At 42.9% G+C, this 576,716-nt stretch overlaps 4 protein-coding genes and 1 pseudogene across 18 annotated transcripts; 2 read left to right on the top strand and 3 right to left on the bottom strand.

Moving 5' to 3' along the window:
* The first annotated feature begins 75,028 nt into the window (after positions 1–75,028).
* Positions 75,029–75,118, top strand: LOC130359875 (U2 spliceosomal RNA; annotated as a pseudogene).
* A 42,129-nt stretch (positions 75,119–117,247) lies between these two features.
* CASK (calcium/calmodulin dependent serine protein kinase) lies at positions 117,248–466,919 on the top strand. Of its 10 annotated transcripts, none has more exons than XM_056558150.1 (28): positions 117,248–118,021; positions 170,942–171,054; positions 198,907–199,012; positions 227,931–228,008; positions 252,367–252,439; positions 293,898–294,000; positions 299,013–299,188; positions 301,001–301,123; positions 303,024–303,107; positions 309,390–309,489; positions 318,332–318,349; positions 324,244–324,365; positions 348,009–348,086; positions 362,284–362,364; positions 371,687–371,875; positions 386,320–386,398; positions 392,309–392,394; positions 399,857–399,925; positions 404,687–404,755; positions 406,410–406,445; positions 408,297–408,493; positions 408,581–408,625; positions 415,927–416,042; positions 432,397–432,462; positions 432,561–432,641; positions 433,979–434,181; positions 437,738–437,821; positions 463,270–466,919. In XM_056558150.1, exons 1-28 carry the CDS (start codon positions 117,963–117,965, stop codon positions 463,444–463,446), a joined length of 2,811 nt encoding a protein of 936 aa, XP_056414125.1. In that variant the 5' UTR covers positions 117,248–117,962; the 3' UTR covers positions 463,447–466,919. The 10 variants fall into 10 exon arrangements, with proteins under 10 accessions (XP_056414125.1, XP_056414130.1, XP_056414126.1 ...); XM_056558149.1 differs by having other exon boundaries at positions 117,250–118,021; positions 432,382–432,462; XM_056558155.1 differs by lacking the exon at positions 404,687–404,755 and having other exon boundaries at positions 432,382–432,462.
* On the bottom strand, positions 257,757–264,719 carry GPR82 (G protein-coupled receptor 82). Its single transcript, XM_056558164.1, has 2 exons — positions 264,705–264,719; positions 257,757–258,844 (listed from the first exon to the last, which is right to left on the bottom strand). Exon 2 carries the CDS (start codon positions 258,841–258,843, stop codon positions 257,776–257,778), a length of 1,068 nt encoding a protein of 355 aa, XP_056414139.1. The 5' UTR covers position 258,844; positions 264,705–264,719; the 3' UTR covers positions 257,757–257,775.
* Positions 283,517–348,843, bottom strand: GPR34 (G protein-coupled receptor 34). Of its 4 annotated transcripts, XM_056558161.1 has the most exons (4): positions 348,740–348,843; positions 347,623–347,738; positions 288,617–288,766; positions 283,517–285,610 (listed from the first exon to the last, which is right to left on the bottom strand). In XM_056558161.1, the coding sequence occupies exon 4, from the start codon at positions 285,602–285,604 to the stop codon at positions 284,453–284,455; it is 1,152 nt and encodes a 383-aa protein (XP_056414136.1). In that variant the 5' UTR covers positions 285,605–285,610; positions 288,617–288,766; positions 347,623–347,738; positions 348,740–348,843; the 3' UTR covers positions 283,517–284,452. The 4 variants fall into 4 exon arrangements, with proteins under 4 accessions (XP_056414136.1, XP_056414135.1, XP_056414137.1 ...); XM_056558160.1 differs by lacking the exons at positions 288,617–288,766; positions 347,623–347,738; positions 348,740–348,843 and adding an exon at positions 287,907–288,272; XM_056558162.1 differs by lacking the exons at positions 288,617–288,766; positions 347,623–347,738; positions 348,740–348,843 and adding an exon at positions 288,038–288,272.
* A 39,436-nt stretch (positions 466,920–506,355) lies between the features above and the next one.
* On the bottom strand, positions 506,356–564,666 carry NYX (nyctalopin). Of its 3 annotated transcripts, XM_056560715.1 has the most exons (3): positions 564,637–564,666; positions 563,557–563,633; positions 506,356–507,810 (listed from the first exon to the last, which is right to left on the bottom strand). In XM_056560715.1, the coding sequence occupies exons 2-3, from the start codon at positions 563,588–563,590 to the stop codon at positions 506,447–506,449; spliced, it is 1,398 nt and encodes a 465-aa protein (XP_056416690.1). In that variant the 5' UTR covers positions 563,591–563,633; positions 564,637–564,666; the 3' UTR covers positions 506,356–506,446. The 3 variants fall into 3 exon arrangements, with proteins under 3 accessions (XP_056416690.1, XP_056416691.1, XP_056416689.1); XM_056560716.1 differs by lacking the exons at positions 563,557–563,633; positions 564,637–564,666 and adding an exon at positions 514,935–514,970; XM_056560714.1 differs by lacking the exons at positions 563,557–563,633; positions 564,637–564,666 and adding an exon at positions 511,203–511,294.
* Positions 564,667–576,716: the final 12,050 nt, after the last annotated feature.

Genomic DNA, 576,716 nt, shown 5'->3' with positions numbered 1-576,716 from the left:
CTATCTATAGATAGCTGTATATAGTGTATACAGAAGATGAATAAGTCCCCTTACCTCCCTCCAGTCCCTGCAGGTCCATGTAGCTCCACCCCCTAGTGATGATATTATTAGGAGGCGGATCTACAGACAGGATCCTGGCTGGTAAGGGTATAACTCTGTTAACATTGTCCGTTTTGGATAATGTGAACAGACCCTTCTGGCAGTGTCTACCCAGACAGGGAGACTCCAGCTGTTGCCAAACTAGCTGGGAGTTGTGGTTTTGCACCAATTGGAGGCTCCCTGTTTGAGAAAACATTGCATTATAAGCGCTCTCCCCTGCGGAGAGCACAAAAAATGTCCTAACCCATTTTTTTGTGTCTTTTTTCTTCTCGTTTCAGATCCAGAGGATTACGGCAGATTCGATGGATTACGACGGATTAACTGGATTTTTCAAATTTTAATAAAATGGTTAACGAGGGCTGTGGGGGAGTGTTTTTTTAAAATAAAATAATTTTTCCAATGTGTTGTGTTTGTTTTTTTAATTGAATATTCAGGCTTAATAATGGAAGCTGTCTAATAGATGGAATCCATTACTAAGCTGGGGCTTAGTGTTAGCCCCCAAATCAGCTAGTGCTAACCCCCAATTATTACCCCGATACCCACCGCCACAGGGGTGCCGGGAAGAGCCGGTACCAACAGGCCAGGAGCATCAAAAATGGCACTCCTGGGCCAACGTGGTAACAGGCTGGCGTTATTTAGGCTGGGGAGAGCCAGTTACAATGGCCCTCGCCCACCCTGGTAATGTCGAGCTGTTGCCACTTTGTTGGTAAAAAATAAAGAAAAACCGCATAGGGTTCCCCCTATTTTCAGTATCAGCCAGATACCAACCAAGCCGCAACAGCCTGACGTTACCAGGGTGGGCGAGGACCATTGTTACTGGCCCTCCCCAGCCTAAATAACGCCAGCCTGTTACTGCCTTGGCCCAGGAGCACCATTTTTGATGCTCCGGGCCTGTTGGTACCGGCTCTTCCCGGCACCCCTGTGGCGGTGGGTATTGGGGTAATAATTTGGGGTTAGCGCCAGCTGTTTTTGGGGCTAACGGTAAGCCCCGGCTTAGTAATGGATTCCGTCTATTAGACAGCCTGCATTACTAAGGCTGAATATTCAATTAAATAAAAAACACAACACATTGAAAAAAAAAATTATTTAAAAAAAACACTCCCCCACAGCCCTCGTTAACCATTTTATTAAAATTTAAAAAATCCAGTTCATCCGTCGTAATCCATCGAATCCACCGTAATCCTCTGCATACACTGATCTAAAATGAGAAGAAGAAAAAACACAAAAAAATGGATTTGGACATTTTTTGCACTCTCCGCAGGGGAGAGCGCCTATAATGCAATGTCTACCTAAACAGGGAGCCTCCAATTGGTGCAAAACTACAAAATCCCAGCATGCCCAGACAGCCTTTGGCTGTCTGGGCATGCTGGGAATTGTAGTTTAGCAACAGCTGGAGTCTCCCTGTCTGGTTAGACACTGGCAGAAGGGTCTGCTCCCATTATCCAAAACGGACAATGTTAACAGCGCTTCAGACTTACCAGCTTGGATCCTGTCTGTAGCTCCGCCCCTAATGACATCATCACTAGGGGGCGGAGCTACACAGACCCGGCGGGGACAGAAACGAGGGAGGTAAGTGGACCTCCTGTTCTGTATACACTATATACAGCTATTTATAGATAGCTGTATATAGTGTATACTGCACAAAGGGGCTATAGGAGCAGGGAGTCCTGTCAGTATAGTGACAGGATTCCCGGCTCCTGTATAGTATACACGGGTACACTATGCCCCCCTGGATACTATATGGCCAGGGGAGGTGAGTAGTGATGCTGTACTTCACTCCTCATCTCCTTACATTCTGTGGACTGGGCGCTCAGCATCCAACCCACAGAGTGGTACCCAGAAGACAGTGAAAAAACTGCCACAGTGGACAAATTTGGCTGTTTCCACACACCAGGGAAAACACCAGAAAAAATGCCAGAAAAAATGCCAAAACGCAGGAAAAACCTGTGGCAGTTTTTCTGGAGTTTTTGCTGGCGTTTTTTTAGGTGTACAAAAAAAAAACAAGTGGAAACCTAGCCTTAAAAAATCTTAAACCTTCCATTACTTTTCAGCTGCTGTTATGATCCACAGGAAGTTCTTTTCTTTTTGAATTTCCTTTCTCTCTAACCACAGTGCTCTCTGCTGACACCTCTGTCCATTTTAGGAACTTTCCAGAGCAGGAGATGTTTTCTATGGGGATTTGCTCCTACTCTGGACAGTTCCCAAAATGGACAGAGATGTCAGCAGAGAGTACTGTGGTCAGGCAGAAAGGAAATTCAAAAAGAAAATAACTTCTTGAGGATTACAACAGCCGCTGATAAGTACTGTAAGGATTACGATTTTTTAATAGAAGTCATTTACAAACCTGTTTAACATTCTGGCACCAGTTGATTTAAAAAAAAATGTTTTCCAGTTGAGTACCCCTTTAATGTGCCTTTATACATTGTTACTAAGACCACTGGTACCAAGGAAGGTGCAAGTGAACAGGTGATTTGTTGGTGACTAATGGGACATCTCCAAATTGCTCCCTTAAATACCTGGGAGGAGCTAGCTTAATCAGATGAGTCTGATGTACAGTCAAGTGAAGACCTGAGAGTTGTCTGGTGTTCCTGAGGGAGATCAAGGCCTAGTCACGCAGCCACGCATCCACCACCAGTAACCATTACAGGTGAAAATCAAAGCCTGGTAAGCACAAATACAGGAGAGAAGTCTAGTAAAGATAGTCAAGTGTCATTTACTAAAGTCAGCGTGGGTTGCACAAGTCAGTCCAAGTCTACTACAAGTCCCAGCGAACCAACAAGCCTCCTAAAGTTCACTGAGCATCTCCTTGGGTCTGAACTGAGCTGTAAAGACTTTAAGATCTGTCTGCCTCAGTAAAGTGCCATTGTTCCGTAACCTTGCATTGGAGTGATTATTTGCCCCGCGCCTGACCCAGGAACCAGCGGCCATACCTCGGGTGGTGTAGAGGATAATCACGCCCTGGCATCACGAACACTAAGAGTTAATACCATCTGCCCTAAGGATTAACAACATCTGCCCTTCCAACACCCTCACCACAAGACCTGGGATCAGGCTGGCACTTGTGGCTGTAAGGAGGGTATACATTATAAAGGAGATGGGTGAGGAAAGGATACATTATAAAGCAGCAGTCTCCAAACTGTGGACTTCCAACTGGTGTAAAACTACAATCCCTAGCATGACCAGGCATCCTGGGGGTTGTAGTTTTGCAACACACTGGTTTGGAAATGCTGCTATACAGTATGGGTTGTTGATGCTCTCTTCCTTTACAGCACCCCCCCCCCCCCATCCTTAATAAAAGTTAAGTGGTTAAGTGTCCGCTCTTCACCCTTTCCAAATGTTCCAAATGCCCTATGAAATCTGCAGTCATGCAGTCATTACACTCCATTATCCCCAAACAAACCCCCTGCTTGCTTTAAGCCCCATGCGGCCTGAGGGGATGCAGTACAACATTTCAGGCACACTTTACGACTGTGCTGCAGGCCAAAGCATCAGGGGTAGAAGCCAGCACCACACAGACACTAGAGATCTGGGAAGGAAGAGAAGGATTACAGTGCGGCCCAGGCAAATGAAGAAGCAGGACCAACTTCACACTGACAGAATTTATGCTGTGTGTCCATTTTGCTGTGTGCTCCTGCAGTGCTGGCTTATAGTCCTCCTGGGATTCCTACTCGCACAGATAATATTATAAGTAACTATAATACAGTGGACTTTGCATGCAGCTGTACAATGTTTTAATAGGGGTGCCATTGACTATATAACAATAAGACCTTGTATTTTTCATGACAAATTGTAGACCTTGTAGTTACATGACAAAAGAATAATTTTGGAGTGGATACAGCATATTTTTGTTATCTTTTTCAGGAGGAAATGTGAAAAAACAGCCTTCTTGCTTTTTTTTTTTATTCTCATTTTTACACAAGCAGTAAAACTAACATTTTATCTTTGACTGTTGGAACCCCCAAAGATCATGAGAATGGTGTTCAATATTTGAATAAATTAATATGAATAAATAGAGCAGCAGTGCGCATATATGGCCGGCGCTCCATGCATTCTCTATTGGCCCTACTAATGTATTGCAGTGTTTGCCTAACCATCTACATCAGGGGTACTCAACTATTTTTAGTGAGGGTCTGCTAATTATGGTGAATCTGCCATGTGGTGAAGATCTGAGCTGAATGCTAAGGCCTGGCTCACCTAGCGGCCACAGTGTCATGAAAGAAATAGGTGCTGCCTGTTGTAGAACATAATTATTACCCTAATAATAAGTCACAGGGTAAAATGAGCTACTGAAGTGTGGAAGAATTAACTCTACTGTTCCCTGTATGACCTGAATACTGCCACACACTGCCCCCTTTGCATATAATACTGTTACACACTGTGCCCTTGAATGTAATGTTGCTGCACACTGTGCCCGCAAATATATTACTGCCGCACACAGTGCCCCTGGCATTATACTGCCACACACTGTGTCACAGATATTAAACTGCCACACACTGTGCCCCTGAATATATTACTGCCACGCAGTGTGCCCCTAGTATAATACTGCCATACACTGTGTCCCTGGCATAATACTGTCACACACTGTGCCCCTGGTATAGTCCTGCTACACAGTGTACCTCTGAATATATTACTGTCACACACAGTGCCCCTGGCATAATACTGCCACACACTGTGTCACGGGTATTAAACTGCCACACACTGTGCCCCTGAATATATTACTGCCACGCACTGTGCCCCTAGTATAATACTGCCATACACTGTGTCCCTGGCATAATACTGTCACACACTGTGCCCCTGGTATAGTCCTGCTACACAGTGTACCCCTGAATATATTACTGTCAAATACTGTGCCCCTGAATATATATTGACGCCACAATCTGTGCCCCTGGTGTAATACGGCCCCACACTGTGTCCCTGAGCATAATACTGCACACACTTTTGCCCCAAAAATAATATTGACAAACACTGTGATTTGTACCTCTTTGTCCCTTAAAACAATGAATAAGGTGTATGTGCCCTCTCAATGAATTATGTCATATGAACTGTAGCACTGTACCCCTACATGAACTGTGCCACTGTGCCCCCACATGAACTGTACCTCTGTACCCCTACATGAACTGTGCCACTATGCCCAAACATGAACTGTGCAATAAATAATTTCCTTTGACTCTCTAGCTGTTAAAAACTACAACTCCCATTATGCACAGACAGAAGGTCATGGTGGGAGCTGTAGTTCTGCAACATTTGGTAGTGTCACAGGTGGGGGAACACAACTATTCACCTGCTATGTCCTCTTCTAGTCAGGCCTGGCCAGGGGAGAATGATGCAGACAGCGGTAATTGTGCCTGCATCACAGAAGAAGTGCCAGGCAGGGAAGCAGGAAACATAGTCACATTTAGCTATTCATTTGTATCGATGTCTTAACCCCTTAAGGACTCAGCCCATTTTGGCCTTAAGGACTCAGACAATTTAATTTTTACGTTTTCATTTTTTCCTCCTCACCTTCTAAAAATCATAACTCTTTTATATTTTCAGACTAGTATGAGGGCTTGTTTTTTGCGCGACCAGTTGTCCTTTGTAATGACATCACTCATTATATCATAAAATGTATGGCGCAACCAAAAAACACTATTTTTGTGGGGAAATTAAAACGAAAAACGCAATTTTGCTAATTTTGGAAGGTTTCGTTTTCACGCCGTACAATTTATGGTAAAAATGACGTGTATTCTTTATTCTGAGGGTCAATACGATTAAAATGATACCCATTATTACATACTTTTATATTATTGTTGCGCTTAAAAAAAATCACAAACTTTTAAACCAAATTAGTACGTTTATAATCCCTTTATTTTGATGACCTCTAACTTTTTTATTTTTCCGTATAAGCGGCGGTATGGGGGCTAATTTTTTGCGCCATGATCTGTACTTTTTTTGATACCACATTTGCATATAAAAAACTTTTAATAAATTTTTTATAATTTTTTTAAAATAAAATGTATTAAAAAAGTAGGAATTTTGGACTTTTTTTTTTTTCGTTCACGCCGTTCACCGTACGGGATCATTAACATTTTATTTTAATAGTTCGGACATTTACGCACGCGGCGATACCAAATATGTCTATAAAAAAAATTTGACGCTTTTTGGGGGTAAAATAGGAAAAAACGGACGTTTAACTTTTTTATTGGGGGAGGGGATTTTTCACTTTTTTTTAACTTTTACTTTTAAATTTTTTTAAATTTTTTTTACACTTGAATAGTCCCCATAGGGGACTATTCATAGCAATACCATGATTGCTAATACTGATCTGTTCTATGTATAGGACATAGAAAAGATCAGTGCTTTCGGTGATCTTCTGCTCTGGTCTGCTCGATCACAGACCAGAGCAGGAGACGGCGGGAGCCGGACGGAGGAAGGAGAGGGGACCTCCGTGTGGCGTTATGAATGATCGGATCCCCGCAGTTATGAATGATCCGATCATTCATTCAAATCGCGCACTGCCGCAGATGCCGGGATCTGTATTGATCCCGGCACCTGAGGGGTTAATGGCGGACGCCCGCGAGATCGCGGGCGTCGGCCATTGCCGGCGGGTCCCTGGCTGCGATCAGCAGCTGGGATCAGCCGCGCATGACACGGGCATCGCTCCGATGCCCGCGGTTATGCACAGGACGTAAATGTACGTCCTGGTGCGTTAAGTACCACCTCACTAGGACGTACATTTACGTCCTGCGTCCTTAAGGGGTTAAATGGTCACTCTCATTAAAACAAATTTTTGCTATTGCACTCCTTATGGTAAGTAAAAATATTTCTAATATACTTTGTTTAAAAAAATGAATTTTTCTGTTTTATTTGTGCTTAACCCCTTAGGGACGGGAGCATTTTTTGCAAATCTGACCACTGTCACTTTAAGCATTAATAACTCTGGGATGTTTTTACTTATAAATTTGATTTCGAGTATGTTTTTTCGTGACATATTCTACTTTATGGTAGTGTTAAATTTTCATCAATACTTGCATCATTTCTTGGTGAAAAATTCAAAAATGTTATGAAAAATGTGAAAATTTTGCATTTTTCTAACTTTGAAGCTCTCTGCTTGTAAGGAAAATAGACATTCCAAATAAATGATATATTGATTCACATATACAATATGTCTACTTTATATTTGCATCATAAAGTTGACATGATTTTACTTTTGGAAGACATCAGAGGGCTTCAAAGTTCAGCAGCAATTTTCCAATTTTTCAAAACATTTTAAAAATCTGAATTTTTCAGGGACCAGTTCAGTTTTGAAGTGGATTTGAAGGGCCTTCATATTAGAAATACCCCACAAATGACCTATTTATATAAACTGCACCCCTCAAAGTATCTAAAATGACATTCAGTAAGTGTGTTAACCCTTTAGATGTTTCACAGGAATAGCAGCAAAGTGAAGGAGAGAATTCAAAATCTTCATTTTTTACACTCGCATGAATTAGAATTTTTACAAGTGGTAATAGGAGAAACATTTGTAACTCAATTTCTCTCGAGTAAGGAAATACCTCATATGTGTATGTCAAGTGTTCGGTGGGCGCAGTAGAGGGCTCAGAAGGGAAGGAGCAACAATGGGATTTTGGAGAGTGAATTTTGCTGACATGGTTTTTTGGGGGCATGTCGCATTTAGGAAGCCCCTGTGGTGCCAGAACAGCAAAAAATACCCACATAGCATACTATTTTGGAAACTACACCTCTTAAGGAACGTAAAGTTGGATGTGTAAATGAAAAACATTTTTTTTTACTAAAATGCAGTTTTTTCCCTAAATTTGACATATTTACAAGGGGTAATAGGAGAAAATTACCCCCAAAATTTGTAACCCCATTTCTTCTGAGTATGGAAATACCCCATATCTCTTCTGAGCATTGTAGTTTGCCCGCAGACCCCCAACATGTGACCCCATTTTGGAAACTACACCCCTCATGTAATGTAATAAGGGGTACAGTGAGCATTTACGCCCCACTGGTGTTTGACAGATCTTTGGAACAGTGGGCTGTGCAAATGAAAAATTAAATTTTTCATTTTCACGGACCACTGTTCCAAAAATCTGTCAGACGCCTGTGGGGCGTAAATGCTCACTGTACCCCTTATTACATTACATGAGGGGTGTAGTTTCCAAAATGGGGTCACATGTTGGGGGTCCATTGTTCTGGCACTATGGGGGCTTTGTAAACACGTGGCCTTCAATTCCGGACAAATTTTCCCTTCAAAATCCCAATGGCGCTCCTTCTCTTCTGAGCATTGTAGTTTGCCCGCAGAGCACTTTACATCCACATATGGGGTATTTTCTTACTCAGAAGAAATGGGGTTACAAATTTTGGGGGGCTTTTTTCCTATTTTCCCTTGTGAAAATGAAAAATTTAGGGTAACACCAGCATTTTAGTGAAAAAAAATGTATTTTTCCTTTTCCCGTCCAAATTTAATGAAAATTCGTCAAACACCTGTGGGGTGTTAAGGCTCACTATACCCCTTGTCACGTTTCGTGAGGAGTTAGTTTCCAAAATGGGGTCACATGTGGGTATTTATGTTTTTGCTTTTAGGCCAGAACCGCTGTAAAATCAGCCACCCCTGTGCAAATCACCAATTTAGGCCTCAACTGTACATAGTGCGCTCTCACTCCTGAGCCTTGTGCGCCCACAGAGCATTTTAGCCCACATATGGGGTATTTCCGTACTCAGGAGTAATTGCGTTACAAATTTTGGGGGTCTTTTTTTCCTTTTACTGCTCGTGAAAATAAAAAGTATAGGGAAACACCAGCATGTTAGTGTAATTTTTTTTATTTTTTTACACTAACAGGCTGGTGTAGCCCCAACTGTTCCTTTTCATAAGGGGTAAAAGGAGAAAAAGCCCCCCAAAATTTGTAGTGCAATTTCTCCCCAGTATGGAAATACCCCATATGTGGCCCTAAACTGTTTCCTCGAAATACGACAGGGCTCCGAAATGAGAGAGCGCCATGCGCATTTGAGGACTAAATTAGGGATTGCATAGGGGTGGACATAGGGGTATTCTACACCAGTGATTCCCAAACAGGGTGCCTCCAGCTGTTGCTAAACTCCCAGCATGCCTGGACAATCAGTGGGTGTCCAGAAATGCTGGGAGTTGTTGTTTTGCAACAGCTGGAGGCTCCGTTTTGGAAACACTGCTGTCAGGATCCGGGCTGGCGGAGGGTCAGGACACTGGAAGTGGATCCTCTGTGCCAGAGAGGTGATGGCGTGGGCCATACCAGGAGAACGGAGTCTAAGGGGTTACTGGTATTCACCAGAGCCCGCCGCAAAGCAGGATGGACTTGCTGTGGAAGGTAACTCCCAGGTCGTTCCACCCGGTAGCGACTCAACCTCTATGGCGCGGTACAAAAGGACTAGGCAAGGCAAGGTCAGACGTAGCAGAAAGGTCAGGGCAGGCGGCTATGTTCGTAGCCAGGGGCAACAGCAAAGATTCTGGAAACAAAGGCAAAGGACACACTGGAACGCTTTCACTAGGCACAAGGCAACAAGATCCGGCAGGGACAGGAAGGGGAAGTGATGTTTTATAGGAAAAACAGTGATTGAACTTGATTGGGCCAGGCACCAATTAGTGGTGCACTGGCCCTGTAAATCTCAGAGAGCCGGCGCGCGCGCGCCGGGACGGGACGGAGGAAGGACGGGGAAGAGGAAGGACGGGGTAGGTGAGAAGAGACATGAGATGTGATCCGTGAGCGGGCACGTCCCGTCCCGCGGATCGCATCCCCTCCGGTGACAGGGTAGCAGCGCTCTCGGTCAGCAGCGCCAACCGGAGCGCTGCAAGCGGAATAAAGCCGCGAGCGCTCTGGGGAAGCAGCGGGACCCGGAGCGCTCGGCGTTACAATACTCCCACCCCTTGGGTCTCCCCTTCTTTTTGGAACCCAGAAATTTATGAATGAGTTCCTTATTAAGGATTTTGACCTCGGGTTCCCAAGACCTCTCTTCGGGGCCACAGTTCTCCCAATCAACAAGAAAAAATCTTTTACCTCGGACAACCCTGGAGGCAAGGATCTCTTTCACAGAGAAGATATCAGAGGACCCAGAGACAAGAGCAGGAAGAGTGACTTTGGGAGAATAGCGGTTAAGAACAACAGGTTTGAGTAGAGAGACATGGAATGAGTTAGGAATACGGAGAGAGGAGGGCAGATGAAGTTGGTAAGAGACAGGGTTGATTTGTTTTTTGACTTTGAAAGGGCCTAAAAATCCGGGGCCCAACTTGTAACTGGGTACACAGAATCGAATGTACTTAGAATGTACATACCTTGTCACCAGGGGAAAATACCGGAGGAACCCTTCTCTTTTTATCAGTATGCCCCTTCATTCGAGATGAGGCCAGTAGACTTTTGAGTCTCACGCCAAATGGAAGAAAAATCTTGCGTCAATTCATCCACGGCAGGAACCCCAGAGGAAGTGGGGATGGGGAGGGGGGGAAGCGGTTGACGGCCGTACACCACAAAAAATGGGGACTTGGAAGAAGACTCAGAGTTTTTAAAATTGTACGAAAATTCAGCCCAGGGCAGGAGGTCCACCCAATCATCTTGGCGAGAGGAGACAAGATGTTGCAGGTAGTTACCAAGTATCTGATTTACTCTTTCCACTTGACCGTTGGATTGAGGGTGGTAAGCAGAAAGCAGAAGAAAAATTTAGTTTGATTTTTAATTGACTGCAGAGTGCCCTCCAAAATTTAGAAACAAACTGAATGCCTCTGTCTGAGACGATGTGCGTGGGAAGCCCATGGAAACGAAAAATATGAAGAAAAAATTGTTTCGCCAATTGTGGTGCCGAAGGAAGACCCGGCAGAGGAACAAAATGAGCCATTTTAGAAAAACGATCAACGACCACCCAGAGGACTGTATTATTGCGGGATGGTGGCAGATAGGTGATGAAGTCCATAGCAATATGGGACCATGGCTGTTCAGGTACAGGTAAAGGAAGGAGGAGACCTGCCAGGTTCTGGCGTGGAGTCTTGTCACGGGCACAGGTAGTACAAGCCCCAACAAAATCAGTCACATCCTTCTCCAAGGAGGGCCACCAATAGTGTCTGGAAATCAACTGCACCGACTTCTTGACACCAGCATGTCCGGCCAAAAGAGAAGAGTAACCCCATTTAATCTTGAGGCGAAGGCATGGAGGTACAAAAGTCTTCTCTGAAGGAACTTGCACAAGAGTGGTGGGAGCGGAGGAGATGAGACACTCAGGAGGTATGATGTGCTGTGGAGGGACTTCAGATTCGGAAACATCGGTGGAACTTGATAGTGCATCAGCTCTGACGTTCTTGTCGGCTGGACGAAAATGAATTTCAAAATTGAAGCGGGCAAAAAACAATGTCCATCTAGCTTGGCGAGGATTTAATCGCTGGGCAGTCTGGAGATACGATACATTTTTATGGTCCGTGTAAATGATGATGGGATGCAGGGACCCCTCTAAAAGATGTCTCCACTCCTTGAGTGCCAATTTAATAGCTAAAAGCTCACGATCTCCAATCAAAAAAAAATTTTCGGCAGAAGAGAAGGTCCTGGAGAAAAAACCACACGTGCGATTTTTCCCAGTAGTGGTTTTTTGAGTTAAAACGGCACCGACAGAAGAAGCATCTACTTCGAGGATAAAAGGCTTCAAGGGGTCAGGCCTGGACAGAACAGGTGCAGAAGCGAAGGCAGCCTTGAGAAGATTAAAGGCCTCCTCCGCCTCGGGTTCACGTCTTTTTTGGTCAATGCTACAATAGGTGCAACGATAGTGGAGAAGTGGGGAATAAATTGACGATAGTAGTTAGCGAACCCGAGGAAGCGTTGGATAGCTCGCAATCCAGAGGGGCGTGGCCAATCCAGAACCGCAGAAAGTTTATCAGGATCCATTTGAAGGCCTTGGCTGGACACAATGTAACCCAGGAAAGGTAGACTGCAGCGTTCAAAGAGACATTTTTCAATCTTAGCATAAAGGTGATTTTTGCGTAGGCGCTGTAACACCCGACGGACATGGAGGCGATGTTCCTCAGGGTTAGAAGAAAAAATAAGAATGTCATCCAGGTAGACTACTACACAGGTATATAGCATGTCACAAAAAATTTCATTGACAAAGTACTGGAAAACTGCTGGGGCGTTGCAAAGGCCGAAAGGCATGACAAGATACTCAAAATGTCCGTCACGGGTGTTGAATGCAGTCTTCCACTCGTCACCTTCACGTATACGGATAAGATTATAGGCCCCTCTTAGATCGTGTTTGGTAAAAATTTTCGCTCCCCGCAGACGGTCAAACAGTTCAGAGATAAGGGGAGTGGATAACGGTTCTTAATGGTAATTTTATTTAAACCGCTGTAATCGATGCATGGGCGTAGGGTTCCATCTTTCTTAGCAACGAAGAAAAACCCTGCTCCAGCAGGAGACGAAAATTTTCTGATAAATCCTTTTTTTTAGATTTTCTTGAACATACTCGGACATGGCTTGGGTCTCTGGGGCAGAGAGAGGATAAATCCTGCCACGAGGTGGAGAAGTACCAGGAAGCAAGTCAATAGGGCAGTCAAAGGGTCTGTGTGGTGGTAAGACCTCGACTTGCTTTTTACAAAAAACATCGGAAAAGTCCTGGTAGGCCTTAGGCAGGCCTGGCAGAGAAGAAGCGACGATTACTTGACTGCTGGATAAGGTCTTAAAGCATCGCTGGTGACAGATAGGACCCCAACTTTTAATGTCCCCAGAAGACCAGTCGAGCGTAGGTGAGTGGAGCTGAAGCCAAGGCAAGCCAAGTAGAACTTCAGAAGTACAGTTGGGAAGCACAAAAAATTAAATCTCCTCATGATGGAGGATACCTACGTTCATGCGCAAGGGCTCTGTGCGATAGCGCACGGTACAGTCCAGATTCTGTCCGCTCACAGAGGAAATGAAGAGAGGCTTGTTGAGATGGGTCACAGGGATGTTGAATCTGTTGACTAATGAGGCCTCAATGAAGTTACCTGTTGAACCAGAGTCCAGAAAGGCCACATCAGAAAAGACAGATTTAGCAGGCAAAGAAATCCATACAGAAATAGACAGGCGTGGAGAGGTAGAATCCACACCCAGTAACGCCTCTCCCACGTTTACTAGGTGCGTGCGTCTTCCCAGACGTGGAGGACGAATAGGACAGTCCTTCAGGAAATGCTTGGAGCTCGCACAGTAAAGGCAAAGGTTCTCATTCCTGCGGCGAGTCCTCTCAAGTTGGGTCAGGCGAGACCAATCCACTTGCATAGCCTCCATGGCGAAAGGCACAGTCACAGGTTGCAGCGGATTCTGGAAGAGAGGTGTTAGGCGGGGAAACCGCCTGCTGTGAACAAGATCCTTTTCTTGACGTAGCTCCTTTCGCCTTTCTGAAAAACGCATATCAATGCGGGTGGACAAATGGATTAGTTCAGACAGGGTTGAGGGTATCTCTCGTGCGGCCAGAACATCTTTGATGTGGCTGGATAAACCTTTCTTGAAGGTCGCGCAGAGAGCCTCATTATTCCACGCTAATTCTGAGGCAAGAGTCCGGAACTGAATGGCGTAATCGCCCACTGTAGAGTTTCCTTGAACAAGATTCAACAAAGCCGTCTCGGCTGAAGAAACCCAGGCTGGTTCCTCAAAGACAGAGCGTATTTCTGAGAAGACGGTCTGGACTGAAGCGGTGGCAGGATCGTTGCGGTCCCAAAGCGGAGTGGCCCAAGACAACGCCTTTCCAGAGAATAAACTGACCACGAATGTCACCAGCTCCAAATGCAGAGAACACTGGGTCAGGAAGCCACGGCACAACTTAGAGTCCCCATCAAACTTGTCCGGAAGAGAAAGACGGACTCTGGTGCTGGAAGCGGCAGCTTGCAGTTGAGGAACTGGCGGAGAAGATGGCTGTAGAGGCAGAAGATGCTGAACCATTGCAGTTAGTTGTGACAACTGATGTCCTTGTTGGACTACCTGTTGAGACTTTTGGGCCACAACGGAGGTAAGGTCTCCAAGGCTTGGTAGCGGCACCTCAGCGGAATCCATGGCCGGATCTACTGTCAGGATCCGGGCTGGCGGAGGGTGAGGACACTGGAAGTGGATCCTCTGTGCCAGAGAGGTGATGGCGTGGGCCGTACCAGGGGAACGGAGTCTAAGGGGTTACTGGTATTCACCAGAGCCCGCCGTAAAGCGGGATGGACTTGCTGTGGCAGGTAACCCCCAGGTCGTTCCACCCGGTAGCGACTCAACCTCTCTGGCGGCTGAGATGGCGCAGTACAAAAGGACTAGGCAAGGCAAGGTCAGACGTAGCAGAAAGGTCAGGGCAGGTGGCTAAGTTCGTAGTCAGGGGCAACAGCAAAAATTCTGGAAACACAGGCAAAGGACACACTGGAACGCTTTCACTAGGCACAAGGCAACAAGATCCGGCAGGGACAGGAAGGGGAAGTGATGTTTTATAGGGAAAACAGTGATTGGACTTGATTGGGCCAGGCACCAATTAGTGGTGCACTGGCCCTTTAAATTCCAGAGAGCCGGCGCGTGCGCGCCCTAGAGAGCAGGGTCGCGCACGCCGGGACGGGACAGAGGAAGGACGGGGCAGGTGAGAAGAGACATAAGATGCGATCTGTGAGCGGGCACATCCCGTCCCGCGAATCGCATCCCCTCCGGTGACAGGGTAGCAGCGCTCTCCGTCAGCAGTGCCGACCGGAGCGCTGCAAGCAGAGTAACGCCGCGTTACAATTGCCGTACAATATGTTTTTCATTTTTATTGGGGGGACGTGTAAGGGGGTGTATATGTAGTGTTTTACCCTTTATTATGTGTTAGTGTAGTGTAGTGTTTTTAGGGTACATTTGCACTGGCGTGTTACGGTGAGTTTCCCGCTAGGAGTTTGCGCTGCGGCGAAAAATTTGCCGCAGCCCAAACTTGAAGCAGGAAACTTACTGTAAACCTGCCTGTGTGAATGTACCCTGTACATTCACATGGGGGGGGGACCTCCAGCTGTTTCAAAACTACAACCCATGACAGACAGTGCATGCTGGGAGTTGTACTTTTCTAACAGCTGGAGGCACACTGGTTGGAAAACCTTCAGTTAGGTTCTGTTACCTAACTCAGTATTTTCCAACCAGTGTGCCTCCAGCTGTTGCAAAACTACAACTCCAAGCATGTACTGATCGCCGAAGGGCATGCTGGGAGATGTATTTATGCAACAGCTGGAGGTACACAACTACAACTCCCAGCACGCCGAGACAGCTGTTTGCTTTTTGGGCATGCTGGGATTTTCAGTTTTGCAACATCTGTTGGGCTACAGTTTACAGTTTATAGATCACTGCACAGTGATCTCCGACTGTGGCCTCCAGATGTTGCAAAACTACAAATCCCAGCATGCCCAGACAGCAAACAGCTGTTTGGGCATGCTAGGAGTTGTAGTTTTGCAAGATCTGGAGGGCCACAGTTTAGAGACCACTGTATAGTGGTCTCAAACTGTGGCCCTCCAGCTGTTGCAAAACTACATATTCCAGCATGCCCAAACAGTGGTCTAGGCATGCTGGGAGTTGTAGTTTTGGAAGATCTGGAGGGATACAGTTTAGAGACCACTGTATAGTGGTCTCAAACTGTAACCCTCCAGCTGTTGCAAAACTACATATTCCAGCATGCCTAAACAGCTGTCTGGGCATGCTGGGAGTTGTAGTTTTGCAACATCTGGAGGGCTACAGGTTAGAGACCACTGTATAGTGGCCTCAGAATGTAGCCCTCCAGATGTTGCTAGGCAACTTACCGCCTTCCGTAGGATCCAGGGAGCCATCCTCTTCTTCCGCATGACATCGCCGCCCGCCGATCACTGTCACCCGCTGTTGTCATATGGGTAAGTGGATCTTCGGCGCCCAGTCCCCTTTGGTTCCCTGTTCTGCCCCACCTATTGTGCGGGGGGGGGGGTGCAGGACGGGGAAAATGAAAGTTAACCCCCCCACCCCCAATCTGCTATTGGTCGTCGCTTCTGACGGCCAATAGCAGGGATAGGAGGGGTGGCTCCCCTGCCACCTTACTCCTATCCCTTCAGGGGGATTGAAGGTGTCTTAGACAACCGTGATCCCTCTTATATTCCGGGTCACCATAGATCCCGTATGACCCGGAATCGGCGCGGGGTGCCTGCTGATCGATATCAGCCGTCACCCTGGTCCGGTACCCGCCCGGCACGCAGTGGGGTCCAAAATTCCCACGGGCGTATGGATACGCCCTTCGTCCTTATGTACAAGGATGCAAGGGCGTATGCATACACCCTTCATCCCCAACGGGTTAAAAAAGCTCAAGAGCACATTTTCCCCCATCTTATATACAGACTTAGGACCAAAGCCTAAACATAGGAAGTGCAGCCTGGAGTGTCCAGCCTCATCCAATCATAGCTCCTCTCACATTTAACTGCCATATGCTGTTGGTTGGACGACCCCCCCCCCCCCCCCCCAACCCCCCTAAGCACTCCAGACTGCACTTCCTGTATTTGGGCTTCGGTCCAAAGTCTGTGTATGAGATGGGGAAAATTGTGCTCTTGAGCTTTTTTAAGCACAAATAAAACATAGAAAATTTCATTTTTTTTTAAAACAAAGTATAGTAGAAATATTTTTTATTTACCATATGGAGTGCAATAGCAAAACAATTTTTTAATGAGCGTTACTTTTGAAAGGCCAGCTGGCAGTCTAGATGACTGGTGTTTGGGGTCCAGATCTGCTGGGCCTGTGACTCCATTCGGGACCTATGGGCTATTACGCAACCTTAAGAGCGCTGGCTGTTGCACTTTTGAAATAGCACATAGGCTCCTGCCATAGAAATCAATGGTACCCACATTTTCTGTTTACAGTAAAGGTCAACATCCTGTTTTCAGCAGGGTGCAGATAAATGTGACTAACATGTGCATTAACATAGTATGAGTCTACCCTAAAGTCCATGTATCCAAGCATTTTCCAACACTACAGTTACCCTAGACAACTACAAGTGGCCATATTTTTAACCAACCTTGTTGTCAGAACATTACAACCTGTTATCAGGCTGCCTGTACAGGTCTGATTTCATCATGTTATTGCAGACAGATAACATGTTACATTTAGAAAACACAATGGCTAGCATTTATCATTGTGTATACCCTCTTTTTCCCATCTATATTTGGCGCTATTTTGGCGCAAGTGTCCTTTTTTTTTTTTTTTTTGGTTTACACATTTCTGCTGATTTTGAGATGTAATTCACTGATTTTGGCAATATGGATGGGTTTTATGAACTGTGCCTTTTTTTTTGTGAAAAGTCGCAAAAAAGGCGCAAAGCTACTGAAAAGACTCTAAAACTACACAGCCCAGACTTAGCTTAGCTTTTTGAAGTATGTGAAGAGTGAAATTTCAGAAAATGTGACCTGCACAAAATGAATTAAATGCTCTGTGACCATTTAATAAATTTGGTGCTCCTACACATTACCAACACACAAAAGATTGATAAATGTCCCCCAATGTTTTAGCGCTGCCCCATTCATTTAAAGTAATGCTTTGGGATTCCTTTGGGAGTAAAATCCAAAATTGCATTACAGATATAACAGGTAGAATTGTGCTTCAAAACAACAGAAAACAGCAAAATGACAAAAATGTGAGCATGGAATCTAAAAATAAAACACTGTGCATTTGTATTCAATTTTTGCAGTGGTTCTTGTGATGTTATGATAGAAAAGTGTATGCCATACTATTACCACAGAAACTATAAAACTTTACATATCAACATTTTTGCAAAAGCTTTACCTCTGTATGTCTAAAATCCTTTCAGGTTAGCCAGACAGATATGAATTAATGGATGTTCATAGAACAATAGTGAACCTCCAAGATGGGTAGAGATTTATGGGCATATCCAGATTCTCCCACAAAACCCCTGCTTCTTTGTATCACCCCACTTCATACACAGGGCTACACACCCAGATTTTTTGGCAGTATTGGGATCCAATTGCTGATGTCTGCCCTGGCCAGAAGTGACTAACCATAGGAGAGGTTGGGCCGCTTTATTTGTCTGGGCCCCTGACAGAAGTGTAATGTCCTGATGGTGATGCTCACCCTTTCATATAGAACTTGACATAAGCACATAACAGCCTAAGGACTCACATTCAGTGAAAATGTTTTTATCATAAGAAATGGAAATATCTGCTATAACATTAGGAAAAGAGCTGATAGAAATTATTTGTTTATCTGGACATAAGTTCTAACAAAGAATATACAGATTTTATTTTTGCAAAGTGATAAGTTCTTCCGGCTACATGATAAAACCAATGTACATGTCCTATCCCAGAGGCTCAGGATGTCTAGAAGTTCAGCTCCAATGAGACTAAGATTATTGGCCCAGATTTAATAAAACTGTCTAATTCTTATATAGTGTAAACTTAGACCAGACAGTCTAAGGAAGCCCCAAATATTAATTGACTTAGGCTATAACAAAAATATGGCCAAATTGAGATTTAAACATTGAAGTATTTGTAAAGTCTATGGACTAGTAGTCAGTGCACATATTATATAACAACGACCATAATTCCAAATGGCGTTAAACTAATGAGCATGTTACATAAGGACAGTTGCCACAATGTTTCTCGATGATAACTATGTTTTTCTAAGCCTGGATAACCCCTTTTATACTGTGCCCGAAATTTACTCCAGCATTCTGGTGCATTTTTGTTACATGATATCATATTTTAGGTTACACCAACTTTTTCTTAAACCATGCCCCCTTTGGAAAAGTGCATAAATGTGGCATTAGTCAATTTGGCCCACTTGTAGTAGGCAATCCAACCTATTACACCTGGAGTCCTGTGATAATGAGAAGTATATAGAAGAAGATGATAGACAATTCTAGTTTACCATGATGTCCTACCTGTACCGTCGATCAGATGGATGTTGTCGGTCCGGAGTGGTCTCTTACACTTCTCTTCCTTGCTGGAAGTTTTCCTCCTTTTACAGGTCATCCAGGCACAGATATTTTGCAGGAATGTCAATAAACCTTTTCTTTCTTGGTATCTTGGCTGTACTGGGCAGCTCCTCAATATTATTTTCACTGTTCTGGTCTTTGCTCACCTTTCTTCCCATTTTCTCCTTTCTCCACTCCTTTTTTGCCTTTATTGTATGAGAATGGCAAAGAAGATAAAGTCACTAGAAAACTACAGCAATGGGCAGTGAGTTCTCACATGTAATGTTGTTATACTCTAGTGAGCGAATGAGAGACTGCTCTTTGCATCTGGCTGAGTAATCTATCTGCTATTATGATGTCACCAGCCCGATTGTCATGTCATCAGCCAAGGCTTCTTTGTTTCATCAGCCAATCAGCTGTTAGGTTATTGAGAGGTGGTCCGGCATAGTTTCTTTCCACAGTTATATAAATCAGGGGATACACATGTTTAGTGTATACTACACTTTATACATATCTATATTTCCATATATATTCACTAGATAGTAATATATATTTATGTATTTAAAGAGCTGTATACCACTCTTCCAATTTTTCACATGTTCTTCTATCTATATAAAGGTCTGAAAAGAAAAAAGCCAATTGTGTCTTGGTGCCACAGGATATAAAAAGCGTAGCTGCTTTCTTTATTTTTCTACAGCACCACACCTGTCTTTACGGTGCATATGTTATTACAACTCCTCTCCATTTACTTCAATGGATCTGAGCTACAATACCACACACAACCTAAAGACTAGTGTGGCGCTGTTTTTAGAAGAAAGCAACTTTGTTTTCTAGTCTGGATACCCCCTTTTAAAGTCCATACTGTGTATATACAGAATTGTATAGAATAGGACAAAAGTATGAATAAAATATTTCGCTTTAATATGTCACATTACTCAATGGTAACATTGCTCTGTAGACATTGAGATGAGGGCCTCAGCCTCTAAAGGGTTAATATAGCACTTATTAATTATATAGAAACAATTTCCACATTCTTTCATTTTCTAGGAAAAGTGCGGATATAAAAAATTTAATTTACTGCAGATTGAGAAGGAAAATGTAGCAAATCCATTCCCAATGGTCACCATATAGTGCACTCAATTTTTTCTACACACCAGCAATGTGCGGCTCACATAAACTTTATTAGGTTTCACAATGTACAATCCGACCAAACTATGGTACAAGTCAAATCCACATTTGATGGTGACATGAGGATCAGGAAGGCAAAAGTGATGCATCTTTCTATCTCCCAGACCAGTGTTTTCTAACCAGCGTGCTGTCAGCTGTTGCAAAACCACAACTTCCAGCATGGCCAGACAGCCTTTGGCTGTCCAGGCATGTTGGGATTTGTAGTTTTGCAACAGCTGGAGGTGCACTGTTTGGAAAACAGTATCCTAGACTATACTATTCAGTACAAAGCATAATGGGAACACTTACCTCTGTGCCAACATTGCCCAAACCTGTGCACCCTCTGTGACCACCTAACATTATAGAAACGGGGCACAGAGAGAAGTGGCATCATCTTCATACAATTGGGGGACACTCAGGACTGGCACTGGACAGGTCTTTAAGCTGTCTCTAGGATGGCAGTTACAATGGCCACTGCAGTATAACAGTCATCATAGCAACTGTGCCTATCTCAACAAACAGACAAACAGTGGACTGTACCACTATAGGAACCGGCAAACTGCTCCCCCCCCCCCCAAAAAAAAATTTAATAAATATGAGGGATTTAAACAGACTAGCATATTAAAACAATATAATAGCCTATAAAATAAGGTAGTAATGGGAAACACTTAACTAGAGTCTGTTTCCTAGCTCAGTGATTCCAACCAGTGTGCCTCCAGCTATTGCATAACTACAACTCCCAGAGTGCACTGACAGACTGTACATGCTGGGAGTTGTAGTTTTGCAACAGCTGGAGTCACAAGGGTTGGAATCACTGAGCTAGAGTCTGTTTTCTAACGCAGTGGTTCCCCACCGGTGTGCCTACAGCTGTTGCAAAACTACATCTTCCAGCATGTATGGTCTGTCAGTGCATTCTTGGAGTTGTAGTTTTGCCACAGCTGAAGGTTTGGGGTGCCCCCCATGTGAATGTACAGGGTACATTCACACGGGTGGGGTTACAGTGGGTAACCCTCTACCAGTGTGAGCTGCGGCAAATTTTACGCCGCAGCTCAAACTCCCAGCGGAAAACTCACTGTGAACCCTTGCCTGTGTGAATGTACCCTAAAAACACTACACAAAACACTACATACACCCCCCCCCCCCCCCCCCCCGATAAAAATGAAAAACATCTCATACGGCAGTGTTTACTAAACGGAGCCTCCAGCTGTTGCTAAACAACAACTCCCAGTATTGCCGGACAGCCATTGACTGTCCTGGCAGGCTGGGAGTTTTGCAACAGTTGGAGGCACTCTGTTTGGGAAACACTGCCATAGGGTTTTGGTGGAGACAAGCGCCATCCTTGTATCGGGGTCTGCCCCTATTGTAAATTCCTAATTTAGACCTCAAATGCATATGGCACTCTCTCACTTCAGAGCCCTGTTACATTTCAAGGCAACAGTCACATGTGGGGGGGGGGGGTTACTCTACATATACCTATGGGGAGGGGGGGGGGGTTACTCTACATATACCTATGGGGAAGGGGAGGGGGGGTTACTCTACATATACCAATGGGGAAGGGGAGGGGGAGGGTTACTCTACATATACCTATGGGATATCAGGTGAGCATCCTTTTTTAATTTATTTTTTCTCAACTCTGCATACACCTATGGGGAAGGGGGGGGGGGGTACTCTACATATACCTATGGGGAAGGGGAGGGGGGGAGTTACTCTAGATATACCTATGGGGAAGGGGAGGGGGGGTTACTCTACATATATACCTATGTTGGAGGAGGGGGGGGTTACTCTACATATACCTATGGGGAAGGGGAGGGGGTTACTCTACATATACCTATAGGGGAGGGGAGGGGGGGGTTACTCTACATATACCTATGGGGAGGGGGGGGGGTTACTCTACATATACCTATGGGGAAGGGGAGGGGGGGGGTTACTCTACATATACCAATGGGGAAGGGGAGGGGGAGGGTTACTCTACATATACCTATGGGGAAGGTGAGGGGGGGTTACTCTACATATACCTATGGGGAAGGTGAGGGGGGGTTACTCTACATATACCTATGGGGAAGGGGAGGGGGGTTACTCTACATATACCTAAGGGAATTGGGGGTTACTCTACATATATCTATGGGGAAGGGGAGGGTGGGTTACTCTACATATACCTATAGGGAAGGGGAGGGGGGTTACTCTACATATACCTATGGGGAAGGGGAGGGAGGGTTACTCTACATATACCTAAGGGGAAGGGGAGGGGGGGTTACTCTACATATACCTATGGGGAAGGGGAGGGGGGTTACTCTACATATACCTATGGGGAAGGGGAGGGGGGGTTACTCTACATATACCTATGGGGAAGGGGAGGGGGGGTTTCTCTACATATACCTATAGGGGAGGGGAGGGGGGGTTACTCTACATATACCTATGGGGAAGGGGAGGCGGGGGTTTACCCTACATATACCTATGGGGAAGGGGAGGCGGGGGGTTTACCCTACATATACCTATGGGGAAGGGGAGGGAGGGGGTTACTCTACATATACCAATGGGGAAGGGGAGGGGGGGTTACTCTACATATACCTATAGGGGAGGGGAGGGGGGGTTACTCTACATATACCTATGGGGAAGGGGGGGATATAGCTGCATATACATATGGGAAAGAGGGGGATGTAACTGCATATACCTATGGGAAAAGGGGGGGTGTAACTGCATATACCTATGGGAAAGGGGGGGTGTAACTGCATATACCTATGGGGAAGAGGGGGAGTTGTAGCTGCATATACATATGGGAAAGAGGGGGGGTGTAACTGCATATACCTATGGGAAAGGGAGGGATCTAACTGCATATACCTATGGGAATGAGGGGGGTGTAACTGCATATACCTATGGGAAAGAGGAGGGTGTAACTGCATATACCTATGGGAAAGAGGGGGGGGGGTAACTCTGCCTATACCTATGGGGAAAGGGGGGGGGGGTAACTGCCTATACCAATGGGGAAGAGGGGGGTAACTCTGCATATACCAATGGGGAAGAGGGGGGTAACTCTGCCTATACCAATTGGGAAGAGGGGGGAATCTGGCTATACCTATGGGAAAAAAGGGGTTTAACTCTGCCTATGCCTATGGAAAACAGGGGGAGTTTTTTTTTTTTTACTCTGCCTATACCTACGGGGAAAGGGGGGTTAACTCTGTTCCTATACCTATTGGGAAGGGGGCTTAACTCTGCTGCCTATACCTACAGGGAAGGGGGGCTACCTAACTTTATACCTGGATGCCTAACTTCTTACCTACATACCCAGCTACCTAACTATGAACATACCTGCCTTCATCCATGGCTGCCTAACTACCTAGCTAGTCCCCTACCTACCTACATATCTGGCTTCCTGATCTACCTACCTAGTTACCTATTTACCTGGCTACCTACCAACCTGCCCGTTTACTGTGCAGGACACCAAGGAGGGCATTATTACAGTTTGTGGGCCTATAGATGGAAAGATTGTGTAGAGGAGGGCACTGGAAAAATGCAGAGTCGACATGTTTTTCCTGCAGATGTTAAGAGATCCACATGGCGGTCTTATCCAGATGGAGAAGAAAAGGAAAGAGGATGCCGCTGATCAGAAAATACGTAATTGTGAGTCCCAAAATGTAACTGTAATCGCTTATATGGTATATACATCCTGTGTACAGCTGATATCTACCGCCATATGGTCCTGTATATAATCACTTATATTGTATACAGATCCTTTATAGTATACTGGTCTGTATATAGTGGTTTTATTCAGTACAGTATGAAGGTATTATCCAGTTATTGTGTGGTGGTATATATTTACTCCTTGTATACCAGTATTATTGGTCATGGAAATTTACCTATGTTAAAGTGTTTATATATATAAATTTTAGTTTATTGTGTGTGGGATTTAGGTGGAATAGGTGTGGCAGAAGATTGAGCTGCAGAGCCTAGTAGGGGCCCTTGCTTTTTTTTGGTCCATGGGCCCTGAGTGTTGTCAGTCCGCTCCTGGGAGGGGGTGTAATTAAGGGGGGGGGGGGAGGAGTGGGTAAATAAAGGGGGGTGGAGGGAGGGGGGTGTAATTAAGGGGGGGTGCGGGTGTGGTGGTGCCAAACAAAGGGTCCGCCCAGGGTGCCAAATGCTCTAGGTACGCCCCTGCCCGGCCCCATGAAAGAATTGTGTGCACAGGCCCGTCTTTAATGCGGGGCAAAGGGGCAGCTGCCCCAGGCCCTGTAATTCCTGGGGGCCCAAAAGCAGCTCGCCCCTTTTACCCCTTTTGCTACCTTTTTATGTTCGCCGCCGTCACTCATACCCAGGCAGCCAGTACCGCAATGGCTGTCTGGGAGATGGTCACGTGACATGCGACGTCACGGGCGGCATCATAGAGAGGAGCGGAGCAGAGAGAGTCTCCCGCTCCTCTCAGTCCCCACACGGCCGCTTCCAGGATCCAGGCCGCAGCAGGGGACCCACCGCCGGATATGTGAGTATGTATAATGTGTGTGTGTGTGTGGGGGGGGGGGGGGGGGTATTTATTATATAGTGTGTGTGTGTGTGTGGTGGGGGGGATTTATTATATAGTGTGTGTGTGTGGTGGGGGGGTATTTATTATATATATTGTGTGTGTGTGTGTGTGTGTGTGTGTGAGTGTGTGTGTGTTGGGGGTATTTATTATATAGTGTGTGTGGGGGGGTGGGGGGGGGTTATTATATAGTGTGGGGGTGGGGGCATTTATTATATAATGTGAGAAGGGAGGAAATTATACATGTGAGTGGAGGATAATAATGATTATTATAATCCTCCCCTCACATATATGTAACATCTCCCCCTCACATGTATAATCTGATAATCCCCTCACATATATAATATCATAATCAGATTATATGTGAAGGGATAATCAATGTGAGGAGGGGGTTATCAGATTATACATGTGAGGGGGAGATGTTACATACAGTGGTCCCTCAACATATGATATTAATTGGTTCCAGGAGAACCATCATATGTTGAAACCATCATATGTCGAGTACATATGTCTATGTAAAAATGGTAATTGGTTCTGGGGCCTCGGAACCATTGTATGTTGAATACATATCTCTCTGGGAAACTGCTAATTGGTTCTGGGATGACCATTGTATGTGGAGTGTATGGGGAGTGTTTAACAAACCAGGGTGCCTCCAGCTGTTGCACAACTACAACTCCCAGCATGCATGTACAGCCATTGACTGTCTGGGCATGCTGGGAGTTATAGTTTTGCAACAGCTGGAGGCACACTGATAGGGAAACATTGATGTATGGGGTGTATTGTGTGTATATGTATTGTATGTGATGTGTGACATCGCATACAGTACTGCACAGTTCTTTAAATACCTTCAGGGGGGACAGAATGTCCTCCATTACGATCCTGCCGACTACAGCTCTATAGGAAATGAAGGGGAGGGCAGCCAGCAGCTCATTGGATGCCTGCAGCAAGATGCTGAAGGCTATTGGCTATGGCTGCACTGGGGGGGGGGGGGGGCAGGGCTTACACGGAGCTCACAGTGGAAGCCTGCGTGAGTTAGCAGGACAGCATGTGAGTAACAGGAGGCAGAACGGGGCACACGGAGCACATTAAACAACTATCTGTCAGTTGCTGAAGTTGTCAGCGCTGTCAGATAGCTGTTTGTATGATGGCCCCGACACACAGCAGCATCATATGTCGATGCTGCCTTCAACATACGATGGGCTCTGAGAGGCCATCATATGTTGAAATGATCATATGTCGGGGCCATCATAAGTCGGGGGGTCACTGTATATGTGAGGGGAGGATTATAATCATTATTATCCTCCCCTCACATGTATAATCTGATAATCTCCTCCCCCGTACGTATCCTGTACTGATCCTGAGTTATATCCTGTATTATACTCCAGAGCTGTACTCACTATTCTGCTGGTGAGGTCACTGTGTACATAAATTAAATTACTTATCCTGTACTGATCCTGAGTTATATCCTGTATTATACTCCAGAGCTGTACTCACTATTCTGCTGGTGAGGACACTGTGTACATACATTACATTACTTATCCTGTACTGATCCTGAGTTATATCCTGTGTTATACCCTACAGCTGTACTAACTATTCTGCTAGTGAGGTCACTGTGTACATACATTACATTACTTATCCTGTACTGATCCTGAGTTATATCCTGTGTTATACCCCAGAGCTGTACTCACTATTCTGCTGGTGAGGTCACTGTGCACATACATTACATTACTTATCCTGTACTGATCCTGAGTTATATCCTGTATTATACTCCAGAGCTGTACTCACTATTCTGCTGGTGAGATCACTGTGTACATACATTACATTACTGATCCTGTACTGATCCCGAGTTATATCCTGTATTATACCAGAGCTATACTCACTATTCGGCTAGTGAGGTCACTGTGTACATACATTACATTACTTATCCTGTACTGATCCTGAGTTATATCCTGTATTATACTCCAGAGCTGTACTCACTATTCTGCTGGTGAGATCACTGTGTACATACTTTACATTACTGATACTGTACTGATCCCGAGTTACATCCTGTATTATACTCCAGAGCTGTACTCACTATTCTGCTGGTGAGGTCACTGTGTACATACATTACATTACTTATCCTGTACTGATCCTGATTATATCCTGTATTATACTCCAGAGCTGTACTCACTATTCTGCTGGTGAAATCACTGTGTACATACATTACATTACTGATCCTGTACTGATCCCGAGTTATATCCTGTATTATACCCCAGAGCTATACTCACTATTCTGCTGGTGAGGTCACTGTGCACATACATTACATTACTTATCCTGTACTGATCCTGAGTTATATCCTGTATTATACTCCAGAGCTGTACTCACTATTCTGCTGGTGAGATCACTGTGTACATACATTACATTACTGATACTGTACTGATCCCGAGTTAGGCTGGGTTCACACTACGTTTTCTCCCATACGGGAGCGCATACGGCAGGGGGGAGCTAAAACCTCGCGCTCCCGTATGTCACCGTATGCGCTCCCGTATGTCATTCATTTCAATGAGCCGGCCGGAGTGAAACGTTCGGTCCGGTCGGCTCATTTTTGCGCCGTATGCGCTTTTACAACCGGACCTAAAACTGTGGTCAACCACTGTTTTAGGTCCGGTTGTAAAAGCGCATACGGCGCAAAAATGAGCCGACCGGACCGAACGTTTCACTCCGGCCGGCTCATTGAAATGAATGACATACGGGAGCGCATACGGTGACATACGGGAGCGCGAGGTTTTAGCTCCCCCCTGCCGTATGCGCTCCCGTATGGGAGAAAACGTAGTGTGAACCCAGCCTTATATCCTGTATTGTACTCCAGAGCTGTACTCACTATTCTGCTGGCGAGGTCACTGTGTACATACATTACATTACTGATCCTGTACTGATCCCGAGTGTGTGTGTGGGATGGAGGTGGGGGACCCAAAAAAATTTGCTTGCCCAGGGTCCAATCAAAATTAAAGACGGCCCTGTGTGTGCCGCTGGAGCTGCACTGCGCTGCTGCTCGTGGGCCCCTTACCGAGAATTGCGTGCCGCTTCGCTGCTGCTCGGGGGCAAAAACAAATGTAAGAATTACCTACAGATGCTCTTTATAAGTCCATAGAAAATGCCTATGGCAGTACATATCAGTATGGGCGGAGTAATTTGTGAAGGGTGGGGTATATTGGCGTGGGCGTGGCATACCTTGTGGGGGAGGAGCTTAGGGGCCTCCTCAAAAAAACTCGCAGGGGGGCCCCCAAATTTATTGTTACCCCACTGCTCTCAGCATGCCCAGACAGCTGTTTGCTGCCTGGGCATGCTGGCAGTTGTAGTTTTTCTCATCGCGAATATATTTTCTTCATATATCTAAACATATATTCGCGCATGAGAAAAACTACAACTGCCAGCATGCCCAGACAGCAAACAGCTGTCTGGGCATGCTGAGAGCAGTGGGGTAACAATAAATTTGGGGGCCCCCCTGCGAGTTTTTTTGAGGAGGCCCCTAAGCTCCTCCCCCACAAGGTATGCCACGCCCACGCCAATATACCCCACCCATCACAAATTATGAATAAAAATATATTTTCACATATGTGAATATTTTCGCATAAGCGGATTTTCGCATACGCAAAAAAAAGTCCTGAATATAACAAATATGCGAATATATGACGAATATTTGCGCATATATTCGTGAAATTTCACGAATTCGAATATGGCCTATGCCGCTCATCACTAGTCATGTGACATGTAGTGGTTGAGAAGGGGGCGGAGTGTGAAGTTAGCATTCCATATTGCTATGTCTATGATTAGATATTGCCCATCTTGATACCATGAGGTTTCCTCTGGACAGAGTGATGTAACCTTTTTCTTATACTAGCTTAATACCCGGCGTGGCCCGGCTTTTCCTTCCTAATCCTTGTTGGGGAGGAAAATAAACAAAGGAGGAAGCTTTTGACTTCATATCCCGTCCTCATATAATGTTGTCATATCGCAACCCCATATCCTGTCCTCATATCCCGATTTCATATCCCGTCATCATATCTCGACCTCATATCCCATCCTCATATCCCAACCTCTTATCCTGTTTGTTACGCCTAGCGCTCCGGGTCCCCGCTCCTCCCCGGAGCGCTCACGGCGTCTTTCTCCCTGCAGCTCCCCGGTCAGTCCCGCTGACCGGGAGCGCTGCACTGTCACGGCCGTTGGGATGCGATTCGCACAGCGGGACGCGCCCGCTCGCGAATCGCATCCCAGGTCACTTACCCGTTCCCGTCCCCTGCTGTCATGTGCTGGCGCGCGCGGCTCCGCTCTCTAGGGCGCGCGTGCGCCAGCTCCCTGAGACTTAAAGGGCCAGTGCACCAATGATTGGTGCCTGGCCCAATTAGCTTAATTGGCTTCCACCTGGTCCCTGACTATATCTGACCTCCTCCCATGCACTCCCTTGCCGGATCTTGTTGCCCTTGTGCCTAGTGAAAGCGTTTTGTGTGTCTAAAGCCTGTGTACCAGAACTTCTGCTATCCACCCTGACTATGAACCTTGCCGCCTGCCCCCGACCTTCTGCTACGTCCGACCTTGCTTCTGTCTACTCCCTTGTACCTCGCCTATCATCAGCAGTCAGAGAGGTGAGCCGTTGCTAGTGGATACGACCTGGTCACTACCGCCGCAGCAAGACCATCCCGCTTTGCGGCGGGCTCTGGTGAAAACCAGTAGTGACTTAGAACCGGTCCACTAGCGCGGTCCTCGCCAATCCCTCTCTGGCACAGAGGATCCACTACCTGCCAGCCGGCATCGTGACAGTAGATCCGGCCATGGATCCCGCTGACGTCCCTCTGCCTTATATCTCTGATATCACCACGGTGGTCGCCCAGCAATCCCGACAGATCGCCCATCTAACCCACCAGCTGTCGGAAGTATTCACCATTGTGCAGCAACTTCAGTCGCAACTTCAGCAGCAATCATCTCCTCCGCCAGCTCCTGCACCCCTTCCGCAGCGAGTGGCCACTCCTAGCCTCCGCCTGTCCTTGCCGGACAAATTTAATGGGGACTCTAAGTTTTGCCGTGGCTTTCTTTCGCAATGTTCCCTGCACATGGAGATGATGTCGGACCAGTTTCCTACTGAAAGGTCTAAGGTGGCTTTCGTAGTCAGCCTTCTGTCTGGAAAAGCCCTGTCATGGGCCACACCGCTCTGGGACCGCAATGACCCCGTCACTGCCTCTGTACACTCCTTCTTCTCGGAAATTCGAAGTGTCTTTGAGGAACCTGCCCGAGCCTCTTCTGCTGAGACTGCCCTGCTGAACCTGGTCCAGGGTAATTCTTCCGTTGGCGAGTACGCCATACAATTCCGTACCCTTGCTTCTGAACTATCCTGGAATAATGAGGCCCTCTGCGCGACCTTTAAAAAAGGCCTATCCAGTAACATTAAAGATGTTCTGGCCGCACGAGAGACTCCTGCTAACCTGCATGAACTCATTCATCTAGCCACTCGCATTGACATGCGTTTTTCTGAGAGACATCAAGAGCTCCGCCAGGAAAAAGACTTAGATCTCTGGACACCTCTCCCACAGTCTCCACTGCAATCTGCGCCTAGGCCTCCCGCCGAGGAAGCCATGCAAGTGGATCGGTCTCGCCTGACCCTGGAAGAGAGGAATCGCCGTAAGGAAGAGAATCTTTGTCTGTACTGTGCCAGTACCGAACATTTTTTGGTGGATTGCCCTATCCGTCCTCCACGTCTGGGAAACGCACGCTCGCACCCAGCTCTCGTGGGTGTGGCGTCTCTTGATGCTAAGTCGGCTTCTCCACGTCTCACGGTGCCTGTACGGATTTCTACTTCAGCCAGCTCTTCCCTCTCAGCCGTGGCCTGCCTGGACTCTGGTGCCTCTGGGAATTTTATTCGGGAGTCCTTGGTGAATAAATTCCGCATTCCGGTGACCCGTCTTGTCAAGCCACTCCACATTTCCGCGGTCAACGGAGCCAGGTTGGATTGCACCGTGCGTTACCGCACGGAGCCCCTCCTAATGTGCATCGGACCTCATCACGAGAAAATTGAATTTTTGGTTCTTCCCAATTGCACTTCCGAAATTCTCCTTGGACTACCCTGGCTTCTACACCATTCCCCAACCCTGGATTGGTCCTCAGGGGAGATCAAGAGCTGGGGTACCTCTTGCTTCAAGGACTGCCTTAAACCGGTTCCCAGTACTCCCTGCCGTGACCCTGTGGTTCCTCCTGTATCCGGTCCCCCTAAGGTCGTTAGGGACTCTGCCTGCCACAGAAAATGCCTCTCCCCCCCTCCCAGTCCACTCAGGCAAGCCTCGGTGCCTCCTCTTGGCCCTCGTCCTGGTGTCACACTGCCCCGTGCCAGGCCTCGCCCTCTGCCCTCCCTCCCCATTCCCACTCCTGCTGTACTGCCTGCCATTGAGGAAACCATCCATTCCTTCCCGGTGTCCTCATCCCAGGGGAGGCAGTTACCGGACAAAAAAAAGGGGAGACCTAAGGGGGGGGGGTACTGTTACGCCTAGCGCTCCGGGTCCCCGCTCCTCCCCGGAGCGCTCACGGCGTCTTTCTCCCTGCAGCTCCCCGGTCAGTCCCGCTGACCGGGAGCGCTGCACTGTCACGGCCGTTGGGGATGCGATTCGCACAGCGGGACGCGCCCGCTCGCGAATCGCATCCCAGGTCACTTACCCGTTCCCGTCCCCTGCTGTCATGTGCTGGCGCGCGCGGCTCCGCTCTCTAAGGCGCGCGCGCGCCAGCTCCCTGAGACTTAAAGGGCCAGTGCACCAATGATTGGTGCCTGGCCCAATTAGCTTAATTGGCTTCCACCTGGTCCCTGACTATATCTGACCTCCTCCCATGCACTCCCTTGCCGGATCTTGTTGCCCTTGTGCCTAGTGAAAGCGTTTTGTGTGTCTAAAGCCTGTGTACCAGAACTTCTGCTATCCACCCTGACTACGAACCTTGCCGCCTGCCCCCGACCTTCTGCTACGTCCGACCTTGCTTCTGTCTACTCCCTTGTACCTCGCCTATCATCAGCAGTCAGAGAGGTGAGCCGTTGCTAGTGGATACGACCTGGTCACTACCGCCGCAGCAAGACCATCCCGCTTTGCGGCGGGCTCTGGTGAAAACCAGTAGTGACTTAGAACCGGTCCACTAGCGCGGTCCTCGCCAATCCCTCTCTGGCACAGAGGATCCACTACCTGCCAGCCGGCATCGTGACACTGTTCTCCTATCCCGTCCTCCTATCTTGACCTCCTATCTTGACCTCCTATCCTGACCTACTATCCTGACCTCCTATCCTGATCTCCTATCCCGACCTCCTATCCCGTCCTCATATCCCGACCTCCTATCCCGACCTCCTATCCCGTCCTCCTATCTCGACCTCCTATCACGACCTCCTATCCTGTCCTCCTATCCCGTCCTCCCATCTCAACCTCCTATCCCGACCTAATATTCTGACCTCCTATCCCGTCCATCTATCCCAACCTCCTATCTCGACCTCCTATCCTGACCTCCTATCCCGTCCTCCTATCCTGTCCACCTATCCCGTCCTCTTATCCTGTCCTCCTATCCTGTCCTCATATCCCGTCCTCCTATCTCAACCTCCTATCTCGACCTCCTATCCTGACCTCCTATCCCGAACTCCTATCCCGACCTCCTATCCATCCTCCTATCTCGTCCTCATATCCCAACCTCCTATCCCGTCCTCCTATCCTGTCCTCCTATCTTGTCCTCCTATCCCGCCCTCCAATCCTGTCCTCCTATCCTGACCTCCTATCTCAACCTCCTATCCCGACCTACTATCCCGTAATATGTGTACCAGGTATTGAAATATCTCCAGCCGTACAGAAGTTATGTGAGAACATACATTTCCCATTGATTTGCATGGGACTTTAAACAAAAACCCCGACACTAACAAATGGAGGTAGTTAAGGGTTAAATTAACTATCCTATATTTTAAGTGGACATATAAGTAACATGTGACCAAGTATTATCGAAATATCTCCAGCCGATTGGAAGTTATGCGGTAACATATATTTCCCATAGACTTGTATGGGACTTTAAACATAAACTCCGCCCCTGGCAAATGGGGGTGAGTAAGGGTTAAATCACCTATCCTATGTTAGTTGTTGACATATAAGTAACATGTGACCAAGTATTATGGAAATATCTCCAGCCGTTTGGAAGTTATGCAGTAACATATATTTCCCATTGACTTGTATAGGACTTTAAACATAAACCCCGCCCCTGACAAATGGGGGTGAGTAAGTGTTAAATTACCTATCCTATGTTTGTTGTTGACATATAAGTAACATGTGTGCCAAGTTTCATGTTAATATCTTTAGCCGTTTGGACGTGATGCTGGAACATACAAACATACATACATATATACATACATACACACACACACACACATTGAGTTTTATATATATAGACTAGCTGAGTACCCGGCATTGCCCGGTTTTCCTTCCTAATCCTTGTTGGGGAGGAAAATAAACAAAGGAGGAAGCTTTTGACTTCATATCCCGTCCTAATATATTTTTGTCATATCCCAACCCCACATCCCGACCTCCTATCCCATCCTTCTATCTCGACCTCCTGTCGCGACCTCCTATACCGTCCTCCTATCCCTTCCTCCTATCCCGACCTCCTATCCCGATCTCCTATCCCGTCCTCCTATGCCGTCCTACTATCTCGACCTCCTATCCCGACCTCCCATCCTCTTATCCCGACCCGTACCTCCTATCCCGTCCTCCTATCTCGACCTCCTGTCCCAACCTCCTATCCCGTCCTCCTATCACGTCCTCCTATCCCGACCTCCTATCCCGACCTCCTATCCCATCCTCCTATCACAACCTCCTATCCCGTCCTCCTATCCCGTCCTCCTATCTCGACCTCCTATCCCGTCCTCCTATCCCCACCTCCTATCCTGTCCTCCAATCTCGAGCTCCTATCCCAACCTCCAATCCCGTTCTCCTTTCTCGACCTATCTCAACCTCCTATCCCGACCTCCTATCCCGACCTCCTATCCTGTCCTCCTATCCCGTCCTCCTATCCCGTCTTCCTTTTCCATCCTCCTATCCCGTCCTCCTTTCCCATCCTCCTTTCCCGTCCTCATATCTCAACCTTCCATCCAGACCTCATATCCCGTCCTCCTATCCCGACCTCCTATCCCGTCCTCCTATCCCGACCTCCTACCTGACCTCCTATCCCAACCACCTATCCCGACCTTTTATCCCGACCTCCTATCCCGACCTCCCATCCCGTCCTCATATCCCGACCTGTAATATGTGTACCAGGTATTGAAATATCTCCAGCCGTACGGAAATGATATGGGAACATACATTTCCCATTGATTTGCATGGGATTTTAAACAAAAACCCCGACCCTCACAAATGGGGGTAGTTAATGGTTAAATTAACTATCCTATATTTTAAGTGGACATATAAGTAACATGTGACTAAGTATTATCGAAATATCTCCAGCCGTTTGGAAGTTATGCAGTAACATTCCCCATAGGTTTGTATAGGACTTTAAACATAAGCCCTGCCCCTGGCAAATGGGGGTGAGTAAGGGTTAAATCACCTATCCTATGCTTGTTGCTGACATATAAGTAACATGTGTGCCAAGTTTCATGTTAATATCTTTAGCCGTTTGAAAGTTTTTGTGGAACATACACACATACATACATACATACATATATACATACACACACACGTTGAGATTTATATATATAGATAGATGATATCCTAACCTAGTAGCTTATGTTATGCTGTAACAAGTTACTCCCTACTCACATGTATTGTTCTACTATATGAAGTCAATTAATAAGCTTGTAATGCTTTACTAACATTTATAATTGATATAAATTTGCATATATCATTGTGTTTGTTACTCATTTATGTTTATATCCTTATAACCAATAACTCTGCATACTTTTATAATACCTGTGTATTATTGTACAGTGGGGCAAAAAAGTATTTAGTCTGCCACCAATTGTGCAAGTTCTCCAACTTAACCTGTTGGGGACGAAGGGCGTATGTATACGCCCTTGCGTCCTGGCACTTAAGGTCGAAGGGCGTATCCATACACCCGTGGGAATATCCGACCCTGCCGCGGGCCGGGCAGGGACTGGACCGGGGTGACTGCTGATATCGATCAGCAGGCACCCCGTGCAAATGCCCAGGGGGGTCATTAGACTCCCCCATGTCGGCGATTGGCGCAAAACGCAAGTGAATTCACACTTGCGATTTGCGGCGATTCCGGGTCATACGGGTCTATGGTGACCTTGTGACCCGGAATATAAGGGGGATCGCGGTTGTCTAAGACACCTACGATCCCCCCGAAGGGATAGGAGTGAGGTGGCACAGGTGCCACCCCTCCTATCCCTGCTATTGGTGGTCTAGACGCGACCACCATTAGCATATCGGGGGCGGGGGGTTAACTTTCATTTTCCTCGTCCTGCCCACCCACAATAGGCAGGGCAGGACGGGGGAACCGGCGGGGAACGGCGCCTAAGATCCACTTACCAATCCAGAGGCTGCGGGCGATGGTGATCGGCGGGCAGCGATGACGTGCTGCAGAAGAGGACGGCTCCCTGGATCCTACAGAAGCCGGTAAGTTGCCTAGCAACATCTGGAGGGCTACAGTCTGAGACCATAATACAGTGGTCTCTAACTGTAGCCCTCCAGATGTTGCAAAACTACAAAACTGTTTGCTGTCTGGGCATGCTGGGATTTGTAGTTTTGCAACATCTGGAGGGTCACAGTTTGGAGATCACTGTGCAATGGTCTATAAACTGTAGCCCTCCAGCTGTTGCATAACTACATCTCCCAGCATGCCCTTTGGCGATCAGTACATGCTGGGAGTTGTAGTTTTGCCAAAGCTGGAGGCACACTGGTTGGAAAATACTGAGTTAGGTAACAGAACCTAACTAAAGGTTTTCCAACAAGTGTGCCTCCAGCTGTTGCAAAAGTACATCTCCTTGCATGCACAGTCTGTCAGTACATTCTGGGAGTTGTAGTTTAGCAACAGTTGGAGGCACAATGCTTGGAAAATACTGAGTTAGGTAAAAGACCCTAACTGAAGGTTTTTCCAACCAGTGCGCCTCCAGCTCTTGCAAAAGTAAATCTCACAGCATGCACAGTCTGTCAGTACATGCTGGGAGTTGTAGTTTAGCAACAGTTGGAGGCACAATGGTTGGAAAATATTGAGTTAGGTAAAAGAACCTAACTGAAGGTTTTCCAACCAGTGTGCCTCCAGCTCTTGCAAAAGTAAATCTCACAGCATGCACAGTCTGTCAGTACATGCTGGGAGTTGTAGTTTAGCAACAGTTGGAGGCACAATGGTTGGAAAATACTCAGTTAGGTAACAGAACCTAACTGAAGGTTTTCCAACCAGTGTGCCTCCAGCTGTTGCAAAAGCACAACTCCCAGCATGCATGGTCTGTCGGTACATGCTGGGAGTTGTAGTTTTGAAACAGCTGGAGGTTTGCCCCCCCCCCCCCCCCCCATGTGAACGTACAGGGTACATTCACACGGACAGGTTTACAGTAAGTTTCCTGCTTCAAGTTCAGGCTGCGGCAAATTTTTGCTGCAGCGCAAACTCCTAGCGGGAAACTCACCGTAACACGCCAGTGCGAATGTATCCTGAAAACACTCCACTCCACTTACACATAATAAAGGGTAAAACACTACATATACACCCCCCTTATACTGCCCCCCCCCCCCCCCCAATAAAAATGAAAAATATATTGTATGGCAGTGTTTCCAAAATGGAGCCTCCAGCTGTTGCAAAACAACAACTCCCAGCATTTCTGGACAGCCACTGACTATCCAGGTATGCTGGGAGTTTAGCATCAGCTGGAGGCACCCTGTTTGGGAATCACTGGCGTAGAATACCCCTATGTCCACCCGTATGCAATCCCCAATTTAGTCCTCAAATGCGCATGGCGCTCTCATTTTGGAGCCCTGTCGTATTTCACGGAAACAGTTTAGGGCCACATATGGGGTATTTCCGTACTCGGGAGAAATTGCACTACAAATTTTGGGGGGCTTTTTCTCCTTTTACCCCTTAGAAAAAGGAAAAGTTGGGGGTTACACCAGCCTGTTTGTAACGCAATTTCTCCTGAGTACGGAAATACCCCATATGTGGGCGTAAAATGCTCTGCGGACGCACAACAAGGCTCAGGATTGAGAGCGCACCATGTACATTTGAGGCCTAAATTGAAAATTTGCACAGGGGTGGCTGATTTTACAGCGGTTCTGACATAAACGCAAAAAAATAAATACCCACATGTGACCCCATTTTGGAAAATACACCCCTCACGGAACGTGACAAGGGTTATAGTGAGCCTTAACACCCCACAGGTGTTTGACGAATTTTCATTGAAATTGGATGGAAAAATGAAAAAAAAAAAAATTCACTAAAATGCTGGTGTTACCCTAAATTTGTCTTGTTCACCATGGAAAATAGGAAAAAAGCCCCCCAAACTTTGTAACCCCATTTCTTCTGAGCAAGAAAATACCCCATATGTGGATGTAAAGTGCTCTGCGGGCGAACTACAATGCTCAGAAGGGAAGGAGCGCCATTGGGATTTTGAAGAGAAAATTTGTCCGGAATTGAAGGCCACGTGTGTTTACAAAGCCCTCATAGTGCCAGAACAATGGACCCCCCACATGTGACCCCATTTTGAAAAACTACACCCCTTCCGTAATGTATTAAGGGGTGCAGTGAGCATTTACGCCCCACAGGTGTCTGATAAATTTTTGGAACAGTGGTCCGTGAAAATGAAAAATTTAATTTTTCATTTGCACAGCCAACTGTTCCAAAGATCTGTCAAACGCCAGTGGGGTGTAAATACTCACTGCACCCCTTATTAAATTCTATGAGGGGTGTAGTTTCCAAAATTAGGTCACATGTGGGGGGGTCCACTGTTCTGGCACCACGGGGGGCTTTGTAAACGCACATGGCCCCTGACTACCATTACAAACGAATTCTCTTTCCAAAAGCTCAATGGCGCTCCTTCTCTTCTGAGCATTGTAGTTCGCCCGCAGAGCATTTTACGTCCTAATATAGGGTATTTCCATACTCAGAAGAGATGGGGTTGCAAATTTTGGGGGCATTTTCTCACATTGCCCTTTGTAAAAATTGTTAATTTTGGGGGAAAACTGCACTTTAGTGAAAAAAAAAGTTTTTTCATTTACACATCCGATTTTAACGAAAAGTCGTCAAACACCTGTGGGGTGTTAAGGCTAACTGGACTTCATGTTACATGCCTTGAGGGGTGTAGTTTCCAAAATGGTATGCCATGTGGGGTTTTCTGCTGTTCTGGCACCATAGGGGCTTTCTAAATGTGACATGCCCCCCAAAAACCATTTCAGCAAAATTCACTTTCCAAAATCCCATTGTCGCTCCTTCCCTTCTGAGCCCTCTACTGCGCCCGCCGAACACATGACATACACATATGAGGTATTTTCTTACTCGAGAGAAATTGGGTTACAAATTTTGGGGGGCTTTTTCTCCTATTAGCACTTGTGAAAATTCAAAAACTGAGTCTACAAGAACATGCGAGTGTAAAAAATTAAGATTTTGAATTTTCTCCTTCACTTTGTTGCTATTCCTGTGAAACACCTAAAGGGTTAACAAACTTACTGAATGTCATTTTGGATACTTTGAGGGGTGCAGATTTTATAATTGGGTCATTTATGGGGTATTTCTAATATGAAAGCCCTTGAAATCCACTTCAAAACTGAACTGGTACCTGAAAAATTCAGATTTTGAAAATTTTTTGAAAAATTGGAAAATTGCTGCTGAACTTTGAAGCCCTCTGATGTCTTCCAAAAGTAAAAACATGTCAACTTTATGATGCAAATATAAAGTAGACATATTGTATATGCGAACCAACATATAATTTATTTGGAATGTCTATTTTCCTTACAAGCAGAGAGCTTCAAAGTTAGAAAAAATGCAAAATTTTTAAATTTTTCATAAATTTTTTGCATTTTTCCCAAAGAAATGATGCAAGTATGGACGAAAATTTACCACTACCATAAAGTAGAATATGTCACGAAAAAACAATCTCGGAATCAAATTTATAAGTAAAAGTATCCCAGTGTTATTAATGCTTAAAGTGGCAGTGGTCAGATTTGCAAAAAATGCTCCCGTCCTTAGGGTCATAATGGGCTACATCCCCAAGAGGTTAAAAACATGAGAGAGGCCTGCAATTTTCAGCATAGGTATACCTCAACTATGAGAGACATAATGAGAAAAAAAAATCCGTAAAATCACATTGTCTGATTTTTAAAGGATTTATTTGCAAATACTGGTGGAAAATAAGTATTTTGTCACCTACAAACAAGGAAGATTGCTGGCTCTCACAGACCTGTAACATCTTCTTTAACCCCTTAAGGACCCATGACGTACCAGTACGTCATGAGTCCGCTCCCGTTCTATAACGCGGGGCCACAGCGGCCGGGCCCCGTGGCTAATAGTGTGCAGCACTGATCGCGGTGTCGGCGCTATTAGACATGGCGTTTAAAGTTGAATGCCGCGTATAAAGTGAAACTAAAACAATGCCGGTCAGCTCAGGGAGGTGTTCGGGATCGCCGTGGCGAAATAGCGGCATCCCGAACAGCTTACATGACAGCCGGAGGGTCCCTACCTGCCTCCATTCTGTCCGATCGACAAATGACTGCTCAGTGCCTGAGATCCAGACATGAGCAGTCAAGCGGCAGAATCCTCGTTCAGTGGTTTCTTATGAGAAACCACTGATCAATGTAAAAGATCAGTGTGTGCAGTGTTATAGCCCCCTATGGAAGCTATAACACTGCAAAAAAAGAGTGGGAAAAAAGTGAATAAAGATCATTTAACACCTTCCCTAATAAAAGTTTGAATCACCCCCCTTTTCCCATTTTAAAAAAAACTGTGTAAATAAAAATAAAAATAAGTGGTATTGCCGTGTGCAAAAATGTCCGAATTATAAAAATATATCATTAATCAAACCGCATGGTCAATGGCGTACGCGCAAGTCCAAAAATAGTGTATTTTTGGTAACTTTTTATATCATGAAAGAATGAATAAAAAGTGATCAATACAAAAATGGTACTGCTAAAAACTTCAGATCACGATGCAAAAAATGAGCCCTCATACCGCCCCATACGTGGAAAAATAAAAAAGTTATAGGGGTTAGAATATGACAATTTTAAACATATACATTTTCCTGCATGTAGTTATGATTTTTTCCAGAAGTACGACAAAATCAAACCTACAAAAGATTATCATTTTAATCGTATGGACCTACAGAATAAATAGAAGGTGTCATTTTTCCTTTAGGGGTTAAGAGCCTCATCTGTCCTCCACTCGTTACCTGTATTAATGGCACCTGTTTGAACTTATCAGTATAAAAGACACCTATCCACAACCTCAAACAGTCACACTCCAAACTCCACTATGGCCAAGACCAAAGAGCTGTCGAAGGACACCAGAAACAAAATTGAAGACCTGCACCAGGCTGGGAAAACTGAATCTGCAATGGGCAATCAGCTTGGTGTGAAGAAATCAACTGTGGGAGCAATTATTAGAAAATGGAAGATATACAAGACCACTGATAATCTTCCTCGATCTGGGGCTCCACGCAAGATCTCACCCCATGGTGTCAAAATGATCACAAGAATGGTAAGCAAAAATCCCAGAACCACACAGGGGGACCTAGTGAATGACCTGCAGAGAGCTGGGACCAAAGTAACAAAGGCTACCATCAGTAATACACTACGGTGCCAGGGACTCAAATCATGCAGTGCCAAATGTGTCCCCCTGCTTAAGCCAATACATGTCCGGGCCTGTCCAAAGTTTGCTAGAAAGCATTTGGATGATCCAGAAGAGGATTGGGAGAATGTCATATGGTCAGATGAAACCAAAGTAGAACTTTTTGGTAAAAACTCAACTCGCCATGTTTGGAGGAGAAAGAATGCTGAGTTGCATCTAAAGAACACCATACCTACTGTGAATCATGGGGACGGATACATCATGCTTTGGGGCTGTTTTTCACCAAAGGACCAGGACAACTGATCTGAGTAAAGGAAAGAATGAATGTATTGTGAGATTTTGGGTGAAAACTTCCTTCCATTAGCAAGGACATTGAAGATGAAACGTGGCTGGGTCTTTCAGCATGACAATGGTCCCAAACACACCGCCTGGGCAACAAAGGAGTGGCTTCGTAAGAAGCATTTCAAGGTCCTGGAGTGGCCTAGCCAGTCTTCAGATCTCAACCCCATAGAAAACCTTTGGAGGGAGTTGAAAGTCCATGTTGTCCAGTGACAGCCAGTGAGACAAAATTTTGTGAAGACTTACAGAAAACGTTTGACCTCTGTCATTGCCAACAAAGGGTATATAAAAAAAAGTATTGAGATGAACTTTTGTTATTGGCCAAATAATTATTTTGCACCATAATTTGCTAAAAAACTTTTTTTTAAATCAGACAATGTCATCAATCTCATTATGTCTCTCATAGTTGAGGTATACATATGATGAAAATTACAGGCCTATTATCTTTTTAAGTGGGGGAACTTGCACAATTGGTGGCTGACTAAATACTTTTTTGCCCCACTTTATATTGCAAAACTACATCCTTAAGCGTTAATGTCATCCCGTCATAAAAATAATATGATATCTGAGGAAATAGTGGGACTCAGATGTGAATTGTATTGATTAGGCTTGTCTACAATTCCCCAGGTCATAATTTTGTAAAATGTTGCTAATTTTCAAAATATAACATTTTTCATAATTATTATTTGTATGACCATCATTCATATTTGAGTTATTACCGACAGGGATCATTCAAATTTTTATTGAGAGAGGGGCTTATTAATGAACAGTTTTTTTATTCACTACTAGCTGAGTACCCGGCGTTGCCCGGTTTTTCCTTCCTAATCCTTGTTGGGGAGGAAAATAAACAAAGGAGGAAGCTTTTGACTTCATGTCCAGTCCTCATATATTGTTGTCATATCCCAACCCCATTTCCCGACCTCCTCTCCCGACCTCCTATACCGTCCTCCTATCTCTACCTCCCATCCCGTCCTCCCATCCAGTCCTCCCATCCCGACCTCCCATCCCGACCTCCCATCCCGATCTCCCATCCCGACCTCCCATCCGGTCCTCCTATCCCAACCTCATATCCCGACCTCCTATCCCGACCTCCTATCTCGACCTCCTATCCCAACCTCCTATCCCGTCCTCCTACCCGTCCTCATATCCTGTCCTCCTATCTCGACCTATCCCGACCTCCCATCCCGACCCATAATATGTGTACCAGGTATTGAAATATCTCCAGCCGTTCTTTCCTAATCCTTGTTGGGGAGGAAAATAAACAAAGGAGGAAGCTTTTGACTTCATATCCAGTCCTCATATATTGTTGTCATATCCCGACCTCCTGTCCTGTCCTCCTATCCCGTCCTCCTTTCCCAACCTCCTATCCCATCCTCCTATCCCGTCCTCCTATCCCACCCTCCTATCCCGTCCTCCTATCCCAACCTCCTTTCCCGACCTCCTTTCCCGACCTCCTTTCCCGTCCTCATATCTTGACCTCCTATCCCGACCTCATATCCCAACCTCCTATCCCGTCCTCCTATCCCGTCCTCCTATCCCGACCTCCTTTCCCGTCCTCCTATCCCGACCTCCCATCCCGTCCTCCCATCCCGTCCTCCCATCCCGTCCTCCCATCCCGTCCTCCTATTCCGACCTCCTATCCCGACCTCCTTTCCCGACCTCCTATCCCGACCTCCTATCCCGACCTCCTATCCCGACCTCCTATCCCGACCTCTTATCCCGACCTCATATCCCGACCTCCTATCCCGTCCTCCTATCCCATCCTCCTATCTTGACCTCCTATCCTGACGTCCCATCCCGTCCTCATATCCCGACCTGTAATATGTGCACCAGGTATTGAAATATCTCCAGCCGTACGGAAGTTATGTGGGAACATACATTTCCCATTGATTTGCATGGGACTTTAAACAAAAACCCCGACCCTCACAAATGGGGGTAGTTAAGGGTTAAATTAACTATCCTATATTTTAAGTGGACATATAAGTAACATGTGACCAAGTATTATCGAAATATCTCCAGCCGTTTGGAAGTTAAGCTGTAACATATATTTCCCATTGACTTGTATGGGACTTTAAACATAAACCCGCCCCTGGAAAATGGGGGTGAGTAAGGGTTAAATCACCTATCCTATGTTTTTTTTGACATATAAGTAACATGTGTGCCAAGTTTCATGTTAATATCTTTAGCCGTTTGGAAGTTTTTGTGGAACATACACACATACATACACACACACACGTTGAGTTTTATATATATAGATTTTTCAAGCTCCATAGGGGACTATTACATGCAATATTTTAATTACAACAATTAAACAATGCTACACTATTAATCGGTGTTAACTTTAATAAAAGAAATATCATATCATTTCATGCATACTGTTGCAGGAAATAGTAAGGGAACCCTATGAAAAAAAATGAAGAAGAGTGCACAATTTCTTTTAACTGGAAAAGTGTCCATGAATTTTTTCATTTTTTTGTTTTTTTTTGGACTAGTTCCTACTTGGTTTTAATAGTACTAGGTGTAGCGAGAAATAGGCTTTGGCCAATTTAGCGGGGAGGTGGTTGGGTTTTATTTTTTTATTTTTTTCTCTTTTTTTGTTGCTCTCTTCTTCCTTATTTTCCTCTCTTTCGCTCTTTCCTCCTTTTTTTCTCTTCTTTTTCTTTTTTTTATTATTTTTTTTTCCTTTTTTCTCACTCTTCCCCCCTCGGTCCTCCCCCTGTTCTCCCTCCCCGGTTTCTTTTCTTTGATTGGATTGTCTTGTTACCTGCTTCTGCTTCTGGCAATTACTGGAGGTCTTTTTTTCTTTTCTTTTTTTTTCTCTTTTTTCTTTTTACTTGAGTGGAAGATGAGGGGGAAAAAATATGAGCAACTGGTAGTGGGCTCTCTTAATGTTAGAGGGCTACAAGATCCAGGAAAACGCTCAATAATGGGCAATTTATTAAGATCTGAAGGCTTGGATGTAGCGTTTTTAGAGGAGACACATTACCTACCCTCACACAAGTTTGTATTTACTAGTAGGAAATTTCCTACTGCATACCATAGTTACTCAGATAATCCAAAATCTAAAGGGACTAGTATTCTTATTGCACAAAATATACCATGTTTTTTTTTTGGATAGTTCTAAAGATGAAGGAAGATATATTTTTGTTAAGGGTACTATTGTCGCACAGAAAGTTACAATGGCTTCTATATACCTTCCAAATGTTAAACAGGGGATAGTTTTGCGATAAATTAGAGGAGTTTACTGAGGGGTTTCTAATTTTATCATCTATAGATACATTGCGAGGTATGTCTTATATGAGTACAGCGGCATTGCGATATTGTAAGAGAATGTTGCACGAATTTCGCTTGGTTGACCCATGGCGCATTTCACACCCGAAGGATAGGGATTTTTCATGTTATTCCTCTGCACATGACTCATTCTCAAGGATAGGATTTTTTTAAATTGAAACAAAGAGATCTGGAGTGGTTTCAGGGGGCATCAATTGAAAATATTTTTTTTCTCTGATCATGCTATGATAAAATTAACTTTGAACATTCCGGAAACATGTCCAAGACAATGGGAATGGAAGCTTAACCCTCTCCTTCTACAAGATGAAGGAATACTTACTGACTTAAAAGAGCAGGTGAAGGAGTATTTTTGAAATAATGATTTAGAAGAGTTGTCACCAGGAGTGGTCTGGGCAGCTCATAAATGTGTAGTTAGGGGGACATTTATTAAACACGGAGCATGACTAAAAAAGGAGAAAACACAGAAGATGTGAGAAATTCTGGAAGATTTAAGAGTGTTAGAAGCGGAACATAAGAATAAAATAGATCAGCAGCTAAAAATTTAAGTAGAAAAGAAGAGAGAGGAGCTTAGACATGCACTTTTAGATGAGTTGTAGGAGTCATATGTACGAATATAGTAATAAAATTAGTAAGGCATTAGCAGCGGCTGCAAAGGCTCAAAAAGTCAGCTCGTATATTGCAAATGTACAAAAGCATAAAACTCAGGAGATGACATTCAGACCGTCAGAGATTGCAGAAGCCTTTAGAGGCTTCTACAAAGATTTGTATAATATAGAAGCATCTAATCCTATGACCGGGGAATCAAAATTTAGATCTAAGATTAAGGAATATATTGTAAGCTCAGGGCTCCCAAAGTTTAAAAAAATTGAGATAGAGGAACTAGAAAAGGACGTTTCAATGGAGGAATTCTTTCAGATAATAAATGAGTCTCCGGTCTATGAAGCGGCCTTGCTTTATGGTCCTAAATTGCCAGGCATGCTTTCCCGCATTTATGCTCATCTAAATGCCCCTCCTACTGATGCTAAACTGCGCTTCATGGTAGCCTGGGAACATGACCTACGTGTGACCCTATCTTTGCCCCAATGGCATGCCTGTTGCACGGCTATTAGTAAGGGTAGTTGGCAGGTCTCCTTAATGGAGACGTCTATTAAAATCCTACATAGAGTCTATATGGTCCCTTCTAGATTGCACACACTTTACCCATCGGTGTCTCCTCTTTGCTTCAGGGGATGTCAGACTAATGGTTCTATGCATCATATTTGGTGGAGCTGCCCTACGGTAGCACAACTGTGGAGAAGGGTTCACACAGTCTTGGTGGATTTATTTGGTGAACGCATGCCCAGTTCTCCGTCCTTTTGTCTTTTAAGCAACAGACCCAGTAGGATGCCATTTCGCACCTTTTGAATGGCTCAATTCATTCTTATGGCTACCAGGATACATATAGCAGCCCAATCGAAGTCCCTGTTATTGTCATTTCAGAAGGTTATAGATAGAGTTAACTTTATTATGCTTTGTGAAAAACTGTCTGCCATTCGTGAGAACAGGGTGGAATATTTTGATAAATTATGGGAAGAATGGCAGGCCTCTTCTTATTGCCCACCTATGCAGAATTGCCTTTCTCTATATTGAACTGGGGGGCGGGGAGTTTTCCTATATTTTATATGTGCTTGAGGCGACTGTTTGCAGACGACCGATCCTGCCATTAACATGTATCTGTATTGTTTTCCATATGTGTGAGATGCTTTCCTTGTTTCTGTGCGAAGCAAAGAGATGATGTAACCTCCATGTTATCTGTTTTATCTGTTATTATGTGATTTTATGCCTGATGAGGCATTTTACTATTTAACTTTTGCCTTTTGTACTGCTATCATTACTCTTTTTAATAAAAGATTCTTGGTTTGACTGTTAATAAATGAGTCTCCGGAAGGGAAAGCACCAGGCCCGGATGGGTTACCCTTAGTTTATTATAAATATCTAAAAGAGATTTTGTGCCCTTATTTTCTTAAAAGCTTTAATTCAGTAGCGCGGGGGGGGGGGGGTCAGGTTCCTAGAGATCTAACAAGAGCCCATATCACAGTCATCCTAAAAGAAGGGAAGATTGCCTCACAGTGTTCTAGTTACATACCGAGATTGTCGGGGTTCATGGGAGATATCATAAATAGGGATCAAGTAGGTTTTATGGCAACTAGAGAGGCAAGAGATAATATTATTAGAACTTTGAATGTGGTCCAGTTTGCCCGGTCGAAGTGAATCTCAATGATGTTGCTTTCTACAGTTGCAGAAAAGGCATTCGACTGTGTGAACTGGACCTACATGGAGGAGTCATTGAGATATCTAGGTTTAAAAGATAAATGTATGAGATAGATTTTAGGGTTGTATCAATCCCCATCTGCTAGGGTGAGAGCGAATGGTCTATTATCAGAGGAGTTTGAAATTCGGAACGGAACAAGGCAAGGGTGCCCCTTGTCTCCTCTAATATTTACTTTGGTTTTGGAATCCTTTTTATGCAGGATTCAAGGAGACAGAGACATTGTGGAGCTCGAGATTCAAGGAACAATGCATAAAGTGTCAGCATATGCTGATGATCTGACATTCTACATAGTTAAGCCACAGGTAACACTTCCTTGCGTACTGAAGGAATTTGAAATATATTCAAGATTATCTAACTTTAAAATTAACTGGGGGAAGTCGGAAGCCCTCAATGTCTCTCTCTCCAACAAGATGGTAATACAATTGCAGAGCGTTTTCAGTTTTACATGGGCAAAACAGGCATTGAAAATACTGGGAGTATGGATTCCTGCTGATTTGCACCTATTGTACAAACTAAATTATGCCCCATTATTAACTAAGATAGAAGATCAATGTTGATGGTCGACTGGTCTTTTTTCCTGGTTTGGGAGATGCGCGTTGTTTAAGATGACTATATTACCACGCATTTTGTATATTTTCCAGTGTGTCCCCCTGAAGCTTCCCCGGTCTTTTTTTAAGATGTTAACAAGTATACAAAGTGGTTTTATTTAGAAAGGGAAAAAACCTAGATTAAAGAAAACCACTTTGTGTCGTTCAAAGGAGAAATGAGGGTTGGGACTCCCTGAGATTAAAGGGTACTATATAGCTACTCACTTAGCTAGAGTAGTGGATTGGTGCTGTCACAGTAAAGAGAAACTTTGGGTTTCAGTAGAAAAATCCACAACATTTATTCCTCTATATTGTTTACCTTGGGTGCCCTCTTTAGGGATACAAGAATTGCGAGAACATCCGCTAATTGGAGCTACACTGTCAGTTTGTGAAGATTCGTATGTGAGGAAGGGATTACTACCTAAAAACTCATCAATGACGCCTATAATTGGCAATCCAGCTTTCCCCCCAGGGATAGATGATTTAGCTTATAGAGGATGGGTTGAAGGAGGTAGGTTTCGAGTAGGCCATTTTAGAGGTGGAGGGGATCATGATGTCTGGGAGGTAGAGGTTGGCGCAACAGACTTTGTATCTTTGGGTTTTTGGAGAAACCTTCAATTGAAACATTTTCTTAGTCAAATACCCAGACCCTCCTACTATTTGAAAGAGCTTACAAAATTTGAGGAATTATGTAATTCTAAGGAACATATAGAACTTGTTTTGTCTAGAACTTACAGGATTTGGCAGGAGGGTTTGGAGGAAGGCTACCCCTCGTTTGTTTCTAAATGGGAAAGAGATCTCGAGATGCAGCTGTCTGATGAACAATGGGGTAGGATTTTTTTTTGTTGGCACATGGTTCTTCAGTTAATGTGCGTTTACAGGAGGCAAATTATAAAATCTTTTCATATTGGTACAAGGTCCCTAGGTTACTTGGTAAGATTAGTCAGATGGACTATGAAGTAAAATGTTGGAGGTGGGGACAAATAGAAGGATCCTTTGGTCGTGCCATAAAATAGAGGGTTATTGGAGAAAGGTACATGAGATTATTGTTAAAATCATGGGTGAGGAACTCACATTCTCATCTGCTTTTTTTTTTGCTGCAGCATAACGAGATGCCTATTAAGCGATATAAAAATTCCTTGTTGAGTTTTCTAGTAATGTCTGCTAGGAATGGTATTCCATTACTATGGAAACAAGAAAAGGTACCAACAATGACAATGTGGTTTGCTAGAGTGAATGAAATAATGTTAATGTAAGACTTAAGATCTGCCTGGCATGGCACAAATACAGAGTTTTTTTTGTATATGGAGGAAATGGATCCAATTTCAGGAATCTGAGTATTATGAAAGAGTAGTTCGGGGGGAGTGGGGAGAGGTGGAGCTGGGGGGGAGTAGGGTGTTGAGTTGGGCTGGAGATAAGGGTTGAAGATGTTGGTTAAAACATATTTCTGAAAAGGTGTATTTAAAGGGGTATTCCAGGCCAAAACTTTTTTTTATATATCAACTGGAAAGTTAAACAGATTTGTAAATTACTTCTATTAAAAAATCTTAATCCTTCCAATAGTTATTAGCTTCTGAAGTTGAGTTGCTATTTTCTGTCTAACTGCTTTCTGATGACTCACGTCCCAGGAGCTGTGCAGTTCCTATGGGGATATTTTCCCATCACACACAGCTCCCGGGACGGGACATCATCATTGAGCAGTTAGACAGAAAACTTCAGAAGCTAATAACTATTGGAAGGATTAAGATTTTTTAATAGAAGTAATTTACAAATCTGTTTAACTTTGCGGAGTCAGTTGATGCCTGGAAAACCCCTTTAAGTTTGTGATATCAAGTTTATGATATTGTAGCAAATTCAAGGCAAACCGAGATGAAGTTTTTGTTATTTAGGATGTCATATCGGGTTATTATTCTCTAATCATTCGGTAACATGGGGCTGGAGGGGAGGGAGAGGGGAGAGGAGGTAGAGGGCCTGGTTCCTTTTGCTTGTACTTTTTATTTGATGTTATGGGCTTTTTGTTTCTGAATATTTCTGTGAGTATTTGTGTTTGTGTTTGAAATATAAATAAAGAATTAGAAAAAAATAAAAATAAAAGTGTCCATACACTTTAACCTATTAAGGACCACGGGTTTTTCCGTTTTTGCACTTTCGTTTTTCCTCCTCACCTTTTAAAAATCATAACCCTTTCAATTTTGCACCTAAAAATCCATATGATGGCCTATTTTTTGCGCCACAAATTCTACTTTGCAATGACATCAGTCATTTTACCCAAGAATCTACGGCGTAACGGAAAAAAAATCATTGTGCGACGAAATTGAAGAAAAAACGCCATTTTGTCACTTTTGGGGGCTTCCGTTTCTACACAGAACATTTTTCAGTAAAAATAACACCTTATCTTTATTCCATACGATTAAAATGATACCCTACTTATATAGGTTTGATTTTGTCGTACTTCTGGAAAAAATCATAACTACATGCAGGAAAATTTATACGTTTAAAATTGTCATCTTCTGACCCCTATAAACTTTTTTATTTTATCGCGTTTCTGGCGGTATGAGGGCTCATTTTTTGTGCTGTGATCTGAAGTAGCGGTACCATTTTTGTATTGATCTGACTTTTTGATCGCTTATTATTCATTTTTTCATGATATAAAAAGTGACCAAAAATAAGTTATTTTGGAATTTTGAATTTTTTGCGTTTACGCCATTGACCGTGCGGTCTAATTAATTATATATTTTTTATAGTTTGGAGATTTACGCACGCGGCCATACCACATATGTTTATATTTATTTACATGTGTTTTTTTATGGGAAAATTGGGGTGATTTGGACTTTTATTAGGGAAAGGGTTAAATGACATTTATTAACTTTTTTTTTAAGGAAGAAGGTAAGAGGACCTCGGCTCGTGTCCCAGTTGATCGGGACACCGTATTTTCACTGCGGTGGTCCCGATCAGCCCGACTGAGCAGCCGGAAAGCTTTCACTTTCGTTTTAGACACGGCGTTCAACTTTGAATGCCACGTCTAAAGGGTTAATAGCCCCGGGTTCCGGCTTCAGATACATGCTGGCACTGACCCGATATGACCCGGGGTCACCCCGTGACCCCGCGTTATATCGCGGGTGCCGGCCAAGGACGTAAATACAAGTCCTTGGTCGTTAAGGGGTTAATAATGTCCATACACAATGAAAAGCTGCATCCAGTTAAAATGTCAACCTAAAAGGCCTCTAGAAAAGATTCTTTCGGTAGAGACTGAGAGAACCTTTTCCCTTTTTGTGCCCACACACAATGACATCACTTGTTGTGCACCCTGCACTGGAGGATAGAAGATGTCAATGCCTTGCATTACATAGATGGGCATTTTATTTTTACAATGGCTGTCATGTAATTTTAAATTTCCCTATAAGTGCCACGAAAGGAGAAATGTTGTTTGGCTGTAGTTTAGCTATTTCCAAAAAGTGCCAGGCTGCAATTTAAAAATGGTTGTCTCTAACTGAGTAACCTTTTAAATAGTGGATTACACACAAATATACCATTTTCCAATATATTCAACATACACACAGGGTGACGTGTTTCGGCCTCACACAGGAAGCTTTACTCATACGAGTAAGAGTATGAGTAAGGCCTCCTGCGTGAGGCCAAAAAGCGTCACGCTGTGATACCCTGTTTCATGTCATGGCCTTTTATACAGTAAAGTATTGATCCTCTGCACAAGGCTTTTGAGCTGGACTATACTTCTTCTAGATTTCAAGCATGGCGTGATCCGCGCCAGTCTGTGCACGCATAATGTGAAAGGGTGAGCTGGTTAACCTCTGCTGCATTATAGAAAATAACATGATTTCATTTGTTTGCATATACGACTTAAAAGTAACATAAACATTGTTACTTATTTTGCCATAGCAGTAAATTATCACTTCTTCTGAGATTTATATTTTACCCCCAGTAAAAGTTTGAACATAACAAAAGATAAAATTTGTGAGATTTAACAAAATGAAAGTAGCTGATGGACACTGCTATATTAGTATGCTGGCATTTTACTGGTATCAAATGGCTTAGTATTGCTCAAGCATTCTGTTGTAGAGAGGAGTATAATTTATTATGCAGATGTAATTATCATGTTATTGCAACTGTCCATCCAGAATTATCTCCAATTCTAGTGGAACCAGCTTGATGTTAGTTACTGTTGATTGCCATGTAAATCACTTGTAAGAAAAAACACACTGGTCCATAAAACTCTTCTAATGCTGAACTCAAATATGTAATTTTTGTGGCAGTTTTCGGTGCAGTTTATAATTTATTTTTTTTCAGCCTAAAACAGAAGTGGATTAAAAAGGAATGGGAAATATGATTATTCTTCCTTCGAAATCCTTTTGTTTCTCACAACTAAAAATTTTGATGTGATATCACCATCCAAAGGAATGTACTCAGTAGCTTCAAAATCCCTTCAAAAACACAAGAGGTCAAGCTATTTTCAACAACAACTAGCAGCTACCGTATTTTTCGGCCTATAGGACGCACCAGCATATAAGACACACCCAATTTTAAAGGTGCAAAATCTAAAAAAAAAAGATTCTGCACCCAACAGTGATCTTCAACCTGTGGACCTCCAGATGTTGCAAAACTACAACTCCTAGCATGCCCAGACAGCCGTTGGCTGTCCAGGCATGCTGGGAGTTGTAGTTTTGCAGCATTTGGAGGTCCGCAGGTTGAATACCACTGGATAGGAGGTAGTACTCACCTGTCCCTGCCGCTCTGGACTCGTCACCGCTGCCCTGGATGTCGCTCCATCGCTGTCGCCGCGTCCCCGGGGTGTCCCTGACGCTCCGGACGTCTTCTTCCCTGGGATCCACGCTCTCCGTCGCCGCCATCATGTCGCTACGCACGCCGCTCCTATTGGATGATGGGACGGCGTGCGCGACGACGTGATGATGTTGTAGGAGAGCGTCACCATGCAGGGGATCCCGTCATGGAGCAGACAGACACCGAGGAGGCAGGTAAGGTCCCTCCCGGTGTCCTGTAAGCTGTTCGGGATGCCGCGATTTCACCGCGGCGGTCCCGAACAGCCCGACTTTCGCTTCAGACGCGGCCGTCAGCTTTGATCGCCGCGTCTGAAGGGTTAATACAGGGCATCACCGAGATCGGGGATGTCCTGTATTAGCCGCGGGTCCTGGCCGTTGATGGCCACAGGGACTGACCCGATAGGTGTGTATTCGCCGTATAAGACGCACCAACATTTCCCCCCCCCCCCCTGTTTTGGGGAAGAAAAAGTGCGTCTTATACGGCGAAAAATACGGTACTTTTTGTCTTCATATAGTTGAATGAAAACAATTAGAAGAACATTTTATTTTAGCAGCCTTGCGCTGCTCAAGTTTCCCTACATCATTCTGCACTCAATACCCCATAATGGAAAATTGAAAACAGAATGTTAGAAATCTTTGCTAAATTTTCTAAGGAAAAGATAAAATATTGCATTGACATAAGTATTCAGACCGTTTATTCAGTACTTAGTTGAAGCACGTTTGGCAGCGCTTGCAGCCTGGATTTGGGAATTTTCGGCCATTCTTATGTGCAGATCCTCAGATTTCACCTATGGTTGTACTACTCCATAAAATGTGGTACAAAATAAAAGGGGCACTCCAGTGGAAAGCAATTTTTTAAATCAACTGGTGCCAAAAAGTTTAACAGATTTGCAAATTATTTCCATTTAAAAATATTAATCCTTCCAGTACTTATCAGTTGCTGTATGCTCTAGAGGAAGTTATATAGTTCTTTTCTGTCTGACCACAGTGTTCTCTGCTGTCACCTCTGTCTATGTCAGGAACTGTCCAGAGTGGGAGCAAATCCACATAGCTAACCTCTCCTGCTCTGGACACTTCCTAACACAGACACACAAAGGTGTGACAAATCTGTTTAACTTTCTGGCACCTGTTTTCCACCGGAGTACCCCTTTAACCCCTTAATGACAATGGACGTAAATGTATGTCATGGTGCAGTGGGACTAAACACACCATGATGTACATTTACGTCATGTACATGACATGAGCACCAGATCGGTGCTCACATCATGCATGGCAGGTCCCATAAGCTGTCAACAGCCAGGGACCCGCCGGTAAGGGTGGACGTCAGCGATTGCGCTGATGTCTGCCATTAGCCCATCAGATGTCATGATCAATACAGATCACGGCATCTGTAGCAATGCGGGCGTGTAAATGGATGAACGGATCGCTCATCCATCCGATCATCGAACCGATCATCCATAATGGCGGACAGAGGTCCCCTCACCTGTCTCTGTCCTTCTCCAGGGGTCTTATGCTCTGGTCTGAGATCGAGCACACCAGAGCAGAAGATCGTCAATAACACTGATCAGTGATATGCCTATGCATAGCACTGAACAGTATTAGCAATCAAATGATAGGGACAAATGATGGGGACATAAAAATTGTAAAAAAAAAAAAATTGAATAATCCCCTCCCCCCAATAAAAATGTAAATCATCCCTTTTTCCCATTTTACCCCAAAAAGCATAAAAAAACACATGGGGTTAAACGGTTCTGACAGTTCATTTGTTTTGGTTTGGGCTACGCCCAGCTGCCTGGACTGGTCAGCTGACCTTGATGTGAGCACCTGGTCTGGGCCTATTTAAGCCCGCAGTCTGCTCTCATACTTTGCCTGCGAAAGAGCTCATACTAGCTAGCATTTGAACTGTATCTTGTATTTCTGGCATATTTGACCCATTGGCTCCTCTCCTGTTTCTGCGATTTGGCATATCTGTTATATCATGGTACTGACTCGGCATGTGTCCTGTGGCTTACTGTGTGTGCATATTTAGCTATTATTTCTGTTAGTGTGTTTGTTGACATTTGACTCCCTGCACTTATTCAGGGAGGGTCTGTCACTGTGGTTGTGGACCCGTACCACAAGTAGGCAGGACAAGTGGGAGTGGGTGAGTTTTGGCCTTCACTCTTCCCTACCCAGATGTTACACATATTTGGTATCGACGTGTGTAAATGTCCGAAATTCACGTATGGTGAATGGCGTAAACTTAAATGGCGTAAACTTTAAAAGAAAAGTCCAATATTGCTGCTTTTTTTTTACATTTTATTCCCAAATAATGAAATAAAAAATGATTAAAAAGTTAAATAGATGCAAAAGTGGTACAATAAAAACAGATAATGGTGCAAAAAAGCCCTCATATTGCCCTGTATATGGGAAAATGAGAAAGTTATGGGTGGTCAAAATAGGACATACTGATTTTGTTTAAAAAGTTTGAGATTTTTTTTAAAGCAGTACAATTATAGAAAAGCATATAACATGGGTATAATTTTAATCGCATTGACCCACAGAATAAAGAAAACATGTAATGTTTAATGTAAAGCGTTCAGTGTGAAAATGAAACCTTTGCTAAATTGCGTTTTTCTTTTCTATTTCCCCATATAAATAATTATTTTGGGTTGCACCATACATTTTATGGTGAAATGAGTGATGTCATTACAAAGTAAAATTGGTGCCACAAAAAACAAGCCCTCATATGGGTCTGTGGATGGAAATTTAAAAGAGTTATGATTTTAAGAAGGCGAGGAGGAAAAGACGAAAATGCAAAAATAAAATTGGCCTGGTCCTTAAGGCTTAAATGGGCTTGGTCCTTAAGGAGTTGAGTAATTGGGTGCTTCACAGAACTTTCCCCCCTATGGCACAATACTGACCTACCCGTATTGTTGACTTTCCGGGGTTTAAGGCTTTTAAGATGTTCAGCACAACTATATTACACCCAAGTGCAGTTCTTCCATGAAGCTACCTACATTAGCAGCTCACAAATTCAAGTAATTATTTTCTAATGTATGGCTGCAGCAGTCACATGTCCATGTCAAGAGGGAGCTGTTCTAAAAACATTTAAACCAGACAACCCTTTTAATCAGCTTAAATCGGAAACATTTTATATCTTTATATTTTCTACAAGACACCCAGACTGCCCTACATTGTTACTTTGTTTGTTTTGTTTTATTGTAGTTACACACATAGCATTAATGAACACTTGCTGAGTGTATTGATGTCTGAATTCGATAGCCATATTGTCTCTGCTTGTAATAGTTCTTTGTGAACATTTTCTTACCAAGGAAATTACAAAAAATGATATGCTGTTTGCTCCATATACATTAAAGGAATAAACATTATATGTTGTAGAAATAAATTGATATATGTCGATAGAAAAATATTTTATTATTGACTCTTATTATCTTATGTCATAACTGAAAAAAATTGTATATCTGTAAATGAATGTATGAGAATAGCAGCAATTCAGATTTAATTCGCTAAATTACAATTGAAAAATCAATTGAACTGTGTTTTTCACATGCTGCAAGGTCACTAATGTGAATATTCTTCTTTTAAGAGGCGTTCAAGGTTGATTTCACGTATTACACAAACATTACATTATAGAAATGGGCTAAAAACTTACATCAAAATTCATTACAAAATTTTGTGTAAATGCAATATGTGTACAATGCAAATGTTGATATTCATTTTAAAGTCTATTATTATCATATATTTTGCTCACTATAAATGAATTGGGCAAAGTCTTTTTCTGTTACCATTGGGTTTTTAACTGAAAAGTGAGGAATTCCCTTTTAAAATAATATCCAGAGGGGAAAGTATAACATATCCTTTTCCGAGAATAATCTTAAACTTTTTTTTTTGTTAAATTTGAAAAATAAAATATCAGTATGGACTAAACTACCCATTTCTATGGGAGATCGAATTTCTATTGTCAAAATCATTGTCCTTCCCCAACTATTGTATATTTTAAATTCAGAACCAATTTGGATTTCAGCCTCTTGGTTTGATAAATTAGATCGTATATTGAGTAAATTTGTATAGGGAAGGAAAAGAGTGAGATTAAAATTTTCTGTTCTGTGTCTGCATGAGAATTATGGGGGTTTGGGTTACCTAATTTAAAACTGTACTATATAGCTAGAATACTTACACTATTTATTTTAAAAATCACCACAAATCACAGATGCACCATAAACACGAAAATATCTTCTCTCTATTAGAGTCGGAATATTCGAGTCACGGTATTGGTGATAAATTTTGCTATGCGGAAATTTATAATAAAATTTGGTTATGGTTTAAGTGGTTATTTAAAATTAATGGGATTTTTCATTTTACACCAATATGGCACAACTAAAACTTGACAGAATTTAATACAATTGGGCAAGAAGGGTTTTGGATTAACAGAGGTTTAAAGCAGTTGTGTGCTGCCCTGGCTTTCGGAGCTCCGCACGCAGCGTCCGGAAGTTCATTACTGCGAACGCTGTGTGCGGGCTTCCGTGTTCGCGGCCGCCAGGCGTGATGTCACGCCCGGCCCTCTCGTGACGTCACACCCGCCCCCTCTACCAAAGTCTATGGGAAGGGGGCGTGACAGCGGTTGCGCCCCCTTCCCATAGACTTTCGTTGAGGGGGTGGGCGTGACGTCACGGGGGGACCGGGCGTGACGTCACGCCCGGTGGCCGTGAACACGGAAGCCCGCACACAGCGTTCGGAGTAATGAACTTCCGGATGCTGCGTGCGGAGCTCCGAAAGCCAGGGCAGCGCACAACCCCTTTAACACACATTTGTCAATTATATAAGGACACTGTATTGAGGAGTACTGAGGAATTACAAGTAGATTTTAATTTTTGGCTCGAGCACAACTTTTGGTTAATGCAGATAATGCAGGTGTAATAGTTGCAATCTGGTCGGACTCGCCGGCTGTGAGCGCTTTCTGTATCCGCTGATGGAGGTGCTGTGATTCGCAGTGCGGGACGCGCCCGCATGTGAGTCTCAGCCCGTTGCTTACCGTCCTGTGTCCTTGCTCCCTGATGTCCCCGCAGCTCCGGCGCGTGTGCCTCCGGCCATTTGGGCACGCACGCGCTGGAGCTGTTTCTTAACGGAACAGTACCCAATTAGTCGAAGTGTTTGCACCTGTCCCCTGGTCCATAAGTATCTGCTCCTCCCTGCTCCTTGCGCTGGATCTTTGGTTGTTTATGCCACAGTGTAGTCCTGTGTCTCGCTACTGTGTACCTGTTTCCCTACCTAACCTGTACCTATGTATCTGCCCTGACCTTCTGCCATCTGCCATGTCCTGCCAGTGTCCTTCCGTGCCACGCCACCCCCCAGCTACCTGTGTGGACGAGTCGTGCCGGGGGCAGCGACCTGGGTGCCGTCTGCCGCAGAAAGACCATCCCGCTTTGTGGCGGGCTCTGGTGAAGACCAGCAGCACCTTAGAGTCCGCTCCCTGGCACGGCTCACACGGCTTACATCCACACAGGCCCAGAGGATCCACCACCTGCCGTGATTCCGAACAGTAAGATCCGGCCTGTCCTAACAGTAAGATCCAGCCATGGGGCGTTTTTGTCAGATTTTTCGGGTCTTTTCAATCCGGCCTTGGATTCTGCTAAAGTACCTCTGCCAGAAGTCCGTCCCACTGTCGTGGTCTGTCAAGCGCAATGACTGAAGTTACTTTCAGCGATGATGCAACAGCTTTTGGCCTTGCAACAGTAGCAGGTACCACAATCGGGCCCACTACCAGTTCCTGCAGTGTCTTCTGGTTCCCAGTCATGCCTGTCTGTACCTCGTCTGGAGTCCCAACATCCTTCCTTGCTAACAACTTTGCCTCTTGCTGAAGAGGTCTTGAATGTGGACCATTTGCCCTGTCTAGCTCCTGCAGTGTCTTCTGAACATCCTTCCTTGTTACCAACTTTGCCTCTTGCCAAAGAGGTCTTGGATGTGGATCATTTTCCCCATCTGGCTCCTGCAGTGTCTCCTGGTTCCCAGCCATGCTTGCCTGTACCTTGTCTGGTGTCCCAACATCCTTCCTTGCTACCAACTTTGCCTCCTGCCGTAGAGGTCTTGGATGTGGACCATTTGCCCCGTCTGGCTCCTGCAGTGTTTTCTGGTGCCCAGCTACGCCTGCCTGTACCTTGTCTGGTGTCGCAACATCCTTCCTTGCTACCAACTTTGCCTCCTGCTGTAGAGGTCTTGGATGTGGACCATTTGCCCCGTTTGGCTCCTGCAGTGTCTTCTGGTTCCCAGCTATGCCTGTCTGTACCTCGTCCGGTGTCCCAACATCCTTCCTTGCTACCAACCTTGCCTCTTGCCGAAGTGGCTATGGAAGTGGACTGTCTTGAATTTTGCCAAGTTCTTTGTTTTGTAACTTTTTTCTCTCCATGTGTTCATCTCAGAAGACGAAAGACTCGTAAACTAAAGACTGTTAGTTTTTGTCTGCCATTGCCCAGTTCAGTACCCCCCTGGTCTCAAAGTGTGTAGTGGGTCCCAAAGAAGAGGGGAGACCAAAGGGGGGGGTACTGTTACAGTTGCGATACGGTCGGACTCTCCGGCCATGAGCGCTTTCTGTCCCCGCTGTTGGCGGGGCTTTGATTCGCAGTGCGGGATGCGCCCGCATGCAAGTCTTAGCCTGTCGCTTGCCGTCCTGTGTCCTTGCTCCCTGATGTCCCCGCAGCTCTGGCTTGTGCGCCTCTGACCCCTTGGGCACGCGCGTACCAGAGCTCTGTTTCTTAAAGGACCAGTACCCAATTAGTCTAAGTGTTTGGACCTGTCCTCTGGTCCATAAGTATCTGCTCATTCCTGCTCCCTGGGCCGGATCTTTGGTTGTTTATGCCATAGTGTAGTCCTGTGTCTCGCTACTGTGTACCTGTTCCCTGTTTCCCTACCTAACCTGTACCTGTGTACCTGCCCTGACCTTCTGCCATCTGCCATGTCCTGCCCGTGTCCTTCCGTGCCACGCCACCCCCCCCCCCCCCCAGCTACCTGTGTGGACGAGTTGTGCCAGGGGTAGCAACCTGGGTGCCGTCTACCGCAGCAAGACCATCCCGCTTTGCAGCGGGCTCTGGTGAGGACCAGCGGCACCTTAGACTCCGCTCCCTGGCATGCCTCACGTCAACATCCACACAGGCCCAGAGAATCCAACACCTGCGGTGAATCCTAACAGTAAAATCCGGCCTGTCATAACAGCAGGCAGACAAGTATACTCTGAATCAGCAATTGTTAGCTATTTTAGAAAACAATTGTAGAATGGATGGTTTATGGAGAACGAGTTTTAAAAAAATGTATGGTGAGAATTTATACTAATCTCAAAAAAGAGTTAGGTAGAAGTGAGAAATGGAAAGTCAAAATGGGAGAAGGAAAGTGTCAGATTAGACCAAGGTCAATGTTTGAACCTAAACCTTCAAAAATATAAAATTGGTATTGGTTAATTCTAACTTTAGATTGATGCAATTTAGGTGTATACATAACTTGTATTATTCCCCCAAAAATCTATTCAGGTTTAACCATCCTCTCTGTGGTATGGAAGATGCAAACTTTAAACATATTATTTGGTCATGTCAATTAATTTAAAAATTTTGGAGAAAATATTTCAGGAGAGGAAGACTAAGGATATTTTAATGGATGTAGGTCCCATTACATTTGAACAAGTCATTTTGGGTACTAGGAGTCTTAAAGGGGTAGTAGACATTTTGAGGGCAAAGTTATATCTTTGGGCAAAAGTTATTATTTTAAAAATGTGCCTTTTAGATAAAACTCCGAGTATTAAAGCCCAGGTTAAATTAGTCCATAAAATTTTAAATTACGAAATTAAAAGAAAAAGCTTTTGAGAATAAGTAAAATATGTCAAAAATGGACATAATAGAAGGGAAAAAATATATATATATATATATATATTTTTTTTTTTTTTTCCTCTCCTGGATGGGAGGGGGGGGGAGGGGGTTAAGAAAATGTAGTATTGTGATAATATTATTTTAACCACTGTGTTGTGTCTTTTGTGATGAAAAATACAAAATTTATTATAAAAAATAAAAGATTTTGCTCACTGTTTCAAAGAACACATTTATTGTGAAAATGTTTCTGCAATAGACAGGGAGGATTTATCATTAGTACATATTTTTGTGGAATGCCCAACCTACTTTATAAGTGTGTGGTTTTTCCACTTCCTGCACAAAATGTATTATGTGGCACTTGCCATTTATAAAAAAAGTTACTCAAATAACGCTGGATAGTGCACAAAAAGTTGAAGAGCTCACATATATTCATATGCTAGTTGGTCACTGAAATACATTTGCGCAAAAAATATTTTTGTGCAAATCATAAATTCGTAACACCAACCAGTGCCTCTGCAAACACCCCTGCAGGTGCAACACAAAAAAATGGCAAAAGCAGTGCAGATAACATAAAAATAGTGCAAACACATGGCTTATGCAATTTTGCTGGTGCACACTAGTTGATAAATCCCCCATCATTTTAAAAACAGATAGAAATTGCTGCATCACATAGTCATGATATGCAGAATTTTTAAATATATTTAAAGTGTACCAGTCATAAAAAATGTTGACATGTCCTAAAGACATGTCAAAAGTTTTTATAAGTGGGGGGGTAATATAAAATAAAAATCAATACAATACCAAGTATGTTGATGAATACTGTACGGCCACATTCACACGGACAAAAATGTGGAGAATGTCAGCCCGAAAAAAAGGGCGGGCATTATGAACATTTGCCAGATCTGGCAGGAGCTAGGACTGCTTGAAAATGCGCCGTCTCATAGACCGCAATGCATTTCGGAGCGAAATCGGCAGAATGAATATTCTTTATGTGGATGCCGGAATCAGGATTTCCACTGCAAATTGTGCTGTATGCACAGTGCAGCAGAATCCCATTGAAATAAGCGGAATGTCCATGGACAATATTCCTGTGGAATTCTGCGCTGGCATTCTGACATGTGAATTAAGTGCCGTTTTGTCAAATTTTTTTGGTTAAAATCATGTGTTTATTATAACAAATTAGGTAAAATAAAAGACAGATGCTTTAAAAACCTATTTTTTTAATAATTTATTCCACACCAGTTGTGGATTAAAAAAAAGCATAGAAGTAGTATATATAATGGCATAGCATTATACAGTGTGATTGGCTATCCACTGATCTAGCCTGGCTAAGCTAGGCTACATCAGTTTGATCAGCGATTGGCGGCAGGAAGCAGGTAAGGGGACCCTCCTCTGCCATTTTAGGTCACGGTTTTGTGAGCCCCTCTGAGTTACCAGAGATCTTTCACTTTTATTTTAGACCCATGATTGGCATTGATAACGGCATCTAAAGGGTTAATGACTGGCAGCAACGGGATCTCTACTGATAGTTCTGGTCTGAAGTGAGCGCAGCTAACTTCAAAGTCGCTTACGGATTCACGGTGTACAGGTACGCTCTTGGTTCTTAACAGGTTAAGGAAGTTTTATTGGCAGAACTTATTGGAGTATCCACAGGAAAAACATCATCCCTGCCAATCTGCTGTTTTGCACCCCACATTATACAGTAAATGGGGCCAGAAATCCTGCACCGTTCATTGTATAGTGGTGGCACTAGATAACTTGTAGCTTGGCTCCAATTGAAGTTATCTGTGCTTGGTGACTGGTCCTGGAAAACCCTTTTTTATTGTCATTTTAAAAATGCTGCAGAAGCATATATCATTGCTTGCCTTTCTGACCCAGTTCTGAAATTACCAATAATCCATTTGGTTTGTTGCTTTGTAGTTTATCATCAGTGTACTTCTTGGTTGAGTAGTTGCTCAGTACTACAATTCCCAGAATGCATTGTTTTCCATCTGTTTATAATGGCCCTCACATAGCACTTTAAGTAAACCTTTAGGCAGCCATCATAATGCAGTGAATGCAGAGGAAGGTGCCCCTCTTTGGTGGAAAACCTCTTATGCTAACTATACTTCCCATCTGCTTTGATGAGATATAAAGGGCAATTACCTTCACCTACAGTCATGGCCGTAAATGTTGGCACCCCTGAAATTTTTCTAGAAAATGAAGTATTTCTCACAGAAAAGGATTGCAGTAACACATGTTTTGCTATACAAATGTTTATTCCCTTTGTGTGTATTGGAACTAAATAAAAAAAAAGGGAGGAAAAAAAGAAAATTGGACATAATGTCCCACCAAACTCAAAAAATGGTCTGGACAAAATTATTGGCACCCTTAACCTAATATTTGGTTGCACACCCTTTGGAAAAAATAACTGAAATCAGTTGCTTCCTATAACCATCAATAAGATTCTTACACCTCTCAGCCGGAATGTTGGACCACTCTTCCTTTGCAAACTGCTCCAGGTCTCTCTTATTGGAAGGGTGCCTTTTCCCAACAGCAATTTTAAGATCTCTACACAGGTGTTCAATGGGATTTAGATTTGGACTCATTGCTGGCTACTTCAGAACTCTCCACGTTTTGTTGCCATCCATTTCTGGGTGCTTTTTGACGTATGTTTGGGGTCATTGTCCTGCTGGGAGACCCAAGATCTTGGATGCAAACCCAGATTTCTGACACTGAGCTGTAAGTGCGACCCAAAATCCGTTGTTAATCCTCAGATTTCATGATGCCTTGCACACATTCAAGGCACCTAGTGCCAGAGGCAGCAAAACAACCCTAAAACTTAATTGAACCTCCACCATATTTCACTGTAGGTACTGTGTTCTTTTCTTTGTAGGCCTCATTCCGTTTTCAGTAAACAGTAGAATGATGTGCTTTAACAAAAAGATCTATCTTGGTCTCATCTGTCCACAAGATGCTTTCCCAGAAGGATTTTGGCTTACTCAAGTTCATTTTGGCAAAATGTAGTCTTGCTTTTATATATCTCTGTGTCAGCAGTAGGGTCGTCCTGGGTCTCCTGCCTTAGCGTTTCACTTCATTTAAATGTGGACAGATAGTTCGTGCTGACACTGATGCTCCCTGAGCCTGCAGGAAAGTTTGAATATCTTTGGAACTTGTTTGAGGCTGCTTATCCATCATCCGGACTATCCTGCGTTGACACCTTTCATAAATGTTTCTCTTCCATCCGCGCCCAGGGAGATTAGCTACAGTGCCATGGGTTGCAAACTTCTTGATAATGTTGCGCAAAGGCTAATCTACAGGGTGGGCCATTTATATGGATACACCTTAATAAAATGGGAATGGTTGGTGATATTAACTTCCTGTTTGTGGCACATTAGTATATGTGAGGGGGGAAACTTTTCAAGATGGGTGATGACCATGGCGGCCATTTTGAAGTCGGCCCTTTTGAATCCAACTTTTTTTTTTCAATGGGAAGAGGTTCATGTGACACATTCAACTTATTGGGAATTTCACAAGAAAAACAATGATGTGCTTGGTTTTAACATAACTTTATTCTTTCATGAGTTATTTACAAGTTTCTGACCACTTATAAAATGTCTTCAATGTGCTGCCCATTGTGTTGGATTGTCAATGCAACCCTCTTCTCCCACTCTTCACACACTGATACCAACACCGCAGGAGAAATGATAGCACAGGCTTCCAGTATCTATAGTTTCAGGTGCTGCACATATCGTATGTTCACAGAATAGACAATTGCCTTCAGATGACCCCAAAGATAAAAGTCTAAGGGGGTCAGATCGGGATACCGTGGGGGCAATTCAACTGGCCCATGACGACCCATCCACTTTCCAGGAAACTGTTCATCTAGGAATGCTCAGATCTGACACCCATAATGTGGTGGTGCACCATCTTGCTGGAAAAACTCAGGGAACGTGCCAGCTTCAGTGCATAAAGAGGGAAAGACATAATCATGTAGCAATTTCGCATATCCAGTTGAATGGCCCCCAAGGTCTCCCAATCAGACCCCCTTAGACTTTTATCTTTGGGGTCATCTGAAGGCAATTGCCTATGCTGTGAAGATACGAGATGTGCAGCACCTGAAACTACGGATACTGGAAGCCTGTGCTAACATTTCTCCTGCGGTGTTGCTATCAGTGTGTGAAGAGTTGGAAAGGAGGGTTGCATTGACAATCCAACACAATGGGCAGCACATTGAACACATTTTATAAGTGTTCAGAAACTTGTAAATAACTCATGAAAGAATAAAGTTATGTTAAAACCAAGCACATCATTGTCTTTCTTGTGAAATTCCCAATAAGTTAGATGTGTCACATGACCCTCTTCCTATTGAAAAAACTAAAGTTGGATTCAAAATGGCCACCATGGTCACCACCCATCTTCAAAAGTTTCCCCCCTCACATATACTAATGTGCCACAAACAGGAAGTTAATATCACCAACCATTCCCATTTTATTAAGGTGTATCCAAATAAATGGCCCACCCTGTAGATCTCTGGAGTTGGATTTGTAACCTTGAGATTGTTGATATTTTTCCACAATTTTGGTTCTCAAGTCCTCAGACAGTTCTCGTCTCCTCTTTCTGTTGTCCATGCTTAGTGTGGAACACACAGACACACAATGCAAGACTAAGTGAACTTCTCTCCTTATTATCTGCTTTCAGGTGTGATTTTGATATTGCCCACACCTGTTACTTGCCCAAGGTGAGTTTAAAGGAGCATCACATGCTTGAAACAAATCTTATTTTTCACACAAAAATTTTGAAAGGGTGCCAATCATTTTGTCCAGACCATTTTTGGAGTTTCATGTGACATTTTGTCCAATATGCTTTTTTTCCTCCCTTTTTTGGTTTAGTTCCAATACACACAAAGGGAATAAACATGTGTATAGCAAAACATGTGTTACTGCAATCCTTTTCTGTGAGAAATACTTCATTTTCAAGTAAAATTTCAGGGGTGCCAACATTTACGGCCATGACTGTATATGAACCTTTACCCCTATTCACCATCACCATCTAGTTCAAATCAGATGTCAAGTCAGATACCTCCTCCACTTTAGAGAATCCCTTTATACCAATGACAGAGACAAAGGACAATGAAAGAGAAACGTCTTGTACCACAACACTTACACAACATTTATCTATCATTCGAGGCTGCAGGAGTTATCAGGCCATTGGCTCTAACTTACAAATGTGGCAGACATGCCCTTATTGTCTAGTTTCCACTTCCATTACATGAAATAATTACTAATAACACTCATTTCTCTGTTCCCAAAGAAGGCATCTGGACTTTGCTTAGAATATAAACTGTCTAAAAAAAAAAAAAAGAAAAGCTGGCATAACACATCTGTAAGACAGAGACAATCCATATGTGGAAAATAACAACACTATGTTCTCTGATTCTCTAAAGTCTCAAAATGATGTTAAGGAATGTTAGCACTGCCTCTATGACACTTCAGCTCTACAGGGAAAACAGTTTTATAAACTCTATAAACAGCCCTTACAGCATATATAGGAACGGTTAGATTTATCTCCACATGACCTATCTGCCAGCATGTGCAGCATTGTACCTCTTATGGTGCAAACAGATTCGCTTTATAAATGTATCTTCAATACAGAAAGTCTGTTTTCAATCTATTATTATTCCTGTGGTTTTCCTTTCCAAGATAATGTTAATAGAAACTTAATTCATACCCTCTTCGTGAATGTGACACGTTGTCCAACAATCTATGATTCCTTAAATTCTGTTTAAAATGTTCTGAAATCTTGTTAAAATAGATAACAGGAAACAAATGATAATTCACTGTTTGTTTATCATTCCCATAAAGCCATGCTGATCTTATTTTCTGGGTTATGAGCCCCCTATGTGGGGAATATAGATCTAAAGAGTATAGCAATGCATTTTTTTAATTTCAATAAGGATTTATAAAACTAAAAAAATAGGATGGAAGTGTCCTTTTAAGCTTGGTAAGCTAATGTTAGCCATAGATTTATAGTTGATAGCATCTTGAATTCTTTTTAGGTCAAGCTGTTAATGCTGTTAACAAGTTCAAGCTTCAATTCCCCCAACCAGGGCACAAATGGCATTCTCAGTAATCACTAATTATAAACTCATTCATGCCCTTTACTGTCTTCACCAAAGGGCAGCTCAGTGTAGTCACAGAAAACTTCCGCTTTCCAATAGGCTTAAAGATGTGCATAGTAATGATAAACACAGCCATCTGATTTATATGCAGACACATTAATAACTCCCACATAAACGTACCAAAAATAATCTTCCCGATTCACCTGAGGTCATTGTTAATAGAGTACTAGAACTATACTGTTTAGGGATTTTAGTCTGCAGTTTTGATTCACATATCATATATTAACCCTTTTGGCTGCTATGATAAAAGCATTATTAGGGCAATATAATTATACAAAAATATCATTTTACCAAAACCTACACTTTTTTTTTTCCTTAAGAAGCTACAACAACAATGATAACAGAACAAGTGCCAAATATTTAATCTACTAATATTCAAAATGTAAAACCTATTTACTTATCACATATTCCCTAAACTCTTAAATGGGCACTGTCAATGAAATGATTTTTGCATATGATAGAGCAGGTAAAATAAATAAAATAAATATTTGTCATTTACTTCCTGTAAAAAAAAATTTAAAAAAATTATTTTTATGTCACTTTCCAGGCCTTATAAATCTGGCCACTAGGGGTCTCTCCTCTGGTCCAGACCACAATCTGTCTGCTCAAAAGCACAGACTTTGGTCTCCTGCTGGGCTGGCAGGAGACCAAACTCAGGAAGTGGCCACAGGTATTAACCCCTTAAGGACCAATGACATCATGGCACCCTGGGTTTAAGGACCAATGACGTCCCAGGACGTCATGGCATTTTCCGGTCCCTGCCGCACGCCGGGCAGAGATCAGAAGCGGATGCCTGCTGAAATGCTTCAGCAGGCATCCAGGGCAAACGCCGAGGGGGGCCATGTAGGCCCCCAATGTCGGCGATCGGCGCAAATCGCGAGGGAAACCGCCCCTGCGATCTGCGGCGATACCGGGCTGATCGGGTCTCTGGGACCCGACCGTCCGGTAATTTTGCATGATCCCAGTTGTCACAGACAGCCAGGACCATGCTGGAGTATAGGATCGAGGTGGCAAGCCTGCCACCTCCTCCTATCCCCTGCGATTCCTCGGTTAGCTAACCGACCAATCACAGGGGGGGACGGTTACTTCCTCCCGCCCTGCCCAGCCCCTGGAAGTCCGGAGAGGACGGGAGGAAGACCGGAGGTGCGGCGGGGGACGGGGGAGTGCTGGGGCCTGGCCCCGGTACTTACCTCGTCCCTGAAGACCCGGTTCCCGGCGGCGGAGACGGCGGCAGCGGCGACAGGTGAGTGGATCTTCGGAGGCGTCGCGGGACCTTTGCAGCAGTCCAGACCGCCGTAAAGTGATCTGGACTGCTCCATCTGGTCCCCTTACACTGCAACTCCCAGCATGCCTAGACAGCCCTTGGTGTCTGCCCATGCTGGGAGTTGCAGTTTTGCAACATCTGGAGGTCCACAGTTTGGAGACCACTGTGCCCTTCCAGATGTTGCAAAACTACACATCCTCAGCATGCCCTTACTGTCCAGGCATGATGGGAGTTGTAGTTCTGTAACATCTGGCCCTTCAGATGTTGCAGAACTACAACTCCCAGCATGCCTGGACAGTTTTGGCATACTGGGAGTTGTAGTTTTGCAACATCTGGAAGGGCACAGATTGGGAACCACTGTATTAGTGGTCTGCAAACTGTAGTCCTCCAGATGTTACAAAACTACAACTCCAAGCATGCTGGGAGTTGTAGTTCGGCAACATCTGGCTCTAAAGATGTTGCCCCCCCCCCCCCTGTGAATGTACAGAGTACATTCACATGGGCAGGGGGCTTACAGTGAGTATCAGGCTGCAAGTTTGCGATGCAGCAAATTTTGCGCGGCAGCTCAAACTCGCTGCAGGAAACTCGATGTAATCCCCGCCCGTGTGACTGTACCCTAAAAACACTACACTACACTAACACAAAATAAAAAGTAAAAAACACTACATATACACATACCCCTACACAGCCCCCCTCCCCTCCCCAATAAAAAAAACGTCTGGTACGCCACTGTTTCATAAACGGAGCCTCCAGCTGTTGCAAAACAACAACTCCCAGTATTGCCGGACAGCCGTTGACTGTCCAAGCATGCTGGGAGCTTTGCAACAGCTGGAGGCACCCTGTTTGGGAATCACTGGCGTAGAATACCCCTATGTCCACCCCTATGCAAATCCCTATTTCAGGCCTCAAATGCACATGGCGCTCTCACTTTGGAGCCCTGTCGTATTTCAAGGCAACAGTATAGGGTCACATATGGGGTATCGCCGTATTCGGGAGAAATTGCCTAACAAATTTTGTGGGGCTTTTTCTCCTTTAACCCCTTATGAAAAGTTGAAGTTGGGTCTACAACAGCATGTTAGTGTAAAAAAATTTATTTATTACACTAACACGCTGGTGTTGCCCTATACTGTTCATTCTGACAAAAGGGAAAAGGGAAAAAAGCCCCCCAAAATTTGTAATGCAATTTCTCCCAACTACGGAGATACCCCATATGTGGGCGCAAAGGGCTCTGGGGGTGCACAACAAGGCCCAGAAGGGAGAGTGCACCATGTACATTTGAGGTGATTTGCACAGGGGTGGCTGATTGTTACAGCGGTTTTGACAAACCCCCCCCCCCAAAAAATAACACATGTGACCCCATTTTTGAAACTACACCCCTCACGGAATGTAATGAGGGGTAAAGTGATAATTTACACCCCACTGGTGTCTGACAGATCTTTGGAACAGTGGGCTGTGCAAATCAAACATTTTGTACAGCCCACTGTTCCAAAGATCTGACAGATACCAGTGGGGGGTAAATGCTCACTGTACCCCTTGTTATGTTCCTCAAGGGGTCTAGTTTCCAAAATGGTATGCCATGTGGGGGTTATTTTGCTGTCCTGGCACCATAGGGGCTTGCTAAATGCGACATGCCCCCCGAGCAAAATTTGCTCTCCAAAAACCAAATATGACTCCTTCTCTTCTGAGCATTGTAGTTCGCCCGTAGTTTACTTCAGGTCAACTTATCGGGTACCTCCATACTCAGAAGAGATGGGGTTTCAAATTTTGGGGGGTATTTTCTGCTATTAACCCTTGCAAAAATGGGAAATTTGGGGGGAAACACACATTTTAGTGAAAAAAAAGATTTATTTTTTTTTTTACATATGCAAAAGTCGTGAAACACCTGTGGGGTATTAAGGCTCACTTTATTCCTTGTTACGTTCCTCAAGGGGTCTAGTTTCCAAAATGGTATGCCATGTGTTTGTTTGTTTTTTGCTGTTCTGGCACCATAAGGGCTTCCTAAATGCAACATGCCCCCAAAAAACCATTTCAGAAAAACGTACTCTCCAAAATCCCCTTGTCGCTCCTTCGCTTCTGAGCCCTCTACCTACTGCGCCTGCCGAACAATTTACATAGGCATATGAGGTATGTGCTTACTCAAGAGAAATTGGGCTACAAATATAAGTATAAATTTTCTCCTTTTACCCCTTGTAAAAATAAAAAAATTGGGTCTACAAGAACATGCGAGTGTAAAAAATGAAGATTGTGAATTTTCTCCTTCACTTTGCTGCTATTCCTGTGAAACACCTAAAGGGTTAAAACGCTGACTGAATGTCATTTTGAATACTTTGGGGGGTGAAGTTTTTATAATGGGGTCTTTTATGGGGTATTTCTAATATGAAGACCCTTCAAATCCACTTCAAACCTGGTCCCTGAAAAATAGTGAATTTCAAAATGTTGTGAAAAATTGGAAAATTGCTGCTGAACTTTGAAGCCCTCTGATGTCTTCCAAAAGTAAAAACATGTAAATTTTATGATGCAGTCATAAAGTAGACATATTGTATATGTGAATCAAAAACATTTTTTATTTGGAATATCCATTTTCCTTACAAGCAGAGAGCTTCAAAGTTAGAAAAATGCAAACTTTTCAATTTTTTCATCAAATTTTAGAATTTTTCACTAAGAAACGATGCAAGTATCGACAAAATTTTACAAATAACATAAAGTAGAATATGTCACGAAAAAGCAATCGGAATCACAATGATAGGTAAAAGCATCCCAGAGTTATTAATGTTTAAAGTGACAGTGGTCAGATGTTCAAAAAACGCTCTGGTCCTAAGGTGTAAAATGGCCTGGTCCTTAAGGGGTTAAATAGCACTCACTCTGCCTGTGTATGAGCCAGGGAGAATGAGTGCAATTCAATGCCTATGGCCAGGCAACACTTTCTGAGTTTGGTCTCCTGCCAGTCCAGCAGGAGACCAAAGTCCGTGCTTTTGAGCAGGCTGAATGTGGTCTGGACCAGAGGGGAGACCTCTAGTGGCCAGATTTATAAGGCCATGAAAGTGACATAAAAATAAATTTTTTTACAGGGAGTAAATTACAAATCTTATGTTTTCTACCTGCTGTATCATATGCAAAATTATTTTTTAGTTATTTTTTTCCAATCAACTGATGCAATAAAGTTAAAGAGATTTATAAATTACGTGAAATTTAAATATCCTCGCCCCCTCCTCATTCATTGCAGCGCGCGAGCTGCAGTCTATTTCAAGAGAGAGGTTTTTCAGCGCAGCACAATCAAGGAGGATCTTCATATTTAGGTAAGTTAGTAAATGCATATACATATATATATATATATATATATATATATATAGCAAAAAGCAAAGGTGCCAGCTCACTCCTGTAAGCGCGCGGATTGGATTTGGACTAATCCAGGTAAGTAGTAGGCAGAGAGAGGAATATCCAGCGCAGACTCTTTTGCAAAGGAACTTCTTTATTGGCTAAAATGCATGTTGCTAAGGGATACAGCAAGGATTCATGCGGTGTGACGCCTTTCAGCCCGTCGGGCCTTAGTCATACACTTAAAACAATTTTGTGTGAGTCTGCTTATATATGCTTGGTGGAAGTGACGACACAACAGGTGACGCCTCTGCCGCACCTGCATATGTAATTAGCATCACCATACAGTGTTAAATATATACACTACAAAATGGAGCATAATACATTGGCAATGCCTTAGCTCTACTTGGACACTCAGGATTAGTCGTATAAAGAGTTTATAAAATAGATAACAAAGACTTACATTATATAATCGTGAGTAGTCACAAAGAGAGAAAAAAATATAATAAAAACAGACACGTTAATATCCATAAAATTAGATGGGAGAACATGTAACTTTGATATTTTGACTTGGATAATCTCAAACAACACACTTGAGGTATAACAGGTTATTGTTAATGAACATAAATAATCGCTGTGGTATAAAGCAAAAGTATACGATAGAAAATGGAGGAAGGAGTTGTTTTTTCTAGACTTAGAGACCATATAATTGCATATAGAGTGGAAGTACGTCGGTTTGCATAAAATAATTTATAAAATTAGTATATATGTAAAGAAATATAATTTTGAACGGACTTCCACTAGTAATGCAGTATGGTGTCAAGTCGTCTATTCAAACCTTGCGGCATGCCGCAAGGTTTGAATAGACGACTTGACACCATACTGCATTACTAGTGGAAGTCCGTTCAAAATTATATTTCTTTACATATATACTAATTTTATAAATTATTTTATGCAAACCGACGTACTTCCACTCTATATGCAATTATATGGTCTCTAAGTCTAGAAAAAACAACTCCTTCCTCCATTTTCTATCGTATACTTTTGCTTTATACCACAGCGATTATTTATGTTCATTAACAATAACCTGTTATACCTCAAGTGTGTTGTTTGAGATTATCCAAGTCAAAATATCAAAGTTACATGTTCTCCCATCTAATTTTATGGATATTAACGTGTCTGTTTTTATTATATTTTTTTCTCTCTTTGTGACTACTCACGATTATATAATGTAAGTCTTTGTTATCTATTTTATAAACTCTTTATACGACTAATCCTGAGTGTCCAAGTAGAGCTAAGGCATTGCCAATGTATTATGCTCCATTTTGTAGTGTATATATTTAACACTGTATGGTGATGCTAATTACATATGCAGGTGCGGCAGAGGCGTCACCTGTTGTGTCGTCACTTCCACCTAGCATATATAAGCAGACTCACACAAAATTGTTTTAAGTGTATGACTAAGGCCCGACGGGCTGAAAGGCGTCACACCGCATGAATCCTTGCTGTATCCCTTAGCAACATGCATTTTAGCCAATAAAGAAGTTCCTTTGCATAAGAGTCTGCGCTGGATATTCCTCTCTCTGCCCTATATATATATATATATATATATATATATATATATAGTTAAACAGGGTCAGTATTTTCCTCAGGGAGAGGACACCACTTCTGGTGTAAAAACAGAGATTCAAGTAGGCCATATAGCACTCCGCAGGCTCCTGGGTACAAAACTATGCAAATTAGCTCACCTCACCACACGACCTTCACAGGTAGTGTGTCCTGCAAAACAGCTCAGGCTCCAGTTAAGAAGTCTCAGAACTGATTGGGATTTATGCCAAGCCATAATTCTCTCCAGAAGGAAAGAGGACCCATCTGCAGACAGCTGTTTCAGGGTTTATTGAAAGAGCTTTATTGTCCGTTCAGTCATTACAAGTCATACAATGAATTACAATCACACAAAGCATGACAGTACAATACACAGCAAAGGTTCCCTAAGTCAGTGTTTCCCAACCCAGTCCTCAAGGCACACCAACAGTCCAGGATCTTAATTTTTCCCTGTTCTATTCCAATGGAGTAACTGAAAAAACCCGGAATGTTGGTGTGCCTTCAGGACTGGGTTGGGAAACACTGCCCTAAGCTATACATCGCACATCATTCTACTCTAACACTCCGCTCAATCCTGTAATAGAAAAGTACAAGAGATCGAATAACAAAACAATACAATCTGTGATCAGGGTAGGGGCGTGGGCTGAGGGGCGGGGTATGGGCGACTATGTGGGGGTGGGGAGGGGGGGAATCACAGGGCCAGACCAACTAGGAAAGATGAACTCTAAGATCGGACTGTGGAGCTCCAGAAAGCTCTCTATTGAAGGCAAAGCACTTGTCCTGCGGAGTGAAGTTTTGCCTGTACTCCAGTATACCGCACAGGCCTGGCCTCCTCATACCACCGTTTGCAAGGCCATCACCCGGACAGTGTTTCGCTTCATCTGGGGCAAAATGGACAGAGTCAAGAGGACTGTGATGTACAAGGAGCCCCACAAGGGTGGGAAGGGAATACCTGATATCCCCACTCTGCTGAGGGCCTCCTTTGCATGTGTCAGCGCACAGCGGACTCTTGTTGAAAAGACTGGCTCAGCGGGCAGGTCCATGTCTCGCTTGTTTCTCATGCCCCTCTGGAGACAGCTGGGCTGGGACAGGTGGGACAGCTCCATTCCTTACAACTGGAATGCTCCCTGGTTCTATGGGGATGTTGTCCGGTTTGTGAGGGAGCACCAGCTGGAAGGACTTAAACCTGACCTATGGAAGCCGAAGACAATCTACAAGCTCATCCGAGCTAAGGACTTGACTGAGCTGGTTCCGGGACTCCCCGCAGCCACTGCAGAGACAGTTTGGACTAATGTGGCCTCAAAGCAGCTTCCCAATGGACACAAGGACTTGTCGTGGATGGCCGTCAAGGGAGGACTCTCTCTCAGGTCGTTCATGCATGCCCGCGACCTGTGCAGAACCCGGTACTGCCCCCGGTGCCCCTATGTGGAGGAAACATCTTTGCACGTGTTTTGGACGTGCCCCTTTGCACAGGGTCTGTTGGACGCCCTGGAACATGAACTCAGAGACTCTGTACCCAGGAACTGCCTATCGTACCATTCGGTTCTTTACGGTCTGTTCCCTGGGACCCACAACGTGGAGGCCATCCAGGAGGCCTGGCACCTTATGAACTGTTTTAAGGACGCAGTGTGGCTTGCCAGGAACCGCCTCGTGATCAACAGGGAGAACATGTCCGTCCGGGACTGCCGCAGGTTCAAGAGCCTGCTTAGAGACTATTCCATCTTGGACAGCCCTGCCGTCGATGAGGAAGAAGAGTGAAGACTCCTCTCCCCACCCCGACATAGTCGCCCATACCCCCCACGCCCCCGCCCCCGCCCCACAGCCCACGCCCCTACCCCGATCACAGATTGTATTGTTTTGTTGTTTGATCTCTTGTGCTTTTCTATTACAGGATTGAGCAGAGTGTTAGAGTAGCATGATGTGCGATATATAGCTTAGGGAACCTTTGCTGTGTATTGTACTGTCATGCTTTGTGTGATTGTAATTTATTGTATGACTTGTAATGACTGAACGGACAATAAAGCTTTTTCAATAAACCCTGAAACAGCTGTCTGCAGATGGGTTCTCTTTCCTTCTGGAGAGAATTCTGGCTTGGCATAAATCCCAATCAGTTCTAAGACTTCTTAACTGGAGCCTGAGCTGTTTTGCAGGACACACTACCTGTGAAGGTGGTGTGTTCAGCATATATATATATATATATATACATACACACACACACACATATAGATATATACACATACATACATACATGCATGCATGTATATTATATATGTACTAATAGCGTGTATATATATTTATATGCTATTAGCACGTAATGATCATATATCAAACATACATATAAATATATTAGATATATATGAATATATGTGTATGATATATGATCATTATGTACTAATAGCGTAAAAAAAAAATATATATATAAATATATACACTGTTAGTATGGGAGCGGACCCAGGACGTACAGGTACGCCCTGAGTCCTTAAGGAGTTAGTCTTTCCTGGTAAGTTGTATCCTGCAATCCATGTACTAGTTTAGTAGCTCTCTCTGAACTCTCTCTAGAGTATCTATATTCTTTTGGAGATACGGCCTCCAGTACTGCAGACAATGCTCCAAGTAAGGCCTCACCAGTGTTCTGTACAGCGGCATGAGCACTTCTCTCTTTCTACTGCTTATACCTCTCCCTATACATCCAAGCATTCTGCTAGCGTTTCCTGCTGCTCTATTACATTGTCTTCCTACCTTTAAGTCTTCTCCTAAATCCCTTTCCTCAGATACTGAAGTCAGGACTGTGTCAAATATTTTATATTCTGCCCGAAGGTTTTTACGCCCCAGGTGCATTAAATTGCACTTATCCACATTAAGTTTCAGTTGCCAGAGTTCTGACCATTCTTCTAGTTTTCCTATATCCTTTTCCATTTGGTGTATCCCTCCAGGAACATCAACCCTGTTACATATCTTTGTTTCATCAGCAAAAAGACACACCTTACCATCGAGACCTTTTGCAATATCACTAATGAAGATATTAAACAAAATTGGTCCCAATACAGATCCCTGAGGTACCCCCCTGGTAACAAGACCTTGCTCTGAATATACTCCGGCCTTTTGGCTAAGATCAAGTGTAGTATCTGTTCTTATCAGTTTAATTCTGGTGGCAGGCGACGCCAGTATGGAGCTGGTGGAGATGGGTGCTGAATGGTAGGGAGCAGGTGTACCAAGGTGTTCCGGGCTGGTTCTGAGGAATCAGCTCGACGGCTGCCCCGATGTGACCTGCTTCCTCCGGGTCTCGCCATGAGGCAGAGGGGTGTAGAGCCGAGGTACTTCTGTGCCTTAGGGAGTGGGGACCCTGAGGTGCTAAAACGCACTGGGTGTTAACTCACTGAGTGAATGCACTGCATCATACTCTTCACCTTTGGCATCCCGGCCTTCTGGCTAGGATCAGGGCAATTTTTATAGATCCGGCCAGATGACCGGGCAGTATATCTGAACTCGTCCACTTATTTATTTGTTTGTCACTGTGCCACGTTTGTGTCTTTATTTGTTCACAGGATTGTCAGGATGCGGTAGCGGTAGATTGTCCCTCCTGGCAGTCTAGGGGAGGTGTGTGGCCATCAGGTTCCTCACCTCCCTGCAACCCCTGGGCATCTTGGCTATGGTCAAGATGTCACCAGTATACGGCTCCTCGGCTGATACCTTGGCTAACGCCTTGGTTGAAGCCAGGAAAATTTTCGACCCCTTAGTAGCTTCGGCGTAAAGGGGCATTGAGCCTGGATCCTTGCAGGTGCCTTTTGGCCCGGAGGTGAAGGGTAGGTTTGTTGGGGGGCCTCTCTCCTGTCGGAGAAGGGCTTAGCGATAGACTGCATCCTTTGTGCACATTTTTTTAGTGTGACACGTTTGCACTTTTTCTTGCACTTTGGGTGATAGAGAGCACTTGCCTCGGCTCTTAAAAAAAATAAAAAAACAACCCTCTGTCACTCATCCACTACCTAATCCACTCAACAATATGGGAGTCTAAGCTCAATGACTGTAGTTTATTGATAAGTCTTCTATGTGGGACAGTGTCAAAAGCCTTACTAAAATCTAGATATGCGATGTCTACTGCCTCTCTGCCATCTATTATTTTAGTCACCCAGTCAAAATTACACTTTCAGTTTTGTTGCAAATGTTAACACACAATGGTATAATTGCTATTTAAAATGCTGAATGAGATTGTTCTAACTTTTTTTTACATTGCTTACATTGCTTCACACCCCTACCCCTTAATTCCCTGGTTGAACTTGATGGACATATGTCTTTTTTCGACCGTACTAACTATGTAACTATGTAACAATTTCTACACATTGCACTACAAAATTGTCTCCTATAACAACATAAAAATCCCTGTTACAAGCTGTTGTCACCAGGGCCGCCATCAGGGGGGTACAACCAATACACTTGTATAGGGCCTAGAGCTTTAGGGGCCCGGCCGTCCCTGGCCCTTTTTTTTTGGTTGTCAGTGTCAAGTCAGTAAGTCAGTGAGTGGGGCGCCACCACCCCTGACTGATAACTTACAGGGATCATGGGACAATTCTGCACTTACATGCAGGGATACCTCCGGGGCCGGCCTATCTCTTTAAATTTGCAGTGGTCACTTCCCCCTGCACGCCTGCTGCGCATTGATACAGCTGCCGCGCCACCTCACAGTAGTGCTGTGGCGGAGGCTGAGCAGAGGAGAGTCCCTCTGCTGCATGCCTGCTGAGTGAGGAGGTCAGGTGCACCGCAGCTCCGCTGGCTGAGGTGAGTGGTGACTTTAGCAGAGCGCCGGCGCCGATAAATATATATAAAAATTTATATATATAATGATCATTTGGGGCTGGGGGGGGGGGGGGGCGGAGGAGAGCAGTTGCAGAAGTTACTAAAGTGCAGGTGGCAGGCAGCTGAGCTGGGGCCTGCTGCCTGTGAAAAAGATTTGATGAGGGCTCGGAGGCATTCAGCTCTAGAGCGGCGCCGGCGCCATAACTGTATATAAAAAAATATGAGGTGTAGGGGCATTATGGGAGCAATAAGAGATGCAGGGGGGGCTGTTATGGGGGTGACAAGAGGTGCAGGGGGGGTTATAGCAGTGATGAGGAGGAGTGGGGGGGGGGCGATTATAGTAGTGATGAGGAGAGGTGCAGGGGGGGCTATAGTAGTGATGAGGAGAGGTGCAGGGGGGGTTATAGTAGTGATGAGGAGAGGTGCAGGGGGGTATAGTAGTGATGAGGAGAGGTGCAGGGGGGGGGTTATAGTAGTTATGAGGAGAGGTGCAGGGGGGGGTTATAGTAGTGATGAGGAGAGGTGCAGGGGGGTTATAGTAGTGATGAAGAGAGGTGCAGGAGGGCGGTATACTAATGATGAGGAGAGGTGCAGGAGGGGGTATAGTAGTGATGAGGAGAGGTGCAGGAGAGGGGTATAGCAGTGATGAGGAGAGGTGCAGGAGGGGGGTATAGCAGTGATGAGGAGAGGTGCAGGGGGGGTATAGTAGTGATGAGGACAGGTGCAGGAGGGGGGTATAGTAGTGATGAGGAGAGGTGCAGGAGGGGGGTATAGTAGTGATGAGGAGAGGTGCAGGAGGGGGGTATAGTAGTGATGAGTAGAGGTGCGGGATGGGGGGTATAGTAGTGATGAGAGGTGCAGTAGTGATGAGGAGAGGTACTGGAGGGGCGGTATGTTAGTGATGAGGAGAGGTGCGGGGGGTATAGTAGTGATGAGGAGAGGTGCGGGAGGGCGCCAGCGACGATAAATATATATAAAAATTTATATATATAATGATCATTTGGGGCTGTGGGGGGGGGGGCGGAGGAGAGCAGTTGCAGAAGTTACTATAGTGCAGGTGGCAGGCAGCTGAGCTGGGGCCTGCTGCCTGTGAAAAAGATTTGATGAGGGCTCGGAGGCATTCAGCACTAGAGCGGCGCCGGCACCATAACTGTATATAAAAAAATATGAGGTGTAGGGGTATTATGGGAGTAATAAGAGATGCAGGGGGGGCTGTTATGGGGGTGACAAGAGGTGCAGGGGGGGTTATAGCAGTGATGAGGAGGAGTGGGGGGGGCGATTATAGTAGTGATGAGGAGAGGTGCAGGGGGGGCTATAGTAGTGATGAGGAGAGGTGCAGGGGGGGGTTATAGTAGTGATGAGGAGAGGTGCAGGGGGGGGTTATAGTAGTGATGAGGAGAGGTGCAGGGGGGGTTATAGTAGTGATGAGGAGAGGTGCAGGGGGGTTATAGTAGTGATGAGGAGAGGTGCAGGGGGGGGGTTATAGTAGTGATGAGGAGAGGTGCAGGGGGGTTATAGTAGTGATGAGGAGAGGTGCAGGGGGGGTTATAGTAGTGATGAGGAGAGGTGCAGGGGGGTTATAGTAGTGATGAAGAGAGGTGCAGGAGGGCGGTATAGTAATGATGAGGAGAGGTGCAGGAGGGGGGTATAGTAGTGATGAGGAGAGGTGCAGGAGGAGGGTATAGTAGTGATGAGGACAGGTGCGGGAGGGGTGTATAGTAGTGATGAGGAGAGGTGCGGGAGGGGGGTATAGTAGTGATGAGTAGAGGTGCGGGATGGGGGGTATAGTAGTGATGAGAGGTGCAGTAGTGATGAGGAGAGGTACGGGAGGGGCGGTATGTTAGTGATGAGGAGAGGTGCGGGGGGTATAGTAGTGATGAGGAGAGGTGCGGGAGGGGGATATAGTAGTGATGAGGAGAGGTGCGGGGGTATAGTAGTGATGAGGAGAGGTGCGGGAGGGGGGTTATAGTAGTGATGAGGAGAGGTGCGGGATGGGGGGTATTGTAGTGATGAGAGGTGTGGGATGGGGGTATAGTAGTGATGAGGAGAGGTACGGGAGGGGGGGTATGTTAGTGATGAGGAGAGGTGCGTGGGGTATAGTAGTGATGAGGAGAGGTGCGGGAGGGGGATATAGTAGTGATGAGGAGAGGTGCGGGGGTATAGTAGTGATGAGGAGAGGTGCGGGAGGGGGTTATAGTAGTGATGAGGAGAGGTGCGGGAGGGGGGTATAGTAGTGATGAGGAGAGGTGCGGGGGTATAGTAGTGATGAGGAGAGGTACGGGAGGGGGGGTATGTTAGTGATGAGGAGAGGTGCGGGAGGGGGATTATAGTAGTAATGAGGAGAGGTGCGGGGGGGGTATAGTAATGATGAGGAGAGGTGCGGGGGGTATAGTAATGATGAGGAGAGGTGGGGGGGTATAGTAGTGATGAGGAGAGGTGCAGGAGGGGGGTATAGTAGTGATGAGGAGAGGTGAGGGAGATATAGTAGTGATGAGGAGAGGTGCGGGAGGGGGGTAAAGTAGTGATGAGGAGAGGTGCGGGGGGTATAGTAGTGATGAGGAGAGGTGCAGGGGGGGTATAGTAGTGATGAGGAGAGGTGCGGGAGGGGGGTATAGTAGTGATGAGGAGAGGTGCAGGAGGGGGGGGGGTTATAGTAGTGATGAGGAGAGGTGCGGGAGGGGGGTTATAGTAGTGATGAGGAGAGGTGTGGGAGGATGGTTATAGTAGTGATGAGGAGAGGTGCGGGGGGTATAGTAGTGATGAGGAGAGGTGCAGGAGGGGGGTATAGAAGTGATGAGGAGAGGTGCAGGAGGGGGGTATAGTAGTGATGAGGAGAGGTGCGGGGGGGATAGTAGTGATGAGAAGAGGTGCGGGAGGGGGGTATAGTATTGATGAGGAGAGGTGCAGGAGGGGGTTATTGTAGTGATGAGGAGAGGTGCGGGAGGGGGGTTATAGTAGTGAAGAGGAGAGGTGCGGAATGGGGTATAGTAGTGATGAGGAGAGGTGCGGGGGGGGGGGGGGGGTCAGCAGCCGGACCCCCACCAAAAGAAATGGGCTGCTTATTATAAAATGCCCGAGGGGGGGGGGGAGGGGGGAGACAGGGTTGCCCAGTCCTTTAGCTGTGTAAGGGTGCATGCACATCATGTTTTTGCTATACAGTTTCCGTATACGGTTTCAAGTTAAAAACCGTATGGAACTGTATAGAAAACCATATGCATTGACTTAACATTGTAAACCGTATGTCAAACACATCATCCGGTTTAGTCCATTTTGCACCTTATACGGTTTTGTCCGTTTTTTTTACCCGTACCCAAAACCGTAGTCTACCACGTTTTATGGTCCGGGAGAAAAACTGTATTAAATCGTATACGTTTTTTTAAAACATGGGAGTCAATGGGAACCGTACAGAACTGTATGTGCGTACGGTTCCATCCAGTTTTCACCATACGGTTTTTGACTTTGCACAGTTTTTTTCTTGGAATTTCAATCAAACAAGTGAAACTTTATTCAAAATGTGAAAAGTGAAAAGTTAAAAACTTATACGTTTTTTTCTTAAAAAAACTGATGCAACCGGACACCATTTTTCAAACCGTATACGGTTTTCAACCGTATATGGGTTAAAATTTGTACACACGTTTTGAAACAGTTTAGTCAGGTTTTGAGGAATCTGTTTTTCTGCAAAAACCTGATACAGGAACTGTATTGCAAAAACGTGTTGTGCATGCATCCTAAGGGGCCCAGAAATTTCTGATGGCAGCTCTTGTTGCCTTTAGGCAAAATAGTCAGCCACCCAGAGCGCCCTCTTGATGGGGGTGCCGCTCTGCCAGGTGCAAAAAAGTTGGCAGCCAGCCAGCATCCAAAGTACCCACTGCTCATTTGAAGCACCACTTTCACACATCCCCCCCCCCCCCCCCCCCCCCGCAGGTCAGGTCCATCCAGCATACTGACATCACATGTGCCTTCATACATCCGCACCATGAGGAGATTTGTTACAGAGTGTCACCCCAGTAGTAAGGTGTGGCGGGTTAAGGGGTGGCAAATTTAGCTTTCGCCTAGGGTGGCAAAAATCCTTGCACCAGCCCTGACTGCTGCGAGTGAAGTCTAAGGGATTTTCAGGTCTAGTGGATTCATGTGGTAACCTGGGTATCTTTTGTTGGAAATTACACACTTCCTTGTGGGGTTTAAGGGTGTATAATTTTCTACAGGGTATACCCAGGTTGCTACATTAATCCACAAGACCTTTGTTGTGAACACTATTCCTTGGCTAATCAATCTTCTCAGTCTGGACCCTAAGGCCACAAAAGAAACTTAACACAAACATATGGGAATTTGTGCCATAAACTTTCTACTACAACAACTTCTTAAAGGGGTACTCCACCCCTAGACATCTTATCCCCTATCCTTTGGATAGAGGATAAGATGTCTGATCGAGGGGCCCTGCCCGCACCAGATGACAGGGGGTGCTGAAGGAGAGATTGCGGGGGGTTCCAATCAGCGGGACCCCAGCGATCAGACATCTTATCCCCTATCCTTTGGATAGGGGATAAGATGTCTAGGGGCGGAGTACCCTTTTAATTTAGTATACTCTACAACCTCAAATCCAATAAACATTATTCCACAAACACTAAATCAGTGCTTCTTAACATGGGTTCGATCAAACCCCAGTGGTTCGGTGAGTCAGTCCCGGGGGTTCGGTGTGGGAGGTCACAACAGGACAGGCAAATCAAGCAATTGCTTGGGGACCCAAGCTGGCTCGGGGCCCCGGGCAGAGCCGGTGTTTGCCCGTCCTGTAGCGACAGGGCAATTCCTCCCATCACTATTAACACCCTGCGGCCTCGCGTTAAGTTTAAAAATACAGGGCCGCCGGGACATAGCGCACGCCGGGACGTCACTGATGTCCCGTGCATGCGCCCATGGAAATGAAGGTGCCGAGGACCGGAGGATAGAGAAGGAAGAAGACACGCGCTGGCCAGCTTGGTAAGTGACCAGCGGCACATCATCTTCGGTGCTCCGACCACCGGTCCCGAGACCTGCTGCTATAGCCGAAGCGGTGGTTGGGGCACTGAAGTGGGCAGTACACAGGCATACAGCCTCCAGCCATACACTGTATATGGCTGGAGGCTGTATGTCTGTGGGGGAACACTGCCTACATCAGTGGTCTTCAACCTGTAGACCTCCAGATGTTGCAAAACTACAAATCCCAGCATGCCCGGAAAGCCGTTGGCTGTCCGGGCATTCTGGAATTTGTAGTTTTGCAACATCTGGAGGTCCGCAGGTTGAAGACCACTGGCCTACATAATGTGGGGGAACACTGCCTGCCTAATGTGGGGGAACACTGCCTGCCTAATGTGGGAGAACTCTGTCTGACTAATGTAGGGGAACTCTGTCTGCCTAATGTGGGGGAACACTGCCTGCCTAATGTGGGGGAACTCTCTGCCTGCCTAATGTGAGCAAACTGTCTGCCTGCCTAATGTGGGGAACACTGCCTGCCTAATGTGGGGGAACACTGCCTGCGCCTAATGTGTGGGGGGAACACTGCCTGTGCCTAATGTGTCTTAATGGTTTTGTTCATTTTGTGCACCTATGTATAAATATATACTTAAAGGACATCTGTAGTGCAATATAACTTATCCCCTATCCGAAGGATAAGAGATAAGTTATAGATCGCGGGGGTTCTAGCGCTGGGGCCCCCCGGGATCTCCTGGACGGGGCCGCAGCAGTATTCTGGAAAGGGGGTGTTCTGTTCCCGCATGACGCGGCGGCCGACATGCCCCCTCCATGTACCCCATAGAGATACATGGAGGGGGCGTGTCTGCTGCGGCTTTCTGCTGGGGACGAAACTTCACTTTCTGCAGACTGCCGCGACCGCGTCCAGGAGATCCCGGGGGGGCCCCAGCGCTCGGAGCCCCTGCGATCTATAACTTATCCCCTATTCTTTGGATAGGGGATAAGTTATTTTGCGCTGGAATACTCCTTTAAATATATACCTCCTATGTTTTGAATTTAAAAAAAATCATATTTTATTTTTCCAATTAAGAGGGGTTCGGTGAATGCACATATGAAACTGTTGGGGTTCAGTACCTCCAACAAGGTTAAGAACCACTGCACTAAATCATTCATGAGTACATCTCCACTAACACAAGGGACACCAACATTTTTCAAAAATTGCACAAATAAACATGACATCTCTTAGACATCAAATTAATGAATACTGAATGTTCCTTTTTAAGGGTCATATTAACACATGGCCATACCCCCAGCATTTCAAATGTTCACCCCATTACAGCTTACAACCTTATCATGGACAGATTGTACCAGTCTGTAGTACATAGCCCTATATCTACTCATTTTGAGGGTGTTTTGAAGAATTCTTCTTACAATGCATCATACGGTATTCCCATAGATATCTATACTCAGCTGAGATAAAAAAGAAAAAATAGCCCAACCTCTAGGGTAGTGAATAAATAGATAAACTAAATGATATTAGACTAAGACCATGCTTCAAATAACAATGATATTTTTATTTATTTAAAAAAAAACATATATAGTGCATGAATTCCCCTCACAGGGCCCTTGTGGGAGAAATATAGATAAAAATGCATAAACATGATATTAGACTAAGACCGTGCTTCAAATAACAATGATATTTTTTATTTATTTTAAAAAAACATATATAGTGCATGAATTCCCCTCACAGGGCCCTTGTGGGAGCAATATAGATAAAAATGCATAAACAAAAAAAATGTTTTATTAAAAATATAAACCATACAGAATAGTGGAATGTTATAATAGCATAACCTCCTGATAGTCCGGCAATAGTAATATGGAATTCAATCAGAATAATATATTGGTAGTAGAACAATGGTTTAACATCCATATGCTGTCAGATTGTATTTGTATAATATTAGATGATATTACCGCTATACCATGATGCTCTATATTACCAGCTCTGGATGCCATCTTCTTGCATTGCGATAATTGTGCTCAGTGGAGCACAAGCCGACCTTTAAGCGGTGGCATGCGCTGTGTGCGGCTAATCCAGGCTGCGCTGGACCCGATGTATGTCGTACAGGGACTGACACAAATGGCAAACCCTCGTGGTGGTGGCGTCTGACGTCAGCAGAAGAGTGATGGAAGAATAGCAATGGTAGATGGATTTGAGGAGCGGCAATGTCAGCGGAGAGCAAAGGTATTCAAAAGCAGCAAATGGATTTCTTTTGTTAATCTCTATTAGTGCTTTACACTAGAATAATCTATGTTTACATTTTAATCCATTTTCACCTACCTCTAGTAACATTGTTCTTCACTCCTTTGCATAAGCTGAGCATATTTGTTTACTCGCTGCTATGGTTACTCTTGCAGTCACATGACATAAAAGACGCCGCGCAATTACGTAGATGGAGAGGCCGGAAGAAGTGAGCATAGTCGCGTGAAACAACCGGCGTAGCCTCTGAGCGCTTCGGTTCTTACCTGATGCTCCCCTGAGACTCCAGACATATAGACACATTTTCTGCGGTGAGTGCATTCTATTGTTCTTCATATGCCATTTCTAGTTACTGCCACTATATTGCATGCACCCCACAGGTGTTACTCGTCTCGCTGGACCTGCATTTAATTCCGCACATATATCCTTTTTCCTTACTGAGTGGGTATTTTTCAACAGTGCTCTCCTCTACCTTTCCTTGCTACATGGCATATCTTATATCCGATGTCTCCCTGCAACAAATTCCTGACCATGTCTAGTCCAAAGGCCCAGATGATATTGGACTCTTGCCTGTTCCATCTGTTAAGGTCTATTTGAAGCTTGGTGGCAAGATTCCAAAAGTACCCCAATATTCTCTAAGAGCCAATCAAGAAGCTACAAATTAAAACTCTTCTCAAGAATGGAGTGTTAATGAAATGTGTTTCACCAGCGAACACCCCTTTATTTCCGGTAAAGAAGAAGACCCCAAAAAGAACAACCTGAGAAGTTCCACATGGTACCTGATCTTCGTGCCACAATTCTAGATACTCCCATTGTTCCCAATCCGCATACTCTGCTTAGCTCTCTACCACCAGATGCCAAGTTCTTTACTGTTCTTGACTTGGCCAATGCTTTCTTCAGTGTTCCATTGCATGCAGACTGCCAATATCTTTTTGCCTTTACTCACCAAGGAGGGCAGTACACCTGGACCCACTTGACACAAGGAGCTCAGAACTCTCCCAATCACTTTCCTCAAGCCTTGTCCACCTGTCCGGATCCATGGGCAGGAGCTCATCATAGTGTGACTTTACTGCAATACGTGGATGACCTACTACTCTGTTCCACATCGCAAGATGAGTGTGCCACCACTTCATGGTACATGATCTTTGTGCCACAATTCTAGATACTCTGCTTAGCTCTATACCACCAGATGCCAAGTTCTTTACTGTACTGGACTTGGCCAATGCTTTCTTCAGTGTTCCATTGCATGCAGACTGCCAATATCTTTTCGCCTTTACTCACCAAGGAGGGCAGTACACCTGGACCCACTTGCCACAAGGAGCTCAGAACTCTCCCAATCACTTTCCTCAAGCCTTAGCCACCTGTCTGGATCCATGGGTAGGAGGTCATCAAAATGTGACTTTACTTCAATATGTGGATGACCTTCTACTCTGTTCCACATCGCAAGATGAGTGTGCCACCACGTCATGGTACATGATCTTCGTGCCACAATTCTAGATGATACTCCCATTGTTCCCAATCCGCATACTCTGCTTAGCTCTATATCACCAGATGCCAAGTTCTTTACTGTTCTGGACTTGGCCAATGCTTTCTTCAGTGTTCCTTTGCATGCAGACTGCCAATATCTTTTTGCCTTTACTCACCAAGGAGGGCAGTACACCTGGACCCACTTGCCACAAGGAGCTCAGAACTCTCCCAATCACTTTCCTCAAGCCTTATCCACCTGTCTGGATCCATGGGTAGGAGCTCATCATAATGTGACTTTACTTCAATATGTGGATGACCTTCTACTCTGTTCCACATCGCAAGATGAGTGTGCCACCACTTCAGTTGATCTACTATCTTTCCTTGCCTCAATCAACTGCAAGGTGTCCCTTAAAAAAGTTCAATGGGCACAACAAAAAGTAGTCTTCCTAGGAAATTGTATCTCTCAAGGTGTTAAACACCTGACAGAAGACAGGAAGCAAGTCATCCTGGGCAAGCCATTAAAGAGATTCCTATACCCACAACTGTCAAGCAACTACAGGCTTTTCTTGGTATGATCACATACTGCCGACAATGGATTATGGATGCCTCAGCACTGATGAAACCTTTGTATGATGCCATTCCAACTATATCTCCGAAGCAACCTCTTTCATGGGAAGCCATACAGTGTTTGAACCACCTACAAGACCTTATCATGTCCACTCCAGCACTTGGCATCCCGAACTATGAACTACCGTTTTATCTGTTTCTCCCTGAAACAAAGGGCCATGCCTCTGGAGTCCTTGCACAAAAACATGTAGACGAATTGAGACCTTTGGGATACTACTCATGCAGACTAGATCATGTTGCATGAACTGCACCCACCTGCCTTCAAACTGTAATAGCAGCTAAACACCTTTTGGACAAGACTCCGGACATCATATCATTATTCTCGCTCCACAAGATCTGAAAGCTATTTTGACTCACTGGTAAAGAAATCCACTTTCTCTACAAAGACAAGTGAGTCTCCAATGCTCTCTCTTACTCCTGGATAATGTCACTCTTCAAAGATGCACAATCCTTAATCCAGCTACCCTGCTTCCTCTCTCGGGGGCGATGAGGAAGAAAAAGAAACTGATGAAGACCTCGGTGACCCTAAGCACAATTGTTTAGAGGGTATGGAAATGGAGACATCACATCTACCAACGGTCCAAGAAACACCATTGGACAATGCAACCTTTACTCTCTACACAGACAGCTCCAGATATGCTGATGAAAGTGGCAACTTCCACACAGGATACTCAGTGGTTAGCCCATTCGAAGTTCTGCTGGCAAGACCACTTCCTCCCCGTGTTTCAGCACAAGAAGCGGAACTCATTGCCTTAGCTGAAGCCTGCCGCATTTCGGAAGGACAAACCGCCAACATCTACACAAACTCTGCCTATGGGCATGGAGTAGCGCTGGACTTTGGATGAAAATGGGCCTTGAGGGGGTACATAACTGCAAGTGGAACCCCTATAAAGAACTTTGAAGCTGTCAGGACCCTGATTGAAGTCTTACAACAAGTCTGAACAAGTGGCAATCATCAAAGTCAAAGTGCATGGATGATTGGACTCTGAAGAAGCCAAAGGAAATTCTTGGCAGACCAGGCAGTTAAAAAAGCTGCAATACAGCCCCTCACTTGATAGGAAGCAGAGGTATACGTGGTGACAAGAACACAGAAGAAAGGATCAGAAGAACCAGAAGAGGAAAAGGAAAACCCCAGACTCAAGACACTGAAACAGCCCAGACTTAAGACTTGGACAAGGGAAAGAGTATATGGGAGAAAATGGGAGCTGAACTCAGTGAATCAGACGGCCTGTGTAAAAAAGCAAACAAGATTTGTCTTCCCCAAGCTCTTTACCCGGGGGTGACTCAATGGGCTCATGGAGTAACCCACAGAGGAAAAAAACAAATGATCACTTCTATCAATAAATTCTACCTTGCACGAGGAATAACAACACCAGTTGAACAGAAGTTACTCAGAAGAAACACTTGGCCAAACCTTGCTATCCATTTTAGAGAATCCAGATTGACCACATGCAATTGCCCAAAAGTGGAAAGTTTGAGTATGTGCTAGTAGCAGTGGACATGTTCTCAGGATGGCCAGAAGCCTTCCCAGTCACTAATATTACAGCAAAGACTACTGTAAAGAAACTACTAACAGAGCTGATATGCAGATTTGGAGTCTCTGAAGTAATTGAAAGTGACCAAGGACGGGCTTTCATTGTGGATATTACAAGAGAACTTTGAAAAATGTTGGGAGCAGACCTTGGACTCCATACCCCATATCATCCCCAGAGCAGTGGGAAAGTTGAAAGACTTTATGGCACCCTAAAGAACAAAATCCTAAAAGTCAGTAAAGAACTGTCCCTTCCATGGCCAGAAGTGTTGCCCATAGCTTTCTACTCTGTTAGAAACACACCCTGACAGCCAACAGGCCTAACCCCATATGAGACACTCTTGGGGGGGGGGGGGGGTCCCTAAGCTAGGATGTTACTACCCTCTCAGTACAGGAAATGATAGTTTGGTAAAGTTTGTTACTACACTGTGTAATGAGCTGAAGGTAACACATGTTGCAGTTTTACTCTTCCATTCCAGATCCAAACGGTAAACCGGGAAGTCACAATCTGCAGCCTGGAGAGTTTGTCCTCGTGAAAAGACACGTGAGGGGGCCGCTGGAACCTAGATTTGAAGGTCCTTATCAGGTTCTACTGACAACTCTGACTTCGGTGAAACTGGAAGGAGAATCAACATGGATATGCCTCACACTGCAAGAGGGTTTCTACACCATGCTGCTGATACATATCCTTTTTCGTATAAGTGGAGTGCAGACCCAGCAACCCAATCCGACTCCACCACACTACTGGGCCGACTTGACAATCACCCAAGAGTTGTATCCTACATTTTGATATAACTCTTCCAGTGCCCAAGTGGCTACCTTTAAATTTGACTACTGTGACATAGTGAATTGTTCCAAGGTGCCAAAACAATGTCTTATGTATGGGGATGACAATTCAATATACATATGTGTGACGGATGACTACTGGGGGAACAACTGTGACTATTGGAGAGCAGTGGGATGGAACACATGGACTTACTGGGTCTATAGAGCACAGAGTGCCAATAGAAGAAAAGACAATACCGGCAAATCTCTACTACCGAGAATAATAATTGGATGTTGCATAGTTCCATGTGTAAAGAAAGCAAGAATCTCCACCGTAGAGGCCACATTTCAAACAGGGACAATGTATGTGGATATTGAACCTACCACTACTTATCTGAACCTAATTGATACATCAGACCCAAGCATGACCAAGAGAATTCCCCCATGAGAACAACCATCTTGCATGCCAATGGTGCAAGTGCAAACCCAACAGAGTAGGGCTAATATAGGAGTCTCAGGTGAAGGATTAGTCTGGGTACAAAGGGGGGTAGTTCACAATGAACCTCTCGTCTCAAACCAGTGAAGCATCCCATACCTATTTTTTTTCTTTTTCCCACCTGAACCTGAGACTATTAGGCGCAATATATTCTAGGGATAGATGTTGTGTACGGTAACAAATATCTTTTAGGGGGGGAATTGTTATGTTTCTAATGACTGATCAATACATTAATACTAATATGCCATTACATAGTTACATAGTACGGTCGAAAAAAGACATATGTCCATCAAGTTCAACCAGGGAATTAAGGGGTAGGGGTGTGGTTTTTTAAGGGGTAGGGGTGTGGCCATTGCTGCTGGAAAAATATATCTGTTACCTACCCCTTATCCCATATACATCAGCTTGCAATATGCTCATGACTACGATGGAGGCCTTGTCATGATGCAATGAGATAAGGAGTAAAAGACAAAATATCTGACGGATAGAGAACTCTGGAATTTCCCAGTAGAGGAACTTCTGCCAAGAAATTAATGGACACTAGATATGCTAATATATACGGACACAATAATCAAACAACCAATCAAAATGTAACATGCTAATTTTGACATCATAACTAAACATCCTTCTTTGTCCAATGTAAAAACTAAATGTACTTCCTGGATTAAACAGAACTCTTTTGGGGCAGCTGCGAGTATGCTGAGGAAGAGTTTATACCAACATGTCTGATGTATAATTCTCGTGTTGACATTTAGCAGTATATAGCAGCACAGTTAATCACATTTGAAAGCCTCCCATCGAGCCATCCGTGACAACTGTACATATCTTTCATACTGTAGATACACTCACAGCATATCGTACATGCATAGCATTCTTTACATTAACATTGTACATATGCTCACCACTTATACTGTACGTGCACTAGTTCATAGCATTAATCATGCATACGGTCATAGTATTTTATGCATTCGTTCATAGCTTTACTCGGTGCATAGGTGCGTAGCCTTCACTGTATGTATATGTTCAGTGCATGAGAAGACAAAGAAAAGTCGGCACTCACCGGGTTTCCAATTCAGCAGATTTTATTGCACGTTGCTCACAGCCATAGTACAATTCTTGGGGAGACGACGGATGGTACGAGGGGGGTACCACAGAGAGGCGACACTTGTGTTTCGCACTTAGTAGTGCTTCAACGGGCCTAACTCTTTACCGGAACATGTCATCTTCTTATACAGGTGAGTTTAGTAATTGGACCTATCACCATCTAACACACCTTGTGACGTTAAAAGAAGGGGAGGAGGTTGCTTAGTTAAGCTTGTTCCTACTTAGATCTAGCTCCTTGTTCAGACTGCCAGGACTAGTATCATAAAAAACACTCTTAGAAGCAAACTGAGACATCAACTTTATCATTAAGCCCTAAGACTCCCGTTGCGTCAGTAGCAATTATCCATTGTGTCTCTCTTCTAAGAAGGTTTTTATCAGATCTTAGCCCCGGTCGTGCAGCTACTTTTTCTATTCCTGCAAACCTTAATGATTCGTGACTTCCTCCATGGGCTTCCACTACATGGGAAATAAATCTGGGAGCTCCCTTTTTAGTGCGTAGAGAGTAAAAGTGCTCTCTAATTCTAGCGCACATTTGTCTGATTGTTTTCCCTATATAGTAGAAGCCACATGGGCAAAATATAACATAGACCACATTTTTTGTTTTACACGTGATAAGTTCGCTAACCGTATGGGTAATTGGACCTATTCTGAATGTTTGCAAGCCGAGATTATATTTACAAAAATTACAATTTTTACATTGAAAATTCCCTGTTGGTACATGACTCGTTAACCAATCTGTTTTATTTTTCTTTTCTTTATCTTTTTGAGTATTATGTGCACGTTTCAATACTTCTCCTATTGTTTTCGTTTTTCTATAGGAGATTAATGGTTTCTTTCCTGCCATTTCTTTGAGGTCTTCATCTGTCTCTAGTATATACCAATTCCTCCTAATTGCTCTCTCTATCATTTTATTTACCGGTGAATTCTGAAATGTGAACGTGAACCTATTCAAGGGTGCGTTTTGATGTTTTTTTCTGCATAATTCTTCTCTATTTTTCTCATCTGCTTTTTGTCTCCCTTTCTTTATTAGATCTGCTGGATAGTTACGTTCTATTAATCTTCTTTCTAGCTCAGTTGCCTGTTTTTGATATGTTGAATCTTGAGTGTTATTTCTTTTTAAACGTAAAAACTGTCCGTATGGGATACCATTTTTAACTGCTTGTGTGTGGGAACTTTGATAGTGAAGTATCGTGTTCTTGGCCACTTCTTTCCTGTATCCTTCACTTATTAGTTTCCCTTCTTTCACTAGTAATTTAATATCTAGGAATTCTAGTGTATCTCCACCATATTGGTGTGTAAACTCCATATTATAACCTTTAACGTCATTGAGGTAATCTACGAACTGATAAAATTGGTTTCTGGTTCCCGACCATATTAACAAAATATCGTCCACAAATCGGACATAAGTTCTAATATATTTTATGAATGGATTAGCAGTAGTATATACTATGTTATTCTCAAAATTAGCTAGATACAGATTAGCGTATGTACAGGACACCGGTGTCCCCATCGGGGTCCCGGTGTCCTGTCTATACCACCTGCCTTCATATACAAAAGTACTGTTCTGTAGGACGAATTTGAGGGCGTCTTGTACGAATTTAATGTATTGTTTGGAGTTCTCAGTTCTTTTCAAAATTTCGGTCACCGCCTGCACACCCGTATCATGGGGGATACGGGTGTACAGGCTAGTGACATCAATGGAACATAAACTCCAACCTTCTTCCCATGGTAAGTCATTAACTATAGATAATAGGTGACTAGTGTCCTTAATGTACGCTGGAATTGTGGGCAAAATAGGACGGAGCAAAAAATCTATATACTGTGACAAATGCTCAGTCACTGAGCCGATCCCCGCGACGATGGGTCGCCCTGGGGGTCGGATCAGTGACTTGTGCACCTTAGGTAAATGATACCATTTTGCGGGGCATGGGCAATCGGGAGTTAACTTATCAGCGGTTTTCTTCCAGATAATGCCTTCAAACACAGATTTACTCAAAAAACCTTTTAAACTCTCTAATATTTTGTTAGTCGGGTCACTTAAGAGGGGAGTGTATGTGGTATGGTCTGACAATTGCCTTTCGGCTTCTTCATTATATTGTGTCTTAGTGACCACCACTACACTCCCTCCTTTATCCGCTCTAACTATAACGATATCACTTCGTTTCTTTAAATCGGTTAAAGCTTCTTGTTCTTTAACAGGTAAATTATTAACTATTAGAGGATATAAAACAGATTTCACATCTTTTTGAACTGCTTTTTGGAATAGGTCGACACACCCACCCGGTGCCACTGGGGGTGAGAATGTCGACAACTTCCCTTTATTAAACCTATAGATTAAGTTGCCTGGACTCGGTACATCACTCAATGTCCCAAACTCTGTGACCATCATTTCGATACATTTCTTTTCTTGATCGGAGAATTCCGTGGGTATGAGTCCCAGATTGTCAGTCCTCACGGGTAATTTTCCTGGATATAAATCCGGTTCAATTGATGGTCTGTTAGCATAATATTTCTTAAGATTAATGTTCCTAATTGCCCGTTCCAGGTCAATTTCGAACGTTGTGGGATTGAAGTCTTCTGATAGTCTTTGATAGTAGTGAGATGGTACTGTTATCCAATTCATGTTCAGTTAAGTTGATTACGTTGCTAATAGTAACGGTTGCTAGGTCATCTGTGGGTTCGCTTTTCTTTTCTTTTGTTCCTTTATAACTTTTTCTCCTTGAACGTCGCGTGTGGGCTTTTCTAAAGGGATATTAATTGCAGATGGGTTAGAGACTTGTTCAGACTTCTGCTCGTTGTAGAATGCTGTAGCGGTTTTAGGAAATTTTCGGTTAGTTTTCTTCCTGTACCCATAGAATTCAGTATTATAACTTTTAGTATGCCAATTGAAGACTTTATTATTTTCGTAATCTTGCTTATCTCGTAAATATTTCTCTCTTTTATTACTTTTTGTTTCTTCTTGTAATGACTTCAATTTCGGTTCTATTTTAGAAAAAAACGCACTTGCTACTTCGTTCTCCACTCTTTTTCTATATATAATCTTGGCTTTATTTAAATCTTCAGAAATACGGTCATATTCAATTCGGTTGCGGGTTAATATAAGATGTAGCAACTTTAGAGCGTGCTCATTGTGTGCTTTTATCCACATATCCATAAACACGCTGTCATCTTGATATTGTGCTGGGGTCTTCATGGACCTAAGTCCTCTAGGGACTCGTTCGCATTGAGCATATGCTTGTAATGAGTTGACAGTCCAGTACACTGCGATTTCTTTTTCCGACAGGGACATTATTCTATTTTCTAGCGTCTTAACACTGATGAGCTCTAGATCTTCGGTGGATTCACATTCCAAAAAGTACCCCCCTGCGTCGTCTCTCCCTGGCTGGAGTGCAAGTAGAAGCTGATCCGCATGACTTGCTTGGTCCATTTCCACATTTTGTGGCGTGGGGTCAGACATTGTTCAGCGTGCTCAGAACACAAAAGTAACAAAGAAATACTGTAGCGTATAGATGAGTAGTTCGGCACTGCTAATTTCTGAACCTGAAAGCGGGTGGACACTAAGTCGCTGCAGCGGAGTGGGGATACGGTGGTGCTCGGACTCATGTAGAATATACCATCAGTGCATGAGAAGACAAAGAAAAGTCGGCACTCACCGGGTTTCCAATTCAGCAGATTTTATTGCACGTTGCTCACAGCCATAGTACAATTCTTGGGGAGACGACGGATGGTACGAGGGGGGTACCACAGAGAGGCGACACTTGTGTTTCGCACTTAGTAGTGCTTCAACGGGCCTAACTCTTTACCGGAACATGTCATCTTCTTATACAGGTGAGTTTAGTAATTGGACCTATCACCATCTAACACACCTTGTGACGTTAAAAGAAGGGGAGGAGGTTGCTTAGTTAAGCTTGTTCCTACTTAGATCTAGCTCCTTGTTCAGACTGCCAGGACTAGTATCATAAAAAACACTCTTAGAAGCAAACTGAGACATCAACTTTATCATTAAGCCCTAAGACTCCCGTTGCGTCAGTAGCAATTATCCATTGTGTCTCTCTTCTAAGAAGGTTTTTATCAGATCTTAGCCCCGGTCGTGCAGCTACTTTATCTATTCCTGCAAACCTTAATGATTCGTGACTTCCTCCATGGGCTTCCACTACATGGGAAATAAATCTGGGAGCTCCCTTTTTAGTGCGTAGAGAGTAAAAGTGCTCTCTAATTCTAGCGCACATTTGTCTGATGTCTCAGTTTGCTTCTAAGAGTGTTTTTTATGATACTAGTCCTGGCAGTCTGAACAAGGAGCTAGATCTAAGTAGGAACAAGCTTAACTAAGCAACCTCCTCCCCTTCTTTTAACATCACAAGGTGTGTTAGATGGTGATAGGTCCAATTACTAAACTCACCTGTATAAGAAGATGACATGTTCCGGTAAAGAGTTAGGCCCGTTGAAGCACTACTAAGTGCGAAACACAAGTGTCGCCTCTCTGTGGTACCCCCCTCGTACCATCCGTCGTCTCCCCAAGAATTGTACTATGGCTGTGAGCAACGTGCAATAAAATCTGCTGAATTGGAAACCCGGTGAGTGCCGACTTTTCTTTGTCTTCTCATGCACTGATGGTATATTCTACATGAGTCCGAGCACCACCGTATCCCCACTCCGCTGCAGCGACTTAGTGTCCACCCGCTTTCAGGTTCAGAAATTAGCAGTGCCGAACTACTCATCTATACGCGTATGTATATGTTCATTATATGCATATGTTTCCTAGCATTCATACGGTTAGGATGTTGTGCATTCGGTTGGCTGTATTCTGTGTTTACATTAAGCAGGTTTTGTTCTGTGCATATGGTTATCATTTTATTGTGGGCATAGGGTTAGCATGTTTTACTCTGGATGTACAGTTAGCTGGGTGTGCGCTCCACATCTTGCAATTTATACATAATACATGATTACAGCATTTCATAATGTGCGTACATTTCATAGCAGCTATATTGAGCTTAAGTTTCTTATATCTGCCACGTCGGCAGGGGGATGCAGTACATTGTTGTTACTGACATATCTTTAGAGCTATAACATCTTGATTAATAGGTTATTTGTGCCTGCTATGTCTGCAAGGGGATGCCCCAAATAGGTTATTGTTACTGACACATCTTCAGAGCGATTGCATCTCGATTAGCATGTTTCATATTTTTCATACTGTTAGCAAGGTTATTCTGTGCATGATTACCATGTTTATTCGATACATACAGTTAGTATATTTTATGCTGTGCATAAGGTTGGCTTATTCTGTGCTTACGGTTAGCATGTTTTATTTGTGCATACAGTTAGGGTGTTATTATGTGCATACGATTAGTATTTTACTCTGTGCGTACAGTATGTTTTATTCTGCGCATACGATTAGCAGGTTTTCGTGCATGCCATTAGCGTGTTTATTCAGTTCACACGTCTAGCATGTTTTTATTTGGTTTAGCATGTTTTATTCTTTGCATATGGTTAGCATATTTCATTATCTGCATACGGTTAGCGTGTTTTTATTCGGGCATACAGTTAGCATGTTTGCCATGTGGATATGATTAGTATGTTTATCCTTTAGCATGTTTGTCCTGTGTATACGGTTAGCATGTTTATCCTGTTTATGGCTAGCATGTTTTATTCTGTGCATACGGTTAGCGTGTTATGGAGTGCATCATTTATCAGTTTATTGGGTTATGTAGCAACCATTGGGGTGTGCTTTCCAGCCTCTTACTGTACATTCAGTTGATATTCGTTCACAGCATTAATACTGTGCCTGCGTCCATAGCAGCTATATTGAGCATATGTTTCTTATGACTGCCACATCTGCAGGGGGATGTAGTACATAGGTTGTTGTTACTGACACGTTTTCAGAGCAATAACATCTTGATTCGTAGGTGGTTGTTACCTGTTGTGCCTGCCACATCTGCAGGGGGATGAGCCACATAGGTTATGGTTACTGACACATTTTCAGAGCAATAATGTCACAAGGGTAGGTGGTTGTATACCCGTTATGCCTGCCACATCTGCAGGGGGATGCACTACACAGGTTGTTGTTACTGACACACCTTCAGAGCAATAACATCTCGACTCGTAGGTAGTTGTTTACCCGTTGGTGCCTGCTACGTCTGCAGGGGGCATGTCTTCAGAGCAATAACATTTCGATTATTTTTATTTCCTGTATACTGTTAGCAGGTTAATTCTGTATATACGGTTAGCATGTTTCATGCTGTACATACGGTTGACTTATTCTGTGATTACGGTTAGCATATTTATTAGCACGTGGTATTAGCATGTCTACTCAGTACACATGTTTTATCACATGTTATGGTTAGTAAGTTTTAATTTGTGCATATGGTTATTTATTCTGTGGATGCAATTAGTATGTTTATTAGGTACATACAGTTAGCTTGTATGGTTCACAAAGACTTGTCACGTCTGCAGGCACAATGGTTTCACAAAGATCTGTCACGTCTACAGGCACGATGGTTTCACAAAGACCTGTCACGTCTACAGGACCGATTGTTTCACAAAGACCTGTCACAACTACAGACACAATGGTTCACAAGGTTAAAAAGAGTAAATAGTGACCAGACCACATATAAAGAACAAACAGAAAATCTTTTGCTAAGGCTTGAAAAAAGAGGCTACCCTACAGATACTTTACAAAAAGCAGTACAAAAAAACAAAATAAAACAAGAGAAGAACTGCTAAAACAAAAAAAAACTGAAAAAAGTCCAATAAAAACAGTAATGATAGACATATTGTTTTTTTCTTTGCAAACTCTCCACTAAATCAAATTATACGGAAAAGCATTTTAGACAACGGGCAATTTTTTTTCTTAAGATACTGACTTGGGAGCGAATGCAAAGGAAAAACCTATTATTACTTTTAGGAAATCCATCTCCATAGGCGATGTACTAACACGAAACAAACAGAAAATTCAAGCTAATAAAAGAACAAACTGGTTACATAATATACAACCAAAAGGTAACTTTCCATGTAGGAATTGCAATTTCTGCCAACTAAATTTAGCTAAAGAAATTTTATCCTAGGAGGAAATAATATCTATGTTAACCTGTTAATTACATGCAAGTCTACTTATACTGTATATTGCATTATATGCCCTTGTAATTTATACTATATAGCCAAGGCAAAAAGAAAATTGCAAATACATATAAGAGAACATCTTTACTTTCTCCGGACAGGCAAAGGCACCCCCCCCCCCCCCCCCCCGATTTATTGCCCATATGGCTGAATGCCATGGCAATAACGGGAGAGATTTAAAATTTGCTAGTCTAGAGAGAATATTAGAAGTCCCAAGTGGAGAAAATAAAGAAACCTATCTATTATGTAGAGAAGCACTCTGGATAATTAGGCTAAACGCGACAGGTCCACTTGGATTAAATGAAAGCAACAACTTGTCTTCTTTTCTGTGACTTTGCTCTTTTCTTAAGTGGTTTTAAAAATATGTATTCACAGTTTTATATATATATATATATATATATATATATTGCGTATGTGTTTTTTTATATTATTTGGTGATAGTTCACACTGTATTTGTCTGAGTTGTGTTTTGTTTGGAAAACATGGCTGACAACTAATATAAAAGACACCTACCACCTGAGAGAGGCGTACACCTGGGCTGGAAGAACATCCGTAGTGACGTGAAACTAGTAGCCTATCAGTGGTGTGCCCCGTGTCTGAGAACCTTGCAGGCTCTTGCTCCCCACCATGGATTCATATTCCTCTCATGTTGCAGCCGTTCTATTGGAATAAAATTTCATCATGCTGAAACTACAGTCTGGGTGAGTGCGACTCCATTTCCTTCTGCTACATGTTCATTTTATACTATCTGCTATTTATGATGGTCCGCACCCGAGGACTTTGTTAGCTGCGGCATGCACCTATAGCCGACCAGTGATATCTGAAAGGGAGTTGAAGTGTGATACAGAGCAGTGCCTGGTATACCTGTCTTTCTAAGTGTGTTACATAGAACTTTTCCTATCTACCATGAGCATGCCGGACCCTTCAGGCAACACTTCCCATATGGATATGGAAACCTCTATGGCTTCGGTGCTATATGCGGGTCGAGCAGACGTGGGGACATACTTTACGTAGTGCGATTCACAGGATGTTCTATATAGTCTGAGTACTAAAAACTTAGAACATCGAGTACACTCCTTGGGAGAAAAGGAGATCCATTTATACTGGACTGTGCAGTCTCTGAATGCCTATGTAGAAAGCAATCGTGTTCCACGAGGTCTGCGAGCATAAAAACCCCCATCTCAATTTACTGATGATAAGAATTTTCTGGTAGAGTGGGAAAAAACGTATTTAGAATATTTTTTCAAGCTTCAATTATTGATACTACATAAAAACCAAGCAGAATACGAGAAAACTACGGAAGAATTATGCAAACCTAAAAACGCAGTGAAAACGCATCTCACCTAAGAGAAATTTTCTGCATCTATAAAAAACTTTGAGAAAAAACTGACAACATTATAAATAGAAATTAACCCCTTAAGGACCCAGCCCATTTATACATTAAGGACCCGGCCATTTTTTGAACATCTGACCACTGTCACTTTAAACATTAATAACTCTGGCATGCTTTTACTTTTCATTCTGATTCCGAGATAGTTTTTTCGTGACATATTCTACTATATGTTAGTGGTAAATTTTGTCGATACTTGCATAATTTCTTGGGGAAAAATTCTAACATTTTATGAAAAAATTGTAAATTTAGATTTTTTTTTTTTTACTTTGAAGCTCTCTGCTTATAAGGAAAATGGATATTCCAAATAAATTATATATTGATTCACAAATACAATATGTCTACTTAACCCCTTCCCGCAGAATGTCATATATAAACGCCGGGTTGTGCAGTGCGTTAGCGCATCCCGGCGTTTATATATGCCATTCAGTTAACCCGGCGATGCGCAGCATCGCACGGGTTAACTGGCAGAAGTCCCGCTGTTTCCAGCAGGGGACAACTTCTGCTTCACCCCCAGGACCATCAATTGATGGTCCTGGTCAGCGATCACTGTGATTGGTCCCTGTGGACCAATCACAGTGATCTGGGGTGAAAGTTCAGATCCCCCGCACTGCCCGCCCCTGGAAGTCGGGCAGAACGGGGGACGATGGCTGCGGGGACCTGCGGCATTCGGGGGGAACACGTGGGGACCGGCGGACTTACCTGATCCAGCGACGGGACCGAGGAGCAGCGCGGGACCGGCCACGTGGACGAGCAGCGACGGGTGAGTATATGGTCCTCAGAAGCAGCAGTGAAGATCTTCACTGCTGCTTCTAGGAGTCTGAAAACTACAACTCCCAGCATGCCTAGAGAGCCTTTGGCTGTCTGGGCATGCTGGGAGTTGTAGTTTTGCAACATCTGGAGGGCCTCAGTTTGGAGACCATTGTATAATGGTCTCCAATCTGTGCTCTTCCAGCTGTTGCAAAACTACAACTCCCAGCATGCACTGACTGTCCAGGCATGCTGGGAGTTTTAGTTAAGCAACATCTGGCCCTTCAGATGTTGCCGAACTACAACTCCCAGCATGCCCTTCAGCTGTCTGGGCATGCTGGGAGTTGTAGTTTTGCAACAGCTGGAGACACACTGGTTGGGAAACATTGTTTCTAACTCAGTGTTTCCTAACCTGTGTGCCTCCAGCTGTTGCAAAACTATAACTCCCAGCATGCACTAAAGACCATGCATGCTGGGAGTTGTAGTTTTGCAACATCTGGAGGGCCCCAGTTTGGAGACCATTGTATAATGGTCTCCAATCTGTGCTCTTCCAGCTGTTGCAAAACTACAACTCCCAGTATGCACTGACTGTCCAGGCATGCTGGGAGTTTTAGTTCAGCAACATCTGGCCCTTCAGATGTTGCCGTACTACAACTCCCAGCATGCCCTTCAGCTGTCTGGGCATGCTGGGAGTTGTAGTTTTGCAACAACTGGAGACACACTGGTTGGGAAACATTGTCTGTTTCTAACTCAGTGTTTCCTAACCTGTGTGCCTCCAGCTGTTGCAAAACTATGACTCCCAGCATGCACTAACAGACCATGCATGCTGGGAGTTGTGGTTTTGCAACAGCTGATGCAAGCCCCCCCCGCCCCGCCACCCCCGTGAATGTACAGGGTACATTCACATGGGCGAGGCTTTTACAGTGGGTTTCTCGCATCTTGAGATGCAGCAAATTTTGCGCTGGGAAACTCGCTGTAATCCCCCGCCCATGTGACTGTACCCTAAAAACACTACACTACACTAACACAAAATAAAATAAAAAGTTAAAAACACTACATATACACATACCCCTACACAGCCCCCCTCCCCCAATAAGAACGTCCGGTACACCACTGTTTCCAAAGCAGAGCCTCCAGCTGTTGAAAAACAACAACTCCCAGTATTGTCGGACAGCCGTTGACTGTCCAGGCATGCTGGGAGTTTTGCAACAGCTGGAGGCACCCTGTTTGGGAATCACTGGCGTAGAATACCCCTATGTCCACCCCTATGCAAATCCCTAATTTAGGCCTCAAATGCACATGGCGCTCTCACTTTGGAGCCCTGTCGTATTTCAGGGCAACAGTTTAGGGCGACATATGGGGTATCGCTGTACTCGGGAGAAATTGCGTTACAAGGTGTGGGGGGCTTTTTCTTCTTTAACCCTTCATGAAAAGGAAATGTTGGGGTCTACACCAGAATGTTAGTGTAAACATTTTTTATTTTTTACACTAACATGCTGATGTTGCCCTATACTTAAAATTTTCACAAGAGGTAAAAGGGAAAAAAGCCCCCCAAAATTTGTAACGCAATTTCTCCCGACTACAGAGATACCCCATATGTGAGCGCAAAGTGCTCTGGGGGCGCACAACACGGCCCAGAAGGGAGAGTGCACCATGTACATTTGAGGTGATTTGCACAGGGGTGGCTGATTGTTACAGCGGTTTTGACAAACGCAAAAAAAACAAAACCCCACATGTGACCCCATTTCGGAAACGACACCCCTCACGGAATGTAATGAGGGGTGCAGTGAGAATTTACACCCCACAGGTGTCTGACGGATCTTTGGAACAGTGGTCCATGAAAATGAAAACTTGTACAGCCCACTGTTCCAAAGATCTGTCAGACACCAGTGGGGGGTAAATGCTCACTGTACCCCTTGTTACGTTCCTCAAGGGGTCTAGTTTCCAAAATGGTATGCCATGTGTTTTTTTTTTTTGCTGTTCTGGCACCTTAGGGGCTTCCTAAATGCGACATGCTCCCCGAGCAAAATTTGCTCTCAAAAAGCCAAATATGACTCCTTCTCTTCTGAGCATTGTAGTTCGCCCATAGTGCACTTCAGGTCAACTTATGGGGTACCTACATACTCAGAAGAGATGGGGTTACAAATTTTGGGGAGTATTTTCTGCTATTAACCCTTGCAAAAAGGTGAAATTAGGGGGGAAACACACATTTTAGTGGAAATTATTATTTTTTTTTTTTACATATGCAAAAGTCATGAAACACCTGTGGGGTAATAAGGCTCACTTTATTCCTTATTACATTCCTCAAGGGGTCTAGTTTCCAAAATGGTATGCCATGTGGGTATTTTTTGCTGTTCTGGCACCATAGGGGCTTCCTAAATGCGACATGCCCCCCGAGCAAAATTTGCTCTCAAAAAGCCAAATATGACTCCTTCTCTTCTGAGCATTGTAGTTCACCCATAGTGCACTTCAGGTCAACTTATGGGGTACCTCCATACTCAGAAGAGAAGGGGTTACAAATATTGGGGGGTATTTCCTGCTATTAACCCTTGGAAAAATGTGAAATTTGGGGGGAAACACACATTTTAGTGAAAAAAAAATATTTTTTTTTACATATGCAAAAGTCGTGAAACACCTGTGGGGTATTAAGGCTCACTTTATTCCTTGTTACGTACCTCAAGGGGTCTAGTTTCCAAAATGGTATGCCATGTGAGGGTTTTTTGCTGTTCTGGCACCATAAGGGCTTCCTAAATGCAACATGCCCCCAAAAACCATTTCAGAAAAACGTACTCTCCAAAATCCCCTTGTCGCTCTTTCCCTTCTGAGCCCTCTACTGCGCCCGCCGAACACTTTACATAGACATATGAGGTATGTGCTTACTCGAGAGAAATTGGGCTACAAATATTAGTATACATTTTCTCCTTTTACCCCTTGTAAAAATTTTAAAATTGGGTCTACAAGAACATGCGAGTGTAAAAAATGAAGATTGTGAATTTTCTCCTTCACTTTGCTTCTATTCCTGTGAAACACCTAAAGGGTTAAAATGATGACTGAATGTCATTTTGAATACTTTGGGGGGTGCAGTTTTTATAATGGGGTCTTTTGTGGGGTATTTCTAATAAGAAGACCCTTCAAATCCACTTCAAACCTGAACTGGTCCCTGAAAAATAGTGAGTTTGAAAATTTTGTGAAAAATTGGAAAATTGCTGCTGAACTTTGAAGCCCTCTGGTGTCTTCCAAAAGTAAAAACACGTCAATTTTATGATGCAAACATAAAGTAGACATATTGTATATGTGAATAAAATTTTTTTTTATTTGTAATATACATTTTCCTTACAAGCAGAGAGCTTCAAAGTTAGAAAAATGCAAAATTTTCAAATTTTTCATCAAATTTTAGGATTTTTCACAAGGAAAGGATGCAAGTTACCACAAAAATTTACTACCATGTTAAAGTAGAATATGTCACGAAAAAACAATCTCGGAATCAGAATGATAACTAAAAGCATTCCAGAGTTATTAATGTTTAAAGTGACAGTGGTCAGATGTGCAAAAAACGCTCTGGTCCTTAAGGCCAAAATGGGCTTGGTCCTGAAGGGGTTAATGTTTGCATCATAAAGTTGACATGTTTTTACTTTTGGAAGACATCAGAGGGCTTCAAAGTTCATCAGCAATTTTCCAATTTTTCACAAAATTTTCAAAATCAGAATTTTTCAGGGACCAGTTCAGGTTTTAAGTGGATTTGAAGGGCATTCATATTAGAAATACCCCACAAATGACAGTTGTCTGTGCAAATGAAAAATAACATTTTTCATTTTCACAGACCACTGTTCCAAAAATCTGTCAGACGCCTGTGCCTCACTGTACCCCTTATTACAGTCTGTGAGGGGTGTAGTTCCCAAAATGGGGTCACATGTGGGGGGGGGGGGGTCCATTGTTCTGGCACTATGGGGGCTTTATAAACACACGTGGCCTTCAATTCCGGACACATTTTCTCTTCAAAAGCCCAATGGCGCTCCTTCTCTTCTGAGCGAGCAGAGCACTTTACATCCACATATGGGGTATTTTCTTACTCAGAAGAAATGGGGTTATAAATTTTGGGGGGCATTTTTCCAATTTTCCCTTGTGAAAATGAAAATTTTAGGGTAACACCAGCATTTTAATGAAAAAAAATTTTTTTTTTCATTTTCCCATCCAAATTTTATGAAAATTCGAAAAACACCTGTGGGGTGTTAAGGCTCACTATACCCCTTGTCACGTTCCGTGAGAGGTGCAGTTTCCAAAATGGGGTCACATGTGGGAATTTATTTTTTTGCCAGAACCGCTGTAAAATCAGCCACCCCTGTGCAAATCACCAATTTAGGCCTCAAATGTACATGGTGCGCTCTCACTCCTCAGCCTAGTTGTGCATCCGCAGAGCATTTTACGCCCACATATGGGGTATTTCCGTACTCAGGAGAAAATTGTGTTACAAATTTTGGGGGTCTTTTTTTGCTTTTACCGCTTGTGAAAATAAAAAGTATGGGGTAACACCAGCATGTTAGTGTAACAATTTTCATTTTTTTACACTAAAAGGCTGGTGTAGCCCCCAACTTTTTCTTTTCATAAGGGGTAAAAGGAGAAAAAGCCCCCCAAAATTTGTAGTACAATTTCTCCCAAGTATGAAAATACCCCATATGTGGCCCTAAACTGTTTTCTTGAAATACGACAGGGCTCCGAAGTGAGAGAGCACCATGCGCATTTGAGCAATACATTAGGGATTGCATAGGGGTGGACATAGGGGTATTCTACACCAGTGATTCCCCAACAGGGTGCCTCCAGCTGTTGCTAAACTCCCAGCATGTCTGGACAGTCAGTGGCTGTCCGGAAATGCTGGGAGTTGTTGTTATGCAACAGCTGGAGGCTCAGTTTTGGAAACACTGCCGTACAATACGTTTTTCATTTTTATTGGTGGGGGGGGGGGGACGGACAGTGTAAGGGGGTGTATATGTAGTGCTTTACCCTTTATTATGTGTTAGTGTAGTGTTTTTAGGGTACATTTGCACTGGTGGGTTACATTGAGTTTCCCGCTATGAGTTTGCGCTGCGGCGAAAAATTTGCCGCAGCCCAAACTTGAAGCAGGAAACTTACTGTAAACCTGCCCGTGTGAATGTACCCTGTACATTCACATGGGGGGGCAAACCTCCAGCTGTTTCAAAACTAAAACTCCCAGCATGCACTGACAGACTGTGCATGCTGGAAGTTGTAGTTTTGCAACAGCCGGAGGCACACTGGTTGGAAAACCTTCAGTTAGGTTCTGTTACCTAACTCAGTATTTTCCAACCAGTGTGCCTCCAGCTGTTGCAAAACTACAACTCCCAGCATGTACTGATCGCCAAAGGGCATGCTGGGAGTTGTAGTTATGCAACAGCTGGAGGTACGCAACTACAACTCCCAGCATGCTGTTTGGGCATGCTGGAATTTTCAGTTTTGCAACATCTGGAGGGCTACAGTTTAGAGACCACTGCCCCCTGGGCATTTGTGCGGGGTGCTTGCTGATAGATATCAGCAGTCACTCTGGTCCCCACCCGGCGGCGACCGAAATTCCCACAGGCGTATGGATACGTCCTGGGTCCTTAAGTACCAGGAAGCCAGGGCGTAGCCATACGCCATAGGTCCTTAGGGGGTTAAAGAACAAAAAATAGATAAGTATGTCAGGGATAAAGCAGATTTTGAAGAAGGGCATATTTTTTCGTGGAAAAACCTGTCCAACACCAGAAGAAATAACAACAATGGAGGTAACGCTAAACGAAGAATCAAACAGCCATACACGAGAAAACCAAAAAAAGTCACAGACTATCTTACCAGAGTCAGATTCCAGCCCAACAGATGATGGTGAACCAGGAGGCTCAGGAATCATCCTGCGTTCACTTGATACACCTGCTGCCCCTTTAGGAGGCGCACAAGACGAGGAGGAAGAAAGATTTAAAAATACTTACACACGATCCAAGAAGAGGAAGAGCATCAGTTGGAGGTCTTAGAAGATATAGACAATGTTATAAATCTTAAAGACACTGTTCTTGAGAAGGACTGTCTATCTGTTCTGTCCAAGGGACTAAATTTTGGGTAACATGATAAGTTTAATACAGAATCCTTTGAAGTTGATTTACACAAAGCATTGAGAAAAATTTATATAAAAAAGATTTTTGCACTATCTAATAAAAACACTACTGAACAGGTTTTAGAGGGTGAAGACCCATGCCGAGAAAATAAAGAAACCTATCTATTACGCAGAGAAGCACTCTGGATAATTAGGCTAAACACGACAGGTTCACTTGAATAAATTACTTGTCTTCTTTTCTGTGATTTCGCTCTTTTTATTTTGTGGTTTTAAAAATATGTATTCACTGTTATATATCTATATTGTTTCTATGTGTTTATTTTATTTGGTGATAGTTCACACTGTATTTGTCTGAGTTACGTTTTGTTTAGAAAACATGGCTGACAACTAATATAAAAGACACCTTCCAACTGAGAGAGGCGTACACCTGGGCTGGAAGAACATCCGTAGTGACGTGAAACTAGTAGCCTATCAGTGGTGTGCCCCGCGTCTGAGAACCTTGCCGACTCTCGCTCCCTGCCATGGATTCATATTCCTCTCATGTTGCAGCCGTTCTATTGGAATAAAATTTAATCATGCTGAAACTACAGTCGGTGTGAGTGCGACTTCAATTCCTTCTGCTACATGTTCACGATGGTTTACAAGACCTGTCACGTCTACCGGAACGATGGTTTCAGAAAGACATGTCACGTCTATAGGCATGATAGTTTCACAAAGACCTGTCACGTCTACAGGCATGATGGTTTCACAAAGTCCTGTCATGTCTTCAGGCACGATGGTTTCACAAAGACCTGTGAGGACTACAGGCACGTTGACTATGCAGGGAACTGTCATCTGCAAAGGGTCATCACTCCCGAGACCAGTGGGGTCAGAATTTTGGCAGTTTAGGTATGTCTGACTATACAGTCTAAGTCGTTAGGTAAGGTGCTTTTATGAGCCTTGTTTTGGTCAACAGGCGACATGACCACACACGGTCTATCATGTAGATAGGTTTTTGCTTGTCATTTACCAGACAGTTTAGTTTTGTCTCTCAATAGCAGGGACTGGTGCTTGTCAGACTTACCATGGAGTTATCCCTTCAGTGTCCATTTGAAGTGCTGTCACAAGTAAGTATGTTAATAGGTATAGTTCAGTTAGTATGTTTGTCGGGTCCTGTTATCTTCCTCAGGTTTTTTCTTTTACAAACGGACGTTACTACCACAGCTTCTCAGGTATGGTTACCACCTCTAGTATTCGCTAGTTGGTTAAGGCTACTCTTTCCGACACGAAAGGTATAGTCTTCTTATGGTATGTGAAGCTTGATGCTGGGTGTAGGCTGTTATTTCATCAATTGTTATTCATCCTATTATGGCTACTTTTTACCCTCTATAGGCGTGCCCTCCTACGTGGTTATGGCACACCTCTGACCACTATACTAAGTTAAGATCTTTGTACAGGTATGTATGCAACGTTTTTATTCACTAGTACATATCTGGAGCCCTGAGCACACGTTTTAAGCCCAAAGGGCTGTATTTGTGCAAGGGGGCGTAAGTATTTCCCGACACCCTGCACTTCCAGGTGGTGCTTATAGGGATCAGGTGAGGGGTGTGTGTATATAACTCCCCCTTCTCCTCCAGGTGGGGAATACGTGATGTTTGTGGAACTCTCCCAACCCTTTCTTATTTTATTCTTTTACTTTAGGGCAGGGGTCTCAAACTCCCGGCCCGCGGGCAACTTGTGGCCCGCAGAACGAAAGTTTGTGGCCCGCGCCAGGTATGTGGTGAAGAAAACTCTGTCTTGAAGCAGTTGTGTCCTGAGCAGAGCAGAGACTGCACACGCCCCCCCCCCCCCCCCATCAACCAATCACAGTGTCTCAGCACTCAGCACAGTGACTCAGCACTTTCCTCAGCTATTCGGGATACAGAACGCTTCAAGACTCAGTTTTCTTCACTACTCCGGAGAGGAGAAGCGCAGTGCAGGACAGGTAAGGTTGTCTATGTGTGTGTCTGTCTGTCTGCGTGTGTGCATGTGTGTGTCTGTCTGTCTATGTGTGTGTGCATGTGTGGGTGTCTGTCTGTCTGCTTGTGTGTGTCTGTCTGTGTGCATGTGTGCCTGTCTGTCTGTGCATCTGTGTGTGTGTGTCTGTCTATGTGTGTGTGTCTGTCTGTCTATGTGTGTGTGCATGTGTGGGTGTCTGTCTGCTTGTGTCTATGTGTGTGTGTGTCTGTCTATGTGTGTGTGTGTGCATGTGTATGTGTGCTTAAACTGCTATCCGACAGCAGCTTAAGCATTTTGCGCTGTCGGATAGCAGTTAATGCGATGGACCCGACATATAAAAGCATCGTATGTCGATGCTGACATCGACATGCGATGGCCTCTGAGAGGCCATCGTATGTCGATTTTATCATATGTCGGGGCCATCGTAGGTCTGGGGGTTACTGTATAGGACATAGAACAGATCAGTGTTATTGGTCATCTTCTGCTCTGGTCTGCTCGATCTCAGACCAGAGCAGGAGACGCCGGGAGCCGGAAGGTGAGGGGACCTCCGTCCGGCGTTCTGAATGATCGGATCCCCGCAGCGCTGCTGCGGGCGATCCGATCGTTCATCGAAATCGCGCACTGCCGCAGGTGCCGGGATCTGTATTTATCCCGGCACCTGAGGGGTTAATGGCGGACGCCCGCGATATCGCGGGCGTCGGCCATTGCCGGCGGGTCCCTGGCTGCGATTAGCAGCCGGGATCAGCCGCGCATGACACGGGCATCGCTCCGATGCCCGCGGTTATGCACAGGACGTAAATGTACATCCTGGTGCGTTAAGTACCACCGCACCAGGACGTCCTTAAGGGGTTAATAGGGGAGGGGTTAAATGATCTTTATTCACTTTTTTTTTTTGCAGTGTTATAGCTCCCATAGGGACCTATAACACTGCACACACTGATCTTTTACATTGATCACTGGTTTCTCATAGGAAACCAGTGATCGATGTGTTACGCCGAGCGCTCCGGGTCCCCGCTCCTCCCCGAAGCGCTCACAGGGTTCTCTTATTCACAGCGGCCCGGTCGGACCTGCCGACCGGGTGCGCTGCGACAGGGACATGCACAGACATTTTGGGGGGCAAGGGCAAAAGTAAAATGAAAGGGCAATCACTGTGCATAGTGTGGCGAAGCCATGGGGTGTGAAGTGAGGTGTATGGGGCAGATGTTGTAGCCCAGGGGCAGGTATTGTTAACCCCTTCATGTTCGTGACGCCAGGGCGTGGTTTTAACCGTGAACCACCCGAACGGTAGCACTGCTAGTTCTAGTTTAGGCGGGGCAAATAAGAGTCCAAGGCCAGGTCAAGGTTAATGGTAGCTTTACTGAGGTAGACAGATGGTACAGTCTTTACAGCTAGGCCAGGGTCCCAGAGAGGTGACCAGTACCACAGGGGACCTCACAGCTTGCTGGGACTTACAGTGACTTTGACAGACTTTAGCACAGCCACGCTGACTATAATAGACTTGACTGAAGATAGTGACAGCAGACAGAGATGACTTGACTTACTGACATGTGGCTGTAATTTAGGCTTGAGGCCTCCAGATGTGCTGGACACTGGCTCTGAGACGTCTGGACAGGACTTGACCTCAGGATCTAAGAGAAAAAGAGAGAGAATGCAGCTCCTCCCTTCCTTATAAAGAGGGCTGAGCAAGGAGCCCATAGGCTAGCCGTGGGTCATCTGGTCACCTGATGCTTTCTGGGATGTGACCTGATGTGACTTTAACATGTGACAACCATTATCATGTGACTAATAACCATGTGACCATATCAAATGTCCTTTACATTCAATGTACAACTAATTACATTATGGGGGAACACTGCAGGTGAGCTCTGGGGACGTGCAGGGACTCAAGCTGATAGGACTGTGGAATGATATCCTGTATTGGGACATCACAGTAGTACGCCTGTACTGTGACATCACTGTGCACATTATGCCTGTACTGTGATATCACTGTGTGTATTATCTCTGTACTGTGACATCATTGTTTGCATTTTTGCCATGATTTTACTGCGATCTAGCGTAAATCACTACAAAATGCAATAATATGCCTGTCAACAGGGCAATAAAGGGCAGGTGTGTAAAAAATGGGCAGGGGTTCAAGCCCCCTTTTAGGTCTGTGTGTGCACGTCCCTGCGCTGCGATAATGTTCCCAGCCGGGATGCGATTCGCGATGCGGGACGCGCCCGCTCGCGATGCGCATCCCGATTCCCTTACCAGATCCGTTCCCCGTCTGTGCTGTCCCGGCGCGCGCGGCCCCGCTCCTTAGGGCGCGCTCGCGCCGGGTCTTTGCTATTTAAAGGGACGGTGCGCCACTGATTGGCGCATGAGGTTTTAAGCAGTACCTTCATCTGTGCACTTCCCTACTTATACCTCACTTCCCCTGCACTCCCTCGCCGGATCTTGTTGCCATTGTGCCAGTGAAAGCGTTTCCTTGTGTGTTCCTAGCCTGTGTTCCAGACCTCCTGCCGTTGCCCCTGACTACGATCCTTGCTGCCTGCCCTTCTGCTACGTCTGACCTTGCTCTTGTCTACTCCCTTGTACCGCGCTTATCTCAGCAGTCAGAGAGGTTGAGCCGTTGCCGGTGGATACGACCTGGTTCCTACCGCCGCTGCAAGACCATCCCGCTTTGCGGCGGGCTCTGGTGAATACCAGTAGCAACTTAGAACCGGTCCACCGACACGGTCCACGCCAATCCCTCTCTGGCACAGAGGATCCACCTCCAGCCAGCCGAATCGTGACACGATGATTCTGCCGCTTCACTGCTCATGCCTGGATCTCAGGCACTGAGCAGTCATTCGGCGATCGGACAGCAAGGAGGCAGGTAGGGACCCTTTGGCTGTCCTGTAAGCTGTTCTGGATGCCGCGATTTTGCCGCGGCTATCCCGAACAGCCCACTGAGCTAACCGGCACTTTTTACTTTCACTTTTAGCCGCGTGGCTCAGCTTTGAGCGCGCGGTTAAAAGGGTTAATAGCGCGCGGCACCGCGATCAGTGCCGCGCACTATTAGCGGCGGGTCCCGGCTTCACTGTGACGCCGGGCCCGCCGTGATATGATGCGGGGTCACCGTGGGACCCCGCGTTATATCACGGGAGCGGGACCAAGGACGTACTCATACGTCCTTGGTCCTTAAGGGGTTAAGTACCAGGGAGCAAAGGCGTACCTGTACGCCCTTGGTCCTTAAGGGGTTAAGGTGAAAATGGGCTGGGTCTTTAAGAGGTTAAAAAGGGGGGTGATTCAAACTTTTATTAGGGAAGAGGTTAATTCACATTTATTAATTTATTTTACCCTTTTTTTTCTTCACTTTTACGGTCCCCTTAGTGCACTATTACATGCAATCTGTAGATTGCATACACTGATCAAGGATATGCCATAGCATAGATCAGTGTTATCAGCGCCTCTTTACTACTGCCTGCCATGGCTAACAGCAGTAAAGGAGCGACGATTGGACGGCACGGAGCACGGTAAGGGACTTCCGGCCATCTTCACAGTCGATCGGGACACCGTGATTTCACCGCAGTGATCCCGATCAGCAACCCTGAGCTAACCGGCAGTTAACTTCAGGACTTTTAAATGCTGCGTCTAAAAGGTTAGTGCCGGACATCACCGCTGCTCACCGATCCGTGATGTTTGCCATTAGCCACAGGTCCTGGCTATGACACGCGTTCAGCTCCTGGGCGTGCTGCATAGTTTGGCACCTCCGTGATACTTGCTGGCGGTGGTCCTGCTGGTAGGTATAGGATTAGGTATCAGGGGCATTTGCACAAGTACTTGTGAAAATGTCCAGTATTGGTCCCGAAACTGATACTAGTATTGGTATCGGGCCATCCCTAGTAATGACGTCACTAATTTTACCACCAAATCTATGGTGAAACAAAAAAAAAAAAAAAAAACAAGGTTTATGGGAAGAAGGCAATTCTGCTAATTTTTGCGGCTTCAGTTTCTATGCAATGCACTTTTCGGTACAAATGACACTCTTTATTCTGTAGGTCCATACAATTACGACGATACCCACTTTTTATAGGTAATCTGTAGTGTTATTGGTACCATTTCTGAAGGTTTTTAAGTACTTTTTTTTTAAATACACAATTCTGGACTTCGGTTTTATTTTTTTACATATATCCCATTGACCATGCGGTCTAAGTAACGGTATACTGTATTTTAAAAGTTCATACATTTACACACACAGCAAGCAATACCACATATGTATATTTTGGCTTACATTGTTTTATTAAATTTTTTCCTGACCCAAGATTCCTGCGCGTGCTTCACAGACCATGAGCATGCGCACATATACTCCCTGCATTCTTAACCCCTTGAGGAATTTTCATTTTTTCCTCCTTGTTTTCTAAAAATCATAACATTTTCAATTTTCCACCTATAGACCCATTTGTTTTTTGGGCCATCAATTTTACTTTGCAATGACGTTTCTATGTAGTGTACTTTAAAATAACATGTTATCTTAATTTTATTTATTAAATAGGTTTTATTTTGTTTAACTTAATGATTGGGGACATTATTATTGTTGTCTTTGGTAAGGGAGTTCTGAAGTATTTTTTTTTTTTGTTTTGCTTACGTGTACCATGTGCTTCTGCCGCTTGACTGCTCATGCCTGGATCTCAGGCACTGAGCAGTCTTTCGGCAATCAGACACCAGGACTTACAGCTGTTCGGAATGCCGCGATTTCGCCTCCTGAGCTAACCGGCAACGATTTACTTTCACTTTAGACGTGGCGTTCAACTTTGAACGCCGCATCTAAAGGGTTAATAGCCGCGCGCTATTAGCCTGGGGTCCCGGCCCGACCCGCTGTGATGGCCCTGGGTTATAGAACGGGAGCGGACTCAGGACGTACATTTACGTCATGGGTCCTTAAGAGGATAAAGGGGTACTCAGGAGGAAAAAATATTTTGAAATCAACTGGTACCATAAGATTTTATGGATTTGTAAATTACTCCCACACCCCCCCCCCCATAGACATGAATGGAGGCAGTGTGGCATCACATATCCAGTTCCGGAAACCAGCGTTTCAAGGACTGGAACAGTACCCGGCTTCGGATAGGGGATAAGAGGTCTATGGGCGGAATACCCATTTAGGGTACGTTCACACGTACGCAGATTTGATGCGCAGGATTTGATGCACAGGATTTTCTGCTGCAGATTTCAATGTAAACTAAATGACTGAGCATAGTTTCTAATCTGCAGTTACAAATCCTGCACATAAAATCGGCGTAGGATCCTGTATGTGTGAACGTACCCTTAAGGTGTTAAAGTACCGCTCCCCTAATAAAAATATCTTTACCTTTTCTCAAAAAACAAAACTTATTTGGTTTGAAAACACTTCTGGCTTTGGCTCAAAAACTGCAGCGGCAGATGTCCAAAAAACACCACAAAAAAAAACTGTGTGGAAACTGAGCCTAACGGTTACATACTTCGCTATCGCTATAATAAAAGATTGGTTCTAAGCGATTTCACTTGCCCATTTTTTGAACATTTAATTAATAGTTACAGTTCTACATGGGACAATGCAAATAGGGATCGACCGATTATCAGTTTGGCCGATATTCACAATTTTTTAATTATTGGTATCGGCATCTAACCTTGCCGATAATGTGTCCAGCGCGTGCGCCTCCGATATCATGTCCTGTGCGGCCCCGCTCCCCCAATACCTGATGCTGTGCGGCCCTGATACCATGTCCTGTGTGGCCTCGCTCCCCCGATACCTGCTGCTGTGCGGCCCCGCTCTCTTGATACCTGCTGCTGTGCGGCCCCTCTCACCCAATACCTGCTGCGTATTTAAAGGGGTATTCCAGGATTTTTTTTTTTATAATTGACTATCCTACAGGGGCTGAAAAGTTAGTGTAGTTCATAATATAGTGTCTGTACTTGTGTGTGATGGTTTTCTCACAATTCTTCTGTGATTTTCACTCCAATATTTATTTTTATCAGCATACAAAATTACTGTTGTCTCAGATTTTTCCCAGCTTGCAATGCGGCAGAGACCTGACTCACTAGTCAGTTGATGACAGGGAGCCTATCTGCTTCAATGGGTGGAGGGATCAATCTGCAACTAATGCAACAGCTGTAGGCACCCTGATTGAAAACCACAGGTCTTTTGATGGATGCAGCTCATTTATGTTTCAATGGGTGGGGTGGCTGATGTGTGGGAGGGAGGAAAATGGAATTATGGGATTTGTAGTAAAAAAAAAAAAAAGTCAAACAGGAAATACCAGTTCACAAAAAGCTAGCCACAGTGTTATGGTAATCTGACAACATAGCCATTTAGCCCCAAGACAAGTGCAGATCCTTCCTAAGCATGTCCATTACTGCCTGCCATGTACAAAATAAAATCACCTTATGGTGGATAACCCTTTTAATGCATATTCATATTTCAGTGCTTGCAAAATCTACGGGCAGGGCCTTGCTCCATAGGCAAGTTAGGCACCCGTCTAGTACGTCCTCTTGGCGGGAGCACCAAACAGCCCGCTGCAAGTAAGTTACTGCTCACTATCTCCACAACACAGCAGCATCCAGATCCTGACAGTGCCCCCCATCGCCCTACATTGATGGCATAGCCTGTAGAGGAGCACCGCGGTCCTCCGAGGCACTGGTAGAGAGACAAAATGATACAGCCTGATCCTGACACTTTCCTCCTTATGGACATTGATTAATGGTACAGGTTGAAGCCTGGTAGAGGAGCGAAACACTCCTCCTAGGCACAGGCACACATGATTGGCCGGCAGTAATAGAGGGGAGCAGATATGATCATTCAGGGTCCTCACAGTACTCACCCTTCTGCTGCTACTACTGCAGAATCTTCCCTTCATCTCTATACACCTGAGGGGTTAAGGACCTTCCTGTGAGTGACATGACCTCCCAGGTCCTTCAACAGTGTGCACAGGAAGAGGCAGACAAGTAAGCTGGATGCATAAAGGATGTACATGTTTAAGAATATGTTATCCTTCAGTTACCTCCAGAGTTGCAGTTCTGTCTTATCCTCCAGAGTTGTAGTCATGTCTTATCCCCCTGTCACCCCCAAAGTTCAGTCATGTCTTAACCTCCAGTCGCCTCCAGAGTTGCAGTTATGGTTTTTATGTCACCGCCGGAGATGCAGTCACATCTTATTCTTCAGTCACCTCCAGAGCTGCACTCACTATTCTACTCTAACATCATATCTTATACGCCAGTCACATCCATACCCCAAAAACTACAGAATTGATTTTTGCTTCCCTTCTCCCCCCCCCAAAAAAAAATAATAATAATTGTTTAATACATTTTATGTACCCCAATGTGACTTATTCTACAAAAAATATTTATATTTACTAAAAAGTTGAATAGTTCTGGGCATACAGGGGTGCTAAAACAAAACAAAATCTTTTGACAAAAAGATGATACATTGGCCCAGATTTTTAAAATCTATGTGAGATAAACTGGAGTGATTTTCCCACAGCAACCAATCACAGCTAAGCTAACGAGTTCTGGTAAAGTGAAATCTGGGCTATGATTGGTTCCTCTGGGAAAATCACTCCAGTTTTTCTCTTACACAGTCTGATAAACCTCCCCATTATAAGTACAAGACAAGACTGGTAGGAGTTTGTTTGTGGGAAGAGGGGCCAGGAGAAGTCTTCATGATGGTCTGGGTCAGATGGAAAAGACAAATCTATACACCCTCTATTTATTGAGGGGGGGGGGGTAGGTTCATCCCAAAATTTGCTGCAAGGCCCAAGGGACTAGTTACATTACGGACCTTATATCTGCCCCATGAGATGACGTGGGGTAAGGGACGGGGGCGAAGGGCGGCAAAACTAGGTTTTGTCTAGAGTGGAAAAAATCCTTGCACCAGCCCTGTCTATGGGTGTTTATTATCCCATTTGATAGCACTGAAATACACCTGTGCATCAAATATGCAGCGTTTATACTACAGTCATGGCCGTAAATGTTGGCACCCCTGAAATTTTCCTAGAAAATGAAGTATTTCTCACAGAAAAGGATCGCAGTAACATGTTTTGCTATACACTTTTATTCCCTGTGTGTGTATTGGAACTAAACCAAAAAAGGGAGGAAAAAAAAAGCAAATTGGACATAATGTCACACCAAACTGCAAAAATGGGCTGGACAAAATTAATGGTACCCTTAAGTTCATTTCTGGTTGCACACCCTTTGGAAAAAACAACTGAAATCAGTATTTTCCTATAACCATCAATAAGCTTCTTACACCTCTCAGCCGGAATGCTGGACCACTCTTCCTTTGCAAACTGCTCCAGGTCTCTCTTATTGAAAGGGCGCCTTTTATCAACAGCAATTTTAAGATCTCTCCACAGGTGTTCAATGGGATTTAGATCTGGACTCATTGCTGGCCACTTCAGAACTCTCAAGTGCTTTGTTGCCATCCATTTCTGGGAGCTTTTTGGCGTATGTTTGGGGTAATTGTCTTGCTGGAAGACATAAGATCTCAAACGCAACCCCAGCTTTCAGACACTGGGCTGTACAGTGCGACTCAAAATCCGTTGGTAATCTTCAGATTTCATGATGCCTTGCACACATTCAAGGCACCCAGTGCCAGAGGCAGCAAAACAACCCCAAAACATCATTGAACCTCCACCATATTTCACTCTAGGTACTGTGTTTTCTTTGTAGGCCCCATTCCATTTTCAGTAAACAGTAGAATGATGCACTTTACCAAAAAGCTCTATCTTGGTCTCATCTGTCCACAAGATGTTTTCCCAAAGGATTTTGTCTTACTCAAGTTCATTTTGGCAAAATGTAGTCTTGCTTTTTTATGTCTCTGTGTCAGCAGTAGGGTCGTCCTGGGTCTCCTGTCATAGCGTTTTATTTAATTTAAATGTTGACGTATAGTTTGTGCTGACACTGATGCTCCCTGAGCCTGCAGGACAGCTTGAATATCTTTGAAACTTGTTTGGGGCTGCTTATCCACCAGACTATCCTGCGTTGACACCTTTCATCAATTTTTCTCTTCTGTTCACGCCCAGGAAGATTAGCTACAGTGCCATGGGTTGTAAACTTCTTGATAATGTTGGGCACTGTGGACAAAGGCAAATCTAGATCTCTGGAGATGGACGTGTAACCTTGAGATTGTTGATATTTTTCCACAATTTTGGTTCTCAAGTCCTCAGACAGGTCTCTTCTCCTCTTTCTGTTGTCCATGCTTAGTGTGGCACACACAGACACACAATGCAAAGACTAAGTGAACTTCTCTCCTTTTTATCTGCTTTCAGGTGTGATTTTTATATTGCCCACACCTGTTACTTGCCCCAGGTGAGTTTAAAGGGGCATGACATGCTTGAAAGAATCTTATTTTTCCACAATTTTGAAAGGGTGCCAATAAATCTGTCCAGCCCATTTTTGGAGTTTGGTGTGACAATATGTCCAATTTGCTTTTTTTCCTCCCTTTTTTGGTTTAGATCCAATACACACAAAGGGAATAAACATTACTGCAATCCTGAAATACTTCATTTTCTAGAAAAATTTCAGGGGTGCCAACATTTACGGCCATAACTGTACGTATGACCCTACCCTTAAAAATAAATAAAAAGTCTTAGTCTGAAGAGACCAGCTGCAGTACACCATAGTATAAGAATACATAGCCATCCCTTTTTTTGAATCCCTATGTCACTAGCCAGCTGATACCAATGTCTGAGGGGTATTACTGTGCTATGGTTACATGAGGGCAAAGAGTGTCATCATATGACAGGAGTATGGCCACAGCAGGAGCCATCTACTTCAGGAATAGGCAGCTGTGGTTAGTGAACGCATCCTCCCATTCACGAAACGTATGACTGGCTGAGTGCTGGCAATGGCAGTCCAGTATCTCGAAATCCCACATGTGATAGGTGCCGTGCCCTCTCCACACACGCCATAGGAGCACAGGGCTGCCACTCTCATGCCGGTAGAAGCCATTGGCTCGTCCCCAACACACAGGCTACTCCCGCTACCTCCCTATTGGAGAGCGTACGCCTCCATTAGGATAGGTCTACTGAACTATGGACCCGGGGGAAAAGCGGCAACCGAAAAAATAATCCGTGTAAAAAGCGCAGTCAGCACGGCTAGCGGAGAACTATTTACCGGCTCCTCCATTTCTTCCTCTCACCCGCCGCCCACGTCGCTGTGTGCGCGCCTCACGTTCACCTCAGGCTGCCCCGGGGGCGCGCAGGAGCCAATCTCCTATTGGAAGGCTAGGGAGAGGTGGAAAAGGCGTGCTCGTTCCCCGACGTCATCTACGAAATGCACCGTGGCGAGGACGCGCACGGTCCTGCCTCCTCCTAATATCAGCTGAGGGGAAGAAGTAGGGCGCGCTCCCGCCTTAGGTTTGAAATGTGGGGCACGGTTACCTCTTGAACGGACACCGCCATTTAAACCGGGGGCGCGCATCTCGTGGACGGCGGGACTCGAGGCGCGGTCTCTGTCCAGTGTGTCTCGGCGCCGGGAGGCGCTCGGTTTCCTAGGGATGGCGGAGCGGCGGCCCTGAGATGTAGAGCGGCCGCCTGCTTGCCGCGGTCCATTGATGATAGGGGGAGCCCCGGGTGTCACCTTCGTGTCTGTCTCGGTGTCATTGTGAGAGGATTTGTGTAGCCATCCTCTGCTCGGGACCTAATACCTCCCCGGCTGGACGTCGCTCGTACAGTTCTTCGGTGGTCTGGTGGAAATCCCCCCTCAGGACCATGGCCGACGACGACGTGCTGTTTGAAGATGTGTATGAGCTGTGTGAGGTGATTGGGAAGTAAGTTATGCCTATAGATGCGCGCACAATCTGCCTATAATATGTATGCATGCCTGCACAATGACATATGCTCGGGACTAGGTGCACCTACTGCAAAGACATAGCCCATCTACTGCAATCTGCCCAGATGTTATGGATCCTCATGGCTCGGTGTCTTGGGCGATCCCTCTATGCATATAGGCTGGGCATGTTGCAGTGCTGGATTACCTGTGTGTTATCCACCCTGTTCACACCAATGATGATTGTGCATTAGCTGGATGTGACCATATGGCTTTCGTGTGAGGCAGGACAAGCCTACATTTTCCATCCCTTGACAAATGGGAGTCAGTCACAAGCTGGGCTGAGTTGGGTCTCTCCTTTAAGATGGCTTTCCTCCTTCAAGGGTCCTGAGGTTTTGACAGATGTAATGCTTGCAGTCAAAGATCTGGGTCCTTGGATTGCAGGACTGGCATTGGCTGTGCTGTGGATGGATGTCCACTGGGTCGGATCAAGCCTGTTCTTCGTGGTGGCGGCGGCTTGGCTTTGGCAGAGTAATTCTTCAAAAGCTATTCAATTTCAAGTTATTAGAAGTAGGGGGTGGTTGGACTTGCTGTGCATCATATTGTCAGCTGTTAACACTGCCCCCTGTCTTCATGGTTCTGCTGAATGTGTACATGGTGCTGTAAGGCACTGGAGGGGGTCCTGCTTTATGATCTTGGATGAGATGATTAGTAGTCTGTTGTCAGGATTGTTCATTCATACATTCTGTGAGTAGTAATGATGTACCGCTGGAGAAGTCTTAAATCTTACGTCAATATTTCTTCTTTTAAAATGGAGTAAAGTATTTTCTGTTAATGTGTCTATTGGCTACAATGTTAGGCCACTTTCAATGGGCAAGATTTGTCTCAGTATCTATACACTAGAAATGGGAGCGGAATTTGCAAAGAAAAGAAAATATGGAAATATTTAGGGCTGGGCGGTATACCGGTTTATACCGAATACCCAAATTTTTGGGCTGCACAATATGAATTTTTCCCATACTGCAATACCTGTTTTGCTCCTCCCCCTCGGGAATGAATTATCAGCCTAGCGCAGATCTGTCCCCACATTGGCGAACTAATCATGTGACCTGCCAGTGCTGGCTTTACGGGCATGCTGGGCGTTGTAGTTTTGCAACAGCTGGAGGTCCGCAGGTTTGAGACCCCTGCTGTACGCTGTATCCCTATGCCCGGGCTGGAAAAGATAAAGAAAATAAACTTTAACTTGCCTACGTCGGCCTTACGCAGGGGACTGGAATGTCGGACAGCCGGCAGCCTATCCCCGGCTGGAGCGATGTCCTGCCCCGGCCAGTGATAGGCTGAGCCCACTGTCATGTAAGGAGCTCTGGCCGGCTTCTTACATGACAGTGCATTTAACCTATCACTGGCCGGGGCGGGACATCACTCCGGCCTGTGATAGGCTGACGGCTGTCCGACATTCCAGTCCCCTGTGTAAGGCCGACGTAGGCAAGTTAAAGTTTATTTTCTTTATCTTTTGCAGCCCGGGCATAGGGATACAGCGTATGCCAGTGGTCTCCAACCTGTGGACCTCCAGCTGTTGCAAAGCTAAAACTCCCAGCATGCCCGGACAGCCGTTGGCTGTCTGGGCATGCTGGGAGTTGTAGTTTTGCAACATCTAGAGGTCCGCAGGTTGGAGACCACTGACGTACAGTATAGAGTTCCAGCGCTGGCGTGCAGTGCTTGCGGGTGACATATATGAGTAGTGCCCTCTGGGCTCTTAATTAATTGGGGGGAGAAGAACAGCGCTGGCAGGTAACATGATTTTGGGTGTGTGTGAAAGAAATACCGTTATATACCGTGGAACTGCCATAAGTTACAAAAATACCGTGATACACATATTTGGTTATACCGCCCAGCTCTAGAAATATTTTCCCCTCTTTAGCCCTATTCCTATCATGTTTTTTTGGGTATATCGCTGGTATCGGAGGTTGAGAGGTATAATCATGTGTATCCGCTCGTTGCTTGTTGACTTAAACATGTGTAGAGGAAGAGTGGTTTGTTGCCCATACCAACCAAATTGCTGCTTTAATTTTTCAGTGGCCTTTTTAAAAATAAAAGTGGCCCTGTCTTTTAATAGTGCAGCCGTTATTTGGATCTGTCGGCATCCCTAAGAAAACGGGATGCCAACATATACTGTTAACAGAAGCAGCGGACCCAATTGATTTGGATGCCCAAACAGTGATTCCGTACAGGCCCCATGCACTGTTTTCTGGAGACATAAGTCGAGCCGCATGGGCTGTTTTCAGCGAACTTGAGTGCGGCAGACTGTAGTCCACTACAGATAGCAGATACATCTTGAATTGAGTCACTAGATGACTGTTCGAACACTCAAATCAATTGGAACCACTGCTCCCATTAACAGTATATGTCGGCATTCTGTTTTCTGTGTGATGGCACACCACCTTCCTAGTGCTAAGCTTACTATGCTGCAGAATGGAGCGCTACTCTACTCTGGAGGATAACTGCTTTTGCCACAGCTATTGCTCCATTCTGCAGCATACCGGTAGTAAACTTGGCTTGGTGTGACAATTAAGATGCCAGTCCTACATCACTGTGCAGGGGGCCTGGGAATGCCCCCATTCACAAAGCAGGTCATTAGCATATCCAAAAGGCTGAGTATTACATGGAATGGAGCCAGGAGGGATGTGTGTGATTTTCATCAGTATCACCCACACTACAAGCCTGTTCCAACAGGTTAGTATTGATGACATATTCCAGGGGACTTGTCATTACTTTAAAGAGTACCTGTCATGAAGTTAATCACTATTGCTTCTATTCCTGCTAGTTCTCCCTCTTCATATAGGTAATTTTAGACATGTGTCCCCTTTTCTTCTTGCTCACTGCGACACACCGGAGGGGGCGTTCCCCGGCAGGTGTGATGTCATCTGAAGCCTGCCGGGGAACACTTCCGCCATTCTCTGTTCTATGCTGCAGTCGGGCTTGGGAACGTGCATAGAACAGGGAGTAATCACTGCCGGCTGGCTCATTTTCATAGGGGGCGGGGGACAAGAAGCTGTGTTGAAAATAGAAAAGGAGCACTGCTTTCACAGTGCTCGCTCCCACAGGCCTGATAGACAGGCTGGGATCGAGAACTGTGCAGAGCCGCAGATGTCGAGCCCACCCGCACTTCAGACTCCATGCCAGTCTGGCACAAGTCCGTAGCCTGTGCTCTCCGCAGGCAGGTGTGAAAGTGAGACCCCTAGTGGTCAAAAATGCAGATAAGTCAGTAAACAAGTGAGTTTTGAAACAGCACATACATTACAAATTTTTTTTACCCAAGGAACAACATATTAAAAGTTTTTATTTGATAGGTACTCTTTAAGGGCTCGTTCACATTGCTGTTGGGCTCCATTATACAGAACTCGGCAAGTCCATTGGAATTATGGAAGCTCAGCGTAGAGAAAAAAATATTGCACAAACTTTGACAAATTACTGGATCCCAATCCAGTCAAATCTGTGGGATCCATCGGGACTCGGTGGGGTCTGTTATACTCTAACCCATTTTTGGAGCCGTTTGGCAAAAAAAAAAGACAGCCCATTTTGACCTTAAGGATGCAGCTGTTTTTTGCAAATCTGACCACTGTCACTTTAAGCATAATTAACTCTGGGATGCTTTAACTTATGAATTTGATTCTGAGAGTTTTTTTGTGACATATACTACTTTGTTAGTGGTAAATTTTTGTTTATACTTGTATCATTTCTTGGTGAGAAAAAAAACTAAATTTCATGGAAAAATTAGAATTTTTAGCATTAGCATTTTTTGAACTCTGAAGCTCTCTGCTTGTAAGGAAAGTGGATATTCCAAATAAATGAGATGTTGATTCACATACATACAATATGTCTAGTTTGTGTTTGCATCATAAAGTTGACATGTTTTTACTTTTTGAAGACATTATAGGGCTTTTTAGTTTAACAGCAATTGTCCAATTTTTCATGAAAATTTCAAAATCTGAATTTTTCATGGACTAGTTCAGTTTCAAAGTGAATTTGAGGGTCTTTATGTTAGAAATACCCTATGTTGCACCCCTTAAAGCAGTGTTTCTTAACCTGGGTTCGATGAGCCAGTCTTGCGGGTTCGGCGGAGGTCAAGACAAACACACCCAACTCCAGGCCTGTTGCAACAGGACAGGCAAACCAAGCAATTGCTTGGGGGCCCCGAGCAGAGCTGGTGTTTGCCCGTCCTGTAGCGACGGGCCAATTCCCCCCCCCCCCCATCACTATTAACTCCCTGCGGCCCCGGGTTAAGTTTAAAAACGCAGGGGCCGCTGGGAGCGCAAGCAGGGGCGTCACTGACGTCCCGTGCGTGCGCCCATAAAAATGAAGGTGCCGAGGACCGGAGGATCAAGAAGGAGGAAGACCAGCGGCACGTCATCTTCGGTCTCGGGACCTACTGCTATAGCCGGAGCGGTTGTCGGAGCACTGAAGTGGGCAGTACACAGGCATACAGCCTCCAGCCATACACTGTATATGGCTGGAGGCTGTATGTCTGTGGGGGAACACTGCCTGTGCCTAATAAGTCTTAATGGTTTTGTTCTTTAATGGTTTTGTTCATTTTGTGCACCTATGTATAAATATATACTTAAATATATACCTCCTAAGTTTTGAATTTAAAAAAATCATATTTTAGTTTTACAATTAAGAGCGGTTCGGTGAATGCGCATATGAAACTGGTGGGGTTCAGTACCTCCAACAAGGTTAAGAACCATTGTCTTAAAGTATTCAAAATGACATTCAGAAAGTTTAACCCTTTAGGTGTTTAACAGGAATTGCAGCAAAGTGAAAGAGAAAATTCAGAATCTTTGTATTTTATTTACACTAACGTGTTCTTGTAAACCCATTTTTTTTTTTTTTCATTTTCAAGGGGTCATAAGTAAAAATCTCCCCCAAAATTTGTAACCCCATTTCTCTCGAGTAAGTAAATGCCTCATATGTGGATGTCAAGCTCTGTGGGTACACTAGTGGGCTCAGAAGGGAAGGAACGACAATGGGATTTTGAAGAGCAAATTTTGCTGAAATGGTTGTTGGAGGGCATGTCTCATTTAGGAAGCCCTCATGGTGCCATAACAGCAACAAAAAAAAAAGAAACACATGGCACACTATTTTGGAAACTACACCCCTCAACGAACATAACAAGGGGTATAGTGAGCCTTAACATCTCACAGGTGATTGACAAATTTTCTTTAAAGTTGGACATAAAAATGAAAAATCAGATTTTGTTACCCCAAAGTTTATTTTTGCACGGGGTAATAGGAGAAAAATCCCCCCCCCCCCCCAAAATTTGTAACGCCATTTCTTCTGAGTATGGAAATACCCCATATGTGGATGTAAAGTGCTCTGCGGGTGAACAAAAATGCTCAGAAAAGGAGCGCCATTGGGCTTTAAGAAAGAGAATTTGGTTGGACTAGAAGTCAGGGGCCTTGTGCGTTTTTACAAAGCCCCCGTGGTGCCAGAAAAGTGGACCCCCACATGTGACCCCATTTTGGAAACTACACCCCTCACAGAATTTAATAAGGGGTGCAGTGAGCATTTACACTCCACTGGCGTTTGACAGATTTTTTGAACCGTAGGCTGTGCAAATGAAAGATTAAATTTTTCATTTTCACGGACCACTGTTCCAAAAATCTGTCAGACACCTGTGGGGTGTAAATGCTCACTGTACCCCTTATTACATTCAGTGATGGGTGTAGTATCCAAAATGGGGTCACATGTTGGGGGGTTCCGCTTTTCTGGCACCAAGGGGTGATCGGCCAATCGCAGGGGATAGGAGGAGGTGGCACCCCTATCTTTGAGGAAGATTGGAGCTTTCTTTGACAGCTCCGATCATGTCGATTTTCCAGGCTATTGGGTCACCAGAGAAATCCGGGATTCGCTGGTCAGAAGTTCTGCAGTGCCTGCGGCCCACTGGCTTTCAGTGGTTGCAGGAGGAGGTGACAGCTTCCGTTCTCCTTCCTGCACCCGCAGCTCACAACTCATTAATTTCCAGTGCCGCAGCTCACAGGAGGAAAAGTAGATCAGTGCTGCGGACAGCGCCCGCAGGTCATGTATGATTAGTTCCCCAGCACACTGCAGGTAATTCATTCGATGGGGGAGGGGCCTGTCCGGTATTGCGGTATAGGGAAAAATTCATATCGTAGAGTAAAAACACACCGGTATTCGGTATGAACCGATATATCGCCCAGCACTAGGAGACCAAACTCAGGAAATGCTGTCTAGCCATAGGCAGTGAAACAGGAAGAGCGAGTGCTATTTACTGCATATGGCCAGACAGCACTTACTGAGTTTGGTCTCCAGCCAGGATACCAAAGTCTGTGCTTTTGAGGAGAATGAATGCAGTTTTGACCAGAAGAGAGACCCCTAGTGGTCAATTATATAAGGCCATAAGTGACAGAAAAGACATTTTTTATTTATTTATTTCACAGTAAAAAAAAATTAGAAATCGGGTTCTTTTTTACCTGCTGTATCATATACAAATTTTTATTTTTTTTAAAGGAGAACTGTAGCATAACATAACTTATCCCCTGAGATGACCACCCCCCTTCAGTCTCCTGTGCGGGGCCCCGCCTCTGCCGTGACTCTCCCTGTGCAGGAGGCGTGTTGACGCCTTGGCCGACATGCCCCCTCCATGTATCTCTATGGGAGAATCAGGGATGCAGCATTTGTGCATCCCAGCATCTCCCATACAGCTCTTAGTTAGGTCAACGACACGAGTATTGGCCATGCAGAGCCGTGATGACTTGTGGTTCAGCCGGTATGAAAGTAATACTTAGGTTTCTTTAATTGCCACAGTATATATTTTAAAACAGACAGGTACACTAAAGAAGGGGGGTCATCCCTGGCTCCTTCATCCAGCTCTGCCTGCTGACTGAACTCGGTGTGCGAGCAGAGTTGAGAGAAGGGGACATTAACCCCTTCTCTGCTGGCTGCTATTGGTCAGACCAAAAGCAGCACTCCTGGGGGGGGGGGGGGGGGTGACAGGATCGCCACATCCCCCTAGCTACAGGAGGTGATTGGCGGTGTATACTAGGGCTGGGCGGTATGACCAAATATTTGTATCACAGTATTTTTTTTTTTTTTTTTTTTACTTACGGCGGTTCCACGGTATATCACGGTATTTTCACCCCCCCAAAGCATGTGACCCGCCAGCGCTGTTCTGCCCCCGCCCCAATCATGTGACCCATGAATTTCGTCCCCCCCCCCCCAAAAAAAAATCATGTGACCCGCCAGCACTGTTCTGCTCCCCCCAATTAATGATCAGCCCAGCGGGGTACTACTCACATATGTCACCTTCAATCACTGCCCTCCTCCTCTTTGTTGGGGGCCGCCGGCGATGGAACTCGCTGTACGCCAGTGGTCTCCAACCTGCGGACCTCCAGTTGTTGCAAAACTAAAATGCCAGGAGTTGTAGTTATGCAATAGCTGGCGGTCCGCTGGTTGGAGACCACTGCTGTATGCTGTATACCCATGCCCGGGCTGCAAAAGTTAAACAAAATTAAACTTTAACTTACCTACGTCGGCCACATGCTGTTCCTTGGGACTGGAACGTCGGACAGCTGTCAGCCTATCACCAGCCGCAGCGATGTCCCGCCCCGGCCAATGATAGGCTGAGCGCACTGCCATGTATGAAGCCGGCCAGAGCTCCTTACATGACAGTGGGCTCAGCCTATCACTGGCAGGGGCGGGACATTGCTCCGGCCGGTGATAGGCTGACGGCTGTCCAATGTTCCCGTCCCCAGCGTGTGGCCGACATAGGCGAGTTACAGTTTATTTTCTTTATCTTTTGCAGCCCGGGCATAGGGATACAGCATACACCAGTGGTCTCAAACCTGCGGACCTCCAGCTGTTGCAAAACTGCAACTCCCAGCTTGGGAGTTGTAGTTTTGCAACAGCTGGAGGTCTGCGGGTTGGAGACCACTGGTGTACAGTATAGAGTTCCAGCACCCGGTGGCCCCCAACAAAGAGGAGGAGGGCAGTGCTTGAGATATGTGAGTAGTACCCTGCTGGGCTGATCATTAATTGGAGGGTAGCAGAACAGCGCTGGTGGGTAACATAGAATTAGTTCCCCGCTGCGCTGATAATACGTTCCCGAGGGGGAGGGGTCCAATCGGTATTGCGGTATGGGGGAAAATTCATATCGTGCAGCCCCAAAAATTCGGTATTCGGTATGAACCGGTATACCACCCAGGCCTAGTGTATACTACACCGCCGATCACCATCTAACTCTGGGTCATTGGGTCACACATGACCCGTATGACCGGAATATGGTGTGAATTCACCGGCTATTTGCGACGATTGGTCCCCTTTGGGTTGTCATGGGATGCCTGCTGAATGATTTCAGCTGGCATCCTGGTCCTGTCCCCTACCGGCGCGTGACTGGGTCCGAAATTCCCTCGGGCGTACAGGTACATGGTTAAACAGGGTTGTGTGTAGTCTTTACTGGAATACAATGCTTATTTTGAAGGGGGTGACATTTTTTTTCTATATGTCATTGAGACCACTGTATACCAACGTACATCCAGATTTTCCGGCTAAAATGGCTTTTGCACAGACATCAGGCCTTGTCTTTATTGAGGTTAAGTGGTCCAGTGTCCTTAGTTGTTTCCTAATTTTGGGGACCAATAATAAACAGCCCTGGTGATGCAAACACAGCAGCAGTGCCAGCAAAATAAAGGAGTAGGATTGTGAATGACATGACACACAGCTTTATAAGCAACAATTACCGCACCGGCTGTCGGGGCATGCTGAGTTGTAGTTTTGCAACATCTGGAGGTCCGCGGTTTGAAGACCACTGGAAAGGAGGTAGTACTCACCTGTCCCTGCCGCTCTGGACTCGTCATCGCTGCCCTGGATGTCGCCCTCCATCGCTGTCGCTGCGTCCCCGACGCTCCGGACGTCGTCTTCCCCGGGATCCACGCTCTCTGTCGCCGTCATCACGCCGCTACGCACGCCGCTCCTATTGGATGACGGCGTGTGCGACGACGTGATGACGTCGAAAGAGAGCGCAGGGGATCCCGGCACGGAGTAGACACTGTGGAGGCAGGTAAGGTCCCTCCCGGTGTCCTGTAAGCTGTTCGGACACTAACACTAAACCGGCTGCTCAGTCGGGCTGCTCAGTCGGGCTGTTCGGGACCGCCGCGGTGAAGTTGCGGCAGGTCCCAAACAGCCCGACTGAGCAGCCGGGTTAGTGTTATTTTCGCTTCAGACGCGCGGCGGTCAGCTTTGATCGCCGCGTCTGAAGGGTTAATACAGGGCATCACCGTGATCAGTGATGTCCTGTATTAGTGGCGGGTCATGGCCATTGATGGCCGCAGGTATTCGCCGTATAAGACACACCAACTTCGGGGCTGATTCTGGGGCTAAGTGCCACCCTTCACATGCAATGGTTGTGAGCTGACCACAGCCTGTGAAGAGTTTATCTGGAGTGGAGGTTTCTCTGCTCCTGGTAGTTACAGGAGTTACAGGAGCCCGGCTATCTTACTGACAGAGAGCTCCTGCCATCCCTGCAACTGGAGAGCTAGAACACTTCAGGCTTGAAATAAAGGGGTACTCCGGAGGGAGAAAACTTTTTTATTTATTTTTTATTTTATTTTATTTTTTAAATAAACTTTTGCCAGACAGTTACACAGATGGGTAAATTACTTATATTTAAAAAATCTTAATCATTAATGTACTTATTAGCTGCTATATGCTTTAGAGAAAGTTGTGTAGTTATTTTCAATCTGACACTAGTTCTCCTTGCTGCCACCTCTGTCCACATAAGGAACTGTGTAGAACAGGCAGAATCATTTAGAAATCTGTAACTTAGTGCTTGGCGGTATACTGGTTCTTACCGATTTATTTTTCCTGCACAATATGAATTTTTCCCATACTGCAATACCGGTTTGGCCCCCCCTCGAATGAATGAATTATCAGCGCGCCCACCCCCCCCCCCATGTCACCTGCAAGCGCTGCTCTCCCCGTCCTCCTGTGAGTTGCGGGCTGCCGGGCACTGGAACTCTGTACTGTGCTACATATTCCTGTACCCGGGCTGCAAAAATAAACAAAATTAAACTTTAGCTCACCTTCCTATGTTCCCCCGTTGCTCCGGTAACTGCCTCACGCTGGGGATTTGAACGTCACAGAGCAGTCAGCCTATCGCTGGCCGCAGCGATGTCCCGGCCGGTGATAGGCTGAGCCCACTGTCATGTAAGACTAAACAAACTACCCTAGGGTAGTAAGAGGCCATGTAACAACTAATTAACTGAACCCCCAAGGCCTAAGACTGGGGTATGAAACCTCTATTGCTTACCCCTAAAAAAAATACCTTTTATTAGATTAGGTTAAAATATAGTACAATTCCCACAGGAAAAATGAATTAAAACTGATAACCAAGTGATCCTAGTGTAGCAATAGACTGTTTTGAGGGAGCAATCTCCACTCGATAACTAGATAGCCCTGCAGTGGATATCTATTAGGGATAACACTGGTATCGCTTAAAATATAACACTATTGCCGCCTCTACATGTTTTGCCGCATCCGCGGCTTTCTGAAGAGGCAATGGTGCCACCATTGCCTCTTGAGAAAGCTGCGGATGCGGCGAAACATGTAGAGGCGGCAATTGTGTTATATTTTAAGCGATACCAGTGTTATCCCTAATAGATATCCACTGCAGGGCTATCTAGTTATCGAGTGGAGATTGCTCCCTCAAAACAGTTTATTGCTACACTAGGATCACTTGGTTATCAGTTTTAATAAATTTTTTTCTGTGGGAATTGTACTATACTTTAACCTAATCTAATAAAAGATATTTTTTAGGGGTAAGCAATAGGGGTTTCATACCCCGGGCTTAGGCCTTGGGGTTCAGTTATTCACTGTCATGTAAGGAGTCGGCCGATGTGGGGGGACAGCACAGCGCTGGGCTGATAAACTGGGGGGGGGGGGGGGGGGGGGGTTACAGAAGCAGCGGCCATGGGTCACATGATTGGGGTGGAAAATACCGTTAAATACCGTGGAACCACCATAACTTACAAAAACACTGTGATACACATCTTTGGTCATACTGCCCAGCTCTACTGTAGCTTTCTGGCACCAGTTGATTTAAAACTTTTTCTCCTCTGGAATACCCTTGTAATGACCACTGGAAAAAGGCATATTGACTATGAATAGTCCCTGGACCTATCTTATATGAAGTACAGCCTTATGCCTATTCCATGCATGCTTTAACTCCTTCACTGTATTTGCAGCGACCACTTCTGCAGGAAGGCTATTCCATGCATCCATTACTTTCTCAGTAAATTAATTACTTTTAAATGGGCACTGTCATGAAATTATTTTTGATATGTTGTAGTACTTAAGTACTACAACATATCTCTAATATACTTTTATTTAAAAAAAAATGCTTTTAAAACATTTTAAAAGCAATTTGAAATTCGGCCACTAGTGGGCGCCCTCCTAGTGGCCGAATGCAGTGCGGAGTGACTTCACTGCAAAATTCTGACTGATTCCGGCAGGGCATCAGTTGAAATTTTGCTCAGGCGCAGTAACAGCCAGGGCTGCGCATCGGCTTCCCGCACTCGCCGACGGCCCTGTTGCAAGGTGCGGGCGGCGCGGGGGTTGGCTGCTTTAGCAAGGTGCGGGGAGTGCTGCTGCAAGGTACGGGGGGGGATGGGGGGCGCTGCTGCAAGGTACGGGGGGGGGGGGGGGGGGGGATGGGGGGCACTGCTGGAAGGTACTGGGGGCGTTGTTTGGGTTTACTTACCGAGCGGCAGGAAGATTCTCCCCCGCACCCGTCCCTCCCGCATCGGCTCCTGGCTCACTCCTTCCCCCATGAAACTCCTGTCCTGGGTGCCTCCAGTTGTTTTACCACTACAACTCCCAGCATGCCCTGACAGCCAATAGATGTCAGGGCATGCTGGGAGTTGTAGTGGTGAAACAGCTGGAGGCACCCTGTTAGGAAAACTAAGGGCGGAAGTGCCGGCCCCAGCAGGCATCAGTGACGTAGTGCCTGCTGGGGAAGTCTGCCTGGAAGTCTGCACACTACCAGGCAGACTAAATGCCATTTTAAAAATTGTAAAAAAAAAAAAAAAAAAAATAAAGGCAGGGAGGGTGTTAGGGATAGAAGGGCAATAGGCAGGGACAGAAAAAAAAATCATGATGGTGGGAGCTACCCTTTAAACCTTTGCCCCTTTTTTATTTAAAACTGTCCTCTTGTAGTAGTTTTTTCTTTTAACTATACTCCCCTCCTTTACTGTGTTGATTCTCTTAATGTACAGTATTTAAAAGTTTCTGTCTCGTCTTTCTTCCAAGCCAAAAATGTAAAGGTTCTTTTAACCTGGTAAGTTTTATCCTGCAACTCATGAACTAGTGTAATGGCTCTTTGAACTCTCTTTAACCCCTTCAGGACGGAGCCCATTTTGGCCTTAAGGACCGGAGCGTTTTTTGCACATCTGACCACTGTCACTTTAAACATTAATAACTCTGGAATGCTTTTAGTTATCATTCTGATTCCGAGATTGTTTTTTCGTGACATATTCTACTTTAACATAGTGGTAAATTTTTGTCGATACTTGCATCCTTTCTTGGTGAAAAATCCGTCAATTTGATGAAAAATTTGAAAATGTAGCATTTTTCTAACTTTGAAGCTCTCTGCTTGTAAGGAAAATGGATATTACGAATAATTTTTTTTTTTGGTTCACATATACAATATGTCTACTTTATGTTTGCATCATAAAATTGTTGTGTTTTTACTTTTGGAAGACACCAGAGGGCTTCAACGGTCAGCAGCAATTTTCCGATTTTTCACAAAATTTTCAAACTCAGTATTTTTCAGGGACCAGTTCAGGTTTGAAGTGGATTTGAAGGGTCTTCATATTAGAAATACCCCATAAATGACCCAATTATAAAAACTACACCCCCCCCAAAGTTTTCAAAATGACATTCAGTCAGCGTTTTAACCCTTTAGGTGTTTCACACGAATAGCAGCAAAGTGAAGGAGAAAATTCACAATCTTCATTTTTTACACTCACATGTTCTTGTAGACCCAATTTTTGAATTTTTACAAGGGGTAAAAGGACAAAAAAATGTTTACTTGTATTTGTAGCCCAATTTCTCTCGAGTAAGCACATACCTCATATGTCTATGTAAAGTGTTCGGTGGGCGCAGTAGAGGGCTCAGAATGGAAGGAGCGACAAGGGGATTTTGGAGAGTACGTTTTTCTGAAATGGTTTTTGGGGGGCATGTTGCATTTAGGAAGCCCCTATGGTGCCAGAACAGCAAAAAAAAAAAAAACCACATGGCATACCATTTTGGAAACTAGACCCCTCGGGGAATGTAACATGGGATAAAGTGAGCCTTAATACCCCACAGGTGTTTCACAACTTTTGCAAATGTAAAAAAAAAATAATAATTTTACCTAAAATGCTTGTTTTCCCAAAAATTTTTAATTTTTAAAAAGGGTAATAGCAGAAAATACCCCCCAAAATTTGTAACACAATTTCTCCCGAGTACGGCGATACCCCATATGTGGCCCTAAACAGTTTCCTTGAAATACGACAGGGCTCCAAAGTGAGAGCGCCATGCGCATTTGAGGCCTAAATTAGGGACTTGCATAGGGGTGGACATAGGGGAATTCTACGCCAGTGATTCCCAAACAGGGTGCTTCCAGCTGTTGCAAAACTCCCAGCATGCCTGGACAGTCAACGGCTGTCCGACAATACTGGGAGTTGTGGTTTTGCAACAGCTGGAGGCTCCATTTTGGAAACCGTGGCGTACGAGACGTTTGTCATTTTTATTGGGGAGGGGGGCTGTGTAGGGGTATGTGTATTTGTAGTGTTTTTTTACTTTTTATTTTATTTTTTGTGGTAGTGTAGTGTTTTTAGGGTACAGTCGCACGGGCGGGGGTTCACAGTAGTTTCTCGCTGGTAGTTTGAGCTGCAGCAGAAAGTTTGCGGCAGCTCAAACTTGCAGCCAGATACTTACTGTAATCCTCCGCCCATGTGAGTGTACCCTGTACGTTCACATTGGGGGGGGGGGGGGGGGGGGACATCCAGCTGTTGCATAACTACAACTCCCAGCATGCCCATTGGCTGTCGGTGACTGCTGAGTTGCAGTTTTGCAACAACTGTAGGCACACTGGTTATGTATCACTGAGTTTGTGACCTAACTCAGTGTTTCACAACCAGTGTGCCTTCAGCTGTTGCAAATCTACAACTCTCAGCAGACACCGACAGCCAACGGGCATGCTGGGAGTTGTAGTTATGCAACCAGCAGATGCACCACTACAACTCCCAGCATGCACTTTAGCTGTTTGTGCAAGCTGGGAGTTGTAGTTATACAACAGCTGAAGGTACACTTTTCCATAGAAAAAATGTGCCTCCAACTGTTGCAAGACCATAAGTCCCAGCATGCCCATAAGGGAATGCTGGGAGTTGTGGTGGTCTGCCTCCTGCTGTTGCACAACTACAGCTCCCAGCATGCCCTTTTTGCATGCTGGGAGCTGTTGCTGAGCAACAGCAGGAGGCTGTCACTCACCACCTGCTGCTGCTCAGGGAACAGGTCAGTGCCGCCGCCGCCGTTGCTCCTGGGGCCCCGATCCCAACAGGGACGCCGGGGATCGGGGTCCCCAGCACCCGGGGTGCACGTCCCGCACCCGTCACGTCCTTCGGAAGAGGGGCGGAGCGGGTGCGGGAGTGACACCCGCAGCAGGTGCCCTGATTGGTCGGCCGGTAATCCGTCCGACGAATCAGGGCGATCGTGAGGTGGCACCAGTGCCACCTCACCCCTGCAGGCTCTGGCTGTTCGGGGCCGTCAGAGACGGCCCCGAACAGCCAGTAATTCCGGGTCACTGGAGACCCGATTGACCTGGAATCGCCGCAGATCGCTGGACTGAATTGTCCAGCGATCTGCGGCGATCGCCGACATGGGGGGGGGGGGGGTCGGGGGCATAATGACCCCCCTGGGCGATATGCCGGGGAAGTCAATACTGCTGCTGCAAAGGATGTATTATAAAGGTAGAGAATAGCAGGACCCCTTTTTTGGTTGTGAAGCGTATAGGAGCCATCATATACACTAGAATCTACTTTTTAAACTCAAGAACTGGAAATTAGAGATGAAGTCTGCAGGGGGGTGGGGGGGGGTAGAACTGTGGTGAATAATTCCTGATTACGGCACGGAAACAGCCCCATATACAAATATTATATGTGTGTGTGTATATATGTGTGTGTGTGTGTGTGTATATATATATATATATATATATATATATATATATATATATATATATATATATATATATATATATATATATATTATATACACACGCGCAAACAATATTTTTTATTCTTGTTTTTACTAGTAAAACAAAACCCTATATAAATTGGGTATTGTTGTTATCTTATGGACATACAAAATTTAAGAGAATTTCATAATTTTACTGTGAAATGAAACCCCCAAAAGTTGCATGATGATCTTTTTGTTTTTGCTACACTGTACAGTTTGTGGTAAAATGAATGATGTAGTTGCAAAGAACAATTAGTCTTGCAAAAAACAAGCCATATAGATGGGGAAATTAGTAGAGTTTAGGTGGAAGTTATCAAAGCCTGTGCTGAGGAAAAGTTGACCAGTTGCCCACAGCAACCAATCATATTGCTTTTTATTTTTCAGAGGCTTTTTAACCTCAGTACCTGTAAGCCCTTGGTCCTTATCTTGGTCCCTAGTACTTAAAGACCAAGGGCGTACCTGTATGCCCTGGTCCCACTCCTTCAGTTTGAAGCGTGCTCACAAGCTGATCGCATTTTATACTCGGTGGGTCCTGGTTACTATCAGCAGCCAGGACCCACGGTTAATGCTGAACATTTCTTATTGGGCCAATGCCGGTCATTAACCTTTTAGACGCCACAACCAAACTTTATCACTACATCTAAATGCAGGATTTAACGTTGCCGGGTAGCTCAGGAAGCTGACCGGGACGTCCGCGGCTAAATTGTGGGTCCTGATCAGCAGGACGGGGGGGAGGGCCCTTACCTGCCTCTTTGCCGTCCGATGGGTGCTCTGATGCTGCAGCGAGCCTCTGCAGGCTAGAACACCAGAGTGCCGATAACACTGATACAAATACACATGAAAAAATACCAAAGTTCAAAATTGTACATTTTTGAGCCATTTTTATACACCAGTAAAAAATGAATAACGTGAACACAAAGTCCCCATCAAAACAAAAAGGGTACTGAAAAAAATTAGATCACAGTGCAAAAAATTAGCCCTCATACAGCCCATATGGTGAAAAATTAAAGTTTATAGGGGTCAGAAGAGGACAATTTTAAAGAGATACTCCGGTGGGAAAAAAATAAACTCATATCAATTGGCTAAAGAAAGTTGAACAGATTTGTAAATTACTATAAAAAATCTTTCCTTCCAGTACTTATGAGCTGCTGTATACTACAGATGAAGTTGAGTTGTTCTTTGCAGTCTGACCACAGTGCTCTGCTGCTGTCAGTCTATGTCAAGAACTGCCCAGAGTAGGAGCAAATCCCCATAGCAAACCTCTCCTGCTCTGGACAGTTAATGACATGGACAGAGGTGTCAGCAGAGAGCACTGTGGTTAGACTGAAAATAATTACACAACTTCCTCTGTAGTATACAGCAGCTAAGTACTGGAAGGATTAAGGCTGGGTTTATATCCTCCTATGCTCAAAACCATTTGAGCCTCGGGAGCTCAAATCGGCTGAAATTGTATCTATGTACGGACCGAGTAAAGCGCAACTGTCATGGGGTTTGCGGGATATAACCTAACCATGGTGTGCAAAATGTCTGCAGCCTTGCTTTTATACCTCCTTATTACAGCTTTTATTAGCCCAAAAACACTTTTTTTTTTTTTTATGTAGCCACTGACAGTCGGATAGGCGTGGCCAATGGTTTGCTATGTCCCACGGCCACCATGCCTTTCCTCCATACACCAGCACAGGGACCGCTGTGTGATTGACACACAGGTCCCAGCGCATGCGCCCCTTATCTTTCATATATAAAGCGCTGACCAACATTTCTTTAGAGCAAGTGCTCTGTCTGACACCTCCGTGCGCCCGGGCAATACTGGAGGCATAGAGTGAGCGCTCTCTGCCTCTAATGAATGCAGAAGAGCCCAGCGCATCTCCCGCATGGGAAGAAGAGCAGGTACACAGAGGCGTCAGACAGTTGAAGTGAGCGCTCACGCTCTGTAAAGAAATGTCGGTGCTTACATATGAAAGATAAGGGGCGCATGCGCTGGTGTACAGGGGATAAGCATGGTGGCCGCGGGGCATACCCCTGGCCATGCTTATCAGTCAGTGCTGCATATAAAAGGGTCTTCGCCATGATCCTCTTCCTGGTTGCTGGTGGTCGGCGAGTCATACTGCGCTAAGCCAATCACTGGCCGCAGTGAAGTCCTGACTCGGCCGGTGATAGGCTGAGCGGCAGTGTGAGAACATTTCAAGACACAAAATTCTTCACTACAACGGCACCTGCTGCCGGGGCTGAAAAAGTCACACTGCCGCTCAGCCTATTGCCGGCCGAGTCGGAACTTCGCTGCGGCCGGTGATTGGCTTAGCGAATGCAGTATGACACGCTGACAACCGGCAATCAGGAAGACTATCACGGCGGAGACCGGAGCGGGTCATGTGGTCATGTCAGCAGAGAGCTCTGCGTTCCAAAAAGAAAATAATTTCCTCTGTAGTATTCAGCAGCTAATAAGTACTGGAAGGGTAAAGATTTTTTTTTAATTCACAAATCGGTTTAACTTTCTGGCACCAGTTGATTTGAAAAAAAAAGTTCCATGTGTGTGCAGTGAGGTTTGGTGGCGGCTTCTCGTCAGTATGTTGGCCCTGCCTCCAAACCTCACTGCACACACAGGGCCGCTGTGGGTAGGTTATATCTATATTCTATCTTGTGAACTCCTTAATAGGTGGGCTAACCACTGCCCACAGTGGTGGTGGTCTTTATTAGTGATAGGCTAACCGTGCACTTCTTGCTGAGATGGCTCATAACAAAAGCAGGAAGAGGTGATGATGAGCAGGGATGGATGACATAAGACTGGGAGTTATGGGGAATGAAAAGAGGAGGTGAGGAAACACTTTTCAGCCATGTTGAAAACAGAAATGATTCCCCTGAATTGTATAACCTAAATTAATACAGATTGACAGAATACTTTTGTATAAATTTCCTTTGCTTCTCTAGGACATTGCTTGCAGTCACTGAATAGGAGCCTTGTTTTATTCCAGTAGATTAAATTCTGTACTGTCTCACAAGTGCACAATTTATTTGAAGAGTGGTCGGATAACTTTAATGTCACGACCATAAACATTATCATGTTGTCAGAACAAAATGAGGGTTCCTATTCAATGATTGTAAGTAGAGATGAGCGAACTTCCAGGAATTCGATTTGTCACAAACTTCTCGGCTCGGCGTTTGCTGACTTTAGCCTGTATAAATGAGTTCAGCTTTCAGATGCTCCGGTGGGCTGGAGACTTTCCTAGGACTGTATCCACCTTTTCCAGCCCACCGGAGCATCGGAAAGCTGAACTCATTTATACAGGCTAAAGTCAGCAAACGCTGAGCCGAGAAGTTCGTGAGGAATTGAATTACTGTAAGTTTGCTCATCTCTAATTGTAAGCAATTGTTTTGGAAGCCATGAGGAACAATAGAAAGTACATTGGATTGGGAAATATTATTTAGCTACCCTTAATAACCTTTATGGTTTAATCTGTCATATAAACAAAAATGTCAGTTATGCAGTAGTATAAAGAATCACTAACATGTAACATGTGGAGACATAATTTATATTAACATCTTCAAGATGTCTAGATGCATACCTATATATATATATATATATATATACACATATATAATATATTTAGAATTAGAATTGCTAAATGGGCAGCTTGTAAAAAGAAAAGTAAACTTATTTAATGCAGGGTGGGAACCTGTGAGATGGTTAAAGAAGCCATCACTGTAGCCCAGTTGATGTTGAAGGGGCACATTTTATTAAACAGATTGTTCATAGACCAGCAGTAGAGCAGTTTGTTTTTATAATTACGCAGTGTGGGCACACAGTATGTTTGATTGGTATCTTTACCAAAACCAGGAGTGGCACTGACACAAACAAGAATACTAGCGCCTTTTTTGTGTTCTGAATCCAATATTTTTTTATTTTTATTTTTTGAATACTAACCAAATGTAACAAAATATTCTGTGCGCACACAGCCTTCCACCAGATACATGTATACGTATACAGTTCTGTACCTCCAAGACAAAGTGGAACACTGCGGGTAAAAGTCTTGGTGTAACACAAGTGTCTTATACCATCTGATGAGAATTTTCTAGTAGATATAAGGGTTAGACTGGGCTTACACTATGGAGTTCACGAGTAGAATTAAGTTTTAGAAATTCTTGTGCAGTATCAAAGCTTTCAGTGGGATTCTGCTGGACTGTGCACACTACGGAATTTGAGGTGGAGCTTCTGCCAACAAAAAAATGAACGTTCTTTGTGTAATTGCCATTTTATGGGGACAGCAATGTCTATGTGGTTCTAGTTTGCTGGAGATTCTGTAATGTGAACCTAGCCTTAAAGCGTACCTGTCAGATCCCACAGAAAAACAAAACTGTTATGTTACTCAGTTCTTTATCCTGATCATGTACATGTAATTTTTATGTCTCTATCACATATAGTTCACTAAAAATAGCATATTACAGCTGCTCAATGTCTTTTCAATTGTCTCATAGGGAGGGGGCATCTCCTTTTCTTGGCTGCACTGTGGTGACACCTCCCCCTCCCACAATCTGCTGACTCACTGCTCTTGGAGGAGCCTGGCAGCCCTGCTCTGAACCCTTTCATCTCTGGTTTCATGCTGTTCACGCACATATGCACGCACACACACACGCGCGCACACACACACACAAACTCTGATTGGAGATTGCCTGTACTCTACCACCAAAGACAATATGGTGAGTGTGTAACTTAGATCTTCCTATATCATTCGTGTGTCATCCTTAGGCAGTCCCGTAATGCTGGGACCTGTAGTTTTGGAATAGTTGGAGGTGCAGTATTTGGATAACTCCTGTGTTCCTCCTGCAGCCTTGTCAATCAGCCATCTTGTGTCCATGACCCTTGGACACCTTCATGCTGCTGTGGGACTCATCAGTGTCCCAGGAGGTATAGGGACCCATAGTGGTGGGATTTTCATATATATAATTATATTTCATATAAGTATATTAGAAAAGCTATTGTTTTACCAAGATGTAAAACAAAAAAGTTTTTGGTATCTGACTGTTCCCATTAACCCCCTTAACGACATAGGACATAAATGTACATCACGGACGGTGGTAACATGACGTACATTTGCGTTGTGAACCTGACTGCGAGCACCGAATCAATGCTCGCGGTCAGGTTCATAACGCAAATGTACTTCATGCGCAGCAGGTCCCGGCTGCTGTCACCAGCCAGGGACCCTCCGGTAGTGGCAGACATCAGCAATTGCGCCGATATCTACCATTAACCCCTCAAATGCCATGATCAATACAAATCAAGGCATATGCGGCAGTGCTACACTTAAAGAGGTAGTCCAGTTGTGAAAAACTTAGGATAGGGGATACGTTTCAGATCGCTGGGGGTCCTACCGCTGGGGCCGACGCCCCCTCAATTCAACTCTATGGCAGAGCCGGAGATTGCTGAAGGCAGCGCTTCGGCTCTGCCATAGACTTATATTGAGGAGGTGTGTCAGCCGCAGCTTCGTGCGGTGGTCAACACGCCCGCGCCCCCCCCCCCCCGCGATCTGAAACTTGTCCCCTATTCTTAGGATAGGGGATACGTTTTTCACCACTGGATATCTCCTTTTAATATGGATAATCGGATCGCCTGCAGCGCTGCCGCAGGGATCCGATCATCTGTAATGGCGTCCGGAGGTCCACTCACCTGCCTCCGGCCATCTCCTGGGGTCTTCTGGTCTGAGATTGAGCAGACCAGAGCAGAATATGACCAATAATACTGATCCGTGCTATACCCTATGCATAATACTGAACAGTATTAGCAATCAAGTGATTGCTATAAATAGTCCCCTATGGGGACTATTAAAGATGTCTGGTACGGACTCGCAGCGGGAAACTCGCTGTAATCCCCCGCCCGTGTGACTGTAACCTAAAAACACTACACTAACACAAAATAAAAAGTAAACACTACATATACACATACCCCTACACAGCCCCCCTCCCCAATAAAAATGAAAAACATCTGGTACGCCACTGTTTCCAAAATGAAGCCTCCAGCTGTTGCAAAACAACAACTCCCAGTATTGCCAGAGAGCCGTTGACTGTCCAAGCATGCTGGGAGTTTTGCAACAGCTGGAGGCACCCTGTTTGGGAATCACTGGCGTAGAATACCCCTATGTCCACCCCTAGGCAAGTCCCTAATTCAGGCCTCAAATGCATATGGCGCTCTCTTTTTGGAGCCCTGTCGTATTTCAAGGCAACAGTTTAGGGCCACATATGGCGTATCGCCGTACTTGGGAGAAATTGTTTAACAAATTTTTGGGGTCTTTTTCTTCTTTCACCCCTTATGAAAAGGGGAAGTTGGGGTCTACACCAGCATGTTAGTGTAAAAAAATAAATTTTTTTACACTAACATGCTAGTGTTTCCCTATACTTTTCATTTTGACAAGATGTAAAAGGGGGGAAAAAGCCCCCCAAAATTTGTAATGCAATTTCTCCCGACTACGGAGATACCCCATATGTGGGCGCAAAGTGCTCTGGGGGCACACAATAAGGCCCAGAAAGGAGAGTGCACCATGTACATTTGAGGTGATTTGCACAGGGGTGGCTGATTGTTACAGCAGTTTTGACAAACGCCCAAAAAAAAAACGCACATGTGACCCCATTTCGGAAACTACACCCCTCACGGAATGTAATGAGGGGTGCAGTGAGAATTTACACCCCACTGGTGTCTGACAGATTTTTGGAACAGTGGCCTGTGCAAATAAAAAAAATTTGTACAGCCCACTGTTCCAAAGATCTGACAGACACCAGTGGGAGGTAAATGCTCACTGTACCCCTTGTTACGTTCCTCAAGGGGTCTATTTATTTTTTTTTTTTTACGTATGCAAAAGTCGTGAAACCCCTGTGGGGTATTAAGGCTCACTTTATTCCTTGTTGCGTTCCTCAAGGGGTCTAGTTTCCAAAATGGTATGCCATGTGTTTTTTTTTTTTTTTTTGCTGTCCTGGCACCATAGGGGCTTCCTAAATGCGACATGCCCCCCGAGCAAAATTTGCTCTCAAAAAGCCAAATATGACTCCTTCTTTTCTGAGCATTGTAGTTCGCCCGTAGTGCACTTCAGGTAAACTTATCGGGTACCTTCATACTCAGAAGAGATGGGGTTACAAATTTTGGAGGGTATTTTCTGCTATTAACCCTTGCAAAAACTTTGAAATTTGGGGGAAACACACATTTTAGTGAAATTTTGTAACAATTTTTTTACATATGCAAAAGTCGTGAACCACTTGTGGGGTATTAAGGCTCACTTAATTCCTTGTTATGTTCCTCAAGGGGTCTTGTTTCCAAAATGGTATGGCATGTGTTTTTTTTTTTTTTTTGCGCTGTTCTGGCACCATAGGGGCTTCCTAAATGCAACATGCCCCCCAAAAACCATTTCAGAAAAACGTACTCTCCAAAATCCCCTTGTCGCTCCTTCGCTTCTGAGCCCTCTACTGTGCCCGCCAAACACTTTACATAGACATATGAGGTATGTGCTTACCCGAGAGAAATTGGGCTACAAATAAAAGTATAAATTTGCTATACAGTCTATTGCAGAATATGGATGCCTAGATCTGTTTTAAGTTAACTCTGTAGCCATTGTTGAATTGTTTCCAGTGCGTAAACCAAATGTACAACAGGCTATCGTGCCTCTGTTGGGTCATGAGGCAAAAGCACTTTGGACAAGAACATTCGTGAAAGGGCTAAACTAGTGGATTTTGAGCTCTCATGCTATTGATCACGAAATCAACATTTTGAGGGCCTATATATTTCGGCATGAATTTGAAATGGTTTGGGAGGAGAAATTGTGACAGGTTACCAGGGTGCGTCTCTGTGGTAGCAGAGGTGGTTTAAGGACAAGCGAAATTAAAGGAGAAATGCTACAAAACATTTTTCATTTCCCCTGTACCTGGGCTGCAAAAACTAAAAAAACAAACAAAAAACCTTTAATAACTCCATTTTCTATGTTCCCCCGTTGCACAGATATTGCCATCCCGGTCCTCCAGTGCTGGTCTTCTTCCCGTTTCCTGGGCTCAGTGACTCAGACTGCGCAGCAATGTCCTGTCTCAGCAAGTGATAGGCTAAGTGCATTGTCATGTAAGGAGCCTGCGCCCCGCCTTTTCCCTGCTGCCGGGGATCCTTACATGAAATCGCTGCGGCTGGCGATACGCTGAGCACAGTATGAGTCACCGAACCCAGAAACCAGGAAGAGGACCGGGACGCCGATATTGGCGCAATGGGGTAATGGAGGAAGGAGAGTTAAAGTTTGGAAATTAAAAATGTTGTACCGCATTTCTTTTAATGTTGCTTGTCCTTAAAGGGGTACTCCGGTGCTTAGACATCTTATCCCCTATCCAAAGGATAAGGGATAAGATGCCTGATCGCGGGCGTCCTGCCGCTGGGGACCCCTGTGATCTTGCACGTGGCACCCCGTTTATAATCAGCGTGATAGCTGTCACGCCCCCTCCCATAGGCTTGCATTGAGGGGCGGAGCGTGAAGTCATACGGGGGGCGGAGGCGTGACATCACACGCTGTCGGCCCTGTGGTCGCCGGTAATCAGACCCGGAGCGAACATGCTCCTGGGACTGATTTATAAACTGGGTGCCGCGTGCAAGATCACGGGGGTCCCCAGCGCCGGGACTCCCGTGATCAGGCATCTTATACCCTATCCTTTGGATAGGGGATAAGATGTCTAAGCACCGGAGTACCCCTTTAAACCACCTCTGCTACCACAGAGACACACACAGGTAACCTGTCCAAGGGTGTGGAAATTAAATAAAAAAACTTCTTGTCCACGGGACTAAAACGGAGCAAAATCTACTTGTCCCTCAAGACTATCCACTTGTCCGGGCCAATTTTTCGCTTTTACACTCATTTTTTCCTCCTCGCTCTATAATAGCCATAACTACTATAATGATACCTTTTAATTTTTCAAGAACCTATTCTCCGAACCAAAAAATAATAATAATCAAAAAAATAAAATAAGATATATATAATTATGATATTCGGTGAAATTGAAATAGTAAAAGATAATTTAGCAGATATGGTGGTTTTTATTTTCTACACATTTTACCTTGTAGTTGAGCGAACATGTTGTTTTGATATTTTAGGTCGCCTGATTAAAGCAATACCAGATCTGTATAATTTCCATCATGTTTTACTAATTTAAAAAAATTCTGAACTTTTTAGAATTTTTTTTTAATTGCCATTTTTTGACCCCTGCAGCTTTTTTTTTTTTTTTTTCCCCGCATACCAGGCTGTATGAGGGCTTATTTTGTGCGCCATAATCTGTTTTTTGTATCGGTACCATTTTGATATTGATCTGACTTTATTGCTTTTTATCTTTTTTTTTTTCTGGGATATTATAAAAATTGCAATTGTGTGTTTTTTAAATTTTTAAATTTATTTTACATTTACGTCATTTACTGTATGGGATACATAATCTTATATTTTAATAGGGGTGATTTGTTGAACTTTTAACATGGAAGGGGTTAATGTGTTTTTTTTCAACTTTTAAAACTTTTTTTTTTTTTACACTTTATTAGATTTTTAGGAGGAATCATTAGATTTCTCTTACAGATCAATAAAGTTCTATTGAACTCCATTGCTCTGTGTGCTCTGCGCTCCATTGAGCGGGGGCTGCAGAGTATGGAGACAGCAGGCGTCGGGAGCCCACTCCATACAGACTGCTGAGCACCGCCGCACTTGTCAGGTCCGGCCCTGCTTGCCCGAAGCAGTGATAGGGGCCAGAAAAATCACCTGCCCGGCGCCCAGAACTGCATGTCCCGGGCATCGGGCGATAGGAATTCCACATCCCTGCTGTCACAATTTGTCCTACCAATGCGTTTCATATTGATGCTGAAATATATATAGGCTCTCAAAATGTTGATTTTGTGAGCAACCTCATGAGAGCTCAAAATCTATTAGTTTAGCACTTTCATGGGTACAGGGGAAATGAAAAATGTTTCTCTACATTTCTCCTTTAATTCCAGTTTATGCATCACAGTGGACAAATTTTTCAAAGTTGTACAACTAAATGGCTACTTAAGGTTTTAAAGGGATAGTTCGGTGGAATATTATTTTTAAAAATCTACTGGTGCCAGAAAGTTGACCAGATTTGTAAATTACTTCTATAAAAAAAAAATCTTAATCCTTCTAGTAATTATCAGCTGCTGTATGCTACAGAGGATGTTGTGAAGTTCTTTTCGGTCTGACCACAGTGCTCTCTGCTGACACCTCTGTCTGTGTCAGGAACTGTCCAGAGTGGGAGCAAATCCCCAGAGCAAACCTCTCCAGCTCCATACAGTTCCTGACATGGACAGAGGTGTCTGCAGAGAGCACTGTGGTCAGACTGAAAATAACTACTCAACTTCCTCTGTTGCATACAGCAGCTAAGTACTGGAAGGAGTAAGATTTTTTAATAGAAGTAATTTACAAATCTGTTTAACTTTCTGGAACCAGTTGATTTGAGAATAATTTTTCCCCACCAGAGTACCCCTTTTAACCTGTTGGGGACAGAGGGCTTACCTGTACGCCCTCCGCCCACTCCCTTTCTATAATGCGGGGTCACGCCATAGCCCCACGTCATAGTGGGTCGGGCCCAGCCTCTAACAACGGCCTGGACCGTGGCTAATAGCGCGAAGCACTGATCGCTGTGCCGCGCGCTATTAACCCTTTAGACGCGGCATTCAAAGTTGATTGCCACGTCTAAAGTGAAAGTACACTAATGCCGGTTGGCTCAGGGGGCAGTTCGGGATTGCTGTGGTGAAATCGCGGAATCCCGGACAGCAGGAGGGTCCCCTACCTTCCTCCTCGCTGTCCGATCGCCAAATGACTGCTCAGTGCCTGAGATCCAGGCATGAGCAGTCAAGCGTAAGAATCATTGATCAATGGTTTCCTATGAAACCATTGTTATAGCTCCCTATGGGAGCTATAACATTGCAAAAAAAAAAGTTAATAAAGATCATTTAACCCCTTCCCTAATAAGTTTTTGAATTTCCCACTTGATATAGTTAAGTAAACCGTTCGGTCAATGGCGGCGTATGCGCAAAAAAATTCCAAAGTCCAAAATAGCGTGTTTTGGTAACTTTTTATATAATGATAAAATGAATAAAAAGCAAACAAAAAATCTGATCAATACAAAAAATGGTACTGCTAAAAACTTCAGATCACACGGCAAAAAAAGATAAATGATAAAAATGTTATAGGGGTCAGAATATGACAATTTTAAACGTATAAATTTTCCTGCATGTAGTTATGATTTTTCCAGATGTACGACAAAATCAAATCTATATAAGTAGGGTACCATTTTAATTGTATGGACATACAGAATAAAGTGTCATTTTTAACCTGAAAATTTACCCCATGGCCCCGCGTCATAGTTGGTCGGACCCGTGGCTAATAGCGCGTGGCATTGATCGCGGTGCCGCACACCATTAACCCTTTAGACGCGGCGTTCAAAGTTGAATGCCGCATCTAAAGTGAAAGTGAAAGCATGCCGGTTAGCTCAGTGGGCTGTTCGAGATAGCCGCGGCTAAATCGCGGCATCCCGAACTGCTTACAGGACAGCTGGAGGATCCCTACCTGCCTCCTCGCTGTCCAATCGCCGAATGACTGCTCAGTGCTTGAGGTCCAAGCATGAGCAGTCAAGCGGCAGAATCATTGATCACTGGTTGCCTATGAGAAACCAGTGATCAATGTAATAGATCAGTGTGTGCAGTGTTATAGGTCCCTATGGGATCTATAACACTGCAAAAAAAAAAGCGAATAAAGATCATTTAACCCCTTCCCTATTAAAAGTTTGAATCACCCCCCTTTTCCCATAAAAAAAAAACACATTGTAATTAAAAATAAACATATATAGTATCGCCGCATGCGGAAATGTTCGAATTATAAAAATATATTGTTAATTAAATTGCACAGTCAATGATGTACGCGCAAAAAAAATTTGTATTTAATCCCGCATTTAGATGCCGCAATCAAAGGCAATGGCCGGCATTAGCCTTGTATCCTGACTGTTAAGTGCAGCCAGGAACCACCGGGTATGAATCATGCAGAGGAAGAACTCTTATTTTTCAATCCACTGACCCATATGAGGACTTTTTGCATGACCAATTGTTATTTGTAATGAAACCTTTTACCTCTTAAGGACCCATGACGTATGCCTACGTCAAGAGTCCGGTCCCGATCTATAACGCGGGGCCACGGCTAATAGCGCGCTGCATTAATCGCGGTGCCGCGCACTATTAACCCTTTAGACGCGGCGTTCAAAGTTGAATGCCACGTCTAAAGTGAAATTAAAACCATGCCGGTTAGCTCAGGGAGCTGTTCGGGATCGTCGTGGCAAAATCACAGCATCCCGAACAGCTTACATGACAGCCGGAGGATCCCTACCTGCCTCCTTGCTGTCTGATCGCCGAATGACTGCTCAGTACCTGAGATCCAGGCATGAGCAGTCAAGCAGCAGAATCATCGATCAGTGGTTTCTTATGAGAAACCAGTGATCAATGTAAAAGATCAGTGTGTGCAGTGTTATAAGTCCCTATGGGAGCTATAACACTGCAATAAAATAAAAGTTAAAGATCATTGAACACCTCCCCTAATAAAAGTTTGAATCGCCCTCCTTTTCCCCCTTTTCCCCATAAAAAAAATCAAAATCAATAAGTCCTATCAATGCAAAAATGGTACCGTTAAAAACTTCAGATCACGGCGCAAAAAAATTAGCCCTCATACCGCCCCATACGCAGAAAAATAAAAAAGTTATAGGGGTCAGAAGATGACAATTTTAAACGTATAAATTTTCCTGCATGTAGTTATGATTTTTTCCAGAAGTATGACAAAATCAAACCTATATAAGTAGGGTATCATTTTAATCGTATGGACCTACAGAATAAATATAAGGTGTCATTTTTACAGAAAAATGTACTATGTAGAAACGGAGGCCCCCAGAAGTTACAAAATGTTTTAAAAAGAAAAGAATTTCCTCTGTAGTATTCAGCAACTAATAAGTACAGGAAGGATTAAGATTTTTTTAATAGAAGTAATTTACAAATATGTTTAACTTTCTGCCACCAGTTGATTTAAAAGAAAAAAGGTTTTCACCGGAGTACCCCTTTAACACACCAGGCTGTACCTGTATGCTTTGGTGCTTTAAGGGTCTATGAAGAGAGCCCAGAAGCTGTGCTCCCTGTATAGACAGTGAGTGATTGCTACTGACAGGCATTAACCCTTTAGACACCATGATGAAAGTCCAGAACTGTGTCTAATAGAAGATAATACAATTTCTGGTTCTTTCCTGATGTTCATCCAACCTCCTCAATGCAATCAATTGAGTCAGATCATTTACCCCTTAAGGACACAGCCCTTTTTCACCTTAAGGACTGAGCCCTTTTTCGCAATTCTGACCACCGTCGCTTTATGAATTTATAACGCGAAAACGCTTTTACCAAATATTCTGATTCTGAGATTGTTTTTTCGTGACATATTCTACTTTATTTTGGTGGTAAATTTTTGGCGCTTCTTGCATCCTTTTTTTGTGAAAAATCCCCAAATTTCATGAAAATTTGGAAAATTTAGCATTTTTCTAACTTTGAAGCTCTCTACTTGTAAGGAAAATGGATATTCACAATAAATTTTATTTTTCTTCACAAATACAATGTGTCCACTTTATGTTGGCATCATAAAATGGCCATATTTTTGCTTTTTGAAAAAATTTGAGGGCTTCAAAGTAGAGCAGCGATTTTCAAAAAATTCATGAAAATTGCTAAATCTGAAGGGACAGATGTTACAGAACTACAACTCCCAGCATGCCTGGGCAGTCCGGGCATGCTGTGAGTTGTAGTTTGGCAACATCTGGAGGGCTACCATTTGGGCACCACTGTAACAGTGGTCTCCAAACTGTGACCCTCCAGATGTTGCAAAACTACAACTCCCAGCATGCCCAGACAGGCTTTGGCTGTCTGCATGCTGGGAGTTTCAGTTTGGCCTTCGTAATGGTTGCCACAGTAAAGATCATTTTACTTTCACTTTCAATCCTCCCCCCCCCCCCCCCCCCCACGACTATTCCCAACCTGAGCCAGGATCCAACAGTCTCCAGCGAAGATCCCGAGTCCCCAGACATCTTTTCCTGCAGGTACGGCCTCCATCTTCTTCCCATGATCCCCTCGACATCCGTTGGCGTGCAGAACGGGGGGTTGCCATGGCAACCCTCTGTCCTGCGCTGCCATTGGTCAGAACTCCGTTCTGCTAATGGCAGGGGATAGGAGGAGATCGCAGCTCTGCGACCTCACTCCTATCCCCTAGGCTGATCGGTGATGTCGCTGACAACTCCAATCAGCCCTATTTTCCGGGTGATCGGGTCGCCAGAGACCCTATCAGCCCGGAATTGGAGAAAATCGCATCTCTGAATTGACATGCGATTTTCTCCGAGCGCCGACATGGGGGGGGGGGGGGGGGGGGGGTCTCAGGACGCCCTGTGTCCTGAACAGGTTAAAGTAATGGCGGAGGTCCCCTTGACTGCCTCCCTGTGCAATGGTATGCAAAAGCTTAGCAATTTACTGTGAATGGCTAGTGATTTCGATATTACTGCATGTGAAATTGTTCAAAGTATTAAAATGTTTATGATCTTGCACAGTAAACGTTAAAAAAAAAAAAAAATACCAAATGCCAGAAATTATGATCTATGGCCACATCATAGATCTGAAAAAATGAATAAAAAGGTGATCTAAAAGTCACATCAAATAAAAAAGCATAAAGGGGTACTCTGTTGTAAACATATTATCCCCTATCCTAAATATAGAGGATAAGATGTTAGGTCGCGGAGGTCCGGTCACGAATCTGGCCACCACGCTGTCTCACTCCCTCCCATAAACGTGAATGGAGGGGGCGGGGTGTGATGTCACGAATGCAGAAGCTCCAAGTTTCCGTGTTGTGGATGCTGTTGGCCCGGAGATCGCTGCTGGGGACCCTGGCGATCTGACTTCTTATCCCCTATGCTTTGAATAGGGGATACGATGTTTAAAATGGAGTACCTTTTTTTAAATTTTTTTTTTTTTCTTTTTTATGGGACTTATAATCAGCTTTATATAGATTATTATTATGTTAATTTTTTTTCCAGATCCAGGGGATAAGATGTTTACAGCATCTCATTAAATTTCAGCTCATGGCTTAAAAAATTACCCATCATACAGCTCTGTGTATGGAAAGAAAGTTTTATAGGAGTCAGAACAGGGCAATTTTATGCATACTCCTTTTCCTACAAAATGTTAGACTTTTTTTTTTTTTTTTTTTATAATAAAATTAGCTTTTTAAAAGCCATGCAATTGGTATTGTCTTAGTCGTATCGACATAGATAAAAGAAAACATGCCAGTTTTACCGAAAAGTGCTCTGTGTAAAGCTCCCCCCCCATGTTGAAAAATTTAATATATATATTTTTCTTTCAGTTTCCTACCACAAATAATGTTGTTGCACTGTACATTTTATGGAGAAATTAAAGAAGTATCATGCAAGAAAACTTCTCCCCGATTGGTGATAAGTTTTAGATTTCCTGTTTGGAGCCCTGGCTCTTCTTCACAGCGGTGCGTCACGACCCTCGCCATGCCCCCCCCATTTATCTCTGTGGCAGAGCTGTTGGGCAGTCTTCGGGGGGGGACGCTTCGCAATCTAAAACTTATCTTTGGATAGGGGATACATTTTCTTACATGATACTACTTTAACCCCTTAAGGACCCGGGTTTTTCCATTTTTGCATTCTCGTTTTTTCCTCCTTACCTTTAGAAAAATCATAACTCTTTCAATTTTGCACCTAAAAATCCATATGATGGCTTATTTTTTGCGCCACCAATTCTACTTTGTAATGACATCAGTCATTTTACCCAAAAATCTACGGAGAAACGGAAAAAAAACATTGAGACACAAAATTGAAAAAAAACCGCCATTTTGTAATTTTCGGTACTTCCGTTTCTACACATTACATTTTTCGGTAAAAATGACACTTTATCTTTATTCTTTAGGTCCATACAATTAAAATGATATCCTAATTTATGTAGGTTTGATTTTGTCGTACTTCTGGAAAAAATCATAACTAAATGCTGGAAAATTTATACGTTTAAAATTGTCATCTACTGACCGCTATAACTTTTTTTATTTTATTTTTCCGTGTATGGGGCGGTATGAGGGCTCATTTTTTGCGCTGTGATCTGAAGTTTTTAGCGGTCCATTTTTTGCGCGCACGCCATTGACCATGCTGTTTAATTAACTATATATTTTTAGAATTCGAACATTTCCGCACGCGGCGATACCACATGTTTGTTTTATTTTTATTTACACAGGTTTTTTTTTTTTTTTTATGGTGAAAAGGAGGGTGATTCAAACTTTTATTAGGGGAGGTGTCCAATGATCTTTAACTTTTTTTTTTTTTTTTTTTTTTTTTTGCAGTGTTATAGCTCCCATAGGGACCTATAACACTGCACACACTGATCTTTTACATTGATCAGTGGTTTCTCATAAGAAACCACTGATCGATGATTCTGCTGCTTGACTGCTCATGCCTGGATCTCGGGTACTGAGCAGTCATTCGGCGATCAGACAGCAAGGAGGCAGGTCATGTAAGCTGTTCGGGATGCCGTGATTTTGCCGCGACGATCCCGAACAGCTCCCTGAGCTAACCGGCATGGTTTTAATTTCACTTTAGACGTGGCATTCAACTTTGAAAGCCGCGTCTAAAGGGTTAATGGCGCTCGGCACCGCGATCAATGCAGCGCGCTATTAGCCGTGGCCTCGCGTTATAGATCGGGAGCGGACTCATGACGTACGCTTACTTCATGGGTCCTTAAGAGGTAAAAGGTTTCATTACAAATAACAATTGGTCATGCAAAAAGTCCTCATATGGGTCAGTGGATTGAAAAATAAGAGTTCTTCCTCTGCATGATTCATACCCGGTGGTTCCTGGCTGCACTTAACAGTCAGGATACAAGGCTAATGCCGGCCATTGCCTTTGATTGCGGCATCTAAATGCGGGATTAAATACTGCTAGCTAGCTCAGGGAGAGGACTGTCAGCTGAGAGGGTGGGCGGAGGATCTCTACCTGCCTCTGTCCCATCTGATGCTGTGGCACAGCATTGTTCAATGTATGCAATCGCAATATTGCATGTAATAGTCTGCGTTTAAAAAGGTTAATGTGAATATGCTCCTTCCCTAATAAGATTGAATCGCACGCTGTGAATAAAAGATAAACTAAATATATATGTGGTGACCCAGTACACAATCATGTGTTCTGTTGTTCTCCTGCCGATCATGTGTTGCAGATGCTGCTTCATGGTCTGACCTTGGGCCCACATTCCTCAGGAATGCAATGGTTAATGTATTTTCTGTGTACTTGTCACTTTAAAGCTGTTATCATGAGCTTTGTTGTTAGGGGAGTATGCAGAGGTGAACTATGTGACTTATCTGCCCAATGGGAATGCTCTAAATTACTCCCATATATAGTGTAACTAGAGTTCAGTCTTATGCTGAGGTACAGTTGAGAGAAGTGTGGAGTCTGTCTGTGAGGGGATTCTGAAGGAGGCTTGAGGCCTAGTCCAGCAACCACGCATCTTCTACTACCAGTTAACCCCTGTGCCTGGGTGAAAGTCAAAGCCTGATGGTAAGTACTAAAGTCTGGGGATCAATTCAAGTCAGGTCACTCAAGTCCAAGTAATTAGTCTAGTGTGGGTTGCATACAAGTCAAGTCAGTTATATACAGCACAATTAACTATAAGTTCCAGCAAGCCGGTAAGCTTCCCTAATTAAAGCTGTAACGGATTGTACCATCTTTCCAACCAGTTATCCGTAACCCTATGTCTGAGTTATGTGCCCCGTGCCTGGCACAGGAGAAACTGGTCTACCTCTGGTGTATAGGTCAACCATGGCTTGGCGTCACTAAAGTTAATTCGCACGTTACCCTCACCCGACTATAGAGTGTATGTGTGTGTATATATATATGTATATGTGTGTATATATATATATATATATATATATATATATATATATATATATATAAATTTGTGTTTCACATACACAAATGTGGTGTTTTGTGTGTGTAAATGTCCGAACTATTACATTTTAATGTTCATAAAACAGCAAGGTCAATGATTAAAAAACACAAACAATTGCAGATGTTTGGTCACTGCATATAGCAGAAATAAATAGCTATCAAAGTCAGATTAAAACAAAATTGGTGCCAATAAAAACATATCGCTGCGCAAAAAATTAGCCCTCACACATTCCTGTATAAGGTACAATAAGGGGTCAGACAAATTTTAATACAAAAAGTAAAATTTTTACTTTAAAACTATAACCAATTTATATAGGTTTTATTTTATTAATTTATTGAACTACAGAAAAAAGGTCATATCCATTTTTACCGATAAGTGAACTGCGTAGAAACAGAAGGCACCAAAAATGCAAAATGAGGGGGAAGGGTTCTCAATTTTGCCACACAGATAATTTTTGTAGTAAAATTGGTTGTTTTGCTGTACACTTATGGTAAAATAAAAGGTGTAATTAGAAATTACAATTAGTCATGCAGAAAACAAACCATCACATTGGTTTGTAGAGCAGGAGAGGTTCACTATGGGGATTTGCTTCTACTCTGCTGACACCTCCTATCTGTGTCAGGAACTTTCCAGAGAGCTGATAAGTACTGGAAGGATTAAAAATTTTAAATAGTAGAAATTTATAAATCTGTAACTTTCTGGAACCAGGTCATATGAAAACCTTAGTTTTCGACCGGAGTACCTCTTTAAATGGTTAAAGGAGGCAAAAAGGATCTGAATGCTTGTAAGATTTGATTCTAGACGTACAGGACATCATTTTTACTGATGATAGATATTTATTGTCATCTGCCTTCCAGATATGAATTTTGCTTCTAATGCACTACAGATTGAAAGTGGTGAAAATTGTGTGTGGAAAATATCCAAATCCCATCATATGGATGTGAATGGCAGAATCTCATCCACTTGCCTAGTGCTGTTATCCACTGCGAATTGTACTGTGCAAATATGCAAGTAAAATCTGCATTTCCTCCACAATTGAATTTGGCCCAGACTGCATGTAGATGACTATAATATGGTTATGTGTTAGAGCTGTGTATTTGATGCCAAAAGGCTGGATTGGAACCATCCTGTGAGAGCAGGAAAGCCTTTCCCAAAGCTTGCATTATGAATGTGCGCAGAGCCTTCATCATGTTAGCTGTGGGGTGTGATAGCATGTATCAGCCTTATTAATGGACCAGACAAGCTACATGGTAGGTTAGACTCAAAGCAACCCAGCAGACTGGCATAAGTGCTAGGCGAGTATACAGTAAAAGCTGTATTTTTCTCTAATTGGCCAGCAATATCTGCTAGACCGATGTTTTATTGTGATGCATTTTGCATTAGTTCTTAAATAGCCATCTGTTTTTTTTTTCTATGTTGAATAGCTATCACAACAACCTTCTTAAATATGCGTTCTGAATAACTCAGACACACTACAATGAATTTAACAGTTTTCAGAGTTCTGTTTAATTTCACATTTATTAAAAGCGGCTAAACAGATGAGAGAAATTCTTACACTGGTCACGCTTCTGTCCATAAACATAGTCGTGTATGATAAACCATTGCTCCAAGCTTTTATCATCTTTCTCTAGCATTACAATCATAGTTATTGACCCTCTACAGCTTAATGATGAGGAAACGTTACAAGCAGAAAAGACAATCTTCCTCCTGATTTATTGAGGCCTGCAAATGCCGAGAGAATGCCAGCATTGTAGACTCTGCTCTTTCAAAACGGTAAGCTCGTCTGCTAAATTATTATAGAAGAAAAGTCCTTAAGGCTGGGCTGTGTTGGTGTACAGCTCTAATTTATGTCTTTCTGCTGCTGTTTCCCTGCCAACATGGTTAGTTTTTTTTTTTTTTCTTGTTAGAGGTAGTCATTTTTTATTTTTATTTTTTTAAACTGGATTATTGTACCCCATGAGAACTAAAACCTGGTTCTAGCATGCAAGTACAGACAAGAACTAAAAGCAGAGCAAAGCTGGGGAGCATTTCTTTCTGCTGACATTCCAGTTCTGGCACTATTCTCGACTTTCTCGTGTATATGTGACTACATATACTAGGCATTGCCCTCCAATATAGAACCTAATCCACAGCTTGAGCCCAGCTGGTACAATAGGGGAAATTTATCCAAGCCTGTGTAGTGGAAAAGTTGACCATTTGCCCGTAGCAACGAATCAGATTACATTTATCTGACTCCTTTTCAAATATGAAAGCAATCTGGTTGCTATGGGCAACTGGTCAACTTTTACTCAGCACTGGGTTTGATAAATCACCCCCAAAATGTTGAGTTGTTGTTTTCTGTCTAAGTGCTCTCTGATGAGAAAGTAGCATCAGGCTCCCAGCCTGGATAAAAGACTGGCTTTATTAGAAAATATTAAAAACCAAACTGGAACATAATGTAGATAAGAACAAACGAAACGCAACCAACGCGTTTCGACCTGTTAACAAGTCTTAATCATGGTAAGTGTAGTAGACACTAGGATGTAGTATCTTAAATGCTATGATAACCGGTGACGTCATGTAAAGATGTATAGAAAATGTGGAGCTGGTAGAATGGGTAAACCCGAAATGGAGTATACACATAAGTAAACAATATATTGGGCATTGACTATATCTCATTCAATAAAAAATGGTTAATATATATAACTTAAGTCATGCCTGTAGTTAAGTCCAGATAGGAAGCGCGTATCTAAACACAATATCCAAAAGGCCTCCCGTCTGAACACAGCACGGCTCCAATCTTGCGTTGGTTGCGTTTCGTTTGTTCTTATCTACATTACGTTCCAGTTTGGTTTTTAATATTTTCTAATAAAGCCAGTATTTTATCCAGTCTGGGAGCCGGATGCTAATTTCTCCTGCCTAATTGCCGCACCTGGGAACACGGCCCTTGCCTCATTCCGAGTCTTCCAACTGGAGAGGTGTGTTACCATATATGTGATCTGGGCCTGAGAACTACAGCGGTGAGCTGAATTTTTCCTACCTTTTGCTCTCTGATGACACGTGTCTCGAGAACTGTCCAGAGTAGAAGCAAATCCCCATAGCAAACCTCTTCTACTCTGTGCAGTTCCTGAGACAAGCAGAGATGTCAGCCGAGAGCACTGTTGCCAGATAGAAAAGAACAACTCAACTTCAGCAGCTGATTATTGGGAGTAAGATTTTAATAGAAGTAATTTACAAATCGGTTTAACTTTCTGAAGCAGGTTAATAAAAAAATGTTTTCCCCCTGGAATATCCCATTTAAAGGACAACTGTAGTGGTACCGTCTTACATATGCCCGGGCCTCAAAAATAAACAAAAGAAGCTTATACATACCTTCCTACGAGCCCCCGTTGGTCCGGCACAGGCCTCACGGTTCGGCAGTGCTGACCTCATTCCACTTCCTGGGGACGCCACAGAGACGTTGGCGTATCACCAGCCGGGGCGGGACAGCGCCACGACCGGTGATACGCCGATGGCTCTGCGGCTTCCCCGTCCCCAAGAAGTGGAAGGAGGTCAGCACTGCCGGACCGTGTGGCCTGTGCCTGTCCAACGGGGGCTCGTAGGAAGGTATGTATGAGTTTATTTTGTTTTTGAGGCCCGGGCATGGGCATATGTAAAACGATACCACTTCAGTTGGTCTTTAAAGTTAATTTGCCTTTGCACAGTAGATAGATGATCCACAACCAAATGATGTACTAACTAACTGGAAGGGTTTGCTGGTTTATATGGTGTCGTTGGCCTTTGCACTCCTTAGTCACACAATATACAGTACATAAACCATATGGGTTACCATATTGGAATGTATTTTATCTTTCCAGGTGCAGTAAATTTAGCAAATTCTGGGGCAGGTTATCCTTAGGGAATCCTATGTTTAAATAGTGTCCTTGGTTCCAGGGCACTGTACCTAATACAGGTTAAAATATGTATATGCATACATATATATATGCATAGCACTGAACAGTATTAGCAATCAAATGTTTGCTACAAATAGTCCCCTATAGGGACATTAAAAAGGGGAAAAATGTGAAAAAACCCCTCCCCCAATAAAAATTTTAATCGTCCCCTTTTCCCCCAAAAAAGTGTAAGAAAAAAATTAATAAACCGATTTGGTATTGCCGCGTGTGTAAATGTCCGTAACTGCGTAACTATCAAAATATGTTAATGATCCTGTACGGTAAACGGCAAAAAAAATTGCTGCTTTTTTGTCACATCACATTCCCCCCAAAATTTATAAAAAGCAATTAAGTTTCATATACACAAATGTGGTAGTATTAAAGTACAGATCACAGCGCAAAAGCCCTCATACAGCCTCATATACAGAAAAATATGAAAGTTATAGGTAGTCAAAATTTAACATACTAATTTGGTTAAAGTTTTAAAAAATTTAAGCGGTAAAATAATGGAAAATTATGTAGTCATGGGTATCATTTTAATCATATTGACCCACAGAATAAAGAGAAAATTTTTACCGTAAAGTGTACAGCATGAAAACTAAACCTTCCAAAATTTACAAAATTGCGGTTCTCTTACCAATTTCCCCACCCAAGTAATATTTTTTGAATGACTGGCTATCTTTCTACAAAAATTTTTAAAATGCTTTCACCTGTTCCTGCAGAATCAGGTACATGTACGTGTTGATGATGTCTGACTTGCCGCTTCACCACGTACATGTACCTGATGTCTTTAAATTGTCACAGTGCCGCCGAGCACTGAGACAGTTTACTGAGCTCGGCTGTGCTGCACAGCAGAGCATCTCTGAAGCCGGCCAAGGACCAATTGCAGTGGTCTCCGGGCCGACGATCGCTGCTATTGGTCTGTCAATACTCAGACCAATAGCAGTGATATTGCGGGGGTCTCCCCCTCTCCTCTGTTGCCTTGTTGGAGGAGGCCACCCGCATCACTCAGGATCGGAGCTGTGCCCCGATCCTGAGTTCCTATAGACACTGCGGTCAATGACTGCATCATCAATTAGGGTTACAGAGGGAGGAAGCCATAATTGTATCAACCTGCATAGTAAAGTTACCATGTCATTTATACCGCATGACGAACGACCTAAACATTTTTTTATAAACGTCTGCAGAAAAGATTTTTATTTATACCACCTCATAAAAAATTAAATAAAAAAGATCCGTGTCACATTAACCTCAAAATGGTACCAATGAAATGAAAGCGTCAACTTGTCTCCCAAAAATATTTTTGCACCCCAAGGCCCCTAACTTTATATGAAGCCAGGAGAATATTCTAAATCAAAAGGAGGCCCCAAAATCCACACAGCATGCAGTCATGTCTGAGGCCTGTGTGTGAGACAAGTAGCGCACAAAGGCCACATGGGATATTTCTTAAAACTTCAGAATTCAGGAAATAAATCTTGAGTTGCATTTCTGTCAACACCTGTTGTTATAAAAAAAAATTTGATTTTAAAATGGAAAATCTGCAAAAAAAAATTTTTTTTAAATTTCTCCTCTACTTTGCTTTCATTTCATGCCAAGAGGGTTAATAAACTTCAATGTCATTCTGACTAGCCGATGAGCTGACTGAGCTATCAGGGATCTAAAACCTTTTACTTTTACAAGTTGTGATCAGCATTGATCATGGCATGTGTAGAGTTCATGACTGGCCGTCATTAGTTTTGAGTGTTTGCTACTGATAGTAGCCAAAATTCACTGCTACTAGGGGGGACATTTCTAAAAGCATTTAATGGATTTTTTTTTTTCACTTATATTTGTCTCTTAAATGTCTCGCATGTGACTAGACAATTTTCGGTGCGACCTTTAACCAGCTGAGCAATGAGAGCAAGAAAATTCTGTTCGGCTTATACAGTGACCCCCCCCCCCCCCCCCCCCCCCGACCTCCGATGGTGCCGACATACGATAATTTCAACATGAATTGGCCTCTACGATGCTTTTGTATGTCGGGGCCATCGCATAAACGGCTATCCGGCAGCGCTGACTGGTTCAGCTGCCGCCGGATATCTGTTTACGGTGCCCCGTGTGGTCCGGTGATGGTCTCCTACCTGTGCTCGGGGCTCTGGAGCGTCCTCTTCGGGTTCCCCTCCATCGCTGGCGCTCTCAATCGTCGTCATCACGTCGCTGCGCACGCCATCCCATCATGCAATAGGTGCGGCGTGCCTAGTGATATGATGACGGCGACGTGAGAGCGACGTTCCCGGCCAGCAGAGACGTTCCGGAGCGGCGGGGACATCACGGGGACGCGGCGACAGCGATGGAGGGCGACATCCAGGGCAGCGGCGAAGGTCCGGAGCGGCGGGGACAGGTGAGTACAACTTCCTATTCTTTATATTGCATGGATCCCTCAACATACGATCCCCTCCCCCCCCCCCCCCCCCCAATAAAAAAAATTGTCCGTTTTTTTTCTCCCATTTTACCCCCAAAAAGCATAATTTTTTTTTAAAATAAACATATTTGGTATCGCTGTGTGCGTAAATGTCCGAACTATCTAAATATAATGTTAATGATCCCGTACAGTGAATGGCTTAAACCTAAAAAATTTAAGTCCAAAAATGCTGCTTTTTTTTGTCACATTTTATTCAAAAAAAATGTATAAAAAATTATCTAAGTTTTATATATGCAAATGTGGTATCTAAAAAAAAGTGCAGATGATGGCGCAAAAAAAATGAGCCCTCAAACCGCCCTATATACGGAAAAATGAAAAAGTTATAGGTGGTCAAAATAGGGCGATTTTAGATTACTGATTTTGTACAAAAAGATTTATATTTATTTTTGTACCGCTTAAAAAAAAAAAAAAAGTATCTCGCCATGGGTATCATTTTAATCGTATTGACCCACAGAATAAAGAACACATATCATTTTTACCGTAAAGTGTACAGTGTGAAAACAAAACCCTCCAAAATGTGCAAAATTGTGGTTTTCATTGAAATTTCCTCCCTAAAAAAAAATTTTTTTTGATTCACCGTACATTTTAGGTAAAATTAGGTTTCATTACAAAGTACAATTGGTCACGCAAAAAACAAGCACTTATATGGGTCTGTACATGGAAATATAAAGGAGTTATGGATTTTAGAAGGCGAGGAGTGAAAAACGAAAAGCAAAAATAAAATTGGCCTGGTCCTTGAGGTGAAAATGGGCTTGGTCATTAAGGGGTTAAAAAAAAAAGTTTGGCTCATTAAACTCTGTTGTGTTCTTTTAAAACAAAAGATGTTAATTAGTTATGACAACTGTATGAGTTGTTTTTTCTAAACTTAAACCTCAGTATTCTGATTTAATTGCTGTGCTGGCACTTTGAGGGAAAAAAAGTTGGCGTGCATTACGGTTTGGGCACTCGGGCTCTAAAAGGTTTGCCATCACTGCCCTAAAGTCAGCTTCTGAGTTCTGCTGAAAGTTCCAGGAAATGGGTTACAACTATTGTAATATGACTCCCTTCTAATGTGAGCAATAGCTCTAGGCTGCATTATACATAATGTAAATAAGGTACAAGAAGTTATAAAAATAATTTTGTTAGCTTGTACTGTAACTTATTGCAAACATATTCTTTTTATATTGTAGAAATCTACAGCACTTCTTGGTATGCTGCTCCTTCATGTTTTGTAGCATAGCCATTGCAGTAGGTAAAGTCCTGTAGGCAAATATTTATTTATATTGTGTGAACCCAGCCTTTTATTGGATTCTCTGCTTTGGGCTATAAATACTTAGAGAATAATATTTATTATCCTCTGACAAGGGGCCATATCTCTGATACCTGAGGGCAACCGTATCTGTGCAGTGGACATTGTTGCATATGGCATCGGATGGTGGTAGAAATGTCCATTTAATACATGATTAATCCTCTGCTGGGAAAATACAGGCAGATATTCTGCACATTTGCTTGATTCGGTGGCACTAGGACCACTTGGAAATTCGCTGTCTCCATAGAGTCCAATGCATTTCTGAAGGAAATCCACAGAAACAATAAACAGGTTCAATGTTTCTGCGGATGCGTGAATTTGGCTTCTTCAGCATGAAACCTCTGCTGCAGAAATTCCGCTATGTTCACAGTGTTGAAATCAATGGGACGACTCTGCAGCCGAGTTCCACTCAGAATTTCCGTCATGTGAACATGGCGTAGGCTGGCTTACAATTTGGTTGTGCAATACTTGCATGTGTATGTCGACAAACATCAATGGGATGCCGGTGTAAATATTTGTGTAGCAGCAATTTACTAGCCTGAGCACAGACAACTAGTGACTGTGCAGGAGTATTTTTCTGAACGTATACCTGCATTGACATGAACTCAGAAACATGGCATTGCAGGTTGGTCAATACAAGTGTATGTTCAGGAAATTACTCAAACATTGTTAGTTGGCTATATTCAGGCTATTAAAATCAAAAGAAGCCTGTTACTCTATATGCAGGTCTGTCAGCACCCCTTTACAAATATGTTCCTACCTGTACACGCAATGTATTGCGTGTATATCTTCATATTGTCGGGCTTTTTGGTACCAATATAATCAGATGTCATGATATGAAAGATAAATAAATCAAAATGATTCAATTTAAGGAATTTTCACCATGTCAGGAAGTTTGAGAAAAAACAGTATATTTGAGAAACAGTGTGGAATGTGTGAAGTAATCAAAATTAATTACTCAAGACAATACCCATGCTGTTTGACAAGTCTCCAAGGAAAATCCTGGAGAGTGAAACTCATTGTCATTTTGACTCCAAAGGGGGGGGGGGGTCTGCGCTGTACACCTAGATACAGGTGTGTGCACGTTCGTTTAACAATGGGTTGTATTTGTCTATATCTCTGGCAATCTATTTGAGATGCCTGAGAAGTATCAATGACGTTGTCTTGTCTTGGATTATATTTATACAGGTGATAAGGTAGCCACAATAATCTTTTGCATCTATAACAAAATTATAATAAATGATTAGCTGTGATGTCATGAGACTAGACATGTGACTAGCCCTGATCTCCATACACACACACACACCAGTCATCATTGGCGGATATGTTTGTTTGGGCGGATCTGTAAGTCAGAAAACAAGCTAAAAGCAGGTGTAAGGAGAACGGGAAGGGGGGAACAAGAGGAACCCCATCACAGAAGTTCCTAGAGGCTACCAGAAGGGGCAGGGCCATGAAGAACCAGGGAGAGAGCTAGATTCCATAAGTCCATTCTTTGATAACCGGGTATGACTACAGGCATTCCCATGGATCCCAGGCAGCCATCTTTCTTTTCTCCTGAAGTGCGCTCAGTGGTAAGATACACAGGTTTCTTATTTGATTAAAGGAAATCTATACTGCATGCATTTTACATGTTCCTATCCCCGGGCTGCAAAAATAAACAAACTTTAACTCCCTTTCCTATGTTCCCCCGTAGCTCTGGTATCAGCCTCATGGTCCTCCGCTGCGATCCTCTTGCTGCTTCCTGGGGACGGTAACGTCACAGAGCTGTCAGCGTATCACCGGTCGCAGCGATGTCCCGCCTTGGCCGGTGATAGGCTGAGCACACTGTGATGTAAGGAGCCGGCCAGAGCTCCTTACGTAACAGTGCGCTCAGCCTATCACCAGCCGAGGCGGGACATCGCTGCGACCGGTGATACGCTGACAGCTCTGTGACGTTACCGTCCCCAGGAAGCAGCAAGAGGATTGCAGCGGAGGACCGTGAGGCCGATAACAGGGGAATGTAGGAAGGTGAGTTAAAGTTTATTTTGATTTTTGCAGCCCGGGCACAGGAACATGTAAAATGCATGCAGTATAGATGTCCTTTAACCCATTAAGGACGCCGGGCGTATCCATACACCCCTGTTTCAAAGTCCTTAAGGACTGAGGGTGTATGGGTACGCCCGTGGGAATTCTGGTCCCCACCGCTTGCCGGGTGGGGACTGGACTGGGGTGACTGCTGATGTCGGAGTGGAGACTGCTGATCTCGGAGTGGAGATCAGCGCCAGCGGGGGTCTCCTACCTTGCCCTGGTCCGGCGGGGGTCCCCTCTGGTGCGGTGGCGGCGACAGGAGCAGCAGAATCAGTGGTAGCAGCGGGGGCTGTCCCGGCATCAGGATACAGCAGGAGGTGAGGCCTGTTCACCTCCTGCTGTTGCTTAGCAACCACTCAAAGCCAAAGGGCATACTGGGAGTTGTAGTTATGCAACAGCTGGAGTTCCAACTACAACTCCCAGCATGCCCTTTGGTAGTCTGTGCATGCTGGGGGTTGTAGTTATGCAACAGCTGGAGGGATATTTTTTCTATGAAAGTGTGCATCCAGCTGTTGCATAACTACAACTCCCAGCATGCACAGACTACCAAAGGGCATGCTGGGAGCTGTAGAAGTGTGCCTCCAGCTGTTGCAAAACTACAACTCTCAGCATGTCCTTCGACGGTCAATGCATACTGATTGTTGCAGTTTTGCATACTGGTTGGGAAACTGTTTGCTACCTAAGGCTGGGTTCACACTACGTTTTGTCCCATACGGGAGCGCATACGGCAGGGGGGAGCTAAAAGCTTGCGCTCCCGTATGTGACCGTATGCGCTCCCGTATGCCATTCATTTCAATGAGCCGACCGGAGTGAAACGTTCGGTCCGGTCGGCTCATTTTTGCGCCGTATGCGCTTTTACAACCGGACCTAAAACTGTGGTCAACCACGGTTTTAGGTCCGGTTGTAAAAGCGCATACGGCGCAAAAATGAGCCGACCGGACCGAACGTTTCACTCCGGTCGGCTCATTGAAATGAATGGCATACGGGAGCACATACGGTCACATACGGGAGCGCGAGCTTTTAGCTCCCCCCTGCCGTATGCGCTCCCGTATGGGAGAAAACGTAGTGTGAACCCAGCCTTACTCAGTGTTTTGCAACCAGTGTGCCTCCAGCTGTTGGAAAAATACAACTTCCAGCATGCAATGAGAGACTGTACATGCTGGGAGTTCTAGTTTTGCAACAGCTGGAGGCATATTGGTTGCAAAACACAGAATTTGTTATTTAACTCAAACACCCAGCATGTATGGTCTGTCAGTGCATGCTGGGAGCTGTAGTTTTGCAACAGCTGAAGGTTTGCCCCCCCCCCCCCATGTGAATGTACAGGGTAGGTGGGTTTACAGCGAGTTTTCTGCTGCAAGCTTGTGTGAATGTACCCTGAAAACACTACACTAAATAAAAAGTAAAACACTACTTATACATATACCCCCTACACAGCCCCCCCCCATAAAAAAATAAATAAATAAAACGTCTTGTATGGCACGGTTTCCAAAACAGTGCCTCCAGCTGTTGAAAAACAACAACTCGCAGTATTGCAGGACAGCCACTGACTGTCAAGGCATGCTGGAAGTTTTGCTACAGCTGGAGACACCCTGTTTGCGAAACACTGCAGTAGGGTTTTTTTTGTGGTTGATTCAAATCCCCAATTTAGGCCTCAAATACGCATGGCGCTCTCTCACTTTGGAGCCCTGCCGTATTTCAAGAAAACAGTTTAGGGCCACGTATGGGGTATTTCTGTACTCAGGAGAAATTGCGTTACAAATTTTTTGGGGGGCTATTTCTCCTTTTACCCCTTATGAAAAGGTAAAGTTGGGGTCTTCACCAACACGAACATGCTGGTGTTGCCCCATACTTTTCATTTTCACAAGCGTTAAAAGGGGGAAAAAAGACCCCAAAATTTGTAACACAATTTCTCCTGAGTACAGAAATACCCCATATGTGGGCGTAAAGTGATCTGCGGGCACACAACAAGGCTCAGGAGTGAGAGTGCACTATGTACATTCCGAACAGAGGATATTGACATCTGAAAACGTTTTGCTATCTTCTTATAGCCTTCTCCAGCTTTGTGAGCGTCAACTATTTTCAGTTTCAGATTTCTAGACAACTGCTTAGGCTGCATTCACATCACGATTTCTCCATCCGACCTGAGTAAACGATTTTTATAACTTAAAATCGTATGAAATCGTATATAAAGTCGGATCCATTGTCCTCCATTAAAAAATCGGATCTATTACACACATCCGATTTGATCCGCATCCGATTTCACATGTTTTGTTCGGGTCTGAAATCTGGGTTGACCACGATTTCAGACCTGAACAAAAATCGTGTGAAATCGGATGCGGATCAAATCGGATGTGTGTAATGGATCCGATTTTTTTAACCCCTTCATGACCCAGCCCATTTTCACCTTCATGACCTGGGCATTTTTTGAAAATCTGACCACTGTCACTTTAAACATTAATATCTCTGGAATGCTTTTACTTATCATTCTGGTTCCGAGATTGTTTTTTCGTGACATATTCTACTTTATGTTATCGGTAAAATTTCACTGATATTTGCATCCTTTCTTGGTAAAAAATCTAAAAATTTCATGAAAATTTTGAAAATGTAGCATTTTTCTAACTTTGAAAGTCTCTGCTTGAAAGGAAAATGGATATTCCAAATAAATTACATATTGATTCACATATACAATATGTCTACTTTGTGTTTGCATTAAAAAATTGACAAGTTTTTACTTTTGGAAGACACCAGAGGCTTCAAAGTTCCGCAGCAATTTTCCAATTTTTCTCAAGATTTTCAAAATCGAAATTTTTCAGGGCCCAGTTCAGGTTGGAAGTGGATTTTAAGGATCTTCATATTAGAAATACCCCATAAATGACCCCATTATAAAAACTGCACCCCCCAAAGTATTCAAAATGACATTCAGTAAGTGTTTTAACCCTTTAGGTGTTTCACAGGAATAGCAGCAAAGTGAAGGAGAAAATTCTAAATCTTCATTTTTTACACTCGCATTTTCTTGTAGACCCAATTTTTGAATTTTTACAAGGGGTAAAAGGAGAGAAATCACCCTAAAATTGGTAACCCAATTTCTCTTGAGTAAGGAAATACCTCATATGCGTATGTAAAGTGTTCGGAGGGCGCAGTAGAGGGCTCAGAAGGGAAGGAGCGACAATGGGATTTTGGAGAGTGAGTTTTTCTGAAAGGGTTTTTGAGGGGCATGTCCCATTTAGGAAGCCCCTATGGTGCCAGAACAGTGGACCCCCCCCACATGTGACCCCATTTTGGAAACTATACCCCTCATGGAATTTAATAAGGGGTGCAGTGAGCATTTACACCCCACTGGCGTTTGACAGATTTTTGAAACAGTGGACTGTGCAAATCAAAAATTTTATTTTTCATTTTCACAGACCACTGTTCCAAAAATCTGTCATACACCAGTGGGGTGTAAATGCTCACTGCACCCCTTATTAAATTCCATGAGGGGTATAGTTTCCAAAATGGGGTCACATGTGGATCTTTATTGTTTTGCGTTTGTCAGAACTGCTGTAACAATCAGCCACCCCTGTGCAAATCGCCTCAAATATACATGGTGCACTCTCCCTTCGGGGCCTTGTTGTGCGTCCCCAGAGCACTTTGCGCCCACATATGGGGTATCTCCGTACTCAGGAGAAATTGCGTTACAAATTTAGAGGGTCTTTTTTCCCTTTTACCTCTTGTGAAAATGAAAAGTATAGGGCAACACCAGCATGTCAGTGTAAAAAAATTTATATTTTTACACTAACATGCTGGTGTAGACCCCAACTTCACCTTTTCATAAGGGGTTAAAGAAGAAAAAGCCCCCCAAAATTTGTAAGGCAATTTCTCCCGAGTACGGAGATACCCCATATGTGTCCCAAAACTGTTGCCCTGAAATACGACAGGGCTCCAAAGTGAGAGAGCGCCATGCGCATTTGAGGCCTGAATTAGGGATTTGCATAGGGGTGGACATAGGGGTATTCTATGCCAATGATTCCCAAACAGGGTGCCTCCAGCTGTTGCAAAACTCCCAGCATGCCTGGACAGTCAATGGCTGTCCGGCAATACTGGGAGTTATTATTTTGCAATGGCTGGAGGCTCCGTTTTGGAAACAGTAGCGTACCACACGTTTTTCATTTTTTGGGGGGAGGGGGGCGGGGCTGTGTAGGGGTATGTGTATATGTAGTGTTTTTTACTTTTTATTTTAGGTTAGTGTTAGTGTAGTGTAGTGTTTTTAGGGTACAGTCACATGGGCAGTGGTTCACAGCAAGTTTGCCGCTGGAAGTTTGAGCTGCAGCGCAAAATTTGCGCCATCTCAAACTTGCAGCACTCACTGTAAACCTCCGCCCATGTGAGTGTACCCTGTACATTCACATTGGGGGGAGAGGGCAAACATCCAGCTGTTGCAAACTCCGAGCATGCCCTTTGGCTGTCCGTGCATGCTGGGAGTTGTAGTTTTGCAACAGCTGGAGGAACACTGGTTTGGAAACACTAAGTTAAGTAATAAACTTTCAAGTGTTTTGCAACCAAACTTAGTGTTTCCAAACCAGTGTGCCTCCAGCTGTTGCAAAACTACAACTCCCAGCATGCATGGTCTGTCAGTGCATGCTGGGAGTTATAGTTTTGCAACAATTGCAACAGCTGGAGGCACTGAGGTAGGAAACGGACAATGTTTCCCAACTAGTGTGCCTCCAGTTGTTGCAAAACTACAACTCCCAGCATGCCCAGACTGCCCAGGCATGCTGGAAGTTGTAGTTCGGCAATATCTGAAGGATCAGATGTTGCCGAACTACAACTTCCAGCATGCTTGGGCAGTCTGGGCATGCTGGGAGTTGTAGTTTTGCAACATCTGGAGGTCCACAGTTTGGAGACCACTGTATAATGGTCTCCAATCTGTGCTCTTCCAGATGTTAGAGAATTACAACTCCCAGCATGCCTGGACAGACTGAGCATGCTGAGATTTGTAGTTTTGCAACGTCTGGAAGAGCACAGATTGGAGACCATTATACAGTGATCTCCAAACTGTGGACCTCCAGATGTTGCAAAACTACAACTCCCAGCATGCCCAGAAAGCCAAAGGCTGTCTGGGCATGCTGGGAGTTGCAGTTTTGAAACTCTCAGAGGCAGCAGTGAGATCGCTTTACGGCGATCTCACTGCTGCCAATGAAGATGCCGCCCTGCTGCTGGAAACTCACCGCCGGGACGCAGCGCAGCCGGGACCGCATGGAGGACGCCGGGACCGCACGGAGGCCGCCGGGACCGCTCGGGACACCGCTCCGACGGGTAAGTGACGCCGGGGGACGGGTCAGGGACACTTAGCAGAGCGGTGTGTGTCCCGATCCCCGTGATCGGGACTCGCACACCGCGCTGCTAAGTATTCTGATAGCGAAACGCTGCTATCAGCTAGTCAGATTTGACCAGCTGATAGCAGCGATCGCTGGGGGGGGGGGGTGGGGGACGAAATGCCCCGTGGTCGCACGGTAAGATGGCTGGCTATCAGTGATAGCCACCATCTTTCCGGGCGCTGCGGGATGCCGCGAGTAGCGGCAGTAATGTCCATGACGTACCTGTATGTCATGGGTCGGGAACACCTTGCCACCCATGACGTACAGGTATGTCATAGGTCGGGAAGGGGTTAATGGAGGTCAATGGATCCGACTTTATATACGATTTCATACAATTTTAAGTTATAAAAATCGGGTACTCAGGTCGGATGGAGAAATTGGAGAAATCGTGATATGAATGAAGCCTCAGAAGAACCCATGGTGCTGATTGTTGGGGCAAGGTCAGATGAGTCTGGGCATTTAAAACCTTTGAGATTAACATCACCTGGTCTTCCCAGATGATGATTGAGAACAATCCATGACACTGGCAGGTCTCGGCTTTGCAAAGGGGGCAGTGCATGCTATAAATTCTCCAGGGTGCCCAAACTTTTGCAGACGCCATTTTTTTATTTTCTGTTATTTTGAAAGTGTAAATGATGTAAATAAAATTTAACTTTTGTTGACATATAAGAATGTCTAATCTGTAATTTGATGCCTTTTGGAGATTTTTCAATCTTTTCTTGGCTTCTTTATGCACATTAATACAAATTTTTACCTAGGGTGCCTAAACTTTGGATCCCCACTGTATTGCATATTAGCCTAGTCTAAAGGGATTTCTCTGCTCCTCCTCATGACATGATAATTTCCACGAGGAAACTTAAGTCTTCTTAATTAGTAGCGTACTATAATATATATTTAGTACCGTATCTTACCAGAGATAGTTGTGGTTAGAACTGGACGGGGTTTACTCCAATTTTTATACATGTAAAATGCCCATTAGATATCATGTAATGTGATTATCTCTATGCAAAGTAATTTACTGATATCTGAACTAACCTACTTCTGTGACTAAGCTTAATGGCTCAGACTTATCAAACTTTGTGAGAGAAAAACTGGAGTGATTTTTCCACAGCAACCAATCACAGCTCAGATAACGAGCTCTGGTAAAGTGAAAGCTGAGCTGTGATTGGTTGCTTTGTGAAAATCACTCCTCCAGTTTTTCTCTCGCAAAGTTTGATAAATCTGGGCCAATATTATTAAATAACATACTAATACATCATTTATTTATATCTGTTATATGTAACCAACAAATGTTCATATTATTTTTATAATAACTGCGTTCTTATTTTATTATATTGCAAAACTTACTTCTACCACTACTTCAAAGAACTCATATCTGGGAAAATAGTCAGGTCCAGATATGGTGAATAGCATTGTGTGTGTATTTTTGGCAATTCATAACGGTCATAATTTCATATTTTTGTTGACCATAATTCATAAAGGAGTTAACCCTGACAATATGAAGCCGGCCTGTAAGATGATCTGATTTTATTCTGTGCTGTTTTTAGGGCAGAATAAACTAGTATCAGAGACCCATGCAGCTATTTTTTTTTATTTATTTGTTTTTGTTACTTACTCAGATTTTTTTGAAAGAGAATAACAGCCATGACATTACCGCAACATCAACCAGGTAGAGAGGCAAATGCAAGTATGGCAGTACCTGCGTATGCACCAAAGGACATAAGAATCAGTATGCCAGCACTTACACTGCTCTGGATACATGCAGCAGTTTTTATTTAGTCTGCATCGGGTTATCTCCTGGACACACTAGTCTGCTGAGGGATCTGCTAACGCTCTGGATATTCATGAGCATTCACGCCCCTTGACCCCTGACAGCTGCCTGCTTGTACACATTAAAAACTCAACTTGGTGACCAAAAGATAGATACATTTTTATCTGCCGAAAGACTTTTTATTTTTTTTTATTTATTTTTTTTAGTTTGATTTTCTTTAAATCACAACAAAATGAACACATGAAGGCAGCAAAAAAATATTCAGATATAATTCAGATCATGTGTTTCTGAAACGTTCTCATTTTATCGGAGCCTTATCTTTAACCCTTCAATGACCACGGTTGGCTCCTGATCTGTGAAGCGCTCTCAGAAGCTGAGCGCCCTTGTTATCTGCGGGGTCCCGGTTGCTATCGGCAACCAGGACCCGCGGCTAATACCTGACATGGCCGATCGGGCTGATGTCCGGTATTAAACCATTAGATACCGCGATCAAAGTTAATCGCGGCATCTAAAATTGGAGAATACACTGCTGGTTAGCTCAGCGGAGTGGTTTGGGAGCGCCGCAGTGAAACAGTGACGTCCCGAACAGCTGAGGGGACAGCAGGAGGTGTCTTACCTCCTTCCTGGCTGTCCGATCGGTTTTAGACTTCTCCAAGCCTGAAATGCAGGCTTGAGCAATCAAGGGCAGAAAGAACTGATCAATGCATTCCTATGGGAATGCATTGAACAGTGCCTGCAATAAGTATATGCAGTGTTACAGCCCCTAGAGGGGGCTATAACACAGCATTAAAAAAAAAATTGTGATTTAACCCCTTCCTTAATAAAAACCAGAATCCCCCCCCCCTTTTCCCATTTTAAAAAAAGTGTGTAAAATCAAACGTGGAATAAAAAAAATATATAGTTAATTAAACCGCACTGTGAATGGCGTACGCGCTAAAAAATTTCAAAGTCCAAAATAGCGTATTTTAGATCACCTTTTTATACCATAAGAAAATTAATAAAAGCAATCAAAAAGTCTGATCAAAATAAAAATGGTAATAAAAACTTCAGATCATGGCGCATAAAATGAGCACTCATACCACTCCCTTCATGGAAAAAAAAAAGTTATAGGGGTCAGAATATGACAATTTTAAACGCATTCATTTTCGTGCATGTAGTTATGATTTTTTATTTCCAGAAGTACGACAATATCAAACCTATATAAGTAGGGTATCATTTTAATCGTATGGACCTACAGAATAAAGATAAGGTGTTATTTTTACTGAAAAATGCACTGCGTAGAAATGGAAGCCCCCAAAGTTTACAAAATGGTGTTTTTTCTTCAATTTTGTCGCACAATGATTTTTCTTTTCCGTTTCGCTGTATATTTTTGGGTAAAATGACTGCTTTTTTTTGCACCACAAATTCTACTTTGTAACAACAGCAATCATATGGATTTTTAGGTGCAAAATTGAAAGGGTTATGATTTTTAAAATGTAAGGAGGAAAAAACGAAAGTGCAAAAACTGAAGTGCTTGGTCCTTTAGGGGTTAGTGTGTTTCTTCATATACAGCTCTGTAGTCATGGTAGTGTAACATATGGTCCACAGCATAAGAAAAGCACAATCTGATCTCCTTTCCTATACAGTTAAAAGGGTACGCCGCCCCTAGACATCTTATCTCCTGTCCAAAGGATAGGGGATAAGATGTCAGATCCCTGTGGTCCCGCTGCTGGGGATCCCCGCTGCGGCACCGCGCTATCATTACAGCACAGAGCGCGTTTGCTCTGCACGTAATGACGGGCGATACAGGGGACGGAGCAGCGTGACGTCATGGCTCTGCCCCTCGAGACATCACGGCCCGCCCCTTTCAATACAAGTTTATGGCCCCCTCCCATAGACTTGCATTAAGGGGACGGCTGTGATGTCACGAGGGGCGGAGCCATGATGTCACGCTGCTCCGTCCCCTGTATCGCCCGTCATTACGCACAGAGTGAACTCGCTCTGTGCTGTAATAATAGCGGGGTGCTGCAGCGGGGATCCTGGGGCTCCCCAGCAGCGGGACCGCAGTGATCTGACATCTTATCCCCTATCCTTTCGATAGGGGATAAGATGGCTAGGGGCGGAGTACCCCTTTAAAGGTATTCCAGCACATGGCATCCCAATAGACTGCAAAGCAGTGCTCTGTTGGCCTCTGTTGGGTAAATAAAGGTCTATAGATACTTTGCCCGACATGTATCATTGTGTTTAGATTTTTTTTTTGTCTACAAAAGGTGCAAAAAAAAAAAGCGCAAGCAGGGTTTTTTTTTTTGCGCCCTTTTTCTGCCTCTTGGTTTACACATTTCTGCTGATTTTGAGTTGCAATCCACTGATTTTGACAATACACATGATATTAAAGGGTTTTATCAGCTGCGCCTTTTTGTGAAAAGTCGCAAAGCCTCTGAAAAGTCTCTAAAACTACACCAGCCCAGACTTGGCTTAGCTTTTTGGTGTATGTGAAGAGAGAAATTTCAGAAAATGTGAAACTACACAAAATGTATCAAATGCTCTGCGACCATTTAATAAATGTGGTGCTCCTACACATTACCAGCACACAAAAATGTAAAAAAAAGTTTCACTTACACTACAATGATAAATGCCGGCCTTTGAGTTTGTGCCAGGTGAGTTTTCTAACACTCATACCAAATGTGATTGCGTGATGATTGTACGCTATTAGGTCAAATTGTGATTTCATGATCTTTGTACACTAAAAGTATTAACCCTTGTTTTTCATTCTGTAGGGGTCCATTTAGTGTCGTCCGACGATGTATCAACAGAGAAACTGGACAGCAGTTTGCTGTGAAAATTGTAGATGTTGCAAAGTTTACATCAAGTCCAGGATTAAGCACAGAAGGTAGGCCTTATTAATATTTGCTTTTATTTTGGTGTTTAATTACACCCTGTAACCACACCCTCCCAGAATACAAAACTAACATTAAGTTTTATGATGCACTCTTTACTGTATCATATAAATATACCCAAAGAGAAATTTACTCTATTGGCATGTTTACTAGTAAATGCATCAGATTATAATAATAATAATAAAAATAAAAATAATAATAAAAATAAAAATAATAATAATAATAAAAATAATAATAAATTATAATAATAATAAAAATAATAATAATAAAATAATAATAATAATAATAATAATAATAAAAATAATAAAAATTATTATTATAAATTATTTTTATTTTTGGGGGTATTTTACAAAGTGATAGACTTGAATATATAGTTGGAGTACTTTATCTTTATCAACTAACTATATTGGGAATGGGAACAGTCACTTATTTTATCCAGAGATTATTACTTGCTGATGTTAGACTCACTGGATGTTGTAAAAAGTTAGTTATGAACAATTTTATAAAAATTGTGTTGTTTTTTTTTCTTCTTGTGAGCCACACTCTGCTATGGATGTGGCAGCAGACTTTTTTTTTTTTTTTTTTGTTCAATTAATTAAGAATATAAAATATTTTTAGTAACAATCATTAAATTTTAATCTGAAGATTTGACTCCCTGAAAAAGGACCACAAATTTGACACTATTCTGGGAGAAGATTTGTGTATAATGTTTATGTGGATGTCATATTGTTACCAGCACATATGGTCTTAACTCAAGTATTTTATGGAGAGTCGCTTGCCACACTAATGTCTGGTGTAAGATCTAATGGGTTCTAATGTTTAAATTACACCATTAAATGTTGGCGCTCAGTGGATCTGAATTCAATTTGAAGTCTGATAATTTCTCATTGTATAATATGCCATACCTTGTCACATACATGTCTTTGCAAAAGGTGGTCAGACAGTATTAACCCCTTCCTGTCCCATGATAAGATTACATCATTGGTGCTATACGGATTTTGCCCTGCAAATTTACGTAACAGTACATCATGGTGTCACAGGAATTATTCCGTTTCCATGTTCAAAAGCTGGGCTGAGAGATTTACAGAATCATTTTGTTCGGAACATTTAGAGCGAGCGGCGGGGTCGTGATGTGACGACATGCCCCCTCATTGCAAGTTTATGGGAGGGGCGTGGCTGCCCCCATGCCCCCTCCCATAGACTTACATTGCGGGGGCGTGAAATCACAAGGGGACGTGACATCACGACCCAGCATTCTAAACAAACGCCGGGTGCGGCACAGAGATCGTGTGGGTCCCCACGATCAGACATCTTATACGCTATCCTTTGGATAGGGCATAAGATGTCTAGGGGCGGAGTACCCCTTTAAACAACACAATGTAACTCCAAGTCAATCACGCTTCTGTGAAATCACACTGTCCACTCAGGAAGCAGCACTGATTGACAATCAATTTCACATGCTGTTGTGCAAATGGAACAGACAACAGGTGGAAATTATAGGCAATTGGCAAGGTACCTCTAATAAAGGAGTGGTTCTGCAGGTGGTGACCTCAGACCACTTCTCAGTTTCCATGCTTCCTGGCTGATGGTTTGGTCACTTTTGAATGCTGGCGGTGCTTTCACTCTAGTGGTAGCATGAGACTGAGTCTACAACCCCCACAAGTGGCTCAGGTAGTGCAGCTCATCCAGAATAGCACATCAATTCGAGCTGTGGCAAGAAGGTTTGCGGTGTCTGTCAGTGTAGTGTCCAGAGCATGGAGGTGCTACCAGGAGACAGGCAAGTACATCAGGAGACGTGGAGGAGGCTGCAGGAGAGCAACAACCCAGCAGCAGGACTGCTACTTCTGCCTTTTGTGCAAGGAGGAGCAGGAGGAGTGCTGCCAGAGCCCTGCACAATGACCTCCAGCAGGCCACAAAGGTGCATGTGTCCACTCAAACAGCCAGAAACAGACTCCATGAGGGTGGTATGATGGCCCAACATCTACAGGTGGGAGTTGTGCTTACAGCCCAATACTGTGCAGGACGTTTGGCATTTGCCAGAGAACACCAAGATTGGCAAAATCACCACTGGTGCCCTGTGCTCTTCACAGTTGAAAGCAGGTTCACACTGAGCACATGTGACAGAAGTGACAGTCTGGAGACGCTTTGGAGAACATTCTGCTGCCTGCAACATTCTCCAGCATGGCTGGTTTGGTGATTTTCTACATACTTATATTTTTGAGGGGTAAGGAAAATCTCTGCTTGTTATGTTGTTGATGACTTTTATTGTGTGTACAGATGCAAACTGGTTCAGGCTCCACTGGCTAACTTTCTGGCTGAAGTGGGTTAGTTCGATGTGCAAAGAAATCTCCACTCTGGAAAAGAGGTCTTCTCTTGTTTAAACTCAACACATAAGGCATCCTGTATTTATTTTATTGTAATGATTGTGCCCTTTCCCATGGTCAAAAATATGAATCGTGCCCTCTCAACATGATTGACCAACCATGTCACTACTCTGCTCCCTAAGCAGATTGGGCAGAGCAACAATGCGGGGTGTGCTCTGGCTGTCAATCATGTTAAGGGGGCGTGATTGCAGCCGTAGAAGACTGAACTAGGGGAGTATTGCTCCTCACTTGGGACTACTTATATGGGGCCGGCAGGGGAACACTTCTCCCAGGGATGGTGAGGAAGATTTTTACCATAGTAGGGTTTTTACAGAAAAGGTGAATGCTTGATAGATCAATCACTATAGCAGATTTGATATGTTTTTGGTTCTTTTTCTGAATCCTCCTCCCCTGGTTAGAATGGCATCCGATTTTACGTCTGTAGGGAATTTGCTGATGGATTATTCCCAATGATGTTGAAGGTATTTAATGAATCCTCTGAGGAAAATGTACTACCTAGTCTGATGAGGAAAGTGAAGATCTCAGTCCTCCTTAAAAATAGACACTTTACAAATTAAGTCCTATCGTCTGATATCATAGAAAAAGTGTTGACTATGCGGTTGGCTGAGGTGGTCCTTGAGTTAATGGGTCTAGTGCAAACTAGATCCCTTTTTGACAATCTAGCAAGGCTAGAGGAGGTGGGTTTCCGCTCCATCCTGTCACTTGATGCCGTAAAGGCATTTAACAGAGTGGAGTAGAGGTGCCTTTGGAAAACCATGGATGCCTTGTTGGCCTCAAGCAAAATGTTATTTTCTGCATTAATCTCCTTTTATTAAATCCCTACTTCAGTATAATATGAGGTGGTGGTAGTCTTCCACTGTAAGGTATTTGTTAAAGAGAATCCTGTAGCCGGGTCACCAGCACTAACTTGAATATACAGGTTACAGCCGTTCAGGAGAGACTCAGCTAGTTGCTAATTTAATTCCTTTTTTCTGTGCAATAAGGACATGCTGCCTGCCTCACACTCACCGTATAACTGGATGGTGAGATTAGCTGAAGGAGGGGGGGAGAAAGTGTTGATCATATTGCAGCAGTCCACATCCATTATGCTGAAGAGGGAATTAAAGAAGTTATTCTATTATACCGCAATATGACATATTGGTCTCGACACCAGAAAAAAGGCCCAGGCCTGGACCAACACCTCACATTGCTGCTCAGCCAATTACTGCCCTAGGTGGGACACAGCTATGCTCTGCTATTAGCTCAGCTGCAGTGTTTGGTGTCGAGCCCCAGAAGAGGTTAGGAACAGTGTAAGACACCCTGGGCACAATGGGAGTGTTGGAGGTAAGTAGTGTTTGTTTATTTTAATTTTTTAATTCTTTAAGAAACTACACAATAGGATTATGTGTAAATAAAAAGTTGACCTTTGCATTAATGACCTTAATTATAAATAATTTTTTTTTAAATTATTAAACCTTAGTGACGCTGCAAATTTTTGTTTTTGCGTTTTTTTCTCTCTATTATTCTCAATTTTTTTTTTTTTTCCCTCTACAGACTCATTTTAGTCTTCCTTAAGTACTTTTGTGAGCAAGAACAATCATTGGTATGCCACTCTATTGTTACAGGCTCTAGCAATAGATAGGTCATTGCAGCCATGGAGGCCTAATACAGGCCTGGGACCCCCATGACAACTGATCGGCTACCTACGAACTAGTTACTGCACCACCAATGACACTCAATAGTAAATACCGCTGTCCATGCTTAACATTTAAAACCACTTTCAACAGAGATTGTTCTGTTACCACTACTAGCTGTGGACCTCAAATGCTTTCTGCAGCCAGGAGCTGCTGATGTACAGAGAGGATCAACCATTAAAGGGATGTAACATTTGTTAAGTTAATTTGTGTATTTAATGAATGTGATGTATTTATCATTTTATGCGTTCATAATGTTTTTACTGGGGGCTGCCATTGCCTAGAGCATTTGTGATGACATCACTTAACGACACCTTTACAGGACATAGGCATTTACAGACAGAGACCGTCTTATAGAAGATCGTTACGGACTAAAATGCTGCAAGTGTCCAACCGAAGAGCGAGCTAGTACACAGACTGCCATGGTATTGAAGTCCGGAAGGCGCCGCTGTGCTGTAAAGCACCAGTGGCTGTTTCCGGACCAATGTCACCTAGTGCTGGGCGGTATACCGGTTCATACCGAATACTGGTGTGTTTTTTTTTCTTTACGATATCAATTTTTCATATACCGCAATACAGGTCGGAACCCCCCCCCCCCCCCCCAAAATTATCACGCGCAGCACGTTGTCCCCTACATCAGGGAACTAATCATATGACTGTGCTTCTCTACTTCTCCTCCTGTGAGCGGCAGCGCTGCACATCCTCCCCACATTGGGAAATGAATGATTAGTGAGCTCACTGACTTTCAGCGCTTGCAGGGCGAGGTGACTGCTTCCGTTCTCCGATCAGAACAGAAGCCCTGCGCCCGTGGCTCACAAATCATTAATTTCCCGACGTGGGGAGGATGTGCAGCGCTCACAGGAGGAGAAGCAGAGCAGCGCCTGTGGGCAACATATGACTCGTTCCCCATCGCCTGGTGCTGATAACGTATTCGAGGAAGGGGGGGGGGGGGAGCGAATGAGTAAAAAAAACTTTAAATACCGTGAAACTGCCATAATTTAGAAAAATACCGTGATATACATTTTTGGTCATACCACCCAGCACTAATGTCACCTTCCCCATCTGGCTCCCATGGTTACTAGGCTGTCAACTCTCCACGGCTTTTAGATGTCAGCCGCAGGGAGGTGACAGCCAGGTGACCATGCTAGGCCCCATGCACCTCTCAGTCACCCTAGGCCCATGGTGCTCAGTGATCATTTCCCCTCCCGGTTCTCACCTCAGCTTCGGTACCCAGACGTGAGCGGCAATGATTCACTGGCCGGCTGAGTAAAAAGAGCGGCGGCTGCTGGCTGATGGCACGCGGCTCTCATTACACAGGCAGGCCAGGGAGTCATTCAATGCCCTCCTGTATGGTACCAGAGCTTAAAGTATGGAAGTATGTGAACAGACAATGTGAAAGCATTCTTCCCCAACAAGGTTGCTATCAGATGTTTTAAACTCCCAGCATTCCCGGACAGTCTTTTTTGCTCTCTGGGCATTTATAGTTTTGCAGTCGCTGGAGGCACCCTGGTTAGGAAACACTGGTAATGGAGGGGGGGCCCACTGTGTGGGAGCATTGTTTCCCAACCAGGGTACCTCAAAGATGTCGCAAAACTCTAACTCCCAGCATGCCCGGACAGTCTTTTTCTGTCCAGATGTGGTGGCCCAGTACATGAGTTGCACCCCTGGACTCTTGCTGTCCTGTCAGGTGGACTCTATTGCGATGTCCCCGGAGTCCCTCTTTAATCTATGTGATGCAAATGGTTAATTTTACCTTGTGTTATCGATATACTGTCATGTGCATTTAAATACTGTTGCTAAGTGTTGTAACCAAGGAAGGTACCAGTGATCATGGGACTAATAGGGTGACCTATAGGACCCCTCCAGAGTCGTCCAATATAAACCTAGGGAGGAGCTAATTCAGTCTCTTTGTGTAGTACATGCTGAGGAACAGTGAGGTCTAGTCCTGAGAGTGTCTGGTGACCTGAGGAGGCCAAAGGCCTACCACGCAACCATGCTTCCACTAATCCAGTGCCCCACAGGTGAACGGCCAAAATCTGGTAAGCTACATACAGGGTGAAGTCAGTCTAGTAAAGTCAGTCAATATCGGGCAATATCAGTCTGTACCAGGTCAGCAGGGGCCTGCAGCAAATTGTCAAAATCTACTAGAAGTCCCAGCGAGCCTTAGAGTCTCTGAAGTCACTGGTCACTTCCTTGGGCCTAACTAAGCTGTCAAAATTATTACACCTGTTTACCTCAGTAAAGCTGCCGTTGTTCCATAACTTGGCATCTGAGTCATTATTTGCCCCCCGTGCCTAGCCTAGGATCCAGCGGCACACCTTCGGGTGGTGTAGAGAAACATAGAATGTGTTGTCAGATAACCATTTGGCCCATCTAGTCTGCCCAATAGAGGTTAAACCATTCCCTGGCATCACGAACACAAGGGGTTATTGCCATCAGCCCCTAGGGTAATTACATTTGCCTTAATCACACGCTCACCACTCAGGCATGCTGGGAGTTTCAGTTTTGAAGCTGCTGGATGCGCTCAGGTTGGGAAGCAGTGGTATTGAGGGGGGTGGCGGGGGAACGAGACCTGTGTGGGAGCAGAGTTTCCCAACCAGGGTACCTCCCAGATGTGGCAAAACTACAACTCCCAGCAACCCGGACAGTCTTTTGCTGTCTGGGCATGCTGGGCGTTATAGTTTTGCACTCTGGTTGGGAAATGGGTATGGTGGCAGGCAGTGGGCAAGAAATGTCTGGCAGTGTGGGCAAGAAATGTTTGACAGCAGGCAGGCAGTGTGAGCAGGAAATGCATGGCAGTGGGCAAGAAATATCTGGCAGCGCAGGCAGTGGGCAAGAAATGTCTGGCAGGCAGTGAGACAGACATCTGCCAGTGGCAGGCAGTGGAACAGAGACATCTTGCAGTCTGTACTTAACCACTCTACAATCACCAGCAAAATGGCTCTGCCTAGAGAAATTGAAAAAACTACAAATTCCACTCCCTCTTTTTGCATACAGACACAAGAGGAAGGTGCAGATGGGCAAGACCACATTTTCATCAAGATCCTTGCTTTTACCAGATTCGACGTCAGTGCTTGTCCATGTGCCGTTAACGGGGTATGGCACTGGCTCGAGTATCGTCCCTCAGCTGATTCTTGTAGCTGGGGGCCGGTGTTAAAGGGGTATTCCAGGCAAAACCTTTTTTTATATATATCAACTGGCTCTGGAAAGTTAAACAGATTTGTAAATGACTTCTATTAAAAAAAATCATAATCCTTCCAATAGTTATTAGCTTCTGAAGTTTTCTGTCTAACCGCTCAATGATGATGTCATGTCCCGGGAGCTGTGCATGATGGGAGAATATCCCCATAGGAGCTGCACAGCTCCCGGGACTTGAGTCATCAGAGAGCAGTTAGACAGAAAACAACAACTCAACTTCAGAAGCTAATAACTATTGGAAGGATTAAGATTTTTTAATAGAAGTAATTTACAAATCGGTTTAACTTTCCGGAGCCAGTTGATATATATATATATAAAAAAAGTTTTGGCCTGGAATACCCCTTTAATAGCGATCGCCGCGGCCATTAACCCTTTAGATCACTGCTGTCAAAGCTGACAGCGGCATCTAAAGTTGCCTTTATCCCATCCCTGGTGGTCCAGTGTGATGGATTGTACCCCCCCGGAAGCGCAATCGCCGATGAAAACAAATGGTACTAATTTAAAACTTTAGATCACGGCACAAAAAATTAGCCCTCCATACCACCCTGTACGCGGAAAAATAAAAGTTATAGGGGTCAGAAGAGGACAATTTTAAATGTATTCATTTTTATGCATCTAGTTATGATTTTTTCCAAAAACACGACAAAATCAAACCTATATAAGAAGGGTATAATTTTAATCATATGGGCCTGAAGAATAGTGTAATTTTTACAGAAAAATGTACTGCGTAGAAACAGAAGCCCCCAAAATTTACAAAATTGTGTTTTGTCTCACAATTATTTTTTTGCCCTGTTTCGCCGTATTTATTTGGGTAAAATGACTGATGTCATTACAAAGTAGAATTGGTGGCACAAAAACTATCTTGGGTTTTTAGGTGCAAAATTGAAAGGGTTATGGTTTTTGAAAGGTAAGGCGGAAAAAACGTAAGTGCAAAAAATAGAAAAATGCTTGGTCTGTAAGGGGTTACAGGGGTGTGGAAATAAAAAAAAAAAAAAAAAAACTACTTGTCCAAGGGACTAAAGCAGAACACAATCTACTTTGTCCCTCAAAAAAATCCACTTGTCCTGGTAGATAAAATAATTTCAACCAAAATAGTACGATCCCCCCCCCCCCCCCCCCCCCCCCCCCCCACTAGACCACCAGGGATGGATATAAGATCTTTTAGACACTGCTGACAACTTAGACAGCGGTGATCTAATGGTTTAATAGCGGCCACGGTGATCGCAGCATGTCAGAGTATTAGAGGCCGGATAGCTGTAGATCCTCTTATACCCGAGGCAACCACAGAAAAGTCTAGATGTTACTTTTTTATCACCATAAAAAATTTCTAATATGAAGTGACCAAAAATGAGCAATTCTGGACTATTCTTTTACATTTACACCGTTCACCGTACGGTTTAATTAACATTATATTTTAATAGTCTGGACATTTCCACATGAAGCGATACCACTTATGTTTATTTTTGGACATTATTTTTATTTAAAGAAAATTGGAAACTTTTCTTAGGAAAGGGGCTTATTCACATATATTCACACTTTTTAAAATATTTTTATCACTATTTTTCAGTCTTCATAGGGACTTATGTGTTACTGGGGGGGGGGGGGGGGTTCTGCTTCTCCAGTTTATGAGGGGCATTTTGTGTCAGAAAATGCTGGAAGTTGCATTTAGTTACTAGATAACTACAACTCCCAGCATGCCCTGATACAGCCTATGGTCGTGTGGGTTTTGCAGCATGTTGCACTGTATAGTACAGTTAAGGTTATTGTGTAACATGCTGGGAGTTGTAGTTTTGGTTCGTGTCAGCTGCAGAGCCATAGTCTGTGTCAGGGAATACTGGGAATTGCAGTTAGTAACTAAAACACCCAGCATGTCCTGATGCAGCCTATGGCTCTGCAGTTGACCCGAACCAAAACTACAACTCCCAGGATGTTACACTTTATAGTTCTACAGTTAAGGTTATGGTGCAACATGCTGGAAGTGGTAGTTTTGGTTCGGGCGTGTTTGCGTGCATCCGTGGGGCTCTTGGTTGGTGGGTGAGTATGAAGGGGGCGGGATTCTGGGGGTGCAGTTTAATGTCAGAAACCACTAAAAATAAATAAAATTAGATGGCACAACTGGCGGTGGCAGTGCCCCCCCCCCCCCCCCCCCCCCCCACATATCATACATTACATACACACATCACAGATACATCATACACATATACACTCACACCATACATATACACCACACATATGCACACATCATACATACACCCGCCACTGCCCCCCCACATCATATTACATACACACATCACACGTACACTCACACTATACATATACACACACATCATACATACACCGCTGCCCACCCCACATCATACATCACATACATACACACATCACACAGACATCATACACACATTATCCATTACATACACATCATACACAGACATTATACACACATTATACATTACATACACATCACACAGACATACACATATCACACATACACTCACACCATACATATACAACCACCCTTCCTGTCGCCTGCATTCTCTGCTCACACAGACATCGTACACACATCACACATAGACATCATACACACATCATACATTACATACACATCACACAGACATTATACACACATTATACATTACATACACATCACACAGACATACACATATCACACATACACTCACACCATACATATACAACCACCCTTCCTGTCGCCTGCATTCTCTGCCTCCTCACATGAGCCGCCATGAGTGGACATCAGAGCTGTAGTCCCGGCCGGTGTGAGGTTACATGGGTTTGGAAATCTCCCCTCACACCAGACGTCCTCTCCCCTCCCCCGCTCTGTGTTTTCCCCGTGCAAACATGCAGCCTCCCCGTGGTGGATTAGGTCCTGTGAAGAAAGAGCAGGGGGAGGGATAGAGCTGTGTGCGGGGGATGGGGGAGGAGCTGTGTACCGAGCTGTGGACATCCTTTCTCTCCCCCTGTCTTCTTGCGTCCTCAATCCTCCGGGTACATCATACACATATACACTCACACCATACATATACACCACACATATGCACACATCATACATACACCCGCCACTGCCCCCCCACATCATATTACATACACACATCACACGTACACTCACACTATACATATACACACACATCATACATACACCGCTGCCCACCCCACATCATACATCACATACATACACACATCACACAGACATCATACACACATTATCCATTACATACACATCATACACAGACATTATACACACATTATACATTACATACACATCACACAGACATACACATATCACACATACACTCACACCATACATATACAACCACCCTTCCTGTCGCCTGCATTCTCTGCTCACACAGACATCGTACACACATCACACATAGACATCATACACACATCATACATTACATACACATCACACAGACATTATACACACATTATACATTACATACACATCACACAGACATACACATATCACACATACACTCACACCATACATATACAACCACCCTTCCTGTCGCCTGCATTCTCTGCCTCCTCACATGAGCCGCCATGAGTGGACATCAGAGCTGTAGTCCCGGCCGGTGTGAGGTTACATGGGTTTGGAAATCTCCCCTCACACCAGACGTCCTCTCCCCTCCCCCGCTCTGTGTTTTCCCCGTGCAAACATGCAGCCTCCCCGTGGTGGATTAGGTCCTGTGAAGAAAGAGCAGGGGGAGGGATAGAGCTGTGTGCGGGGGATGGGGGAGGAGCTGTGTACCGAGCTGTGGACATCCTTTCTCTCCCCCTGTCTTCTTGCGTCCTCAATCCTCCGGGAGGATTACATAAGGGGGCGTGGCTCAATATGTAATGCGAACGTGCGACCTCGGGCTCTGCGGTCAGCTGGGGCCCCGCTGCCCCCTCCATCAACTGTGAGCGCCGGTGTGAGGTGCAGACTTGCATCCGCTCCTGCGCCTCACACCAGCAGTAAAGAAAAATAAGGGAGAAGCCTGTCTGTCCCTGCTAGCCCGATACAGGGCTAAATCTATGAACAATTCACCTGCCCAGTGCCCAAAACTACTTGTCCCGGGCGTCGGGCGATATAATTTCCACATCCCTGGGTTAAAAGGGTTACGGTAATAAAAAACAGTTAAAGGGGTTCTCCACCAAAAGGTGATTTTAGTATGTACCTGGCAGACAGTAATGGACATGCTTAGGAAGGATCTGTGCTTGTCTTGGGGCTAAATGGCTATGTTGTATGATTACCATAATACTGTGGCTAGCTTTTTGTGAACTGGTATTTCCTGTTTTTTTTGCCTACAAATCCCATAATTCCATTTTCCTCCCTCCCGCACATCAGCCAACCCACCCATTAAAACATGAATGAGCTGCATCCATTCTGCAACCTGTGGTTTTCAATCAGGGTGCCTACAGCTGTTGCATTAGTTGCAGATTGATATCCCTCCCGTAAAGCAATCCCTCCACCCATTGAAGCAGACAGGCTCCCTGTCATCAGCTGACTAGTGAGTCAGGTCTCAGCCGCATTGCAGCCTGGGAAAAACAGGCATTTTGTATGCTGATAAAAATAAATATTGGGGTGAAAATCACAGAAGAATTGTGAGAAAACCGTCGCACACAGGTACAGACACTATATTATGAACTCCACAAACGTTACAGCTCCTGTAGCATAGTCAAATACAAAAAAACATCCTGGAATACCCCTTTAATGTCTTTCAAAAATAGCACCACAGCTGTCCTTAAGTTGTCTTATGGTATTACAACTTAATTCCATTCACTGAGCTGCAATACCACACACAACCTGAGGACAGTTGTGGTACAACGTTATGTGGTGGTCAACACAGCTCCGTGTAGGAGGAGAGCTGGGGGTCTTGCGATCTGACACTTATCCCCTATCCTTTGGATAGGGGATACATTTTTCTAAGCTGGACTGCTCTTTTAACAATGGTTACTAGGAAAAGTTTTTGTTTTTAAAAGTAAAGCACAGTTTTTTTTTTCTGCAGGTGAAAAAACGGGAAGAGTTCAGTATGTCTGGTCTAGGGTAGTGATGGGGTTTGTATTATAGGTTTCTCTTTTAGCTCCTGTGCAGCTCAATAAATGCTAGTCAGAATGTCTAGCTCTGCTTATAGTTGAGAAATGAAGGAAAAGTGAACTTATATTAACAAAACCAATTCATGCATGTTAGTCTTGTGTTAGCAGTAATTGCATTAGAGCTTGGCTGCAGAGGCAGCTTTTTGTAGAATGTTAGTTATGGCCTGATGATAGTTACACTCTTTTGTGTATGTTCCCACGGGTAAACAAGAAAACAATTTAGGTTCCGTCCCTGGCACACAGCCCACAGGGGCTAAAGTCACAACCGTGCTCTGCAATCTTTCTAGACAGGCATGCCAGTAGACCCTTTTGAAATATTGTGAAAATAATTAAATGCCTAATTATACCATGCTTGGCTAATTAATATAGTACAATTGAATGCCACATTTACATTATCGATGTTAAAGGGGTTGTCTGGGGAATTCTTTTTACAGTTGAATGTCCTCCGTCTGGAGAAAAAAGCAAGAATTCTTGATCCCCTGCCGGGACTGGGTAATGTACCCAGTCAGTGGAAACCCAGGTTAATGATATTTAACTGTAAGCAGAATACCCTAAGGCCTGAACAATCCCATTTATGAGCTCACACTGCAGCACTGAGACTTTATAAGTTATGTGGCATAAAGGGGTACTCCGCCCCTAGGCATCTTATCCCCTATCCAAAGGATAGGGGAATAGAACACAAGCTGACAAGTGTAAAGAAATGCATAAAAAAAATTGTTTACTTCATATTTTAATGGTAATAATAAAATTAAGTGTGTCAAGTGCTGTACATGTGGTTCCAGGTAAAGATTATAGAAATGTTAAGATAGTTATTAATCACGTCCACTAACCCGGAGTGCTGGTGATGTATGAAAGCACCTCACGGGTAGCACAGGTTATTCTCTGGGGACACAAAAAAAAATCACTCCCTCAGTCATCCGGGGTGCATGACTGACTGACTAAATCTCCTAATGCGTTTCTATCACCTTTTTGCAACGGGAGTTTAAAGCATAAGGAGTATATCCTAAAATACAATATCAGAAGCAAAGATGTAGCTCAGGCAAAATAGTACACAAGATTGCTTATGTATAAATGCCTGATTAAGTCACATTCATTCATTCATACATACATACATAAATAAATATAGAATACAGAAAAACCATATGGGTCTGTAGTTGGAGTCAGCTCCCTGCGAGGGTCAGTCTCATGCCCTCCAGCTGGTTACCAGTTCGGTAACTCCTAACGTGTAGGTGACCGGTGGTGCGCACTCCCGCAGTGGCAGATAGACCGGCTGTCTGCCAGCCCAGCCCTTTGGTTTTTAAGCAAAGAGCGTAAAATCAACTGGTCACATACAGAACCTTACTTTTTGTGCAATAGAGTTACCTAAGGATAGGGGATAAGATGTCTGATCGCGGCGGTCCCGCCGTTGGGACTCCTTGTGACGTCACAGCCAAGCCCCCTCAATGAAAGTCTGTGGGAAGGGGCATGGCAGCCGTCACTCCCCTTCCATAGACTTTCATTGAGAGGGAGGGTGTGATCTCATGGGGTGGGGGGAGATGGTGGTATCAGGGGAGATTCTGTATGGTCATGACGTCTCGAGCCTCCATCACCGCATTGCTAGTCATCCAGCACAGAGTGAAGTTCGCTCTGTGCACCGGATGACTGGGGTGCTGCAGCAGAGATGGCGGGTGGGACCCCCCCTCGATTAGACATCTTATCCCCTATCCCATAGACTTGCACACCCCCTCAATGCAAGTCTATCGGAGGGGGCGTGAAGGGGTGTGGCCGACCCCTGCATCCTGCAGTGTTTGGAGCTAAATGTTCCGAACGGAGTTGGGACACTGACCATTGGAGTACCCCTTTTTAAAGGGGTTGGCCACCTTTTTAGTGTATTCACATGTACAGAACAAATGTCTGCAGGATTTGAAGCTGCATATTTTGATAACTAATGTTTGAACACAGCTTCAAATCTGCAACTTTAAATCCTGTGCATCAAATATGCGTGTCATACTGGTACGTGTGATCACACACTTACAAATGTGCATGGGATACTTTACATATGAGAACACACAGCCGCACGACACTTAGTCTATACTTGGCTTCCTGTAGATTAGCACATGACAATACACATCAATGTGCCCCCTACACCAGTACCCCTTGACAGCCCATTTCCAAAAAATTGTACCCTCATTTACTATAGTCTTTACAAAATGTCTCTAATAATTCATATGCTCTATAACATGCCCCCTGTTCCTCTCCCTATGTCCCCAGTCCCCCAATTTACAGGTGATGTCTTCTCCAACCGGAGTTGTTTACTTTTCTTTTCTTCACTATCTGGCCTACACCACCATTAGGATTTCTCCCATACAAGACTTCTCCACAGAACCAGCCAAACAAACATTTTAGGCTTCTTTCTGCAGTACAATACCCGCCTATTTACAAACTCCCTAGGTTTATTGTCACACACAGTAATAGTACCCGCTTTGCCTCCCCATAAAGTTGTTAGGCCCCCTCTGTGCTCACCAATATAGCTGTAGGTCCCTAAACTGCCCCCATATATGGTTGTAAGCTGCCATACTGTCCCTCTTTGGTGCTCCGCTGCACCTTTGGTCTGGGGACCTATTGCTATGGCTCATAGCAGTAGATCCCCCGGTCTGCAGGGACAGTGGAGCAACAAAGCTGATGGTAGTTACTGCCCACAGCAGCCCAGTGGCCCGCGCTTCCCCTTTGCTGTCCTCCTGCTCCGCTTCTAGGTGCAGTGACGTCAGCCTACCATTTCTTTCAAAGTGGTTCAGACCAGTGGCTGTGATTACTGATTTTTTTTTTTTTCCAAGTACCCCCTGGAGAACTGCTAAGTCCCCCTGGGTACTTGTACCCCCAGGTTGAGAACCACTGCCCTACACTGTGCCTGTGCTCCTTGCTTAAGTGCAGTGTACTGCTATACTCTATAGGCATCCATGTATGGATGATAAGCCATCCGGCTGCATACAGGGGCAAAGCAGAAGTGGAGGTATATGTAGAGACTTATTGGATTGATAATAAAAACACTCACAGTAGGTGTAAGTGATCATAATCACTGGTGTCTGATAAAAAAAAAAAAAAAAAAAAAAATTATGGTGTTCAGCCCCCTTTTTAAGTGTTTTGCCATTCAGCTTGATAGTGAGTATTGGGCCCCTTTTACTGTTGCTCGCCGTCGAACGGCCGTTAAAGTCTTGGGACTTTAACAGCCTTTATTGTGACGGGGAGCAACGGGTCCTGACTGCTTGCTTCCATTTACTATTATGGGGGCTGTCAAGCGCTCCCCAGACGGCCATCACACTGTTGTGTACTACAGCATTATGAAAGAAGCCTTAGTCTGGTTTCACGTTTATTTTGATAATTATTTTTAGACAAAATGAAGAGTGAAACAAACACAGAAAAACTATAAGGGAAGGAGTTGCATCTCTATACCCCCCCTCCCAATACTGTGTATGTGTGTGATTATAAACTACACTACAGTTGCTACATATACTGTTTTTGTTTTCAGCTTGGTTCTAATGATAAAGATATTTAAAAAAAAATTATTTTATGGAGCCAGCTGAGTAATGGATGAGTGTCCTTCCAATCGATATGCTCACAAGTCATTTTTTCTCTTAAATCCCTTTTCCTCGTTCCTCCACCATTCATTACTGTAGGTGGATGAGGATGTTGTGAAATCTGTCGAGTACAATGCTATGCTTGTGAATCGTTTTTTTACAACGTCATTCATTCAGCTGAAAAAAAATACCACAGCAGACTGAAGGCATGTTGAAGATTTTTATATCTTCAGCATGGCCTGTAACAACAAATAAGTTGAGCTGAATTTCTCAGCATATTAATCAGTGGGTGAACTCAGAGCCGACTTGTCAGCAGGAACAGGGGGTATAAATAAGCACATGGCTAGATAAGGCTAATCAGGATTCTGGACTTTATTGTTTTTCTTTGGTTATTATGGAAAGGATTCTCAAAAGCTCAGGGGGTGTTAAATGGTCTTAAAGGGGTATTTTTGTAAACTAATTTTATCCCCTATCAACAAGTTGGGAATAACTAACACAGTGGTTCTTAACCTCGTTGGAGGTACTGAACCCCACCAGTTTCATATGCGCATTCACCGAACCCTTCTTAATTGGAAAAATAAAATATAATTTTTTCAAATTCAAAACATAGGAGATATATATTTAAGTATATATTTATACATAGGTGCACAAAATGAACAAAACCATTAAAGAACAAAACCATTAAGATCAAAACCATGAAAACATGATTTTCACACAAAAACATAACGAATATTTAATGGCAGTGTTCCCCTCACACATTAGGCCCTAATGCAGGGGTCCTCAAACTTTTTAAACAGGGGGCCAGTTCACGGTCCCTCAGACCATTGGAGGGCCGGACTATAGTTTAAAAAAAAAAAAAAAACTATGAACAAATTCCTATGCACACTTATATATCTTATTAGTGGACTACCCCTTTAAGTATGCAGCACAGCTCCCCCCACATTAGGTAGGCAGTACAGTTCCCCCCACATTAGGTTGGCAGTATAGATCCCCCCCATATTAGGTTGTAGTTCCCCCACATTAGGCTGACAGTACAGTTCCCGCACATTAGGTTGGCAATATAGTTCCCCACATTAGGCTGGCAGTATAGTCCCGTCCCCCCCCCCCCCCCTCACATTAGGTTGGCAGTATCAGTCCCCCCCACATTAGGTTGGCAGCATAGTCCCCCCCACATTAGGTTGGCAGCATAGTCCCCCCCACATTAGGTTGGCAGCATAGTCCCCCCCACATTAGGTTGGCAGCATAGTCCCCCCCACATTAGGTTGGCAGCATAGTTCCCCCCACATTAGGTTGGCAGCATAGTTCCCCCCACATTAGGTTGGCAGCATAGTTCCCCCCACATTAGGTTGGCAGCATAGTTCCCCCACATTAGGTTGGCAGCATAGTTCCCCCACATTAGGTTGGCAGCATAGTTCCCCCACATTAGGTTGGCAGCATAGTTCCCCCACATTAGGTTGGCAGCATAGTTCCCCCACATTAGGTTGGCAGCATAGTTCCCCCACATTAGGTTGGCAGCATAGTTCCCCCACATTAGGTTGGCAGCATAGTTCCCCCCACATTAGGTTGGCAGCATAGTTCCCCCCACATTAGGTTGGCAGCATAGTTCCCCCCACATTTAGTTGGCAGTATAGTCTTCCCACATTAGGCTGGAAGTATGTTCCCTCGCATTAGGTGCAATATAGTCCCCCACATTAGGCCGGCAGTATAGTCCTCCACATTAGGCCGGCAGTATAGTCCCCCACATTACGTTGGCAGTATAGTTCCCCCCACATTAGGTGCAGTATGTTCCCCCACAGAGGTACAGCCTCCAGCCATACAATATGGCTGGAGGCTGTATGCCTGTGTACTGCCCCACTTCAGTGTTCCGACCACCGCTCTGAACACCGAAACTGACGTGCGGCTGGTAAACACTTACCAACTGCCTGCGGGCGTCCTTGCTTCTTCTCCGCTCCTCCGCGCTCTGTTGCCATGGGCGCACGCATGGGACGTCAGTGACGTCCCTGCGTGCGCTAGCTCCCGGCATTCCGTGCTTTTTAAAAAGTAAACGCGGGGCCGCAGGGACTTAACAGAGGCGTCCCTGTGTTCCGAAAGCATCTTACGGAACACAGGGATGTGCCGAGGCAAAAACACCCGGCAGGCCTCCCCATGAACCCCCGAGACTGACTCGCCGAACCCTGGGGTTCAATTGAACCCAGGTTAAGAACCACTGAATTAACAGATCAGTTGGTTGGAACCTCACCAATCCCAAGAACAGGGGGGAAATATCCTCCAAGTGAAAGGGAGCGCCAGTGCTCCATTAATTCTCTATGGGGCTTCTGAACATTGCGGAGCTCAGCACTTAGCAATGTTCAGGTAACTTTTGATTGTGAATACCCCTTTAAAATGTGTAAATATTAGGCCTTTTTTCTTTCTGACTACATTCATCTGATTTCTTCCCTTTTACAGTCGAGGCCAATGGCTAAAGGCCATTAAAAAATAAAAAAATGTAAAAATATTTAGACAAGTTTTGATCTGTTGGAGTCAAATGGCTGAGACCCCCACGTACCAATAGATATTGCATATGGAATATTCTGTAGATAAATATACAGCCAGTATGTTTTTTTCTTTCTTTTTTTCCTTAGTCTGTAAAAAGATTACTTCCTGTTTTATAAAGATCCAGCCAAAAGTGGTAAAAATAAAAACTTTTATTAGATAAATCTTCTCACCATGACTTCACAAGCCATCCCAGGTGATCTGTTTAAAGTTTGCCCCCAACCCCCCAGCCACCTTGAACCTCTTAAGGACCCAGGGCGTATGGATACGCCCTCACACCCTGGGCCTTAAGGACCCAGGGCGTATCCATACGCCCTGGCGGTTTCCGGTCCCTGCCGCGCGCCGGGCAGAGATCGGAACCGGATGCCTGCTGAAATGCTTCAGCAGGCATCCAGGGCAAACGTGAGGGGGGGTCATGTACGCCCCCCATGTCGGAAATCGCATGGGAAATCGCCCTTGCGATCTGCGGTGATACCGGGCTGATTGGGTCTCTGGGACCCGACCGCCCGGTAATTTTGCATGATCCCGGCTGTCACAGACAGCCAGGGCCATGCTAAAGTATAGGCGCGAGGTGGCAAGCTGGCCACCTCCTCCTATTCCCTGCGATCCGTCGGTTAGTTAACCGACCGCAGGGAGGGGGGGCGGTTACTTCCTCCCGCCCTGCCCGGCCCCTGGAAGTCCAGAGAGGACGGGAGGAAGACCGGGGGAGTGCTGGGGCCCGGCCCCGGTACTTACCTCGTCCCTGAAGACCCGGATCCCGGCGATGCAGGCGGCGACAGGGGAGTGGATCTTCAGCCGCGGTCGGGCCATTTACAGCAATGCACGTCGCCGTAAAGCGACGTGCATTGCTATAATGGAACCCTGTATACTACAACTCCCAGCATGCCCAGACAGCCCTTGGCGTCTGGGCATGCTGGGAGTTGCAGTTTTGCAACATGGTCCACAGTTTGGAGACCACTGTGCCCTTCCAGATGTTGCAAAACTACACATCCTCAGCATGCTGTACTGTCCAGGCATGCTGGGAGTTGTAGTTCTGTAACATCTGGCCCTTCAGATGTTGCAGAACTACAATTCCCAGCATGCCTGGACAGTAAGGGCATACTGGGAGTTGTAGTTTTGCAACATCTGGAAGGGCACAGATTGGGAACCACTGTATTAGTGGTCTGCAAACTGTAGTCCTCCAGGTGTTGCAAAACTACAACTCCAAGCATGCTGGGAGTTGTAGTTCGGCAACATCTGGCTCTAAAGATGTTGCCGAACTACTACTTCCAGCATGCCTGAGAATGTTTGGGAGTTGTGGTTTTGCAACAGCTGGAGGCACACTGGTTGGGAAACATTGTCTGTTTCCTAACTCAGTGTTTCCCAACCCGTGTGCCTCCAGCTGTTGCAAAACTATAACTACCAGCATGCACTGATAGACTGTGAATGCTGGGAGTTGTAGTTTTGCAACAGCTGGAGGTCCCCCCCCTTGTGAATGTACAGGGTACATTTACATGGGCAGGGGCTTGCAGTGAGTATCAGGCTGCAAGTTTGTGATGCAGCAAATTTTGCGTCGCAGCAGGAAACTCGCTGTAACCCCCCGCCCATGTGACTGTACCCTAAAAACACTACACTACACTAACACAAAATAAAATAAAAAGTAAAAAACACTACATATACACATACCCCTACACAGCCCCCCCTCCCCAATAAAAATGAAAAACTGGCGTAGGGAATCACTGGCGTAGAATACCCCTATGTCCACCTCTATGCAAATCCCTAATTCAGGCCTTAAATGCACATGGCGCTCTCACTTTGGAGCCCTGTCGTATTTCAAGGCAACAGTTTAGGGCCACATATGGGGTATCGCCGCACTCGGGAGAAATTGCCTAACAAATTTTGGGGGGCTTTTTCTCCTTTCACCCCTTATGAAAAGGTGAAGTTGGGGTCTACACCAGCATGTTAGTGTAAAAAAATTGTTTACACTAACATGCTGGTGTTGCCCTATACTTTTCATTTTGACAAGAGGTAAAAGGGAAAAAAGCCCCCCCAAAATTTGTAATGCAATTTCTCCTGACTACGGAGATACCCCATATGTGGGTGCAAAGTGCTCTGGGGGCGCACAACAAGGCCCAGAAGGGAGAGTGCACCATGTACATTTGAGGTGATTTGCACAGGGGTGGCTGATTGTTACAGCGGTTTTGACAAACGCAAAAAAAAAAAAAAAAAACACATGTGACCCCATTTCGGAAACTACATACCTCACGGAATGTAATGAGGGGTGCAGTGAGAATTTACACCCCACTGGTGTCTGACAGATCTTTGGAACAGTGGGTTGTGCAAATTCAAAATTTCGTACAGCCCACTGTTCCAAAGATCTGTCAGACACCAGTGGGGGTAAATGCTCACTGTACCCCTTGTTATGTTCCTCAAGGGGTCTAGTTTCCAAAATGGTATGCCATGTGGGGGTTATTTTGCTGTCCTGGCACCATAGGGGCTTCCTAAATGCGACATGCCCCCAGAGCAAAATTTGCTCTCAAAAAACCAAATATGACTCCTTCTCTTCTGAGCATTGTAGTTCGCCCGTAGTGCACTTCTGGTCAACTTATGGGGTACCTCCATACTCAGAAGAGATGGGCTTACAAATTTTGGGGGGTATTTTCTGCTATTAACCCTTGCAAAAATGTGAAATTTGGGGGGGAAACACACATTTTAGTGAAATTTTATTTTATTTTTTTACATATGCAGAAGTTGTGAAACACCTGTGGGGTATTAAGGCTCACTTAATTCCTTGTTACGTTCCTCAAGGGGTCTTGTTTCCAAAATGGTATGGCATGTGTATTTTTTTTTTTTTTTTTTGCTGTTCTGGCACCATAGGGGCTTCCTAAATGCAACATGCCCCCCAAAAACCATTTCAGAAAAACGTGAATACTTTAGGGGGTGTAGTTTTTATAATGGGGTCATTTGTGGGGTATTTCTAAGATGAAGACCCTTCAAATTCACTTCAAACCTGAACTGGTCCCTGAAAAATAGTGAGTTTGGAAATTTTGTGAAAAATTGGAAAATTGCTTCTGAACTTTGAAGCCCTCTGGTGTCTTCCAAAAGTAAAAACTTGTCAATTTTATGATGCAAACAAGTAGACATATTGTATATGTGAATAAAAAAAATATTTGGAATATCCATTTTCCTTACAAGCAGAGAGCTTCAAAGTTAAAAAAATGCAAAATTTTAAAATTTTTCATAACATTTTGGGATTTTTCACCAAGAAAGGATGCAAGTTACCACAAAATGTTACCACTATGTTAAAGTAGAATATGTGACGAAAAAACAATCTCAGAATCAGAATGCTAACTAAAAGCATTCCAGAGTTATTAATGTTTAAAGTGACAGTGGTCAGATGTTCAAAAAATGGCCGTGTCCTAAGGTGTAAAATGGCTGGGTCCTTAAGAGGTTAAACAGCCTTTGAAAATCCATATGAAAGCTGCAAAAGCCTACCCAAGCAATGAACCCCTGCGCTTATCTCCTGTGTGAGCTTTAGGAAAGGGCTGCTTTGAGAGCTGAGCAGGTCACATGGTTAGAAAGACAGTGAATATAGATGAGGGACAATCACACTGCACACTAAAGTGTACTCTTTGAGCTATGGAGAAGAGTGTGACCTTACAGAGGTGTCCGGCCCAATAAGTTGTGCTCGACAGTCATCGTGTGCACGAAGAACTTTTGATCTGCCTGCCTGGAATAAAAGCTGAGAGAAACAGGGTATGTGCTCTGCAGAGATTCAGCCATTTCATTTGGCTGAAGTTCTTTAACCCCTTAACGACGCAGGACGTATATTTACGTCCTGCGCCGGCTCCCGCGATATGAAGCGGGATCGCGCCGCGATCCCGCATCATATCGCGTGGGTCCCGGCGCTAATCAACGGCCGGGACCCGCGGCTAATACCACACATCGCCGATCGCGGCGATGTGCGGTATTAACTCTTTAGAAGCGGCGGTCAAAGCTGACCGCCGCTTCTAAAGTGAAACTGAAAGTATCCCGGCTGCTCAGTCGGGCTGTTCGGGACCGCCGCGGTGAAATCGCGGCGTCCCGAACAGCTGATCGGACACCGGGAGGGCTCTTACCTGCCTCCTCGGTGTCCGATCGACGAATGACTGCTCCGTGCCTGAGATCCAGGCAGGAGCAGTCAAGCGCCGATAATGCTGATCACAGGCGTGTTAATACACGCCTGTGATCCGGATGAGAGATCAGTGTGTGCAGTGTTATAGGTCCCTATGGGACCTATAACACTGCAAAAAAAAAAGTAAAAAAAAAAGTGTTAATAAAGGTCATTTAACCCCTTCCCTAATAAAAGTTTGAATCACCCCCCTTTTCCCATAAAAAAAAGTGTAAAAAAAATAAATAAATAAACATATGTGGTATCGCCGCGTGCGTAAATGTCCGAACTATAAAAAAAAATTTCATTAATTAAGCCGTACGGTCAATGGCGTACGCGCAAAAAAATTCCATAGTCCAAAAAAGCGTATTTTGGTAACTTTTTATAACATTAAAAAATGAATAAAAAGTGATCAAAAAGTCAGATCAAAACAAAAATCATACCAATAAAAACTTCAGATCACGGCGCAAAAAATGAGTCCTCATACCGCCCCGTACGTGGAAAAATAAAAAGTTATAGGGGTCAGAAGATGACATTTTTAAACGTATAAATTTTCCTGCATGTAGTTATGATTTTTTCCAGAAGTGCGACAAAATCAAACCTATATAAGTAGGGTATCATTTTAACCGTATGGACCTACAGAATAATGATAAGGTGTAATTTTTACTGACAAATGCACTGCGTAGAAACGGAAGCCCCCAAAAGTTACAAAAGGGCGTTTTTTTTTCGATTTTGTCGCACAATGATTTTTTTTTTCCGTTTCGCCGTGCATTTTTGGGTAAAATGACTAATGTCACTGCAAAGTAGAATTGGCGATGCAAAAAATAAGCCATAATATGGATTTTTAGGTGGAAAATTGAAAGTGTTATGATTTTTAAAAGGTAAGGAGGAAAAAATGAAAGTGCAAAAACGGAAAAACCCTGAGTCCTTAAGGGGTTAAGGTTCCAGAATGACCTTTTATGTCAGTGTGGATCTTCTGAATGCGTTATTTTATGTTTAGTTGTAGTTGTTTTATTTTCTTGGCTACATTACTTACATTCTGGCTACTGAGCAGAATGGCACTGTAATTTCGTCACATACCTGCAGTCAAACAATGCAAGAGAACATTACCTTCCAGACATCCTGCACATTTTACTTTTAAAGCAGTTCAGGGGATTCCCATGCACAAACATACTTAAATCCTGCTTTATGTGCCCGAGCTATGTGTAACTGCTACAAGCTGTTAGCAAAATAGTGACTGTTCAGCACAAGAGCTTTCACCGCAGCAGGATTCACTGATCTATCTTCTATATGGGATGAGCTGTCACAGTGACTGTAACAAGAATTAGATTTATAAGGATGAGAAGCAGCATTGCTGTGAGTGTTTGGGCATTTTGCAGTACTGCCCAAGTGAAATTAGTCTGATTTACTAAAAGAACAGGAGGCCCTTTTCTCTCTTACCTATATCCTCTGTTTTTACTGTGATGGGAGTTGTCATTGTTTAATTTGCTAAGAACATGTAAATGTATTAAGTAATTCACATTTGATTACATATTTTTAAAGGGGTACTCCGGTGGAATTTTTTCTTCTTTAATCAACTGGTGCCAGAAAGTTATACAGATTTGTAACTTCTATTAAAAAATCTTAATCCTTCCAGTACTTATTAGCTGCCGAATACTACAGAGGAAATTATTTTCTTTTTAGAACACAGAGCTCTCTGCTGACATTTCTGTCCGTTTTAAGAACTGTCCAGAGTAGGAGAAAATCCCCATAGAAAACATATGCTGCTCTGGACAGTTCCTAAAATGGACAACGATGTCAGCAGAGAGCACGGTGTTCCAAAAAAATATTTTCCTCTTTAGTATTCAGCAGCTAATAAGTGCTGGAAGGATTAAAATTTTTAATAGAAGTAATTTACAAATCTGTTTATCTTTCTGGCACCAGTTGATTTAAAAAAAAAAAAAAAAAAAAAAAAAAAAAAAAGTTTTCCACCGGAGTACCCCTTTAAACATGGAAATAGAATGCTGCAGAGGCAAAAGAAACCAAATATGTTTCTAATAACTTTTTTCCACCTTTATTATTATTGACCATTCCAGTCCAATTTGATAAATTTGCTATTAAGGGTGCCCAGGAGGTTCTAACAAAATTGAAAGTTTTTCTTTACATTTTTAAAATGACACTACCATGCAAAACTACTTGTAAATGATGTCCCTGCACTTCCATCGTATTAGTATTACTTCTCTGCCAGCAATTACACCATTGCTAGTTGTGTGTTTAATATGGCCACTTTTCTGGCAGTAGTCATCTTGCAGACACTAGCAGTTATACTGTGCAAGGTTAGCGGCTCAAGAACTTTCATTTAACAATACCGGTCACTAATGCCATGCTTACCTCTGCCACCAGCGATGTGATTATCTCTGCTGCCTATGCTGTGATCTACCCCACTGCTGCCAAGGTGTGGTGCCCTAATGAATGGAGTAGAGATTAATTTTGAATGGAGTAGAGATTAATTTTGAATGGAGTAGAGATTAATTTTGAATGGAGTAGAGATTAATTTTGAATTGCCTAGCAAGTGACTCCTAAGCCCCTTAGGCTAGGTTGATGCTTCATAACCACCTTTCGTAAGCTGTATCAGTCGGCATCCTGCTGAAAACGTGTTGCTGGTGTATTCAGTAATGCAGGGCCCGGGATGCTATTAATTTTAATAGCTAAATGGAGTCTTCATTTGGGCCATATGCACTTTTTTTTTAGCTAACGCAAAAGCATGGTCTGCTGTGCTATCCAGCCTATTGAGCTGTGATTCTGTTGAGCCATTGAAGTGAATGGCATCTACTGTCTTTTTGAGTTTATAAAATGGGTCCAAAAACTATATGTAAACATGGAAAGCAGAAAATAAAGGGATGGCTTTCTACTCCTGAATGTGCAACGTGAAGACCGCGCAGCAATGAAACAGTGACTGCAGGTGTAGACAGTAATTAATAGAAACAACTAAAGCAACTAGCACTCAGTCTATGACATATATGACACGATACAATAGGTCTAGATATATAAAATGTAATTTATTCAAAGTAAAAGTCTCCGTCAGCAGGGCCCTTGCTGTTGAACAATTTTACATACTCTTATGAGATAAAATGCAACTAATTAGGCACATAAAATGATTAAAAGTAGATATTGATAAAAAGTTCTCTTGAAAAGTCCTAAGCGAATTCCAAACTTGATCCACAATAATCTCTTGACATGAGTAAATAGATATTGATTATGACTGAAAGTCTTAAACACAGTTTAATGTGTACAGAAATAAATGGTGGGACGCACCGCTCACCCGACTGGCGCACATCCCATGGTTCTTGTTGCCGGCTATGTAAGATGCAAACTGCTGGTGCAGACCTCTTAGCGAGGGTGTGATGCTGAGGACGGAGCAGCAATGTTAATGCTTAGTTTTTGTTTCGTTCCTCTCACACAATAATGCGCACCTCCTGGTTCTTCCCTCCGCTGGTGGCGCGCAGACCTCAGTGTGTATAGAGGTGGCCGTGAATGATGACAGGGATCTCGCTGGTCCGGGATGTGAATAGATGTCCGGGTAAGGCTGGGTTCACATCACGATTTTGCAATACTGTTTTCCATCAGGTTTTTTTCCCAAAACCGTATTGGTCTAAAAACAGACTGAACCGGATTGAACAGTATGAGAAAAAGCAAACTCTATGCGTTTTTTAACCGTATACGGTTTGAAAAAAAATATGTATCAGTTTCCGTACTGTTCCATAAGTTTTTGGCTGGGAAAATCCGATTTTGTCAAGCAATTTTGTACATTTTTAAATAAAGATTTCATTGTTTAATTGAAATTTCCATAGAAGAAGTGGTTTCCCTGTTTTAAAAAACATGGCAGAGTACTCACTATGCAATCCGGAAAGCATGGAAAAAGGTGTAGGAATATGGCGGAGCTCACGTCACTGCTTCTTTCCTCTTCAGCAGACTGAGAACTTTGGAGTCCAAAGTGCATGCGCAATGCAAAAAACGCGTACGGTTAACCGTATTGACCCGTACAACCTCATTGACTTCTGGTTCTCATTGACCTCCATGTTTAAAAAAAAACGCATACGGTTGCAATGCGGTTTTCGAACAGGACCAAAAACCGTGGTCGGACACAGTTTTCAGAACGGGAAAAAAAGTGTTGGCAGCAAACCGTATGCACCCATATGCATTCTGATGCATACGTTTTTCAATACGGTCCCATACGGTTTTTACTAAGAAACCGTATATGGGAACCGGATTGGAAAATCGTGATGTGAACGCAGCCTTAAAGGAGTAGTCCAGTGGTGAACAACTTATCCCCTATCCTAAGGATAGGGGATAAGTTTGAGATCGCGGGGGGTCCGACCGCTGGGGCCCCCTGCGATCTGTACGGAGCCCCGACAGCCCGCGGGAAGGGGGCTTGTCGACCTCCGCACGAAGCGGCGGCCGACACGCCCCCTCAATACAACTCTATGGCAGAGCCGGAGCACTGCCTTCGGCTCTGCCATAGAGATGTATTGAGGGGGCGTGTCGGCCGCCGCTTTGTGCGGGAGTCGACACCTGCTATCTGGCTGGAGAGCCTGGTCCCCGTACAGAGAGATCGCAGGGGGCCCCAGCGGTCGGACCCCCCGCGATCTCAAACTTATCCCCTATCCTTAGGATAGGGGATAAGTTGTTCACCACTGGACTACCCCTTTAACATGGCCAAAGACTTTATAAGATGTTTTGCCAGCTGCTGCTTATAAAGCACAATCTATAAAATGATGGGGGGAAAAAACCTACATTTCTAACTGTGCCAGTCTTCTACTCAGTCATTCACAATCAAATAAATTTAACCCCTAATGGTAAATGGCAATTAACAGTAAAACAGCTTGTAGCTGCAGGTTATTTAAGGCACTGTTCACACAGATGTTTTGCCTGTTCCTCAGGAATTTCAGTGTTTTTGAGGACAAAAATAGTAGTGTTTTGTGCTATCCTTTTATGTCCAAAATGCACAAACCCTTGTAGAAAGCTCTCAGGCACTGCTGTAGTCAATGATTTCCATCTTTGCTTCCTTCTGAAAAAAAGATTGAGCCACAATGACACAAGTGGGAAGTCTTTTTCAAACATCCAGAACTGTGGCTTTCAGGTGCAAAATTCACATGATTTTGTTGCAGCTTTTCTGCTAAGGTTTTGGTGCAGAAAGGCCACACTGTATTTAACTTGTGTTTTTAATATTGTTGTTGCAGACTAAATAAAGAATGATACAAAGTTGGTCTGCTTGTGACATATATTTCTTTTGTCCTTGCAGATTTAAAGCGAGAAGCCAGCATATGTCACATGCTGAAACATCCACACATTGTTGAGCTCTTGGAGACATATAGCTCTGATGGAATGCTCTACATGGTCTTCGAATTGTAAGTTTGTCATGATTTGTAATGAATGTATTTATTTTTTTTTTGTAAATTGTTACCTATTTTATCTTTTTTTTTTACTTTTTTCCCACCACAAAGTGATTTGTTAGTTATATGTTAAGATCTTTACTTTACTTTGCTGTGTCTGGGCAGATGTTCTGATCTTTGCCCAATACCTCAGAGCAGGAGCAGAGATTGATGTGAAAGCCGTAATCTAGCTGCATGTAGGAAACATTGGGTTGGGTACGTTCACATGGGTACCCATGAGTTTCCTGCGGCAGAATTTCTTAAGAAAATCTGCAGAAGAACCTGTTTGGAGTCAATGTAATCTGCTGCATTGATTTCACTGCAGAAAACGACTGCTTGCATGTATGTTCCAGATCCTGGAATATGGTTTAAAAAAGTACGTAAAGCAAGTAGATTTGTTCTCAAAAGAGATTGTTCACAACCTAACACCCCTTTTTATTTTTGTACAATGTTTCTCATACAATCTCTGGACTCTTCACCTAATAATTTCTGGTCAATTGTTAAAGGGAGAAAAACATTTGTATAATGTTAGCCTGAGGCTAGAAAGTTTAAAAAGTTCTGAATATCTGATACCTTTTTTATGGCTAACTGAAAAGGTAGTACCGTATATACTCGAGTATAAGCCGACCCGAGTATAAGCCGAGACCCCTAATTTCAACCCAAAATCCCAGGAAAAGTTATTGCCTAGGGTGGGAAATACCTCATCCCCCCCTGTCATCATCCAGACCCGTCATTAACATCCTCATCATCATCCCCTTGTCATCATCCCACACATCCCCCCTTCATCATCCTCTTATCATCCCACACATCCCCCCTTCATCATCCCCTTATCATCCCGCACATCCCCCCTTCATCATCCCCTGATCATCCCACACATCCCCCCTTCATCATCCTCTTATCATCCCACACATACCCCCTTCATCATCCCCTTATCATCCCGCACATCCCCCTTCATCATCCCCTTATCATCCCGCACATCCCCCCTTCATCATCCCCTTATCATCCCACACATCCCCCCTTCATCATCCCCTTATCATCCCGCACATCCCCCCCTTCATCATCCCCTTATCATCCCGCACACCCCCCCCTTCATCATCCCCTTATCATCCCACACCCCCCCCTTCATCATCCCCTTGTCATCATCCCACACATCCCCCCTTCATCATCCCCTTATCATCCCACACATCCCCCCTTCATCATCCCCTTATCATCCCGCACATCCCCCCTTCATCATCCCCTTATCATCCCACACCCCCCCCTTCATCATCCCCACCCCCCTTCATCATCCTCTTCTCATCAGTCTTCAACCTGCGGACCTCCAGAGGTTTCAAAACTACAACTCCCTGCAAGCCCGGGCAGCCATCGGCTGTCCGGGCTTGCTGGGAGTTGTAGTTTTGAAACCTCCGGAGGTCCGCAGGTTGAAGACCACTGCGGCCTTCAACATCATCCAGCCCCCTCTCACCCCCCTTTAGTTCTGAGTACTCACCTCCGCTCGGCGCTGGTCCGGTCCTGCAGGGCTGTCCGGTGAGGAGGTGGTCCGGTGAGGAGGTGGTCCGGGCTGCTATCTTCACCGGGGGCGCCTCTTCTCCGCGCTTCCGGCCCGGAATAGAGGCGTTGCCTTGACAATGACGCAGAAGCACCTATGCGTCGTTGTCACGGCAACGTGACTATTCTGAGGCCGGGCCCGAAGCGCTTAGAAGAGGCCTCCCCGGTGAAGATAGCAGCCCGGAACCAGTATCCCACCGGACCACCTCCTCACCGGACAGTCCTGCAGCACCGGACCAGCGCCGAGCGGAGGTGAGTACTCAGAACTAAAGGGGGTGAGAGGGGGCTGGATGATGTTGAAGGCCGCAGTGGTCTTCAACCTGCGGACCTCCGGAGGTTTCAAAACTACAACTCCCAGCAAGCCCGGACAGCCGATGGCTGCCCGGGCTTGCTGGGAGTTGTAGTTTTGAAACCTCTGGAGGTCCGCAGGTTGAAGACCACTGCGGGTGGGGGAGTTCACTCGAGTATAAGCCGAGGGGGGTGTTTTCAGCACGAAAAATCGTGCTGAAAAACTCGGCCTATACTCGAGTATATACGGTACATAGAAAACTACCTTGGTCTCTCCATTAGGCAAATGATCTAAAGTAGGAATGTCTAGATACCATTTTTCTTAAATGTTTTTTTTTTTTTTTTTTTTTTTTGAGAGTACCAGTACCAATACTTTTTTTTTATTTATTATTTTGTGACAGTTTTTTTTATTATTTTTATGGTAAAAAGCTTGTTTTCAGTATGTGTGTGTGTGTGTGTGTGTGTGTGTGTATATATATATATATATATATATATATATATATGTATATATATATATAATATACATACAAACCAAAAACATAATAAATGTAAAAATAAATCCCCTAGCTGTCTACTACATAAAAACCCTCCATATAAGCTATGAAGTTAGTAGGTGGCCCCCCTATTAGCTTGGTAGTTAGGCCATGTTCAAACATCTGGAATTTTGGTGCAGAATTTTGCATTGGAATTCCGCCGGAGATTTCAGAGCAGAGTCCCATTATATTCACCCCTCAAGGAACATAACCAGGGCTACAGTGAGCCTTAACACCCCACAGGTGTTTGACTACTTTGGATGTGTAAATGACATTTTTTTTTCTTTAACTAAAATGCATTTTATTGATAAATGTTAAAGTGGGATGTGAAAAGTGGTTACCCCAAATTTTTCATTTTCACAAGTGGTAAAAGGAGAAAAGGTCACCGTAAATTTGTAAATACATTTCGTTGGAGTAAGGACATGCCTCACATTTGGGTGTAAACAGCTCTGCGGGTGCACTCCGGTCTTGCAAGAGCGCAGTCAGGGGCCTTGAGCTTCTACATATGCCTATGGAGAAGCTTCTACATATGCCTATGGAGCCAGAAGAGTGGGACCCCCCCCTCAAGAAGCTTTACATGGGGTAAATGACTAAAATGGGGTACAGTGGGATGTAAAATGTTAATACAGGTTATGTTCCCAGAATGATGACCCAAAGCATAGTCAAATCTAAAAAATAGGCCCACCCCAAACCCTATGCTCTGAATCATCATTCTGGGAATGTCAAGTGTGTGGCCGTCCCTAACCTTTTGCCTCAAATGCGCACCCCGCTCAGGTGGAGAGAGAGCGCTGCACATTTGAGGCAACATTAAAAAAAAAAAGTCCCCGATGATAGTGACTCAGTGACAAATGACCCATTTTTGGAAATATACCCCCAGAGGTCTTATCAGGGTTTTTTAAATACGTTTTTTTTGGGACAATTTAGTGGTTTTATGTGGGGTTAAAACTTGGAATGTACTCTGGACTTGGTACATTGGGGTAAAATTATGGAAAATTAAAATGAAAAGGGAAAATTTTGTACTGCATGGAAGTGTGATGCTCCCTGAAGCAGTTTTTAATGCAGAGGCCCGAATGATCGGGGCAAGTGTCACATGGAGTGGTGGTGTCCTTCCGAATCCCCCTCCTGTTACACACTTTGCATTTTTCTGGGATCGTCCCTTCTTTCCAGTGTGGGGGACTTCACCTGGAAAATCTTAGCCTTGGACGATCCTGGCACTTATAACTTCAGTTAGTGCTGGGCGGTATTTCGGTTCATAACGAATTCCGAAATTTGTGTCCTGCATGATATGAATTTTTCCCATACCGCAATACTGGTCGGGCCCCTCCCCCTTGGGAATGAATGAATTATCAACCCAGTGCTGAGCTGTCCCCAACTGGGAACTAATCACATGTCACCCGCAAGCGCTGCCCTCCTTGTCCTCCTGTTAGTTGCGGGCCGCCGCCGCTGGATCTCTGTACTGTATGCCGTATCCCTATGCCCGGGCTGCAAAAGATAAAATAAACTTTAACTTTCCTTCGGTGACTGCCTCATCTGCTTCCGGCGGATGGGAACGTTTGAGAGCAGTCAGCCTATCACCGGCTGCGGCGATGTTCCGCCTCGGCCGGTGGTAGGTTGACCGCACGGTCATGTAAGAATCTCCGATTCTCGCGGTTATGTATAGGACGTAAATGTACGTCCTGGTGCGTTAAATGCCAGCTCACCAGGCCGTTGGCTGTCCGGGCATGGTGGGTGTTGTAGTTTTCCAGGATGTAGATTTACATCCGGCATTGTTAATGGGTTAATAGGACCCGAGTAGTGCGGAAAAATCTGCGGCGGACCCTTTAGGACCTATTAGGGGGTCGGAGAATTATTATAATTTAAAAAATTTTTTTATATTTATTTATTTTATTTATTTTTTAATTCACCCTGCACTACTAGACACAGATCTGTTCTTCAGGCCTGAGGGGCACAGATCTTGACAGAAGGGTGGTCCCTTGCTCCTTCTCACAGCTCTGTCAGCTGAGAAAACTCGGGCTAGAAGAGCTGCCAGAAGAGGATGTCAACCCCTCCTCTGACGGCTGCTATTGGTCGTCCAACTAATAGCAGCACTCCTGGGGGGGTGATGAAATCGCCACCTCCCCCGTAGATACAGGAGGTAATTGGGGGTGTATTGTACACCTCCGATCACCATGTATCTCCGGGTCATCGGGTCACACTGGACCCGGATGACCGGAATCGCCACAAATCACCGGTGTGAATACACCGGCGATTTGCAGCAATCGCCAACATGGTTGGGTCTCAGGATCCCCCCGGGCATTTGCACAGGATGCCTGCTGATAGGGCGGGGGGGCTGAAGTTCCCACGGGCTTACACGTACGCTCTTGGTCCTTAAGTGTCAGGGCATACCTGTACGCCCGTTGTCCCTAAGTGGTTAAATGGGTACTCCGGTGAAAACCTTTTTTCTTTTAAATCAACTGGTGGCAGAAAGTTAAACATATTTGTAAGTTACTTCTATTAAAAAAATCTTAATCCTTCCACTACTTATTAGCTTCTGAATGCTACAGAGGAAATTCCTTTCTTTTTGGAACACTGACATCACTAACACAGTGCTCTCTGCTGACATTTCTGTCCATTTTAGCAACCATGCATAGCAGATGCATAGCAGATGTATGCTAAGGGCAGCATGGTGGCTCAGTGGTTAGCACTGCTGCCTTGCAGTGCTGGGGACTTGGGTTCAAATCCCACTAAGGACAACAATAAATAAAGCATTATTATTATAATAATGTCAGCAGAGAGAACTGTGGTCACGATGTCATCAGAGAGCATTCCAAAAAGAAAAGAATTTCCTCTGAAGTATTCAGCAGCTAATAAGTACAGGAAGGATTAAGATTTTTTAATAAAAGTAATTTACAAATATGTTTAACTTTCTGCCACCAGTTAATTTAAAAGAAAAAAGCTTTTCACCGGAGTACCCCTTTAACCCCTTAACCTCTTCAGGACATAGGGCGTATGGATACGCCCTGCATCCCGAGTCCTTAAGGACCGAGGGCGTATCCATACGCCCGTGGGAATTCTGGCCCCCACCGCTAGCCTGTTGGGGACCGGAGCCAGATGCCTGCTGAAATCGTCCAGCAGGCATCCCGGCATATCGCCCAGGGGGGTCATTATGCCCCCCCATGTCGGCGATCGCCGCAGATCGCTGGACAATTCAGTCCAGCGATCTGCGGCGATTCCGGGTCAATCGGGTCTCCAGTGACCCGGTGACCCGGAATTACTGGCTGTTCGGGGCCGTCTCTGACGGCCCCGAACAGCCAGAGCCTGCAGGGGTGAGGTGGCACTGGTGCCACCTCACGATCGCCCTGATTCGTCGGCCGGATTCCCGGCCGACCAATCAGGGCGCCTGCTGCGGGTGTCACTCCCGCACCCGCTCCGCCCCTCTTCCGGAGGACGTGAGCGGGTGCGGGACGTGCATCCCGGGTGCTGGGGACCCCGATCCCCGGCGTCCATGTTGGGATCCGGACCCCAGGAGCGACGACGGCGGCGGCGGCGGGACTGACCTGTGCGGCGATCAAGCAGCAGCAGGAGGTGAGTGACAGCCTCCTGCTGTTGCTTAGCAACAGCTCCCAGCATGCAAAAAGGGCATGCTGGGGGCTGTAGTTATGCAAAAGCAGGAGGCAGACTACCACAACTCCCAGCATTCCCTTATGGGCATCCTGGGACTTATGGTTTTGCAACAGCTGGAGGCACATTTTTTCTATGGAAAAGTGTACCTTCAGCTGTTGCATAACTACAACTCCCAGCATGCCCGTTGGCTGTCGGTGACTGCTGAGAGTTGTAGTTTTGCAACAGCTGAAGGCACACTGGTTGTGAAACACTGAGTTAGGTCACAAACTCAGTGATACATAACCAGTGTGCCTACAGTTGTTGCAAAACTACAACTCTCAGCAGTCACCGACAGCCAACGGGCATGCTGGGAGTTGTAGTTATGCAACAGCTGGATGTCCCCCCCAATGTGAACGTACAGGGTACACTCACATGGGCGGAGGCTTACAGTAAGTAACAGGCTGCAAGTTTGAGCTGCCGCAAACTTTCTGCTGCAGCTCAAACTGCCAGCGAGAAACTACTGTGAACCCCCGCCCGTGCGACTGTACCCTAAAAACACTACACTACACTACACTACCACAAAAAATAAAATAAAAAGTAGAAAACACTACATATACACATACCCCTACACAGCTCCCCTCCCCAATAAAAATGAAAAACGTCTGGTACGCCACTGTTTCCAAAACGGAGCCTCCAGCTGTTGCAAAACAACTCCCAGTATTGTCGGACTGTCCAGACATGCTGGGAGTTTTGCAACAGCTGGAGGCACCCTGTTTGGGAATCACTGGCGTAGAATACCCCTATGTCCACCCCTATGCAAGTCCCTAATTTAGGCCTCAAATGCGCATGGCGCTCTCACTTTGGAGCCCTGTCGTATTTCAAGGCAACAGTTTAGGGCCACATATGGGGTATCGCCGTACTCAGGAGAAATTGTGTTACAAATTTTGGGGGGTATTTTCTGCTTTTACCCTTTCTAAAAATGTAAAATTTTTGGGAAAACAAGCATTTTAGGTAAAAAAATATATTTTTTTTTTTACATACGCAAAAGTCGTGAAACACCTGTGGGGTATAAAGGTTCACTTAACCCCTTGTTATGTTCCCCGAGGGGTCTAGTTTCCAAAATGATATGCCATGTGGTTTTTTTTTTTGCTGTCCTGGCACCATAGGGGCTTCCTAAATGCGGCATGCCCCCAGAGCAAAATTTGCTTTCAAAAAGCCAAATGTGACTCCTTCTCTTCCGAGACCTGTAGTGCTCCAGCAGAGCACTTTTCACCCCCATATAGGGTGTTTTCTGAATCGGGAGAAATTGAGCTTCAAATTTTTAGGGGTATTTTCTGCTATTACCCTTTTTAAAAATTAAAAATTTTGGGGAAAACAAGCATTTTAGGTAAAAAAATTATAATTTTTTTTTTTACATTTGCAAAAGTCGTGAAACACCTGTGGGGTATTAAGGTTCACTTTATCCCATGTTACATTCCCCGAGGGGTCTAGTTTCCAAAATGGTATGCCATGTGTTTTATTTTTTTTTTTTTGCTGTTCTGGCACCATAAGGGCTTCCTAAAGGTGACATGCCCCCCAAAAACCATTTCAGAAAAACGTACTCTCCAAAATCCCCTTGTCGCTCCTTCCCTTCTGAGCCCTCTACTGTGCCCGCCTAACAATTTACATAGACATATGAGGTATGTGCTTACTCGAGAGAAATTGGGCTACAAATACAAGTAAAAATTTTTGTCCTTTTACCCCTTGTCAAAATTCAAAAATTGGGTCTACAAGAACATGTAAGTGTAAAAAATGAAGATTGTGAATTTTCTCCTTCACTTTGCTGCTATTCGTGTGAAACACCTAAAGGGTTAAAACGCTGACTAAATGTCATTTTGAATACTTTGGGGGGTGTAGTTTTTATACTGGGGTCATTTATGGGGTATTTCTAATATGAAGACCCTTCAAATCCACTTCAAACCTGAACTGGTCCCTGAAAAATACTGAGTTTGAAAATTTTGTGAAAAATCAGAAAATTGCTGCTGACCGTTGAAGCCCTCTGGTGTCTTTCAAAAGTAAAAACTCATCAATTTTATGATGCAAACATAAAGTAGACATATTGTAAATGTGAACCAAAAAAAAATGTATTCGTAATATCCATTTTCCTTACAAGCAGAGAGCTTCAAAGTTAGAAAAATGCAAAATTTTCAAATTTTTCATCAAATTTACGGATTTTTCACCAAGAAAGGATGCAAGTATCGACAAAAATTTACCACTATGTTAAAGTAGAATATGTCACCAAAAAACAATCTCGGAATCAGAATGATAACTAAAAGCATCCCAGAGTTATTAATGTTTAAAGTGACAGTGGTCAGATGTGCAAAAAACGCTCCAGTCCTTAAGGCAAAAATGGGCTCCGTCCTGAAGGGGTTAAGCACCCAGCCCAAATATACCTTAAGGACCCGGCCATTTTTTGAACATCTGACCACTGTCACTTCAAGCATTAATAACTCTGGGATGCTTTTACCTTTCATACTGATTCCGAGATTGTTTTTTCGTGACATATTCTACTTTATGTTAGTGGTAAAATTTTGTCGATACTTGCATCATTTCCTGATGAAAAATTCCAAATTTGATGAAAAAATTAAAAATTTAGCATTTTTTTAAATTTGAAGCTCTCTGCTTGTAAGGAAAATGGATATTCCAAAAAAATTATACATTGATTCACATATACAATATGTCTACTTTATGTTTGCATCATAAAATTGACATGTTTTTACTTTTGGAAGACACCAGAGGGCTTCAAAGTTCAGCAGCAATTTTCCAATTTTTCACAAAATTTTCATAATCTGAATTTTTCAGGGACCAGTTCAGTTTTGAAGTGGATTTGAAGGGCCTTCATATTAGAAATACCCCACAAATGACCCCATTATAAAAAATGCACCCCTCAAAGTATTCAAAATGGCATTCAGTAAGTGTGTTAACCCTTTAGGTGTTTCACAGGAATAGCAGCAAAGTGAAGGAGAAAATTCAAAATCTTCATTTTTTACACTCGCATGTTCTTGTAGACCCAGTCTTTGAATTTTTACAAGGGGTAATAGATGAAAAATCCCCCCAAAATTTGTAACCCAATTTCTCTCGAGTAAGGAAATACCTCATATGTGTATGTCAAGTGTTCGGCGGGTGCACTAGAGGGCTCAGAAGGGAAGGAGCGACAATAGGATTTTGGAGAGGGAATCTTGCTGAAATGGTTTTTTTTGGGGGCATGTCACATTTAGGAAGCCCCTATGGTGCCAGAACAGCAGAAAACCCCAACATGGCATACGATTTCGGAAACTAGACCCCTCAAGGCACGCAACAAGGGGTCAAGTGAGCCTTAACACCCCACAGGTGTTTGACGACTTTTCATTAAAGTCGGATGTGTAAATGAAGAAAACATTTTTTTTCACTAAAGTGCAGTTTTTCCCCCAAATTTACAATTTTTACAAAGGGTAATGGGAGAAAATGCCCCCCCAAATTTGTAACCCCATCTCTTCTGAGTAAGGAAATACCACATGTTAGGACATAAAATGCTTTGCAGGCGAACTACAATGCTCAGAAGAGGAGTCCCATTTGGCTTTTTGAAAGCAACTTTTGCTGAAATGGTTTTTTGGGGGCATGTCGCATTTAGGAAGCCCCTGTGGTGCCAGAACAGCAAAAAATACCCACATGGCATACTATTTTGGAAACTGCACCCCTCAAGGAACGTAACAAGGCGTCCAGTGAGCCTTAACACCCCACAGGTGTTTGACGACTTTTCGTTAAATTTGGATGTGTAAATGAAAATTTTTTATTTATTTTTTTACTAAAATGCAGTTTTTTTCCCTAAATTTTACATTTTTACAAGGGGTAACAGGAGAAAATGACCCCCAAAATGTGTAACCCCATTTCTTGTGAGTATGGAAATACCCCATGTTAGGACGTAAAATGCTCTGCTGGCGAACTACAATGCTCAGAAGAGGAGGAGCGCCATTGAGCTTTTGGAAAGAGAATTAGTTTGGAATGTTAGTCAGGGGCCATGTGCGTTTACAAAGCCCCCCGTGGTTCCAGAACAGTGGACCCCCCCACATGTGACCCCATTTTGGAAACTACACCCCTCACAGAATTTAATAAGGGGTGCAGTGAGTATTTACACCCCACCACTAAAATTTTATTTTTCATTTTTACGGACCACTGTTCCAAAAATCTGTCAGACACCTGTGGGGCATAAATTCTCAATATACCCCTTATTACATTACCTGAGGGGTGTAGTTTCCAAAATGGGGTCACATGTGTCGGGGGTCCATTGTTCTGGCACTATGGGGGCTTTGTAAACACATGTGGCCTTCAATTCCGGACAAATTTTCTCTACAAAATCCCAATGGCGCTCCTTCTCTTCTGAGCATTGTAGTTCACCCGCAGAACATTTTAAATTCACATATGGGGTATGTTCTTACTCAGAAGAGATGGGGTTACAAATTTGGGGGGGCTTTTTTCCTATTTCCCGATGTGAAAATGAAAAGTTTAGGGTAACACCAGCATTTTAGTGGAAAAATAAATTTTTTAAATTTTCCCATCCAACTTTAATGAAAGTTCGTCAAACACCTGTGCGGTGTTCAGGCTCACTATACCCCTTGTGACGTTCAGTGAGGGGTGTAGTTTCCAAAATGGGGTCACATGTGGGTATTTTTTTTTTTTTTTTGCGTTTGTCAGAACCGCTGTAAAATCAGCCACCCCTGTGCAAATCACCAATTTAGGCCTCAAATGTACATGGTGCGCTCTCACTCCTGAGCCTTGTTGTGTGCCCGCAGAGCATTTTACGCCCACATCTAGGGTATTTCTGTACTCAGGAGAAATTGCGTTACAAATTTTGGGGGGGCTTTTTTTCCCTTTTACTGCTTGTGGAAATAAAAAGTATGGGGCAACACCAGCATGTTAGTGTAATTTTTTTTATTTTTTTACACTAACATGCTGGTGTAGACCCCAACTTTTCCTTTTCACAAGCGATAAAAGGAAAAAAAGCCCCCCAAAATTTGTAGTGTAATTTCTCCCGAGTACGGAGATACCCCATATGTGGCCCTAAACTGTTTCCTTGAAATACGACAGGGCTCCGAAGTGAGAGAGCACCATGCGCATTTGAGGACTAAATTAGGGATTGCATAGGGGTGGACATAGGGGTATTCTACGCCAGTGATTCCCAAACAGGGTGCCTCCAGCTGTTGCTAAACTCCCAGCATGCCTGGACAGTCAGTGGCTGTCCAGAAATGCTGGGAGTTGTTGTTTTGCAACAGCTGGAGGCTCCTTTTTGGAAACCCTGCCGTACAAGACGTTTTAAATTGTTTATTGGGGGTGGGGGGGAGAGACAGTGTAAGGGGTGTATATGTAGTGTTGGTGTTTGTTTTTAGGGGACATTCACACTGGCGGGTTACGGTGAATTTCCCGCTAGGAGTTTGCAATGCGGCGAAAAATTTGCCGCAGTCCCAACTTGAAGCAGGAAATTTACTGTAAACCCGCCTATGTGAATGCACCCTGTACGTTAACATGGGGGGGGGGGGCAAACCTCCAGCTGTTTCAAAACTACAACTCCCAGCATGTACTGACAGACCGTGCATGCTGGGAGTTGTAGTTTTGCAACAGCTGGAGGCACACTGGTTGGAAAACCTTCTGTTAGGTTCTGTTACCTAACTCAATATTTTCCAACCATTGTGCCTCCAGCTGTTGCAAAACTACAACTCCCAGCATGTACTAATCACCGAAGGGCATGCTGTGAGATGTAATTATGCAACAGCTGGAGGTACCCAACTGCAACTCCCAGCATGCCGAGACAGCTGTTTGCTTTCTGGGCATGCTGGGAATTGCAGTTTTGCAACATCTGGAGAGCTACAGTTTTTAGACCACTGCACAGTGATCTCCAAACTGTGGACCTCCAGATGTTGCAAAACTACAACTCCCAGCATGCCCAGACAACAAACAGCTATGTGAGCATGCTAGGAGTTGTAGTTTTGCAACATCTGGAGGGATATAGTTTAGAGACCACTGTATAGTGGTCTCAAACTACAGCCCTCCAGCTGTTGCAAAACTACATATTCCAGCATGCCCAAACAGCTGTCTGGGCATGCTGGGAGTTGTAGTTTTGCAACATCTGGAGGGCTACAGTATGAGACCACGGTCTCAGACTGTAGCCCTCCAGATCTACTTACCGGCTTCCGTAGGATCCCGGGAGCCGTCCTCTTCAGACGCACGTGACGCCGCCCGCCGATCACCGTCGCCGCAGCCTCCGGACGGGTAAGTGGACGTCGGCGCCCGGTCCCCTTCGGTTCCCCGTTCTGCCCCGCCTATTGTGGGTGGGCAGGAAGGGGAAAACGAAAGTTAACCCCCCCGCCCCCGGTCTGCTATTGGTCGTCGCCTCTGACGATCAATAGCAGACCAATAGCAGGGATAGGAGGGATGGCAACCCTGCCACCTCACTCCTATGCCTACAGAGGGATCATGGGTGTCTTAGACAACCGCGATCCCCCTTCTATACCGGGGCACCGGGTCACAATAGACCCGTATGACCTGGAATCGGCGCAAATCGCAAGTGTGAATTCACTTGCGATTTGCGCCGATCGCCGACGGGGGTCTGATGACCCCCCTGGGCATTTGCACAGGGTGCCTGCTGATTTATATCAGCAGTCACCCCAGCCCGGTCCCCGGCGCGCGGCGGGGACCGAAATTCCCACGGGCGTATGGATATGCCCTGGGTCCTTAAGTACCAGGACGTCAAGGCGTATCCATACGCCCTAGGTCCTTAAGTGGTTAAGGACTCCTTTTCAGCTCAATCTTCGTTTTTGCATTTTTGTTTTTTTCCTCCTAATATTCTAAAAATCATAACTGGTTCAATTTTGCCACTACAGACTCATATAACGGCTTGTTTTTTGCATCCTCAATTGTACTTTGCAATGACATTACTTATATTATAAAACAATCTGCGACGAAACAAAAAAAAAAATTTGTGGTGTGAAATGAAGAAAAAAAGCCATTTTGCAACTTTTTTAGGGCTTCCGGTTCTACACAGTGTACTTTTCGGTAAAAATGACACATCTTTTTTCTGTAGGTCCATACGATTACAGGGATACCCAATTTATGTAGGTGTTATTTATTTTACTACTTAAAAAAAAATTATAACTACTTGCTCCAAAATTTGAATGTTTAAAATGGTCATCTTCTGACCCCTATAACTTTTTTTTCAATTTTTGCACGTATGGAGTTATATGAGGGCTTATTTTTTGTGCCGTGGTCTGTTGTTTTTATCGGTACCGATTGATCACACGTGACACGACTGCAGGGGAATTCGCTGAGCAGTTATTGTTAGTCATGTCTTCAGTTCAATAACATGACACGTAGGCGGTGGTATTCCCACCGTACCTGCCACGTTTGCAGGGGGATACGTGCACGGGCTAAGGGAAACATAGCAATCGCATATCCTCTCACTGGACACGGGCACTTACCCACCAACGACCCAAAATGTGTCCGAAAAGCTCCACCACGGAAATCCTACTCACTCCAGCAAGGGGGACGTACGAGCGAACACGGTGCACAGTAAAACTGACACACCACCGAACACAACGCACGTACCTGAGTGACAGGGGGGCGTGCGTAAAATATGGAATGCCCCTCCCACCAATATGCACGCACCTGTGTGACGAGGGGCGTGCGATGAACATTCAACAACCCTGCCACAAATACAGCCAAATAGGCTTATCACTTAGTATCTCTGCTTGCGTAATTGTACGAACTGTTAAAATATAACATTATGTATCCCATATGGTAAATTACGTAAATGTAAAAAAATAAATAAATACCAAACAGAATTGCTATTTTTGTAATATCCCAGAAAAAAAGTTAAAAAGCAATTAAAAAGTCAGACCTCTACCAAAATGGTACAGATACAAAAAACAGATTATGGTGCTTAAAATGAGCCCTCATACAGCCCGATATGCGGGGGAAAAAAATGCTACAGGGGGGGAAAAAAAGGCAATGAAAAAAATTTGAAAAAGTTAAGATTTTTTTTTTTATTAGAAAAACATGACAAACTATTCAAATCTGGTATTGCTGTAATCAGGCCGGCCTAAAGTATCAAAATATCATGTTAGCTCAACCACAAGGTAAATGGCGTAGAAAAGAAAACCACCAAATTTGCTAAATTATCTTTTACTATTTCAATTTCACTCCACCGATTTATTTATATATAATATATAATGTATATGTGTGTGTATGTATATATGTTTTCATTATTATACATATTTTTTTATTTTTGGTTTGGAGAATGTTATTGAAAAATTAAAAGGTATCATTATAGTAGGTAGGTAGGTATGGCTATTATAGGGCAAGGAGGAAAAGATTTGTGTAAAAGCGAAAATTGGTCCCAACAAGGGGATCCTCATGAGGGACAAGTAGATTTTGCTTTGTCTTAGTCCCGTGGACAAGTAGTTTTTTATTAAATTTCCACACCCCTGAGCCCTCAGTTGGCATGGCCCGGAGCAGTCCCTTTCCTCTCATTGCCTCTTTCCTATGCTGTTCCCTCCCCTAAAGTATCTTTATGCTGTGGGTTCAGCTCCACTATTCAGTGAGGATGATTTAATAGAGGACAGTCTGTAGCTACTGCCCAGCCAAGAAGTGGAGGAGACATCTGCCGCTTCCTCCGCTAGGAGGGCAAGTAGTGATGAGTAGAGTGACGTGGGAGGCGGTGTTGCCAACGTTCAGGGTCCTGAAGCAGACACTGTTGAGGAACCTGAGGAGGACATCAGTGATGTGCATACACAACTCGATGATGATGATGGGGAGGATGATGATGGGGAGGATGATGATGGGGAGGATGATGATGGGGAGGATGATGATGGGGAGGATGATGATGGGGAGGATGATGATGGGGAGGATGATGATGGGGAGGATGATGATGGGGAGGATGATGATGGGGAGGATGATGATGGGGAGGATGAGGATGGGGAGGATGAGGATGGGGAGGATGAGGATGGGGAGGGTGAGGATGGGGAGGATGATGATGAGGATGGGGAGGATGATGATGAGGATGGGGAGGATGATGATGAGGATGGGGAGGATGATGATGAGGATGGGGAGGATGATGATGAGGATGGGGAGGAGGAGGATGGGGAGGATGGTGGGGAGGATGATGGGGAGGATGATGATGATGATGATGGGGAGGATGATGATGATGATGATGATGGGGAGGATGATGATGATGATGATGATGGGGAGGATGATGATGATGATGATGGGGAGGATGATGATGATGATGATGGGGAGGATGATGATGATGATGATGGGGAGGATGATGATGATGATGATGGGGAGGATGATGATGATGATGATGGGGAGGATGATGATGATGATGATGGGGAGGATGATGATGATGATGATGGGGAGGATGATGATGATGGGGAGGATGATGATGATGATGATGATGGGGAGGATGATGATGATGATGATGATGGGGAGGATGATGATGATGATGGGGAGGATGATGATGATGATGGGGAGGATGATGATGATGATGATGATGGGGAGGATGATGATGATGATGATGATGGGGAGGATGATGATGATGATGATGGGGAGGATGATGATGATGATGATGGGGAGGATGATGATGATGATGATGGGGAGGATGATGATGATGATGATGGGGAGGATGATGATGATGATGATGGGGAGGATGATGATGATGATGGGGGGGTGATGGGGGGGATGATGATATGATGATGATGATATGATGATATGATGATGATGATATGATGATGATGATTAATGAAGAAGAAGCCGATCGCACTTGGGAGCCGGGTGCAGAAGGGGCTTCATCATCATAATAATCAGGACAAGAGAGTTGCAGGTTGCCCATGAGGCAGCAGCTGAGCCAGCAAGGTGGTAGCATGGTTGGCAGTCAGCATGGTGACAGAAGTGGAAATTTTGGATCCAAATGTGCCCGGGGGAGACCACCTACTTCGCAGCAGCCTATCTTCCCGGGAGGTAGTGGAACAGGTGTTCCTGGAATCGGTAGCAGTCAGTGCGAACTGTTGGTGGGAAAATCAGCTACTCGGCGGTGTGGCAGTTTTTCCTGAGGATGCAAGATGTGTCTGCAGAAGGTGAAGCGTGGCCAGGGTGCCAATGTTGGCACCACGACCCTGCGTCAACATATGCTGCGCCACTATAAAGCGGCCTGGGAGAACCGTGGCTCCTATGTGGTGGTCAAGCCTGCTGCATCACCCAGTGGCACGCCGCTCCATGTTTCAGCCAGCCAAGGCTCCACCACCTCTGCTGGAAGGAGCTGTGTGTCATACCCTCATTCTGTCGCTCCAGATGCTCCTGCTTCTCCGACTTTGTCAGACATTCCGCCAGCAATCAATCAGCGAAGCCATTTCAAGAGACAACAGTATGCGCCCACTCATCCAATGGTGCAGAAGCTGAATGTGCTCCTGTCCAAGTTGCTGGTGCTGCAGTCCCTCGCTTTTCAAGTGAACTCTGCACCTTTCAGAAAACTGATGCTTGTACCGAGCCGAGGTGGAGAGTCCCAAGCCGTAATTTCTTTGCAAAGAAGGCAGTACCAGCCCTGCATAATTTTGTGGAAGAGAAGGTGGGCCAGTCCTTGAGCCTGTAGGTGTGTACCAAAGTTCACAGCAGCGCTGATGTCTGGAGCTGTAACTACGGTCAGGGACAGTCTATGTCCTTTACGGCCCATTTGGTGAATGTGGTTCCTGCACAGCCACAACAGCAACTTGGACTGGTCATGCTGCTTCCGCCTCGACGCCCTCAGGCCGTTTGTCATGTGACAGTGTGCGACTCCGCAATCCTCACCTCAAAACAGATTTAAGGTGCATCAATGACACTCGGACGCCGGCATCCACTCCCTTACCTCCGCAGGACTTACCTTTGTCTCCACTGCATCAGCTACGGCAACCATCTCTCCATCAGGCTGGACGCCACCCCGTGCCAGCCGCAGACTGACACTCAAAGCCATCATCACACAGACGGGCACAATTACCTCCGTGCCAGCCCCGACTGAATGCATTTGTATGGTCAGTGAGTGGTGCCGTGCTCTAAACCCTATGTTACACTAGTACTACTATACCATCAACGTTTACAGTACTAATTTATTGTTATTACGTTGTGGTACTGATTCTTATTTTTCCATTTTGCTGAGCTTTCCACTGCACTACCAATGAACTTTTCCAGCAATTAGCGCATCATACAGATTTATTCCCACTGCGCTACCAATGAACACTTCCAAGTATTAGTGCCTCATACAGATTAATTTCCATTTGCACTACCAATGAACTTTTCCAGTTATTAGCGCATCTTATAAATTTTATCCAGCTGCTACCCCAATATTAAGTTGGTATACACACTTGCACTGTCCATTCCATTGTTACTGATTTTTAACATATTATACCACACTTGTCACAGCTCCTTTCGCCCTATGCAAGGGCCCTGCTGGGGCGACAGGAGACTTCGATGTCATAACATTTTTTATTTCTGTTTGTCATAATTTTTTTCATTGGATCCACCTTCTTCAATCCTTTTTTCATATGCACATTTGAGGACTGGTAATATTTAGTTAATTATTAATTGCAAAATTCATTATACATCATTTTATTACATTCTCCTCATGCTGCCGCAAACTCCAGGCTGTGTCTTTCAGCCACTATATGGTCTCCTCATGCTGCTGGGACATTACTTAATTTTTTTATGGTAGCACTAGCTATCATAAATTTTCATTTTAAATTTGAAAATGTATCTTTTTATCTTAGGGATTGTGAGGCCCTATGGTCGTCTCATGCTGCAGCCAACTCCAGGCTGTGTCATTCAGCCACTATATGGTCTCCTCTTGCTGACGCCAATTCCAGGTTTTGTCATTCTGAAAGATTATGGTCTCCTCTTGCTGACGCCAATTCCAGGTTTTATCATTCTGACAGATTATGGTCTCCCCATGCTGCTGCCACGTCTATACTCTGTCATTGTGCCGCCATGTGACTTCTTGTTTGATTTGGTCTTTTGTAACCACGCATTTTATTATTTAAATCTTAAATTAAAATTTCAGTTTCAAAAGAACGATAGAGCGATAACAATGAGCCATAACTGATTTAAATGAAACATTCGCAGTTTCACAGTCAGGGGGATGCTGAGAGGCAGGGGCTGGAACTGGTGGTGTATCTCTTGGCGGAGGACCGCCAGCTCGATGCTCACCAGAATGGGTACTCAAAAATTTTGACGCCATATGGTTTCCCTGCTGCCACATTAGTGATTCTAATAGCGATGCCTGTAATCTGCACTTCATACTGAGAAATAGTATTATTTCACTAACACAGCACACTCTCTTTATGCGTGTTAGGACAAGGCAACGTTTTTGGGGCTATAGGGCCTCCTCATGCTTCCGCCATCTCCACACTGTCATTCAGCCACTATATGGTCTCCTCATACTGATGCCACCTCCAAGCTCTGTCATTGTGCCGCTCTGCGACAGAGATTCTAATAGCGACGCCTCTGATCTGCATGTCATACTAAATAACAGTATTATTTCACTAACCCAGCGCACACCCTATGCTTGTTACACCAAGGCAAAGTGTTCTACACCCCTTGAGGCTCACTGTAGGCCAGAAATAGGCGTTTTTTTTTTTTTTTAAATAGCGATTCGCCGCGAATAAACTCGGACCGAACCAAATGTTTTCAGAAAATTCAGCTAATCGACTTTTTCAAAAAATCGCTCATCTTTAGATGGGGACTATGCCTGCTGGCTGGCGTTTTGACTGTCAGGTAACGGAGTAGGTATCACAAGTTGACATGAGTAAAAGTACTCTTATAAATGTCCAGAATCAGTCCTGATACCACTATCTGGACATCCATAATCTGAAGGATTACAAATTAATACATAGGACATACTGGCCCAGGCTAAAGCTGCCTGGTTGCCATAGGCAAAACAATTACAATTCTGCTTTAGTTTTACCAGAGCTCATTAACTCCGTCACAGGGAGTAAATGTATGCTGTAGTCGCAATCTGGGTTTATAGCACTCTTCATACCCAGTAAGTAATGCAGGACAATACCGCTCACACTGATTTCCCATAATATTAACCCTTTAAATAGAGTGGTTATAGCTGATCGGTAAATCTGGGCCACTGTTGGTATAGTTTGTTAAATTGTTAAAGTGATGAAGACAAGTAATGCATAAGTGTGTGAGGAAGAAGTAGCTAGTTGTGAAGGTTAATAGATAAGGAGTGGAATATTACCCCCTGGGTGTTCTAATGATGAAGGTGCAGCATGCAGTACAATTTGCCAATAATATATGTACACATGTATTCAGGTCCCTACTGCACACTGCCTATAGCGCCTTTCTCTCCTTTGCCCTGGCCATTTAGTGGAGTCACAGGCAGTAAGACTTTTCTTATATGCACCATCAGGAAGTATTGTAATGGTACATTAATTGCGAGATTGTAGTTTGGAAATTGTCCATGCAAGTTTGTGCCTGCTATTGTAAGCACATTCCATGAGCAGCAATTTCACCCTTGCCCAAAAGGTGGCAGGCTTAATCTTTCAATCCTGTAATAATGGACAACCTTATAGAATGAAGGTTTCACTTAATTTGCAAACTGTGTCCTCATTCTGATAATCTGTGTACAGTATTTTAACTCTTTACCACATAATGTGTGTGGAGAAATGTCATTTCTGTCCTACATATTTCTTACTTGGCAAGCACTCTCTGAACTGACGACAAAAATTTACTCTAGTCATTGTCATGACTGGGCTTACCTTAGTTTGTATTTGGTGAGGATTTTAAATAATCTTGAGAATCCTACTTTTAAATGTACAAAAATATTTTTACAGTTTCAAATGAAAATTGACTCCTCCTGTCTGAATTTTGACATCATGCCAGTTAAAAAAATAAATAAAAATACTAGATTTTATGAAAAAATTTACCAAAGCAGCTTTCGTGTGTAGTAGTAGTAGTAGTAGTAGTTTTGAATACCTTGCAAGACCTTATCATGTATTCTAAGTATTCTACCTTTTTCGCATGCAGTTGTCAATTAAAGGAGAATGTCAGAAAAAATGTACCCCCTCCGCTCCATTCATTTCTATGGGAGCGCCGAGAAGGCCCAAGTAGAGCACTCTAGCATCATCAGTGCTAGCATAAGAATGAACTGAGTGTGTGGAAAGCCGGGGTCCTATCCCGGAGATCGCCAGGAGACTTAGTCAGACCTCCCACGATCAGCCACTTATCCCCTATCCATGCAGGGGTTCTCCTTTAATTCACAAGTAGCTGATCGTGGGAGGTCCAACTGGGCCTCCTGACTATCTCTGGGATGATACCCTGGCTCTCGTAATGCTCCGTTCATTCTTATGGTAGCACCGAAGATGCCAGAGTAGTGTACTTGGGTCTTCTCGGCGCTCCCATAGAAATGAGTGGAGTGGAGGGGATAGGGGATAAATTAATTTTTGCTGAAGTTCTCCTTTAAGCTTTTTACAGTTACATACAAGTTTAACCCTTTAAGGATGCAGCCCTTTTTTCACCTTAAGGACTGAGCCCTTTTTCGCAATTCTGACCACCATCGCTTTACGCAGTAATAACTGTAAAACGCTTTTACCGAATATTCTGGTTCTGAGATTGTTTTTTGTGAGACATATTCTACTCTATTTTGGTGGTAAATTTTCGGCATTACTTGCTTCCTTTTTTGGTGAAAAATCCCAAAATTTCATGAAATTTTTGCATTTTTTAACTCTGAAGCTCTCTACTTGTAAGGAAAATGGATATTCCCAATAAATTGTATTTTTATTCGCAAATACAATATGTCCACTTTATGTTGGCATCATAAAATGGACATATATTTTTACATTTTGAAAAAATTAGAGGGCTTCAAAGTAGAGCAGCAATTTTCAAACATTTCATGAAAATTGCAAAATCTGAAAGGACAGATGTTACAGAACTTCAACTCCCAGCATGCCTGTTAGGCATGCTGAGAGTTGTAGTTTTGCAACATCTGGAGGGTCACAATTTGGAGACCACTGTTACAGTGGTGCCCAAACGGTAGCCCTCCAGATGTTGCCAAACTACAACTCTCAGCATGCCCAAAGATCGCTTTACATTCACTTTCATCCCCCCCCCCCCCCCCCCCCCCCGTCGTTTCCCTACCTGAGCCGGGATCTTTGCAGTCTCCAGCGACGATCTGCAGTCCCCAGGCCATCTTCAGGTAAGGTACCGGTCTCCATCTTTCTTCTCCCCCCATTCTGCCCGACATCCAGGGGTGGGCAGAACGGGGGTTGCCATGGCAACCCACTGTCCTGCTCTGCCATTGGTCAGAATTTTTTTTTCCACTGGAGTACCCCTTTAATAATTGATGTCTCTTTGGTGTTGCTACTCAGTACATTATGTATCTAATTATTCATAAGAATTCCATTAAAGGGTAGCTCCCACCATCCTGTCACTGATGCCTGCTGGGGGCCGAGTTCCGCCCATAGTTCTCCTGACAGGGTGCCTCCAGCTGTTTCACCACTACAACTCCCAGCATGCCCTGACATCTATTTGCTGTCAGGGCATGCTGGGAGTTGTAGTGGGGAAACAACTGGAGGCACCCTGTGTTGGAAGACACCCAGCCCCCGACCAATATCGCCCCCCCCCCCCCCCCTCACCTGTGCCGGACCATGAGCGGGGGTCCGTAGCAAGCAACAAGCGTGTGCCCGGCTTCCTGTCATGCCCGTACACTCTGGAAACTGTCTCTGTTTCTGGAGGATTGAAAGTCCTCCAGAACCATAGAGAGAGTTACCAGAGTGTAGGAGCATGACAGGAAGCCGGGTATACACTTGTTGCTCCATATAACGCGCTTCCCCTGGCAATGACAGGACACAGCTGCAAGGAGCAGTGAGGAGGCGGCGTATCCCCACTGGAGCCGGGGCTGTAAGCAGAGGTAAGAGCCATGTTCCTCCCTGCTGCAGGGAGAATATGCAGCAGGGAGGCGGCCAGTGTGTGAGTCCAGGGAGCCAATGTGCAGCCCTGGATTTCACTGTGCTCGCTCTCGCCTGTTTGATTGACAGGCGGGAGCGAGCACCGCAGTGACTGGAATTTCGACTCATTTTATTTCATGACAGTGCCCATTTAAAGATAAGGTTACACGCAATTTCCTTTTTACAGTGAAGTTTAAAAAAAATAATAATAAATTTAATATGAAAGATTTTATATTTAGCAAAACAATTGGTGCGCACCAAATTATACTTTTAGCTTGCAACCCCAGTCCAATGGAACGGTTTTGCATTTCTGTCCCCATACTTTGGGGGTTTAGTAATTAACTAACTACCTGTTTTCTGACTAGATAGAAACATAAAGGGGGAGATTTATCAAAACCTGTGCAGAGGGAAAGTTGCCCATAGCAACCAATCAGATTTCTTCTTTCATTTTTAACAAGGCCTCTGCAAAATGAAAGAAGCGATCTGATTGGTTGCTATGGGCAACTGGGCAACTTTTCCTCTGGACAGGTTTTGGTAAATCTCCCGCAAAGTCTTGCCAATATAATGTAAAGAAGGTAAAGGGAATTGTGTGTTCTGATATGGACACTGCATGTGATACGTAGTCAAATTTTTACTAATACAAATTTCTCAGAATAATGAACACCATGATTACGCTTAATTGTAACAAATTTATACACACCACAATTTTTGGACAATAATCAGACATCCCATTATGCCAGTCCTTGGCATCTTAAAAATCCAAATTAGTGTTAAAAATTCAAAGTATTTTAATAAAGGGCTACCATGGTGAATTAATACTTTGTGAAATCCGCTGTGGAAAGGGGGCATAAAAAAAAAAGCAACCCTCTCACCCCTGTGCACCTGCCTGAATGATGTTACCGGTGTTTGGAGCTTTTTGGGTTTGCACGGTGGAATGTCATACGGCCTCTTCAATCAGCTGCTACAGCAATGTCCTCCCTCCCCGCTAATTGCATGACAAACCTTGGGTTATTTTGCAAACATTGGAAGTGCCTGACTCCGGTAAGTGTTCAGTGTTTCTGTCGGGAATTATGAAAGTAATGGAGGTTTTTTTTTTTTCTCTGAAAGGGTCTCGTAAAGAAGAAAACTATGAAATTGCATTGGTCCTCCGACCTGTTATGATATCCCAATATTTTGTTCTGTAATGCAACAAATAAAAATGTTATGCCCTTAAAAAAAAAAAAAAAAAAAAAAAAATTGCACTTTGCAGACAATGAAAGTGACCACCCACAGATTTTGACATTTTGTTGTACATAAAGATAGCCTAGGCTATAAGAGGATTGCCAAGACCCTGAAGCAGAGTTGCAGCACATTCGGCTAGACCATACCAAGGTTTCACAGGTTCCACTCCAAACAGGCCTCGCCATGGTCAGTTAAAGAAAATGAGTGCACATGTTCAGTGTCATATCCAGAGGTTATCTGATGTATGAGTGTTGCCAGCATTGCGGCACAGGTTAAGGGGGTGGGGGGGCAGCCTGTCGGTGCTAACACCATATGCTGCACTCTGCATCAAGATGGTCTGCAGGGCTGTCTTCCCAGAAGGAGGCCTTGTCGAAGGATGCAATGCAAGAAAGCCCACTAACTGTTCGCTGAAGACATGCAGACTAAGGACGGAAATTACTGAAACTATGTCCTGTGGTCTGATGAGACAAAGATAAGCTAATTTTGGTTCAGATGGTGTCAAATGTGTGAGGCAGAAACTAGGTGAGGAATACAAAGACTAGTATGGTGGTGGGAGTGCCATGGTCTGGGGCTGCATGAGTGCTGCTGGCACTAGGGAGCTACAGTTGATTGAAGGAACCAAGAATGCCAGTATGGCATACTAAAGAATGCCAGTAATGACATACTAAAGCAGCACATGATCCCCCTTCATTTGAAGACTGTTCTGCAGGGCAGTATTCCAACTTAACAACCCCAAACACACCTCCAAGATCACAAACAGCCTTGCTTAAAAGGTTGTGGGTAAACGTGATGGAATGGCAAAGCATGTGTCCAGACCTAAACCCTGTTGAGCATCTGTTGGGCATCCTAAAACGTCAGGTGGATCTGTGACATCTACCAGCTCAGTGATGTAGTCATCGAGTAGAAGAGGACTCCAACGGCAGCCTGTAAGGCTCTGGTGAACTCCATGCCCACTGAGGCATTGGTTTAGACATGGCTGTATTTTATTTTGTAGGGACCACATTAAATGCTCTTATACAGGGTGTGCACTCACTACTTAACATAGTAGCAGAGACACTTCTTCAGTGTTGTCACATTAAAAGATAAAAAATATTGACAAAAATGTGAAGGATGTATTCTCTTAGGCGTGATACTGTATCTATTGATTAGTCCTTGGTCCATGAGGACTGGACCTTTTTTCATTTTTGCACTTTTATTTTTACCTCCTCACCTTCTAAATATCATAACCCTTTAAATTTTCTATGGACAGACCCATATGAGGGCTTGTTTTTTGTACCACGAATTTACTTTGCAATGACCTCAATTTTTCTACAAAATCTATGGCAGAACTAGAAAAATATTTGTGGGGCAAAATTGAAGAAAAAAAAGCCCCAGTTTCTTAACTTTTGGGGGCTTCCGATTGTACGCAGAGCACTTTTAACTTTTGTAGGTTTGATTTTGTTTTACTTCTTGTAAAAAAAAAAAAAAAAAATTTTTTTTACTTTTGTACAAAAATAAGCATCTTTAAAAATGTAATCTTCCGACCCCTATAATTTAATTTTTCTGTATATGGAGATGTGTGAAGGCTCATTTTTTGCGTCATGATCCTCTGTAGTTTTTATCGGTACCATTTTTATGTTGATGGGATGTTTTGATTTTGGTTTTTATACATCTTTTTTTGGGTATTCAACTTTTTTTAAACGTTTAGGCTATTGACTGTGTGGTTAAAGCAACGTTACGTTTTTATAGTTCAGAGATTCGTATTCACGCGTCGATACTACATAGGTTTGTTTATTTTTGTTTACATATTTTGTTTTTTATGGGAAAAGAGGGTTGATTCAAACTTTTTATTAGGGAAGTGGTTAAATCACTTTTATTTATTTATTTATTTTTACACAATTTTATAGTGCCCATAGGGGACTTTTACATGCAATCTTCAGATTGCATACACTGTTCAATGCTATGCCATAGCATAGCGTTGATCAGTGTTATTGGTGCTCCATTGCTCCAACCTGCCATGGCTGACTGGAGTTTTGGATTACCAATTGGACAGCGAGAAGGCAGGTAATGGCCCTTCCGCTGTCCTCTCAGCTGATTGGGACACCGTGGTTTCACCATGGTGGTCCCGATCATCACCGCCAAGCAGCCAGGAAGTGTGTTTTAACATTTTAGACGCAGCAATCAACTTTGATCGTGACGTCTAAGGGGTTAATTCCAGGCATCACTTTGATGGGTGATGTCCAGCATTGGCCATGGTTCCCAACGGCAGATATCCGCCGGGATCACCCCGCTATGACCCGCATTCAGCTCCTGAACGCGTGTTATAGAAAGGGGAAGGGCGTACAGGCGTGCCCCTTGTCCTCAAGAGTTGAAGAAATGGCTGCTTTTGTCAAGATATCACAAATAAGAGCCAGGTATGGCATTTAAAATGTATATATTGGCAGAAAATAAGTTGGGATACAAACACCTTTTGTTTTTAAAACTCAAAGATTAATCTCCCAGAGTTCCCCCCAATTTCCTGGCACAAGCAAGAGGGTAGTGTGGGTCCTTTTGCATACACTGATGGATAAGGGGTGCTACTTATACTTTGGTTATTACTAGGGATCGACAGATATAAAAAAAATTTAAAGCCGATAACCTGTGAACTTTCAGGCCGATAGTCGACAACTTTATACCGATATTACGTTAATTAAAATTTTTGGGCATTTTAAAGCAGAGCGAGAGAGAGCACGGTGGCGGGCGCACTGATCGGTGGCACAGTGAACTCTGACATGGCGCTGCTGCGCTTAGATGTGAGGTCACGTCACCCCCACGGTGACGTGACCTCACGTCTAAGCGCAGCAGCGCCATGCCGGAGTTCAAAGTGTCTCTCCCAGACAGCCACTGCGTTTCTCTTACAGGACTGCGTGGCTGTGTGGGAGATGCAAAAAAGCAGCCAGCAGCACCGGGCCCGGGTGTCGGGGGCAAGACGCATTATCGATAACTAACAAAATCGTGAATATCGGCCGATAATATCGGCCAATACGACAATCGGTCGATCCCTAGTTCTAACTAGAAGTGTTCCCTTTTTAGGTGTCTTAAAATAAACAGTGACACTGTCCAAAGTAATCAACACTGCCTTCCGAAACCACTTAAAGGAGATGTCAGGAGAGGTTTTTTTTCAGTAGTATTTCTTCCTGCTTCTGGCAGTGTAATGTGTTGAGTGCAGGCCCGGCCTTCTTCCTGGTGCTTGGGCCCAATACATCACACTGTGGCTCGACCTATTGCCGGCTAAGGCAGGACATCGCTGCAGTGATGTCGACCACCTGAGGCAAGAAGACAACTGAATTTGGGACTAGTAAAGGAAACCAGAGGCACCACAGGGGCAGTAGAGGTTGTTTTTGTTTTGTGTGTTTATATAGTGTACTACGCATACTTCTGAACAAATGTATTTTTCTATTGTCCCAGGCTTCCTAATAAAATGTTTTAACTCCCCTTTCTCCTCTCCCTCGTTTTTCTGGTATCAGGGCGCTCCATCTGCAATCAGTGACTCTGCTTTCCTCAAAGCTGTGGAGGGTCTACATTGGGGGGAACTGCCAGTACCACTCGCCAAACACAGGCTGAGATGGGACACCACAGTGGCTCTTAATTGGTTGAGCGGAGCTGTGATGTTACATCTACAGCTCTGACTGGCTCCAGGAAGAAGACTGTTTGCATAGAAGGGTAGATTTCATGCACTAATATCAGCAGGGAGGGAGCAGAGAAAGGTGATTAAAAGTGTTTATTTTAATTGTCTACCTACCTAAATACAATTTTAAGTAGAAAAAAGCTGGGCAACTTCTTTTTTTATTTTGTTATATCGATGTGTGGGTCACCAGTCTCTGTATTTAGAATACACTGAAAATATAAAAGTTTACTTTCTTGGGACCAGGTGGAGGAAGAGGGAAGCAGGCAGCCTGTACAGGGGGGTCACTAATAATGCTGATATAGCACAGCATTGTTCATTGAATGCATTTGAAAGATTGCAGGTAAAAATTCCCTATGGGAATAAAAAATTAAGTTAATATACGTGAATAAGCCCCTTCATAATTAGTTTTAATCTCTCTCTCCCTTTTTCCCATTTTTTTTTCAAATCATGTAAACAAAAATAAACATGTCTGAACTATTAAATATAATAGTAAAAAAATTAAAATAAATTGTCCAGCATTGCTATTTTTGTTGTTTTTGTACCAGAAAATATAATGAAAAGTAATCAACAGGATATCTCACACTCCGATGACTACTTTATGGATTATCATACAACATGAGATCATTTTAGGTCCTTTTCTTCACAAGCTTGGATGGGCAGGTAGACATGGGCACATAGGGAGAAAGCTGGTTTTGCCCTATGTAGTGTTTTCACCAGTCGTATAGGGCAAAATCTGATGACAGGTTCCCTTTAAAACCCAGTATTTAGCACCTGTGATTTTTGCCACGCTGAAAATTTGGAAGGGATTAAAAGGCTTTACTACCAACCTGCCTTTTAATTCCATAAAATTACAGGCCTGAAAACAGACCAAAGTCCTTAGCACCTATTGTCTGCAAGGGATTCGACTATTCCTGAATTGTTCATATCACTCAGTTTTCTCTGGATGAGATATTTAATTGAACACGTTAGCAACAGTTAACAGGGGTACCTTTGGAAAATATAGCGATCCCTTACCATTGTTCCTGTCTCACAATACAAGCAGCTTTGTCCTAGTCTAGTAGATTAATAGTGATCTCTTCACAATTTTATATGGTCTGCATAATGCACAGGAAAATCCTACTTTTGGCAATCCTGCATCTGATTTGCATTTTGCTTATTCACTGCCTAATGGGATCCATTTGGGCATATATTCACCAGGTTTGAGATTCGCCGCTTGTGAATGTTTGCAAAAAAATGAGTGAATCTGTTCTTTCATTGTATTCTGTAAGCCAGCGACTCTATAATGGCCAAACAGGCAAATTAATCTGCTTGATCTGGGTACTGCCCAGATTTGAGCACAAGTCTTAACTTCTGATGCCCTATTGGCTCTGGTACTGGTTAAGTGAAATTGTATCTACTTTTTTATTGTGTTTTTCTCAGAGCCAGTAGCTCCTTTCTAAATGTGCCTCCATGCTGTGAATATGGACCAAATTGAGAAGAATTGTAGCTTGGGGCTAACTGATATTAATTTCCAATGGATTTCTAGAACAATCTAGATTGAATCAAGCAAACAAATTTAACATGGTGTCTGTTTCTGACCATTTTCTTATAGAGCTTAATTCTCTTGTACCCTGCTACATTTTATGGATACTTGAACACTCCTAGGGGGAGATTTATCAAAACCTGTCCAGAGGAAAAGTTGCCAAGTTGCCCATAGCAACCAATCAGATCGCTTCTTTCATTTTTCAGAGGCCTTTGAGTAACTCAGCAACTTTTTCTCTGGAAAGTTTATGATACATCTCCTCCCCTAGTCTATATGCTTTGCCATTTGTTGTCCCCCCTCATTTCATGCTTAATAAGTGTTTTTAATTACTTCAGCAAAAGTGCCATCAGCTTGAATTATATCTTTTTGTTTAGTTGAAATGAAATGAAATGAATAGAACATTGAAAACTTGTGATGGGTCTTTGCATTTTTGCCATATAGGTTGTTTCCCTTGTATATCTTGATAGGACAACTGTTCCATGACAAGCTGGGGTAGTTGTTGATCTCCTTATAGCTGGTATATTCACCAAAGTGGTACTCTTCAGCTGCTAACAGTCTTTTTCTTTTATTACAGCATGGATGGAGCAGACCTGTGCTTTGAAATTGTAAAGCGAGCCGATGCTGGTTTTGTGTACAGTGAAGCAGTTGCCAGGTATGTAACTTTTAGATCTACTTCTGCAGTGCAACAGAGAGGGTGTATCTCATGATTGTTTTTAGCTATTATTAAACCTATGTAATAGAGCACACTGTGTCAGTAAGAGCAATGTACGGTTTAGTAATGAAATAGCTAACTCAAGAACTAATGTAAATGTTAAACATATTAAAAGCCATTTAGTATTGTTACATTAAAACAAAAATTGCAGTGTGCACGAGTGACAATATAAGGGGAATTCCTATGGACGTGTAATATGTGCATCTCTGTTATGTCTTCCATTATAGAAAAAAATATATGGACAGACGGGAATTTATCATTGTATATAGTTTTTTTTTTTTTTTTTTGCTAAATCTGATAGAATTCTTCATAGCCATGTTTATGGTTAAGTTTACCATAGAGCACTTTCTACTGTAGAATCAAATTTAGTAACTGCATGTTTTTTTTTTTTTTTATGCAAATGCACTTTTGTTGCGCAAATATATACCACCTCTGAGGACAAGTACCAAAGTGTTCTGAAGCATCTGAGAATTATATTAACTATTTTGGGACAGTTAGGACTACTACTCTCATCATGGACAGACTCAGTCTATGATGGGAGTTATAGTCCAGGGGCTGAGGGGCAGATCGCACCGGGTCATTCTCCAGAGACCCGCTGCGATTTGCATTTATTAACTGTAAAAGCAGACGGCACATGCGGCTACACTGCTCTGCCCGCTGGCTCCTGTATACACCGCTCATAATTCACAATCCCTGCTGTCGGAAGACAGGAGCTATGATTGGTGAATGGCTATTCACCAATCAGAGCTCCCGTCTCCCGGGTGGAGATTATGAAATGTGACGGTGTATACAGGAGCCGGCGGGCAGCGCAGTGTAGCCACATGTGCCGCCGGCTTTTACAGTTAATAAATGCAAATCGCAGCGGGTCTCTGGAGAATGACCCGATGCAATCTGCCCCTCAGCCCCTGGACTATAACTTCCATGATGGGAGTAGTAGTCCTAAAAGTTCCGCAGCCGGGGGATGTGCAAGTGCCATCCCTCAGCGCTGCGGTACTACAACCACTCCATCATGGGACAGACAGATGGGAGTAGTAGTCCAAGGGCAGAGGGACAGATTGAGCTAAACAGTCCAGGCCTGACTCTGTTCTCATGCGTTTTGCGTAATGGGAACAGAGCCTTTCTGGCAGTGTGTTTCCAAACATGGAGACTCCAGCTGTTGCTTAACTACAGCCCCCCATGAAGGGAGTTGTAGTTTAGCAACAATTGGAGGCTCCCTGTTTATGAACACGCTGCGTTATGTGCGCTTTTCCCAGGGGAGAGCGCAAAAAATGTACTAACCCATTTTTCTTGTTTTTCTCTTATTCTCATTTCAGATACCTGAATGCAGAGGACTACTTCAGATTCGGTGGACTGCAACGATGACCAGCGTTTTGTTTTTTTTGTTTTTTTTTCAGATAAAATGGTTAACGAGGGCTGTGGGGGAGTGTTTTATTTTTTTATTTTTTTTTTATTTTAATTTTTTCAATGTGTTTGTGTTTTTTATAATTGAATTGTTAGGCTTAGTTGTGGAAGATGTCTTATAGGCAAAATACATTATTATGCCAGGGCTTAGTGTAAGCCTCAAAATCAGCTAACGCTAACCCCCAATTATTACCCAGTACCCACCGCCACTGGGGTGCTGGGAAGAGCCGTGCCAACAGGCCTGGAGCGTCAAAAATGGCACTCCTGGGCCTAGGCGGTAACAGGCTGGTGTTATTTAGGCTAGGCAGGGCCAGTAACAATGTTCCTCGCTCACCCTTGTAACGTCAGGCTGTTGCTACTTGGTTGGTATCTGGCTGATACTGAAAAAAGGGGGAACCATATGCGATTTAAATTTTTTTTATTTAAAAAAAAAAAAAAAGTGTGTGGTTCCCCCATTTTTTTTCATTATCAGCCAGATACCAACCAAGCAGCAACAGACTGAGGTTAGCAGGGTGGGCAAGGACCAGTGTTATTGGCCCTCCCCAGCCTAAATTACGCCAGCCTGTTACCGCCTAGGCCCAGAAGCGCCATGACACTCTGGGCCTGTTGGTACCGGCTCTTCCCGGGACACCTGTGGCGTTGGGTACCGGGGTAATAGTTGGCGGTTAGCGCTTGCTGATTTTGGGGCTAACGCTAAGCCCCGGCTTAGTAATGGATTCTGTCTACAGGACTGCTTCCACTACTAAGCCTGAATATTCAATTATAAAAAACACATAAAAAAAATGTTTTTTGTTAAAACAAACTCCCCCACAGCCCTCGTTAACCCTTTTTATTAACATTTAAAATAACGCTGTTCATCATTGCAATCTGCCTAATCTGATGTTGTCTTACACATTCACGCATCTAAAATGAGAAGAAAACAAAAACAATAAAACTACAACCATTTCTGTGATTTCTACACTATACAAAAGCTGGTGTGAAATTTTTGATGTAAACTGGACTCTCACCCCTTCGAAAATATCATGTAAAGCAGACAATATACGTGGACACGCCCACTTCTACAAAACTGACTTGAACAGTGTAAACCGCGGCACAAAGCTCTTTGAAAATGTGTTTGAAATTGATTTATTAATTTTTTGGTGCAAAATTCTTTGAGAATCTCCCTCTCTGTGTGCTTTATAAATGTTTATGATTTCACTATTGTGCAGAGTTTTGTTCGGCACACACTGCTGCTTCGGGACTTCTAGCTATGTAAGGCTGCTTTCACACTATGAAAATACTTCTGTTATAAACGTCCGTCATAAATTCTTGAATAACTGCTGTTATTTTGTGACGGGCGAATGAACGAAAGAAATAGTGCATGCACTATTTCTCCCGTTACTATCGCCCGTCACAAAATAACGTCCGTTATTAACCCCTTAAGGACCAGGCCATTTTACACCTTAGGACCGGAGCGTTTTTTGAACATCTGACCACTGTCACTTTAAACATTAATAACTCTGGGATGCTTTTACCGATCATTCTGATTCCGAGATTGTTTTTTCGTGACATATTCTACTTTATGTTATTGGTAAAATTTTGTCGATACTTGCATCGTTTCATAGTGAAAAATTTCAAAATTTGCTGAAAAAATTGAAAATTTTGCATTTTTCGAACTTTGAAGCTCTCTGCTTGTAAGGAAAATGGATATTCCAAATAAAAAAAAATTTTATTCACAAATACAATATGTCTACTTTATGTTTGCATCATAAAATTAATGAGTTTTTACTTTTGGAAGACACCAGAGGGCTTCAAAGTTCAGCAGCAATTTTCCAATTTTTCACAAAATTTTCAAACTCACTATTTTTCAGGGACCAGTTCAGGTTTGAAGTGGATTTGAAGGGTCTTCATATTAGAAATACCCCACAAATGACCCCATTATAAAAACTGCACCCCCCAAAGTATTCAAAATGACATTCAGACAGCATTTTAACCCTTTAGGTGTTTCACAGGAATAGCAGCAAAGTGAAGGAGAAAATTCACCATCTTCATTTTTTACACTCGCATGTTCTTGTAGACCCAATTTTTGAATTTTTACAAGGGGTAAAAAGAGAAAATGTATACTTATATTTGTAGCCCAATTTCTCTCGAGTAAGCACATACCTCATATGTCTATGTAAAGTGTTCGGCGGGCGCAGTAGAGGGCTCAGAAGCGAAGGAGCGACAAGGGAATTTTGGAGAGTACGTTTTTCTGAAATGGTTTTTGGGGGGCATGTTGCATTTAGGAAGCCCCTATGGTACCAGAACAGCAAAAAATCCCCACATGGCATACCATTTTGGAAACTAGACCCCTTGGGAAACGTAACAAGGGGTAAAGTGAACCTTAATACCGCACAGGTGTTTCACGACTTTTGCATATGTAAAAAAAAAAAAAAATTTTTTTCACTAATATGTGTGTTTCCCCCAAAATTTCACATTTTTGCAAGGGTTAAAAGCAGAAAATACCCCCCAAAATTTGTAACCCCATCTCTTCTGAGTATGGAGGTACCCCATACGTGGACCTGAAGTGCACTACGGGCAAACTACAATGCTCAGAAGAGAAGGAGTCATATTTGGCTTTTGGAGAGCAAATTTTGGTCGGGGGGCATGTCGCATTTAGGAAGCCCCTATGGTGCCACAACAGCAAAAAACCCTCACGTGGCATACCATTTTGGAAACTAGACCCCTTGAGGAACGTAACAAGGAATAAAGTGAGCCTTAATACCCCACAGGGGTTTCACGACTTTTGCATATGTAAAAAAATATATATTTTTTTTCACTAAAATGTGTGTTTCCCCCCAAATTTCACATTTTTGCAAGGGTTAATAGCAGAAAATACCCCCCAAAATTTGTAACCCCATCTCTTCTGAGTATGAAGGTACCCCATAAGTGGACCTGAAGTGCACTACGGGCGAACTACAATGCTCAGAAGAGAAGGAGTCATATTTGGCTTTTGGAGAGCAAATTTTGCTCGGGGGGCATGTCGCATTTAGGAAGCCCCTATGGTGCCAGGACAGCAAAATAACCCCCACATGGCATACCATTTTGGAAACTAGACCCCTTGAGGAACGTAACAAGGTGTACAATGAGCATTTACCCCCCCACTGGTGTCTGTCAGAACTTTGGAACAGTGGGCTGTACAAAATTTTTAATTTGCACAGCCCACTCTTCCAAAGATCTGTCAGACACCAGTGGGGGGTAAATTCTCACTGCACCCCTCATTATATTCCGTGAGGGGTGTAGTTTCCGAAATGGGGTCACATGTGGTTTTTTTTTTTTTTTGCGTTTGTCAAAACCGCTGTAACAATCAGCCACCCCTGTGCAAATCACCTCAAATGTACATGGTGCACTCTCCCTTCTGGGCCTTGTTGTGCGCCCCCAGAGAAGTTTGCGCCCACATATGGGGTATCTCCGTAGTCGGGAGAAATTGCATTACAAATTTTGGGGGGTGTTTTTCCCTTTTACCTCTTGTCAAAATGAAAAGTAAAGGGCAACACCAGCGTGTTAGTGTAAAAAATTTATTTTTTTACAATAACACGCTGTTGTAGACCCCAACTTCACCTTTTCATAAGGGGTTAAAGGAGAAAAATCCCCCCAAAATTTGTTAGGCAATTTCTCCCGAGTACGGCGATACCTCATATGTGGCCCTAAACTGTTGCCTTGAAATACGACAGGGCTCCAAAGTGAGAGAGCGCCATGCGCATTTGAGGCCTGAATTAGGGATTGCATAGGGGTGGACATAGGGGTATTCTACGCCAGTGATTCCCAAACAGGGTGCCTCCAGCTGTTGCAAAACTCCCAGCATGCCTGGACAGTCAACGGCTGTCCAGCAATACTGGGAGTTGTTGTTTTGCAACAGCTGGAGGTTCCATTTTGGAAACAGTGGCGTACCGGACGTTTTTCATTTTTATTGGGAGGGGGGGGGGGCTGTGTAGGGGTATGTGTATATGTAGTGTTTTTTAATTTTATTTTGTGTTAGTGTAGTGTAGTGATTTTAGGGTACAGTCACATGGGCGGGGGATTACAGCGAGTTCCCGCTGCGAGTTTGAGCTGCCGCGCAAAATTAGCTGCATCGCAAACTTGCAGCCTGATACTCACTGTAAGCCCCCTGCCCATGTGAATGTATCCTGTACATTCACAAGGGGGGGACCTCCAGCTGTTACAAAACTACAACTTCCAGCATGCACAGTTTATCAGTGCATGCTGGTAGTTATAGTTTTGCAACAGCTGGAGGCACACGGTTGGGAAACACTGAGTTAGGAAACAGACAATGTTTCCCAACCAGTGTGCCTCCAGTTGTTGCAAAACCACTACTCCCAAACATTCTCAGGAATGCTGGGAGTAGTAGTTCGGCAACATCTTTAGAGCCAGATGTTGCCGAACTACAACTCCCAGCATGCTGGGAGTTGTAGTTTTGCAACATCGGGAGGACTACAGTTTGCAGACCACTAATACAGTGGTTCCCAATCTGTGCCCTTCCAGATGTTGCAAAACTAGAACTCCCAGTATGCCAAAACTGTCCAGGCATGCTGGGAGTTGTAGTTCTGCAACATCTGAAGGGTCAGATGTTACAGAACTACAACTCCCAGCATGCCTGGACAGTAAGGGCATGCTGAGGATGTGTAGTTTTGCAACATCTGGAAGGGCACAGTGGTCTCCAAACTGTGGACCTCCAGATGTTGCAAAACTGCAACTCCCAGCATGCCCAGACGCCAAGGGCTGTCTGGGCATGCTGGGAGTTGTAGTATACACGGTCCCATTACAGCAATGCATGTCGCTTTACGGCGACGTGCATTGCTGTAAAGGGCCCGACCGCGGCTGAAGATCTACTCACCTGTCGCCGCCGCCGCCATCTTCCTCGCCGGGATCCGGGTCTTCAGGGATGAGGTAAGTACCGGGGCCGGTCCCCAGCACTCCCCCGTCCCCTGCCTCGTCCTCCGGTCTTCCTCCCGTCCTCTCCGGACTTTCAGGGGCCGGGCAGGACGGGAGGAAGTAACCGCCCCCCCTCCTGCGATTGGTCGGTTAACTAACCGACGGATCGCAGGGGATCGGAGGAGGTGGCAGGTTTGCCACCTCGCTCCGATACTTCAGCATGGTCCTGGCTGTCTGTGACAGCCGGGATCATGCGAAATTACCGGGCGGTCGGGTCCCAGAGACCCGATCAGCCCGGTATCGCCGCAGATCGCAAGGGCGATTTCCCTTGCGATTTGCGGCGATCGCCGACATGGGGGGCCTACATGGCCCCCCTCGGCGTTTGCCCTGGATGCCTGCTGAAGCATTTCAGCAGGCATCCAGTTCCGATCTCTGCCCGGCGCGCGGCAGGGACCGGAAATACAACAGGACGTTCTCTAACGTCCTTGGGCATTAAAGCCCAGGTAGTGGGGACGTTAGAGAACGTCCTATGTCCTTAACAGGTTAATAACGGGAGATAATTGGTTAAAAAGGCTATCAGAAAAATCCCATAGACTCTATAATGGGATTTTCTAATGGTTGTTAGGGATTTTCGAACGGTCGTTTAACGGCAGATTTTCAAGAATTTTATGACACACGTTTATAACAGAAGTATTTTTTTTTTCCTTAGTGTGAAAGCAACCTTAGCAGTGTACCGTGGGAAAATGGCACAGCTCTGTGTCGTAGAGAAGGAGTGCACGGTAGAGCGAGGGGAGGTGTTTCTATATTTGCACAAAATTTATCAAAGTGCACAACTTTAGTAAATCTTGAGCAAAAGTGTAAATTAGACAAGCAATGTAAAGGGGTAGAACTGTGTCTATAATAGACACCTAATGATAAATGTCCCCCAGAATATCTAAATTTGAGTGTACTATTTGTCAGAACACCTGATTGTGAAAAAAAATAATTGTCATAATGGTTTTTTTTTCTTTCTTAACATATATTGTTTTTTTTTTTTTTTTAAATAAATATATATATATATATATATATATATATATATATATATATATATATATATATATTATACACACACACACACACACACACATACTCACACATACTCACACATACTTTAGAGCTGGGCGGTATGACCAAAAATGTATACCACGGTACTTTTGCAAGTTATCGTGGTTCCACGATATTTAACGCGGTATCCCCCCCCCCCCCACCAGGAACTTATCATATGACCCCCAGGCGCTGCTATGTTTCTCTTACAACCGCCCCTTCCCCTCTCCTCCAGGCCGCCGGCGCTTTAAATGAATGACTTGTGGGCCGCGGCGCTGGAAACTATTAAAGTGAAACTTCTAGATATTTTCTCCCGCACTATCCACAGGTATTGGTGGATAGTGCAGGAGACGCTGATTAAAACGAGCCCTACCTTACCCGTATCCGCCCGGCCATTCACCCGCAATTGTAGTTTTATTCTATGTGTATATCTTGCTGTAACTGGCACGGGCGGGGCTTCTGCAGGTTAACTGGCACTAACCGCTTATGAATATTCATCCCCCTCCCTCCAGTTAAAAGCGGCAAAGAGAGGGAGAACTGGAGGGAGGGGGGATGAATATTCATAAGCGGCGCAGACTTCAGTGCCAGTTAACCTGCAGAACCCCTGCCTGTGCCAGTTACAGCAAGATATACACATAGAATAAAACCACAATTGCGGGCGAATGGCCGGGCAAGGTAGGTCTTGTTTTAACTAGCGTCTCCTGCACTATCCACCAGGATAGTGCGGGAGAAAATATCTGACAGTTTTCCTTTAAGTTGCGAGCCGGAAGCTGTCACCTCCCCCTGCAAGTGCTAAAAGCCAGACTTTTAGCGTTTGCAGAAGGAGGTGACAGCTTGCCGCGGTTCACATCTCATTCACTCAGTCATTCATTTAAAGCGCCGCGGCCCACAAGTCATTAATTTAAAGCACGGCTTGCAAGTCATTTATATAAAGTTATTCGAGGGTGGGAGGGGCCCAACTGGTATTGCGGTATGGGGAAAAATTAATATTGTGCAGGGAAAAAATTTTGTTCCGTATGAACCGGTATACCGCACAGCCCTAATATATATATTATAATCCTCCCGTGCCAGCCGCAGCCGACACGCCTTCTCAATGTATGGCTCCCATAGAACTGTATGTGGAGCGGGCGTACCATCAACCTCAGATGTCAATGCTACATGCATTAGCCGCTCACATAGAGTGGCAATGCGGGTGCCCCATGAAGGAGATCGCGAAGGGTTCCAGCGGTTTGACCCCCCCCGCGATCAGACACTTATCCCTTATCCTGTGAATAGGGGTCAGTTGTCTTTTGCTGCAGGTGTCCTTTTTTAAGTTGTTTTACTCTTGGACATCTTTAGACCAAACTGCAGGTTTCAAGTCAAAATCTATCCCTTAGATCACATCTCTAAATTTAGAGCTGGGAGAGCAGTTGCTATACATAGTGTATAAGTGATATTTGATTTTGCTAATGCATCCTTCTGGCTAAAACTAGCCTTGGTCTACCAAGCCTCGGTCCCAGAGTTTATGTGCTTGGCTACTGAATTTGCAAGTGTTAGTCATATTTAATTTTTAGACATGTCAGTTGCCCTGTCTCATGGGTCCTTAGAATTGCTGCTTGTTTTGTAGTCAGATTTTCAGTTTTCATTGTGAATATGTAGTTTATGGACAGCGAGAGGTGGTTTCCCAAAAGTAATGGTAATAAGCTACATGAAAATATGGTATTTATGGTAAAAGTCTGCTTCATTATTCTGTCTAATAATCCTACAAAATATTGAATTTCTAATCACCCACATAAGTGCGCTTACTTGAATCTGAACACATTGATATGCCAACTAGCCATCTGTGCACCAATTAGAACCAATTCCACATTAGTAGGAGGATAATTTCCCCTCTGCTTTAACCATTTACAAAAGATGGCTTATTGCAGAAAATAAACATGCATTGAAGACCTTGTCAGTAATCATTTGCTTAGTCACATAGTTTCCTTCTTCATTGCCACCTGTATAGCTTCTAGGCATACTTTTGGATACTACAATGTGTGACATTCATTTTACGTGTGCTTCTTTATAAATGTGCTGATCCGTATAACAGGTATGAGTCAGTGAGTCATTTTTGTAGTTCTTAATTCTCTGTTTAACACCCTTAGGCACCCTTATGTTCCTACAGTAACATAGTTCATATGGTTGAAAAAACACCAGAGTCGATCTAGTTCAACCTTTATCCCTAATGAGTCCCTACTGAGTTGATCCAGGGGAAGGCAAAAAACCCTCATACTAGAGGTAAAAATTCCTTCCCCACTCCAAATATGGCAGTCAGAATAAAACCCTGGATCAACGTTCTGTCCCTATAAATCTAGTATACATAATCAGCAATGTTAATAACATTGCTGGTTATGTATACTAGATACTCTCCAAAAATTCCTCCAGACCGCTTTTTAAATTCTTTTACAGAGTTCACCATGACCACCTCCTCCGGGAGAGAATTCCACAGCCTCACTGCTCTTACAGTAAAGAACCCTGGTCTGTGCTGGTGTAGAAACCTTCTTTCCTCTAGACCAGTGGTTCTTAACCTTGTTGGAGGTACTGAACCCCAACCGTTTCATATGCGCATTCACCGAACCCCTCTTAATTGGAAAAATAAAATGATTTTTTCAAATTCAAAATGTAGGAGGTATATATTTAAGTATATTTTTATACATAGGTGCACAAAATGAACAAAACCATTAAGACACATTAGGCGCAGGCAGACAGTTCCCCCACACATTAGGCGCAGGCAGACAGTTCCCCCACACATTAGGCGCAGGCAGACAGTTCCCCCACACATTAGGCGCAGGCAGACAGTTCCCCCACACATTAGGCGCAGGCAGACAGTTCCCCCACACATTAGGCGCAGGCAGACAGTTCCCCCACACATTAGGCGCAGGCAGACAGTTCCCCCACACATTAGGCGCAGGCAGACAGTTCCCCCACACATTAGGCGCAGGCAGACTGTTCCCCCACACATTAGGCGCAGGCAGACTGTTCCCCCACACATTAGGCGCAGGCAGACTGTTCCCCCACACATTAGGCGCAGGCAGACTGTTCCCCCACACATTAGGCGCAGGCAGACTGTTCCCCCACACATTAGGCGCAGGCAGACTGTTCCCCCACACATTAGGCGCAGGCAGACTGTTCCCCCACACATTAGGCGCAGGCAGACTGTTCCCCCACACATTAGGCGTCGGCAGACTGTTCCCCCACACATTAGGCGTCGGCAGACTGTTCCCCCACACATTAGGCGTCGGCAGACTGTTCCCCACACATTAGGCGTCGGCAGACTGTTCCCCACACATTAGGCGCAGGCAGACTGCCGCTGGTCAATTACCAAGCTGGCGCGTCTTCCTCCTTCTCTATTATCCGGTCCTCGGCGCCTTCGTTTCCATGGGCGCACGCACGGGACGTCAGTGACTATGTCCCGGCGGCCCTGCGTTTTTAAACTTAACGCGAGGCCGCAGGGTGTTAATAGTGATGGGGGGAATTGCCCCGTCGCTACAGGACAGGCAAACACTGGCTCTGCCCAGGGCCCCGAGCCAGCTTGGGGCCCCAAGCAATTGCTTGGTTTGCCTGTCCTGTTGCGACCTCCCCCGGCGTTCGATCAAACCCAGGTTAAGAAGCACTGCTCTAGACGTAGAGGATGCCCCCTTGTTATAGATACAGTCCTGGGTATTAATAGATCATGGGAGAGATCTCTGTACGGTCCCCTGATATATTTATACATAGTCATTAGGTCACCCCAAAGCCTTCTTTTTTCTAAACTAAATAACCCTAATTATGATAATCTTTCTGGGTACTGTAGTCCTCCCATTCCCCATATTAATTTGGTTGCCAGTCTTTGAACCCTCTCCAGCTCCACTATATCTTTTTTGTACACTGGTGACCACTACTGTACACAGTATTCCATGTGTGGTCTGACTAGTGATTAGTACAGAGGTAGAATTATTTCCTTGTCGTGGGCATCTATGCCCCTATTGATGCACCCCATGATTTTATTTGCCTTTGCAGCAGCTGCCCGACACTGGTCACTACAGCTAAGTTTACTATTAACTAAGACCCCTAAGTCTTAGTTAATAGAAAACGTCAGTCGTCCCAAGTGTGCTCCCATTTAATTAGGGCTGCACGATATGGGGAAAATGTGCGATTGCGTTTTAGGGCCTAAAAATTTCGATTTCAATATGCGATGCGATCTAATAAAAAAAAATGGTGAAATCCCCCCATTTCATGTCCAATCGCCCCCATTTCACACCTGCCTACCCATTTTATGCTCACCGCCCATTTCACATCTCCCCCTTGTCACATTCCCCCCCCCCGTCACATTCTCCTCCCCCTTGTCACATTCTTGTACTGCAGCAATACACTAGGTTTCCTGGGCGGTTTTCAAATCTTCTGCCGGAAACCTAAGTGTGTTTGCTGCCGAAAAAGACCTTTCCCCATCAGCCAATCACTGGCTTGACACGTGACACCACTGCGGCCAGTGATTGGCTGAAAAGGGAAAGGTCCTACTAGTTGAATGGTGAAGAGAGGACGCCACGGACCGCACGGAGGGGAACGGCATTTGCAGGGACCAGGAGTAGGTGAGCAGAAGGTTTTTTGTTTTTTTTCAGCTGTTATGAAACTACTACTCCCAGCATGCCCGGACAGCCTTTGCCGGTCCGAGCATGCTGAAAATTGTAGTTTTTGCAACAACTGGAGGCACCCTGGTTGGGAAACACTGACACTTAGTACTGTATTTATCGGTGTATAACACACACTGGCGTATAACACAAACACACGCACACACACATTTTAAAAGGGAAGTTTAAGTTAAAAAAAAGTAATATAAATTACTTGGACTAAATGCCACATCATCCCCCCAACTTTGATTTCTTCTGCACCTCCGTTTGGTCCTATTCCCTCCAGTGTCACATCATTCCTCCCCTTTTATCAGTCCCTGTGCCACATTTACCCCTCTCATCGCCTCCCCCACCATGTCTTATAATCCCCCCATCATGTTCCTCCTATGCCATTCTTCCCATGCTTCATCATTCCCTCTTTTCCCCTGCTTTTTATATATTTTTATTTTCCCTACCTCCTCCCCCCTCCCTCATCACTCCCCCCCCTCTGCTTTTTATATCTATTTTTTTATTTTGTCTACCTCCCCCTCCCTAATCACTTCCCCCCCCCTGCTTTTTATATATACCTCCCCCTCCCTCATCACTTCCCCTATTTTATATATATATATATATATATATATATATATATATATATATTTTTATTTATTTATTTATTTATTTTTTATTTCCCCCCCCTCCCTCATCATTCCCCCTTTTCCCCTGCTTTTTTAATATATTTTTTCCTTACTTGGCTGCGCTTCTGCAGGCCAGGTCAGGCGGTGGGTCTTGTGGGCTGTGTGGTCATTGAAACAGATGAGTGACGTCCTCTGCCGGCTCCTCTGCCCGGCATCAGTGATGTCACTTTTAATTTCCTGTACTCCGAACTCTGACTCGCGGTGGCTGCAGGAAATGAAAAGTTATGTCACTGATGCCGCGCAGAGGAGTCGGGAGAGGACGTCATTAATCTGCTTCATGACCACACAGCCCGCAAGACCTACTGTCTGAGCTGGCCTGCCGAAGTGCAGCCAGGTAAGGAAGAAAAAATAAATAAAAATAAACTATAAAAAGCAGGGGGAAAAGGGGGAATGATGAGGGAGGTAAGGAAAATTAAAAGCACAGTGGGGAGGAGCCGCCGCTGGTTAATGATTTAAAGTGGCCACGGCCAGGCTCTTAATACTTCACAAGCAGCCGCTACTGCGGCCGCTTTAAATCAGTGACCAGAAGATTTATCGGCATATAACACGCAGGCAGGGGTGCGTGTCATACGCTGATAAATACGGGTATTTAAATTTGATTTTACCTGCTCTGGCTGGCCCAGCCACGGAAACCTGCCCGAGCAGATAATCGCATGTTTTCCCAGGGGGCCGTATCGCTATATCTCAAAAAGCTAAAATCGCGATTCGATTGCTTTTGCGATATATAGCGCAGCCTTACAGTTAATATATAACCCCGTCTCGTTTTTTTTCTCCCCATGTGCATTAGCTTATATTTATCAGTGTTAAACCTCATCTGCCACTTCTCAGCCCAAACCCCCCAAACTATCCAGATCCATTTGTAACAGTGCACTGTCCTCTATAGTGTGTACCGCTTTACAGAGTTTAGTATAATCTGCAAAGATTGCTACTTTACTATTCAACCCCTCTACAAGGTCATTAATAAATATATTAAATGGAACAGGACCCAAGAATGACCCCTGTGGTACCCCACTAGTAATAGTCACCCAATCAGAATAAGTACCATTAATAACCACCCTCTGTTTCCTATCACTGAGCCAGTTACTTACCCACTTACACACATTCTCCCTCAGACCAATCCTTCTCATTTTATGCACCAACCGTTTATGTGGCACCATATCAGATGCTTTGGAAAAATCCAGATAAACGACATCCAGCGATTCCCCCTGGTCCAGTCTGGAGCTCACCTCCTCATAAAAGCTGATCACGTTAGTTTGACAGGACCGATCCCTCATAAAGCCATGCTGATATTGTGTCATACACTTATTTTTATCAAGATATTGGAGTGGAGGGATAAATAGCTGATAACTTAGCCGATAATTTATACCGATATTGCGGTATATCAGCCTTAACTCCACAGATTATCGGTATCGGCTCTAAAAAATAGATATCGGTTGATCCCTACCATAGAGTCCCTGAATATTAAAAATAGAGGTCTGTTTAGTACAATACTTGCTTTATCATCCTGGGGTGAATGCCATCTGGACCTGGTGATTTTGTCTATCTTGATTTTTTGTAGGCGGCACTGTACTTCTTCCTGGGTTAGACAGGTGACCTGTACTGGGGAGTTTACCTTATCACACTGTATTTCACCTGGCATTTCATTTTCCTCGGTGAATACAGTGGTGAAGAATTTGTTTAGTAGATTTGCTTTTTCCTGATCCCCATCTATAATTTCTTTCAAGATTTTTTAAAGGGCCTACACTTTAATTTTTGACCTTTTTGCTATTTATATAGTTAAAGAACATTTTGGGGTTTGTTTTACTCTTTGGCAATGAGTCTTTCTTCCTCTATTTTTGCGGCTTTTATCTGTATTTTACATATTTTTACTTTTTCTATATATCTTTTTAATGCTTCTTCACTGCCATCCTGTTTTAGTAGTTTAAATGCTTTATTTTTGTCATTTATTGCCCCCTTAAAAGTCTCCCATTTAGTGTCAGTATTCATATTTTTGAGGACATTGTCCCATTTTATATTGTTAAGGGCTTCTCTGAGGTGATCGAACTTTGCTTTCCTAAAGTTCATTGCTTTTGTGGCCCCTCAAGAGATTCTCTTATTGAAGAAAAAGTTATAATGTATTATATTATGATCAATATTTCCTAGGTGTCCTTCTACTTGCACATTAGTTACTCTGTCAGGACTGTTGGTTAATATTAAGTCTAGTAGGGCGCCCCCTCTGGTCAGGCCCTGCACCATTTGGGACAGATGATTGTCTTTAGCTATAGTCAGAAACCTGTTTCCTTTATGAGATTCACAGGTCTGTCTCCCAGTATATATCAGGATAGTTAAAGTCCCCCCATTATCACCTCATTTTGATTTGCTGCCTTGTTTATTTGGTTCAGTAATTGATCTTCTTCCATTATGTTTGGTGGCTTATAACAAACCCCTACCAGAATTTTTTAATTTTTATCTCCATATATTTCTACCCATAATGACTCCACATTATCGTTTTCATTTATATCATTCCGCACAACGGCCTTCAGACTCTATTTCACATAAAGACAAACTCCTCCCCCTTTCTGGCATTAGTCAACATGCAATGCAATGGTGTATGATTTTTCTTCCTATGAAGCCTATCCCTATTAACTATTCTAACCCCTCCTTCCGCTCCACCCCCAGGTATATTACTAAGCCCCCCCTCTCTATCTACACTATCTTCCCCCTCTACGTTGTGGGTCCCCCCCCCCCCCCCGTCCCTAGTTTAAACACTCCTCCACCCTTCTAGCCATCTTCTCCCTAAGCACAGCTGCACCCTCCCCATTGAGGTGCAGCCTGTCCCTACAGTAGAGCCGGTAACAGACAGCGAAGTTGGCCTAGTTCTCCATAAACCCAAACCCCTCTTTGCTATACCAGCTTCTGTTGCCACTTGTTTACCTTCCTGATATCCACTGCCTCTCTGGTGTGGCTCGTGGAATAGGTTATATTTCAGAGAATATTATCTTTTGGAGGTCCTTGCCTTAACCTCTTAAGGACCCAGGGCGTACCTGTACGCCCTGAGTCCGCTCCCAATCTATGACGCGGGGCCACGGCGTGGCCCGCGTCATAGCGGGTCGTGCCCGGCCTCTAACAACGGCCGGGACCCGTGGCTAATATCGCGCTATTAACCCTTTAGACACGGCGTTCAAAGTTAAACGCCGCATCTAAAATGAAATTGAAACCATGCCGGTTAGCTCAGGGCGCTGTTCGGGATAGCCGCGGTAAAATCGCGGCATCCCGAACAACTTTTAGGACAGCTGGAGGGTCCCTACCTGCCCCCTCGCTGTCCGATCGCCGAATGACTGCTCAGTGCCTGAGATCCAGGCATGAGCAGTCAAGCGGCAGAATCATTGATCACTGGTTTCCTTTGAGAAACCAGTGATCAATGTGAAAGATCAGTGTGTGCAGTGTTATAGGTCCCCATGGGAGGTATAACACTGCAAAAAAAAATCCAGTCTTTGGTCACTATATATATATATATATATATATATATATATATATATATATATATATATATTGAAAAAATGAATAAAAATCAATAAGTCCTATCAATGCAAAAATGGTACCGCTAAAAACTTAAGATCACGGCGCAATAAATGAGCCCTCCTACCGCCCTATACGCCGAAAAATAAAAAAGTTATGGGGGTCAGAAGATGAATTTTCCTGCATGTAGTTTTGATTTTTTCCAGAAGTGCGACAAAATCAAACCTATATAAGTAGGGTATCATTTTAACCATATGGACCTACAGAATAAAAAGGTGTCGTTTTTACCGAAAAATTTACTGTGCAGAAAGGGAAGCCCCCAAAAGTTACAAAACGTTTTTTTTTTTTTTTTTCAATTTCGTCTCACATTTTTTTTCCCGTTTCGCCGTAGATTTTTGGGTAAAATGACTGACGTCATTACAAAGTAGAATTGGTTGCGCAATAAATAAGCCATCATTTAGATATTTAGGTGAAAGATTGAAAGAGTTATGATTTTTTAAAGGTAAGGAGGAAAATACGAAAATGCAAAAACGGAAAAACCCAGGGTCCTTAAGAGGTTAAGCTTGCAGCCTAAGTCCCTGAAATAATTTTTAAGGACACTCCACTTACCTCTTCCTTTATCATTGGTGCCAATTTATAACATGACTGCTGGGTCCTCTCCAACCCCACCCAGCAACCTGTCAACCCGATCACTCTTCTATATCCAGGATCTGGGCTTCCAAATGAGCAACTCGCACACATCTCATGCAAAAATATGCACCCCCAAACTGCTGTTCAAGGAAGTGCATACATTGTGCAAGATGTGCACTGGACTGCATTTTTCAACATGGAGGCCATACTAGATTTGGGGATTGTAAGTATGAACAGTAAAAAAAAAAAAAAATATTTAAATTAAACTCCCTGAATTTTGAGTCCCTTAACTTTTAAGTCCCTCTCTTTTATACTTAATCGTATACGTCACACTCTTGTATACAGACACACAATCGCTAGATATACTTGGTTTTATAGTTACCAAACAGCACCTCTGTCTTCACAGCCTGGAAGTGAATGTAAGTGTTTCATCTGCTGCATAAAACACTTATAATGGTGGGAATTCATCATAGAGCTTAAACTTTTTAGTCTTAGACTTATTAAAGGAAAACTGTCAGACTTTTCACCCACACTAAACCCAATACACTGGGTTATATTGTGGGTGAATAGGATTCAAACTAGGGGTCACTTATTTGCGGAGATATCTTGATCTGAAGTTCCTTTCTAAAGAGAATAAGCGCACGGAAAGAGTCTCCCCTACCGGCTGGCCGCCTTTCATTCCCGTAGTAAGGCTCCTAAGCCTGCCCATCCACTATGCATATGCATTGGATTTAACAAAATGTCCTAATGACATGGAGTTCCACATCATGTGATCGCGGCGCTGTGTCTGAAGAGTGCATGCGCCGCTATATTTCAAGCTCTTCTTGATGACTTCAGACAGAGCGCTGCAATCATGTGATGTGGGACTCCACGTCACTAGGACGTAGAGTTGAATCCAATGCATATGCGGGCTTTGGAGCCTTACTACGGGAGCGAGAGGTGGACAGCCGGCAGGGGAGACTCCATCAGTGCGCTTATTCTCATTAGAAATCCCGTAACTTCAGAACAAGATATCTCTGCGGCCAGTTGACAAAAATTAGAGATCCCTATTTTGAATCCTGTTCACGCTATAACCCAATGTATTGGGTTTAGTGTGGGTGAAAAGGCTGACCGTTTTCCTTTTAATGTGTACCATGTCAAGAATTGAAAATTTAAAGGTTGGCCCAGGATTAGATAAGCATGGCTGCTTTCTTTCACAACCTATGGACAGATGTGAGGCTGTATCTTTTTGTGGAAGCTCGACCAACCCTTACATTTTTTTCAGCAGCACCTATGTTTTGACTGCAGTGAAGGTTACTTTGCACTTTGTCTACGGCCTGTGCATGCTGCCATTATATGAATCTGTATTCCATCGACTGTAGCCAGCTATGGAGCCACATTGTGCCTCTGATTTGATGCAGATACCAACAGATTTTATTATGAAATCATGCTGTCTCTGTGAGGAAAAATAATGTCTCAACACATTCCTTATTACACATTTAAGCTTCCCATCAGGACTCCATATGCTACAATATGGGGTTCAATTTTCTTGGTGCTCTTTTTTTTATTTTTCCATGTTTGTTCTGCAGCAGTTTTTCCATATGAAAAAGGTTATTTTTGGAAAGAGATGTCGAAGTTAACATTTTAAGAATAAACAATGTATACTTTTACGTAACCTACATGAATGTAGCCTGGAATACAAACTGATAATTTGCTATAGCTACCATTGCAGCCAAGACACAGTTTACTAGCGAAGCCTGTATATGCCAGCAGATCAGTGCATTTATTTTTTCCGTTTCTTTTTCCATTTTTTTTTTAACTTCTTCCCAAACAAAATGTATACAAACCCATTGGCGGCATGCACCATACATATAACTGCTCTTCAGCCAGGGGGCTTAACATGCTGCCACACGTTCACCAGGTTACACCTAGTGACCAGGATCAGTATTTATTGACCTCCCTGTGCACTGCTTTTCCCCCTTACTGCTGATGGTATAAAAATATACAATTTGTGTAAAACGATAACCCCCCCCCAATGGGGACCTGTGTGAACCCCACCTCTGAGAATTAGATTCCTGAGCTTGTTAGTAGGCTTAGGCTGGCTTCACACCACGATTTGACCTTCCGATGCACAGATACGATTCCGGAAGCTCAAATCGTCAGCATGTTAGATTTTTGACACAAATTCAAAATCATGGCCTGCCACAATTTTTATTTCATGTCAAAAATCTAACATGCTGAGAAAATGACCAGATCGTAGTCACTAGCAGACTACGAATGGGTCCGCAGCCCCATAATAGTTAATGGCTCCGTATCTGTCAATACCGATCTATCTGTCCATGCACAGATACGATTTCAAACATAGGGTATGGAATATGTTTTTATGATGATAAACTGTTTATAACATGGTATTAAAACTGGCTTAACCCTTAGAGGTCACCAGGCATACATGTACGCCCTGGGCGCCTGGAACTTGGCACACCAGGACGTACCTGTTCGTCCTGAGTCCCGCCGTGGCTATGACACGCGTCCCGGCTGCTATCAGCGATTTCAGAGGCCTTTACAATAATGAAAGAAGTGATATGATTGGTTGCTATGGGCATCTAGTCAACTTTTCCTCTGCACAGGTTTTGATAAATCTCCCCCTTTATTTTAATGATCCCAGAGAGTCCAAAAAATATAGGTTTTTAATCACTTCATATATCGGCAATAAATGTAATTAAAAGCGATCAAAGAAAAAAAAAGAATGGTACCGGTAAAAACCACGGCGTAAACGGAAATGTTACGGAAAAATTTAAGTTATAGGGCTCAGAAGAGGACAGTTTTAAATATACAAATTTTGTTTAACACAGTTTGACTTCTTATATAAGTAGAGCAATATTAGAAAAACTATATGGGTATCATTTTAATCGCATTGAGCTACAATAGAGTGCATTGCACAAAAACAAATCTCCCCCCCCAAAAAAAAAAGTTGCAAAATAGTCCTTTTGGTTTGGTTACAATTGGTAACTCCTGCAATGTTATAGCCCCTATAACACTGCACACACTGATATTTTACATTGATCAATAGTTTCTCCTAGGAAACCATTGATCGATGATTCTGCCACTTGACTGCTCATGCCTGGGTCTCAGACACTGAGCAGTCCTTCGGCGATCTGACACCAGGAGGCAGGTAAAGGGACCCTCCTCGTGTCCTGCAGCTGTTCGGGACGCAGCGATTTCACCGCGGCTGTCCCGAACAGCCCCCTGAGCTAACCGGCATTACTTTACTTTCACTTTCCATGCGGCGATGAACTTTGAGTGTCGCGTCTAAAGGGTTAATAGCGTGCGGCACCGCGTTATAGAACTGGAGCGGACTGGGTTCTTAAGAGGATAATGAGGCAGGGCATACCTGAACGCCCTGAGTCCGCTCCCTTTCTATAACGCGGGGCCACGGCGTGGGTCGGGCCTGGCCTCTAACAACGGTCGCGGGGCCGCATGCTATTTAACCTTTTTTAGGCGCGGCGTTCTAAGTTGATCGCCACGTCTAAAGTGAAAGTAAACTGCTCCCGGCTAGTTCAGCGGGCTGTTTGGGACCGTGACAGTGATATTGCGGCCTCCCGAACAGCTGGCAGACATAAGGAGGGTCCTTACCTTCCTCCTGCATCGCCGATTGCTGAACGACTCAGGCATGAGCAGTCAAGTGGCAGAATAATCGATCAATGTTATCCTATGAGATAACAAAGATCGATGTAAAAGATCAGTTAGTGCAGTATTATAGCCACTAGAGGAGGCGCTAACACTGCAAAAAAATTGTTGATAAAGATCATTTAACCCCTTCCCTAATAAGTTTCCCCCCATAAAAAAAAAATGGCCCTCATACCGCCCGCAACGCGGAAAATAAGTTTTAGGGGTCAGAAGATGACAATTTTAAATGTATACATTTTCCTGCATGTAGTTATGATTTTTTTTCCAGAAGTACGACAAAATCAAACCTATATAAGTAGGGTATCATTTTAACCGTATGGACCTACAGAATAAAGAGAAGGTGTAATTTTTACGGAAAAATGTACTGTGTAGAATCGGAAGCCCCCAAAAATTACAAAATGGCGTTTTTTCTTCAATTTTGTCGCACAATGATTTTTTTCTCCGTTTCGTTGTAAATTTTTGGGTAAAATGACTGTCACTGGAAAGTAGAATTGGTGGTGCAAAAAATAAGCAATCATGTGAATCTTTAGGTGCAAAATATTAAGAATTAAGATTTTTTTTTTTAAAGGTAAGGAGAATAAACAAAAGTGCAAAAATGAAAAAACCCTCAGTCCTTAAGGGGTTAATCTTTCTAATTTCCCAGCCTTTCTCCCATCTGCCTGCTAGCATGTCCTCACTGTAGTCTTGCAAGAAATAATGGGCGGATGGTAGATGTGAAGCTCAGATGGGTGCTAGATGTGCAGAGAAACTGTGTCCCCATCCCTGTGAGAGTGAGGGTAGCCGGGATTGAGTGAGGAGGAGTGGGGAGAGTATGTTTGTGCCTGAGCCAATAACAGCCCCGGGTCACGTTTGGCTACAGGGGCACGGTTTCCTTCATTACACCGGACGACAGCTTAATCTGCAATGTCCGGTGCATTGCCGTAGAATGAGATTTGCCATAGAATGAGATGGTCCGCCTCCATCACATCCTATTGGCTCACTCTTGTCACGTGACATATTTAAATGTCACGCATCGATGCGCACAGCAGTGTCAGTTTGGCTATCACAGGGAGAGGATCTCCTCTCCCTGTGATAGCTGAACGGCGCTCTCATAGCCTCTGTGGCCCGACAGAAGTTCACACATTTACGCAGCTCATACGGCTGCCTCATATACATTTACTGTTGATCAGGGAGCGATCCACAGCGCTATCGGGATCCCGATGCCCGATGGCGCTGTCATCAGTGTGCGATCCCCGCGAGCGCCCCACACCTGCAGCTCTACTCCCCGTCCCGTTAACGCTCAGGGAGCGGGGAACAGAAAGTAGAGCATCGGGCGCAGGTTAAGCTATTCGCGTAGTGCTGCGCATGCGCAGTACTACTTTAACTGCGCCCGATGCTCTACTTTCTGTTCCCCGCTCCCTGAGCGTTAACGGGACGGGGAGTGGAGCTGCGGGCGTGGGGCACTCAAGGGGATGCACACTGATGACAGCGCCATCGGGCATCGGGATCCCGATAGCGCTGTGGATCGCTCCCTGAGCGTTAACAGGGGACGGGGAGTAGAGCTGCGGGTGTGGGGCGCTCACGGGGAGGCACACTGATGACAGCGCCATCGGGCATCGGGATCCCGATAGCGCTGTGGATCAACAGTACATGTAATAATACAGTAAGTGTATATGAGGCACCCGTATGAGCTGCGTAAATGTGTGAACTTCTGTCGGGCCACAGAGGCCATGAGAGCTCCGTGCAGCTTCAGCTATCACAGGGAGAGGAGATCCTCTCCCTGTGATAGCCAAACTGACACTGCCGTGCGCATCGATGCGTGACGTTTAAATATGTCACGTGACAAGAGTGAGCCAATAGGATGTGATGGAGGCGGACCATCTCATTCTATGGCAAATCTCCTTCTACGGCAATGCACCGGCATTAGCCATGGCCCCAGACTGCTGATAGCCAAAACCAAGCGGGTATGAAGCCAGCTCAGCTCCTGAGCTTGCTTAATTCCCTTTGCCACTGCGCTGTGTTAAGACTGCGTACTTTGCCAATGGTTAAAGGGGGAGTTGAATCGCTGCACGTTATGCGAAATTACACGACTCATACGGGACAAGTAGCAAGTAGGTCGAGTCCCATCAGAATGCAGTAAGTAAAATGGTATGAAAACATTTGGGGAAAGAAGCGATCAAGAAGTACCATTGGACAAATATACTTACATGACACTTACCCGAAACGCTTAAAGGGGTATTCCGCCCCTAGACATCTTATCCCCTATCCAAAGGATAGGGGATAAGATGTCAGATTGCCGGGGTTCCGCTGCTGGGGAGCCCTGGGATCCCCGCTGCCGCACCCCGCTATCATTACAGCACAGAGCGAGTTCGCTCTGTGCGTAATGACGGGCGATACGGGGGACGGAGAAGCGTGACGTCATGGCTCCCCCCCTCCTGACATCCCGTCCCGTCCCCTTAATGCAAGTCTATAAGAGGGGGCGTGACGACCGCCACGGCCCCTCCCATAGACTTGTATTGAAAGGGGCGGGCCGTGACATCACGAGGGGCGGAGCCGTGACGTAATGATGCTCCGGCCCCTGTACCGCCCATCATTACGTGCAGAGCGAACTCTCTCTGCTCAGTAATGATAGCGGGGTGCTTCCGCAGCGATTCCCGGGGTCCCCAGCAGCGAGACCCTGGCAATCTGACATCTTATCCCCTATCCTTTGGATAGGGGATAAGATGTCTAGGGGGCGGAGTACCCCTTTAATTGACTCCAGAAGGGAAAGAAAAAACAAAGTAAAAATAAGAAATCAAAAATCATTGAGTAGGCCAGGTTGAGAAACTACAGGAGAGGAATTCTTTCCCAGAGCCCAAAATGTCAAAGCCCTTTAAAAAAACAAAAAAAAAAAGTATTCATTGGCCAGCTAGCATACTGGAAATAAGAAAACTGAAAGGCATGAGAAAAGGATAGTAAGATGAGGAAAGTAAGAAGAAGGAAAGACTAGCGACAAATACAGGTGTACTAAGGGGATCGGAGTATGGAAACAGAGAAAATAATCATCCCCACTCATAAGGACTATTGATCACTTAACCAAAGTCTAAGCCTGCAGTGAGGGAAGTAGAAGCCAAATAGTAGATATAAAGCAGAACTTAACGATCATATTGCACCATATATTCCTTTAATACTAAATGACATTAGAGAACAAGGAACAAGAATAATCTTGCTCAATTCAAATTTAGTCCCAAGGATAAGGAACTGTTAATAAGGCAGCTTTAATAGTAACGAAAGTAATTAACATTAAAGGGGTACTCTGATGGGAAAAAAAATTCTAATCAACTGGTGCCAGAAAGTTAACCAGATTTGTAAATTACATGTACCTGTACACCCTTGGTCCACATGAGGTTAAAAGTTATAAAATGTTGCCATATGCTTTCTGCATAAACTCATTCCATGGGGCCTTGTACTGTATACCACTAGGGAGGATTTATTAGTGTAGATTTTTGCACAATGCCAAACCTGCTTCGCAAGTGTTTCCCAGTTGCTGCGAATAATTTATCACATGGTGCATGTCACATGATACATTTTCGCAAATGACAGGAAGCCCATGGATAGTGCAGAAAATTGTGAAAAGCTGGCCCACATTTTTTATGCCAGCTGATCACTAACACAAAATACATCTACAAGAACTGATTAGCCTGCACGCACCCCTTTGGGCATCATAGGAATGAGACCACGTTATTCTCCACAGTAAGTGACCACAAGGGCATAGATCAGACTGAGAAAATGATAGCATACTGTATTGGTTATGCATTGTTGGGAAATGATCTTTTGGCTATATTCCAGATTTGTTTTTTCTCTTTACAGTCACTACATGCGACAGATTCTAGAAGCTCTGCGCTACTGTCACGATAATAATATCATTCACAGAGATGTAAAGGTAAGAATAAATTCCTGCTTACTATATTTGAGTAACCCAAAATGTATTTTTAATTTGTCGCTCTCACATATACCTATGTTCGTGGGGGGTGGGGGGGAAATGTGATAAGTTTTAAAGGGTTGGATTACATCTGACTTTTACTCCATGCAGATATGCAAAATATGATTAATCAAACCTTGCCCTAAACCCAGTTTTATTAACCCCTTCATGACCTGGGGAATTTTGGTTTCTGGTTTACATTTTTTAAATTTTTTTTTTTTTTCTCCTCACCTTCTAAGACCCATAACTTTTTTATTTTTTCATCGACAGTTGTATTGGGGCTTATTTTTTGTGGGACATGTTGCACTTTTCGTTGGCATACTTTATTTTATCATCTAATGCATTATGAACCCAGAATTTTTTTTTTTAAGGGAAAAACTGAGGAAAATATGGAATTGCTCAATTTGGTGGGACAATAATTTTTGTTTTCGAAGTTCACAGTACAGTAAAGTTGACATGCAAACTTTATTCTATGGATCAGTAGAGCAGTGTTTAATGGTATCACTTTTGTGTAGCTCTGTCTTTTTTTGGTTACTTTTTAGTCCATTTTTTCTTGCATGTCATGTGACAAAATAATCAACAATTTGGAGGTTGGGAATTTCTTTTGCAATTATGCAGTTGACTGTGCAGGATCACAAATGTAGTCATTTAATAGTTATATGGCAGACATCGGGGCGATCACCGATATGTCATTACTGGCAGATGTCACCTACTGATAGCAGCGGGCATCTGCCGGTTATGGCTCAGACGCTGGCACCATATTTCCCTCACTCGACCCATGATGTACCAGTATGTCAAGGATCAGGAAGAAGTTAATGAGTTGTTAGTTTTATCACGCCGCACTACATTAAAAAAACAAGTGCAGAGGATAATGGAGAAGCAAATGTGACACTTCAGGGAAGGGGACCTCTGTGAGTATGGGAAGGCAGATATGGGCTGTAATGGCGGATTAGGATGTAGCTGTGAATTGGACACATGGGTGCATGCAGTCACAGAGAAAATCTTTAACAGGTACGAATTTGCCACCTCTCCAATGTCACCACAAAACAGATGTGTGACTATGCACCCTTTGTTTTTATTAACATGTTTTGTTTTTTTGTGTTTTTTATATCCTGTCTCTTTGATAACGAGAATATCGGAAAGTGGGCAGCAGCTTCACTTTGTATGTGTATTGTTGCTATCAGCTGAGACATGCACGATTATCAATAAAATTTATAAACAATGGACAGCTGAAGTTAGTTCTTGCAAGTGCGTTCATGCAGACAGGTTCTGCTCCAGATTTGAAGGTGTGGATCCGCAGTTTCACATCCGCCATGGTTTTGGGGTGTTGAAGTAGGTGTTAGAAACAGGAAAAAAAATAGGGGCAAGTATGAGGAACTAAGCAAGTTCATGGGCAGAATTGTGCAAGGACACACAAGCCGTGATTATGTCATAGGCGCTCAAGGTTCCCTGTTACACATAGTTAGTGAAGGCATTTAGTCTGATTCCCCAGAACAGCTACTGCAGAAAACTGACTTTGATGGGTGTCAAAACAGAGATTAATAATTTCCAAATAATTTTTTTCAAGCTCGCACTTGCCCAACATTTTATTAATCCCTAACGACCGCGGTACTTCGCGCACCAGGACGTACGTTTACGTCCTGCATATGACTGTGAGCATCAGGAGTGGTGCTTGCGTCATATACGGCAGGTTCCGGCTGCTATCAGCCGCCGCTAATGGCTGACCACCACGATCGTGCGGATGTCCGCCATTAACCCCTGTGATGCCGTGATCTGTAAGGATCAAGGCATCTGGGGCAATGTGCATTTTAAAATAGATGATCGGATTGCCCGCAGCGCTGCCGCGGTGATCCGATCATCTGTAATGGTGGACGGAGGTCCCGTCACTTGCCTCCATCCATCTCTTGTCGTCTCCTGCTCTGGTCAGAGATCGAGCAGACCAGAGCAGAAGATAGCTGATAATACTGATCAGTGTTAATGTCCTATGCATAGCACTGAACAGTACTAGTAATCAAATGATTGGGGGGGGGGGGGGGGGGTCTCTTTCTCCTTTTACCTCTTGTAAAATATGATAAAATATATCTTATTAAAAATGTCCCGAAAAAACACTCAGAATCGGAATGATAAATAAAAGCATCCGAGTTTTTAATGCATAAAGTGACAGGTCAGATTTGCAATAAAATGGCTGACCTGTGTAACTGGGCGTCTTGCGATGTTTGGGTAGCACATGTTTTTTTTAATTCCTCCTTCAGTGCACTTTTTTATTTTTTTTTTGCACTTTGTAGACTTCCTGTGGAGTCTGTGTATAAATGGTGTGACTTTTTAAAAAGCTGCATATAATAATAATATGGCTAAAAACCTCACTATCCCTTAACTACGCCCCTCCTATACTGACGCCACACACCATTGGAGGAGGTAGAAAAGTAACTAAAACACAGAAAAGTCTCATACTGTGTCTCAAATAGAGGAGCAGATGGACGGCCTTATCAGTGCATCTAAGGGTAAAGGAAAAAAACCCTGGCCTCCAAGCAGCCTTATTTGCAGATACACGGCACACTGGACTTCCATATTAAAGGTACTATAATGCTCATGGTAATGACCTCTATTAGTGTCTTCCATTTAAATTGAGTTACAGTTCCATACCAAAAAGTATGTGTGTAGCCCTGGCCTTAACCATTTACAGCCACATAATCTGCTCCGTGCAGAGATGACACACTTATGTGACTTCCCCCTTTATTCTACTAGTGTTGTAATGTGTTACTTTTAAGGTATACTACAGTAATATCTCCCTTAGTGGACACCTCCCAATAGTGGACAATTTTAAATTCCCCCACAGTCCCATAAGACTTTAATGTATTTGCACCCTCCGAATAGAGGACATTCCCAATAGCGGACACTCCCAATAGGGGACAACCAGGCTTATGTGCCGGCCCTACCTTGTACACAGGGCCGCTATCATGGGGTTCAGCCAATACCCCAGTAAGGGGCCTAGGCCTCCCTGCAGCAGCCCCAGCACTGAAGCAGAAGACCATTGTTTAAATAATGGTCTCCTGCTTCTGTACATCCGCTGGCCATACCATTCATCCCCCTCCTTCCCTGACCCCCGTGCCAAATCATCCTCTCCTTTATTACCCCCTGTGCCACATCATTTCCTCTTGATCTCTCTTCCACCCCCCCCCCCCCGTGCCATTTAATTCCCCCTTTATCCCCCTGTGCCACTTCATAAAGAGGAGGGTGATGAATTTTCACAGAAGGAAATTATTGGGGAATGAGACAACATATGGGTATTAAGGGGAAATTATGTGGTATAGGGGTTAAGGAGGGGGGGGTAATTTGGCACAATGCATGGGGGAATAAGGTGGCACAGGGTATAAAGGGGGGGATGAAATGATATAGGGGAGGAGGATAAGGGGACATTTAGGGACACTGGGAGATTCTACTGTAATATCACTCTTTCTTGTTTTATAGGTAATTACATTCTGGAGTGAGAACAGTATGGTATTCCGTCATTTATAAAGATTTTTGAGCCTTTTTTCTAGGGATCGACTGATTATCTGTATCGGCCGATAATCACGATTTTGGGCATTATCGGTATCGGCAATTACCATGCCGATAATGCCCCCACCGCACCGCGAACGCCCTCCGCCCGACCCACCGCGTCGCACCCCCCACCGTGATGCTGGGCGGTATACCGGTATGGATTTTTGCCTATACCGCTATACCGGTCGGGCCCCTCCTCCACCCTCCGAGTCAATAAAAAAAAAAAAAAATTAACTTACCCGTAATGGGGGTGGTCCGGGCCATCCATCGTTCCTGTAGTGTCCGGAGGCATTCCGGGTGAAGGGTGAATCGGTCCGGGCTGTCCTTCTTCTCCGGCGGTCATCTTCTCCACTCCGGGCAGGCTCCGGCCTAGTACGCTGCATAGACGCCGCTACGCCGTGACGTCAGGTGCGTCGCTGTGCACGGGCGTCACTGCGCAGCGGCGTCTATGCAGCGTACTAGGCCGGAGCCTGCCCGGAGTGGAGAGATGACCGCCGGAGAAGGACAGCCCTGACCGGTTCACCCTCCACCTGGAATGCCGCCGGACACTACAGGAACGATGGATGGCCCGGACCACCCTGACAGGTAGGGGGAGAGAAGCGGGTGGTGGTGGTGGCGGCGGCCTATGGCACCGCAAAAGCCACTGCAGTGCATTGATTTAAAGCACCCGCTTTAAATCAATGATTTGCAGCGGTATTGCGGGGGGATAAATAGCCGATAACTTATACCGGAATATTGGTATAAGTTATCGGCTATCGGCCCTAACCTCCACCGATTATCGGTATCGGCCCTAAAAAACGATATCGGTCAATCCCTACTTTTTTCCCCCAATAGGGGACATCTCTCAATAGCGGACACTTCGTCCCCCCCCGTGAATGTCTGCTATTGGGAGATTCCACTGTATTATATTTCCAGTCCTAAGGCTTCTCATACTTTTTTACCAAGGTCCCAAAACTCTGTTTGGCTCCATGTAGTAATGATATTTATGAAGTCTTTACTTTGTGCCAGCTGTTACATTCGCTTTTTAGGAAGTAGATCATTCTATTCGGTTTCCACAAATTGCTACCTACCCTGATCCCCTGTAGTTGCTATTAAAGTCGAAAGTTCCTGCGGAGATCACTCAACACAGTAACTAGTAAGCAGTTTTGAGGAGAAAGGACCAGGAGGGGTCAGTGGTAGCTGCAGGGGAACAGGGCAGGTGAGTTTCACTGCTTTACTTTTAAATCACCCCCAGCCATACATTAAAAAGGGGGGGGGGATCCCTACACAACTGCTATAAAAGAAGCATGTTAAGAATGTGATCTATTTGAATAAATAAAAAAATTTACAAGGAAAAAAAATATTAAAATCTTTAATACATGTATGTATCCTGAAATCATGCAGTTTTCAGTCTTCCCTACTATGGCTGACATTACCTCTTCTGTGTAGGTGATTTCTGTAGAGATCCGCACGGTTATGGTGAAAGGTAACAAACGTGTAGGTAACTCAGTATTCCCCAATCAGACGTTAAAAACAGAAAAATATGCATCAGTATCTCGCCTTAAATCGTTACAAAAATGTTCTAATGGTTAAAAGCAAGGGACAGAAGTTGCAGAAAGCATGAACAGACTTTTTAAAATTGCAATCTTTATGTACCAAATCGGTCATCTTTTTATTTTTTAGTACCACTCAAAGCCGAACCCCACCCCCACACCCCCACTTTCAAATTTTTTTTTTTAAGCCTATCATTAGGCGCTGCACTCCTTTGTTACTGTGCTTCATATATTCCTAGATAATGTTTGCGTTTGAATATTGGATTGATTGTTTGCTGTTGAAGAACTGACCTCTTCATCTTTAGAACATTTCTTACAAAAAAGTAGAAAATTCTTTTTAAAAGTATCATCTAAGACAAAATAAACAATGGGGTCCGTACAGCTTCGAAACTCTGCTAGACACAAACAACAGTTTTTTATTTCAATCAGTGCACTTAGCTTTTGGCATCCATGTGAATAGTCAAATCCTGCCAGGAGAAACTTGGAGAGATGATAAGGTGTGAAGCAGAGCAGTAGTAGAGTCACTATAACGATGATGTTGTTTTTTACTTTGCTGTAAACTAGATGTTTTTTCCCGATGCAGCTGTTGGCTTGACTCTGTTGTATATGCTTTACAAAAAAGTAATAAAAGAGCAATACAACCAGGAAGAATATGAAAAAAAAGGTAGACTCTAGGACTGAAGTAATCTTGTATTTCTGCTCTACAATTTGTGCTTCTTTAGCGAAACAGTGTTTATCTGGTGCAAGATCCTGGTTTACCAGAAAAAAGGCGATGTTTGGGAAAAGCAAACTAAGCCACACACCAGTGCACAAGTAAAAGGCAAATTGGGGGTTCTGGAATGTTTTAAGAATTTGCCCGAATATAATTTTCTCATATGATGTCTTAGGTTTAACCTGCATCCGTGTTTTATGCTTCATTATTGTAGCGTATCGACTGACTGCGATCCAGCAGAAAATGGTAAAGCTCACACACATACTGCAATGTGTGAGTATGCTTGCTGCCTGATACACAATGGAGCACAGCCCAGAGTTATAGGACCAGTACTGTGCTTGACTGTAGTAGGCCATCTGGAAGGGCATACCAGTTGATACAACCATGTTAGAGATGGCAAGGTTAATAAGATAGATGTGTGTAGATGTTTTTCTGCTCAATCTTTTGAATATCACGAGAGATATAATGTTTCCAAAAATACTTGGTAAAAACATCAGTGCATAAACCATAGGAAGACCAGTGGAGGTAAAGGCACTAGGCATTAGGCATTCTGTATTGTTTCCCATGCTTTCTTTAATCATTCTAAAAAAAAAAAACAGAAAAAGAAAATGCACTTGTGAATACTGTGAATGTTTATGTAACAGTTGGCAAACACAATTTTAGTGGTCCTTCAAGTTACAGTATTAATTGGTTCCACAGTGACATTGTATGTTGCAACCATTGTTTGCTAAAACTATAACTCCATGGAAAACTGGTAAATAATTAAAAAAGCCAACAAAATGTCATAAATAGGATAAAGTGAGGATTAAAAAAAAAAAAGAAAAAAAAAGCTGCTGGAATGAGTAAATCATGGAGTCGCCCCAACCTAGTGAAGCTAACCCTGGCACAGGTATAGTGTAGTACAGAACATGTAGTACCTCCCTGTATTGTAGGGAGGCACTACCAGACAACCAGGCATATATACACACTTGCAGTTCTTCAAGCCATTGGCACATTTTGCAGATCTGCACTGTCCGTAGCATTGTATGTTGAGTAGGGTCTGAAGTTACAGTGGTCCAGAAAAGACCATTATATGTTAAACATGTAACCTGAGGCCATTGTAAGTTAAAGTGGAACCCTGGTGGAAATTATTATTATTTTTTTACTTTAAAAAAAAAAAAAATTTTTTTATTGTGCCAGCTTTGTAAATTACTTCCGTTTCTATTAATCTTATATAAAAATCTTAATCCTTCCAGTACTTATCAGCTGCTGTATGCTCTAGAAGAAGTTGTGTAGTTCTTTTCAGTCTGACCACAGTGCTCTCTGCTGACACCTCTGTCCATGTCAGCAACTGTCCAGAGCAGGAACAAATCCCCATAGCAAACCTATCCTGTTCTGGGCAGTTCCTGACATGGACAGAGGTGTCGGCAGAGAGCACTGTGGTCACACGTAAAAGAACTTCCTGTGGAACGTACTGGAAGGAGTAAGATTTTTAAATAGAAGTAATTTAAAAATCTGTAACTTTGACAGATTTTTTCCACCGGAGTACCCCTTTTAAGGGGCCATTGTACATGCATACTGGTGTCAGCATTAGACTCAGGTTCATGTGTTTATGATAGAAGCATTTGATCAGTGTTGGATCCAATGTATGACAGATGGAACCAGCTTTATATGGACACAATTAATTTATCATGGGATACATCAGTGGTGCTCTGTTTTGAGTTTACTTTGACAGCAAGAATAGCCCTCTGAAATCTCTGTGCGGACATTCTGCAGACAGCGGACGCCAGCATAATATGCCGGCACTAGGACTACACGGTAATGCTCCATATCATAAACCGTAATGCATTCCGTGTAGATTCCGCAGAAAGAATAGACAGGTTCATTCTTTCTGAGGACACGGAAATAACAAAAAAATGGCTGGGTACTACACTGAAAATTGGCCTGGTCCATAAGGGGTTAGTTTGACAGAATTTTTTAAGTATGAATTAAGAATAATCCTCTTATTTGACCATTGGGTTCTGTTTCAGATCTTCCTTTGATGGAGAGCCATCAACAAGCTGTCTGCCATTTGTTACCTTAATTGTAAACTATTGTATGTATTGAAAGTTGTCAAATCCATCTGTATTAATGGGAACGTATAGTTTGAGTGAATTTGCATTTCAGAATGGGCACACCTAGGTTAGTGTCCTTGCATTTAGTAGAGAAGAGGATATTGTAGTTCTAGTAGGATACTGAGGAATGAGAATGTCATGGCTCTATTTCTTTAAAGAACTATGTTGTGAGATATAGATATATATATAGATATATATATATATATATATATATATATATATATATATATATATATATATATGCTGATTGGTTTGTGGTGCGTTGGTGACGCTACAGTAAAGCTACTGGATACGCTTGCATGTTGATTCTGTCTGACTGGATAAACACCAAATTTGTTTTAAAGGCTTCCTATTTGTGAGATATGTCAAAAAATGTTATGCTTTGATACAGATCTGTACAGACTTGTTAAAAGTTATAGTCAGTCAGGGTCTCAGTGCTGAGCATTCTGTGCTTTAGTACCTGGCTTGGTTTGCAGTCAGTCTCATGGGCTCCATTATATTCTGGTAAGCGAATCAGCCGGACTTTGCGCAAAGTTGGGAGTGAAGTGTGCTGTGACATGTCAAAACTGAACCTTATATAGTCAGTGACTTTTATCTTTTCTGTCCTTCAAAAAAAAAAAAAAAATATATATATATATATACAGGTTAACAAAAAAAAAAAAAAAAAAAAAAAAGCAAACCTGAGATATTCATGTTTAGAACTAATATATATATATACACACACACTGTATAATATAGTTCTAAACATGAATATCTCACTTAGGTTTACTTTTTTTATTTTTTGTTTGTTAACCTGTTCTTTGAACTTCTCTCTATTGCTTTGCGTGTAGTCACACATACAGGACTGCAGTAGGGATCGACCAATATTGTTTTTTTAGGGCTGATACCGATAATCGGTGCAGGTTAAGGCTGATAGCCGATAACTTATACCGATATTCCGGTATAAGTTATCGGCTATTTATCCCCCCGCGACACTGCTGCAGATCATTCATTTAAAGCGGGCGCTTTAAATCAATGAACTGCAGCGGCTTTTGCGGTGCCATAGCTCGCCTCCGCCACCCGCTACGTTCCCCCTGCCTGTCCGGGGGTCCTGAGTCCTATCACCGCCACCGCGACTGCTCCACATCTCACCCGCCCCCCTCGCCGCCACTCCGCACCCCCCACCGCCCCACGTCGCACCGCCCCGGCCCCATTGCCTCCCCCATCCCCGGTTTTATAATTACCTGTTCCCAGGGTCCACTCTACATCTGGCTCCGGTGGCGTCCTCCTGAGCGGTCACTGTGCGCACTGACGGTGACGTCGCGTCACTCGTCATTGCGCACAGCGTAACGCAGGACGTAGCAGGAGCCAGAAGTAGCGTGGACCCCGGGCCCCGAGAACAGGTAATAATAAAACCGGGGATGGGGGAGGCGGTGGGGGGTGCGGTGCGGCGGCTCGGTGGGGGGCGGTCACGGGGCAGTGCGGGGGGGGGCGGGGGATTATCGGCAAGGTAATTGCCGATACCGATAATGCCCAGAATCGTGATGATCGGCCGATAATATCGGCCAAACCGATAACAGTTTGATCCCTAGACTGCAGTGCTAAATTTAAAGGGGTACTCCAGCCCTAAGACAGACATCTTATCCAAAGGATAGGGAATAAGATAGTGGTCCGGCCGCTAGGGACACCCGCAATCTCTCATGCAGCACCCACCTGTCTCAGCTGCACAGAGTGACGATAGCCCCTTCCCATAGGCTTACATTGAGGGGGCGGGGTGTGATGTCATAAGAGGGTGGAGTCGTGACATCACTCCGGCCCCGTTATCGTGAGTCTTCAGACACGGAGCTATCGTCGCTCCGTGCAGCTGAGACAGGTGGGTGCTGCATGAAAGATTGCGGGGATCCCCAGTGGCGGGACCCCCACCATCAGACATCTTTATCCTCTATCCTTTGGATAGGGCATAAGATGTCTTAGGGCAGGAGTACCCCTTTGAGCATGCACCTCAATCCATTTCTCAAAAGTGTAGAAGCTAAAGCCCCTCATTTTCTTATGGCTATGGCTCCATGTGTAGGATAGACATTTGCAAGTGTGGTGTCCCGATACCGTATAGTATACCGTACCTTGTATGGTGGTCCCCAAAGTCAGTTACTTCGTTCCAGTAGCATCCTCCTAGTGGGATAGCCCCTAGTTGCCTCTTCCTTATGCAATTCTATGATGTTTACATGTATAAATAATTGTATGTTTAATTATCTCTATAGTGTTGTAGGACCTTAGGTCACATGACTGTTATTTCTAGTAAGGTGCGTTGAAGGACCTTCCTAGGTCACGTGTGTGGTCACATAGTTAGACCATCATTCCTTTTAAGGTGAATGACAGATGGTATGGACCAATGAGCTCAAAGCCAGCCCCTGCTCATATAAGGGAGCTGCCAGCCAATCATCGCTCTCTTGCTCCTGAGCTGCAAAGCAAGCAGCGTTATCTCTTGGGTTCCGGACTAGTGGAGAGAGAGAAGTGATCCGTGCAACTTACAAAGACAAGTTTAGGCCTGAAGCCTGCCAGCCTCAGCCTGAATCTAATCATGAGTTACGATATCAATCCCTGCTAAAGCTAGTGTGACTGCTGGACCTAAACTCAATCCCCTAAATCCAGCGGAACAACACTTATTCCTTTTCTAAACTCAGAACTCACGGTCCCAACCAACTGTCAGGATCTTAATAGACTCTTGTACAAAGACTGTTCCTGTTTAATGTTGCATAAAAGCTGCAGTAAAAGTTCCGACAGTTTTCTGAAAACCTCCGCTTGTGGACAATCATTTATTATACCTCCCTATCGTTCTTGGGAAGGGTGGCAATAGGACAAGATTGTACAGAGGAGCCCTCACCCTGGTGTCACGAGTGATAAGGGATAAACAAGCCCCCTTTAGTTACTGCACAGCTACACCCCATATACCCTACAACCCCAGGCTACCACACAAGTCATTGCAGCAAATATATACAAATACCCACGGACAGAAAGGGGGAGATTTATCAAAACCTGTCCAGAGGAAAAGTTGCTGAGTTGCCCATAGCAACCAACCAGATCGCTTCTTTCATTTTTGAAAAGGTTTGGAAAAGGAAAGAAGTGATATAATTGGTTGCTATGGGCAACTTTTCCTCTGGACAGGTTTTGATAAATCTCTTAAAAAATTTCTATACATGTATACTCCTCTCTGCTATATGCACACTACACATCCACGAGCAGTAAGCGCCATAAAGATGAGACTTGTCCAGGGATTTTTGACTGCAGGACTGCTTGGCTGTGTCCCTCTATATTGCCAGTAAATGTGGGAGCATGAACTTGGACCACCTTACTACGTACTTGTAATCCGTTTTGTCTGTTACTGAAGACAGATTTCCCCCCAATGATAGACAGTAAAATCGTTTTAGCGACCTCTTGGGGTCAATCTTTAAATCTTAGGTTTCGGGCTGAAAATGTCTTAATAGTGAGTTGAAATGTTGGTAATGCTTTAGAGATAAATTGTAGGTAACTGATGAGGAGTCACTGTTTACTACTGTCCATTGGCTAACGCTGTACAGATGTATATTTTCTGATAAAAAGCAGTGATTATGGAAATAGTAAAAATGAACACACAAATTCAGACATTGTAGTGCAACATCTGGTATACCAACAAACATACAACAGTTGCAGTCCATAGTAATGCTTGAGTTACTTTGAGGTTTTTATGTATTAATATTAAAAGGAAGAACACAGGACTAAAGCATATTGCACATGAGCTCTATGTGGAGAAGAGCCTTTTTCTATTTGGTCAACTCCTATGTAATGAATTCCTGCGTGTGTTCAGCTCATCTTGTGCCAAAGTATAAGCCATTTAATGTCTGAGTTTGCTACAGATTTTTTAATTTGTTAAAGTGTAAAAATGCAGCTTGGTCATTCACAATGTGTTATTAACCCTGACTGGGTTACAGTTATTGCATTTTTACTTGGAACCCACAAGAATCTTATCATAAAAGAACAAAAACATGTTTAACATGCATGTTGTATGGTTTGTGTAACTACAGTTTGGCTGTAATCTGTTGTATAAGTATAATTGTTAATAAAACTGCTTTATAAGAGCTTTTTGTTCTTGAAGTCACCAGAACAGGTATGAAATGTCCCTTGTGGTGGTTTGTTAAATTTGAAACAAAAACTTCAGTAAAAGATCTATGCCTGTAAGTCTTTGTCAATTTCAATTTTTATGTTCGTTTTGCTCCTTCATATTAAATACAATCAACTGGTGTGCAAGAAGGGGGGGGAAACAAAAATGAAGAGATTGTCATGTTAGACAATTAACACGGAGTGGAACAGTAAAATTATGTGGTGCATTTGCTTACCGTCAGATGATTTCGTATCCAAATTTGACAGGAACTGAAGTTAAAGTAGCTGCAGTATATGTATTTGCTTTACTTCTCCTATAAACCACTCCTAACATGACATAAGTTGAGTTGTGTTTAGGCATATTATACTGAAACCAAAAGGTATTTTATTGCATAGCTCCATCTTAAAATCTTAGCTCCTGCTAATAATTAAACTTTTGTAGCAATTTCCAACTTTACTTGAATTGTCAATTAAAGGGGTACTCTGGTGGTCAATGTGTTTTTCCGTTTTTGACTTACCCTATTTGTTTTTTCATTTCTATTCTTGTTGTTTAGCCTACTCTATTTCCTTTCTTTGTTGTCTTTTTATCCCCCACTTTGTTTTCCTATCTTTGCTTCTATTTCCTGTTTCTTGCTGTGCTGAAAACTACAAATCCCAGCATGCCACATGCCTTGCTGGTTTGGGGCGACTCCTTTTGTTTTTGTTCCGCCCTTTACCCATCCTACTATTTTCCTGGGTCAGACCCCTTATACATAGCACACTAATATAATCAGCCTTGGTTGGGATACACTGTCATACACACACAAAAGGGACTACAACTCCCAGCATTCAAGAGTATAACACCAGCATGCTGCCTCTGTAGTCTCCTGGGGGTTGTAGTTCACCCCACCTCTGTAGGGAATTCACCAGTGTTTCCCAACCAGGGTGCCTCCAGGTGTTGCAAAACTACAACTACCAGCATGCCCTGACAGCCTTTGGGCATGCTAGGAGTTGTAGTTTTGCAACAGCTGGAGGCACACTGGTTGGGAAACACTGGTGTAACATGATGTGATGCTGAATAGGCTAGAACAGTGTTTCCCAACCAGTGTGCCTCCAGCTGTTGCTAATCTACAACTCCCAGCATGCCCAAAGTCTGTCAGGGCATGCTGGGAGTTGTAGTTTTGCAACAGCTGGAGGCACACTGGTTTGTAAACACTAGCATTCACACGCACAACAGGGACTACAACTCCCAGCATGTGTCATTCAGGAGTCCCCCCCCCCCCCTTCCTCATATAGAGATCATTCCCAGTATGAGATTTATTCCCCTGCAGTCCATACATCCCCAGCCCGTGCACCTTCTCATCCTCCCCTTCAGATAACACTTATCTTCTCTGTGAGGTCCTTCTCCTGTGCAGACCTGTGTCCTTAGAAAACAGAGCAGGGGGAAGGGAAGTGAGGAGCTGTGTACTCAGTTGGATGAGATGAGGGGGCGTGGCTTATTTCTCATGCAGACAGAGAAAAAAAAAGAGCCATGACATCTTGTCCACCAGAGACTCAGAACTGTGGACAACAGTAAAAGAAAACCCTCTGAACTACAGAACTTCTTGCCCAACAAACACATACATGCTGCCAAAACATATAACGTATGTATATTGCAAAAATACTAAACTTACAAAGAAGATGCCATATAGTCAAAAAAATTTACCACCGGAGTACCCCTTTAACCTCTTAAGGACTCAGGGCGTACCTGTATGCCCTGAGCCCGTTCCCTGTGCGAAAAACTGAGTCACGCCATGACCCCGCATCACACCGGGCCGGTCCCGGCTGCTAACGATAGCCGGGACCCTGGGCTAACAGCGCGCGGCACCGATTGTTGTGCTGCGCGCTGTTAACCCTTCAAACGCGGCGATCAAAGTTGATCGCCGCGTCTGAAAATGAAAGTAAATGCTTCCCGGCAGTTCAGTCGGGCTGATCGGGACATCACGATAAAATTGCGATGTTCCGATCAGCTGGGACGCAGGCGGAGGTCTCCTTACCTCTCTCCGTGGCGTCCGATCGGGGTTTGATTGCTCCAAGCCTGATCTACAGGCTTGAGCAATCGAGCCCCTATCTCGCTGATCCGTGCAAAGCTATGGCTTTGCAGGGATCAGCATAAGAGATCAGTGTCTGTAGTGTTATAGGTCCCTATGGGAGCTATAGCACTGCAAAAAAAAAAAAAGTGAAAAAAAAGTTAACAAAGGTCATTTAACCCCTTCCCTAATAAAAGTTTGAATCGCCCCCCTTTTCCCATAAAAAACAAAAAAACTGTGTAAATAAAAATTAACATGTGGTATCGCCGCGTGTGTAAAAGTCTGAACATATAAAATATCATTAATTAAACCGCACGGTCAATGGCGTATGCGCAAAAAAATTCCAAAGTCCAAAATAGCGTATTTTTGGTCACTTTTTATATCATAAAAAAATTAATAGAAAGCGATTCAAAAGTCTGATCAACACAAAAATGGTACTGATAAAAACTTCAGCACATGGCGCACAAAATGAGCCCTCATACCAGCCCGTGCACAGAAAAATAAAGTTATAGGAGTCAGAAGATGACAATTTTAAACGTATAAATTTTCCTGCATGTAGTTATGATTTTTTCAGAAGTGCGACAAAATCAAACCTATATAAGAAGGGTATCATTTTAACCGTATGGACCTACAGAATAATAAGGTGTCATTTTGACCAAAAAATGCACTGCATAGAAACGGAAGCCCCGAAAATGTACAAAATGAAATTTTTTCTTCAATTTTGTCGCACAATGATTTTTTTTTTCCAGTTTCGCCGTGGATTTTTTGGTAAAATGGCTAATGTCACTTCAAAGTAGAATTTGTGGAGCAAAAAATAAGCAATCATATGGATTTTTAGGTGCAAAATTGAAAGCATTATGATTTTAGAAGGTGATGAGGAAAAAATGAAAATGGAAAAACGCTGAGTCCTTAAGGGGTTAAGATTCTCTTGGTACTCAGTTTTTGCTTTGCTCCTAACAATGGACAGCTGCATGGTTTTAAAGGGTACCTCTCATCAAAAAAACTTTTGATATATTATAGATTAATGTATGCAGAATAACTTTACAATTACATGTTATTAAAAAATATGCTTCTTTCTATTTCATTTTCCACTTTGAAGAAATGACCACTAGGGGTCTCCCTACCAGTCCTGGCAGCAAGCATTTCAGACTCATGCTGGAGTCCTAAACACTACAAGCTGCCAGTCTGCTTTGTTCACAAAGGAGAACACTCAGAGCTGCCAGCCTGCTTTGTTCACAGCCTGTTTGGCTGTGAACAAAGCAGGCTGGCAGCTCTGGGTATTTAGGACTCCAGCATGAGTCAGAAATGCTTGCTGACAGGACTGATCGGGAAAAATACAATAGAAAGAAGCATATTTTTCATTAACATGCTATTGGAAAGTTATTCAACATTTATTAATCTAAAATATATCAAAAGTTTATTTGATGAGAGGTACCCTTTAAGGCTTACTGCATGCATACACAATGTTCTGCATTTCATGAACACTCATTGACCAAAAAATAAATAAAAAGATAAATAAAAAGATATATATATATATATATATATATATATATATATATATATATATATATATTATATTATGTTATAACAAAAACAAGGATAAGTTGGCCAGCACATACTGATACCGAAACTACTGCATGGATCTGGCATACAGGTGCACGCTGCTAGGCTGAATATACATAAACAGGAGAATACAGCAGCACACTGCTAGCACAAAAATACAGATAAAACATGAAATGCTGTATAGCTATAATGCAAAAAAAAATAAAAATGAAAAAGTGAGGTACTTAGCTCACAATTTGGCGGCCAAATAGTTTGGACCATCCCACCAAGATAAGGTGACCTCATTGGGACTGATCCTACACTGTGAATATGCCTCTGTGCAATCAGTTTAACAGTCTTGCAAGGTCTGAGACATCCACACCTTATACAGCACCTAATAGAGGTACATTTAGAGTTGCTGCAAACTCTGCATGCTGTTATGACTCAGGCCTAGTCGAAAGATCTAGTGTCTAATAAAACTGCACCTTTTAATTAAGGGAAAAACAGCTTCCCCGCTGCCCTATAAAGGCTCTCAGAGGTTACTTTCAGGCAGTGTACCTCTTATTGAAAGATAATGCACTGCTAGACATGCCTCTAAGGTTAAAATCACATCTGTGTCAGCGCTCCATTCCAAAATGTGCAACAGACCGAAACTGTCAGCTTTATTCCCCAGCACTAACCAGCGGTACTGGCTGGTAGTGCAGGGGACGCTAAACAGTTCCATGCTTACTGTGCCAGGATCCGCCGTGCCGTTCAGCCATAACCCCTTAAGGACCAGGCCATTTTACACCTTAGGACCAGAGCGTTTTTTGCAAATCTGACCACTGTCACTTTAAACCTTAATAACTCTGGAATGCTTTTAGTTATCATTCTGATTCAGAGATTGTTTTTTCGTGACATATTCTACTTTAACATAGAGGTAATTTTTTGTGGTAAATTGCATCATTTCTTGGTGAAAAATTCCAAAATTTGATGAAAAAATTGAAAATTTAGCATTTTTCTAACTTTGAAGCTTTCTGCTTGTAAGAAAAATGGATATTCCAAATAAATTTTATTTTTATTCACAAATACAATATGTCTTCTTTATGTTTGCATCATAAAATTTATGAGTTTTTACTTTTGGAAGACACCAGAGGGCTTCAAAGTTCAGCAGCAATTTTCCAATTTTTCACAAAATTTTCAAACTCACTATTTTTCAGGGACCAGTTCAGTTTTGAAGTGGATTTGAAGGGTCTTTATATTAGAAATACCCCAAAAATGACCCCATTATAAATATTGCACCCTCCAAAGTATTCAAAATGACATTCAGTAAGTGTTTTAACCCTTTAGGTGTTTCACAGGAATAGCAGCAAAGTGAAGGAGAAAATTCTAAATCTTAATTTTTTACACTCGCATGTTCTTGTAGACCCAATTTTTTAATTTTTGCAAGGGGTAAAAAGGAGAAAATTTTTACTGGTACTTGAAACCCAATTTCTCTCGAGTAAGCACATACCTTATATGTCTATGTTAATTGTTTGGCGGGCGCAGTAGAGGGTTCAGAAGGGAAGGAGTGACAAATGGTTTTTCGGGGGCATGTCACCTTTAGGAAGCCCCTATGGTGCCAGAACAGAAAAAAAAAAAAACCACATGGCATACCATTTTGGAAACTAAACCCCTTGGAGAACATAACAAGGGGTAAAGTGAACCTGAATACACCACAGGTGATTCACGACTTTTGCATATGTAAAAAAAAATTTAAAACATTTTTGCCTAAAATGCTTGTTTTCCCAAAAATTTTACATTTTTAAAAAGGGTAATAGCAGAAAATACCCCCCAAAATTTGAAGCCCAATTTCTCCCGATTCAGAAAATGCGCCATATGGGGGTGAAAAGTGCTCTGCTGGCGCACTACATGTCTCAGAAGAGGAGTAGTCACATTTGGCTTTTTGAAAGCAAATTTTGCTCTGGGGGCATGTCTCATTTAGGAAGCCCCTATGGTGCCAGAACAGCAAAAAAAAAAACACATGGCAAACCATTTTGGAAACTAGACCCATTGGGGAACGTAACAAGGGGTAAAGTGAACCTTAACCCCTTAACGACGCAGGACGTATATTTACGTCCTGCGCCGGCTCCCGCGATATGAAGCGGGATCGCGCCGCGATCCCGCATCATATCGCGTCTGTCTCCAATGGCCGGGACCCGCGGCTAATACCACATATCGCCGATCGCGGCGATGTGCAGTATTAACCTTTTAGAAGCGGCGGTCAAAGCTGACCGCCGCTTCTAAAGTGAAAGTGACCCGGCTGCTCAGTCGGGCTGTTCGGGACCGCCGCAGTGAAATCGCGACGTCCCGAACAGCTGACCGGACACCGGGAGGGCCCTTACCTGCCTCCTCGGTGTCCGATCGGCGAATGACTGCTCCGTGCCTGAGATCCAGGCAGGAGCAGTCAAGCGCCGATAACACTGATCACAGGCGTGTTAATACACGCCTGTGATCTGTGTAAAAGATCAGTGTGTGCAATGTTATAGGTCCCTATGGGACCTATAACACTGCAAAAAAATTTTTTTTTTAAAAAGTGTTAATAAAGGTCATTTAACCCCTTCCCTAATAAAAGTTAGAATCACCCCCCTTTTCCCTTAAAAAAATAAAACCGTGTAAAAAAAAAATATAAATAAACATATGTGGTATCGCCGCGTGCGTAAATGTCTGAACTATAAAAATATATCATTAATTAAACCGCACGGTCAATGGCGTACGCGCAAAAAAATTCCAAAGTCCAAAAAAGCGTATTTTGGTCACTTTTTATACCATTAAAAAATGAATAAAAAGTGATCAAAAAGTCCGATCAAAACAAAAATCATACCGATAAAAACTTCAGATCACGGCGCAAAAAATGAGTCCTCATACCGCCCTGTACGTGGAAAAATAAAAAAGTTATAGGGGGTCAGAAGATGACATTTTTAAACGTATAAATTTTCCTGCATGTAGTTATGATTTTTTCCAGAAGTGCGACAAAATCAAACCTATATAAGTAGGGTATCATTTTCACCGTATGGACCTACAGAATGATAATAAGGAGTAATTTTTACCGAAATATGCATTGCGTAGAAACAGAAGCCCCCAAAAGTTGCAAAATGGCGTTTTTTCTTCGATTTTGTCGCACAATGATTTTTTTTCCAGTTTCGCCGTGCATTTTTGGGTAAAATGACTGTCACTGCAAAGTAGAATTGGCGACGCAAAAAATAAGCCATAATATGGATTTTTAGGTGGAAAATTGAAAGGGTTATGATTTTTAAAAGGTAAGGAGGAAAAAACGAAAGTGCAAAAACGGAAAAACCCTGAGTCCTTAAGGGGTTAATACCCCACAGGTGTTTCACTACTTTTGCATATGTAAAAAAATTAAATAAAAATGTTTTACCTAAAATGCTTGGTTTCCCAAAAATTTCACATTTTTAAAAAGGGTAATAGCAGAAAATACCACCCAAAATTTGTAACTCAATTTCTCCCGAGTACGGCGATACCCCATATGTGACCCTAAACTGTTGCCTTGAAATACGACAGGGCTCCAAAGTGAGAGCGCCATTTGCATTTGAGGCCTAAATTAGGGGCTTGCATAGGGGTGGACTTGGGGGTTTTCTACACCAGTGATTACCAAACAGGGTGCCTCCAGCTGTTGTAAAACTCCCAGCATGCCTGGACAGTCAGTGGCTGTCTGGCAATACTGGGAGTAGTTGTTTTGCAACAGCTGGAGGCTCCATTTTGGAAACAGTGGCGTACCAGACGTTTTTCATTTTTATTGGGGAGGGGAGGGGGGCTGTGTAGGAGTATGTGTAGTGTTTTTTACTTTTTATTTTATTTTGTGGTAGTGTAGTGTTTTTACGGTACAGTCGCACGGGGATTCACAGTTGTTTGAGAAAATTTACCGCAGCTCAAACTTGTAGCCGGATACTTACTGTAAACCTCCGCCCATGTGAGTGTACCCTGTACATTCACATGGGGGGGGGGGGGGGTAGACATCCAGCTGTTGCAAAGCTACAACTCCCAGCATGTACGGTCTATCAGTGCATGCTGGGAATTGTAGTTTTGCAACAGCTGGAGGCATACTACTTTGCCTGGGAATGCTGGGGATTGTAGTTATGCAACAGCTGGAGACACACTGGTTTGCTACTTAACTCAGTGTTTCACAACCAGTGTGCCTTCAGCTGTTGCAAAACTACAACTCTCAGCAGTCACCGACAGCCAACAGGCATGCTGGGAGTTGTAGTTATGCAACCAGCAGATGCACCACTACAACTCCCAGCATGCACTTAAGCTGTTTGTGCAAGCTGGGAGTTGTAGTTATACAACAGCTGAAGGTACACTTTTCCATAGAAAAAATGTGCCTCCAGCTGTTGCAAAACTATAAGTCCCAGCATGCCCATTAGGGAATGCTGGGAGTTGTGGTGGTCTGCCTCCTGCTTTTGCATAACTACAGCTCCCACCATGCCCTTTTTGCATGCTGGGAGCTGTTGCTAAGCAACAGCAGGAGGCTGTCACTCACCCAACTCCTGATCCACGCTGCAGGTCAGTCCCTCGCCGCAGCCGCTGCTCCTGGGGCCCCGATCCCAACATTGACGCCGGGGTTCGGGGTCCCCAGCTCCCGGGGTCCACATCCTGCACCCGCTCACGTCCTCCGGAAGAGGGGCGGAGCGGGTTGCGGGAGTGACACCCGCAGCAGGTGCCCTAATTGGTCGGCCGGTAAACCGGACGACGAATCAGGGCGATCGTGAGGTGGCACCAGTGCCACCTCACCCCTGCTGGCTATGGCTGATCGGGGCCATCAGAAACGGCCCCCATCAGCCAGTAATTCCGGGTCACTGGAGACCCGATTGACCCGGAATCTGCCGCAGATCGCTGGACTGAATTGTCTGGAAGAATTTCAGCTGGCATCGGGCACCGCCTCCGCACCAGATGGCTGCGGGGGGGGGGGGGGGGGGGGGTGGGAAAGCACATGACGTTCTCATATGTCATGTGTCCTTAAGGACTCGGAAATGGAGATGTATGAGAACGTCATGTGTCCTTAAGGGGTTAATCTACCATTTTCTGTATATTCAAATGAGGTGCAAATTGGCACCGGCCGGGCTAACTGGCACTCTGATGTCAGCGCCGGGCCGAAGCGCCGCCCAGCTCATCAATATTCCTCCCCACTCTCTTCATTACAGAGCGGGGAGAAGAGGGAGTGGAGGAATATTGATGAGCTGGGCGACGCTGCGGCCCGACACTGACATCAGAGTGCTAGTTAGCATCTCATTTGAATATACAGAAAATAGAAGATTACGTCCGAACGGCATGGCGGATCCTAGCACTGTAAGGATCAAACTGATCAGCGTCCCCCACACAACCAGCCAGTACCCCTGGTTACTGTGGGGGAGGCTGACAGTTTTCCTTTTAAAGAGTACCTGGCACCAAATAAATCTTTTAATATAGTGTTCCCTGTGTAATTAGCAGACACTTTCCCATTCACTTGCTTTTAAAATTATCAACCTAAATATGTTTAAAATGTAATAGAAAAAACGGCCACTAGGTGGCTCTGTTCTGTTTCCTGCTGCAATTAATACAGTGAGTTTGGTTTCCTCCCGGCCTGGCAGGAAACCAAACTTAGGAAGTGTTTCTCTACTCAGAGCCTCACTGAAAGCTGCAAAGCGCCTCACTGAAAGATGCACAGAGCTTGAGGTCTTCTATTCATCACAACACTGCAACGATGTGAGGGCAGAAGTGGTCCCCTAGCAGGCTGCAGTAATATCATGCCTGCTGGGAAACTACCACTTTCTCCTGCTGAGAGATTGCACTATATGAGCAAGAAGAACAGTAAGATACAGAACTTTTTCTTTATTATTAAAGCTTTTTTTTACATTTTCTTTGAGGGATTTTAGGAGTAGATGGGGAACACAGCCTGTTAGTATAGACAGGTATTCTTTAAAGGGGTACTCCGGAGTAATTATTATAGTTTTTTTTTATTATTTTCAACTTATCAACTGGTGCCAGAAAGTTAAACAGATTTGTAAACTACTTCTATAAAAAAAAATCTTAATCCTTCCAGTACTTATTAGCTGCTGAATACTACAGAGGAAATTATTTTCTTTTTGGAACACAGAGCTCTCTGCTGACATCACGAGCACAGTGCTCTCTGCTGACACCTCTGTCCATTTTAAGAACTGTCCAGAGTAGGAGAAAATCCCCATAGCAAACATATGGTGCTCTGGACAGTTCCTAAAATGAACAGAGATGTCAGCAGAGAGCATTGTGGTCATGATGTCAGCAGAAAGCACTGTGTTCCAAAAAGGAAAGAATTTCCTCTGTAGTATTCAGCAGTTAAGTAGTACTGGAATGATTAAGATTTTTTAATAGAAGTAATTTGCAAATCTGTTAAACTTTCTGGCACCAGTTGATTTGTAAAAAAAAAATTTTCCACCCTAGTACCCCTTTAACAGTTTAACCCCTTAAGGACCAAGGACGTATCGGTACGTCCTTGGTCCTGCTCTCCTGATATAACGCGGGGTTACACAGTAACCCCGCGTCATCACAGCGGGCCCGGCGTCATAGTGATGCCGGGACCTGCCTCTAATAGTGCGCAGCGCCGATCGCGGCGCCGCACGCTATTAACCCTTTAGCCGTGCGCTCAGAGCTGAGCCGCGCGGCTAAAAGTGAAAGTTGCCGGCTAGCTCAGTTGGGCTGTTCGGGATAGCCGCGGCTAATCGCGGCATCCCGAACAGCTTACAGGACAGCGGGAGGGCCCCTACCTGCCTCCTCGTTGTCCGATCGCTGAATGACTGCTCAGTGCCTGAGATCCAGGCATGAGCAGTCAAGCGGCAGAATCGCCGATCACTGGTTTCCTATGAGAAACCAGTGATCAATGATGATCAGTGTGTGCAGTGTTATAGGTCCCTATGGGAGCTATAACACTGCAAAAAAAAAAGTGAAAAAAAAGTGAATAAAGATCATTTAACTCCTCCCCTATTAAAAGTTTGAATCACCCCCCTTTTCCAATAAAAAAAAAACAGTGTAAATAAAAATAAACATGTGCGGAAATGTCCGAATTATAAAAATGTCATTAATTAAACCACTCGGTCAATGGCGTGCGCGCAAAAAAATTCCAAAGTACAAAATAGTGCATTTTTGGTCACTTTTTATATACCGTATATACTCGAGTATAGGCCGAGTTTTTCAGCACGATTTTTCGTGCTGAAAACACCCCCCTCGGCTTATACTCGAGTGAACTCCCCCACCCGCAGTGGTCTTCAACCTGCGGACCTCCAGAGGTTTCAAAACTACAACTCCCAGCAAGCCCGGGCAGCCATCGGTTTTGAAACCTCCGGAGGTCCGCAGGTTGAAGACCACTGCGGCCTTCAACATCATCCAGCCCCCTCTCACCCCCTTTAGTTCTCACCTCCGCTCGGCGCTGGTCCGGTGCTGCAGGACTGTCCGGTGAGGAGGTGGTCCGGTGGGATACTGGTTCCGGGCTGCTATCTTCGCCGGGGAGGCCTCTTCTAAGCGCTTCGGGCCCGGCCTCAGAATAGTCACGTTGCCGTGACAACGACGCATAGGTGCTTCTGCGTCATTGTCAAGGCAACGCCTCTATTCCGGGCCGGAAGCGCGGAGAAGAGGCGCCCCCGGTGAAGATAGCAGCCCGGACCACCTCCTCACCGGACCACCTCCTCACCGGACAGCCCTGCAGGACCGGACCAGCGCCGAGCGGAGGTGAGTACTCAGAACTAAAGGGGGGTGAGAGGGGGCTGGATGATGTTGAAGGCCGCAGTGGTCTTCAACCTGCGGACCTCCGGAGGTTTCAAAACTACAACTCCCAGCAAGCCCGGACAGCCGATGGCTGCCCGGGCTTGCTGGGAGTTGTAGTTTTGAAACCTCTGGAGGTCCGCAGGTTGAAGACTGATGAGAAGAGGATGATGAAGGGGGGGTGTGGGGATGATGAAGGGGGGTGGGGATGATGAAGGGGGGGGTGGGGATGATGAAGGGGGGGGTGTGGGATGATAAGGGGATGATGAAGGGGGGATGTGCGGGATGATAAGGGGATGATGAAGGGGGGATGTGTGGGATGATAAGGGGATGATGAAGGGGGGATGTGTGGGATGATGACAAGGGGATGATGAAGGGGGGGGGGTGTGGGATGATAAGGGGATGATAAGGGGATGATGAAGGGGGGATGTGCGGGATAAGGGGATGATGAAGGGGGGATGTGCGGGATGATAAGGGGATGATAAGGGGATGATAAGGGGATGATAAGGGGATGATAAGGGGATGATAAGGGGATGATAAGGGGATGATAAGGGGATGATAAGGGGATGATAAGGGGATGATGAAGGGGGGATGTGCGGGATGATAAGGGGATGATGAAGGGGGGATGTGTGGGATGATAAGAGGATGATGAAGGGGGGATGTGTGGGATGATGACAAGGGGATGATGATGAGGATGTTAATGACGGGTCTGGATGATGACAGGGGGGGATGAGGTATTTCCCACCCTAGGCTTATACTCGAGTCAATAACTTTTCCTGGGATTTTGGGTTGAAATTAGGGGTCTCGGCTTATACTCGGGTCGGCTTATACTCGAGTATATACGGTAATTAAAAAATTTATAAAAAGCGATCAATAAGTCCTATCAATGCAAAATGGTATCGCTAAAAACTTCAGATCACGGTGCAAAAAATGAGCCCTCATACCGCCCCATATGCGGAAAAATAAAAAAATTATAGGGGTCAGAAGATGACAATTTTAAACGTATTAATTTTTCCTGCATGTAGCTATGATTTTTTCCAGAAGTCCGCCAAAATCAAACTTATATAAGTAGGGTATCATTTTAACCGTATGGACCTACAGAATAAAGATAAGGTGTTATTTTTACTGAAAAATTTACTACGTAGAGACGGAAGCCCCCAAAAGTTACAAAACTGCGTTTTTTTTTTTCCATTTTGTCGCACAATGATTTTTTTTTCCGTTTCACCGTAGATTTTTGGGCAAAATGACTGTCGGCTTATTTTTTGCGCCACCAATTCTACTTTGTAATGATGTCATATGTATTTTTAGGTGCAAAATTGAAAGAGTTATGATTTTTTAAAGCCAAGGAGCAAAAAACGAAAATGCAAAAACGGAAAAACCCCGGGTCCTTAAGGGGTTAAATGCCTCTCTCTCAAAGCGGACAGTGGCATTTAAATGCTGTCCTAAATGTTTTTGGTGGTGCAGTAGTTCAGATCCTCTCCTGCGGATCGGCCAGTGTTAATAATTCTTGCTCGCCTAGAAGAACATGCCTGCAATTTTGAAGTCTAATCAAGTACAGTATTTACAAGTGTAGGGCCACCTAATAAATATACATTATCTAGAATATACTGTATATTTTAGTCAGATTGAAAGTGAATGTAAACCGCATCATACTGCTTATGGGATTGCAGGTTATTTCAGTTCCTCACTGACCTGCTTCTATTGAGTTACTAAATAGATATGAAAATGCATAGCTTTACTTTTTTTTTTTTTTTTGTAAGATATTGGTACCAGCATATGGAAATGTGCTATAGTGTGGTGCTCATGGCTGTGTGTTAAAGTAACTGGCAAAGTGTGCATTTTTGTAAACCAATATGTGTTTAATGTGTGTCTGTCTGTTTCAACAACTTCTAGCTAAATTTACACTGTACATGTTACTTCTTAATTTCCTTTTTGACAATGTGGTTTAGCTTTTTCTTTGCAGTAAGTGTATTTGTGGTTGTATGGAGGCTTGGGGGCTGTGAATATTGGAGAAGTAAGGAAAATCCTGAGAAAATAATTTTTACTAATCAAAAGGGGACTGCCAGAGCCTTGCAAAATGACCTCCAGCAGGCCACACATGTGCATGTGTCCACTCAAACGTTCAGAAACAGACTCTGAGGGTGGTATTAAAGCCTGACATCCACAGGTGGAGGATGTTTGGCATTTGCCAGAGAACACAAAGATTGGCAAATTCGTCACTGGCGCCCTGGGCTCTTCACAGATGAAAGCAGGTTCACATTGAGCACATGACAGACGTGACAGTCTGGAGACTCCATGGAGAACATTTTGCTGCCTACAACATCCTCCAGCATGACCGGTTTGGCAATGGGTCATTAATGGTGTGGGGTGGCATTTCTTTGGTGGGCCACACAGCCCTCCCATGTGCTTGCCAGAGGTAGCCTGACTGCCATAAGGTACCGAGAGGAGCTCCTCAGATCCCTTGTGAGACCATATGCTGGTGCGATTGGCTCTGGGTTCCTTCTAATGCAAGACAATGCTAGATCTCATGGGGCTGGAGTGTGTCAGCAGTTCCTGCAAGAGGAAGGCATTGATGCTATGGACTGGCCCGCCCGTTCCCCAGACCTGAATCAGATAGAGCACATCTGGGACATCATGTCTCCCTCCAAGGCCACATTGCACCACAGACTGTCCAGAAGTTGGCGGATGCTTGATTATTGGTCTGGGGGGGGGGGGGGACATCCCTCAGGAGACCATCCACCACCTCATCAGGAGAATGCCCAGGCATTGTAGGGAGGTCACACACTACACTACTACAGCCTAATTTTGACTAGTTATTAGCTTCTGAAGTTGAGTTGTTCTTTTCTAACAGCTCTCTGATGACTCACTTCCCGGGAGCTGTGCAGTTCCTATGGGGATATTCTCCCATCATGCACAGCTCCCGGGACGTGACATCATCATTGAGCAGTTAGACAGAAAACTTCAGAAGCAAATAACTATTGGAAGGATTAAGATTTTTTTAATAGAAGTAATTTACAAATCTGTTTAACTTTCCGGAGCCAGTTGATAGATAGATAGATGTGTGTATGTATGTGTATATGTGTGTGTGTGTATGTATATATATATATATATATATATATATATATATATATATATATATATATATATATATATAATATATAATAATATAATATATGGTTTTGCCTGGTGTCACAATCACACCCTATCGGTCCAGCCAAGACATTAGAGAGAGTGTGATGGTGCAAGGGTTAAAGCTGCCAGACCTCTGGGTATCCACTACTAGTCCCAGCAAGTCACCAAATTAACCCTTAGATACGTGTTTCCACCAGAGCTGCCTTCAGAAAGGTGAGCTCATATATTTAGAGATCAAAGACCAGAGCTGATTAATTAAACATTTAATCTGATAAAAGGTATCACAGTGCTATGCATAAAAATAAACAAATGACATAGTTACAAAAATGTATAAAAGAGTTTAGCAAGGCAAGTTCAGAAAACAAAAATTAAGTTCTTACAGCATGATGGTATAGCATTCCATGAGTGAGTTCCAGCTGTTCTTAGGATGGTCTTGTCAGCTTGTTCCACAGCATTGAACACCCTGAGTCTAGTATTGTTAAATATTATATATGCCTTTTTTGGAGGGAGACTCCATCCCCCCCCCCCCCCCCCTCCCCTCTGATCCCACCAGGGGGGCATCTCTCTTCCTGGTCCTCTTATCTGGTTGATTATAGGATGGGACCAGACCCCCAATAAAAAAAATATAAACTCTATAGGTGGCTGAAAATAGTTAAAAAAATAAAAAAGCTACTTAAAGGACAATTATTATTATTATTATTTTATTTTTATTTTTTTTTCAATGTCCCCTCACAATTTTTTTTTTCTGGTTTACTAAACGTTATATAGGGATATAAGGGGTGTCGATAAACAGGCACAGGAGCTGCAGTTTCTGACTTTACAAAGCAGTTGCAGATCTTACTACTTCCGCAGTGCATCCTGTGTGTACAAATACACCCTTAGGGCGCGTTCACACGAGCAGATTTACTTTCAACTTCACAGCATATTTACCACGCTGCTGAAAGTCCACCGCAGACCCTATTGACTTCAATGAGGTCTGTAGCGGATTTTCAGCAACTGAGAGCCACTGCGAATTTGAAAGCAAATCTGCAGGAGAGACTGGTAGACAGCAGGAGAGCATGGCGCTGCTTTGTGAGCTCAGCGTGGAGTGAGACCTAGGGTGCAAGAGGGCATGGGATTTGCGCGACCCACTGGCTTAACGCTTGACTGCCCATAGCAGCCTCATCAGCGCCCATGTCACCTCCGACCTCCTGTGTGTCCGCTCCCTACATTCAGCCCCCGGTCCACAATCCACTGTAGAAGTTCTTTTTCCTCCTTGCTGACTGCTGCTTCTATTGACATACAGAGGTGCAGCACTTCTCCCCCACTATAAGCTATGAGTGGATCAGCGCAGGAGCCTTAAAAAGGAGGCGAATCATGTGGTCTCTACAGTAACATGTTTTTCAGTAATGAAGGACCATTGCTCCTGTACACTGTGCAGCCCCTGGGATGTCTGTGACAAGTAGGACAGGTGTGGACCATATCGGGACAGAGGGACATCACCACAAAAACAGGAATGTCGTGCCGTATCCGGGTCGGTGGGAAGATATTCTCTCTGCTTCTCCCCCCTCTCTTTTTCTTGCACTCGATCATGCTTTTTCTTTATTTATTTTTTGTCTATCTCTCCTCTGCCTCTGTTCCCTTTTTTTCTGCCTCAGTCTCTTTCTCTGGCCTCGGTGTCTCTGGCCTCGGTGTCTCTGGCCTCGGTGTCTCTGGCCTCGGTGTCTCTCAAGAGGACAAAGCTAAGCTCATTTTCAGAGTGGATGAGTTTAGGAGCTGAGAAGGGGATTATGAAAAAGGAGCACAAATTACTTTTGTCTAAAAAGATATTACAGAGTTTCTTATATTAGCTTGCACTATTGATCTCTGCAAAGTTTGTTGAAATGTCAGTGCCTATTTAAGTGGTCAAAGCTACTGTACTTTCAAGTCTTTAGATTTTGTTTGTAATAATTATCTAGTATGAAGAAAACAGCGTGCAATGAATGCATGTCATTGGTTTGTCAGCATATGCATAAATTTTCAGCTGGAATTAAAATAACGACACAATGCAGAACTCTATAAACACATCTGCTTTATTTACAGGCAGTGCAAATATGTACTCTTTAAAACACATGGAAATTCTCATCTTTTTTTTATGAAGAACATGTATTTGTTAGTTCCAGGATGATAAATGTATACACACTGAGAAGCATAGGGGTTTTGAATCCCTTGGCTTCAAATGTGCCCCCCCCCCCCCCCCCCCCCCCCCCATTCATGCTAAATACCGTGTCATTCGCTGTCTGAGATCGCAGTGAAGTCCTCTGTCAGTCTTAGTCAATCCCCTTGACAGTAAATAAAGTACTGGTGTGCACCATTTTTTGTATCTTTTGTCTACAATTTTTGGGGGCGCTTGAAGAGGCTTTTAAACTGCAGGATGCTTAAATGTTTTGTACGTTCACATGTACTGCTTAATTTTGAAAAAGAATAGTCTGTCTCCTTGTCTGGATAACTGTGGTAGATCTGTGGCTAGGCCAGGTCTTGAGACCTTTATATTGGTGCAGAAATATGGACATATTATTCTCTTATTCTCATCTGAAACTGGCCACAAGTCAACGTGTAACTGTCAAGAGATTTAATAAATAATATATAAAATGCTCCAGGCTTTCTCTTTTAGCTGTTGCTGATCCTGTTTGTTTGCTTAAAGGAGTTCCCCAACTGAATTTTTTTTTCTCCCGCTGTGCCCGGGCTGTAAAACTATACATAATAAACTTTCACTTACCTGCCTACGATCCCCCATTGTTACTATATCGCTGTCCCGGTCTCTTCCACTTCCTGCGGGTCGGTGACTTCACTCTGCACTCAGCCTATCAGTGGCCGCGACGGGACATTGCTGCGGCCGCTGATAGGCTGAGCGCAGAGTGAAGTCAACGACCCGCAGGAAGTGGAAGAGAACGGGGCGGCGATATCCGAACAACGGAGGATCGTAGGCAGGTAAGTGAAAGTTTATTATGTATAGTTTTACAGCCCGGGCACAGCGGGGTTAAAAGTTTTAGCTTAGAGAACTCCTTTTAAATCCTGGTTTTCTTACTTTCATGAATCCTAATTGCCTTGTTTAGGTTACTCACACTCCAAATTAAATGATGCTTGCCCTCACATCTCATGTAGGAACTTTCTTCCTCATTCCTCGGAGCTGATAACTGGCTGCTCTGTGACAACCCCCCCCCCCCCCCCCCCCAGCTCACACAGCAGGCTGATTGACAAGCTGGCAGTCTGCACAGAGACCTGCTTGTCCTACCAAAACATTCTGCATTTCTTCTTCATTTAGAGACACACATACACTAGCTGCAGGGACAAGACAGTATTCTCACCACTAGGGATCCCTCCACTGTCCAGACGTATAGAGCATTCACGCAAATATATAAAAAAAAAAATTTTAACCAAATATATTCTGGGGTTAAAGGTGATGGTTGCACATGTATAGCTACGCTGTTAGGGTCCACATCTCACAACAAAGCAGCGCTAAATAGTCAGTTTAGAGGCAAATTGTTAAATTCTGCTTAATAAAACTAAAGACAAATACAAAACTTGTGCAGTCATTTTGTCAAGATGTAAAACATTTTGTGTAGATTTAAATATAAAAGTCCCATTAAGAACTTAATGGGTGGAATTTTCTGAAGACTGGGATTGTACATGATGTTGTTGCCATGATTGGTTAAAGTTTGATTTAAGAAACACAGATACCTTTTAATACATTTCAAACATCTTTTGGCTCTGTTCACCACATCTACACTAGGAGCTGGAGTCAAGTTTTGATAGAATTCATGCCAATTTTCTTTCATGCCCCTACTGCTGAGCCCTGCCCACTTTTTGATAAAAATGGCATGACCAGCACAAAAGGAGGAAAAAACCAAATATTTTGCATAGAATCAGTGAGTTTTGGCATCAACTAACAAATTCTGTATGCTCTAGAACGATAATTTCTATATAGAGATGATAGGTCTTCCCAGCCACACACAAGTAGGCCTTAATGTTTACTGGATATCTAAATCTGTTTGTTTCCATTGCTGCACTAGAAAAGATTGTGAAAAGAATTTACTAGAAGCCATGATCACCTTAATGTTTAAGGGTATATTCATACGTACACTATCATGCCATATTTGAAGCTGCAGATTATAAGCGGTGTTCAGTCAATTAGTTTTACATAGAACTCTGCAGCATCAAAACTGCAGCTTCAAATTCTGTTCATCAAATATGTGCAAGATACTGTACATGTGAATACACCCTTAGGGTGCGTTCACACGGGCGTATTTGTCAGCGGATCTGCAGCTGTGTATCTGCTGACAAAGCCCCTAAAGTGCTGCCCTCTTTGTGCCTGCTAATAGCGGCAATCCGCCGCTACCAGCAGACACACTGTGAAGTGCAAGTCGCAGTGTATCCGCACATCGCGGCCGCTCCCCCGACTCCCTGAGCTACACAGGGATCGGCCGTGATGTGTGCGAGTACACTGCAGGGTAACTCGCACATCGCAGTGTGTCTGCTGGTAGCGGCGGATTGCCACTATTAGCAGGCACAAAGAGGGCAGCACTTTAGGGGCCTTGTCAGCGGATCCGCATGCTGCGGATCCGCTGACAAATACGCCCGTGTGAACGCACCCTAAGGGCGTGTTTGTTTACACATGCGTATTTTCTGCTGCAGATTTAAAGTCAATGGGCAGCAAAATCTGCAGCAGCAAATCTGCAGCAGATCTGCAGCAAAAATATGCACATGTGAACGCTCCATTAAAGGGTTTTGCCACTACGCAAAGTTGGTAGAATCAGATGTGTACTGGGTGCTTAGTGAACTGTATGGTAGAGTAAAGGTGTGCTGTTTTAAGGTAAAATAGTGTACATTATTGCACAGTGGTTCTCCTAAATGACCTGATCACTTTCTGTTCCCTTCCTGAACAGTTGGCGACCTATATGATATTGCACACACTTACTCCAGCACTCTCAAAAAATAGGAATGACAACTTTTTGCAAAAATAAGCAACTGTTTAAAAAATTTCTACATTTTTTTTGCCAAAACCTGCAAACTAACAGTTGGTAAACTAATATTGAACTGCATATGTGGAACCACTTTATATATTGGACAAAACAAAGGGTAACAAGTCATAGAAAAAAAAAAGCAGGCAGAACATTTTTACAAATGTTTGTACATTTAAAATGGATAAACGCAGATATATATGTGAAATTAAACCTATTTTTTTTATAAAGAACAACACTAATTTTATATATGGACAACTTTAGTGTGTGAACCAATAAATTAACTATTTTTTTTAAAATGCTACTTAAAAGGGTAGGTACACCCACAGCACTTATTACCTATTCACAGGACAGGTGATACATGTGTGATCCCTGGGGTTTCCCAAAAACCCACACTAATCTAGAGGAAAGCAGTTCTCAAGTGCCCTCTGTGAATGGATCAGTAATGCACGTGACTATCCCCAGTAAATGTTTATTTGGTAGATAAGTGATCGATATGGTTAGTTGACCAGACTCTTTAACCCTAATGCCATTCTACAAGTTTTCAATTGCAGTCATTCGGAGTCTCCTTTTATTTATTGGAGTAGGAGTCTGGGAATAGGCATTGTTAATGCTTTCAGGAAGAGTATGTCCTGGATGAAGATCTGAGGTGTTGCTTTCACTTCTACTGCTATCTCTGCTGGTTCTCCAAAGGAGCTGAAACACTGTTTTACGGACAGTATTGGACAACAAGAAGTACATAATGGGGTCTAGACAACTGTTAACCGCAGAAAACATTAAGGTTATCTCATTGGTTTTGTGAACTATATCCACCCAGTAGCAAGAGAGAGTTTGCAGTTGCGTTGCTATGTAAGCAATCCTGAATGTATGATAAGGCACAAAGCAAACAGTGAAGATAAAGAGCACGAAGAATGACTTGTATGCTGTACGACTGTACTTGCCAGCATTTGGTATATAGGCTCGCTCCCTAGAGATCCTCTGAAGGTTTTTTCCAATTTTTGCATAGGATAATAAAAGCAGAACAAAAACAATCCAAAAGATGAGCACCACAAAGTAATTAAATGCTGCTTGCCAGACTTTGTCTTTCCGGTCTGTATAGTGGAAACACAGATTAGGAGAAGATTGTTCTTTAATGGATTGTGTAGCAATGAGAAGCATTCCAGAGAAGATTGCTGCCGCCCACAGGCCACAGCAGATCTGGATGCTAAATTTCTTTTTTGACACACTGTGCCTTCTCTGAGATTTCTTCACTTTAATGTAACGGTCCATGCTGATAAGACCCAAAAGGACAATACTTATGTACATATTCATGTAAAATAGGTTGCCAACAACCTTGCAGAAAACGATGCCCATTTTCCACTCCTCTGAAATATGATACATTATCCGAAATGGAAGGCATACAATCAAGAGAAGATCTGCAATGGCCGCATTTAGGAGATACACTTGCACAGAGTTTCTTTTACTGTGAATACATAAAAACACATACAGTGCCAAACCGTTGCCCATCAGTCCAATAATAAAAATGAATGAGTAGAAGATCATAAGAAAGTAGTTTAGTGCCGATTCATCCATAGTGCACACATGGGAATTGTTCAGGAATGTGACGTTTTCAATCTGTGCAGTAAAATTGTCCATTGTGTTTAAGTGTATAGTCCATGTAATATAGGCATTGCTAGTGGAATCCATTTCTTCCTGTAAAGACAGCAAAATGTATATTAAGCTACAATAAAAAGGGGGAAAAAATAAAAGGATATTGGAACCAGATAATGTTTACTGAAAGCTGGTTTTCCTAAATACTTTCTGTATTTATTCTTTTGGTTTGCAAACAGGATCTATGAAGTTCAGTTGCTTTGACTGAATTTGAGGCTGCTTTCTCACACACACACACACACACACACACACACACACTCTACATCATTCAGTGTCCATTAGAAGTATATGCTGTTTTTTTTTTGTTTGGGGGGGGGGGGGGGGGGAGGATACCACTGAAGGATACTTCTGACTGATGCCACTGAACAATATTGTATATAGGTTCCCATGTTGGGATGTATTCACGTACTATATCCTGCACATATTTAATGTGCAGAATTTGAAGCTGCAGAATTCAGTGTAAACTAAATGACTGAACACTGCCTCAGATGTGTCGGATGTGCCGACACTATTATAAATTAAACCTCAGGTGAGTAAGGGGACAACTGAATAATAACCAAACCCACAGGTCTAAGCCTGGGGTAAAAAAAAAAAACTATTAATGCCCAACCTTAATACTTCACTTTTATTAGGTTATAATATAATTAAACAAAAGAGTGCAACTTTAAAACAGGGTAAGAATGTTGGTGATAAACGTTCGTTATATCCAGCTGGCTTGTATTGATTACAGTGGTTCTGCAGCAACCACTTTTATAACACCAAAACCTATTGTTAAAAACTATATGCGTGCCCCCTTTACATGTTTCATCACCGTGGCAACGTCATGAGGAGGAAATGGGCCTTCACGCACGTGGCTGGCAAAATCTGCTATTTATTAGCTTGACCCCTCTTACGCCATGACACTTCCCTTACCTGCTACAAATCGCAGGCATCTATACCTCTATTGCATCCTATCAGTGCTGCCAATATGGATCTCCTTTAATTCCTTCTGGGTCGCGGCTCCGGTGTACTTCATCATCTCCTCCACATCCTCTTGCGTCTGTGCACACGTCCGCTGCACCTCCTTGCCGTGTGCGCCTGCACCATCACTAACCACTGCTCCGGAACTTTGCGCATGCACCTTCATCAACAGGATCCAGCGCATGCATCCTATGTCTTCTGCTGGACTTAGTTTCTATCTCTCCTGCTGGGGGCTTGCACGGTTTAACCAGTCAGTAGGTTTTTTTATAGTGTGGGAGGAAATGGAAAACCAAGGTATTATTTACAACTTCTTTGCAGATGTTGTACTTGGTCAGATTAGAGCCCAAGACCCCAGCACTGCGAGATAAGTGCCAACCACAGATCTGTCATCCTGCCCACATATTACCGGATGAAATAGTGCAGTCTGCTGTGCTGGTGCATGTTGCTACTGCAAGAAACCTAAAAATATTTACTGGTTTGAAGGGCAACGCTCTTTGGGTCTCCATGGGTGTGTGGGAGTCTATTGGTATTTTTTACTTATGCCCAGGAAACTTTCTGGCACTTTCTGGGAGATTTGGTGTGAAAAGAGCTGCCTTGTGTATCCTTAGTACAGTGTTTCCTAACCAGGGTGCAACCAGCTGTTGCAAAGCTATAACTCCCAGCTGCCGTAGTAGTATTCTACAACAAAGTATATACACACAATGCTACGATCTGATAAGACTGCAAGCTAATATCATTTTTAATTATGGTTTACCACTTTAAAACTCCAGGGGGCGTACTAAGTATATGTATGAATATCTAGCAAAAACAGTTACTCTTTTTCTCACTTATTAAGAAAAGGATTCATTTTAGTTTGTTGCATTGAAGATAATTTTTTCTCTTCTTTAAATTTACTGAGTTTTGTTAAACTTACTGTACAAAAGCCGAAATGCTCATGTCTGTACTGGTTTAACATTAGAATCCTAGACGCAAGCAGATTTGATAACTGTATATTTAGTCAGCCTGTTCTTGTATTTAGTATTTATACATTTTACAATAGGTTTAAGGTTTCTAAAACATTGTAACATTGTTGCTGAAATCAAAGACATTTTATGTCTGTGTTAGATTTGTCAACTTATTAACTTTTGAGTAGGAGCATCAAGGAAATTTAGAATAGTATAATACAAAACTGTGTGTTGTGCGTTCCATACAATATTTTGTTATATGCCCTGACAGTTTATATAGGACCTGAACCAATTTTCTGAGTAATAGACCCCCTTCATCATGTTTTAGAATGAATACAGACCCCAAAAGTAGTAATCAAAAGCTCCCTTAATATAGACCCCAGTTAAGGCCACCTTAAAAATTTTACAGACCCACAGACCAAAGATATAGTTACCTCTCTTTACTCCTGGGCACTACTGCAGATTAGATAATGGGACCAGCTTTAGGACATTCTCTCCAGAGGCACCTGGATGTGAGGAGGGGTGCAGGAATGGGGGGAGTATAATTATAAAAAGATGCACCAACCAGGTGATTTGCTCGCCCTTCTTGGAGTCTGGGAGAGCTCCTTTTTCTCTTGTTAGTCTTCTAGGCATTCCAGTAGAATTGACAAATATGCCATAGCTTCCTTTTTCAGCCTAGCTTCCCATTTTCAGAAAACGGTGACTAGAGTTCAGGGTGTAGCAAAATGAAAGGCTGCTCTTCTGTGGCAGAAAAAGAGTGCAAACCGTGGCTGACACCAAATGTTTATTATTTTGCTAAAAGACCATGTTGTGATCTTTCAAATATAGTATAATAAATCTATAATAAAAATTAGATATTCTAATGTAAATGTCTACACTCAGGACCTAAATGGTTCACCATAATTTCCCTAATGTAAGTTAAATATCTGTGCATAAATTTCCTTTTTATAATGTAATTTCATGCGAATTGTACGTAATAGAACTGTCTTCTTGGGACACTTCCTAAAACCTCAGTAATTACGATTTACATGTTAGATGTGGTGTATCATATGAAGTATAAACGAATTAAGATTGCATAGTAATCCATCTAAACCTTATATAAGAAGTACTGTTGTAGCTGAATCCATTTTTGATAGTTACTAACCTGTTTTGGTCCTTGAAAATTTACACTTCTTCAATGTTTTTTTTTTTCCAGATAGTCTTGTCTTGTTAGATCATATTGTTACGCCTGCTTCCTTTTAGCTTCTGAAATGCTGTGCAAGTAGAATCCGAGACTTCTGATGAAATGTCTGCCCTGTTATAAAATGACAAGAAATGCATTGACCTATTATTTATGTATAGCTTGCATTAAAGTGAACCTGCCATCAAAATGTACCTTTTTTTACTTTTTGAATGGTGTATGCTTATTTTTCGACGTATTTATGTTGAGATGTGCCTTAAATCACATTTGTAGCTTTAATGGCAAAGGAAGCTTTTTTTAAATTTTTGTTTATTAACACCACTATAAGTACTTTTCTAGTCTGTTATGTATGATCTTTCTTCACTCATTCTCTAGTGTTTTTAACCCCTTAAGGATGCAGTGTTTTTCATTTTTGCACTTTTATATTTTCCTCCTCGCTTTCTAAAAATAACTCCTTCAATTTGCCAGCTACAGACCCATATAAGAGCTTGTTTTTTTGTGCCACCAATTGTGCTTTGTAATATCACTCATTTTACCAGCAAATCTACGGTAAAATAAAAACAATTTGTCAAAAAAAAAAAAAACATTTTGCAACTTTTGGGGATTTCACTTTCTAGGTCCAATTTAAATGATACCCACCTTATATAGGTTTTATTTTACTTTACTACTTTTTGTAAAAAAAAATTGTATGCTTAAAATTGTTCTCTTCTGACCCCTATAACACTTAAATTTTTCCACATACGAAGCTAAATGAGGGCTAATTTTTTGTGCCATGATCCATAGTTTTTATTGGTACTTATTTTATTTTAATGAGAAAACCTATGTGATAAGTACATTAGTAATTTTACTCAGTACTTATTTTTTATTTGTTCTGGATGACAGAATATATGTTAAACAACAAATAACTGACTGCCCCCCCCCCCCTTTCTACTAGTGGAATGCAGATTTGTAATCTGGTATGGATTACTTTCCAGTGACTGTACACTTAACCAATATCATGAATATAGTGTGAAGGGGTGTCTGGGGGCTTAAAGCTTTTTATATAGAACTTAGGTTAATGTAAAAAGCCCTGCTCTCCTATGCTAATCCTCGTAGCCCCTGATCTCTTGTTTGTCACTGCCTCTTCCTGCTTTGAAGATGAACTGTCTAAGGGGACTCTGCACTTCCCGAGATGGGACACCACTGCATCCATTGATTGGCTAATTGAGCAGTGCTTGCTGAGATGGCCCTACTTGGCAGCTGGAAGAAGCATGACAAGTTGGGATCAGATCTCATCAAACCAAGGGCTGTGGGGAATTAGGAGAGAGAAGTAGGAATGCTACCCCCTCGCCAAATATTAAAATGTTATGTACCCCTGATAACGCTTTTTAAATTGGCCTTTTTGGCCTAAAATCTGTAGCTAACTTTACAGAACTGAAGTTTGTTATTGCCTTGATAAAAATCTGGGCATCACAAGGAGATAATAATATTGTTGGTCCTTGTTTCCTAGGGTAGAGCTGTTTCCTGACTCCTACTGTTTTTGTATTTTAATTTGACAAAGCTGCACAGTGTACACTGTTTACTATTCTACAAAGATGTATCATCTGTAACAGAATTGTGTTTGTCAACTCCTTAAAGGGAATCTGTCATCCGCATCACCTGCACTAACCTCTCGGTACAGGCATGTAGTGGGGGGGGACGAGGATGATACTACTTACCTTCCTCCAGTCCGTGGCCCCGTCTGCCCGTTTTTTCCTCTTGCGGGCGGCAGGCTTGGTGCGCTGGTCGAGCTCCAGAAGAGCGCAGACATCACAGCTGCTGCTTCCTCACTCTTTCCGGGTGCAAACAAGCCTGCTGCCCAAATAAGGAGGGGTATTAGGCAAAGAGGCCACAGATCGGGGATAAGTAAGTATTATCATAATCAGTGTCATCTGCCAGACATCACAGCTGCTGCTTCCTCACTCTTTCCGGGTGCAAACAGGCTTGTAGAATCAGCGGCGGTGACCAAGCCTGCTGCCCAAATAAGGAGGGGTATTAGGCCATTAGTGTGGGTGACACTAATGACAGATTTCCTTTAAACTGTGCTTATGTGAAACATCCATTCATTCAGTTCAGTTTCTTTTTAATGTATATCACATTTTTCATTTTTAAAATAAGCTTGTACATCAGAAAAAACAAGTGTATGCTTTGTAACCTATTTAGAAGTGTTAAATACATTTGCAGAAGAGATCAGATTGCAAACTACAAAGTTCCTTCTTTTTGTTATTTTGAGATTCATAGTTTTTCTTGGATGGTATAACAGCTGTATGTTAATGCAATGCACTTTCCTTTTGTCATACTGTGTCTTCCTATATACATTTGTCAATATTTAGGTAAAACATACAGTACAAATGACCCATCCAAAAACTTTAGCAGTGGGTAATGTCCAAGCTTCGGGGTAGCCGCTCATTTCAAGCTCCCCAAACCAATAACGTACAGGCCTTTGTTATACTAATCTTAGAAGATAAGAATATCTCCCCTACAGCTCATGCATTGTTTTTTTTGTTGTTGTTCTATGTTTAACCCCTAGAGCAGTGTTTTCCAACCTTTTTCGGCTCGGGGCACCCCTCAAAAAAAAAAAAAAAAAAAAATGGGAGGGGGATGCTGTGTGCGCTGTGCGCAATCACAAGCTTCCTCCCTCTCTCCCCTCGCCGATGCCGTGAGTCACAGGCGCGCAGGCCTGGGGCGGAGAATTAGACGGCAAATTCCCATGGCACCCCCGTTGTGAATCTCTGCCCTAGAGATTAAAGAGCTTTATCTTTACTTTGAGCAATGTTCCCACTTCAAGACAATCCATAGCCCTTTTTGGAAACTTCTTGCACAAATTTATTTGGATAATGCTTGCAGAATTTCATGTGAATGCTGTTGAAACAAGCCGTCCAGAATTATTGAAAAGATTATTCAGTCTAAGTCTACCATTAAGTCTACCATGTGTAAATATACCCTTAAAGTAAGGCCACACAGATTGGCGGCCACATGCTTCCAGAGCCACACTTACATGGACATGGCTTTCATATTGTTAAAGGCTGCATTTTTCTGAAAGTATTCGGCAAATCACAGTGCAGGTCTCACAGTTCGTCTTCAGCTTTGTGTACTGCCTACCACCCAGCCTTCCCACTCTCCTCAAGGAAATATCTGTTTGGTACAGCAGCCATTTTGGAGAGGACACATGAATAGAAGTACCAGATGTTACTGATATTCTGCCATTCAGGAGTCTTTTAAAGTTGGGTTACTGCCCGTGGGGGAGCTGTGGTGGTCATCTGAAGGTTGGTAATGTCAGGCAGATATATGGAGCAACAACTTCATGTATACCATAATATTCCTAAATAGGGACTTAAAGAGGAACTGATGACCACACTAAACCCTTGTAGCAGATCCCAGGTTACGCTCTCACTACGCCTGGAAACTAGCGATAACCGAGAGCTCACGTGATTGTGAAGTATATTGAATATTCATCCGATGGGCTAGCATAGTGCAAGGCTCACCTCCTCCATTGTGCAGAGAAGAGCTGTAGCAATACAATAATGGGGGGGGCCTTATCGTGTAAATGCCTTTACCAATTTCTGTATGTAAGACATCATGTAACTGAGTGTAGCAGCAGCCTGTCAGTTTCCCTTTTAAAAAGTGTTTAAAGTTTAAAAAAATTCATTGAAAACAGGATTGAGACATCTTTACATTTCACTTTTGTGGAATCATATGGTCTCTTCCAGCCAATAACCCCTTAATGACCACGGACGTAAATGGGTAAATAGGTGTTCAAAATAGGGTGATTTTAGATTACTGATTTTGTACAAAAAGTTGTTGTTGTTTTTTGTTTTGTTTTTAGCGGTACAAAAATATAAAAGTATCTAGCCATGGGTATTATTTTAATTGTATTGACCCACAGAATAAAGAACACATGTCATTTTTACCTCAAAGTGTACAGTGTGAAAACGAAACCCTCCAAAATGTGCAAAATTGTGGTTTTCATTTAAATTTCCTCCCTAAAAAAATATTTTTTTGGGTTGGCTGTACATTTTATGGTAAAATGAGAGGTTTCCTTACAAAGTACAATTGGTCACACAAAAAACAAGCCCTTATATCGGTCTGTAGAGGGAAATATAAAAAGTTATGGATTTTAGAAATCGTGGAGGAAAAACGAGAATTCAAAAATGAAATTGCCCTGGTCCTTAAGGTCAAAATGGGCTTGGTCCTTAAGGGGTTAAAGGGGTACTCCACTGAAAAACTTATTTTTTTTTTTTTAATCAACTGATGCCAGAAAGTTAAACAGATTTGTAAATTAAACAAAAAGGGTTGTGCAGCTCACAATTAACTAGCCGAGGTAAGGAGGTTGTGCACCTACACCAGGTGCTGGAAATTTAAAACAATATTTTCAAACAGTAACCAGGGGTTGGTTACTGTTTGAAATGATTTGTAAATTACTTTTATTAAAAAATCTTCACCCTTCCAGTACTAATCAGCTGCTATATACTACAGAGGAAGTTCTTTTCTTTTTGGACTTCCTCTGTCTAAGTGCTCTCTGTCCATGTCAGGAACTGTCCTGAGCAGGATATATTTTCTATGGAGATTGCTGACACCTCTTTCCATTCTAGGAACTGTCCAGAGCAGGAGTAAATCTCCATAGCAAATATATCCTGCTCTGGGCAGTTCCTAAAATGGACAGAGGTGTCAGCAATCTCCATAGCAAATATATCCTGCTCTGGGCAGTTCCTAAAATGGACAGAGGTGTCAGCAATCTCCATAGCATATATATCTTGCTCTGGACAGTTCCTAAAATGGACAGAGGTGTCAGCAGAGAGCACTTGTGGTCAGACAGAAAGGAAAAGAAAAGAACTTACTCTGTAGTAAACAGTAGCTGATAAGTACTGGAAGGGTTAAGATTTTTAAATAGAAGTAATTTACAAATTTCTTAAACTTTTTGCCACCAGTTGATTAAAAAACATTTTTTTCCCCCAGTGGAGTACCCATTTAATGTGATTTTTATTTAGAAAAGGCTTATTTTATTTGGCTGTATTTTTTTTTATTTAAATATTTCAAAAAAAAGTGCTGCTAAAACATATGGAGCAGCCATAGATTATCAGAATCTTTTATTTCTAAATGGTTTTTTTCTATGCAATAACTTTATGAAAAGGGTATATTTGAGCTATCATAAAACAAACCTAAAATGAATAAAATTCTACACAGGCAGTGTGCTAACATTTGAATGTTTTTTATTTTTTTTATTTAGCCGCACTGTGTACTCCTCGCTTCAAAAGAAAATTCTGCCCCTGTCAAGCTTGGAGGTTTTGGAGTTGCAATACAATTGGGAGAGTCTGGTTTAGTAGCAGGAGGTAAGTAAAACATTGCTTTAGGGATAAGTGTCATACAGTCTTCATATGAACAAAATTCTACAGTTCTTTAAGGACTTCCAATCTAGTTCAGTGCAGCAATGCAAGCTGCATCAGTACAAATCCTACAAATGCCACCCCTAATATTTATCGTACAGTATATACAAAAAAATGTAAAGTTTATAAAAAAAAAAAAGACTGCATATACAACCATAGGACAAGGACACACTAACAGCCATTAAAGGCAGAAAGAGGCCTTTGTGGCGGTGCTCAGCGGCAGTGTGAAAGGCATAGACTGTTTAACCCTATAGATGAAAAGGTAGCATGTATTGGGACTTTTCTACACATACACTAAAAAGGTAAGCTAAGGTAAACCAAAAAGTTGCACAGCACCAATTTTTAAGATAAATATACACACAAAAACAGCTCTAAAGACAATGATAAATCTCCTTCATTGTATTTAATATTAGTAGTAAATTTTGGTTGATTATATTCAGCTTTTTTTGTGAAAAATTAAAAAAAAATTTTTTTTTTCAAGATTAAAAATTTTCTGCTTGTTTGAGAAAGTCTTGCCACGCAAATAAATTTTTCATTCACATCTACAATGTATTTCAAAACCGGATTTTTGCTAAGCAGTTTACAAAGTGGATTTGAGGGGCCTTTATGTTAGATACCTTCATAAATTACTCCACAACTTAAAGGGGTATTCCAGGCAAAACCTTTTTTTTTTAATATATATATATATCAACTGGCTCCGGAAAGTTTAACAGATTTGTAAATTACTTCTATAAAAAAAATCTTAATCGTTCCAATAGTTATTAGCTTCTGAAGTTTTCTGTCTAACTGCTCAATGATGATGTCACGTCCCGGGAGCTGTGCATAATGGGAGAATATCCCCATAGGAACTGCACAGCTCCCGGGACGTGAGTCATCAGAGAGCAGTTAGACAGAAAACAACTCAAGTAATTTACAAATCTGTTTAACTTTCCGGAGCCAGTTGATATATAAAAAAAAAGTTTTGGCCTGGAATACCCCTTTAACTCCTTAAATAATTAAAGGAGTAGTATTGTGAAAAAAAAGTTTCATCCTATTGTGCCGGGGCTGCAAAAAAAAAAAAAATAATAATAATAATTTTTTTTTTACTTTCAGTCATCCGTTCCCCTGTTAATAATAATATAATAAAAATGTTTGGCCACACACAGCCCATTTTGGCTTTGAGTAACAACATCTTTTATATTAGCATAAAATCTATGGAACAACCAAAAATTTTTATGGTGGGAAATTGATAAACATGCAATTTAGCAATTTGTTTTTTTGTTTATACACAGTGCAGCTTATGGTAAAAATGACATCATGTTCTCCTTATTCTGTGGGTCAATACGACTGAATTGATGCCCATCTTTACACTCTTCTATTATTGTACTGCTTAGAAAAAAAACAGGCATAGGACGTAAAGGTGCACTGGAACTTAACCCACTAGGACTTATATTTTCATCCTATATCATGCACGGCAGGTCCTGGTTGCCATCAGCAACTAGGGATCGCACTGATGCCTGCCATCCGATCATCTAAGATGGCCCCTAAACTCACCTGCCTCAGTCAGTCTCCTGGGGTCTTCTGCTTTGGACCGAGATCGAGCAGACCAGAGCAGAAGATAGCCGATAACACTGATCAGTAAAAACAAAAATTGGTAAAAAAATTTAAAAAAATACTCTTAATAAAGATATAAATCGTCCCTTTTCCCTTTTTATTTGGTATTGCTGCGTGCGTAAATGCCCGAACTATCAAAAAATAATAATGATCCCGTATGGTGAACGGTGTAAATGTAAAAATAAAAAAAGAATGAAAAAGTCCAAAATTGCTGCTTTTTTTGTCACATTATATTCCAAATAAAATAAATAAAAACGAATATTATATCACATATACGCAAACATGGTATCGATAAAAACTACAGATCACAGCGCAAAAATTGAGCCCTAATACATACCTGTATATGAATAGGGCAATTTTAAACATGCTTTTTTTGTAAAAATAAATAAATATATTATACCGTATATACTCGAGTATAAGCCGACCCGAATATAAGCCGAGGCCCCTAATTTCACCCCAAAAACCTAGGAAAAGTTATTGACTAGACTATAAGCCTAGGTTGGGAAATACATCATCCCCCCCCCCCTGTCATCATCCAGACCCCCGTCATTAGCACCCTCATCATCATCACCACCTGTTATCATCCCACACCCCCCCTTCATCATCCCCTTGTCATCATCCCACACCCCCCTTTCATCATTCCCTTGTCATCATCCCACACCCCCCTTCATCATCACCACGTCATCAGCCCCCCCACCCCTTCATCATCACCGCTTGTCAATGTCTGATACAGTGGTCTTCAACCTGGGGACCTCCAGATGTTTCAAAACTACAACTCCCAGCAAGCCCGGGCTTGCTGGGTGTTGTAGTTTTTAAACATCTGGAGGTCCAAAGGTTGAAGACCACTGGGGCCTTCGACATCATCCAGCCCCCCCTCACCCCCTTTAAGTTCTGTACTCACCTCCGCTGGGCGGGACGTTGGGGTGCGCTGGTCCGGGCCAGCTGTGGACAGGGACAGTCCGGTGTGGAGGGATAGTCATTCCGGGCTGTCCATCTTCACCGGGGGGGGCCTTTTCTCCGCGCTTCGGGCCCGGAATAGAGACGTTGCCTTGACGGCGATGCACAGGGGACTCATGGGACTGATGTTACTCATGAACGTCCCTGTGCGTCGTCGTCAAGGCAACGTCTCTATTCCGGGCCCGAAGCGCGGAGAAAAGGCCCCCCCCCCCACAGTGAAGATGGACAGCCCGGAAACTATCCCTCCGCATCGGACTGTCCCTGCAGCACAGATGGCCCGGACCAGCGCACCCTAACGTCCTGCCGAGCGGAGGTGAGTACAGAACTAAAGGGGGTGAGGGGGGGCTGGATGATCTCGAAGGCCGCAGTGGTCTTCAACCCTGCGGACCTCTCCAGATGTTTAAAAACTAGAACTCCCAGCAAGCCCGGACAGCCGATGGCTGCCTGGGCTTGCTGGGAGTTGTAGTTTTTAGACATGGGTATCATTTTAATCGTATTAACCCAAAGAATAAAGAAAACATGTCATTTCTTCCATAATGTGCACATGTAAAAACGAAACCCTCCAAAATGTTTTCATAAAAATTTTCCCACACAAACTAAAATAATTTTTTTCCATACATTTAATGGTTAAATAAATGATGTCCTTACAAAGTACAATTGGTCGCACAGAAAATAAGCTCTCATATGGGTCTGTGGATGGAAATATAAGAGTTATGATTTTTAGGAAGCGAGGAGAGAAAAAAACAAAAATGCTAAAATAAAATGTCCTGTGGCCTTAAAGTTTATTTTTTTTTTTTTATCAACTGGTGCCAGAAAGTTAAACTGATCTGTAAATTACTTCTATTAAAAAATTTTAATCCTTCCAGTACTTATTAGCAGCTGTATACTACAGAGGAAATTATTTTCTTTTTGGTTTTCTTTTCTGTCACGACCACAGTGCTCTCTGCTGACACATCTGTCCAGGTCAGGAACTGTCCAGAGCAGGAGAAAATCCTCATAGCAAACATATGCTGCTCTGGACAGAGGTGTCAGCAGAGAGCACTGTGGTCATGACGGAAAATTTATCCCCAAAGAAAAGAATTTCCTCTGTAGTATATAGCAGCTAAAAAGTACTGGAAGGATTAAGATTTTTTAATATAAGTAATTTACAAATCTGTTTAACTTTCTAGCACCAGTTGATTTAAAAGAAGAAAAAAAAAAAAGTTTTCCACCAGAGTACCCCTTTAAGGCCAAAATGGGCTGTGTCCTTAAGGGGTTAATAAAATTAGTATGTTTGAAATTGCCCTTATCTGACCACCTAGAAGTTTTACATGTTTCCATATAGATGGGGCTGTATGAGGGCTCATTTGTTTGCGGAGTTATCTGTAGTATTTGGTACTAAACAACAAAGGTATATAGAAAAAGAGGAGACACAATGCGCATCTAAGCCTAGTGAAATTGGATATTAAAATGTACAAATTAATATGGTGGAAGTCCGCTTCAAGAGCAGCAGTTCCAAAGTGATATGATAGGTTTGCTCACCTTTTTATGTTGTACCGTGGGCACAACACCGCGCTTGTTCCCACTATTTCTGAGGGACATAGAATGGAGGAGTGCAGCCGGCACTATACCCGTTCCAGCTTGCGAAGGACGGTCACTTGTAGTAAAAGGAACATCGGTCCAATGGTTCCGAAGAAAACTAAGTGCTCGAGTTGGCGCTCACCTCCGTCAATCATATAGATGTTTGAAAGAATTGTAATCACCGAGTAAATTTGATTCGTCACGAACTTCTCGGCTGGTACTACTTTTGTGTAGAAATGACTTTTTATAAGTAATTTCTTATCATTTTTTTTCTGGAATGTTGTGTGACCAAAAATCAGCAATTTTGGACTTGGTTAATTATTTATGTTTATGCCATTCACCTTACAGGATCATTAGCATAATTTAATAGATGGGAAATTTCCGCATGCGGCGTTACCAAATATGTTGATTTACTTTTTTTTAAATAAGGAAATATTTTTTATTGCGGGAGTGCCTTGTTCAATTTGATTTAAACTTTATAGTATTATATTTTTTTTTTCCCCACAAGTGACTATTTTTTCCAGTCTTTAGATTGCAAAGACTGATCAGTCTATCTGTGATCTACTTCTCTTATTCATCTCGGCTGATCTGATCCCCAGGGTCGTGCCGTTGGCGCTCAGATCAGCCTAGAGAACCGCTGTCAATATTGTCAGTACAGCGCTCGGGGCACCATATTAATCTGGTTCCCCACACTATAACCCTGTGTATTGGGTTTGGTCCAGGCAAACCCTTTTTATGATTTTTGTTTTATCAGTTTCTGTACCAGCATTGTAGTATGGTTTCTGTAAAATGTTTACACACTTTTTATTGCTGGAGATTTACAAATCTGCAATGTCTGCTTCCAATAGGTCGAGTAGGAACACCGCACTTTATGGCTCCAGAGGTGGTTAAAAGAGAACCTTATGGGAAACCTGTAGATGTCTGGGGATGTGGTGTCATTCTTTTTATCCTGTTAAGTGGCTGCTTGCCTTTTTATGGCACAAAGGAAAGATTGTTTGAGGGGATTATTAAAGGAAAATATAAGGTAAGTAACCCTGTTTTGTTTCTATAAGGGTGCCCACACGTGTAGCCAGAGCTTGCAACAAAAGATTTTTATTTTTGTAAGGACCTCTTATGATTTGCAACGAAGGGCTTAATTGTAAGGCACAGTAATGTTCAATAAAACTTCATGCACACGAAGGGTGCTCTGAAATGCAGCAATACCAGCCACAGATTCACTGTTTCCCATGGCAACTCCAACATACATTCCCCCTTTACACTTAATTTCTTATTGGACCGATACTTTTTGAAAGAGGTTATGAAATGTACATCTATATCACGCCATATGTATATCCTAGCCAGAAAACCTTATGTTTATAATCACTTATGTTTTCAATTGAGTTGCAAATAAATGTTGTTAAATATATCATGTTAAAGTTTGTTTGCTATTGTCCTTAGGAACAAACGTCCTATTCATGATATTCTAACTACCAAATGGATGTCATCGGAAATAGTGATTTGGTTTTCCTTTTTTTTTTTTTTTCCGACCTGTCTTTTCTGTTTACCTCAGCAACATAGCTGCTTATAGTTAGGAAACAGATGTGTTCCTTAAGTCTTGTGCAAGAAATTCTGATTTTTAGTCTGTTGACCTAAATTGAGTATATTGTCCTTCTTCTATAAAATGTTTAGTAGAAAGTGATCAGTCATGATTAGGGATCGACCGATATTGATTTTTTTTTAGGGCCGATACCTATAATCTGTCACCTTTCAGGCCGATAGCAGATAACTTATACCGATATTCCGGTATGAGTTATCAGCTATTTCAACCCCCCCCCCCCGGCGGGGCAGAAGCAGTTGCAGATCAATGATTTAAAGCGGGTGCTTTAAATCAATGAACTGCAGCGGCTTTTGCCGGGCCAGAGACTGCCGCCCGCTTCTCTCCCCCTGCCTGTATTGAGTTCCTAAGTCTAACCAGCACAGTTGCCCCATCACACCCCCCCCCCAATCCTCAGCCCACTTACCGCCGCCACCCTATCGCCTCCCCCCATCCCCAGTGTTATAATTACCTGTTCCCGGGGGTCCACGATTCTTCTAGCTCTGTCTGCATCCTGCGCTGTCACTGTGCATACTGACGGTGATGTTGCGTTGGGGGCGTCACTCGTCACTACGCAACAGCGCAGGAGCCAGAAGGATTTCCGGGAACAGGTAATTATAACACAGGGGATGGGTGGAGGCGATGGGGCGGCAGCGATATGTGGGCAGAGGATGGGGGGCGGCAGCATGTGGGGAGAGGATGGGGGGGGCGGCGGTGGTCGTATGTTGGCAGAGGATGGGGGTAGGCGATGGGGCAGCGGCATATGGGCAGAGGATGGGGAGAGGCAATCGGGCAGTGGCAGAGACGGTCGTCTCTGGCCAGGGGGCGGGGCATTATCGGCATATCGGCAAGGTAATTGGCGATAATGTCCAAAATCGTGATTATCGGCCGATAATATCGGCCAAACCGATAATCGGTCGATCCCGATCATGATCACATTTGTCATTATAGTGTACGACTGTTGGCTGTAATAATGTAAAGTATAATTTCATGGTTTAAACTACCAATGTAGCAAATTCCATAAGGGATACACGTTCTAAATTAGGTGATAAATCACTTTAGTTTTAGTAGTGCAATCCTTCAAATAGAAATAGCCCTTGTAGTGTAGTCTTTACCAAACTAGGACAATTTGACAATGAATAAAATACATTTTACACAGATGCAAATATTAGATTACTGATAACATTGAATATTTTACTTAATACTCTAATTATAAAGTAAGGGTGTCTATATTTTTACGGTTTTGTTTCTCTTATTGTTCAGATGAATCCCCGACAATGGAGCCATATATCTGAAAGTGCTAAAGACTTGGTGCGCCGCATGCTTATGCTGGACCCTGCAGAAAGGATAACTGTCTATGAGGCACTCAATCACCCCTGGCTAAAGGTAGGATGGTTAAAACATATTGCAGGTGTTTTTAAGGGAGGTTTCTCACACAGCTTTTTGTGTGTTTTTATTTTTTTTAAGGATGCATTTTTTTAGTGCTCGCTCCCTGTTTGCCTACCTCTGTAGCAACATAATGCAGCCATTTGCCACCAAATGAAGGCGTGATGATCCAAATAGAGAACCATTCCTTTTGACACAGCCTGCAAGTGGAAAAAGTAACAGACTGTGTCACCACCCTCTGGAAGTGAGATTTCGGGAGCGAGCATTGAAAGAACTTTGTATGTCCTGAAACAAACCCTATCATTTGTGCTGTTTCACTAGTAATCCCAGCAGGATCTGATCAACCCTCCTTACGAGTTAATGTGATAAAGAAAATATTTGCTTAAATTTTATGCCTGTTTTTAACACATTTTATGGAGATTTTCACTGGTATTTTTTAATTGTTTGGTTTTCTTTATTTTGTTTGTATTTAAAAGGGTACTCCAGTGGAAAACATAATTATTATTATTTTTTTTTTTTGTGTACAGCCTGATAGAAATAAGGCGTAAATGTACCCTAAGATCCATTGTGAAGGAAACATGTCTCAGGGGCTTTTTAAGACTGTATTCAGTACTCCATGAAAGAAAAAAGTGGGATTGCTTAGATTTGGTATAAACTGTATAGGAAGTACGTGGGCCACTTAAATTTATTGTTTAATGATGGACAAATTTTTTCCCACAAATCTGAAAAAGCCCAGTAATAATTTCCAATAGGACCTTACAACATACTGATTATGCGCTGTCATTTAACTCCCTCTATATAAAGGTACAAAGTTATGTATTGGAAAATGTTAATCCCTATATCTAGATTGAATTTTTTTTTCTTGGGAAATTTCTACAACTCTTATTTGTAAGATCCTGTAACTTTAATTGCATTATCTAATAGTCATTATTTTAGCCATATAATTGTGTGCATTTCAAGCAGTTTTTCCATTGAGTTCCATTTAATTAAATAGTAAAATAAAATATAGTAGTTTTGTGGTACAAAAGACTGAAAAAACAAAGGCTCAGATTTATCAAATGTGTCTGGTTTTTGCCTCAAACAGAAAGCAACCAGTCACGGCAATGAAAGTTTGCACAAAATACACTTTTTTTTTATTTTCTTTCTTTTTTTTACTTTTTTTTGTCTTAGGCTATGTTCACAGCTTAATTTTCAGAACAGGAGGGTAAGCTACCCTTCACAACCAGTGCACCTCAGGCAAAATATTACAATAAATGAATGTCTATAGCACCCAGGTGCAGCTGTTGGCCCTTTTGGTATGAAGTGATGGACAGAGCGTTTGGAGGGTCAATCTCTCTTTGGTGCCTCTTTGAGGACCTGACAAAGAGAGTTTAACCCTCGAAAGTGGTGAGTGTCCTAATCTTTTGCGAACATTCTACAGCAAAATAGAACTGCAGATTTGTGACCCCCTTGTGTTCTTCTTTTCACAAATACATAGAATTAAGTAGTCTTTGAGTTTCTTGTGCGAAGATTTTTTACATTTCTAAAGTAATTTTGACTCCACTTTATTTTCCACCAAAATCTTGAGGACATTACCATGTTCTACCTGGCGTATGTCATCATGGCAAGATCTGTGCAAACAATGCAATTGTTGGGTTAGACCTGAAACCTGCAGAATAGTGACTGCAGTTCTAGACTAGAATATAGGATGTAACTCAGATCTGACATAATACATGTTCAAAAACTTACATATTTGTTTTATTTAGATTGTGGGATAGTCCTTTGTGTTCTAAAAGACCTTAAAGGTTCAATGCATTTGCAAACATGTTGTTGTGTTTTTTTTTTTTTTTTTTTTGCCTACTTAAACATTTTGCTTGCTTTGCTCATTTACCCTGTTAAGTGGAACATTGCATTGTTTCAGGAAAGAGATCGCTATGCTTACAAGATCCATTTGCCAGAAACTGTAGAACAACTAAGAAAATTTAATGCAAGGAGGAAATTAAAGGTAAGATTAAAAATGATCTCAGCAAATGTTTCAACTGAAAGCTTATCTTGTAACAGTGTCTCCAGTAGGACCCCCTAATATATGTAACCTCTCAGCCAAGTGTTCACGTGTTCTTATTTGTGGTCGAAGCTGCTGTAAAACCTCTGTGAAAAAGGCTTATCTCAATAAGAAGAAAAGAATCAGGCACTTGATGTTTAGCATGGTCAGTCTTTGCATTGTTTATTGGGGGAGAGCCCCCATATATTGCTGTCCAGTACCACAATCGGTGGATTCAGCTTACTTTTCCCTAATATTTGGGTTACGTCTTTGAAAACCATTTCAAAGTTGTATTGTAAATCATTTATGCTATAAAGTAAATTTTAAAAACTACAGGTTATTTTGTCAATCTTTTTAATTTCATCTACCGTATATACTCGAGTATAAGCCGAGTTTTTCAGCACGATTTTTCGTGCTGAAAACACCCCCCTCGGCTTATACTTGAGTGAGCTCTCCGCCCTCAGTGGTCTTCAACCTGCGGACCTCCAGATGTTTCAAAACTACAACTCCCAGCAAGCCCGGGCAGCCAACGGCTGTCCGGGCTTGCTGGGAGTTGTAGTTTTGAAACTTCTGGAGGTCCGCAGGTTGAAGACCACTGCGACCTTCAACATCATCCAGCCCCCCCCTCTCACCCACTTTAGTTCTGTACTCACCTACCTCCGCTCGGCGGGACGTTAGGATGCGCTGGTCCGGTGCTGCAGGACTTTCCGGTGGGGAGGTCGTCCGGTGGGATAGTGGTTCCGGGCTGCCATCTTCACTGGGAGGCCTCTTCTTCGGGCCCGGCCTCGGAATAGTCATGTTGCCTTGACGACGACGCAGAGGGACGTTCATTACCAACGTCCCTCTGCGTCGTCGTCAAGGCAACGCCTCTATTCCGGGCCCGAAGCGCGGCGAAGATGGCAGCCCGGAAACCACTATCCCACCGGACGACCTCCCCACCGGACAGTCCTGCAGCACCGGACCAGCGCACCCTAACGTCCCGCCGAGCGGAAGTGAGTACAAAACTAAAGGGGGTGAGAGGAGGGGGGGGCTGGATGATGTCGAAGGCCGCAGTGGTCTTCAACCTGCGGACCTCCAGAGGTTTCAAAACTACAACTCCCAGCAAGCCCAGACAGCCGATGGCTGCCCGGGCTTGCTGGGAGTTGTAGTTTTGAAACATCTGGAGGTCCGCAGGTTGAAGACCACTGCATCAGACATTGACAAGCGGTGATGATGAAAGTGGGGGGGGGGGGGGGGCTGATGACATGTGGTGATGATGACAAGGGGATGATGAAGGGAGGGTGTGGGATGATGATGACAAGGGGATGATGATGAAGGGGGAGGGGTGGGATGATGACAAGGGGATAATAAAGAGGGGTGTGGGATGATGACAAGGGGATGATGATGATGATGGGGGGGTGGGATTATGACAAGGGGATGATGAAGGGGGTGTGGGATGATGACAAGGGCTGTGGGATGATGACAGGGGGATGATGAAGGGGGGGGTGGGATGATGACGGGGGGATGATGACGAGAGGGGGGGTGTGGGATGATGACGGGGGGATGATGACGAGAGGGGGGGTGTGGGATGATGACAGGGGGATGATGACGGGGGGATGATGACGAGAGGGGGGGTGTGGGATGACGGGGGGATGATGACGAGAGGGGGGGTGTGGGATGACGGGGGGATGATGACGAGAAGGGGGGGGGGTGGGATGACGGGGGGGATGATGACGAGAAGGGGGGGTGGGATGACGGGGGGATGATAAGGGGGGGTGGGATGACGGGGGGATGATAAGGGGGGGTGTGGGATGACGAGGGGATGATGGGAAGGGGGGGTGTGGGGATGACGAGGGGATGATGAGAAGGGGGGGGTGTGGGATGAATGGGGGGATGATGTATTTCCCACCCTAGGCTTATACTCGAGTCAATAACTTTTCCTGGGATTTTGGGGGGAAATTAGGGGCCTCGGCTTATATTCGGGTCGGCTTATACTCGAGTATATATGGTACTTTAGATTATACCATTTTGCTGCATAACAGCTTTAAGTGATTTTCACCCGTTCTTCCCAGCTTGTTTTCTCCAGGCTAGTTGATTTAACTGTAGATTTTACATGGGGCCACAGATTATTAGGTTGGTTGAGGTTTGGTGCTGGGCCATTGTAGAACATTCACCTTTTTAAAGGGTTATAGGGGGAGATTTATCAAAACCTGTATAGAGAACAAGTTGACCAGTTGCCCATAACAACCAATTAGATAATTTTCAAAATGAAAGAAGCAATCTGGTTGCTATGGGCAACTGGGCAACTTTTCCTTTCCCCCGTAGTTATTAGAAAAACTTTTGACATGTTGCCCACGTGTCATAAGTTTTTTTTTTTTTTTTTTGTTTTTTTCATTGCACCTAATGTCATTCCTGACCCCCTCTGCAATTGTTAGTTAGAAGCCAGAGAAGTGAGCGGCAGTGCTCGCTGCTTAGCCTTGTACAAAGAAAAGGTTGTATTTGATGAACACCCAGGGAGTGAGCTATAAGCTGTATGGTGGCCCAGTACGGGAGGTGTTACCCCGTACCCTTGCTGCCCTTTCAGGCAGCCTCCTGCAGTGTCCCCTGGGCCACCCTTGTACTTGTTCCCCCATGTAAATATGTTTCATCAATTGTTGTATATTAAAATGTGTAAAGAGGTGCTATAACTTTAAGAATGTTGTCATGTGAGTTGTTATGTGATTGTTACCCAGGAGGTATCAGTGACCCAAGAGTGGCCTATGGGCTCCCGGCTAGTCTCCCCCATATAAGCCCTGGGAGGAGCTAGCTCAGTCTCTCTTCCGCTCTCTTGCTTCCTGCTGAGGTGCAGTGCAGTTGAGTCTAGGTGTGTGTCCAGAGTCATAGGAGGCCTCAAGTCTAGTATGCAGCTACAAGTAAGCCACAGTCTCAGTATTGTCAGTCATCATTCAAGTCAGTCACGGTCATCATTTGTCAAGTCACTGTGGCCTGCATTACATTGACCATATCTACTACAAGTCCCAGCAATCCCTTAAAGTCTCTGAGTCACTGGTCACCTCCGTGGGCCTGGCTGAACTGTATAGACTTTTCCACCTGTCTACCCTCAGTAAAGCTATCGTTGTCCATAACTTGGCGTCAGTCATTATTGCCCCGTGCCTAGCCCAGGATCCAGCGGTTTACCTTCGGGTGGTATTAAGGATAAACCACCCCCTGGCATCACGAATACAAGGGGTTAATGCCATCTGCCCCTAGGGTAATTCCACCTGCCCTTTACATCACACCCTCTACCACAGCTGCTTCCCCATACCTCACTAATGGGATAATGTTTGTGTAAAAATGAATAGGATTAAGAATTCTGTCTCTGTAGGGAATGATTACCTGCTGTTTACCTCATTGGTTTCTGCTTGACTACCTTAGGACAAAGCTGTGATCTAGGACTACAGTTATGCTCCAATGCCTATATGGAGTTTGAGGTAGTCTGAAACACATCACCTGTCTTCTCATTGGTTAGGTCTGGTGCTCTCCACTCTCCCCTGCAGCTCTGTCCCTTCAGATTGGCTTCTGATATAAACACAAGTCTCTCCCAGACTCGCCACAAAGTGATATTCATTAGTACAGTGGTAGAATTATTATTAGGTACAGACTTGAGACTACACACTAACAGAATATCTTCTGCAAATACACTGAGGCTATTTGGGCCTACAAGCCCTTTTACACAGACCAGTGACTAAGTGTTCAATTGGTTCTACAAACATTTGTCCTCAATCGATGGCCATTGTAAACATCCCAGTGATCAGCTAGAAAAAGAACCACTCCATTCTGGCTGACCTATGTAGATGCTGTTAGCAAATCATACATGTCTGTAAAAGGGAATATTTCTACAAAGCCCTCCCTATAATCAGCAAGTGAAAAGGAAGATAAACAAGTGACAAGTAACTTAAGTTGTGTGTTTTATGCCAATGTATGTGCTTGAGTAAAAGGACCCTTGGCAAGGAGGATCCTGGAGAGTTGCCCTATTCAGTTAAAGACTAGTTTAAACTCATTGGGGGAGATTTATCCAAACCTGTCCAGACGAAAAGTTGCTGAGTTGCCCATAGCAACCAATCAGATCACTTCTTTTTTAGAGGCCTTTTAAAAAAATGCAAGAAGCTATCTGATTGGTTGCTATGGGCAACTCAGCAACTTTTCGTCTGGACAGGTTTGGATAAATCTCCCCCAATGAGTTTAAACTAGTCTTTAACTGAATAGGGCAACTCTCCAGGATCCTCCTTGCCAAGGGTCCTTTTACTCAAGCACATACATTGGCATAAAACATACAACTTAAGTTACTTGTCACTTGTTTATCTTCCTTTTCACTTGCTGATTATAGGGAGGGCTTTGTAGAACAGGTTTTGATAAATCTCCCCCAATGAGTTTTTAAGCGCAAAAAAACTGCACAAACCATGTGTACATAGATCAGGATTGGAGTACTTCTGCAAACAGCATTTAATTGTGTTTTGCCAGTTTTTAACAAAAAATAAATGAATTTTTAAAAACCTACTTTACAACTTGCCCATGGCCTATATTAGCCAAAACTAGGAGCCATCTCAAAAATATTTAGAAGCAAGCTGCTGGGGTCACTTAAGACAGTTGAGGAGCATTCAAATTCTAAACCACATAAAAAATAAATAAAAGAAATGTTGATCAAATGTTAGGGATGTGAATGCTTTATATGTCACATTATATATATATATATATATATATATATATATATATATATATATATATATATATATATATATATATATATAGTGCCCCCATAGAGCTTCCCCTAGGAGTAGTGACCCTCATCTGTAGTGGTAAATATTGTTCTCCTACCTCATTCTCCACCAGTTACTTAGTAGTTATAGCCGCTCCTCTCCAAATAGTAACAATAGTAGAACAGTAACCCCTGACCCTAGTCAAGCATTGATCGCAGCAGGACTCCACTATCCCCATGTTGTCGGAGCAGGGGCAAACTGGTTTCCTTGGCCTCAGTGGGATTAGGGGGCATTCACACCACATTTTCGAGATCCTGCGGTTTTCAGTCTGGCCACAAAACTGGATACAGGGCAAAAATTAGCCGACCAGGGTCACTATATGACTCCAGTTGGCGCATTTAAATGAATGTGATTCTGTACTGGTCCGGTTGGGTTAGGGGAGCACCTGGTTTTGAAATTTCCAAGCCAGATTGGGCAGCCAGATAATTGAAACGTGGTGTGAATGCACCATTAGACTTGCCCAGGCAGCTATTCTGACAGCAGTTTGCTCTCCTGTATATGTTCAAACATTGTAACTTTTTCAGCATAAAATATACAGCCTATGTCAATATGCCACACATTATTTGATGTATATAAGCTACATTATTATTATTTTGGCATGACTAACTTCTTGCGGTTTGTTTTTTGGCTTATATTTGATTTTGGTATAAAAAAAAAAAGACAAGCCTATCCTATCTGAGTTAAGAAAGCTGTTGTCAGCTCTTTTGGTTATGCAACAAATCACGACTTGCTGTGGAAGTAACTTTCCATACAGAACATTTAGTCCATACACACAGTCTTGTGTCCTCTGTCAAGTGGTTTCCTCCCATGTTTGCCACAATCACTTTCTGTAAATATAACAGTTTCATTCATCTATATTTAATGAAATCTGTCACTAGGTTTATTGCTGTCTTAGCTGAGGGTAGCATAAACTAGTGACAGATGTTGAACATAACTATGTACTACTTCCACCGATCTATGCAGCCATTCTCCTAATATCCTCTTAAATATCAATGACCCCAAGTGCTGCACACTAGTCCTCCCTATTATATGCACTTGTCTTGAAAACTCATGAGGGACCTGCACCCTCCTCTTGCCGGACACTTTCAGCTGACGGTATAAACATTTTAAGATATATGTTTGGGTACTCTTTTTCTTACATCTTGCAGTAATGTAATTCATTCTGTTTCTCACATTATGATTTACTGTATGTTTGAGAAGTTTAGAGGTAGATTTAAAAAGATAATTTATTTCTTGCTTTTTAGTTCTGCATGTACTAAATCAGTGTTTCCCAACCAGGGTGCCTCCAGATGTTGCAAAACTACAACTCCCAGCATGCCTGGACAGCCAAAGGCTGTCCAGGCATGCTGGGAGTTGTAGTTTTGCAACACCTGGAGGCACCCTGGTTGGGGACCACAGCACTAAATAAATCCTTAGCATGTGTGTATCTGATTCATTGACACAATATAATAATTTGTTTGCCTTTACACAGGGGGCAGTTTTAGCTGCTGTGTCTAGCCACAAATTCAACTCGTTTTATGGGGATCCCCCTGAGGAATTACCTGATTTTTCTGAAGATCCAACTTCATCAGGTATTTTTATTTTTTTCTCCCAGTGATTTCATTGCCAGCACATATTTATTGAATTGAAATGTCTTTGGGTTTTATAAATATTATATTTGCATAAAACTGTATTGTCCAGCCAATGATGTATGCATATGATTAAGCAAATAAGTTGTACCAGTAGCAATTCTGACTGCTGACCCTATGGAGGAAGACAGCGCAATTTTATATTCCCCTCAATATTCTAAGCTTAAATAAGTAATAATAAATAAATAAGCCTAGAGATAGTAAATATGCTTAGATATTGTACATACAGAGCCAGGGAAGCTGAACTGTGATCTTAATTATAGGTGCCTAAATTACTATAGAAAGTGTCTCGCAAAATTCTACACAATGTCGATGTGTAGCTGTGGTGGTGATTAGAGATGAGCGAACTTACAGTAAATTCGGTTCGTCACGAACTTCTCGGCTCGGTAGTTGCTGACTTTATCCTGCATAAATTAGTTCAGCTTTCAGGTGCTCCCGTGGGCTGGAAAAGGTGGATACAGTCCTAGGAGTGAGTTTCCAGCCCACCGGAGCACCTGAAGGCTGAACTAATTTACGCAGGAAAAGTCATCAACTGCCGAGCCAAGAAGTTTGTGACGAATCGAATTTACTGTAAGTTCGCTCATCACTAGTGGTGATGAGAGCTAGTTACGAAAACTGCAGGGAAAGCAAGAGTTGATCTTTTTACAGCTAACCTCCTCTTAGACTGCAATCCATCACAATCTGCAGCTATTGCGATGAAGTGCCACAGTGTAAAAGGGGAAAGATTTATCAAAACCTGTTTAGAGGAAAAGTTGCCCATAACAACCAATCAGATCACTTCCTTTATTTCTGAAAAGGCCTCTGAAAAATGAAAGAAGTGATCTGATTGGTTGCTATGCACAACTGAGCAACTTTTCTTCTGGACAGGTTTTGATCTCCCCCTAGGTTTATCATCCAGGACAAAAATAAAATCACCCGGATACTGTGCTGCGAGCCTCCAAAGATGCAGAGGCTGATGTTAGGTTATTCAAAACAATTTGTCCCAAACACAGTGGGGGGGGGGGGGGGGGGGGAATTTATCGAGGTATTTAGCCTTTTTTTTGTTTTTTTCCCTTTTTCCAGTGATTTAGCGCAAAAAGTCGCACACATTTTGTATGTAACTTTTTGTACCTTTTTTGCCTCACAGCTGATTTGCGAGTGGGACTGTTAACAGTCAAATCTGTCTGTGCGGATGCAGTGGACAGGGATATAGATAAATAATATATAGTTTGGTGGTGAATTTCGCAAAAAAAATTATACTTTTTTTTTTTTTTTTTGCGAAATTCACCACCAGGCAGGGACTATACTTGTAAATATTGCTAAACACAGAGCTCAGCACTATGGTCCAGCACAGCATGTCAGGCCACTGGACCCTCAGACAAAGTAGCCGCTTAACAAGTATCCAGGCCGGCCTCCACATTCCACCTATAGATCAGAGGGGAGGCCTGAGCCTGCTAGGGTCAGGACGGGGTTTCTCCTTATCAAACCCCAGGTCTGCTCCACTAGGGTGAACGGGACTCCGCTACGCCTGTCACACTGGAGTCATCGGCGGGGAACTTGTACATAGAACTGCTGCCACTTACAGGATAGCTAAAGGTACCATCCGGCACCAAGCTCTGCTTCCCCACTGCAGGATGATCCAGAGCTCAGTCAGCCAGCAGCCCTCCCCTCAGCCCCCCCCCCCATTCCTAACCATAGACCCCCAGACCCCTAAAGGACACACTGCCCTAACATGTCTGTCTATGGTACAAAGCTACAACTCCCAGCAAGCTAGTTTTGCAACAGCTGGAGAGTCATAGGTTGGGGCTTGCTGCCCTAACATGTATCTCTCTATATATAGTATACAACTACAACTCCCAGCATGCCCTGAGTTTCAATAAATGTGAATAAGTCCCTCTTTTCCCATTACAAAGAAAACAAACAAACGTAAAACTATTAAATAAATAAATTTTTGATAATCACTGCATGTGGAAATGTCCAAACTACTAAAATAAAATTTGGATGGTCATGTGTGGTGAAAGGTGTAAATGTTTAAAAAAAAAACTAAAGTACAAAATTGCAATTTTGGTTATATCCTATCTATAAAAATTTTTAAAAAATGAGCATAACATCACATATACGCAAAAGTGGTACCATTGAAAACCAGGTCATGGTTAAAAAAAATAAATTTGCCCAGTGTATGGAAAAATAAGGAACATATTAGGGGGTCAGCAATGCACTACAGCAGTGTTTCCCAACCAGTGTGCCTCCAGCTGTTGCAATACTACAACTCCCAGCATGCCCGGACAGCCAAATGCTGTCCGGGCATGCTGGGAGTTGTAGTTTTGCAACAGCTGGAGGCAAACTGGTTGGGAAACACTGCACTACAGCAATGCACATCACATCACGCAGCCACTTTTACTTTCAGTTAGAAACAGACTGTACTGGTAATCCCCACTAGCTGTGTATTGCTCAGACAAATTTATCATATGATCTGCGCCATTTAATAAATTTAATGCACGTCAGCACTATCACAGCGGAAATTTTTTTTACTATAGAACACGTCCACCACAGACAATAATGATAAATTCATCCCTATGTTTTTCAGGGATGCCTCCCCTTTGTTAAGTGAAAAACATAGTTTGCTAGTGAGATGCTTGAATATACAAACAAACCACCTGAAATGGGCACAAAGCATTCTCCTTGGTCTGCCTTTTTCAGACAGGAAATGCATCACAACAAACATAACCATAAAATACATTGTCACAAGTATTACTCATAATCTGTATTTGCATATAACTTTGTGCAAACTTGCATGTATGCCCAGTTGATATGGGTTATAGGATTCGAACAGGAGATTAATTTTACATTTATATGTATATTTATTAAATATAGAGGCAGATATACACACATATTAAAGTATTTAGTCAGCCACCAATTGTGCAAGCTCTCACACTTTAAAAGATGAGAGGCCTGTAATTTTCATCATAGATATACCTCAACTATGAGTGACATAATGAGAAAAAAAATCTGTAAAATCATTGTCTGAATTGACTTGCAAATTATGGTGGAAAAGAAGTATTTGATCGCCTACAAAAAAGCAAGATTTCTGACTCTCATAGACCTGAAACTTTTTCTTTAAGAGTACATTCCCACCTGGCGTATACGCAGCGTATTTCACGCTCCGCAAAATCTGCTGCAACAGCGGGAAATACGCTGCGCATCCTTCGCTCACCATACACACAAGGCTTTTCGGCGAGTTTTGGAGGCAGGGCTGGCGTGACTGTGATGCGCAGCTTCCCCTCCAAAACGCACTACACACACAGGGCTGCCACCGGAAAGCCTTGTGTGTATGATGAGCAAGGGATACGCAGCGTATTTCCCGCTGCTGCTGCAGATTTTGCGCAGCTTGAAATACGCTGCATATACGCCAGGTGGGAACGTACCCTCAGAGTTTCCTCTGTCCTACACTCGTTACCTGTATTAATGGCACCTGTTTGAACTTATCAGTATAAGAGACAGCTGTCCACAACCTCAAACAGTCACACTCCAAACTCCATTATGGCCAAGACCAAAGAGCTGTCGAAGGACACCAGAAACAAAATTGTAGACCGGCACCAGGCTGGGAAGACTGAACCTGCAATAGGCAAGCAGCTTGGTGTGAAGAAATGAACTGTGGGAGCAATTATTATAAAATGGTAGACATACAAGACCACTGATAATCTCCCTCAATCCAAGGCTCTTTGCAAGATCTTACCCAGTGTTGTCAAAATGGTCAAAAGATTGGTGAGCAAAAATCCCAGAACCACATGGGGGGACCTATTGAATGACCTGCAGAGAGATGGGACCAAAGTAGCAAAGGCTACCAGTAACACACTACGCCACCAGGGACTGAAATCATGCAGTTCCAGACGTGCCCCGTGCTTAAATGGGTATTCCAGGCAAAAAACATTTTATCCCCTATCCAAAGGATAGGGGATAAGATGTCTTATCGTGAAGGGCCCCCCCGCGATCTCCCTGCAGCACCGGCATTCAATGTGGGAGCTTTAGCTCCAGTTTCAGAAATGCCACGCACGCTCCATTCATGTCTATGTGAGTGGATGTGACAGACATCATGCCCCCTCCCATAGACATGAATGGAGGGGGCGTGGCGTGATGTCACGTCCCGGAAACCCGGAGGTGTCCGAAACTGGAGACTCAGCTCCCGCATAGAATGCCGGTGCTGCAGGGAGATCGCGGGGGGTCCCAGCGGTGGGCCCCTCGCGATCAGGCATCTTATCCCCTATCCTTTGGATAGGGGATAACATTTTTTGCCCACAATACCCCTTTAAGCCAGTACATGTCTGGGCCCGTCTGAAGTTTTCTAGAGAGCATTTGGATGATCCAGAAGAGGAATGGAAGAATGTCATATGGCCGGATGAAACCAAAGTAGAACTTTTTGGTAAAAACTCAACTAGTCATGTTTGGAGGAGAAAGAATGCCGAGTTGCTTCCAAAGAACACCATACCTACTGTGAAGCATGGGGGTGGAAACATCATGCTTTGGGGCTGTTTTTCTGCTAAGGGACCAGGACGACTGTGTAAAGGAAAGAATGAATGGAGCCATGTATCGTGAGATTTTGAGTGAAAACCTCCTTCCATCAGCAAGGGCATTAAAGATGAAATGTGGCCGGGTCTTTCAGCATGACAATGATCCCAAACACAGCGCTCGTGCAACAAAGGAGTGGCTTCGTAAGAAGCATTTCAAGCTCCTTGAGTGGCCTAGCCAGTCTCCAGATCTCAACCCCATAGAAAACCTTTGGATTGAGTTGAAAGTCTGTGTTGCCAGCGACAGCCCCAAAACATCACTGCTCTAGATGAGATCTGCATGGAGGAATGTTCCAAAATACCAGCAACAGTGTATGAAAACCTGGTGAAGACTTACAGAAAATGTTTGACCTCTATCATTGCCAAAAAAGGGTATATAACAAAGCATTGAGATAAACTTTTGTTATTCACCAAATACTTATTTTCCAACATAATTTGCAAATAAATTATTTAACCCCTTAAGGACACATGACGTACTGGAACGTCATGTGTCCACTCCCGATCTATAACGCGGGGCCACGGCGTGGCCCCGCGTCATAGCGGGTCGGGCCCGGCCTCTAACAACGGCCGGGACCCGTGGCTAATAGCGCGCGGCATTGATCGCTGTGCCGCGCGCTATTAACCCTTTAGACGCGGCGTTCAAAGTTGAACGCCGCGTCTAAAGTGAAACCGAAAGCATCCCGACTAGCTCAGTGGGCTGTTCGGGATAGCCGCGGTGAAATCGCGGCATCCCGAACAGCTGACAGGACAGCGGGAGGGCCCCTTCCTGCCTCCTCGCTGTCCGATCGCCGAATGACTGCTCAGTGCCTGAGATCCAGGCATGAGCAGTCATCCGGCAGAATCGTTGATCACTGGTTTCTTATGAGAAACCAGTGATCAACATAGAAGATCAGTGTGTGCAGTGTTATAGGTCCCTATGGGACCTATAACACTGCAAAAAAAAAGTGAAAAAAAAAAGTGAATAAAGATCATTTAACTCCTCCCCTATTAAAAGTTTGAATCACCCCCCTTTTCCAATAAAAAAAAAAACACAGTGTAAATAAAAATAAAAATAAACATATGTGGTATCACCGCGTGCGGAAATGTCCGAATTATAAAAATATATCATTAATTAAACCGCTTGGTCAATGGCGTGCGCGCAAAAAAATTCCAAAGTCCAAAATAGTGCATTTTTGGTCACTTTTTATATCATTTAAAAATGAATAAAAAGTGATCAATAAGTCCTATCAATGCAAAAATGGTACCGTTAAAAACTTCAGATCACGGCGCAAAAAATGAGCCCTCATACCGCCCCATACACGGAAAAATAAAAAAGTTATAGGGGTCAGAAGATGACAATTTTAAACGTATTAATTTTCCTGCATGTAGTTATGATTTTTTCCAGAAGTCCGACAAAATCAAACCTATATAAGTAGGGTATCATTTTAATCGTATGGACCTACAGAATACATATCAGGTGTCATTTTTACCGAAAAATGTACTACGTAGAAACGGAAGCCCCCAAAAGTTACAAAACAGCGTTTTTTTTTTCAATTTTGTCGCACAATGATTTTTTTTCCCGCTTCACCATAGATTTTTGGGCAAAATGACTGACGTCATTACAAAGTAGAATTGGTGGCGCAAAAAATAAGCCATCATATGGATTTTTAGGTGTAAATTTGAAAGAGTTATGATTTTTTAAAGGCAAGGAGCAAAAAACGAAAATGCAAAAACGGAAAAACCTCCGGTCCTTAAGGGGTTAAAAATCAGACAATGTGATTTTATGGATGTTTTTTTCTCATTGTGTCTCTCATAGTTGAGGTATACTGAGGTATACCTATGACGAGGCCTTTCATCTTTTTAAGTGGGAGAACTTGCACAATTGGTGGCTGACTAAATTCTTTTTTGCCCCACTGTGTGTGTGTGTGTATGTGTGTGTATATATATATATTATACATACATACACACACACACACACACACACACACCAAATGTACTTTAAAACCTTGTAGGGTACTAATAAAACCACATATAAATCTGTATTTCTAAAAAAGACATAAATATGGATTAGAATAAAACAGGCTTGGATCAGAGAGTTGGCTCGTCCATCTGTTTTTTTTTTTTGTGTGTGAGATCTTGCTTGCCAAGCTCTATCAGGCAATAAAAGGCAGTGAATGTGTTAAATAAGGATGGTACATTAGGATTATTAAAATATTGCACATTTATGTACAATTGTATCTTTCCAATATGCTGTAAAGGTTGTTGTGGTTGTCTCTGTTTACGTTGTAAGTATATGAGTGTGTGATAGAAATAGCGCATTTATCTCATTGGTGCATAAATGAAAGTGCTAAGGGTTATAAAAAATGTATGATCTGGCAAAAGATGAAAAATATATATTGTTTTTTGGGATAATTGGATGGGAACCAACCTATACTATATGAGATCATCCTAGATGGGGGAGGACCTGTGAAATGTTATGGTGTAGGTTCCTCAAGGTTACAAACTCTTAATGAACTCATTAAGTCCATTTGGGTTAAAGGTGTCTAATTTAAAAATCCCAAACCCCTCTCTTCTGTTTTACTTGATTGGGGATAGTGCTGCTGATGTGTCCAATTTTAAAATCTCTGAAATTAGTTATGTCTTTGTTTTGCTTGTTTGGACACACAATGTAACGCAAACCCTTATATGGACACTAAATGTGTTAATGTGGGTCTTGTATGGTATGGCCCACATACTGTAGACTGCTTGTACAGTACATACATTACGTAACATGTACCACAGTTCATATGGTTCTTTGTACTAAACATTTGCTTTGTGAGAATCCTAATAAAGTTGCTGACTCCATAAGTAACAATAAGGCAGAATTTTCAACTTACTTTTCTGCATTTGTAGCTTCCTATTGGATTAATCGGGAGTAAGTGGGTACCTATTTTGTTTCGGGGGACTGGTTTGAGTCTGTGGGGGCCTAAAAAAAAATTGTTAAATGTGGAATAAGCCCCTTCCTTAATAAGTTTTTAAATCACCCTTTTTCATATTTGGTATCACCACATGCAGAAATGTCCAAACTATTGAAATATAAATTTAATAAAAACACACGGTCAATGGTGTAAATGTAATAAATAAATAAATAAAAGTTAGTGTAGTTCATATTATAGTGTCTGTACATATGGTTCATGGTGGTCTCGCAATTCCTCTGTGATTTTTGCCCCAAAGTATATTTTTAACAGCATACAAAATTTGTGTTGTCTCAGGTTTTCCCAGGTTGCAGTGCGGCTTGAGACATTACATGACATTAAATGCATGAGACACTACAGTTTAGCAGTGGCTCATAGAATACTACAGGCATTGTATTTGGGATCTGGGCATGAGGCTTTAAGTGCCTTTCATATGAGTGTTTATTTAGTATGCAGCGATTCACAGTTTTTTTTACCATAAATTGTTACGGTTTGCAATGCGTTTTTTTGGGTCACATGGTTTCCGGTGAAACTCTTTGCAGTACTTGTTTCACCTATATAAGAAAGAGCCAGTCACTATGTGCAAGGACACCCACACTCTTAATCCATTTGATGAACTTTATAGTAAACTACTGCAAGGAAAAATGGTCAAAAAAGGTTGGAATCTGATTGGTTGATGTGTTTTTACCACCTCCATTTTCACTAGGATTTATTGATCCTTCAAAGTTTTAAGAAAACTCGTAATTCCTTTTTACCTCGCCAATGGATTGGTAACGCTCCCTCATATACTAACTGGTATTATGGCTGACACGTTGATCCAAATAAAAGTAGTCATAGCTTGTATGAAACCTTTCTCAGACAGGTTTACCTCCACCCTATTTTGTTTAATATCCCACTTTTGCCTATGTGTTGACAGGAATTCGATTAGTCTCTTTATATTGCTACTTACATGCAGTAATATTTTCCTAGGAATTTTACAGTCTGGTAAGTCTCTTATTCTGCAGTAGATTTATTGTGTTAACACGGAGTATGTGTTTGCATTCAATGAGTCATGAGAAGAAATAATGTTATCCTCTTAAACTATCAGTCTGTGCCTGAGAAGTGATTTATAGTGTTACTTCTGCATCAACTGCTTTCAAGTCTTATATGAAATGTCTGTATTTATGTTTTACATAGGAAATGTATATGTGTGCTAGTTTGTTTAGTATATTTTTGTACTTACTGTAATTTGCTTGGCTTACGCTTGCAACTAACATGCTATTTCTGAAAATCTCTACACTTTTGTCTGCCTTAATGCTGCCCTACTAGGACTACTAGCTGCAGAAAGTAGGTATTCCTTTGTTTTCCTTTTGACTGCATTAGGCTTTGTCCTCACTGCTTTTTGCACGCCCATATAGAATGAATGCAGTTTCACCTAATGTTTGAACTTATTTTACAGAAGAAATAAATGCCTGTACTTTTTGGGAGCTGATCTGCTTATTTATGGATATTTTGACATCCTGAAGATTCGTCGCCTTTGAATTGTCAGATTTGTCTTTTGTTTAATCAGTCTGTGCTCCAAATTCCTGAACACCAGTTGAACATTACTATTGCTCATTTATATCCATGTATAAAGAACAGCCCTGATCATAGGCAGTTTGTGTGGCTCTAACTCTAAAAGGGGTACCCCACTGGAAAACTTTTTTTTTTTTTACATCAACTGGTGCCAGAAAGTTGGAACAGATTTGTACATTAGCTTCAATAAAGAAAAACATAGATGCGCTCACCGCTCAGCGGAGACTACTGCATGTCGGGGTCCGGTACATGGAAAGCTTGGTCTCAGCGAAGGAGCAGGAAGTGTGGTGCTCAGAGGCTACGCCGGTAGTTTCGCACGTAAGTGCTTGCTTCTTCCGGCCTAAGAGGCCGGAAGAAGCACGCACTTACGTGCGAAACTGCCGGCGTAGCCTCTGAGCGCCACACTTCCTGCGCCTTCGCTGAGACCCAGCTCCCCGTGTACCGGACCTCGACATGCAGTAGTCTCCTCTCAGCGGTGAGTGCACCTACGTTTTTCTTTATTGAATCTTTCCGGTACTTAATGCTTGTATGTGTGCACCCCGCAGGAGATTTGAAGATGGATACTGGGGTTTGACCGCACTCCAGTCCAGGTGATATATGCCCTTAGAGTGATATATATATATATATATATATATATATAATCCTTACAGTACTTATCATCTGCTATTATGATCCTCAGGAAGTTCTTTTCTTTTTGAATTTCCTTTCTGCTTGACCACAGTGCTCTCTGCTGACACCTTTGTCCATTTCAGGAACTGTCCAGAGCAGGATAGGTTTGCTATGGGGATTTGCTCCTACTCTGGACAGTTCCTAAAATGGAGAGAGTAATTTAGAGTACCGTGGTCAGGTAGAAAGGAAATTCAAAAAGAGAAGAACTTCCCGTGGATTATACAGCAGCTGATAAGTACTGGAAGGGTTAAGATTTTTTTTAATAGAAGTAATTTACAAATCTGTTTAACTTTCTGACACCAGTTGATAAAAAAAAAGTACCCCTTTTAAACCATATTCTATGCCTCTGATAACTGAAAAGACAAACGCAAAAGATATAACATAGTAACACTATAGTAGAGACACTACGGATGAGGCCTGAAATTCACTCCTATTTTCAAAATCCATGACTAGTAGGTGGGAAAATACATTCTGTGCGAACAGGGTGGTTCACACAGTGTAACTAATCATGGCACTATGTAGACGTAAAGTGCACCGTCACTGGCATACCTTTAGATTTAAGAACTTCTGCTCTCATCGAAATGCTGGTCACTTGAGGTGGACACTGGCTGCCTATTTGCATATATGAAAAAGGCCGCTTCATCTGCTTACAAGCAAAAGTTCCGAATCTAGGTATACACAGGCATGTCTGTGAAGGTGCTTTTTATCCCTACCTGCTGCTGTGATTAATCTATGTAAACAACCTGACAGATTACCTTCCAAATGCCAATTCACAGTGACATTGAAGGAGTGGTCTATTTTACAAATTGTAATGTTTTATTTTAATTCATCCCAATCTGTAGGATCTTTAATTGCTATTGTAGGCAGTAATGCTTATCCTAACAATCACTTGCCTTCACAGCTGATGGTTTGTTATAACATTCAGCCCTAACATGTAGAGCTTTTTCACACTATGGAATATCCGCCAAGAGATTCCATCTGTAGCAGTTGCCGGTAAAACAAGCAGGCACTAGGAGCGCTCAGTCTAGAGTCCAGAATTTCCGCGTCAGAACGTCTGCTGCAGATCTCTCGTAGTGTCCATGGTGGAGAAGAATCCCATTGAAAACATTCGGAGGCTGCTACATCGTATTTTGTGTAGCAGGTTTCCGCTCGGGAAAATATGTAGTGTAAAGACAAGCCAGTGAAGGCAGTTTGATGCTCTAAGCCAGTGCCTTCCAACCAGGGTGCCTCCAGCTGTTGCAAAACTACAACTCCCAGCATGCCCGGACAGCCTTTGGCTGTCCGGGCATGCTGGGAATTGTAGTTGTGCAACAGCTGGAGGCGCCCTGGTTGGAAAACACTGCCCTGGGCAATATTCTGTTGGGAAGCCTTGGGTCCTGTCAGTAATGTTGGTGTGACTTCATATGTACCACCAACCTATTGCAGACACAGACCTTTATGGCAACAGTATTTATTAGATTGCAGTGGTACCAAAAACATATTCAGGAATGGTTTCTCAAACTTGAGTTTGTGATATTCACGTAATGGTTAATTATCTTTGGAATGCGTTGAAACTAAAAGTCCAATTTATGCAGACTCCAAACTCATAACTTGCAGGACCTGGTACTGAAACCCCAAGCAATCAAAACTTTTGACATGTCAAGTGTGTGTTGTTTTTTTTTTTTCTTTTTTTTTCTTCTGTTTTATAAATGACAGGAACACTGAGACCCCTACCGTTCATTAGAACAAGCGGAAGAAGCACAAGATAACATGTTTCACTCTCTAAATTGCAGAAATCTATTTCCTGCTTTAATAAAAAGAGGAGTTGGGGGGCTCACACTAATATTTTGAATGAAGTGTATGCCGGGGTTTCTGCGTTCCACGTAACCCCATGTGTAAAAAGTGAATACAATAAAAGAAAAAGGGTTGCAGACCTCAAGGTGTATACTTACTATATGTGGAATGGATCACTGGGTTTATAATAAATATATATAGCTGTTAAAATGTGTAATGGAATAAAATGTGCAGACTAGTTGTATAGAGAACCAAAAAATATTTATTGATTAGTTAGATAAATGGTCTCAACAGGGCCCTTGCTAGAGACCAGTAATAAAAAACAAATTAGTATTAAAACAATGATGTATAATAAAATAAGTTTTTAGCAGCCACCTCTGTATAACTTGGATTATATTTGGTCAAATCCATCTGATTTGTATTATTGGCAGTCTTAGGATAACAGTAGCAATTATAAAAATTAGACAAAGAGTAGCAATTGGTGTTGTAATCCAGGAAATAATGTAACAAGTATAGCTCCAGACAGAGATACTGTAGCAAGTAATGATTGTTGGTGCTACTGCACCACTCACCGCTCCGTTTGGGTCAGGATGGTAGCCCCTGGTGTTCTGGACTCCTCGTCGCAGGCTGGCTCGGCTGGGCAGCCGGCACAATAGATGTGTCTGCGCGGTGAGGCACAGATGATTGCTCAGTCTTAGCGATGGAATCACAGCAAACAGGCAGGTTAGTGAGTGGATGCAGGTGATGCTTGTATGCGCAGCAGCGTGCGCACGTCCTGAACAGGGGTTCCAGCTGTTGCCAATGTTGGTAGTGGGTAATAGTTCCAGAGGTGGTCTGTGTGAAGTAGGTACAGGGCTAGACGCGTTTATGGGAGACCCCTTTTTCAATAGCTCTAATATCTAACTAATCAATAAACATTTTTTGGTTCTCTATACAACTAGCCTGCACATTTTATTCCATTACACATTTTAACCACTATATACATTTATTTTAAACCCAGTGATCCATTCCACATTTAGTAAGTATATACCTTGAGGTCTGCATCCCTTTTTCTTTTATTGTATTTCCTGCTTTACATTAGAAGTCTGAGGCCACCATGTGAAGCAGGATGTAGATTGCTGCAAGCTTGGGATTTGTCTCCCAGTGGGGGGGGGGGGGGGGGGTCTAAACCCTGAGACCCCAACTGACCAAATCTTTTGACATTTCTCTGTGACTTGGTAGATAAAGTGAAGAGCAATCCAGCATCCTTTCAGTGCATTTTGAGATTAAGGGTCTATTCTCACATACAGTATTCTGCGCAGATTTGATGCACAGGATTGCAAGCTGTGTTCAGTCATTTAGTTTACATTGAAATCTGCAGCAGAAAATCCTGCGCATCAAATCTGTACAGAATACTGTATGTGTGAATAAACCCTCAAACAGCATATACAGTAAATCAGCACTTAGTGCATTTAAACATTTCTGCTTTACTGTATCTGCTGCTTGAATAAATCTCAAGAAGATTGACTGAAGAAATGCTGGATTGCTCTTCTTTTTCTATTCCACAGGAATATTCTGCTCTGAAATCCCACTGCAGTAGAGATCCATTAATGACCATGGGATTCTGCTGCAGTGTGCACACAATGGAATTTCTGCGGCAGATGTTTCTGCCATGGAAATCCTGATTCCGGCATCCGCAAAAAGAATTTTGTGGGTTTTGCTTGGATATGCATTGCCGTCTATGAGTGGCACATTTTGAGTGCTCACAGGAACATTCAGATGTGTGGAAAACGTGGGTGGACATTCCGAACAGAATCAACTGTGTGAACGTGGCCGAAGTCTATTAGAAGTGAGTCCAGCAAGTCGATCTATCCATGAATTTCCTCTGGACGGTGTGGTGCAGTCCTTTGTGGTCTCTGACATCTCAAATCTTTTTCCTAAATGACGAGGACACTTGAAAGTATCTTCTGCTAATACATTGGGGCCAGATGCCACAGTACACCATCAAAGTCTTGTGGAGTGCGCGAGTTCCACAGTACTGTCTTAGCCATGTGGTTTTAATCTTCTGGCTGATCAATGTATGAATGCAGTTTTTGTTATGCTGCCATAACTGAAGAACAAATGAAAACATTATAACAAACAATTCATTTTATGGTCTGGGCAATGTTTCTGTCCTGAAATTTGAATCCTGAATCTTTCTATTAAATATACTACAAAACTGAATACATTTTTCATTTGACAACAAACACTTTACAGCCCCTTTAATGTATGAATATGAGGAGCCCCTACTGTCTGAACACGTTTGTGTCCAAAAGTACACATTTTCTTTTATATTATTCATTTTCCGAAATCCTTTTCAGAGTGACTTACTGCACAATCTCAAAATATGAGCCTCGAGCCTCATACCAAGTGGCTGGGAATATTCTTCATACATATTCAGTATACTGTGTAAGGCTGGGTCCACACTACGTTTTGTCCCATACGGGAGCGCATACGGCAGGGGGGGAGCTAAAAGCTCGCGCTCCCGTATGTGACCGTATGCGCTCCCGTATGTCATTCATTTCAATGAGCCGGCCGGAGTGAAACGTTCGGTCCGGTCGGCTCATTTTTGCGCCGTATGCGCTTTTACAACCGGACCTAAAACCGTGGTTGACCACAGTTTTAGGTCCGGTTGTAAAAGCGCATACGGCGCAAAAATGAGCCGACCGGACCGAACGTTTCACTCCGGTCGGCTCATTGAAATGAATGACATACGGGAGCGCATACGGTCACATACGGGAGCGCGAGCTTTTAGCTCCCCCCTGCCGTATGCGCTCCCGTATGGGACAAAACGTAGTGTGGACCCAGCCTTACTTGTCCATACCGTGCTACTGTCTATTTTTAGGTCATTCTTCCAAGCATTAGATACTAATGTGCCTGCAGTTGGCTGCCTTTGCTGTATAGCATGATGTAGTGGCAGGCAGATGTGTCAAGCTATTGTACTGTTTCCTAGGTTTGTCCAGTTATCAAGAGTTTCAGTAAGGAATCTTCCATGTTTCCTACTTTTAGCTAATTTTTTTTTCTCACTAGTTCTTTTTTGTATTCTTTTGTTTTCCCTTCTTCCTAGCCTCTAAATATTTCTTGATGTCATTGCCTTTTCAAGTAAAGGCTTTCATTAATCAGTCAACTGCCCTATTATTGTCCAAAGGTGATTTTTCCATAGAAATGTGTCTCATAGTTTTGTCCCCATTCTTCTTTGCTTATAGGAGCTGTGTCTCAAGTACTTGATAGCCTGGAGGAGATCCATGCACTAACAGACTGCAGCGAGAAGGACCTTGATTTCCTGCATAGTGTTTTCCAAGACCAGCACTTGCACACACTTCTAGATGTAAGTTTCTATGCTTTTGTGTTTTCAAGGACGCCACTTACAGAGAAATCACAAACCTCTTAACTACTGTCTGGAAAAAGTGTTACTGCTTGCTTCTGTTAATAGGACCGTACTTTTTTTGTTTGCCATTAGTCATCTTAAATTATTAAGGAATTGTATGTGAGTAGGGGTTCCCATAGGTTTTATACAAAAAATGTTAAAGGCGACTTTACAGTAGTAATGGAGAAGGACGTTCCCTGCACCTTCTTTGTAAGTTCATCAGCACAAATGAATGATTTAAAGCTAACGGGAGGTAAACTTCTCTCTGAGAGTTTATTGCAGGATATTCTCCATGTTTTTAAAAGAAAATCTAATAGAATTACGGTGAAGTAGTGAGCGCAGAGGTTATATTCTGCTGATTTCTTAAATTTTTAACTGTTAAGTGGCTGAAGAGGGAGGGCATCAGCCACAGAGCTGGGAGAGGAATGTCTGCCTTCCTGTTAAACATATAAAATATTTTTTTTGTATATTTAGTCTTATTTTGAGTGGATTCACAAAAACACTTTAATTGATGGGGAAATGATGGCTCTATATGTGGCAACAAAAGAATAAATTGTAAATATAAGTAACTTATAAGATTTCACGGTCAAGTTTTTTGGGTAAGATCTAAGCATTTAACTTCTTAGACCTAACCCAATCTTTCAAACACTTGAGAAGGTTCATGTAATATGCTTGTTGTGTGTTTTTTTTTCATAAAAGATTCTCATAATATGTTATCATCCTTATAATGCCCTATTCTTCTGTACTAGTGTGCACCAATGAAACATCTCTTTAGTGCAGAACAGGGACCGAATGTATTTTGCCATGAAACTTCTATAGATAGAGATTTCTGCAGGGAGACATGTTGGTATATACTCTGACAGCATCTGGCCAGTCATGATAGATCTCTCCCTGTAAGGGTGGGTTCACACAGCGATTTGAGTGTACGGATCTGGTTGGGGGGAGCGAAAACTGGGCGCTCCCGTATACAAGCCGGACCAGACCCGGCCCTTATCTAATGCATTTCAATGAGCCGACCGGAGTCACAGTGACTCAGATCGGCACGTTTTTGCCCCGTATCCGGTTTTCTGAGCGGACCTAAAACCTAAAACTTTCACACTATACATTCATTCATTTTAGAGATCAGTTATAATGTTCCGTTATGTAAATTCTGAAAATCGGTAAACGGCCGCAACAAAATCCAATACGACCGTTACAAAATCCCATTATAGTCTATGCGATTTTTACATTATTCGTTTTAACCCCTCATACCCCGTCATTAACCTCTTGGGGACGCAGGGCGTATGCATATGCCCTGTACGCCGGGGACCGGACCGGGATGCCTGCTGAAATCATTCCGTGACAACGCCTGGGGAGAACACATGGGGTATTTTCTCCTAAAAAGTGTAAAAATGTACAATTTGGGGTGAAAAACTGCATTTTAGGGAAAATCGTATATGTTTTTTATTTCCATTTACACATCTGACTTTAACGAAAAGTCGTCAAAAACCTGTGGGGTGTTAAGGCTCACTGTACCCCTTGTTAAGTTGCTTGAGGGGTGTAGTTTCCAAAGTATAATGCCATGTGGTGTGTGTTTTTTTTTTTGTTTTTTTTTTGTTTTTGTTTTGCTGTTATGGCACCATAGGGGCTTCCTAAATACAACATGGGCCCCCAAAAACCATTTAGGCAAAATTCACTCTCCAAAATCCCATTGTCGCTCCTTCCCTTCTGAGCCCTCTACTGCGTTCGCCCTACACTTGACATACACATATGAGGTATTTCCTTACTCGAGAGAAATCAGGTTACACATTTTGGGGGGATTTCTCTTTTTACCCCTTTTAAAAAAATAAAAAAAATGGCTCTACAAGAACATTCTCTTTCACTTTGCTCCTATTCCTGTGAAACACCTTAAGGGTTCACAAACTTTCTGAATGTCATTTTGAATGCTTTGATGGGTGCAGTTTCTATAATGGGGTCTTTTATGGGGGTATTTCTCACAGAAAAGCCCATCAAATCCACTTTTCAATTTTTTGTGAAAATTTAGAAAATTGCTGCTGAACTTTGAAGCCTCCTAATGTCTTCAGTAAAAAACATGTCAACTTTATGATGCCAACATAAAGTAGACATATTGTATATGTGAATCAATATTTATTTGGAATATCCATATTCCTTACAAGCAGAGAGCTTCTAAGTTAGAAAAATGTAAACATTTTCAACATTTTCATCAAATTTTGTGATTTTTCACCAAGAAAGGATGCCAGTAAAGACAAAATTTACCAGTATGTTAAAGTAGAATATGTCATGAAAAAACTATCTCAGAATCAGAATTAAAGCTAAAAGCATCCCAGAGTTATTAATGCTTAAACTGACAGTGATCAGAATTGCAAAAAAGGGCTCAGTCCTTAAGGTGAAAATGGGCTGAGTCCCTAAGGGGTTAATAACAGATGTTATTTTGTGACAGGAGAAAGAACGGAAGAAATAGTGCATGCACTATTTCTCCCATCACAAAATAACGGCCGTTATTAATAACTGGCTATGACTGGTTAAAACGGATAATGTAAAAATCCCATAGACTATAATGGGAGTTTGTAATGGCCGTTTAATGGCCGATTTTCAGGGTTTTCATAATGAAACATTATAACGGATCTTTAAAACAGATGAATATATAGTGTGGAAGGGGCCTAAAATGCATGTATTTTTGTTAATAGTCTTTTACAATATAATACAGCTATTCAAACTGGTTATAGTTCTCCACACCACTCTGTAGAGCTCTCCTCACACCTCTGTAGAGCTGAACTGTTTTTCCCACTAAATTCTGTGTAGATAAGTGAAAACTGGATTTTGGCGCGGGTGTGCCGAATTTATCAGGGCCTGCGCCATAATGATAAATGCGGCTCACGTTGGCCAAAAATGAAAGGGGGGAAAAACAGTGTGAGAAAACCGTCCACAAAAGCAATCTTTGATAAATCTCCCCAAGTATGTTTACGATGTAGGTGCCAAGAATTTCCTAAAAGTATTAGTGGCTGTGGGAGCAGAGATGTAGATTTGTAGTTTAATGTTTTTCTTCTATAAAGATTATTACCTAGAAGTATGTAATTGTCACTGGCACTTCATAGTAGCTGTGGATTGTAATTTTTGTCACTAGCTGAAGTTAGGCATGCAAGAGAAATCGGTATATTGTATGCTCAAGCATATTGGTCACATTCCAGGAAACTGTTTCTGAATACAGATGTCAACCATTTTCCTAGCTAGATTTCCCTTGAGCAGAAGAAAAAGATCTCCTTTGTTAAATAGGGGCCAGTCTTGGGATACAAGGTTTGTCTGCTTATTTTTAAGTCTTGTTTTAATTGCAAAACATTTGTGCAATCTGTTCAGTATGCAGCAGATAAAGTGGCTAAACTCCTTAATGTGGGGTTTTACTTGGATATGCTTCAAGCTTTTATCCTGGTAAGCGGCGGACCATTTTCTGTATGGTTGGTGTTTTGAAAAGTTATAGACTTAATATCACAAATTAGAACTGTTCACTGTATTGACTTTTTTAGAAGCATTGTCCACACAGTTATAAATCTATTTTGCTCCTTGCCTGTGTCTTTCATGCAGATTTTAATCTTAAAATGCTCGAAATGCATTAGTGTAATGTGATATTTAATTCTTTGGGGGTTTTTTTGTATTAAAGGAAAACTGTCACCTGTTTCCTCCCGCACTAACTGCAGGTACTGATGGATAGTGCGGGAGACGCGGATTCCTACAATCCCAACCTTGGCCGGATCCGCCAGGCCGTTCGCCCGCAATCTTAGTTTTAATATTCCTCAAAATCTGGCTGTAACTGGCATGGGCGGGACTTCAGTACCTTAACTTGCACTGACGTCAAAATGGGCCTTGTCCTTAAGGGGTTAATAGGGATAGGCTTCATAGGAGAAAAAAACATACACCATTGAAATGCATGTTGACTAATGCCAGAAGTCTGTCCAATAAAACTGACGAACTGGAGTTGATAATGTCTGAGGAGAATTATGACAGTGGGTACAACAGAGACTTGGTTGGAAGATAGCTGTGACTGGGCGGTCAACATACAGGGTTATAGGGGGAGATTTATCTTCGTTGCTTTGGTAAGCAAGTTCTGTAGGCTTTTTTTTTTTTGGCTTTAGTTTTGCTTATGTATGGCACATTTATCATACTATCACGGGGGGGTTGATAAATTTGGCATACATAAGCAAAAACAAATAAATCACTTTTGAATACCTTTTTTTTTTTTTTTTAGCACACATGAGCAAAAACCAATAAATGACTTCAGATCACCAATCTACAGCTTAAAAAAAAAAAAAAAGTGATATAATATATATTTACTTTTTAACATTATATATATTTTTTTGTATATATTTACTCATATCCGATCCGTGTATCCTGTGAATTACTTTAGATTCGGAGGAGTATTGTGACCATTTTTTTTTTTTTTTTGTTTAATGTTAATAAAATGGTTAACGAGGACTTGTGGGGTAGTGACTTTCTTTTTTTTTTATAGTTTTTTTTTTTTTTTTTTTAAACGTGGTGTTTTTCTTTAAAATTTACTTACAGGCTTAGTAGTGGAAGCCATCTTATAAATGGAATCCAGGAAGCCAGGCTTAGTGTTGGCCACAAAAACAGCTGGCGCTAACCCCCAGTTATTACCCTGGTACCCACTGCCACAGGGGTGCCGGATCAATTAAATTTTTTTTAAAAAGCATAGGGTCCCCCCTATTTTTATTTTCAGCCAAATGCCAACCAACCAAACGGCAACAGCCTGCCGTTACCAGGGTGGGCAAGGACCATTGTTACTGGCCCTCCCCAGCCTAAATAACGCCAGCATGTTACCGCCTAGGCCCAGGAGCACCATTTTTGATGCTCCAGGCCTGTTGGCTCTTCCTGACACCCCTGTGGCTGTGGGTACTGGGGTAATAACTGGGGGTAACGCTAAGCCTCGGCTTAGTAATGGATTCTGTCTATAAGACAGCTTCCACTACTAAGCCTGTCAAGTAAATAAAAAATAAACACACCTTTAAAAAAACAAAAACACTCCCCCACAAGCCCTCATTAACCATTTTATTAACATTAAACAGAAAGAAAAAACTGCTGATCATCGACGCAAGCCATCGAATCCACAGGATACACGGATCTGAAATGAGAAAAAAAAAAAGGAAAATAGGTTAACACCTTTGTCACCCTCCCACGCATCTCCCGTGCCCCACGACTACAACTCCCAGCATGCCCTTACAGTAAGGACATACTGGGAGTTGTAGTCATGTGGTGCGGGAGATGTGCAGGCGAGTGACAAGTTTGTCACCTCCCCCCTGCTGCATCACTACAACTCCCAGCATGCCCTGGAGTTGCTGGGAGTTGTAAAGTGTGGCAGGGGGCAGGTGACAAGCTTGTCACCCGCCCCACAACTACAACTCCCAGCATGCCCTTACAGTAAGGGGGAATGCCTGGAGTTGTAGTTGTGCTGCAGAGGGCAGGTGACAGTCTTGTCATCCGCCCCCACCGCACAACTACAACTCCCAGCATGTCCTTACTGTAAGGACACACTGGGAGTTGTAGTCGTGCATGCCAGGGAAGCGGGCGGTAATGTGCTCCGCTCCCTGGCCGGCGGTGATCAGAAAATCACTGTTAATCACCGGTGGGAAATTTGAAATGACAGTAAACTCTGCGGCGCCATAGCAAAGGGATCCCGGGCTGACAACACTGCAGCCGCCCGGGACTCCCGCAGCCGGGCAGGGAGATGTGCAGGAGCCGTCCCTGCCATCCATAAGCGTGTACCGCAGCACTGAGGGATGGCTCCTACACATCTCCCAGCCCATCTGCAGGAGTCCCAGGCGGCTGCAGATTGATGCCCCCAGGGCTCCTTTTAACATATAACGGAGCCGCGGAGTTTGTAAGATCAAATCTCCTGCCGGGTCCCGTGATTAGCTGCTCTGTCCCGGCCAATCACGGGACCCAGCTGGGAATGTGAAATTACATTAGGGACTCTAACATACCTCGGCGCCGCATAGTTTTTGAAGTAGCCCGGGCGGGCATCACTCTGTAGCCGCCCGGGCTCCATCTGATTCTATCCCTCACTTTAATGATGGGGGCACTGATTTACATCCCCCCCCCCCCCCCAAACTCCCAGCAATGCCCTCACCGCAAATAAACAGAGTAGCGCCAAATATACGGGAAAATAAGCTCTACAGACAAAAATCTGGGCCATCATCTATTCAGGAAGGATCGGACAAAACGGAAAGGGGGAGGAGTTTGTCTTTATGTAAAGTCCAGTCTGAAGGCCGCACTGCGGGAGGATATGCGGAAGGGAAACAATAATGTGGAGTCATTATGGATAGAAATATATGGAGATAAAAATAACATTCTGATAGGGGTTTGTTATAAGCCACCAAACATAATGGAAGAAGCAGAAGATCAATTAATGAGGCAAATAAACAAGGCAGCAAATCAGAATGAGGTGATAATAATGTGACTTTAAATATCCTGATGTAAACTGGGAGACTGAGACCTGTGAAACTGATACAGGAAACAGGTTTCTGACTATAACTAAAGACAATTATCTGTCCCAAATGGTGCAGGGCCCGACCAGAGGGGGCGCCCTACTAGACTTAATATTAACCAACAGACCTGACAGTAACTAATGTGCAAGTCGATGGACACCTAGGAAATATTGATCATAATGTAATTCATTATAACTTATTTTTCAATAAGGGAAGAACTCAAGGGGCCACCAAAACAATGAACTTTAGGAAGGTGGCTGGCTGTAGAAGCAGAGCCCCATGAGGACGGCATGGAGGAGGGTAGGGGGATCAGCCCCCTTAAAGGACTGGCACAAGTAATTTACTATCTTTGATCTTGTGATCTAAAGCATCAATTGACAGTTTTATTGCAGACAGACTGAGCATTTTCTTAAAAAGAAAAAAAAAGCATGCATATGATTACCTAACTTGTAGTCTGTGTAAGCAGCAGCCTAGATTAACTGTGCTAAGGGGGGGGGGGGGGGGGGGCACGGATAACAGACCTATCAGATATTTGTGATATATTCTACTGATTTACAATGTGTCATTTTTAGGAATACCCCTAGCACAGTAGTTTACAGTGTTTAGCAAGCTGTAGAAAGAGAAAATTTTAATACTTTAGTTTTTATTGGCAAACTGTAGATTAATGGTTCATGCTTTTAAATGTTGTGCTTTTACATGACTAGGAAACTTGCAGCCTGCAAAAGAGAACTGTGTATCTAATATTTTTTATTTATTTATTTATATATATTTTTTATGATGACTTTTCACACATAGTGGTCTATTTCTTAATGCCATGTATTAAAAAGTTGCATAACGCTGGTTCTTACTTCCTTAAGTTTGCTTTTTTTTTTATGTTGTTTGAGGAAGTTACAACCACAACATGACTTTTCTTTATATCTGAGTAACAGGAAGCATATGACTGCTGTTCATATTTTTACTAACTGTGGAGCTTACAAATGAATTCAGTTCAGACATTGTATTGTTCTTTGTGCAATTTTGGTGCAGGTTTACACCTTAAACCCCCCCCCCCCCCTTATGGAGCTGCTGAAGATAGATTAATAGAGTGCTCGGTTGTCTACAGCAGCTCCATTAAGAATAAATTGTGTGCATTCCAAGCTGCCACTCCATTCAGAAGGGTGAGGGTGGAGGGGTTCCAGAGGTTGGATGTTCGGCATTTAGACCGTTCTCCCCTATCTGTAGAATAGTCCTTTAATCAAGTTCATGTGAAGCCTGGATACATTGAAAAAAAAACATTTTTCAAGTTGTGGGTCAAAGATTTCTGGAGGTTGGTCATTGATCCTGGGTCTTATTCGTTTTGCCAAATTTGGAGTCAAGGAGGAATGTTCCCACTTGGCTTCTAAGGGTTTTTGACTTCCTCGGATTCAACACAGTAGGACACCCCTCTATGGCTATGGTATTTTTACTAGTGGCTTCTCTCAGCAATATTATGTTCCCTTCTATGCTGCAAATATCACTCTGCAATAGTTTGCGGAACACAGCAGAGTTAAAGTTGTTGACTTGGGCTTTAAATTCCCCAGATAGTCATCTAATGGGACATCTGTATGATGTGCTTGGGCATCTGTATCTAATGAAAAAACATGTCTGATCCATGGGAAGCCCCACCTGAGAACAAGACGTGGACACAAATCATAGGACAGGGTCTTGCACAAATGGGGAATATACACTCCTGTACACCTTTAGCTACATAATGCATCTTACCATAGACCACAACCAATATTGTTAACAGAAAATAAAAGAAATCCTGAGGTTCACAAAGAGGTTGGCCATGCAGATAGGAGACTAATAAACCACCAGTTCTATATATGCTGTCCTAAGAGGGGAAATTTAACAAAACCTGTGCAGAAGAGTAGTGGAACAGTTGCCCATAGCAATCAGTCAGCTTTTTTAACCTTTTGGGGACGCAGGGCATATACATACGCCCTGCATCCCCAATCCTTAAGGACTTAGGGCGTACCTGTACGCCCTGAGAGTTTCCGGTCATCGCCACTCACCCCGGGCGGGGACTGGACCGGGATGCCTGCTGAAATCATTCAGCAGGCATCCCGTGCAAATGCCTAGGGGGTCCTGAGACTCCCCCATGTCGGCAATTGGCGCAAATCGCCGATCAATTCAGATCGGCGATTTGCGCAATTCCGGGCTGATCGGGTCTCTGATGACCCGATCGCCCAGAAAATAGTGATGATCGGAGCCGTCAGTGACAGCCCTGATTATCCTAAGGGATAGGAGCGAGGTGGCAGGGTGCGATCTCCTCCTATCCCCTGCGATTTGCCGATCGGCGGACTGATCGGCGAATCGCAGGGCAGGGGCGGGGGGAACGTTCATTTCCCCCCGCTCTGCCCTCCCCTGGATGTCGGGGCAGAGCGGGGGAAGATGGCGGTGAGGTGCGGGGGCCATTGATGTGGCGGGGACCGGCGGCAGTCACGCGGGGACCAGGACAAGTGGTGCGGTGTCAGATGCTGCAGTGAAGATCGCCTTGATCCTCACTGTAGCTTCTAGGAGTTTCAAATCTACAACTCCCAGCATGCCCAGACAGTCTTTGGCTGTCTGGGCATGCTTGGAGTTGTAGTTTTGCAAAATCTGGAGGGCCAGAGTTTGGTGACCACTGTGCAGTGGTCTCCAAACTGTGTCCTTACAGATGTTGCAAAACTAAAACTCTCAGCATGCCCAGATGCCCAGACAGTCCAGGCATGCTGGGAGTTGTAGTTCCTTAACATCTGTCCCTTCAGATGTTGCAGAACTACAACTCCCAGCATGCCCGGACAGTCTCAGCATGCTGGGAGTTGTAGTTTTGCAACATCTGGAAGAGCACAGTGGTCTCCAAGCTATAGACCTCCAGATGTTGCAGAACTACAACTCCCAGCATGCTGAGACTGTCCAGGCATGCTGGGAGTTGTAGTTCTGCAACATCTGAAGGGACAGATGTTACAGAACTAGAACTCCCAGCATGCCTGGGCAGTCTGGGCATGCTGAGAGTTGTAGTTTTGCAACATCTGGAGCGCTACTATTTGGGCACCACTGTATAGTGGTCTCAAAACTGTGCTCTTCCAGATGTTGCAAAACTGCAACTCCCAGAATGCCCGTCGGCAACTACACCCCTCACGGAATGTAATACACCCCTCACGGAATGTAATAAGGGGTACAGTGAGCATTTACACCCCACAGGTGTAGTTTCCAAAATGGGGTCACATGTGTGGGGCTTCTGCTGTTCTGGCATCATGGAAGGTTTGTAAATGTACATGACCCCCAACTTCAATTCCAGCAAAATTCTATCTCCAAGAGTCCCATGGCGCTCCTCCTGTTTTGAGACCTGTAGTGCGCCAGCAGAGCATTTAACATCCACATATGGGGTATTTTCTTAACCGGGAGAAATTGAGCTTCAAATTGTGGGGTCCATTTTCTCCTATTACACCATGTGAAAATGAAAAATTAGGAGTAACATCATCATTTTAGTGTTAAAAATCAAATTTTCCATTTTCACGTCCAACTTCAATGCAAAGTTGTCAAACACCTGTGGGGTGTTAAGGTTTACTATACCCCTTGTTACGTTTCTTGAGGGGTGTAGTTTCCAAAATAGTATGCCATGTGGTTTTTTTTTTTTTGCTGATCTGGCACCATGGGATTTCCTAAATGCAACATGGCCCCCAAAAACCATGACAGCAAAATTCGTTTTCAAAAATCCTACAGTTGCTCTTTCCCTCTTGAGCCATATTGTGAGCCCACAGAGCACTTTATATCAACATATGAGGTATTTACGTACTCGAGAAAAATTGGGCTAAAAATTTTGCAGGGCTTTTTCTCCTTCCTTTTACCACTTTTAAAAATGAAAAAAATTGGGCTACAAGATTTTTCTCCTCCGCTTTGCTGCAATTCTTGTGAAACACGTAAAGGGTTAACACACTTAGAATGTCATTTTGAAAACTTTGAGGGATGTAGTTTCTATAATGGGGTAATTTATGGGATATTTCTCACAGAAAGGCCTCTCATATCCAGTTCAAACTTAACTGGTCCCTGAAAAATTCAGATTTAGAAATTTTCATGAAAATTGCTGCTATACTTTGAAGCCCTCTAAGGTCTTCAAAAAGTAAACATAGGTCAATTTTATGATGCCAACATAAAGTAGACATATTGTATTTGTGAATCAATAAAAAATTTATTTGGAATATCCATTTTCCTTACAAGCAGAGAGTTTCAAAGTTAGAAAAATGCAAAATTTTCATGAAATTTTGTGATTTTTCACCAAGAAAGGATGCAAGCAACGACAAAAATTTACCGCTATGTTAAAGTAGAATATGTCACGAAAATACAGTCTCGGAATCAGAATAATCGGTAAAAGCATCCCAGAGTTATTAATGCATAAAGTGACAGTGGTCAGAATTGCAAAAAAGGGCTCAGTCCTTAAGGTGAAAAAGGGCTTAAGGGGTTAGAGTGCCTTTCATCAAAAAACTTTATATATTTTATAGATTAAAGTATGCTGAATAACTTTCCAAATTCATGTGTTAAAAAAATATCCATCTTTCTTTGTGTTTTTGTACGTTGAACAAATGACCACTAGGAGACTCCCTACATGTCTCAGACACATGTTTCTTAGATTTCGGACTCATGAAGGCCTGCATGAGTCCGAAATCTCATATTGCAGCCGGGACACTGACGAGCTCAGTGCAGCTCCCTGTCTGTCAATCAGACAGGCAGGAGCAAGCACTGTGCCTGTAGACAGGTTCCTCTTCTCTGTATGGCACATGCAGTGCTAAACAGAGAGAAGGAGACTCAGCAGCTGCCGTGTGCTGAGCCTCTGCACACTTCCTAAAGGGATCACAGCATAGAGGAAGAAGGGCAGAAGTGAGCCCAAACAGGTTTCAGCTGATGTCATGCCTGCCGGGCCACTCCCCCCTTCCTCTCTCACAAGAAAAAAAGACAGGATTAGTGTCAAGAAGGGTTAGGGACAGATGAGTTCAGAAAAAGGCAAATTGGTTGCTATAGGCAACTGGTGCTCCATCACTGAAGACACACCCTATGAACTCCTAAGCATCAAAAGAGTAGAGATTCAATAAAAAATAAAAAAAAGTTATACTGAATCTTTTAATCTGCTCAGATCCTTCTGCTTTGTAACATGCTATTAATTGGACTGTGCTCAGTAAAATCTGAAACAGTGAGCTCTTTTTATAGACCTTGTATTTACATAGCTTTTGGTGATCATTTAGGTAGTGGACTAAAGTTCATCTTTTCATCAAGCATTGTAATTCTCTGCATCATTTACTTAGGGAATCAAAGCCATTACAGTGCTTATTAATCCTGTTTACTGTTGACTGAGCTACACCTGCTTCTACATTAAACAGATAAGAGCCAAGAAAGGACTTTGTCACTCGCATGCAGGAAATGTTCAACTTTCCTTTGGGGAAGAGGAGAGCATTAAATGGGAATGATTACTGCCCATGGTTATTACACAGCAGCAGTACATGCTTAGCATTTACTCCTGCACTCCTCATAAACACCATGAAAGGGGTATTTCCAGTGTTTAAAAAAAAAAAATGTAAAGGCTGCTGGGGAATACAAGAAAAAGTCATACTTGCCCAGACATATAAATATAATATGACCCTTAAACATCCCTATTTTTGCATAGTGAAAATAACTTTTCAAGTTGGCATAATAGTTATTTTCCTACGTCATGTAGATTATATCGCTGGTGACATACAGATTATAAAAAACACCAGAGGTGATAGTTTATTTGGTTTAAAGGGGGTACTCCACCCCTAGACATCTTATCGCCCCCTCTCCCCCAATGCAAGTCTATGGGAGGGGACGTGACGGCAATCACACCCCACCCCATAGACTTGCATTGGGGGTATGTGGCCATAACGTCACAAGCCTCCAGCGCTGCTGCCAGCATTCTAAACAAACTGCAGGGAGATTGCGGGGGTCCCGGCCGGGGGACCCCCACGATCAGACATCTTATCCCCTATCCTTTTGGATAGGGGATAAGATGTCTAGGGGCGGGAGTACACCTTTGAGGGTGTACGAAATAGTTGTTGGTGCGTGTCTGGTGGGGTTGTCTGATGTAGGTTGCTAAGTTGATAGGTTTGTTGTGGTCTACTGTAGGGATCGACCGATTATCGGTATGGCCGATATTATTGGCCGATAATCACGATTTTGGGCATTATCTGTATCAGCAATTACCTTGCCGATAATGCCCCGCCCCCATCGCACCGCGAACGTCCCCCCAACCCACCGCACCGCGACCACTGCCCCCCCCCCGACCCACCGCGAAAGCCCCCACCGTCACCCCCCAGACCCACCGCACCACGTCGCACCCCCCCCACCGTGATGCTGGGCGGTATACCGGTATGGATTTTTACTCATACCGCTATACCGGTCGGGCCCCTCCCCCACCCTCCGAGTCAATAAAAAAAAATTAAACTTACCCGTAATGGGGGTGGTCCGGGCCATCCATCGTTCCTATAGTGTCCGGGGGCATTCCAGGTGAAGGGTGAACCGGTCCGGGCTGTCCTTCTCCGGCGGTCATCTTCTCCACTCCGGGCAGGCTCCGGCCTAGTACGCTGCATAGACGCCGCTGCGCAGTGACGTCCGTGCGCAGCGACGCAACTGACGTCACGGCGTAGGAGAGTCTATGCAGCGTACTAGGCCGGAGTCTGCCCGGAGTGGAGAAGATGACCGCCGGAGAAGGACAGCCCGGACCGGTTCACCCGGAACGCCCCCGGACACTATAGGAACGATGGATGGCCTGGACCACCCTGACAGGTAGGGGGAGAGAAGCGGGTGGTGGCGGCGGCCTATGGCACCGCAAAAGCCACTGCAGTGCATTGATTTAAAGCGCCCGCTTTAAATCAATGATCTGCAGCAGTGTCGCGGGGGGGTTAAATAGCCGATAACTTATACCGGAATATCTGTATAAGTTATCGGCTATCGGCCCTAACCTCCACCGATTATCGGTATCGGCCCTAAAAAAACGATATCGGTCGATCCCTAGTCTACTGTTTACAATGTCCAAACATCTGACCTAAAAAAAAAAAAAAAGAGTTAAATCCTTTCTGACCCATGAAGTAAATGTGTGCCATGGGTTGGATGAGGGAAATATGGTGCCGGCCAGTGCGACAGAACCAATAGATACCTACTGCTAAGTAAAAAAAAAAAATGTTAAAAATATTGAAAAAAATCAGTGATCGGAACGGGATGACTGCTGATATCTATGATGACCCGATCGCCCGGAAAATAAGTGATCGGTACTGTCAGACAGCCCAATCACCATGAAGGATAGGAGCGAGGTTGGAGGGATGCCACCTTCTCCTATCCCCTGCCATTGGTTGGTCAGAACACACCAAGCTGCGTGTGGCTGTGACGGTTGCGGCACAGAGACGGCAGGCAGCAGTGAAGATCGTTGGTGAGTGATCTTAACTGCGGCCTTGTCGGCCTTGTGAAAGGTAACAAAACTACTACACCCAGCATGCCCAGAAAGCCTTTGGCTGTCTCGGCATGTTAGGAGTTGTAGTTTTGCAACATCTGGAGGTCCACAGTTTGGAGACCACTGTGCAGTGGTCTCCAAACTGTGGTACTCCAGATGTTGCAAAACTACTACTCTCAGCATGCCCAGACAGCCAACAGCATGCTGGGAGTTGTAGTTCTGCAACATCTGGCCCTTAAGAATGATGCAGAACTGCAACTCCCAGCATGCCTGGACAGTCTGGGCATGCCGGTAGATGTAGTTTTGCAACACCAGGAGGTGCAGTGGTTTCCAAACTGTGTCCCTCCAGATGTTACAAAACTACAATTCCCAGCATGCCTAGACAGTCAGGCATGCTGGTCGTTGTAGTTCTGCAACCTCTACAACTCTTAACATGCCTGGACAGTCTGGGCTTGCTGGGAGTTGTAGTATTGCAACTTCTGGGGGAACCCAGTTTGGAGACCACTACACTTGGTTCCAAACTGTGCCCTTTCCAGCTGTTGCATAACTACAACTCCCAGCTTTCCCTTTGGCTGTCAGTGCATGCTGGGAGTTGTAGTTTTACGACATTTGGAGGGCCACAGTTTGGAGACAACTGTGCAGTGGTCTCCAAACTGTGGCCCTCCAGATGTTGTTGAACTACAACTCCGCATGCCTAGACAGTCAGTCTTGCTGGGAGTTGTAGTTCTGAAACATCTGGCCCTTCAGATGTTGCCAAACTACAATTCCCAGCATGCCTGGATAGTCTAGGCATGCTGGGCATTGTAGTATTGCAACAGATGGAGACACACTGGTGTGGAAACACTGATGTAGTCTGTAATCTAAGCTGTGGCAAAACTACAGCCAGCTGTAGAAAAACTACAACTCCCAGCATCAACTGTCTCAGTGCATGCTGGGAGTTGTAGTTCTGAAATCCCCCCCACAGGGCCACATATGGGGTTTTTCCCCATCCGGGAGAAATTGCATTACAAATTTTGGGGGGCTTTTTCTCCTTTTACCGCGTATGAAAAGGAAAAGTGCGGGTCTACATCAGCATGTTATTGTAAAAAATGTTTTATTAAAGTAAAAAAAAAAAAGGACCCCCAAAACTTTTTACGCAATTTCTCCTGAGTATGGAAATACCCCACATGTGGATGTAAAGTGCTCTGCAGGCCCACAACATGGCTCAGGAGTGAGAACGCACCATGTATATTTGAGGCCTAAATTGATGATTTGCGCAGTTACAGCAGTTCTGAAATAAACTCAAAAAAAAAACACCCACATGTGACCCCATTTTGGAATCTACACGCCTAAAGGAACAAGGGGTATAGTAAGCCTTAACACCCCACAGGTGTTTGACGAATTTTTGTTAAAGTTGGACATGAAAATGAAAAATTAGATTTTGTTTTCACTAAAATGCTGGTATTACCCAAAATTTTCCTTTTTCACAACTGGTAATTGGGAAAAAGCCCCCCAAAATTTGTAACACAATTTCTTCTGAGTAAGGAAATGCCTCATATGTGGATGTTAAGTGCTGTGCGGGCTCACTACAGGGCTTCAGAAGGGAAGGAGCTAAATTTGTTTTTTGGAGTGAGAATTTGGGTGGAATTGAAGGCAATGTGTGTTTGCAAAGCCCCCATGGTGCATTTTAGAAACGACACACCTCATGGAGTGTAACCAGGGGTGCAGTGAGCATTTACACCCCACAGGTGTCTGACAGATTTTTTTGAACCGTGGTCCATGAAAATGAAACATTAAATTTTTCATTTGCTCAGCCCACTGTCCAAAGATCTGTCAAACGACAGTGGGGTGTAACTGCTCACTGCACCTCTTGTTACATTCCGGGAGGGGTGTAGTTTCCGAAATAGGGTCACATGTGGGGGGTCCACTGTTCTGGTAGCACGGGGGCTTTCTGAACGCACATGGCCCCTGACTTCTATTCCAACCAAATTCTCTCTCCAAAAGCCCAATGGCGCTCCTTCTCTTCTGAGCCCTGTAGTGCGCCCGCGGAGCACGTAACAGCGAAAATTTGTCAATCACATGTGGGGTGTTAAGGCTCACTATACCCCTTGTTACGTTCCTTGAAGGGTTTAGTTTCCCAAATAGTATGCCATGGTTTTTTTTTTTTTTTTTTTTTTTTTGCTGTTCTGGCACCAAGTGGGCCTCCTAAATGCAACATGCCACCCAAAAACATTTCAGTAAAATTTGCTTTCCAAAAGCCCAATGTTGCTCCTTCCCTTCTGAGCCCTATTGTGCTTCACATCAACTTATGAGATATTTCGTTACTCGAGACAAATTAGGTTACACATTTTGGTGGCTTTTTCTCCTTTTATCCCTTGTAGAAAAAATTTTTTTTTTTTAAATGGATCTACAAGAACATTGCTGCTATTCCTGTGAAACACCTAAAGGGTTAACAAACTTTCTGTATGTCATTTTAAATACTTTGAGGGGTGCAGTTTTCATAATGGGGTCCATTATGGGGTATTTCGAACATAAAGACCCTCAAATTCACTTCAAAACTGAACTGCCCCTTAAAAAATTCTGATTTTGAAATTTTTGTGAAAAGTTGGAAAATTGCTGCTGAACTTTGAAGCCCTCTGATGTCTGCAAAAAGTAAAAAATATGTCAACTTAATGATGCAAACACAAACTAGACATTATTTTATATGTGAAGCAATATATAATTTATTAGAAATGTCAATTTTCCTCACAAGCAGAGAGCTTCAAAGTTAGAAAAATTGAAAATTTTCACATTTTTCATGAAATTTTGGAATTTATTACCAAGAAATGATGCAAGTAACGATGAAAATTTACCACGAACATAAAGTAGAATATGTCACGAAAAAACATTCTCTGAATCAAATTCATAAGTTAAAGCATCCCAGAGTTATTAAGGACCCGGGGTTTTTCCGTTTTTGCATTTTCGTTTTTTTCTTCCTTGCCTTAAAAAAATCATGACTTTCAATTTTGCACCTAAAAATCCATATGATGGCTTATTTTTTGTGCCACCAATTCTACTTTGTAATGACGTCAGTCATTTTACCCAAAAATCTACAGCGAAACGGAAGAAAAAACATTGTGAGACAAAATTGGAAAAAAAACGCCGTTTTGTAACACTTGGGGGCTTCCGTTTCTATGTAGTACATTTTTCTGTAAAAATGGCACCTTGTCTTTATTCTGTAGGTCCATACGATTAAAATGATACCCTACTTATATAGGTTTGATTTTGTCGTACTTCTGGAAAAAATCATAACTAGATGCAGGAAAATTAATACGTTTAAAATTGTCATCTTCTGACCCATATAACTTTTTTATTTTTCCGCTTATGGGGCGGTATGAGGGCTCATTTTTGCGCCGTGATCTGAAGTTTTTAGCGCTTCCATTTTTGCTTTGATAGGACTTATTGATCGCTTTTTATTCATTTTTTCATTATATAAAAAGTGACCAAAAATGCACTATTTTGGACTTTGGAATTTTTTTGCGCGTACGCCATCGACCGAGCGGTTTAACTATATATTTTTATAATTCGGACATTTCCGCACGCGGCAATACCATATATGTTTATTTTTATTTACACTGTCCCATAGGGACCTATAACACTGCGCACACTGATATTTTACATTGATCACTGGTTTCTCATAAGAAACCAGTGATCGATGATTCTGCCGCTTGACTGCTCATGCCTGGATCTCAGGTACTGAGCAGTCATTCGGTGATCGGACAGCGAGGAGGCAGGTAGGGATCCTCCGGCTGTCTTGTAAGCTGTTCGGGATTTCACCACGGCTATCCCGAACAGCTCCCCGAGTTAACCAGCATGCTTTCACTTTCACTTTAGACGCGGCGTTCAACTTTGAACGCCGTGTCTAAAGGGTTAATAGCGCGCGGCACCGAGATCAATGCCGCGCGCTATTAGCCACGGGTCCCGGCCGTTGTTAGAGGCCTGGCCCGGCCCGCTATGACGCGTATATCATGGGTCCTTAACAGGTGAAAATGACAGTGGTCAGATTTGCAAAAAAAAGGCTTGGTCCTTAAAGGGGTACTCCGCCCCTAGACATCTTATCCCCTATTAAAAGGATAGGGGATAAGATGCCAGATCGCGGGGGTCCCGCCGCTGGGGACCCCCGGGATCTCGGCTGCAGCACCCACCTGTTACGGCTTCCGGCAGCGCTGGAGGCTCTCATCCTAACGCCTCACGACCACGGTGACTATCTCACGTCATCGTGGTCGAGAGCCAAAGCCTCCAGTGTTTCCGGAAGCCGCAACAGGTGGGTGCTACAGCTGAGATCCCGGGGGTCCCCAGCGGCGGGACCCCCACGATCTGGCATCTTATCCCCTATCCCTTTTCATAGGGGATAAGATGTCTAGGGGTGGAGTACCCCTTTAAGGTTAAAATGGGCTTTGTCCCCAAGGGGTTAAATGTCAGTTATCCCTGGTGTCTAGTGATCCCATTAACAATGCCCTAAACATACTGTTTAGAAAGCTGGGTGCTGCACAGGGATAAGGGCTCGTTCACACGGCAATATGCCTCAGTTAATAAATGCCCGTTCTGCAATCCGTTTGATAATTTTTAAACAGGTTCCAAAAGGCTGTAAAATAATCCCATGGATGTCAATGGTATTTTCTTACAATCTTTTATCACCCGTCTGCACACGTTTGCTTCCTGCTGTTTTTTTTTATTTTTTTTAAAAATTTTTTATTTTTTTTTCTTTATGGGAGAAAAGACGTTGAATGCAGTATTTTTTCTCCTGTCAAAAATAACAGGATAGAAATGGATATTCTAAATTTAGTATTGAAGTCTATGGCAAACGGATGAACCTTTAATGTCATCCGTTTGCCCCCAGTTTATAATATCCGTTTCTGAACGGTTATTACTTCTGAGCATGCTCAGAAGAGGTGACATCAGCAGACTCCTGCAGTGCTACGGGACTACTACTCCCATCAGTGAACATACTTGTTTCCATGATGGAAGTAGTACTTCCCCCAGATGCGGGAGTCTGCCGGTGTCTGGGGAGGCTACATAGGTGTGTGTACTACTACCCCATCATGGAACAGAGTCTGCTCCATATTAGGGGTAGTAGTACAGGGGATAAGGGATTGATCGCATCGGGTCTCAATTCTGAGACCCAATGCGATCACGCTCCCCTGCGATGTATATACTACTGTGCAAACTTTCATTTTTAAAATCACCGCCAGGAGCCCTGATTGGCCGACACCGAGGAGGGGTTTTTAAGCTATTACTTTGTCCCCCAAATTTATGTCCCCATGCATGTTTATAATAATTAATTGGCCCAAGCGTGTTTATAATAATTCATTGGCCCCAGTGTGTTTAAAATAATTCATTGGCCCCAGTGTGCTTATTCCCCCTCCCAGTGCCTGCTCCTCATCTTCTTGGAGCAGGGCAGCATCGTTCCGTGTCTGGAACTGACGGCGGTGAATGAATGAAGCTGACATGTCCCGCATGTAGGCTTCATTTATTCATTCGCCGCCGCCATGTTCCCACTGCTGCCCTGCTCCTAGCGCAGGAGATGAGCACCAGAGAACAGACCGGTTCCCGACATGTCCCGCTGCTGACCTGCTCCAAGAAGATGAGGAGCAGGAGGGGGAATAAGCACACTGGGGCCAATTAATTATTATAAACACACTGGGGCCAATGAATTATTATAAACATGCATGTGGGCATAAATCAGCAAACGGCTGATACTAACAGATGAAAAACTGATGCAAACGGATGCCACTAAATGGCATCCCTTTGCATCAGTTTGCATCAGTTATTAGAATGGCCCGTTAAGGAGGCAATAAGTGAGAAAATATGAACGGGGGACAACGGCCGTGTGAATGTAGCCTAAGGTTTCCAAGGGTGGTGTACCCCTTTAAAACGTGTTTTACCCCTTAGTGACCAAGTCACTTTATTGCCTAAACAATTTTCTTAACGGTTTAAGTTGTCTCATTTAGGTAGATTTGTAACTTGTTTCCCTCGACAAAGCAATATATGAGGGCTTGTGTTTTGCTAGACAAGTATGGTTTAAATGGCATAACTATGGGGTTCATATAACGTATAATCAACTGCTGTTCAACTTTTTTGTATGGGGGAGGAAAAGGGAATTGTGTGTTTTTTATTTTTTTATTTTTATTTTTTTGTCTTTTACACTTTAAAAAGAACATGATTTTATTTATCAGTACGCTTTTTATTGATTTTTATTAAAGGGGCATTCCAGGAAAAAACTTTTTTTTTTTTTTTTTTTTTTTTTTTTTTTCTATATCAACTGGCTCCAGAAAGTTAAACAGATTTGTAAATGACTTCTATTAAAAAATCTTAATCCTTTCAATAATTATCAGCTGCTGAAGTTGAGTTGTTGTTTTCTATCTGGCAACAGTGCTCTCTGCTGGCATCTCTGCTTGTCTCGGGAACTGCACAGAGTAGAAGAGGTTTGCTATGGGGATTTGCTTCTAAACTGGGCGGTTCCCGAGACATGTCATCAGAGAGCACTTAGACAGAAAAGAACAACTCAACTTCAGCAGCTCATAAGTACTGAAAGGATTAAGATTTTTTTAATAGAAGTAATTTACAAATCTGTTTAACTTTCTGGAGCCAGTTGATATATATAAAAAAAAGTTTCATGGATAACCCCTTTAAGTTTTACTTCTTTGGGACACTAAAAAACACTGCTTATTTTATTCTATTCTGATGCCATATTTGGAGTCGAGAATTATTTTTTAGCTAGAGTATGAGTTTTTTTTTCATTCCTCTGGATCAACTCAGTAGGGACTCATTACGGTTGTGTGTTGAACTTGATGGACTCTGGTCTTTTTTTGACCTTATGAACTATGTTACTTATTCAAGTGGGAACTTTTTTTTTATTACTGAGTTTTTATTGGTAACCTTTCCGGTTACATGACATTTTTTCTTTTTTACTTTACTTTTTAGTTCACTTAACACCGCCCATTTTGGCCTTAAATGGGCAATGTCAGATACAAGAACTTTTGATATGCTAAACCAATAGTATTTCATACTGAAAAAGCCAGTCAAACTGCCATGCCCCCCCCCCCCCCCCCGGCCTGCTTGGACTCATACTAGTCCTGCTGTGTCCATGCTTCATCACCTATGTCATGGACACACTTCCTTGATTGACAGCTGTGAGTGCGGGGCTCACAGCTGGAGGAAAAATCCTCCCACTGTCAGCTTGTGTCCCGCTGCTGTCAGTGAGGACAAGCTGGGAGTTGTAGTTTTGCTAATGCTAGGGGAGATATGACCAGACAGTCATACTGAGGGAGGGGGCGGAGACCTGCACAGTCAGGCCACGCCCCCTCCCTTTGAGAGGAACAGGTAATTATAAAACCGGGGATGGGGAGGCAATGGGTCCGGGGCGGTGCAGGGGGAGGGGCATTATCGGCAAGGTAATTGCCGATACCGATAATGCCCAAAATCGTGATTATCGGCCAAACCGATAATCGGTCGATCCCTAATTGTGACCTATAACTCTTTACTTTTCTGTATTTAAGGCTATAAGAGGGCTCATTTTTTTTTCTCAGTGATCATTAGTTTTTATTGGTACACTTTTTGCATACATGTGACTTTATCATTACTTTTTTTTTTTTTTTCCTTTTGTGACCCAATATAAAAATTTTGGACTTTTTTTTTTATTGGGAAAGGGGCTTATTGACTTTTTTATTTTCTTCAAATATATACTTTAGTCTTAATCTTTTGATTTGCTGTAAATGTATGGCTCTGTGCGTGAAGTTACTCACTGCAGTGCCGTAAAGGGGTTTTCCATCAATAGCAAAACAGAGCTAATTACTTCAGGAAACAGCACCACACCTGCCTGCAGGTTGTGTATTGTATTACAACTTGGCTCCATTCACTTCACTAGAACTGAACAGCAAATCCACACTGAACCTGCATACAATTTTGGTGCAGTCACCTGTATTTTTCTCATACTGGATAATACTGGAAATTGTTTTATAGATCGGATTATTATGGATATTGCGATAGTGTATGTGTAGGATTTTTTTGTGGGGAAATGTTTAGTTTTTTTTTTTACTTTTTAGCTAGTCACACTGGTGGACACTTCTTAAGTGAGCAAATGGTGTTTTCATTTTGTTAAAGGGGTACTCCACTGGAAAACATATATGTGTATATATATATATATATATGTATATGTGTATATATATATATATATATATATGTGTATATATATATATGTGTGTATATATATATGTGTGTATATATATATATGTGTGTATATATATATATGTGTATATGTATATGTATATATATATGTATATATATATATATATATATATATATATATATATATAAATATTTTTTTTTTATCAACTCGTGCCACAAAGTAAATTACTTCTATTAAAAAATCTTATTCCTTCCAGTAATTATCAGCTGCTGTATGATCCACAGGAAGTTATTTTCTTTTTTAATTTCCTTTCTGCCTGACCACTGTGCTCTCTGCTGACACCTCTGTCCATTTTAGGAACTCTCCAGAGTTCGAGCAAATCCCCATAGAAAACCTACCCTGCTCTGGACAGTTCCTAAAATGGACAGAGGTGTCAGCAGAGAGCACTGTGTTCCTAAAAGAAAAGAATATCCTGTGGATCTTAACAGCAGCTGATAAGTACTGGAAGGATTAAGATTTTTTATAGAAGTAATTTACAAATCTGTTTAACTTTCTGGCACCAGTTGATTAAAAGAAAAAGTTTTCCAGTGAGGACCCCTTTAAGGCAGTTCCTGGCTCTAGTTGGGTTGTCATATGTACCTAGGCTAATATGGGCCTAAAAATAAATGTCCTGTGATATGATATATGATCTGTTGGCAGCTACACGCTTAATAATGACTTAGCTGTAGAACTTCATGCTATGTTTGGAGATGGAGGTGATGTACTGTAACTGAAAGCTGAATTTGGCTTTATAATTTTAATCATGTATTGCTTGTTTCCCAACGAACACACATTCTGTGAGACTGAAAATGTTTTAGAACTCTTGATGTCTATTTTACTTATATTAAATGAGCTGTCATGTGGTCTATGAAGTGAATATATGTAAGCTATTGTTTTATTCTTAAGACCTTGATATGTTTACATAGCTACAGTACTGCAGAGCACTTGTTATCCTGTAGTATTTGAAGTTGTATGTACTGTATGTGGTAATGTTTATGTACAGTATCTTGCACTAAAGTTTGCCTTTAAATTATGTAGAATTGTAGATGCATACTCCTACTGTTTTAAAGATTTTATAATTACCTCTGGTGCAGTTTCTAGTACTGTTCCATTCCATAGAAGAAATATATTCAGCATTGTTCTGTTCATAAATGGTAATAGGGAAAGCAGTTGTAGCCTAATCTTACGTCTTCACATTCCTTGCAGGAAAAAAAAATAGTTTGCCAGAGCTTAATTAGGGATTTTCATCACTTCCTCAAGACAGCTATTACAGCAGGAAACTTTCTAGAAGTGAACTACATTATTCCCAGTGTTTCCGTGTGCTGGAGACCAAATAGAAGCAACCTTTAAAGAGTCTACTTTAAGTACTGCATCTTCTGAATTATTAAAAATTAGGACTTTTATTTAATTGTATCATGTTTGATCAAAGGGCCATGTTTGATTCTATTATTCTTGTCATTTGATTTTAGCTTTATGACAAAATCAATACAAAGTCTTCACCACAAATCAGGAATCCTCCGAGTGATGCTGTACAGAGAGCCAAAGAGGTAATTTGTTTTCTGCTTTTTTTTTCTCTTTACTATTCATGCTCTTGATCTCATTTCAGTGATTCAATCAAATCTTGATTCAGGTCTATTTAGAATGTATTGTTAATGCTTAGAACGGACCAGCTGCAGGAAGATGTAATTATGAAGGCAATAAGCACTCTCTGACACTTAGTCACTTGGTCGGAGTGTTTCTTGTAGAACAAGTCATCCATAATGAGTAGCTTCTATTATTTAGCTGTAATCTGACTTCTATGTTGTAGGCAACCAATCTACGGGTGCTTATTATTCCTCAGTAGGTATTTGCTATCTTTTTGGAGGATTTTCAGCAGATTATTTTTACACATTTTCTCTGCTTAATTAACTAACAACATTTAAGAATTTTTTTAAGTCAATCCAATTGCCATTAACTGTGTAATTAGGTCACGAATGGCTTGCTATAGATCTATTTTATAATTTGAATGAAGTTTATTAGCATAGCATTTACAGTGTTACAGGCTAGAACAGTTGTAAATTGACAGGAATTTGTAAAACTCATAACATGGCTTATTCACAATTTGCCTTTCTCATTATATTTGTCTAGCACATTTGTGTACAAATTGTGTATAGATTTTTTTTCTCCATTGCCTGTTTTAAAATCTGTCACCTGCACTAACCTGTCGGTGACACTGATGACAACGGAACTCGCCTTGTCCCATTCCGTGGCGGGGATCTTTGCTCATTTCCTCCATTAGCTTCAGTCCCTGCAGCTGGCTTGAGGCACGGGCGGAGCTTACTGATATCACCGCTGCTGTTCTCTCACAGCGGGACCCAGCAGGAAGCAGCAGCGGTGACGTCACTAAGCTCCGCCCTTGCCCCAAGCTGCTTCTGCTTTCTGCAGGGTCTCTCAGAATCTGTGACGTCAGTAAGCTCTGCCCATGCCCAAAGCTGCCAGGACTGGAGCTAATGGAGGAAATTCCATGGAACGGGACAAGGTGAGTACAGTTTCATCAGTGTGACCTGCACTATCTATCAGTACAGACAGGTAAGTGCACGTGACACTGGTGACAGATTTCCTTTAAACATAAACCCCTGAAGGGGTACTCCACTGGGAATTTTTTTTTTTTTTTTACTCAACTGGTGCCAGAAAATTAAACAGATTTGTAAATTACTTCTATTTAAAAATCTTAATCCTCCAGTACTTATCAGCTGTTGTATGTTCCAGAGGAAGTTCATTTATTTTTGAATTTCCTTTTCTGTCTGTGTTCTCTGCTGACACATCTATTCATTTAAGGAACTGTCCAGAGTAGGAGCAAATCGCCATAGAAAACCTATCTTACTTCGGACTGTTCCTAAAATGGACAGAGGTGTCAGCAGAGAGCACTGTGGTCAGACAGAAAGGCAATTCAAAAAGAAAAGAACTTCCTGTGGGGCATACAGCAGCTTAGTACTGGAAGAATTAGGATTTCCCTATCGCCCACAACTGCACCCTTTGAGAGACCTCATCCTCAGGACAGGAAACAGGAACCAATTTGCATAAAAGGATTGAACCGGCCCCTTCTTCCCAGTTCTGTTTCCTGTCCTGCAGAGGAATGGGATGGGATCTCCATTCTATGTAAGACAGTAAGCATTTAAGGATGGGGACTGTGGGGGCCCTGGTCAAACTTGAACTTATGGGACACCTCTGCGGCGTAAGTCCACGTTCAGGAGGCCGTACCGCAAGCCTACTGCACCTCTCCCCGCCTGTGCTTGGCACGCAGCTCCCGACTCCTGTCACCCCCTGTATCTGGTGGGACCTGGTTCCTTTCAGTTGCTGCGGGGGCCTGGGGGAGGGGATTAGGTCCTGACATACTCCTCGGGGCTTTGGATGGTTCCTTTTCCCTGCTGGCAGGCACTTCGGCTTTGGGCAACAACCCAGCAGAAGGACTGCTACCTCCGCCTTTGTATAGGAAGGAGCACTGCCAGAGCCCTGCAAAATTACCTTCAGCAGGCCACAAATGTGCATATGTCCACTCAGACGGTCAGAAACAGACTTCATGGGGGTGGTATGAGGGCCCGACATCCACAGGTTGGGGTTGTGCTTACAGCCGAACACCATGCAGGATGTTTGGCATTTGCCAGAGAACACAAAGATTGACAAATTCGCCACTGGCACCCTGTGCTCTTCACAGATGAAAACAGGTTCACACTGAGCACATGTGACAGAGTAGACAGTCTGGAGACGCCGTGGAGAACGTTCTGCTGCCTGCAACATTATCCAGCATGACTGGTTTGGCGGTGGGTCACTAATGGTGTGGGGTGGCATTTCTTTATTGGGCCCCACAGCCCTCCATGTGCTTGCCAGAGGTAGCCTGACTGCCATTAGGTACCGAGATGAGATCCTCAGACCCCTTGTGAGACCATATGCTGTTGCAGTTGGCTTGGGGTTCCTCTTAATGCAAGACAATGCTAGTCCCCCCCGTCCCCCCCCCCCTTAATATAGGCTAACCTAATCTCCTCTCCAAGTGTGCCGGTGGTAGCACCTCCATGCTCTGGACACTACGCTGAGAGACACAGCAAACCTTCTTGCCACAGCTCGCATTGATGTGCCATCCTGGATGAGCAGCACTACCTGAGCCACTTGTGTGGGTTGTAGACTCCGTCTCATGCTACCACTAGAGTGAAAGCACCGCCAGCATTCAAAAGTGACCAAAACATCAGCCAGGAAGCATAGGAACTGACAAATGGTATGTGGTCACCACCTGCAGAACCACTTCTTTATTGGGGGTGTCTTGCGAATTGCCTATAATTTCCACCTGTGGTCTGTACCATTTGCACAACAGCATGTGAAATTCTCACTGTGTGATTTCACAGAAGTTTGATAGACTTGGAGTTACATTGTGGTGTTTAAGTGTTCCCTTTATTTTTTTGAGCAGTGTATGTGTGTGTGTGTGTGTGTGTGTATATATATATATATATATATATATATATATATATATATATATATATATACATATATATATATGTGTGTGTGTGTGTGTATATGTGTATGTGTATATGTGTGTATATATATATATATATATATATATATATATATATATATATATATATATATATATATATATATATATATATAAACTGAGGAGTCCGTTCCATCCTTTTATGCAAATTGTTTCCTGTCCTGAGGATGAGGAGGCGGTCTCTCAAAGGGTGCCCTTGTGGGCTCAATGAAAAACAATTACCGGTAAGAGTAATTTGTTTTTTAACCCCTTAAGGACTGAGCCCTTTTTCACCTTAAGGACCAGAGCATTTTTTGAACATCTGACCACTGTCACTTTAAATATTAATAACTCTGGAATGCTTTTACTTATCATTCTGATTCCGAGAGAGTTTTTTCGTGACATATTCTACTTTAACATAGTGGTAAAATTTTGTGGTAACTTGCATCCTTTCTTGGTGGAAAAATCCCCAAATTTGATAAAAAAAATTAATATTTAGCATTTTTCTAACTTTGAAGCTCTCTGCTTGTAAGAAAAATGGATATTCAAAATAAAAAAAATTTTGGTTCACATATACAATATGTCTACTTTATGTTTGTATCATAAAATTTATGAGTTTTTACTTTTGGAAGACACCAGAGGGCTTCGAAGTTCAGCAGCAATTTTGAAATTTTTCACAAAATTTTCAAACTCACTATTTTTCAGTGACCAGTTCAGTTTTGAAGGGTCTTCATATTAGAAATACCCCACAAATGACCCCATTATAAAAACTGCATTTTGTATTCAAAATGACATTCAGTAAGTGTTTTGACCCTTTAGGTGTTTCACAGGAATAGCAGCAAAGTGAAGGAGAAGATTCAAAATCTTCATTTTTTACACTCGCATGTTCTTGTAGACCCAATTTTTGAATTTTTGTAAGGGGTAAAAAGGAGAAAATTTTTACTTGTATTTGAAACCCAATTTCTCTCGAGTAAGCACATACCTCATATGTCTATGTAAAGTGTTCGGCAGGTGCAGTAGAGGGCTCAGAAGGGAAGGAGCGACAAATGGTTTTTGGGGGGCATGTCACCTTTAGGAAGCCCCTATGGTCCCAGAACAGCAAAAAAAAAAAAAAAAACACATGGCATACCATTTTGGAGACTATACCCCTCGGGGAACGTAACAAGGGGTAATGTGTACCTTAATACCCCACAGGTGATTCACGACTTTTGCATATGTAAAAAAAAAAAAAAAAAATTTTTTACCTAAAATGCTTGGTTTCCCAAAAATTTTACATTTTTTAAAAGGGTAATAGCAGAAAATACCCCCCAAAATTTGTAACACAATTTCTCCCGGGTACGGCGATACCCCATATGTGACCCTAAACTGTTGCCTTGAAATACGACAGGGCTCCAAAGTGAGAGCACCATGCTCATTTGAGGCCTAAATTAGGGATTTGCACAGGGGTGGACACAGGGGTATTCTACGCCAGTGATTCCCATACAGGGGGCCTCCAGCTGTTGTAAAACTCCCAGCATGCCTGGACAGTCAGTGGCTACTTGGCAATACTGGGAGTAATTGTTTTGCAACAGCTGGAGGCTCCGTTTTGGAAACAGTGCCGTACCAGACGTTTTTCATTTTAATTGGGGAGGGGGGCTGTGTAGGGGTATGTGTATATGTAGTGTTTTTTACTTTTTATTTTATTGTGGTAATGTAGTGTTTTTAGGGTACAGTCGCACGGGCGGGGGTTCACACTAGTTTCTCGCTGGCAGTTTGAGCTGCGGCAGAAAATTTTCTGCCGCAGCTCAAACTTGCAGCCGGATACTTATTGTAAACCTCCGCCCATGTGAGTGTACCCTGTACGTTAACATTGGGGGGGGGGGGGGGGAAATACCTCCAGCTGTTGCAAAACTACTACTCCCAGCATGCACGGTCTATCAGTGCATGCTGGGAGTTGTAGTTTTGCAACAACTGGAGGCACACTGGTTGTGAAACAGTTTGGTAACAAACTCAGTGTTTTGCAACCAGTGTGCCTTCAGCTGTTGCAAAAGCTACAACCCCAGCATGTACGGACAGCGGAAGGGCATGCTGGGACTTGTAGTTATGCAACAGCTGGAGGCATACTACTTTGGCTGGGGATTGTATTTATGCAACAGCTGGAGACACACTGGTTTGCTACTTAACTCAGTGTTTCACAACCAGTGTGCCTCCAGCTGTTGCAAAACTACAACTCTCAGCAGTCACCGACAGCCAACAGGCATGCTGGGAGTTGTAGTTATGCAACCAGCAGATGCACCACTACAACTCCCAGCATGCACTTTAGCTGATTGTGCAAGCTGGGAGTTGTAGTTATACAACACCCCTACCCCTTAATTCCCTGGTTGAACTTGATGGACATATGTCTTTTTTCGACCGTACTAACTATGTAACTATGTAACAGCTGAAGGTACACTTTTCCATAGAAAAAATGTGCCTCCAGCTGTTGCAAAACTAGAAGTCCCAGCATTACCTTATGGGAGTTGTGGTGGTCTGCCTCCTGCTGTTGCATAACTACAGCTCCCAGCAAAAAGGGCATGCTGGGAGCGGTTGCTCAGCAACAGCAGGAGGCTGTCACTCACCTCCAACTGCAGATCCACGCCGCCGCTGCAGGTCAGTCCCTCGCCGCCGCCCTCGCTCCTGGGGCCCCGATCCCAACAGGGATGCCGGGGATCGGGGTCCCCAGCTCCTGGGGTCTTCTTCCCACACCCACTCACGTCCTCCGGAAGAGGGGCGGAGCAGGTTGCGAGATAGACACCCGCAGCAGGTGCCCTGATTGGTCGGCCGGTAAACGCGCAGGGCGTATCCGTACACCCTGTGTCCTTAAGGATGGATACGCCCTGTGTCCTTAAGGGGTTAAATAGAAGTAATTTACAAATCTGTTTAACTTTCTGGCACCAGTTGATTTAAAAAAAAAATATATAATTTCCAGAGAAGAACCCCTTTAATGCAAAAACACTTGATTGTGCTGTTAAAGGACAACTGCAGTGGTAAACATTTATATATGCCAGTGCCCGGGCCTCAAAAATGAACAAAATAAACTCATACATACCTTCCTACGAGCCCCCGTTGGTCCGGCACAGGCCTCACGGTCCGGCAGTGCCAACGTCATTCCACTTCCTGGGGATGGGGACACCGCAGAGCCGTCTGCGTATCACCGACTGTAGTGATGTCCCGTCCCGGCCTGTGATAGGCTGAGCCCACTGTCATTTAAGGAGCTCTGGCCGGCTCTTACATGACAGTGGGCTCAGCCTATCACCGACCGGGGCGGGACATCGCTACGGCCGGTGATACGCCAACGGCTCTGCGGTGTCCCCATCCCCAGGAAGTGGAATGACGTTGGCACTGCCGGACCGTGAGGCCTGTGCCGGACCAACGGGGGCTCGTAGGAAGGTATGTATGAGTTTATTTTGTTCATTTTTGAGGCCCGGGCACTGGCATATATAAATGTTTACCACTGCAGTTGTCCTTTAAGATTCCAGAGGTGGCTCCCGGCTGCTTTAATAGCTAGCATGGATAATTCTCTGTTGCCTCTGTTTAAACGCAGCAAAAGTTTTAGATCCTGCAAAGTGAACAGCATAAATGGAAATAGATATATATCTCAGAATTGCAGTATTTTGGTCACATCACACTATGTAATTGATCAAAAAAAAGACCCACACTATGGAAACACTACAGAACACTGCAAAAAATTAGACACCACACAGCTGTCAGTATAGAGCAGTTTTAAGCATATAAAAAAAAATATATATAAAAATTGTGGCAAAACTTGTGGGCAAAGATGAACTTGCACTTTACGTAAACTCTCAAATAAGCACTGCCATAATTCAATAAACATTTTACTCCCCATGTCACCAAAAAAGCTGTTTTGTTGAGGTGCCTTTACATGGAATGACTTAAATACCAAAGATGAATATGGTTAAAAAAAACGTTATCTTTTTATTCATTTACACTGAACAATTGATAAAAATCCTTTTAAACCACTTATGACATAACATTCCATTACATTGCTCTGCAAGACAAGTTCAATATGTCACAATGAATAATAATACAGTAATAATAATAATGTATCAATAGTCAGTGCATAGCAGAATGAATGTATATGGACTCCACAAGCTCATGACCTGGACAATTCTATAAATGAAGTAGATTTTGAGTTCTGGAATGCAGCAGAAAAAATTTAAATGTCTAGAAATCTGCCCATGAGATGAAGGAAGGCTGATATGCGTTGGTTAAATTGTACCTAAACTATCACACACAACATTTTGTAACATGCCCTAAGTTGCTGGCAATATGACCAGATCAATCTTCATTTTATTTATTTATTTTTTATACGCCTATATTCGTTTTTATCCCTGCTATCTGGCCATGAATGTACCTTACTAAGATTTGTCCTTTCTGGATAAAGCTGGTTTACTGGGTGTGTCTCCGCAAGTATGATGTTTGCCCATATTAACCATTATACATTGTGTCAGTTGTCAGGCATGAGCATACAAAGACAGCCTACCTGTTCTTATTCTCTTCACAGGCTCTCTTCTATTGGGGTATGTGTACACACAGGGTATACGCTGTGTTTTTTATGCTACAGATTTTGTGTTAACTTTTTATTCACATTGATTTACACAGCATAAATGAGAAGCATAAAATCTAAATTATATGCTCTACATCTGAACATACCCTTGTGCAGTGTTCCCCTACCTGTGGATATCCAGTTGTTGCAAAACTACAATTCCCAGCCCACCAAGACAGGTTATCCTTACAACAGATGCTGTTACAATCCATATAACAGAAACAATCATTCTTAGTTACTGTCCATGTGGCAGGCACAGCGTTAGCGGTAACAGTATAGAGACAGATACTGAAATTTTTTATTTTTTATCTTTTTTAGTAACAGGTCTAATCTGTAAAAATCAAGTTCATACATTCCCTTTATAAAGTGCCAATTCAAACCAGTGAGTTGCCTATGTAATGCAGAACAGGACTTAAGAAATCCTGACCGCAGTGCAAAGAAAGTGTATCTTGTCAATTCCATATTGCAATACCAGACTCAGCCCCTAGTTTCCCTGTGTGTGAAAGAAAACAGCATGTGAAAAGCCAGATCATGGCATTTGCTGCAATGGGGCAGTTCTGGTGGCTGATCTTATCACCATCAGCATGGAGATGACAAACTGAGAACTCCTTACCTGCCTCCAGCTGCTCTCACAGGTGCTTCCTTCTAGCAGACCTGAGAAGTAGATCGCCGCTAGTACTGATCATTGCTATGCCTATGCATATCACTGAACAGCATTGGCAATCTTACGATTGCTATAAACAGTCCCCTGTAGGGACATATAAAATGTAAAAAAATAATAATAATAATTTCAAAAGTGAATAAGCCCCTCCCACAATAGAAATGCAAATAACCCCTTTTTCACATTTTACCCCAAAATGTGTATAAAAAATTTAAATTAATCTACATATTTGGTATTGGCGTACGTGCAAATGTCCGAGCGATCAAAATATAACAATGATCCTGTACAGTGCTGCATTTTGGCCACATCTCATTTTAACCCCTTAAGGACTAAACTTAAATCATAACCCTTTCAGTTTTCCACCTAAAAAGCCATATTATGGCTTATTTTTGGTGCCACCAATTCTACTTTGCAGTAACATTAGTCAATTCACCCATAAATCCACAGCGTAGCGAGGGGGGGGAGAATCATTGTGCGACAAAATTGAAGAAAAAACGCCATTTTATAACTTTTGGGGGCTTCCGTTTCTACGCAGTGCATTTTTCGGTAAAATTGACCTTATAATTATTGTCATACTTCTGGAAAAAATCATAACTACATGCAGGAAAATGTATTTGTTTAAAAATGTCCTCTTCTGTCCCCTATAACTTTTATTTTTTATTTTTCAGCATACGGGGCGGTATGAGTGCTCATTTTTTCCACCGTTATCTGAAGTTTTTAGATTTTTGTATTGATCAGACTTTTTGATCGCTTTTTATTCATTTTTTAATGGTATAAAAAGTGACCAAAAATACGCTATTTTGGGCTTTGGAATTTTTTTTCTTGTACGCCATTGACCATGCGGATTAATTATATATTTTTATAGTTTGGAAATTAACGCACGTGCGACACCACATATGTTTGTTTATTTTTATTTACATCGTTTTTTTATGGGAAAAGGGGGGTGATTTTGACTTATTAGGGAAGGGGTTAAATCACATTTATTAACACACTTTTTTTTTTTTTTTTTTTTGCAAGGTTATAGCCCCCATAGGGAGCTATAACATTGCACACACTTTTCAGGACGTCACGATTTCACCGTGCCGATCCCGAACAGCCAGACTGAGCTGCCGGGATGCTTTCAGTTTCACTTCAGACGTGGCGATCAACTTTGATCGCCGCTGATGAAGGGTTAATACCGGACATTACCGCAATCGGTGTTGTCTGGTATTAGCCACGGGTCCCGGCCGCCGGGACCAACCCGATATGACGCGGGGTCATGCGGGAGCTGGCGCAGGATGTACATGTCCTGTTTCGTTAGGGAATTTAAAAAAATTTAATCTAATAGATCACAATGTGATAGATCACAAAAAATTGATCACAGCGGAAAAAATGAGCTGCAGCCCTGTATACCGAAAAATGTTAAATTATAGGGGCTCAAAATAGGGCAATTTTAAACATATTTTGTAAAGCAGTACAATAATAGAAAAGCATGTGTAGATGGGTATCATTTAAATCATATTGACCCAAAGAATAAAGAATACAAATTACTGTAAAATCTACAGTGTGAAATAGAAACACACAATTTGCTAAATTGTAGTCTTGTTCTCAAAGTCCCCACACAAGTATTTTTGGGGTTTTGCCGTACATTTTACGGTAAAGTGAGTGATGTCATTACAAAGTACAAAAAACAAGCGCTTATAAGGGTCTGAAGATGGAAAAATAAGAGTTATGGCTCTTAGAAGGGGGAGGAGGGAAAAACAAAAATGCAAAAATGTAATTGACTGTGTTCTCTGTAACCGATTTATGACATATAGTGAAGCATGTTCATTTTTTTTCTCTAATGTTTCTATTTTCTTTTTTTAAGACTGCTCTGACTTGCACAGGGGGCTTATAGGGTAGGGGAGACTGAGATCCTATTGTCTCCTCCTACTATACTGTCACCTTTTATCTATACAGCTGTACTGGTCATTTTCCAGCAGCCTTCTCCCTGTCACACAGAAAAACTGTATAAACATGGGTACCATTTTAATCATATTGATATACCCAATAAGTATACTTTGCCAGTTTTATTGTAAAGTGCACTGCGTAAAACAACCCCCCCACCCAAAAAATTGCTGATGATGTTGTTGTTTTTTTCCCCAATTTCCCCCATCTTATGGTAAAATGAAAGGTAGTGTTGTAAAGAACAGGTGGTCCTACGTTTGTTACGGCTCTTAAAAGGCTAGAAAGAAAAAACGAAAACATAAAAATAAAAAAAGGCTGTCTCTTCTAGGCCCAAACAGGCTGCGTCCCTAAAGGGTTAAGAATATTTAACATAAAAGCTTGATTTAACCCCTTAAGGACGCAGGACGTACTCAAACGTCCCCTTTTCCGAGTCCTTAAGGACTCAGGACGTTTGAGTACGTCCTGTCAAATCCCGGCCCCCCGCCGCTAGCCGGAGGGGAGCCGGTGCCCGATGCCTGCTGAAATCGTTCAGCAGGCATCGGGGCATATCGCCCAGGGGGGTCATTATGCCCCCCCATGTCGGCGATGGCCGCAGATCGCTGGACAATTCAGTCCAGCGATCTGCGGCGGATTCCGGGTCAATCGGGTCTCCAGTGACCCGGTGACCCGGAATTACAGGCTGTTCGGGGCCGTCTCCGACGGCCCCGAACAGCCAGAGCCTGCAGGGGTGAGGTGGCACTGGTGCCACCTCACGATCGCCCTGATTCGTCGGCCGGATTACCGGCCGACTAATCAGGGCGCCTGCTGTGGGTGTCACTCCCGCACCCGCTCCGCCCCTCTTCCGGAGGACGTGAGCGGGTGCGGGACGTGCACCCCGGGTGCTGGGGACCCCGATCCCCGGCGTCAATGTTGGGATCGGGGCCCCAGGAGCGATGGCCGCGGCGGAGACGACGAGGGACTGACCTGTGCGGCGAGGATCGTTGGAGGTGAGTGACAGCCTCCTGCTGTTGCTTAGCAACAGCTCCCAGCATGCAAAAAGGGCATGCTGGGAGCTGTAGTTATGCAACAGCAGGAGGCAGACCACCACAACTCCCAGCATGTCCTTATGGGCATGCTGGGACTTGTAGTTTTGCAACAGCTGGAGGCACATTTTTTCTATGGAAAAGTGTACCTTCAGCTGTTGTGTAACTACAACTCCCAGCTTGCACCAACAGCTAAAGTGCATGCTGGGAGTTGTAGTAGTGCATCTGCTGGTTGCATAACTACAACTCCCAGCATGCCCGTTGGCTGTCGGTGACTGCTGGTAGTTGTAGTTTTGCAACAGCTGAAGGCACACTGAGTTATGTAGCAAACCAGTGTGTCTCCAGCTGTTGCATAACTGCAGTCCCCAGCATCCCCAGCCAAAGTAGTATGCCTCCAGCTGTTGCATAACTACAAGACCCAGCATGCCCTTCCGCTGTCCGTACATGCTGGGGGTTGTAGCTTTTGCAACAGCTGAAGGCACACTGGTTGCAAAACACTGAGTTTGTTACCAAACTCTGTGTTTCACAACCAGTGTGCCTCCAGCTGTTGCAAAACTACAACTCCCAGCATGCACTGATAGACCGTACATGCTGGGAGTTGTAGTTATGCAACAGCTGGATGTTCCCCCCCCCCCAATGTGAACGTACAGGCTACACTCACATGGGCGGAGGATTACAGTAAGTATCCAGCTGCAAGTTTGAGGTGCGGCAAAATTTCTGCCGCAGCTCAAACTGCCAGCGAGAAACTACTGTGAACCCCCGCCCATGCGACTGTACCCTAAAAACACTACACTAACACACAATAAAAAGTAAAAAACACTACATATACACATACCCCTATACAACCCCCCTCCCCTCCCCAATAAAAATGAAAGCGTCTGGTACGCCACTGTTTCCAAAACGGAGCCTCCAGCGGTTGCAAAACTACTCCCAGTATTGCCAGATAGCCACTGACTGTCCAGGCATGCTGGGAGTTTTACAACAGCTGGAGGCACCCTGTTTGGGAATCACTGGTGTAGAATACCCCTATGTCCACCCCTATGCAATCCCTAATTTAGGCCTCAAATGCGCATGGCGCTCTCACTTTGGAGCCCTGTCGTATTTCAAGGCAACAGTTTAGGGTCACATATGGGGTATCGCCGTACTCGGGAGAAATTGTGTTACAAATTTTGGGGGGTATTTTCTGCTTTTACCCTTTTTAAAAATGTAAAATTTTGGGGAAAAGAGGCATTTTAGGTAAAAATTTTTTTATTTTTTTTACATATGCAAAAGTCGTGAAACACCTGTGGGGTATTAAGGTTCACTTAACCCCTTGTTACGTTCCCCGAGGGGTCTAGTTTCCAAAATGGTTTGCCATGTTTTTTTTTTTTTTGCTGTCCTGGCACCATAGGGGCTTCCTAAATGCGGCATGCCCCCAGAGCAAAATTTGCTTTCAAAAAGCCAAATGTGACTCCTTCTCCTCTGAGACCTGTAGTGCGCCAGCAGAGCACTTTTCACCCCCATATGGGGCGTTTTCTGAATCGGGAGAAATTGGGCTTCAAATTTTGGGCGGTATTTTCTGCTTTAACCCTTTGTAAAAATGTAAATTTTTTGGGAAACCAAGCATTTTAGGTAAAATTATTATTTTTTTTTTTACATATGCAAAAGTTGTGAAACCCCTGTGGGGTATTAAGGTTCACTTTACCCCTTGTTACGTTCCCCAAGGGGTCTCGTTTCCAAAATGGTATGTCATGTGGGGTTTTTTGCTGTCCTGGCACCATAGGGGCTTCCTAAATGCGGCAGGCCCCCAGAGCAAAATTTCCTTCAAAAAAGCCAAATGTGACTCCTTCTCTTCTGAGACCTGTAGTGTGCCAGCAGAGCACTTTTCACCCCCATATGGGGTGTTTTCTGAATCGGGAGAAATTGGGCTTCAAATTTTGGGGGGTATTTTCTGCTTTAACCCTTTGTAAAAATGTAAATTTTTTGGGAAACCAAGCATTTTAGGGAATTTTTTTTTTTTTTTTTACGTATGCAAAAGTTGTGAATCACCTGTGGGGTATTAAGGTTTACTTTACCCCTTGTTATGTTCCCCGAGGGGTCTAGTTTCCAAAATGGTATGCCATGTGTTTTTTGTTGCTGTTCTGGCACCATAGGGGCTTCCTAAATGTGACATGCCCCCCAAAAACCATTTGTCGCTCCTTCCCTTCTGAGCCCTCTACTGCGCCCGCCGAACAATTAACATAGACATATGAGGTATGTGCTTACTCGAGAGAAATTGGGTTTCAAATACAAGTAAAAATTTTCTCCTTTTTACCCCTTGCAAAAATTCAAAAATTGGGTCTACAAAAACATGCGAGTGTAAGAAATGAAGATTGTGAATTTTCTCCTTCACTTTGCTGCTATTCCTGTGAAACACCTAAAGGGTTAAAACGCTGACTGAATGTCATTTTGAATACTTTGGGGGGTGCAGTTTTTATAATGGGGTCATTTATGGGGTATTTCTAATATGAAGGCCCTTCAAATCCACTTCAAACCTGAACTGGTCCCTGAAAAAAAGAGTTTCAAAATTTTGTGAAAAATTGGAAAATTGCTGCGGAACTTTGAAGCCCTCTGGTGTCTTCCAAAAGTAAAAACTCATCAATTTTATGATGCAAATATAAAGTAGACATATTGTATATGTGAATAAAAAAAAAATTATTTTGAATATCCATTTTCCTTACAAGCAGAGAGCTTCAAAGTTAGAAAAATGCAAAATTTTCAAATTTTTCATCAAATTTGGGGATTTTTCACCAAGAAAGGATGCAAGTTACCACAAAATTTCACCACTAAGTTAAAGTAGAATATGTCACGAAAAAACAATCTCGGAATCAGATTGATAACTAAAAGCATTCCAGAGTTATAAATGTTTAAAGTGACAGTGGTCAGAATTGCAAAAAATGGCTGAGTCCTTAAGGTGAAAAAGGGCTCAGTCCTTAAGGGGTTAAACAATGTCTGTTTCTAGTGACACTTTTCCTTTAAGTATCTTTGAGATTTTCGTAATGTTTAACTCTTTCTTTGCTGTCAACTGTAGGTTTTGGAAGAGATATCTTGTTACCCGGAGAATAATGATGCAAAAGAGCTGAAACGTATTCTGACACAACCTCATTTCATGGTAAGCAATTTTTGTCCATATTTTTAGGCTATAAAAGACTATGTTCTACCTTCAGACACGGCATGCACCATAATAGAGCTTGTTCATTTAAGCTTAGAGAAATTTTGGTAACCTGTAATTTTACTGCAATTGTGAGGTTCTAGCCTTTTACTAGCTTAAAGGGGTTATCCAGGAAAAAACGCTTCCTGTCTTGTCTTCAGGTTGGGTGTGGTTCTGCAGCTCAGTTCCATTTAAGTTAATGGAGCAAAGTTGTAATACCCCACCCAACCTGGAGAAAGACGGGACCAGTTTTTGAAATAAAATAGCTCTGTTTATTCCTGGATAACCCCAAATAATTTTGCCATCCTGCCCAAAAATGCCAAACAAAGCATTGTAAAGAAAGCACTTTCTGTTTATTTGAAGTCAATGGGTGTTTCCCAAAATCGCTATTAGGCTAAGTTTCCACTTTTTTTCAGTTTTTTTCCCCACGAGCGAAAACGTCAGAAAAACATCAGAGAAAAACCTGCATTTTTTTTGCATTTTTAGCAGTTTTCCTGGCGTTTTTGCTGGTGTGTGGAAACAACCAATTTGGTACACTGTGGCAGTTTTTCACTGTCTTCAGGGTATCACTCAGTGGGTCAGATGCTGAGCGCCTGGTCCACAGAGTGTAAGGAATGATGCATAGCCTCACTACTCCCCTACGCTGGCTGTATAGTATACATAGGTGCATAGTGCACTGCTATATACTATACAGGAGCCGGGAATCCCGTCACTATACTGACATGACTCCCTGCTTCTTTTTTGCTAAACTACAGACTCCAGCTGCTGTTAAACTACAACTCCCAGCATGCTGGGAGTTGTAGTTTTGCAACAATTAGAGACTTCCCTAATGACAAAATCAATATGGGGGCGGAGCTAGCGCACAGTGAGGAGTTAAAGAGTACCTGTCATAATCTAAACTTTCCCTGATCCCCCTTCCCATCTGTCCCCTTCTCTAACTATGCCTATCCCTGTGTTTATTGAGGTTTAAAACGCTGTGGAAAGACCTTTTTTTTATCCCTCTTCATTAGCTCAGGAGCACTGTCTTTCTGAGGGGTGGAAGGAGGCGGGTCCCGGCAGGCATGATGTCATATGAAGCTTGGCTGGGACTCTGCTTCTGCCAGTCTTCCTGTATGCTGCTCTCCCTCTGCAGCAGTGTTTCCCAACCAGGGCACCTCCAGCTGTTGCAAAACTACAACTCCCAGCATGCCCAGACAGCCAACAGCTGTCCAGGCATGCTGGGAGTTGTAGTTTTGCAACAGCTGGAGGCACCCTGGTGCTCTGCAGTGTGCATACAGACTAAGTACAGGTGAGGGATGGCAGCCTGTCTCTCTCTCTCCTGTGTCTCTCTGCACTAAAAAGTCAATGCTGAGAACCAGGGGCTGAGCGAGCAATTACAGAGGCAGTGATTAAGATGAATGTCGGGGGGGGGGGCACAGAGCAGGGAGTGCAGTGAGATAATACAATGTATAAGATAACGTGTGGTGAGGGGCAGGGAGAACACAGAGCAGGGGGGAGGGGGAGGTGACTGGCTGTTATATGAGAGGCATGTGCAGGCTTGTAGCTCACAGGCTGGGAACGAGTCCTGAGCTGAGACTACTGAACTTCCGGTGGAAGGACCAGAGCCCTTCAGCATTAGTCCTAAAAGCTGTATACTTACTATGAAAAGCATAGGATGCTGCTTGCAGACCAGGCATAGAAGAGTGACCTCTAGTGGCCAAAAGTATAAAATGAAAAAACTGGTATAAATATTAATATTTTTTAATGAAGATATATTACAATATCTCCATTAATGATTATGAACAACATATTAAAAGTTTTTGTTGATGACAGGTACTCTTTAAGTGAACCAGTGATGTACACACATTGCATGTTCACTGCAAATACTTGCTTGGCTGTAGATATATGACTGACTACTGCTTAGCATCAGCTGTGCTCCTTGCTGTATAGTGAAAATTTAGCCTTAGCTAGGCAGTACTGTACTTTGCAATGTCTGACGTTAAACTGTGACTCTTATGTCACATATTTTAAAGAGGAATTAAGGGATATATAAATTTACTACAAAAAACAGGAATTGTGGTGTTTTCTGGAACCCCAGCTTTGTGCTTTTGGATATTGGGTGGGAGTTTATAGTTTACATCTGCATTAGTGGTGTCGCTTTTTAATATTTCCAATACAAAACATGACATGCCCCCACTATGTTTTAATTACACATTTGAATGGATTGGCAGGGACCATGCAGGCTGCTGCCCTATTCACTCTATGGGACTGTTGAAGGTAACCGCGTGAGTTTGCAAATACCAGATAATTTCAATTTAGAAGATTTATCAAAACCTGTGCAGAGGAAAACTTTCAAAGTTGCTTATAGCAACCAATCAGATTGATTTAATTTCGAAAAGGACGAGAAATGAAAGAAGCGTATGCTTTTCTGTACACAGATAAATTAGTAAAACTTGTTTCTATTCCAAAACCCCAAAAAAGGAGTAACAGTGTTTATGTATATATTAGTCTAGATTTATTCTTTACCTCCATTTTATTTTATAACTATACTGAGAAATATTGGCATGCATGATGCTGAATTTATGAAACCTATTTAAGGGTCTATTTACATGTACAGTATTCTGCGCAGATATGATGTTGTGTTCAGTCATTCAGTTTACATTGAAATCTGCAGTAGAAAATCCTGCTTGTCAAATCTGCACAGAATACTGTACATGTGAATAAGGCTATAAAGGGTTATTCCGAGTGATGTTACCTATACACAGGATAGGAAAGAAGTGTCCTCTGAGACACCCCAAGCTCCCAAGCCTTTGCTTTAAACCATGTGGTGGTGATCACACACATGTGCTGCTGCTCCATTCATTGTGCCGGAGTTAGCTTTCAGTACTTTTTAAGGTGCTCCTATAGACTAATGGGATGGCTGCGTACATGTGCAACTTTCCATTCACACCAAAGGTACAGGTGCCCCTTCTCAAGATGCTATGCATAGGGGATAATTAATGTAACGCGGAATACCCTTTTAGGGCTTCCAAGTCACAACAAGCACATACATTAGGGGAGATTTATCAAATCCTGTGCCCGAGGAAAATTGCCCAGTTGCCCATAGCAACCCATCAGATTGCTTCTTTCATTTTGCAGAGGCCTTGTTAGAAATGAAAGCAGCGATCTGATTGGTTGCTTGGTCTGCACAGGTTTTGGTTAATCTCCCCGATTGAGCACAAGTGCTTTGTTGATGAATTTAGTGTCCTTTACTATTGGGCTCTCTGAGGTAGATGCTGGTACAATGCTCACACAGGGTGTGGGAATTAATAGACCTCTCAAATTATTTTACAATGTATGTTAACACTGTATTGACAAACCAGAACCATATATAGATAAGTTATTGCATAAGGCCTGTGCATGTATACATTGTGGCTGTCAATAATAAACTTATGGATACAGATCACGAACAAATCTACCACCAGGCAAGATGTGTAACTCTCCTGAGACAACAGATTGCAAAGTCCTAGAGGGGTGGCATGCTCCTCGGAGTGACTGTATACTATCTTCTGCTACTCACAGAATGACCAGGTTATGAAGAGAAAAAAAAAGGGACACCCATAAGTGACTCAAAATCGCCCTAATAAATTGCCACTATTACTCTGTCTACCCCACATAGATATAGATACCAGATGTATGCAGGCCCTGCAGACCATAAAAGGATGACAGTTTCATCTAGTGACTTGCAGGTGACATCTTATTTTCCTTACTATCCGGCCCAGACCGCCATCATGATTTCTCTTGGCCTAGAGTTGTCTTCACAGAACCTGCCAGCTAAACATTTCAGGTTCCTTTCGCCACCACAATGCAGACCTCTTTACAAGCGCCCTTTCTGTTTTGCCCCACACAGTAATAGTACCAGTTTGTGCCCACATAAATAGTTATAGGCCCCCTTTGTGCCCCAATATATAGTTGTAGACCAATTCTGTGCCCCAATATATAGCTGTAGGCCCCCCTCTGTCCCCCCCATATAGAGTTGTAGGCCCCTCTGTGCCCACATATATTGTAGGCTTCCATATATAGCTGTGTGCACCCCCAGACATACTGCCTCCAGCCATATACGGTATATGGCGGCAGGCAGTATGTCTGTGTACTGCCTCCCTGCTTTAGTGCTCCCATCACTGCTCCTCCCGTCTGGGCTCAGAACCTTTTGTTAAAAAATTGAAAGGGTCTGAAGACTTTCCGAATGGTGGTTGGATGTGTGTGTGAGTAAATGCTCATAGCGGAGGAAGAGGTCACCTGAGCATTTAAAAGTTTGTGTTCATATTAATGTGCAGGAAACTTAGGCCCTTGAAAGGAGACTGATTTGACCACATTTGGCCCATTATGGGCTTACTTTAGGTATGTCGTAACACTTAGACTGCTAGGAAGACATGACTAACACAGTTTCTAAGTGCCATGTTGCAGACCTCTTTGATAAGGAGTAAATGTACCACTTGTTTTTAATTTTTTCACTGTCTATGCAGTCTATTTTATATTCGATGCTCTCTCCTGCTGCATTTACATATTCCCAGGGTTAGAATAAGCACAGGGATATTGTGTGGGCCAGATCTCGGATTTGTTAGAACATTTTCTTTGTGAGTAAAAACACAAGGGGAAATGTCTGGTGCTTGTGCCAGCCTGGATATGAACGCCCCTACAAACAATCGTTGCTATTGATTCTGCATCCTTTGGGAAACAAACACTGTTAAGTGCATATTACCTCACTCCTTGAGAATGGATTTAGGAAGGAGGGAGGTGTTCTAGAGCTGATCTGCCCTGTGTTTCTTATAGTGCCATTAGGCAATGTATTTCTAAATGCATATTATGATTGTTACCAACTAAAGCATGTCTTGTCACATCATAGGATTAATTGTAATTTTATGTAGTTGATATACATTCACAGCATAAGTACTGGACAAGATGATGGCTTGTACTGCAGTAAAGCAATTCCTAAAATGCCAGGTAAATGGCTATTAACTGGAAACTCCCTGCTCTAATGACAATTAATGGAAGAAACAAATCTCACTAAACTGTGGCTACCTTGGAAAGGAAGCCATTACTGGTTAATGGTTATTGATGAGATTTTTTGGTTTACTGTCAATGTAAACATAATAATGGCTAAAAAGCTATGCTAACACTGTACTAAAAGATGCTTGTTCCCCCTGCAAGTGGGCAGTTCATGTTACAGAATATTAAAAAGGTCTTGCAATGTAAAAAAAAAAAAAAAAAAAAAAAACTGAAGAACTCAAACCAAGTTAACAAGTTAATCGCTGCTGTTCAATGTCAATAAAAGATAATGTGGGGTCTCTTTTATCAAAACGGGCACACCATATTTATGAATATTTAACATATTTTTATACATCTGTGATCTTTTTTAGGCAGGGATCCCTCTGCATGTTTGTCTTGATTTAAACATGTATTTTGTTTTGATTAATCATCTCCCATTAAGAGATTAGTTTACCACTCAAAATAAAACATGCATGTTAACCCCTTAACGAGACAGTGTAAATGTACGTCCTGGTGATTGCGTTGATGTCCTCCATTAACCCCCTAGATGCCGTGATCAATACAGATCACAGCATCTGCGGCAATGTGGTTGTTTGGATGAGCGGATCGCCCACAGCACTGCCGCAGGGATCCAATCATCCAACATGGCAGCCAAAGGTCCTCTTACCTACTCTGGCCATCATCCCAGGGTCTTCTCCTCTGGTCTGAGATTGAGCAGACCAGAGAAGAAGATCGCCAATAATACTGATCAGTGCTATGCCTATGTATAGCACTGTTCAGTATCTGCAATCTATTGATTTGTTTAAAAATGTAAATGGTCCAAAATTGCAGCTTTTTTTTTGTCAAATCCCATTCCAATAAAAAAAAGTTAACTGGTAAAAACTACAGATCACTACACAAAAAATAGCCCTTATACAGCCTGGTTTTACGGAAAAATCTGGAAGTTATAGGTCGTCAAAATAGAGTAAGAAAAATCTCAAACTTACATAATTACTATGTTAACAATTAAAGTGGTACAATATTAAAGTATGTAATCATGGATATCATTTAAATAATATTGACCTGTAGAATAAGGAAAATGTCATTTTTACCATAAAGTGTACAGCGTGAAAACAAAATCTTCCAAAACTTGAAAAACTGCAGTTTTCTTTTTAATTTCCCCACACAAATAACAATTTTTGGTTGCGCTATACATTTTATGGTAAAATGAGTGATGCCATTACAAAAGACAATTGGTCACGCAAAAAGCAAGCCCTCATACTAGTCTGTGGATGAAAATATAAGAGTTATGATCTTTAGGCAAGGAAGAAAAAACAAAAATGCAAAAATAAAATTGGCTGTGTCCTTCAAGGGGTATTCCATATTTATATATCAACAGGCTTCAGAAAGTTAAACAGATTTGTAAATTCTATTAAAAAATCTTAATCCTTTCAGTACTTATGAGCTTCTGAAGTTAAGGTTGTTCTTTTCTGTCTAAGTACTGAAAGGATTAAGATTTTTTAATAGAAGTAATTTACAAATCTGTTTAACTTTCTGGAGCCAGTTGATATATAAAAAACATTTTTTTCCTGGATAACCCCTTTAAGGCCAAAATGGACTGTGTGCTTAAGGGGTTAAAGCCACAACAAAATGAACAGTGTGAGCCCAGCCATTCATTTTCATATAGAGCTGAAATAGTTTTTCCCTGCGCCATGTGCAGTACATCAGCCATGCGTATACTTTGTGGGTGAATTTGCACACTGGAAGAGGGATGCTCTACACAATATGTCAGTATAATCCTCTCTCAATATTTGCTCTGAATCAATTTTACTATAATTTATGTATACATAATAAGCATACACATACTTGTTCAATATTCTTCTTCTCTGCTGTATGAGTTTCTTTATTAGAAATCCCTGACTGTTCTTACTGATTTTTAGTTCTGTATTCAATATAAATGTTTTTATGGCCTCACTAGAACCATTAGGCTAGGTTCGCACTATGGAATTTCCGCCTGCAATTCCGATTTGAAATTGCTGGCAGAAATTCTGCTTACTAAAATGCATAGTATAGTGAATGGGTTTCCATTCAAATTCACACTTCAGAATTTGTGAACGGAAAATCAGCATGAAAATTTCCGCCTGAAGAATGGCGCTGCTCGTTCTTCAGGCGGAAATACTCATGGAACACATTGCAGTCTATTAGAGACTGCAGTGCCTGCATGATCCTAGTGCCGACTGATTCTGTCGGCGCTGGCCACACCCTGAATCTCCAGGCAGAAATTGTCTGCCCAGAGATTCCGCAGTGTGAACCTAGCCTTACAATACTCAAGTTTTATGTGTTCAAGGTATATTGGTAACATAGGATGTATATAGTCAGGATTAGTTTGAGAAATTAGTTTTTGATTGCTTTCTGTTTGTATTGCAGCTGATCTTAAATAGCTGTGCGCAGCCCCATTTTTCACCAGTGTCTGCTTCTCATCTATTTTAATGGAATTCTTTGTTAAATAAATAAAAATAAGATGCTACAAAGAAAGGAAACTTGGATCAAGATGAGGAAACATATGTCCATTGAGTTCAGCCCAGTAATTAGCTTTGGTAGTCATCCATTATTTACAGTGGTATTGATCGTAAGGGAGACAAGCTACAGCGGCTGGTGAAGGATTTGCCAATTATGCCTTTCTAGCAGAATGTTCTTCTGTATCTAAAGAACTAGATACTATTCAACACTCTTACTATACGTTATCTGATTCAGCATATCCTTGTGTGCCTTTCATCATAGTGAGCCTGGTCTAGTACATCCAGTTTTGTTTACAGTATTTCCTTTACAATCTATTTTAAATGTTAATGACTTTAGTTTACTTTTTAAGGAAAGAAAAATTCTTTGACATGCATATCTTAGGGCTCCTACACACAGAGATACTTTAGGCAGATGGGGGAAGGTGGGTAGTGTCTTACAGAGATACTTTAGGCGGATGGGGGAAGGTGGGTAGTGTCTTACAGAGATACTTTAAGCAGATGGGGGAAGGTGGGTAGTGTCTTACACACAGAGATACTTTAGGCGGATGGGGGAAGGTGGGTAGTGTCTTACAGAGATACTTTAGGCGGATGGGGGAAGGTGGGTAGTGTCTTACAGAGATACTTTAAGCAGATGGGGGAAGGTGGGTAGTGTCTTACAGAGATACTTTAGGCGGATGGGGGAAGGTGGGTAGTGTCTTACACACAGAGATACTTTAGGCGGATGGGGGAAGGTGGGTAGTGTCTTACAGAGATACTTTAGGCAGATGGGGGAAGGTGGGTAGTGTCTTACAGAGATACTTTAGGCGGATGGGGGAAGGTGGGTAGTGTCTTACACACAGAGATACTTTAGGCAGATGGGGGAAGGTGGGTAGTGTCTTACAGAGATACTTTAGGCGGATGGGGGAAGGTGGGTAGTGTCTTACACACAGAGATACTTTAGGCAGATGGGGGAAGGTGGGTAGTGTCTTACAGAGATACTTTAGGCGGATGGGGGAAGGTGGGTAGTGTCTTACACACAGAGATACTTTAGGCAGATGGGGGAAGGTGGGTAGTGTCTTACACACAGAGATACTTTAGGCGGATGGGGGAAGGTGGGTAGTGTCTTACAGAGATACTTTAGGCAGATGGGGGAAGGTGGGTAGTGTCTTACACACAGAGATACTTTAGGCGGATGGGGGAAGGTGGGTAGTGTCTTACAGAGATACTTTAGGCGGATGGGGGAAGGTGGGTAGTGTCTTAAACCTAGTGTGGCACAAATAATGTATGTCAGCATTTTGGCACAAATTTATTTTAGCCTTCTGGTGAATTTGCTGTAGTAAATCTGGTCCATTGATTTCTGTCAAGTTTAACCAAGGAGGTGAAGAGAAGGTGGCTTGGGTGGAACTTAAAGGCTTATTTCCAGCTTGTAAAGCTATGTCACAATACTAGAATATGCCATAGCTTTATGAATATGGGGATCCTATCTTTGGGAAACCTTCCAATCATAAAATGGTCACACAACCTTGTAATATTACTTTAGAACATAGGGATAACACTTCACTTATCACTGAATAATTTTTAAGGCTGTTGATTTTCTTGTTTCTTGTCAGCTGATTGTTATTGTATTCAGCATATTATATATATGACACATCACACATGATATACAGACTTCAGGATTCAAGCATTTTATTTGAATAATAGATATTTAATAACCCATCCTCACCTGTAAATTTATTTTATGCAGAAACATGTGACATATAAGCATATATGAAAAAATGTATGTATTTTATATCTTTCAGGCCTTACTACAAACTCATGATGTGGTAGCCCATGAAGTTTACAGTGACGAAGCATTAAGAGTTACACCACCGCCAACATCTCCCTATTTAAACGGAGATTCTCCAGAAAGTGCAAATGGTGACATGGACATGGAAAATGTTACGCGGGTCCGTTTAGTACAGTTCCAGAAGAATACAGATGAGCCAATGGTAAGATGCTGTAAATTCTAAGTGAGCACGGTCAACCGTAAGTTTATTTTGGTGTCATCGGTCAACCAACTAATGTCAATGGTGACTTTTCACTTTTTCCCCCCATGGCAGAAACTTGGATTATAGCATAGCCGATTATTTATTTTTTGGCAAGTTAAAGTGGTACTCTTCCCCTAGACATCTTATCCCCTAAGATGTCTGAACACAGGGGTCCCTCTGCTGAGCACCCCCGTGATCTCTCCTGCAGCCTCCCGAGTCATCAGCTCTCCGGAGCATAGTTTGCCCCGTGGCTGATGACAGGGGCCGGCGGTTTGTGATGTCATGGCTCCGCCCCTCGTGATGTCACGCCCCACCCACTTAATGCAAGTCTATGGGAGGGGGCATGGCAACAGTCACGCCCCCTACCATAGACTTGCATTAAGGGGGCGGGACATGATGTCATGAGGGGCGGAGCAATTAAGTCACGAACTGCTGGTCCCTGTATCGCGAGTCATCAGCCACGGAGCAAACGTAGCTCCGTAGAGCTGATGACTCGGAGGGCTGCAGGAGACATCGCAGGGGACCCCAGCAGTGGGACCCCTGTGATCAGACATCTTATCCCCTATCCTTGGATAAGGGATAAGATGTCTAAGGGTGGAGTACCCCTCTAAGCCACTGCTAGAGGTGTCTTTTTTTCTTCCCCATTGAGAATATGTGCATGCTTGACCGAATGTGCACGTGGGGATTTGAGCGAGTGAGCTGTAGGCCTACAGATATCTGAATTGTATGGGCAGCTTTAGAGTGGTTTCTGTGTTATAAATATTTGATGGTGTTTTAGAAGTATGCAACTGGTAAATAATAAAAACAATAAAAGAATGCTGAAACAGTGGAAAGGATACAACTATCTTTTTTATTTTACTAGATTGAATGGCATCTCTATACTACACAATAGCAAACAGACTAATCCATGTTAACTTGTTTTTAGTGTGCAATTTAGCTTGTAGATAATGCCTGTACATGCTACTTATCCACTTAAAATATTTTGTATGATTTAAAGGGAACAGGTCATCAGACGCACACTCTAGATCTTAATCTTACAATAATTTTTCATGGGGTACCTATTCAATGGGGAGTGCGGCTCCCTTAAGTAGTCTCGGCAACACGGGCTGAATTCACGCCATGATTGACAGCCTGGGCACAGATGTTGTCACTGCTTTCCTTCCTATATTCTTGTGCAAGCCCAAGTCCTCTTCAATGAGAAGAGCAGTGGTGTCAGCCACACCCAAGCTGATTAGGGACTAAGTAGGCATGGTTACAGCCTGAGGTGCCGTGACTACTTTTAGATGACTCATTCCCTGATAACTAGTAAACCCTAATAAGCAGTTCCATTTTCCCAGTACATGTGGATTTTTTTATTTGACTATTCAAATACCTTTTTTGTCCTTTTTCTGTGATACATATTGGGGAAAATGATAATGATAATAAATAAAATTACTAGACATTTAAACATGTCCTGTAATGTCTTTATCATTATATATACAGTGGGGCAAAAAAGTATTTAGTCAGCCACTAATTGTGCAAGTTCTCCCACTTGAAAAGATGAGGCCTGTAATTTTCATCATAGGTATACCTCAACTATGAGAGACATAATCAGAAAACAAAATCCATAAAAGCACATTGTCTGATATTTAAAGAATTTATTTGCAAAATATGGTGGAAATTTAAGTATTTGGTCACCTACAAACAAGCAAGATTTTTGGCTCTCACAGACCTGTGACTTCAAGAGTCTCCTCTGTCCTCCACTCATTACCTGTATTAATGGCACCTGTTTGAGCCTGTTATCAGTATAAAAGACACCTATTAGATAGTTACATAGTTTCATAGTTCAGTAGGTTGAAGAAAGACCAGAGTCCATCAAGTTCAACCCTAATGAGTCCCTACTGAGTGCCTACCTATCCACAACCTCAAACAGTCACACTCCAAACTCTACTATGGCAAAGAGCTGTCGAAGGACACCAGAAACATATTTGTAGACCTGCACCAGGCTGGGAAGACTGAACCTGCAATAGGCAAGCAGCTTGGTGTGAAGAAATCAACTGTGGGAGCAATTATTAGAAATGGAAGACATACAAGATCACTGATAATCTCCCTGGATCTGGGGCTTCACGCAAGATCTCACCCAGTGCTGTCAAAATGATCACAATAACAGTAAGCAAAAATCCTAGAACAACATGGAGGGACCTAGTGAATGACCTACAGAGAGCTGGGACCAAAGTAACAAAGGCTACCATCAGTAACACACTACGCCGCCAGGGACTCAAATCATGCAGTGCCAGACGTGTCCCCCTGGTTAAGCCAGTACATGTCCAGGCCCATCTGAAGTTTGCTAGAGAGCATTTGGATGATCCAGTAGAGGATTGGGAGAATGTCAGATGAAACCAAAGTAGAACTTTTTGGTAAAAACTCAACTCGTCGTGTTTGGAGGAGAAAGAATGCGGAGTTGCAAAGAGCACTATACCTACTGTGAAGCATGGGGGTGGAAACATCATGCTTTGGGGCTGTTTTTCTGCAAAGGGACCAGGACGACTGATTCATTTAAAGGAAAGAATGAATGGGGCCATGTATCGTGAGATTTTGAGTGAAAACCTCCTTTCATCAGCAAGACATTGAAGATGAAACGTGGCTGGGTCTTTCAGCATGACAATGATCCCAAACACACTGTCTGGGCAATGAAGGAGTGGCTTCGTAAGAAGCATTTCAAGGTCCTTGAGTGGCCTAGTCAGTCTCCAGATCTCAACCCATAGAAAACCTTTGGAGGGAGTTGAAAGTCTGTGTTGCCCAGCGACAGCCCCAAAACATCACTGCTCTAGAGGAGATCTGCGTGGAGGAATGGGCCAAAATACCAGCAACAGTGTGTGAAAACCTTGTAAAGACTTACAGAAAACGTACAGAAAGGGTATATAACAAAGTATTAAGATGAACTTTTGTTATTGACTAAATATTATTTTCCACCATAATTTGCAAATTCTTTAAAAACCAGGCACTGATTTTATGTATTTTATTTTCTCATTATGTCTCTGATAGTCTTTTTAAGTGGGAGAACTTGCAGAATTGGTGGCTGACTAAATACTTTTTTGCTACACACACAGATATATATATATATGTAGCAAGAAAGTATTTAGTCAGCCACCAATTCTGCAAGTTCTCCCACTTAAAAAGATGAGGCCTGTAATTATTTTATCCTTTTTTTTTTTTAATACACTCACAAAACAAGAATTTAACCTTAGCCATATCCACCCTCCCCCCCCCCTTGCTGCAGTAAAGAGTGAAGAAAAAAGAAGAAAAATGTATCCCTTTTTTTTTTTTCCTCCTCCCTTTCTTTTGTATAAAATGTAAAATGCTCAACCTCTATTTTCCCCTTTCGGTCCGTTCATTTGAATATTTTCCAAAATACGTGGATATTTCTGACCAAGCTCTAACATCTGGGAACCTATGGGATATCCACCTTCTTGCTATCAGCAACCTAGCATAAAAGAGATATCTGGTTGCCTTATGTCTACTTTCTTTTCTTTGATCCTGATTTTCCCCTTCTCCACCAAGGATGGCCATCTTGGGGCATATCTTAACCCCCCCCTCCCGTCTTCCTACCAATTTCCATGTATAAATCATTCCAATATTTTCTAATTTCAGTGCACCCCCACCACATATGGTGTAAATCGGCATCCTGCTCCCCTCACCTTGGACAGCTGGAGTCCAGTCGTTTCCCCATTTTGTGTAGTGTCTTAAGGCAATAATAGATTCTATGTAGGATCCATATTTGCGTTAACCTGTGATTACTATTAAATGAGCACCTATTTACATTCCTGTATATCCTCCCCCATTCCTCTTCTCCGATCTCCCCTAAGTCTCTACTCCACTTTCCTTTACTTTTGAATTTAGTATTTTCTGTTGTCTTTACTACCAGGTGTTTATATAAATTTGCTACTATTTTTTTCTTTCCTATTTTGTTATTTACATTTTTTCTAGTTGGCCCCTGATAGTCTCTACACTGAAGATCTTTGTCTTTGGTGGCCAAGAATACATATCTAATTTTAGCATATTCGTACAATGCTTTTTCTTCCAAGTCAAACTTTTCTTTAAGATCCTCCCATCTAATAAGTATATCCTCTTTTATCATAAAATAAATGTTCCTAATTCCCTTCTCTTCTATATTTTTTAATGATCCTAGTTTATAGAATTCCTCTATCCTTTTTATTATGCCATATCGTAGATATTTCCAGACTCCCTTGATCTTTTTAAGCCTTCCCAGGTCTTGATCAAACAATCCATCCCTGGTTTTTACATATCTCAAACATCCATCATTCCACCAATCAATAAATGAAGCAAGTTGGGTGGCTACTTTGTGTACACAAAGGTATTCCACCTTTTATTCTTGTATGCTTCCTCCCAAAATTAAGGAGTTAAAAATAGCAATAATTCACTTAACCCCTTGGGGACGGAGGATTTTTCCATTTTTGCACTTTCTTTTTTCCTCCTTACAGTTTAAAAATCATAACCCTTTCAATTTTGCACCTAAAAATCCATATGATGGCTTATTGTTTGCGACACCAATTCTACTTTGTAATGACATCAGTCATTTTACCCAAAAATCTACGGCGAAACAAAAAAAAATCATTGTGCGACAAAATTTTTACGAAGAAACGCCATTTTGTAACTTTTGGAGGCTTCTGTTTTTACGCAGTACATTTTTCAGTAAAAATGACACCTTCTTTATTCTGTAGGTCCATACAATTAAAATGATACCCTACTTATATAGGTTTGATTTTTGTTGTACTTCTCAAAAAAATCATAACTACATGCAAGAAAATTATACATTTAAAATTGTCATATTCTGACCCCTATAACATTTTTATTTTTCAGCGTACGGGCTGGTATGAGGGCTTATTTTTTGCGCCGTGATCTGAAGTTTTTAGCGGTACCATTTTTGTATTGATCAGACTTTTTGATCGATTTTTAATAATTTTTTCATGATATAAAAAGTGAACAAAAATATGCTATTTTGGACTTTGGATTTTTTTGCACATACGCCATTGACCGTGCGGTTTAATTAACGATATATTTTTATAATCCGGACATTTCCGCATGCAGCGATATCACGTATGTTTGTTTTTATTTACACAGTTTTGGTTTTTTTAAATGGGAAAAGGGGGGTGATTCAATCTTTTATTAGGGAAGGGGTTAAATGATCTTTATTCACTTTTTTTTCTCACTTTTTTTTTTGCAAGGTTATAGCTCCTATAGGGGGCTATATCCCTGCACACACTGATCTTTTACATTGATCAATGGTTTCTCATAGGAAACCATTGATCAATGACTCTGCCGCTTGACTGCTCATGCCTGGATCTCAGGCACTGAGCAGTCATTCGGCGATTGGACAGGGAGGAGGAAGTTAGAGGACCCTCCTGCTGTCCTACAGCTGTTCGGGATGCCGCGATTTTGCTGCGGCGATCCCGAACAGCCCCCTGAGCTAACCGGCATTAATTTACTTTCACTTTAGACGTGCGTTCAACTTTGAACGCTGAATCTAAAGGGTTAATAGCGCGCGGCACCTCGATCAGTGGCGTGCGCTATTAGCCACGGGTCCCAGCCGTTGTTAGAGGCCGGGCCTGACCCACTATGATGCAGGGCCACGCCATGACCCTACGTTATAGAAAGGGAGTGGGCGGAGGGTGTACAGGTACACCCTCTGTCCCCAACAGGTTAAATATTTGATCTCCAAACCATATGGGAGTCCTACAGAACAAATATAGCAGTTTCGGAATTATTATAGCTTTTATAAGCACTATTTTATCTGCTTTAGAAATTGGTAGCTTATTCCAGGCTACAGCCTTCCTTTCCACTTCCCTTATCACAGGGAAGGTATTTAATTAGTGGAACTCCTGTACACTCCTTGATATCTGTATCCCCAGGTATTTACATTTTTCATTCTCTTTTAAAATTTTTACAACGGGGTTGCCCAAATCTATACCTGGTCCTAACGGCATCAAAATAGATTTTCCCAATTTATGGTCAATAAAGAATTTTCCTAATATTTAGATTTTTTTCCATTACCAGGGGCAACGAGGTATGAGTGTCTTTAAGATAGAGCAGAAGGTAATCCGCATATAGGGATATTTCATCCCTTTCATCCTCTGCTCCAAAACCTTCTTTCTTTGGGTCATCTCTTATCTGGGTTGCTAGGGGTTCAATAAACAGGGCAAACAAAAGAGGGGACAATGGGCACTGTTGGGTCCCCCGAGAGAGAGAGAGAGAGTGAGAGAGAGAGAGAGTGAGAGTGTGTGTGCGTGAGTGAGTGAGTGAGTGAGTGAGTGAGAACCATCTTGAGAAGTCTCCATTCACCTACACACACACAAAAAAAAACACAGCACAAATGTATACTTTCCCCATAACGCCCTCCCTACTGCAGCCCATTTCTAAGAAGAGAGATTTCAGAACTGATTGTCCCAACTTGTTTAGTAAGTCCCCCCACTGAGGTATTACATTTCTCAATGGCTGACATAACTCCTGCAAGCCAAGGGGGGAGTCTCTTCCCCCCCCCCCCCCCCCATACTTTATCTACATTTTTCTGCCACAGTGATTTTTTTAAATCAACTGGTGCCAGAAAGTTACAGATTTGTAAATTACTTCTATTTAAAAAAATCTTAATCCTTTCAGTACTTATTAGCTGCTGAATACTACAGAGGAAATTATTTTCTTTTTACAACACAGAGCTCTCTGCTGACATCTCTGTCCATTTTAAGAACTGTCCAGAGTAGGAGAAAATTCCCATAGCAAACATATGCTGCTCTGGACAGTTCCTAAAATGAACAGAGATGTCAGCAGAGAGCACTGTGCTCGTGATGTCAGCAAAGAGCACTGTGTTCCAAAAAGAAAATAATTTCCTCTGTAGTATTCAGCAGCTAATAAGTACTGGAATGATTAAGATTTTTTAATAGAAGTAATTTACAAATCTGTTTTAACTTTCTGGCACCAGTTGATTTAAAAGAATTTCCACCAGAAGTATTTATCCATTTTTTGTCCAGTTTTTTTCTTTTACTGGGCTAGCGGGATTTCTTTTAGGGGCCATTATTTTTCTCTTCCTCCCGACTATAGTTCTTTATCTGTAATATAGATCTCAAATGTATAGTTTCACGTACAGCTCCACTATTAGTCTTTGTAGAAAGTACTTTCAGTCCTTATATGTTGCCTTGCTCGGTCTTCCAGTGCTTTTATATCCTTTTATAGACTGAGGTACTGGGAGTGGACCTTTTAGTCAAAGTAGTGGGTAAGGGTAGATCTCTTATTTATATTGAAAGTTGTTACTACTATAGATTCCACGCTCCACGGCTAGAAAGTCTTTCCCAGAAGATATTAATTCTCATTTAAGAGTGCATTTTACCTTGCTTTGACCCTCTACAGGCCATCAGTACTTCCATGGGATCTAATATAGTGGGCCTGGACTAATTAATACACGGCTGTATGTCGCTTAAACTGGTCTGCTGGTAGGAGTTGAAAATTTTTATTCAGTTATATACTGTAGAGATGTTAATTGCAACACTTTTTAATCTCCAATAAATATTACTACTATAAGCTCCCCAGTCAGTAGTTATTTACAATCTCTCCAGAGGATTATATATCTCACATACCGCCCGGTTAAAATATATGTGTTACACAAGGTATTTTACTTTCTCGTATACAGCCTCAAGTCAAGTATACAGACCAGCGGGTGGAGATACCGTATTTATCTGGGTATAACACGCACCCTCATTTTGCCAAGGATATTTGGGTAAAAAAAGTTTTTTACCCAAATATCTTTGGTCAAATGAGGGTGCGTGTGTGTGCATGTGTATACCCTGATACTGTTTCTGACTCCGCAGAAGCCCCCAGTAAAGGCAGGGGCAGAGTGGCCGTCACTACCCGCTTCTCTCCCCCTGCCTTTCCTGGGGTCTAGAGCCCTGCTGCCGCCGCTGCCTCATTGCCTCCCCCATCCCCGGTTTTATAATTAGCTGTTCCCGGGGTCCGCGCTGCTTCTGGCTCCGGAGGCGTCCTTAGGTGTCACTGTGCGCCGGGCCACTGACGGTGACATCGCGTTGAAGACGTCACTCGTCATTGCGCAGCGCATAGCAACAACGCAGGACACCACCGGAGCCAGAAGCAGCGTGGACCCCGGGAACAGGTAATTATAAAACCGGGGATGGGGGAGGTAATGGGGCAGTGGCGGCGGTCTCTGGACCCCAGGATAGGCAGGGGCAGAGAAGCCGGCAGCGGTGGCGGTCTCTGGCTCCGCAAAAGCCACTGCAGTTCATTGATTTAAAGCGCCCGCTTTAAATCATTGAACTGCAGCGGCTTATCGTATAACACGCAGATCGACTTTAGGCTAAAAAATTTTGCATAAAAAATGCATGTTATACGCCAATAAATACGGTAATTTAACTTATTTGAGCAGGCGTTAGCTGCCAGCGTTTTTAGTGTCCAATAAACAACACTGCTATAAAACTCCACCATCCGCAGGGATTTTTCCCAGAAGGTATAAAATTTTATTTAACAGTGTGCGTTTTTTTCTTGACTTTACCTTCTGTGTCCCAATATCTCCAAGCAAAAAGTTCCCAGACACAGGCTCTCCACCAGTTAGTATATCACACGCCACAGGTGTATCTCCTACTACTGGGCGACTTCTCAAGCTCTATCTTTTCAAGTTTATATACTGTACAGGCGTTGAATCCAAACCCTTTTTAGCATCAGATATTGCTACCCAGACACTCCATACGTCACATTAAAGGGGTAGTCCAGTGGTGAAAAACTTATCCCCTATCCTAAGGATAGGGGATAAGTTTGAGATCGCGGGGGGTCCGACCGCTGGGGCCCCCTGCGATCTCTCTGTAAGGGGCCCCGGCTCTCAGCCCAGATAGCGGGTGTCGACCCCCGCACGAAGCGGCGGCCGACACGCCCCCTCAATACATCTCAATGGCAGAGCCGGAGATTGCCGAAGGCAGCGCTTCGGCTCTGCCATAGTTGTATTGAGGGGGCGTGTCGGCCGCCGCCTCGTGCGTCATCAGACCCATTCAAATTCCAGTGCAGCAAGTCTGGGCTACACAGTGTATTTCATATGCTCCTGTAGAGCTATATATCCAGTAAGCAGGTCAACAAATGAGAAGGCAGTTTAACTTGTTTAAGGATATACTGTGCAGACATTCAATTTTGACTCTTTTAAGCAACCATTGTATATCACTACTGCAAACAGTCCACATTTAGGAGTTTTTCCATAAGCTCCCATCAAACTACTGAGCTCTGCACATTCAGATTCCAATGAAGCAAGTCTGGAAAGCACAAGATGTCTTTAAATAGTTGTTCCCTCCAGCAGGTCGCAGCTTCCTCGTGCTTACTGCCCGCAAGGGACCGGCCCCATCAACTCCAGGCAAGCCAGCAGGTTAGCAGCGGTCATGTGGGGGAGAGGAGGAGCCTCTCCTCATGACGTCACTTCCCCTCAAAAGGCTTGCAGTGTGTGTATATAATTGTTTTTTTTTATTTTTTTATTGCAAAGTACTACTGTTAGCTGTTTTATGTCTACCTGCTAAACTGTATGCACATGGCCTATTAAGCTCTGTGTATACAGTCACCAGGAAGGCAGGGACAGCAGTAAACTATCTCTACTTTCATTCTAGAGAGTCAGGCTGTCTCTGATAGCCAGCTCTTTCTTGCAGCTGCATAATTTCCATGCTCCTACAGAATCTGACCGAACAATCAGGAATGTCCTTAGAGGTTAACTCGGTTGGATGTTTTAAATCCTTCTGCTGCTTGCAAGTGGTAAAGCATATTTGCATTTTTTCATCTCTATATTAGAATTATGTGCATTTTTTTTTATTTCCTGTCCACTGCACACAAATGATTTAACCCCTTGAGGACCAGGCCATTTTACACCTTAGGACCGGAGCGTTTTTTGAACATCTGACCACTGTCACTTTAAACATTAATAACTCTGGAATGCTTTTACCTATCATTCTGATTCCGAGATTGTTTTTTCGTGACATATTCTACTTTATGTTATTGGTAAAATTTTGTCGATACTCTCATCGTTTCATAGTGGAAAAATTTCAAAATTTGCTGAAAAAATTGAAAATGTTGCATTTTTCGAACTTTGAAGCTCTCTGCTTGTAAGGAAAATGGATATTCCAAATAAAAAAAATTTTTTTTCACATATACAATATGTCTACTTTATGTTTGCATCATAAAATTGACGTGTTTTTTCTTTTGGAAGACACCAGAGGGCTTCAAAGTTCAGCAGCAATTTTCCAATTTTTCACAAAATTTTCAAACTCACTATTTTTCAGGGACCAGTTCAGGTGTGAAGTGGATTTGAAGGGTCTTCATATTAGAAATACCCCACAAATGACCCCATTATAAAAACTGCACCCCCCAAGGTATTCAAAATGACATTCAGTCAGCGTTTTAACCCTTAAGGTGTTTCACAGGAATAGCAGCAAAGTGAAGGAGAAAATTCACCATCTTCATTTTTTACACTTGCATGTTCTTGTAGACCCAATTTTTGAATTTTTACAAGGGGTAAAAAGAGAAAATTTATACTTATATTTGTAGCCCAATTTCTCTCGAGTAAGCACATACCTCATATGTCTATGTAAAGTGTTCGGCGGGCGCAGTAGAGGGCTCAGAAGCAAAGGAGCGACAAGGGAATTTTGGAGAGTACGTTTTTCTGAAATGGTTTTTGGGGGGCATGTTGCATTTAGGAAGCCCCTATGGTACCAGAACAGCAATAAATCCCCACATGGCATACCATTTTGGAAACTAGACCCCTTGAGGAACGTAACAAGGAATAAAGTGAGCATTAATACCCCACAGGGGTTTCACGACTTTTGCATATGTAAAAAAAAAATATTTTTTTTCACTAAAATGTGTTTCCCCCCAAATTTCACATTTTTGCAAGGGTTAGTAGCAGAAAATACCCCCCAAAATTTGTAACCCCATCTCTTCTGAGTATGAAGGTACCCCATAAGTGGACCTGAAGTGCACTACGGGCGAACTACAATGCTCAGAAGAGAAGGAGTCATATTTGGCTTTTGGAGAGCAAATTTTGCTCGGGGGGCATGTCGCATTTAGGAAGCCCCTATGGTGCCAGGACAGCAAAATAACCCCCACATGGCATACCATTTTGGAAACTAGACCCCTTGAGGAACGTAACAAGGTGTACAGTGAGCATTTACCCCCCACTGGTGTCTGTCAGAACTTTGGAACAGTGGGCTGTACAAAATTTTTAATTTGCACAGCCCACTCTTCCAAAGATCTGTCAGACACCTGTGGGGTGTAAATTCTCATTATATTCCGTGAGGGGTGTAGTTTCCGAAATGGGGTCACATGTGTTTTTTTTTTTTTTTTGCGTTTGTCAAAACCGCTGTAACAATCAGCCACCCCTGTGCAAATCACCTCAAATGTACATGGTGCACTCTCCCTTCTGGGCCTTGTTGTGCTCCCCCAGAGAAGTTTGCGCCCACTTATGGGGTATCTCCGTACTCGGGAGAAATTGCATTACATATTTTGGGGGGCGTTTTTCCCTTTTACCTCTTGTCAAAATGAAAAGTAAAGGGCAACACCAGCGTGTTAGTGTAAAAAATTTATTTTTTTACACTAACACGCTGTTGTAGACCCCAACTTCACCTTTTCATAAGGGGTTAAAGGAGAAAAATCCCCCCAAAATTTGTAACACAATTTCTCCCGAGTACGGCGATACCCCATATGTGGCCCTAAACTGTTGCCTTGAAATACGACAGGGCTCCAAAGTGAGAGCGCCATTCGCATTTGAGGCCTGAATTAGGGACTTGCATAGGGGTGGACATAGGGGTATTCTACGCCAGTGATTCCCAAACAGGGTGCCTCCAGCTGTTGCAAAACTCCCAGCATGCTTGGACAGTCAACGGCTGTCCAGCAATACTGGGAGTTGTTGTTTTGCAACAGCTGGAGGCTCCATTTTGGAAACAGTGGCGTACCGGACGTTTTTCATTTTTATTGGGAGGAGAGGGGGGCTGTGTAGGGGTATGTGTATATGTAGTGTTTTTTACTTTTTATTTTATTTTGTGTTAGTGTAGTGTAGTGTTTTTAGGGTACAGTCACACGGGCAGGGGATTACAGCGAGTTCCCGCTGCGAGTTTGAGCTGCCGCGCAAAATTTGCTGCATCGCAAACTTGCAGCCTGATACTCACTGTAAGCCCCCTGCCCATGTGAATGTACCCTGTACATTCACAGGGGGGGACCTCCAGCTGTTACAAAACTACAACTCCCAGCATGCACAGTTTATCAGTTCATGCTGGTAGTTATAGTTTTGCAACAGCTGGAGGCACACGGTTGGGAAACACTGAGTTAGGAAACAGACAATGTTTCCCAACCAGTGTGCCTCCAGTTGTTGCAAAACCAAAACTCCCAGCATTCAGACATGCTGGGAGTAGTAGTTCGGCAACATCTGGAGGACTACAGTTTGCAGACCACTAATACAGTGGTTCCCAATCTGTGCCCTTCCAGATGTTGCAAAACTAGAACTCCCAGTATGCCAAAACTGTCCAGGCATGCTGGGAGTTGTAGTTCTGCAACATCTGAAGGGCCAGATGTTACAGAACTACAACTCCCAGCATGCCTGGACAGTAAGGGCATGCTGAGGATGTGTAGTTTTGCAACATCTGGAAGGGCACAGTGGTCTCCAAACTGTGGACCTCCAGATGTTGCAAAACTGCAACTCCCAGCATGCCCAGACACCAAGGGCTGTCTGGGCATGCTGGGAGTTGTAGTTTACAGGGTCCCAATACAGCAATGCATGTCGCTTTACGGCGACGTGCATTGCTGTAAAGGGCCCGACCGCGGCTGAAGATATACTCACCTGTCGCCGCCGCCGCCATCTTCCTCGCCGGGATCCGGGTCTTCAGGGACGAGGTAAGTACCGGGGCTGGTCCCCAGCACTCCCGCGTCCTCCGGTCTTCCTCCCGTCCTCTCCGGACTTCAAGGGGCCGGGCAGGACGGGATGAAGTAACCGCCCCCCCTCCTGCGATTGGTCGGTTAGTTAACCGACGGATCGCAGGGGATCGGAGGAGGTGGCCGGCTTGCCACCTCGCTCCTATACGTTAGCATGGTCCTGGCTGTCTGTGACAGCCGGGATCATGCGAAATTACCGGGCGGTCGGGTCCCAGAGACCCGATCAGCCCGGTATCGCCGCAGATCGCAAGGGCGATTTCCCTTGCGATTTGCGGCGATCGCCGACATGGGGGGCCTACATGGCCCCCCTCGGCGTTTGCCCTGGATGCCTGCTGAAGGATTTCAGCAGGCATCCAGTTCCGATCTCTGCCCGGCGAGCGGCAGAGATCGGAAATACAACAGGACGTTCTCTAACGTCCTTGGGCATTAAAGCCCAGGTAGTGGGGACATTAGAGAACGTCCTATGTCCTTAACAGGTTAATGGATGACAAATGTTTTCTCTTGAATGCTGAATGTTCACAAAAAGGATTATTTCCTGCTTCATAAAAGCCATTTGTATTAATAGTTTACACCACTGGACACTACAAGAGTAGTGAAAAGGAGAACTCTGTGACAAAACGTATCCACTGCCAGATAAAACCAGCGGCATGCATGGCTATGTTCACCTTCTCTAACATTGAGTGCCTAAATGACTAAAGCTGTTCGGCACAAACGTCCTTCTCTTCCCACCAATACTTTCACTAGGCTCATAATACAGCACTGATAATGCAGAGTGTTCTGGACCTGGAATGAGCCGTGAGCTTACCACTGCTTTATGCAAGGGCAACCAGTAGTTGGAGCATGAAGTGGTGTAATGGGGGAGATAGCAGTTTAGTTAGTTTTGCTGTACAGCCTGATAACAAACAGTACTCTATGATATTGCTTCTGGTATTAAAGACCTGCAGTGTACAGAGCACTTTGGAAACGTATGTTGGCAGGAGTGAAGTAATGTATGACCATGGTATGTGAAGTGTTGTCAAGGATTAGTGGAACATGGTGACCCATGCTGTGTGTTCTATTACCGCTCATTTCAATGGAACTGAGCTGTTGGCGCAAAATCTGTTGACAGAGGACACTGTTCCTGGAATGAATCAGCATTTTTGTATTTTTAACACCTTAAACTGACCTTAGTAGGCACGTTTTATTAGGTATGACATTATGCCAAGAGCAGATAAAGGGCATTGATTGGACCTGTGCCCTCTCCTGACATGTCAATTTTAGTAAGTAAACAGAACAGCGACAGAACATCTTCAACTATGACTGAAGTGTAAAAAACTTAATGTTTATGTCCTCCATCACATATTTAATGTTTTGACTTCTTATAGAGTCCATTTAAAGTTCCTTAGTTCTTGATGTTTAAAAATTCTTGGCTTTTGTTTCTGTAAATCCTTACAAAAAGTACTTTTTGTTTTTAACAGGGAATAACTCTAAAGATGAATGAGCTGAACCACTGCATTGTTGCCAGAATTATGCATGGAGGGATGATTCACAGGCAAGGTACAGTAACTTACAGGCTCCTCTGATTATGAAACTGCTGTCATGTGTTTCACAGTTTAGCTCGCCCTTTCAAGCATGAATGGGTGATACTATACAGTTATGAATGAGTAGTGTTCTTAATGAAAATGTAGAAAAGATAGCTGTAAGAATTCATCTGAGTCAGCCCACATGTTTGGTGCCCAAATAGATAAGCAGTACTCATGTGAGACATGGCAGTTAGAGAAGTTAATACAGTTTGTACTTTTAGAACTGTGTAAAACGAGCATAAAGCCCTGCTTTTCCTTGTTTATTATCTTCCACACAGACCTGCCATACCTTTGTACAGTGCTACTTTTACAGATGTGTGTGGCCCAAATTTATCAATCTGTGTGAGAGAAGGTGGAGAGATTTTTTCACAGCAACAAATCACAGCTCAGCTAACAAGCTCTGGTAAAGTGTAAGCTGAGCTGTGATTGGTTGCTATGGAAAACCCCACCTTTTCTCTTTCACAGTTTGATAAATCTGGGCCTAGGGCTGAGAGGTATGGCCAAATAAGTGTATCGCTGTATTTTTGTAACTTATGGCGGTTCCACGATATATAACAGTATTTCTACTCCTCCCCCCCCCCCCCCCCCTCCTCGTCCTCCTGTTTGTTGCGGCTGCCGGCGCTGACACTCAATACTGTATCCCTATGCCCGGGCTGCAAAAGGTAAACAAAAATAAACTTTTACGCACGTTCCTACGTTGGCCTTAAGTGAATGTCGGACAGCTGTCAGCCCATCACCGGCCGCAGCGATGTTCTGTCTCGGTCGGTGATAGGTTGAGCCCCTCTGTCATGCAAGAAGCCGGCTTCTTACATGACAGTGGGCTCAGCCTATCACCAGCCAAGGCAGAACATCGTAGCGGCCAGTGATAGGCTGAAGGCTTTCCGACGTTCCATTCCCTAGGAAGCTGGTCCAGACCGACGGGGAAGGTGAGTTAAAGTTTATTTTCTTTACTTTTTGCATAGGGATACAGTATAGAGCAGTGGTCTTCAACCTGCGGACCTCCAGATGTTGCAAAACTACAACTTCCAGCATTCCAGTTTTGCAACATCTGGAGGTTGAAGACCACTGGTATAGAGTGTCAGCGCCGGCGGCCGCAACAAACAGGACGACGAGGAGGGCAGTGCATGCGGGTGACGTGAGTAGTACCTCGATGGGGACAGCGCAGCGCTGGGCTAATAATTAATTGGGGGGGGGGCAGAAGAGCGCTCGCGGGTCACATATGATTAGTTCCCCGATGTGGGGACAGCACAGTGCTGGGCTGACAATTCATTCCCGAGGGGGAGGGGCCAAACTGGTATTGCAGTATGGGTTAAAATTCATATCGTGCAGCACAAATATTTCGGTATGCAGTATGAACCGGTATACCGCCCAGCCCTATCTGGGCCTATGTATGTCAGTTTGAATTATTCCCACCAACTATAGAGGGCTAATTTTACCACCACAGTGACCTGTCATCCATATTGACAGCCTTTCATTACAGAACAGATATTACCTAATCGGTCATCATGGGACTTGACAGATTATGGCTGATGCTATAAACAATCTTCCTGAACTCTCCCCATCATCATCTGGCATACAGCTATGTTGCTTCCTTGGGGTCTGTAAGGGCCACACACCAGACATCTGTAGAGAGGTTTTGAAAATACATAAGGCAGGATAAAACTCATCATGTTCTGATCCCGATGTTATCCCTAGGAAGAAATAGTACTTTTCCCTGGCAGATTAGATCATATAAAATAAAGCAATACAGTTGCTTATATAGGAAAAGTGTATTTTGTAATTATTTTGTTTTTCTTTTCATCTGCAAAAACGTTATTTCTATTTCTTGATATTTTTCATTTTGTCTAGTCTCAAAGTCAAAGTGCTCATGAGCAGTTTACAGTCTCAAGTCTTAAGAAGTGATAATTATTCACTTTTGGGTACTGTGACTCTACCTTACAAGGACATTACCAGGAGGCTAGTGATTAGAGATGAAATTTCTTAATCTCAAAATAAGCACTGTGTTCCCCATATGCCCTTTTCATCTCCATGTTTGGTAGCATGACTGCTGCTTTCATGGGTAAAATGCTATTGGTTTGAATGTCAACTGCAGTTGATCGAAAATATTATAGTGATTTCTTTCCGAAGTAATTCTAAAGTATAAGGTCAGGAATATTTTTCAGGAAAGAACACATTTGTAAACCTGTCTTCAGGTGTATTTTTCAAATTGTGCATCTCTGTAGTCAACAAATATCTTTGATAAATCCACTTTTTTTAAATTCACAATTTAAAGGGGTTATCCTGGAAAAAACTTTTTTTTTATAGATCAACTGGCTCCAGAAAGTTAGAGATTTGTAAATTACTTCTATTAAAAAAATCTTAATCCTTTCAGTACTTATGACCTTCTGAAGTTAAGGTTGTTCTTTTCTGTCTAAGTGCTCTCTGATGACACCTGTCTCGGGAAACGCCCAGTTTAGAAGAGGTTTGCTTTGGGGATTTGCTTCTAAACTGGGTGTTTCCCGAGACACGTCATCAGAGAGGACTTAGACAGAAAAGAACAACCTTAACTTGAGAAGGTCATAAGTACTGAAAGGATTAAGATTTTTTAATAGAAGTAATTTACAAATCTGTTTTACTTTCTGGAGCCAGTTGATATATAAAAAAAAAAGTGTTTTCCTGGATAACCCCTTTAACCCCTTTAGGGCGAAGTGTGTACAGGTACGCCCTTGCGTCCTGGCACTTAACCCCTTAAGGACACAGATCATTTTGGCCTTAAGGACGTAGCCAATTTTATTTTTGCATTTTTGTTTTTTCCTCCTTTCTTCTAAAAGTCATAACTCTTTCATATTTTCATCCACAGACTAGTATGAGGGCTTATTTTTTGCACGACCAGTTTTCCTATGTAATGACATCACTCACTTTACCATAAAATGTATGGCGAAATGAAAAAAAAGTACTGTTTGTGTGGGGAAATTGAAAAGAAAACCGCAATTTTGCTACGGTAATTTTGGAAGGGTTCGTTTTCTTACTGTACAATTTACGGTAAAATGACATGTTTTATTTATTCTGTGGGTTAATACGAATAAAATGAAAAAATCAAACTTAACAAAAATTTGTGCGTTTAAAATCCCTCTATTTTGAAACACTTTTCATTTTTTCATTTAAGCTGCATTATGAGGGTTCATTTTTTGCACCGTGATCTGTACTTTTATTGATACAACCTTTGCATATATTAACCTTTTTGATAAATTTTTTTAAATTTTATTTTTTAATATTATGTGACAAAAAGCAGCAATTTTTATATTTTTTATTTATTTTTTTACATTTACACCATTTACCATACGGGATGAATAACATTATATTGTGATAGGACATTTATGCACGCAGCGATACCAAATACCATATATACTCTAGTATAAGCCTAGTTTTTCAGCACGATTTTTCGTGCTGAAAACGCCCCCCTCGGCTTATACTCGAGTGAACTCTCCACCTGTCAATCCCTTCTCAGTGGTCTTCAACCTGCGGACCTCCAGATGTTGCAAAACTACAGCTCCCAGCATGCCCGGACAGCGATCGGCATGCTGGGAGTTGTAGTTTTGAAACATCTGGAGGTCCGCAGGTTGTAGACCACTGCGGCCTTCGTCATCATCCAGACCCCCCTTTAGTTTTCTACTCACCTCCCCTCGGTGGGAAGGAAGGGTGAGCTGGTCTGTGAGGTCCCTGCGCATGAACGTCCCTGTGCGTCGTCGTCAAGGCAACATCACTAGTCACTAGAGGTGGGCTTCCCGGTGAAGATGGACAGCCTGGAACAACTAAAACTCCCCACCGGACGGTCCCTGCAGCATAGATGGCCCGGACCAGTTCACCCTTCCTTCCCACCGAGGGGAGGTGAGTAGAAAACTAAAGGGGGGTCTGGATGATGATGAATGCCGCAGTGGTCTTCAACCTGCGGACCTCCAGAGGTTTCAAAACTACAACTCCCAGCATGCCTGGACAGCCATCGGCTGTCCGGGCATGCTGGGAGTTGTCGTTTTGCAACATCTGTAGGTCCGCAGATGTTGAAGACCACTGATGAAGGGATTAACAGGCGGTGATGATGTATTTCCCACCCTAGGCTTATAGTCGAGTCAATAACTTTTCCTGGGTTTTTGGGTTGAAATTAGGGGCCTCGGCTTATATTCGGGTCGGCTTATACTAGAGTATATACGGTAGGTTTATTTAATCATTTTTTTAGGGGGGTAAAATGGGCTAAATAAACATAATCATATCTGTTACCACCACGTGCGCAAATATCCAGACTATTGAAATGGTTGGTTAAACCGCACGGTCGTACATGTAAAAAAAATAATAATAAAAACACCAAAGTCCAAAACTGCGCCTGTTTGGTCACTTCATAGACCATAAAATTTTTTTTTTTTAAATAAAGTCCCATCAAAATAAAGATGGTGCCAATAGAAACTACAGATCACAGCGTAAAAATGAGCCCTCACACAGCCCCGTATGTGGAAAAATAAGTTATAGGGGTCAGAAGAGGACAATTTAAAGCATACTAATTTTGGTGCATGTAGTTATATATTTTTTAAAGTAGTAAAATAAAACCTATATAAATTGGGTATCCTTGTAACTGTATGAACCTACAGTATAAATAGGTGTTATTTTTACCGAAAAGTGCACTGCGTAGAAACTGAAGCCCCCAATGATTGATGTCATTACAAAGTACAACTGGTGATGCAAAAAACAACCCCTAAATGGGTCTGTAGGTGCAAAATTAAAAGTGTTATGATTTTTAGAAGGGGAGGTAGAAAAATTTAATTGCAAAAAAAAATGAAAAATTGGCCCAGTCCTTGAGGTCAAAATGGGCTGGTCCTTAAGGGTTAAAGGGACTCTAAACCTTTATTTTACCTTTTTATCTAAATATTACTCAGTTGATTAATAATGTATAGGTGCTTGGAAGCATTATTTCAGGGAGAGGAGATATTTGTATCTTGATCACTTTTTTTTCTGTCAGATCTCAATTTCTGAAAACTGCTAATCAATTCATGAAGTTCTCCCAATAATAGGGAATAACAAGCATATCTGTGGGGTCAGACTGACAGGACCCCCACCAATTCCAAAAATAGAGATCATATTTCCCTGGAATGAATGGTTGGATAGCATGTGCACCACCATTGGTCCATACACTTCTCTGTGAGGCCACCAGTGTAGTCTCATCTGTATTGTTTAGCCTAAAGGGGTTTAAAGCAAAAATAAACGCTTATCATGGAATTAGGAAGTTTTTCTCACCCCTTCACCTGCCTTGCATTAAGTGGCGCTACCTCCCTGGAGTCACCAACAGAACTCCAGTGTTATCACTAACCTTTCATCACTGAACGCTGCAGCCAGTCACTGGCCCAGTAAAAAAGTGCAAGTCCATATAGATAGAAAGATATGAGATAGAGATAGATAGATTGATTTAAGCAAATCTACCGAGTTTTTATTTCCTGGCTGCAACAATTTTCTAACAGTGTTGTAATAGAGCACCCACAAGTAGTTCCCTTACTTTATTAAGTTTGTATACCGAAAATTCTCATTTATTGATCATTTAATCTTTTTATTAAAGTTTTAACCTTATGTTGAAAGTAAATCATTTTGATTGCACGTATTCAGCTAGATTAAATTTTCACTAGAATGTTTGCAGTTCAGGAACAGATGGAAACTCCCATCTAAAACCTTTAGATTTACTGGCTGCTTCAGAAATGATACCTCTGGGGACTCATGCTGCATTTTATTTTCTCTAGCATGCTCTGCTGGCTGTAAGTACCATTGTTGTGTTAGGATTGTAGCTGTTTGCTTTAATGTACTGTATCTCTAATCTTGTGTAGTGATTCTGGAATGACATGAACTTTGTGGTTTTGTTTTAATGCAGGTACCCTCCATGTTGGTGATGAAATACGGGAAATAAATGGAATTAGTGTAGCAAATCAGACGGTGGAACAGCTTCAAAAGATGCTGGTTAGTGGTCTACTTTTTACATGTCATTATCCCCCCCCAAAATAAAAATATATAAATTTATGTCCTGTCTATAGGGCCCCATTTCTATTTACCCTGTTTAAATATTTGATCTTAATATAAAAAGGATCCAACCTCTTTAAGCCAAAGCAATGAGAACTCGAAGACCATTTTTAAAATTTAAAGAGATTCGCCCAGTCTGCCATTCGCACTAAACTAGATCATCTAAGACTTCAGGTAATGTTAAACTTTAAAGGAGAACTGTAACCAGCGGTACTGGCTGGTAGTGCGGGGGACGCTGATCAGTTTGATGCCTACCGTGCTGAATTCGCCCGACCGTTCCACTGAAATCTTTGATTTTCTGTATATGCTAATTAGATGCTAACTGGCAACGGCGGGGTTACTGGCACTCTGACGTCAGCGCCGCTCGTCCGCAGCGCCTCCCAGCTCATCAATATTGATGAGCTGGGCGGCGCTGACGTAAGTGTGCCAGTAACCCCGGCCTGTGCCAGTAAGCACCTAATTAGCATATACACAAAAACAGGACGGATCCGGGCACGGTAGGCATCATACTGATCAGCATCCCCCGCACTACCAGCCAGTACCGCTGGTAAGTGCAGGGGGAGCAAGCTGACAGTTTATAAAAAAAAAAAAAAAAAAACTCAGATGGTCATAATGGTATGCTTTAGAGACGATGCAGTTTATGGCAGCTGCAAGAGTCAATTTACATGAAATGTCATTGGCTCCATGTCAAAAACTGTAGACCTAGTTGTAGACCGATGCAGAGCTGATTTTTTTTTAACCCCCTTAACGACCACGGACGTAAATGTATGTCCTGGTGCTGCGGTACTTGGCGCACCAGGATGTACATTTACGTCCTGTGTATGACCACGAGCGTCGGAGCGGTGCGAGCGTCATACACGTCAGGTTCCGACTGCTAGCTACCCGCTGGTAATGGCCGACATTAACTCCTCAGATGCCGTGATCAGTACAGATCATGGCATCTGCGGCAGTATACATGTTAAAATAGATGACTGGATTTCCCACAGTGCTGCCGCAGGGTTCCGATCATCTGTAAAGGCGGACGGAGGTTCCCTCACCTGCCAGTCTGTCTCCCAGCATCTCCTGCTCTGAGATCGAGCAGACCAGAGCAGAAGATCGCCGATAATACTGTTCAGTGCTATGCTCTATGCATAGCACTGAACAGTATTAGCGATCAAATGATTGCTATAGATAGTCCCCTATGGGGACATAAGTGTTAAAAAAAAATAAAAAAATAAAGTTAAAAATGTAAAAATTAAAATGAGTCTGATGACTCCCCCACATGCCGCTGCTCTCCCGTGCGAAGAGCCTGGATACCGCTTAGATACCGGCTTGATCTTTTCATCGGTGACATCTGACGTGGGTGAGTGCGTTCCCGATCTCTCTTGTTCATATTATATACCTGTTGATTATTTCGGGAAGCGCACCATCTCGTCGCCCTCCTGTGGCTCATGTGAATTTCCGGAGTGTCGGATTACCGAATGTGTTTGCGGACTTTAGTATACAGTGTGTGATTGGCGATGCCGACTTACTTTCTCTTGGATTACAGTAAAAATGCGTATGCTTAAATGTCCGAACTATCAAAATATAATGTTAATTATCCCGTATGGTGAACGGCGTAAACATAAAAAGAAAAAAAGTAAAAAAATTCAGCTTTTTAGTCACATTTTATTCCCTAAAAAATTATCTAAATGTTTTATATATGCAAATGTGGTATCGATAAAAACAGATGATGGCACAAAAAAATAGCCCTCATTCCGCCCTATATACGGAAAAAGTTATAGGTGGTCAAAATAGGGCTATTCTAGATTACTGATTTTGTAGAAAAAGTTTTAGATTTTTTTTTTTAAGCAGTACAAAAATATAAAAGTATCTAGCCATGGGTATCATTTTAATCGTATTGACCCACAGAATAAAGAACACATGTCATTTGACCATAAAGGGTACTGTGTGAAAACGAAACCCTCCAAAATGTGCAAAATTGTGGTTTTCATTTAAATTTCCTTTCTAAAAGATAATTTTTTGGGTTCGCCGTACATTTTATGGTAAAATTAGAGCTTTCATTACAAAGTACAATTGGTCACGCAAAAAAACAAGCCCTTATATGGGTCTGTAAATGGAAATATAAAGGAGTTATGGATTTTAAAAGGCGAGGAGGAAAAAATGAAAATGCAAAAATAAGATTGGCCTGGTCCTTTACAACGAAGGACGTATATTTACGTCCTCCGCCGGCTCCCGCGATATTCTGCGGTGTAACGCGGTGACCCCGGATCATATAGCGGCAGTCCCGACGGCCATCAACGTCCGGGACCCGCGGCTAATACAGGTAATCACCGATTGCGTTGACGCCCTGTATTAACCCTTCAGACACGGCGATCAAAGCTGACTGCTGCGTCGGGCTGTTGGGGACCGCCGCGGTGAAATCGCGGCGTCCCGAACAGCTTACAGGACACCGGGAGGGACCCTACCTGCTTCCTCGGCATCCGATCGGCGAATGACTGCTCCGTGCCTGAGATCCAGGCAGGAACAGTCAAGCGCCGATAACACTGATCACAGGCGTGTTAATACACGCCAGTGATCTGTGTAAAAAATCAGTGTGTGCAGTGTTATAGGTCCCTATGGGAGCTATAACATTGCAAAAAAAAAAGTGTTAAAGATCATTTAACCCCTTCCCTAATAAAAGTTTGAATCACCCCCCATTTCTCATTCAAAAAATAAAACACTGTAAAAATAAACATATGTGGTATTGCCGTGTGCATAAATGTCCGAACTATAAAAATATATAATTAAACCGCACGGTCAATGGCGTACACGTAAAAAAAAGTCCAAAAAAGCATATTTTTGGTCACTTTTTATACCATTAAAAAATGAGTAAAAAGTGTTCAAAAAGTCAGATCAAAACAAAAATGGTACCGATAAAAACTTCAGATCACGGCGCAAAAAATTAGCCCTGATACTGCCCTGTACGTGGAAAAATAAAAAAGTTATAGGGGTCAGAAGAGGACATTTTTAAACGTATACATTTTCCTGCATGTAGTTAAGATTTTTTCCATAAGTACGACAAAACTAAACCTATAAGTAGGGTACCATTTTAACCATATGGACCTACAGAATAATGATAAGGTGTCATTTTTACCGAAATATGCACTGCGTAGAAACGGAAGCCCCTAAAATTTACAAAATGGTTTTTTTTTCTTCGATTTTGTCGCACAATGATTTTTTTTTCCGTTTCACCATGGTTTTTTGGGTAAAATGACTGTCACTGCAAAATAGAATTGATGACGCAAAAAATAGGCCATAATATGGATTTTTAGGTGGAAAATTGAAAGGGTTATGATTTTTAAAAGGTAAGGAGGAAAAAAAGAAAATGCAAAAACTTAAAAACCCTGCGTCCTTAAGGGGTTAAGGTGAAAATGGGCTTGGTCCTTTTAGGGGTTAATAAAAACAAAGCAGCACCTCAGTTCCATTGAATTGAATGGAGCACCACATTGAAGATGTAACACAACCTGGTCAATGTGGTGCTGTTTGTGGAAGAAATTAGACCCTTGAAATTCTAAATAACTGCAAATGAGTCCCAGCCCCTTTTATGGTACCATGAAAAAAAGGGAAGTGGGGCAGTAGGGGGGGCTTTTAAATTGGTCTTTAAATCAACAAAAACCCAGTCAGTATTTCTATATATACTTTGCTTCGATGAAGTTTATCTGTTTTTTTTAGCTGTACTAAATATCAGAGGTCTATGGCTTCCTATCGCAAGTAACAGAAACTACAGAAACAAAGGCATTTTGGACAAACGTTTTCTTATGGAATCTATGTATCTGTTAAATATATACGCCTCATGCTGCTTCCACATAAGTCTCAGTAGCAGAAATAAGGAGTGGAAATGTGACATTTATACAGAGCCTTATCTGTGTGCAAAGTTAATGGAGACTACTTCAGGCAGCATGAAAGACTGACATGCAAACTTTAATATGCAGCCTTATCTATGCCTCCAGCAGTTCAATAGTTATTATTCAATCCCATTTCCTAGTCTACACAGCAAAGCTGTCAAGGGAACTGAGGTAAACAGAAAATATTATCTTATTGTGTGCCCTCTAGTGGCCATATGAAAACTGTAATCTTTTCTGTAATCAAGATATTTTGAATTGTTTATTAGAAAATTGCATGTTCAAGTGTTGTCTGAACTGATTGGGTTTAATTTATTTCACCCTCTAGCCTCTTGTACATGCTGGGAATTGTGCTGCGGCCAATGACTCAAAACTAAGAGCCATACCAATCTATGGCTAGTCTTTAGGTCTTATGCAAATGAAACCCTGGAATAATAACCTTGCAGGAAAGAACACTATATGTGCGGTTAAAGGAGTACTCCGGTGGTCAGTGATAAAGAAAAAAACATGTTAACTAGTTAATCTTACTCGTGGTTTTCATACAGACAACGGTTCTTTTCTGCACCCCCGGAACGCTAAGCCCACAGTTTCCAAAATTCTCTAATTTCAGTTTTCTTGTGTCTCACCCTGCATCCAGCCAGTCACAATGTGTAATGCACACTGCATTCTGGACAGTCAGCCTGAGCAGCAGCATCCAGTCTGCCTGAGCCTCCACAATTGCACTTTGTGTGTGCACTACGCATGTGTTCAGAGTGCTCAATGATTGACCTAGGGCAATCATCGGTGCTTACACAAACTGAATGAAGGACGCATGCGTCCGAAGCTCAGTGTGGTTGGTATACACTCAGCAGTCATGGGTAAAGCGGTGTCAGGCATGCACAGCAAATCACAATTAAAATAGTTAAAATATTCTTGAAATGGAACAGCAAGATTTCCGACCACAGGAGGAGGACAAACCTCTTGTCATTATCTTTTATCTGACATATTGGCCACAAAATGGCCATGGAAAACACATACAGTGGGGATCAAAAGTTTGGGCACCCCAGGTAAAAATTTGTATTAATGTGTATAAAGAAACCAAAGAAAGATGGAAAAAATCTCCCGAAAGGCATCAAATTACAGATTAGACATTCAGATAATATGTCAACAAAAGTTAGATTTTATTTCCATCATTTACACTTTCAAAATTACAGAAAACAAAAAAATGATGTCTGCAAAAGTTTGGGCACCCTGCAGAGTTAATATCTTGTACTGCCCCCTTTGGCAAGTATCACAGCTTGTAAACGCTTTTTGTAGCCAGCCAAGAGTCTTTCAATTCTTGTTTGAGGTATATCTGCCCATTCTTCCTTACAAAAGTCTTCCGGTTCTTTGAGATTTCTGGGCTGTCTGTCACGCACTGCTCTTTTAAGGTCTATCCATAGATTTTTTATTATCTTGAGGTCAGGAGATTGTGAAGGCCATGGCAAAACCTTCAGTTTACGCCTCTTGATGTAATCCCCCGTGGATTTCGAGGTGTGTTTAGGACCATTATCCATTAGTAGAAGTCATCCTCTTTAACTTCAGCTTTTTCACAGATGGCATCATGTTAGCATCCAAAATTTGCTGAAATTTTATTGAATCCATTTTTCCTTCTACTCGTGAGATATTCCCTGTGGCACTGGCTGCAATACAACCCCAAAGCATGATTGATCCACCTCCATGCTTAACAGTTGGACAGAGGTTCTTTTCATTAAATTCTGTTCCCCTCCTTCTCCAAACGTACCTTTGCTCATTCCGGCCAAAAAGTTCAATTTTAACCTCATCGGTCCACAGAACTTGTTTCCAAAATGCATCAGGCTTGTCGATATGTTCATTTGCAAAGTTCAAACGCTGATTTTTGTGGTGAGGATGTAGAAGAGGTTTTCTTCTAATGACTCTTCCATCAAGACCATATTTGTACAAGTATCTCTTTATAGTATAATAGTGTACCACAACTCCAGTGTCTGCCAGATCTTTCTGGAGGGATTGTGCAGTCAAACGTGGGTTTTGTATTGTTTTTCTCACAATCCTGCGAGCTGTTCTGTCTGATATTTTTCTTGGTCTTTCAGATCTTGCTTTAACTTCCACTGTTCCTGATGACTGGCATTTCTTAATTACATTCCGAACAGAGGATATTGACATCTGAAAACGTTTTGCTACCTTCTTATAGTCTTCTCCAGCTTTGTGAGCGTCAACTATTTTCAGTTTCAGATTTCTAGACAACTGCTTAGAAGAACCCATGGTTCCGATTGTTGGGGCAAGGTCAGATGAGTCTGGGCATTTAAAACCTTTGAGACTGACATCACCTGGTCTTCCCAGACGATGATTGAGAACAATCCATGACACTGGCAGGTGTCAGCTTTGCAAAGGGGGCAGTGCATGCTATAAATTCTGCAGGGTGCCCGAACTTTTGCAGACGCCATTTTTTTTGTTTTCTGTTATTTTGAAAGTGTAAATGAACATTAAGCAACACACGTTTCAGCAATACACCCACAAGCTTTATTACAGTATGTCTTAACTTCTAAGAATGCTGCTAAAGAAATGTACTTTTACTGTACCGGAGTACCTTTTTAAGCACTGTTCCAAATTAGGATGAGACTTACCTGGTGACTTTGGCAATGTGATGTTTGTCACAGCCCAGTGTGATTGGTATGCTTGTGAAACTGGTATTTAATGGTTTTCATTTAAAACTGCTGCATCGCAGCTAATGAAAGTGAATGTGGCTGTGTTGTGACCCCTAAGGATTTTTGGTTGTGGTAACTGCAACATTACCACGTTATTTTTCATTAGCTGCAACATAGTAGTGTGACGAGGCATTCTTTGGCCATAACACAGGCTGCATGGTTAGTCATGGTGTAGCCCTAGTTTTTTTGGACTGCTAAATCAGATCTGCTTCTTTTATTTTTTTTACACCTACAACATCCTTGCCTCCTGTTTCACTGCATCATGTGACTTTAACCTTTTATTATTTTATTCCATAATGAGAATTGTTATACAAATCACCAATTTGTAAAGATTTAGTCTTTATGTAAGGCTTCTTTCACACTACAAATTTCTCCGTTTTTAAACATCCATTTGAAGTTCCGTCTGAAAACCAGCTGAAAACGGCAGTAACAAAATCCTATACTTCCGTTAGAAAATCCAATTATAGTCTATGGGATTTTCTAATAGCCGTTTGAACCCGTTATAGTCCGTTATTGATAACGGACGATAGTAACGGGAGAAATAGTTCATGAACAATTTTTCCCATTACGATCTTCCGTCACAAAAAACGTCCGTTATCAATAATGGACTATAACGGGTTCAAAAGGCTATTAGAAAATCCCATAGACTATAATGGGATGTTCTAACGGACGTATAGGATTTTGTTACTGCCGTTTTCAGCTGGTTTTCAGACGGAACTTCATACGAATGTTTAAAAACGGAGAAATTCGTAGTGTGAAAGAAGCCTACGGTAAATGTTGGTATGTATTGCTTTCTTGTCATATTCTTTATTCATATATTGCCTTTTTTTCATATAGAGAGAAATGAGGGGCAGTATCACATTCAAGATTGTTCCGAGTTACCGCACTCAGTCGTCTTCATGTGAGGTAATAACATAGTAAATATGTGGAACTTCTTGTTGTTTTCCTGATGCTAACCACCTGCTGTTGGCTGACTGTTATCTGCTTTTTGGGAAGCTGTTTCTGCCTGTGCTTCTAGACCATGCACACCAATTTTACAACAAAGATAACGGAACAGAGGGTGTGATTTAATTACTAAAAATTTCTCTTCAGAAATAGTATTTTATTTTCTTAAAGGAAAATGATTGCGATAAAACTCAAAATTTTATAAGGCACTTTATTAGGAATGATAACTTTTTCAGTTTAACTGTAAATGACGTGATGTAGAAAGTATATGTAACCTCAGATATTTTATAGCCTCTGTGTGTTTACAAGATTAGTGTTAACTATTTTTTATATCTACTTTACAAACAAGGATTTGTTGCTTGCATAGATTTCTAAATGGTTACATGGAAGTAAAAAAATAATATATATATATATATATATATATATATATATATATATATATATATATATATATATATATTGTAGTGTTTACATTATAAACATGCCCCTTCAGGATGTCTTGCTCCATCTGTTTGTTCTCCCCCTGCTTCCTCCTTATTACACTTAAAACATTTGTACATGTGATAAAATAGATGTTTCTGAAACTACCAAATTAAAGGTACATTAAGGTTGGTTGCCGTGGGCTGCAAAGTGTTTTGGTACGCTTGCACTCAGACTTTAGGTGGGCTTAGGAAGCAGTACCAGAGGACAGGTAGGCGATGGTTCACTCCTTTTTCCTAAGATGTTACCAGAAGTCTGACACATTTTTTATCCCTCAAACGTTCTGTAACCATTATTATATACTGGATCTGTCGCTATGAAGTACTGTAAAGCAAAGGAGCAGATAAAACTATCTAAAATAGGCCATAGCAACCAATCAGGACTCTGCATTTATTTCTTAACCTGTGCTGTTAAACTTAAAGGGATTATCCAGGAATAGAAAAACACAGCTAATTTATTTCAAAAACACCACGTCCACGTCTGTCTCCAGGTTAGGTGGGGTTTTATAACTTGGCTCCATTGACTTGAATGGCATTGAGCTGCAGAACCACACCCAACCTGGAGACAGATGGGAAACAGTTTAAGATAAAAAGTTGCTCTGTTTTTCTATTACTGGATAACCCCTTGAAAGCTGATCTCTGATTGCTATGAGCAACAGACCATTTTACATTTATATTTTTACAGGGGTTGTTCCTTGGTTTAAAAAAAAAAAGAAAGTGAAAGAAAATAAGGATTACACCGCGCCCTGATCTTGCCCCTGCCATTCAGACACAACTGAAAATGGCTGCTTAGCCAACCTCTTGCCAAAGTGGTGACCTGCCTCAGCCATTGGTTGACTAAAAGGGCATTTTCTGTGTGTCAGGAGCAAACTAGGAATTTGAAATCAGCAGGGACCCTGGTGAATGTTGTAACAGCGGCAAGGGATCAGGGATGTGAGTAATGCTTATTTTATTTTACACAGTTGCTCCTTTAAAAATGAGCTGGTACCATGTTACATGTAAAAATACAGGAGGTAAGTGGAGTATGGCTGATATATTTATTGAATAACTGAGAAGATAGAGTGAAAGCTTTCAAGATCTCTCAGTTCCCTTCTTAGGGCATGTTATACCATGCCTGATAACATGCATGATGAAGGGACCTGAGAGGTTTTAAAGAGTACCTGTCACCAAACTAAACTTTTGATATATTGTTCCTTATGTAATTATAAGACACTTTGCTATTTACTTGCTGTTAAAATTCTCAACGTTTTTAATGTGATTGAAGAAACGGCCACTGGGTGGCTCTGTTCTGTTCTCTGCACAAGTCAAATAGTTAGTTTGGTCTCCTCCCAGCCTGGCAGGAGACCAAACTCAGGAAGTGCATGTGGAGCATGGTGAGGCACAGCTCTCGCAGGCTTTACTGACATTGGGCATGCTGGGGAACACCCACTTTCTCCTGCAGGGAACTCACACAATGTGAGCAAGGGAAAAAGGTATAATACACAGCTTTTTAAAGCACGGAAAATGTTTAAGGGCAGGAGGGGTGTTAGGAGTAGTTAGTGAATATAATCTGAGTTTTTAGAAATTATGATATGATGACAGGTACGCTTTGAAAGCTTGCACTCGATCTTCTCATTTATCCAATAAAGATTTTGTGAGATTATCCTGCTTGAAACCCTGTTAGGTGCCTGTTTTGTGGATTATCACCAATTAAATAAAACAGACTTGTAGCCCATCAAATCATGATTGAAAGTTTTAGATAAAAGTAACAAAGGGCATTTATGTCAGCCATCTTGTCCAGCTCAACTGACATCTGTATGCCAAGCATAACTTAAAATGTATGTCCATCTCCACAGCCATTTTATTGTTACTCCAGTTAAAAGCTAAACTTCAAAACTTTTCTACTGTTTTATGCTTATAACTCCTATACAGTCCTATGTATCTGTAGTACAAACTAATCCTGTGCAGTCTGATCCTACATACACATAGGGCTGGGCGGTATACCGGTTCATACCGAATACCACATTTTTTGGGCTGCACGATATGAATTTTCCATATAGCAATACCAGTTTGGCCCCTCCCCTCGGGAATGTATGATCAGCCTAGCGCAGCGCTGTCCCCACATCGGGTAACTAATCCTATGTGACCCGCCAGCACTGTTCTGCCCCCCCCCCCACCCAAAATGAATAATCAGCCCAGCGGGGTACTACTCACAGATGTCAAGCACTGCCCTCCTCCTTTTTGTTGGAGGCCGCCGGGCACTGGAACTCGCTGTATGCCATTGGTCTCCAACCTGCGGACCTCCAGTTGTTGCAAAACTACAACTCCCAGCATGCTGGGAGTTGTAGTTTTGCAACAGCTGAAGGTCGTCAGGTTTAAGACCACTGCTGTACGCTGTACACCTATGCCCGGGCTGCAAAAGATACAGAAAATAAACTTTTAACTCGCCCACCTCGGCGGCACGCTTGAGGACGGGGGAGGACAGCCGTCAGTCTATCACCGGCCGGAGTGATGTCCCGCCCCGGCCAGTGATAGGCTGAGCCCACTGTCATGTAAGAAGCCGGCTTCTTACATGACATTGGGCTCAGCCTATCACTAGCCGGGGCCGGACATTGCTCCGGCCGGTGATAGGCTGACGGCTGTCCTCCCCCGTCCTCAAGCATGCGGCCGAGGTGGGTGAGTTAAAAGTTTATTTTCTGTATCTTTTGCAGCCCAGGCATAGGTGTACAGCAGTGGTCTCAAACCTGCAGACCTCCAGCTGTTGCAAAACTACAACTCCCAGCATGCCCGGACAGCCAACGGCTGTCCGGGCATGCTGGGAGTTGTAGTTTTGCAACAACTGGAGGTCAGCAGGTTGGAGACCACTGGCGTACAGTATAGAGTTCCAGCGCCCGGCAGCCCCCAACAAAGAGGAGGAGGGCAGTGCTTGACATCTGTGAGTAGTACCCCGCTGGGCTGATCATTAATTGGGGGGGAGCAGAACAGTGCTGGCGGGTCAGATGATTTGGGGGGGGCGCGAGTGGGGGGAAGCCGAACACCGCACGCGGGTGATTGGGGGGAGGGGGTGGGGTTGGTTGGACAGAACGGCACTGGTGGGTCACATGATTTGGGGGGGGGGGGGGGGGGAGAAAATACTGTTATATACCTTGGAACCGCCGTAAGTTTAAAAAAATACCGTGATACACATATTTGGTCATACCGCCCAGCTCTACATACACAGAATATCTCTTATACCAACTTCTCTACTTCTTGCTGAAATTACACAGTTTGTTAGCAAGACGTGGGAATCTGATTAAACAGGGGTTGGTTTGTTTGCAGATATGCAGCGTTCTGCATAGGACCTATCCGTGCAAAACAATAGGAGGATTTTAATTTAGACTCATTCAATGGGGGAGATTTATCAAAACCTGTGCAGAGGAATATTTGCCCAGTTGCCCATAGCAACCAATCAGATTGCTTCTTTCATTTCTAACAAGGCCTCTGCGAAATGAAAGAAGCAAGCTGATTGGTTGCTATGGGCAACTGGACAATTTTCTTCTGCACAGGTTTTGATAAATCTCCCCCATAGTTGCTTCATTCCTCTCTTAGGTGCATTTCAGCAGTGTAAAAACAAGCTGTGGCCCATTTAAAGCTTTCTTCTTTTAACCTAGGGCAGTTTTGTACACTAGATTTTTTTTTTAAGCTGCTACAGATTTTTTATGCAAATTTTTTTTAACAAAGGCAGAAGTGCCTTTAGCAGGAAGAAGTGCCTATCCTCCTCCTATTTATTTGTACTGCTGCATATAACTGAATAGACTACATATACTCTCTTTAAAAACAGTTCAGTGCTCTGTTATTGTCTTGAATACACTTACATATTTTTTATCCCACTGTTAACTAGAGCAATTCTGGTAACTGTTAAAAATGGATGTTATTAAGCAATTGTATGTAGTTTTCTATTAAATTTTTTGGAGAAGTAGCATGTATTTACAGCTGATGAGGAATATCCTTGCAAAACACATAGGAGTTATGTTGTACTGTCTGGACCGTGGGCTCCTCCTGGTGGAAAATTGGTGAACTACAGTTATTACCGCTATTATTTGGGGATTTTTTTTGGCTTGTTTTTTCTTACATATATAACAACTCCATTGGAGCAAAATTCATATGGTCAAAGGAGGACACATCATGGAAAAACAGGATTGATGAGAATGAATTGTTGATTCAGTGGTAACTGTGCACGTTTGCAAAAGTAAAATGTGTTAACAAAACTTGTGTCTTATTTCAGAGAGATTCCCCCTCTACATCCAGACAGTCCCCAGCTAATGGTCATAGCAGCATTAACAATTCTATTTCGGTAAGATCAGTAATTCCGTATACACACTCACCACAAACAGCGTTGCAAGGAATGTTGTCCTCAACAAATTCTGTATTAACATCTGTGTTTCCAAGTTTTTCGGATAACCATTCCCATTGTAACATAACTTGAGTTTTGGTTAGAGACTTTTTTTTTTTTCCCCTCCTTGTTTTTCATTTAAAGCTTTGGTAAGTCTAAAAAGGACATTTTTGATATAATTTTTTTTTCTAATATTCCTAATCATTCAATGAAACACCCAGCTACACATAGTACAGACAGTTAAAATACAGCTTTTCACTTTCATAGGAACTGCTGACCTCAAGGCTGTATGTAATTTGTTTCTAGTGGATTGCTACATAGGGTAATAATTATCCATACAAACTAGATATGTCCATCAGTAGTATACCAACAGAGAAAAAATACTTTAAAAAAAATGTGGACCTCTGTCTGGACCAAGAATGTAGTTTCCGCTATCTGAGTTAATGAATTGGTGTGCCCTCTGCTGCTGTGTTACCTGCAAGTATTCTGCATAACATGAGCCTGGCCTATTATGTTAAGCTCTCCAGGGGTAGTGGGGTTAATTTACACTGAGATATGTAAAAATGCATTAGCTGCACACAGCGCTTCAGACCTTTCTCTGGAACATCTTTAACACAAATTGCTTGCTAGATGACGCGGTGAGAGCTGCTTCTGCAGACACAGCTCTTTAAGCAAAATCCCATATTTATTGTAATCACATTTGTACTAGCAAAACCACAAATGTGCATGTTGGCTTTTGTTTTTTGTTTTTTTTATGCCAAGGCATTTGTGGCATTAAAGAAATAACCTTTGGGGTTTACACTTAAAAATAACCTTTTTTTACTAAAACTGAGCATTTTTAGTGGAGATCCACTCTGCAAGATATCGAATAACTTTAACATGGCTTATTAAACCAAACCCGGATTGGGGAATTTTCTTTTCTTACAATCACCTGGGGATTAAAAATCTTTGTCCACTATTCAGATATTACAATTAGAGATGAGCGAACTTACAGTAAGTTTGATTCGTCACGAACGTCTCGGCTCGGCAGTTGATGACTTATCCTGCATAAATGAGTTCAGCTTTCAGGTGCTCCCGTGGGCTGGAAAAGGTGGATACAGTCCTAGGAGAATCTTTCCTAGGACTGTATCCACCTTTTCCAGCCCACCGGAACATCTGAAAGCTGAATTAATTTATGCAGAATAAGTCATCAACTGCCGAGCCGAGAAGTTCGTGACGAATCGAATTTACTGTAAGTTCGCTCATCTCTAATTACAATGATAATCTGTTTGCTACTTCAAAGTGAATATTAATATCCACCATTTCTATAGTAATTCACTGAAAGGTCTGTCTACACACAAGCACTGACTGAGCATCACACTCGCTATTATTTTACCAATGCATTTGTGTTGAAGATGCTGATACGTTTTTGTTTTGCTGAGCATCATTCCTATGTTTAAGACTTTCTGCTTCCTTAAGCTTCAGCTAAACCTCTTTTTAGCTTGGTTTTGTTTTAGTAAATATTTAAACCATACTTGTTTCTTACACCTACATTGAAACTGCTGATAATGTCTTATGTAGCGAACAACCTGTTTATTAAGATGCAAATGTCTTCTGGGTTGACTTTGTTCTGCAGGACATACCATCAACTACTCAATCAAAAGGACGACAGGTGAATAGGTGTTTTTTTTTTTTTTTTTGTGTGTGTGATTTGTTGGTCTCTTAATAAATCCATGTTCATTTGGCATGATTCTTTATGTTGAGTCTTTCATCAAATTTCCCCTACATACCGTGTGCTGAGAAAACTACCGTATTTTTCGCCATATAAGACGCTCCGGCATATAAGACGCACCCAATTTTAAAGGATGAAAATCTAGAAAAAAAAGATTCTGAACTAAATACAATGTTAAGTATAGAACAGTGATCATCAACCTGCGGACCTCCAGATGTTGCAAAACTACAACTCCCAGCATGCCCGGACAGCCATTGGCTGTCCGGGCATGCTGGGAGTTGTAGTTTTGCAACATCTGGAGGTCAGCAGGTTGAAGACCACTGGTATAGGAGGTAGTACTCACGTGTCCCCGCCGCTCCGGACCCGTCACCGCTGCCCTGAATGTCACCCTCCATCGCTGTCACCGCGTCCCCAGGGTGTCCCAGTTGCACCGGAACGTCTCTGCTGCCCGGTATCCTCACTCTCCGTTGCCGCCATCACGCCGCTCCTATTGGATGACGGGACGGCTTGCGTGATGACGACAGAGAGCGCCGGCCATGCAGGGGATCCCAGAACGGAGCAGACACCGAAGAGACAGGTAAGGTCCCTCCCGGTGTCCTGTAAGCTGTTTGGGATGCCATGATTTCACCGCGGTGGTCCCGAACAGCCCAACTGAGCAGCCGGGTTAGTGTTACTTTCGCTTCAGATGCGGCAGTCATCTTTGATCGGCCCGTCCGAAGGCTTAATACAGGGCATCACCGCGATCGGTGATGTCCTGTATTAGCCGCGGGTCCTGGCCGTTGATGACCGCAAGGACCGCCGCGATAGGACAGGGTTTTAATGTGTATTTGCCGTATAAAACACACCGACTTTTCCCCCCCAATTTTGGGGAAGAAAAAGTGCGTCTTATATGGCGAAAAATACGGTATGTCCTCTCAGACCTATTTTTCTCATACTTAGGCACGGAGGCTGCAGTAAAAGTAGAGAAGGGGAAATGGTTATAACTTCATTGCAGTTGACATTCTTATTTGCGTGTTAGTTGATCACAATAAATGTCAGTAGTAAGCACTGAATATTTCTGACCTGAAATTTCAGCGCTATCTGTTCGGCTCAGGGTAAAGATAGTTTGATTTAAAGTTGTCATTAATAAAAAGTGTTAGAATGATAATCCTTTAGCCATTTTATCATGCTTCACCAGTGAGCATGTGCTCCCAGTACAGTTATTGGCTCCGTGTGCAAAGATTGTTGAAGTTTTTCCTCTTACTGCAAGCAGTATAAAATGTCGTAGAATAGCTGCCATCTATTTTCTGTGCTGAATGTAAAAGTGCTGGCCACAGTACATTTCTATACTCCCTTTGAACTAAGCAGTAGGATTAAGCTGAGTAGTAGGAAATGAAGAAATCATGAAGACATATTATATCATTTGTCATATAGGTTGTGTACAGTAATAACACAAAGTGAGTTGTTCAGTTTGTGTTTCACCTATATGGGTTTCCAGAATGTATTGTACAGAAACTATTCATAGTAATTTAAAAGATTAAGATGCTTTTTAGCAGAGTTTTGCTGCCAAGTTACAGGGCACTTATTATTATGTTATCTTTCTTTTGTCATTTGTGCTTATGGTATTTAACGATGGAAAAACATGACCATTCTCCTTGCATGCTTTGCACTGCATATTCTTCTTCTTCGTGTGAGCTAGCAACCATTTCTTATTTCTTATTATTTTATTGTTTTTTTTATCCTATGGACCCTATTTATGCTCCAATGTAAAATCTCCCTGTCTATGAAATATACCTGTGTATTGTTTTCTAGATATATGTTAGAGCACAATTTGAATATGATCCAGCAAAGGATGATCTAATACCCTGTAAAGAAGCTGGCATCAGGTTTAGAGTTGGCGACATTATTCAAATCATTAGTAAAGATGATCACAACTGGTGGCAAGGCAAACTAGAAAATGCTAAAAATGGTACTGCCGGGCTTATACCTTCTCCTGAGCTACAGGAATGGTAAGTGGTTAAGTGTATGGTAAATGTATGTGTTCTGTATGGACGACTTGTATTTGAAATGTTCTGAACATTATTATCCACAATCAGGAATGGTACTGCCGGGCTTATTCCTTCTCCTGAGCTACATGAATGGTAAGTGGTTAAGTGAATGGTAAATGTGTATATTCTGTATGGAAGACTTGTATTTGAAATGATCATTATTATCCTCAGGAAAATAATTTTTAGCCTAGTATAGGCTGCCGCTGCTGTGTGTTTACCCTTAGCTCTAAGATGTGTTAACACATTAAATTAGAATCATGTTTTCTGACCCTATATGGTACCTCTCAGGGGTGTGGAAATTAAAAAAAAAACTACTTGTCCAAGGGACTAAAGCGGAACACAATCTACTTGTCCCTCAAGAAAATCCACTTGTCCTGGTAGATAAAATGATTTCAACCAAAATAGTACGATTCACCCCACTAGACCACCAGGGATTGTTATAAGATCCCTTTAGACACTGCTGTCAACTTAGACAGCGGTGATCTAATGGTTTAATAGCGGCCACAGCGCCAGGCTATTAGTGGCGGGAGAGCTGTAGCTAGATCCTTTTACACCCGAGGCAAGCCCCCCCATCTGACCCCCATAACTCCAATTTCTCCATATACAGGGATGTATGAGGGTAATCTTATGTGCGGGGATCTGTAGTTTTTATCGGAACCATTTATTATCAGAGCTTTTATTAGGAAAGGGGCTTATTCACATATATACGCACTTCTTAAAATATTTTAATGACTATTTTTCAGTCTTCATAGGGACTTATATATGGAGTCTTTTGATTGGGTAACACTGAACAGCGCTGTGTTACTGGGGGAGGGGGGGTGTTCTACTTCTCCAGTTTGTGGTGCATTTTATTTACTCTGTCAGAAAATGCTGGAAGTTGTATTTAGTTACTAGATAACTACAACTCCCAGCATGCCCTGATACAGCCTATGGTTGTGTGGGTGTTGCAGCATGTTGCACTGTATAGTAGTACAGTTAAGGTTATTGTGTAACCTGCTGGGAGTTGTAGTTTTGGTTTGTGTCAGCTGCAGAGCCATAGGCTGTGTCAAGGAATACTGGGAATTACAGTTAGTAACGACAACACCCAGCATGCCCTGATGCAGCCTATGGCTCTGCAGCTGACACGAACCAAAACTACAACTCCCAGCATGTTACAGTTTATAGTTCTACAGATTAGGTTATGGTGCAACATGCTGGAAGTTGTAGTTTTGGTTAGGGCGTGTTTGTGGGCATCCGTGGGGCTCTTGGTTGGCGGGCGAGTATGAAGGGGGCGGGATTCTAGTGGTACAATTTAGTGCGGGTGGCCAGAAGCCACAAAAAATGAAATAAAAAATTAGCACAACTGGCAGCAGTACTTGTCAGTCCGCCCCTGTACAAAACATACATACACCGGGCCACTGACCCCTATATCATACATTACATACATAGTCACATCAATCATACACCTGCGCCCCCCCCCCCCCCCCCACCCACATCATACATTACATACGCACATCATATATACACATACACTCACACCATAAATATACACCATACATATGCACACATCATACATACACCTGCCGCTGCCGCTGCCCCTATATCATACATTACATACACACATCACACTTACACAGACACCATACACACATCATACATGCACATGACACATACACCATATATAGACACATCATACATATACCTGCCGCTGCCCCCCCTACATCATACATTACATACACACATCACACAACCACCATACACACATCATATATACACATACACTCACACCATAAATATACTGTACACCATACATATGCACACATAAACCTGCCACTGCCCCCTATATCATACATACACAGACACCATACACACATCATATATACACATGACACATACACCCGCCGCTGATACACCCCACATCATACGCATATACATACACCCCCCTAATCATACATTACATACATATACAACCACCCTTCCCAACGCCTGCATGCTCTGCCTCCTCACCTGAGCCGGTGTGAGGTGAAATCCGCAGCCCGTGCAGTGCAGTCTCCTTCACACACATATCCTCTCCCCTCCCCCTGCTCTGTGTTTCCCCCGTGAATACTTGAAACCTCCCCGTGATAAATGAGGTCCTGTGTAGACGAAGCAGGGGGATGGAAGAGGCTGTGTGTGGGGGGGAGGGAGGAGCTGTGGACATCCTCATTCTCCCCGTCTTCTTGTATTATGCAGAGCTGCTCTCTCCATCCTCCGGGAGGGGGGAGGAGGGGGCGTGGCTTAATCATCTCCTGCAGACGTGCGACCTCGGGTTCTGCCCTCACTCCTGAGATCCCCTCACACTGGCTGGGGGGCTCTGAGCAGTGGCCCCCGGCTACTGAAATCAGCTGGGGGCCGCCACCGCCCCTTCCATACTCTGAGTGCCGGTGTGAGGTGCAGACTTGCATCGGCTCCTGCGCCTCACACCGGCATTAAAGAAAAATAAGGGGGAAGTCGGTCTGTCCCTGCTAGCCCGATACAGGGCTAGATCTATAAAAAAAAATTCACCTGCCCGGCGCCCAAAACTACGTGTCCCGGGCATCGGGCGATAGGATTTCCACATCCCTGCCTCTGTATAGCCCCATTTAATAGAAAGATGGTTCACTAGGACAAATGTACTACATGTAATTCAGAGCTTGCAGAGCTATAATACAACAGTGTTCATAAGCTTTAAAGCAAAAGTTTAACGTAATTATGTGAACCTAGTTGTAGTGACATTCAAAGCATGCTTGAAACATGTTAGTGTTGATGTCCGCCCTAGCTAAGTGGTATGGTGTTGGCCAATCATTGCAAACAGTTTGTTTAAATTAGCAATACTAGTGAGGTTAGGCAGAGCTTACACTGCATTTTTTTTATATGTTTTGCATCTTGGCAAAAAATGTAACTTTTCTATTATACTTAGTAAGAAATTTTTATTTAGTTTTTATAGAAATCATGGCTTATAATATCATGGCTTTGTCCAAGATAAAGCACAGGCATGGGCAAAGTTCAGTAAGTTAGGGTGGGCTAGCATTCCACTGTGCTCTCTCTCCTGTCTGATAGTGTTCCTCTGTGCTCTCTCCTGTCTGATAGCACTCCTCTGTGCTCTTTCCTGGCTGATAGCACTCCTGTGTGCTCTCTCGTGTCTGATAGCACTCCTCTGTGCTCTCTCCTGTCTGATAGCACTCCTCTGTGCTCTCTCCTGTCTGATAGCACTCCTCTGTGCTCTCTCCTGTCTGATAGCACTCCACTGCTCTCAGACAGGAGAGAGCACAGTGGAATGCTAGCTCACCCTCACTGAACTTTGTCCATGCCTGTGCTTCAGCCTGGACAAAGCCATGATTTTATAAGCCATGAGTTCTATAAAAAGCAAATAAAAATTTCTTATGAAGTATATAAAAAAATTTAATGTTTTGCCAAGATGTTAAACATAAAAAGATTTTTGAATCTGACAGTGCTGATTTTAGTAAATATGGGGGGGATGCCGCTGGAACCCCCTGCATTATGTGCGGAGCTGGGTCTCTAGGCTCTGAAACCTGAATTTTTTGGGACTGGCCTCACCCCCTCGTGACGTCACATCACGCCCCCTCCCCTCCATTTTATGTCTGGGAATAGCATAAGTGCTTGATAAATGCCCCCCTTGACTTTACGGTGTTTTTATGACAATAGTGCAAACTACCAAGCTATAGTATGCAACAAAAAGGTAACTTAATAAACCAGTGAAACGTAGGCAAACAAATACGTTTTTCTACTTTGTTTAGCCTTATAAATATTTTCTGTCCTGTATATAATGTAAGCATAAGAACAAGCACAGAAAATGTAAACACAAAATGTTTTGAGCCTGGCCTTATAGCTGTGATTAAGTTGTGTGTAAACAACATAGGGGGAGATTTTTCAAAGCCTATGTAGAGTGGAGCAGTTGCCCATAGCAACCAATCAGATCAATTCTTTCATTTTTAAAAGGCCTCTGAAAAATTAAAGAAACAATCTCATTGGTTGCTATGGGCAACTGGGCAACTTTTTTTGCACAGGTTTTGCTAAGAAAAGTTCTAATCCTGGACAACCCCTTTAATCAGACTTATTTACAGAATTTGATGGGCATTGTATGGGTACCTCACCAACCCTACCACCCAGTGATAAACCTGCATCTTTCCATGCCAGTGTGAAGAGCAGGTGGGAATTGAACTCTACAGGTACACTTTAAGGCCTACAACTTAACAGTTTGACCCAAACGTTTTGACCTTAAGGACCAGGCCAATTTTATTTTAGCGTTTTTCGTTTTTTCCTCCTCGCCTTCTAAAATCCATAACTCTTATATTTTCATCCCCAGACTCGTATGAGGGCTTGATTTTTGCGTGACCAATTTTACTTTGTAATGACACCTCTCATTTTACCATAATATGTACGGTGAACCCAAAAAATCATGACATGTTTTCTTTATTCTGTGGGTCAGTACGATTAAAATGATAACCATCTTTACATACTTTTCTATTATTGTACTGCTTTTAAAAAATAATAAACTTTTTATGTTTAAAATCGCCCTATTTTAACCACCTATAATTTTTTCATTTTTCCGTATAGGGGGCTGTATGAGGGCTCATTTTTTGTGCCGTGATCTTTACTTTTTATTAATACCACATTTGCTTATATGAAACTTTTTAATCACACTTTATAATTTTTTTACTTCATTGCTAATACTGTTCAGTACTATGCATAGGGAATAGCACTGATCAGTGTTATCTGCTGTCTTCTGCTCTGGTCTGCTCGATCTCAGACCAGAGCAGAAGACGGAGCTAGGCAGGTGAGGGGACCTACGTCCGCCATTTTAGATGAACGGATCCCCGCGGCAGTGATGCAGGCGAACCCATCCTACATTTAGATATGTAAATTGCTGCAGATGCTGTGATCTGTATTGATTACCGCATCTGAGGTGTTAATGGTAGACATCCGCGCGATCGCGGATGTCTGCCATTACCAGCGGGTCCCCGGCTGCTGATAGCATCCGGGACCTGCAGTGCATGACGCGAGCACCACTCCAATGCAACAGGACGTAAATTTACAGTCGTGGTAGTTACGGGGTTAAAGAGACACTGTCACCACCAGATTATTTTTTTTTTTTTTTATAGAAATATTAAAAACCTTTTTTTTTTCTCCACTAACATAGATTCCCTGAATGTTAGCTTGCAAACAGTACTAATACCGTATGGAATAATTAATATTTATCAATCCTAGCAACTTTGGTTAGCTGGTTACTATACCTGATAAAATTAGGTCTTGGTCTTAGACACTGTTGGATGCAATATGAAACCATAACTGATTAGGTATATTTTCACACCTATGGAAAGTGAATTTAGTTTCATCCCATTTTTTAGGTGTAGGTAACTATAGGTAGACCCACACCCAACACATACAGTGGCCCTCATTTACTATTGCAAACCGGACATGTTTTGTCGGGTTGTGCGCCAGTTTCGGGCGCATTGCGCCTGAAATTCTGTCTGTACCTGAAATTGCACCTGAATTGAAAAAACCCCAACTAACTCTCCATTCTGCTAAGAAAACCCGGAAAAGGGGCGTGACCATCTGGAAAAGGGGCGTGTTCCCGACATTTTCACAAAATCCCAACATATTTACTAAGGTTTCCACAGAAAATGGCCCTCATTTACTATTCTAAACCCGACTTGTTTTGTCGGGTTTTTTTGGCGCATCTTTGTCTGCTACACGATGCAACATTTTTTCCCCACGGACCCGATGTGGACTCTCCCAAACCCGAAAAGGGGCGTAACCCGACATTTCTGAGCTTTCCCACGTATTTATAAAGGTTTCCAACCCGAATTTGTTGAATTGTTGTGGATTTTTTCCCGACAACTCAGAGGAGATGGAAACCAAAACCAACAAAACCCACGTGCGACAAACAGGAAGCGACATAATAATAAATAACAGGGGAAAAAAGCAATCGGGTGAGAAAGCAAGATAGACTTACAACCCGATTTTCTAAGTAAATGAGGGCCAATGTGGTGGATTTCAGCTGAGGAAAACCCTACAGATCAGAGCATGTGTAAAAAAAAAAAAAAAAGCAAAGTGTAGGGAAAGTGGAAAATGTAGGGAAAGCTTAGTAAATACCGTGGAAAATAAATTGTAGGGAATTAAAACCCACAAAGAAACGTACACAACACTCTTAGTAAATAAGGGCCAGTGTGTGCTAGACATTTGGTGGACAGTGGTGTCCAGATCATGAAAATTGTAATCATTGCCACAGCTGTTTTCAAGTTGTTTGAAGCTAATTTGCATTACATACTGTATGTGGTGATATTTCTGATGTGAAAAATCCTTTGAATCTATCTCTTCTTAGACCCTTAAATTTTTTGTTAATTTGTTGTTAAAGTAGCCTTTTCAGTAAAAAGTATTGTCATCTGCACTAAGTCCTTGCTTTATTACAGTGTTAACAATGCAGTTGTGTGGTAAACATTCATCTGTTGGGGCAGATTTACTTTTATCATGATCTAATTGTTGGATATCCAGTATCTCCTGGGAAACAGGGTAAAATTACTTTTAAGTTACAAAATATACTGTTGTCCTTTGAAAGCAGTAAGGTAATAGCATTTGTGCAATTTCAATCTAAAGTGTATAGATGGTGAAATAGCAGCTTGTAGGCTAATGTTTTGATCTTTGTTACGTCAACACTGTTACGGTACAACTGCGTTGTAAATTTTTAGATAACTTCTATATTTTTGCAGCTTTACAGTACTGAACAATGCCTTTGTATAGTATATAATAAATAATCTAACCTTTTTTATATAGCTAATATCTATAGGTGACCAACCTAGACCCATTTTATTACCAACATGCTATTTTGCAGGACAGCCAGATAGAATGTTATGGTTGTCATAAGTTACAATCAAGAGTCCAGGGGGGCATCATACAAAGTATGGAACAAAAGGGAAACAACAAAGCAATCCTTACCGCCTCCAGTCCCATGTGTAGCTGCCAGTCCCCATCCCTGCTCATCACTGCTTATACCTGGTCCCTGTTGTTTGTCGATCCCACAGGGACTATGGAAGTTACTCTGGGGTCATGTCATAGGAACCAGTAAGAATTGGGGTCTGGGACCGGCAGCTACAGGGGATCAGAGGAAGTATGACTTCATAATTTTTTTTTTTTTATTTCCACCACCCCCAGCCTTATTTATTCCCCAGACAAAACTTTTAAACTTGTTTGGTATGGATTTTTTCCAGCCCAAGTGTGATAAAAAAAAATCTTCCACTTTATTTGCAATTACTTACAAAACTTTATTTTTAAGTTGTGACAATGTATGGTAAAATGACATCTATACATGTATTAATATGCAGTTATGTATATGACCCAGCGATTGGTACTTATGTTTTTATGTTGCTATATTTTAGGCGTGTTGCCTGCATTGCAATGGAAAAGACAAAACAAGAGCAGCAAGCCAGCTGTACTTGGTTTGGCAAGAAAAAGAAGCAGTATAAAGACAAATACTTGGCAAAGCACAACGCAGGTATGAAATGTCAGTGTAAAGTATTAAACATGGGATAAGAGAGGCAGACACTTGCTGTGTCATTACATTCTAACTGAACCCAAGCAGTGACTTAAAGGGGTACTCCACTGCTCAGCGCTTGGAACAAACTGTTCCGAACGCTGGAGCTTGTGACATCATAGCCCTGCCCCCTCATGTCCTTACGCCCGCCTCCTCAATGCAAGTCTATGGGAGGGAGCGTGACAGCGTGCAAGTCATGATCGGGCGGGGCTATGACATCACAAGCTCCCGACGCGCCAGTTTGTTCCAAACGCTGAGCAGCAGTCTACTCCTTTAAGTTCATCTGAAGCCATGCATGGTTTTTCTGCAGTCTTTCTGTTCTACAGAATAATGAAAAGGATTCCCTACTGCTGCTTGTGACATTACTAGGTTATTGCTCCTGATTATCATTTACTAAAGGACAGATCCTAAATTAATCTATGCAGTGTTACAATTTGATGGGAAAAAACTCCCCTTAATTTTTGATTCAGAGTTTTTGTATGTAAAGAAAATCTATGTCCTTGTTCACTCAGTCTCACTGCCCCCACTTCGCAGTTTAAATTTGGAAGTGCAGTGATTCTTGCAAAAATAAAAATGCCAGCTGTGTGCATTTTGCATTCTCCCAAAAAGTAATGTTTTGGGTCAGTTGCAGATTTTAGTTTTTTTCTTTGGGGATGTGAGTCTCCTTTGATTATTACCACACCATATACTCCTGCACTTGTTATATTTATGTTTCCGTATCTTACTTTAGAATTTAGTCTTTAGAATCTATCTGTAACTGAAGCTTACAAACCAGATGCTGAGGTTAACAATTAAAATTCGTTTTTTTAGTGTTAAGTTTCCTGTACAGATTTTTGTCCCAGATAATTTATTTCCTTATTTCCTTGCCTTAAATCGCAACTGTGACCAGAAAAAAAGAAGCTGTAAAAGCTGTTATCCTAATTGGTGGCTTAGTTATGATAAACACTTTTATCAAAAGCCACAAACAGAGAGGCATCACTTGGGTTCTGCATTGCCCCAGGGCTGCAATGCCTCTCTTGAAGAATGTTACATCTTCGACCCTGTGCAAGTGACATACAGCTCCTTTACACAAGCGCTGTCTCTGACCATTATGACACTCGTTGAGAAGTCCGGTCACTAGAGGCAGGGAGTGAGGGAACTTTTTACTTCGAACGGTTGTGCTGAGGAGCTGTATGTCGCACACACAGGGCCGTTTCTGTAACATTGTTTAAGAGGTGTGGTAGCCCTGGGGCATTGCGAACCCATCGACCATGCCTCTCCGACTGTTAGTGGCTTTTAAGTGATTATGAAAAAAAAAAAAATCACGGATTAGGCAAACAAATGTGTGTCTGCATTACTGTTTTACACAGCTTTTACATATTGTGCATAGCTTAAGGTGGTATTTTCTGGTGACAGTTGCGCATTAAAGGTGTATTCCAGGATTTTTTTTTCTTTAGCCTTTGAGTCCATGATGCCAAGGTACACTATTGTGTAATGTGCTTCTATTACCTCTGTATGGCACTTTGTCCCGTTTTCATGCACAGAACCCGCACACAGGAGTGCTGTAGTGCATTTCTTTTTATTTTACTGTTGTCTCTGACCTTCCCAGCATTCTTTGTGACAATGTCATAAGTCACATAGTCTTCAGGGGAGCAGAGAATGTGAGTCCCAAGCAAGAAAACAGGTCAAAGTGTTGCACGGAGGTAATAGAAGAATATCACACAGTATTATGTGTTTGTGTTTGAATCTTGCCAAAAATTATTTATTTAAATGTATATGGCAAAGAATAGCTACATGCATATTGACATTAAGTATTCCTGAGACATCAGTGCTTGAGAAAAGAATGTTATTGCGACTGGTTTATATAGCATTTAATTCATTATCCACATTTTTTATTTGAGGACATAGCTCAATGTAAGTCTTGTTGCTGGTCAAGTTGCACATGTTTATAGCATGACTTCAAATCAGAAATAATTCTGGTGGAAACCATTTAAAAGAGGTACTCCAGTGGAAAACAATGTTTTCACATCAACTGGTGCCAGTAAGTTAAACAGATTTGTAAATTACATTTATTTAAAATCCTTATCCTTCCAGTACTTATAAGCTGCTGTATGCTCTAGAAAAAGTCTTTCCAGTCTGACCATAGCGCTCTCTGCTGACACATCTGTCTGTGTCAGGAACTGTGCAGAGCAGTAGAGGGTTGCTATGCAGATTTCCTGACACGGACACAGGTGGCAGCAGAGAGCACTGTGGTTAGACTGGAAAGAATTACACAACTTCCTCTGGAGCATACAACAGCTAATAAGTACTGGAAGGATTAAGATTTTTAAATAAAAGTAATTTACCAATCTGTTTAACTTTCTGCCAACAAACATTTGTTTTTCACCTTTTAGATCCTCTTTGACACTCTCAGAAGTAAAAAAATGTTTGAGGTTTTCATTGCATTACATTTAGGACACGAACAGGATCTGCTGCATATGTTGTGCAGATGATTCTATTACCTGTTGAAATTAATGGGTAGCAAAATTAGCTGTAAAAAATATGCAGCAGATCTTGTACACCCTTACAATACATTTCAGATAGGAGTCAGTTATCAGCTGAATGGTCAATTGGCTATTTGTCCAGATCTTACCACATCTCTGGTGGGGGCTTATCTCCCTGAAACAGAAGGTTTGGGCATCTTGAAAAATCCAACATGGCCAGCTTTTCTTTCCTGCCACTCCCAGCATCATAGGATTGTAGGGTGGCCAATATACATATGAGATGGTTGGTCGGTCCCTCTGGAATCAATGGGCTAAGCTTACTTAAATGCGTATGCTTTACTGAGGGGCTAAAATTCTCAGTTTACTGTTGATCACATGGTTTATACCACTGTAGCAAGGGCCTTGAATTTTCTTGTATTCCCCAAAAAAGAAGGCTTTATGTGATTCCCATTGAAACTGTGTAGTTTTTCATGCGATCTCTACTGCTCTGCATTTTGTGCTCTCTTCTCTATGACTTTTGGAGTCAACATGTCACACAATCAGTCAACACAGTGGGCTCAGCTTGAATGGTCTGCATCAAGCAAAGCCCCTTGAGCTGTTTAAATGTGTGACATGTTGTACCCAAAGGGTACAGGCAAAGAATGCAGAGCTGTGGCAACTGTGTGGATAAGTAAAGGAAGTAAAGAGGGTGAGTACATTTATTGCACAAAGCCCTTATTAATTTTTATAAATACAAATTTATTACCTACTAGCCTTATTAGCCATGATTTTATATACCTGAAATCATTATTTAATATTAATTACAAGTATTGAAAATCTGCGAAATTCTGTAGTATTTTAACTATGGTTTTACATATGTATTACATTAACTGAAGGTGTTGTGTGTTTTTATGTTACTTGCTTTATGTCTATAATTTTATTTTGTGTATATGAGAAAATGTTTCATTAATTTATTGCAAGCCATATCTGATCCCTGTGCATTTTTCATGCCGTCTTTCTCCCAATGGCCTCTGTGCATGTAAGTAACCTGTCAAGTGGTGATGCCTGCTTTTTTTGTTACATTTTATTTGTTTGACTTTCAATAATTTTATTCCTCAGCATTGGGCAAAGAATATAAAAAAAAATTACAGCTGAATGTTATACTCCAAATATTGCACATTGACATTATTTTGTTTCTTTGGCATTTTACTTTGTTGGTAAGCTTATGTTGCCATGTTCATATTTATTGTTTAAAAAGCATTCCAGTGTTGATATCATGTGCTCTAATAAATGTAAGTGAACTAGCTTAATGCACAATTATATGTGCTTTAACTACATAGATCTTCCAGCCGCTGTGCCATTCTACATGCTAGTTCTTTAAAACAGTCCTTAGTGCATAACCACACTGCTTTAAGCATGACGAAGAAAAATTAATGAAAGCCAGCCACTCACCTTTTCTTGTCTTCACGCTTCTTTATTATCCGAAAAGATACGCACATAACATACGGGGGAGAGGGACATACATCAGCGGGTACAGATAGGCAACCAGCTCCGTTTTGCACTACAAAGTGCTGCTTCTTATGGCCAGAAGAAGCACTTGGTAGTGCGAAACGGAGCTTGTTGCCTATCTGTACCCGCTGATGTATGTCCCTCTCCCCCGTATGTTATGTGAGTATCTTTTCGGATAATAAAGTAGCTTGAAGACAAGAAATGGCGAGCGGCCGGGGGGAAATAGCTGATAACTTATACCGGAATATCGGTATAAGTTATCGGCTATTGGCCTGAAAGGTCACAGATTATCGGTATTGGCCCTAAAAAATCTATATCGGTCGATCCCTACTCTTCATAGCCTGAGCACCGCCAAATGTCTACGCTGCAGTAGAAGCCTAGCCCCCATACCATTATCTCCACATCGCTGCAGTTGCCGAACATACGTATAAGCTGACTTAATGCCTCCAAAACTTGTCTTGCCTCCCTTCTGTTTCAGCCCCATCTCCAGAGGAGATGGGGGGGTGTTAACTGTAAGGCCTGTATTACACTACTGGATACCAGTGCCAGTCTTCAAAATTTCCGCCTGTTTACTGAGCCTACTACACAGTTGGATATTCAGCAGGGATGAACTAATTTATAGATACCTGTAGACAAGTACAGAAGTTTTACTGAGTTAAAGAAATCGCTTGATCAAAATATTGTGCAGCAAAATATCGAAGTGTACCTGTCGTCAACAAAAACTTATGTAATGTAGATAATAACATATGTATATTTATAATATACATTGGTTAAAAATGTGTGTGTTTTCAGGTGAAAAAAATGCTGTCCCTGCAGCTATTGCCTGTGTGTCTCCATGAGGAGTCCAAATACAGGAAGTGAGGACAGGACAAGCAGGGCTCTGTGCAGGCTCCTGGTTTGTCAATCATCCTTGTGTGAGCCCATAGCATGTCACAGAGCAGAGTCCTGCTTGTTCTCAGTGCACAGAGCCCCCGCTTCTCCACCCTCACTTCCTGTATTTGGACTCCTCATAAAAACACACAGGCAATAGCTGTAGGGACAAAAATATAAAAAAAAGTTAACAAATGTATATTACAAATATGCATACAATGGTATTATATAAAAAGTTTTTGTTGACAACAGGTATACTTTAAGTTCAGAGGCTATTATTTTTGTCCAGGCCAGTTTCATTTATTTTTTTTAAATAGGATTCTGTTGAAATTCAGACATTTCTTTTGAATTGTGGCTCATCAGTTATTTTTCAGTAAATTTCTATTCACTATGACTTTTGTCAGTTTCAAGTCATTTCAGGAAGCAATGTGCGTTTTTCTTTCTTTAACGGAAGGGTATCATCAATATTGTCCACATCTGTATGTGTTTCCTGACTATAGGTGAACCCAAGCACAGCACAGAAATGGGCAGAAACCAACCAGATACAGAAAAGCAAATGGCAAAATGGTAACAAAAATCCAATAATGAAGCCATGGTTTGGATTTGGTTACCTGCCTTTATGGTCCTATTTAATTGCAACTTGTAACAGCTTAGGATGGTGGGAGGAGCCAGAGAGTTGCCGAGACAACACTACACTAACAGTAAAACAACTACACAACTTACTGTCAGGGGTATTTCAAGCAAAAAGCATGCTGAAGCCAGTGCAATTCATGAGAACCCTATAATAGTAAGTTATGTATTTTGGAACCTTTTTTTTTAATACAGTAATCTGATACCAGACTCATATTTGTTAAGATGGATGTGGATAGACAGGTAAAGAAAAAGATTAAAAGCTTAACCTCCTGAGCGGTATTCCCGAGCGTGACTCGGGGTTAATTTTCCCTGCCAGGATCGGTAACCCCGAGTCACGCTCGGGGTAGAATTACAGAGTTCCCTGGCCGGGCTGCACGATATATCGCAAAAACTATGCGATATAGCGATGCGGCCCCCGGGAAAACATGCGATTATCTGCTCTGGTCGGCTCCCGTTGCTCACCTAGTCCTGGTCCCTGAAGATGTCGTTCCCCTCCGTGCGCTCTGGTCCCTGCTCTATTCATCTTACAGGTCCTTTCACTTTTCAGCCAATCACAGGCCGCAGTGGTGTAAAGCCTGTGATTGGCTGAAGGGGAAAGGACTTGTTCTGCAGCAAATACACTAGGTTTGAAATCTGCCCGGCAAACCTAGTGTATTCTGCTGCAGAACAAGGTGAGAAGGGGGGGGATGTGACATGAAGGGGGGGGGGGGGGGAATGTGACAAGGGGGGGGGGAATGTGACATGAAGGGGGGGGGGATGTGACAAAGGGGGGATTTGACAGGGGGAGGGGAATGTAACATGAAGGGGGGGGAATGTGGCAAGGGGGGTTATGTGACAAGGGGGGTTATGTGACAAGTTGGGGAATGTGACAAGGAGGGGGGAGAATGTGACAAGGAGGGGGGAGAATGTGACAAGGAGGGGGGAGAATGTGACGGGGGGATGTGACAAGGGAGAGGGGGAATGTGACAAGGGAGGGGGAATGTGATGGGGGATATGTGAAATGGGCGGGGGGGAGATGTGAGATTCAGTGCAAAAAATTGTACCTCTTTTGGTACAAATTTCCAGAAAGAATCATACCGCCAGGGAGGTTAAAGGGGTTATCCAGGAAAAAAAAATTTTTTATATACCAACTGGCTCCAGAAAGTTAAACAGATTTGTAAATTACACGTGTCTCAGGAACCGCCCAGTTTAGAAGAGGTTTGCTATGTGGATTTGCTTCTAAACTGGGCGGTTCCCGAGACACGTGTCATCAGAGAGCACTTAGACAGAAAAGAACAACTCAACTTCAGAAGCTCATAAGTACTGAAAGGATTAAGATTTTTTTTATAGAAGTAATTTACAAATCTGTTTAACTTTCTGGAGCCAGTTGACATATAAAAAAAAAAGTTTTTTCCTGGAATACCCCTTTAAATCCATCACTCCAGAAAGATAGCTTAAATACATCATTCATAGACTTTAAAGTACTGTGTTACCAGATACTACTTTTTATTCTAATTCATTTAATCTTCTGCTTTATTATCTATTTATCTGTATATGATTACGGGTCAGCCATATTGCCTGATAACTGCTAACAGCATTGATAATAAACTTGGTCCCACAAAAAACAAACCTTCATATGGCTCTCTAGATGGGAAAGTATTGGTCACTAAGGGGTAAAATCTAGTTAATGGCTGTCTTTGCTTTTCTTGTGAGACACGAGATCGTAAAATAGATTGGATCTTACCAATGTTTTTCAGGAGTTGTGTGGTTGACCTAAGGCTTGAGCAGTGAGCAGTCAACCAGCCATAAAGCTGCATATCTCTGAGGAGCTTTAATAAGTCAACTGAATAGGGCCTAGCACATTTTCATTGCATGTTACTGGACTGATCTACAGTAAATCTTTTAGCAATTTAGTTAATTTAAAATGGCAGCAACACATTGGCATTACAGTGTTTACCCACTGAATATGCTTATTTTCTATAGCTGAAATACCTCTTTGATGGCATTGCTATTGCACCTTTATAATGTTAGTACAAACCTTTTTAATAAAAATGCAGAGGCAGTGGTAGTACACTGCTGAATAACTGATGGGGATCCATGTCAACAGTAGACGTCCAAAGACATTAAGAAGCTGAGAAAGTTCTGTATTTTACAGTACTTCCCATTTCAGAAGTCATTGTGGTCTGTAATCTTGCTTCATAGCAGGTACAAATGCTGGGAAGGACATGCAATGAAAATTAGATCTATGAAGTGCTGATAAAGTCTGCAATGACTTGGTGAGTACTGTGAAATATTTTCTCTGCTTTGGAAGACTTCTTTACATGACATGTAGAACAAGTTGTACATGTAATATTTGGAGCAATAACACTGCTTAGTTTTTCCAATCCCAGCATGTTCTGAATTTCATGCCCTGCTAACTGTTCAGGGCATTCATTACACAGACATTCATTACACAGACATTACATTTGTCTTTGTGATGCATTAACCATTAGAAGTAAGAAACAATTATTTGCAGTATTTGAAAACTGCAGTAGTACACAGAAAATGTGTTTAAAGACTGTATTACTTTTAATCAGACTGTATTTACATGTGGCATAAAAATGCAGCCATGGTTTATTATTAGAACTTATAAAAATGTAGAAAAGTGAATGATTTATTATATTGCCCTATATATTAGTTACTATTGGTTCCTTGTTTCACATACAGGATACACATACTATTGTGTAGTGCTGACATTTATTTTTACCTTAAAGGGGTACTCCAGGGAAGTTAAGAAAAACAAAAATGCCCCAAAGCCACCACAATACCTGTTCTGTGTCCTCTGTAGTTATCCATGTGGTTTTGGCAGCTCATTTGGCCCCTGATGTCTCCCTTAATATTGTTTTTCCTTGTTATCAGCACAGACTACAACTCCCAGAAGTCAGTTCAGCTCTGTGTAATGGCTGCCAGCAAATTGCTTTCACTATCTGCATGTTCACACTGCACACACACATTGTACAGGTCTTTTCTTTCAGACTATCCTTCCTACAGCAATAAATCATGCTATGGCAGCAGTCATTGATTAGATCTACACAGGAAAATAGCAGGTTATGTGCTGAGCTGTGACTGATAATGTTCACTGCTCTTCTCTCAAGTCTCACAAGCTCCTCACACAGGGAGGGGAGGGGGAGGGGAGATGTGGCTGTACAGTCAGAGCTCTAGACCAGACAGAAATCACGTGGTGTTGCCTTGAAGGGAGGGGGCTAGGTCTCACTGAGGAGACAAAGTGCATCTGAGAATGAAGTTTTTCTCTCTCTCCCTGCATTTACAGGGAAACTGCTGTATATAGCTAAAGAATGTTATTTAGACAAATACATAGGTTGGTGAGGGAGGGAAAGGATGGGCTATGGGTATAGTTCTTGAGAGTACCCCTTTAATCAAGGAAAACAATAGCCACTTACAGTAAAGCATGTTATAGAAGATTTTACCATGTGAAACTACCTTTATTTGTATGATTTAAACAATGCCAAAGATATGCTGAAAGGAGTTGTTTTCATAAACTAGTAAGGTGCCATGCATTATCTCGCTGTAGACTTTACAAGTGACGGACAGAATGTGAGGGACAGAATAAACAGTGCCATTCAGTAACCCACTGGTCATGTCTTCTGTCATTGAAGTCATTCTCATTCTATTTCTTTTTCATCCATTCCAAACCACCATGATTACCAATTCAGCCACCACTAGTCTCTACAGGGTTTGCTGCTCAGATGTGGATTCTCACCATATAAACTGGTTCCAAATACTGTCACACATTAAGCCCCCTAATATAATACTGCATCGAATGGCCCAGCAAGGAGCAGAGTGCTTCCTTATACTCAGTTGAAACTATAACCTATCATGGCTTATAAAATTTATATCCAAGAAAAAAAAATATCCAAGAAAAAAGAAATACCAGGTACTGCGGTTGCAGTACGGTTTTTAAACCGGAGACAAAATCGTGGTCAACCACAGTTTTGACTCTGGTTCAAAAACCGTACTGCAACCGCATACGTTTTTTTTAACATGGACGTCAATGGGAAACGCACATGTATACGGTTCCATACGGGAAAAACGTATACGTTTTTACTTTGCACATGTGCATTTGAATCCTAAAGTCCCCACCCAAGACCCCTCCCATTAAAAATGTACAACATTTTCAAAAACATATGGGGTTTTTTTCTATAAAAACTGACAGAACTGTATGCACTTTTAAAAACAGTATACTGTTTAAAAACGCATACGGTTTACTTTTTTCCATACTGTTCCATCCGTTTTTTTTTGCCATATGGTTTTCTTTAGAAAAACGGATTGAAAACAGTATGGAAAAAACGTGATGTGAAACCAGCCTAACACATCCAAGAGTTTTAGTTTGACTGTGGTTTTTACTCAGATCATCATAGTGCTGAATAATGCTGGTCAGTATACCCACAGTGAGGTGGGACTTGCTGAGTTGCATCTATACTATTTAAACGTGGAATTGGACATATACTTGGTGTGGAGAGATGCACACAATGGGGGAGATTTATCAAAGGATTTAGACTGTTTTTTCTTGTCTAAATTTGTCGCACAGAAAGTCGCAGTCTAAATATGTGTGACTTTTCTGCGACTTTTGCTTTTCTGCGATTTTTAGAACATGATGCATGCAAGTCTATTTTAGACTGAAATGCATTGGTGCTGAATTTATCAAAAGCGACTTTTCAGCGACAAGTCGCATAGGCTGAAAGTACGCCGAAATGTCAGACCATGTTGGAGCAGGTTTAAATATAGACTAAAGCATAGATCATGCAGTCTGTGCACAGAATTTATCAAGAGCTGTGCCATTTGATAAATTAGGTGCACAATAGACCAGACTAACCCTCTGTAGTTTGGTCTATATTGATGCGGGACATAGACAACTTTGATAAATATCCCCCAATAGGTGGTACATTTGCAGAGGCAACATGATAATGCCTAGGAGGTCTTGTGCATGGATCGTCATTAACTGGCCTCCTTTGCAATATACAGATGCACCCGCACGTGTGAATTAGTGTCTCTTCACATCTGATAGATTAAGCATTAGCAAAAAGGTGCAGTGACACTGACAAATATGTCAGTTACTGTTTTATAATTTGGTGCAGGTGACACATGGGTAGATTTGCAGCACTGTGCTTAGTTAGGGATTACTTACTGTCTGGTTTTTCTCAAATCTAGTCTTGACAATAAGATATTACTGTCAGATCTCAGCAAACTTTACACCTAGTGGAGGTCTGTAAGCATGACTACTACAGCCGTCCTTTAACCCCTTAAGGACGCAGGACGTAAATGTACGTCCTGGTGAAGTGGTACTTAACGCACCAGGACGTACATTTACGTCCTGTGCATAACCGCGGGCATCGGAGCGATGCCCGTGTCATGCGCGGCTGATCCCGGCTGCTGATCGCAGCCAGGGACCCGCCGGCAATGGCCGACGCCCGCGATCTCGCGGGCATCCGCCATTAACCCCTCAGGTGCCGGGATCAATACAGATCCCGGCATCTGCGGCAGTTCGCGATTTAAATGAACGATCGGATCGCCCGCAGCGCTGCTGCGGGGATCCGATCATTCAGAACGCCGGATGGAGGTCCCCTCTCCTTCCTCCGTCCGGCTCCCGGCGTCTCCTGCTCTGGTCTGTGATCGAGCAGACCAGAGCAGGAGATGACCGATAATACTGATCTGTTCTATGTCCTATACATAGAACAGGTCAGTATTAGCAATCATGGTATTGCTATGAATAGTCCCCTATGGGGACTATTCAAGTGTAAAAAAAAATGTTAAAAAATGTAAAAGTAAAAGTAAAAAAAAGTGAAAAATCCCCTCCCCCAATAAAAAAGTAAAACGTCCGTTTTTCCTATTTTACCCCCAAAAAGCGTAAAAAACTTTTTTTATAGACCTATTTGGTTTGGTCTATAAAATAAAATGTTAATGATCCCGTACGGTGAACGGCGTGAACGAAAAAAAATAAAAATTGTCCAAAATTCCTACTTTTTTAATACATTTTATTAACAAAAAAAATTATAAAAAAATGTATTAAAAGTTTTTTATATGCAAATGTGGTATCAAAAAAAAGTACAGATCATGTCGCAAAAAATGAGCCCCCATACCGCCGCTTATACGGAAATATAAAAAAGTTAGAGGTCATCAAAATAAAGGGATTATAAACGTACTAATTTGGTTAAAAAGTTTGTGATTTTTTTTAAGCGCAACAATAATATAAAAGTATATAATAATGGGTATCATTTTAATCGTATTGACCCTCAGAATAAAGAACACATGTCATTTTTACCATAAATTGTACGGCGTGAAAACAAAACCTTCCAAAATTAGCAAAATTGCGTTTTTCGTTTTAATTTCCCCACAAAAATAGTGTTTTTTGGTTGCGTCATACATTTTATGATATAATGAGTGATGTCATTACAAAGGACAACTGGTCGCGCAAAAAATAAGCCCTCATACTAGTCTGTGGATGAAAATATAAAAGAGTTATGATTTTTAGAAGGCGTGGAGGAAAAAATGAAAACTTAAAAATTACATTGTCTGAGTCCTTAAGGCCAAAATGGGCTGAGTCCTTAAGGGGTTAAATAGGCAGTTGATTGTTTCAATATACTGTAGAATGTTTAGGCTTGATCCACGGCAGATCTTTTTCAAATCTCATTTTGTTGTGAATCCAAAACAAAATCTTCATGTTACTTTGTTGTTGGTTTTAGGTTGGCCACTGATTTTAACCCTATGCAGTGCAAAGGGTAAAATCCATGGTGAAAATCTGCAGAATACCCACTACAGGATGAGTGTAAAAATTCATGTCAAGCTCTAATCATCATGCAGTTGTTTTCTTGCTCATGTGGTTGCCATTTTTAAGGCAATATGTCCCCTAGATTTTGTTTCCTGATTAGAGGCAAATACTGAAACATGATCTCCATTGTGAATGGTGGTGGAGCTATATAGTGATGTCACCTTCTACTGTGCTGTTAAGAACGGAATACTGGTAAATGATCTGTACAGAACAGGAAGTCTCAGCTTAGTTTTACACCTGTTGGCCAGAATGAAAACATATATTTAAACAATAGGTCGTTTAAACGTTCCTTTTAAAATTAGCATACACTTGTATAGTAATGGAAATTGCTGTGGATGACAAACATACAGAATCTGGACCCAGAGTAAAAGGTAACACAACAAAACGCATTCACTCTGTTATACATCAGGCAGGAGCTGTTGGGAAACAGTTTGACTCCTGCACTAAGTCATTTGAGCGTGTATGTGTTTGAAGGTATTATAAATGACTTCATATAAAATGCCAATACCTACTAATATATTGGCTTAAGTCCATCTGAATGTAGGTAAGAAGCGGTGTCAAATCTTACCGAGACATCCTTTTCCTTGCCCTGTGACGTTACTCACATGAGTTAGGAGGGGGAGACCTCAAAATAACAAGCAGCAGGGTAGAGGATGCCTTGGGTGAGGTTTGGCATAGCCCCTTATGGACATACAGCTGGATTTAAGAAAAAAATATTAATCATAAAAAATAGTTACATGAGCATGTAGCAGCATGGTTAAAGGGGTACTCCGGTGCTTAGACATCTTATCCCCTATCCAAAGCATAGGGGATAAGATGCCTGATCGCGGGAGTCCCGCAGCTGGGGACGCCCGCGATCATGCACGTGGCACCCCGTTAGTAATCAGTCCCCGGAGCGTGTTTGCTCCGGGTCTGATTACAGTTGACCGCAGAGCCGGCGGCGGGTGATGTGCTTCGGTGACTGATTACTAACGGGGTGCCGCGTGCATGATCGCGGGCATCCCCAGCTGCGGGACTCCCGCGATCAGGCATCTTATCCCCTATCCTTTGGATAGGGGATAAGATGTCTAAGCACCGGAGTACCCATTTAAGTTGAACTAATGTTAACTGGTTCATATGGCTACTTTGATGAAAAAAAAAGTTATGACTATTTGAATACAGTGATGAAAAAAGGAAAAAAACTTGTTCATTAAATGACATACAGACCTTATTGGTCTGGTCGTTAAGGGGTTTAAAGAGAAAATGTAATCAGAAATTGACCTATTTGTTTAAACAAATTTTTTCATGTTAAACATTATTTTTTAAAGATTGTTTTGCTTGGGTTTATTCTCATTTTAATATGAGGCCTGAAATTAAGCTGACACTTCCAGTTCTATTTGTGATGAGGAGGAGGAGGATGCTGGGAAGTAATCAGTACAACATTACAGTGAAAGGCAACACCAGTAGTTACAGAAGACAAGTGCAGATGTCATTCGAATAGTTGAACTGCTAAAGTCTGTGGAGGAGATTTATCAAAACCTGTCCAGAGAAAAAATTGCTGAGTTGCCTATAGCAACCTAGCAGATTGCCTCTTTCATTTTTGAAAAATGAAAGAAGTCATCTGGTTGCTATGGGTAACTCAGCAACTTTTCCTCTGGGCAGGTTTTGATAAATCCATGGGGCCTGGTATAAAGCAAATCACTAAATGCTGTTAAAAACAGCTTAGGCAACATGGCTGCCCACTTAATAATACACAAAAAATGTACATTGCAATCAGAAAGTAGAAACAGATAAAAAAAGAACATGTTTCAGGGGTACAGGGTACATTCTAGAGTACAATCACATGTACAGGATCTGTGACAGATTTGATGTAATCATTTAGTTACATTGATATTTGCAGTAGATCCTGTATGTGTGAATGTGTCGTTAGGGGTAGGGTCACAGATACCGCATCCACAGCATATTTCATGCTTGCAGGAAATCCATAGCTAATTCTGCTTTTTGCAAACACACAGGGCTACCCAGCCGCAGCCCTGTATGTACTGTAAGGTTTGGAAGCTGGACAGTCACTAGAAGAGGAGAGCTCCCTCTAGTGACTGACATTTATGCGCTGGGACCAGCCTCCAAACCCTGCTGCACACACAGGGCTGGGGACATGTAGCCCTGTGTGTCTGCTAGTACCTGAATCAGAAATATAAATCTAGGGGACACATTCACTTTAAGGGTTAACTGTCATTACAGAGAACTTTTTGGTTGCTCATACATGTCAAAGGTTTTGATCACATTGGGTCTTACTCCTGAGACCAGCTGCAATAACTAGTTATAATCCAGGGAAACGAGCAGTAGTGCATGGCTCACTCCCTGGCTTTTAATCAAACCTCACTTTTTCTCTGTGTAAGTTTATGCAGACTTGTACAGAAAAAAAGGTTGGATCTGCCTGCCGGGAGTCAAGCGCGCTCGCATCTCTAGCAATCGCAGTAGGTCTTATGGGTGAGCCCCAATGCAATCAAAACTTTTACATGAGGGTAACATGTGAAAAGGTTTTTGTTTTTTTTCTAATGACCATTACCCATTTAAAGTGGCTACGTAGTAGTGCTCTACTTTAGAAACTTCACGCACCAAATACAATTTACCACCATAGCTTTCTATTAATGTGACAAGGGCATCTTTTTATTTTAAATGCATAATATGGGTGTGACCAGCTGAATAATTACAGAATGTAACGTGACCTATATGAATGATATCAAATCTGTTGAGTGTTAAACAGCTGAGTGAAATATATTATTGCAAAGTGTTGAACTTTCATATTCACCTTTTCCTCTGTAGTTTGTTTTGTAAAACACTGTATATAGTAATTTTATTGTAGAACAGTGTTATGTAAATTAAAGCAAGTAAACTCCTTTTATTAAAGTTTTAAATACTTTGTTATTCAGTACCAAAGTGAGATTCATTTTCTAAAGTTCGTTTTAAATACAGAAATTCACTGTTCTACAAGTAAACATTCTGCCAATAGCATGATATTTTTTGCAAGAATCATTGCATGTGAAAAAATTAAAACCTTACACACCGTGAAAAGGCATGTAAAAATGTTATCTGCTTGCTTCATACATTAGTTATTTAACATTTAAGTTTCCATTACAATGAACCATGCTATCCTATGAATGGGGGTTTTAATTTTTTCTTTTAAATAAAGCTGTTTAGCTGTTAAGATGAAAGTGACCTTCCTTTTATTCTGTACAGTCCTCCTCCTAAATGTAGCTAGCAATGTTAACAGTGGATGCTGACATTCTTGTTGCCGTAGTTATGACCAGAAACGGGCCCCTTTATATTGTATGTACATTTCTGCTGGAAATACATAGAAACATGTGTTCTATAGAATGTATAAGAAAACATTTAGGAGTTGAGCATGTCTTTTAGACGTAGAAATGGCTTCCAGAATGAATACATCTACCGTTTTCTTTGATGGCTGCATTGTGAGTTGAAAAATGGTGCATATTAAGGGGAGAAAGTTTTATTTCTTTGTTTAATAAAAAGAAAAAAGAAACTATTTTATCCCAAAGCCCCAAGCTGATAAGTGTTTCAGGGATGATTGTGACTGCACTTTGTTAAAGCTTGAGACTAGGTCCAATAGCTTAGTTTTCATGTTATAATGTTATTTTATAAAAAAAAAAAAAAAAAAAAAGCATACTTTTTATATGTGGTTGTAGTTACAAAAAGTGCACAGGCATAGGGATAGGCCACACAAAATAAAAATTTGTATATGTTTGAGTTCTGGGCAGGTTCACAGGAAGATTCTCTGCTTGGAACTACTGACATGTTTAAAAAGTTTAGCTTTCCTTCTGAAGTCCAATTTTATGTTGACTAAATGCCAAAAGAGCTACGAGCGACATATAAACTTCTGTGCAGGCAGGAGAAAGTATAAAACTGTAATTCCCCATCAGAACTGTAATGGAGGACTGAAGAAGTATGAAATTGGTCCTTTTAAAGAAGTTGACTATAGTATTCTGACTGTTCACAAATGGTTAATGGTTCTCTTTTTTTTTTATTTTTTTTTTACCCTTAGTCTTTGACCAACTAGATCTGGTAACTTACGAAGAGGTAGTGAAGCTACCAGCCTTCAAAAGAAAAACACTAGTCCTCCTAGGTAAGTTATTTCAGTGTGTGTTTATATAGTATAAAGATAGATAGATATATTTGTATAGAGATAAATGTATATATTTTTTCTCTTTTCACTCTCAATAGGTGCACATGGTGTTGGCAGACGACACATAAAGAATACATTAATTACTAAACATCCTGACAGATTTGCTTACCCTATCCCACGTAAGTTTACTTGTTAATAATTTGTAAAGTGATAATGCACATTACAGTTGAAGTATTCTAGCAATCTCACAGTAAAAAAAAAAAAAAAAACATTCTGATCATGCATGGTATATGCATGGTCAGTATGTTTCTTTTTATTTTTTTTTCCTGTGTGATTGCTAGAATACTTCAGCTGTAATGTGCCGTATCATTTAACTGCTTGCAGATTTCAAAAATAAATAAAACACTTATAAAAACACTTTTTGAGTCAACTACTTTTTTTCAGTTGACTATGCCCACATTCAGGTTTTTCTGCTTTATGGGTTTATTTTGGTACATTGCGCCAAAAATTTTGGTGCAGACCCAATTTGTGCCACACAACTCAACAAAAACAGGTCTGGTTCAGAATAGTAAATCAGGACCTTTATGTATATCTGGACATATTAGGAAATTAGGCTCCTTTGATATCTATTATTTTCTAATAATCAATAGGTCTATATTAGTTTGATTTCAGATATTATTTCACACTCTTATTCTTATTTTTATAACACATTCTTGCATTCATTCTTATCTATATAATATATTTTTATACTCGTTCACTCACTATGGTGTATTGGTAATAATCTTTTCTACATATACTTATTCAATTTTCTTTTCTTGATCACATTCATTTTATTTATCTCACAATATTACAACACCGTTTCTTCACATTGTTATAATTATTAATTTAGATGTATGATTACAAATAATCATTAATAAATTATAGTCAGGCAATATTCTCATAGTCACCCTTAATGTTGGGAACATGAGCGGCACTTCAGAGTACTACGGTACAGTTACCTGTGTATGCCAGAGTACCCGACACTGGACAATTATGACTGACAGCCAATTGATAGACTATAATTACTACCCAGGGGCCATTTTGGAGGCCATTTGCCTCATGTTCCTCCTGACGACGATTTTAAGCCACCAAAACCTGTTGAGGGGGGGCAATATAATTGGTTTTAAGTTACTGTTTCTATACAAACCAATACACAAGGTGTATTGCAGACTCCTATGTGGTCTCTCTCCTGAAAAATGAATGATTTTCCAAAACAAATGATAAATGGGACAGGGTGTAAGGAACAGCCAAGTCTTTTAACTTTTTTCTTTGTCACTAATAGTTAAATATTTATATATATATATATATATATATATATATATATATATATATATACTTTTTAGTACGCACAATAAGAATTACGTTTTAAGGGAGGGTATTATAAGAGGATCTAGTGCCTCAGGCCTTTGTGCCCTGGGTTATTGTGAGTGAACTATTAAGAAATGCTTTTAACAGTCCTTTGTGTTTAACTTTTCAGATACAACCAGACCTCCAAAGAAAGATGAAGAAAATGGAAAAAATTACTTCTTTGTATCCCACGACCAAATGATGCAGGATATCTCCAACAATGAATATCTGGAATATGGCAGCCATGAGGATGCAATGTATGGGACAAAACTGGAAACAATACGAAAGATTCATGAACAGGGACTTATTGCAATACTTGATGTAGAACCTCAGGTAATTACATTTTATTCATGTGAACATTTGTGAAAGTCTCATATAGAATAGTTTGTCCATTTATGGCAACTTTTCTGTAGTCTGAAAACCTGCAGACAGGAAACCAACCTAGATCTGTCTACAGTGTTACCACAAATATGAATTACACAGTCCAATCTGCAGGGATCATTTAAAGAGCAAGACAAGCTGAGCAGATTGATATAGTTGTGGTATAGTTTTATTGTAATAAGTTCTAAGATAGTGTCATTTGTTAATGTAAATCTCTGATCAGTCTGGACTAAGTGGGTGGACCTACTCAGCGATTGACTACTATCGGTGTAGAAGTGTGCATATACAGAGATCTGTCAATCACTAAGTAGACACAGATGACTACCTAATGCTGGTTCACATCTATACCACAGCAATTTGACAGGAGATATGACCACAGCAGTTTGTCAGGAGATATTCTTACACCTACCTAAACGTATTCTGTGGTATATCCATAGACTTCAATCATTGCCAAAGTAGTCAAAAGTATGTCACTTTTGGCTATATTTTGTCCCTGTACCATTGCCTCCCCCTTTTTTTTTTATCGTAATGAAAAGTTATGCGTGCACTACTTTTCTGTACAACAAAAACAATCTGTAATATTTTTTTATATTATATAGCGCACACAGATTCCATAGCGCTGTACACTTAAATTGGTCCCTGTCCCCATTGTGGCTCACAATCTTTATTCACCTACCAGTATGTTATCAGTGTTGGAGGAAACCCGAGAACCAGGAGAAAAACCACACAAACACGAAGAACATACAAATTAGTTGCAGATTTTGTTGTCCTTGGTGGGATTTGAACCTAGTACCCCAGTGCTACAAGGAAACAGTGCTAATAAAGTGTAGTTATACTACGTACAGTGCTGTGAAAGTACCGTATTTATCGGGGTATACCACGCACCGGCCTATAACACGCACCCTCATTTTACTAAGGATATTTTGGTAAAAAAAATTTTACCCAAATATCCATGATAAAATGAGGGTGCGTGTGTGCGCGTGTATACCCCGATATACCCCCAGGAAAGGCAGGGGGAGAGAGGCCGTCGCTGCCCGCTTCTCTCCCCCTGCCTTTCCTGGGGTCTAGAGCACTGCTGTCGGCCCTTTTCACCCCCTGGTTATCGGCGCCGCTGCCCGTTCTGTCCCCCTGACTATCGGTGCCGGCGCCAATAGCCAGGGGGAGAGAAGCGGCGCCGACAGCCAGGGGGAGAGAAGGGGCAGCGGCACCCATTGCCGGTGCAGCTGCCCCGTTGCCTCCCCCCATCCCCGGTGGCATAATTACCTGAGTCGGGTCCGCGCTGCTCCGCTGCTCCAAGCCTCCGTCGTTGCAGCGCATAGCAACGACGGAGGCCTGGAGCAGCGGAGCAGCGCGGACCCGTCAGGGGGACAGAACGGGCAGCGGCGCCGATAACCAGGGGGTGAAAAGGGCCGACAGCAGCGCTCTAGACCCCAGGAAAGGCAGGGGGAGAGAAGCGGGCAGCGACGGCCTCTCTCCCCCTGCCTTTCCTGGCGGGGTATCGGCGTATAACACGCACACAGACTTTAGCCTAAAAAGTGCGTGTTATACGCCGATAAATACGGTATTTGCACGGTGTAAACACCTAAATGTTTCAGATCAGTAAACAAATGTTAATATTACGTTAAGATAAGTAAACTCAAAATGCAGTTTTCATTTATTATAAGAAAAAAATCCATCTGATCCTTTATTGTCCTATATAAAAGTAATTGCCCACCTTGTTAAATCATGAATTTACTGTGGTTAATCACTTTGTTTGGAAAGCAAAGTTCAGATTCACTTGCCACACCCAGATTGCAGACCACTTAAATGAACCCTTTCCAACAAGGTGGAGTAGGCCAAAAGATCTCAAATAGCAAGACCTCATGCACGATCCAAACAAAATAAACAAAATAATTGCCATATGTCAGTAAGAGTTAGTAATTTCTAAAGCTTTGGGACTCTATCGAACCTTTTACAGATACTCACAAATTCATAAGTCATATGTATTTGTGAGTCTCTGTAAAAGGTGTTTTAATTTGGTCATATTTCATCACACGACCACTGCCAGGCCATGTTTTGGCAAGAATTTTTATGTGTTTAAATATTTTTACCAGTTATATGTCCATGTATGCCATTTTCCACATTTAGAAAGAGATGTCTCGAACCATTTTTTTTTTTAGTTCGCCTCAGAATAGCTTAAGATCAAAATAAAGTCCCTACTTGAATCCAGTTGAGATGCACAATGAGTTGTTAGATTTTGGGGGCAGTTAAATTTTTTACATAGGGCCATGTACAAACTGTACAGAACTGTCTGCATGGCACATAAAACAAATGACAGCGTTCCTCTCAGGAGAATCAGCCGACATTCTCCTCCAGGATCATGCCAGCAGGGAGTAACATGCTTTATATTATGGTGCTGCTTGCAGTGCATATGCTTGATCAAGCAGTTATGTGACTTGCTTGTAATATAAAGGGAAGCTCTTAACCTCAAGCACCAGTCCCTGTGCAATAGGTTCTGGAGAAGATTTAGTATGCTCCTTATCCTGTCCCATACACTAAGGTTCTGTATATCTGAATTGTGATACTCCTTTTCTCTCTTCTTCTAATGTGCATGCAGTTTGCTGGCAATTTTTAGGTTGTTAAATCATGGAAGTTTTTGGCAGGTTTATCAGCATTATAGCATCAGTTTTATTGAGAAAAAAAAAAATCATTATAAGTATTGCGCTCAGGTTGACCAGCATATTTCCCAAGCCCCTTACTTTGTGTCAAACAGTTAAATACTGTACACCAATGTTGGTAAGCATAATCTATCGTTCACATGTACAGGATCTGCTGCAGATTTGATGCAGTGTTCAGTTATTTGAATATATTGATATCTGCAGCAAATCCTGTATGATCTAAACATCTTCCTAGACATGAGCGGAGTTACAGTGATTCGATTCGTCACAAACTTCTCGGCTCGGCAATTGCTGACTTTAGCCTGTATAAATTAGTTCAGCTTTCAGGTGCTCCGGTGGACTGGAAAAGGTGGATACAGTCCTAGGAGAGAGTATCCAGCCCACCGGAGCACCTGAAAGCTGAACTAATTTATGCAGGCTAAGGTCAGCAAATGCCAGGCACGAGGTTCGTGACAAATCAAATCACTGTAACTTCGCTCACCTCTTCGTCTTCCATTTAAGAATTATGGTGGAAACTGTGCTTATAGGAACAAATCTTGTCCAATCAACTGAATTTACCACAGGCACTAAGTTTATTTTTAAGAGTCATATCAAAGGATCTGAATACTTATTTCCTTATGAAATGTTAGTTTTTCCTTTCAAATAAGTTTGCAAAAAAATTCTAAAATTCTGTTTTCACATTGTCATTAAGGGGTATTAAGTGCAGAATGATGGGGTATAATTTAATTTTTAGCACGAGGCTGATGTATAAATGTAAAAGGTAATTTTTGTATGCTTTTTTATTGATATTTGAGTATTATTTTTGCTCCCAATTTAGTCTGCATGTCTTTACTACTACTTTATATTCGTAGGCTCTAAAAGTCTTGAGAACAGCCGAATTTGCTCCTTTTGTGGTCTTCATAGCTGCACCTACTATTACCCCAAGCATCAGTGAGGTAAGTTTAATTTACTATGACCCTGTTCTGACTAATTTGGCTTCAAGTAATGTAAATTATCCTGATAAATTTTGAAAAATAATTTGTGTAAAATCCTCTTTTGTAAGAGAAAACACTAAATACATCTACCAGTAGATAGACATAGCATGCTGTATATCATAGGATATTATGAATATTATTATGTTGTATTTTAAAGTGAACATTTTTAATAACAATCTTTAATATATCATTATATTTATTCCCTCTTAAAATTCACAAAATTAGATGTTACTATAATGTTTTGGTATGTTTAGTATAACAAAGCATTACTACCTTTGGCACATCCTAATAGGCATGTAGCCATGGGAGGCCTTGTCAACCTGTTGGCATTCTGCAGTTGCCAAGCAACGTGCAACCAGTTAGTTTACAGATTTTTATTGGCAGTTGTATCTACGTGGTAAGAGCAAGAGTGGTGTTCCCTGGGGTCTTTCCTCTTATGACTACATTAAGTGTGGTCTTAGGGGCCTGAAGCATCAGTGTGTAATAGAAAGAATTAATGCAGCTTCCGTTTATCATGGCATTGTTTTTCATTTTTCCTTTTCACAATGGCTTCCTGATTCCTGCACATTCTGGAATGTTATATGGGACATACAGAGAGGGCAAGTAGGAGAGGGGCATATGACACACAGGGCATACATGAGAAATATAGGAGTATAGAGGAATTAAGCATGAGTTGACAGCTGAGCATTGGACTGATAAGGAGGGATATTGGACATATAGGGCTTACGAAAAATAAATAGATGTTTAAAGATGGGAGTATAGTGGATATGAGGGATGTAAAATATATAGTGGCATTAAAGGTATGTAAAGGGAGCAGGAGAAATATGGTACAGAGAATAGAAGGCACAGAGTGGCATTAGTGCCCTATTGAGAAGGAGGCATATGGATCATATAGAGCTTACAGAAAAGGTATTGATAGAGAAACATGGAAATAAAGAGTAGGAGGGTTTGGGGAGATATAAGGAGATTTATCAAAATCTTTGCAGGGGAAAAGTTAACCAGTTGCCCATAGCAACCATCAGATTGCATCGGAAAAAGCATCTGAAAAATAGAAGAAGCAATCTCATTGGTTTCTATAGGCAACTGCTCCATGGTTCCTCTGCGCTGGTTGTGATTAATCTCCCCCATAAAGTATGACAGACAGAATATGAGAGCGGTAAAGCAGTCATTAGGGATAAGAAACAACTCAACTTCATTCTAAAAGTGCTGCCATTGATGCCATTACAATGCATGGCAGTGTTGGGTAATGATTACATATGCTCATATGGCACTGCTTGTGGCGAGTATGTACCCCTTTGCTTAATGGTGGTGTTCCCCCTAGTTATATCTGGGTTTTCTGGCTTCTTTGGCCGGTTTGCATTAGCCAGAAGTGGTTGGAAAAATTGAACCAGAGAAGTTACACAATTTGCGTAACTACCATTGACTTAGGAGTTGTGCAAATGGCATAGCCCTGCGGGCTACTCTATTTACGTAACACTAGTAGTTACTTAAACAGCGAAGCTCGAGGGGCCACTATATTTGCTTAACTCCCATGAAAGTCAATGAGTTACGTATTGAAAAATCTTCCTGCTTCGATCACTTTCGGCTTTTTCAAATAACACTGACATCTGCAAATAGCCTGAAGAAGCTGGAAACCCGGATATAATAAGTTGGGATAATCTTCTTAGCAGTGATGTTTGACAGCGTCTCCCCTCAAGGGATAGTAGGATAGGAACTGGGGTTCACAATTTTTCCCCCAAATAGAATCACTGTTATTATACCTCCCACTATCGTTTACATAAGTGCCTGAATAATTTGAGATTCTACCTCCCAGTGGCATCTGTTTTATTTGCCTAGTAGTGGCATCTTTTTGAAAATGGGGTCATCTCTGATATTTAAAGGGCATTATTGAAAGTGATATTTTAGCATACTTTCCCCAGTTTTAATGTTATAGCTCAATTGGTGGGGTCTACTGTATATGAAGATTTTCCCTAGGAACATATATCTGTTTTAAAGAACCTGTGGGTTGTGGTGGAACAGGAGAGTCACATCATGGATGTGCACCCAACAAGTCTGAGCAACTGAATATTGCCATCGTATCCATATAGACCAAAATCTCTAGGGAATGTTTCAATCACCTTGTTAAAAGTATGCCACAAAGAATGCAGTTCTCAAGGCAGAAATGGGTCCAACCTAATACTGGCAAAGATGCAACACACTCTGTGGTGTTTGATAACCATTATTTCAGGCATCCTCATTTAAGTTCCACTTTAACCTCTGTGTAATCATCCATCCAGTGTCATTAAAATTCTGCCACACTTGGGGGGGAATTTAATATAGGCCTTTTCTATCTTGTGCATGGGGAACACAACCATCATTGGTAAACACAACTGCACACTGTTTGTTTACAAATCTTAGTGATACGCTTACACTATGGAGCGCTGATCTTGTATCAGTCTGCAGAAAGACTAAAACAAAAAAATACAGTTATCGGCTATTCTATTAAGGTTTATATATAGGACAATAAATTATTTTCACACTCATGAGTCAGTTTTATTAAAGTTTTATATTCTTAAATAGTGATTGTGCTATTTTATCAATTACGGTATTGCCCAATAAGACTTACTAAGAGAAGACTTGTTACAAAGGACTAAATATTTCTGCGACCATATACCAATAATATGACAAATGGGTTGTTAGAACAACTGCAGGATGTGGCTGCGGTCCATGCTCAGCCTACTTGTCTCAATGCCCCCTACTTAACGGGAGTAAGAATTTCAGAATGAACTTAAGTGCTCTAGACACTGCTTGGAATTGCTAACTGCCTTCTTTTACATGTTTGACAACTAAACATGGCATTTTCAAGGACATCACAGGCAAGACTGATGACATGTTAATCGTCAGCTCTTTTCATCCCCCAATCACACTCTTTCTCTTCAAATAGCCAATAGAGATGAACGAACTTCCAGTAATTTGATTTGTCACGAACTTCTCGGCTCAGCGTTTGCTGACTTTAGGCTGCATAAATGAGTTCAGCTTTTTCAGGTGCTCCGGTGGGCTGGAAAAGGTGGATACAGTCCTAGGAGAGTCTCCAGCCCACCGGAGCACCTGAAAGCTGAATTCATTTATGCAGGCTAAAGTCAGCAACTGCCGAGCCGAGAAGTTCGTGACGAATCGAATTACTGGAAGTTCGCTCATCTCTAATAGCCAATAAAGCATAAATTCATATAGCCAATGAACACTCACAAGCTATTTACCAAGGTCTCTTCCCCCACGTCATGCCACTCCCCTGTAATGATATCACCAGCGAGCTAAGGCGCATGTCTCTGTACACTTATACATAACATTCCTAATCATAGGGCTACTGCACCTGCATCTGCAACGGTCAGTCACCACCAGCACTTTGTGCATATCGGTAAACTTTACCTCTAGGTCCCAAAGTGCATGAGAATGTGCCTACATCTACAGCGACCATTCACTACCTATGTTCTGCGTATGTCAGGCAACTAAAACTCCCAAGTCAGGGGCCACCAGTTTGAGGCCCCTGCTCTATGTCCTCTCATAAATCAAAATGAGCATTGGGATATATGTGCAGACCTGCAGCTTAAGTTCCCTGATGTGCGTGAAATGTGGGCTATTAATCTTTAAGTGCTGCCATTGGTGCCGTTACAATGCATGACATCAGAAAATTACTATTGTTTAAATAAAAAGTTTGTTAAACATATTGTTAAAAAATTTATTTTTTACCCTCTTAAAGGAGTACTCCAGGTTAGACCCCCTGCGATCTGACACTTATCCCTTATCCTTAGGATTAGTTATTTTCTTGGTGGAATCTGTTAAAAATCAAAGCAGACCTGTCCTATCCATCATAAATAAAGTAACATCAGTGTAAACAGAGCCTAATATGGAGGATATATATTTTAGTAAAAGTTAGTTAGTAGTTAAAGGAGAACTCCAGCAATAATGAACTTATCCCCTATGCACAGGATAGGGGATAAGTAGCTGATCGCAGACGAGTCTGACCACTTTGACCACCCCTACAATCTCCAGAATGGGACCCGGCTCTGTGAGGAGCACGTGCTGCAGATGGCAGGTACTCCATTCATTTTTATGGGAGTGCAGAAAAGGTCTGAGTACAGCACTAGGGTATTAACGGCGCTCCCAAAATAATGAATGGCTTGCGTGCTGTCTACAGTCTGAGAGAGCTGGGGGCCTGCCCTGGAGATCATGAGGGGGTCCCAGCAGTTGCCCCCCCCTTAACTCCCCCACCGCCCCCGAAATCAGCTAGGGGATAAGTTTAATATTTGCTAGAGTTCTCCTTTAATGACTAAATGTTTTGTGTAGCAAGAGGGGTGCCTGGCAAATTTGTATCCATTGAGCTATTGATTTATTAATTTTATTTATACCAAATTATCATAAACATTTATCTGATTAATGTAATGGCAATGTAAAACTATCATTAATGGGTACATTTAAGATATTTCTGTATTTTACATCACAATGTCTGCTGTTTTTCTATTGTTTGTTTTTTGTTTTTATTTTATTTTTTTGTCATAAACTTGTCTTTTACTTTCAATTACACACTTGCAAATTTTGCTAAGCTTCCAAGATGGTGCAGAAAATTACCTGTAAGTACCAGAGAGGACCTTAAACCACAAAACACAACAATGCTAGCTGTTTAGAATTTGGTAGATGCTCCTTTAACATGTCCATTGCTTTTAAAGTATTGCTTATCTAGACTGCTTATATGAGGTGTTCTGTAGGGATCGACCGATTATCGGTATGGCCGATATTATCGGCCGATAATCACGATTTTGGGCATTATCGGTATCGTCACTTACCTTGCCGATAATGCACCGCGACCGCCCCCCCGATCCACCGCACCGCGTCGCACTCCCCACCGCACCGCCCCCATTGCCTCCCCCATCCCCGGTTTTATAATTACCTGTTCCCGGAGCCCACGCTACTTCTTGCTCCTGCTGCGTCCTGCGTCCTGCGTTATGCCGGTGCGGGGGGGCGGTCGTGGGTGCGGTGGCGGTGATAGGTCTCAGGACCCCCGGACAGGCAGGGGGAGAGAATCGGGTGGCGGCGGCCTATGGCACCGCAAAAGCCACTGCAGTGCATTGATTTAAAGCACCCGCTTTAAATCAATGATCTGCAGCGGTGTCGCGGGGGGATAAATAGCCGATAACTTATACCGGAATATCGGTATAAATTATCGGCTATCGGTCCTAACCTCCATCGATTATCGGCCGTAAAAAAACGATATCGGTCAATCACTAGTGTTCTGTATCTGTTATAAATAGTTTACCATTAGAAAGAAAAATGGTTGACTGGGAAATATTATATAAAGGCTATAGACACCTTTTGACTTGAAAAAAATATATATTTTTTACTTGTTTGTGGTAAACTTTGTGTAACATTAGACCCCCTCATACGCACTTTGCAATTCGCTGCCTAAGTGTGCGCTCACTTTCTTTACCAGGGTGTTAGAGAGTAGCTGAGTACAAACTCCTCCTCTCCTTGCTGCAATCGCTGAGAGAAGTTAGAATGCAGAGAGTCCATTTTCAATACCTAGGGGAAAATGTATCAAAACCTGTTTAGAGTAGTGCAGTTGCCCATAGCAACTGATCAGATTGATTTTATAATTTTTCACCGTCCTTTAAAAAAATTTAAACTCTGGTTGATAGAACTATTTTGAGTTTCCTAATTTTCCATTTAGGAAGCAAATTGAAATATATATATATATATATATATATATATATATATATATATATATATATAAATGTGTGTGTGTGTATATATATATATATATCAACTGGCTCCAGAAAGTTAAACAGATTTGTAAATTACTTCTATTAAAAAATCTTACTCCTTCCAATAATTATCAGCTGCTGAAGTTGAGTTGTTCTTTTCTATCTGGCAACAGTGCTCTCTGCTGACATCTCTGCTTGTCTCGGGAACTGTACAGAGTAGAAGAGGTTTGCTATAGGGATTTACTTCTACTCTGGACAGTTCCCGAGACAGGTGTCATCAGAGAGCACTTAGACAGAAAAGAACAACTCAACTTCAGCAGCTCTGTCCATGTCAGGAACTGTCCAGAGCAGGATAGGTTTGCTATGGGGATTTGCTCCTACTCTGGACAGTTCCTAAAATGGAGAGAGTAATGTAGAGCACTGTGGTCAGGCAGAAAGGAAATTCAAAAAGAAAATAACTTCTTGTGGATTATACAGCAGCTCATAAGTACTGAAAGGATTAAGATTTTTAAATGGAAGTAATTTACAAATCTGTTTAACTCTCTGGAGCCAGTTAATGTATAAAAAAAAGGGTTTTCCTGGATAACCCCTTTAACAATTACTATAAGTGCAGACATGTCCATAGCGTTTAAAGGGTGTAAATGCGGGTGGACTTTAGTAGGTTGTTCTTCTGAGGTCAGTTTTTTATAATGCATTTGACTGTCATTGGGTAAAGAACCTATGCAGAGGATAAGTGAACCAGTTGCCCATAACTAATCAGATTTCTTACTTAAATTTTAAAAAGGCCTCTGAAAAATTTAAGAAGCAATCTAGTTGCTTTGGGCAACTGGTCAACTTTTATTTGCACAGGATTTGATAAATCCCCCAATAGTGTATAGTGCGGAAATCTAGATTCCAAAGGAAAACTGTATATATCTAAAAGTATAGGATTGTCAGATATATATATATATATATATATATATATATATATATATATATATATATATATATATTTTTTATTTTTTTTATTTATTTATTTATTTTTGCTCACTTAAAGTAGTATTCCAGAAAAAAAAAAAGTTTTATACTAGGGATGCACCGATATATCGGCGGCCGATACATATCGGCCGAAAATAGCTATTTCGGCAAAATGCCGAAACAACAAAAAATGTGCCGATAATGACCACCTCCCCTGCCCGCCCACAGTACAAGTTACAAACACTGCCAGTGGCAGAGGCACTCATGGGGGGTGCCAACATCGGGGGGGGGGGGGGGGTTGCGCTCTCCGGGATAGGATTAGGAATACTTCTTTTTATGTGCCCGGGCCGGCTCCTGTGTGTGGCTGCAGGCGGGGGCCGGCCAGAGCATATAAAAACTAATACTGTGTACTAAAAACCAGGGGGCCTCCAGCTGTTGTGAAACTACAACTCCCAGCATGCCCGGACAGACTTTGCCGGTCCGGGCATGCTAGGAGTTGGAGTTTCACAACAGCTGGAGGCCCCCTGGTTTTTAGTACACAGTATTAGTTTTTATATGCTCTGGTCGGCCCCCGCCTGCAGCCACACACGGGAGCCGGTCCGGGCACATAAAAAGAAGTATTCCTAATCCTATCCCGGACATCCCTGTGTCCCGAAAAGATTTTTAAGGATAAAGGATGTCCGGCGGTCACTCACCATTCCCCGGCGTCCTCCTGCGATCCTCCTTCGGTCCTTCGCTTCTCCCCCTTTATGGTCGTACGCACGGGACGTCACTGACGCCCCGTGCGTACAACCATAGAGACGCAGGAGAACGCGCGCTGGCCGGGGCCTGGTAAGTGACCGTGTCATCTTCTTCAGTGTTCCGGTCACCGCTTCCCCGGTCCCGGCACCTACTGCTATGGTCCATAGGCCATAGCAGTAGATGTGACCCCGGGCAGGAGGAGCGGTGACCGGATCACTGTGGGGGCAGCAGTACAGACATACAGCCTCCAGCCATGCACTGTATATGGCTGGAAGCTGTATGTCTGTGGGGTGGGGGGAAGCTGCCTACTATTGTGGGGTGGGGGGGGAGCAGCCTAATATTGTGGGGGGGGGGAGCTGCCTAATATTGTGGGGGGGGAGCTGCCTAATATTGTGGGGGGGGGGGAGCTGCCTAATATTGTGGGGGGGGGGGAGCTGCCTAATATTGTGGGGGGGGGAGCTGCCTAATATTGTGGGGGGGGGGAGCTGCCTAATATTGTGGGGGGGGGAAGCTGCCTAATATTGTGGGGGGGGGGAGCTGCCTAATATTGTGGGGGGGGGGGAGCTGCCTAATATTGTGGGGGGGGGAGCTGCCTAATATTGTGGGGGGGGGGAGCTGCCTAATATTGTGGGGGGGGGGAGCTGCCTGATATTGTGGGGGGGGGGGAGCTGCCTGATATTGTGGGGGGGGGGAGCTGCCTGATATTGTGGGGGGGGGGAGCTGCCTGATATTGTGGGGGGGGGGGGAGCTGCCTGATATTGTGGGGGGGGGGGGAGCTGCCTGATATTGTGGGGGGGGGGGGAGCTGCCTGATATTGTGTGGGGGGGGGGGAGCTGCCTGATATTGTGGGGGGGGGGGGGGAGCTGCCTGATATTGTGGGGGGGGGGGGAGCTGCCTGATATTGTGGGGGGGGGGGGGGAGCTGCCTGATATTGTGGGGGGGGGGGGGAGCTGCCTGATATTGGGGGGGGGGGGGAGCTGCCTGATATTGTGGGGGGGGGGGAGCTGCCTAATATTGTGGGGGGGGGAGCTGCCTAATATTGTGGGGGGGGGGAGCTGCCTAATATTGTGGGGGGGGGGAGCTGCCTAATATTGTGTGGGGGGGAGCTGCCTAATATTGTGGGGGGGGGGGAGCTGCCTAATATTGTGGGGATGGGGAGCTGCCTGATATTGTGGGGGGGGGAGCTGCCTGATATTGTGGGGGGGGGGGAGCTGCCTGATATTGTGGGGGGGGGAGCTGCCTGATATTGTGGGGGGGGGGAGCTGCCTGATATTGTGGGGGGGGAGCTGCCTGATATTGTGGGGGGGGGGAGCTGCCTGATATTGTGGGGGGGGGGGAGCTGCTTGATATTGTGGGGGGGGGAGCTGCCTGATATTGTGGGGGGGGGGGAGCTGCCTGATATTGTGGGGGGAGCTGCCTAATATTGTTGGGGGGAGCTGCCTGATATTGTGGGGGGAGGCTGCCTAATATTGTGGGGGAACTGCCTACTATTGTGGGGGAACCTGCCTACTATTGTGGGGGAACTGCTGACCTAATGTGGGGGGGAGCTGCCTAATATTGTTGGGGGGAGCTGCCTAATATTGTGTGGGAACTGCCTACTATTGTTGGGGGGAGCTGCCTACTATTGTGGGGGAAATGCTGACCTAATGTGGGGGAGCTGCCTACTATTGTGAGGAACCTGCCTACTATTGTGGGGGAACTGCTGACCTAATGTGGGGGGGAGCTGCCTAAAAATGTGGGGGGAGCTGCCTAATATTGTGTGGGAACTGCCTACTATTGTTGGGGGGAGCTGCCTACTATTGTGGGGGAAATGCTGACCTAATTTGGGAACCTGCCTACTATTGTGGGGGAGCTGCCTACTGTTGTGGGGGAGCTGCCTACTGTTGTGGGGGAGCTGCCTACTGTTGTGGGGGAGCTGCCTACTGTTGTGGGGGAGCTGCCTACTGTTGTGGGGGAGCTGCCTACTGTTGTGGGGGAGCTGCCTACTGTTGTGGGGGAGCTGCCTACTGTTGTGGGGGAGCTGCCTACTGTTGTGGGGGAGCTGCCTACTGTTGTGGGGGAGCTGCCTACTGTTGTGGGGGAGCTGCCTACTGTTGTGGGGGAGCTGCCTACTAATGTGGGGGAGCTGGCAATCTAATGTGGGGAATCTAATCTAATGAGCGGAGCGCTGCATTTTACCAGAAGACGGGGAGAAGTCATTTTCGGTTTCGGCCGGACATTTTTTTTTTTTATTTCTGTTTCGTTTCGGTTCTGAAATTTCCATTTCGGTGCACCTCTATTTTATACATCAACTGGCTCCAAAAAGTTAAACCGTTTTGTAAATGACTTCTATTAAAAAATCTTAATCCTTCTAGTACTCCTCAGCTGCTGAAGTTGAGTTGTTCTTTTATGTCTGACAACAGTTATCTCTGCTGACACCTCTGTCTGTCTCAGGAACTGCACAGAGTAGAAGAGGTTTGCTATGGGGATTTGCTTCTACTCTGGACAGTTCCCGAGACAGGTGTCATCAGAGAGCACTTAGACAGAAAAGAACAACTAAACTTCAGCAGCTCATAAGTACTGAAATGATTAAGATTTGTTTAATAGAAGTCATTTACAAATCTGCTTAACTTTCTGGAGCCAGTTGAGATATAAGAATTTCATGGATAACACCTTTTAAATTTTGAAATCGGTTTTGAGAGGTCCATGCTGGGCAGTCAGGTTTCTGATGCAACCATTTTTTAAAAGCCTCTGAAAAATTAAAGAAGCATTTTTTTTCTATGGTCAACTACTCCACTTTTCCTCTGCACAGGCTTTAATAAATCTCCCCCATTATTAGTTATTAGTGTCTACTGGACACTAGCATGAAACATGACCAAAAGAACAGGGAAAAAAAATTCACATAAGGGTCTTTTTATATCAATGTGTAATGAAAGAGGAATGTCACCAGTTTTTGCATTTTTTTTTCTATTTTTTTTTCCAGTTTTATTAAATACTGTGTTCCCAGTATATGCATCAAAACATAGGTCCCTCTTGTTACTGTTTACTTTATTTTTATTTTTTATAACCCCTATGTACATCCTGGTTCCCTAGTACTTAATGCACTAGGATGTACATTTATGTCCTGTTCATGTCCACAAGCACCGGAATGGTGCTCGCGTCATGCGTGGCAGGTCCCGGCTGCTGTTAGCCACCAGGGACCCTGCGGTAATGCCACACATCAGCGATCACGCTGATGTGCGCCATTAACCCCTCAGATTGTGATCAATACAGATCACGGCATCTGCGGCAGTGCGGTCACTAAAATGGATGATTGGAGCGCCGCGGGGATCCAATCATCAATAATGGCACAGAGGTCCCCTCACCTGCCTCCGTTCAACTCCAGGGGTCTTCAGCTCTGGTCTGAGATTGAGCAGACTATTAAAGTGTAAAAAAAGAAAATCGAAAAAAGGGGAAAAAAAATTCCCTCCCCCAATAAAAATGTAAATCGGCACTTATTCCCATTTTACCCCCAGAAAGAGTAAAAAAAATTAACATATTTAGTATTGTCGTGTGCGTAAATGTCAGAACTATCAATATCTAATGTTGTTGTTCCCGTACGAGCCCTCATACAGCCGTTTATACGGAAAAAATGTAGTTATAGGTCGTCAAAATAGAGGGATTTTAAACGCACTAATTAGGTTAAAGGGGTAGTCCAGTGGTGAAAAACTTCTCTCTGTATGAGGGGCCAGGCTCTCCGGCCAGATAGCGGGTGTCGACCACCGCACGAAGCGGTAGCCAACACGCCCCCTCAATACATCTCTATGGCAGAGACGGAGATTGCCGAAGGCAGCGCTCCGGCTCTGCCATAGAGTTGTATTGAGGGGGTGTGTCAGCCGCCGCTTCGTGCGGAGGTCGACACGCCCCCTTCCCGCGGGCTCTCGGGGCTCCGTACAGGAGATCGCGGAGGGCCCCAGCGATCGGACCCCCCGCGATCTGCAACTTATCCCCTATTCTTAGGATAGGGGATAAGTTGTTCACCACTGAATATCTCCTTTAAAGTTTGAGATTTTTTTTAAGCGGTACAAAAGAAATTATGCAATCTTGGGTATCATTTTAATCGTATTGACCCACAGAATAAAGAAAGCATGTCATTTTTCCATAAATTGTACAGCGTGAAAACAATACCTTGCAAAATTGCGGTTTTCTTTTCAATTTCCCCACACAAATAGTATTTTTTTTACTTTCGCCATACATTTTTATGGTTAAGTGATATCATTACAAAAAAAACAAGTCCTCATACTAGTCTGTGGATGAAAATATAAAAGTTATGATTTTTAGACGGTAAGGAGGAAAAAACAAAAATGCAAAAGTCCTTAGGGCAAAACTGTCAGTAAACTCTCCCCGCACTAACCAGAGGTACTGGCTGGTAGTGCGGGGATGCTGATAAATATGCTGCCTACCATGCCTGGATCCGCCCCGCCGTTGGCCCGTTATCTTCATTCTTTTGGATATGCAAATGAGCTGCTAACTGGCACGGGCAGGGTTACAAGGCTCTTTCTGTCACTGACGTCAACACAGCTAGCCCGCAGCCCCCAGCTTATGAATATTCATCCCCTCCTTAGTGGAGTCCAGTAGAGAGCGGGGAGGGAATTAACAGTCGGAGGGGATGAATATTCATAAGCCGGGCGGCGCTGCGGACGAGCGGTGCTGACGTCAGTGTGCCTGAAGGTGCCTTGTAACCCCGCCTGTTTCAGTTAGCATCTCATTTGCATATCCAGAAGAATAAAGATAACGGGCGAACAGCGGGGCGGATCTGGGCATGGTAGGCAGCATATTGATCAGCGTCCCCCTGACGCTGACAGTTTTGCTTTAAGGGGTTAATTAATAATCTTAAAGGGAAAATTAATAAACTTATGTGGTATTTCCACTGAGTAAATGTCCAAACTATTAAAATTCGTTCATTAAACTGCATATTTTTTGTCACTTCATATATCAGAAAATAATTATGTAAAGTGATCGCAAAGTCCCATCAAAACAAAGTGGTATAAATAAAACCTACAGACTATGGCACACAAAATGAGCCCTCAAATAGCCTTGTATTCAGAAAAGTGCAATTGTCCTCTTCTGATCTCTATAAAACTTTAAAGAGTACCTCTCATGATCATGTTAGATTTTATAGTCCTCCCAGTTCACTGCCCTCATCATGATAAACCACCCTGTTTTTATTTTTATTATTTGTTAGTTCTTTACCTTAATATTGCTCTGGGGTGTTACCCAGCATCAGGCTGTGACATCATCTGAAGCCATACAGGGGAGAACTTCCTCTCTCACTCTGCTACACACAGCCCAGAGAAGTTCAGTGAGTGCAATGATCTAGGATTGGCTAAGGCTGCACAAAAACATAGAAAACTTCAGTATTTTTCAACAAAGTACATTAGAAGATGTTTTATTTACCATAAGGAGTGCAAATAGAAAATTGTTTAAACGAGTGCCCATTTAAGCATACTAATTTTCCTACAAAAGTTATACATTTTTTTAAAGTAGTAGCGACCACAGTAGAAAGCACTGTGATCGTGACAGAAAAGAAATCCAAAAAGAAAATAATTTCCTCTGTAGTATACAACAGATAAGTACTGGTAGGATTAAGATTTTTTAATAGAAGTAATATACAGATCTGGGAGAAAATGTGGTAAGCGCAGCTCACTGCAAAGAGACTGCGAGGTTAACTGAAATTCTTTCACCCAAGAGAATAAAAAAATACAGTAGAAGAAAAAAGGATTACTCTGTCCTCAGCAAACTACCCCAAAATTAGGAAATATGATGGATGGATGGTTCAAAAGATGGAAAAAGTGGAGATTTCCAGATCTATTTTAGATATAATTTATTGTATGCATAAAATCAATATAAAAACGGCTGTGTAAGTAGTACGGTAAATTATATGCCTGGAGAGAGACTAAACATATATAATTATATAACCAGATTTTTTTGTAGACTGATTATATCTGTATAAATTATAACAAAAAGCAGTATATGGAATTGACAATCAGGAAATATTGGGACCGGTCCTGTAAATAAAAATGTGGCACAAGTTCTGTCAATAAAAATGTAGCACAACTCCTATTGTAAAATGCAACAAAGTATTAGTTCCCAGTTGTTTCTTGTGTGACAGAGGGGTGTAGAAGAGTGTACGTGGGTGACAGAGGGGTTTAGAGGAGTGTACATGGGTGACAGGGGTGTAGAGAAGTATACATGGGTGACGGGTGTACAGGGGTGATGGGTATAGAAGAGTGAACATGGGTGACAGGTGGGTGTAGAAGAGTGAACATGGGGGACAGATGGGTGTAGAAGACTGAACATGGGTGATGGGTGGACAGGAGTGACAAGGTGGTGACAGAGGGGTGAATAGGGTGGACATGGGTGACAAGGATGTGGTCAGAGGGGTGGACAATGGAGGGTGAACATGGGTGACAGGAGGGTGGACATGGGAGACAGGGGGTCAGAGGGGTGGACAATCGGGTAAAAGAGGGGTGAACAGGTCAGAAGTGACAGAGGGGTGGACTGGAGTGACAAAGGGACAGAAGGGTTAATAGGGGGGGTGGACATAGGTGACGGGGTAGACTGGGGGGTGTACATGGGTGACAGGGATGGACAGGGGGTGGACAAGGCCGACATGGATGACAGGAGGGTGGACATGGGTGACGGGGGGTGTACATGGATGACAGGAGGGTGGACAGGGAGGTGGACAAGGCGGACATAGATGACAGGAGGGTGGACATGGATGACAGGGATGGACAGGGAGGTGGACAAGGCGGACATAGATGACAGGAGGGTGGACATGAGTGGCGGGGGAGGGTGGATATTGATGACTGGGAAGTTGACATGGGTGACGGGGTGGACATGGACCGTGTGTAAATGTACATCCTGGTGCGGTGGTACTTAACGCACTAGGACATACATTTACGTCTTGTACATGACCGCGAGCATTGAAGCAAAAGCAGCCAGGGACCCACCAGTAATGGCCAACATCCGCTATCTCAGACCAGAGCAGAAGTCTCCGTCCGTCTCCCGGTGAGGGGATCTCTGTCCGCCATTATGGATCACGCCATCTGAGGGGTTAAGTCCCCTCACCTGTCTCCCGACATCTTCTGCTCTGGTCTGAGATCGAGCAGACCAGAGCAGTAGATAGCCGATAATACTGATCAGTGGTATGCCCTATGCATAGCACTGAACAGTATTAGCAATCAAGTGATTGCTATAAATAGTCCCTTATGGGAACTATTAAAGTAAAAGAAGTAAAAAAAGAAATTAAAAAAAAATTATATTATCGCCGCGTGCGTAAATATTATAAATTATAAAATATAATGTTAATGATCCCGTATGGTGAACGTAAAAAATAAAATTGTTTACATAACCCTTATTCCCAAAAAATTTATAAATGTATTTAAAGTTTTACATATGCAAATGTGGTATCAATAAAAAGTACAGATCATGACGCAAAAAAGTGAGCCCTCATACTGCCGCTTATACGGAAAAATAAAAAAGTTGTAGGTCAGCAAAATAGAGGGATTTTAACCCCTTAAGGACGCAGGGCGTAAATGTACGTCCTTGTGAGGTGGTACTTAACGCACCAGGACGTACATTTACGTCCTAAGCATAACCGCGGGCATCGGAGCAATGCCCGTGTCATGCGCGGCTGATCCCGGCTGCTGATCGCAGCCAGGGACCCGCCGGCAATGGCCGACGCCCGCGATCTCGCGGGCGTCCGCCATTAACCCCTCAGGTGCCGGGATCAATACAGATCCCGGCATCTGCGGCAGTTTGCGATTTAAATGAACGATCGGATCGCCCGCAGCGCTGCTGCGGGGATCCGATCATTCATAACGCCGCACGGAGGTCCCCTCTCCTTCCTCCGTGCGGCTCCCGGCGTCTCCTGCTCTGGTCTGTGATCGAGCAGACCAGAGCAGAAGATGACCGAAAACACTGATCTGTTCTATGTCCTATACATAGAACAGATCAGTATTAGCAATCATGGTATTGCTATGAATAGTCCCCTATGGGGACTATTCAAGTGTAAAAAAAAAATGTAAAAGTAAAAAAAAAGTGAAAAATCCCCTCCCCCAACAAAAAAGTAAAACGTCCGTTTTTTCCTATTTTACCCCCAAAAAGCGTAAAAAAACATTTTTTAAAGACATATTTGGTATCGCCGCGTGCGTAAATGTCCGAACTATTAAAATAAAATGTTAATGATCCCGTACGGTGAACGGCGTGAACGAAAAAAAAAAAGTCCAAAATTCCTACTTTTTTAATACATTTTATTTAAAAAAAAATTATAAAAAATGTATTAAGTTTTTTATATGCAAATGGGGTATCAAAAAAAGTACAGATCATGGCGCAAAAAATTAGCCCCCATACCGCCACTTATACGGAAAAATAAAAAAGTTAGAGGTCATCAAAATAAAGGGATTATAAACGTACTAATTTGGTTAAAAAGTTTGTGATTTTTTTTTAAGCGCAACAATAATATAAATATATATAATAATGGGTATCATTTTAATCGTATTGACCCTCAGAATAAAGAACACATGTCATTTTTACCATAAATTGTATGGCGTGAAAACAAAACCTTCCAAAATTAGCAAAATTGCGTTTTTCGTTTTAATTTCCCCACAAAAATAGTGTTTTTTGGTTGCGCCATACATTTTATGATATGAGTGATGTCATTACAAAGGACAACTGGTCGCGCAAAAAACAAGCCCTCATACTAGTCTGTGGATGAAAATATAAAAGAGTTATGATTTTTAGAAGGCGAGGAGGAAAAAATGAAAACGTAAAAATGTAATTGTCTGAGTCCTTAAGGCCAAAATGGGCTGAGTCCTTAAGGGGTTAAATGTACTAATTTGATTAAAAAGTTTGCAATTTTTTTAAGGCGGTACAATAAAAGTAAAGTATGTAGTCATTAGAGGTGTGAATTGGCAAGAATCTGGCGATACCATACGTATCACGATACACGTATGATGATACGATATATCCCGATTCTGTTTCATAGACAATGTATTGCAATTTTTTTTGGAATGAGGCTGTATGAGGGTTAACTTTTTCACCATAATCTGTTTTTTTTTTTGTATTGGTACCATTTTGGTATTGATGTGACGCTTTAATCTCAACAGTTTTTTCTGGGATATTATAAAAATTGCAATTCTATTTATTTATTTATTTTTTACATTTACGTCATTTATCGTACAGGATACATAATGTTATATTTCAATAGGTCGTAGAATTACGCACGCAGTGATACCAAATATGTTTATTTTTATTATGTATACATGTTTTTATAAAGGAATAGGGGGTGATTTGAACTTTTAATATAGAAGGGGTTAATGTGTCACTGTTATTAAAAAAAAAATATATTTTTTTTTACTTTATTAGTCCCTTAGGGGACATTAGATTCCTCATACAGATCAATAGAGTTCTATTGAACTCCATTGATCTGTGCGCTCTGCGATCCATTGATAGAGCCAAGTCCAGCCACGAGATACCAGAGAAGCAGAGGTAAGCCCTCCGGCTACCTCTATAGTGGATCGCCCCCCCCACCCACTAGCCCACCAGGGAGCATTCACCTGTCTCTTTAGATGCCGTTGTCAGCTTTGACAGCGGCGATCCAAAGGGTTAATAGCCAGCCGCAGCGATCGCCGCATGCTGGCTATTAGCGGCGGCCCCCAGCCACTGAGAACAGCCGGGGGCTGCAGAGTACGGAGCAGGCAGAAGTCAGGAGCCCGCGCCATACAGACTGCTGAGCGCCTTCGCACTTGTCAGGTCCGGCCCTGCTTGCCCTAAGCCAGGCTAAGGACCTGGAAAATTCACCTGCCCGGAACTGCTTGTCCCGGGCGTCGGAAGATAGGAATTCCACATCCCTGAAAAGATCGATTTGAACATATTTTGAATCGATACAGTATCGTCTAATGAAATATTGCGATAATTGACTGAATCTATTTTTTTCTTACACCCCTAGTAATCATGGGTATCATTTTAATCGTATTGACCCACAGAATAAAGAAAACACGTCCATTTTACCATAATGTTTACAGCGTGAAAACAAAACCTTCCACAATTTTCAAAATTGCAGTTTTCTTATCAATTTCCCCACACAAATAGTATTTTATTTTTATTTATTTTTTGCGCCATACATTTTATGGTAAAATGAGTGATGTCATTACAAAGGACAACTGAACACGCAAAAAAACAAGCCTTCACACTAGTCTGTGGATGAAAATATAAGAGTTAGGATTTTTAGAAGGCAAGGAGGAAAAAACGAAACCGTAAAAATAAAATAGTCCTTAAAGGGCTTATCCACATAAGGTGATTTTAGTACGTACCTGGCAGGCAGTAATGGATATGCCTAGGAAGGATCTGCTCTTTTCTTGGGGCTAAATGGCTATGTCATGAGATTACCATAATACTGTGGCTAGCTTTTTATGAACTTGTATTTCCTGTTTGACTTTTATTTTTTTGACTACAAATCCCACAATTCAATTCTCCTCCCTCCCACACATCAGCCACCCCACCCATTGAAACAAAAGACCTGTGGTTTTCAATCAGGGTGCCTACAGCTGCAGATTGATCCCTCTCCCACCAAGCGATCCCTCCACCCATTAAAGCAGACAGGCTCCCTGTCACCAGCTGACTAGTGAGGTCAGGTCTCGGCCGCATTGCAAGCTGGGAGAAATCTGAGACAATAGTCATTTTGTATGCTGATAAAAATATATATTGTAGTGAAAATCACAGAAGAATTGTGAGAAAACCGTCACACACAGGTACAGACACTATATTATGAACTACACTAACTTTGCAGCCCCTGTATCATAGTCAAATTTAAAAAAAAAAATCCTGGAATAGCCCTTTAAGTCCTTCAGGGGTTAAACAGGCACTGTCATTGTGAAAAAAACCTTTTTATATTTTGTAGAACTACTGATAAGATTACTTTTTTAAAAATACATTAGTGAAAATAGCCACCACCAGGGGTCATCTGTCTTTATGCTGACAGACTACTCTGTATTTTGCAGCATACTGGATATTGGCCATAAAGTGTGTTGGTATCCAGTATAGGAGATCACCACTGCACCACTACAGCCTTTAGCTTTTCCTAAACTACAACTCCCATGGTGAGAGTTGTAGTTTTACAACAGCAGGGGGTACAGTCTTTGTAAAACTCTGTTTTAGAGCTGTGTATTCTCCTGCTGTGTTCCTCCAGCTCTTGCAAAACTACAGACTAAGGATGTGTGGGCATGCTGGGAGTTGTAGTTTTGCAACAGCTAAAGGCAACACTGCTCTAACACACAGTGCTTTATAAAAACTTCAGCTCCAGCTCCAGCTGTTGCAATGAAAAACTACCACTCCCAGCATGCTTTAACAGCCAAAGCTTTCTGACTCCTGAATGGCAAAGAAGCTGATCAGACATTCAGGATTCTATGAAAGCTGAATGACAGACATAGTGACAGCTATGTTGATTATAACAAGAAAGAATGCAAAAAAGCGAGGACAGCGCCACGTGTAATCCTATAGGTGCAAAGAAAACTTAGTGAGGGTCTGGATTATGGACTCTCACCTGGTGTCACCTTGAGGTTATGCATATCACCCCTGAATGCGGGTATTCTAGGGATTGCAGGCCGTGGGAGCTTGACCAGAAACCGTGGCACCGAATCCAGTAATTGGCATATAAAGAAGTAGGAAAAAAGAACTCCAAAGATGGTGCTATCCCATAAAAAGCATAGATGGCTCGCTTGATAAGCAAACCGTACATTATTGTAAAAGACAGTCTACATGTACATCCAAGGCAAGACTCGTTTCGGGTATTATCCTACCCTTTATCAATTGCAGATGTGTGTCATACTAGGTTCTCAACATGTGTATATATTCAAAAAAGTGTGCCAACAGGCAAAGGGGGCGTGATTAGCCCGACGTAGTAAATGTATACATAAATATATATATGTGTGTGTGTATGTATGTGTATATATATATATATATATATATATATATATATATATAAAACGCAACGTGGGTGTGTGTGTATGTTTCACAAAAACTTCCAAACGGCTAAAGATATTAACATGAAACTTGGCACACATGTTACTTATATGTCAACAACAAACATAGGATAGGTGATTTAACCCTTACTCACCCCCATTTACCAGGGGCGGGGTTTATGTTTAAAGTCCCATACAAGTCAATGGGAAATATATGTTACTGCATAACTTCAAAACGGCTGGGGATATTTCGATAATACTTGGTCACATGTTACTTATATGTCCACTTAAAATATAGGATAGTTAATTTAACCGTTAACTACCCCCATTTGTGAGGTTCAGGGTTTTTGTTTAAAGTCCCATGCAAACCAATGGGAAATGTATGTTCCCACATAACTTCCATATGGCTGGAGATATTTCAATACCTGGTACACATATTACGGGTCGGGCTAGGAGGTCTGGATAGGAGGACGGGTTAGGAGGTCAAGATTGGAGGACGGGATAGGAGGTTGGGATATGACAACAGTATATGAGGACTAGATATGAAGTCAAAAGCTTCCTCCTTTTTTTATTTTCCTCCCCAACAAGGATTAGGAAAGGAAAACCAGGCAATGCCGGGTACTCGGCTAGTAGGAAATATAAAAGGGAATATCACAAGAACATAAACAAATTAGTAAAAATACACAATAAAAACTATTGTAAAGAGGCTTTTACAAAACATTATTTGAAAATGTTACTGGTTACATAACGCAACCCGGATGTGATCCAATAGAATTCTTCCGGACAGTATGTAAGCATAACACTTACTGAGACTCAAAAGTCCCGTATATAAAAAATATTAAAACTGATTTATAGATACATCTGCAGAGTGGTAAAGGCTTACAGGTTTAAAGGTTTGAAGAATACAATCGTGCATATTGAAAAAGTATGCATGCGTATGTGTAAACATAGTGGCAGCAGTTTTATGATATTAATGTACTCACACTTTTAATTGATGGTCAAGCAATGCAGCAAAAAATCCCTGAAATAATTATTAAAAGGGAGCTTGCTGTAGCAGCACAATATAATGAAGTAGCAGCACATATTAGTGTTGAGCAGCACATATTAATGTTGAGCATAATAGCAACATAGAGGTATAGGATAAATGATGATGAAAAATGGGGGAAAGGAAATTACAAGTATAACCTGCGGAGCAGAGTATTTTCAATGTATGATCTCTATATATTCATCAAGTCCAAAAGAAACTAACATTTTTAAACGATAAATTCAAAAATGTTCTCCCTTTTTAAGAGAGTTGAAACGTTGGTTCGTACCCCTGGGTAAATTTTCAGTGGGAAAGAATCTGAATCTGCCGAAGTCACAGTTATGATGTTCTGATGCATGCCTGGATACACTATGCAGCATATAACTGTTAGTGACATTGGCTCAGTGCTTGTTAATACAGCATCTGAACGGTTTGATAGTGTGGCCAACATATTGGAGGCCACAAAGGCACTCCATTAAATATGAGTGCTTTCGTGGCCTCCAATACGTTGGACTTGGATGTACATGTAGACTGTCTTTTACAATAAAGTATGGTTTGCTTATCAAGAAAGCCATCCATGCTTTTTATGGTATAGCGCTATCTTTGGAGTTCTTTTTTCTAGCTATGTTGATTAGCATTTAGCTTTACTAAGAACAGATAGAAAATGTATGAATAAAAACTACTGTGCAGTGATTTGCAGACTGCCAGGCTGCTCCCAGACTCAGAGCAGATGAGTCATCACAGTGAGGGAGATAGATGGACATGCCCCCTCCAGAAGGAAAGAACAAAAAGCAAGTGAGCTACATATAAAGAGTCCGACTATTTCCTCAGATATCAACAAGTTCTTTTTATGACGGGATGACTTTAATGCTTAAAGATGTAGTTTTGCAATATCCAATAATACACAGGTATTATAAAAGTATGCAAATGTATTGGTTATAAGGTTATAAACATAAATGAGGAAAAAACACAATGATATATGCAAATGAATATCAATTAGATATATTAGTAAACATTACAAGCTTGTTTATTGACTACATATAGTAGAACAATACATGTGAGTAGTAAGTAACTTGTTACAATAAAACAAAAGCTACTAGGTTAGGATATCATACAATAAAAAGGTTACATATAACTCTATCCAGAGGAACCTCATGATTAGAGATGAGCGAACTTACAGTAAATTCGATTTGTCACAAACTTCTCGGCTCGGCAGTGGATGACTTTAATCTGCATAAATTAGTTCTGCTTTCAGGTGCTCCCGTGGGCTGGAAAAGGTGGATACAGTTTTAGGAGACTCTTTCCTAGGACTGTATCCACCTTTTCCAGCCCACCGGAGCACCTGAAAGCTGAACTAATTTATTCAGGATAAGTCAGCAACTGCCGAGCCGAGAAGTTCGTGACAAATCGAATTTACTGTAAGTTCACTCATCTCCACTCATGATATCAAGATGGGCAATATGTAATCATAGACATCTCAATATGGAATGCTAAATACACTCTACCCCCTTCTAACCAACTACATATCACATGACTCCATGAATGGGCAAAGCCATCTAAGGCTATAAACATGAAAGAACTATACTTCCACCCCATTCTGGACTATTTTCTAAACATGACTTTGGTAAGACTTTAAGACAAATAGAGTTTTATGATCTCGCTATACTATATTTTAGGAGGAAGAACGTGAAACAAGTTTCCTGTGTGGGAAATTGACTTATAACACTTAGTTTGGCAAGTAGGAATTCTATCAATATGTATAAGCAGTAATTTAATGCTTTGATTGAGTCTTGATTCTTCTGCAGTTAGAATGACGTCTCCAATATCCTAAAACTATCATCTCCATATGGAGATAATTATTTTATTTAATTATTTTGCCAATCTGAAAGGTATCATTCCATCCACATTATCCAAATTGGTCTTAATTAAATGGAACACCATTTTTGTGTCTTACCAAGTCAATGTAAGAACCTCGCTTCTGCTCTTAGGAACGTGGCTTTTCCACCTTGTTGGACCTCTTTCCTGTGTGTGTGGGAGAGAGTTCTGTGTCTTTGTCTTTTTTCCTTGTCTCTCTTCCTTTGGTGTCTTTGTGTGTTCTCTCCAGTCCCTAACATCTGCTTTACCAGACTTTTTAATTAGTTAGACACACCCTCCCAAATTGGAATTCCCCAATGGATGTAGGTTGGATGTGTACATATGGTAATGACTATGACATCACTATAATACCCAGGTTGCATTGAGCATATCACCCATAATGCCTTTCCTGTCGGTGTAATGTCAACTACCCATACGCTATGGGGTGCTATTGCATAAGCAATTAGCATCATTACCATTAAGGGTTAACTGTCAATAACTGGTTTCAAACCCACATTCCACACTTGAGTTATTGAGCCATTCAGGGATTATTTTTAAGTAATTAAAACCTGGATTCCCATAGACATCTTGGGGCCTACCTAGACATCCAAATTTATTGGAGAGATAAGAATACCATGGAGGTCTCTTTCACATAGACGTGTGAATCTCTGTGTCTGGTCACATGGGTAATTGTTAGTCAGAATAACATTCACAAGACTGGCTAACCTTGTACAAAGACTAATTATCAAAGTCTATACTTGAGACCTTCCCATCTGGTCTTAGGAATGCAAACACTGAGCAGTGCTCCCTGTGAGAATCATATATAAGATAATACATATACCGTATATACTCGAGTATAAGCCGAGTTTTTCAGCACGATTTTTCGTGCTGAAAACACCCCCCTCGGCTTATACTCGAGTGAACTCCCCCACCCGCAGTGGTCTTCAACCTGCGGACCTCCAGAGGTTTCAAAACTACAACTCCCAGCAAGCCCGGGCAGCCATCGGCTGTCCGGGCTTGCTGGGAGTTGTAGTTTTGAAACCTCCGGAGGTCCGCAGGTTGAAGACCACTGCGGCCTTCGACATCATCCAGCCCCCTCTCACCCCCTTTAGTTCTGTACAGTACTCACCTCCGCTCGGCGCTGGTCCGGTGCTGCAGGGCTGTCCGGAGAGGAGGTGGTCCGGTGGGACAGTGGTTCCGGGCTGCTATCTTCACCGGGGAGGCCTCTTCTAAGCGCTTCGGGCCCGGCCTCAGAATAGTCACGTTGCCTTGACAACGACGCAGAGGTGCGTTCATTGCCAACGTACTTCTGCGTCATTGTCAAGGCAACGCCTCTATTCCGGGCCGGAAGCGCGGAGAAGAGGCGCCCCCAGTGAAGATAGCAGCCCGGAACCACTATCCCACAGGACCACCTCCTCTCCGGACAGCCCTGCAGGACCGGACCAGCGCCGAGCGGAGGTGAGTACTCAGAACTAAAGGGGGGTGAGAGGGGGCTGGATGATGTCGAAGGTCGCAGTGGTCTTCAACCTGCGGACCTCCGGAGGTTTCAAAACTACAACTCCCAGCAAGCCCGGACAGCCGATGGCTGCCCGGGCTTGCTGGGAGTTGTAGTTTTGAAACCTCTGGAGGCCCGCAGGTTGAAGACCACTGAGGGCGAATGATGAGAAGAGGATGATGAAGGGGGGTGTGTGGGATGATGAAGGGGGGGGTGTGGGATGATTACAAGGGGATGATGAAGGGGGGATGTGTGGGATGATAAGGGGATGATGAAGGGGGGATGTGTGGGATGATGACAAGGGGATGATGAAGGGGGGATGTGTGGGATGATTACAAGGGGATGATGAAGGGGGGATGTGTGGGATGATGACAAGGGGATGATGAAGGGGGGATGTGTGGGATGATGACAAGGGGATGAGGATGATGATGACGGGGGTCTGGATGATGACAGGGGGGAATGATGTATTTCCCACCCTAGGCTTATACTTGAGTCAATAACTTTTCCTGGGATTTTGGGTTGAAATTAGGGGTCTCGGCTTATACTCGGGTCGGCTTATACTCGAGTATATACGGTATACTGATGTGCTTTGCAATACTAACAGTATATGACAACATCATATGTCCTACTGAATATATATATATATATATATATATATATATATATATATCGTAATGTTCAGTTAGATGAGACATAATTATTTCACACTTTCTCAACCCCCTTTTTCTCCATTCACCCCCCTTTACCTTGGGTGAATTGTAGTAGTGTCATCTAGAGAATGTAACTAGCCCCCTTATCTGTCTTCTCTAAACAGCCATGAATATCTAAGGAGAAGAGTAGTATTTTTCTCCCAGACTGGCACTTGTAGAAGAGAACTTTAGAATACGCTGTGGTCTATTTAGAACATACAACATGGCAGAAACATCATGCTATTATTCTATTAAACATAGTGATTGATTTTTGGGGCCTACAAGAAGTATGACAAAATGATCAGGATTAGGTACTGAGTAACATCACTTTTTTATTATTTTTTTTGCACTATGAGAGGTACGCTTTAACATACCTGTTTTTGTGTATGCTTGTATATACCATGATAACATTTCTACAGTATTTTTTCTTACATATGTGTTGTGCTGTTCCTTTTTTATTTTAGAGCTTAAGTACCAGTTGCAGGTGTGCCCCAGGGTCTATTTTATATGGTCACACATCATGTGGCCAAAGTCATTGTGCAGACCATACCTTATTTGTTCTCATAAAAAGTGGGTAGTATTGCAGTACTCTCGTCCTGGTTAAGAGAGCCAATGCATTCCAATGTAATAACAATTTTTTGTTATGTTAAGTGTAAAGATTACCTTTATGTGGAACCCAAATGTTTGTGTAACTTGTGCTGTTTGTTTTTTTTTATATATGCAGCTGTCCCAACCTTAGAAACATCCACATGCTTTTAGTGTCATGTTGTAGTTTGTATCCAGTCTTAAGATGTGCTTGTTAATAATTGTGTCCATTAATAAAGTTCTCAATATCAGAACTGCTAAATTCATTGTCAGATATTGTGTTCAGAAGGTATAAAAATGGGTTTGAGTACAATGTGTGTAACATATTGTTTTAAACCTACCTTACAGGATGAATCTCTTCAACGACTGCAGAAAGAGTCAGAAATTCTTCAGAGAACATATGCACACTACTTCGATCTAACAATTATCAACAATGAGATTGATGAAACTATTAGACATCTGGAGGAAGCCATTGAGCTTGTGTGCACGGCACCACAATGGGTTCCTGTATCCTGGGTCTATTAGACCATTTTCAAGGGAACTGTCGGTGTTTTATTACTTCAAAATCACCTTTTGCAGTACTTGGAGAATCCTCTCTGTTGGCATTCTGTCAACTGGTCTTGGCCCCTAGAGACTACCTAAATGTAGTGTGATCTAAATTTATAATTATTGTCATGTTCTAATAGGTGGGAAGGAAAACAAAGCAAACTTTCAGTGCAAATTTAAAGAGACAGTATCTGAGTATTTTTAAAGGGAATCTGTCAGTGCCCTGGCATGATACATGCTGCAGACAGTGTGATATAGCTGTTTGTACAATAAATTTAATACCACCTTTGTTGTAGTTTTCCATGTTGTAAAAATTGCACTTTATATATACTATGAAGAGAGAAAGAGGCGTTCACCAGCCTCATCAGTGCCCCGCGATCTGGCATAGCTTCTTTCCCTTTCCTTACTCTCATTGATTAGTATGCAAGCCTCACATCAAAGTGTCACACCATCACTGTTCATTTAAAGGGCCACGCACAGTTTTAACAGCCTCAGGCTCTCACTGCACATGTGCTGCCCTTTGAATCAACAGAGCTGACACAAGACTTGGATTCATATTAATCGACAAACGGGGAAGGAGCGGTGAGGTGTGCTGGCGAATGTCTGCTTTTTCATAAAAGAGAGAAAATGCTTTTTTCTCTGTTTTTACAACATTTGACAGCTACGACAAAAGTATTATTCTATTTGTTGTACAAGCAGCTGTATCATACGTGTCAGCAGCTTGGATCATGTCAGAGCACTAATAGATTCCCTTTAACCTTTCTTTTTCCTCCTAGATTGTATTAAATTATACCCTTTTAAAACATATGCATCATTCACTCCTTTTGAATGTTATATTTTTTTTAAACCATAGCTTTTTGTTTTAAAGGCCTCTGAAAACTGCACAAGTGATATGCTGCTTTCTATAATCTATTTTAATATAGGGGGAATTTGGTTACCTTCGTAAAGGTGGAACACTACATTTTTTTTTTTAGTCTTAAGTCATTCATTCAATAGGAAAGGCACTATTTAATTTATTTACACAAATAGCCTTCATCTATTGGAAGAGGAGATACCACATATTTTAATGGCCTTTTCATTTAAGATCTTTTCTTTAAAGTATTTACTGCTTACAATTGTTTTGATACTGTCTCTTTGAAGAAAACTCTAAACAATATAGAAATTTGAAAGTGGGTCTTAATGCATGTGGACAGTCGCAAGCGTTTATACTGTTGGTGTATCTGTGTTGAACAAATCTGTAACTTACAGAAACATACATTCCGTTCATGGGAATTCGTACCCGAGGGAATTAATTACAATTATTATAACCAAGTTGTAAACCTATGCACATCCCTTGCATTTTGGGCAACTTTATAAAAACAAAAGATTTTTATTAATCATGTAGTGTAATGTGTTTGTAATTTTGTCAATTTAATTTGTTGTAAACAGGGGAAAGTAACAGCTGACTTTTATTTTTAATTTTTTTGCCATTTCAAATCTTTGTTGTCAAGAAGAGTATTAATGTTTTAATTGAGAAAACGTCAAAATGCTTTTCTTTTTTAATGCATTGTAATTGTTCAAAATGCACAAAATATGATTTATGTAAAAGATGGTTTTGGGGACCGATATCAAACCAATATTCCATTTTATCTTAAAAAAAAAAAAATTATGAAATAAAATTGCCCTGTAAATCCATTAGCTAAGTGGAATCAAAGTTACACTTGACCAATATTTTATTTTTAAATATATTTCCTTTTATGTGATTATATGCTTTTGGGTCATTTATTGTATCAGAAATTAATTTTATAATTCTTTTGGCACAGCAGATTGTGCAAATAATTTGTCTTACAGGTTGCACATTACATGTGCTCTTTGGGAAGTTGATGGGTTGAATTTTGCCCAATCTCGTTAATACTTGTTTCTATTGGCACAGTTATAATTGCTAAAGCACAAAATATACAGTACATTAAAGTCACTAGAGGTTTATTCATAACCTATCAAGTTACAAAACATGGCATCCAACACAAGTAATCATCATTTTTAGGGATAAGGCCTTTCTGGGTAGAGGCAATCTGTTTGCTGAATTTGCAAAAGATCCGTTTTACTCTTATGTATTATTCATTTTTATCTATTTTTTCTTTATTCAAGAAGTACTTTCATTTTGACAAAAAATCTTAATTCTCCTTTTGTAGATACATCAATCCTTCTGTAGATTAGAACCTCTCATAAGCGCATGTTGGTGTTGAAGGAGAAAAGCACTCCATTTGTATAACTGTAAACCAAAAATGTAGTGTCTTTGTCCAACACATTTTGTTAAATCTAACAATATGGAATATTTTGACATTTTGATTTCTTCATTTGTAGTCTTGTACATCTGAAAGTTAACTGTAAATGTCCATAAAAATCTTTCTGCTCAAGGATGGCTGATTAGGGTAAATAGTGAAAACAAATCACCATGAGAGTATAAATAAAATCAGATTTATTTTGTCCTGTGCTATTTTTTATTTCTGACTCCTATTTCTATTTAACAGCTACTATACTGTATATATTGATCGTTATGATCTCACATTTAACTATATTAAAGTTAAACACTGCATTGAGTGACAATTTTTTTTTCATATTTTTAATCCAGAATATTTTAAAGTTGTGAATATTCCAATATAAAATCCTACCCATAAATACATTTTAAAAACCTCAAATGAGAGTTCAATGTATCTGGTGTCAATTTACTTTTGAATTACTGAATTTCTTTTCATTCACAATGGGGTTTTTTATAAATAAAAAAAAATCAGGAATATAATTTATTTTTCTTATCAGTTGTAGTTTCTAATATAACAGCCTCTCATCCTTATAAAAATAATTGGATGGGGAAATTACTGGTGCTAGAGAAACAAAATTACTACGTGTTGCAAACTAGGTTTCTCACTTTAAAATACAATGTCTATTACTTTCTTAGGCTTCCTAATATCAGTATCTGTTTAAATATCTTGCCAAGAAAATGTTTCTTTTCAGTGCCTGTTACATCACAGTACAAAATAATTAAAATCTGTAAATTATTTAATGTGCGATTCATCAATCTTGTAATTTCATTTAGAAATGCTATCACATCCATTATAGTGAATGTTGGGGATTTGTTGTCATTGCAGTAACCCGCTCCAGGCAAAGGGCTACATCACTGCTAATAAATGAAACATGTAATGAATTGCACTGTTAAAAAAGAAATAAAAAAATTACAATGCTACTTTTTATTAAGGTGCCACACTCCCCTAGAGGTAAAGTCTTCGGCCGGATGGGATTAAACCATTGACAAACACCAACCACTGTCTTTGTGAAAAAGTATGTACATTTGAATAGAATATGCTGTGAAGAAAAGCTGTACATTAGTTCATAAGTCATAAGAAAGCAGATTCTGTCACTTTGTAAGATTGGTTAATCAGAATTAAAGACAGGTGAAAGATCTTTGCAACATGTTATCCCTGTGTTGATTTCTTCTGTATGCTGTTTTATCACTCATTTGTAGGATGAATTAAGTTTGTCATTACATCAATTTACACAAATGACCCAAACATGTAAGATACAGAACTGGATTTGTGATTAGTGGCATCAAGGCCAGGTTTTATAAAAGGTGATTTAAATAAACTAGGTCAATTAAATTTAACTTTACTAAGCAGAGCAGATGAGCACTTTAGGACTCCACTCAGCCATGCCCCCCTTTTCTATACACTTTCAGATATGTCTTTAGAGGCACACCGTGTCTAAATAACAGAAAATGTGGCGTACGTAGGGCTACATGATTGATTTCGTCATTTGACACCTCGCAATTTTAGTTTTTGGACAGAATAGTAAATTAATCTTTTAAAGCAGCTATTCCATGCAGAAATGTAGCAGCTCTACAATTTTTTTTATAGGGCATATACGTCAATAGACTTACCATAAACATAGCATACTAAATTTTAATAGATACTGTTTAGTAAAATAATAATTCTATTAATAATCTATATAATATATGGTACATAGTTAGGTAACGCTGGACAAAGACGTATATACGTCCATCCAGTCAGCCTTATTACCCTGTAGTGTTGTGTTGATCCAGAGGTAGTATAAAAAAATAAAAACAATTTTATAAAAATGTCTTTTGATAAATGATTTAATGTCCCACTTCTAGAATCTAGTGACTATAATCTATAATATAACGGTCTAGAAATGCATCCTTGCCGCTTATGAACTTCTTTATTAATTTCACCATGACCACTTCCTATGGCAAAGAATTCTGTAGTCTCACTGCTCTTACAGTAAAAGAAAATCCCCTCCTGTGCAGTTATAGAAACTTATTTCCTCTAGGCTTAGAGGATGCCTCCTTATTATAGATACAGTTGTTGGTATAACTAGATCATTGGTGAGATCTCTGTACTGCCCCCTGATATATTTACACACAGTTATTGGGTCACCCCTAAGCCGCCTTTTCTCTTAACTAAATAATCTTAATTTTGATGATCTTTCTGGGATCTGTAGTCCTATTCAGTGTGTTACTCGGATTACCTGTCTTTTAACCTTCTCCAGCTCTACTATGTCTGTCTTGTATACTGGTCTCCAAAATTGGACACAGTATTCCATGTGTGGTCTGACTAATGATTTGAACAGTGGTAAAATTATTTTCATGTCATTGGCATCTATTCCCCTTTTAGTGCACCCCATGATATTTGCTTTGGCAGCAGCTGCCTGACACTATTATAGTACTTAGAAAATGCTGTGCATGCAATTCTGTATGTAACAATTTTAGACCCTTTTCACACTGCTGTGGCAAACATCCATCAGGCACCTTTTTTTTTTTTTTGTGCCTAAACGGATGTTATTTTTGACAGTAGAAAACTGGTCCCGACAGATTACATTTACTATTATGGGGTCCGTCAGGCACCGTAGTTTATTGATGGGATTAGAGGGAGGAAAAATTTAGCATGATGTATTTTTCCTTCAGCTATTCTCCCCAGGTTCCCAGACAGACGTCACACTGAATAACGGCAGTGTAACAATGGCAGTGTGAAAGAACATTCAATAATATATCAATATCTACATATTACTTTATTAAATACTATTCTTGTATGTAAAGGGATTGTATGTACAGCAATTATTTACACTATTTGATATTATGTAAATTTAAATATAAATACTGCATTTGTAGTTTTGTCCTTGAGCTAAAGAATAATAATAATTTTCCCCATCATTTTGCACTCAATGTTAGAAAACATTAATTAATTTAAAAAACTGAAATTTTTTAATATTGCATGGACAGAGGTATTCAGAAGATGAACCTTTCCCAGAGCTCTCTGGATCAGGTTTTCAATAAGAAATTTTCTACCTTGCTCCCTTGAGCTTTCAATAATCCCCTTAACGACCACAGACGTATATTTACGTCCATGGCCAGCTCCCGATCTGTGAAGCGCGCTCAGCTTCGTATCTGCAGGGTCCCAGTTGTTATCAGCAACCAGGACCCGCTGCTAATACCGGACATCGCCGATCGGGCTGATGTCTGGTATTAACCCTTTAGATGCCATGATCAAAGTTAATTGCGGCATCTAAAACAGGAGAATACACTGCTGGTTAGCTCAGCGGAGCTGTTTGGGACCGCTGTGGTGAAATCGCGGTGTCTCGAACAGCTGACAGAACAACGGGAGCTGAGAGAACAACGGGACCTTCTTCCCAGCTGTCCGATCGGCGTTTGATTGCTCCAAGCCTGAAATCCAGACTTGAGCAATCAAGCGCTGAAATCACTGATCTATGCATTCCTATGGCAATGCATTGAACAGTGCCTGCAATCAGTATATGCAATGTTACAGCCCCTAGAGGGGGCTATAAGAATGCATAAAAAAGTAAACAAAAATAAAATAAAAAAAGTTAATGTAACTTAACCCCTTCCCTAATCAGAATCACCCCCCCCCCCTTTTCCCATTTAAAAAATAAAGGTGTGTAAATAAAAATAAAAACATATGTGGTATCGCAGTGTGCGTAAATGTCCGAACCATAAAAATATATTGTTTGTTAAACCGCACGGTCAATGGCGTATGTGCAAAAAAAATTCCCAAGTCCAAAATAGCATATTTTTTGTCACTTTTTATACCATAAAATAATGAATAACAAGCGATCAGAAAGTCAGATCAAAACAAAAATGGTACCGATAAAAACTTCAGATCACAGCGCAAAAAATGTGCCCCATACTTCCCCGTTCGTGAAAAAATAAAGTTATAGGCGTCAGAATGCCAATTTTTAGTATTAATTTTCCTGCATGTAGTTATGATTTTTTCCAGGTGTAAGACAAAATCAAACCTATATAAGTAGGGTATCATTTTAATCGTTTGGACCTAAAGAATAAAGAGAAGGTGTCATTTTAACCGAAGAATTTACTGCGTAGAAACGGAAGCCCCCAAAATTTACAAAATGGCTTTTTTTTTCTTACAATTATTTTTTTCCCATTTCGCTGTAGATTTTTGGGTAAAATGACTGATGTCATTACAAAGTAGAATTGGTGGTGCACAAAAACAATCATATGGATGTTTAGGTGCAAAATTGAAAGGGTTTCGTTTTTTCCTCCTTACATTTTAAAAATCATAAGTGCAAAAACTGAAAAAACGCTTGGTCCTTAAGGGGTTAATCCCTGATTAGTTTCCCAGTTGCAACTTCTGAAAAGCACCCTACAGCATAATGCTGACACTACCATGTTTCACTGTAGGGATGTTATTAGGCCTGTCATGAGCAGTGACAGACATAACATTTAGAATTGACCCAAAAATTTCAATCTTTGTTTCATCAGACCAGCAACTTGCATCTCACAGTCTCTTAGGGTTGGTTTGCTTTTTTTTTTTTTTGCAAACTCAAAGCTGTCTTTTATGTGTCTCTCCAAGGGTGGGCTCACACCACATTTTTGCAATACAGTTTTGTATCAGGTTTTAGATTTTAAAAAAAACAGATTCCTCAAAACCTGACTAAACTCTATCAAAACGTGTGTACAAATTTTTCTGTATACGGTTTGAAAATTGATGTCCGGTTGCATCCGTTTTTTAAGAAAAAAATGTATACGTTTTTAACTTTTCACTCCATTATGAATAAAGTTTTACTTGTTTGATTGAAATTCCAAGAAAAAAAACTGAGCAAAGCCGAAAACCGGATAGAACCGTATGCACGTACGGTTCCCATTGACTCCCATGTTTACCGGACCACGGTTTTCTGTCCGGTAAACCGTATGGCTTGAAAAAAGGAGACAACCGTATACATTATGGTGCATACGGTTTTGAATGGGAAGTCTATGGGCACGGTTTTCTGTACGGTTGCAGAAGTTCTTTTTTATGAAACTGTATGCCGAAACCGTATAGTAAAATCAGGGTGTGAACCCACCCTTACTGAGGAGAGTCTTCTTTCTGGCTTCTGCCATAAAGCCCAGAATGGGCTTCCATCTGCACACGTGGGGGGAATTTATCAGAGAATCTAAAAACTGGTCAGCTTTTCCTCTACACAGGTTTTGATAAATCTCCCCCATGATCTTTGGAGCTCAGAAAGAGTGAGCATTTGGCTTTCCACCTCATGACTTGGTTTTTCTCTGATATGCATAGTCAGCTGTGAGACCTTTATATAGACAGGGCTGTGTCTTTTCCAATCCTGTACAATAAGCCTTATTTAGTACAGGTGACTCCAATCAAGGTGAAGAAACATCTAAGGCTGGGTTCACACCAAGTTTTAGGCGTACGGGACCGCATACGGCCCGTATGTAATGTATTTCAATGAGCCGATTGGAGTGAAACACTGACTACGGTCGGCTCATTTTTGACCCGTATGCAGTTTATATATAATTGTAGCTATACTAGTTTTAATAAATGCAGCATGCACAGCCATTCCTAAAAGCATATTTCTCAGGTTATGTGTAGACTCATGCTCTTTTTTTTTTTTTCACAAAGGTGCTGTGCTGATGATCTTGGTCACTGCTTCTACATGGTTCTTGTGATGTACCAACCCCACAGCAACTGCCTCACTCAGTCACTCGGTGGCTGCAGCGGTGTCCCACCTTAGTCACTGGTAGAGCTGGGCAGCTCCTTTTGGATTTGGCACTTCACAAGAACCAAGAAGTAGTGGGACCAGTGATGATTTTTTTTTGATAAGGCTGCAAGGAAGGATACTGGGAGTCAGACCTGTGAGGATATCCATTAAGTTTTTAAAAGCTTAGATAACCTCTATTATTATGGCTGGGTAGCAGGATGAGGACGCCTGCATCAAATGTATCTAGCTCCTACTTCTAGTTGTTAAACTACCAGAAATCTAACTCTAAGTGTGCTTATTTATGGGGAGATTTATCAAAACCTGTGCAAAGGAAAAATTGCCCAGTTGCCAATAGCAACCAATCAGATTGCTTCTTTCATTTTGCATAGGCCTTGTTAAAAATGAAAGAAGCGAGCCGATTGGTTGCTATGGGCAACTTTTCCTCTGGACAGGGTTTGATAAATCTCCCCCTTTGTGTTTTGATCTGCCCCATTTTTTTGCACCTTTTTACCATGTGTAGTGTACTTCAAGAACATCTGTATGGTGGATCCTGTTGCCTTTTTTTTTTTGGCAGTCAGGACTTTGCATGGCATGTGCTCATTTGAGGCCCTACAGGTGTTAAATGAATTTTTGCATGATATTCTAATTTTTTCATTATTTCAGAAAATGCTACTTAAAAGGTGAAACTAATATGAGACTTGTTACATGCAAAGCACGATAGTTCCAACGTGATTTGTCAAAATTGTATTGATAATGGCTAGAGATGAGCGAACTTACAGTAAATTCGATTCGTCACGAACTTCTCGGCTCGGCAGTTGATGACTTATCCTGCATTAATGAGTTCAGCTTTCAGGCGCTCTGGTGGGCTGGAAAAGGTGGATACAGTCCTAGGAAAGAGTCTCCTAGGACTGTATCCACCTTTTCTAGCCCACGGGAGCACCTGAAAGCTGAACTAATTTATGCAGGATAAGTCATCAACTGCCGAGCCGAGAAGTTTGTGACGAATCGAATTTAATGTAAGTTCGCTTATCTCTAATAATGGCATACAGCTCATGAAAACCCCAAATCCATAATCTCAGAAAATTAGAATAGTGTAAAAAGGTGCAATATTCCAGGCTCAGTGTCCCACTCTAATGAGCTTAATAAACCATAACACCTGCAAAGGGTTCCTGAGCCTTTAAATGGTGTCTGGTTCAGTAGCAATCACAACCATGGGAAAGACTGCTGACTGACATTTGTGCAGAATACCATCATTGACACCCTCCATAAGGAGGGAAAGCCTCAACAGGTAATTGCAAAAGAAGGATGTTCCCACAGTACTGTATCAAAGCACATTAATAGGAAGTTGTGTGGAAGGGAAAAGTGTGGAAGAAGCAGCAGGGATGACCACAGCCTGGAGAGGATTGTCAGGAAAAGGCCATTCAAAAGTGTTGGGGACTTTCACAAGGAGTGGACTGTAGCTGGAGTCAGTGCATCAAGAGCCACCACACATAGATGGATCCTGGACATGGGCTTCAAATGTCATATTCCTCTTGTCAAGCCACTTCTCAACAACAAACAACATCAGAAGTCCTCTTTTTTTTTGACGAGAGCATGTTTTGCATCTCATTTGGAAGCCAAGGACCCAGAAGAAGAATGGAGAGGCGCACACCGCAAGATGCTAAAGTCCAGTGGGAAAATTCCACAGTCTGTGTTGATTTCGGGAGCCATGTCATCTGCTGGTGTTGGTCCACTGAGCTTCATTAAAGTGGTACTCCGGTACCACAGTTTTATGCTTATTGAGTGTGTTTGTAGCGAGTTTAGCACTTTAGTAATTCACATATTATACATCTGACCACAGCATATATGTTTTTTACTGACCTTTTTTTCTGTGATGGAAGTTCAGTAGTTTTTCTGGTTGCTTTTGACTGTTGTCCACACCTGCGGCCATGTTTGTTCACTGTTGTGGACAAGACGTCAGTTCTGCAGGAGTTGCTATTTTTTCTTCTCCTGCAATGGTTTCACCTCTTTTCCACACCCCTGTAATGAATATTCATTGAATTGTTGGGGAGGATGGATGTCTCCTCCTGCTGTCAGCCAGCCCAGCCTGGTTCACAATGTACGTAACCGCTTCCCAGCCATTAGGACCGTGTGCCCGCAGGGGGGAATCAGGGGTATCGGCTATCATGATTCCCCCCCGCTGGCGCACTGTCAGCTTCTCACCAGCAATCCCCACATCATGGAATGAATTGTCAGCTGCAGCGTGCTGTCCCCACATTAGGGAAACAAGCACATGTGAACCACGGGCGCTCCTCTGCTTCCTGCCCTTCCACCCCATTCTCACCCCCCCCCCCCCAAAGCAATGTCCCCTCAAGGGTTAAAGGACATCTGTACTACTAAATTTTCCATCCTCCTGTGCATGGCTGCAAAAATAAACAAAATAGACTTTGACTCACCTTCCAGCGTTCCCCCGTTGCTACGGTAACGGCTTCGCGGTCACAGGAATGTCAGAGCCATCAGCCTATCACCGGCCGCAGCGATGCCCTGCCTCTGCCGGTGATAGGCTGAGCTCACTGTCATGTAAGGAGCTGGATGGCTGCTTACATGACAATGTGCTCAGCCTATCACCGGCCGCAGCGATGTTCTGCCTCGGCCGGTGATAGGCTGAGCGCATTACCATGTAAGGAGCCGTTCGGCTCCTTACATGACAGTGCGCACAGCCTATCACCGGCGGATGCGGGATATCGATGAGGCCGATGATAGGCTGACGGCTCTGTGAGCGCGAGGCCGCTGACGGCTCCCATGAGCGCGAGGCCGTTACCGTAGCAACGGGGGAATGCTGGAAGGTGAGTCAAAGTCTCTCTTGTTTGTTTTTGCAGCTGGGCACAGGAATCTGGAAAATTTAGCAGTACAGATGTCCTTCAACCCTTGTGGGCACATCGCTTTGGGGGAGGGGGGGGTGGAAGGGCAGGAAGCAGAGCAGCGCCCGCAAGTCACAACATAAGATCAGTTCCCCCCCACTGACAATTCATTCATTCCCTGATGTGGGAACTGTGGGGTGACAGTGGGTGGGATGAGTATACTAATGAGCAGGACAGGGGAAGGGAAAAAAAAGCTGCCAACAAACAGCACTGAAAGAGGAGACAGGCATGCTGGGAGCTGTAGTTTCTAAGAAAAAAAAAAAAAAAGTGAAACGGAAATAGATGCTGCACTACATGGACACACTTATGCAAAGAAAGGAAAAGAAAGACAAACCAAGAGCAAGCACGAGACCAGAGATAACAAAAAAAACTCACCTGCAAGGGTAAGTAGAAACTGAAAAAAAACATTGGCCACCGGAGAACCCCTTTAAGTGCAGGGTCAATGCATCCATCTACCAGGAGATTTTGGAGCACTTCATGTTTCCTACCACAGACGAGCTTTAAAAGAAAAAAAAGGCATTAGGAAAAATGCAGCATTGAAACATTCAGCACTTCATCTCTGCCCCATCAAAACTATAGTATCAATGAGCTAAATTCTAATTGGAACAATCCTTAACAGACATAAATGTACAGCATGGTTGGCTATACCTTTAAAATGGTAGTCCAGTGGTGAAAAACTTATCCCCTATCCTAAGGATAGGGGATAAGTTTCAGATCGCGGGGGGTCCGACGGCTGGGGCCCCCCATGATCTCCTGTTCGGGGCCCTGGCTTGCAGACCAGATAGCGCATGTTGACCACCGCACGAAGCGGCAGCCGACACGCCCCCTCAGTACAACTCTAAGGCAGAGACGGAGATTGCCGAAGGCAGCGCTCCGCCTCTGCCATAGAGTTGTATTGAGGGGGCGCGTTGCCCGCCGCTTCATGCGTTGGTCAACACGCCCCCTTCCCGCGGGCTGTCGGGGCCCCATACAGGAGATCGGGGGGCCCCCCGTGATCTGAAACTTATCCCCTATCCTTAGGATAGGGGATAAGTTTTTCACCACTGGATATCTCCTTTAACACATGAAGTATATTTATGGCTTGTAGTGCATTCTGTCTAGGTAGTGAGGGCAGGAGCTGCATCGCTTCATAGACTCTAAGTGACGGCTGCTACCAGCTGCGATCACACTGATGTCCCTTATGATTAATGAATATTACTTCATCTAAAATGACAGTGCAGTTGCGGGGTTCCAATGAGTTAAGATGCCTGCCAGAGGTCTTCTGCTTACCTCATTGTCTGTTTAACTGTTCAGTACTATGTAAGCGATCGAATGATTGCGTAAATCCCATTTTATTTCCCAATTTACAAACATAAAATACCCCTTTTCAACTATAACTGATCCTATGCAATATAACTCTCAAATACAACTGACTGGCCTTAAATAAAACTGCCTTCAATCTCCATGGCATAATTTTTACAAGATGTACAAATTTGAGAAGTAGAAACTGTCGCACTCACCATTGCTGAGAAACTTTTTTATGTAGACATACACAACGGTGCAGGACATAGACATACAGGGGGTTGTATTTCATGCGTGCTGGCACTTTGTGTGGCCTCAACTCAACCTCAACACCTTACTATGGAAGAATATCGGTCCCGTGGTCCCGAGAAAAAAGAGAAGTGCTTCTGTGGGCGCTCACCTCCGTCACAGATGTAGTCCGTCACAGGTATGTGGAAGTTTCCGAGAAATTGGTAAAATAAAACCGCTTGGACACGGATGTATTTTGGAAAATAAAAAGAAGGTTTATTCCTTCAGCATGCAATACAGCAACGCGTTTCGAGGGGCGGGGACCCCCTCTTCATCAGGCTATCTGATTGGGCAGTGTGGATGTCCTTTATTTATACCTCATTTGCCCGCGAAAATCACATGTGTGTGTTACATAACATGAACAGTGGCTGTAGATCTCCGAAGGGAGAGCGTTTGAAATGGCCCGACGTCTGCAGAATTATTACATATCACATATGCAATACAAGATAAGGTGCATAATATAAGGGTTAGTCAAACTGACCATCTGTGGGTTATTTTACAGAATGCTCACTTCCATTTTTAATGTAAAAGTCTGCTTTTCTATGGATTTTATTAATTAATTAATTTATTTTTTTATTTTTTTTTCATGTTATGTAACACACACATGTGATTTTCACGGGCAAATGAGGTATAAATAAAGGACATCCACACTGCCCAATCAGATAGCCTGAATTGCATGCTGAAGGAATAAACATTCTTTTTATTTTCCAAAATACATCCGTTTCCAAGCGGTTTTATTTTACCAATTTCTCGGAAACTTCCACATACCTGTGACGGACTACATCTGTGAAGGAGGTGAGCGCCCACAGAAGCACTTCTCTTTTTTCTCGGGACCACGGGACCGATATTCTTCCATTCGAGTGACCGTCCTCCGCCGGTGAGAACGGGTCTAGTGCCGGCTGCAATCTGTGTCCCCCAGAATAGTGGGAAACAAGCGTCTACTGGTGTTGTGCCCACGGTACAACACAGAAAGGTGAGCAAACCTAACATAACAACCTAAAACACGAATCTGGAAACTGCTGCTCCCCCCCCCTTCCTTGGAGCCGACATCCATTTTTAATTTAATTTAATTATTTTCTTTTACACTCAGATTATCTATATATATATATATTGTTTTACTACGCTTAGATGCGCATTGTGTCTCCTCTGTCTTTTTCTATATATTTCTGTTCATCACCTTACTAGGGGCGTATAAATGCTAATTACATAATTATCCATCTGCTATTAGTAACATGTAGCAACAAATGAAACTTTAAAATACATATAGAAACATTCTAAAAATGAGCTCCGGTCGTTTCGGTCATTGAGACCCATCGGTCCCAACGCATCTACTTTCATTATCCATTTGGCTTCTTTCTGTAGTAAAACTTTATTTCTGTCTCCATCTTTCTTCAACACGTTAACTCTTTCCAGTCCCGCAAACTTCAGAACCAATGTATTGCCCCCATGTGAGAAATCAGCCTAGGAGCTCCCTCACCAGATTTAAAGGGTTCTCCCTTGTTTATACTGTTTTTTGTTATGTTTGTGTGTTATGTGTGTATAAGTGTGTGTGTGTGTGTGTGTTTTTTATGTGTGTTGTGATTATGTATATATGTATTTTCTTACCTTTTGTGAAGATCCGTAAGCTGGCCAATTTTTCTTCCAGCGGCTTGCTGTGTAACCTCGGCCTCCGCCATGTTGTGTTCGGTAAGCGGGATGTTGGGGGGGGGGGTGTGTTCTTGCTTCTGTCCTTCCTATCTTCTGACGTCCGAGGCAAATCTTTTCTTCCTGTTTCTTCCGTGGCTCTGCGACGAATCTGCGGCCTCTTCCAGCGCATGTGCAGGTAGTTTTTTTTTTTCACCAATAAATTTTTTTTTGTCTAATTGACAAACTGTCTGTGCATGCGCGAGTACACAAGTGCTACACTAACAGCGTACCGTATGTTAGGTCTACGCTAATAGCGTAGCTTCGCGCAAGACAGTTTGTCAATTAGACAAAAAAAACTTTATTGTTAAAAAAAAAAAATACCTGCGCATGCGCCGGAAGAGGCCGCAGATTCGTCGCAGAGCCACGGAAGAAACAGGAAGAAAAGATTTGCCTCGGACGTCAGAAGATAGGAAGGACAGAAGCAAGAACACACCGCCCGACATCCCACTTACCGAACACAACATGGCGGAGGCCGAGGTACACAGCAAGCTGCTGAAAGAAAAAGGGGCCAGCTTCCGGATCTTCACAAAAGGTAAGAAAATACATATGTACATAATCACAACACACATAAAAAAACACATACTTATACACACAAAACATAATAACAAAAAACAGTATAAACAAGGGAGAACCCCTTTAACAAAGTAGAAATGTTCCCGTATTCTTATGAAGAGCTGCCAAGCTGTCTTTCCCATGTAATAGAATCCACATGGGCATATGATAACATACGCCACGAATTATGTTCTGCATGTTATCAACTGATTTATGTTGTGTTGCAACCCATATTCAATTTACAATAATTATAGTTGTGACAAGGAAAGTTGCCTTTTGGTACCATTTTCGTTAGCCAATCATCTTCTGTTGTTTTGTTCTGAATTTTAAGTTTATCTCCTATCGTCCTATTCTTTCTATAGGCGATCACTGGTTTTCTCAGTTACTTCCTTCAAGTCAGGGTCACTATCCAACATGTACCAATTGCGGCAGATTGCTCTTTCTAATACCTGGTTATTAGAAGTGTTTTGGAACCTAAGGACAAATCTCTTTTCTTTTTTCTGTTTTCCTTTCGATTTTAGAATATTTTTCCTGGTAAACTTTTTCATTCTTTCTTAGCTATTTTCTTTCAACTCTCTAGGATATTTTCTTTCTAATTGTCTATTTTTCAAACCCTGTGCTTGTTTTTCATATGAATCTTCACTGCTATTAATCCTTTTCAGTCTTACTATCTGTCCATATGGAATGCCCTTTTTTCACGCTGTCTGAGTGGGAACTTTCATGATGCAGGATGGTATTGCGGGCTATGGTTTTTCGAAAACCTCTAAGAATTCTAACAAATCCCCACCAAAACAGCTAGTGAAACTCATGTTTACGTCATTGACAGTGTTTGAATATTGAATGAATTCCTGAAATCTCCTCTCCTTTCTATATTATCAAAGTATCGTCCACGAAGAGAACAAATAATTTAGTACATTGTATTAATGGATTCTGGAAGAATACATATTTCCCCATCGGGGTTCCGGTGTCCTGCCTGTACCTCACATCATCGTTCTTGAATGTACTGTTCTTCAACACAAAATCTAAATTCTCTCCTACAAAGGATCTGAATGCTCCTGTTTTATCAGAACCACATAGGTATTCGTCGAACACCTGTACACCTGCATCCCTAGGGATGCGGGTGTACAGGCTCTCGACCTCCATCGAGGTCAGCCAGCGCTGTGCCATATGAATTCCTCCAGAATTTCTAGTAATTTATAGGTATCCTTTATATACATTGGTAGAGATGGTAGTAATGGGTGAAGCAACCAGTCTACATACACCACGTGAAAATGAAAAATTTGGAGTAATACCATCATTTTAGTGTTAAAAATAAATGTTTTCACTTTTACGGCCCACTATTCAAAAAAACCTGTGAGGTGTAAGTACTCACTGTAACCCTTATGTTCCTGGAGGGGTGTAATTTCCAAAATGGTGTCACATGTTGGGGGTTTCTGCTGTTCTGGCACCATGGGAGGTTTGTAAATGCACATTGCCCCCTCAATTCCAGCAAAATTCTTTCTCTAAAAGTCCAATGGCGCCACTTCTGTTCTGAGACCAGCAGAGCACTTTACGTCCACATATGGGGTATATCCATACTCAGAAGAAATGGGGTTTTAAATTTGGGGGGGGGGGCATTTTCTCCTATTACACCTTGTGAAAAAAATATTTGGGGTAACCAGCATTTTAGTGTTAAAAATCTAATTTTCCATTTTCACGTCCAAGTTCAACACAAAGTCATCAAATACCTGTGAGGTGTTAAGGTTCACTATACTCCTTGTTACATTCCTTGAGGGGTGTAGTTTCCCAAATAGTGTGCCATGTGGAGTTTTTTTTTTTTTTTTTTTTGCTGTTCCTGCACCATGGGGGCTTCCTAAATGCAACATGGCCCCCAAAAACCATAACCGTAAAATTCGCTCTCCAAAATCCCACAGTTGCTTTTTTCCTCTTGATCCATGTTGTGAGCCTGCAGAGCACTTTGTCAACATATGAGGTATTACCATACTCAAGAGAAATTGGGCTACAAATTTTGGAGGGCTTTTTCTCCTTATACCACTTTTAAAAATGAAAAAAATGGGGCTACAATAACATTATAGTTTAAAAAAATAATTAGATTTTGATTTTTTTCTCCTACTGCGCTGCTATTCTTGTGAAACACCTAAAGGGTTAATACATGTTATGAATGTCATTTTGAATACTATGAGTGGGTGCAGTTTCTATAATGGGGTCATTTATGGGGTATTTCTCACAGAAATGCCCCTCAAATCAACTTCAAACTTAAGTGGTCCCTGAAAAATATGTAGATTTTTAATTTTTGGTGAAAATTGCTGCTATACTTTAAAGCCCTCTAATGTCCTCAAAAAGTAACTACATATTACTTTGTATGCCCTCTTGACTTCTGTACCACATTATATGTCCATTTTCTCCATCAGGCAGCAGTGGGCAGAATGTCATTTTTTTTATTTAAAAAAAGAAAAGTCTGTAAACAGCTTTTTGGAATGTCTTTGTGAACTGAACATGAAAAAAGTGCATCATATTGGAGTAGCATTGTAGTTTTATACACACATTAATATATTTGCTAAGACCGCACCTCTGCTCAACAGCTACAAGATAAAAATAAAGCATGCAGCATATGAAATTCAATTTAAAGACTTTTTTTCCTGCCAACCCTCTGAAATAGAACTCCAAGGTAATTACCATCACCTTCATGAACGAAGTCTACAAGTAATTAAAAATCCCAGAAAGAAATAACAAAACCTATAAAGCGGAACACAGAATGAGCTGAGTGATGGTGTGCAAACATGCTAAATCATTCTCTCCACAGTAAGTTCAATGCATAATGATCCTCTGTTTATTTCAGTGCAGCCAATAAATATAGAACTCTGCCTTGCTTAACAGGGAAGTACCAGGGCTTTTGCAGTGACGTGGCAATATAGAGACTGTAAGTAAGAAGGAAATATATTTGTAGCTGCCAGTGAGGGAAGGAGATTGATTCAGGCTAGAGCACAGCTGCAGGAAGACCGATCTGCAGCAGCACTGTTTAGAAGCGATAGATAGATAGATAGATAGATAGATAGATAGATGGATATGAGATATAGATGGATATGAGATATAGATAGATAATAGTTATGAGATAGATGGATAGATATGATTGATACAGTATATGCACAATAGTCATTTTTTTATGTATCTATTAATCTTAAAGGGTACCTCTCATCAAAAAAACTTTTGATATATTATAGATTAACGTATGCAGAATAACTTTACAATTGCATGTCATTAAAAAATATGCTTCTTTCTATTTAATTTTCCACTTTGAAGAAATGACCACTAGGGGTCTCCCTACCAGTCCTGGCAGCAAGCATTTCAGACTCATGCTGGAGTCCTAAACACTACAAGCTGCCAGTCTGCTTTGTTCACAAAGGAGAACACTCAGAGCTGCCAGCCTACTTTGTTCACAGCCTGTTTGGCTGTGAACAAAGCAGGCTGGCAGCACTGAGTGTTTAGGACTCCAGCATGAGTCAGAAATGCTTGCTGACAGGACTGATCGGGAAAAATACAATAGAAAGAAGCATATTTTTCATTAACATGCTATTCTAGAGAGAGGGAGGAAGGCGCTTCATGTGCGGGATCAGTAGATCTTGTTGGTGGGGGTGGGGGACGGTAATTCCCAAGCCGCTTACCAAAGATGGTTGTGCGCCCACACACAACAAGGTAAAGTGCAGAAGAAATAAAGAAGAAGGTCCACTGCAGCCCTCCTGGGTAAGAGTAAAATCAAAACCGAAAGACCAGGGAGTCAGGAGTTTGTCTGGCGCAGAGAGGAACCATCAGGCAGCCAAGTAAAATCAATGGATTTATTAGATGCCATTGATTTTACTTGGCTGCCTGATGGTTCCTCTCTGCGCCAGACAAACTCCTGACTCCCTGGTCTTTCGGTTTTGAATTAACATGCTATTGGAAAGTTATTCAACATTCATTAATCTAAAATATATCAAAAGTTTATTTGATGAGAGGTACCCGTTAAATTTTAACATACAAAAACATCACATAATACATCACCATTGTATCATCATACACCCCCCCCCCCCCCCCCCCCCCACACCACCACCACCGCAGAGCAGGTAGAAGAGAGGGAAAAAAAACACCCCCTCCTGCTCTGCTCCCCACTTCACCCCCCCCCCCCCCCCAAACCCTCTCTTGCCCTCCTACTACCTGGCGTATCAAAGGGCCTCTCCACTAACGCCCACTCTCTTCAAAGTCCCCTGTTTCAACTGCAGGTTACTACAAACTTGTCTGAACTGTGGTTGGAAACGAGATAAAGTAGCTAGAAATAACCTATTTGGACATTTTATAGGTCTCTCCTCATATCCCTTATCATGGGTTGCTATAAGTAAATTTTGTGTGTGCTTGGAAAATCTGTCCCTGCAGACCAAGCAGAAGTTTATAGGAAAAATTTAGTCAGCGCCCATTATGATGTGGTTGCACCCATAGTAACAGCTCAAGACATTCCTCTTGATTTTTAGCTCTGTAAAAGACATTTGCTTATATTGTAGTGCAGTCTAAAGCAATTTTCTTTCCTATGGTCACAAATAGGATCCGGGAATACTAATTATGACTGTTTCTGTAGAATCTTATGTGGTTCTGTTTACCATTCATATGTGGTGTTAATCCATTTACTGTACTTTACATTAAGCAGCAACATTGAAGACCCCAATGCTTTGTAAGTGTTGAGTTCTCATTATGTACTGACATTAATAAACAATCACTAGGCTCGGTAGCTGTTCAGTTAGCTATTTCTGCATTCTCTCAATATTAACAGAAGTAAAGAAGTAAATGCCCTTTGAGTGGATTTGAATGACAATGCTTTAATGTGTTGTAGGTTTGATCAAAGTATTTTGAAAAGCTTTTCATATAATATCTCCAATTATGGAATTCTCACCTCTATCTGCACATACTCTGCTCTTTTGAAGTGGTAACCGCTGTTTCTGGACTACAGTTAATGGGCTTCCTTTGGGATCATTTAATGGAGGCTTGAATGAACTCGCTGTCTACCATGATGTGAGCCCAAAGCAGAACACCTTGGCATAACTGCAATAAATTCACGCTGCTCAAGTAACAATTTCTACAGTAAATCTATATGATAAGAACTTTGAACATTCAGTCACTGCTTTCAGGTACAATGAGCTTGGTTTCTATTCATAATAATGATTTTGCATACATTAGTTTTTATCATAATCATGCAATAGTATTTAAATGAAAAATGGAATACCATATAACATATACTGTATAGTATGACCTTAAAGGAAATCTGCGGAAAAAAAATGTATCCCCTATCAACAGAATAGGGGTAAAAATCCGATCCAGTGGGAGTCCCGTGATGTCCAGCACGGGGCCCTTCCCAACATGCCCCCTCCATGTATCTCTATTGAAGAGGCGGGGATGCAGTGTTCGTGCCTCTCCTCCTCTCCCATAGAGCTCTATGGAAGAGGGCCTATCCATTGAGCTCAGTGAGGTAGATGCTACGCGCATTAGCATGCGCACAGTGTGGCAATCCGGGGCCCCGTTCGGGAGATCGCGCGGTGGGGGGGAGGGGGGTGGGGGGGTCAGACCCCCCGTGATCAGATGTTTATCTGTTATATAAGTTTTTTTTTTTTGCTGCAGATGTCCTTTTAACCCATGGCCGTCCAATGGCCGTTACCGGGGTATGACGCGGGCTCCCGACTCGAGCCCGCGTCATACCGGCCAGCCCCCAGCTGATTCCTGTAGCTGGGGGCCGACGTTAATAGCCAACATGCGGCGATCGCCACGGCCGGCTATTAACCCTTTAGATCGCCGCTGTCAAAGTTGACAGCGGCGTCTAAAGGTGCCTGTATTAAGTCCCTGGTGGTCCAGTGGGGTGTATCGCCCCCCCCCGCAGCGCGATTGCGGGGGAGCGATCCACTACTGAGGTAGCCTGAGGGCTTACCTCTCCTGCTGCGGCGGCTCCGGTGCTCTGAATGATAAAGCCTGGCAGGGCCAGGCTTTATCAATCGAGCGCAGAGCACGCAGATCATTGTGGTTTTATGAAACCACAATGATCTGTATGAGGAACCTAATGATTCCTCCTAAAAGTCCCCTAAGGGGACTAAAAGTGTAAAAAAAAAAAAAGTTTAAAAACACACACATTAACCCCTTCCTTATTAAAAGTTTAAATCACCCCCCTTTTCCCAAATTCCATATTAAAAATATGTAACCATAATAAAAATAAACATATGTGGTATCGCCGCTTGCGTAAATGTCTGAACTATAAAAATATATAATAATTAAACTGCACGGTCAATGGTGTACACGCAAAAAAATTCCAAAGTCCAAAATAGCGTATTTTTGGTCACTTTTCATACCATAAAAAAAGGAATACAAAGCAATCAAGAAGTCCAATCAAAATAAAAATCATACCAATTAAAACTTCAGATCATGGCGCAAAAAATGAGCCCTCAAACCACCCTGTACGTGGAAAAATAAAAAAGTTATAGGGGTCAGAAAAGGACAATTTTAAATGTATACATTTTCCTGCATGTAGTTATGATTTTTTCCAGAAGTACGACGAAATCAAACCTATATAAGTAGGGTATCATTTTAACCGTATGGACCTACAGAATAATGATAAGGTGTCATTTTTACCGAAATATGCACTGCGTAGAAACGGATGCCCCCAAAATGTACAAAATGGTGTTTTTTCTTCAATTTTGTCGCACAATGATTTTTTTTTTCGTTTCGCCATAAATGTTTGTGTAAAATGACTCATGTCATTCCAAAGTAGAATTGGTGGCGCAAAAAATAAGCCCTCATATGGATTTTTAGATGCAAAATTGAAAGGGTTATGATTTTTAAAAGGTAAGGAGGAAAAAACAAAAGTGTAAAAACAGAAAAATGCTTGGTCCTTAAGGGGTTAAATTGATGGAGGGTTTGACCTGTGGGACCCCTGTCAATCTAGAGAAAAGGGGGACCAAGGAGTGTGTAAGGAGGATGAAAATTGAGGAGTCATTGTGCATATATATATATGCTTTCACCCCAACTGTTATTTTGTGTGATATAAGCTGAAAAAAGCTAAATCAAGTTGATTTTCTCTGCCAGTTGTATATTTTGCAAATGTTTAATGCATTTACTTTGTAGTTACATGGGGGGTATTTATCATGTTGTGTGTGATGTACATATTTTTGAAGCCTGTTCTCCTTCCGCTGTATTTGATGTGGCTGGGACTAATTGGAAATATTCCGTGGTACGGACACTTTCCTACCGTGCGGTCAGACATGGTATGGTCCATTGTGTATAAATTAGCCACTTTTTACAAAAGTCACAAATGATAAATCAATGAGCTCTGCAAAAAAAACTTTTATGGTACACACAATTGCAGTGGTTTGTGAAAAGTCACAAAATATAGTTGCAGTACAGCTTGCTGTGAATTTGTTAGGGACTAATTAACTAACTCACACAAAAAAGTATAAACACCATAATAAATGTTTCCCATTGTGTGTATTTGGCTGCTGTAGTAGGGGTTTAAGGGGTACTCCAATATTTTTTTTAAAACTGGTGCCAAAAAGTTAAACAGATGTGTAAATTACTTCTATATAAAAATCTTAAGCCTTCCAGTACTTATCAGCTGCTGTAGACTACAGAGAAAGTTGTATAGTTCTTTTCTGTCTGACCACAGTGCTCTTTGCTGACACCTCTGTCCATGTCAGGAACTGTCCAGTTCCTGACATGGACAGAGGTGTCAACAGAGAACACTGTGGTTAGACAGAAAATAACTATACAACTTCCTCTGTAGTCTACAGCAGCTGATAAATGATTTTTGGTTCTAGAAGCGGTGTGGTAGCAGCCTCTAATGTTTGAGACTGGGAAATCTCTTGGTCTTTGAGTTTTTCTGCAAGATCCTAGGCCAGTTGGGTGAGCCCTTGTACGTTCTGATAATTAAATACATGCCAGAAAAAGAAATACCAGAAAATGTATTGTACGTCCTGTAATTCTGTAAGGTACCTTCCTTACCTACTTGGATGATCCACCCTAGATAGTGCTCTCCAGCTAGGTGATGGTCCCTACCCTAGCTAAGTGCAAAGGGGTGAGCCTAATGGTAAGAGGGGAAGTCAGAGAGACCGGGTCAAAATCACATGGGCACAACAATGGTAAATTCTGGACCAAAGAATAATCAAAATACTTGCTGTACTAAGATCCAGTGGGTACATCAGGTCTCAGGCAGAAACAATAACAAAGTCACTAGTCAAAAGTAAGGGCAATCTTACACAGGTGGTAAGAGATCCTGAAGTCCAATAAACACTTGTGAGGCTCTAAAACTTAACCCCTTCAGGACGGAGCCCATTTTGGCCTTAAGGACCGGAGCGTTTTTTGCACATCTGACCACTGTCACTTTAAACTTTAATAACTCTGGAATGCTTTTAGTTATCATTCTGATTCCGAGATTGTTTTTTCGTGACATATTCTACTTTAACATAGTGTTAAATTTTTGTCGATACTTGCATCCTTTCTTGGTGAAAAATCCGTAAATTTGATGAAAAATTTGAAAATTTTGCATTTTTCTAACTTTGAAGCTTTCTGCTTGTAAGGAAAATGGATATTACGAATACATTTTTTTTGGTTCACATATACAATATGTCTACTTTATGTTTGCATCATAAAATTGACATGTTTTTACTTTTTGAAGACACCAGAGGGCTTCAACGGTCAGCAGCAATTTTCCGATTTTTCACAAAATTTTCAAACTCAGTATTTTTCAGGGACCAGTTCAGGTTTGAAGTGGATTTCAAGGGTCTTCATATTAGAAATACCCCATAAATGACCCCATTATAAAAACTACACCCCCAAAGTATTCAAAATGACATTCAGTAAGTGTTTTAACCCTTTTAGGTGTTTCACACGAATAGCAGCAAAGTGAAGGAGAAAATTCACAATCTTCATTTTTTACACTCACATGTTCTTGTAGACCCAATTTTTGAATTTTTACAAGGGGTAAAAGGACAAAATTTTTACTTGTATTTGTAGCCCAATTTCTCTTGAGTAAGGACATACCTCATATGTCTATGTAAAGTGTTCGGCGGGCGCAGTAGAGGGCTCAGAAGCGAAGGAGCGACAAGAGGATTTTGGAGAGTACGTTTTTCTGAAATGGTTTTTGGGGGGCATGTTGCATTTAGGAAGCCCTTATGGTGCCAGAACAGCAAAAAAAAAACACATGGCATACCATTTTGGAAACTAGACCCCTCGGGGAATGTAACATGGGATAAAGTGAACCTTAATACCCCACAGGTGTTTCACGACTTTTGCAAATGTAAAAAAAAAATAAAAAAATTTACCTAAAATGCTTGTTTTCCCAAAAAATTTTAATTTTTTAAAAGGGTAATAGCAGAAAATACCCCTAAAAATTTGAAGCCCAATTTCTCCTGATTCAGAAAACACCCCATATGGGGGTGAAAAGTGCTCTGCTGGCGCACTACAGGTCTCGGAAGAGAAGGAGTCACATTTGGCTTTTTGAAAGCAAATTTTGCTCTGGGGGCATGCCGCATTTAGGAAGCCCCTATGGTGCCAGGACCGCAAAAAAAAAAACCACATGGCATATCATTTGGGAAACTAGACCCCTCGGGGAACGTAACAAAGGGTTAAGTGAACCTTTATACCCCACAGGTGTTTCACGACTTTTGCATGACTTTTGCATTTACCTAAAATGCTTGTTTTCCCAAATATTTTACATTTAAAAAAAAGGTAAAAGCAGAAAATACCCCCCAAAATTTGTAACACAATTTCTCCCGAGTACGGCGATACCCCATATGTGACCCTAAACTGTTGCCTTGAAATACGACAGGGCTCCAAAGTGAGAGCGCCATGTGCATTTGAGGCCTAAATTAGGGACTTGCATAGGGGTGGACATAGGGGAATTCTACGCCAGTGATTCCCAAACAGGGTGCCTCCAGCTGTTGCAAAACTCCCAGCATGCCTGGACAGTCAACGGCTGTCCGACAATACTGGGAGTTGTTTTGCAACAGCTGGAGGATCCGTTCTGGAAACAGTGGCGTACCAGACGTTTTTCATTTTTATTGGGGAGGGGGGTTGTATAGGGGTATGTGTATACGTAGTGTTTTTTACTTTTTATTTAATTTTTTGTGTCAGTGTAGTGTAGTGTAGTGTTTTTAGGGTACAGTCACATGGTCAGGGGTTCACAGTAGTTTCTCGCTGGCAGTTTGAGCTGCAGCAGAAAGTTTGCGGCAGCTCAAACTTGCAGCCAGATACTTACTGTAATCCTCCGCCCATGTGAGTGTACCCTGTACGTTCACATTGGGGGGGGGGGGGGGGGGGTGGGACATCCAGCTGTTGCATAACTACAACTCCCAGCATGCCCGTTGGCTGTCGGTGACTGCTGAGAGTTGTAGTTTTGCAACAACTGTAGGCACACTGGTTATGTATCACTGAGTTTGTGACCTAACTCAGTGTTTCACAACCAGTGTGCCTTCAGCTGTTGCAAAACTACAACTCTCAGCAGTCACCGACAGCCAACGGGCATGCTGGGAGTTGTAGTTATGCAACCAGCAGATGCACCACTACAACTCCCAGCATGCACTTTAGCTGTTTGTGCAAGCTGGGAGTTGTAGTTATACAACAGCTGAAGGTACACTTTTCCATAGAAAAAATGTGCCTCCAGCTGTTGCAAAACCATAAGTCCCAGCATGCCCATAAGGGAATGCTGGGAGTTGTGGTGGTCTGCCTCCTGCTGTTGCATAACTACAGCTCCCAGCATGCCCTTTTTGCATGCTGGGAGCTGTTGCTAAGCAACAGCAGGAGGCTGTCACTGACCTCCAACGATCCAGCCGCATGAGGTGAGTCCCGCCGCTGCTCCTGGGGCCCCGATCCCAACATTGACGCCGGGGATCGGGGTCCCCAGCACCCGGGGTGCACGTCCCGCACCCGCTCACGTCCTCCGGAAGAGGGGCGGAGCGGGTTGCGGGAGTGACACCCGCAGCAGGCGCCCTGATTGATCAGCCGGTAATCCGGCCGACGAATCAGGGCGATCGTGAGGTGGCACCAGTGCCACCTCACCCCTGCAGGCTCTGGCTGTTCGGGGCCGTCAGAGACGGCCCCAAACAGCCAGTAATTCCGGGTCACTGGAGACCCGATTGACCCGGAATCGCCGCAGATCGCTGGATATGGGCGATATGCCGGCTGAACGATTTCAGCAGGCATCCGGCTCCGGTCCCCAACCGGCTAGCGGTGGGGGCCGGAATTCCCACGGGCGTATGGATACGCCCTCGGTCCTTAAGGACTCGGGATGCAGGGCGTATCCATACGCCCTATGTCCTGAAGAGGTTAAGGACCAAGCCCATTTTCACCTTAAAGGGGCATGAGTCCCGCCGCTGGGGACCCCCAGGATCATGCACGCGGCACCCCGTTTGTAATCAGTCCCTGGAGCGTGTTCGCTCTGGGACTGATTACCGGCAACTACAGGGCGGGCGGCGTGTGATGTCACGCCCCCGCCCCCGTGTGATGTCACGTTCCGCCCCTTAATGCAAGCCTACGGGAGGGGGCGTGATAGCTGTCACACCCCCTCCCATAGGCTTGCATTGAGGGGCGGAGCGTGACATCACACGGGTCGGGGGCGTGACGTCACACGCCGCCTGACCTGTAGTCACCGGTAATCAGTCCCGGAGCGACATATTCTACTTTAACACAGTGGTAAATTTTTGTCGATACTTGCATCATTTCTTGGTGAAAAATTTCATGAAAAAATTAAAATGTTTGCATTTTTCTAACTTTGAAGCTCTCTGCTTGTAAGGAAAATAGACATACCAAATAAATTATATATTGATTCACATATACAATATGTCTACTTTATGTTTGCATCATAAAGTTCACGTTTTTACTTTTGGAAGACATCAGAGGGCTTCACAGTTCAGCAGCAATTTTCCAATACAGTTTTGAAGTGGATTTGAAGGGCCTTCATATCAGAAATACCCCATAAATGACCCATGATAAAAACTGCACCACTCAAAGTATACAAAATGACATTCAGAAAGTTTGTTAACCCTTTAGGTGTTTCACAGGAATAGCGGCACCTGCTGCTAAAGGGAGATAGGTGCCATGTCGGACGCACCTATCACCCTTTTTTTTCCGGGTCACCGGGGACCTGATTGAATTAATCGTTATTTGCGTCTGATGAACCCCCCAGGGGTTTGCACGGGGTGTCTGCTGAATGATTTCAGCAGGCATCCTTGTCCGGTCCCCGCCCTGTGTACCTGTACGCCCTATGTCCCTAAGGGAAAGTGTTATCCAGGAATCGAAAAACAGAGATCATTTATTTCAAAAACCGCTCCCTGTCTGTCTCCAGGTTGGGAATGGTATTACAACTTGGCTCCATTCACTTCAATAGAACTGAGCTGCAGGAGGGGAGTGTTTTTATTTATTTATTTTTAATGCTTGCTCTGTTTTTTGATTCCTGGATAACCCCTTTAAAAATAAATCACAGGTGAGCTGTGACCATCAGTTGCATGTTTAAATTCAACACCATCAAACAGCATGAGATGACAGCGCTGGGCCTGTTTAGCCAAGCATCCCTATTCTCCTTGAGGTTAACCAGAACTGCTGTCACTGCCCTAGAATGAAAGCAACATTGGCAGTGGAGAAATAAAGAGATCTGAATCTGTGCTGGAACAAGGCTAGGTAAGTATATTACATCTGTTATCTAACAAAGGAAGCTGTGCGTGGCCGAGGCAGCCTTAGGCTGCTTTCACACTATGAGCATTCATCCGTTATTAAACGCCCGTTTTCTGTGTAAAAACGGACATTTAATAACGAATGAAATAATGGGTGCTAACAGTTAAATAAATATTCATCCGTTAAAAGACCCATTGTCCCTCATGTATGGCTGAACACCTCTGCCTACAGACTCCCACAGCCGGGACTGCTACTACTCCCATCATGGAACATACTTGTTTCCATGATGGGAGTAGTAATTCCCCAGCTGCGGGAGTCTGCTGGGGAGGCTACATTAGTGTTTGTACTACTACCCCCATCATGGAACAGAGTCCATGATGGGGGTTGTAGTACAGGGGATGAGGGATTGATCGCACCGTGTTTCACTTCTGAGACCCAATGCGAAGTTATTAAGCAGGGGAGCGGGCAGCATGCTGCGCAACCCTGCGATATATCATTGTGTTTTAACTTTCATTTTTGAATCCCCGCGGGGAGCCCTGAATGGCCAGTACTGAGGAGCCAATCAGGGCTCTCAGTGGGAGATTTAAAAATGAACATTGTGACTAGCAGGGGGGCTATATCTATATTAAAAGCACTGTGGGGGCAAGATATATATAGTGCTGCAGGGGGGGGGGCAGACATATAGACTATATATCTAGCCCCCCAGCAGCGCATTAAATATGACCCCATCAGCGCATTAGATATGACCCCTGCCGGCGCATTAATAAATATATACCCCCCGCAGCGCATGTATATGTACCCTCGCAGCGCTTCTATATACCCATGCCACAGCAGCACTATATGTGAAAAGCATTCTAGCAGCGGCCGCCCGATGCTACTGATAGAAATACTTTGCATACATAGCGTATTGGCGGCATATGTATATAGAAGCGCTGTGGGGGGGGGGGGGGGGGGGCAGATACCGCTATATGTCTTTCCCCCCAGTGCTTCTATATACATATACCCCTGCAGCGCTATTAATGGAATGTATTTCTATTAGCAGCGCATAGTGCCGACAGCCGTCTCCTGGCACTATGCGCTCCTTATAGAAATACTTTTCATTAATAGCGCTGCAGGGGTATATGTATATAGAAGAGCTGGGGGGAAAGAGATATAGCTTTATCTGCCCCCCACTGACATTTGTGCAGAATACCATCATTGGCAAAGCCTCAACAGGTAATTGCAAAAGAAGGATGTTCCCAAAGTGCTGTATCAAAGCACATTAATAGGAAGTTGTGTGGAAGGGAAAAGTGTGGAAGAAGCAGCAGGGATGACCACAGCCTGGAGAGGATTGTCAGGAAAAGGCCATTCAAAAGTGTTGGGGACTTTCACAAGGAGTGGACTGTAGCTGGAGTCAGTGCATCAAGAGCCACCACACATAGAAGGATCCTGGACATGGGCTTCAAATGTCATATTACTCTTGTCAAGCCGCTTCTCAACAACAAACATTATCAGAAGCGTCTTACCTGGGCTAAGGAAAAACACCTGGTCTGTTGCTCAGTGGTCCAAAGTCCTCTTTTCTGACGAGAGCATTTTTTGCATCTCATTTTAAAACCAAGGACCCAGAAGAAGAATGGAGAGGCGCACACCGCAAGATGCTAAAGTCCAGTGGGAAGATTCCACAGTCTGTGTTGATTTGGGGAGCCATGTCATCTGCTGGTGTTGGTCCACTGTGCTTCATTTGCTGGTGTTGGTCCACTGCACTTCATGTTTCCTTCCACAGACGAGCTTTATGTGTGCTGACTTCATTTTCCAGCACTGCCAAAAGCACCAAAACCTGGTTTAAAGGGGTACTCGACAACCAGAAAGAGGTGGAGATGTGATTAAAGCTTTACATAATAGAGAAATCTATTAGATACATGCGTTACGCACATTCCAACCTCATGGTCTTAATTTAAAATCTGACATTATATTGCATTACTAAAATTGTTGTATGTTAGTAGAAATTTAGTTTTTTTGAATAGCTTTTCATGTTTTTTCTCTAGCTAACTTAACCTCTTAAGGACTCATGGCGTACCTGTACGGTGCCGCACGCTGTTAGCCCAGGGTCCCTGAGCCCGGTCCCGGTGTGAAAAACGGGGTCACGCCGTGACCCCGCATCACACTGGGTCGGTCCCAGCTGCTAGCGATAGCCGGGACCCTGGACTAACAGCGTGCGGCACCGATCGTTGTGCCGCACGCTGTTAACCCTTCAGACGAGGCGATCAAAGTTGATCACCTAGTCTGAAAACGAAAGTAAACGCTTCCCGGCAGCTCAGTCGGGCTGATCGGGACATCGTGATAAAATCGCGATGTTCCGATCAGCTGGGACGCAGGCGGAGGTCTCCTTACCTCTCTCCCCGGCGTCCGATCGGGGTTTGATTGCTCCAAGCCTGAGCTACAGGCTTGAGCAATCTAGCCCCTATCTCGCTGATCCATGAAAAGCTATGGCTTTGCAGGGATCAGCATAAGAGATCAGTGTGTGCAGTGTTATAGGTCCCTATGGGAGCTATAGCACTGCAAAAAAAAAGTTAACAAAGGTCATTTAACCCCTTCCCTAATAAAAGTTTGAATCACCCCCCTTTTCCCATAAAAAAACTGTGTAAATAAAAATTAACATATGTGGTATCGCCGTGTGCGTAAATGTCCAAACTATAAAATTATATAATTAATTAAACCGCACTGTCAATGACGTACGCGCAAAAAAAAATCCAAAGTCCAAAGTCCAAAATAGCATATTTTTGGTCACTTTTTATATCATAAAAAAAATTAATAAAAAGCGATCAAAAAGTCCGATCAACACAAAAATGGTACCGATAAAAACTTCAGAACACGTTGCAAAAAATTAGCCCTCATACCGCCCCGGAAAAATAAAAAAGTTATAGGGGTCACAAGATGACAATTTTAAACGTATAAATTTTCCTGCATGTAGTAATGATTTTTTTCAGAAGTGCGACAAAATTAAACCTATACAAGTAGGGTATCATTTTAAGCGTATGGACCTACAGAATAAAGATAAGGTGTAATTTTGACCACAAAATGTACTGCGTAGAAACGGAAGCCCCCAAAAGTTACAAAATGAAATTTTTTCTTCAATTTTGTCGCACAATGATTTTTTTTTCCGTTTCGCCTTGGATTCTTTGGTAAAATGACTATTGTCACTGCAAAGTAGAATTGGTGGCTCAAACAATAAGCCATCATATGGATTTTAGGTGCAAAATTTAAAGCGTTATGATTTTTAGAAGGTGATGAGGAAAAAATGAAAATGGAAAAACGGAGTCCTTAAGGGGTTAAAATTGTTTGATTCACTTGCAAGAAAATAAACGCACAATGGCCCAGATTTATCAAACTGTGTGAGAGAAAAATTGGAGAGATATCCCCACAGGAACCAATCACAGCTCAGCTTTCACTTTACCAGAGCTTTGTAAGTTTTGTGCCTTCTTGTGAAAACTGCCAGACTACTTAACCCCTTAAGGACCGGGAGTTTTTCCGTTTTTGCATTTTCGTTTTTTGCTCCTTGCCTTTAAAAAATCATAACTCTTTCAATTTTGCACCTGAAAATCCATATGATTGCTTATTTTTTGCGCCACCAATTCTACTTTGTAATGACGTCAATCATTTTGCCCAAAAATCTACGGTGAAACGGAAAAAAAATCATTGTGCGACAAAATTGGAAAAAAAATGCAGTTTTATAAATTTTGGGGGCTTCCGTTTCTACGTAGTACATTTTTCGGTAAAAATGACACCTTATCTTTATTCTGTAGGTCCATACGATTAAAATGATACCCTACTTATATAGGTTTGATTTTGTCGTACTTCTGGAAAAAATCATAACTACATGCAGGAAAATTAATACGTTTAAAATTGTCATCTTCTGACCCCTATAACTTTTTTATTTTTCAGTGTATGGGCGATATGAGGGCTAATTTTTTGCGCCGTGATCTGAAGTTTTTAACGGTACCATTTCTGGATTGATAGGACTTATTGATTTTTAAATGATATAAAAAGTGACCAAAAATGCACTATTTTGGACTTTGGAATTTTTTTGCGTGCACGCCATTGACCGAGCGGTTTAATTAATGATATATTTTTATAATTCTGACATTTCCGCAAGCGGTGATACCATATATGTTTATTTTTATTTACACTGTTTTTTTTTATGGGAAAAGGGGGGTGATTCAAACTTTTAATAGGAGAGGGGTTAAATGATATTCATTCAATTTTTTTTTCACTTTTTTTTTGCAGTGTTATAGCTCCCATAGGGACCTATAACAATGCACACACTTATCTTTATCATTGATCACTGGTTTCTCATAGGAAACCAGTGATCGATGATTCTGCCGCATGACTGCTCATGCCTGGATCTCAGGCACTGAGCAGTCATTCAGCGATCGGACAGCGAGGAGGCAGGTAGGGACCCTCCCGCTGTCCTGTAAGCTGTTCGGGATGCCGCGATTTCGCCATGGCTATCCCGAACAGCCCACTGAGTTAACCGGCATGGTTTCACTTTCGCTTTTAGCCGCGCGGCTCAGCTCTGAGCGTACGGCTAAAGGGTTAATAGCGCGTGGCACTGCGCGCTATTAGCAGCGGATCCCGGCTTCACTATGACGCCGGGCCCGCCGTGATATGATGCGGGGTTACCGTGTAACCCCGCATTATATCACGGGAGCAGGACCAAGGACGTACAGGTACGTCCTTGGTCCTTAAGGGGTTAAATTTTGTATATATGTTACTGTCAGGCATAAGTGCTTCTTACAAAGTAAAGCCTATGTTGGGCTCAACATCCCAACGGACTTTTTATGCACTTTTTGTTGCCCCATCAGCGAGGCAGTCATAACCAGGCCCCTTGCTAATCCAACACATATCTGTAAAGGTTAACACCAAACCTCCTGCATCCTTCTTTCAGGTGGCTAGAAGCATCACTGGGCAAGTAAACATTAAAGAAGCCACAGAATTAGCCCATATTTTCTAGGGGTTGTTGGGGATCCTAGGAGTTGAACCCATATGATCCGTAAGTGATGTCACATCCCAGTGGTGTTCCATAACTCACTTTAGTTGGAAAACCTGTTTATATTTTTGTTGAACACAGGTTAGCACAGGGCATACATAAGAACCTCTGCATTATTCTCTAATAATAGCCTATGATGCACTATGTAAGCAAATCATTTGAGTTCCTCTCTAAGTTCCATTAAGTGTTTGACCTAATTTCTGTGCAAAGAGGTTTTATGAGCTGAAGAAATGCCAGACTTCAGTGATAAATCTATGGTTCCAATAACTGTAAACTTTGGATTATACAATGAATAGACTATTTCAGACTATGCAGTTCATAATGCTAATTCATTTCCAATGTGTATTTATTTGCTCATTTTCCCGTAACGTATCAAGATACAAACGTTCATTATTTAATTGGGCAATGACACAGACTTTCTAATTGTGTGCCAAGCAGAAGGCGTGAGAGCCAAATTTAGTTTCGAATGGCTGTTTCATATGTGACAAATTCAAAATGGTTAAAATATGATGTAAAATGTCATCCTCCTACAAGGATTTATTGCACTGCAGTGAGGCTCATTTGTTGCCAGTACAATAAGGGTTACTTCATTCCATTTGTGAAATAAGCGCTTTAGAAAAGCATCCCTCCGTAATACAAGTATGAATTTAGTGTTTAAGAGGATTACTGCCATCATAAATAGCCTGGAAAGCAAAAGTCATCGAACATAATGCATTAAACAGGTCATCCAAGCACTTCTCAAACATCTGGCATTTGCTCCTGTCATCTGAGCGGAGAATAGGCCGCAGTGACCCAAAAGCCTTGGCAGAGATTAAATAAGGTGATTCTTGATATGGTATCATTTAAATTTGCAAGATTGTCTGGCATGTTTTATAGGAGCAATTTTATGGCTCGCTGTTCCCTGACCTGACACCATTAAGACCTTGTTAACACATTCTGCTTTTATTGTCAAACAATGAGGCTCTTTAGAGTCAGGCAGTTGTAGGTAGTGCAATAAAATTAGTAGAAGGATCCTCAATGCGCATCATGTCAGAGCCCGAATCATTAAACAAATGGAGCATGACGAGTTCTCACGTTGAAATTAAATTACAGATTTCTATTTGAGCAGATTAAGCTACGCACCCATCTGTTGCATAACAATCACCATGTGTGTCCATGTTTCATTCTTGCTTCTTTTCGATCATCAGCATATGATGGCACAATTTGTGCACAATGTGCCCCTCCCCACTCCATAAAAAACCATAATTCAGTTTCATATTTTCACCATTCATATCAGGGCTCAGCAACATTTAGAAGCCGCATAGAGAAGGAATCGAGAGCTGGCTGTGCATGTGTCGTGCTCCATTTCTTCACGGGGTACAATTTTGTAAGGGTCGGTGGGGGTCTCAGTGGAGGCATCCCAACAATCAGCTATTCTGAGGATAGGGGATAATTATGGGAGATGGGATTACCCATAAAGTGCAAAATTCGGGATTCATTGTTGGTACTAGGTAAATTTGTTTCTAAAATATTAAATGTAAACTTATGAGAGGTTAAAGGAGTATTCCAGGAAAAAACTTTTTTATAAATATCAACTGGCTCCAGAAAGTTTAACAGATTTGTAAATTACTTCTTTTAAAAAATCTTAATCCTTTCAGTACTTTTGAGCTTCTGAAGTTAAGGTTGTTCTTTTCTGTCTAAATCCTCTCAGATGACACGTGTCTCAGGAAACGCCCAGTTTAGAAGAGGTTTGCTATGGGATTTGCTTCTAAACTGGGTGGTTCCCGAGACAGGTGTCATCAGAGAGGATTTAGACAGAAAAGAACAACCTTAACTTCAGAAACTCAAAAGTACTGAAAGGATTAAGATTTTTTAATAGAAGTAATTTTCAAATCTGTTTAACTTTCTGGAGCCAGTTGATATTTAAAAAAAAAAGTTTTTTCCTGGAATACCCCTTTAAAGTAAAATCTGTCATCGATGATGCATATTTCCAATAAGTCCTAAGAGGACCATAAAACTTGAGCCAGAGCCATATTTGTTGTTTGAGAGGAAAACTATATGTCTCTATGTGCGGCTAACAGGAACTGCCCTCAATGACAAAGAATAAATAAGTATTCCCTATTCACAGGAAAGGGGATAAGTGTCTGATTATGCAATATCCAGTAAGGGTCCGGCAGGAGTGACTGCCCATTCAGACGATCACCAGCTTAGACAGGGTCCGGTCTCAGCCGGTGATTAATACTGATAACAGCATTTCTAAGTATACTTTACACCAGCCACATAGACCATAGAAAATTTTTATAGAACTCACCAAAAATTTGTAAATAATGCTTAACATAAAAACTTGATTTAATTCTGCTTTATCCTCTAGATCAGGGGTCCTCAAACTACGGCCCGCGGGCCACATGCGGCCCGCGGAGCGCATTTACCCGGCCCGCCGGGTGTTTTTGCCTCAGGACATCCCTGTGTTCCTGAAAGATGCTTTCGGAACCCAAGGATGCCTCTGTGAAGTCCCTGCGGCCCGCGTTTACTTTAAAAACGCAGGGACCGCCGGGAGCAGGCGCACGCAGCGACGTCACTGACGTCCCATGCGTGCGCCCATGGCAACCGAGCGCGGAGCAGCGGAGAAGAAGCAAGAAGCTGGTAGTAGGTAAGTGTTTACCAGCGGCGCGTCCCTTCGGTGTTCTGACCACCGATCCTCCGGTCCTGCTATGGCCGGACCCGAGGAGCGGTGATCGGAACACTGAAATGGGGCAGTACACAGGCATACAGCCTCCAGCCATACTTTATGGCTGGAGGCTGTATGCCTGTGGGGGAACATACTGCCAACGTAATTTGGGGGGCTATACTGCCAGCCTAATGTGGGGGAACTATACTGCACCTAATGTGGGGGAACTATACTGCACCTAATGTGGGGGAACTGTACTGCACCTAATGTGGGGGAACTATACTGCACCTAATGTGGGGGAACATACTGCACCTAATGTGGGGAACATACTGCACCTAATGTGGGGAACATACTGCACCTAATGTAGGGAACTATACTGCACCTAATGTGGGGGAACATACTGCCAGCCTAGTGTGGGGGACTATACTGCACCTAGTGTGGGGGAACTATACTGCACCTAATGTGGGGGAACTATACTGCACCTAATGTGGGGGAACATACTGCACCTAATGTGGGGAAACATACTGCACCTAATGTGGGGAAACATACTGCCAGCCTAGTGTGGGGGACTATACTGCACCTAATGTGGGGGAACTATACTGTCAATGTAATTTGGGGGACTATACTGCACCTAATGTGGGGGAACTATACTGCCAACGTAATTTGGGGGACTATACTGCCAGCCTAATGTGGGGGAACATACTGCACCTAATGTGGGGGAACTATACTGCCAACCTAATGTGGGGGAACTATACTGCACCTAATGTGGGGGAACATACTGCACCTAATGTGGGGGAACATACTGCCAGCCTAGTGTGGGGGAACTATACTGCACCTAATGTGGGGGAACTATACTGCACCTAATGTGGGGGAACATACTGCCAGCCTAGTGTGGGGGACTATACTGCACCTAATGTGGGGGGGACTATACTGCACCTAATGTGGGGGAACATACTGCACCTAATGTGGGGAAACATACTGCCAGCCTAGTGTGGGGGACTATACTGCACCTAATGTGGGGGAACATACTGCCAGCCTAGTGTGGGGGAACTATACTGCACCTAATGTGGGGGAACATATTGCACCTAATGTGGGGAAACATATTGCCAGCCTAGTGTGGGGGACTATACTGCACCTAATGTGGGGGAACATACTGCCAGCCTAGTGTGGGGGAACTATACTGCACCTAATGTGGGGGAACATACTGCCAGCCTAGTGTGGGGGACTATACTGCACCTAATGTGGGGGAACAAACTGCACCTAATGTGGGGAAACATACTGCCAGCCTAGTGTGGGGGACTATACTGCACCTAATGTGGGGGAACATACTGCCAGCCTAGTGTGGGGGACTATACTGCACCTAATGTGGGGGAACATACTGCACCTAATGTGGGGAAACATACTGCCAGCCTAGTGTGGGGGACTATACTGCACCTAATGTGGGGGAATATACTGCACCTAATGTGGGGGAACATACTGCCAGCCTAGTGTGGGGGAACATAATGCCAGCCTAGTGTGGGGGAACATACTGCACCTAATGTGGGGGAACATACTGCACCTAATGTGGGGGAACTATACTGCCAATGTAATTTGGGGGACTATACTGCCAGCCTAATGTGGGGAACTATACTGCACCTAATGTGGGGGAACTATACTGCCAATGTAATTTGGGGGACTATACTGCACCTAATGTGGGGGAACATACTGCCAACGTAATGTGGGGGACTATATTGCACCTATTGTGGGGGAACTATACTGCCAGCCTAATGTGGGGGACTATATTGCACCTAATGTGGGGGAACTATACTGCCAGCCTAATGTGGGGGACTATATTGCACCTAATGTGGGGGAACTATACTGCCAGCCTAATGTGGGGGAACTATAATGCACCTAATGTGGGGGACTATATTGCACCTATTGTGGGGGAACTATACTGCCAGCCTAATGTGGGGGACTATACTGCCAGCCTAATGTGGGGGACTATATTGCACCTAATGTGGGCAAACATACTGCCAACGTAATGTGGGGGACTATATTGCACCTAATGTGGGGGAACTATACTGCCAGCCTAATGTGGGGGACTATACTGCACCTAATGTGGGGGAACATACTGCCAACGTAATGTGGGGGACTATATTGCACCTATTGTGGGGGAACTATACTGCCAGCCTAATGTGGGGGACTATATTGCACCTAATGAGGGGGAACTATACTGCCAGCCTAATGTGGGGGACTATATTGCACCTAATGTGGGGGAACTATACTGCCAACCTAAAGTGGGGGACTATATTGCACCTAATGTGGGCCAACATACTGCCAACGTAATGTGGGGGACTATATTGCACCTAATGTGGGGGAACTATACTGCCAGCCTAATGTGGGGGACTATATTGCACCTAATGTGGGGGAACGATACTGCCAGCCTAATGTGGGGGACTATATTGCACCTAATGTGGGGGAACATACTGCCAACGTAATGTGGGGGATTATATTGCACCTAATGTGGGGGAACTATACTGCCAGCCTAATGTGGGGGACTATATTGCACCTAATGTGGGGGACCTATACTGCCAACCTAATGTGGGGGAATTTTACTGCACCTAATGTGGGGGAACTGTATTGCCAACCCTAATGTGATGGAACTACAACCTAATGTGGGGGATCTATACTGCCAACCTAATGTGGGGGGGACTGTGCTGTGTACTTAAAGTGGTAGTCCACTAATAAGATATATAAGTGTGCATAGGAATTTATTCATGTTTTGTTATCAATAGTCCGGCCCTCCAACGGTCTGAGGGACCGTGAACTGGCCCCCCGTTTAAAAAGTTTGAGGATCCCTGCTCTAGATCTTCTCCTTAAGGACCCTTCCCCCATATTTCAGTGCCTGAGCAGATACATTCCTTACTCAGAGTGAACTATGAAGTCATTCTTTGTGAACCATTTTCAAGGTTCTGACCTAACTTAAAGGGGTACTCTGGTGAAAAACTTTTTTTTTTTAATCAACTGGTGCCAGAAAGTTAAACAGATTTGTCAATTACTTCTATTAAAAAAAATCTTAATCCTTCCTGTACTTATTAGCTGCTGAATACTACAGTGGAAATTATTTTCCGTTTGAAACACAGAGCTCTCTGCTGACATCATGAGCACAGTGCTCTCTGCTGACATCTCTGTCCATTTTAGGGACTGTCAGAAGGAAAAGGAAATCCCCATAGCAAACATATGCTGTTCTGGACAGTTCCTAAAATGGACAGAGATGTCAGCAGAGAGCACTGTGCTCATGATGTCAGCAGAGAGCTCTGTGTTTCAAAAAGAAAATAATTTCCTCTGTAGTATTCAGCAGCTAATAAGTACAGGAAGGATTAAGATTTTTTAATAGAAGTAATTTACAAATCTGTTTAACTGTCTGGCACCAGTTTAAAAAAAAAAAAGTTTTTCACCGGAGTACCCATTTAACTCCGTACTATGCACCTGTTTTTATTGCCTGCACTCACCTTCTCCCAGTTTCCCATGACTATGCCTATATGGGGAGCATGGTGGCACAGTGGTTAACACTGTTGACTTGCAGCACTGGGGTCCTGAGTTCAAATATCCCTAAGGACAACATCCTCAACAAGTTTGTATGTGCTTCCAGTGTTCGCGTGGTTTCCTCCGGGTAATCCAGTTTTCTTCATGCTATTAGATGAATTTAGATTGTGAGCCACAATAGGGTCTACGGTGCTGCAGAATCTGTGTGCGCTATATAAATAACAAAATATTCTGCCCCTCTTACTTATTATGGTGGACCTCTATCTTTATGGCAATGGTGAGTATTTATGAAAAGTGGGGTAGGTGAACGTCTTTTTACTCCATTAATTCCTGCAGTGGAAACTGTATCTAAGCCAAAAGTATCACATTGTGCAGGGCATGATCACATTTCTTATATCAGTACTACTCTTTGTTGTGTTTTGTGAGTTTTTGTGCGTCTTTTCAACCTGTGTGACAATTATGCAACTTTTTATTTATGCTGTCTACAGTTAGTTTGTAAGCTCTTTTTTACTTGGTGGTGATTAGCGCTCTTTTTGGTGGGTTGCCACAAAGTATGCAACTTTTTTTTAAATAGTTGCAGTTTCATAAATCCCTGACCACTGCAAAAGGTCAACCAAAATAAAAATGTCTACCACTGCAGCAATCCTAAACACAGGTTAATAAAAAGTTGCAGGAAAAGTTGCTAAAAAGCACACTGTGACAAAATATTGCGAAAAAATTAACCCAAGAAAACCAGGGTAAAATTCTTCATAAATACGCCCCCCCCATATGTCTTTTGACTCTTCCTATAAAACTGGATAAGTCAGCTGTTGCTTTTAGAAACTATACTGGTGGTAGCATCCTGGGGATTCCCTGTGAGAAAGTCAAGACCCGCTTGTAGGGGTTTAAGGGTGAAGTTCCACACAACACTTTTGACTCCCCTTCCCTCCATATTATTAAGCCAAATCTGAAATAATTAAGCTGATACAGCACTTTTGCCAGGTAGGCCTTGCATCATTGTCTACGCTGTGATGCCACAGTGTGTATTATTCCTGTGACATAACTTTACTATGATAACTATATCTTTACTGTGACATTATATGTATTATCTTCAGAATGTGAAATCACATTGTGTATTACCTTTGTGCATGAAGAAAATAAATATGACACAAAAAAAATAAAAATTAGAAGTTATTTGTTATGGCCCTAGCTTACATAGTTACATAGTACGGTCGAAAAAAGACATATGTCCATCAAGTTCAACCAGGGAATTAAGGGGTAGGGTCATTTTTCATTGCTGAATAGGAAATTGCTCCTATAGGAAAGCATCCAGTGAGAGACAAGCAAAACATAAGGGTGGTAAGAACAGCACAATGTAACTAACTATATATGAAGTCTTGGGGTGTCTATGAGATGCAGTTAAAGGGGTACTCCTGTGGAAAACTTTTTTTTTTTTTTTTTTTAAATCAACTGGTGCCAGAAAGTTAAATATATTTGTAAATTACTTCTATTAAAAAAATCTTTACCCTTCCAGTACTTTTTAGGGACTGTATACTAAAGAAAAATGCAAAAAAGAAATGCATTTCCTCTGATGTCATGAGCACAGTGCTCTCTGCTGTCCATTTTAGGAACTGTCCTAAAGCAGCATATGTTTGCTATGGGGATTTTCTCCTACTCTGGACAGTTCTAAAATGGACAGCAGAGGTCAGCAGAGAGCACTGTGGTCATGACATCAGAGAAATCTAAAAAGTAAAGCATTTCCTCTGTAGTATACAGCCCCTAAAAAGTACTGGAAGGATTAAGATTTTTTAATTGAAGTAATTTACAAATCTTTTTAACTTTCTGGCACCAGTTGATTTAAAAAAAAAAAAAAAAGTTTTCCACGGGAGTTCCCCTTTAAAGGTTGGCAACACCTTGATGCAGTTTTAGGTGCAATTTTTAAAGCAGTTTTGTGAGCCAAATTCAAAAGTGGACCCAGCAGGAAGACTTATTATAAGACTTTACATTTCTCCTTATTGTCTAATCCATAGGCTTTGGCTCAAAAACTAAATAAAACCCCAAATTGTTTCCATCTTAAAGTATTTTCATTGCCAGCCATTTAACATCAGGGCCTCTGAGGAAAGGTAGAATGGGGAAAAAATGGAGCACCAAGCGCACTTTACATAACAGCTTGGCTGACATATAATAGTTTGCAATGTCATTCAGGGTTAAAGGCCATTGTTTCTCAAGCGGGATATCATTATTTTAATTTATCATGAGTATAAATATTTAACAATGTCTCATTTCTTCACTTCTTGCCAATAGACTAGATAGTTTACTAAGAGAAAAATGACTAATTAGGCTTGTTCTATTTTTTTATTCCGAGCAGGTCTTCTTCAACAGCATTTACATGGATTGAATACTAGATTATATTTAATAGCTAATTTATCTGTTTCCTGTCTTTCCTACAGGACCCAGGTATTAAACTACTGACAGAGCTTGAACCAAAGCTTTATGGCAAAAAACTGTATTACAGTAATAAAGCACACAGGCCTGCTATAGCTCATACTCTACCTCCATGTGCCTTTTAAAGGGGTACTTTTTTTTTTTTTTTAATCAACTGGTGCCAGAAAGTTAAACAGATTTCTAAATTACTTCTATTAAAAAATCTTAATCCTTCCAGTACTTATTTGCTGCTGAATACTACAGAGGAAATACTTTTCATTTTGGAACACAGAGCTCTCCGCTGACATCATGAGCACAGTGCTCTCTGCTGACATCTCTGTTCATTTTAGGAACTGTCCAGAATAGGAGAAAATCCCCATAGCAAACATATGCTGCTCTGGACAGTTCCTATAATTAACAGAGATGTCAGCAGAGAACACTGTGGTCATGATGTCAGCAGAGAGCACTGTGCTCGTGATGTGAGCAGAGAGCACTGTGTTCCAAAGAGAAAATCATTTCCTCTGTAGTATTCAGCAGCTAATAAGTACTGGAAGGATTAAGATATTTTAATAGAAGGGATTTACAAATCTGTTTATTTTTCTGGCACCAGTTGATTTAAAAAAAAAAAAAAAAAAAAAAAAAAAAAAGTTTTCACCTGTGTACCCCTTTAATTTCATAGGTGCACTAACCAGCTAAAAGTAAATAAAATCATAATATGCTTTATATTACAGAAAAGCATTGCTCCTTGATGAAAATACAGTCTCTCACAAAGCCACCATCTGCATCCTACAAAATGACTACAGTACAGGTTTGTACATGTGTTATTAATTTGTACATTAGTCCAAAAGGAAACTGTTGCAATAAAAAATGAAAGTTTTGCCTACATTTTACATATATATGTGGTGGGTTCATAAGTTTCATAGACGAAAAATTACCTGCAGAAATATGTACCATGAATTCTTTTATGGGGAAAATCCACAACGCACACAAGGTTTACATTTCACCACAGAATTTTTCTGCTGTGGAAATATTTTCTGAAGCATTTTCTTATGAACTGCAAATGTTAGATGCAGAATTTTATCATAATCAACAAATATGGCACAAAACATGCAACAGTAATATCACTAGAATTATGCTGTGGAATTACTGTTATGATTTTTTTCATCACATTTCAATCCATCCTGTAGGTATATTAAAGGAATACTCCAGGAAAGAAAAATGTATCCCCTCTCCGATCTCCCACACGGCGCCCGGGCTCTCTGCATAAAAAGACCTGTGTCAAGCACTGCATAAAGCTGTGGCAGACACCCCCCCCCCCCCCCCTTCCATGCTGCTGTGTGGGCATGCCAGAGATAGCCAGTGCTCCGGCTTTCCTATAGAGATGCATGGAGGTTGTGTGTCGGCCACAGCTTTGTGCGGTAGTCCACACGCCTCATTCAGGAGGAGTGCTGAGGCGCCGTACAGGAGATCTGACACTTATCCCCTATCCTTTGGACAGGGTATATATTTTTCTATCCCAAATTAGTCCTTTAGGGTCTATTCACACGTACAGTATTCTGCACAGATTGCTTATATTTAAATCTGCAGCAGAAAATCATGCTCATCAAATCTGCGCAGAATATTACGTGTGAATGGACTATTAAGCAGATTTGTTAAGGAAAAAAAAAGTTCAGAATGGGGTATACTAAAATTCACATATTTGCCACTAAAACAAACTCAGGCAGATGGATGATAATTTTTTTAAGCTATTCATTTATCACTGGTTCAGATGATCCCCATTATCTTATCTACTATAGTCAATCATTTTTCAAATAAAAATATAATTATTACATTTACTTACAAAATTGTTTACAATAATTTTAATCACACACTGAATGTTTTTGTATTTTGCAAGATAGTTGGTTAAGTAAGGTAAAATGGTAGAATAAAAGCGAGTGGTTCTTTTATGAAGATTATTGAGCACACTGTCATTTTTGAAGCCATTATATCGGTATTGACAGACTAAAATATAATCAAAGTCAAATAAACAAGGAAGAGCAAGGATGCTACATTCTGTGTTAATGAAGCTGTCGAGGCCTTGCTAGTGTTGCTATTTGTACTGTTATCAAAACTCTCTGTTACATTTCCAAGATCTTCATGGCTTCCAAGTAGTTTGGAGATCAGGCTGCTTAGTTTTGATTCCATAGTAGACTGCAGCCGTTCTGTTGGAAGGGGAATATAGTAAGTCAAATTTTGCTCTGTTGGCTCGAGGCAGACTCCTTCAGGAGACTTTTGAAACAAAACGCTACTGAGGTCAATCCCTGCCAATGATGGTGGGGAAGAGCATGGAATATCTCGAACAAGCTTGTAGTTTTCCATCCACTCACTTAACCATTCAATCCTACAGTCACACTCCCATGGATTCTTAAAAAGATATAGCCTTCCTATGAAATACACTGGTCTAAAGACCTCAAAGGGCAAAGTGGTCAAATTGTTGCTGTTCAGATGAAGAGACACTAAGCTTGTGAGGTTTTCAAAAGCTTCTTCTTCAATGTAACTTATCTTATTTCGGTCTAAATAAAGAACTTCCAGCTCAACTAAATCTTGAAACCAAACACCTGAGACATTTCGTATATAGTTCCCACCCAAGTTTAACATTTTTAGTCTTTTCAATCCTTTGAAGGAGTTTTCTGGTAACTCATTCAGTAAGTTGTCATTAAGAAAAAGATACTCCATTTTCTCACAATCTTGAAAAGACTTATCGTGGATCACATATATTTTATTGTCTTGGAGGTTAAGATAGGTTAGATTTGGTATATCTTGTAGAGAATTATAAGCCACTGCCTCAATCCTGTTACTTTCCAGATAAACATGACTCAAGCTTTGCATTCCTCGGATAGCTCCTGGAATCCTCCGAAAGTTGTTTTGAAAAAACACAAGTTCCCGTAGTAATGGAAGATCAACAAATAGCCTGTCAGGGATGTTGAACAAATTGCAGTCTGCTAAATCCAATTTCATTAGTTTCTTTAAAGCTGAAAAGGTTTGAGTGTGCAGATATCGAATGTAATCATTATGGGCCATTCTGAGCTCGATCAGATTGGGCAATCCTTTGAAAGCCCCAGGAGTGATGAATGATATATTGTTGTGACTCAGTGAGAGAGATTTTAGTGAAGGTAAAGTCCCGAAAGCGCGTTCTGAGAGAAATTTGATATTGTTTTTATCTAGATTAATAAAGGAAGCTTCACATGGAAATTCCTCAGGGATGTCTGGGAGTCCTATTCGATCACATAAAACAGAGCAGTTTCGTTCATGAGTACACACACAGCTTGATGGACAGGAGCGGAAACAGGCCCATATGGCATAAAGTGGCTGGATGAAAAGAACAGCTACAAGAAAAAAAAAAACATAATCTTTGTTAGATATAATATAAAATAAAACATTACTGATTCATTACATAACTAGTAAAAATGTATGAACTAGTATTGGTGTTTGTAATATTAAATATGAAATATTTCAAATGATAATATGAATCATAATATCTAAAAAAAAAAAAAAAAAAGTAGGCCTGTCAGAGAATGCAATTCTACTCCTACCTTGACTATAGGTCGTGCTAGCCCTGGAGAGCACTTTGATAAAGAGGGAAAGTGATGCATTCTGGGAACTGTAGTACTGAGCAACTGCTCATTCAGGATGTACAGGACTAAGACCCCAAAAACAAATATATTTTTGGTGGTTTCAAAACTGGGGCAAACAGGTAAGAAACTCTCTATGCTTCTGCAGCATTTTTATGTTTTTTACTTAAAGAAAACCTGATGCCAAGTGCTCGCAACCTCAGACTGGGTCAAAGGTTCACCTGCCAACAAGACAATGGGGGGTATTTATGAAACATTTTACCCTTTTTTTCTTGGGTAAAATTGTCTCAATATTTTGGCGCAGTGTGTTTTTTGCAACACGTGTTTTGAGATGTTTTTTTGCAGTGGTCAGGAAACATGACCACTGCAACTTTTTTGCGACTTTTTTAAAAAAAAGGCGCATAATTTGGCACAACCACTTTAAAAGGGTGCAAATCATTGAAATTACTCATTAATATAAGCAGATCACCTTGTTATTTGAAAAAATAAATAATATATATATATATACACACTTATAATATATATATATATATATACTTATATATATATATATATATATATATATATATATATATATATACACACACAATGGTCCCTCAAGTTACAATATTAATTGGTTCCAGGTCGACCAATGTATGTTAAAACCATTGTATGTTGAGACCATAACTCTATGGAAACATGGTAATTGATTCTGAAGCCACCAAAATGTCATCCAAAAATAGGAAAAAGTGAGGATTAAAGAAAAATAAGTAGATAACTAATACAGATAAAGCAAGTCCTTACATATAAAAGTAAGAAAGAGCTGCTGGGAGCTGTAAATCACTCTCTACGTAGAAGACAGCAGCTTCTTCAGGGTACTGTACAGTAAACACAATGTCCTAAAAAAGTAAAATGGAACTGCCATTACCTGGTGTCCAAAGGAGCAGCTAACTGTGGCACAGGTAAATAGTACAGAACATGTAGTACCACCCTGTACTGTAGGGGGCACTACCATACAGCCAGTCAGTGCATGCAGTAAATGCCCATTCTGATTGGTCAGTTCTTCCAGCCATTGACATAGTTTACAGATCTGGACTGTCCTTAGCATTGTATGTTGATTTTGGCTTTAAATTACGATGGTCCAGAAAAGACCATTGTATGTTGCAACTATTGTATGTTGAGGCCATTGTAAGTTGAGGGATCACTGTATATATATTTCCTTAAAAAAATATAACTTTATTTATTTTATTTTTTTTTGTTAACATTTTTCAATATGGTTAGGATGGACATGTTTAAAAGTCTGGAGATTTGGTACAATTAAGTTTACAAACCATACTTGTTTACATGTTTATCCAAGTTATTACTTAAAATTACTAAGTTTTTACGGATGGGAATTAGACACCTTTTGTAGTATGTTTGTTTCACAATTTTCTAGTAGTCTATCAAGAAAACGGCTCATCAGAATCCCACCACTTGGGGTCCCCATATCTACTGGGAAACTAACCAGTCATGCAGTAGCCTCAGGCTTGTCCATGAGTCATGGACAAGAGATGACTCATGGACAAGGCTGCATAAGCAGGTGCACCAATCACATTTCACCACCACAAGGTAGGGACATGCCCCTTCCCCTCATCGTATTTATAACCCTGTGAGCTAATGAAAAGATGTAAAATGAAATGTAAAATAAGGGACATTCACAATGAAGCTACTAAACTGCCTTGCAGTAACACACAAGGAATCACCTCTATAAGAGCTTCCTGGAACTACCACCTGAAAGGTGGGTAAATTCACACATATGACAGTCATTTCTGAAATTGCGCCAAATTTATAGCCCGAAATTTTTGTCAATTTGGTGCAGTGAGTTAAAAAGCCACCATGAAAAAAAGGAGTAAAAAAACATATACCACAGCCATTATTCGTAAATACCCCCCAACACAGGAGCTGCTTGGGACATAGTAACATAGTTCATAAGGTTGAAAAAAGACCAGAGTCCATCAAGTTCAACTTATATCAACCAGTCCCTACTGAGTTTATCCAGAGGAAGGCAAAAAACCCACATACTAGAGGTAGAAATTCCTTCCCGACTCCGAATATGGCAGTCAGAATAAATCCCTGAATCAACATTCTGTCCCTATAATTCTAATATACATAACCAGCAATGTTATTACTCTCCAAAAATGCATCCAGACCCCTTTTAAATTCCTTTACAGAGTTCACCATGACCACCTCCTCCGGGAGAGAATTCCACAGTCTCACTGCTCTTACAGTAAAGAACCCCCGTCTGTGCTGGTGTAGAAACCTTCTTTCTTCTACACGTAGAGGATGCCCCCTTGTTATAGATACAGTCCTGGGTATAAACAGATCATGAGAAAGATCTCTGTACTGTCCCCTGATATATTTATACATAGTTATTAGGTCTCCCCTAAGCCTTCTTTTTTCTAAACTAAATAACCCTATTTCTGATAATCTTTCTGGGTACTGTAGTCCTCCCATTCCCCGTATTACTCTGGTTGCCCGTCTTTGAACCCTCTCTCCAGCTCCACTATACTTTTCTTGTACACTGGTGCCCAGTACTGTACACAGTATTCTATGTGTGATCTGACTAGTGATTTGTACAGCGGTAGAATTATTTCCTTGTCGTTGGCATCTAAGCCCCTATTGATGCACCCCATGATTTTATTTGTTTTGGCAGCAGCTGCCCAACACTGGTCACTACAGCTAAATTTACTATTAACTAAGACTCCCAAGTCCTTTTCCATGTCAGTCGTCCCAAGTGTGCTCCCATTTAATACATAATCCCAACCCGGATTTTTCCTCCCCATGTGCATTACCTTACATTAATCAGTGTTGAACCTCATCTGCCACTTCCCAGCCCACTCCTCCAACCTATCCAGATCCATTTGTAACAGTGCCCTGTCCTCTATTGTGTTTACCGCTTTACAGAGTTTAGTATCATCTGCAAAGATTGCTACTTTACTATTCAACCCCTCTACAAAGTCATTCATAAATATATTAAATAGAACAGGACCCAAGACTGACCCCTGTGGTACCCCACTAGTAACAGTCACCCAATCAGAATAAGTACCATTAATAACCACTGTTTCCTATCACTTACCCACTTACACACATTCTCCCCCAGCCCAATCCTTCTCATTTTATGCACCAACCGTTTATGTGGCACTGTATCAAATGCTTTGGAAAAATCCAGGTATGCGACATTCAGCGATTCCCCCTGGTCCAGTCTAGAGCTCACCTCCTCATAAAAGCTGATCAGGTTAGTATGACAGGATTGATCCCTCATAAAGCCATGCTGATATGGTGTTATACATTTATTTTTATCCGTATACTCCAAAATAGCATCTGTTAGGAAACCCTTAAACAATTTACATACAACAGAGGTTAAACTAACAGGCCTATAATTTCCGGGGTCACCTTTTGTCCCCTTTTTAAATATTGGCACCACATTTGCCATGCGCTAGTCCTGGGGGACAGTCCTTGTTACTATAGAGTCCATGAATGTAAAAAATAGGGGTCTGTCTATTACAGTACTTAATTCCTTTAGGACACGGGGGTGTATGCCATCTGGACCTGGCGATTTGTCTATTTAGATCTTTTGTAGGCGGCACTGTACCGTATATGCCGGCGTATAAGACGACCCCCAACTTTTACAGTTAAAATATAGAGCTTGGGATATACTTGCCGTATAAGACTACCCCTCCTACCGCGATGTACAGTACCTTGTAGTTCCCCCTCATATTAAGTAGGCAGTATAGTTCCCCCACATTAGGTAGGCAGCATGTTCCCCCACAATAGTAGGCTGCTCCCCCACATTAGGTCAGCAGCTCCCCCACATTAGGTCAGCAGCTCCCACACATTAGGTCAGCAGCTCCCACACATTAGGTCCGCAGCTCCCACACATTAGGTCCGCAGCTCCCACACATTAGGTCCGCAGCTCCCACACATTAGGTCAGCAGCTCCCCCACATTAGGTCAGCAGCTCCCCCACATTAGGTCAGCAGCTCCCACACATTAGGTCAGCAGCTCCCCCACATTAGGTCGGCAGCTCCCCCACATTAGGTCGGCAGTTCCCCCACAATAGTAGGCAGCTCCCCCACATTAGGTTGGCAGCTCCCCCCCCCCACAATAGTCGGCAGCTCCCCCCCACAATAGTCAGCAGCTCCCCCCACAATAGTAAGCAGCTCCCCCCACAATAGTAGGCAGCTCCCCTCCCCCAAAATAGTAGGCAATTCCCCCACAATAGTAGGCAGCTCCCCTCCCCCACTATAGTAGGCAGCTCCCTCCCCCACAATAGTAGGCAGCTCCCTCCCCCACAATAGTAGGCAGCTCCCTCCCCCACATTAGTAGGCACCTCCCCCCACAGACATACAACTTCCAGCCATATAGAGTGTATGGCTGGAGGCTGTATGTCTGTGTACTGCCCCCCCACAGTGTTCCGGTCACCGCTCCTCAGGCCCGGGGTCACAATCTACTACTATGGCCTATGGACCATAGCAGCAGTCCCGGGACCAGAGGAGCAGTGATCGGAACACTGATGATGATGATGCGCCACCGGTCACTCACCAGGCCCCGGCTGGCACGCGTCCTCCTGCGCCTCTATGGTTGTACGCACGGGACGTCACTGACGTCCCGTGTGTACAACCATAGAGAAATGGAGAAGCGCAGAAGGACCGGTGGAAGACCGCAGGAGGACCGGAGGAGGACGCGCGGCGGCCGTGGAATGGTTAGTGACCCGCGGACATCCTTATGTCCCGAAAAGATTTTTAGGGACACAGGGATGTCCGGCATAGGAATATTTATGATTATCTGCCCGGGCCGGCTCCTGTGTGCGGCTGCAGGCGGGGGCCAGCCAGAGCATATAAAAACTAATTCATGTATACGAAAAACCAGAGTTCCTCCATTTGTTGTGAAACTACAACTACCAGCATGCCCGGACAACCTTTGCCGGTCCGGGCATGCTGGGAGTTGTAGTTTCACAACAGCTGGAGGCACCCTGGTTTTTAAGTATACAGTTATTAGTTTGTACATGCTCTGGCCGGCCCCCGCCTGCAGCCGCACACAGGAGCCGAGCGGGCAGATAATCATAAGTATTCCTATGCCGGACCCCAATACCCGGCGTATAAGACGACCCCCGACTTTTCAGAAGAAAATTCGGGGTTAAAAAGTCGTCTTATACGCCGGTATATACGGTACTTCTTTCTGGGTTAGACAGGTGACCTGTAAAGGGGAGTTTACCTTATCTCGCTGTATTTCACCTGGCATTTCATTTTCCTTGGTGAACACAGTGGAGAAGAATTTGTTTAATTTGCTTTTTCCTGATCCCCGTTTATAATTTCTTCATCATTTTTTAAAGGGCCTACACTTTCATTTTTGACCTTTTTGCTATTTATATAGTTAAAAAACATGTAGGGGTTAGTTTTACTCTCTTTGGCAATGAGTCTTTCTGTCTCTATTTTTGCGGCTTTTATCTGTTTTTTTTTACATATTTTACATTTTTCTCTCTAGCTTTTTAATGCTTCCTCACTGCCGTCCTCTTTTAGTAGTTTAAATGCTTTATTTTTGTCATTTATTGCCCCCTTAACATTTTTGTTCATCCATATTGGTTTTCTTTTATTTCTGACCCTTTTATTCCCATAAGGTACATACATCTTACAGTGAGAGTTTAAGATATTTTTAAAAGTCTCCCATTTAGTGTCAGTATTCTTGTTTTTGAGGACATTATCCCATTTTATATTGTTAAGGGCTTCTCTGAGTTGGTCAAACTTTGTCTTCCTAAAGTTCATTGTTTTTGTGGCCCCTCGAAAGATTCCCTTATTGAAGAACAAGTTATAATGTATTATATTATGATCACTATTTCCTAGGTGTCCTTCTACTTGCACATTAGTTACTCTGTCAGGTCTGTTGGTTAATATTAAGTCTAGTAGGGCGCCCCCTCTGGTCGGGCCCTGTACCATTTGGGACAGATAATTGTCTTTAGCTATAGTCAGAAACCTGTTTCCTTTATGAGATTCACAGGTCTCGGTCTTCCATTTTATATCAGGATAGTTAAAGTCCTCCATTATTATCACATCATTCTGATTTGCTGCCTTGTTTATTTGCTTCATTAATTGATCTTCTGCTTCTTCCATTATGTTTGATGGCTTATAGCAAACCCCTATCAGAATTTTATTATTTTTATCTCCATATATTTCTACCCATAATGACCCCACATTATCATTTCCCTCCCGTACATCCTCCCGCAGTGCGGCCTTCATACTGGACTTTACATAAAGACAAACTCCTCCCCCTTTCCATTTTGTCCGATCCTTCCTGAATAGACTATAACCCTGTATGTTGACCGCCCAGTCACAGGTATCGTCCAACCAAGTATTTGTTATACCCACTATGTCATAATCCTCCTCAGACATCAACCACTCCAGTTCCTCAGTTTTATTGGTCAGACTTCTGGCATTAGTCTACATGCAATTTAATGGCATATGGTTTTTCTTCCTTTGAAGCCTATGCCTATTAACTATTCTAACCCTTCCCTCCGTTCCACCCCGAGGTACATTAATAAGTCCCCCCTCTCTATATACACTATCTTCCCCCTCTATGTTGTAGGTTCCCTCCCCCCAGTCCCTAGTTTAAACACTCCTCCACCCTTCTAGCCATCTTCTCCCCAAGCACAGCTGCACCCTCCCCATTGAGGTGCAGCCCGTCCCTATGGTAACAACTGTAACTGTCCTTGAGTGGCCCAGCTAGAGCCCTGACTTGAATCCACTTGAACATCCCTGGAGAGACCTTAAAATGGCTTCCACTGACAGTCCCCATCCAACCTGACAGAGATTAAGAAACTTTACAGAGAAAAATTGCAGAAAATTACGGAAAAAAACTTGTGCAAACCTTGTGGCATCATACCCAAGAAGACTAGGGCTCTAATTGCTGCCAAAGATGTTTCAAGTACTGAGTTAAGGGTGTGAATACTTATGTGAATGAAATATTTTAGTTTTTCATTTTCAGTACATTAGAAAATGTTTTTAACATATTGCTTTCCCTTATAGGCTTTTGAGTGCAGAATGATGAGGGAAAACATAAATTATTTTTTATTTTAGAACACATCATAACAAAATGTAAAAAAAAAAAAAGTGAAGGGATCTGAAAACATCTCGAATGTACTGAATAATGTATTAGTTGTAGTACATAATAATCACATAAACTGGTAGTTGTTAGATCAAGCATAAAAGACGTAGAAATCATATTAAAATAAGGTATAAAGGTAGATCTATGTATCAAAACCCAAACATTGTAACAGTCTAGGTCAGTGGTTCTCAACCTTTTTGGCAACTGTACCCCCAAAGGTTGAAAGTGTGTCCGCGGGTACCCCTCGCACGTAAATTCGCCATTATGTGCCATTATTCTCCCTCCATCTTAATCCCCTGTGCCATCATTCCTCCTCCACCTTTATCCCCTTTTGCCATTATTCCCTCCTCCCTCTGATCCCCTTTTGCCATTATTCCCCCCTCCATCTCAATCCCCTTGTTCCATTATTATCCGATAGGGCAAAAAGGAATCAGAGGGAGTAGGGAATAATGGCACAAGGGGATCAGAGGGAGAGGGAATTATGGCACAAGGAGATAAATATGGAGGGGGTAGTGATAATGGCAAAAGGGGATCAGAGGAAGGGGGGCATAATGGCGAAAGCGGATAAAGATGGGGGAATAATCATTACACCCCCCCATCTTAATCCCCCTGTGCCATATTTTGCCCCTCCTACTGATCCCCCTTTGCCACTCTCCCTCTCTCCTTCTCCATCTTAATGCCCTTTTGCCATTATTTCTCTCCCCCCTCCGATCCCCCTTGGCTAACATATATATATAAAACATCCCTTCCATACACTTAGTTATTACCCGGCTTGTTCGGGTACCACTCCCAGAGTCCCGTTCGGCGCCGCACAGAAGCGTGACGTCCTCCTGTGCTGTGTGGCACCTCCGTGCGATGTCAGGGGGGACATCTCCCCAGCAACCATGCATTTCTCGTGAAGTAGCCACGGCCAGAGCTGTGGTCGGGATACTCCACTGAGAGCTGCCGCGGCCATTTTCCGCAATGCGCTGACAAATACTGGCCAATGCATGGCCGATATTTGTCAGTGCAATGCGTACCCCCGCACAACCGGTGGCGTACCCCTAGGGGTACACGTACCACCGGTTGAGAACCCTTGGTCTAGGTCCTTGTACTTTATGAATTTAAAATCTGTACAAAAAAACTGAAGAAAATGATTGTATATCATCCCAGTCATTTACCTTTTTCCTTGGTCAGATATGGCAATAGGAATGCCTTTGTAAAGCAACATTTTCCTTTCTACTCTCCCATTGTAATACCAATGGGAATCACAGGTATAGAAAGTAGATATTTACAATAATTAGTAATTTTTTTTGTTTTACTGCATAATCTTATGTTTTAAAAAATAGACTCCAAAAGTTTTTCCTCCTTATTTTATAGGAAAATAGTATAAATCAGCTCCATTACACATGATTCTCTTCATTTAAAGCGGTGTACAGGATTAAAAAAACATGACTGTTCTCTGCCACAAACAGTGCCACCCCCAGGGGCGTTACTAGGTTAAATCATTTGGGGCCTGTGTGCCCTGAATGTCAGGACACCATAAGGGTATATTTCCAGGGGGCGTTCATCTGCCCCTGCGCTTTTTCTTTTAATCAAGCAAATGCGGACCTTGCTGCTCTCCTTCCTGTGAAGCCCCTTTGGCGCTGAAGGGGAACTCACCCCGGGCCAATGTTATAAAGAAAACTGTGTCTTTGTGGAGAAGGTTAAATATATAGAGGAAAATAGGATAGTACGTCACTTCCCTAGGTGACTAGGATAATAGTGTCCTAGCAGAAAATATTATGTACCAAAAATTAATTTCTACTAATTAGACGCAATGATGAAGTATAAAATATAACTTTTACTGAATATCATTTAAAATATACAGAGATATACTCACGACCACAACTGCTACAAAAGTACAAAATATACAAAAAAATATATACCTCAGCAATTGGCTAGAAGTCAAATATACACTTGTTAGATAACCCAAGATATTGTTAGCTGGACGAGCTAACCAGGAGGGGATAAGGACTACTTAATTCTCATGCTCCATAGTCCTATGCTTTCTCCCATATATTTGAGATGGGTTCATCAGGGGTGGAGGAGAAAATAAACACATCACCACGATGTTACTACAAGAACATATATGCTGAAGGCAAACAAATAATTAAATAATAAATGTGCATTGTTGGGGTGTTTCCCTAGTAGTTACTACAATACATTTAGGCAAGCAGCATAGAGAGGTAGCCGACACATACAAGACTAGGCATGAAAAAAAGCACAGGGGAACACATGGAACTGACTTACAGGAAGCCCGCAGCGGAGGTGCTCAGCCAAGTGGCAGTGGCAGAGGGAAGAAGAGACGTTTTCAGTGTTTCTACAAAGAGGAAGGGCGTAACATGGAGGGACTAGAGATAGTTCCTGAAAATAACAACGTCATGAATTTAACGGACGTTCCCCTCATGGACGAGTGTTTGCCATTCCTCTCCAAGGGCCTTAACTTTGGCTTGTGTCAACCCTTTGATTATACCTAATTTGAGGTTGATCTGTTCAAAACCACAAGAAAAGTGGGGTTGCCTTAGATGTTCAATAAAAATTCTGCATTTAACACCTTAGAGAATCTTAAAGAGGGAGAGGTTCCGGCAGTAGTGGGCCCTTTAGGCTTTTCCCTCATCCTGCACCTTAACCTTGCAGATAAGGACACTTTAACTGGCAGGAGAGAGTGAGGCCGTATCGGCCCCCTCCGACACCACCTTGATTGAGGTTTTGCCCTTCAAGGGAGGTAACCCTTCCAGGTTTTCCCCTCCCACTCCGACGGGGAGCCCTATTGACTTGTTCATCCGAGCGGTGACCAAGGATGTAAAAGCCTCGTTTTACCCCCAGATGAAGGGCAACCTCACTCTGGGTGAAGAGACGGCTCTTAGGGGGTTGGCGTCCAGACCTGATTTAAAAATTGTCAAAGCTGACAAAGGTGGCAGCACAGTTGTAATGACCACTGAAGCTTATGACATTGAAAAGCAACGTCTGCTAAGTGACACCACCACCTATAAACCCTCTCATTTAATCCAACTACCAAAACCCTTGACCAACTTAGGACCTTCCTCAGAGTCAACTGTGAAAAAGGAGTGATTTCCACAGTACATTGAGTGGCTAAACAGATGAAACAGTGTCTGGCAGGGTTTTATTTAAGGGCATAGTATCTGGCAGGGTTATAAGGATTATTGTCTTCATACAGAGGATGAGGATCTGCTGGAAAAAATTAGAAACCAATGTTGTCCGAGCGTCAAGTCTGCAGAGAGATAGCTGGTAGAAGTCCTAGCGTCTGGACCAGATGAAGAAGAAAAGAAAAGACAGCAGAGAAGATGTCACCTGTGAGTCAAAACATTGTATAGTCTGCCTGTTTCTCATCAGAGCTATAGTCACTTGAACGTTCTGCAAAGAAACTATACCCGAACTCTCCAGCTGTTACAAAACTACAACTCTTATCATGCCTGAAGCTTTCCATGCATGATGGGAGTTGCACCTTTGCCACAGCTGAAAAGCCACTTGAACCAAGGTGATTTCAGACTATGCAGCCCATTTTATCAACTGCAGCGTCCCCCACCCAAAAACAAAAATTGGCTGCATAGTCTAATATGCACGGGCCTATTTTAGGTCCAACTCTGGCCCTGGACTGGATGGTAATTATGCAGAAGCTGCACGCTACCTTTGGAGCTCCAACCTTTGCTCCTCTGGCCTGGGACCTACTGCTATGGCCCATAGGCCCAGGCCTGGAGGAGCATTGGTCGGAACACAGAAACAAGGCAGTACACAGATATACTGCCTCCAGCCATATACTGTGTATGGCTAGAGGCAGTATGTCTGTGGGGCACTGGGGGCTTACAACTATATAAGGGTATACTTTCAAGAAAAACAGTTTACTATACCTCCATAAATTTTTAACACAAAATACATTTTATTACTCAAATGCTGCAATAGCATGTTATATCAAATAGTATATGAGCAGAAAATGTTCAGCGCAAAAATCAGAGGACACAAAGTGGCTACATACTATAATTTGGTAAGTCACAGCAATTACCATATAGTAATACTTTCTCTTATTAAACCAGAAGACAACAAAGGGAATTTATCATTGTATATAGAGCTTTTTTTGGTGTATTTTTCAACGCAAAAATTTGTGCAAGAGATTTTTTGCGCATTTTTTGGCGCAAAATCATGGACATGCGGCTACATCGTGCTCCCCACTGGCTTCTATATACACTGTCATAATTCATAATCCCCGCCGCCGAAACACAGGAGCTCTGATTGGTGAATAGCTATTGACCAATCAGAGCTCCCGTCTCCCTGCAGGGATTATGAATTATGACCGTGTATACAGGAGGCGGCGACAGCGCGATGTAGCCGCCGGCTTGTTAACTTAAATGCGGATCGCAGTGGGTCTCTGCAGAATGACCCGGTGTGATCTGCACTTCAGCCCCTGGACTACAACTCCCATCATTGGCAGAGTCTGTCCATGATGGGAGTAGTAGTCCTAAAAGTCCCGCAGCTGGGGAATATGCAAGTGCCATTCCTCAGCAGCCTGCGGTACTACAACTACTCCCATCATGGGACAGACTCTGTCCCATGATAGGAGTAGTAGTCCAAGGGCAGAGGGACAGATCTCTGTTCACATTATGCGTTTTGCATAATGGGAACAGAGCAGTGTGTTCCCAAACAGGGAGACTCCAACTGTTGCTTAACCCTTTAAGGACCCAGCCAATTTTCACTGTAGGACCCGGACATTTTTTCATCTGACCACTGTCACTTTAAACATTAATAACTCTGGAATGCTTTTAGTTATCATTCTGATTCAGAGATTGTTTTTTCATGACATATTCTACTTTAACATAGTGGTAAAATTTTGTGGTAACTTGCATCATTTCTTGGTGAAAAATCCCAAAATTTGATGAAAAATTTGAAAATGTTGCATTTTTCTAACTTTGAAGCTCTCTGCTTGTAAGGAAAATTGATATTCCAAATAAAAAAATTTTTTGATTCACATATACAATGGGGGAGATTTATCAAACGATTTAGACTGGTTTTTCCTGTCTAAATTTGTTGCACAGAAAGTCGCAGTCTAAATATGTGCGACTTTTCTGCGACTTTTGCTGTAGAGGATTTTTAGAACATGATGCATGCAAGTCTATTTTAGATGGAAATGCATTGGAGAATGCATTGGTGCTGAATTTATCAAGTGCGACTTTTGTGCGACAAGTCGCATCTGCCCAAAATATGCTGAAATGTCAGACCATGTTGGAGCAGGTCTAAATGCAGTTTAAGCTGTAGACCCTGAAGTCTGAGCACAGAATTTATCAAGGGCTGTGAGACCTTTGATAAATTAGGAGCACAATATACAGGAGACTACCACATACGCTGGTCTATAAGCATACCCAGAATAGACTAGATTAGTAAATGTCCCCCAATATGTCTACTTTATGTTTGCATCATAAAATTTATGAGTTTTTACTTTTGGAAGACACCAGAGGGCTTCAAAGTTCGGCAGCAATTTTCCAATTTTTCACAAAATTTTCAAACTCATAATTTTTCAGGGACCAGTTCAGGTTTGAAGTGGATTTGAAGGGTCTTCATATTAGAAATACCCCACAAATGACCCCATTATAAAAACTGCACCCTCTAAAGTATTCATAATGACATTCAGTCAGCATTTTAACCCTTTAGGTATTTCACAGGAATAGCAGCAAAGTGAAGGAGAAAATTCACAATCTTCATTTTTTACACTCACATGTTCTTGTAGACCCAATTTTTTTATTTTTACAAGGGGTAAAAGGAGAAAATTTATACTTATGTTTGTAGCCCAATTTCTCTCGCGTAAGCACATACCTCATATGTCTGTGTAAATTGTTCGGCGGGCGCAGTAGAGGGCTCAGAAGCGAAGGAGCGACAAGGGGATTTTGGAGAGTACGTTTTTCTGAAATGGTTTTTCGGGGGCATGTTGCCTTTAGGAAGCCCCTATGGTGCCAGAACAGCAAAAAAAGCACATGCCATACCATTTTGGAAACTAGACCCCTTGAGGAACGTAACAAGGAATAAAGTGAGCCTTAATACCCCACAGGTGTTTCACGACTTTTGCATATGTAAAAAAAATAACTTTTTTTTCACTAAAATGTGTGTTTCCCCCCAAATTTCACATTTTTGCAAGGGTTAATAGCAGAAAAGACCCCCCGAAATTTGTAACCCCATCTCTTCTGAGTATGGAAATACCCCATGTGTGGACGTCAAGTGCTCTGCTGGCGCACTACAATGCTCAGAAGAGAAGGAGCGCCATTGAGCTTTTGGGAAAAAATTGTTTGGAATGGAAGTCAGGGGCCATGTGCGTTTACAAAGCCCCCCGTATTGCCAGAACAGTGGACCCCCCCCACATGTGACCCTATTTTGGAAACTACACCCCTCACAGAATTTAATAAGGGGTGCAGTGAGTATTTACACCCCGCTGGAGTTTGACAGATCTTTGGAACAGTGGGCTGTGCAAATGAAAAATTTAATTTATCATTTTCACGGACCACTGTTCCAAAAATCTGTCAAACACCAGTGGGGTGTAAATACTCATTGTACCCCTTATTACATTACATGAGGGGTGTAGTTTCCAAAATGGGGTCACATGTGGGTATTTATATTTTTGCGTTTATGTCAGAACCGCTGTAAAATCAGCCACCCCTGTGCAAATCACCAATTTAGGCCTCAAATGTACATAGTGCACTCTCACTCCTGAGCCTTATAGCATTTCATGCCCACATATGGGGTATTTCTGTACTCAGGAGAAATTGGGTTACAAATTTTGGGGGTCTTTTTTTCCTTGTGAAAATAAAAAGTATAGGGCAACACCAGCATGTTAGTGTAAATTTTTTTTTTTTACACACTAACAAGCTGGTGTAGCCCCAACTTTTCCTTTTCATAAGGGGTAAAAGGAGAAAAAGCCCCCCAATATTTGTAGTGCAATTTCTCCCGAGTTCGGAGATACCCCATATGTGGCCCTAAACAGTTTCCTTGAAATACGACAGGGCTCTGAAGTGAGAGAGAGCCATACGCATTTGAGGACTAAATTAGGGATCGCATAGGGGTGGACATAGGGGTATTCTACACCAGTGATTCCCAAACAGGGTGCCTCCAGCTGTTGCTAAATTCCCAGCATGCCTGGACAGTCAGTGGCTGTCCGGAAATGCTGGGAGTTGTTGTTTTGCAACAGCTGGAGGCTCCATTTTGGAAACACTGCCATACAATACGGTTTTCATTTTTATTGGGGGGGGGGGGGGGGACAGTGTAAGGGGGTGTATATGTAGTGTTTTACTCTTTATTATATGTTAGTGTAGTGTAGTGTTTTACCCCTTTATTATGTGTTAGTGTAGTGTAGTGTTTTTAGGGTACATTCGCACTGGCGTGTTACGGTGAGTTTCCTGCTAGGAGTTTGAGCTGCGGCGAAAAATTTGCCGCAGCCCAAACTTGAAGCAGGAAACTTACTGTAAGCCTGCCCGTGTGAATGTACCCTGTACATTCACATGGGGGGGCAAACCTCCAGCTGTTTCAAAACTACAACTACCAGCATGTACTGACAGACCGTGCATGCTGGGAGTTGTACTTTTGCAACAGCTGGAGGCACACTGGTTGGAAAACCTTCAGTTAGGTTCTGTTACCTAACTCAGCATTTTCTAACCAGTGTGCCTCCAGCTGTTGCAAAACTACAACTCCCAGCATGTACTGATCACCGACGGGCATGCTGGGAGAAGTAGTTATGCAATAGCTGGAGGTACGCAACTACAACTCCCAGCATGCCGAGACAGCTGATTGCTGTTTGGACATGCTGGGATTTGCAGTTTTGCAACATCTGGAGGGCTACAGTTTTAGAGAACACTGCAAAGTGATCTCCAAACTGTGGTCCTCCAGCTGTTGCAAAATTACAATTCCCAGCATGCCCTGACAGCAAACAGTTGTTTGGGAATGCTAGGATTTGTAGTTTTGCAAGATCTGGAGGGCTACAGTTTAGGGACCACTATATAGTGGTCTCACACTGTAGCCCTCCAGCTGTTGCAAAACTACATATTCCAGCATGCCCAAACAGCTGTCTGGGCATGCTGGGTGTTGTAGTTTTGCAACATCTGGAGGGCTACAGTTAGAGACCACTGTATAATGGTCTCAAACTGTACCCTCCAGATGTTGCTAGGCAACTCACCGGCTTCCGTCGGATCCAGCCACACGTCATCGCTGCCCGCCGATCTCCGTCGCCTGCAGCCTCCGTCGCCCACCCGGATCGGTAAGGGGATCTTCGGCGTTCGGTCCCCGTCGTTTCCCCGTCATGCCCCGCCTATTGTGGGAGGGCAGGACGGGGAAAACTAAAGTAAACCCCCCGCCCCCGATCTGCTATTGGTGGTCGCGTCTAGACCACCAATAGCAGGGATAGGAGGGGTGGCACCCGTGCCACCTCACTCCTATCGCTTCAGGGGGATCCTGGGTGTCTTAGACAACCGCGATCCCCCTTACATTCCGGGTCACTATAGACCCGTAATGACCCGGAATCGCACAAATCGTAAGTGTGAATTCACTTGCGATTTGCCGCGATCGCCGACATGGGGGGGTCTGATGACCCCCCTGGGCATTTGCACGGGATGACTACTGAATGATTTCAGCAGGCATCCCGGTCCGATCTCCGCCCGGCGCACGGCGGGGACTGGAACTGCCCATGACGTAACTGTACATCATGGGTCCTTAAGACCCAGGGTGTCGGGACGTAACGTTACGTCATGGGTCCTGAACGGGTTAACTACAGCCCACCATGATGGGAGTTGAAGTTTAGCAACAATTGGAGGCTCCCTGTTTAGGAAAACGCTGCATTATGTGCGCTCTTCACAAGGGAAAGCGCAAAAAATTTACTAACCCATATTTCCGGTTTTTCTTTTCTTCTCATTTCAGATACGTGAATGCAGAGGACTACGTCAGATTCGGTGGACTGCGACGATGATCAGCGTTTTTTTCTATTTCGATAAAATGGTTAACGGGGGCTGTGGGGGAGTGTTTTTTTTTAATAAAATTTTTTTTTCAATGTGTCGTGTTTTTATAATTGAATTTTCAGGGTTAGTAGTGGAAGCTGTCTTATAGACAGAATCCATTACTAAGCCGGGGCTTAGCCCATAAATCCGCTAGCGCTAACCCCCAATTATTACCCCGGTACCCACAGCCACAGGGGTGCTGGGAGGAGCCGGTACCAACAGGCCCGGAGCATCAAAAGTGTTGCTCCTGGGCCTAGGCTGTAACAGGCTGGCATTATTTAGGCAGGGGAGGGCCAGTAACAATGGACCTTGCCCACCCTGGTAACATCAGGCTGTTGCTGCTTGGTTGGTATCTGGCTGATACTGAAAATAGGGGGAACCATATGCTTTTTTTTTATAAATAAATACATTTAAAAAAAAGTGTGTGGTTCCCCCATTTTTTCAGTATCAGACAGATACCAACCAAGCAGCAACAGCCTGACGTTACCAGGGTGGGCGAGGACCATTGTTACTGGCCCTCCCCAGCCTAAATAACGCCAGCCTGTTACCGCCTAGTAGTGTTGAGCGGCATATGCCATATTCGAATTTGCGATATTTTGCGAATATATGGACGAATATTAGTCATATATTTGCTAAATTCGCATATTCGTAATATTCGCATTTTATCTTCTCATATGTGAAAATTCACGTATGCGAAAATTACCATAAACCAAAATTAGCATAAGTGAAAATTCGCATATGCGAAAATTAGCATATGCAAATTTTTTCATATGCAAAAATTCGCACGCCACTCTCACACAGTATTATTAGAGCCTTCTTTACACCACACAAGCTGGAAGCAGAGAGGGGTGATCACTGTGATGTGTACTGTGAAAAAAAAAACAACGAATATTCGTAATTACGAAAATATAGTGCTATATTTGCGAATATGCGATATTTGAGAATAAAATTTGCATTGTGAATATTCGCGAGCAACACTAGCGCCTAGGCCCAGGAGCGCCATTTTTTATGGTCCGGGTCTGTTGGTACCGGCTCTTCCCGGAACCTCTGTGGTAGTGGGTACCGGGGTAATAATTGGGGGTTAGCGCTAGGTGTTTTGGGGGCTAATGCTAAGCCCCAGCTTAGTAGTGGAAGACGCCTTCCACTACTAAGCCTGAACATTCAATTATAAAAAACACAACACATTGAAAACATTTTTTTATTTAAAAAAAACACTCCCCCACAACCTTCATTAACCCTTTTATTGACATTTTAAAAAAATACGCTGTTCATCGTCGTAATCCACCAAATCTGACATAGTCTTCCGCATTCACGTATCTAAATTTTGAAGAAAAAAACTAAAAGTTTTGTACATTTTTTGGTTTCCACACACCAGCAAAAATGCAAGAAAAACTGACAAAACGCGGGAAAAAGCTGGGACAGTTTTTCTGGCGTTTTTGCTGATGGACAAAAAAACCTCATTGGAATGCTGGACTCAAAGCAATAGAACAAAATCCCTATGTCCACTTTTCCTGTGAGGTAGAGAAGGAGTGTATGGTAGAGCGAAGGGGGGCATTTTTATATTTGCACAAGATTTATCAAAGGAATGCAAAGCCTTAGTAAATTCTGAGCAAGAGTATAAATTAAACAAGCAGTGTAAAGGGGTAGAACTGTGTCTACAATAGACACATAATGATAAATCTCCCCCAACATCCATATCACTAAATCAATCCTGCCATAATAGGCTACCCCTTGAGGAAGGACATCCGAAACAGTGTAGGGGTTCAGAGGCAGGTGGACTACTACGCCTATTATGGGTAAGATCTGTATATTGCATTTTAGTCATTTGCACTAATGATGAATGATATAATTTCTTTATCTACTACTGGTACTGTGTGCATACATTCATGTGAGCCTATTATGGCAGGATTGATTTAGTGATATGGATGTTGCCTTATGGTTTACAATGAGAAAGTATTACTATATAGTGTACTATATATACTGTATGGAGGTCTATATGAACTCATTTTATTTAACACTAGCTGCGTACCCGGTTTTTCCTTCCTAATGCTTGTTGGGGAGGAAAATAAACAAAGGAGGAAGCTGTAGCTTTCATATCCTGTCTTCATATATAGTTGTCACATCCCAACCCCATATCCCGACCTCCTATCCCGACCTCCTATCCTGTCCTCTTATCCCGTCCTCATATCCTGTCCTCCTATTTCGACCTCCTATCTCGACCTCCTATTCAGACTTCCTCTCCCGTCCTCCTATCCCGACCTCCTATCCCGTCCTCCTATCTAACTAAATGCAAAGGATAGGCCCCTCTGTTAATAGTTGCCCCCTTATAGTTGTTGTAGGCCCGGGTCCCTCTCAGAGGGGCCAACAACTATAATGGGAAACAATTTGCAAACAGGGCCCACAACAACTATGTGGGCACAACTTGCCCCTATATATAGTTAGTTGTAGGCCTCTCTCTGCTGCGAATTGTAATCTCCTTACTACTGGGGTGACACAGTGTAACAAACCCCATCCTCATGTTAACTTACTACTGGGGTGACACACTGTAACAAACCCCCTCCTCATGTAATCTCTCCTTACTACTGGGGTGATAAACTGTAACAGACCTCCTCCTCATTTAACCCCTTCATGACCCAGCCCATTTTCACCTTCATGACCTGGGCATTTTTTTAAAATCTGACCACTGTCACTTTAAACATTAATAACTTTGGAATGCTTTTACTTATCATTCTGATTCCGAGATTGTTTTTTCGTGACATATTCTACTTTATGATATCGGTAAAATTTCACTGATATTTGTATCCTTTCTTGGTAAAAAATCTAAAAATTTCATGAAAATTTAGAAAATTTAGCATTTTTCTAACTTTGAAAGTCTCTGCTTGAAAGGAAAATGGATATTCCAAATAAATTACATATTGATTCACATATACAATATGTCTACTTTGTGTTTGCATTAAAAAATTGACAAGTTTTTACTTTTGGAAGACACCAGAGGGCTTCAAAGTTCCGCAGCAATTTTCCAATTTTTCTCAAGATTTTCAAAATCGTAATTTTTCAGGGCCCAGTTCAGGTTGGAAGTGGATTTTAAGGATCTTCATATTAGAAATCCCCCATAAATGACCCCATTATAAAAACTGCACCCCCCAAAGTATTCAAAATGACATTCAGTAAGTGTTTTAACCCTTTAGGTGTTTCACAGGAATAGCAGCAAAGTGAAGGAGAAAATTCTAAATCTTCATTTTTTACACTCGCATTTTCTTGTAGACCCAATTTTTGAATTTTTACAAGGGGTAAAAGGAGAGAAATCACCCTAAAATTGGTAACGCAATTTCTCTTGAGTAAGGAAATACCTCATATGCGTATGTAAAGTGTTCGGCGGGCGCAGTAGAGGGCTCAGAAGGGAAGGAGCGACAATGGGATTTTGGAGAGTGAGTTTTTCTGAAAGGGTTTTTGGGGGGCATGTCCCATTTAGGAAGCCCCTATGGTGCCAGAACAGTGGACCCCCCCACATGTGACCCCATTTTGGAAACTATACCCCTCATGGAATTTAATAAGGGGTGCAGTGAGCATTTACACCCCACTGGCGTTTGACAGATATTTGAAACAGTGGACTGTGCAAATCAAAAATTTTATTTTTCATTTTCACAGACCACTGTTCCAAAAATCTGTCATACACCAGTGGGGTGTAAATGCTCACTGCACCCCTTATTACATTCCGTGAGGGGTGTAGTTTCCAAAATGGGGTCACATGTGGATATTTATTGTTTTGCGTTTGTCAGAACTGCTGTAACAATCAGCCACCCCTGTGCAAATCGCCTCAAATGTACATGGTGCACTCTCCCTTCTGGGCCTTGTTGTGCGCCCCCAGAGCACTTTGCGCCCACATATGGGGTATCTCCGTAGTCGGGAGAAATTGCGTTACAAATTTAGAGGGTCTTTTTTCCCTTTTACCTCTTGTGAAAATGAAAAGTATAGGGCAACACCAGCATGTCAGTGTAAAAAATTTATTTTTTTACACTAACATGCTGGTGTAGACCCCAACTTCACCTTTTCATAAGGGGTTAAAGAAGAAAAAGCCCCCCAAAATTTGTAAGGCAATTTCTCCCGAGTACGGCGATACCCCATATGTGTCCCAAAACTGTTGCCCTGAAATACGACAGGGCTCCAAATTGAGAGAGCGCCATGCGCATTTGAGGCCTGAATTAGGGATTTGCATAGGGGTGGACATAGGGGTATTCTACGCCAGTGATTCCCAAACAGGGTGCCTCCTTCTGTTGCAAAACTCCCAGCATGCCTGGACAGTCAATGGCTGTCCGGCAATACTGGGAGTTATTATTTTGCAACAGCTGGAGGCTCCGTTTTGGAAACAGTAGCGTACCAGACGTTTTTCATTTTTTGGGGGGAGGGGGGCATGTGCATATGTAGTGTTTTTTACTTTTTATTTTAGGTTAGTGTTAGTGTAGTGTAGTGTTTTTAGGGTACAGTCACATGGGCAGAGGTTCACAGCAAGTTTGCCGCTGGAAGTTTGAGCTGCAGCGCAAAATTTGCGCCATCTCAAACTTGCAGCACTCACTGTAAACCTCCGCCCATGTGAGTGTACCCTGTACATTCACATTGGGGGGAGGGGGCAAACATCCAGCTGTTGCAAACTCCGAGCATGCCCTTTGGCTGTCCGTGCATGCTGGGAGTTGTAGTTTTGCAACAGCTGGAGGAACACTGGTTTGGAAACACTAAGTTAAGTAATAAACTTTCAAGTGTTTTGCAACCAAACTTAGTGTTTCCAAACCAGTGTGCCTCCAGCTGTTGCAAAACTACAACTCCCAGCATGCATGGTCTGTCAGTGCATGCTGGGAGTTATAGTTTTGCAACAATTGCAACAGCTGGAGGCACTGAGGTAGGAAACGGACAATGTTTCCCAACTAGTGTGCCTCCAGTTGTTGCAAAACTACAACTCCCAGCATGCCCAGACTGCCAAGGCATGCTGGAAGTTGTAGTTCGGCAATATCTGAAGGATCAGATGTTGCCGAACTACAACTTCCAGCATGCTTGGGCAGTCTGGGCATGCTGGGAGTTGTAGTTTTGCAACATCTGGAGGTCCACAGTTTGGAGACCACTGTATAATGGTCTCCAATCTGTGCTCTTTCAGATGTTAGCGAACTACAACTCCCAGCATGCCTGGACAGACTGAGCATGCTGAGATTTGTAGTTTTGCAACATCTGGAAGAGCACAGATTGGAGACCATTATACAGTGGTCTCCAAACTGTGGACCTCCAGATGTTGCAAAACTACAACTCCCAGCATGCCCAGAAAGCCAAAGGCTTTCTGGGCATGCTGGGAGTTGCTGTTTTGAAACTCTCAGAGGCAGCAGTGATATCGCTTTACGGCGATCTCACTGCTGCCAATGAAGATGCCGCACTGCTGCCGGAAACTCACCTCCGGGACACAGCGCCGCCGGGACCGCACGGAGGACGCCGGGACCGCACGGAGGACGCCGGGACCGCTCGGGACACCGCTCCGACGGGTAAGTGATGCCGGGGGATGGGTCAGGGACACTTAGCAGAGCGGTGTGTGTCCCGATCCCCGTGATCGGAACTCACACACCGCGCTGCTAAGTATTCTGATAGCGAAACGCTGCTATCAGCTAGTCATATTTGACCAGCTGATAGCAGCGATCGCTGGGGGGGGTGGGGGACGAAACCCCCCGTGGTCGCACGGTAAGATGGCTGGCTATCAGTGATAGCCACCATCTTTCCGGGCGCTGCGGGATGCCGCGAGTAGCGGCAGTAATGTCCATGACGTACCTGTATGTGATGGGTCGGGAACACCTTGCCACCCATGACGTACAGGTATGCCATAGGTCGGGAAGGGGTTAATATCCTTACTACTGGGGTGACACACTGTAACAAACCCCATCCTCATGTTATTAACTGACTACTGGGGTGACACACTGTAACAAACCTCCTCCTCATGTAATCTCCTTACTACTGGGGTGACACACTGTAGCAAACCTCCTCCTCATGTAATCTCCTTACTACTGGGGTGACACACTGTAACAAACCCCCTCCTCATGTAATCTCCTTACTACTGGGGTGACACACTGTAACAAACCCCTCCTCATGTAATCTCCTTACTACTGGGGTGACACACTGTGACAAACCTCCTCCTCATGTAATCTCCTTACTACTAGGGTGACACACTATAACAAACCTCCTCCTCATGTAATCTCTTTACTATTGGGATGACACACTGTAACAAACCTCCTCCTCATGTAATCTCCTTACTACGGGGGTGACACACTGTAACAAACCCCCTCCTCATGTAATTTCCTTACTACTGGGGTGACACACCGTAACAAACCCCATCCTCATGTTATTAACTGACTACTGGGGTGACACACTGTAACAAACCTCCTCCTCATTTAATCTCCTTACTGCTGAATGACACACTGTAACAAACCCCCTCCTCATGTTATTAACTTACTACTGGGGTGACACACTGTGACAAACCTCCTCCTCATGTAATCTCCTTACTACTAGGGTGACACACTGTAACAAACCTCCTCCTCATGTAATCTCTTTACTACTGGGATGACACACTGTAACAAACCTCCTACTCATGTAATTTCCTTACTACCGGGGTGACACACTGTAACAAACCTCCTCCTCATGTAATCTCCTTACTACTGGGGTGACACACTGTAACAAATCCCCTCCTCATGTAATCTCCTTACTACTGGGGTGACACACTGTAACAAACCCCCTCCTCATGTAATCTCCTTACTACTGGCTTGACACACTGTAACAAACCCCCTCCTCATGTATTCTCCTTACTACTGGGGTGACACACTGTAACAAACCTGCTCCTCATGTAATCTCCTTTCTACTGGGGTGACACAGTGTAACAAACCCCATCCTCATGTTATTAACTTACTACTGGGGGGACACAGTGTAACAAACCCCCTCCTCATGTAATCACCTTACTACTGGGGTGACACACTGTAACAAACCCCATCCTCATGTTATTAACTGACTACTGGGGTGACACACTGTAACAAACCTCCTCCTCATGTAATCTCCTTACTACTGGGTTGACACACTGTAACAAACCACCTCCTCATGTAATCGCCTTACTACTGGGGTGACACACTGTAACAAACCCCCTCCTCATGTTATTAACTTACTACTGGGGTGACACACTGTAACAAACCTCCTTCTCATGTAATCTCTTTACTACTGGGATGACACACAGTAACAAACCTCCTACTCATCTAATCTCCTTACTACTGGGGTGACACACTGTAACAAACCTCCTCATGTAATATCCTTGCTACTGGGGTGACACACTGTAACAAACCTCCTCTTTATGTAATCACCTTACTACTGGGGTGACACACTGTAACAAACCCCCTCCTCATGTAATCTTCTTACTACTGGGGTGACACACTGTAACAAACCCCCTCCTCATGTAATCTTCTTACTACTGGGGTGACACACTGTAACAAACCCCGTCCTAATGTAATCTCCTTACTACTGGGTTGACACACTGTAACAAACCTCCTCCTCATGTAATCTTTTTACTACTGGGATGACACACTGTAACAAACCTCCTACTCATGTAATTTCCTTACTACTGGGGTGACACACTGCAACAAACCTCCTCTTCATGTAATCACCTTACTACTGGGGTGACACACTGTAACAAACCTCCTCTTCATGTAATCACCTTACTACTTGGGTGACACACTGTAACAAACCCCCTCCTCATGTAATCTTCTTACTACTGGGGTGACACACTGTAAAAAAAACCCTCCTCATGTAATCTTCTTACTACTGGGGTGACACACTGTAACAAACCCCGTCCTAATGTAATCTCCTTACTACTGGGTTGACACACTGTAACAAACCTCCTCCTCATGTAATCTTTTTACTACTGGGATGACACACTGTAACAAATCTCCTACTCATGTAATTTCAATACTACTGGGGTGACACACTGCAACAAACCTCCTCATGTAATCTCCTTACTACTGGTGTGACACACTCTAACAAACCTCCTCATGTAATCTCCTTACTACTGTGGTGACACACTGTAACAAACCCCCTCCTCATGTAATCTCCTTACTACTGGGGTGACACACTGTAACAAACCCCCTAATCATGTAATCTCCTTACTACTGGGGTGACACACTGTAACAAACCTCCTCTTCATGTAATCACCTTACTACTGGGGTGACACACTGTAACAAACCCCCTCCTCATGTAATCTTCCTCCTACTGGGTTGAAACACTGTAACAAACCCCCCTCCTCATGTAATCTCCTTACTACTAGGGTGACACACTGTAACAAACCTCCTCATGTAATCTCCTTACTACTGGGGTGACACACTGTAACAAACCCCCTCCTCATGTAATCTCCTTACTACTGGGGTGACACACTGTAACAAACCCCCTCCTCATGTAATCTCCTTACTACTGGGTTAACACACAGTAACAAACCCCCTCCTCATGTAATCTCCTTACTACTGGGGTGACACACTGTAACAAACCCCCTCCTCATGTAATCTTCTTACTACTGGGGTGACACACTGTAACAAACCCCCTCCTCATGTAATCTCCTTACTACTGGGGTGACACACTGTAACAAACCCCCTCCTCATGTTATTAACTTACTACTGGGGTGACACACTGTAACAAACTTCCTCCTCATGTAATCTTCTTACTACTAGGGTGACACACTGTAACAAACCTCCTCATCATGTAATCTCTTTACTACTGGGATGACACACTGTAACAAACCTCCTACTCATGTAATCTCTTTACTACTGGGATGACACACTGTAACAAACCTCCTACTCATGTAATTTCCTTACTACTGGGGGGACACACTGTAACAAACCCCCTCCTCGTGTAATCTCCTTACTACTAGGGTGACACACTGTAACAAACCCCCTCCTCATGTAATCTCCTTACTACTGGGGTGACACACTGTAACAAACCCCGTCCTAATGTAATCTCCTTACTACTGGGTTGACACACTGTAACAAACCTCCTCCTCATGTAATCTTTTTACTACTGGGATGACACACTGTAACAAATCTCCTACTCATGTAATTTCAATACTACTGGGGTGACACACTGCAACAAACCTCCTCATGTAATCTCCTTACTACTGGTGTGACACACTCTAACAAACCTCCTCATGTAATCTCCTTACTACTGTGGTGACACACTGTAACAAACCCCCTCCTCATGTAATCTCCTTACTACTGGGGTGACACACTGTAACAAACCCCCTAATCATGTAATCTCCTTACTACTGGGGTGACACACTGTAACAAACCTCCTCTTCATGTAATCACCTTACTACTGGGGTGACACACTGTAACAAACCCCTCCTCATGTAATCTTCCTCCTACTGGGTTGAAACACTGTAACAAACCCCCCTCCTCATGTAATCTCCTTACTACTAGGGTGACACACTGTAACAAACCTCCTCATGTAATCTCCTTACTACTGGGGTGACACACTGTAACAAACCCCCTCCTCATGTAATCTCCTTACTACTGGGGTGACACACTGTAACAAACCCCCTCCTCATGTAATCTCCTTACTACTGGGTTAACACACAGTAACAAACCCCCTCCTCATGTAATCTCCTTACTACTGGGGTGACACACTGTAACAAACCCCCTCCTCATGTAATCTTCTTACTACTGGGGTGACACACTGTAACAAACCCCCTCCTCATGTAATCTCCTTACTACTGGGGTGACACACTGTAACAAACCCCCTCCTCATGTTATTAACTTACTACTGGGGTGACACACTGTAACAAACTTCCTCCTCATGTAATCTTCTTACTACTAGGGTGACACACTGTAACAAACCTCCTCATCATGTAATCTCTTTACTACTGGGATGACACACTGTAACAAACCTCCTACTCATGTAATCTCTTTACTACTGGGATGACACACTGTAACAAACCTCCTACTCATGTAATTTCCTTACTACTGGGGGGACACACTGTAACAAACCCCCTCCTCGTGTAATCTCCTTACTACTAGGGTGACACACTGTAACAAACCCCCTCCTCATGTAATCTCCTTACTACTGGGGTGACACACTGTAACAAACCCCCTCCTCATGTAATCTTCTTACTACTGTGGTGACACACTGTAACAAACCCCCTCCTCATGTTATTAACTTACTCCTGGGGTGACACACTGTAACAAACCCCCTCCTCATGTAATCTCCTTACTACTGGGGTGACACACTGTAACAAACCCCCTCCTCATGTAATCTTCTTACTACTGTGGTGACACTGTAACAAACCCCCTCCTCATGTTATTAACTTACTCCTGGGGTGACACACTGTAACAAACCTCCTCCTCATGTAATCTCCTTACTACTAGGGTGACACACTGTAACAAACCTCCTCATCATGTAATCTCTTTACTACTGGGATGACACACTGTAACTAACCTCCTACTCATGTAATTTCCTTACTACTGGGGTGACACACTGTAACAAACCTCCTCATGTAATCTCCTTACTACTGGGGTGACACACTGTAACAAACCCCCTCCTCATGTAATCACCTTACTACTAGGGTGACACACTGTAACAAACCTCCTCTTCATGTAATCTCCTTACTACTGGGTTGACACACTGTAACAAACCCCCTCCTAATGTAATCTTTTTACTACTGGGGTGATACACTGTAACAAACCTCCTCCTCATGTAATCTCTTTACTACTGGGATGACACACTGTAACAAACCTCCTACTCATGTAATTTCCTTACTACTGGGGGTGACGCACTGTAACAAACCTCCTCATGTAATCTCCTTACTACTGGGGGGACACACTGTAACAAACCCCCTCCTCATGTAATCTCCTTACTACTGGGGTGACACACTGTAACAAACCCCCTCCTCATGTAATCTCCTTACTACTGGGGTGACACACTGTAACAAACCTCCTCTTCATGTAATCACCTTACTACAGGGGTGACACACTGTAACAAACCCCCTCCTCATGTAATCTTCTTACTACTGGGTTGACACACTGTAACAAACCACCTCCTCATGTAATCTCTTTACTACTGGGGTGACACACTGTAACAAACCCCCCTCCTCATGTAATCTCCTTACTACTGGGGTGACACACTGTAACAAACCCCCCTCCTCATGTCATCTCCTTACTACTAGGGTGACACACTGTAACTAACCCCCTCCTCATGTAATCTCCTTACTACTGTGGTGACACACTGTAACAAACCTCCTCATGTAATCTCCTTACTACTGAGGTGACACACTGTAACAAACCCCCTCCTTATGTAATCTCCTTACTACTGGGGCGACACACTGTAACAAACCCCCTCCTCATGTAATCTCCTTACTACTAGGGTGACACACTGTAACAAACCTCCTCATCATGTAATCTCGTTGCTACTAGGATGAGACACTGTAACAAACCTCCTCATGTAATCTCCTTACTACTGGGGTGACACACTGTAACTAACCCCCTCCTCATGTAATCTCCTTACTACTGTGGTGACACACTGTAACAAACCTCCTCATGTAATCTCCTTACTACTGAGGTGACACACTGTAACAAACCCCCTCCTTATGTAATCTCCTTACTACTGGGGCGACACACTGTAACAAACCCCCTCCTCATGTAATCTCCTTACTACTAGGGTGACACACTGTAACAAACCTCCTCATCATGTAATCTCTTTACTACTGGGATGACACACTGTAACAAACCTCCTACTCATGTAATCTCTTTACTACTGGGATGACACACTGTAACAAACCTCCTACTCATGTAATTTCCTTACTACTGGGGGGACACACTGTAACAAACCCCCTCCTCGTGTAATCTCCTTACTACTAGGGTGACACACTGTAACAAACCCCCTCCTCATGTAATCTCCTTACTACTGGGGTGACACACTGTAACAAACCCCGTCCTAATGTAATCTCCTTACTACTGGGTTGACACACTGTAACAAACCTCCTCCTCATGTAATCTTTTTACTACTGGGATGACACACTGTAACAAATCTCCTACTCATGTAATTTCAATACTACTGGGGTGACACACTGCAACAAACCTCCTCATGTAATCTCCTTACTACTGGTGTGACACACTCTAACAAACCTCCTCATGTAATCTCCTTACTACTGTGGTGACACACTGTAACAAACCCCCTCCTCATGTAATCTCCTTACTACTGGGGTGACACACTGTAACAAACCCCCTAATCATGTAATCTCCTTACTACTGGGGTGACACACTGTAACAAACCTCCTCTTCATGTAATCACCTTACTACTGGGGTGACACACTGTAACAAACCCCCTCCTCATGTAATCTTCCTCCTACTGGGTTGAAACACTGTAACAAACCCCCCTCCTCATGTAATCTCTTTACTACTAGGGTGACACACTGTAACAAACCTCCTCATGTAATCTCCTTACTACTGGGGTGACACACTGTAACTAACCCCCTCCTCATGTAATCTCCTTACTACTGGGGTGACACACTGTAACAAACCTCCTCATGTAATCTCCTTACTACTGAGGTGACACACTGTAACAAACCCCCTCCTTATGTAATCTCCTTACTACTGGGGCGACACACTGTAACAAACCCCCTCCTCATGTAATCTCCTTACTACTAGGGTGACACACTGTAACAAACCTCCTCATCATGTAATCTCTTTACTACTGGGATGACACACTGTAACAAACCTCCTACTCATGTAATCTCTTTACTACTGGGATGACACACTGTAACAAACCTCCTACTCGTGTAATTTCCTTACTACTGGGGGGACACACTGTAACAAACCCCCTCCTCGTGTAATCTCCTTACTACTAGGGTGACACACTGTAACAAACCCCCTCCTCATGTAATCTCCTTACTACTGGGGTGACACACTGTAACAAACCCCGTCCTAATGTAATCTCCTTACTACTGGGTTGACACACTGTAACAAACCTCCTCCTCATGTAATCTTTTTACTACTGGGATGACACACTGTAACAAATCTCCTACTCATGTAATTTCAATACTACTGGGGTGACACACTGCAACAAACCTCCTCATGTAATCTCCTTACTACTGGTGTGACACACTCTAACAAACCTCCTCATGTAATCTCCTTACTACTGTGGTGACACACTGTAACAAACCCCCTCCTCATGTAATCTCCTTACTACTGGGGTGACACACTGTAACAAACCTCCTCTTCATGTAATCTCCTTACTACTGGGGTGACACACTGTAACAAACCTCCTCTTCATGTAATCACCTTACTACTGGGGTGACACACTGTAACAAACCCCCTCCTCATGTAATCTTCCTCCTACTGGGTTGAAACACTGTAACAAACCCCCCTCCTCATGTAATCTCCTTACTACTAGGGTGACACACTGTAACAAACCTCCTCATGTAATCTCCTTACTACTGGGGTGACACACTGTAACAAACCCCCTCCTCATGTAATCTCCTTACTACTGGGGTGACACACTGTAACAAACCCCCTCCTCATGTAATCTCCTTACTACTGGGTTAACACACAGTAACAAACCCCCTCCTCATGTAATCTCCTTACTACTGGGGTGACACACTGTAACAAACCCCCTCCTCATGTAATCTTCTTACTACTGGGGTGACACACTGTAACAAACCCCCTCCTCATGTAATCTCCTTACTACTGGGGTGACACACTGTAACAAACCCCCTCCTCATGTTATTAACTTACTACTGGGGTGACACACTGTAACAAACTTCCTCCTCATGTAATCTTCTTACTACTAGGGTGACACACTGTAACAAACCTCCTCATCATGTAATCTCTTTACTACTGGGATGACACACTGTAACAAACCTCCTACTCATGTAATCTCTTTACTACTGGGATGACACACTGTAACAAACCTCCTACTCATGTAATTTCCTTACTACTGGGGGGACACACTGTAACAAACCCCCTCCTCGTGTAATCTCCTTACTACTAGGGTGACACACTGTAACAAACCCCCTCCTCATGTAATCTCCTTACTACTGGGGTGACACACTGTAACAAACCCCCTCCTCATGTAATCTTCTTACTACTGTGGTGACACACTGTAACAAACCCCCTCCTCATGTTATTAACTTACTCCTGGGGTGACACACTGTAACAAACCCCCTCCTCATGTAATCTCCTTACTACTGGGGTGACACACTGTAACAAACCCCCTCCTCATGTAATCTTCTTACTACTGTGGTGACACACTGTAACAAACCCCCTCCTCATGTTATTAACTTACTCCTGGGGTGACACACTGTAACAAACCTCCTCCTCATGTAATCTCCTTACTACTAGGGTGACACACTGTAACAAACCTCCTCATCATGTAATCTCTTTACTACTGGGATGACACACTGTAACTAACCTCCTACTCATGTAATTTCCTTACTACTGGGGTGACACACTGTAACAAACCTCCTCATGTAATCTCCTTACTACTGGGGTGACACACTGTAACAAACCCCCTCCTCATGTAATCACCTTACTACTAGGGTGACACACTGTAACAAACCTCCTCTTCATGTAATCTCCTTACTACTGGGTTGACACACTGTAACAAACCCCCTCCTAATGTAATCTTTTTACTACTGGGGTGATACACTGTAACAAACCTCCTCCTCATGTAATCTCTTTACTACTGGGATGACACACTGTAACAAACCTCCTACTCATGTAATTTCCTTACTACTGGGGGTGACGCACTGTAACAAACCTCCTCATGTAATCTCCTTACTACTGGGGGGACACACTGTAACAAACCCCCTCCTCATGTAATCTCCTTACTACTGGGGTGACACACTGTAACAAACCCCCTCCTCATGTAATCTCCTTACTACTGGGGTGACACACTGTAACAAACCTCCTTTTCATGTAATCACCTTACTACAGGGGTGACACACTGTAACAAACCCCCTCCTCATGTAATCTTCTTACTACTGGGTTGACACACTGTAACAAACCACCTCCTCATGTAATCTCTTTACTACTGGGGTGACACACTGTAACAAACCCCCCTCCTCATGTAATCTCCTTACTACTGGGGTGACACACTGTAACAAACCCCCCTCCTCATGTCATCTCCTTACTACTAGGGTGACACACTGTAACTAACCCCCTCCTCATGTAATCTCCTTACTACTGTGGTGACACACTGTAACAAACCTCCTCATGTAATCTCCTTACTACTGAGGTGACACACTGTAACAAACCCCCTCCTTATGTAATCTCCTTACTACTGGGGCGACACACTGTAACAAACCCCCTCCTCATGTAATCTCCTTACTACTAGGGTGACACACTGTAACAAACCTCCTCATCATGTAATGTCGTTGCTACTAGGATGAGACACTGTAACAAACCTCCTCATGTAATCTCCTTACTACTGGGGTGACACACTGTAACAAACCTCCTCATGTAATCTCCTTACTACTGGGGTGACACACTGTAACAAACTACCTCCTCATGTAATCACCTTACTACTGGGGTGACACACTGTAGCAAACCCCATCTTCATGTTATTAACTGACTACTGGGGTGACACAATGTAACAAACCTCCTCCTCATGTAATCTCCTTACTACTGGGTTGACACACTGTAACTAACCCCCTCCTCATGTAATTATTTTTTTTTTAATGAACTGGTGCCAGAAAGTTAAACAGATTTGTAAATACTGAGGATATGAAGTCGGCACGTTGTGAACGACCGACTAATGATACAGCTGGGGGAGGCTCAGGTTCCTCATCCCAGCAAGGCCCTTTAGGCGCAGGACACACCGGGGGTCCGGCGCAGGAAATCATTCCCAACAAGGGATCGGAGGCAAACGGAAGCAGGTCTCCTGGCGAATGTAGGAGCTCCTGCCACGGAACTCTCCGGGACATCCCAGGAGGTCAGTCCTGATTCTAAATGTATGAATAATGTGGTAAATCTCTCGAGCATTACATTGTCAGATGCATGTTTATCTCTGTTATCCCGAGGTTTAAATTATTGTTTACCAAATAAGTTTAATGAGGTGAATTTTCAGATAGATCTAGCAAAGTCCTTACGTAAGCTAAACCTTCATAAAATGTTTAAAAATAAGAATCCAAGTAGGGAGGCAGCTCTAACACAGGGGGAAACCCCGGCAAAAATCGGCCCCTTAGGATTTATTTATAATCCAAATCTTGAAGCTGAGGATCAACATGTAATGTCGGAATTAGTGCAATTACTATCAGAAGTGGATGTCTTGAGTAGCGAGGAGATCTCAAAATTCATGGGAGGTGTCAAGTCACACTTCTTTCCCTCTTTGTCACCGGGCTCGAACTTAGAAATTTTTGAAAACCGTGTCTTGCATGATGTCAAGAGTCTTTTGTACCCTGAGATACGGGACAACTTGACACATGAAGAAAAAGGTGCATTGAAATGGTTAAAAGAACATGATGAAATTGTGGTGAAGCCTGCTGACAAAGGGGGAAATATAGTTATATTAGATAAATCCTCCTACCTGAATGAAGCTATGAGACAGCTCTCCGATCCACAGACATACACCAGACTTGACAAAGACCCCACACTTGAGTATCAGACCAAATTACAATCCCTCCTTAGACGAGGGGTAGAAATGGGAGTACTGACTAAAGCCCTGGCAGAAAAACTGTTCCCCCAGAATCCATCCAAACCAAATTGGTATTATTTACCGAAAATTCACAAGGGTCTCAGGGACCCTCCAGGCTGGCCAATTGTGCCCGGGAGGGGCTCAGTAACTGAGCCCCTTTCACAATACCTGGATTGGTTGCTGAGACCCTTGTTGAAATCTGTTCCCTCGTACTTAGCTGACACTAAGGAATTGCTGCAGACTATTGAGGATGGGACATGGCAGACAAGGCAGGCAAAAAATACACCCGGATACGCCATAAAGATGGCATTAATGCAGTGCGCCTGTTCCTGCAACAAGCAGGGAAGGATGAAAAATGTATAACATTCATATGTGAATCATTGGCATTCGTGCTGGAACATAATGCGTTTAGGTTTGGTGCCACCTGGTAAGCCCAAAGGGTGGGGGCGGCGATGGGCATGCCAGTGGCACCAACCTATTTGATTATCTTCTTGTCACTGTGGGAGGAGCACGTCGTCTATGGGGCAAGGAACCCATTCTCCCAGTATATAGGGCATTGGACCCGATATATAGACGACGTGCTCCTCTCATGGATGGGGACCGAGGATGAATTTGAAAAATTCACTCAGTACCTTAACACAAATGAGTTTAACATGCAATTTACATCGAGCTTTGGGGACAATAAGGTGCAATTTCTGGATTTGGAGCTGAGTATGACTGAAGAGGGTATGGAGGTCCGAGGTTATGAAAAACCGACAGCTACAAATGCACTTTTGCACTTTAATAGTTTCCATCTTGCACATGTTACCCGATCCCTCCCATATGGACAGTTTTTAAGACTTAAAAGAAGTAATTCAGATCATGTGGTTTTTCTTCAGCAGGCTTTTTTGTTAATGCAGAAATTAAGGGACAGAGGATACAATGAGACTATTATTTATCAGGCATTTGAGAGAGCAAATAAACTAGACAGGAGGGACCTGATTGAGGGACGTAAAAAGAAAGAAAGGAGGAATAAATGAGCAGTTTTTTCATTTGAGTATTCCCCAGTGGCATACTGTATAAAGTGTGCCATCCATAAGAATTGGCACATTTTACAATCTGACAAAGATCTGTTGGAAATGGCGGAACAACGTCCCATAATTTCTTTTAGGAGAACAAGTAATCTTAGGGACGAACTGGTGAGGAGTTCATTTAGGGATAAAAATGCGAAAACAACCTGGCTACAGCGGGGGGTTGCCAAAAGGCAATTTCCACTGTGGTAGGTGTCCATACTGCACACATCTGGATATTTTGAAGATTATACAGTTAGGGCCAGTAAAACATGTTGTCTCTGATTTTATAACATGCCGTACAGACTTTATAGTTTATGCAATCATTTGTCCGTGTTTAAAATTTTACATTGGTAAAACTATTCGTCCGGTCTTTCATAGATTTCGAGAGCATTTATACTCTTTGCGGACAGGAAAAGGATGTCCCAGGTTCATCTCACATATGAACAGCTGTCATGCAGGAGACACTAAGAATATAAGATTTGTAGGACTCCAACGAATTCAACAATCTGATGGTGGTATGGATAGACACACCAGGTTGCTTCAAGCAGAAGCAACCTGGATCATATGTACTAATGCTACAGGTTCTGCCGGTCTGAATGACAGAAATGACCTGTCCTCTTTATTGTAAAAAAACATTTTTAGATATATTATTATCTGTATTTATATACCTGTTGTTTTTTTTTTTGTACTTTTAGTAATTTTTGTGGGATATAATAATGTATTGGTATTGGATGTAATTTACACATGTGCGTTTAATGGGTGTGATTACCTGGTGCTGGATGGATTAAATAGGGAGTTCCCCTATACCCACATTGCCTTGAGAAAGCGTTCTGGTTAACGTGAAACTGTTGGTGTGTTTCTCTCTGCGGTGACCTGCTACTAAGCAATAAAGAAGCGGTTTTATTTGCACAATTGCCTGGAGTGCCGCCTGCTATTTTCTTATCTATTGGAAGATTTGTAAATTACTTCTATTAAAAATCGTTATCCTTCCAGTACTTATTAGCAGCTGTATACTACAGAGGAAATTCTTTGCTTTTTGAATTTCTTTTTTTGTCTTGTCCACAGTGCTCTCTGCTGACACCTCTGTCTGTGTCAGGAACTGTCCAGAGCAGCATAGGTTTGCTATGAGGTGAGTCAAAGTTTATTTTGTTTATTTTTGCAGCCTGGGCACAGGAATATGTAAACTTAATCAGTACAGATGTCCTTTAACTGTGAGCTGCAGCAGCGCTGTATATTCTCGCCATGTCGTGGAATGAATGATTTGTGAGCGTGAGCTTGTGAACAGAGAACAGAAGCTGATCAGAAGCCCTGCGCCCGCGCTCACAAATCATTCATTTCCCGACGTGGGGAGAATGCACAGCGCTGCTGCGGCTCACAGTTAACCCTTGCTTGGACTTTGCCTTGGGGGGAGAGGGCAGGAAGCAGAGCAGCGCCCGCGGGTCACATATGATTAGTTCCTCGATGTGGGAACAGCACACTGAGGCTGACCATTCATTCCCTGATGTGGGGACTGCAGGGTGAGAAGCTGACAGTTATTTGATTATGCTACAGGGGCTTTAAAGTTAGTGTAGTTCTCTGTATCTGTGTGTGACAGTGGTCTCACAATTCTTCTGTAATTTTCACCCCAATATTTATTTTTAACAGCACACAAAATGACTGTTGTCTCAGATTTTTCCCAGGTTGCAATGCGGCCGAGACCTGACTCACGCAGCAGAGAAGCAGGGGACTGCTGTTTACACAACAGTCTCCTGCTTCTATGGCCGTCTGGTCCAGGACACATTAAACTATAAGCGCGTCATACAGACCGGCCTATAGTTCAATGCGGCGCTCGGGCTCGGCTGATTGACAGAGTGAAGAGCCATTGGCTCCTCACCCTGTAAATCACTTTTTTGGCCCACCCACAATATGCAGGCACCGACAAAAGGCCCGGGTAGCTGCCCTCTGCACTCTGGTACATAAATGACATCATCATCATGTGCCAGAGCACAGGCCAGAGAAGAAGAGAAGAGGCCATGGACACCGCTGGAGCCAGGTAAATATGTTTTGTTTTTTCTATTATTACCTAAGGGGGCTGCTAACTATTCCTACCTATTGGGGCTACTGATTAATACCAATGGGGGCTACTAGTATTAATACCTAAGGGGGCTGCTGGCTATTACTACCTAAGGAGGATACTGATTACTACCTATTGGAGCTACTGATTACTACCTAGGGGGGCTGCGAATTACTACCTAAGGGGGCTACTGTTAATACTACCTCAAGGGAGTGCTGGCTATTACTAGCTTAGGGGGCTACTGATTACTACCTCAGGGGGTACTGTTAATACTACCTCAGGGGGGTGTAGTTCTGTAACATCTCCCAAAATAGACATTTTTGTTGTTATTTGTATTTTAATTTTAAATTGTGTTACCTAAAAGTGCTCTCTCTCCCCAAAAATCCCTCATCATCTTATTACACTTTCACATTAGATATTCCAGGTTAGCCTCCTGTTCATTACATTTGGGACATGTCGAGTTTTCTCTACCCTTAATTTTCCAAAGGTATAGTGGGGAATACTATGGACGATAAATCGGTCTCAACTGTAAGAACTGAAATCTCTTGTTGCTGGAGCATTCAATGGCATTCCTTACAATTCTTCTCCATGCAGCCTCATCATTGCTATTTATCACTTTGCCCACTTATTTCTTATCCTATCCTTTTGCTTTTTTAATGGTTGTGGTAAGCCCATTGCAAATAATATAACCCGAGGTACCATTGTATATTCAGTTAGTTTAAATGATATTTTTTATAGCTGAATTTAAGTTTTGAAACCTAAAATCATTTTGTGGAGTATTAAAATGATACAAGTTGTGTAGTTGACACTGGGTCAAGTCAATAATATAAAGTTTTAAACTTTGATATCCGTGAAAGTTAATATGAAAGACATTGGCATCTATAACTCATTTCCATGGAAACAGCTGGAGCAAATAGGGTCACTTACATTGTGCATTTACTGTAATACAAAAGCATGTGATGAAATGTACAGGGAACAAACTGTTTTAAAAAAATGCATATATTTCATTTCACTGCGGTAAAGGCTTTCTGAAAGCATTGGATCTAAAAATTTCTAAATGGTTCATGGTCAAAACTTATAAATTCGCTATGTCTGCAACTTCCCATTTAGAATCTTATGTTTTCCAAAATTCATGATGTACCTACAATAGGAGAATCCTTCATAAACTGCCTGCATGGAGTGAAGAGCTAGAGGCTTTTGTAAACTCAAGAACCAACTCAAGAGTTAAAACAGAAGAATTTTTATTTCAAGAGAACCTGGCCGGTTTCTGGTGCCTCACACACCAAAGGATAGGGGATAAGATATCTGATCATGGGGGGCCTACCGCTGGGACCCCCCCCCTGCGATAATCGTGCAGCACCCGCATTCTATGCCGGGCTCCTGCTCCAGTCTTGGAAACCTCTGTGTTTCTGGGACTGGAGACATGATGTCACGCCACGCCCCCTCCCATAGACATGAATGGAGGGGAGTGGCATGACATCACGAGGAATACCCCTTTAAAATATTATCCTTGCAGGTGCTGTAGGATTTTAGTCTTCACGCTGTAGTGTGTTACCATTTGTTTTTTTGTGACTATGGTCCCAGCTTGACAGGATCCTCCCCCGTAGTCCTGGGCTGATTCCTCAATGTTCTCATGATCATTTAAACTCCATGGGGGAGATTTATCAAAACCTGTGCAGATGAAAAGTTGCCCAGTTGCCAATAGCAACCAATCAGCTTGCTTATTTCATTTTTAAAGAGGCCTCTGAAAAAATGAAAGAAGCGATCTGATTGGTTGCTATGGGCAACTGGGCAACTTTACCTCTGCACAGGTTTTGATAAATCTCCCCCCATGTGGTGAGATTTTGCATGGAGCCCCCAACCAATGGAGATTGACAGTTATTTTGTGTTTCTTCCATTGTAGACATTCCAGCTTTGTGCAGGCCTACAATCTTGTCCCTGACATCCTTGGCCAGCTCTTTGTTCTTGGCCATGGTGGAGAGTTTGGAATATGATTGATTTATTGATTGCTTCTGTGGACAGGTGTCATTTAGACAGATAAAAAAGCTAAGATTAGTGCACTCTTTTTAAGAGAGTGCTCCCAATCTCAGCTTGTTACCTGTATAAAAGACACCTGAGTGCATGGCCAGATTAAGGCTGCCTGGAAGACGGAGCACTTCAGTATGATGGAGCCCCCAAACAACACCCCCAAGACAGTCCCCCCTCCCCTCCCACTGGGACTTGTTGCCTGCTAGCAGGGGCACCCATATAGATGCCCTGCCCACATACAATAAATACATTTTTCAATTCATAAAGAAAATATAGCAAAATAACACAATTTTGGAAAGATTTTGGGGTTGTGGGTTCATTTCTACGCAATATATTTTACGGTTAAGATTACACATTATCTTCATTCTGTAGGCCCATATGATTACAACGATACCCAATTAATGTAGGTCTTGTTATATTTTACAACTTATTGTGAGAAAATGAACAAGCTAAAATGTTCCCATTGTGAACCCTATAACACTTTTCCTTTTCCATATACAAGGCTATTTGAGGGACCATTTTTTGTGCCATGATCTGTAGTTTTTATCGGTATAATTTTTGTTTAGATGGGAATTTATCGCTTTTTACTAATTTTTTATGGTGTATGATGTGACCAAAAAGCAGTAATTCTAGACTTTGGTATTTATTTATTTATTTATTTACATTTACGCCATTCACTGTCCTCTCCTAATCTCACCACTGAGTGGTGACTGATATCACCCCTGACATCACCACTGAGTGCTCAGATATCACCCCTTGACTTCACCGGTGACATCACCCCCAATATCACCACTAAGTTGTCACTGACATCAACCCCCAACAAGTACTGTAATGTATGTACACAGTGACTCCACCAGCAGCATAGTGAGTACAGCTCTGGGGTATAATACAGTATATTACTCAAGATCAGTACAGTATTAGGAATGTAATGTATGTACACAGTGACCTCACCAGCAGAATAGTGAGTACAGCTCTGGAGTATAATACAGGATATAACTCAGAATGAGTACAGGATAAGTGATGTAATGTATATACACAGTGACCTCACAAGCAGAATAGTGAGTACAGCTCTGGAGTATAATACAGGATATAACTCAGAATGAGTACAGGATAAGTGATGTAATGTATATACACAGTGACCTCACCAGCAGAATAGTGAGTACAGCTCTGGAGTATAATGCAGGATATAACTCAGGATGAGTACAGGATAAGTAATGTAATGTATGTACACAGTGACCCCCCACCAGCAGAATAGTGAGTACAGCTCTGGAGTACAAGGTGGGCCATTTATATGGATACAACTTAATAAAATGGGAATGCTTGGTGATATTAACTTCCTGTTTGTGGCACATTAGTATATGTGAGGGGGGGGGGGGAAACTTTTCAAGATGGCTGGTGACCATGGTGGCCATTTTGAATCCAACTTTTGTTTTTTCAATAGGAAGAGGGTCATTTGACACATCAAACATATTGGGAATTTCACAAGAAAAACAATGATGGGCTTGGTTTTAACGTAACTTTATTCTTTCATGAGTTATTTACACGTTCCTGACCACTTCTAAAATGTGTTCAATGTGCTGTTGGATTGTCAATGCAACCCTCTTCTCCCACTCTTCAAATACTGATAGCAACACCGCAGGAAAAATGCTAGCACAGGCTTCCAGTATCCGTAGTTTCAGGTGCTGCACATCTCGTATCTTCACAGCATAGACAATTGCCTTCAGATGACCCCAGATAAAAGATAAAAGTCTAAGGGGGTCAGATCGGGAGACCTTGGGGGGCCATTCAACTAGCCCACGATGACCAATCCACTTTCCAGGAAACTGTTCATCTAGGAATGCCCGGACCTGACACCCATAATGTGGTGGTGCACCATCTTGCTGGAAAAACTCAGGGAACGTGCCAGCTTCATTGCATAAAGAGGGAAACACATAATCATGTAGCAATTTCGCATATCCAGTGGCCTTGAGGTTTCCATTGATGAAGAATGGCCCCACTATCTTTGTACCTCATATACCACACCATACAATCAATTTTTGTGTTCCAACAGTCTTTGAGGGATTTATCCAATGTGGGTTAGTGTCAGACCAATAGCGGTGGTTTTGTTTGTTAACTTCACCATTCACATAAAAGTTTGCCTCATCACTGAACAAAATCTTCTGCGTAAACTGAGGGTCCTGTTCCAATTTTTGTTTTGCCCATTCTGCAGCACCTGAAACTGCGGATACTGGAAGCCTGTGCTAGCATTTCTCCTGCAGTGCTGCTATCAGTGTGTGAAGAGTGGGAGAAGAGGGTTGCATTGACAATCCAACACAATGAGCAGCACATTGAACACATTTTATAAGTGGTCAGAAACTTGTAAATAACTCATGAAAGAATAAAGTTACGTTAAAACCAAGCACATCATTGTTTTTCTTGTGAAATTCCCAATAAGTTTGATGTGTCACATGACCCTCTTCCTATTGAAAAAACTTAAGTTGGATTCAAAATGGCCAACTTCAAAATGGCCACCATGGTCACCACCCATCTTGAAAAGTTTCCCCCCTCACATATACAAATGTGCCACAAACAGGAAGTTAATATCACCAACCATTCGCATTTTATTAAGGTGTATCCATATAAATGGCCCACCCTGTATAATACAGGATATAACTCCGGATCAGAACAGGATAAGTAATGTAATGTATGTACACAGTGACCCCACCAGCAGAATACTGAGTACAGCTCTGGGGTATAATACAGGATATAACTCCCAATCAGTACAGGATAAGTAAGGTAATGTTTGTACACAGTGACCCCACCAGCAGAATAGTGAGTCCAGCTCTGGAGTAAGGTGGGGTGTGTCTGTGCTCCTGTGACTTCCAGCAAACTTCCAGAGAAGCAGACATTTCTTCCGCCCCTCCCCAGGTGTGTGGCAGACTCCTGGGTAGGGGTCTCTGCTATGGAGCCCCGGGAATCCAGGACTTCATTTTGCGCTCCCCGTTCTAGGCCGGCGGGGTGTGTGCGCGAACATGCAACGGCCAGTAGCCAGGATGGGGTCAGAAGATCGACCAGGGCCCACAGCAATGTGAGGCCCCCTCCCCCATCCCCAGCTGGGAGCTGCAAAGCTTCTAGCAAAAGTTCATCCAGGCCAAGAAGCTCATCCAGGCAGAGGAATGGAGTAACGGCATCTACATCAGTTTCCCCAGAACCCCAGCAATGGGGGTAAAGGGGCCAAGGGAATCCCTGGCAATATTTGGATCCAGAATGCAGGCCAAGATGGCTCAATATGAGGAGCTTGGAAAGCAGCTCAGAGGAATAAGAGCGGATTTAAAATTTGCCCGCTACCAAGTGGATCAGTCATCCAGGGCCAAGAAGGCAGCATTTTCCGCTAAGGTAAAAACATTAAGAAAGAAAAAAGTGGAGGAGATTGTGCGGATGAGCTCTGACATTGTGGAAGGTGCCGGCATTTTCCGTGAGAAATTTGTCCATGGTGCTCGTTTCTCTGGTATGCCTGTCTCCAGAGATGATGATGATGATTGCCAGAGTGAGGAGGAGGAGATGGAGGAAGGTGAAGGAGGTGAGGAGGGCATTGTGAGTGAGGGGGATATGGATACTAATTCTGTGTGTGCCACCACTGCTACCCCTGACCCCCCACTTACCCTGAGTGAAGACCGTGTGAACCCGGCTCAGGTGGCCTTACCTCCCTCCAGTGATGATGATGATAATGATGATGGCAGTGACTGCAGTCAAGGCAGCGGCTTGGCAGATGGGGGTCTCCTGCGGGCGATTGTAATGCAGGAGTCCCCCACCTGTCTGGAAAACTTCTCTTTTGGAGAGGATTTAGGCCCAGAGGAGGAGAGGAAGAATAAAAAAGCGAAGGTCAGGAAGAGGAAGAAAACGCAAGGACAAGTTAAGTTTGTCTTTTCTTCTTTCCAGCAGTCTGTCAGCTGAGAAGCCGATTCAGGGTGCTGGGTCCCCCAACCTGCCAGACCCCGTTTCTGTAGTGGAGCGGGGCCAGCATGGGGGATACAGTAGTGCACCCAAAATGGCCGCGGGTGCTATAGAAAAAAAATGGCACCCTCCTGTGAGGGGGGAGGGTGCCCAGGCACCAGAAAATGGTGGCAGATTCCCTTGTTCGGGGGGCAGTACAGGTCCTGGCACTGCAGGGCACTCCCCTGTGAGGGGGGGGGGGAGTGTTCGGGCACCGGACCTTGTTGGTTCAGGGGGCGGTCCCCTAGGTGATGCAGTCGGTGCCGATCCTGGCACTGTGAAGGAGGAGGTTCCCTGCGCGTCAGCCGCAGTAGGCGGGGCGGGAGTGGGTCCAGAGGGACAGCTCCCGTCAAAATCTGTGGCGGCGTGCAAGGGGGCGGGGCCACCTATGCTGGGGGCTGAGCCTGTGTCTGTGCCCCAAGACACTGGACGGAAGAGCCGTGCAGCTCCAATCATTAAGCCAGCAACCCTTATACCTGGAGCAATAGACCCAGCACGCCCGGCCTGTAACACATCAAGGGAGAGTGTACGCAAGAGTGAAAGTGAGAGCAAAAATGTGAATAAAAATGGTAATGTGCAGGATGGGATTATGGTAGTGTGCATGGGAGGAGTTGTAGTAGCAGTATGGATGAAGGGAGCGGAGTGCAAGAGAGGGGTGCAAGCGGGGTGCAAGTGGGGTGCAAGAGAGGGGTGCTTGTGAAATACAGGTGAGGAGTGGTAGTGGTATGCAAAAGAGAGGTGTTATGGCTGAGGCTTACATTAGGAACAAGGGTCCTGGTTTGGGGTCCGGTTCTGGTTCGACTGCCCCCCCGGTAGTGGCTGCTTCTCCCAGAAGCTATGCCAGCGTCACTGCCGGGGGATCAGGGGGATCTCCATCTCCATCTGGCTCTGGGGGTCACTTACAACAGCACCTCCTGGAGGCTCTACGTAGGGGAGACAGGTCAATCCATGTAGAGGGGAGGGGTGAGGTTGACCTGTCTTTTTGGATAGAAAGACATGGCTTAGGTGCCTTCCGAGAACAAAACGGGGAGGTGGTCTGGTCCCTCCCAACATCCGGGCAGGAAAGTGGCTGTAGGAATGTGGTCCGTTTGGCGTGGAGGGGCGAAGATGCGTGTCCACCTCGGGGAAAGGTGGTTGAGCTCCTCCTCCAGATGGAATTCAGGGCAAGTGACATCTTTGCCCTGATCCACCCCTACGGTACTTCCGAGTTTGACATCAGCTTCGTTCGGCCGGAGGGTTTGGAACTTTTCTGGTCGAACTATGAGGTTGTGAAAAGCGAGCCCGGCTGGCGGGATTTCGCCGTAAAGGCGATATCCCGTCAGAATTTGGCCAAGAAAGTGACCGTTTTGACACGTAACGAATCACTTTCATGCTATGATATCATGACCTGGCTCAGCAGATATGGTGATGTGACGGACATGCCAAAAAAGAACTATGACGAACATGGGATCTGGTCTGGGGCCTGGACGTTTCCCGTCAAACTTAAGCGTTCGGGGAGCACTGTTGCCCACATCCCATCAGCTGCTTTTCTTGGGAGAGACAGAATCCAAATTTTCTACCAGGGGCAGCCCAAGGTCTGTCACAGGTGCGGCAGCCCCACTCACTTTAGCGCAGCCTGTACCGTGCAGGTCTGTGCACTGTGCGGTGGGGTAGGTCATCTTGCCGCATCCTGTAGGCAGATCAGGTGTCATCTGTGTGGTGTCTTTGCCCGTGCGATGGTCACCTTGGCTGGGGAGAGCAGTAATGTTGCCTCAGCTGGGGAGGGTGCGGGTGAAGGTGCAACAGGGTCAGTGAGGAGGAAAAGTCCCGCCAAGCTGAGGCGGGAGGCTAATCGGAGAAGGAGCAGGGAACTGGAGAGTTCCCATGTGGCAGGGGTAGCTTCTGGCCCGGCTCCAGAGGTTAGTCCTGAAACTGCTGAGGCCCTGGGGGAGAATCTGTAAAGAAGAGGGCAGCAAGGCCGATCTTTCCGATTCCTCCCACTATGAAAGTGTGGATGACGAAGGTGAAGAGAGGCAAAAAAAAAAAAGGGCAGTAAAGGGAGAAAGAAGAGGTCGGAGCCCTCCAGTCCTCGTGCTATGGACCAGGTCCCAAGCGGAAGCTTACCTGCCCCCCCTCTGATTGATCTGTCTAACCGGTACTCTGTCCTTGATGACATCTCCTCCCCCTCCATGGAGGGGGGGTCGAGGATGGGGTGCCTGAAGTGGGGGAGCCTCCAGGGGGAACTGGGCCCTGTCCTGATGGGGCAATTTCCTCAGGGGATGGGGCCAAACCGGAGCCAGGTGGAAATGGGGATTCAAAAATGGACCAATCAGAATCCAAAAAAAGGTCCAAAGAGAAAGAAGCCTCCTCATCTGGGGATGAGGGGGTGAAGAAAAAACAGAAATGAGGGGGTTAGGGCCGTCTAACTCAATCACCCATGATGGCGGCACTCACCCCATTGACGCTGGCATCTATTAACTGTGCTAGCATAAAGTCTGATACGGCTAGATTCACAGCCTTTGATTTTCTCGGCCGTGTTGATGCCGACATTTTCTTTTTACAGGAGACCAGGTTGTCAGATCTAGCCTCCCTGGTAAAAGCCAGGAGAGAGTGGAGGCGCGGTCCCTCCCACTGGTCTCTTGCGGCTGAGCCGTATAGTGGGGTGGCGGTCCTTTTTACCGCTCCGGTTGAATGCAGACGGGTTATTGAGTTAGAAATAGGGAGGTGCCTGATCTTAGATGTCCTCATGAAGGGGCAAGAGCTCCGGCTTATTAACATCTACGCCCCACAAACAAAGTGGGGACGAAAATATCTCTTTATGAGGATTAAGCCCTTTCTCTTTACAAGCCGACAGGTGATCTTTGGAGGGGATTTCAATACTGTCACGAGATCCCAAGATTGGAGAGGCTCCAATGATCGGTTGGCTTATGATAGCATAGCTCTCAATAGTATAGTTAGGGAAGCTCGCCTAGAGGATGCCCACATCCGGAGCCCCTCAGGCCACGCGGGTTTCACCTATCATCGAGGTAGCTGCAGGTCTAGGATAGACAGGTTTTATTTAAAGGAGGAAGCCGTCTCTTCCGCAGTGTCTGTGGTTGAGGTGGAATTCTCTGATCACTGTATGATTTCTTTTTCCTTGAATGTTTCAGAGACCCCCCCGGAAGGGTAAAGGTTATTGGAAGCTGAATTCGTCCCTCCTGGAGGAAGCGGAGGTAAGACAGTCCTTTGAGGATTTTCTTCAGAGTTAGGTACCTTTACTGGACCTATGTAGTAGTAAGTCAGAGTGGTGGGAGATATTCAAGTTGCGGGGTTCTTCCGCCAGCTCTCGAGCCTCAGGTCCCTGAACAGGTATCGCCTGTATTAGGGTCTGAGGAGGAAACTCGAGCTTCTCGTCTCGACTGGAGGTAGCCGTGAGGATATCTCCACAGTGAAATCCTTGCTGATGAGATGTCAGTACGATAGGCACGCATCTTTGGTTTTTGAGAGGGATTTCGGGAAGTACCGCTCGCCCGACCCTTACAGAAACTGTAAGATGTCAGTGAGTAGTAAAATCCTTTCAGGACTGATTGATAGTACGGGATCTCTGAATCGGTCCAGATCAGGGATCTTGGAGGTCGTCAGATCCTTCTACTCGCACCTGTTAGGAAGGAAGGATCTAGATCGAGACAGGATGTCGGCTTTCCTGGCTGAAACCATTCCTGAGCCAGGGGTAGACCCCTCTCTTGATGTTTTGGCAGAAGAAATCAGGGAAGAGGAAGTGAGACTGGCGATCGAGGGGCTTGCCCCTAAGAAGTCGCCAGGTCCGGATGGCTTAACATCCGAGTGGTACAGGACCTTTAACCCCTTAAGGACGCAGGACGTAAATGTACGTCCTGGTGAGGTGGCACTTAACGCACCAGGACGTACATTTACGTCCTGTGCATAACCGCGGGCATCGGAGCGATGCCCGTTGTTACGCCTAGCGCTCCGGGTCCCTGCTCCTCCCCGGAGCGCTCACGGCGTCTCTCTCCCTGCAGCGCCCCGGTCGGTCCCGCTGACCGGGAGCGCTGCACTGACATGGCCGTCGGGGATGCGATTCGCACAGCGGGACGCGCCCGCTCGCGAATCGCATCCCAAGTCACTTACCCGTCCCGGTCCCCTGCTGTCATGTGCTGGCGCGCGCGGCTCCGCTCTCTAGGGCGAGCGCACGCCAGCTCTCTGAGACTTAAAGGGCCAGTGCACCAATGATTGGTGCCTGGCCCAATTAGCTTAATTGGCTTCCACCTGCTCCCTGGCTATATCACATCACTTCCCCTGCACTCCCTTGCCGGATCTTGTTGCCTTGTGCCAGTGAAAGCGTTTAGTGTTGTCCAAAGCCTGTGTTACCTGAACTCCTGCTATCCATCTTGACTACGAACCTTGCCGCCTGCCCCGACCTTCTGCTACGTCTGACCTTGCCTCTGCCTAGTCCTTCTGTCCCACGCCTTCTCAGCAGTCAGCGAGGTTGAGCCGTTGCTAGTGGATACGACCTGGTTGCTACTGCCGCAGCAAGACCATCCCGCTTTGCGGCGGGCTCTGGTGAACACCAGTAGCCTCTTAGAACCGGTCCACCAGCACGGTCCACGCCAATCCCTCGCTGACACAGAGGATCCACTACCTGTAAGCCGAATCGTGACAGTAGATCCGGCCATGGATCCCGCTGAGGTGCCGCTGCCAAGTCTCGCTGACCTTACCACGGTGGTCGCTCAGCAATCGCAGCAGATTGCCCAACAAGGACAGCAGCTGTCGCAGTTGACCGCCACGTTACAGCAACTTCTGCCTCTGCTACAGCAGCAACCATCTCCTCCGCCAGCTCCTGCACCTCCTCCGCAGCGAGTGGCCGCTCCTAGCCTCCGCTTGTCCCTGCCGGACAAATTTGATGGGGACTCTAGACTCTGCCGTGGATTTCTGTCTCAATGTTCCCTGCATATGGAGATGTTGTCGGACTTGTTTCCTACAGAACGGTCTAAGGTGGCGTTCGTAGTGAGCCTTCTTTCAGGAAAGGCCTTGTCTTGGGTAACACCGCTCTGGGACCGCAATGATCCTGCCACAGCCACAGTCCAGTCCTTCTTCGCTGAAGTCCGTAGTGTCTTCGAGGAACCTGCCCGAGCTTCTTCTGCCGAGACTGCCCTGCTGAACCTGGTCCAGGGTAATTCTTCAGTGGGCGAGTACGCCATCCAATTTCGTACTCTTGCTTCCGAATTATCATGGAATAACGAGGCTCTCTGCGCGACCTTTAAAAAAGGCCTATCCAGTAGCATCAAGGATGTGCTGGCCGCACGAGAGATTCCTGCCAACCTGCAAGAACTTATCCATTTGGCCACCCGCATTGACATGCGAGACATCAGGAGCTCCGCCAGGAAAAAGACTTAGATCTCTGGGCACCTCTCCCACAGCATCCTTTGCAGTCTACGCCTGGGCCTCCCGCCGAGGAGGCCATGCAAGTGGATCGGTCTCGCCTGACCCAGGAAGAGAGGAATCGCCGTAGGGAAGAAAATCTTTGTCTGTACTGTGCCAGTACCGAGCATTTCTTGGTGGATTGCCCTATTCGTCCTCCACGTCTGGGAAACGCACGCACCCAGCTCACGTGGGTGTGGCGTCTCTTGGTTCAAAGTCTGCTTCTCCACGTCTCACGGTGCCCGTGCGGATTTCTCCTTCAGCCAACTCCTCCCTCTCAGCCGTGGCCTGCTTGGACTCTGGTGCCTCTGGGAATTTCATTTTGGAGTCTTTGGTGAATAAATTCTGCATCCCGGTGACCCGTCTCGTCAAGCCGCTCTACATTTCCGCGGTCAACGGAGTCAGATTGGATTGCACCGTGCGTTACCGCACAGAACCCCTCTTGATGTGTATTGGACCCCATCACGAAGTGATTGAGTTCTTCGTCCTTCCCAACTGCACCTCTGAGGTCCTCCTCGGTCTGCCATGGCTCCGGCTTCATTCTCCCACCCTTGACTGGACCACCGGGGAGATCAAGAACTGGGACTCTGCTTGCCATAGGAAGTGCCTCTCCCCCCCCTCCCAGTCCCGTCAGGCAAGCCTCAGTGCCTCCTCATGGCCCCCGTCCTGGTGACACACTGCCCCGTGCCAGGCTTCGCCCTCTGCCCTCCCTCCCCACTCCTGCTGTACTACCTGCCTTTGAGGAAACCCTCCATTCACTTCCGGTGTCCTCATCCCAGGTAAAGCAGTTGTCGGACAAAAAAAGGGGGAGACCTAAGGGGGGGGGTACTGTTACGCCGAGCGCTCCGGGTCCCTGCTCCTCCCCGGAGCGCTCACGGCGTCTCTCTCCCTGCAGCGCCCCGGTCGGTCCCGCTGACCGGGAGCGCTGCACTGACATGGCCGTCGGGGATGCGATTCGCACAGCGGGACGCGCCCGCTCGCGAATCGCATCCCAAGTCACTTACCCGTCCCGGTCCCCTGCTGTCATGTGCTGGCGCGCGCGGCTCCGCTCTCTAGGGCGCGCGCACGCCAGCTCTCTGAGACTTAAAGGGCCAGTGCACCAATGATTGGTGCCTGGCCCAATTAGCTTAATTGGCTTCCACCTGCTCCCTGGCTATATCACATCACTTCCCCTGCACTCCCTTGCCGGATCTTGTTGCCTTGTGCCAGTGAAAGCATTTAGTGTTGTCCAAAGCCTGTGTTACCTGAACTCCTGCTATCCATCTTGACTACGAACCTTGCCGCCTGCCCCGACCTTCTGCTACGTCTGACCTTGCCTCTGCCTAGTCCTTCTGTCCCACGCCTTCTCAGCAGTCAGCGAGGTTGAGCCGTTGCTAGTGGATACGACCTGGTTGCTACTGCCGCAGCAAGACCATCCCGCTTTGCGGCTGGCTCTGGTGAACACCAGTAGCCTCTTAGAACCGGTCCACCAGCACGGTCCACGCCAATCCCTCGCTGACACAGAGGATCCACTACCTGTAAGCCGAATCGTGACACCCGTGTCATGCGCGGCTGATCCCAGCTGCTGATCGCAGCCAGGGACCCGCCGGCAATGGCCGATGCCCGCGATCTCGCGGGCGTCCGCCATTAACCCCTCAGGTGCCGGGATCAATACAGATCCCGGCATCTGCGGCAGTGCGCGATTTGAATGAATGATCGGATCGCCCGCAGCGCTGCTGCGGGGATCTGATCATTCATAACGCCGCACGGAGGTCCCCTCTCCTTCCTCCGTCCGGCTCCCGGCATCTCCTGCTCTGGTCTGTGATCGAGCAGACCAGAGCAGAAGATCACCGAAAACACTGATCTGTTCTATGTCCTATACATAGAACAGATCAGTATTAGCAATCATGGTATTGCTATGAATAATCCCCTATGGGGACTATTCAAGTGTAAAAAAAATGTAAAAAAATGTAAAAGTAAAAGTAAAAAAAAAATGAAAAATCCCCTCCCCCAATAAAAAAAATTTTACCCCCAAAAAGCGTAAAAATTTTTTTTAGAGACATATTTGGTATCGCCGCGTGCGTAAATGTCCGAACTATTAAAATAAAATGTTAATGATCCCGTATGGTGAACGGCGTGAACGAAAAAAGTCCAAAATTCCTACTTTTTTAATACATTTTATTAAAAAAAAATTATAAAAAATGTATTAAATGTTTTTTATATGCAAATGTGGTATAAAAAAAAAGTACAGATCATGGTGCAAAAAATGAGCCCCCATACCGCCGCTTATACGGAAAAATAAAAAAGTTAGAGGTCATCAAAATAAAGGGATTATAAACGTACTAATTTGGTTAAAAAGTTCGTGATTTTTTTTAAGCGCAACAATAATATAAAAGTACGTAATAATGGGTATCATTTCAATCGTATTGACCCTCAGAATAAAGAACACACGTCATTTTTACCATAAATTGTACGGCGTGAAAACGAAACCTTCCAAAATTAGCAAAATTGCGTTTTTTCATTTTAATTTCCCCACAAAAATAGTGTTTTTTGGTTGCGCCATACATTTTATGATATAATGAGTGATGTCATTACAAAGGACAACTGGTCGCGCAAAAAACAAGCCCTCATACTAGTCTGTGGATGAAAATATAAAAGAGTTATGATTTTTAGAAGGCGAGGAGGAAAAAATCCTTAGGCCAAAATGGACTGAGTCCTTGAGGGGTTAAGGAGTCTTTAGCTCCCCTCTTGACTGAGATATTCAATGAGTGTCTCTCCTCGGGCACTCTGCCGAAGTCAATGAGGAGGTCAGCCCTGATTCTTCTCTCAAAGGGTAAAGATCCCAGCCGTATTGAGAATTGGAGGCCCATAGCTCTTCTCAATACGGACAGGAAGCTTCTCGCCAAGATACTGTTTAATCGGCTGGTGAAGTTTGCACCCCGGCTCCTTTCGGGGGCCCAGCATTGCTCGGTTCCAGGCCGCAGCACCTTAAGTGCTGTCCTTAGTGTCAGGGAGGCAGTGGAGTGGAGTAGTGCAGGTCTCTGGAAGGGGTACTTGCTGTCCCTGGATCAGGCCAAAGCATTTGATCGGGTGAACCACGAGTACCTCTGGTCCGTCCTCCTGAGATATGGCTTACCGAGTACTTTTGTTAATTGGCTTAAGATCTTGTATGCAGGGGCAGGATCTTAAGCCCACTGGTGAACAGTTGGTCTGGCCGCTCTTTTGTGGTGGGGTCCGGAGTCCGTCAGGGTTGTCCCTTGAGCCCGCTTTTATACGTGTTCGATCCCCTCATCCGGAGGGTAGATTGTGGGCCGTTGGCGGCAGTCGGGATGAGTCTGGCGGAGCTGGATGTCACCCAGAGAGTGGTGGCGTACGCTGATGATGTCACCATTTTCGTGTCCTCGAGAGAGGAGGTCGATGTGGTGATGTTGGAAGTGGACCGCTACTCGGAAGCATCCGGGTCTAAGATCAACCAGGATAAGTGTGAAAGTCTTTGGCTGGGAGGGGGAGATCCCACGTTTGATCTCCCGGACACCTTCCCAGGGCCCATAGACTCAGCAAAACTTCTGGGCATCACATTCGGCCAGGATGATTATCCCACCAAAAACTGGGATGGTAAGCTCCAGGATGCCACTCAGAAGGTGGACCAGTGGAAGGGTTGGTCTATGACCCTCAGGGAAAGGGTACACCTGATCAAATCGTACCTGCTCCCCTTGTTTATCTATCTGGGCAGCGTATGCATCTTGCTTACTATACTAGGATCTACAGCCTGTTTTCCAACTGTTTTGGGGGAACAGGATGAACCTAGTCAAGAGGGAGGTTACGTACCGCATGAGGAGACTAGGGGGTTTATCTATGGTAAACCCCGTGGTGTTCTTAACGAACACCTTCTTGAAAGCTAACATCTCAAACCTCTGGTCAGAGAGGGCTTCTCCGTGGGTACTCTCCTGCAGGGAATGGTTTCAGCCTTTCTTCCAGGAATGGGAGACAGGAGGGCATGTGAAGGACCTCCGTACGCCCCATGGATATCTTCCGGCTTACACTACCCCGACTCTGAAGGCGATACGTCGGTGGGGTCTGGGAGTGTGGGAGATCAGGACCCAGTCAAGGCAGTTCCTTGACAAATGGGTCCTGTTGACCCACTTCCAGAAGCCTCTGGCGCTCAGGGACTGCCCAGGTCGGGATCTGAGGGTGGGGTTGTATCTTTTAAACATGAAAAGGATCCCCCAGAAGTTTTGGGACTTTACCTGGCACTGCTTTCAGGGGAAGCTATATGTGAGGGACAATTTGAAGTGTAGGAGATCTGATGACCGGGGATGTCCCCGAGAAGAGTGCGGGGACATGCTGGAAAGCATGGATCATTTCCTGCTTCATTGTCCCTTTAATATAGGGGTCTACAACCGGGTGGGCGCTTCCATCGGCTGGAGTCAACTTGCCGGCCTTACCTATCCGGAATGGGCTTATGGGGCATTCAGGACCCTGGGTGGCCGTGATCGGGGCACTTTATTCTTAGTCAGTTTAGTGGTTAGATACTACACGTGGAATGCACGGTGTTTAGTGTCTACACAGCGGAAAGTCCTCTCCGAAGTGGTGGTCTGTAGGAACATCACTGGTGACCTCGGGAAGATCAGATCTTTGGAGTATGGCAGTCTTGGCACCAGTAGGGCTTCTCTCCTATGGAGAGGGTTTTGTTTTGATGTGCCCTAGGTACTAGACCTTTTGGGTAGAGTACCCTGGTTTTGGTTAGGGACAGTGATGTAGGGACAGGGTTAGGGTGATAGTAGGGTCAGTTTATTTTTAGGGATAATGGTAGGGAGAGAGGCAGGGTGGAGTTGGGGAAAGAATGTAAATTTTGTATGTATCAGGATTGCCATCCTTCTTCCTGGTGGTGGGCTAATGAATGTGCACCATAGCTTTTTGTTTTGTTTTCAGTTGCTAAGATTATGAAGGGCTTACAGGCACCAAACTTGGGCCTAAAGTGGTTTGTATTTTTTGTTTTTGTATATTATAAAGCTGGTTATGGTAAAGTTGGTTGGGAGGAGTTCTAGGTTTGGAGGGTGTTTTTGTGGGTGGTGGTGGTTGTTTGTTTTGGTGGACCTGGCATAGGTCAGTTATGGACTGGACATTGAGGACTATGAACTCTAAGGACTCTGACCCATGTACAGGAGGGCGGGTGGTGTGGGTGAAGGGACAGTTTAGAGTAGGTTGTTTTATTATATTTGTAGGTGTGTTTTCTGTATATTTATAGGTGTATATAGGTGTATATAGTATATATAGTAAATATTATAATTTTGTTTATTTTATATCTTGGTTTGTGTATTATATAGTGTTTATAGTAGTGATAGATGGCAGTCGAACCAGTTTTTTTTATTTATTTTTTATTATATTGTTTTTATTATGTTGTAAAGGAATGGTCATGTGTATGCATGTTTGTAGTGTGTGGATTAAAAAAAAAAAAGGGAGAAAAAAAAAGAAAAAAAAAAAGGAAAAATTGTGTGCCATGGAAGAGTTTGTTGTGTTTTTGTAATGTGTGATTCTCCCAAGTTTGGGTGTTTTTTTTTAGTTAAAGCTAAATATGCTATTTTATTTTTGGTTTTTGCACATTAGGTATGCATGCATGTGAGTGTGTTTGGTTATGTTTGGTGTAGTACTAGTATTTTTAGGAAAAGCTGGGCTGGCCGTTTAGGCAGGATTTTTGTTCTTGAAAAGTATGGGTTTGTTATTTCATTTTGTTGTTTTCCATTATGGCAAAGTTGTGCTGGTTCTTTGTTTGTTATGATTTATATTTTTCCAATAAAAGATTTACAGAATATAACTCAGGATCAGTACAGGATGAGGAATGTAATGTATGTACACAGTGACCTCACCAGCAGAATAGTGATTACAGCTCTGGAGTATAATACAGGATATAACTCAGGATCAGTACAGGATGAGGAATGTAATGTATGTAAACAGTGACCTTACCAGCAGAATAGTGAGTGCAGTTCTGGAGTATAATACATGATATGACTCAGAATCAGTACATGTTAAGTAATGTATGTACACAGTGAACTCACTAGCCTCCTGATGTTGCAAAACTACAACTCCCAGCATGTCTAAAGAGCCTTTGACAGGCTTTGGCTATCCAGGCATGCTGGGAGTTGCAGTTTTGCAACACTTGGAGGGACCCTGGTTTGGAAACACTGATATACACTGTGACTCCACCAGCAAAATAGTGAGTGCAGCTCTGGAGCTCACATGTATATACTGTATATTAGTGTCTTCCAACCTGGGTGCCTCTAGCATGCTGGGAGTTGTATTTTTGCAACAGCTGATGACACCCTGGTTAGGAAACACTTCTGTATACAGTGACTTAACACCAACAGAATGCAGGAAGAACTTCCCACACTACTCTCCTGGCTGCTCTGGGAACTTTAACTCCGCCCTTAAGTCACATGATCGTGACATCACCACAGGTCCTCAAAGCAATCATCCCCTCCAGCATTCAGAAGGTACAAAGCAGGTCCTGATCAGGCAGTCACTGCCATTATGTTCTGTGTGGAGATCCCTGATTTTTAGTGACTGCCGACCAGGACCTGCATGATGCAGAGGGACAGGGTGGCCCCTTTTCTTTCCTGGTCATGCGGAGCCTAGAGCAGGAGCTCCAAAAGCTCCAATGATAATCCGGCCCTGACTGAGTGGCAGAAATCTTGCTGATTGAGGATCAAATACTTATTTCAATAAGTAAAATGCAAATCAAGTCATCACTTATATGAATTGTGTTTTTCTGGATATTTTGTTGTTATTCTGTCTCTCACTGTTCAAATAAATCTACAATTAAAACTATAGACTGATCATTTATTTGTCAGTGAATAAATGTACAAATCAGTAGGGGGGTCAAATATTTTTTCCTATCACTTTATATGAACATTCATTAGTGTTAACATAAAAACAGATTAGAAATTGCAACACTCAAATCAGGCAATGGCAGCTTGCTTCTTCTATTAAGCTTTTGCATCAGGTTTCTCAACTCTTTGCAGGCCTGTGCTTTATGTGATACTATGTCTCTCTCTTCACGACATTGTCAAAAATGGATGACATAAAAGTGTATGTGGACACCCATGATAGTGTCCTGTGAGATGCAGCCTGACATCTTCTCTCCTGTTTCTCCTTAAGGATGTAGGGCGTACCTGTACCTTAATAAAAGTTTGAATCATCCCCCTTTTCCCGTTTAAAATAATTTGTAAACAAAAATAAACAAAAACATATTTGCTATCGCCGCGTACATAAATCTCCGAACTATAAAAATATTATGTTAATTAAACCGCACTGTCAATGGTGTTTATGTAAAAAAAATACCAAAGTCCAAAATTGCATATTTTTGGTCATTTTATTTACCCTTAAAAAAAAGTATAAAAAGCGATCAAAAAGTCCTATCAAAACAAAAATGGTACCAAATACGTACATGGAAAAATTAAAAAGTGATAGGGATCAGAAGAGGACATTTTTAAATGTACTAATTTCGGTGCAAAAAGTTATAATTTTTCAATAGAAGTAAAACAAAATAAAGCCTATATAGGTTGGGTATCAATTTAATTGTATTGACCTACAGAATAAAGATAAGGTGTCATTTTTAACTAAAAGTGCACTGCGTAGAATTGGAAGCTCCCAAAAGTTACAAAATGGCGTTTTTTTTCTTCTTCTTTGACCAACAAATATTTTTTTGGGGTGTTTTGCCTTAGATTTTGTGGTGAAATGATTGATGTAATTACAAAGTACAATTGGTGGTGCAAACACAAGCCCCATATGGGTCTGTAGGTGGAAAATTGAAAGCGTTTTGATTTTTAGAAGGGGAGGAGGTAAAAACAAAAGTGCAGAAATGAAAAAAACTTCTGGTCCTTAAGGGGGTATATAAGAGTTGTTAGGGAAAAAAAGAGAAAGTCATAAGATGTATTTTATATGATACTTTATAGTGTGATTTAGGAGGACAGAAGATCTACCATATTTCACCGATTTTCATCACGGGAAATGTAAGCTGCATTAGGAAACCATATTTTGGTAAATAGGAATCAAGATGAAAAACAACCCATGCATGCCACATCAACTATAATAGGTATGCACAAGTTATTATAGAATATTATAAAAGCACTTCATAAGCAAAGAACAAAGAATTCTAAACTTTTTGTTTAAAAAGTTCCAGATTGTTAGTTTATAAATTTTTTCTAAATAATTATTTAAAAAAGACTTACCATTCAAAACGCTGGCAATCATTACTTCTTCCATTAGACCAGGGCATTTCAGAAATTATTAGAAAGATGATACTTGTCTGTAATACAGGAGATAGAGACAAACAGTATGATTTCACTGACTGGGTCTTCTATATTGGATAGAGGTGATTCATAATTGAATCCATATTAAAATGTCTGCAAAACCTGAAATAAGAACTGAAAGTAGATGCCCTTAGGTATCCAAAATATGTAACCGTGATTATTCTGCATCATGTCGCAGCTCCAAACATTTGTAGTTTCATGTTAAAACTGTAAAGTAATATCAATATAAAAGACTGTTGGAGTAGGGTATTAAAATTTGTATAAAATATTGTATTATTCGTTTTTTCTTTTTGTAATACGTGGTGGTAATAAAAAAAAAAATATATATATATATATATATATATATATATATATAAGACTGTGTTTCATTTATATGCAAATGTACGTGGTCCATTGTGTACGATTGCAACAGTGGCCTCCCTTTAGCCCACACAATTATAATGTTTACATAGATCTCCATTAAGTCCAGTAGGTACACTCGGCACCAGACAAACCTAGGCATATAACACTAGCCCTGTATGTATGTATTTATACTGAATACTCTGTATCATCTGTTTATCTTGTAATAGTGGTGTATGCAAACATGCCTTATAACACCTAAAGGAAAACATAAAATATCACTAAAGCAAAATGTTATAGACTTGCTAGTGCAAATCCCTTCTTAACAACTGCTTTCCAGTCCCACAAAAAACACAATATTCTGATGAGTTTTGGGAAAAAAGAAAACCTTAAATATTGCTTTTTGTTTTTATTTCATATGTCATAATATAAAGTGGCATATAATTATTTTGAAAGGTTCACTCATACCTAACTTTACGTAACAAACATAGACAATAATGTACCATAAACTGAAAAGAATTGTCTTCTTATGTCCTAATTAGGATATTATGATTTTATATTTAAAAAAAAAATAATATATATATATATATATATATATATATATATATATCAATTAATAAAACATGTTGTTGCGCATGTTTTAATAGAAAATCATCTTACCTAGTTTAGTGGTTAGGATTTCCTGTTATTCCATGCCTCCGAATGATCCTTCTCTCCCTCGCACCTCCCTCCATTTGGTTTGTTCCTGTCTAAAAGTGATCATTTAATGGCCATGAAATCCTCAGTATCACATGAGGATTATGTGAGCGATGTAAGAATGTGATTGCTTGAAAAGGAAGACACGGATTGTTAATATATCAATCTGGTGTCTGCCTAAAATACAGCCTTTTTTGGCTTTGATCCATGCAGTCAATAAAGTATTGCCACAAATCCGGAGGAATTATGATATAACAAAAACAAAGTGCTTAACCCCTTCAGACCCAGCCTATTATAGGCCTTAAAGTTGTACTCCACTGGAAAACATTTTTTTTAAATCAACTGGTGTCAGAAAGTTAAACAGATTTGTAAATTACTTCTATTTAAAAATCGTAACCCTTCCAGGACTTATCAGCTGCTGTATGCTCCAGAGGAAGTTTTTTTATTTTTGAATTTCCTTTCTGTTTGACCACAGTGCTCTCTGCTGACACCTCTGTCCATTTTAGGAACTGTCCAGAGCAGGAGCAAATCTTCATAGCAAACCTATCCTGCTCCAGACAGTTCCTAAAAGGGACAGAGTTTCCAGAGAGATGCAGGAGCACCGACACATACACTTCTATAAGTATACAAAGGCAGTCCTAAAATGGACAGTGGTGTCAGCAGAGAGCACTGTGGTCAGGCAGAAAAAAAATTTAAAAAGAAAAGAACTTCTGGTGGAACATACAGCAGCTGATAAGTCCTGTTAAGATTTTTAAATAGAAGTAATGTACAAATCTGTTTAACTTTCTGAGACACATTGATTAAAAAAAACATTTCCAGTAGAATACCCCTTTCCACAGAACTTCTCATCTGGATAAAATTATTTGTTTATTTAAACATTGTAAGCTAAATAATTAGTATAATAAAAGTAATTAAAATATACCTGTTACCCTATCTCCGAAGCTTGCACTATTATTGATAGGGGTGAAAGAGGCACTGTCATTATGAAAAACTTTTTATATTTTCTAGTACTACTGATAAAGATGACTTTTTAAATATACATTTATTTAAAAAAAAAATTACAAGTACAGTCTTTGCAAAACTCTGTTTTAGAGCTGTGTATTCTCCAGCTGTGTGCCCCCAGCTCTTGCAAAACTACAGACTAAGGATGTGTGGACATGCTGGGAGTTTTAGTTTTGCAACAGCTAAAGACAACACTGCTCTAACACAGTGCTTTACAAACACTGAGACTCCAGCTGTTGCAATGCTAAACTACAACTCCCAGCATGCTTGAACAGCCAAAGCTTTCCGACTCCTGAATGACAAATAACCTGATCAGACATTCAGGAGTCTGTGAAAGCTGAATGACACACATAGTGACAGCTATGTTGATTAGCATCCAGCTTTACTTGGAACAGATAGAAAGTGTATGAATATAAACTACTGTGGAGGGATTTGCAGACTGCCAGGCTGCTCCCAGACTCAGAGCAGATGAGTCATCACAGTGAGGGACATGCCCCCTCCATAAGGCAAGAACACAAAGTAAGTGAGCAACATATAAATGCTATTTATTAGAGATATATAGGTCCTAGACACATAAATTATACTGTATGGACAAGATCAGGATTAGGTACTGAGTAACATATCACTTTTTTTTCACTATGACAGGTTTTTTAGCTAAATTGATGATAAGCCAATATGATAAATTTACAGTAGTTCCTCATATAGAAGTACTTGCCTCTCTCCAGTTAGCATACTCTTCTAAAAATAAAAAATAAAGTCTACCTGTATGTTTAGTATGGCCTGGCATCCCTGAACCATATTTGCAACAGAATAGCAACTCAGGGAAATTGAGACTCCTTTTTCTTATACCTGTAATCTCTGGTTCAATTTGTTCTTATTTTTTTTTTCATATATCATCTCATTGATTTATGTCCTCAGTACATTAAATCATTTCACTGACAGGATTTATTGCTTATTTCATTTGTCACTGTATATTTTTGTACCAGCTGTGGCTATAGCTCAAGCTTTATACACCCACTGGCTGTACGAATTATTGCTTTTGTACTACTATATGGTCTATTGTTTTCTTTGTTCTATAGTTATTTGTTACAAATCAATAAAAAAAAGGTTAAAAAAAGAAAAGTTATTAAAATACTTAATACAGTGTGTGCACTTGTCACAGCGTGCGCTCCGGTCCCCTTCCCCAGACCGCAGCGCCCGCTTCCTCGGCCTACTGCCTCGGGATCCCGGCGTCCCCCGGTCAGTCACACTGACCGGGAGCCCGGGTTCCCTTGTGTCGGGGACGCGGCTGCCGTGACGGCTGGTCCTTGTTCACGCGCCGCGTCCCTATTCCACTTACCTGGCTCCCCGCTCCCTGCGCCGTCCACCTCTGCCTCCTGGCGCGCGCTGCCTTCAGTAAATTTAAAGGGCCAGCGCACCAGTAATTGGTGCGCTGGTTCCTCACTTCCCCTGCCCTTCCCAATAAAAGGCACCTGCCCCTTCCTGCCCTTGCCGGATCTTTGTGCCCTAGTGCCTCTGAGAAAGTGTTCCATATTGTGTGTATTGCCTTGCCTGTTGCCGAACCCGTTGCTACCGCCTACTCGCCTTTGAACCCTTGCCGCCTGCCCTGACCTCTGCTACGTCCAACTACGCTCCTGCCTGCTCCCTGTGTACCATGCCATATCAGCCGCCAGAGAGGTCGAGTTGCTACTGGATGATACGACCTGGTGGTTACCGTCGCAGCAAGTCCATCCCGCCTTGCGGCGGGCTCTGGTGAAAACCAGTAACCACTTAGAACCGGTCCTCTGGTACAACCCGCGCCATCGCCTCTCTGATCCAGAGGATCCACTACCAGTCCTGCCGGTACGTGACAGCACTTTTATTAACTTTCCTTTATCGTGCCTGTGATGCCAAGATAAGTATTAAGTGCTTTACTTGCTTTACATGTGTGGGGTGGATCATCCTCTTTTTTGTAATTTCTTGATCCCCCTAGGTTAAGCATTCATCTGGATAACTGTTTTCTCAAGCCTTTCCCAGGATCCTGTTCGGCTTAAGACAATAGCTGATCATAGGGGCGGCGATGCGTACAGCTGGACCATACACATTATCAGAGGCTGGCTTGTCAGGGAAGACAAGAAGAAGAAGCCAAGCCTTGTGTGATCAGCTGTTGTCTAGAGGCGAACAGGATACTAGGAAAGGCTGGAGATGACAGTCATCCAGAGTCATTAATAGAGTCATAATCTACCGTGTCATTATTTAACAAGAATGAAGCCAAAACTGAGAAGTCATGTGTGGAAAAACTAAGTACACCCCATGAATCAATAGCTTGTAGAACCACCTATAGCAGCAATAAGTAATCATTTTCTGCATCTTTCTGGAGGAATGTTGGCCCACTGCTCTTTGCAGTGTTTCAGCTTTGTGGGTATTGATTTCTGCACAGTCCCTTGAAGTCCCACCATAACTTTCCAAGTGGGTTGAGGTCTGGACTTTGACTAAGCCATTGCAACCCTCTGATTTTTTTCTTTTTCAACCATTCTGTTGAAATTTGTTGGCATTTAGAATCATAGGGGAAGATTTATCAAAACCTGTCCAGAGGAAAAGTTGCTGAGTTGCCCATAGCGACCAATCAGATCGCTTCTTTAATTTTTAGCAGCCTTTTCGGTCCAGCCTGCTGCATCACCCAGTGGCACGTTGCTCCCTGTTTCAGCCAGCCAAGGCTCCACCACCTCAGCCGAAGGGAGCTGTTTGTCATACACCTCTTCTGTCGGTCCAGATGCTCCTGCTCCTCCTACTTCTCATCAGTCACTCCAGGAGCCATCCATCAGCGAAGTGATGTCCAAGAGACAGCAGTATGCACCCACTCATCCAACGGCGCAGAAGCTGAATGTGCTCCTGTCCAAGTTGCTGGTGCTGCAGTCCCTCCCTTTTCAAGTGGACACAGTGGTCATGAGCATGGGGGTGCACTGAGAGGCAGTGGCTGGGACAGGCGGTAGCTGTCCTCTCGTCGGATCGCCAGCTTGATTTTAAGATACAAGTATGAGCTTTTTCACTGCAGCAACTTATACACTGCAGCAATTATACACTATTGGAGCTGGAATTACTGCAGCTGCTGGCACCAGACTTGCCCTCCAATTGGTCCTCAAAAAAGGATTTAAAGTTTGCTCTTTCCAATTACCAGGATCTGTCATTGTGCCGCTGTGCAGCAGTGATTCTAATGGCGATGCCTGTAATCTGCATGTCATACTGAATAACAGTATTATTTCACTAACAGCACACTCCCTAATCGTGTTATGACAAGGCAAAGTGTTCTACACCCCTATTGGGGCTCTCTGTAGTCTGGAAATAGCTGTTTTTAACCCCTTAAGGACTCAGCCCATTTGGGCCTTTAAGGACTTTACGTTTTCCGTTGTAATGCCATCACTCACTTTACTATAAAATGTATGGCGCAAACAAACAAATATTACTTATGTGGGGAAATTAAATAGAGAACCACAATCTTGCACATTTTGGAAGGTTTCGTTTTTACGCCGTACAATTTATGGTAAAATGACATGTGTTCTTTATTCTTTTGGGTTAAATACGATTAAAATGATACCCATGATAACATACTTTTCTATTACTGTTACGCTTAAAACAAATTGCAAACTTTTTAACCAAATTAGTACGTTTAAAATCCCCCTATTTTGAAGGCCTATAACTTTTTCATTTTTCCGTATATGCAGCAGTATGAGGGCTCATTTTTTGCGCAGTGATCTGTACTTTTTATTGATACCATATTTGCTTATATAAAACTTTTAATACATTTTTTATCAATTTTTTGGGGGAATAAAATGTAAAAAAAAAAGAAGCAATTTTTGACTTTTTTTTTTTTATGTTAACGCCGTTCACTGTACGTTATCATTAACATTATATTATAATAGTTTGGATATTTCCCCACATGGCGATACCAAATATGTATATATATATATATATATATTTTTTTTTTTTTAATTTTTGGGGGTGAAATAGGGAAAATGGGTCAATTTACGTTTTTATTAGAGGAGGGGGTTTTCAAAATTTTTTTTACTTTTATTTTTTTACTTTTATTTTTACACTTTAATAGTCCCCATAGGGGACTAATTATAGCAATCATTCGATTGCTAATACGGTTCAGTGCTATGCATAGGACATAGCACTGATCAGTGTTATCGGTCATCTTCTGCTCTGGTCTGCTCGATCTCAGACCAGAGCAGAAGACCCGTGGAAGGCAGTGGAGGCAGGTGAGGGGACCTCCATCTGCCGCTCTGGATCGCCACAACAGCGATGTGGGCGACCCGATCATCCATTTTAGTGACCGCAGCGCTGCAGATGCCGAGATCTGTATTGATCACGGCATCTGAGGGGTTAATGGCGGACATCCGCGCACTCGCGGATGTTGGCCATTACCGGCGGGTCCCTGGCTGCTATCAGCAGCCGGGACCTGCCGCGCATGACCCAAGCAACGCTCTGATGCTCGCGGTTATGTATAGGAGGTAAATGTACGTCCTGGTGCGTTAAGTACCAGCTCACCAGGATGTACATTTACATCCTGCTTCATAAAGGGGTTAATAGTGATTCGCCACAAATAAATTCGGATCAAACCAAATTTTTTCGGAAAATTCGGTGAATCGACGAATTAAATTTTTCAAAAATCCGCTCATCTCTAATTATAACCATATAGCTTTCCTATTGTTTACATGTGTATAAAATGTGTGTAACCAAATAAAAGTGAAATCCTTTTTCATAGTACATTGGAGTATGTGCTGTGTCATGTTACTTCCCTGAGCGCTCATAACTAATATACATTGATCAGGCCTCCCTGGGACATGGGGATTTTCTTAAATACGGATTTTAGGTATTGGATAAATTACCTCACATCTGACTCTAGCATACTTTGGTATTATCCAGAAAAGTATTTTAAATGTTTACAACTGCTATGGATGGCAGGAGTAAATAAAAAAAAACTGTACTCACCTGCTGCCAATCCTCTATCAATGCTGTTCCAACTGTGCCGGTCCTGCTGCCCAGAGATTCATGTTCATTGTTCACACAAATAGGAAGTCATTTATTTTTATCTACTCCTGCCACCCTGGAGTTTTTCAATGTTATGAAATGGGTTATCTAGAAAAAATATTCTATGTGTACAAAAGAGACAGGTTTCTGCCTAGGCCACCCTTTGAATGAATGACCTCCCCATCCTTAAAAAAAAAAGTATAGAATTAGTTGATGCAAAGGTGACAGTAAATTTCTTACCCACTGGTAGTGTATTCCTTAGCCACAAATAATGTGAATCTCAGTAGGAGGGATAAATAGCTATTTAGAAAATGGCTGGATATTATATTTTAAGTTGCTGTGAACTTTGACTGGTTATTATAGGCAACTGTCTTTCTTTTGGACAGATTTGACAAATCTGCTCTACTTTATTCATCTCAAGAAGACATGTCTGTCTAATCACAGAATTCTCATTTAATTAAAAAGAAAAAGAAAAAACAAATCAGAACTTGTGACAAATCTTAAAGGGGTACTCTCTGCTGAAATCTCTGTCAATTTTAGGAACTGTTCAGAACAGCATATGTTTGCTATGGGGATTTCCTTTTACGCTGGACAGTTCCTAAAATGGACAGAGATGTCAGCAGAGAGCACTGTGCTCATGATGTCAGCAGACAGCTCTGTAAAATTAATACGTTTAAAATTGTCATTTCTGACCCCTATAACTTTTTTTTTTCCATGTATGGGGCGGTATGAGGGCTCATTTTTTGCACCGTGATCTGACGTTTTTAACGGTACCATTTTTGCATTGATAGGACTTATTGATCACTTTTTATTCATTTTTTCATGATATAAAAAGTGACCAAAAATGCACTATTTTGGACTTTGGAATTTTTTTGCGCGCACGCCATTGACCGTGCGGTTTAATTAATGATATATTTTTATAATTCGGACATTTCCACACGTGGCGATACCATATATGTTTATTTTTAATTTTATTTACACTGTGTTTTTTTTTTTTATGGGAAAAGGGGGGTGATTCAAACTTTTAATAGGGAAGGGGTTAAATTATATTTATTCACTTTTTTTCACTTTTTTTTTGCAGTGTTATAGATCCCATAGGGACCTATAACACTGCACACACTGATCCTTCACATTGATCACTGGTTTCTCATAAGAAACCAGTGATCGATGATTCTGCCGCTTGACCGCTCATGCCTGGATCTCAGGCACTGAGCAGTCATTCGGCGATCGGACAGCGAGGAGGCAGGTAGGGACCCTCCTGCTGTCCTGTAAGCTGTTGGGGATGCCGCGATTTCGCTGCGGCTATCCTGAACAGCCCACTGAGCTAACCGGCATGGTTTCAGTTTCACTTTAGATGCTGCGTTCAACTTTGTATGCCGCGTCTAAAGCGTTAATAGCGCGCGGCACAGCGATCAATGCCGCGCGCTATTAGCCACGGGTCCCGGCCGTTGTTAGAGGCCGGGCCCGACCCACTATGACGCGGGGCCCCGCGTTATAGATCAGGAGCGGACACATGACGTTCCAGTACGTCATGTGTCCTTAAGGGGTTAAAAAAATAATAATAAAAAGGAAGAGCATTTTTTTAAGAATATGTCTTGAAGAAGCCATGGGCACCGATGTGGATACAATGCTAGATGTGATATATTTAGGTTGATTGCCACAACCATGAGCTGCAGTTAGACAAATGTCGAGTAGACAACCGATTTGGTTTATTGAAGTTTCTGAAAATGCAGCATTGTAATACCTGCAGCTAGGAAAGAGAGCGATAGTAGGAGAAGAACCAACTGCAGTGTAATGAACAAGCCAAACAAACAGCCGTGTTTGATATAGGGTTCATGATGGCGGCTTTATGTTAAATTGCTATTCCTGCCCCTATACGCTTTTCCCCTATGTTATGGAGAAGTGTTTGTGGGCTGGAGTACCCCTTAATAAAGTTAATGGCCCCCATACAGAAACTGGCAAGGTGAAGGGAAAATCCCCCGATCAGGATAGGATATTATTCGAAAGAAGATAAACCCTGTTTATCCCAGATTGGGATAAAAAGTTAAAATATTTCATATTATCTGAGGGAGAAATCGTGCAGCGGAGAATAAGGGCAAAGGGGACTCTATAAGACTTATATAAAAGAATACAAGATGCAGAGAACTCCAAGGTTTATGTCAGATAAGAAAAATGGCCATTTGCAGTGGTGTTGAAATGCGAAGGCAAGGTGGGGTTAGGAGGAAGAGGGTTTGTGAAGAGGAAGATGGGTAAATAGTCTCTTTGATGAATAGTTTAACTCTGTCGTTAATTGGTAAAGGAGACCTATGGGCCCTACTACATTGGGGCCTTTATGATATTACATGTAGTCCATCACTTTTCCTGCAATAAGCGCAAGCAATAGAACCTCTGGGAAAAGGGTTTAGATGGGAGATTTATCAAAATCTGTGCATAAGAAATGTGGTGCAGATGCCCATAGAACCAATCAGATTGCATTAAAGAGGTAATTTGGTTGTTATGGGCAACTGCACCCATTTCTCTCTGCACAGGTTTTAATTCACAGACCCCTTCCCTCTAGGTCTTTTACAATGACAGAATTTGCTCTGCTAACTGCTCTTGTTAAGATCCGGTCAATTATTTAAAAAGTTTAAATCATAAATTGGTGGGCACAGCTTGCATAAAAAATAGGCCGCAATTGCGCAATGGTACATATGCTGTACGGGTGTATTTTGTACATAAACCTAGTATATTTAATAGTGGTACTTTTAGTCACTATACCCCCTTACTAAAACATTTTAGAAAAATTCAGGCAGAACTGTACAACAGGCTGATTCAACCTTCCACACATGGCAGTGTAAACTATTTCTGCAGAACATTGCAGCTAGAAAAATTTAATGATATATATATATATATATATATATATATATATATATATATAAAGCACCAGTCTAAGAATATTATTTGTCTATTCTAACCTTTACTGTAATACTATGTTACAGTATTCTATTCATCTTCACAGGCTGCTTTACATGTTAATATCGGCTGGCCGGGGCTCTCATTTCCCTGCCCCGCTCACAAAAATAGTTTACTGCTTTTTAATTTAAAAAAAATATATTTTTTTAAACATTTAAATGTTGTTGCCTACAAATTCAGGCATGGCCACGGTAGCAGTTTTACATCTTTTATTTCTTTATTTTTGTGATACATAAGAAAATGATTGAAATCCTTTTCTTTACAGCGCAGAGCTGAAATAATCATTATCAATATACAGTAGCTACAATGGTCAAAGGTTAAATATGTGGTAAACCACAGTCAATTGACCTACTTATAATGCAAATTAATTGTGGTTAACCACATATTTAATCTGTGACCTTTGCAGCTACTGTGGTCTAGTTAAAGGGGTACTCAAGTGGAAAACTTTTTTTTTAAATGAACTGGTGCCAGAAAGTTAAACAGATTTGTAAATTACTTCTATTAAAAAATCTTAATCCTTTTACTACTTTTTAGTAGCAGTATGCTACAGAGGAAATTCTTTACTTTTTGAATTTCTTTTTTGTGTTGTCCACAGTGCTCTCTGCTGACACTTCTGTCCGTGTCAGGAACTGTCCAGAGTAGCATAGGTTTGCTATGGGGATTTTCTTCTGCTCTGGATAGTTCCTGATACGACATCAAGTGTCAGCAGAGAGCACTGTGGACAACACAAAAAGGAAATTAAAAAAATTTAAAATTTTCCTCTGTAGTTTACAGCTGCTGAAAATTACTGGAAGGATTAAGATTTTTTTAATAGAAGTAATTTACAAATTTGTGTAATTTTCTGGCACCAGTTCATTTAAAAAAAAAAAGTTTTCCACTGGAGTACCCCTTTAATGGTTTTCTCTGCTCTGGCAAAATAGAATAAAATGTAAACTCCATTCTTGGGTGTTAAAAAAATTATAAAGCCACAAAAAAAGAAAAAAAAAAGAAAAGTAAAATCAAACATTACAAATAGAAGAAATACAAAAATAAATAAAAAAGAATTTAGTTTTATATTCTATAAAATAATTCCCTACAAATTCAGACATCCCTACTGCATCTTCTTTTGTTTTTGTGGTACCCAATGAAAAAACGCCTGCAGAGAAATTGCCAAAGGGGTAAAAATGCAATTTCCACGCAAAGGTAAAAACGCCAGAAAAACTGCCAAAATGCAGGAAAAAGCTGTGGCAGTTTTTCTTGCAGTTTTTCCTTGTGTTTTTGCTGGTGGGAAAAAAAAAAACCTCAGTGGAATCCTAGCCTATACTGGCCTCTGCACTGGCAGGGGTGAGAGAATTTTTGCTGTTAGTCCCGATCAATAGTTGTTCTATTCAATGTCAACCTGTAGAAAAGAAAACTGTTAGTGAATAGAACAACTTATGACCGCTGCTGATAGAGTTGCTGTGAATTAGGGGCAGCTGTCTGCAGTTTCAGCTCATGGGGTGGACAGATGCACAGAGAGGCCAGCTGTATCCCTTATTCCATACATATATACTTCCCATAATGTATTATCATTGTGTTATATAACTTTTATCTATATTACACAGGGGTGCAGGTCAGGCAGGGGCATAGAGAGGCCAGCAACATCTCTTCTTCCAAACAAAATTGTTGCAACATTTTTAACTAGGTCAGAGCTTCATATATTCCACACTGAAGAGGGATTGGCTGATAAAGTCACATGCTCTATTCTGACCATTCTAAAAATACTTTCCCCTAACTGTCAATCTTAATAAGCAATTAGAATATTTGTGTAATTAAACAGAGAATATTGCAAATTAATATGAAGATTGACAGTTAGGGGAAAGTATCTGTCAATTGGCCAGATATATAAACCTCTGCTAGTGTTCAAAATGGCAGAACGCTTTGCTATAGAAGAAGGAATGCTTCTGACCTCTTGATGCTTTTTTTTTTTCTACCGTGCGTGCAGCCACCCCCAAATTATAGGTCTCCTGTGCAACATAGACAAAAAATATAATAAAATGTTAATACATAGATATCTTCAGCATTGAATTGGGCTAATTTCTGGGCAAAAACCAACTGACTCAATATTTTGATCAATAAACTCAGCAAACTTGACCTAAGGATAACAGCGCAACCTGCTTCATGCTTTTGTTTAATTTCAACCCAATCTACCTCAATCCTTGTGCTTATTGCAGGAAAAGTGTTGGGCTACATGTAATATCATAAAGGCCCCAATGTAGTAAGGCCCATAGGTCTCCTTTACCAATTAACGACAGAGTTAAACTACAGGGTGGGCCATTTATATGGATACACCTTAATAAAATGGGAATGGTTGGTGATATTAACTTCCTGTTTGTGGCACATTAGTATATGTGAGAGGGGAAACTTTTCAAGATGGGTGGTGACCATGGCCATCATTTTGAAATTGGCCATTTTGAATCCAACTTTTGTTTTTTCAATAGGAAGAGGGTCATGTGACACATCAATCTTATTGGGAATTTCACAAGAAAAACAATGATGTTCTTGGTTTTAATGTAACTTTATTCTTTCATGAGTTATTTACATTTAAGTTTTTAAGTTTCTGACCACTTATAAAAAGTTTCTTACCACTTATAAAATGTGTTCAATGTGATGCCCATTGTGTTGGATTGTCAATGCAACCCTCTTCTCCCACTCTTCATACATTGATAGCAACACCGCAGGAGAAATGCTAGCACAGGCTTCCAGTATCCGTAGTTTCAGGTGCTGCACATCTTGTATCTTCACAGCATAGACAATTGCCTTCACATGACCCCAAAGATAAAAGTCTAAGGGGGTCAGATCGGGAGACCTTGGGGGCCATTCAAATGCCTAAACCACTTTCCAGGAAACTGTTCATCTAGGAATGCTCGGACCTGACACCCATAATGTGGTGGTGCACCATCTTGCCGGAAAAACTCAGGGAACGTGCCAGCTTCAGTGCATAAAGAGGGAAACACATCATCATGTAGCAATTTCGCATATCCAGTGGCCTTGAGGTTTCCATTGATGAAGAATGGCCCCACTATCTTTGTACCCCATATACCACACCATACCATCAATTT

The sequence above is a fragment of the Hyla sarda genome, chromosome 2 (assembly GCF_029499605.1).
Source record: "Hyla sarda isolate aHylSar1 chromosome 2, aHylSar1.hap1, whole genome shotgun sequence".
Lineage (NCBI taxonomy): Eukaryota > Metazoa > Chordata > Amphibia > Anura > Hylidae > Hyla > Hyla sarda.
The sequence above is the reverse complement of the archived record's forward strand: the minus strand, read 5'-3'. Positions and strand labels throughout refer to the sequence as shown.

Coding starts and splice junctions, on each gene's coding strand:
- NYX (XM_056560714.1), bottom strand. CDS start 511,254: ATGTCGCATACCTGGATTTTTCCAAAGCATTTGATACAGTGCCACATA. Junction 507,811..511,202: donor GATACAGTGCCACATAAACG/GTTGGTGCATAA, acceptor TTTTTCTTGTAG/CTGTTCTTTTCATCCAGCCA.
- CASK (XM_056558149.1), top strand. CDS start 117,963: ATGGCCGACGACGACGTGCTGTTTGAAGATGTGTATGAGCTGTGTGAG. Junction 228,009..252,366: donor TACAGTGAAGCAGTTGCCAG/GTATGTAACTTT, acceptor TTCTCTTTACAG/TCACTACATGCGACAGATTC. Junction 252,440..293,897: donor TCATTCACAGAGATGTAAAG/GTAAGAATAAAT, acceptor TTTTTTATTTAG/CCGCACTGTGTACTCCTCGC.
- GPR82 (XM_056558164.1), bottom strand. CDS start 258,843: ATGATTAAAGAAAGCATGGGAAACAATACAGAATGCCTAATGCCTAGT.
- GPR34 (XM_056558161.1), bottom strand. CDS start 285,604: ATGGATTCCACTAGCAATGCCTATATTACATGGACTATACACTTAAAC.